Source organism: Falco punctatus, assembly GCF_963210335.1.
Source record: "Falco punctatus genome assembly, chromosome: 18".
In the NCBI taxonomy this organism is placed as follows: Eukaryota; Metazoa; Chordata; class Aves; order Falconiformes; family Falconidae; genus Falco; species Falco punctatus.
Window position 1 is genome coordinate 796465 of NC_137598.1, and position 523565 is coordinate 1320029.

The 523565-nt window shown below is 56.5% G+C and overlaps 38 protein-coding genes and 6 long non-coding RNA genes across 101 annotated transcripts in view; 25 read left to right on the plus strand and 19 right to left on the minus strand.

Annotated features, from left to right (window-relative positions):
- The window catches only part of SETDB1 (SET domain bifurcated histone lysine methyltransferase 1), a 15323-nt gene extending 11425 nt beyond the window's left edge, over positions 1–3898 (minus strand). The window contains exons 1-7 of the mRNA XM_080368205.1: positions 3834–3898; positions 2194–2519; positions 1690–1862; positions 1192–1229; positions 964–1063; positions 377–544; positions 5–105 (exon numbers count right to left, since the gene is read on the minus strand). Coding sequence (XP_080224331.1) covers positions 5–105; positions 377–544; positions 964–1063; positions 1192–1229; positions 1690–1862; positions 2194–2471 — 858 coding nt within the window. The 5' untranslated portion in view covers positions 2472–2519; positions 3834–3898. The remainder of the gene's footprint in view (positions 1–4; positions 106–376; positions 545–963; positions 1064–1191; positions 1230–1689; positions 1863–2193; positions 2520–3833) is intronic.
- Positions 3899–6951: 3053 nt separating this feature from the next.
- Positions 6952–34068, plus strand: ARNT (aryl hydrocarbon receptor nuclear translocator). 7 transcript variants are annotated; one of them, XM_080368306.1, is made up of 23 exons: positions 6952–7110; positions 14881–14992; positions 16299–16343; positions 17364–17408; positions 19995–20039; positions 22471–22684; positions 22845–23058; positions 23142–23207; positions 23318–23417; positions 23817–23882; positions 24364–24449; positions 24901–24977; positions 25151–25285; positions 25746–25820; positions 26618–26769; positions 28538–28648; positions 28854–28932; positions 29323–29446; positions 30064–30163; positions 30827–30977; positions 31195–31354; positions 31821–31972; positions 33128–34068. In XM_080368306.1, exons 1-23 carry the CDS (start codon positions 7086–7088, stop codon positions 33215–33217), a joined length of 2424 nt encoding a protein of 807 aa, XP_080224432.1. In that variant the 5' UTR covers positions 6952–7085; the 3' UTR covers positions 33218–34068. The 7 variants fall into 7 exon arrangements, with proteins under 7 accessions (XP_080224432.1, XP_080224433.1, XP_080224435.1 ...); XM_080368307.1 differs by having other exon boundaries at positions 31821–31963; XM_080368309.1 differs by having other exon boundaries at positions 30827–30926.
- Positions 34069–37265: 3197 nt separating this feature from the next.
- On the plus strand, positions 37266–40266 carry CTSK (cathepsin K). The gene is made up of 8 exons (XM_080368315.1): positions 37266–37429; positions 38183–38327; positions 38467–38589; positions 38706–38861; positions 38933–39151; positions 39244–39409; positions 39517–39622; positions 39706–40266. The coding sequence occupies exons 1-8, from the start codon at positions 37422–37424 to the stop codon at positions 39803–39805; spliced, it is 1023 nt and encodes a 340-aa protein (XP_080224441.1). The 5' UTR covers positions 37266–37421; the 3' UTR covers positions 39806–40266.
- Positions 40267–41718: 1452 nt separating this feature from the next.
- Positions 41719–43296, minus strand: LOC308054896. Its single transcript, XR_013924294.1, has 2 exons — positions 43198–43296; positions 41719–43101 (listed from the first exon to the last, which is right to left on the minus strand). It is a non-coding gene; the product is annotated as an uncharacterized lncRNA (long non-coding RNA).
- Positions 43297–43353: 57 nt separating this feature from the next.
- Positions 43354–48068, plus strand: CTSS (cathepsin S). Of its 4 annotated transcripts, none has more exons than XM_080368317.1 (9): positions 43365–43502; positions 43730–43771; positions 44135–44315; positions 44523–44645; positions 45170–45319; positions 45395–45619; positions 46678–46843; positions 47060–47162; positions 47549–48068. In XM_080368317.1, exons 3-9 carry the CDS (start codon positions 44190–44192, stop codon positions 47646–47648), a joined length of 993 nt encoding a protein of 330 aa, XP_080224443.1. In that variant the 5' UTR covers positions 43365–43502; positions 43730–43771; positions 44135–44189; the 3' UTR covers positions 47649–48068. The 4 variants fall into 4 exon arrangements, with proteins under 4 accessions (XP_080224442.1, XP_080224443.1, XP_080224444.1 ...); XM_080368318.1 differs by having other exon boundaries at positions 43371–43502; positions 44175–44315; XM_080368316.1 differs by lacking the exon at positions 43730–43771 and having other exon boundaries at positions 43354–43502.
- A 7173-nt stretch (positions 48069–55241) lies between these two features.
- Positions 55242–79550, plus strand: ARHGEF2 (Rho/Rac guanine nucleotide exchange factor 2). Of its 8 annotated transcripts, none has more exons than XM_080368298.1 (27): positions 55242–55341; positions 58730–59039; positions 59429–59603; positions 60006–60114; positions 60364–60403; positions 61381–61495; positions 70990–71140; positions 71580–71647; positions 71787–71850; positions 72109–72238; positions 72318–72427; positions 72512–72658; positions 73440–73690; positions 73776–73901; positions 74137–74254; positions 74345–74602; positions 75286–75362; positions 75435–75604; positions 75764–75831; positions 76121–76312; positions 76455–76550; positions 76666–76733; positions 76822–76863; positions 76977–77027; positions 77517–77930; positions 78631–78820; positions 78922–79550. In XM_080368298.1, exons 1-27 carry the CDS (start codon positions 55257–55259, stop codon positions 79005–79007), a joined length of 3711 nt encoding a protein of 1236 aa, XP_080224424.1. In that variant the 5' UTR covers positions 55242–55256; the 3' UTR covers positions 79008–79550. The 8 variants fall into 8 exon arrangements, with proteins under 8 accessions (XP_080224424.1, XP_080224426.1, XP_080224423.1 ...); XM_080368300.1 differs by lacking the exon at positions 55242–55341 and adding an exon at positions 55467–55744; XM_080368297.1 differs by lacking the exon at positions 55242–55341 and adding an exon at positions 57629–57755.
- Positions 79551–79643: 93 nt separating this feature from the next.
- Positions 79644–89660, plus strand: ANKRD35 (ankyrin repeat domain 35). Its single transcript, XM_080368305.1, has 12 exons — positions 79644–81715; positions 81816–81904; positions 82166–82230; positions 82670–82727; positions 82819–82889; positions 82972–83078; positions 83772–83935; positions 84022–85592; positions 86152–86241; positions 86321–87462; positions 88361–88418; positions 88523–89660. Exons 1-10 carry the CDS (start codon positions 81165–81167, stop codon positions 86609–86611), a joined length of 3057 nt encoding a protein of 1018 aa, XP_080224431.1. The 5' UTR covers positions 79644–81164; the 3' UTR covers positions 86612–87462; positions 88361–88418; positions 88523–89660.
- Positions 89661–91893: 2233 nt separating this feature from the next.
- On the plus strand, positions 91894–107037 carry PIAS3 (protein inhibitor of activated STAT 3; the record flags this gene model as incomplete). The annotated part of the gene is made up of 14 exons (XM_080368206.1): positions 91894–92423; positions 95575–95630; positions 95925–96009; positions 96755–96805; positions 99117–99207; positions 100683–100817; positions 101003–101108; positions 101703–101776; positions 102288–102448; positions 102914–103050; positions 103498–103669; positions 104112–104245; positions 105069–105106; positions 105639–107037. 14 exons carry the CDS (start codon positions 91894–91896, stop codon positions 105906–105908), a joined length of 2040 nt encoding a protein of 679 aa, XP_080224332.1. The 3' UTR covers positions 105909–107037.
- On the minus strand, positions 106607–109299 carry NUDT17 (nudix hydrolase 17). The gene is made up of 8 exons (XM_080368320.1): positions 109163–109299; positions 108799–108921; positions 108541–108724; positions 108440–108465; positions 108267–108359; positions 108014–108112; positions 107803–107939; positions 106607–107720 (listed from the first exon to the last, which is right to left on the minus strand). Exons 1-8 carry the CDS (start codon positions 109244–109246, stop codon positions 107543–107545), a joined length of 924 nt encoding a protein of 307 aa, XP_080224446.1. The 5' UTR covers positions 109247–109299; the 3' UTR covers positions 106607–107542.
- Positions 109300–109462: 163 nt separating this feature from the next.
- On the minus strand, positions 109463–116008 carry POLR3C (RNA polymerase III subunit C). 2 transcript variants are annotated; one of them, XM_080368313.1, is made up of 15 exons: positions 115887–116008; positions 114977–115153; positions 114260–114515; positions 113752–113937; positions 113520–113608; positions 113033–113137; positions 112745–112837; positions 111754–111834; positions 111369–111420; positions 111212–111272; positions 110975–111125; positions 110748–110849; positions 109995–110044; positions 109756–109905; positions 109463–109583 (listed from the first exon to the last, which is right to left on the minus strand). In XM_080368313.1, the coding sequence occupies exons 2-15, from the start codon at positions 115121–115123 to the stop codon at positions 109502–109504; spliced, it is 1605 nt and encodes a 534-aa protein (XP_080224439.1). In that variant the 5' UTR covers positions 115124–115153; positions 115887–116008; the 3' UTR covers positions 109463–109501. The 2 variants fall into 2 exon arrangements, with proteins under 2 accessions (XP_080224439.1, XP_080224440.1); XM_080368314.1 differs by lacking the exon at positions 115887–116008 and adding an exon at positions 115555–115846.
- A 169-nt stretch (positions 116009–116177) lies between these two features.
- RNF115 (ring finger protein 115) lies at positions 116178–133946 on the plus strand. The gene is made up of 9 exons (XM_080368321.1): positions 116178–116311; positions 125656–125714; positions 126773–126824; positions 129458–129669; positions 130193–130264; positions 130449–130521; positions 132121–132214; positions 133448–133563; positions 133677–133946. The coding sequence occupies exons 1-9, from the start codon at positions 116219–116221 to the stop codon at positions 133806–133808; spliced, it is 903 nt and encodes a 300-aa protein (XP_080224447.1). The 5' UTR covers positions 116178–116218; the 3' UTR covers positions 133809–133946.
- Positions 133947–136249: 2303 nt separating this feature from the next.
- ITGA10 (integrin subunit alpha 10) lies at positions 136250–152498 on the minus strand. The gene is given in 32 exon segments (XM_080368878.1): positions 136250–136455; positions 136567–136680; positions 136780–136875; positions 136982–137095; positions 137193–137288; positions 137379–137492; positions 137581–137665; positions 137762–137845; positions 137949–138025; positions 138098–138190; positions 138476–138617; positions 138706–138791; positions 138876–138983; positions 139077–139219; positions 139661–139827; positions 140081–140211; positions 140333–140536; positions 140816–140959; positions 141048–141196; positions 142173–142317; positions 142536–142609; positions 142710–142875; positions 143006–143156; positions 143864–144012; positions 144544–144671; positions 145521–145635; positions 145718–145803; positions 145925–146012; positions 146014–146023; positions 146763–146874; positions 148030–148122; positions 148836–152498. Coding segments are annotated over 32 exon segments (5922 nt in total). The 5' UTR covers positions 151228–152498; the 3' UTR covers positions 136250–136389.
- A 2901-nt stretch (positions 152499–155399) lies between these two features.
- Positions 155400–159835, minus strand: PEX11B (peroxisomal biogenesis factor 11 beta). Its single transcript, XM_080368484.1, has 4 exons — positions 159675–159835; positions 159453–159568; positions 159166–159367; positions 155400–158452 (listed from the first exon to the last, which is right to left on the minus strand). The coding sequence occupies exons 1-4, from the start codon at positions 159728–159730 to the stop codon at positions 158086–158088; spliced, it is 741 nt and encodes a 246-aa protein (XP_080224610.1). The 5' UTR covers positions 159731–159835; the 3' UTR covers positions 155400–158085.
- Positions 159836–160449: 614 nt separating this feature from the next.
- On the plus strand, positions 160450–173268 carry LIX1L (limb and CNS expressed 1 like). Of its 2 annotated transcripts, XR_013924323.1 has the most exons (7): positions 160450–160826; positions 166099–166262; positions 167355–167495; positions 168222–168317; positions 170062–170139; positions 170308–171995; positions 172665–173268. XR_013924323.1 is itself a non-coding variant. In XM_080368481.1 (6 exons), exons 1-6 carry the CDS (start codon positions 160496–160498, stop codon positions 170548–170550), a joined length of 1053 nt encoding a protein of 350 aa, XP_080224607.1. In that variant the 5' UTR covers positions 160450–160495; the 3' UTR covers positions 170551–173268. The 2 variants fall into 2 exon arrangements, 1 of the variants encoding a protein (XP_080224607.1); XM_080368481.1 differs by having other exon boundaries at positions 170308–173268.
- Positions 173269–173721: 453 nt separating this feature from the next.
- RBM8A (RNA binding motif protein 8A) lies at positions 173722–176089 on the plus strand. 2 transcript variants are annotated; one of them, XM_080368482.1, is made up of 6 exons: positions 173722–173853; positions 174227–174286; positions 174658–174735; positions 175033–175169; positions 175414–175550; positions 175648–176089. In XM_080368482.1, exons 1-6 carry the CDS (start codon positions 173787–173789, stop codon positions 175691–175693), a joined length of 525 nt encoding a protein of 174 aa, XP_080224608.1. In that variant the 5' UTR covers positions 173722–173786; the 3' UTR covers positions 175694–176089. The 2 variants fall into 2 exon arrangements, with proteins under 2 accessions (XP_080224608.1, XP_080224609.1); XM_080368483.1 differs by lacking the exons at positions 173722–173853; positions 174227–174286; positions 174658–174735 and adding an exon at positions 174758–174930.
- Positions 176090–176444: 355 nt separating this feature from the next.
- LOC308054967 (gonadotropin-releasing hormone II receptor-like) lies at positions 176445–178703 on the minus strand. Its single transcript, XM_080368478.1, has 3 exons — positions 177709–178703; positions 177390–177594; positions 176445–177189 (listed from the first exon to the last, which is right to left on the minus strand). Exons 1-3 carry the CDS (start codon positions 178273–178275, stop codon positions 176693–176695), a joined length of 1269 nt encoding a protein of 422 aa, XP_080224604.1. The 5' UTR covers positions 178276–178703; the 3' UTR covers positions 176445–176692.
- A 1564-nt stretch (positions 178704–180267) lies between these two features.
- On the minus strand, positions 180268–183098 carry ANKRD34A (ankyrin repeat domain 34A). The gene is given in 4 exon segments (XM_080368479.1): positions 180268–180489; positions 180491–180618; positions 180620–181681; positions 182550–183098. Coding segments are annotated over 3 exon segments (1248 nt in total). The 5' UTR covers positions 181649–181681; positions 182550–183098; the 3' UTR covers positions 180268–180398.
- A 210-nt stretch (positions 183099–183308) lies between these two features.
- POLR3GL (RNA polymerase III subunit GL) lies at positions 183309–185640 on the plus strand. Its single transcript, XM_080368485.1, has 8 exons — positions 183309–183384; positions 183861–184000; positions 184086–184215; positions 184759–184827; positions 184928–184984; positions 185079–185152; positions 185297–185410; positions 185501–185640. The coding sequence occupies exons 2-8, from the start codon at positions 183881–183883 to the stop codon at positions 185585–185587; spliced, it is 651 nt and encodes a 216-aa protein (XP_080224611.1). The 5' UTR covers positions 183309–183384; positions 183861–183880; the 3' UTR covers positions 185588–185640.
- Positions 185641–188918: 3278 nt separating this feature from the next.
- Positions 188919–192844, minus strand: TXNIP (thioredoxin interacting protein). Its single transcript, XM_080368147.1, has 8 exons — positions 192365–192844; positions 191349–191421; positions 191099–191246; positions 190677–190779; positions 190293–190549; positions 190027–190183; positions 189769–189917; positions 188919–189643 (listed from the first exon to the last, which is right to left on the minus strand). Exons 1-8 carry the CDS (start codon positions 192612–192614, stop codon positions 189608–189610), a joined length of 1173 nt encoding a protein of 390 aa, XP_080224273.1. The 5' UTR covers positions 192615–192844; the 3' UTR covers positions 188919–189607.
- A 153-nt stretch (positions 192845–192997) lies between these two features.
- On the plus strand, positions 192998–224017 carry LOC308054802. Of its 6 annotated transcripts, none has more exons than XR_013924230.1 (4): positions 192998–193518; positions 205707–212699; positions 217434–221554; positions 222066–224017. It is a non-coding gene; the product is annotated as an uncharacterized lncRNA (long non-coding RNA). The 6 variants fall into 6 exon arrangements; XR_013924231.1 differs by having other exon boundaries at positions 217434–218913; positions 221464–224017; XR_013924232.1 differs by having other exon boundaries at positions 217434–218034; positions 218826–224017.
- HJV (hemojuvelin BMP co-receptor) lies at positions 200094–206796 on the minus strand. 3 transcript variants are annotated; one of them, XM_080368143.1, is made up of 4 exons: positions 206792–206796; positions 204713–204874; positions 203047–203549; positions 200094–202233 (listed from the first exon to the last, which is right to left on the minus strand). In XM_080368143.1, exons 2-4 carry the CDS (start codon positions 204804–204806, stop codon positions 201613–201615), a joined length of 1218 nt encoding a protein of 405 aa, XP_080224269.1. In that variant the 5' UTR covers positions 204807–204874; positions 206792–206796; the 3' UTR covers positions 200094–201612. The 3 variants fall into 3 exon arrangements, with proteins under 3 accessions (XP_080224269.1, XP_080224268.1, XP_080224270.1); XM_080368142.1 differs by lacking the exon at positions 206792–206796 and having other exon boundaries at positions 204713–205723; XM_080368144.1 differs by lacking the exon at positions 206792–206796 and having other exon boundaries at positions 200094–202317; positions 204713–205723.
- A 3495-nt stretch (positions 224018–227512) lies between the features above and the next one.
- Positions 227513–228932, plus strand: LOC308054804. Its single transcript, XR_013924235.1, has 2 exons — positions 227513–228820; positions 228867–228932. It is a non-coding gene; the product is annotated as an uncharacterized lncRNA (long non-coding RNA).
- LOC308054801 (nuclear receptor subfamily 2 group F member 5-like) lies at positions 228902–237641 on the minus strand (the record flags this gene model as incomplete). Of its 2 annotated transcripts, XM_080368149.1 has the most annotated exons (4): positions 228905–230289; positions 230863–231390; positions 235630–235730; positions 237529–237641. In XM_080368149.1, 4 exons carry the CDS (start codon positions 237639–237641, stop codon positions 230015–230017), a joined length of 1017 nt encoding a protein of 338 aa, XP_080224275.1. In that variant the 3' UTR covers positions 228905–230014. The 2 variants fall into 2 exon arrangements, with proteins under 2 accessions (XP_080224274.1, XP_080224275.1); XM_080368148.1 differs by lacking the exon at positions 237529–237641 and having other exon boundaries at positions 228902–230289; positions 235630–235928.
- A 760-nt stretch (positions 237642–238401) lies between these two features.
- On the plus strand, positions 238402–238764 carry BOLA1 (bolA family member 1; the record flags this gene model as incomplete). The annotated part of the gene is made up of 1 exon (XM_080368207.1): positions 238402–238764. The coding sequence occupies one exon, from the start codon at positions 238402–238404 to the stop codon at positions 238762–238764; it is 363 nt and encodes a 120-aa protein (XP_080224333.1).
- Positions 238765–239219: 455 nt separating this feature from the next.
- On the minus strand, positions 239220–252215 carry SV2A (synaptic vesicle glycoprotein 2A). 2 transcript variants are annotated; one of them, XM_080368139.1, is made up of 13 exons: positions 251291–252215; positions 247485–248229; positions 245522–245702; positions 245276–245427; positions 245062–245195; positions 244525–244614; positions 244208–244318; positions 244016–244104; positions 243123–243287; positions 242901–243034; positions 242608–242811; positions 242218–242377; positions 239220–241778 (listed from the first exon to the last, which is right to left on the minus strand). In XM_080368139.1, exons 2-13 carry the CDS (start codon positions 248062–248064, stop codon positions 241595–241597), a joined length of 2184 nt encoding a protein of 727 aa, XP_080224265.1. In that variant the 5' UTR covers positions 248065–248229; positions 251291–252215; the 3' UTR covers positions 239220–241594. The 2 variants fall into 2 exon arrangements, with proteins under 2 accessions (XP_080224265.1, XP_080224266.1); XM_080368140.1 differs by lacking the exons at positions 247485–248229; positions 251291–252215 and adding an exon at positions 246294–246370.
- Positions 252216–256568: 4353 nt separating this feature from the next.
- SF3B4 (splicing factor 3b subunit 4) lies at positions 256569–261560 on the minus strand. Of its 2 annotated transcripts, none has more exons than XM_080368146.1 (6): positions 261420–261560; positions 260654–260782; positions 259870–260412; positions 259231–259425; positions 257569–257739; positions 256569–257069 (listed from the first exon to the last, which is right to left on the minus strand). In XM_080368146.1, exons 1-6 carry the CDS (start codon positions 261451–261453, stop codon positions 256885–256887), a joined length of 1257 nt encoding a protein of 418 aa, XP_080224272.1. In that variant the 5' UTR covers positions 261454–261560; the 3' UTR covers positions 256569–256884. The 2 variants fall into 2 exon arrangements, with proteins under 2 accessions (XP_080224272.1, XP_080224271.1); XM_080368145.1 differs by having other exon boundaries at positions 257545–257739.
- A 762-nt stretch (positions 261561–262322) lies between these two features.
- Positions 262323–268707, minus strand: MTMR11 (myotubularin related protein 11). 3 transcript variants are annotated; one of them, XM_080368266.1, is made up of 15 exons: positions 267911–268707; positions 267673–267794; positions 267013–267085; positions 266782–266924; positions 266352–266638; positions 266052–266139; positions 265873–265961; positions 265654–265775; positions 265477–265540; positions 265188–265258; positions 264629–264804; positions 264260–264430; positions 263802–264026; positions 263269–263541; positions 262323–262691 (listed from the first exon to the last, which is right to left on the minus strand). In XM_080368266.1, the coding sequence occupies exons 1-15, from the start codon at positions 267954–267956 to the stop codon at positions 262584–262586; spliced, it is 2058 nt and encodes a 685-aa protein (XP_080224392.1). In that variant the 5' UTR covers positions 267957–268707; the 3' UTR covers positions 262323–262583. The 3 variants fall into 3 exon arrangements, with proteins under 3 accessions (XP_080224392.1, XP_080224394.1, XP_080224393.1); XM_080368268.1 differs by lacking the exon at positions 263269–263541; XM_080368267.1 differs by lacking the exons at positions 267013–267085; positions 267673–267794.
- Positions 268708–268709: 2 nt separating this feature from the next.
- OTUD7B (OTU deubiquitinase 7B) lies at positions 268710–319198 on the minus strand. 4 transcript variants are annotated; one of them, XM_080368263.1, is made up of 15 exons: positions 313441–319198; positions 311240–311297; positions 303466–309556; positions 302651–302821; positions 290193–290340; positions 285753–285923; positions 285343–285558; positions 280476–280577; positions 279562–279689; positions 277953–278065; positions 277193–277320; positions 276398–276547; positions 275687–275801; positions 274808–274892; positions 268710–273548 (listed from the first exon to the last, which is right to left on the minus strand). In XM_080368263.1, exons 4-15 carry the CDS (start codon positions 302687–302689, stop codon positions 272250–272252), a joined length of 2694 nt encoding a protein of 897 aa, XP_080224389.1. In that variant the 5' UTR covers positions 302690–302821; positions 303466–309556; positions 311240–311297; positions 313441–319198; the 3' UTR covers positions 268710–272249. The 4 variants fall into 4 exon arrangements, with proteins under 4 accessions (XP_080224389.1, XP_080224388.1, XP_080224391.1 ...); XM_080368262.1 differs by having other exon boundaries at positions 303466–319198; XM_080368265.1 differs by lacking the exon at positions 302651–302821 and adding an exon at positions 297553–297746 and having other exon boundaries at positions 303466–319193.
- LOC308054880 lies at positions 290347–293333 on the plus strand. Its single transcript, XR_013924293.1, has 2 exons — positions 290347–290972; positions 291095–293333. It is a non-coding gene; the product is annotated as an uncharacterized lncRNA (long non-coding RNA).
- LOC308054879 lies at positions 291121–297546 on the minus strand. Its single transcript, XR_013924292.1, has 2 exons — positions 291267–297546; positions 291121–291204 (listed from the first exon to the last, which is right to left on the minus strand). It is a non-coding gene; the product is annotated as an uncharacterized lncRNA (long non-coding RNA).
- A 489-nt stretch (positions 319199–319687) lies between the features above and the next one.
- On the plus strand, positions 319688–347643 carry VPS45 (vacuolar protein sorting 45 homolog). Of its 10 annotated transcripts, XR_013924303.1 has the most exons (19): positions 319688–319866; positions 319954–320088; positions 320204–320264; positions 321942–322021; positions 322532–322600; positions 322879–323016; positions 323104–323214; positions 324530–324664; positions 325011–325124; positions 325831–325998; positions 329576–329734; positions 330485–330592; positions 330908–331029; positions 337777–337908; positions 342728–343223; positions 344193–344379; positions 344506–344608; positions 345109–345216; positions 347051–347643. XR_013924303.1 is itself a non-coding variant. In XM_080368369.1 (15 exons), exons 1-15 carry the CDS (start codon positions 319774–319776, stop codon positions 347136–347138), a joined length of 1713 nt encoding a protein of 570 aa, XP_080224495.1. In that variant the 5' UTR covers positions 319692–319773; the 3' UTR covers positions 347139–347643. The 10 variants fall into 10 exon arrangements, 2 of the variants coding, with proteins under 2 accessions (XP_080224496.1, XP_080224495.1); XR_013924300.1 differs by having other exon boundaries at positions 344193–344733; XR_013924301.1 differs by having other exon boundaries at positions 344193–344608.
- A 10422-nt stretch (positions 347644–358065) lies between these two features.
- Positions 358066–378345, plus strand: PLEKHO1 (pleckstrin homology domain containing O1). Of its 5 annotated transcripts, none has more exons than XM_080368373.1 (7): positions 358066–358365; positions 359213–359350; positions 371708–371848; positions 373310–373414; positions 375590–375691; positions 376224–376993; positions 377235–378345. In XM_080368373.1, exons 1-6 carry the CDS (start codon positions 358336–358338, stop codon positions 376989–376991), a joined length of 1284 nt encoding a protein of 427 aa, XP_080224499.1. In that variant the 5' UTR covers positions 358066–358335; the 3' UTR covers positions 376992–376993; positions 377235–378345. The 5 variants fall into 5 exon arrangements, with proteins under 5 accessions (XP_080224499.1, XP_080224498.1, XP_080224497.1 ...); XM_080368372.1 differs by having other exon boundaries at positions 358068–358365; positions 359204–359350; XM_080368371.1 differs by lacking the exon at positions 358066–358365 and adding an exon at positions 358936–359052.
- A 45045-nt stretch (positions 378346–423390) lies between these two features.
- ANP32E (acidic nuclear phosphoprotein 32 family member E) lies at positions 423391–436543 on the minus strand. 3 transcript variants are annotated; one of them, XM_080368386.1, is made up of 7 exons: positions 436245–436543; positions 434401–434550; positions 433640–433762; positions 432001–432166; positions 430346–430500; positions 428189–428243; positions 423391–426246 (listed from the first exon to the last, which is right to left on the minus strand). In XM_080368386.1, exons 1-7 carry the CDS (start codon positions 436296–436298, stop codon positions 426179–426181), a joined length of 771 nt encoding a protein of 256 aa, XP_080224512.1. In that variant the 5' UTR covers positions 436299–436543; the 3' UTR covers positions 423391–426178. The 3 variants fall into 3 exon arrangements, with proteins under 3 accessions (XP_080224512.1, XP_080224513.1, XP_080224511.1); XM_080368387.1 differs by having other exon boundaries at positions 423391–426243; positions 430346–430503; positions 436245–436542; XM_080368385.1 differs by having other exon boundaries at positions 430346–430503; positions 436245–436540.
- Positions 436544–436758: 215 nt separating this feature from the next.
- On the plus strand, positions 436759–451481 carry LOC308054923. Its single transcript, XR_013924307.1, has 3 exons — positions 436759–440048; positions 449835–450412; positions 451282–451481. It is a non-coding gene; the product is annotated as an uncharacterized lncRNA (long non-coding RNA).
- Positions 451482–453158: 1677 nt separating this feature from the next.
- APH1A (aph-1 homolog A, gamma-secretase subunit) lies at positions 453159–457359 on the plus strand. Its single transcript, XM_080368714.1, has 7 exons — positions 453159–453317; positions 455144–455314; positions 455559–455632; positions 455872–455994; positions 456131–456258; positions 456639–456762; positions 457050–457359. Exons 1-7 carry the CDS (start codon positions 453205–453207, stop codon positions 457112–457114), a joined length of 798 nt encoding a protein of 265 aa, XP_080224840.1. The 5' UTR covers positions 453159–453204; the 3' UTR covers positions 457115–457359.
- A 352-nt stretch (positions 457360–457711) lies between these two features.
- On the minus strand, positions 457712–461929 carry CA14 (carbonic anhydrase 14). 5 transcript variants are annotated; one of them, XM_080368709.1, is made up of 11 exons: positions 461806–461926; positions 461662–461682; positions 460294–460464; positions 460065–460204; positions 459154–459249; positions 459003–459069; positions 458734–458890; positions 458520–458646; positions 458374–458394; positions 458187–458271; positions 457712–458072 (listed from the first exon to the last, which is right to left on the minus strand). In XM_080368709.1, the coding sequence occupies exons 1-11, from the start codon at positions 461855–461857 to the stop codon at positions 457813–457815; spliced, it is 1197 nt and encodes a 398-aa protein (XP_080224835.1). In that variant the 5' UTR covers positions 461858–461926; the 3' UTR covers positions 457712–457812. The 5 variants fall into 5 exon arrangements, with proteins under 5 accessions (XP_080224835.1, XP_080224837.1, XP_080224836.1 ...); XM_080368711.1 differs by having other exon boundaries at positions 458761–458890; positions 461806–461924; XM_080368712.1 differs by having other exon boundaries at positions 457885–458072; positions 458761–458918; positions 461806–461919.
- A 942-nt stretch (positions 461930–462871) lies between these two features.
- On the plus strand, positions 462872–466099 carry CIART (circadian associated repressor of transcription; the record flags this gene model as incomplete). Its single annotated transcript, XM_080368208.1, has 5 exons — positions 462872–463463; positions 464449–464624; positions 464836–464911; positions 464988–465066; positions 465186–466099. 5 exons carry the CDS (start codon positions 462872–462874, stop codon positions 465454–465456), a joined length of 1194 nt encoding a protein of 397 aa, XP_080224334.1. The 3' UTR covers positions 465457–466099.
- A 118-nt stretch (positions 466100–466217) lies between these two features.
- Positions 466218–467758, plus strand: MRPS21 (mitochondrial ribosomal protein S21). Its single transcript, XM_080368701.1, has 3 exons — positions 466218–466258; positions 466503–466598; positions 467269–467758. Exons 2-3 carry the CDS (start codon positions 466516–466518, stop codon positions 467447–467449), a joined length of 264 nt encoding a protein of 87 aa, XP_080224827.1. The 5' UTR covers positions 466218–466258; positions 466503–466515; the 3' UTR covers positions 467450–467758.
- Positions 467759–467925: 167 nt separating this feature from the next.
- Positions 467926–481360, plus strand: PRPF3 (pre-mRNA processing factor 3). 2 transcript variants are annotated; one of them, XM_080368699.1, is made up of 17 exons: positions 467926–468051; positions 468423–468486; positions 470083–470266; positions 471056–471186; positions 474311–474457; positions 474896–474979; positions 475084–475304; positions 475666–475972; positions 476657–476823; positions 477465–477547; positions 478126–478269; positions 478556–478655; positions 479162–479275; positions 479831–479949; positions 480524–480607; positions 480726–480787; positions 481094–481360. In XM_080368699.1, exons 3-17 carry the CDS (start codon positions 470122–470124, stop codon positions 481238–481240), a joined length of 2055 nt encoding a protein of 684 aa, XP_080224825.1. In that variant the 5' UTR covers positions 467926–468051; positions 468423–468486; positions 470083–470121; the 3' UTR covers positions 481241–481360. The 2 variants fall into 2 exon arrangements, with proteins under 2 accessions (XP_080224825.1, XP_080224826.1); XM_080368700.1 differs by lacking the exons at positions 467926–468051; positions 468423–468486; positions 470083–470266 and adding an exon at positions 473392–473487 and having other exon boundaries at positions 471055–471186.
- A 145-nt stretch (positions 481361–481505) lies between these two features.
- Positions 481506–503018, plus strand: RPRD2 (regulation of nuclear pre-mRNA domain containing 2). 2 transcript variants are annotated; one of them, XM_080368260.1, is made up of 11 exons: positions 481507–482353; positions 488843–488972; positions 491157–491257; positions 492447–492524; positions 493861–493913; positions 495224–495350; positions 496295–496470; positions 497144–497429; positions 497787–498065; positions 498349–498552; positions 499201–503018. In XM_080368260.1, the coding sequence occupies exons 1-11, from the start codon at positions 482134–482136 to the stop codon at positions 501927–501929; spliced, it is 4383 nt and encodes a 1460-aa protein (XP_080224386.1). In that variant the 5' UTR covers positions 481507–482133; the 3' UTR covers positions 501930–503018. The 2 variants fall into 2 exon arrangements, with proteins under 2 accessions (XP_080224387.1, XP_080224386.1); XM_080368261.1 differs by lacking the exon at positions 492447–492524 and having other exon boundaries at positions 481506–482353.
- A 282-nt stretch (positions 503019–503300) lies between these two features.
- TARS2 (threonyl-tRNA synthetase 2, mitochondrial) lies at positions 503301–516254 on the plus strand. 3 transcript variants are annotated; one of them, XM_080368271.1, is made up of 19 exons: positions 503301–503537; positions 503724–503929; positions 504574–504697; positions 504794–504915; positions 504990–505107; positions 505559–505620; positions 505718–505796; positions 505879–506025; positions 506138–506236; positions 506567–506733; positions 507504–507666; positions 507751–507888; positions 507982–508059; positions 508146–508246; positions 509266–509367; positions 509829–509901; positions 510266–510380; positions 511259–511427; positions 516241–516254. In XM_080368271.1, exons 1-18 carry the CDS (start codon positions 503478–503480, stop codon positions 511405–511407), a joined length of 2103 nt encoding a protein of 700 aa, XP_080224397.1. In that variant the 5' UTR covers positions 503301–503477; the 3' UTR covers positions 511408–511427; positions 516241–516254. The 3 variants fall into 3 exon arrangements, with proteins under 3 accessions (XP_080224397.1, XP_080224396.1, XP_080224398.1); XM_080368270.1 differs by lacking the exon at positions 516241–516254 and having other exon boundaries at positions 511259–511484; XM_080368272.1 differs by lacking the exons at positions 503301–503537; positions 516241–516254 and having other exon boundaries at positions 503791–503929; positions 504971–505107; positions 511259–511484.
- Positions 512318–516948, plus strand: ECM1 (extracellular matrix protein 1). Its single transcript, XM_080368273.1, has 7 exons — positions 512318–512447; positions 513755–513832; positions 514272–514573; positions 515020–515376; positions 515728–515948; positions 516446–516533; positions 516725–516948. Exons 1-7 carry the CDS (start codon positions 512405–512407, stop codon positions 516896–516898), a joined length of 1263 nt encoding a protein of 420 aa, XP_080224399.1. The 5' UTR covers positions 512318–512404; the 3' UTR covers positions 516899–516948.
- A 2673-nt stretch (positions 516949–519621) lies between these two features.
- LOC308054877 (small ribosomal subunit protein eS27-like) lies at positions 519622–520842 on the minus strand. Its single transcript, XM_080368283.1, has 4 exons — positions 520668–520842; positions 520336–520444; positions 520111–520221; positions 519622–519848 (listed from the first exon to the last, which is right to left on the minus strand). Exons 1-4 carry the CDS (start codon positions 520815–520817, stop codon positions 519820–519822), a joined length of 399 nt encoding a protein of 132 aa, XP_080224409.1. The 5' UTR covers positions 520818–520842; the 3' UTR covers positions 519622–519819.
- A 165-nt stretch (positions 520843–521007) lies between these two features.
- On the plus strand, positions 521008–523565 carry LOC308054831 (ras-related protein Rab-13-like; the record flags this gene model as incomplete). The annotated part of the gene is made up of 6 exons (XM_080368209.1): positions 521008–521198; positions 522700–522760; positions 522844–522904; positions 523052–523129; positions 523210–523299; positions 523377–523565. Exons 1-6 carry the CDS (start codon positions 521075–521077, stop codon positions 523563–523565), a joined length of 603 nt encoding a protein of 200 aa, XP_080224335.1. The 5' UTR covers positions 521008–521074.

Genomic DNA, 523565 nt, shown 5'->3' on the forward strand with positions numbered 1-523565 from the left:
CGTAGTGTTTCTCAGGCGCGGGGTGATAGTCATAAGCAATGTGATTGCCAGAAAGCAAACTCTTCCCTTTATTATCAAATTTCACTTTGTACTTCTTCCCAGCACCTGAAAGACATTTCAACGCGGCAGGATAAATAAAAGCTGACTGCAAGAAGTCCAGTACCCTGCAGCACTCTGGTCCAAGTTCAGAACTTATTGAAAGCGTTTTCAGAAATTAATTTGGAAGGTAAAATATAGTGGAGATGTGTTGTTCTTACAACTCTTTCCCAGTGCTCTGACACAGGAGGAGACCTGCTCCAAGCCTGATCAACATCATCCACCCAAAGCTTAGCAAAAACCACAAGCACCAAGTCACAGCATCAAGCGCGGGACATACCGATCGTCTGGATGGCAATTAGAGTTCCTTTGTGCCACGTTTTGGTTCTCTTTTTGCCCAGGATCCTCATGCCAACGTTCAGATCACCATCATTGCTGAGATCGCTCCCAGCTGCTGCAAGGCCAACGGGCTGGACAGCACTGGAGGTTTCCTGAGGGGTTTGTGCATCTACCCAAGGAACAACAACAGAAGGTAAGTTAAGAAGTTGCCCAAAGATTCCCTCGCTTATGCACGCAACTGGAAGAACATCTCAGCCTGAGACAGGAGGCGTTCTTGCCTTCCATTAGTTCAGTCAGCCTAAGTGCCTCAGTTTTACTGGATGGAGTAATCAGCAAGTGAGGTTTAAACACCATTAAAAAGTTTTCATGTTATGGAAATTGCACCACATGCATTTGCTTTCGGAAAGGGCTTAAAAAAAAAAAAAAAAAAAAAAAAAGGACTTCGGAATCAACATGTCCCAATAGGTCTTTCCAGCAGGGAAAGAGAATAGTTATTTTTCAGGTACCAAACTGTCAGATGCACACAGGACCAGGGGAAGGACACACACGGGTGTCAGCCCACGTCTCAAGAGGCTCTCACACACCGACCTTTTTGTGCATCCTGGGCATTTGTTTTCTTGTTCACGGCATCCATAAATCTCTGCACATCCTGGGCAGACTTTCTCATTGCAGCCATGGCTTCCCGCAGCTGAAGGGAAGGAAAGAGAGAAAATATGAACAATCTTTTCATTTTTGTACCGAATACAATGTTGTCCTAAGCATTCCGGCAAAACCCCACTTCAGATGCACGCTATAGTCAAGTCTTTTCCAACTCACCAGAGTCTGATCCTTTGTGATTCTGGAACTACTGTTGCCTGCATTTCAAGAGAAAAGAAGTGGTTTCAAACATCTTGGGGAGGAAAAAATCCACCCTAGTTAAGCCACTGAAAGAAGAGGGAACAGAGAAAAGCATCTATTCGAAGCAGATTACCAAGCCACCCTTTCTAGAGGCACAAGACGCTGCACAGGCTGCTCCCCCTTGGGGCAGCGTTTGACAGGGACAACGGTCAGGCTGGTGGGAGATGGGAGAAGTCCTGGTTTGGGACTCCAGGAGCCACGGAACAGTTACGGGCCCTGGCAGACCACGCAGCGGTGATGTTCCTCACGAGCTAATGGGTTTTCCTACCTGATCCTCTCCCGCTTACAGGCGAGTGTGGCTTATGGCCAACTTTATGATACCCTTATTCTGATCCCTCTTGTTCCCATGCTCCTCCAGGACATACTCAGATCTCCATCCCTCCCCTCGGTCCCATGCAGCGCAATGAGATACTGAACTGTGCTTCCAGCCCGAATCGATACTCATGACATCGTCGTCGTCTTCATCTGGGATCTCAATCACTTCCGTGGGCTTGGCAGCCAAGTCCTCGTCCTCAGAGCTGCTCTCACGGTACTGGAGGCCCAGCTTGGAGTACAGATCCTTCACCAGTATCTCACATTTATCAATAGCTCTGGGGAAAGAAAGAGAAGAGCAGCGACAGGAAAAGACAAGGTGAGTGCAGCTGTACATCCCACAATACTGCAGAAATAAACAGGAACTGACTGCTGGGGAGCTGCTAATTAAATACAACCATGATGAGGTGAGGGAAGAGTATTCACATGAAGGATTTAAAGCCACAGGGGGAATAATTTTAATTATCCCTCAACAACCACATGGGCAAACGAACTGATGTAGAACCACAGCATCAGTCGACACCGAAAGGAAATGGGCAGCACTCAAGCCATCTCCCCGTCCTCTGCTCCAAGGCTCTGACGCACGGCTGCGATTCCAAGCGCACCCACCTCGAAGCGTCATCAAAGAGCCGGTCAACATGAGCCACCTCTTCTTCCTTCTGTTTCACGCACTTCTCCAGCTCCTCCAGCTGCTGCTTCCTTTGCTTCACACACTCAAACTTCTCCAGCTCTTTGTCAATGATATCCTGGAGCTCCTCCATGGAGATTCCCAGCTCGTCCATCACTTCTTGCTGCAGCTCTTTGATCTCCTGGGAATCCATTTCTGTTGTAACTGACACCACAAAGAGATGAGAAAAGGCTGGTGAAACCCTACTGCTGTAGCACATCCTCTGAGGCACAGTGCTCACGAGAGCATAAGCTCCATTTTTTGAAAGCTAAACAGGAAGAAAATGTTAAATATGTTAAGATAACATCACAAGGAGCCAAAAATAACCAAAGTGCAAAGCAGACTGTGGAGCCAGAGGATTCCAGGACAACCAGGGACTCCTGACGTTTCCTCTGATCTCTGCCCAGACTCTCCAAACCCCCTGAACGCCAGAGCCTTACGTTTCCCCACCTCAGCACCCTCTCCTCTGCGAAACCTGCGGGCAGTTCTCACCCCGCTGCCTCGCCTGGGAGGAAAGCCACACGGGTGCCTCTCCCAGCCCGTCCCACAGCTTCACCTTCACACAGCAGCCCTGCAGAGCTCCTGTCCTCCCCTGCCTGTGGCATTTAAGGAACGGGATAACATCCAGCCCCAGGGATGGGGATGGTCCCAGCACTCTCCTCTGTCCCTCGAGTCCTGTTGAGCTGGGCCTGGCGGTAACACATCCAGTCTTCACTCCTTTGAAGCCTGGCCTCCGTCAGCAGCCCCCAGACACCTCCCTCCCTCCCACAACGCTCCCTGCTCTCACCTCTCTCTTCAGGCTCCCTGCCTGTACCTAAGCCCACCCTCGTCTCCAGCCCCTCCTTACCTCTGGCTCTTCCAGCAGCCCTGGTCCCATGCCCCCACCCTGCTCCCGTCACCCCGATCCAGCTCTCCCTGCCCACATTTCTCCCCCACCTGCACCCCCGCCCCCCCCCAGCCACACCACCACACACTCTGCCCCTGCCTGACAGATGCAAAGAGACCCCCACAGCCCCCCAACACCTCCCACCCCAACAACCACACACCTCCCCCACAGCCCCCATCAGCCTCCACTTCCTAACGCCTCCCACCCACCCCCCCCCCTCACACCCAGGGCCCTGTCCAACAGCCCCCACAGCACCCCCAACCCCATTCCTCCCCACACAGCCCCATCCCAATGCCGCCACAGCCCCCCCTCACCCCCTAGCCCCCCGCCCCCCACTCCCAGTGTCCTCACGCTCTCTCTTACACCCTGCACTTTGCTTAGATTGGCAAGTTTCCATCAACCTGTCGTCCTAGAAAAGTCCCTGCCCCACAGCCCCTCCCCCCAAACACCCCCCCACCTCACCCGTGGATGTCCCCTCACATCCCCTCAGTCCCCCTGCCCCACAGCCCCCTCTCTACACCCCACATCCCTTCACAGCCCCTCACTCTCCCCAGTCCCCCGCCCCTCTTTTCCCCTCACAGCCCCTCGCTCCCCCTGCCCCACAGCCCCCTCTTTGCCCCCCACGTTTCCTCACGGCCCCTCGCTCCCCCCCTCACTCCGCCTGCCCCACAGCCCCCTCGGGCAGGCCGCACTCACCGAGGCTCCCAGGCCCGAGGCCCGCCGCGCCCCCAGCTGCTGGGGAGAAGGAGGTGTGTTGGGGGGGGAGGGGCTCCAACGGACGCTGCTTGACGTCACTTCCGGTTACAGTAGCCCCGCCCCCCGGGCACCCAGCCTCCCCCGCCGGCAGGCGCGCGCGCGCGCGCGGCACCGCGCATGCGCTGGGGGCGGGGCCAAGGCCGCTTAAAGGCGCAGCGCCCCCAACAAGGCGCGGTGCTGCCCCCTGGGGGAGGGCGTTGGGAAGGGCCCGGGGCCCTGAGGGGCCGCGTAGGTCTGGGGGGTGTCGGGGACCCACAGAGTGCTCGGAGGGGATGGGCGGGCTTTGGGGGTGCTGGGGAGCTCTGAGGGGCCTTGAGGGGGGGTGCTGGGGAGCTCTGTGGGGGCTGGGCTGCTGGGTGATGGAGCGCTCTGAGGATGTCAGGGGTCTTTGGGGGGGCACTGGGGAGCTCTGAGGGTGCTGGGGGGCCTTGGGGTGCTGGGGAGCTCTGAGGGTCCTGAGGAGCCTTGGGGTGCTGGGGGGCACTGGGCGTTCTAAGGAGCCTTGGGGTGCTGGGGGGCACTGGGGAGCCCTGAGGGTCCTGAGCTTCCACGGTGCTGGAGGGCCCTGGAGTGCCAAGTGGTCCAGGGTGTCTGGGGGTGCCGTGGTGCTCGGGGGGCTGGGGGCTGTCAGAGTGCCCTGGGGTGCCCTGGAGTGCCCTGTGGCGTGGGAGGGCTGGGGGGTGTTCTGGGGGCTGTGATCCTGGGGGTGCCGGGGGTCCCTGGGGCCGGCTCAGTTGATCTGCTCCTCTTCCCAGGTGGAGGTTGGGATGGCGCTGTAGGGATCCATGATGAGCTTGGCGCACCGCACCATCATGGCCAGGAGGAAGAGGCACATGAGCACCACGAAGGCCATGGCGAAGCCCTTGTCCACATCCACTGCCGGTGGCACGGTGACGTTCTCCATGCAAGTAGCCCTCAGGTGCATGGCCCCCGCGGCATCCCTGTGGGGCAGAGGCGGGTGGGATTCACAGGAGCCGGGTGGGTGGCAGTGCAGGGGAAGTACCAGTGGGGTGGCAAAAGTGGCCAAAAAGGGGAAAACGTGGCTTCGAGACCCCGCTGCTCCCTGTTGTGGCTGCCGGTGGCAGTTTGGGGGACACCCAGTGTCTTTCCATCCTTGTCCCCGACACCCTCGCCACAGGGATCTTCGTTATCTAATGCTATCACCCTCCCAGCTTCCCTTCCCTGCTCAACCTCCTGATTTCCCAGGAAAAAGCAGGTTAAAACGCCCCTATTAAGTTGTTGTTGTTCTTTCACAGGACGCTGTGTTAGGTGCAGCGGGTGCGCCGGGGCTTGGCTGACCCCAGCAAAACAGAGGCTGGCTGGGGTTACAGGCAGGACAGGAGGAAAAACCGCCGGTAAGCAAACAGGGGTGGGAAAGGAGAGTTTTCCCGTTACTGAAGAGAGACATTTGTGGCAGCGGAGGGATAATTAGATTTGTACAAGGTTGGAGGAGAGGTGGAGGCTTGTTGAGTGGCGCCAGGAGAGCCATGTGGACCGAGCTCTGTGTATATAGGCGTATGCCTATATATATATATATATATATGTATGTATGTTTGGGTATTAGTGTGTTTATAAAGCTAATGTGCTCCAGGAGCAGATGACCACAGCCCTAACTACGCCAAGGACAGCAGATAAATCAACAAGACCAAGTCCTGCAGCCCCCCAAGACTGCAGGAAGCCCCCAGGGTCTCAGCCCTGTCCCGGCTGGGGCAGCTCCTTACCTCCCTCCGGTCAGACGGACGGATGGACGCAGGCTGTGCCCCTCTCCCTGCCCCGCTGTCCCCAGCTCCGCACCGTGCCCGGCTCTGGGTGCCTGCTGTCACCGGGCCTTCATGAATACTGCAGGAATGTGGCGGCGTCGCCTTTCAGACGCTCCCAGTAAATGGGGAGAAACAATCCGGCAGATTAAATTCTCACCCGCTCTTTCCAGCACCCCCTTTGCCCAGCAGACAAAGGCTCTGGGGTCCCTTCGTGGGTCTTACGGGCCTGGGGTGAGCTGAGGGGGATTTGTCCCCAAAATCCAGCAGGAGCCAGGTCCTCCCCAGCCTGCCAGATAATTTAGAGCTGGTCCTTGGTTTATTTCAGACTAAATGGGGGAAAAACTCTTTGAAGCTGCGATGCTTTGTGCTTTGAACTGAGCCGCCCGTTTGGCTCTTGCGAAACGGCCTCACAACAAACCGCAAAATAGTTTAAACGCTGTAGAGACACCCCTGAGCCCACGAGTGAGTTTATTTTATTCACCCCCCCCCGCCCCCCACCCCCCGGAGGAAAAAGATCGCCTTGAGAAAGAGGGCTATTTAGTGGTGAGGCTTTGCTGTGAGTGCCCCCCAGGCTGGCACAGGGTTGGTTTTCGGGTGATTTTTCGGCAAAGGCTGAGTTCTGGGGTCTTGCCGGTGCAGGGGGAGCGGGAGGGGGGATAAGGGGACGTTACATCTGCGGTTGCTCTGTCCCAGGGTGCAGGACCCTGGGGTGCAGTGGTGGACCCGCACCCTGTCTCTGCCCCCGCTGTGATCACGGGGTGGCCAAGGCTGAGACCCACGAGCCACAATCACCCAAACTAATGCTTTACTGGTGAAGCCCCAAGTCCCAGTCCTGGCCCAAAGCCCTGTTCCAGTCCCGAGCCCAGTTCCCACCCAATCCCCATGCCCAGGCAGAATCCCTAATCCCAGTCCCAACTCTAATCCCAGTCCCAACCCTAACCCCTGCCCCAGTCTCAACCTTAATCCCAACCCTAATCCCAGTCCCAATCCCAGCAGGATTTCTGCCCTCCGCCAAAAAAAAAAAAAAATATTTATTTTTTAAAAAAAGAGCCCCAACACGTGACGTCACTCAACCCGACCTTTAACTCGCTCCACGCGCGCGTCCCTCCCCACGCGCCCCCGGCGTGGCCACGCCCCCTCACCGGGCCACGCCCCCTCACCGGGCCACGCCCCCTCACCGGGCCACGCCCCCTCCCGTGGTAGGGGCGGGGCAGGCCCGCGCTCACTCTACCCTGCTGGCCGCGCCGTCGGGGGCGTTCACCACGCCCCCCTCCCCGGTTAGACCAATAGGAGCGCCGCAGCTGGCTCCCGCCCCGCCCCTCGCGGAGGGCAGGTTAGGCTGCGCGGCAGCGCGGAGGGTTTTCCTGTGCCGCCATCTTGGCAGTGGCGGTGAGGAGGGAGGCGGGGGGGCGGCTGCCTGTGCGCGCCGGCCATGGCAGCCACCGCCGCCAACCCGGGTGAGCCGGGGCCTCTGGGCCGGGTGGGTGCGGAGGGGCGGCTGGGCTGCGGGAGTCGTGGGGAGGCTGAGGGGGTGCTGGGGGGGTCGGCTCGGGGCGCTGAGGGAGCTTTGGGCCGGGCAGGGGGCTGCTGAGGGGCCCTGAGGAGAAGCAGCGCTGGGCGGAGGGAGGCTGGGGCGGGGGGCTGGCGGTGCCGTTAGCGGGGCTGGGCTGGGCTGGTGGGGGGGGCTCGGGCCGGCCCGGAGCGGGGCTGGGCTGGGTGGAAGTTGTCACCCGGGGCTGGAGGCTTGCGGGGAGCTGGGTCGGTGGGGGTTAGGGCTTGGCCGGGGGCGCTGAGGGGGTATCCGGAGCTTGGGGGGCTGGGGGCCACGCGTGGGAGCCGGTGTGGGAAGGGGGCGCCTGGGGGGGGCCTGGGCTGCTTGTCAGGTGGCAGCAAGTTGGGAAGGAGGCACCTGGCGGAGCGGCAGGCGGTTTGGGAAGCAGGTAAGCTGGAGGGGGAGAAGGAGACCCGGTGCGAGTTGGTGATATCGAGGAGCAAGATGCTGGTGCTCGTCTCCGCACCCTGAGCTTCGGCGGCTGGCACATGCCGGCGGTGGTGTCCTGCCAGCGGGGGTCTGGCTTCCATCCTCTCCCTCCCGGGGGGGGCGGAGCAAACACTAGTGGGTTCTCTTGCCTTTGTTGTCCTTGATGGTTTATGTTGGTTTGAGGCCCTTTCTATGCTGTATGTCTCATTGAGCTTTTATTAATTAGCAACAGACAAAATCTGATGTGCTGTGTCGAAAAGGTTTTTTACAAGTCTCCTCTCTACCTGTTTAAACTGCTGAGCTGAGTAGCTGGTGCGTACGGAAGGGTGTGAGTGCCTGTCAGCAGAGAGCAGAATATTCCTTCAACTTCGGCTCCCTCAGGTCGATAACCGAAGGGTGACTCCCTGTTTGGAGGAAGCTAGAAGTTGGTGATACCTGATGCCTGCTGAAGCAAGCTGAAACTTTTAGGCTTTTTCAGATTGCTGGCTAAATTGCTCTGAAATCAGTATGTGTCTGGAATAATGCAGCCTCTGTGAAGTTGTGATGGTTTTACAACGTGGCAACTGACATCAGAGTTTGAGCTTCTGTGTTTTCTGGGCTTTGTGTTTTGGGTTGGTTTGGGGTTTTTTTTGGCTCGTGGTTTCTGACTGTTGTGGCTTGAGGCTGGTGAGGTCTTGGTTGGCATGGCCTGTACAGGTTTATTGAGGATAGTTCAATGTAACTTCTGAAGGATGATTTTTTTGTTTTCTAACGATATAGGAAGCTATTGTGGCTTTAAATATTGAAAACATTTTGGGTCATTTGTCTGTGGTGATTCTGAGGCAAGCGTGCAGAACTGGTATCTGGAAATATGTGGTTGTGGTTTCACATAATGATCTGAAATTCCTCAGCGATCAGAAGTTAGAGATGGCGTGTTAGGAAAAAACACAAGAACTCCTTATTCAGTTTGGCAAAAATACATCTGAAATGGAAACTGTCAAAGTTGTGATCCCATCCTGCAGCAAAATACGCTTTTGGCTCACAGCAATATCCCATGAAAGTGTGAGATTATTCCAAGTAGTAAAATCTCAGTCATGTGTATTGGTGGTGGTGTGGGCTTGATCAGGAAGTTCATTTCTTCTCCTGCCAGCGTAATGCTAGATCGAGGTTGCACAGTTTGGCGGACAAAGGATGCGTAGCCAAATGTAAAGCAAAAAAAAATGCTGCTGCTTGGGGTAAGGATGGAAAATGTACATTACGAGCCAGCTCTATAAGAATCCAGTGAATGAGAAAGGAAGATACTCGTGGCTTTAAACTGTTCGTGTATTGCAGAGTGTTTATATAAGTGTAGTCTTCGGAGCTGCGTGATATTTTGCCTAATAGGAAAGTTTGAAACAAATTTGCAAGGAAAAGAGAAAGAACTTTCAACATCTGCATTTAATATTTATAGCTTCAGGCAGACTGACCAATATTAGCTTGGCCATTTTAAATGGGGGTGGGGAATACAGTCTGCATAAGCGTTATATACATGGAGATTATCAGTAAAATAAACTACTTGTGAAAGTTCTTTAAAAGCTTGGTCCTCTTCTCCTTGATGTTGAAAAACAGACTGCAGGGCTCCAGTGAATACAGGCTAATGCCCCCAAATATGCTGAATGTCCTCACAGCTTGAGCAGGCCGTGGCGAAAGATGGGGAAAACTGACCACAAAAATAAGTTAAAGCTTTTGTGTGTGTTCAAACTTAGTGGAAAAATAAGTTGGAACTTATTCCAAGTGTTCAGACTGCAGCTTGTGTTCAGTGTTGTGCCATCCTGGGCCTTCTGTCCTTCCTCGGAATGCTACACCAGCAAAGGAGATCACCTTAGAAACATGTGAGAGAGATGGATAAAGCGCTTTCTGTTTTTTCAGATAAACTTACTGAAAAAAAAAGTCTGCAAAACTTTTCTGCTTCCTCATCTTTCTGAGGGTGACGTGAGCTCCTGTGCAGTTTACTGGTCTTGTTTAACTGAAAAAGACTTAAACTGTGAGTTGTGCTAGATGGAAAGCTTTCAGTTATGCCAATTTAAGCAAGTTTTATGTTAAAATCTCCTGGTTAGGAGTGAAAAGTGAATAGCTTCCACTAACCAGGAGGAAATACGAGGAGGGATTTAAAAAAAAACGTGGCTTGCCTTACTTGCATTACTTTACAGGTTTTATTATTAACTTGGACTATTAGGATATTTCTGGTGCTGGCTGGCTGAATATAGGATTCATCAGCTTCACTTTAAACATTTACTTTCCTGAATGCATGATTTCAAACCCTTGAAAATGGAAGGTGCGTTCTTGTCTGGTTTTTTTTAGTTAATTTCTGTAATGCTTCTTGGAGAAGGTTCCCATGGGCATGAAAGTGCTGAGCTGGCATTGCATGGGAAGTTCAAACAACCTAAAAAAAAAAAAACCACCACCTACTTTAAAAATAAATCTCTTTAACGTACCTGAGACACAGAAATGGAGACGCTTTGTAAATACAAAGCCAGGTGCGCCGTTTGGACCGAAGCCTCACACTTGGGAGTGAAATGCAAGTAGTTGTTAAAGTAGCATGCTGTTTATCTTAGCAGCTCTTATCTGCTCAAAACCTGCTCTAAACTTCCTTTGCTTTTTTTGAGAGCTCACTAATGGCTTAAGTTTAAATGAGATCTTGCTATGCTAAAATGCGCTAGTGGATCCTGAGCCTTGGCGAACAACTATATGCTAAAAGTCTTTGCAGCAGGAACCACCGTTTTTGCTGTGCTTTGTACAGTGCCTGGCTAAGTGGTACAATAAAAATGCGTTTAAGAGCTACGGCAGGCCCTTCTTGTAAATAACAGTTTTGAATATTTTCTTTGACTTTATTTCTGAAGCTTTTTCACTGTTGAGATGCCAGTAGTTGCAACAGAGCCCTTCCCAGGAGAGCTGGGCTGGAAGTCTGGCTCTCGAGATGACATTCCCTTAGCGATCTTCCAGCCTATTCTGTTCTGGGTCGAACTGTTGCCTGAATTGTGGTTGTGCTTGCAGATTTGTATTCAGTTACAAATGAGGATCTGTAATTTCTCCAAGCCGTCTCTGCTTATCTCTTCTGGCCTTAATTAGATTTAACACATGCTAAAGGCAAGCAGGGATTGATTCTGGAAAGAGCTGGAATAGACCTAACAAGGATGTTGCGCTGTGAAACCCACCCTGCCCTCTGAGAAAGATCAACTGGGACTTCTGGTGGCACATGTGTTTTTTGAAGAAACCACTTCCAAAATGAAAATGAACATTTGTCCTGTTGATCTTAATATTGATTGTTTCAAAGGAATATGTTCCTTGCTTGCCTCTTTATTTGGGAGGAGATGAAAAATGTTGTTCTCACCATCTTGGATAGCTAAGCATCCTGATATTTGGGAACTGGTAGTCACTGCTCTGAACAGCAGCTTTCCCGGTGATGGTAGTTTAAGTTGTGAAATTGGTGTTTCTTGGTTGTAATGTACCGGGCTTTCTTAGAATTGGTTGACTCTGTTAGCTGGATCTTTGTCTCAGGTTGCCTCCAGCTACTCCCATCTTGCCTTTTACGCTTGGAGTCGGTGGCTTTCAAGTGCCAAAGTGGAGGGATTTCTGTGGAGCGACTGCTTTTCTCACGACTGGCATCTGGGCCAATGGATTTACGGAGCACGTGTGCACTGGAGACGCCTTCACCACCCCGCTGTTGTTGAGTGCGAAGCTTTCGGAGCTTGCATTGATGGGTTGGGTGCCAGCAATTCCACGCTAACCTCAGTGTATCGTTGCTCTGTGGCTTGTGTTTGGATTGAGGTAAAATGGGAGTTTTGAAAGGAAGCTTTGCATTCGTGTGAGTGTCCTAGAAATTCTGAAGGGTGAAAAAGCTCGACAGACCTCTTCCCATCCCATCTGGCTGCCCCACGCTCTCCCTGTTTTTGGGGTAAGGATGTGGTAGAGAGGCTGGTGGGTCATGTGAAAGAGTGCATAACCATGTTGATGCTCTCCCTCACTGTGCAGAGCAAAATATTAACCAGTTGACACTGCCAAATCTCAAGATACTTTATGTTCTTCCACTTGTGAAAGGGCGCATTGTACCACGAGAGGGAAATGTTTCCGAGTAGGAAGCTGAAGCACGAGGTAAAGTGGTTTCATCGTGACATGCTAGTCCACGCAGCAGGCTCCTTGGAAATATCAAAGGCTCAGATGAGGCATTTAAAAACAAACAAAGACGCCCTCCCTCCCCCTCAACCCTATTTAAAAGTTAGTTTGCAGAGGAACAGCACAGTGTCACTTCCTTCCCTGCCCAAAAGCGGAAATTCCTCTCTCCTTAATAAAATGATTATCTGCTGTGCTCCAGAAACTTGATTTCAGAGCGTGGCGTTTAAATACGTATGTTGAAAAGCCACAGGCTCCTGGGAAAAAGGAATAAACCTTCTGACCTGGTTTACTCACACTTGAGGCCGTGTTCCGCTAAACAAAGACCTTTGATATCGGCCCTTTCTGCGCCTTGGGACTTCACTTGGAAATAAAGGAAGGGGCACAGAGGGTCCACGCAATCCGAAATCGAGCGGAGAGGAGATGGCAACGCTCCATGGTCACAGCGTGGAGGATGGAGTGCGAGGAAGGCCAACCTCCCTTTATTTTAAGTGCATCACATCAGCTGACTTGACTTTATCACATAGGGACCGGTTTCCCAGCAGAGACCTTACGTATTCACATGGTGAAAACCACTAACCTCAAATAATTTTCTGTCTTTTAAAAATTTGTTTCTATACTTGATTCTTTGTTCTCGGATATTTTATTTTTTCTTGAAACATCAGAGAACTCCTTGTGTTTTGTTGCTGTAGTTGGTGTTGAAATTGGGCGTGCTCACTCATGCTGTTGTTTGGGACTGTTATTGTTGGCCCCTTCAACTGCTGAGCGCTGGGCTGGATGCTTATTCCATATTTTAGCCACCCTTGGGAAATACTATGGACTGGCAAGGAAGAAACGTCTTCAGCAATGCCAGCTGCTCGGAGGAAAACAAATCAGGCAGTAATAGAGGCTAGCAGTATTTCTGTGGTGAAAGATTATTTATATTTTAAGTTTTTTTATTATTTTTTTTTTTAGAAATACCAGAAATTTTGGAGCATGTTTTGTGAGAGCTAGAGCTGTTGCTGCGAGCCAGCTGCTGTGATCCAGCCGCACTGCTGCAGAGGTGGTTGGGCTGTTGCACAGCTCCGCTTTTCGCTGCGACTGTCCAACGCTGGCCGTACTGCTGAGATTAAACTGCTGTCGGCTTGAAATCTGATTTCAGGAACTGTAAAAATACTTGTTAAAAGCCAGATGTACCTATGATATTGAAAATGTTTTTTTTTTTCCTTTTCTGATGCTAGACATGCAAAAGGCTGCGTTTTATGTTTGATGAGGTGAGAAATAAAAATGGGCAGCGTTGCACAGAAGCTTGCTATGGCATAACTTGCCATTACTTTTGAGGCTCGGCTTGGCTCCGCCAAGATTTGACGGCCTCTCAGCTTAACCTCTGGGTTATTGCCGTATTTATTAAACGTAACTTCGATTCTTTGCCTTGTCCCACCAGTTCTGGCAGTGTTTCCCGCGTGAGCAGCTCTCGGTGTACCTTTTTGCTGTGGGTTTGGGAACCCCGGCGGTAGGCTTGCGTGTGCGTTGGGTTGGGTTTTTTCGGTCCCCTCCGCTCCGATAAATCAGAAGCGGTTTGTCCGCTCTGTGCAGCTCCGTTTGCAGAGGCTGAGGTGGGGGATTCTCAGGCTGGAGCCAGGGTGGCTGCTTGGGTTGCAGTCTAGCAGTCGGGTAGCAGCAAACTTCACACCCCACGACCGCTAAAATGGGTACGGAGCTGACTTATTTCAAAACCACGAAAAAACGCCTTCTATGTTGAAAAGCCGCATCTGGTGCAGATCGGACTATGTTAACATAGAGGAACGTTGAACGCAGCTTCAGGCAAATCCAGGCTGAGCAAGCTTTGAAGAGCTACAGAACCTCTTCTGCGTGCTCCCAGGCAAGTGGGATTAGGGAAGAGCCAGGCGTGAGGACGGGAGAAGTAAGGCACAGTGTCTGCTATCGAACACTGGCTCTCGGCTCGCAAGGAACGAGAAATCCCTGCTGGTGCTGGAAGGAGCTGGGAGCTGCCTGTGGGGAGGTGAGGGGGGGGGGGGCGTTCTCGGCACCCAAACGCAGGGCTTGGGAGCCCACCCTGCCCACCCAGCTGGGGGGCGGCTCTGTGCCTGCGTGGAGAGCCCAGGCTCTCTGCTTTCATTGTGGAAAAAACCCACCGTAACGCATAACAGGCTCGGGCCTGCCATCTGACTTGTGAGGGCAGCGCATCAAGTTCTCCGCTTAGACACTTCTTTCTCCCATACACATAAAGGGCTGGTTTTCATGTCTCAAAGCAGAGGTTTTATTTTCTCAAATGTCGTGTCTTCCTGAGACCTCTCGGAAGCAGCGCTGCAATGTTGTGTGGCGCCGTTTCTGAAGGCTCGCCAGTTCCACACTTCTCGAGAGCTTTACCTGCCTGGTTCATCTCTTAGAAAGCACTGATTGAGTTTCCTACTCCTTGTGCAGCTTTTCTAAATGTAAAACACAAGGTTTTTAGCTCCAAGCCAGACTGCTGTCCTGCTTAATTGGGGGTAGCATTGGGTCTTCCCTGAAATCACGTTGGTTTGCTCTGGGTGCGTGGCCAGTTGTGGAGGAGCGTAGGCAGGGACTGGTAATCAAGCCTGTGGTGCCCTCAGGTCAGTACTGCTGAAGAGTAGAAATGACTGAAAAATCATGGTTTTCAAGGTGCCTTACAAGTGTCTTGGTTAATTCTTTGTCTCTTAGACTGGGAAATAAACGCTCTTCAAGAGGCAGCATTAATATTATTAGGCAAATGCCCAGCTCTCCTCTCCCCTTCTGTGTACCCGTGCAGCCAGCATATGAGAATGGGTTCAGCCCCTACCACCAGCACATCGGGCTCCTCCTCTCTCTAAAAAGAAGACCACATCTTTCAGTTTAGCGATCTAAGCTTTTGAGCTTATGAAAACAGCATGTGCTCAAAGCTTGAAATGGACCCTTAGCACAGGCTCTGGAGAGGCAGGAGATGAAAGGACTAGAAACAGACATTGCACAAAATCTATCCACATCAGATGCTGAAATGCAATTCCTTTTAATGGAAGCTATATGTGGAGAATACTCCACCCTCTGAACTAGAGGGGGATTTGACGTAATACTGGTTTCTTTTCTTTTCTTTTTTTCTTTTTTCCACTCTCCTGTTTAGAAATGGCATCAGATGTTTCCTCGCTGGGTGCAGCTGTCAGCTCTGGGAACCCTGGAGCGGGTGCGCAGGCTGGAGGGGCCATCGTTCAGAGAGCCAACAAGCGGCGCTCTGGGTGAGTGTGTGCTCGGGATGTGGGCAGTTTGTACTTCTTTGGGGGGAGGTGTGTGTGCAAAGCGTGTTTTCGAGGAAGCATTCTTCTCTTGAAAGAGTGGTTGCCCTTGTGATGAGGAAAATTGTCTACCTCTAAGCAAAGAAGCTTCCTGGTTCCTTCAGGTGCGCTGATTCCAGTCCCTTTACTTCGTAGTGGTACGCTTTATGCCAATCATACGCACTGAAGCCAGGTTCTGTATTACATTAAAAAAAAAAAAAGTATTACAAAGTTGAGTTGCACCTCATGGGAGAAAAGGGTCACTCACCAAGGATTGAGGGTAAAGAGGAGTTACTGAAGCAGCGAGACAAGCCAGTTGCTGCAAGAGAGGCAGAACAGAGAACGCAAATGTTGGGGCCTTACTGAAACCTCTGCAACTGTGCCCTCTCTGGGAGGGGGTGGGGGGGAAGCCGCAATGTGCTTGTGGTGGGCTTTTTGTTTGCTAAAAATGCCTTTGCAAATTGAAAGGATATTGAGTGGCTGCTCTGAAATTCCTGGCACAAGAAATTTCCTCTTAATTTTCAAGCTAATTAAAATCTCTCCCTGCCCCCCGCCCCCAGTCACTCAAACTCTTTCCTCCACCTCCATTTGCTGGCACTCCCGCTCCCCTGCAGCTCCTCCCATGCTGTCTGCTACTTGTTCCTCGCACTTCATTTACAAACACGCATGCTGCTGAGCTGCATCTACACGCCAGTTTTCCATCCCGAAGGGGAGTGTGGCGAAAAGCCTTTCCTCTGTCCTCCCACACTTGTTGGAAATGGGGTTTCGACCCTGTTAGAGCAAACACGGTGACATCGTCTGCTCTCGAGCTAAGGGCGCTTACTGTGCAGGTCACCAGACTGAACTTTAACTCTTGAAGTATTTTGCCCTCCTCTTTTTATTTTTAAATGCAACCGATCCAAGCCTTTAAGTTGGGAGTGCTCCATTTGTAGGCTGTTGATCGGTCCCTTGAGCAGGGAGGAGCAGTTGTGGCAGCCAGCTGGGTTTCGGATTGCTGCTCAGAGATCCAGAGCTTTTGGAACAGGAGGCTGTGATGCAGTGGGTGCTCCAAGCAGGCTTGCTCTCATTTGCACTGTTTCCTTGCTCCGATTCTGATAGACATGTGAAGGAGGCCCCCTCCTAAACTTTGTGGGTAGTTTCACATTAGCCCTGGGATTACTTATATCTTCCTTTCAAGAATCACCTGCATCCCTGTAGGGACAGACAGAAAAGCAGCTTGTAAAGGAGAAACCGCTTCGTTCATCATTATCTTCTTGCTTCTGTTTTTCAGGCTTGATTTTGATGATGATGGAGAAGGAAACAGTAAATTCCTCAGGTGAGGGAGACAGTCGCACCCTGAAGTTTCTGGTGTAGGTGTGCCTGTGCATTCCCCCCAGAGCAGGAGCATGCTGCTTTTCCTCTCCAGCACCGCAGAGAGAAGCAGGGGTGTCTGAGGGAGGCAGTGCTCCACTTGCTTACAATCTCCCCTTTCTCTTAGTCAGCAGTATTCCTCCATTTTGGCAGCTGCTGCCAAAGTAAAGCTGCTGTGCACATGGGGCTGCTGAGTCCGGAGAAGGAGCCATGGCTGGGAGGGGATCCTGTTGCTCCTTGGGTTCAGCCTCCACCTCGGGCCTCCCTGGCAGGCCTCGTAGCGAGACGAGGCTAGCTGAAGAAGTGAGCCTCACGATCCCTGGGCTGAAGCAGCATTGCAGAAGCCCGTGATGATGTTGCTGTGTTCGATACCAGTATCTCAAAAGATTAAACAGTTACCGTGAACGCTTCCAGCAACCTGCTGGTTGCTCCGGCACGCCGCTCTAGGAGCACTGGCCGTGCCCCTGTTGATGGTAGAGAAAAATCTTCCGCCAAAGAGCTTAGTGCCTCAGACACATGTTACTGAATTCTCATCTGTTGTAAGGATGCTTTAGTTGCAGAGACATCCTTACTCCTGAGGAGTTGGCGAGGCTGCAAGTGAGTCTCCTCTTACGATCCATATGGAACACAGAAGAGTTGGAAGATCTGCTGAGATCCTTTGGATGGGGGTCTTGATTTGGGCTAACTGTATCTTCAGAGTGCAATTTAACCTGTTTCTTAAATTACTGAGTTATGATGCCACTGTCCTTGATATAAATGTGATGTGGAAAACCTTGTCAAGGTGATAAAAGACGGCAGTTTAATTATTTTTAACTAGATAAATGTAGAGTGTGGTTCTGAGTGCCTACATGTGGCAGAGTTTGCCTTTTTAACACCAGTCCTTTTTTTGTGTGATGTATTAAACCTTGTTCTTTTGTCAGTCTCTTTGGGAAAGAAGTAAGTATAAACACTTTAAGAACTCTGCTTCCTCTCCCCCTTCTCCTAGATGCGATGATGACCCGATGCCAAATGATAAAGAGAGATTTGCCAGGTAAGAATCTGCTGTGATGCAGTTTTTGAAGCTTTTGGTGCCAAACCACTTTAATGTAAGCGAGATCCTGCAGCACCTTTCTAACTAGTGGGTGCACCAAAGGATCCAGACATTTTCCTTGAAGTTTTTTGGACCAGTTTGTTATGAGTGTGATGAAATTACATTCCTCTTTTTCAACGTTTCTTTCAGCTGTTGCCTTGGACTCCCATTCTTTTCTCCTGCTCAAGAAACTTGCACAGATACAAGTTTCACGTTCAAGTTTTACTTGAACGGGGTTCCCTGGCAAATGCTGTGGTTTGTGTGTTTTGTGGGAGAGTTAGGCAGAAGCTTTTTCTCTAAATGGGGGAGCTCCTAGAGATCAGAGTGTACAGTAACATTACAGACAATATTTTGACTCTGATTGTTTACTTATTGATGGCTGAAAGTAGCTCTGTATCATCTAGCGCTGGGCCTGACCTCATGGTCATTTTTACGGCTTTCTGAAGCCTGTGGAACTCCATCTAAGTATTTCATGGGTTTATTTTGTGTTGCTGTGTGATGTTTTTGCCAGTGAGGTGGTTTTGTGTGTATTCAGAGTACTGTAAATTCCAGGGTGTCCCCTTGGCGCAAAGGCACATCATGCCATGTCTTGCTAAGAGTTAAACGAGCTACGCTTAGCAGCTTGTCTTAAGGAGGGCTCTGACTTCAGAAATCCCTGAAATTGGGGTTAAAATTCCAGTGATTGAGGACACTGGGGAAAGGACCACCCAGCATGTTGTGTCAAGGAGCCTGAGGGTCAGAGGGTCAGATCACGTTGCAGAGCGAGCCAGGGTGATGCTGGGTGTAGGGGCCCTTCCCTGGGATTTCTCTGAGCTCGTGCACTGAAACTAGCAGTCTAGAAATGCTTTGCAAAGTGCTTATTCTGTAATGTTTTGAGCCAGAGCTACAAACCTGTGTCAGTCTCTACGCAGAGAAACAAAAAAAAAACCCAGTAAAACCAAAATTTCAGGTCACTCTCATGCTGTTACCTGCCAAAGGGCTAGCAGGGACTTCTGGGCTGGGGTTCTCTAGATTTTTTTGAAGTGGGTTGGCTTGTTCTGAAGTCAAGCGAACGAGAAATGTGTTTGCCAGCCCACCTCAGATAACTTTGTTCCCTAGCGCAAGTCCTAAGCTCTGGGAATGTAAGGTAGAGCAGACCCTAATAAGTACTAAGATAAGGCAAAATACCAAAAAACCCGCCTGCTGTAGGCAAGCGCTGCAGTGCAGAACAGCTTTGTGGCCCTTGAAGTTAAAAATTTTACTACCAAACCAGGTGGTGCCATAGCTGGGGTGGGATCTTGGTTCTCTGTGCCCTCTGTTGCACTGTGGCCTTTGGTCACCCTGGTTAATACAGATGTGGTAGGTGAGGGAGAAATAAACAAAGAAACAAAACAATCCTGTGTGGCTTCAGAACTGCAGAGGCAGCAGCAGTACCCGTCTGCTTTAACATCGAGGTTATTGCTCGCAGTTGCCGGCTCGGGCAGTGAGGATGGTAAGGAAAGTGGCGAAAGCCCCCTCTGCTCTGTGCCGCTCGGGCTGCCCGTAGCTCTCGCATCTGTTTCCCGGGAGTGCTCCTATCATGCTCCTCACGGCTCTGGCAGCGCTCACTTTCCAGTACATTCTTCCCTCAGATGATGTGAGGCAAAACAAAGCATGGAGGTGAACGCGACTACTTTTTTGAATTATTTTTTTAAGTACTATTCTAAAACCTGTTTGAGGTGGAAGGGTAACACAGCAGACTAGTGCTAAAAACACCTCCCGTGCTCCATAAATGCAGTTAGGTTTTAGATGCTCAGCCTCTGAGAGATTGCGTGCCTGCCTTACTGAACACAGGTGGTACCTTCTCTTCTCCTTTCCTGGAGGTAGCTTTTGGGGGATTATTTGTTTTCCAAGGCAGCCAAACCCCAAGAGGAATATGTACCATCAGCCTCTGTAAAACAAGGTTTGCAGATTCCTTTTCCCTGAAAACTGAAAGTGCATGGAGGTTGGTGGGGGTGTCTGTGTGTATTTTTGTAGATGATGTGCGTAACATCTCTGTGTGCCACTTGTCGTGTAGCCATTTCGACTGTGTTGTCCTCAACGGTGTTGATGTAGCAGCATTACAAAAAAGTGTTGTTGGCTGTGAATCTTACACTGTCTTTGGATTTTGGGGTATTTCTTAAATCTGCTTTTCTGAATTGTTAATACTATCAAAGAGGCTATTGGTTTGTGTTTTGTGTTTGTTTTTTTCTTTAAAGAAAGAGTCGTTTAATGTGACTGGAACCCTAATTCCGCGTTCTGCCATTAACCTTCTAATCATGTGCAGAATGACCTGCACCTCAGTTACACGTAGAACGGCTACCCTTGCCTCTTTCATAGGCTTGGTGAGCGCCTTAAAACTTCAAAACAATGTAGATGGTAGGCAGCTGTTTAATGTGTGGTGTTACAAACTAATGACTGCTTTGTTTTATGGAATGGCTCCTCTGCAAAACAGACGTGTCTGTAGGCTGGGTTTCCTAGTACATCTTCCCATTTTTCATTTCTTTAAACTTTTTCCATTTTAGCTTAGATCGCTGATTTTATTTTTAGGTCTGATGATGAACAGAGTTCAGCGGATAAGGAGAGACTTGCCAGGTAGGAGAATGGAGATTTCAAGCATGGACAAGCAGAGTATTTCCTTTCCTTAATGTTCTCTAGGCATCCCTTCTCTTCCCCACCCCACCCCCCCTCCCTCATCTGCTGCAGTAGAGGACTTGAAACTGAACAGACTTCTGGAAATGGCTGTGTAATTGGAATTAGGAGGGGAGAGGCATTTAGTCCCCTTGTAAGAGTCTTTGGGGAATACACAAAGGGATTTGCTTGCCAAAGACTGTAGGGTAGAGCGTGGTTGGGCCATTGCTTTCACTGAGTACTGTAGCTTTGCTAACCTGTGCTAAATACAATTTCTCTTGTGCTGGTTCAAGGTGCCAAATGGCCCATTCCCACCTTGGTGAGGTTTTGTGGCAGGAGTACAAAACAGACATGAAAAAAAGTACTAGCTCAGGTTTTTTCTACACCATAAAACCTTCTAGGAAAGGTAGTGTTGTCCTGTGCTTTACAGTGACTTAGGCTTACTGAAAACAGGATTAATTTTTTTTCCCCCCAAGATCCTATTTGCAATTAACGAGGGGCTGTGGCTGAAATGACCGAAGCAGGCCAGTCGAATGCCCTACCGTTAGTACAGCAATGTGCCCCACAAATGTGTGTGCACAGCTGCAGCTGGTTGGGGTGGTGTGTTGTCAGGACCGCTTTTCTCCAGCAGAGAAACACACCCAGCCCTTCCCTGTTTTCAGCTGCAAAATAAAAACTGCTTGAATCGAGGTTCCTGTTGCTCGCCACCCACAGCTCGTTGCTGCTGCGGAGCTGAGCGGTGGCAGTTTCTGAAGAATGGCTTGTTTTGTGGCTTGCCACCTTGCGAACTTACTCTGCAACTACTTTGGAGTGTTCCACCCTGGACTTGATTCTTGAGCAACGCACAGGACTGAAAAAAGACTGTCTTGGGTGCTGAGAATGCCACAGTTCTGGTCAGTTTATTGCCTGCTGGCTGGTTTAAAAAAAAAAAAAATACCCCCCAAGCACAGCCCTTCCAAACGGCAGTGTTGCATAGCTTAAATATTTGAGGAGATAAGGAAAGCCTAGAAGTGGGGCCTGTGCGTACAGCAAACAGCAGTGCGACCCTTTCGTCCGTCCCTGTAGTCAGTTGTTGCTGTCGTGGCACAGCCTGCGGTAAAGAACATTTGGCAGTGGGGCAAGTAAAACGCCTGGTGGTTTCCCAGTAGCTTTTGTCATGAAGGTAGCTTCATTTTCACACTTGAGAACGTGAGTTGGGAGAAACTTGAGTTCAAGGTGAGTGTGATTATTGAAGCACTTCTTTTTCTGATTATCGGTTTCTTGCAGCAAGGAGCAAGGTCACTGAATGATTGCACACACACCTGGTAGTGATAAACGCTCCATTTTGTCTTTATCCTCTTTAATTCACTTGCCTGTCTGTGTTCCTTCCAAGACTTCCATCTCGTTTCCCACCTTGTGCTTCCTTGCATCTGATCGATCCATCCTTCTGTATAGGAAACCTGGCTTTTCAGTTCTGTTTTGGAAAACCCACGGCGGTAATCCAGTTAAACAGCATAAGCTGGATGAAAAGAGCCAAGCCTAAACAAGTTGTGTTCTCATCTCTGGGGGTTGATGGGGACCGTGCCCTGCGAGCAGGCTGGCAAAAGGCATGTGAAAAACCTCTTTTAAGGGCTGTGAGTGGGCAGCGTTGGTCGTGGTGCCCCGTTAGAGGTCCATGCGCACCACTCGGGTGTGTGCTGGTGGGTGGCCAGCCCACAGCTGCCTCGATCCATACAGAAATGAGGTGTGTGTCTGCTCTGAAGCTTTCCCTCTGCCATGGTACTGTAAAAAGTTCTCGATGTAGCTGGGAAGTAGCTTCATAAAAGCACTGCAAAGCGAGACTCTGTCGTTACCGAGGTGCCCGAGTCTCAGCGGCAGCCCTGGCCTCCTCGAACGGTTATCAGAGGTGCACGGGCGTCGGATTTGATTCATCGTCGGACAGACAGTGGGTGGGATGAGGCTTCACAGTCTCCCTGCACCAGTGCTGTGTAAAAGCAGATCTCCTCAGTAGGGAGGCGAGCTTCGCTTCGAGAGCAGAGGCCACAGTAAAGGAAGAAATCCTTTGGCTTGCTGCAGTGTTGTGGAACTGATGGGGAAGCTTCTTTCTCTGCTAAAATAGCTCAGCCTAGCTCGCTACCTTCACCAGGTGCCAGGGAACCGATGTGATCCAAAGCAAGGCTCTTGTCCACAGCAAAGAAGGTCCAACTGTAGACTGTCCTCCTCGCACTTGTTCCTGCGTTCCTTCGTGCACGCCCAGCATGTGAGGCACTTGTAGTCCTTCTAACTCCTGATGACCCTGATGCATCTCTGTGTTTTGCACTCTGGCCTCGTGGAAACGTTGACATGGGGGAAATGGCTGGGGCTTCTGGCTTGTTGGTAACTTGGTCTTCTTCCTCTCCTCCCTGGCTTTTTGCAGGGAAAATCACAGCGAGATTGAACGTAGGCGAAGGAACAAGATGACCGCCTACATCACAGAGCTCTCGGACATGGTGCCCACCTGCAGCGCCCTGGCCCGCAAACCAGACAAGCTCACCATCTTGCGCATGGCTGTCTCTCACATGAAGTCGCTGCGTGGCACAGGCAATACCTCCACTGACGGCACCTACAAACCCTCCTTTCTCACTGACCAGGTCTTAGCTTGACGCTGCCGTGTGGGAAATACTGCAAGCGGGGGGGGGGGGGGGGGTTGGAATTAACCTGTGGGTGGGGGGAGATAGGCACCCAGGGTGGGTTTTGAGGGTGTCAGCTGCTTGGCCCCGGAGTGAAGAGCGTGTCTGTCTGTGAATGCAGGAGCTCAAACACCTGATCCTAGAGGCGGCCGACGGCTTTCTGTTCATAGTGTCTTGTGAGACTGGGAGGGTGGTCTACGTCTCAGATTCTGTGACTCCTGTCCTGAACCAGCCCCAGTCCGAGTGGTTTGGCAGCACCCTCTATGACCAGGTGCACCCGGATGACGTGGGCAAGCTGAGGGAGCAGCTTTCCACATCGGAGAACGCGCTGACAGGTAAAACAGCCTGGGAAGGGACTGGCGGGGGCGGGCAGCACAAAAGCCTGCAGAGGACTTGGATTAAAACCTTCCCTTTGTAGAAGGAACCAAACCCTGGTGCCTTTCTAACAAGGATCCTGCAGCCCCCCCTGAGAATGCATCTAAAGGTACCATCGGTGACGCTTGTGTCTTGCGAGTTTCCTAATATGTTGCCCGGTGCCTGCGTTGGTAAAAGGACTGACGTTGCAGTGGCATCTTCTTTTTTTTTCTTCTTTAGGTCGCATCCTCGATTTGAAGACAGGGACTGTCAAGAAGGAAGGCCAGCAGTCCATGAGGATGTGTATGGGTTCACGAAGATCTTTCATCTGCCGAATGAGGTAATAAAAGAAAGTCCCTAGGGCAGTGTGATTTGAGCCTGAAGCTGAACTCTCTCACTGTCCCCTTCATGCTTCTATTTCGGCTTTTTTTGCTCGTTCTGAGGTAGGCATAAGGTGGCTGAGCTTTCCTCACCGTGCTAACGGTCAAGGTCTTGAGCTTTTTCTTTGCCCTGTGCCAAGATAGCTCTCAAGACTGTTGTAGAAGATCCAGTTTCAAGGAACTGTTTGTCACCTTCCTTGAAGTCTGTAGAATCTTCATTCTGTTCACTTGTGTGGTGGAGATTCAAAGGTTCATCCCCATTTATAGATTGCTTCCTCTTACTCAGGATTGTCAGATCGGACTGATGTTGCCCCAGAAAGATAAAAGCCTGTCCCTTTGCGTTTCTTGTTCTGGTACAGGTGTGGCAACAGCTCGGTGGATCCAGTCTCTGTAAATCGTCTCAGCTTTATGAGGAATCGCTGCAGGTAAATAACACGAGTTACGGGCGAGCACACTGCGTTGCTAGGAGGAAAAGGAGCTACAGCTCCATCATCAGAGCGGTGGGGGCACACTGCTGAGTGTGCCTAGCGAGGACTAGTACGGCTCATTGAGGAGTTCAGATAGATCTGCTGGTAGAGGAACCAAAGTACCGCTGTGTTGAGGAAGATAATCTCGGGAGAAGATTAATCTTCTTTGACTCAAAGATTGGATTTGAAGTCAGCTTAACACCGCATGTTCTTTACGCTGTTGTCGTTGGCTCTGGAGTATGTTGTCCCTTTTTAATTTGAAATTGAGATTGATTCCAACCTCTTCTGTTCTTGAACTTCTTGCATTTATGTTAAGTCTTTGTTCTTTTTTTACCCCAAAGACGTTCCGTGGAAGCTTTTTTGAAGTAAAAGTAGAAACCTTGCCTCGCCTTACCCCGGTTTAATACATAACACAATCAGACTGTTTCTCTCTCCCAAGGAATGGCTTAGGTGCAGCAAAAGATGGTGAACCTCACTACGTTGTGGTGCACTGCACGGGTTACATAAAAGCCTGGCCCCCTGCAGGTAATGGCTTAGCTGAAGTGTTCAGTTGTGGTGGGTTTTTTTAAGAACATAGGGTCTAAAGTTGTCTATTCTATGAACTGAATGTGCCAGCAAATGCTTTGCAAGTATATCGCTCTTTCTTATTTTAAGATTGAACTCAGTTTTTTGCACGTGCTGGATCAGAGATCTGTGTCTCTGGATAGTAGAGATAATGTAGAGGATGAAGATAACACTAGACTTGTCTGATACACTGGCTTGTGCTGGAAGTGGCAGAGTTCTTGAATCCTTCTGATGAAAACAGAGAGTGGAAGGCAACTTAATTTACTGAATTCCTTCACTGGAAATAATGTTGAATTACATCAAAACAGGGTGGGGAGATGTATTGAAGTCAGAAGCGCATGTCTTTTTCCTCTGGGATTAGCAAGTTTTCCTGTATTAACCTTGCTGGAATTTTTTGGCCCTCCCCTCTCAGGTGTTTCGCTGCCTGATGATGACCCAGACGCTGGCCAGGGCAGCAAGTTTTGCCTTGTGGCTATCGGCAGGCTCCAGGTGGGTAGCATGTGTGGATGGTTCAACATCACCTCGTCCTGAAAGTCTGCAGAGTTAAACTGCTCTGTCTGAAGATGTTCCCCACTTGCCACAAATCCAACTGCAGGGCTGGCTGGTCAGGAGAAAGCAGCTCTCGTACGATTCAGTAACGCTGTTCCTGTCTTACCGTGCAGGTCACCAGCTCACCCAACTGCACAGACATGAACAATGTTTGTCAGCCAACAGAGTTCATCTCCCGACACAACACCGAAGGCATTTTCACTTTCATCGATCACCGGTGTGTGGCTACAGTTGGCTACCAGCCACAGGTGAGAAAATGGTAGGAGCTTTCTAAGAAAGTCTGAACAGCAGTTCTTACTTTTCCTTCCTCCCTCTCTTGTATATTGCGGCTCTGCTTATCTAGCAGATCTGATAAAACGATGCCCAGGGCCTAAACCAGACGTGTTTCTTTTCCACCAATTGCTTTTTCATGTGCTTTGCTAAGTACTTTGATCATCGGAAGGATGGATGGCTCTGGATTATGTCTGAAGTCAATTAAGATAATTTTTGCCTCCATTTGAGTTAGAGATCAAATGTTAGTCAGCCGCTGTTGTGCTTCTCTTTAAAATACAGCATGCCAGTTCGTGTACTTGGTTTGTGTAACAGTGATTTGGTGGGGGAGAGCGGTAACTACCTGTCCAAAGTGGAATTAATGAGGCGTACCCAAAAGAGGGAGTCTGCCTGCCAGACAAATGGACTTGATCTCTTTCCCGATTCCTTTAAAACTAGGAACTTCTGGGGAAAGACATTGTGGATTTCTGCCACCCGGAAGACCAGCAGCTTTTGCGGGACAGCTTTCAGCAGGTAAAACATTTTAGCTGCCACTTTGCATGCAGTGTGGTAGTCAGATTGGAAACTGTCTTCGTGCTTGCAAAGCAATGAAATGAATTGGAAAACCAAGAGAAAAATAAACCTTAGATGTTTCTCCTTTGCCCAATGGCAAACAGTTACAGGTACAGTCACAAAACTGTAAATGTGCAAAACAAAACAGAAGCATTTGATGTCTAACTCTTGAATTCATCCTCTGGCTGCTAGTTCAGTCTGCTTTTAGGGCCAGAGACGTGGCTACAGAGTGCCTACTTGAATGCCATGCTTCTGTGGCTGAAACACTGGTTCATCTCTAGGGCCCAGCCCAGTGCTGCAGAACTCGAAATGGATGTGGTTTGCTTGCCCTGTTGTCGTTACTCTTATTTCTGAGGGCGTTGGACTTGTGGCAGGGCAGGTAAGACTGCCCCTGTGCTTTCATGACTCCAAAAAGTAGCTGCTCATATCCATTTGTCCAAATAGTTGGAATCAGAAGCAACAGCATGTGCTTCATTTACCGGAGGCTTTTCCATACATCTCACCAGTGCAAAGAGACAAGAGAAGGGAAAGCCAGAAAGGGGATGTTAGATTCCCCTCCCGTGTCATTCGGGAGTCAAGATAGCGTAAGGGAATAGTGCCAGTACCATTTAGTTGGGGAAGACCGAGATACGGTCTTGTAGGCTTTGAGGCAAAGGGCCATCACGAGATTTTAGTGGGGGGCGGCTTGTGCTCAGAAGCAGGTTGCTCTTCAACACCTTCTTTTATCAGGTACTACTGATGGCATTACGTTTTTTTAGGTGGTGAAGTTAAAAGGCCAGGTTCTGTCAGTCATGTTCCGATTCCGATCCAAAAACCGGGAATGGCTCTGGATGAGAACCAGCTCCTTTACCTTCCAGAACCCCTACTCGGATGAAATTGAGTACATCATCTGTACCAACACCAACGTCAAGTATGTACATGGAAATGACTTGCCAACCACCAGTGATAGCACACGAACCTGATGGGATCTTGTCCCCGAATAACCAGCAACACAGAACTGCAGGAGCTTTGCCCTCTCCCCCTCACCAAGCTCCCCACCAGTTTGCGTAGGCCCTGGAGAAATTACTAAGTCCCGTGAGTGCTCTTTTCCTGGGCTGCAGCAGGCACTAGAGGACTGTAACGTGCAAGAAATGGATTCCCTTTGGCTGTCTCGGTTGTATGGCTTAGCAAGCTGCCAAAGTTCAGCTCCAGCAGTGCCTTTTTTAACTCTGGTTACTGGAGCGAGCCTCCTGGCTGCGTGTTTGCCCCCGGAGCTAATATTAGCGAAGCCTGCCTTTGAATGTAGCTCTTGGGCTGCCGTGACGGGCCGGGGGGGCGGCCGGCCCTGAGAGCGGCTTTTCATGTGAGCAGGACTGTCTGCAGCTGACGGGAGGAAGCAAACACTTATTTTTCTTCACTGCTGTAGTTTGTCCTTGGACTCAGAAACGAGCTGCAGTGGGGAGGCTGCTGTCACTGCTGCGCTCTTCTTTTCCCTCCCTTGACTGTTCTAGTGGGTTGGTGCATCTCCTTTGGGAGTGATCAGAGCTGCTCTCTCTTCCCGTGGAGTGAGCTCCAGGCCCCTTACAGAAGAGCAGCAACTGAAATAAAAAATAAAAAATATGCCTGCGCGTGATTCAGAACGGCAGGCTTGGTGGGTGCAGCAAATGGAGTCTCTCCAGCCAGGCAAACAGAAAGCTAGGCTGCTTGTGGGCAAGTGAAAAGCCGGGATTTTTTTTTTTTTTTTTTTTTTTTTTTTTCCTTTTTGCAGTGAGGCAGGGTCCTAGAGTGCGGGTGGCACTTCTTCCCTTCCTGCAGCTAGTGAGCTGATGCTTTCTGACGAGAAAGTATTAAGGGTTGAGCAGTGACAAATCCCTCTGGCTCTAAAGAGCTGTGGTCTGAGTGCAGGGCTGAAATCTGATGCAGGTCTGATACAGGCCTTAATTCCTGTCCCGCCGTTAGAGATATCTCTTTGAACTCATTCATTCCACACGCATCCATTCTCACATCCATGCTATGCCTTCTAAAAGCACTGCATAAATTCAGACCAGAGAAGCAGCAGTCTGGGTCTGATTGTGTTTGAGGTGCATTTTATCTATGTGCATCTTTGCTGGGATATCTGTATTGGTTCATCTTCGAGATCAGGTCCTACTGAAGCAGCAGTTTGCAAAAGAATTGTCGGGAAAACGCTGGATTTTAATTCCTTTCTTGTGGGAGTTAAACATTAACTGACTTGTGACAGTTAACAGAAGAGCATAAAGAATTCCACCGTCTTGGGCTTAAAACCTAAAGCTGCTGGTGGTCTCTGCAGGCTCCAGCTCTGGAGCATCTGACAGATCTGAACAGAAAACCTTGGGGGTTTGTAGGTTCCTACAACCTTTGCTTGTGCTTTAAGGATGATGCAGATCTGGCCATGCTCCTGGTGTAGGTTATTAATTGCTCCCCTGCTCAGTGACCGAGTGGGATGGGGCAGAGCCCTTTGGCTCACAGCCGTTAGCGTTCTGTTACACGACACACACCCCATTTCAGAGACCATGGAAACGAGTGGAAGGATCCTTCACTCAAACAGGCTTTGCAAAAAGCAAAGCTTCTGATCTTGCCCAAGACAAGTGTGCTTTCCTACACGCAGTAGCCAACTGTTTGCTTTCATTGGGTATTTAAAAAAAAATTTTTTTTTTTTTCTTTCTTTCTTTGCTTTAAAGGAACTCGAGCCAGGAGTCTCGACCTGCCCTGTCAAACTCAATGCAGAGGCCCCAGCTGGGGCAGAGTGTCAACCTTCCCCTGGAGATGGGCACGGCACAGCTGCCCTCAAGGTCAGGAGGTGCTCAGCTCCTTTTACCATGCCTCTCTTGCTGGTTCTGCCCTCCTGTCACATAGCCTTCCTACCCAAACTTTCCTCTCTGCAGCAATGAACTCCTCTGGGCTAATGAATCATTGGTGTAACCACAGAGTATCTGTTTCCTTGGCAATCACTTTTAGCAGCCGGTGTTCTCCTATTACAGACACTTTCTATTTTAGGCAGCAGCAGCCGCCACAACAGACAGAGCTGGAAGTGGTCCCAGGAAGAGAGAGCCTGTCTGGTTATGACCACTCACAGGTAAATCAACAGGGGGTTTGGTTGCTCCTTCCATTTGTTGTCCTGCATTATTTAAATTACCTTTTGCTGGGGCTTTAAAGGTGGCCACCCGAGCCTGACTTGAGGCTGCTGAGAGTTTGGAGAGGAGGCTGTTTTGCCCTGGGTTTTGTTGGATCTGCTTGCTTGATTCTGATCTGCCCCTGTGGCATCCTCCCCACCCTGCCCGTGGTGGTGCTGCCAGCCCTAAATGGCCTCACTGTCCCCCTAAAATACACAGGAGCCCGGAGAGCAGCGCGGCCGCTTGCGTGCAAAGTCTTCTCCTGCAAAGCCTTTGGCTGTTCTCCGTGCTGGTGCGAGACTGCTGGCTTCCTTTGTGCTGTGCTAACAGCTGACGTTTGTACCTGCTCCCAGGTTCCCGTTCAGCCTGTGACTGCTGCCGGCCCAGAGCACAGCAAGCCCTTGGAGAAGGCAGAGAGCCTTTTTAATCAGGAGCGGGACCCAAGGTTCAGCGAAATCTACAGCAGTATCAACGCAGGTGGGGAGCGCTGGGCTGTCAGGCACGGCCAGGGGCGCGTCGCGTCTTCATCCAATTTCGGTTTCGGTCGGGAGTGCACTTTGCTCTTTCCGAAGTCATTCAGCCCAGTTCTGGGCGCAGAGGCTTGGCGTGACTGTGTCGTGGCAGCCCAGGCCTTGCAGAACAGCCGATTTGGATGCCGGGTGGGTGATTCCTGGCTGCGCTGACAGGCTGTTGTGACAGAGAATTGTTGTGCAGCCGACGTTTTGCTGGAGAGGTGTGGGGAGGGAGTTGGGTGATAAAGCATCTCTTGCCCTGCTCTTACTGCCTGCCTTAGTCCCATTCTTCCTGCTTGTCCCTAGAGAGCAGTGCTCTGTGCTCCTAGTCTGAGCACTGTAGTGGATGCTCTAACCCCAGAGGACTTTAATGCAAGTTTATTAGAAAATGGAGAGGAAATCAAATTAAACAGGCTTTTATAAAACCATCTGGAGTCCATGGCTGGATAAAGAACAGTCACGTTTACTTTGGCTCAGAACAGCCTTCCTTCATGCGGGCATGTGTCTCGCAACTGGTTCTCTCTCCCCATTCCTGCTGCCGAGGCTTTCTCAGCCCTGTCGCGAATCGCCCTCTCTCCACAGACCAGAACAAAGCCCTTCCTGCCAGCACAGTGCCTGCCAACCAGCCCCTCTTCACGCAGGGAAACACCTTCACCCCACCACGACCTGCTGAGAACTTCAGGTGAGGCTTCCCCTGCTCATCTCGGAATGGCCTCACGTTAGTTTTACCTTGTCCGGCGGTCGTTCCTGTTCTGTTTGTGTGTCCTGCAACAGCTGAGTGTTCCCAGCCTCTCCCTGCCTGGCAGCGATTGTCCGTAAACGTGCTGCTACACATTCCGCACAGAAAATATGTGGTGGGGAGCCCATCCAGGCGCTGGTTTCTTTGAGGGATGCGGTTGAGAAGGGCTCCTGCTCTCCTCCCAGTGCCGCTTTGCTCCTGCTCAGAGGTGCAGGAGCTTTGGGGCTGTGTGCAGTCAGCGTGGCCCTTCCTCTGCCGTGCCAGTCCTCACCCTCACAGTCACTGTCTCAGCCACTGCCTCGATTCCCGCATAGCCGTCTGCGCAGTTCCTTGCCACAGCTTGTCTGCGGGATAGCTGTGCCTCTCAGACCGAAGCCCAGCAGCTGAGCTGGGTGAGAACTCCCACCGAGCGCTCCTGGCCTTGCCCAGAAACCCAGCACCTCCTGCCAGTTGTACCCACAGCAGGGCAGCACGATGGGCACTGGCGAAGTTACCCACGTTTCTGTGCTTGCTTCCCCGCACCAGTAACTCACACGGATGGTGTTTGTGGCTCTTTGTCCTGTACGTGATGCCCAGTGTCCTAAGGGCACCTCTCCTGTCTTGCAGGAGCAGCAGCATGGTACCTCCTGTCAACATTATTCAGCAGCAGCCCTCGTCAGCGGGCCGGATCTTAGCACAGATTTCACGCCACTCCAGCCCAGCTCAGGTCAGCGGAACCAACTGGGCTCCAGGGACACGGCCGGTGTTCACGCCCCAGGTAGCAAAGCCTGAACCCTCGGTGCAGGCCCCGAGCCCCCGCTGCGTTGCAGACCCTTCTCGCCGCCACAAATCCACCGGCTCTGACGCTGGGTGACGGAGCAGTGCTGCGCGCCCGCGCGCCTCCTCCTTCAGGGCCAGTCCAGCACCTTCTCACCCTGGCTGACATTCAGAATAAATGCAACTCTCGTCTTCTCCCGTTTCTTGCTCTGTTACAGCAAGTGGGGTCCCAGACCGTGAAGACTCGGCCCCCTTCCTTCAGCATGGGGACTTTCCAAGGCACCCCGTCCTCCTTCAGTCCCATGACAGCACCTGGCTCTACGGCTTCTCCTACCGGCGCTGCTTACCCGAACCTTGCCAGCCGTGGCACCGGCTTCAGTGAGTATGACTTGGGGTGCTGGGACGTGGCGGGGGGGGGGGGGGGGGGGGCAACTAAATCCCCTCAGAGGAAATCTGGGAGCTCCAGCCGTGTACAGCCTTGGTGTGATGCGCTCCCCGTGTGTTGGGACAATGCCCAAACAGCTCAATCCCTGTTCACGCTGCCTTTATCGCCTTTAACCATCGCCCCGGCATGAGGCTCCAGAGCAGGTGAATTTTGAACTGTTCTAAGGCTCACTGGGAGGAAACAACCGCCCCTGGGACTCCCCTGCATTTTTCTTGTGCCACCCCTGGATGGGTGCCGACACATGCCTTACTGCGTGTGGTCAGTGACTTTTCCTGGAGGGGGAGATCTTACCAGTAGGCACCACAGAACGAGTTGTGTGCTTCCCAGCGCCGTTCAAGGATCACAGAAACTGGAGCCCCACACCAGGAATCGGCTGCTGACTTGTTCTCTGTCCAACAGCCACGGAAGCGGCGCAGACGCCCAGCACATTCGAGACGCGGGCAGCCGAAGGCGTGGGGATGTGGCCGCAGTGGCAAGGACAGCACCACGGCCCAGCGTCTGGGGAGCAACACGTGCAGCAGCCGCAGCCAAGCCAGCCTGAGGTCTTCTCAGTAAGACGGTGCTTTTGTAACCTCCCGAGCGAGGACTGGTGTGGGCTGATTTGTGAGAACGAACGGGCTTTTGCTGCCTGAGTGTGGGCAGCTGCCTGAAGTGCTGAGGGCTTGTCCCTCTAGTTCATGATCTCTGGTGAGGTCTCAGACTTGTGGATAACCTGATGGAGCTGGAACTGGAGAGGGGAGGGCAGGAGGAGGGTGTCAGCGGGATGGGATTTGTGTCTTGGGCCATTGCAGGATCAGTGTGAAACTACCCGCTCTGCAGTTGTATTAACCCTTCAGCTCTAATTAATAACAAAAGAAGCCAAACACACGCCCTTACCCTGCCCCCAGTCCAATAAAATGAAGATAAGGGAGTTCAGAACTCCACTTGTGACTTGCTACCCCTGCTTTCGAAGGAGTCAGTGCAGTCACAGGACCGCAGACAGGTCGGGGCTGGAAGGGACCTCTGGAGACCATCAGACCAACCAACCCCCTGCTGGAGCAGCTTCTCCCTCAGCAGGTTGCTCAGTTGTGTCCAGGCAGGTTTGGGCTGTTTCCCCAAGAAGGAGACTCCACAACATCTCTGGGCAGCCTCTTCCAGCGCTCTGCCACCCTCAGAGTAGCTTTTCCTCCCATTCAGAAGGAACTTGTGTTGCAGTTTGTGCCCGTTGCTCTGGTCCTCACGCTGGGCACCGCTGAGAAGAGCCTGGCCCCGTTCTCTCGGTGCTCACCCTCAAGGTGTTTGTAGGCATTGACAGGATCCCTCTCAGCCTTCTCCAGGCTGACCAGCCCCAGCTCCCTCAGCCTTTCCTCGTAAGGGAGATGCTCCAGTCCTCTCATCATCTTCGTAGCCTCTGCTGGCCCTTCTCCAGTAGCTCCCAGTCTCCCTTGAACTGGGAGCCCAGCACTGGGCACAGCGCTGCAGAGGTGGCCTCACCAGGGCAGAGGATCCTCCTCACCAGGAGGATCCCCTCCTAAGTCACCGCTCGTGACTTAAGTTTGCTGCTCTCCTGCAGCCTTGGGTGCAAACCCTGGGCGTCCCGGGGCGGGGGGCGGGGGGGGAAGGGACCATCCCAGGTCACAGCACCTGCTCTGGCAAACTCCCGCGTGACTAAATCACTGACGTGGTGCTCTAGAGCGGGGAGTAACTCTCTCCTTGTATCCTCACAGGACATGCTGACGATGCTGGGAGACCAAGGACCCAACTACAACAATGAAGAGTTCCCAGAGCTGAATATATTCCCTTCTTTTTCAGAATAAAATAAGCCCTAGGGGAAGCAAATTATAACTATATATAATATCCATGTGTAAAGGAAAACACCTAAGTCTTTTTTTCAAAGACTGCTGAACTTTCTAAACACTTCCTACCTTCTGGAGGCGAAGCTCTGCCCCACAGCCTGGAGGATGGGCGGCCGTGCAGGAGGAAGGGGCGCTGGTTTTGGGCACCTCGGCGCGGCGCTGCCAGCGGGGGACTGTTGGAGGCAGCAGGACTTGAGTGCTGCGAGTGCAGCCGCACGCACTGACCGAAGGCCCCACACGTCCCGAGCGGTTCTCGTTCCGCACGCTGGGTGGGTCGGAGGAATTCCTGTCTGGGTGACGGACAGCCCCTCCAAAGTTGTAAGGTGGCTTTTACTGTTGGGTTTTTTTATTATTATTTCAATCTTCTTTACCGTGACTTTTTTTTTTCTATAAAACACAAAGTATTGTAACTTTTTAAATATTGGAAGAAACTCTTCCAAGCGTTAACCCTGTATAAGACAAATTCGGGAGGATGCTTGCGGAGGAATCCTGGTCACAAGCTTGGAGGGAGCTTGGCCGCCTTTCGGGGGGCTGCTCCTGCGCCTCCAGCCCGGGGTGCTCTAGGGATTCCCACGCTGGTGCGTGTCTGGACGCCGTCTCTTCCGTGAACTGTGCAATGATGGGCCTCGGTTGTCAGTGCGACCTATAAACTCCCGGGGGGGCCCAGTCGTTCGTGTGAATGACGGGATTGTTAACGAGCCATAAAAAATATTATCAATGTAGCTTTGTTCTCCACGCATCAGTTTCGCAGCTGATGGTTTCTGTGCTGCCGTGAACCGATGGTTCAGCAGGTTTTCTGTTGGGGCGGGGGGGGAAGAAAAACCGCTCTGCGCTTTCCGTGCGATTTCCCCACGTCTAGGTTGAGTTCCTCGCCTTCGTCGAGGAGATGGATGTCGGGTTCTGGACGTGCTGGAGTTGCGTTCTTCACTAGGAGCTGCGAACGGCAGTGTTTGCTCTTAGACTCACCGTCTCCTTAAAGAAAAAACGATGCCATATGATGACCCTGTTGCCAAATCACAAAACGGAGGAGAGCAGGGAAATACCGGGAACAGAATGGTGTTTGGTGGTTGGTTTTGGGGTTTTTTGGGTTTTTTTTCAATGTGTCATTTTTAAATTTTAAACCTTGACTTTGAATCTTCTGGCTTCTTCAGTGGAAAAAAACCTTCTGGCAAGTCTTACTCTCCTCAGGGGCTGCAGGGGCTGGAAGAACGGTTTGACTCCCCCTGCGATGGCAAGCCTTGCTTCAGTTGCAACAGGAAAATTTGTTCATTGCGGAGTCAGACTTGGAAGGCAACTTGGCACAAGTGCAGCAGGGGAAGAAGATTATGAAGCTTTCCTGGAAGGCTGCTTTTGTTTCAGATGAAATCTGTGCATTTCTCCCTCCTCCCTGTGTGTTGGTGGGGCTGCTCCAGACCCCCAGGCTGGCCGTGAGTGCCCTCTCCGCTGGCGTGGGGCAGGGAAGGGACGTGGGGTTTGGAGTTGCCGATGGGCTGATGTGGGAGACCCTCCGAAGAGCACATTTCGGCGACGTCCCCAGCAGAAAGGCTTTGAAACACTTGGGTTCCTGGCAAGCGTCCTACTTGCGGAGACCCGGAGAGGTTCCCCTGGGTAGCAGAGCAGAAAGCTTTTTTTTTTTTTTTTTTTTTTTTTTTTTTTTTTTTTTTTCTCTCTCTCTCTCCTGCTTGTGTTGGAAAATCAAGATTTGAAGGAGTTTGTTGGGTGTGGGTTTTTTGGTTTTGTTTTTTTCGGGTTTTTTTTCCTTGCTCCAAACACCACTTCCACCTTTATCTGCGGAAAGGTGGGAACCTCCTGGTAGGGAGTCTGGAAACGTCCCGTGATCGAGCTCCGTCCTTTCACCCAGGGAAACCGCGACCAGCAATAACCGCGGTGGGCGCCTCGCGCTGCCCTGTCCCGCGCCGTCCCCGTCCTTTGAGGGTTTCTCTGGTTCAGAGGAGATCTGGACCCCCCCTGGGCAGAGGGGGCACGGGAAGGCCCAGCACCCCGCCGGTGTTGGAGCCCTGCCGGGATGAAGGATGGAGCAGCACTCTGCCGGAGGAGGAGGAGGAAAATTCCCATTTCTACAGAAATGGAGCCCGACCTTCGTGGAGCTGCAGCTCTGGCGCTTTCTGGAGCCCCGTCCGTCAGCAGCGGGAGCCGGACTTGCCCGTGGTGCTTTGACATCCCGCCCCCCCCCTTGCGCCGCAGTGGGACCTGGGGGCCACACGGATGGAACAGCTGCCAGGTCTGTGTTGTGTCCCGTCCCCGTCCCCCCCCCGGCTGAGAACAGTCTCTCCCTGAGCCCTCGCGGGTGGCACTGCTGCAGCCCCCCAACTCGTGGGCTCTGCTGGGGGCGATTCGAGCTGCTGGGGGGAAAAACCAGCTGGAGCAGCCGACAGAGGACAAGGACTGGTGAGGGGCTGGCGGGGTCCCCAGGCCCCTCCGGGGGGCTGTTGGAGGGGCTGGTGTGTGGTGCCGGCGGGGGCACCCTTCATTATCCCTTTTTTTGATAATTGTACTATTTTTCAATGCAAGGGGGGGGGGTATTTCATCGTACAATTGCTTGGGGTGAGCAGGAGCCCAACCTCCTCCTCAGGGGGCTTGGGGGGGGGTGCTGGGGGGGCCTGGGCTCCCACTTGTCACAGGAGTTGCAGATGATTATATGTAGCAGAGATTTTACAACAAGATATTTTCCCTTTTTCAGAGCTCTGTCTCATTTCTGCCTCTCCCCGTGGTGTTGCCCTGAGTCCTCAGCCTCGCGGTATTGCTGGGGCCGCAGAGACGGGACCCCTGCGCGTCCTGCCCTTATCCCAGGCTCGCTCCCTTCCTCCTCCTCCTCCTCCTCATCATCATCACCTGCAGCTTGGGCTGGTGCTCGTTAGCAGTCCCTGGTGATCTCTGGCTTTGTGGGTCGTGTTCTCCCGGAAAGGGGATACAGCCGAGCATCCCTCATGGAGCCTCGCGTCCCCCCTGCCCCCGATCTCTCTCTGGCCCTGTCCCCAAGGAGCGTGGCCCCCTCAAACCCCCCGCTCCCCACGGTTCGGTCCCTGGGTGGGTGGCCTCGCCACCTGGTCATGCGCGGCCAAGTCAGGGCCCCGTGCTCGGGCGATGAGTCCGCGGCGGAGCCCTGGGGTGACTCAGCCCCCCTTGCTGGGTGGCCGGGATGGGGGTGTGGGAGCCGTGGGGTGACGTGGGTGCACTGCCAGCCTGTGGCTGTGCCTCGGTGCTTCTCCCATCCCCTGAACTCTGCCCCCTGCTCCCTCCCAGCCCGGCTCCCTGGGACAGCCCCTCTTTGGGTGATGGTGATGGTGGCGGTGTCCCCAGCGTGGCCACCGGGACCTTCCCGGCAGTGAACAAGGTTTTCTGACTTGTGATGCGGTGACGAGGTGCCAGTCACGGCAGAAAGCACCGTCTGGCCCCGCTTCCCCTGGTGGTGCTGCCCGGGGTCAGGGACAAGCCTGTGCCCCCACCCTGAGCTGGGCATGGGGTGGCCAAATCCTGTGGTGGAAGGGGAAGCACTGCTGGGTTGGGGACACTGGGGACAGAGGTGAGGTCCTGTCCTCTGCTCCACGTGTCCCACGATAACCCTGAGCTGTTGGCAGGGTCTAATCCTGAAGCAAGGGGGTGCTCAGCCCTCCCTGTGGGGGGATTGTGGGTCTCCTGGGAATGGAAGCAGCCCCGTCCGGCCTCTACCCTGGGGCAGGACTTGGGGACAAGGAGGGTGTCCCCAGGGTAGGATACCCGGGCAGGAGGACATGCCCAGCGTGGGATGCCGGGGCAGGAGGGTGTCCCTGGGGCGGGATGCCGGGGCAGGAGGGTGTCCCCGGGGCGGGATGCCGGGGCAGGAGGACGTCCCCGGGGCAGGATCGTGTCCCCAGGGTGGGATGCTGGGGCAGGAGGACGTCCCCGGGGCAGGATCCAGAGCCACCAGCCCCTGAGCCGGGGCTGACTCAGCTCTGCCCCGCAGCATCACGTGAAGCCGGGAGGGAGCCACTGCTGCATCCCCCCACCCCGTCTCCTCCTTCTCTCCAACCCTCTGCAAATCCGGGCGAGGGCCAAAATTTTCCAGCTGCCTCTGAACTTCCTCAATCCAGCGGCATAAAAGAGCCGGGGCCGCGGCACCCGCATCCCCCGGTCCCGCGCTGCGCGTTCTCCCACCAGCGGCACGATGCTGGGGTAAGTGGCGTGGGGAGGGGTCCCATGGACCCAGCGGGGTGTTGCTGGGGTGGTCGCGTGGCTTTTCCCCAGGGAAATGGACCCCAGTGGGAGGAGGGGCTGGAATAGGGTCCCGTGTGGCAGTGGCGGGACCCTTAGAGGTGCAAAAGGGGAAACTGAGGCACGGAGCGTCGAGCGGGGCCGTGGGCTGCAGGCTGAGGCTGGTGTCCCCAATCCCTGCTCTGCCTCGGGGAGCTGGTGAGAAAGTGGGTGCTGGGGGCGAGTGGGTAAAGCGAGGTGGGGGGGATGCCTGGGTGCCCCCCCGCCCACACCCCCTGCTCTATGCGCCCCCAAAATTTGTTTTCCCGGTGGCCGGGGGCTGCCGGAGAGGCGCCAGGGCGCGGTAATGGGAACCAGCTGTCCCAGCTCATGTGATGCCTGCGCCTGGCCAGCGCTGCCGCAGCAGGGTCCCAGCCCCACGGGGGGGCAGGGGGTGCTGGTGCTCCTGACCTGAAAACAGAGGGGTTACGGGGTTCTGATCCCCCCCAGCCCCATTAATGGGGGGGGGGGCGGGCAGACCCTCATGGCTCAGTACCGAGGTGCATGAGGTCCCCCGTGGCCTGGAAGTGGGGTGGACATTGGGTCCCAGCCCCAGTACCCAACACGTGGGTGGGCGTGGGGTCCCAGTCCCCTGTAGCTTGATGTGGCCATGGGCACAGTTCCCCATCCACACACACCCCCCAGCTCAGTCCCTGTCCCTGTCTCTGTCCCCAGTGTTCGGCTCCTCCCTGGGATGTGGTGGCCCACGCTGGTGGCCCTGCTGGTCCCCGCGGCGGTGGCCCAGCTGCACCCCCAGCAGGAACTGGACGCCCAGTGGGACCTGTGGAAGAAAACCCACCGCAAGCAGTACAACGGCGAGGTAGGACAGAGCCCCGGGGGGGGTCCCGGCCCCGGGGGGAACCGAGGGCCATGCTGTGATGTCCCTTGGCACTGGTGTCCCCATGGTGGTGCTGGGGGACACGGGCAGGACCCCAGCGCCGTCTCACCCTGCGGTGCAGGCAGATGAGGTGACACGGAGGCTGATCTGGGAGAAGAACCTCAAGTACATCAACACCCACAACCTGGAGCACGCGCTGGGTGTCCACACCTTCGAGCTGGCCATGAACCACCTGGGTGACATGGTGAGCATCACCGCGGTGGGGGGGCGACAGTAACAGGGTGGGAGAACGGGGGCTGAGCACCCACAGGTGCTGCTCTGCCCGGAGCTGCGCTCATCCATCCTGGGCTCCTTCCCCAGACCAGCGAGGAGGTGGTGAGGACAATGACGGGCTTGAAGGTGCCCCACGACCGCCCACGTCGCAACGAGACGCTCTATGTCCCCGATTGGACCGAGAGAGCCCCGGCTACTGTGGACTGGAGGAGGAAAGGCTACGTGACACCCGTCAAGAACCAGGTAAGCAGGGTGCTCCCAGGGGTGCCCGGAGTGGGGTGACCACCTCGGTGTCACCCATCGTGTCCCCACAGGGCCAGTGCGGCTCGTGCTGGGCGTTCAGCTCGGTGGGCGCGCTGGAGGGGCAGCTGAAGCGGAAGACGGGGAAGCTGCTCTCCCTCAGCCCCCAAAACCTGGTGGATTGCGTGGCCAACAACGACGGCTGCGGCGGCGGCTACATGACCAACGCCTTCGACTACGTCCGGCAGAACCGCGGCATCGACTCGGAGGACGCCTACCCTTACATCGGCCAGGTCTGGGGCTGGAGGGGGGGACGGTCGCTATCTGCTCCTCCCCGGCTGCCCCCCCATCCCCGTCTCACCTTGACCTTGCTGGTCCCACGCAGGACGAGAGCTGCATGTACAGCCCCACCGGGAAGGCAGCCAAGTGCCGTGGCTACCGGGAAATCCCCGAAGGGAACGAGAAAGCTTTGAAAAGGGCCGTGGCCAGGATCGGACCCGTCTCCGTAGGCATTGACGCCAGCCTGCCCTCCTTCCAGTTCTACAGCCGGGGTGAGGGGCTGCGGGGAGCCCCGTTCGGTGCCCACGGGGCAGCTCAGAGAAACTGAGACACGGCCACGTGGTTTATCCAGAGCGTAACCCTCCGTTCCGCTCCCCAGGTGTGTACTATGACGAGAGCTGCAACGCCGAAAACATCAACCATGCGGTGCTGGCGGTGGGCTACGGCACGCAGAAGGGCACCAAGCACTGGATCATCAAGAACAGGTACAGCAGGGCCTTTTCCCCGGGAAGGGGGGGGTTGCCGGCGGCTCTGGCGGCGGCTCAGGCTCTGCCTTTTCCCCCCACAGCTGGGGCGAGGAGTGGGGCAACAAGGGCTACGTCCTCCTGGCGCGCAACATGAACAACGCCTGCGGCATCGCCAACCTCGCCAGCTTCCCCAAGATGTGAGCGCTCCCGGCGCGCTCCCTTCCCGCGCTGTGCCCGGCCGCCCCCGCTTCCCTGCCTTCAGACTCTGCCTTTTCGCTCCCAATATCCAAAGCTGACGTTGCTCCGGGGGGGGATCTCTGCCTCTCCATGAGAAATGTCCCTGGGGAAGGGGACAGGCCCCCCAGCTGCAGATGAACGGTGCCATAAGTTGCCCCCAGCTCCGTTTTCCTGGGACTCTGGTGCTGTGCGTGCCGGCTTTCGCCTTCCCGCGGCCGCAGACGATCCGGAGTCTGATCCATGTGGAGACGCTTGTGCAAATAGATCCCACGCTGGCCTCTGCCTCTGAGAACGTGCGGGGAGCACCACGGGTGGAACATCCCCTACGGTGAGCACGGATCTGTGTCCCCCAGCTCTGCATCCCAGTGGGGGCTGCGGAGAACGATACGACTTTATTTTTAAAATAAACACTGTTGGGAATAAAGGCTGGGGCTGGTTTGCTGGCCTGTGGTGGGAAGGGGCTGAGGAAAAGCCCTTCCCCTTTGGAGAGGGGCTGGCTCTGGGGTAGAGCAGGGGGAGATGCGGCTGCGCCGGGGGCTTTTTGCAAAATCCCAGCTGGTTTTGCAGGACGCCTGGAACAGGTTGGAGACGTAGGTGGCGGAATTAAGGAGGAAGAAAGCAGGGCAAGAACCGAACAGCTGGTGCGGGCACTGGCGCTGTGGCTTCAGGGCAAACGTTTGTGTCAGGGCTGAGTGGCATTTTGCACCCCAAAACCCCAGATCCAAGCCCTTCTGTTAACGCGGCGCATTGAGAAACGACCGCAATGATGCAGCAAGGCAGAACCCAAACAGTCAAAACCCAAAGAGAAAGGGAAGGTGATATTTGCTTTAAAAAATCAGGCACACACACACACCCCCAGTTTAGATACTTTAAGCTTATTTTTCCCACTGACACCCCTGCACAGTGGATGGCGAAGGGCCTGGGGGTGATGGAGAGGGGCCGGGATGCTGGTTGACTCCCCGGGCTGCCAGGATGAGCCCTCGGGGTGGTTCAGGACCAGAACGCTGCCAAAAGGAAGAGCGGTGGGAGCATTTCCACGAGCGGAGGGACCCCCTGGCGCCGGAGCTGGGCTCCCTGGGCGCTGCCCCGCAGCCGGCAGGCAGGTGCCATCTCCCTGGCGTCGTTTTTGGCTGGAGAACATGGAAAACCGGTCCTTTTCACACTCACCTGGGGGACAGAGCGCATCTCCACCTCCTTGGTGCATCCCCCTCGCTGCTCCTTTTCCTCAAGAGCTGCCACAGCAATGGAAACGGAAAGTTCCAGAGGGAATATTTGGGGATGCGTAAAGTTTTCTTAGAAAAGACTTTATTTGGGGGTGTGGGTGTGAGTGTTGGAAGGGTCTGACCCGGTGTCAGGGTTACCCTGGTGCGATCGGAGCGAGCCCCCCGTCCGGGAAAAAGGCACCAAGGGGCTGGCGGTGGCTTGGAGAGTCGGTGGGGGTGTAAGACCCCCCAGCCGGGACCTGGCGCTGCCTCCCCGGTCCCGGCTGAGCGGGACAAAGCTGCTCCATGGAGCCCTGCAAACCCCAGTGGACATCGGTCACCCAAACTGCTCCCGCCTGACTCGTTACACGGGATTTCTGCGGGGGGGGACTCCAGGGTTCCCAGCGGTCCTGGGTGCTGAGTCAGCACAAAGGGCTGGTGCTTCTCGGAGGCAGAAACCGAGTGGGTTTGGTGGGGGGCAGCGGTGGCAAATCCCCTCCCGTGTCCCATCCCTCAAGGCTCGTTGCAACCCGGCTGCCCCAGCATTAAAATTTATTTGTGAACATGTTTTTCACCATTGAAAATGCAGAACAAGAAGTAACAAAGTGTTGAAATAAGTCCTGCTCGGTCAGAGACGTCTTTGGAAAATAAAAACCCCTGCCACGTCAGCAAAGCTACGTTCAGCAATGGCAAACTTTATCTTTTTAAAACCAACAACAACAAAACCCAACTGTGGGCAGTTCTGTCAACGAAGCTGCTTTATCCTCACGTCGGAGCTGGGCTAAACCCCCCTGGTTTCCTTGTCTGTCTCTCATCTCTGGCCTTGGTAGGACTGAACAAACAATAAATAAATGTATTTTTAATAGATAAAACTAATTCATTCACCTTTATCTGGTATTTTCCCGGTGGCTTTTACTTGCTCCAGCACATAAAAAACCAGCTTTTTTCCTCTGCCCCCGCCTTCGGAGCGTTAGCAGCACGGAATCCGGCAGGGAAGCGGTCAGGAGGGTCAGTCTTTTTGGCCAAAAGATGCAAATTTGGTTATTCCCGTGGCTGCTGGGGAGAGAAAAAATTAAGGGAGAGGGGTGGTATGGAAGCAGACAATTACCTCCTGTTGTCTAATTATTGCTGCTTTCTTCTTCCAGAAGTGGGGGTGGGTATTATGGTGACCGGGGCTGTACCAGGATGGCCAGGAACCGTGGGAACTATGGTGCTTCCCTCCCCCGCCCCCCCCCCCCCCCCCGCCCGATCCAGAGGGGTTCCCTGCTTTTAGGACAAGCTCTTGAGATGCCACCAGTCCCCCCGTTGGGCTGGAGTGTGCTGGCTCAGTGCCAGCCTTCCCTCCCTCGGGAACGCCGTCACCTTTCTGCAGGTCTGCAGCAGAAATGACGGAGCAACCGCAGTTGGCTTGTTCAAGCATCTCGTCAAGGATGACCGTCTCCTTCACCCTCTCCAGGAACTTACCCACTAATAAGGAATAATCTGTTGGGAATTATTTCAGAAATATTCAGAACTTCTGCAATCTCCGGCAGCTTTTTAGAAATTGACTCAACTGCATCTTCAAAGCCCTTGAGACGCTGTTTTGCTTCCTCCTCTTCTCTTCGAAGATGGTTTCTTGCAGCCGTTTTATATCCCGCGGTGTTCCATGGTGGTACCAAACGCACCCTCCCGCCTGCCTGTCCTTCGTGGGATCCCAGGGGATGCCCTGACCTGAGGCTGGAGCCCGATTTCCAGGCAGCTGAAGACATCGCCGACCCTGTTTTCAGCCTGACCGCAACGTAACGGTGGACTGGAGGGAGAAGGGATGCGTCACGGATGCATGAAACGAGTCTCCTGCTGCCCATGCAACGCCGAGGCCGGCCAGCTCGGCTCCAGCCCCGACTATATTTAAACCATGCCTCCCTGCCCACGCTGCCTCACCAAAAAGTAAATAAATGTGATTTTTATTTTTTTTCTTATGCTAACCGTTGGCTTTGGTTTGGTGGGTGCTGTGGTGAGACGGGAGCTCAGGTGAAACCAGCAGCAAGGCTCCGTGCTTGACCTCATCCTGTCTCTCAGCTCAGCACCAAGCGAAAAAAATGCAAAAATCGTTATCGGAGGAGCGTTACCCCTGCTCCTGCCCCCCAGCCCCATAAACCACCATGAGAGCCTCACCACTCATTTGTGGGGTGCTGGAAATAAGAAACTCTCATCCACAATTATTTTCTGTTGTCATCGATGGTTCTGCTTCAAATAACCCCACGACCAGCCCAGCAAGCCCAGTTCCCGGCTAAGTGAAAATGAAATCAGAGCATTTCCTCATTTCCTGACTCGTGATTTGTGCGACGAGTTGCAGTTGCCGTGTGCAGGAGGTCCTGGGGGTCCTGGTGCTGAGGGGGTGCTGGGTTTGTCCCCAGCATCCCCCCTACCCCATCCAGGCAGGCTGCCGTGGAGCTGGAGGTCAGAAGACGTCTTCTCAGGTACGTTGGGTGCTTTGGGATTTTGACAGCCCTCTGGGAGGGCTGAGCTTTGAGGAAGTAAAACTGAAGGAGCAATATTTCTTGTTGACTCTGACTCCATCTTACCTTTAATCTCCTCCAAGTCCTCTCTGGGTAGTTGCACCATGTGTAGTAGCCCGTCCTCAGGAGCTGCTGGGAGCTGCTTAGATCAAAATAGGATTTTTTTTTTTTTAATTATTATTTTTAAGGTGCTGGAAAACACGGATTTCTCCAAACAGCCGCTTGACCAGGTGATGTGTAAACCTCCTTCAGGGAGAGTTTCTCGGGCAGGGTGGCACCGTCAGACGAGGCGTGTGTCCGGATGCGTCCCTGCGTGTCCGTGTCCGCGAGGGCAGGAGTTGGGTCCTGCAGGCTTCTCCCTCCCGGGGAAGTTCCCCGGTCCTGGCTGGGATTTATTTCTCTCCCCGTCTCGCGGGGGCTGGGGGTACAAGGCCAGAGTGTGGAGTGGGCGGCGCTGGTGCTGGTCTGGGCAGGCAGGACAGGAGCTGGTGGCAGCACCAGTGTAGAAACCCCACCAAGGGCACGCCAGGCAGGCCAGGTCAAGGATGTCATCACCGTCCTGCCTCCCTGACCAAACCGGCTTTGTCACTAAGGGGTCAAGCACGGCTCCAGCGCTGAGCCTCGGCTCCCCAGTCCCAGCTAAGCAGGATGAAGCTCCTGGCTTCCATCGCCTTCCTGGCCACTCTCGCAGTGGCACTGGGACTCCCTGACCCCACGCTGGAGTGGCACTGGCAGCTCTGGAAGAAAACCTATGGGAAGGAGTACCACCACAAGGTAGGGGCATCCTGGGGGGGTGGAGGCAGCTCGGGGTGCTGAGCTGCTGGGTGCTGCTCCAGTGTGAGCATCGCGCGGCAGGGAGAAGAGCTGACAGCTCCCAGGGGTGGTTTGGCAGGGGCTCCCGACAGCTTTTGGTGGGATAAAACGGGAAGAAATGGCTGCGGGGGGTGTTGGTGCACGTCACGGGGCTGCTTTTCATGGCAGAGAGAGGAAGAGGAGCGGCGGGCGACATGGGAGAGGAACCTGCGACTGGTGACGCTGCATAATCTGGAGCACTCCCTGGGGCTGCACTCCTACGAGCTGGGCATGAACCACCTGGGGGACATGGTAGGTGCCAGTTGTGCTGCTGAGAAGGGGCTTCTCTTTGTCTCTAATTACCCACGAGGTTGATTTAAGGAATAGACGTGGGTCAGGGGTGGAAAAAACTCCCAGACACCCTTCTGGACCCATCCTCTTGTGGACTCCCGCAGCTGTGGACAAACTGCTCTGACGTTCCTGTGCTCGACCTGCCAGCGTGAGGCAATCTGGTGTGAGGAAACATCTCCTTAACGCAGCATATGGGGCACGCAGACCTGATCCTGGTCATTATATATGTTTGCAAATCATCCCTCTTCAATGTCCCGAGGTTGTAGCGTTGGTTAATGAAACACCAGCTTCCAGGGATTTCTGGTCCTTGCTGAGAAATCTTGCCCTTCCCAACAAACGGCTGGAAATTAGATGTGAAAAATAAAAAGCCCAGGATGCTGCAAACCTGCCAACTCCTGTAGCTCAGGGAAATCCACCTCCAACACCCCCCGTGCAGGACTTAAGAGACCAGGAGATCATGAGCGGGTGTTTCCTTTTCCCACCAGACCAGCGAGGAAGTGGCGGCTCTGTTAACCGGGCTGAAAGTCGCTTCCCGGCCGAAGCCGAGCTCCACGTACCAGCCGCGTCCTGGCAGCGAAGTCCCAGACACGGTGGACTGGAGGGAGAAGGGATGCGTCACGGATGTGAAGAACCAGGTGCGGAGCTCTCTCCCCGTGGCCCTTCGTGGCTGGGTGCCGTGCTCACTCTGAATGTCTCCGTGGCTTTTGCAGGGTGCGTGTGGGTCGTGCTGGGCGTTCAGTGCCGTGGGAGCCCTCGAAGGCCAGGTGAAGCTGAAGACAGGGAAGCTGGTGTCCCTGAGCGCCCAGAACCTCGTCGACTGCTCCATGATGTACGGGAACAAAGGTTGCAGCGGAGGTTTCATGACCAGAGCTTTCCAATACATCATCGACAACCAAGGGATTGACTCGGACGACTCCTACCCCTACACAGCTCAGGTAGGTGTCAGACCGTGGCAGCACGTGAGAAGCACTTGGGGATAGAAGCAACGCGGCTGGTCGCTCTGCTCTGCGGCGTAGGCACCGTTCTCCTCCTCTCCCACTGATTTCCCTCTGCCTTGGTTTCCACCAGGGCTCGTGTCACCTCCTCAGCCTTTGCCCTTGATTCTTTCAAACCCAGGGAAGGGACTTTTAGATGTTTTTTACTCATAGGTGAATGACTGGACTGGCAGCCAGAATTCCTACATGGTTATTTCAGTCCTACATAAATGATTAGGCAACGTACTATACGGAAGGGAAAAATGGGACAGGAGTCCTGGCTCCTCGCCTCAGCTCTCTGTATTATTTAATCTCCTACACTTTCCAAACAGGATATCGATATTTCTACCATGTCAGTGGGCTGAGGTTTCCAGGGAACGATGTGCAAACCATTGTTTTTAAGCATTACCTGTAACAGATGCTGTGTGACAGCTGCGAGGTTGTAAGGAAAGAGCCATGAGAAAAGAAAGATCCTAAAGTCTTGATGGCCGGAGTCAAGAGATGCCCTGAAATTACCTGGTGTCTTGAAAAGATGGCTTGTGGAGAGAGGTCAGAGGACCAGCAGCTCAGCCCAAGGAAGGACAGTGGAATAGGAGCCCTCAGACCTGCCTAAGGCAGCTACAGGGACACGAGATGCTGTTCTCTGTGTCCGCAGGGAGAGTGAGAAGCCCTGGGCTGAAATAAATTCAGGTTAAACCTGAGACTTCAGGTGGGAAGGCTGAGGAAGCAATGACAGTTTCTCTAGGGAAGTGGTAGAAGTGATGTCACCAGAGGTTTCTAGAAAAAAGGCTGAGGGTTCCATTGTGATGGTTTGGCTGCTCTTGGCGTGGGGAATTGAGATGGGTAGGATGGTCCCTTCGGGTCCTTCCAGGTGTCTTTTCCGAGAGACGGTGCTCAGGGAGAAGAACAGGGTAGCACAGAGTAACAGAGAGCTGTAGAAAACCAATACCCGAAGGTCTTGAGGTGTTCCTGGTGGATCCCTCACGGTCCTCTTCTCCCCTCCCCGTCGCTCCCCCCAGAATGGGACGTGTCAGTACAACGCGTCCGCATGCGCCGCCACCTGCTCCAAGTACGTCGAGCTCCCATACGCTGATGAAGCCGCCCTGAAAGATGCTGTCGCCAACATCGGACCCGTCTCTGTCGCCATTGACGCCACCCAGCCCACCTTCTTCTTGTACAAGTCAGGTACGTCCTTGTACCCCAGAGATCCTCTCCACAGCCCCCCGTGTCCTTCTGCACGTAAAGCCGGTGACATGTGGCGGGTTGGGGCTTAACCCCTGGGTGAAGGCATTGATACGACCCAACCACACCGAGAGCAGCGTTGGTGACGGTGCTGACGGTCGGCTTCGGCTCACAGGCGAGGTCTGCTGCCGTGCTTCCCAACTCCTTGTTTTTTTCCAGGTGTGTACGATGACCCCCGGTGCACGCAGGAGGTGAATCACGCCGTCGTGGTGATAGGCTACGGCACCCTGAACGAGAAGGATTACTGGCTGGTGAAAAACAGGTAAAGGCACAACCGTGCATCACGGAACCCTCGGGATCTATAGGCTCAGGATCTATAGGGCACCCCCCCTGCTGCCCACCCTCACGGTTCCTTAAGGGTGTTGATAGAGCTGGGTGATGGTATCAGTCCTTCCACCCAGGGATTCGTGCTTCATCGTGTCAAAGCACCTTGACGTCACCCCAGCAGCACGACAGAACTTTAAACACAACTAAAATACACTTACACCCCCCCTCAAGTTCCCCTTACGTCAATTGCCATAACCTAAGACGGGATTAGAAGCATTTAACGCCAACGCTTCAATGCTGTGATGTTGCTAAAGCTGCTGCTTCACTTGCAGAAAAAGGAATTTAATTTTTCTCCTGTCTGTCTGTCTCCTGTCCCAAAAGCTGGGGTGTGCATTTTGGTGACCAGGGCTATATCCGCATGTCGAGAAACCACGCGAACCATTGCGGTATCGCCAGTTACGCCTCTTACCCGCTCATCTAGACGGAGCCCGCGCCGCAGCGAGGACTCGTGAGCCCTCCGTTACACCACTGATGCTATGCTTGCACAGATCTACTGACTTCAAGAATCATTTTTTGGCTCTGTGGGCAATGTCCTCCTGTTAGATCAGGCTGGGAGGGAGACCTGTGCGTAGGAGGAATTCTGAGGGTGATTTACAGGCACCTCATGACTTCTTTGAGGGGAAAAAAGTGGTTTGGTTTTGGTTTTTTTTTTTTAAGAGTGAGATTGCGATACATACATTTGTAACGGAGATCACCTACCATTACAACAGGGATAGTGTTTTCCTCTCTCCAGTTGAGCACCGAGTACTGCCACGATGACACAGCTCTCACGTTAGCTCTGTGCCATGTTGATGAAATTGCAGACTTTCTTTGAAAAATAAATCGGTTTCACTGCCCAAAAGTCTGCTCTTTGGTCTCTGGAGGCAGGAATGGGTGGCAGAGGGAATTCCAGCCAATGCGTGAGGAGTCTCACAAAACCTCCCCACAGACGACCGTGTCTCTCCAAGCGGTGCTGAGGAGTTGGGAACGGAGGATACGGATCACCGCGCCCGTACCCGGCCCCAGGCTGGGGCAGGTTCCCGTGATGATGATATTGAAACACGGATGCTGCCACCGCACCCGTACAACACAAACCACCACCGCACGCAGCGCTTTTTCCTGACAGGGATGCCAGAACCCGTCCCAAAGGTTTCTGTGTCAAACCTTTTGGCTGATGCTGCAAAGTCACCTACCTTTTTTCTTTACGTGTTTGTATTGACCATAGGCTTTAAAAAACCCACCTTCTCGTTTGTTTCAGTGGGGAAACTCAACTTGAGAATCACTTTCCTGTTTCCTTGCGTTGCGATGCCACGGCCACCTTGGGGGAGGTGGGGGAACCGAACAAGTCTCCAGCGCTCACACATTGGAGGGTCCCGGGTGGCTCTGTGATGTACTAGGGGCTCTGGGAGGGTCTTGGGGGGATGCTGAGGGGCTCTGGGAGGGTCCAGGAGGATGTTGGAGGGTCACAGGTGGCTCTGTGATGTACTAGGGGCTCTGGAGGGTACTGGGGGGATACTGAGGGGCTCTGGGTGGGTACGGGGGGACTTCTGAGGGTGGTGAGGATCTGGGAAGGAACTGGGGGTACTAGAAGGGTCCTGGGGGGTTGGGTGGGTCATGGATGGTGCTGGGTGGGTCCTTCCTCAGGTGTTTTTCTCCCTCAGAGCACTCTTTTTGTCCTCTCTGCTAATTAGGGTGCCTCTGTTCAGCCCCTTGCCCCATGAGAGCTGAGGTTCCCTGCTTAGATCCCGTCTCACGCTCCCGGCTTCCTCCCCAAGCTTTCCTTTGTCTCTGGAACGGCTTTAGGAGCCTTTGGGTTCCCCCACAACTCATCCTCTGGCTTTTCTTGTGTCCCCAAGGACTCTGTATGCCTTTTGCTCCATCTGGGACCCCTCTTTTGGTCTTTCAGCCCCCCTAGAACTTTTAACGCAAGTACAAAACAGAGCCCAGGCCCAACACAGATCCCCCAGCTGTGGCTCCAGCGGTGGCCAGGACTGAAAGCATTGGCAGCAGCCCCCTTCCCTTGGCAGCCCCCAAAGAGCGGGGTGCTTCGCTTTCTCTCCCCAAAACTCCACACTCTCATCCCAAACATAAACCCAATGGCAAAGCCCAGTGAAGTTCCTGGGGCTCTCTGGGGGCAGCTGGACCCCTGCCAGCCATGGTGGGGCCAAGTGAAGGCCTCAGGGCTCTCTGGGGACAGCAGGGCCCCAGCGAGGCCGGGTGAAGGCCCCGGGCCCCCCCGGAGGCCGCAGGGCCCCAGCGAGGCCGGGTGAAGGCCCCGGGCCCCCTGCAGGCCGCACCCCCCGGGCACGGCGGGGCGCTGTTTGAACGCCAGGCGCTGGCTGCGCGCGCCCCTGCAGGCCGCGGCGGGCGGGGCCGCCCTGCGCATGCGCGGGGGGGGGGCAAACTGCAGCTCCCGGCATGCCTCGGGGCCGCCGCCGCCATCGCTTCCGGTCAGCGGGCGCTTCCGGTCAGGGGGCACTTCCGGTGGCTCCGCGTTCCGCCGGGGGTCGCAATGGGGCACGGGGGCCTGTGGGGTAGGGGAGGGCCCATGAAGGGGGGGAACTGGGGTCTGTGGGGCAGGGAGAGCCCATGGAGGGCTGGGGGAGGGAGGGGGTCTGTGGGGCGGGGAGGGCCCGTGGAGGGGGGGGAACTGGGGGGTCTGTGGGACGGGGGAGGGCTTATGGAGGGGGGGAGCTTGAGGGGGGGCTGTGGGACAGGGAAGGGCCCATGCGGGGGGGGCTGGGGGAGGTCTGTGGGGCAATGGAGGGCCTGTGGAGGGGAGGAGCTGTGGAGGATCTCTGGAGAGGGGGAACTGCGGGGCCTGTGGGGCAGGGGAGGGCCCATGGAGCGGGGGAACTGGGGGGCCTGTGGGGCAGGAGAGGGCCCGTGGAGGGGGAGAACTGGGGGGTCTGTGGGGCAGAGAAGGGCCTGTGGAGGGGGAGAGCTGGCGGTGGGGGTGGGGTGTCTGTGGGGTAGGGGAGGGCTGTGATGGGATTTGGGGGGCAGTGGGAGGGCCCTGTGTGGGTCGGAGCGGTGCCGGGGGTGTCTTAAGAATGGGCTTTGTGGGCCTGGGGGGGACAGGCAGGGTCTGCAGCTGAGGCTCAGGGGGTATCACTGGGCTGGGGCAGTGCCAGTGGCTGGGCCCTGGGTCTCCTGCCGGCAGCAGTCAGTGAAGCCGGGGGGGGGTTCTTTGGTTTGTGGGGTGCCCTGCGGGGTGCGCAGAAGCAGCCTGGGGGGAAAACGCTGGCATGAAGCCTGTGGCAGGGGAGTATTGAGGGGAAGGGGGGGGTCCCAAGCATCGAGCGTGGGGGCTCTGACACCTGTGTGTATGTAGGAGCATGTGTCGTGAGCGCAGGAACTGCTGGTGCTCTGCGAGGCAGCTCTGGAGGGGCTGGGCTGGGGGCGCCGGGGACACGTGGCCTGAGGCAGCGAGTTCTGGGGCGAGAAGGGCCGCCGGCGGGAGCCGGTGGTACCTGGACGCTGGGAATAAGAGCTGGAGAGAATGCGGCGGGGAGAAGCAGCGGCTCAGTGCTGTTGGGGGCAGCACAGGCAGCGGTGGGAAGCTGCCGGCCTTCCCTGTGCTGCTTGGGTGCCAGGAGGGCTGGGGGCTTTGGGGGGGGCAGCCGCCTGTTGTGCCGTGCCTGCCAGCCTCAGCCCGTGCTGTGCTGTTACCCCTACGCTTTCCAGTGAGAGCATCAGTATCAGGGGGCAGCTGCCGCCTGCGGGGTGCCAGGGCCGTTTCTCCCCACTTTGTGCTATCCCTGATCGCTGCCGCTGTGCACTACGCTGCCCTTTGTGTCTCGGGGCACGCAAAGGCCTGGGTTCTCTCATTTAGTTGTCCCATTCGCGTTCTCTTTGCCATAAAATCATTGATGATACTCCCATTTTCTTTTTGCTTTTAGATGAGGCTCCCAATTCCAGCTGCATTTACCCAGTTCTGCATGGCTGGTTGTGGGGAGGGGGCCAGGCTCCTGCCCCCCCAGCGCTGATAAAGGGGAATGCTGTGGAGGACCGGACTGCAGCGCTCCCAGTAAGCCGTGTCCCACGCTCACCAGGAGCAAATCTTCGCATGTGTGTCTGCAGGGTTTGAGCCTGTTTCTGGGCTCCATGGCATGCTGCTACCTTTGCTCTGCCTGTGCTGGAGCTTACCGCTGGTGCTGGAAGGTCTGACCCTGTGATTTGCCTTTTACCTCCCGATTTGCCTTTTCCTTCCTGTTGCATTGTCCCTGCTTTTGCCGTTTCCTGCCTTCTCCTCGTGGCTGCCCTAACTGTCCGCCCAGCTCGAGGAGTTCCTCATGTTTTATCTTGTGACGCTCCCCTCCCCGTGCACACAGATGCTCTTTCTTGGATTTGTGAGCTTTCCTGACACCCAGTTTCCTGGTTGTTCTGCAGCTTCTCTCAGCTTTGCCTTCCCCTTCCTGCCATTGCCTTGTAATACGCCTGCACTCGATGATCTTACGGATCTTTTCCAACCTAAATGACTCCGTGACTCTCCTCCCCGTCCCAGTGCCCTTTTTATGTTTCAGAAGTCAGTTCTTGCTGCTGTCCCTCTGTGGCACAGTCCGCCGGTGAGAATACCCGATCCGAGACTTCCCTGCTGTCCCTTTCTTCGTTGTGCTTAGTGCTGCCTTTGACACGGAGCTTTGGACGGTTCTTTCCCGCCCGGAGGATTTTGGCATTTGGCTCTGCGATGTTCAGTGTCGGTGGCTCCAGATCGCTCGCTGTCTTCTTGTGTTTTGAAATGTCTTCTCTCCCGACGCTCGTTCTTGCCCGTAAACATCCCGTAGCTCTGCTGTCCTTGCTCCTTGTCGCCAAGATTCCAGCGCGCCGGGCACTGGGCAGGTTGTCGGGGGGGTCTGGGTGCCTGTAACTGCAGAGGGCTGGGATCTGCTGACAGGACTGGCTTTGCCACCAGGTTCCATCCTCCTCTTTGCCCATCTCCTTACTTCCCTTTGGTGAAATGCAACTGTTTTCCTGAAGTTTCAGATCTCGGAGTGAGTAACGTGTCCCGCGGCCCCTTGAAGCTGCGTACTTCAACTTCACCACTGCTGCCATCATGTGCCAGGCCCAGGAGGGTGGGCAGGTGATGGTGAGTGAGTTGATTTGAATTTTTACACAATTTTTATGCCCACGTTGGACAACAGATACACCTGACTGTGCTCTTCGAGCTTGTTAGGAGCTGGTGATGCATGCCCCTGCACTCCTACAATGCGCGTGCTCTGCACGAATAAAAAGTCACAAATACGATCATCCTCCTCCTCCCTGTTTTGTAGGTTGGCCTCACGAGTGCTCCTGGGCAGGGAAGAATCCTGGCTCAGTGCGAGTTTGTCAGGAGGTTCTCGCCTCGCTTTGTAAGTACCTTTCAATGACTAATTGAAATGACACCGCAGCAGTCTCACCACCCGGCGCAGCGTCCATTTGCAGCGTGTTGGGTTTGCACTACGGTCACCCAAAAAACTCCAGCGTGGATCATAGTTAACCTGTGTCCATTGTCCGGAAGAAAATATCACAGGAATAGCAGTTTCCATCCCTCTGTGAAGGAGCTGGCACTGTGGGATTCGGGCCAGGAGCTTTGCGGGTGGAGGATCTGATGGTTGTAACTCAGCTGTGTGCGATTTGTTCCAAATTCCTTCTTAACAATTTCTCCTTCCAGCTGGACCGGGCGGGTTTTGTTGTGGTGGCTCTGCCCTCCATTGGGATGCTGCTGTGATACTTGAGCAACAGAAAATCAGACAACCCCGAGAGGAAAAAAGAGGGAGGAAACCAGCACCCCGGAGCTCAGGAGGGAGCTACCATTAACCCACCAGAACCGCCGGTGTGCTTGGACCGGCAACAGTCTGCAGAGGCACCGCCGGGGCCACGCTGCGGCCGAGTCGCTTCAATGGCAGCGGTGCGTTGCCTTCTCCCATCAAAAAAGAAGAAAAAACACCGAAAAGCCCCGACCAAACCCGCTGCCTGCGCGTTCAGGGCAGTGTCCCTCACTCTGCGGCCGAGAGGTGCCAGTGAAGCTGCGACACGAGCGTGTTAACGCCCGGCGGAGCTCATTTGTGGGGGTGCAGCTCTGCAGCGTTTCTGGCGTCTGCGCTGCCTCCCAGGCCCCGCTCAGCCAAGGGAGCCCCTGCCTGCTGCAGTCTGCTCAAACCCTGGAAATCCCGGGGCAGGGGCTCCTCTTCCAGCTGCTGTCCGCCTTGCCGAAACCCCTGCGCGCAGGAGCTCTGCCCACTGCTGTTGGAGAGCCCTGTTCTTTGCGAGCTGGGGCACGGGGAGCCCCGCTGTGTTTCGCTGAGCAGTTCGCTGCTGTGTGGCTGGTTGGGGTTTGTGGCTTTGGGGTTTGTGTTTTTTTTTCCCCCTGGTTGCTCTGTTGAGGAACCCATGGCTTTGTAGTAAAACGCACACCGTGGAAGAAACCTGCTTTGCTTTCACCGGGAGGGCCTGGAGGCACCTGGCTGCCTCCAGAAGCAGCTGAAAGGGCGTACAGGCAGGAAAATAAATCAGTATGTTACTCCATCAGGAAAATAAATGGAAAAATGGGAGCAGAGGGAATGTGGGGAGCTGGCACCTCGCGCCAGCTTTCCTGACGGCCCCCAGCGCCGCTATAAGGGGGTTTCTTCCACCGTTGTAAATAAACGGTAGCGTGGCTGCCCGTTGGGTGTGGATTTGTGCTTTTCCTCTGGAGGAGGGAGCAGCACAGCGATGGCTTGGCTGAGGGGACCCGCACGTGGTGAGAGGGGGGTGATTTGTTTGCCCTGCGATCTGGGCAGGGGCTCCGTGGTGGCTGGTGGCACCGCACAGCCCGGTCCGGGCCACACGTTGGAGCCCGCTCCCTGGCACTGGTGGCAGCCGAGAATTTCGTGTTGGTGGATAGAAATCGCGGGGCCGTGCCGGAGCGAACACTGTGCCTTTGTTACCAGAACAATGTTTCCAAGCCGGGATTCCTCACCCCCTCTCCCCAACCTTCGCTGCCACCGGTTGCACCCTTTGTTTGGCCTGGCGAGCGTCGCAGCCGGCCGGGTTAGGGACACGGTGGCTGTTTGATGCTCAAGAAACTTTCAGGGAGGTGCGGGAGCTTTGTGCCAGCGGGGCTGGCTGGCGCAGCCCGCCGGGATGTGCCCGGCCACGGATTTTCCTCGCCAGGCTGAGAGGTAAGGCTGTTCTGCCTGCTCTGGGACGGGTTTTGGAGGGCAGGCTGGGAGGGTTTGAGGGGAAGCCGACGCCGAGGAGCTGTCTGTTGTATTTCTGATCGTAGCGCTCTTCTTTGAGCCTGGAGTTGGGCTGGCGCTGGGAATGCCAGTCATGGACCAACGTGACGCTGGTGTGCCCGTGGTAGGGCTTCAGAGTGGGACGAGAGCCTGGAGGACGCCCGTGCCTGGCCCTCCTGTGCCCCGGCACCCTGGGGAAAGGGCCAGTTCCAGAAAACCCTTGGAAATACGGATAGTGTTTTGGTCCTCGCCTCAGGCGCTTGGAAACCAGGAGCCAGGAGGGCTGCCGAGCTCCCGTGCAGCCCCACAGCCAGCGTGTGAGCTGGGAAAGGGCTGGTTCCCTGAGCCCCAGCCCCGGGATAATAATCCCGACTAAATTCCTGATGGTTTCCGAAAAAAACTTTGGAGCTTGTTCCACCGCCCGGCCGCTGCGGTTTCCCTCCCCACGAGGCAGGGCAGGGCACCAGCCGTGCCAGCTCCGCTCCCGGCCGCCCCAGGCAGGTGTCACCTCCTGGCACCGCTCCGGAAAGTCGCGCAAAGGTCCCTGGTGCCACCTGTGTGAAACAAACACGGTCCGGGCGGGCTGAAGCCTTAGCCTGAGGAATATCGAGCGGAGAGACGGGGCCAAGGGACAGGCTGGCTCCGGGGTGGGGGACCAGGGCTGTGCCCGTGCGTGGCGAGAGGCCGTTTATTTATTTTCCTTCTGCTGATCGGGCGCTTCGTGTGCCAGCGGCGCTGGGACACCCAGAACAAAGGTTGCCGGAGCTTTCCAAAGCTTCCGAGCCGCTTCTGGCAGATGGGGATTAAATGCACCGGGGTGTTTATGGCTCACGGATGCCTCTGGCACGGGGATGGTTTGCTCCACCTGCGTTTGGTGGTGGCTTTTCCCAGGAAATGAAATCCCTCCTGGATCCAGCCCTGCTGGGTTTGTCCAAGGTGCGTAATCCTTCCGGCATCGCCCGATCCCGGCGGTTTGTTGTAGCCGAGGTCCGGTGTGAAGGGTTAACGCGGAGCCGGTGCGAGCAGCCTGTGCTGTGTGGGCAGCCTGAGTCACTGCTCACCCTGCCCTTGTCGCCCTCGTCGCAGCCTTGGGTGCCCTCCTCTTGGGTGCCCTCCTCTTGGGTGCCCTCCTCAGCACGGCACGCTGCTCCCCGAGCTGGCAGCGGCTTGTGCAGGCTTGGAAAAGTGCGGCTGCGCCAGTGCCAAAGCTAACTGGGATGGAGGAAACCACCACTTTGGGGAGACGGGGAAACTGAGGCACGGAGTAATGCGCCTGGCCTTATGGTGCTTTGGGGTTGCCCAGCTCCTGCTTGTCACTACAGCGGGCGGTGGATTATCCGTAAGTCCCACCGGCTGGCACGGGAAGGATGACTGGGAGTTGGGAAGGGGCACGAGGGGCACCCTAAGGGTGTTCTCGGACCCCAAAATCGGTGGAGAAGGAAATGGGAGGGTTGCTCCGTGCCGAGGGCACCCACAGCCCGGCGCAGAGCTGCGGCTGATGGGTCAGGGAGGAGGGAAAGGGGGAGCAAGGCTGGATTTGGGGTGCCCCATGAGGAGGGGAGCGTGTGTCCCTTGGTGGGGACGGTGCAGAGGATCTGTGTGGTGCAGGGCAAAGGGTTAACAGGGAAAAGGATCCGATTTGCCAAGTGGTTCCTGGTTTATTTTGTGTGTGAAAGAGGCAGGGACTGAGCGGGGGAGGAAGAGGAGGAGAGCACCCAGCAGGGCTGGCCCCATGGGGCCCACCGGCCGCATCACCCGCAGGTGGGTCCCTGGCAGCCCGGGGGGTGACCTGAGCCACCCAGGAGCCACCGTCCCCACTCCTGGGTGCTGCAGCACCCCCCTCGCCCACTGCCACCACTGCGTCCCCCCACCAGCCACTCGCCGGCACCTTCCCTGCCCTTTGCCCGGGACCGTGGGGACAGGGCACCTGCGTCCCTGCTCCCACGCCTGGCGCTGGTGGGGTGTGACCCAAAGGTCACTGTTGTGACCCTCCAGCCGGTCACCCATCCCTCCGGACCTCGGTTTCCCAGGGTGGTGGCCAGCACGAGCATCTTCCACCCACCTGGAAAGCCGGTGGCCGAGGGTTCATCCTTGCCGGTGCTGGGGATCCCAGTTGTGCCCGGAGATAAATGGGGGGCGACATGCTGGCACCCCGTGTCCCACCCGGTGCCGGGATGGGCAGCCACCTCGGTGGCGTGGGGTCAGAGTGGCTCGAAGGAGGAAGACCTGGCTTCTTGCTTCCTCTCCTGGGACTGGGTGCACAGGCTGGGTGCCCTCAGGGTGTCTGGGGACGCTTCTTGTCCCCAGGACCCGTGCTGGCCCGGAGCATGGGGGGGACCCGCTGTGGTCCTGACCCCTCTCCGCACACTCCAGTGATGAGCGTTGGCCGTTCTCAGCGCGGGGCAGGGGGCTCCTCCAGGTCCCCATCCTGCAGCTGGCGGGTGACACCGGGCCCAGCCTCCTCGCTGCTCTCCGCCTGGTGCTCCCCAACATTTTGGGGGGGCTTGGAACACAAGCACGGACCGGGAGGCCGGCTCGGTGCCCGGCTTCGCCCGCTGCGGGGAGCCGGGGGCTCCTGGCCGGTGGAGCCTGGCTCTTGCCGGAGCATCTCGGCACGGAGCTTACCGTGCCGGTGGGAAGCTGCTGCCGGTGTCCCGGTGCCAGCAGGTGATAAATGGGGCTGGTGTGACTCGCTGGGGTGCACCCCGAGGTCAGGGTTTGATTTGGGGGATGCTGCGATGCCGCTGCCGGATCCCATCCCTTGTCCTGCCAGCTCCCTGCGCGCAGGGGGTTGGGGTTACACCCCAAGATCTCCAACTGGTTTCTGGTGCTACACCAGGAAGTTCCTGGGCATCCAAATGGCTTTTGTGGCACCAGCACCTGTAGGAGCTTGGGAGCCCTTAAATCGCCAGGCGGCCGTGTGTGCTTTTGGGGAGAGCCGTGCTTATCGCCGGCGGGAGCGTGATGGATGCTATCTTCACTATTTATTTATTCTTTTGTATTTGTGGCAAAGCTGCTCACTCGTCTGGTCCGCTCCTGGGCAGATCGACGGGCAGATGATAGGCAGATGCAGAGGAAAGTGGGGTTTTTTATCAGCTGACTGAGCCGGGAATGTAAAAAACAGGAAAGTGGCTGAGCTCATCCCATTTCCCTCCCTGTCCCAAGTGGGGCTGCCCATGGGGCTCGGGCGCAGCGGGGTGAGTCGGGACTGGGCAGTGCTGGGGGAGGATGTGCCAGCACTGGGAACGCCTCGGGCACCAGCATGGCCACCGGTGTCGGGATTTGGGGGCTGTGGGCAGCATGGACCAGAGCGATGGGCTGGACCAGAGGGACCGGGGCGCTCTGCTGGGGTTTGTGGTCGTGGCTCCATCTCACCAACAGCAGCAGGAGAAGGGGATTTGCTTTGGGGTGGGGCAACGTGGTCCAGGGACGGAGCGGGCGTGATGGGGAGATGGCGTTTGGAGGGGCTACAAGCTGCACCCCGCAGTGGCTTTTCTTTAAAGGCTGTTGTAGCCACCTGGCGTGGGCAGCCCCAGTGTATCAGGATGCTGGGGGGTGTGGGGATGCTTGGGGGGCTTCCCCAGCCAGGTGTGGCCTTTCACAGGGGGTCACAACCAGGCTGAAAGCTCCCTGGGTCCCATCCTGCTGCTGGGCTGGGACCACACGTGCAGGGGCCGGATGCCACCAGACTAAATCCAGGTCCCCAAGGGACTTGCAGGGCAACCTGAGCATCCTCTCCCGAGGGACGGCTGCTCGGGGCAGGGATGTATCGCCCTGGGGAGGTGGAAATTCGGGGTTCTTGTGTTGGGGTGGGTGGGCTGCATCCTGACAGGGTCCCCCATGGTGGTGGGACCCCATCGCTGCTCAGCTCCCCCCAGACGAGCAGGCGAGGAGCCGCTCTCATCCCAGCCAAATTCCTGGGCGCTTAATGAGTAACCGGGGGCCGCTCGGCCTCGAGTGGGTGTTTCTGTGTGTTCCTGCCAGCCGCGGCCCCCAGCCCTGTTTGTGCAGGGCTGGGGGCCCGGGAGCGCTCTGCACCGCGGCGCCGGCACTGCGGGCTCGGGGGGGCCCCGTGCCATGCGTGGGGCTCGGCAAGGTCAGCGCAGGGGGGACGAGTCGGGGGGGCCAGCTCCTCTTTATGACCCTCGTAAGCTTTACGGGCTGGTTAAAGCTCCGAGAGCGGCTGTAAAAGCCATCTGGGGGGAGCTGGGGTTGGGGGGGGGGCGGGTCTGCAGAGCTCAGCTGAGACCCCCCCAACTCGTTCCATGCCCCGCGCCAAGGCCTGGCCGGCCGCCCCCGACACCTCCGCTCCTCCTTCCCGCAGCGTGCGGCACTGAGCGCGCCATGGACGGTCCCGACATCTTCCTGGGCCCCTGCGAAGGTGCCCTCTGCGGGGTCCCGGGCCAGAGACGTCGCTGCATGTCGGCCCTGGAGCCCAGCGCCGCTGCCAGCCCCCGCGCCGAGGCCGGCTGGGAGGAGGAGGAGAAGGATGAGGAGGAAGATCACTTTCGGGGGGTGCCGTTGCGGCGATCCTGCGCCCTCCGCACCTCCATCCGCTCCCGGGACCCCTTCCGCCGGCACAGCTGGGAGCCGGGCAAGGAGCTGCGTGGGGTCCCCGGCTACGGCCAGCTCAGGTAGCGGTGACCTGCCCTGTGTCCCCACCCCGGCCCCGCAGCCAGCCCCCGCTCCGTGCCCTCGCACCGCTGCTCCCGAGCCCCCTGCATCCAGGGGTTGGGGTCTTCCATGCAGCATCTCCCCACCCAAGGGGCGAGCATCCCCTCATCCCCCCACCTGAGGGCGAGCATCCCCCCATCCCAGGGGCGAGCATCCCCTCATCCCCGCACCCCAGGGGTGAGCATCCCCCCACCCCACGAGCGAGCATCCCTGGCCCTGACCACATGGGGTTGCCCTGAGCGCTGGGTGCTAGAGCAAGGCTGACCCCATGGGGATGGGGGTCCCAGTTTGGTGGCAGTGACACCCCCCACACACCCCCCAAGCTCAGGGTCCCCTCTCCCCGCTGCAGTGTGAGCCTCAAGGGGCTGAGCCCCGAGGATATGGACTCCAGCGCGGAGCAGCTGGATGGGCTGGGGCGGCACCAGCGGGACCCCCGGCGAGTCCCCCTCATCCACAGCCACGACGACCTGGAGTCCCTGCTCTCCCAGGATGAGGAGGATGAGGCCGATGTGCAGCGGGCACAGGTAGGACACCCCCCCCCCCTTCCTGGCACCCAGCACCTGCCGCAGGGAAGGGATTCAGGGCCTCAGCCTGGGTGAGGGTGGGGGACCCCGGGAGAGGGGATCATGGGGGGTCCCCAGGAAAGCCCCATCCTGGGTGGCTTTGCCTTCATCCTCGGGGCTTTGCCATCATCCTGGAGCCGGGATGCTCCTGTCCGAGCTGTGTTATCCCCTGGGAGCAGCTCCATTGTGGGGGTCAGTGGCAGGGAGGGGCGGCCCAGGGGCCTGGGGACCATCCAGCACTGGCACCACCCTGGGGACAGGCAACTGCCCTGTGCCACCCCGCCGGGCCCTGCCAAAGGGTGGGTAGGGGGTGGCAGGGATGGGAGCCGGTGACCCTGATGCCAACGCCATCGCCACTGGCAGGAGGATGCGCGGAGGCTGCCGGCGTACCGGGCCAGGCAGAGCGCCGGCGGCTGTGCCCTCTCCAAATCAGCATCGCTCAGCATCATCGACAGCTTCCCCGGCGCAGACGGTGAGTGGCAGCACCCACGACCCCCCGGGCAGCACCCACCTCGCACCCCCCGGCGCTGCATCCCCAGCCCTGCTCAAACCTCCCCAATAACGACCCAAAATCGATGGTGCTGCTGTCCGGAGTTCATTATTTCTCATCCCCCCAGCGCAGCAGCCCTGGACCGCGGTGGATGATTCGCCACCCAAAGGAGCTGCTTCTCTCGCTGCGCTTCGGCCCCACTTTTAATTCATTTTTCTTTTGCCATTGCAGAAATTTCCCCCTTTGCCTCCCAGCAGAGCCTGGTCAATGGGTGAGTGGGGGCCGGGGGGGCACGTTGTACCCCTGCGCCGGGGTGAATGAGGGACCAGGGAGCCCCCAGGGGAGGGTTAGAGAGGAAAAAAATGGCCCCAAAATGGGGAATTTTTGGCTCGTGGCTGCAGGGAGGGCACGGGGCGGCCGAGCCCTGGCGCACGTCACTCATTCCCGGCATCGGGGTCAGCAGGAGCGGAGGAGGTGGTGTCCCCCCCTGTCCCTGGGGTGCCTGGCCCCCCTCCCGGCATCACATTGTGCCGGTGGCACGGGGCCCCCGCGCCTGTCACAGCCCATTCCCGTCTTCATTAGGGCGCTTGTTCCCGGGGGATCGGCACGCTGGGGGCTGGCCGGGAGCCCCAAGCGAGGACAGGGACAGGGACAGGGACAAGCTGGCCCTGAACCACCTGGCCAAACAGGATGGTGCTGAGTGGCCCCTGCACCCTGCAGCTGCCCCCAACCGTGTCCCCAGGGATGGGCTGGGAGCAGGGCTTGTCCCCCGCTGGGGCTGGCTTGTCCCCCACCCGTGGTGGCTTGTCCCCCGCTGGGGCTGGCTTGTCCCCCACCCGTGGTGGCTTGCCCCCACTGAGGGTGGCTTGTCCCCCACCCATGGTGGCTTGTCCCCTGCCGAGGGTGTCCCCAAGGAGCCAGGGCCAGCCCTGAGAGAGACCCCCCAGCAAAGTGGGGGTCTGTGCTTGTGGCACCCCACAACCTTGGGGCTGCACCCCCTACGGAGCAGGACCACCGCCCTGCTCCCCAAATTACAGGACGGGTGACACGGTAGGGGGGTCACCGAGGAGGGGCTGTAGCCACCAGCCTGGGGGGGCCACCGGGGCACCCCGCGGGGCTCGGGGTAGACAGAAGGGCTCTGTGCCCCGGAGAAGCCGGGGCGCTGGGCTCGCTCCTCCCTGTTTGCCGGCCCCGCGGCGGCTGGGGACAGAGGGGGATTGTCCAGGCTGGATCCTCCATCTCCTGCAGCTTCGGCGCCGGGAGCTGCGGGCAGCTGGCGGGGGAGGCGGGGAGCCAGCGCTGGGAAGAGACCCCCCTGGGCCGGACCCTCAGCTTCATCAAGAGGATGACGGGGAAGACGAAGGTAGGGGGCTGGGGGGGGTGCAGCAGAGGGGGTGGCGGGGCGATTCGCCCCCCGAAAACGCCGGGGGGGCGGGCGGGGGGGTCTGACGCTCTGCCCTTTGGGAAGCCGTGCCTCAGTTTCCCCTCTCCTGCTCGGCACCGTTTTCATACGTCGGGATCTAAAGGGGGGGGACGGACGTGGGGGGAGCGACACCCCAAATGCCCTCGGAGGCGGCGGGGGGGGGGAGACGGGGGATGAAGGCGCTTGCCCAGTGGGTACCGGGTCCTGCCGAGGCCCCAGTGCTGTGGTTTCGGTGGCGCTGCCGTGGCCCCCCCGTCCCCCTCCCCACCGTCCCGCTCCACCCAGAGCCGGCAGCGCTCGGGACGGCGGCAGGGCCTGGCACCCAGCGGCGGGCTGGGGGCCACACGGGGACCCCTGCCCACCATGGACGGGGGACGGTTGCCCCCCATCCCCCGCCCCCCCGGGGCTGGCTGGGCTCGGCCCCCGCTGTGGCCGAGGAAATGAGGTTTTTCCTGGCGGCGGGCGCGCTTGTTTGTGCGCTGAGCTCCCTGCCTGCGGCCCCCCCGGCCCCCCCGCCCCATCCCGGCGGTTTCCTGCAGCTCTTCCTCCATTCGGGATATTTTCCTCCTGCTCCTTCCCAGCTCGGAGGGCAGCAGGACCCTGCCCAGACCCCCCTGTGCCTCAGTTTCCCCATTTCTCCTCGTAGGAGAAACCTGCTGGTTGGGTGCTGGAGTGTTTTGGTTGACTCTGGGGCATGGGGGGGGGGGGGGGGGGGGGGGGGGCACCACCATCCCCCTGCCACGGGGCCAGAAGCTTAAGGGGGGGAAACTGAGGCAGAGCAGCGCACGCAGTGTCCTGGGGACACAGGGGCCACCTTTGCGTCCCCATGGCATTGCCGCCCACCCCCCTGCCACCCACTTCTGGGGGGTGGAGCCCCCCTGCCCCCCCCCTCAGGGCGGCCCCCCGGGGTTGCAATTTGCCGCCATGCGAAGCCATTAATCCCCCCACTCCCCACCTCGGCCCCCGCCTGCGCCGGCCGGATTAGCCGCCAGCTGTTCCTGGCATCCTGGGGGGCCACGCACCCCCTCCATGGTTGGGGTGCCAAAACCCACCCCAGCACGGCCGGGCCCCCGGGTGGGATGGCCCCGTCCTCGTCCCACCCTGCCGGGCGCCAACCCGGGGCTGCAAATGGTTTTAAATCCAGGATTTAATATTATTTTTATGTATTGAGCGGGAGGAAAGGGCGGCTGGGGCCGCGGTCACGCCAAGTCTGGGCTTTGCCAAGTTTGTCCTATAAAATTCCAGCGGAGGGAGAAGGGTCCTCGGGGGCTGGGGGCACTGGTGGGGGGCTGGGTGGATGGGAAAGGGGGTCGATCCCGGCCGAGGCAGCGGGACACGGAGCCGCACACGTGGCGATTGCATCAGGCAGAGCGGGGACTGGGGTGGGGAGTGGGGCGCCCACCCTGGCATCGCCGCTCAGGGCAGGAGGGATGGGAGGACACGGTGAAGCCACCCAGCAGGGTCCCCACGGTGCTGGTGGCACAGGGGTGGCACCCGATATCCCGCCAGGTGTCCCCTCGGCTGTGCCGCCAGCCACATGGCGGTGGGGGCGGGGGGTCCCAAAGAGAAGCTGTGGTGGGGATGGGGATGGGTCCCCAGGGTGCTGGGGTGCCAGGGCTTGATGGGGGTCCCCAATAGAGGGGACCCCAGTAGAGAAGAACCCAATAGAGGGGACCCCAGCAGAGGGGACCCTAATAGAGAAGAACCCAATAGAGGGGACCCCAATAGAGAAGAACCCAATAGAGGGGACCCTAATAGAGAAGAACCCAATAGAGGGGACCCCAATAGAGGGGTCCCCAGTAGAGAAGAACCCAATAGAGGGGTCCCCAGCAGGGGGGACCCCAGTAGAGAAGAACCCAATAGAGGGGACCCCAATGGAGGGGACCCCGGCAGGTCCGTGGGCAGCAGGGAGCAGCCGGTGCCGTTCTGGGGGTCCAGGCTGGAGCCACGCGGGGCTGGGGAGCGCTGGGCGCTGGGGGGGAAGCGGCCGGGGCGGCAGCGGAGGGGAGGGACCGTGCTATTTCAGGAAGAAATAATAATCCCGGCCGCCGGGGCCTGGCTCGCGCTGCCTCGGGGACTCAGCACCCTCCCCACCCCGGGGACCCCCGCCATGTACCGCCGGCCTGCGCCCAGGGTGAGTCACGGCAGCGGCTCAGCCCCGGGGGTCCCACCGGGGTCCCACCGGGGTCCCACCAGGGTCCCGTGGGTTCCCGCCAGGGTCCTGGGGCGTCGCTGCCGCCAGCCTCGCCCCACCGCCGCTGGGGTGGGCTCGTGGCCCCGCGTGGTGCCGGGGGGCTGCGGGGCATGGCGGGGGGACCTCCAGCCGCAGGGACCCGTGATGCTGCGGGGCAGCTGCATCCCGCCGCGATGCCTGGCACAAGGTTTGGGGGGGGCTGGTGCTGGGGTCACTCTGTCCTTGGGCAGGGGGTGGGGGCTGTGCGGCTCCCCCCTGGGGCCGTGGGGGTCCCCTCTGGGCCGGAGCCCCCCCATCTCCTCCCTGCCTGACTTTTTATGGCTGAGCCGCCGCCGCTTCCCCCTTCGCCCTCTTGCTCCCACGTGATGCTCGGGGCTTTCCAGCACCCGCATCTGGCCCCGCCATGTGGGGGGAGGCAGCGGACCCCCTCTGCTGCCCCCCGCGCCTCCCCACTGGCTTCATCCTGCCCTGCGGGGGCCGGGTGCCCGTTGGGGGTTCCCTTCCGTCGGTTTGGGGCTGTTTTGGGGTCACGGCCGGAGGCGCTGGCGCCCGGGGAGGAAATGAGAAATCAAGGACAGGGGCTCCGGGTGGAAGGAGTGTGACCGCATCCCCCCCACGCCCCCCCCGGGTGCTCAGCGCGGCCTGGCCAGGGTTTGCTTCTGCTTTCAGGACCCCGATTTAATTAGAACCCGGCCTTGGCCACGGGGGCCCGGACCAGGCAAGAGCCTGTGCTGGGCTAACAGCCATGGCGGCCACTGGCCAAGGGCCCTGGCTGGGGCTGCTGCCTGCTGCGGGGCAGCGGGTGCCTTCTCCCAAGGGCGCTGGGAGCTGCGCGCATCCCCCACCCCGCATGGGTGCATCCCCCACCCCGCATGGGTGCATCCCCCACCCCGCATGGGTGCATCCCCCACCGTGCATGTGTACATCTCCGCTGTGCATGGGTGACCTGCATGGGTGCATCCCCGCGATGCATGGGTGCTGTGCATGGGTGCATCCCCCACCGTGCATGTGTGCATCCCCGCCATGTGTGGGTGCATCCCCACCGTGCATGGGTGCCACGTGTGGGTACGTACCCACCGTGCATGGGTGCATCCCTGCCATGCATGGGTGCCACATGTTGGTGTGTACCCACCGTGCACGGGTGCTATACGTGGGTGCATCCCCACCGTGCATGGGTGCTGTGAGTGGGTGTATTCCCGCCATGCATGGCTGCCATGCACGGGTGCATCCCCACCATGCATGGGTGCATCCCCACTGTGTGTGGATACATCCCCGCCATGCACGGGTGCCACACGTGGGTGCACCCCCACCGTGCACAGGTGCATCCCCACCGTGTGAGGCTGCACCCACCCATGTCCCGTGGGCTTTGCCAGGCCGGATTCGGCACCGCCGTGCCCTTCCCTTCGCCGCTGGCACCGGTTGCCGCCGCGAAGCCGAGGCAGCTCACGGGGCTCGGTGGCTTCGGTGACTTTTCGCCGTGGTCACGCACGCGGCTTTGTCCCCATCCTCTTGGCAAGCGTCAAGTGCCGCCAGGCACGGAAATACCGGGAAAAAGGGACATTTATTTGCTGAAGGAGCCGTTTACACCCGCACAACCCCACGGTGGGTGGGGGGCTCTGCCCTGGGGGTCACTGGGTGACGCTGGGGAGGGACGGGGTCCCCAAAAAGCCCCCCCTTGGCCACGGGGCTTGGAGCTGTCCCGGTGCCTGGGTTTTCTTGGCAACCTCGTAATGTTATCGCTGGCAGCGAGCAGGATAAATCCGATAAATCCTGGCTTCTCCCGGCCGGCGAGTTAATATTAAACCGGTTGGCGGTTAACGCGGCTCCTGGTGCCGGGGTCCTCCCCGAAGGGTGTTTTAAGGGGGGAAGAAACCCCACAATTTTTCCAAACTGCCACCTTCAGCCTGACTTCCCGGCGTGGGGGGCGCGGGGGGTGTGTGGGGAAGCAGCTTTCCCCCAAAAATAAGCTGGAGGGAAGCGCCAGGCCCCCGGGGTCAGGGTCCGGCATCGATTTGGGAGATAAAAGCCCCAAAATGGAGGAAAAAGCCGGCACCAGGCCCAGGGCACAGGGATGGGGCTCGTGTGGTACCCCGAAACTGTGCGCTGGGGGGGCTGGGGGGGGGCTGGGGAGCCCCACGGCCATTGGAACCCTATGGGAGTTTCAGCTTCTTTTTGGGGGTTCCAGCCCTGGGGGCGTGCGGGGAGGGGAAACTGAGGCAGAAGGGCAGGGGCTGGGCAGGGGGGGATCCGGGGTGGCGCCGGTGTAACCGGTTGTACAGGCGGAGGGGCCCGATCCTGGGGGGCGCTGCCGGTCCCGGGCCGAACAAAGAGCGGCGGCAGCACGAGGCCGAGGGGGGGGAGAGCGGGGGGAGGGGGGGGGTCGGTGGGACCCGCCCCCGGGCGGAGCCAGGCGGGCCCCGGCGCGGTGGCCCCGCCGAGATGTCCCGCATCGAGTCGCTGGCCCGGGCGAGGAGCGAGCGTGACAAGGTGGGTCCCGCCGGGGGTCCCCCCCTCCCCCAGCCGTGCTCCCTTTGGGAGGGAATCCCCCTCCTCCTGCTCCTGCTTTGGGAGGGGGGCATCCCTCCCCCCCCGCCCCCCGGGTCGCTGCCCCCCGGCTGGGGGGGCTCTGCCCTTCCCCACCCGTGGGGGGGCGTTTGTGGGGTGCCGGGGGCGGGGGATGCTCGGAGCGATGTCGCGGTGGTTGTGCTGGTTGCGGGGGTCCCTAGGCAAAGCGGGGGGGGCGCAGCTCCCCGTTATGTAGCGGGGTCTCTTGGGAAGCCCCTAACGCTCCTGCCCTCGCCCCCCCATCCCCCCGGAGCCCCCCGCCCCCGGACCATCCCACCAGCGACTCTTTGGGCCGAGCGGCGGCCAAACTCCCCCGCCCCCTCGGTCCCGGTTCCACCGGAGGCCTTTGGGGGGGGTGAAGCCCCCCCAGCTCCTGCCGAGGGGGTGGAAGCGAGGTGGCCCCCCCCCGTCCCCCCCCGCTTTTATTGTCCCGGTACAGACAAAGGCCAGCCGCCCCTTGGGCGATGGGGAAACTGAGGCACGGGGAGCGGGGGGGGGGGGGGGGGGGTGTCGCCGGCCCGGGAGAGCGTGTCCCCGTTACCGGTGACTTGGGGGGGGGGCCCGGAGCATGTGGCAATTGGTGGCGTGGCGAAACGGGGGGCGAGGGGGGGGGATTCAGCTGGTGCTGCCGGCGCTTGGCAGGGCTTTGTGCTCCGGCGACGGGCGTGCAAGGGGGGCGTGCAAAGCTCAGCCCCCCCCGCCTCAGTTTACCCCAACGTGGGGATTTTTTTTTTTGGGGGGGGGGGGGGGCACACGTGGTGCGTGCTGCCCTTGCATGCACCGAGTTTGCCAGGTCTGAGCCGCCCGTGGGGGGGGGTCTCGGGGGGCTCAGCCCCCAGGTTGGGGGGGGGGGGGTATGGGAGAGGGTGGCAGAGCTGGCGGGGGGGGGTGGGGAAGTGGTTGTTGGTTCCTGCGCCGGACATGGCGGGGGGGGGCGGGGGGAAATGGCGGTTTTTGTTTAAAGAAAGTTTCATCAAAGCGTGTTTCGCCCCACCCAGGGCTGTGCCCTTCGGGGGGGGGGGGGGGCTGGCGGGGGGACCCCCCCGCTGCGGTGACGGGGCAGCGCTTGGAGAGCAGCCACCGGCCCTGCGGCCAGCTGTCACCGCTGGAGAAACAGGGCCCCCCCCTCCATGGCAGCGGGGGGGGGGACACAGCCGCGGCCCCCCCCCCCCCCGGCTGTGATGTGCCAGCGGCAGATGGCATGCGCGCCCCCCCCCCAACTGTGGCTTTTCGACAGTGGGGACCCCATCACCCCCCCTCTTTCCCTTCCCTGGAGCCCCCCAAAACAGTAGGGGGGAGCCCACCACGCTGTACCCCCACAGCCTCGCTCTTTAAGCCTCGGGGGGGGCACAGTGGGTGTCTGGGGGGGGGCACCCCCTATTCTGGGCGAGGGGGAGCCCCGGGGGGGGGAGGGTGTCTGGTCCCCGCTCAGCAGCATCTTTTGTTGCCGGGATGGCGCTGGCTTTGTTCAGCACCGGGGTGGCAGGCGGGGAGGGGGGACGGGACTGACCCCAAGGCGGGGGGGACACTGTCCCCAAGCAGGAGGGGACCACCACAGCTCCGTGACACCGTGCCAGGAGTCATCACCCAGGTCAGACCTTAGTTGGTTTTTTTTCGGTTTTTTTTTTTGGGGGGGGGCTGGGGTGCTGCCCCCCAACCCCAGCTCACGGAGGCGGTGATGCCGCAGGTGGATTTTGGGGGACACACGCGCACGCGCAACCGTGGGGTGGTGGCAGCTGGGGTTGGCATCACCCCAAAAGCCTCCCCCCCCCCCAGGTCTGGCTGGAGTTTTGGGGTGTGGGGGGGTGTTCTCACGCAGGAAGAGGAACGGACTATCTTGGGCGACGGCGGCGGTGCCAGCAGAAATACACCCGCTGTAGGCGTCGCACCGCAGCGCTGGAATAAAAAAGCAGCTAACCCCAAAAAACCCCCGTTTCTGGTTAAAGCGAAGAAACTTTTTGCTCCCCACCAGCGCCGGGGGGGCGGATGTCGGGGGACCCTCCGAAACCCCCAGCCCGGGGATGCCGTGGTGCCCAGTGCCGGGGGTTTGGTGCGGGGGGGGGAGCGTGGCTGGGGTTGGGGGTTGGCTGTGCTGGGGGGGGGGGTTGGCGTCGGGGTATCCACTGATGGGGGTTTTACTGGGGGACCCCCAGGCCCCCTCTGTGTTGGGGGGCGTGGGGACGGAGGCGGTGGCATGGCTGTGTCCCGCCCCCCCCCCATGTATTTACAGCCTGGGGTGCAGCCTGACACCCACTGTCAGACCCAGGTGTCTGGGCAGGGTGGGGGTCACCCCCCCCCCCCCCAGTGACCCCCTACCATGTCCCACCGGCAGCAGGGACCCTCTGTAGCCCCCCCCCCCCGCCAGGGTGGCACAGGAGGGTCCCTTTTGTCCCACACCAGGCGTGATGTGGGGCTGCCAATGGAGGGTCCTGCTCCGAAATGCCCCCCCCCCATCACATCCCGTGTGCACCCCCCTCTATGGATGGGCGACGGGCTGCATGCCCCCCCCCCCCCAATATTTCTGGGGTGATGCTGAAGCCTTGTGGGGTTTTATGGCACCGTCACTGCTTTGCGCCTGTCCCCCCCTCCATGTGGCCTTTGTGAGTGGGGGGGCACCCAGGCAGGGTGGGGGGACCAGGGCAGGGTGGGGGTCCGGGGGGGTTGGTGTGCTGCTGGTGGTGGTGGGGGAGTCATGGCTGCAGGAAAAGGATTCGCCCCCCCCCCCCCCCCCCGCCTTTGTCTGGTGATGGTTGGGGTTCCTGTGGCTGGGGCTGTGCTGGGGGGGGGCTCTTTGTGGGGTGGGCGTGGGATGGGGGCAGGAAAATGGGGAGAAAGGGGAGAAAAGGAGAAAACGGGGGGGGAGGGGAAGGGAAGAAAGTGGAGAAAAAGGGAAGAAAAGGGGAAAAAGGAAAGAAGAGGGGAGAAAACAGTGGAGGAGAGGAAAAGGGGAGAAAAAAGCAGAGGAAAAGGGAAAAAAAGCAAGGAAAATGGGAGAAAAAAGCAGAGGAAAAGGGAAAAAAGCGAGGAAAAGGGAAGAAAAAAGCAGAGGAAAAGGGGAAAAAAGCGAGGAAAAGGGAAGAAAAAAGCAGAGGAAAAGGGGAAAAAAGCGAGGAAAAGGGGAGAAAAAAGCAGAGGAAAAGGGGAAAAGCACAAGAAATGAAAGGAAAAGAAAGAGGAAAAGGCCAAAACAAGAAAAAAGAAAAGCAGGTCAAAAAAGGAAAACATGAAAAAGAAAGAAAAAAGGAAAGCCAAGGAAAAAAGTAAGGGGAAAAGGAAAACAAAAAGAAAAAAGTGAAGCAGAAAAAAGACAAAAAAAGGCAAAAAAAAGAGGAAAGGCCAAAAAAAGTAAAAAAAACAAACCAGGGGAAAAAAAAAAAAAGGAAAAAGCAAAGCGAAAAAAGCCACCAGGCCCGGGAACAATCGCGGAGCGGGGCAGATGCTGCGGCTGGAGGCTCCGAGGCGCCGCTGCGGGGCCGGGGGCGGCGGGGCCGGGGGGGGCGGCGGGGCCGGGGGCTGCGGGGCCAGGATGTGCTGCTGCTTCTGCGCCCCGTTCCCAGTGGATGGGGAGGCGGAGAGACCCCTCTGCGGCGAGCGGGTGAGCCCCCGAGCCCCCCCACCCCCGGCTCCCCGTGACCCCTGGCGTGTGCCCCCCGCCCCGGGGGCCGTGGCAGCGTGCCCCCCACCCCGGTGTCTCCGCTGCCTGGGGATTGCATTGTCCCGTGGGCTCCTGTGGTCTTCCTCACCTTCCTCCCCACCGCCCTGGTGCCTCCCGGGGGGGCCCTCATCCTCCCCCCATCCCCCCCTGGGTGGGTGGTCGGGAGCAGGGAGGGGAACCAGGACCCCCTTCGGCATCACCGAGCTGTGGGTCGGGGGCTTGGGCACCCAAAGCGCTGCCATCTGGGGGGGCTGGCGCGGAGAGGGTCTGTTTGCGGGTGCCCCGGTGCCAGGCACGGCCGGCTGCCATGGCTGGGGGGGACACAAAGGCAGCTCTGTGCTGGGGGGGGTGCGGGGCGGGGGGGGGGGCAAGGCCACTCTTGAGATGCTCGGGATAACGCCGGGATAATGCCGGCTCGCTCCCCTTTTCCAGCAGGGGAAAACCACAACGAGCCATGAGCCACCAGCAGCACCGGCGTCCCCAAACCGGACCCCAAAACCATCCCCGGGGCTGGGGGGGGGCACCTGGCCCCCGAGCCCCTGTTTTGGGGGGAAAAGGGCCAAAATGCCCGGTTCCGATATAAAAAAGGAGGTGGGAAGGCGCAGGGCTGGCGGCTGCGACGCTCCGGCGGTACCCCCAGCCCCCGTGGGTGCCGGGGAGCATCATCACCTCCCCCCCACCGCGGCCCCCGCATCTCGTCCCCATTGGGGCTGGCGGCTGCGGTGCTGGGGGGGGGTTCTCCCGCAGCCACCCGGTTGTCATGGTTATGGGATGATGGGAAGCACGGGCGAGCGGAGCGAGCCGGGTGGCTTCTCCCCAGCCGCTCGGCTCCCCGTCCTCCCCGCCCCGGGGTGGCAGGACCCCCTGAGCATTGGGGGGGACCGGGTGGTCCCCCGTCCCCCCCGGCTTCCCGCAGCCATGAGCCGCATCCCGAAGCAAGCGGGGGCCATGCCGGGTGGTGGTGCCGGGCGCCCGCCGTGCCGCAGTCCCATCAGGCGCCCGTCACCTCTCTCCGGGCAGAGCAAGGAGAAGGAGAAGATGAAGGAGGGCAAGGAGAAGGATGCCCGCTACACCAACGGCCACCTCTTCACCACCATCACCGTCTCCGGCATGACCATGTGCTTCGCCTGCAACAAGAGCATCACGGCCAAGGAAGCGCTCATCTGCCCCAGTGAGTACCCAAACGGCCGCGGTGGCTTTGCCGGCCGGGCACGGCAGGCCCACGCCGGGAGGGTTCCTCCGAGGCGTCCCGGCAAACGCCAGCGTGCCACCCCGGCACGGCGTGGAGGGCGGCCGGCACCACCGGCTCCTTCCAGCTCCCCCAGTGTGGGTGACGCTGTGGTGCCGGATGGAGCCGCTGTGCCCGTGGCACTGGGCTGGGCACCGCGTCCTCCGGTGCTGGGGGGGCTCGGTGGTGCCGGGGGGGCTCAGCTGCTCCCGGGCAGCTGCGGCTCTGGCAGCGCCCGCTATAATCCGCATCCACCCGGATTCCCCCGGCATCTGCTCCCATCGCTCTGGCACCGGCAGCTCCCCCAGGGTGGGATCCTCCGGGTATCTCCGGGGGTGGCCGTGTTGTCACCTCTCCCTGTCCCTGTGTCGTCCCCCCCCAGCCTGCAACGTCACCATCCACAACCGCTGCAAGGACACGCTGCCCAACTGCACCAAGGTGAAGCAGAAGGTGAGCGCCCGCCCGGCCATCACAAGTGACACGAGCTGGCCGGTCTCAGCCGCTTCAGGCTTTTCGGTGTGTGGGGGGGACACGCACGATGACATGGGGACAGTGATACCCGCTGTGACGCCTCCGTTCCCTCCCCCAGCAACAGAAAGCCGCGCTGCTGAAGAACAGCTCGGCACTGCAGTCGGTCTCGCTGCGCAATAAAAGTGAGTGGGCGCTCCCCCCCCCCCAGCTGCCTGTCACCGAGGTGTCGGGGCAGGGCCATGTCCCTCTCCCGGCTGCGGGGACACCCCCCGACTGCGGGGACACCCCCAGGAGGGCTGGGGGATGCGTCCCTGCAGGGGGACGCTGTATCAGGGTGTCCCCTTTGGGTAGGGGGGACACGGTGTGCAGCCAGGGGGGTGACAGTGGGGATCACGGCGGTGACCCCCCAATGTGTGTCATTCCCCCCGCCCCCGCCATAGCTGCCGTCCGGGAGCGCCCCAACTCGGCCATCTACCCCTCGGAGAGCTTCCGCCAGACGCTGCTGGGTCCCCGCCGCGGCCGCCCGTCCCTCTCCCTCTCCAAGAGCGTCTCCACCACCAACATCGCGGGGTAAGTGGGGGGGAGAACGGGGACAGAGGGTTCCAGGGCTGTCCCCACAGTGTCCTCGTCATGTCCTACCCCCCCCCAGGACCTTCAACGATGAGTCCCCCCTGGGGATCCGGCGGATCCTGTCCCAGTCCACGGATTCCCTCAACATGCGCAACCGCACGCTCTCCGTTGAGTCGCTCATCGACGAAGGTGGGGACCCGTCGGGGTTGGGGGGACAGGGGGGGGACAGGGGGGCGCAGGGCCACCCCCACCTCCCACCACCCTCCCGCGCAGGCCCCGATGTCATCCTCAACCAGCTGATGAGCGACTTCGAGACGGACGGGAAGGACTTTGAGGCGGATTCCTGGAGCTTGGCCGTGGACAACAGCTACCTGCAGCAGCACAAGATGGACGTCATGAAGCGCCAGGATGTCATCTACGGTGAGGGGACACGGGGGACACGGGGCGGGACAAGGGGGACAGGTTGAGTTGGGGATGGAGGGATGGGTTAGGGGGCGCAGGGATGGGTCAGAGCTGCAGGGATGGGGGTGCACGGGACGTGGGGACGGTGTAGGGGGTGTGGGGTGGGTCAGAGGGGCAGGGACATGGGGAGGAGGAGGGGGGGACACAGGGACAGGGTAGGGGACACAAGGATGGGGATGAAGAGATGGGGACGCAGGGACAGGTCAGAGATGAGGAGAGGGGGATGCAGAGACGGGGGACACAGGGACATGTTAAGTGCAGAGATGGGGACACAGGGACAAGGTAGGGGACACAGGGATGGGGGTGGAGGGATGGGGGATGTGGGGACACGGTGTGGGGCACAGGGACACGTCAGGGATGCAGGGAAGGGGACACAGGGATGGGGGTGGAGGGATGGGGGATGTGGGGACACGGTGTGGGGCACAGGGACACGTCAGGGATGCAGGGAAGGGGACACAGGGATGGGGGTGGAGGGATGGGGAATGTGGGGACATGGTGTGGGGCACAGGGACACGTCAGGGATGCAGGGATGGGGACACAGGGACAAGGAAGGGGACATAGGGATGGGTGTGGGACGCAGGGATGGGGATGAAGAGATGGGGATGTGGTAGGGGACGCTGCGATGGAGAGACAGGGGACACCAGGAGGTGGGGACAGGGCACAGCACTGTCCCCGTGGCACAGAGCAGGCTGGGACCTGCCGCGGTGGCTGCGCCCTCTCATCCCCCCCCCCCCTGCAGAGCTGATCCAGACGGAGATGCACCACGTCCGCACGCTGAAGATCATGGCCACCATGTTCCGCAAGGCCATGCTGGAGGATCTGCAGGTGGACCCGGCCACGGTGCAGAAGATCTTCCCCTGCGTGGACGAGCTGAGCCAGATCCACGAGCGGTTCCTGGCGCAGCTCCTGGAGCGTCGCAGGGAGTCCCTGGCCCATGACAGCAACAAGAACTTTGTCATCAACCGCCTGGGGGACATCCTCGTCAACCAGGTGGGGACGGCGTGGGGACGGCGGGTGCTGTTGGGTGGGGGGGGGATATGGGTTGGCTGACGTCCCCTCCTCTCCCCCTGCCCAGTTTTCGGGGGCCAGCGCGGAGCAGCTGAAGAAAGCCTACTCCGAGTTCTGCAGCAAGCACACCAAGGCTGTGAAGGAGTACAAGGACCTGCTCGCCCGTGACAAGCGCTTCCAGCAGTTCATCCGGGTGAGCGCCCCTCATCCCTGCACGGCTCCGGAGGGACCCCCAGGATGGGTCTTGGGGTCTCCCTGCTGCCTCCGGGCTTCATACCCTGCTGCAAGACCCTTCTGCCAACCCCGTGCCTCAGTTTCCCCAGCTGGGCGTCTCTCCCTAATGCCTTTTAACATGGTTATGAGCCCCGCGATGCCGGTCACTGCTAACGGGGTGCCCTGTGCTTCCCCCCCTCCCGCCGGCTGGCCAGAGGATGACGCGGTCCCCGCTGCTCCGACGTCACGGGGTGCCCGAGTGCATCTTGCTGGTGACGCAGAGGATCACCAAGTACCCGGTGCTCATCGAGCGCATCCTGAAGAACTCCAAAGGTAACAGGGCTGGGGGCGGGCGGGCGACCACCCGTGCTGGGGGGGGGGGGTCCAGCCCTGACCGCGTGCCCCCCCAACCCTTCATCCCAGACAACGAGGGTGACTCCGCGGACCTGTCGCGAGCGCTGAAGCTGGTGAAGGAGCTGATCTCCTCCATCAACGAGGAGGTGCACACGTGCGAGATGAACGCGCGGCTGTGGGATGTCTACCGGCGCGTGGACGGCCGCGCCAAGGTGCAGCTGCCGTGGGAGAGCCGCGCCGGCGTTTTCGGCAAGGACGAGCTCCTGCGGCGTAAGCTGGTGCACAGCGGCTGCATGCTCTGGAAGACGGCAGCCGGGCGCTTCAAAGGTGGGGGACTGGGGTGCTGTGGGGGGAACTGGGGCACAGGTGGGAGAGATGCCAGGGGATGGGGGTGCTGGGGGACCAAGGTGCTGTGGGGTGGGGGTGCCAGGGGCTGGGGATGCCCAGGGTGCCAGGGGCTGGGGATGCTGGGGGGTGGGTGTACCAGGGGATGAGGATGCTCAGGGACCAGGGGCTGGGGAGTGTGGGACCAAGGTGCTGTGGGGTGGGGGTGCCAGGGGCTGGGGGTGCTGGGGGAGCCGAGTGCCGAAGAATGGGGTACAGGGGACTGGAGGTACCTGAGGATGGGACCGCCAGGGACCACAGTGCCAAGGGATGGAAGATGCCAGAGGATGAGGGTGCCTGCACTGGGGGACGCTGGCGGGGGGTGGGGCTGGGGTACCAGGGGATGAGGGTACCTGGGTGTGATGGGGTACAGGGGTGCCAGGAGGTGGGGGTACGCGGGGGTGGAGATGCCAACGTGCAGGGTGCTGGGGGTTGGGGGGGTACTAGGGGATGGGGGTGCCCATGGAGCGGGTTGCCAGGGCACAGGGGTGCGGGGGTGCCCTCCCCCTCCATGGAAAAATTTGGGAGCAGCCCTGGGACCAAGGGGACCCTGGGGTTCTGTGGGGTGGGACATGCCACCAGCTGGTGCCCACCCCAGCGTCTGACGTCCCTGCGCTCCCTCCCAGACGTCCTGGTGCTACTGATGACGGACGTCCTGATCTTCCTGCAGGAGAAGGACCAAAAATACACCTTCCCCATGCTGGTGAGCCCCCCCCCACATCCCAGCCCCCGCCGCGGCCGGGCTGGCATGGTGACCCTGTCCCCTGCCCCTCAGGATAAGCCGGCCGTCATCTCCCTGCAAAACCTCATCGTGCGGGACATTGCCAACCAGGAGAAGGGGATGTTCCTCATCAGCGCCGCGCCGCCGGAGATGTACGAGGTCCACGCCGCCTCCCGCGACGACCGCAACAACTGGATGAAGGTCATCCAGCAGACGGTCAGCCTGTGAGTGCCGGGGGGGTCGGTGTGCGCGATGGGGAGGGGGGAGGGGGGTGCAGCTGGGGGCTGGGGTTGCTGAGCGTGGGCAGGATGCGGCCGGTGGGAAGGGTGTGATGGAGTTGGGGGGTCCCAGCTCTGAGCAACAGCCCCCCCGTTCCCTTCCAGCTGCCCCAGCCGCCAGGATTTTCCCCTGATTGAGACAGAGATCGAAGCGTCCTTGCGCAAGCTGAAAGGTGGGTGCTGGGGCCGCGGGGGTCCCCATCCAGCGCCCCCATCCGTACTCGTCCCCCCCCATCCGTACTCGTGCCCCCCCATCCGTACTCGTCCCCCCATCTACACTCGTCCCCCCATCCGTACTCGTCCCCCCGTCCCCCCCATCCGTACTCATCCCCCCATCTACACTCGTCCCCCCATCCGTACTCGTCCCCCCCATCCCCTCCATCCGTACTCGTCCCCCCCCATCCGCACTCATCCCCCCATCTACACTCGCCCCCCCATCCGTACTTGTCCCCCCCCCCGCAGACCGTATCCTGCAGCACGATCGGAAGATCACGGCGCTGCTGGAGGAGAAGGTGGGGCTCTTCGCCGACATGCTGGCCCTGGCTAGCGGCTGCGAGGAGTCCTCGCCCACCCTGGCCCCCCGCACCCTCTTCCATTCCGACTCAGCCGAGGGTTCCCGAGGGGAGAAGCTGATGCACGACGCCATCCGGGAAGGTTCGGATCCACTGGGACACGCCGGGATGCTCTGGGATGGCGATGCTCTGGATGGGGAAACTGAGGCACGGGGCTGGGGTCCCCCCCAGTGGTGTGGGGTCCCCCCGCCGTGGCGTGGGGCTCATCCTGCACTTCCCCGCAGTGGAGTGCCTGAAGGAAATATTCACCAGCTCCGGACGGGACCGGGACCAGAACAACCTCGCCGAAGCCGAGAGCTGCCCCAGCCCCGGCGCCAGCAGTAAGGGGGGGGGGGCGGGGGGGCTGGGGGACACGTGCCAGCTGGGGCTGGGGGCTGCACCCGGCTGGGGCCCCCCCGGGGCTGCGACGGGGCTCACCCCTGCCTCTCCCTGCAGACGGCGACGCCAGCAGCTTCAATGGCTCCCTGGAGTTCTGCAGGGCGGATTCAGATGCTGGGCAGCGGGTGAGTGGGGGGAGGGTGGGGGGCGCGCCGGGGGGGCACCCCCAGCCCGTGCCAGGGCCACCGCGGTGTCACTGGTGTCTCTCCGTAGGATGGGAACGGCAACCAGCTCCTGCAGAGGGTACCCCAGGAGGTAAGGGGGGGCGGGAGGGGGGAGGGCGCCAGCTCCCTCCCCGTGGGGCCAGCGTGCCTCAGTTTCCCCGTGCTGGGTCACGGGGGCTCACCATCCCCCCCTCCCCCCCCCAGGAGATCAACCAGCGGCTGGTGAACCTCTACACGCTCCTGCACAGCCTCCAGGTTGGGGGGGGGGCACACTGTGGGGAGGGGGGGGCAACCTAGCAGCCCGCTGCCCACATCCCCCTGCCTACATCCATCCATCCCCCTGCCTGCGCTCCTGCCTGCATCCCCCTGCCCATATCCCCCTGCCCACTTACATTCTCCTACCTACATACATCCCCCTGCCCACAGTGCTGCCCCCTGCCCGTATCCCCCTGCCGGTATCCCCCTGCCCGTATACACCCACTGCCCATATACACCCCCCTGCCCACACCCCTCTGCCTGCCCCCTGCTCATACACCCCCTGCCCATACCCCCCACCCACCCCCCAGCTGGCCCCTGCCCTGCCCACCCCCATGCCCACCCCCCTGGCTGCCCCCTGCCCACACCACTGCCCTCCCCCTGCCAAAACCCCCATGTCCACCCCCCGGCTGCCCCCTGCCCGTACTCCCCCCGCCCACACCCCCCTGCCCATGCCCCCTGCCCACGCTGCCGCCCCCCTCCCCGCAGGCCGTGGTGAGCCAGCAGGACACGCTGCTGGAGCTGCAGCTGCAGGAGGGCGCGGAGAAGCCGTCGCGCCGCGGTTCCCAGCCGGCAGCGCCCGAGCCGGCGGCACGGGTGGGCGAGAAGCCGGGCACCACGGAGCTGGCGCTGCTGCAGCGGCAACACGGGCTGCTGCAGGAGGAGCTGGGGCGCTGCCGGCAGCTCTGCCAGGAGCGGGCGCAGGAGGCGGCGGCGCTGGAGACGCGGCTGCGGGACAGCGAGCAGGAGCGCGCCCGGCTGGAGCGGGAGCTGGAGGATGCCCGGCGGCAGCTGGGTGCCCTGCGGCAGGAGGGTGGCGCGCGGGGACGCCGCGGGACGGACCCACGGCGCAGGAGTCTGCCGGCTGGGGACGCGCTCTATCTCAGCTTCACCCCGCCCCAGGTAGGGGCACGGGGGGCTCAGCGTGTGACACGAGTGCGTCCGGCCTCAGCCCACCTGGGTTTGGGGTCAGGGCAGGGGGGAGCAATGGGCTCATGTGTGACATGAGTGCATCCGGCCTCAGCCCACACGGGTTTGGTGTCTGGGCAAGGGGGGACAGTGGGCTCATGTGTGACACGAGTGCATCCGGCCTCAGCCCACCTGGATTTGGGCTCTGGACAGGGGGACAGTGGGCTCATGTGTGACACAAGTTTGTCCAGCCCCAGCCCACCCAGATTTGGGGTCAGGGCAGGGGGGAGCGATGGGCACATGTGTGACACAAGCGCATCTGGCCTCAGCCCACCCGGGTCGGGCCCTGGGGAAGTGGCAGCAGGGGAAAAAAAATAGATGTGCTGACGCGTGACACAAGTGCATCTGTGACATGAACATATCCGTGACATGAATGCATCCGGCCTCAGCCCCCCGCGGTGGGGGGTGTGGGGAGGAGGTGGGGGTGGGAGGGATGCAGTCAGGCGTGGCACGAGTGCATCCAACCTCAGCCCGCCGGGGTGGGCCGTGCGGGGAGGCAGTGGCGGGGGGTGAAGGATACGTTGACATGAGTATGTCTGGCCTCAGCCCCCGCCCCCCCCCCCCCCCCCATGTTGGGGGACACGGGGGTGCAGGCCTGACCGCCCCCCCCCCCCCCCCCCGCCTTCTCTCTCAGCAGCTGAGCCACGGCCCCCACCCCGCCAGCCTCTCCTACCACCACCCTGCCTTCGCCCCCTGCCCCCGGGAGGAGCTGGATTACCGGGGGGGCGATCCCGACCGGCTGCGGGAAGGCGAGGATGCCCTGGACGCGCTGCTGGAGGACGAGGGCTTGGGGAGCCGCCACTCCCCCCCCGCCAGCCCCCGAGGTGGGTCCCGGGGGTGGGGGTGGGGGGGGGCACAGGAGCCAGCCCTGGGCACCCGCTTTTCCCAGGACGGGGGAGGGGGTTAACCTGCTGTTTTTCCATAGATTTCCTGAGGATGCAGGATATTCCCGAAGAGGTGGAGAGCAGCCAGGAGCTGAAGGAGGGTGACGGGGGCTCCTCGGACAGTTAGGGACCAGCTCCAGCTCCCCCCCAGCCCCCCACGCCCCCCCCCCCCCCCGGGAGATGCCGGGGGCTGGATCCAGCCGTGGGGCGATGGGGCCAGCGGGATGGGGAAGCTGCTATTCCCATGGGAGCCTTATGGGGCTGGGGGGGGGCCGGTCGCCCCCTCCCCTCCCCCAAGATGGTGGCGGGGGGGGGACAGGCAGCGGTTTGGGGCCGATGCGTCCCGCCTCCCTCCGCTTGGATTTATTTATTTATTTTGTTGTCCTGGGGTGGGAGGAGGTGGCCCCGGCGGGGTTGGGGGGGGGGGGTGTCCTGGTCCATCCAGTGCTGAGCAGGATGCAGCCCCCCCCCCCGCCCTGGGACAGCGGTAAGGTCCCTGGTGGGGGTGAGCCCATCTCTACCAAAGCTTGTTCCCCAGCCTGGTTTGGGGGGGGGCTGGCCGGGGGGGGGCTGGGACAGGCGTTTTTAATCAGTTGTTGGTTCCCCTCGGTTTAACTGTATAAAAAAAAAAAAAGGAAAAAAAAATTGGAAAGAAATTAAAAAGACCAGTTTGGACCTAAACTGTGCAGGTGGGGGGTGGGGGGGCAGGGAGGAGGAGGGGGGCTGAGGTGGGCTGCGGGCAGGGGCGGACACAAAGTGGGTGGCTGGAGTGGTGTGGCCGTGCTGTGCGTCGTGTGTTGGGTCTCAGCTGTGCACTGAGCGTGTCGGGTCTCAGCCATGTGTTGTGTCTCAGCCCCGCGCCGAGTGCGTCGGGTCTCAGCCCTGCACCAAGGGCATCGGGTCTCAGCCCTGCGCCGAGTGCGTCGGGTCTCAGCCCTGCGCCGAGTGCGTCAGGTCTCAGCCCTGCGCTGAGCGTGTCGGGTCTCAGCCCTGCGCCGAGTGCATCGGGTCTCAGCCCTGCACCAAGGGCATCGGGTCTCAGCCATGCATTGGGTCTCGGCTGTGCACTGAGCGCATTGGGTCTCAACCCTGCACTGAGTGTGTTGGGTCTCTGCCGTGCGCCGAGTGCGTCGGGTCTCAGCTCTGGGCCGAGCATGTCGGGTCTCAGCCATGCACTGTGCCAGGTCCCAAGCCCATGCCACCACCCACTGGTGTCCCCGGGGTGGCGGAGCGGCGGTGGGTGCCTGTCCCCCAGCCTGTCCCGCTGTCCCGTCGGGGTGAGCCGCGCGTGGCCGTGCTCAGCAGCCTGCCCGACGCCGGGTGCCCACGCCGGGGTCCCCGAGCGGGGTGCTGGGGACGGGGTTCCCGGCTCTCCCGGGGAAGGCGTCGAGCGGGAGGTCCCCGGGGAGGTGACGGGACAAGCCCGGGCTGGGTGCGAGCCAGCCCCGGGCGTGGGGAGGCGACGGGGCGGAGGACGCGCACCCAAGGTGCCCGCACCCACACGTCTCCTCGCTCACGGCACCGGCACCCGCCCGGCACGGGCAGGGGTCCTGGGGAGACCCCCCCGGCCGCCATGAAGCGGATGTTCTCCTGCTCCAGCTCGCAGGTGGCGGTGAGTCCCGGCCCCCCGCCGTGCCCCGGGGGACACCAGCCTGGCCTGGCGTGCGGGACCCCCTCCCCGCCCGGTGGCTGGGGGTAACCTCCAGCCTCGGTGCCCAGCAGGCACCCGTGGGTGCTGCTGCGGAGCCCGGGGGGGGCTGTGGCCGCGTTTGGGGTGAGGGGATGCTGCAGCCCCCCAGCTGCCAGCCAGCCCGGGAGCTCAGCACCAGTCCTGCCCTGATCCTGGCTCCGAGGCCAGCCCTGATGCCGATCCTGACGCCGGCAGCAATCCCAGCCCTGCTCCAGCCCCAGCGCCAGTCCCACGCCGGCTGCAATCCCAGCCCCAGTCCCAGCCCTGATGCCAGTGCTGATGCCGGCTGCAATCCCGATCCAAATTCAGCCCCAAGGACGGTCCCATTCCCAGCCCCGATCCCAGCGCCGTTCCCGACCCCGATCCCAGCCGCGTTCCCAGCCCTGATCCCAGCGCCGTTCCCGACCCCCATCCCAGCCCCGTTCCCGACCCCCATCCCAGCCCCGTTCCCGACCCCGATCCCAGCCCCATTCCTGACCCCGATGCCAGCTGCAGCCCCGACCCCATTCCTGCCCCAATCCCGCCACAATCCTGCCCCCAATCCCAGCCCCATTCCCGATCCCAATCCCACCCTGACCCCAGCCCCAATGCGCGATGCGGAGCCCCAGTCCCAGCACGTGCCCCCAGCCCTGGCCCAGCGGGGGGTCCCGCAGCCCACCCACCCGGCGCACGGTGGCGGAGCCCGACAAACCAGCCGGGCAGGCGCAGGCAGGGACACGCTCGCCAGCCTCGCCTCGCCTTCCCGGCTGGCGCCCAGGGCCGGGCTCCACAGCACTTTGGGGTCCCCAGCGCCCCGGCCTCGGTGGAGCCCCCCACCAGGTGGGGAAACTGAGGCACAGCTCCGTGGCACCGCAGCGGGAGGCGTTTGTGGGGCACATCCCAGGAGAGGGGTCAACCCCAAAGCGCTGCCTCTGCCGTGGCCCTTCTGCCTGGAGAACCTGTGCCTCAGTTTCCCCTCTCCACCTGGTGGGGGTCCCGTCCCCGCCGCCCCCCCAGCCGCTCACCACCCCCCAGGTTGAGAGCTGGAACAAGCAGGACCAGAAGCTGCTAGAAGCGGTGGAGAAGGGCGACGTGGGCAAGGTGTCCGCCCTTGCCTCCCGCAAAACAGCCCGGCCCACCAAGCTCAACGCCGTGGGGCAGTCCGCGTACGTCAGCCCGGGGGGTGGGGGACACGCGTGGGGGTCCCCAGGGTGGTGGGGTGGCCGATGGGGACGCGGGTCATAGCCGCCTGTCGCCCTCCGGCAGCTTCCACCTGGCTGCGTCCAAGGGTCTCACTGAGTGCCTGACGCTGCTGCTGGCCCACGGGGCCCCCGTTAACGAGAAGAACGATGACGGTAAGTGGGGGACACGGTGGGGACACTGCCTGGCACGGAGCGGGGGGGACAGGGACGGGGCTGAGCCGGTCCCCATGGCCCCCCTGGGTGATGGCAAAGGACTGAGCCCTGCACCCCAAGGCGCTGAGCCCGGGGGAGCAGCCTGGCCTGCTGTGCTGGGGGGGTCCCCAAGGTCAGGGATGTCCCCAAGGCCAGGTGTCCCCTGGCGGGGTTCTGGGGTCCCCCTGGGCTGCCGGTGCCCAGCCTGCAGGTCTCTTGCAGGCAGCACCGCTCTGCATCTGGCCACCATCGCCTGCCAGCCCCAGTGTGTCAAGGTCCTGCTGCAGGTAGGAGCCCGCACGGGACAGGGACACAGAGGGTGAGGATGGAGATAAAGATGGAGATAAGGATGGAGATAAGGATGGAGATAAGGATGGAGATAAGGATGGAGACAGGGACAGGGACAGGGATGGGGATGGGGATGCAGAGAAGTATGAGATGGAGCTGGGGATGGAGATAGGGACGGGGACAGGGACAGTGACGCAGAGGAGGATGAGATGGAGCTGGGGATGGGGACAGGGCTGGGGACAGGAATGGAGCTGGGGGTGCAGGCAGGGATAAGGATGGGGACAAGGACAGTGGTGGTGATGGGGACAAGGACAGCGATGGTGATGGGGACGGCGTGGAGGCAGGGATGAGGTTGAGGATGGGACGGGAAGGGACAGGGCAGGACGCCGGGTCCCGTCCCCAGCCCGGGGAGGGTCCCTGCCCGCTGTCCTCCCCCAGTTCGGTGCCAACGAGGGCCACGTGGACAGGCAGGACCGAACCCCCCTGCACTGGGCCGGTGAGTGCCGGGGTCCCTGGGCCAGGATGGGGGGCGGGGGGGGCAGCACTCATCCGGAGGGGCCCATCCAGCTGACGCGACCCCCCCGCAGCCTCCTCGGGCTGCGCCTCCAGCGTGCTGCTGCTCTGCGACCACGAGGCCCTCCTGGATGTCACCGATGCCGTGAGTGGGGACGGCAGCGGGTGGCGGCGGGTGGTGGACCAGGATGTGGGGGGCTGACGGGCGCCTCGTGCCCCCCCCCCAGCACGGGCAGACCCCCCTGATGCTGGCGGCGCGGGGGAACCACGCTGCCATCTGCGCCCAGCTCCTGCAGAGAGGGGCCGACCCCAACCTGGCCGACAAGGACGAGAGGTGGGTGGCCGTGGGGACAAGGGGACGCGTGTGGGACAACTGGGGGTGGGGGGTGGGGGATGTCTCCGTTCTGCCCGCCCCATGCCCAGGGTGATGGCTCGAGGTTCTGCTCCATGGGGACCCTGGAGGTGCCCCCTGCAAAGGCAGCTCCAGCGCTGTCCCCTCTCCCCAAGGGACCCAGGTGTCCTGGGAAAGTCACCCAGGGAGGGGGGGGGGGGGGGGGGCAGGGACCTGTGCCATCATGCCACCGTGTCATTGTGTCATGGTGCCACTTTGCCACCATGCCACCTTGCCACTGTACCACTGTGCCACCATGCCATCCCATCACTGTGCCACTGTGCCATCATGTGCCGCTGTGCCATTGTGTTACTGTGCCATCGTGCCACTGTGCCATCGGGCTACTGTGCCATCGTGCTACTGTGCCACCATGCCATCATGTCACTGTGCCACTGTGCTGTCGGGCTACTGTGCCATCGTGCTACTGTGCCACCATGCCATCATGTCACTGTGCCACCATGCCATTGTGCCACTATATTATTGTGCCACTATATCATTGTGCCACTGTGCCATCATGCCACCATGTCACTGTGCAACTATGCCATCATGTTACTGTGCCATCGTGCCACGGTGCCACTATATCACGGTGCCACTGTGCCATTGTGCCACCATGTCACCGTGCCACCGGTGCCGCAGGACCGCGCTGATGCTGGCCTGCGAGCAGGGCAGCCTGGAGTCGGCCGAGCTGCTGCTGAGCCACGGTGCGGCCGTGGGGGACAAGGACCGCTGGCGCTGTGCCGAGCAGCCCCCCAGCCGTGCCCTCCGCCGGCTCCTGCGCAGCGCCCGCTGCAGGGGGAGAGGTGAGCCCCCTGCCCCGCCTCACCTGGCTGCTTATTTTTAGGAAAAAACAGGGAAAAAGAAGGATTGTTTCTTTTACTCCCGGCAGAGAACGGCACCGGCTGTGCCGGGGACTCCGCGCCGCAGGTGGAGAGCCAGGCAGAGGGGACCCTGGGCAGCGAGAGCGAGGAGGAGGAAGAAGAGGAGGAAGATGAGGAGCAGCAGGATGGGTGTGATGCCCAGCGCGTGCAGCGGCTGCAGGAGCAGCTAGCGAGGAAGACGCAGGAATGCCAGCGGCTGGCGGCTGCGGCCGACGGGCTCCGGCAGCGGGTGCGGGAGCTGGTGCAGCTCCTGCCCGGGTGCGAGGCTGGAACGGGGGCGCAGGGTGAGGACGAGGATGGCACCTGCCTGGCCCTCCTGGCCCAGCACCTGGGCGAGCTGAGGAAGAAGGTGCTGGCTAAGGAGGAGGAGGGTGGAGGACAGCACACTGCGGCGCAGCCCGACGGTGCTGCTGCGGTGCCGGTGCTGGCCCAGTTCCTGAGCTGGCTGGGGGACGAGTGTGCCAAAATGCGGGCGGCGAAGGCGAGCGCCTGCGCCCGGAGCCGGGGGCTGCGCAGGGAGGTGGAGGAGGCCCTGCGGAGCAAACTGCATTACGAGGTGGTGTCGGCCGACGCCGTCCGCAGGAGCCTGGCGGCTTGGGAGAAGATGGTGCTGGGGCTGGAGCAGACGCTGAGCCGCACCGACGAGACCCACGCCGAGATGCTGGAGAGATCCCACGTCCTGCTGGAAAACCTCCGGCGGGAGCTGGCGCGGCCGCTCGCCGCGTGCCCGGTGAACGGCACGGAGCCGGCGCCGGGCGGGAAGAGCCGAGAGGAGCCACCAGAGGAGGGTGGGAGCTTGGAGCAGGAGATGCTGGAGCTGAAGGAGACCAACGGGATGCTCCTGGGGGAGCTGGCCCGGCTGGGGCGGGAGCGGGAGCGGCTGCAGGAGGAGCTGCGGGGGCTGCGGGGGCAGGACCCCGGTGCCCAGCCGGCGGCAGAAGGTTCTGGAGCGGCCGGCCTGGCCCAGGCGCTGGCGGCCGAGCGGGAGGAGGCGGCGAGGCTGCGGCAGAGGCTGGCGAGGCAGCGGCGGGAGCTGGCGGCGCTGCGGGATGGGGTGGGCAAGCAGGCGCGGGAGGCGGCCGGCGACGCCGGGGCTGGCATCCTGCGGGAGCTGCACCGCCGGCTGGACGGGCTGGTCAGGGCCCAGCACGAGGCCTTGCAGCTCGTGGCAGAGATGGAGGGCGAGGGTCCCCCCGGGGAAGGAGCCCCCTGTAGCGACGGGGACACTGGGGTCGGGCTACTGGGCGAGCTGGAGGATGCGCTGGGTGAACTGGTGGAGGAGCTGGGGCCGGGCCCGGGCCCCCGGCTGGCGCGGCTGCTGGGGCGGCTGGTCGGCACCGCTGCAGCCCTGCGCGGCCGGGACCCCCCCGGCGAGACACCGGCGGCCCAGGCCGAGCGCTGGCGGGCGGCGGTGGCGGCAGAGAAGCAGGCGGCGGAGGCGGCGGAGGCGCGGGCGGCCGAGCGGGAGCGGGAGGCGCGGGAGCTGCGGGAGCAGGCGGAGGGGCTGGAGCGCAGCGTGGGCAGCCTGCGGGCCAGGGCCGACGAGCTGGCCAGGGGCTGCCGGGACAAGGAGGGCAAGGTGAGGGCCCGGCTGGCGGGGACACGGGACCCTTCCCACTGCCGTCCCCATCCCACTGCCATCCCCATCCCATCGCTGTCCCCATCCCACCGCTGTCCCCATCCTACTGCCGTTCCCATCCCATTCTTGTCCCCATCACATTCCTGTCCCCATCCCATTCTTGTCCCCATCACCATTCCCACCCCCTTCCCATCGCCATCCCCATCCCACCCCCTGCCCATCGCCATCCCCATCCCTGTCCCCATCACCCCCTCTTCCCATTGCCATCCCCATTCTATCCCTGTCCCCATCCCTGTCCCCATCCCCTTCCCACCCCTGTCCCCCTCCCATCGCTGCCCCCTGCCCCCCACCAACCCCCAATGCCCCAGAGGAGCCGGGTTTGGGTGGGTGGGGGCTGCCCAGGACCAGGAGCTTCCCCCCCTCCTCCCCCCCCCCCCCCCCCCAGTCCATCTCCAGGCAAACCTGGGGGGCAGCAGATGGGACCCAAAGGGACCACCCCGGGGTGTGACGGGGGGCAGCCGGTCACCCCAGCCCCCAGCTTTGCCCCTCCCCCCCCCAGATGAAGAAGCTGCTGGCGGAGACGGAGAAGCTGTCGGCGGAGGTGCTGGGGCTCCGCGGCCAGAACGCCCGGCTCCAGCTCCAGCTTGAGGTGGGTGCCAGCACCCAGTGTCACCCACTGTCCCCGTGTCACCCCTGCCATCTCCCCCTTCTCCCCCCCCATCCCCCAGGTCCAGCAGAAGAACCACCAGGACATCGTGGCTGTCTATAGGACCCACCTCCTCAACGCTGCCCAGGTGGGACCCGCGCCCCCCCCCCTCCTGCTTTGGGGTGACATAGAGGGGACACACACACAATTTTTGCTGCGATGCTGGAAAATACAAATTGGGAGCCCCACCCTGGATGTGGGGCCCCCCTGGGATGCCGACCCCAGCCCCACGGCACAGCTCTGCTCCCCACAGGGCTTCATGGATGAGGGGGTCCACGCCATGCTGCTGCGGATCCTGCGGGTGGAGGAGTGACGGGCAGGATTGGTGCTGGCCCCGTTGCCCCCCCCAAGCCATTAAACTGGAGAAACCGCGTGTCCCCAGCCCATGTCCCCATCTGTGTCTGGGCGTGGGGTGGATTTGGCTGGGGGTCCTGGCTGGGGGTCCTGCCCCACCATGGGACCTGGGGGTGGATGGGGAGATGGGGGGGACACTCCAGGAGGGCTCGCAGCACCCACTGCGCCCCGCAGCCAGCCCTGCGCCCCAGCTCCGGACTGGGAGGGCTACTGGGCACGCCTCAGGCCAGGACCTGCTCCGTACTGGACCATAGAGCCCCAGCCCCACAGTGGACCAGTTCCATAGAGCCCCCGCCCCATGGAACCCCATACTGGACCAGTCCCCACACGGGGCCCGTCCCCATACTGGACCAGTTCCACACAGCCCCCGCCCCATGGAACCCCACACTGGACCAGTCCCCACACTGGACCAGTTCCCTATAGCCCCCGCCCCATAAAGCCCCATACTGGCCCAGTTCCACATAGCCCCAGCCCCGTTACTGGCCCAGTTCCCCATGGACCCCGGCCCCACAGGGCACCCAGCACACCCACCGCCCCCCGCGCAGCCCCGCCCCTCCCGTCCCGGCGGGCGGGGCGCAGGGAGCGGGCGGGGCGCAGGGGGCGGGCGGGGCGCAGGGAGCGGGCGGGGCGCAGGGGGCGGGCGGGGCGCAGGGAGCGGGCGGGGCGCAGGGGGCGGCGGGCGCGTAGTTGCGCGACGCTCCCTGGCCGGGCCGCGCCCCCAGCCGGCCCCGCGCGCGGGGCGCGCACTTTACCTCGGCCCCTGCGCGGCGGCCGCCATGTCCCAAGATGGCGGAGGCGGCGGAGCTGAAGGTGCGGCGGGGGCGGCGGGGGCTGTGGGCATCGGGGGGCTGGGGCGAGTCGGTGTGGCGCTGTGGGAGCTGAGGGGGCTGTAGGGATGGGGCCAGGTGGTGTGGAGCTGAGGGGGCTGTGGGGAAGGGGCCAGGCGGTGTGGGGCTGGGGGAGCTGAGGGGGCTGTGGGGAAGGGGCCCCAGGCAGTGTGGGGCTGAGGGGGCTGTGGGGACGGCGAGTGGCACCACTGGGCTGAGGGGGGGATTGTGTGGGGCTGGCGATCAGCAGCCTGTGGCTGAAGGGATGGGGGCGGCTGCAGGGATGTGTGGGGCTGGGGGACTCTGCAGTGGGCCCAAGGTGGGGTGTGGGGCAGGGGGCGTTTGGGAGACAGACAGGGAGACCCGCGGGGCGGCAGAGCCAGGGCTTTGGGCTCTGTGGGGCAGCGGTGGCTGAAGGGGGGCGGTGGGGACAGCCGCTGTGGGGTGCGCAGGGGGCTGAGAGGAGCCGGGGGGTCCTGGCTCGGGGGCTGAGCCGTGGGGGGAAGGCGCAGGGACCACCGGGGCGCAGGGGCCGTTGGGGGGTGCCGGGCTCCGGTCCTTGGTGCACGGAGCGGTGGATGAAGGTGTCGCCTGCGGCAGTGAGCCCGGTGGGCTCCTCCGTGAGAGGAGGGAGCCCGGAGACCCTGGGGGGCTTCGGAAGCGCAGAGCCGTGGAGAAGAGAAGTAGAAACCCGAAGGAAGGGGAGAACCAAGAGCCGGCAGGTCCGGAGCCCTGGAGGATGCCGGGGGGCAGGCAGGGGGGCAGCTTGGGGGGCAGGCGGGCGGAGGGAGCAGAGAGCGTGTAACATGGTAGTGCTGCACCAGTGCTCACAGCTGGATGGGGTTTCATCTCCCTCCACTCTCTTTTTCTCGTTTCTTCAGGAGTCAGAGTGTGTCACCACCTTTGCCCACCAGACTGTGGAATATGAAATTGCCCCTGGTAACTAATTCCAAAGCTGATTTTTTTCTTTTTTTCTTTTTTCTTTTTTTTTTTTTTTTCTCCTCCCTCTCCTTGTTGGCAATTTAATATTTTTCCCCCCACAGGCTGGAATATAGGTCTTAGCTGGCTGAAGGGGCCTCGGAGTCCTGCCTCCTTCCTTCCCCGTGCTGGGAACAGTAAGGCATTTGGGAACCAGCACCTTTTTGGCAGCCAGCCACAGCAAGGACATAATTCCCTGGAGTAATACTTGCCCATAATCTTTCCAGCAGTGTCCCCATCCAAGTTTTTGATACGGCTTCATGGCGTGATCTTTCTCCCTCCCCTAAAACTCGAACCCAACTACGACGGGAGCCCTATCAAGTAGCAAAACATTAACGATATTAGTGGAGAAATTGGATCCGGTGATTATAATTGGGTGACTTGGGACCATGCAGAAGTCGAGCTCTGGCAGTCCTGCAATTTGGGGATGTAGTTTAGCAAACGGTAAAGCTGAGCACGACCCAGGCCGAAGCGTCTAATCCTTTCTGCTCCGTTTGCTCTGCGGATGAACCCCGGCAGAGGAGTCCTGGGTTCAGACTAGGTGTAGCTTAGCGCGCAGGTCCACGTCTCTGGGGTTTGGCCCCCCCGGGTGCCAGCCCTTTCGGTGGAGCTTGGTGTGATATGGGGCTTCTCCACTTTAGTTTTGAATCTCTTGTTCCCTTTCCCTCGTCCATCTCCCCTAACCCCCTTTCTGGTTTCCTCACCAGGAGTTTGTTTAAGCTTTTTACCATCTGTGTCTCATTCTAGAAGCAAGGCGAGCTAGTTGAAAATGAAATGATTTCTCCTTATAAAGCCCGTACTTGGCTTAAGACGCTTTCCTTTATTTAAAAGACCAGACGGTGGGTCCCCTGGAAAGAGGAGAGGTTTGTGGACGTGCCTTGTTCAACAGCGGCACGATCGGACTCGAGCTTGCTGCGGATCCAGCTGCTCCCCAGGCCTCAGGTGCCCTCTGAGAGCTCTCGATTGCCTTCTCTTATGGCAACAAAGAGAGTTTTTTCCGCTGCTTTGATACTCTGAGCAGTAATCGGAGAGGCTCCGGCTGTAGATAAGAGTCCACAGCTGCTGCAGCGGTGGTGACACAGCCATCCTATGTCACGGGTGTGAGTGTTTTTTAACGATAAATGTGAATCTCGTGCTGGTGAGCCATGCTACACTAATCTCCTGCCGGTTGAAGGACTCTGGAGGATTTGTAGGCGGAATGGATGTGGGAAGAGGTCGGTTCCTTCGCAGTGATTGTGGCAGAAGGGGAGGGGAGTTGGTAAGAGGAACATTTGATAAATGTGCATCCCTAATGTATCTTTTCTGGGAGGTGTTTAAATCGGGCACTGTCAAAGTTGAGAGAACCCAGGTCGAGCTTTTTCCTCTTAAATGACAGTTTTCCTGCTTCTAAAAAATTCTCCTGGCTCCAAAAAGGGAGGGGGGAAAAAGTTATTGTTTTCTTGACTGTATCACCCAGCAAAGGTAACAGCCAAACCCACAGGACCTACAGGGCTTTTTCTACACAAAACCTTACCCTGATGCTGCGTCTGTTCTGCATCAGGGACCACATAGCACTTTTTGTAACAGCAGAGCTGGCTTTGATAGCTTTACCAAATACTTCCCTTTGGGTTTTTTTTTTTTTTTTTCCTTTTCTCCCCGGAAAGCAGAACATCTGTCACATTGTCCTTTTGGGATGCCGTGTTTTTGGTGCAGGGGTAACATAATCCCAGTGCAGCGAACTAAACCACCTTCAGACCTCTCAGTGCGTAGACCAGAATCAATTAACTACTGAGCTTGACCTGTGGATTAGGGAGGTGTGCCTCTTAATTCGGCACATTTAATTCGGGACACTCTTAATTCGGTTTATAAGTGACTCTGAAGAACTTGGGCTGTAAGGTGTAAAGGCGAGCTGTTCCTGTCAGCTGTTTTGGAAGGAAAAACAACTCCGTTGGGTTTCAGAATTGATTTGAAAGCAAAATAAGCCTCCTGTTAAACAGATGAAGTTTCAGCTTTTAGTTTGCATTTCTTTTATGGAAGGGATTGCAGGTTTTTGGCATTTCTGAACTGACAGAAGCCAACTTTTCCCTTTCCCCCTGGTGCTCCGCTGCAGCTGGATGAAGCCCCTCCGTGGAACCGAAATCATGGAATTAAACCCCACAGTGTTGTAACTAACCTGAGAGCAGTTCTACTACTGCTGAATTTTGGGAGCTTAAAGAGAAAAGCCTTTCTAGATGCAGAGTTGTGGTGAAACTCAGGTGTGCCTTTTCTTATTTAAAAGGGAGAGTGCTGGGATTTGCTCCATCCCAGATTTAACCCTTTTTTACTTGTGTGAAAGAAAAGATTGTGCTAGAATATGTACATATACATACACACGTAAGTACGTGTGCTTCCGTAGCACTCTGTCACCTCATGGGTGTTTCTGCTTGACTAATTCTGAAATCATATTGCCAGTTTGGGAGAAGGATGATTTTGTGACCGAGTGTGAGGTGGAGCCGAGTTTCTAGATCTGCTACTAACTTCCCTGGTGTGACTGCGGAGAGGTCTCCGAGACCCTTTTTATTTTTCCTCCTGTGAAATGGGAATAATTCTGTGGGTTTTTTCGTCTTGGAGCATCTTTCAGCTTAACCCTGTCGGGCTTGTTGGGCTCGTGGTGAGAATCAGCAGGTCGCTGTTGGGGAGGCAGGTTGTTCAATGATGCCAGCCTAGGTATAGACTTGGTGCCTGATGTATATTTTTCCTTAATTGCAGCCTTTCTCGTTAATGACCGATGTGTGTTTTCAGAGTTGATGTCTGCTGCGTCTGCTTAGAGAAACGGGGCATTCCCAAAGTAGATTTTTGAAAGAAAAGGATAAAAGAAACAGCTGCAGACCCCTGCAGTCACGCTGGGGCTCAGCCTCTCTAAGCCAGCCCGAAGGGGGTTTAAAGTCAGAGCTTTAAAGCTGGAGAGGTAGAAAAACTTTAGTTTAAAAGTGCTTGTTGACCCTACAAGGACTTGTCAGTGTTTATCCGAAGGGAAGGTGATGTAACAGCCGTTTGGGTATCAGGAACTGCTCGGACATCCACTGATTCAGGAAGTTGTTTTTTTGGGTGTTTTTTTTTTTTTTTTTTTTTTTTTTTTCATTTCCGGATGCAAACAAAGTATCTAAAATTAAAACCCAAGCTACATATTTACAAGTTCCTGATGACAAAGGGGACCCTCAAACTTGACAGTGTCTCTTTCAAGGCCTCCCACCATCTTCCTTAGTGAACCCGTGGCTTGGTTTTGGGTTGGGTCTGCTCACACGGCAGTTGTAATGGTGGTTGTGTTATTTTCTTGCAGCATATGGTTATGAGCTTTAGGGTATCGGAGTTACAAGTTCTCTTGGGCTTTGCTGGAAGGAACAAAAGTGGAAGGAAGCACGAACTTCTCACCAAGGCATTACAGCTGCTGAAATCTGGCTGCAGCCCGGCTGTCCAGATGAAAATTAAAGAACTGTACCGGCGGCGGTTCCCAAGGAAGATCTTAACCCCTTCGGATTTGTCAATGCTCCACATTCAGGCAGGACAGCTGCCCTCGGCCACCGCGCTGACGCAGGGCACGGTGTGTCACCTGCCCTATGACCACAGCTCTGCCGCTGCCGCCGTGCCGGCGGCTCTGCTGCCTCCTGTGCCCGCCCTGGGGCCCAAGCATGAGACGGACGTTCAGCATTTATCACCACCCATCCATCCCGTCCATCCCGATGTCAAGATGAAGAGGCTGCCCTTCTACGATGTTTATGATGAGTTGATAAAACCCACCACGTTAGGTACGTTTGAAAATGCTCATCCTCTAGTTCTTTGGAGGCTCCTTTTGTTTGCTGGGGTGGAGGAACTGGAGCTAGAGGCCGTGCAGCAGAACAGGGGTGGCGTGAGGAGCGGTAGGGCGAGCCTGCTGGGCTGCTTTCCGTCGGTGCGGGCTCAGAAGGACGGTATCCAGATGAACGTGGGATTTCATAGAGTCGTAGAATGGTTTGGGTGGGGAAGGACCCTAAAGACCCCCCAGTGCCACCCCTGCCCTGGGCTGGGACACCTCCCACTACAGCGGGTGGTCAGAGCCCCGTCCCGCTTGAACTGGAGTGTCCCCAGGGACGGGGCACCCACCGGGACGGGGCACCCACCGCCTCTCCGGGCAGCCCCTGCCGGGGTCCCACCACCCTCGGCGCAACAAATTCCTTCTTCACCCCCAGCCTGAATCTCCCCTTTTCAGTTCGAACCTCCCCTTCATCCTGTCGCTGCAGACGCTGCTGAAAAGTCCGTCCCCATCCTTCTGAGAAGCGCTGGAAGACGGGATAAGGTCCCCCCGGAGCCCCCTCCTCTCCAGGCTGAGCCCCCAGCCTGGCCGCGCAGCAGAGGGGCTCCAGCCCTTGGGTCGTTTGAATGGATAATTCCCAGCTCCCAACTGGCCAGGAATGGAAGCTTTTACTTGCTTGTCGGTCTCGTACCAAATCTGTGTGCGTGAAAAAGGCTGTTTCTTTCCCAGCTGACGCCTTTTCTGTTAAGTTTATATCGGTTTTGGATTATTTACTGCTCTCACCTGAGAGTTTTCTTTACCTTCTGAACTGTGAAGCTTCCTCTGCCCTGTTAGCATTTGGGTCCTGATCCCAAGAGAGTAAAAACTTGGTTCAGCTGGTGTGGGCTCAAATCGGTGAATGCCAGGAGAATTAATTATGAAAAGTGGTTTATTATTTTTGCAAAGAATCAGTGTTACAACCTCCAGCAAAATCCTCTGCCGCCTTTCAGTCTTCATTCTGCCTTAATTATTAACAAAACCTGTGGTCTTAAAATCTTCCAATATATAAAATTAAGGAGCTGGTTTATGCTTGAAGGCTGCAAACGTGACAAGCGGTCAGCTCTTGTGTTGATGTGACATGGGGCAGGAGGTAAACGAGGATCTTATTTAAGAACAGAAACAGGGTGTTTCTCGACGTGATGCGGAGGCCGAGCCTGCCGGTGCTTCCCCATTTGTAAAAGGGGGAAAAGAAAATGCTGGGTTTTGGCTAATTGCAGGGAATTTGTGTGTTCGTTGAAATTAACATGCTGGTGGGGAGAGGTACAGTTAGCCCGGTAATTGCTGGTGGGTTTGGAAGGGCTGCGGCACTTGGGGTGACGGGAGCCCACGAAGAAGGGAGGGTTATTCTGGTTTTTAGAAGAAGTTGTATTTTTACTTTAGCTTGAGCCTTTCTGGCCTCTTCAGGCTAGATCCACCCATCTTAGGCCTTTTAAATGGTTTTCGCTTGGATTCGGCGTTGTTTTTCTTTCATATAAACATAGTAATGTTTGCTAAGGAGGAGATAAGTTGTGTCTGTACTGCAACCAAAACCCCTGTGCTTTTTGGGGGGTTTGGTTTTGTTGCTGTTTTGCTAAAAATTGCCTTTTCTTAGGTTTGGCTTTGCCCAGTCTCTCTGACAACCTGTGGTTGAGCCTCTTCCCTGAAATGGGATACTTGCCTTGCAAAAGAAATGAATTTTGAATATTTTTTTTCCTCTCCCTTGATAAAACTCTGGTACTTGTGTGCTGGTGCTTGAACTTGGAAGAGTGGGGTTTTTTACGCAATTCCTCGGGGATTACAGGCTTTTGCTTCTATTTTTGGCTTCTGGTGGTTTGCATCTTTCTCCTCCCTTGAGCTGCGGAAATGTCCCCTTCCCATTCTTTTGTTTTAGTTGCCTGGGGCAGTTTTGTTCTGAGCATCCAGATATGAAGGTCGTGATAGCAGAAAGATGCCAGCAATAAGCAATGTGTGGGAAAGAAGAATGAAGACAGGGCTGGAGAGGGTGATGGTGGGTAAGGACAGTGACACGGGGGGTTAAAGATGACGCCTCCTGGTCCCTCCATGCTCTGCTGCAAGCGAGGAAGATCCAGGCTTTGGCTTTCCCACTCCCCATCCCGTACCAAGCTCTAGCTGTGTTATCTCAGAGACATCTGTGGGTGTTTCTGGGCTGGACGAAGGCTGCTGACAAAGCAGTAACACTGGTCATAAACTGGTTGTAAGATGGGAGTTGGTTGTAACTGGAGGCAGCAGAGGAGAAACTGCAGGTAGGAGTTAGCGCTGCTTTGGCACCCAGCAGCTTTAACCCGACTTGGTTCGCAGCAGAATCGGGATCTGATTTTGTCATCGCGGAGTGAAAGGCTCAGAAAGTCCCAAGATGGTCAAAATTCCTCTGAATTTTTCTGCTCGGGTCTGCCAGCCTGTTGCTGCTGCTGAGGAAGATCTGGCAGGTCATCTGCCAGGAAACTCAGGGCCTTGCATTCCTGGCATTCCTCAGCTGCAGGAGGCTGGAGAAGCAAAACCCCTCACCCTGCTGAGGAATCCGTGCTTGAATTTGCTTTTTGGAGGCCAGCAGAAGGGTGCCCCTCTCCAGAGGCAGGTGGTGCAGAGGGTGAAGCAAACCTCTGCGGGTCTGTGGTCGCCTCGGGTGGCCAAGCTCGTTACCAAACTCCCTGAAATAAATAAAGGGCCAAAATGTGGGATTTACACCAACTCATGCCACTGTGGTAACATCCTTGGCTTCGTTTTCTCTTGACCCAGGGATGCTCCGTGTCCCAGAGAGCACCGGTGGGAGCTGCCGCTGCTCAGGACCTCTCCTGACGGGTGTAAAAATGAGTGCAAAGAGGCCAAATCGTTTTTTTGCAGCTTAATGTTGGCTTGCAACATCGGTGGCCTTCATTCTGGGCTACCAGTGCTTTGCAATATATTAATAAAATAGCTCACGGTGGTTGTTGTGAGGGAGGCAGAGACCTGCCAGTTTTACCGAGGGGGAAGCTCAGGCGTGAAAGAAGAAGTAACTTGGTTAAGGTCAGGGTGAGAGGGGGGGAAATCCTGGCTCCTTTTTACATGTATCTGGCAGCAAATGTTTTCACCGAGCTCGCCACTAACCCTAGCGTGAAATCCTTGCTTCTCCCGTGGTGTGGGTTTTTGACGTGTGTTTATTCTTAATCCAGGGCACGGCTGGTTTTCTCTGAATTCACTGTGACTCTGTCCGTGTGCCTGAGGAGAATCTGGCAGTGCCTGATGATTGTTCATCAACTATTTATTCCATAACCACAGTAATTATTATAATTTCTAGGGCGGTGGATGACCTTTGGCGTTCCCGTAGCTCCACGTTTGTTCTCGCTCTCCCAGGCCTGCCTGCTCTTGCTGGACTCGGGAGGCTGCTGCAGACTCCGGGGAGCGAGAGGGTGGGTTTCCCGAGGGCCTCACGGTTTGCTGTCTCTGCGAGCCACCTTACATCCCAGCCCTCCGTTCTCCTTGTAAATAAAACGACGGAAACGGAACGTCCACCTTGAAAGACAGACCTGAAGCTCGGTTACGTGCTCAGGGGCTTGGAGGGCCCCTGCGTGGGAATGGCAGTTAATTTTGATGACTAATTGCTTTCTGCGGATGCTGTCCTTTTCTTTATTAGGAGCCTTGGTGCCTCCAAGGGTAAGAATGACTTGGTAATGATTTAATTTGTCTTAAATTATCTTCTTCAGCCTCAACGAACAGTCAGCGGTTTGAAGAAGCTCACTTCACCTTTGCTCTAACCCCCCAGCAAGTTCAGCAGATCCTCACCTCCCGGTAAGCGGAACGGTGGCTTTCGGGGTCCTGTGCAGGCACGTGTGGCTGCTTCCCGGCTGTGGCTGCGTGTTCTTCCCTGGCGGAGCGGGAAGGGGAGTCAGGAGGGAAAACAGGCAGGGTTTGGGTGAGTGAGCCCGGCAGGCGAGGAGCTCAGGACAGTAAGAGTAGGAGGAAGGACTGAATTTGAAACAATTTTGTGGTTCTCCGCTCCAGCGTGGTACGTTAGGATAAAATGCCAAGTTGAGTGTAAAAAGGGGAGTTCCTTGATGTCAGCGATGCTGTGCTGCTCACAGCCATTGAGGACCTGCCTAAAAGCCTGCGGAGCGGAATTCTTGTACGAAAGAAAGAAAAGAGAGCAACTGGGACAAAACCTGCTAGTTCATCCCAAAATGTAGGCCTGCCCTCCACTTGTGCCTGCAAACACCATCGTTTGTTTGCCTTGGCGAGCCTGTCGCTGGCATTCTATTCTTAGAACTCGGCAGCAGGACGAAGCTTTGAGGTTGATTTTCTCCCTTTTCCCACTGCACTCTCTTCTGTTTGATGGGCTTTTGCTTTATGTCCTTGTGGGGGAGTGTTGCCCGCGAGTCCAGACAGGTGTGACCTGTTCTTCCAATTCAGCTGCACTAGTTTTGTTCGTAACACAGCTACCATGTATCGATACCCATACCGCTTAATAAAGTGTTAGGCTGTTGTAGTTCCCTCTTAAGCGCTGCTGATGGTGTTAAGACCCTCTTTTCTGTTGCAGAGATATCTTACCGGGCGCCAAATGTGATTACACTATACAGGTGCAATTAAGGTAATGTCTTTTTGATGAATGCATTAAGTCCTGTTCCCTGAGCTAGTGTGTTGGTATTAATTTGTCCTCGATTTTGATGACTCATGCTTTGAGCACTTGATTTGCTTTGAAATTGCATGTCGATTTGCTCAGAGGAAGATTTTAAACGTTCGGTGCTGCGCTCGGAGCGCGGGTTTCTGTAGGGGAGCGCGCCTCTGATGCTGTGCAGCAGCGAGGGTCCTTCTGAACTCGGCGAGGCTGAGCTCTCTCTCCGGGTGATGCTTTGTTGGCACAGGCGATGTGGCCTCACAAATGGTTGGGTTTTTTTTTCCATTTGAAGTGTGCAAAACTGAAAAAGATTAGATTTTGCTACACCTACAGAGAGCTCGCTGCTTCCTCATCTCAGTTTTAATTATTTGCCTTTTTGCAGATGCATTGCAAAAGGCGGAGTAAGACGCAAAAACTACGTGACCTTAAAATGTGAACGTTTTTTAATGCATGTGAAAATGCAAGACATGTTGGAGAGTGTGAGTAGAAAAATATTTGAAAGTGCTTCGTGAATTCCCCTCCGCTGCTCGCGGTCAGTGCTGGGGTGGTTATTTAAGTGCCTACCCACACTGTCCTGCCATGCTGAATAGGAACCGAGGAGGCTCTTGCCCAACATTCAGCCCTGGGCAGCATTACAGAACGTTAAATTTTATTATCAGGGGTTTGAACAAGAGAGCAAAGAGACAAGAGGATCACTGCTGTACTCTCAGGAAAAAAAGGGATGAGGTGTTTAGGGCTTTGGTACCTGGAAGCCTGAAGAGAAGTGGTTGTTTGAAACGGAAGACTTTTGATTTAATTCAAAAAAGAGCCTCTCTGTTTTCAGGAGGGCATTCTGTATGAATTACGATTCCGTGACAGTGTCTGTCTGATTTGGGGCTTTACAGTGGCAGTTTTCCTGCTGTGTCCATCTGTTCCGCTGTCGCGCGCGGAGCTGGTGGGGTGAGGCGTACGGGCAGCCTGTTCCCTGGGATGCACCAGGAGGTGGATGCTGGGAACGTCTCCGCTGTAGCACAGGAGCACCGCCGGTGTGTTTGAGGGACCAGTTTCAGCGTATCTGCTCCTTGCTGTCTGTGGGGGAGGAAACGGAGGTTACCAAAGAGCCCGTTGGTGTTTTCCAGGAAGCTTTCAGGAGTCTCCTGGGGTGTCCAGGGGCCATCCCTTCTCTTGGAGAAGCGAATCCTCGTTCAGTGAACTTCAGCACAGGAGTTAAAAGATGGTGGTGACACCATCTCTTCTCTCCTGCTGATGTGCTTCAGCAGACATGGTGTACTCATGTTCCCAAGCAAGAAAAAGATTAACTCTCAATTTTATTCTTTGTTTTATTTGGCAAGCAGAGCCAGGTTAAAGAACAATAAGATCAGATCTGTTTATTTTTTGAGAACATTGGTGGTGTGGCTCTGCAGCGGCGTGACGTGCCAGGGCTTGATCTCATCGCTCCAAAAAGCCGGCCGAGGTCCCGGCTGACTCACGGCTGCGCGGCAGGGCTGCAGTTTCGGCGTGGGGAGCCGTCCCTGGCGGGGCACCCTCCTTTGAGAGCAAACAGAGCGCACGGCCGCCTGCTCAAAGGGATTGGGGTCTGATCCGGAGCCTGGTCTGGGTTGATGGTGCTGACATCTTTACGATGGGGAAGGCAACGGTGGGATATCAAGTGGTGGCAGATGAGCCTTGAGAGAGGCCCAGGCAGTAACCAGGCCTGCTGCGAGATGCGCTTTGGGTCAAATGCAACTTTTTACTTCCTCGGGTGCTTTTCTTGGGTAACTTGATGTAGTTCCTTCCATCTCGGAGGGCTGCAGAATCTGCACCCAAAGCTGGGTTAAGCCATCCGCCGCGACGCTGCTGCTGTGGGAATTGTATCGGGGTGGCCGGAGCGGGTCCTGAACGGCACCCGGGTTAGCTGCCCGCAGCGCTCGAACCCGGAGCTCGGTTTGTGGCACTCTGGGAATGAGGTTAAGGCTGGAGAAAGACACTTTGCCTTTGGAACCGCGGTTCTGGATAGCTTAGGTTGTCACCCGGGCTGAAGAAAACGAGCCTCGCCCCGTGCACTTCGCAGCATGCACGTTAGCCGTCGTTTGAAACCGCTGGCGTTTTTCTGTCTTGGTTCTTGTCTCGCTTTTGCCGCAGGTAGGGTTTGAAACGCCTGTAGGGCTCTTCATCTGCTTCTGTGTTTTCCAGCCATTGATCTGTTCTGCTTGGAAAATGTTTTTCCCTTTTTCAAGGGAAGTTTGGCTGCCGGTTCTTGCGAGTGTCACCACTCACTTGCCAGTTTCTCCCTCCTGCTTCTTAGGTTTTGCTTGTGTGAAACCAGCTGTCCCCAAGAAGATTACTTCCCTCCTAATTTATTTGTCAAGGTCAATGGAAAACTCTGTCCCCTGCCTGTGAGTAAATCTTATTTCTTCTTAATATGTTGTAGACTGAAGTCCGGCCTTTTGCACAGCTGCAGCTCCCAGTGAGTGCAGTGGGAATGTATTTTTCCGGAGATTAAAGACTGAAGAATGGTGTGGTTAGTGCAAAACTGATTTCGTGTGACAGGGCTGTGGATTGGTGATGAAAGCTGCTTTTTGCTTCAAGGAGCGTGGCCCTGAAGTAAGAATATGCAAGCTTTGGGCCCGATTTATTTATTATTTTGTAACGATCAGATTCAGTCTCATTTTTCCTGAGAAACTTATCAATAAAAATCTGAGATTAACGGAATAATGGCACTGCCTTTACTTTATGGCGTTGCAGGAGAGACCTGGATGCTCCAGTCAAAGCTGGGGTCCTTTGGGCTGGGTTATGTGTAAAAATAGAATCAGAAGTGGTGCTCGCCTCAGTTTACAGCCCAAAAAGGGATGCGTGTCGCACCTAGGAAAGGTACCCGAGGTTTGGCAGTCGGGCCGGTTCCCTGTCAGCTGTCCCACGCTGGCTTTGCTCCGCTATCGCTGGCACCGCTGGCAATCAAACCTGCAGAACAGCTAACCCTCTGCCTGAATCGCTCCCTTAATATTTTTAGCCATTATTCAGTTTGTGCCTCAGATATTCTGTCTGGTTTATGGCCCAGATGATTAGTAACCTGCTTTAATAAATAAATAAATAAAAAATTTAAAAAAGAGGCCGTTTCTGGCCCTGTGGGGTGGCAAGAGGGAAGCGCATGTGAGATGCAAGATGGCTGCAGGGTTCCCCCCAGCTTCTGCTCGCGGATAAGGTTTCTTGCCTTCAGTTGGATGAGTCATCCGCAGCTGAGAAGCTGTTTGCAGCACAGCAGCTCAACGGGAAACGCTTTTTGGGGTTTACTTCTGCTTAAACTGTGGCAGGGTGGCTGCTGAATCAGTCTCAAGCTGCCCGCTCTAACAGAGCGATGAAAAAGGGGTGGTGTAAATCTCCCTGAATTACAGGAAAAGCACTCTTGGGCTGAGTAACGGGATGGGTTTCTAATCAAGTTGGAATGTGGATATAATGAAGCAAAAAATGAGATGAACATGAGCTTTGTCACGGGAGATAATTTTTTAGCTTCCCAGGCTCGCTGAACTGGGTGGGATTTGGTTTTTAATTCAATGCCATTTGTGCGTGCAACACATCCCGGACTGACAGCTCTCTGTGCAGAGAGGTTCAGCTAAACGATGGGATGGATCCCAGAGTGTGCTCGTCAGCGTAAGGATATTAGGGGGACCCTTTAGTCTTAACTTCTTGACGCTGAGGAGCAGCAGCGTGCCGCTTTGAGATTCGTAGAGTAATTCTCATGTGAGCTCTGAGGTGTGAAGGGAAATGTCTGCAGAAGATAACCGTGAAGAAATGGGGTTTGTAGATTTTTGTACGTGGCCTTATGCCTCAGAGAGAATTTCTTTTATGCCAGGTAATCTTTCTTTCTGTGCAGGGTTATCTCCCGCCCACAAAGAACGGCGCAGAGCCGAAACGACCCAGCCGCCCCGTCAACATCACTCCGTTGGCGCGGCTTTCAGCCACCGTCCCGAACACGATCGTCGTGAACTGGTCCTCGGAGTTTGGCAGGGTGAGGGAGGTGGAAGTTGTTTCCCCGTTTGCTGCTGTTCCTTCGCCACCGGCTCGTTGGCAGCCTTGGGTCTGCAGGGCAGAACTGAGGGCGCTTTTGCTGTAGCGCCGAGCTGTGCGGAGGGGAGAGCCCTCCTTGCCGCTGGGATTTGCTGGGTCTGAGCAGTGCCAACTTCTTTTCAACAGAACTACTCCCTGTCGGTGTACCTGGTGAAGCAGCTGACGTCGGTAACACTGCTACAGAAGCTGAGAGCCAAGGGCATCCGAAATCCGGACCATTCCCGAGCCCTGAGTAAGTGTCTCGTAGCTCTGAGCTGGTCCTGTGCCGCGTCTGGGGAGATGGAGCAGGTCTGAATTAGTGCGCGAGGGCAGTGCGGCTCCTCCTGTGCGCCCCTCTCACCCTGGCCCGTTGGTGAGCACCTGACGGGACGGGAAGGACCCCGGATGACGGATTGTTTCCCAGTGATGCCGTCTGACAAGGCTCTGAATCAAACTGTTCTCCAGGTCGCTGCCCGTACCCCGTTGTGATATTACTGGAGCGTTTGTTCCATGAGCAGCAGTGGGAGCGACGCTGCTGCCGCTTCGGTTGCACACTGTTTCCCTGTGACCACCCGTTTCCCCCGTGCTGTTGTTTTACAGACAGGCTGTAAAGTCTTTAAATCGGGGTGTCTCTTGGTGCTGCACGTATGGTGTGGCCAAGGCGACTTGCTGGAGCTGTTAACCTCGTAAATAGTGCTAATGTCTGCTGCCGTAAGCGTTACCTGCCTGTAATTGGGATAGTAAGTGTCGTGGTGCGAGCTATAAATCATGTCTGTGCATATTTCTGCGTGTAAAAGGAGGAGGGTGTTGACAGGAGACCTTTTTTTTTCTCCTCCTCTTCTTTCAGTCAAAGAAAAACTAACAGCTGATCCCGACAGCGAGATAGCTACAACGAGCTTACGTGTTTCCCTGATGTGTCCAGTAGGTTCCTATATTTTCATTCATTTTTCTGGGACAGGCCTCTGCTTCCTGCTTTACCTTCCCATTGCGGTTGAGCGCTTTGGAGCGAGACAAGAGCTAATGCTGCTGCAGCCCTGCTTGTGTTGAGAAATCAGCTTTGGGTTCTAAATAAAAGCAGAGCCGCTCGCTTTGGTGCGTTACAAAAATCGCCGCGGTGGTTGGCCCGAACTGCCTAGCCAAAAAATGTCTTCTGTTGACCCGCTCCTTGTGTTTCACCATGGCTGTTAGCATGCGTTCGAGGTGGAAGCGAGCTTAAAAACACAACCAAAAGGCAAAAATGCCCTCGGGAAAGCTTGTTTTCTTTTTGCGTGGTAATTCTTTGTTGCTGTTTCCTTTTGCCTCTTGTTGAATGTGCTAGAGAGCTGGGCAGGGGAGAGAAGGGAATGCACGGGGCTAACACCGCTGGCTTTACCCGGCACCACAAGAGGCGGCTTGTACAAACCCAACTTCGTTTCTTCTCCCTTGCCCCCAGCTGGGGAAGATGAGGCTGATTGTGCCCTGCCGAGCCATCACGTGCACCCACCTCCAGTGCTTTGACGCAGCACTCTACCTTCAAATGAATGAGAAGAAACCCACGTGGACTTGTCCCGTGTGTGACAAGAAAGCCCCGTACGACAGCCTGATAATCGACGGGTGAGCTGAACAGGCTTCTTACGCGGCCTTTTAGCCTGGATAATACTTCCCTTATCCTCTGATGCTAGCAGATATAGGCAAGTTACAGCCCTGAATAACTTAAAAATCTGATTGTTCGTTCCCTGAACTGCTTTGATGCCAGTCTGGAGAGATTTCTCCCAAAGAACAAGAAGCCTCTGTCAAAATCTTGGCTTCCTTGCTGGCAGCCTCTGCAGAGGCAGTAGCGAGGGAACCTGCTCACCAGGGTTTGAACAGAGCCCCCCTGTGTACGCCAAACAGCCCGTCATCGAACTGAACTCGCAGGTGACGCTGGCACAGGTTTTAGAACAGCAATTCCTCGTACCCCTGGTACCCATCTCCTCAGGACCGTCAGTCCCGTGTCGCGTGTGCCGGCCCACGTGCGTGTATTCGTACGGGAGTCCCTGCAGGGGTTTGCTCTCCCCAGCTTCTGCTCTCTTCCGACAGGTTGTTCATGGAGATCCTGAACTCCTGCACCGACTGCGATGAGATCCAGTTCATGGAGGACGGCTCCTGGTGTCCCATGAAGCCCAAGAAGGAGAACCAGGAGGTGTGCCAGACGGCTGCGTTCAGTGGGATCGAGGGTATGGGAGCTTTGGTCACCCACTGGGGGGTTTTTTGGTGGGTTTTGGGTTTTTTTTTTCCAAAGCAACATACACACTTACAATTTTTACATTGACAACACAACACTGGGAGCGTTTCGGATCCCATCTGGGAGCTGGTATTTGGGATCACGCTGCAATACTGGGAGCGTGATGGGCACTTAGCACGGTCCTGCGGAGTTAAGTGCTAGGAAAAACAAGAAAAAAGTGCAGGTCCCTCTCGAAACTGCAGCAACAATTCCAGGTGGGCTGGGAGACCCGGCTGCGAGCGTGGGGATGATGCTTCTGCTCTGGGATGGGGTGTGGATTTGCCACGAGCTGTTTGGAAGTCCCGAGTGTCTCACGGGGTTGTAGCGCTTGTAGAGGCGGCGGTGTTTTGCTCGCCTCCGCTTCAGCAGCTCAAGCCGGTTGCTGGCTTTTTCTCTGCAGCCGCCTCCCTCTACACCGTCAGCTCCGAGGGCAGGAGCTCGTCAGAGGGCAAAAAACCGGTGGAGGTTATTGATCTCACCCTGGACAGCTCGTCGGATGAGGAGGAGCCGCCTGCCAAGAAGCCGTGCCCGCTCCCCAGCGTGGCTCTGCCGCCCGCGGCCAGGCCCAAGGGGTAAGGCAGCAGGGACTGGACCCCCTGCTCCACTGGGCTTCGGCTTGCTTCGCTTCCTTCCCGTCGGCTTGCTTCCTTCCCGTCGGCTTGCTTCCTTCCCGTCGGCTTGCTTCCTTCCCGTCGGCTTGCTTCCTTCCCGTCGGCTTGCTTCCTTCCCGTCGGCTTGCTTCCTTCCCGTCACGAACGCCGGAGCCGTCGCAGTAACTGGATCCGAGCTCTGGGATGGGAAGTGCTGCTGCTGCTTGGTTGGTCACCTCACCTCGCTGCCCTGGCACGGGGGAGGACGGGGGGGCTTGTCTTTGCTGTACGTGTGGTAGCATTGGGGGGGGTTCCTTTTTTTATTTTTCCTGACCCCCTGTTTTTTCTGATCAGTGATAGAGTTTTCCCCTCGGGCGCTGTTCTGCTTTTGTCGAATGCTCATGGCCTCTGTGTTCTGTTCCAGGGTGTTAAGTGTCGACCACCCACCATCTTCCGTCCTTCGGAGTCCTCCCACGGCAGCTCTTGGCAGCGAGTATCTCTCCAGCCTCCCCATTCCTGACTACCATCCTTCCTACCAGGTGCCCTCAGAGCTTCAAGGTAAGAGCAAAGCCCCGGGCATCAGTTACCAGTACGCCCAGCTGTACCAGTTTACCAGACTTAAGGAGCTGGCCGTAACGCCCGGCGCCCTGGTCCCTCTTCGGCCGAGCTTTGGAGGCCTTTGGGTCGCTCACGCGCTGCTCTGTCCTGCCCTGGCAGCTCCTGCAGACCAGAGCCCGTATTCCCGAGCAACAAGAGTTCGCTGGCCTGACACGAGGGAAGGAAACTTCTAGAGTCCCTCGTTCCTGGGGCAGGGCCCCTGAGAGACTGCTCGAGGGGCCTGCAGTGAGATAGTCACCGGCAGAACAGCTTGAAATCTGGTTTTTCGGAGCCCGGGGGTAGGAAGGAGCCAGGTTTTGGCTGTTGGTGGGTCCCAGGGCCACCAAGGTCTCGCGCTGTGGCTTCCCTTTGGGGGACCTGGCCGTGCCCGGCGACGCGGGTGGCGCAGAGGGAAGCAGGCTCAGGTCAAGGCTCTGGTCAAGACCCTTTTTGCAGCGTGGTTCGGTGTCGCCAGCCCCCCGGGCTGTGCTGGTGCAGCCCTCTGCGGGTCTGCTGAGCTCCGCTGGAACTGGGCTGCGGTGCCAGGCGCCGCGACAGCTCCGGAGAAGTGACGTTTCATTCGCCCTGGGCGGTTCCATCGCTGAGGCCACGCGCTGGGTCGCGGAGGGGTCGTAGGAACGGAGCTGGGGCTGACGGTGTCGTGATATCTAGTATTTGGGTCAGTGTGGCAGCACCGTTGGGCTCCCCTTCCTGCCAGAAGTTTGTTTACCATCAAGAGATTTGTTTTTCCCCTTTTTATTTTTCCTCTTTTTATTTTTTTTAGGTCTGGATTTGTTTTCCTTCCTCCAAAGTGAAAATCAGGTAAGCTTAGGGCTTGGCGTTTGTTTGTTTGTTTGTTTGTTTTTGCTTTTGTTTTTCTTTTCTCCTTGCCATATCTGCAGACCGGCAAACACATCCCTCTTCACTCCTCCAACCTTCCTCCTTCCTCCTCCATCCTCTTCCTCTGTGAGAGCGGTGTAGGAGGCAGGGAGGGTGCCAGCTCTGCGGTTCCGCGGGCAGCACCCGCCACCGCGGGGAGACACGTTGTGCCCCTCTCTTCTTCCGCAGTAGCCGCTCCCCTGAGCCTGCCTTGCTGGGCCACGGCTCCCGCTTCTTTCTCGCTGCTGGGCTTTGCCCCCCGCTGCTGCCGCCCTCCCCTCTCGAGCCCACCTTGTGTTGACGGTTCAGGGGCGATCTTGGGAATCTGGTACATGTTGTGGGGAGCAGGAGCGATCCCGGCGCGACCTGTCCTCCCCGTGGGCGCGTGCCCTGTCCGAAGGGCTGCCTGGGGCGCCGGGGCCGGAGGTTTTTGGGGATACCACGAGCCGATGCTGTTTGCTCCTTTGCTCGGCAGCACTACAGCCCTTCCGTGATCACCTCCCTGGATGAGCAGGATGCGCTCGGCCATTTCTTCCAGTACAGAGGCACGTCTGGCCACTTCATAAACATGAGCCCCCTGGCCCCCGTGATGGCAGGCTCCCACGGCGCGGTCAGCCCGGCCGGCGGCCGCATCAGCAGCATCGTCTCCACCAGCGCGCTGCGGGAGAGCCACGGGCACAACGGGACGATAAGTAGCGGCGCGGCGCTCCCGGGCTGCAGGCCAGACATCATTTCCCTGGACTGAGGCCACGCCGGTGGCTGTTCCTCCCTCTGCCAGGGCGGGAGCCCAGGGCGCTTTTCCAGCCTTCGGGAATGGTTCCCTGTCCGGGGCTGGAAGGATCCGACCAGGAACCCTTCGGGTGACCACCCCCCCACCGCTGTCACCAGTGCCCCCAGGCCTTGTGCCGGCGGTTTCCAGTCCTTCCGCGGTAGGAAGGATGCGTCCCACGGCCGTAGCTGTGCGCACAGCACGCTCCCGAGCTCGGTGGGGTGTCGGCTGGCGAGTGCCCGTCTCCGAGGGTCAGCCAAACCCCCTGACTTTTAAAGAAGTATCTTTAAACTATTTGTTAGGGTTCTGCTCCAGCGGTCCAAGAGCTGAGGAGAATTCTGCCGCAGGAGCAGCTCCCGCTTCCCCAGGGCAGCCCATCCTGCACTTGCACCCCCCCCGCCCCTCTGGGGACCCTGAGCGAGGCTGGTGCTGCCTCCCGAGCCCCGACTGGAAATTATTCCTCATTTTTAATGGGAGGCGGCGGCAGGGGGATGAGCAGGGACGAGCAACCAACCCGGGAGGGAGGCGCGGCGGGTGCCCTGACCACGCTGCTGCCTCCCTCCCACCCGTCCCTTTAGTGCTGTCACAGTTGTAATTACAGTGTATTTAAAGGAAAAAAAAACCAAACCCAAACTAATTTTTCCCCCTTTTAAATATTCCCAGCCAGACCTGTACAGAGAACAAATAGATGATCTATATTTTCAGTTGCAGCTTTTGTACATACAAAACTCCAAAGAGCTCCCCGTTCCTGTACCTACGCGAGGACTAAATGAAGGTTGCGTCCAGAGGTGACGACGCATCATCTGCTGCACAAATTATTTATGTATTTAAATGTGTATCTTAGTTTGTAACCTCTACAGCGATATACCCACTGCTTGGGCTTGCTCCCCGTGGCCGACCTCGTCTCTCAATTCTGGTGGTGCAGCACGAGGTATCACATGTAGCAAATTTTTTTTTTTTTTTTTTTTTTTATAACTGCTCCTTCCCTGGAATTCAATGCGGTGCCCGGGCCGGGGGAGCAGCGCACAGCATCCTGCTTGGACGATTTATTTCTTGTATCGTACGCGCGGTGAGTATTTCAATGCAATAAAAGTGTTAAATCCTTGAGCTGGGTTAAATTGCCGCCCGGACCCCTGGTGCGAGGAGCTGGGGGGACGAGGGGGCGCGGGGACCTCAGCCTGGTGCCCCCCCACCGGCTCCGCCACCCCTGAGGGGGATCTTGGCGTTTCGGAACATCGGCATTTCTGAAATCCCCCACGGGGAGGGGGGTTCCCAACGCCACCTGCTCAGGTCAGCCCCCTCCCCTAACTCTGCTCTGCTCTCCCTGGAGCCCAGCCCCCTCTTGGAGCAGCAGGAAGCGGCCACCGTGGGACCCCACTCCCCCGGCAAGCGCGACGGCTCCGCTCTGGGTACTGCCAGGCTGCCACCCCCTTTTACGGACCCGGCACCGCGCGAGCTTGGCTGGGGCACGTGCCCTGCTCAGCACCCATCCTGCCCCCTCCTCACCCTCCCCGGGGCTGGCAGCGGGGGCCGTGCCCACCCATCCCACTCCCCCCCCTCGCTTCCCCATCCCCCTCCCACACGGACTCCAGTCCCTGTGGGCAGTGACTTTATTCCCTGTGGTGTGGCACTGCCCTTGGGCCCGGGGGCTCCAGCCAGCGCTGAAGAGCGAACTTGGTGCCGGTGCTGACGCGCTCCACGTCCTCCCCGTGGGCTGGGGCCACGCGCAGGAGCGTGGCGGTGGGGAGCTGGGTGCTGCGGGCACTGCCGTCACGCAGCTCCGTGATGCTGAGGGAAGGAAGGCGGTAGGGACAAGGGGTCTGGGGGTCTCTGCGCCCCGTTTCTCGCAGCCCCCTGGGTGTGTCCTCACCTGACGGTGGCCGGCAGCGTGTCGGGGACGCTTCCCACGCTGTCTGCTCCGTCCTCGGTGGCTGCGATGGCCTCTAGGATGGGGGGCTCCAGCCAGGCGTAGGCGCTCACCTCACTCTCGCTGGGACGCATCCTGGCCTGGACCCCCGAGGCTCAGGCGCGGAGCCCCCCCGGCGGTCCCCCACCCCCACCCCCGGTTGGGTGCTGCTCACCTCCAGCTGCTCATGGGGCTCGGCGGAGAGCAGCAGCAGGTAGGTGACGATGTGGTGGCGGCGCGGCAGCCCCCGGCTCAGCATGGGCGGGTAGATGGACTGGGGGAACATGAGCAGCGTGCTGGGACCCTGGGGCCGGTCCCGTTGGGAGTGGGGAACGTGTCAGCCAGGTGCCGCCACCCCCACCCATGGGTGCTGGGTGCTATGGGGGCGGGGGGCCGGTGCTGAGCCCCCCAGCCCAGCAGGGTGTTACCTCCCACAGGCCGAGCATCCTCCAGGAGAAGGTCCCCGCGTCCAGGCGCAGCCCCGTCTCCTCCTCCAGCTCCCGCAGCCCCACGTCCAGCAGCTGCGGCCGAGGAGAAATGGGGGTGGGGGTGGGTCAGAGTGCACCAGCCCCCCAACACCCCCTCCTCCCTGTCCCCTCACCTCCTCATCCGGCTCCACGTGCCCACCTGCGAGGAGGGGACAGAGGGTTAGGGGCACCCCAAAGCGATTGCCCCCCCACCCCCCGCTGTGGCAGGACTCACCGGGCGGCACCCAGACGTTGGGGAAGATGCTGAGGGTGCTGGCGCGGCGCGTGAGCAGGATGCGGCCGGTGCTGGCCTGCAGCAGCACCGCCACCCCCGCGGCCACCCCCCGGCCCCGCAGCTCGGCGGGGGGAGTCAGCTCCGGCCGCTGCCCCAGGCACTTGGCGGGGCAGAAGGAGGGTCTCTGCGGGGGAGACGTGTGAGAGGAGGGGGGGGCACTGGGGGGGGCACCCAGGGGTGCGCTGGCCCCTCACCCACCTTGAGGAGGGTGGTGGTGGAGCCGGGGAAGGCCACGTCGGAGATGAGGAAGCGGCCGCCATCCAGCCCGCAGGTCACCACAGCCGCGTCCTCGTGTGCGGCGCAGAAGGTGCCGGTGACGCTCTGGGGGGGGGGCGTGGCCTGTGCCATGGCACCGCGATGGCCACCAGCATGGCACAGGAACCCCCTGCGGCAGCAGCCAGGTGTGTGCACAACCCCCACCCCCAGGTGTCTGTGCACTCTTGCACCCCCCTTGCACACTCACCCCCCGTGCTGTGCCCCTCCCGCCCGGTGCAGGCTTTGCACGCCCAGCGCGCCCCCCTCACTGCCCCCCCCCCCCCCGCCCCCCCTTTGCCCCCGGTACCTGCCCGAAGGCCGCGGGCCGCCCTGCGCCGCGCCCCGCCCCGCCCCGCCGCACGTGCACCAGCACGCGCGCCAGCCCCGCCATGGGCGCTCCGGAGGGGCGTGGCCCCACGGGGCGGGGGGTGTGGCCCCACTGGGGGCGTGGCTTCGTCGCGGGGGGGGGAGCGCGCCCCCTGCCGGCGACAGCGCGCACAGCGGCGCCTACACGCACCGACCGACCAACCCCCCCGCGACCACCACCGCACCCCCACACACACGTTCCCGGTGCCCGCGGGACGCTCAGGCGGCATCTGCGGCTCGTGCTTTATTCGGCCCCGCCCCCCCCCGCGCCCCTCCCCCCTCAGGGCCTCTTCACGGTGCTCTCGATGAACGACTCCAGCACGAAGATGGTCTCGTCCACCTGGTTCTCGCTGGCGTCGATCCTGGGGGGCAGGTGCAGCGGTGGCCGACGGGGTCCCCAGCCCATAGGTGAGGTCCCCAGCTCACCAACGGGGTCCTCAGCTCATCACGGGGTCCCCAGTCCATGGAGAGGGTCTCCAGCCCATGGAGGGGGTCCCCAGCCCACTCGCGTTCCTCCCCCCCGGCAGCGCTCACTTGTTGACGTTGCGTTTGAGGGTCTCCAGCTGCTGCCGCTCGGGGGCCGTGATCATCTCCTCGATCTCCTGCAGCTGCGCGTCCTCGGCGCCGGTGGCCTGCATGGAGGCCAAGATGGCTTCCACCCGCTGCGACTTCTCCAGCAGCCTCCTGGGGGGAGGGGGCAGAAGAAAACGGTGGCTTTGGTCCCCACCAAAGCCACCACCCCGCCCTTGCGTCACCCGTGGCCCCGCGCTCACTTGTTCTCCTTGGTCTCGTACTGGCGCCGCTCCATCAGGTTGGCCACGCTCTGGGGAGAGAAATGGGGCTGGGGGGGGTGTGGGGTGGCCACGTGCCGGCAGCTCAACCCGGTGGGGGGGTGAAACGGGGACGTCGCTGCTGCCACCCGCCGCGGCACCAGCTGAGAGCGTGGCCAGAGTGAGGTGGGGGGTGTCACACCCAGCCCCGGCGCTCGTGGGGCTGGGGGCTGTGAGGGGAGGCGGGGGGTGGCCCAGCAGCCGTCACTGCTCACGCGTGGTGGTGGAGAAACATGTGTGGTGGTGAGGAGCTGGTGGTGGTGGAGAACCGTGTGTGGTGGTGGAAGAGATGGCGGTGGAGAACCACGTGCCACGGTGGTGGTGATGACGGTGATGGAGAACCATGTGCCATGGTGGTGGTGGAGAACCACATGTGGTGGTGGAGAACGACACATGGTGGTGGTGGTGATGGTGAAGATGGAGAACCACGCGTTGTGGTGGTGGTGGAGGAGAACCATGTGCCGTGGTGGTGGAAAACCACGTGTGGTGGTGGTGGAGAACCCCTGGGCTCCACCGCCCGGAGCAGGAGCGTGCTGGGGGCCGGAATCTCCCCCCGCTGAGGAACATTCGCGTGGCTGGAGGCCACGTGGGAGCCGGCAGGGACGAGCCCGGTGCCGGTGGCTTTTGGGGACAGGCAGACCGCGCAGAGCCCCTGGCGGGTCATCGGCAGCGCCCCGGGCGGGGGCTGCGACGCACCTTGTAGCAGCGGTGCAGCAGCATCCGCGCGGAGGACAGGACGTTCACGGTGTAGAGGTAGAAGGTGCGGGATGGCGCGTGGTCGGGAGTCTTGGGAATCTCCTGCCGGGAGAAGGAGGAGGAGGAGGAGGAGGAGGAGGAGGAGGAGGAGGGCGATGTTCGAAGCCTTTGAGATCTCCCCAGTCCTCACTCTCTGTCCCCTCCCGTGACAGGGCGGCCACACTCACCTGCAGGGACACAAAATTCTCCGACAGCATCTTGTAGAGCATGTCCTTGGCTTCCTTGGCCGGGATCATGGCAAAATCCTCCACTTGCTTCTGCTCCAAGTGCCTCTTTCGCAGGAGCAAGCGGAATATCCTGGCGCAGCGTGAACCGAATCTGAGCGGGAGAGGGAAATAAAGCAGCGGCGGGAAGCGGGAAAGGGTCAGGCACGAGCCCGTGAGGTCTCCAAATCGCCGCGTCACCTTTCCTCCACGATGGACTCCAGGGTGGCCGTCGCCAGAGACGCCAGGGCCTTGTGAAGGTCTGTACAAGGTCAAGGTCAAGGGAGAACACCAGCGCTCGGGAATCGTTTCACGCGCTGGAAAACGCTGGGTCAGGGCGTTAACCCACAAAGGATACTGACAGTGTACATGCCCCCGCCGCTGTCCCCGGATTTACCCACAAATTCCAGCTACAAGAAAAAAAAAAAAACAGTTTAGCACCTCCCAAAGTAATAAACCCCCTGATTTTCTTAAAATCTTGATTGTGAGAAATAATACAAAGATCTTAGGGGGCGGGAAATATCTCTCGATCTTAACAGCCTAAGAACGTTGGCCATATTTTATTTTAACACTCTCAGTATCTTTTAAATATCAGTAGAAAAATGATTTTTCCTCGGTTTGAGGCGGCGCAGACGCGGGGCGCAGAGTTCGGCCAGGAAGCGCCATCGAGCGGCACCGGACTGCCTTACGCCACCGAGGCCTCGCCTTAATTAGGGCAGCGAAAATAATCACACGTGTCTTACCGGGTCGTCTGCTAACAGGGTGAGATACTGGTCCAAAACCTGCTTCCCGATGTTGTATCCGGCTGGGAGAGACCGGAATATCTAGGGGAGGAAAACCAGCGAGAATGTAAGTGGGGGTAACACGGAATAACGAGCTGTCCTGGGGGGGGTAACACGGAATAACGAGCTGTCCTGGGGGGGGAACACGGAATAACCAGCTGTCCTGGGGGGGGAACACGGAATAACCAGCTGTCCTGGGGGGGGAACACAGAATAACCAGCTGTCCTGGGGGGGGAACACAGAATAACCAGCTGTCCTGGGGGGGGAACACGGAATAACCAGCTGTCCTGGGGGGGGAACACGGAATAACCAGCTGTCCTGGGGGGGGAACACGGAATAACCAGCTGTCCTGGGGGGGGAACACGGAATAACCAGCTGTCCTGGGGGGGTAACACAGAATAACCAGCTGTCCTGGGGGGGGAACACGGAATAACCAGCTGTCCTGGGGGGGGAACACGGAATAACCAGCTGTCCTGGGGGGGGAACACAGAATAACCAGCTGTCCTGGGGGGGGAACACGGAATAACCAGCTGTCCTGGGGGGAACATGGAATAACCAGCTGTCCTGGGGGGGTAACACAATAACCAGCTGTCCTGGGGGAGGTAACACAGAATAACCAGCTGTCCTGGGGGGAACATGGAATAACCAGCTGTCCTGGGGGGGTAACACAATAACCAGCTGTCCTGGGGGGGGAACATGGAATAACCAGCTGTCCTGGGGGGGGAACACGGAATAACCAGCTGTCCTGGGGGGGTAACGTGGAATAACCAGCTGTCCTGGGGGGGGGAACACGGAATAACCAGCTGTCCTGGGGGGGTAACACGGAATAACCAGCTGTCCTAAATCTGCAGGTGCTCCACAGAGTTTTCCTGCGCGACCCAAAGCTGGTGCGGCAGCCGTGGCAGCGGAGAAGGGCCTCAGCTACACCCTGATCTCAGGGGCAGGAACCCACCTCGTTGGAAGAGAGTGGCTGGGTGTACGGCGCGCTGGAGGACGTGGTGACTTCGCTCATCCGCAGCATCGTCCGCACTATTTCGCTGCTGGTCTGGTTTTGGGGGGAAGGAGACAAGTTTTTAGTGTGGGAGCGTTGTGCTGAGCTCTTCCTGCAGCAGGAACCCAGCGTGGGCCACCCCTGCCGGCCCGGGGGCAGGGTTTGAACCTCCCCACCATGACAACCATCACCAAGCTCCCCCCGTGACGTGGAGAGCGACGGCAGGAGGTTCCGAGTGCCCCCACGAACCTGATCCATGCGGTTGGCCACGGCGCTGACGATCCCCTGGTCTCGAAAATGCTGGTGGAACCGGTCGATGTTGACTTGCCAGTAAATGCCATCGTCGGGTGGAGGCTGTGAGGGGGAGAGGAGCCACCAAAAACTGAGGGAGGGAGAGGAGCCACCAAACCGAGGGAGAGGAGCCACCAAATTGAGGGAGAGGAGCCCAAAAAACGAGGGAGGGAGAGGAGCCACCAAAAACCGAGGGAGGGAGAGGAGCCCCCAGACTCCTTGGTTGGTTTCCCCAGGGGAATGCCTTTGGGAAGATGCTGGATCCCCCCAGCCCATAAGCTCAGAGGACGAAGGAGCTCAGCCCTCGGTAGCGCAGGGACAGAGCTGTGTCCCCAGCGAAGGTGACACGCACGAGACAGGCACGAGCTTCCCAGGAGCCGCAGGCCCGGCTCCGCGTTACGGCCCCGGAGAGCCGAGGGCGACGCTGCATCAGCGCCCCCAGTACCTCGGGGCTTTCTCCATCTTGCTTCTGCTTTTTGGCCTTGTGTTCGCCGTTCTCTTCCTCATCGCACGATCGTCGCCGCTTCCCTTTCCCTGCCAAACACAAAGGATGGTGTTTGCTTTGAAAAACTATTGTTAGGGTTTCAGGTGAACAGCGTGTGGCTGAGCGCTCCCCCAAGATCCCCCGAAGCACCCAGTAGCACCCAAGGTCACCCCGAGGACGAGGGGCTCCTCACCTACGAGGTTCAGCCTGGGCACGACGTACATGTCCTTCTCATTGATCACCAACGTGGGCGCAGGGGGAGGTGGCGCATTGGGGGTCTCGACGGTTTCAGGGACCGCTGGGCACCTCTGTACGAAGTGCGTGTCCGCCAGGCGCACAAACGTGTTGGAGACGTCAGCGTAATCCATCGTCTTCCCGTCTAGGCCAGAGGAGAGAGACGGTGGCGTCAAGCTCTGCCAGCCCCGCGGTGCTCCTGCGGCTCCGGAGGACGCGGTGACGCTGTGGTCCTCAGAGAACCGCTACGAACACGGTGCTCAGAGGCCATTTTGGGGTGGGGGGGCAGCATTTACAACCCCTCTGGCAGCAAGGCCACTTTGGGTGGCTCCTTCTCCAAGTTCAGGGCCAGTTTTCCACTGTACCGCAGCCCACAGAGCCTCTGGTACCACGTTCACCAGGTAAAACCAGCCTCCGGCAGCCGTTGCGCCTCCTCCCGCTCCCAGGTAAGGAGAGGAGCTTCCCACCTTCCATCGTTTCAGTCAGCCTGTCCGCCACCTTCCTCACCACCGCACTCATCGTCATCTTGCCGTTGAGGAGCAGCTCCTCCACGATGAGCTCGCCCGTGTCGTTGTAGAGGGTCTTGGCAGTGTAGATGTAGCGCGGGTAGCGGAGGATCCGCAGGACCCGCTTGCACTGGGCCGCGTACTCCACAAATCCTCGGTTCTGCACCTGGTACGTCACCAGGTTGTGCTGGATGAGGACGCAAAGGGCTTTCTTCACCTGCCCAAGGCAGAGCGGGGCACGGTTACGCCACAGGGACGCCCACGCTGTGCTCAGCCCCCTTCGCAGCGGTTGCGGAGCATTCTCCCCCCACTGTGGCCCTCCCCGGTGCTGAGCTGCGGGTGTTTGTGTCACCATCACGTCTCCTGCGCATCACTCGTGTCACTCTGGACTCTATTCCCTGCCTTTGCTCCCCATGGAGAAGCCAGTTACTCTCCTCCTTCGCAGACTACTTTTTAAGTGAGTCTCTCCCACTGAAGGAAAACCACCTGATCATTTCTTTTGTAAGCAGAAAAGTGCTCGTTTGTCCTTTTCAAGGATTTTCTTACCAGTTTCTCCTTCAGGAGCAGCAGTGGCAGTGACTGACAGCTTGGACTGCCAGCAGAGTGGCCCAGGCTGCGTTATCCAACACCTCCGATCGCACCCGGGTTAAAGCCGACGCGGGTGGGTTCCAGACGTACCTGATCCAGCAGCAGCCCCGTGTCACTGACTATCATCCGCAGCGGCTGGGTGCCCGTCCTGATGAGATAAGTCCCTATCTTCTCCACGATCTCCCCAAAATGTTCTTGCAGCAGGAGGGAACACAGCTTGATTTCCGCCTGAGTCATCTCGATGGCAGATTCAAACAGCTGGCAGTGCTGGAGAAGAGTGCTGATGTGTTACAGCTGTCGGGGGGGGGGGGGGGGGGGATGGAGGGTGGGGGCCGGGTGCTGCCGCCTGATGAAACCCACCCCAAAATGGATGCAGGGTGGGAGGTGGGTCTGTGAGGAAAACCAACCCCTGTAAGCGCAGCTGGGGTGAGACGGAGAGGGGATGGAGGCTTGGCACATGGCTGGTCCCTGTGGCCACTCCCATGGGGTAGTAACCCTGTCACAGGGGTTCCTCTGGCCCCTCCCGGGGGTCGCAGCCCTGTCACAGGGTCCCTCTGGCCCCTCCCGGGGGTCACAGCCCTGTCACAGGGGTCCCTCTGGCCTCTCCCGGGGGTGGCAGCCCTGTCACAGGGGTCCCTGTGGCCCCTCCTGGAAGATGGCAGCCCTACCTTTGGGGCCTGGGGCTACAGGTCCTCATCCCGACGGGGAGCCATGTCACAGGGCTGGGGGTCCCTAGCTCCCCCTCCAGGGGACGGAAGCCCTGTTACAGGGGGCCCTGTGGCCCCTCTCGGGGGGATATGGCAGCCCTGTCTGAGGGGGGCCTGGATCCATAGGTCCTCCTCTCGAGGGGCAGCCATGTCAGAGGGGGCGGGGTCCCTTCTGTCCCCCACCCAGGTGGGGTGGCCCTCTCAGAGCGGCCGGGGTCCCTGCGCCCAACACCCTCCCCCCAGCCCCGGGGACAGCAGCCCGGTCGGAGGGGACCCGCCACACTCCCACTCACCCAGGCCCAGCCTAGGCCCTTGCGGCCACCATGGCAACTGCCACTTCCTGTTTCCCGCCCACCACTTCCGGTCGCGTGGCACGGCCTCGCCTCGCTGGCCGCCCTGGAGGACCGGGCCAGGTGCCGCCCTACCCGCGCCGTCTCGTCGGGCCAAGGTGACGCTCTACCCGCTCAGCCTCGCTGCTCAGTTGGGCGGCCCGGAGCAGACGAGAAGAACCGGAAGCTTGAGGCTAGCGGGTCGTTCCGTTGACGCTCTCCCCGGCGGGCCGCGGCCTCGCTGCCTCGGCGGAGGACTGACGGCAGGGAGCCGGCGGAGGAGGGGGAGAGAGAAGATGGCGGAGGCCTCGGCGGCGGCGGCGGCCGCCGTGTCCCAGCACCGCTTCTTCTGCCACAGCTGCAAGGGGGAGGTCAGCCCCAAGCTGCCGGTAAGCGCCGGGGGCTGCGGCGGGGGGGTGGGGGAGGCCGAGGCCTCTCAGCGCCGCTGCCCCCCCCCGCGGCGGGGGCGGGCCGGGCTTGGCAGGCCCCGGGGCTGAGGGGGTCGGCCCCGTGTCCCCCCCACCCCCGGGAGCTGTTCTTGGGGCCGGGAGACCAGGCTGGGCTGAGGGAATCATCCCCCCTCGGGCCCGGCAGCCAGGGTGACCCCCATCCCCTCCCGGACCCCCCCAAGGGCAGCCCCCCAGGCCTGGCAGCCAGGGTGACCCCCCCCCCCCATCCCCTCCTGGATCTTTGGGGAAGGGGTGTTCCCTCCAAACCCTACAGACACACTGGAGACCCCCCCACACCAAATCACCTCGTTGACCCCCGCAGGGAAAGGGTGGCCCCCCCATCCTGTGGGGAAGGGGTACCCCCTGAAACAGGGCTGCCCTGCAAAGCCTCGGAGGCTGCTGTGACACCCCCAAACCCTGCAGGGAAGGGATTGACACCACCACCACCACCCCCCCAAAATCCCATGGGGAAGGGGTGGTTCTGCAGAAACCCAGTGGTTAGGGGTGACACCCCCACCCCCACCCCCCAGCCCTGTAGAAGGCGGGGGGGAGCTGAAAATCCTGCTGAGCGCAGTGACCCCCCGAAAAAATCTGTGAGGATGGATGACCCCCAGCTGTCACCGCTAACTGAGCCCACGAGGGGTTCGTCATCGCTGCCGTCCCTCCGGGTGAGGGGGAGAGGGAAGCTCGAGCCCCAGCCCGGGGGGACTGAGTCCCCTCTATCTGGGGACCCCAACCCCAAAGGGGTGAGCAGGGAGGTGACAAATCCCCGTGGCCCCTCAGCAAGGCAGCTTGAAGTGGGTCTGGGCTGCCGTGACCTTAATATTGCCCCCCCCCCCCCCATTCGGGGGGTTTGAGGATGGAAGTGTCGGCCTGTGATTGCTGAGGCTGGGGGCCGTTTGGGGAGAGGGGGCAGGGCTGGGCTGATGCTCCTGTTCCCTGTGCTGGTGGGTGTAATCCCAGTGCCCAGCCTGGGAAAGGGTAGGGGCAGGACTGGGGGGGCTGGGGGGATGCAGGCAGGGCTGGTGCGTGGGGCAGCAGCAGGAGGGGGTGCTGAACCGGGTGGCCGCCTTCCCCCGGCTGCCTGCGTCCTTCCCCCGGCTGAGCAGCGTGGGACGAAGCGGCGACGTCTCAGCGGCCGTTATCCCGCACGGGCTGCATCCACGTCCAGGTGCGATTGCCGAGCTGTCCTTGCTGTGCTGCCCGACCGTCTCCCGTCACCCGCAGGCACCCTGGGATCTGCAGGCAGGGACTTAGCAGCTTCATTAACCCAAAAAGTCCATTTTCTGAGCTGTCTCTTGTGGGTTTTCTCTGCTCCTTCACTGTCCGAGGCTGTTGGAGCTCTCCCTGTCCTTCTCCGTCAGCAGGGCGGGAGCGAGGCCACGCGCAGACCCCCTGGGCACTGAGCCCCCTTCCCTTATTTCCGTAAAATCCGGGCAAATGAAGTGATGCGCCCCTCGGCAGCAAGAGGGATGCGTGCAGGCTCCGAAAGCGCTCGCACCCCAACGTGGCTTCAAGCGGGGGGCCCTTTGCAGGCATGAGCAGCCCCCCGAGGTTTATCCTCATCTGACAGGATGGAAATCAAATATCTGCACCCCAATCCATTCCGGCTCCTCTTCTCTGGAGCTGGTAGCTTCACCTTTGGGTGCTTCTCTTCCCTCCTGTCTCCTAAATTTTGCTTAATTCTCTTTTTATACTGCTTCTCGGTGTTGCTGACTTAAGCACTTTACCTTTCCAGTGTTTCAAAATGGGCTTTGTTAAAGGAGCACTGCCCGAAATCTGCTCAAACCCCGGCCATCCGCGAGACTCGGGCTTTCCTGGTGCCTCAAAAATCTTTCTTGTTTGTCCTGGGAGCAGCACTCCAGGACTGCTCCGCGGAACACCTTTACATCAAACCTCTGCTGGTTTTTCGCTTCCCGGGGTCCGGCACGCTGCCAGTGGTTTCCTTCGCTTCTAAATCGGGAGCCCAGACGGACCGAAGGCCCCTCTGCTTGGCGCGGGCGTTAAGGAGGTCGCCGAATCCTCTGCCTGGAGGATGGTTTGCCCAGCTCTCCTGGCGTGGCTTGCTCCAGTTTCTATTTCAAGAGCACCCAGAAACCCAGCTGAGGGTTGAGGCCTTGGTGGAGGCTGTTGTTTTGTCTCTCCCGGTGGGCTCCGCTCTCGTTCCCCTCCGGAGACGGCCGGATTCGGTAGGGATAAGCATCCTAGAGCTTGTGGTGGGTCTAGAAACGGAGCTTGGCACAGCCCGGGCTTTATAAAAACATCTCTTTGGAGCTTGTGTCTGCCACAGTAATGAATATTTTTGCTCTTTTGAGATCTCCAGTTTCTTCTGGCCTGGCCCTGGGGTGGGGACAGGTTCCCTCTGTCCCGCTGGGGACGCCGCCTGCCATCAGTCGTCCCCAAACCTGTTCCTTCACGTTGCCCCTTTGAAGGAAAACGTAGCCAGAGCTTCCTTGCGCCCTTCCCCAGCCAGTCGGCTTGACTGGGAGAGGCTTTTGCAATCTTTACTCGGCGCCCAGCCGTGCTTTGAGGAGCGTCGCCTGCCCCGCTGCGGCATCAGGTCGGTGCTGTCCCCGTGGCTCGGGGACAGATGGCACAGGGGTGTCACCTGGACCCCCCGGCTGGGGGGGGGGACATGGCCGTGGGGCTGCTCTGCAGCGGGGTGACCTTGGGAGCCACTGTTGCCACTTCCCTCCAAGGACAGACCAAAGGGTCCCTTTGTCCCTCCAGGCTGTGTGGCCGTCATCCGGCCTTGCAGAGGAGCGCTGGCTGCGTGCACCCCGATCCTGCCCAGCGCCGATGTCTGTAATTCTCTCTCCGTGCCTCAGTTTACCATCAGGAGAGCAATTACCGTTCCGCCGAGGGAGGATCTGCAAATCCAAAAGCGATAAATGGGGAGAAGCTGGACCCCCGACACGGTCCTGTGCCCCCAACCTCTTTTTTTCTCTTGCCCCAGACAAGTAACTCCTCTCCCTGTCTTTGCAAAAACAAAACAAATGCTGAGTGCACTGGTTTTGTTGTTTTTTTTTTTTTAACTGCTCTCACCACGATAATGGCAACCTAAACTAAAACCCCGGCTGCAGATTGTTTGCCCGCGAGGTTTTTCTTTCCATGGCCGGGACCTGGCGAGGGCTCCCAACACATCGGGAATAAGCTGGAGGTTTCCAGAGAGCGGACAGAGGTGGCTCAGACTTCGCTCCGCGCCGACACGTGGGTGCCCTGAGCAGGACCAGCACCCCAGCAGGTGGCCTGGAGCCCTTTCGGGGTGGTCGCCTCCGTGTTGGTGGTCGCCTGGAGCATCCACAGGAGGTTGGGGCTTTGGTGGGCTGGCGTTGGGTCTCGGTGGGCTCCGGTGGGTGGGTTGCAGCGCCGGTTTGATGCTGAGAAGCCGGCTGATGTTTAACGGTATCCCCTGCCGGCTCTTTCCATTCGCTGTGCACGGCAGACGCTTGTCCTTTGGGGGCTGCAGCCCTGCGGAGCTTTTTATTTTAAAAAGAGGAGGAAAAACCAGAGAAAGAGAACATGTGGCTCGGCGAGAGGCGAAACCGAGCGGGGATTTTGGCTCTCCCGGTGCCACAGCTCTGCTGCCGTGTGTGCTTGTTTCGGCCCCGGGCCACCCTCCGCGGTGGGGAGAGGAGGAAGCTGGAGTGATCCCGCTGCTCATCCCTGCTGTGCCTGCTTCCACCCGTGCTACGCTCCTGTCCCCACCAAAATGGCCTGACCCCCCTTCTCCTTCGCCGGTGTGGAGCCGGGTGGGCTCAGCTGGGGGCGAGCCGGGAGAGGAGCTCTTCTGGCGTCACCTTCCTCCCCCTCGGAGAGCTCTGGATCGACGCCGAGGAGGACAGAGCGGCCACCCGGTGCCACCCATGGTTAAAAGCTGCCGCCCGGCTCTCCAGCCTTCTGGCGATGGAGCCCCCCTCGGGGGCGATGGAGCCTGCTCAGAGAAACGCCCGAATGGGCTGGTTAACCGCGTGGTGATGGTGAAACGGAGTCGAGGTTGGGATGCGGTAGGCCCCGGCTGTACCAGCGGTGACAGCGCCATGAATGTTTATTTGTAGCGAAGGGTGCGAAGGACGCGCCTGCGTCTGGCCGAGGGCCCTGTCCTTGCCGCAGGGGGGTTCTGAGGTCAGGTCCTGGGGCAGAGGGGGTGGGCACGTACCGGGGTGGGGGTGGGGGGTTTGTCCCAGAGCGTTTGATGTCACCTTGCTGTCCGGCGTGACAACTGCTGTGCCTTCTCCGTGCAAAATGGTTTTTATTCAAAACAAAACGGAACAACCTTTTTTTTTTTTTTTTTTTTTTTTTTGCATAAAATGAGCTGCCTTGGGTCGGTGGAGCTCTGGCTCCGCTGTCCGAGAGGGCCTAGGGAGGGGACTGGGGACGCGGCAGTGGGAAGCGAGGGGTTACTGAGCAGTCTCCCTTCCAGACCTCCCAGCGCTGTTGGCTTCCATCATCGCAGCCCTCCAAGAATTCATCCGGTGACTTTGGAAAGACGCTCCGTGCTTTTGCCTTCCCGACAAACCCAGGCGGAGCGCGAGGAGAGTCCTCGGGTGGTAAAAATACGTGTCGCTTTGACAAGCTGCCCGGAGGAGACCTGGGGAGAAGCTCCAAAGGTGACCGACGCGGTCGTGGCTCATTGTGCCGGCAGAGATCAGGAGCAGATCTCCGCAGCGTCCTGCCATCGGAAGAGTTGCCGTGGAGGGTTTTTTTGCCGCTTTTTCTTTGCGTGAGATGCAGGAGCCGTCTTTTCCAACCTGAGGGTTAAGGAGTGCGAGGCTCAGCCTTTCTGTGAGCTGCCGCTTCAGCGTGCGGCTCTACGGTGTTGAATTAGGGTCGGTTCTCCGGGTCTTCCTGTTTCCACCCATGTCAAATATAAACCATACCGTTTATTTAAACGCGAGAAGCAGCCACCCCTTGGGTGAAACCAGTTTGGACAGCGCAGTGTGATGTTGCCCGGTACTTAAAAAAAACAGGAGTAAATATTTTTGCAGCTGTGGGGGATTACAGGAGGGAGATTTTCATTCGGCAAAACCAAATGAGTCAACCCAAGCCTGGGGTGGCGGAGCTGAGTTACCCTGCCCAGAGCTGCCTGGAGAAGAGAGGGGAGCGCGGTTAAGGCATGTCTGGGGTTAGAGGCGTCGCGGGGAGGACAAGCAGCCAGTGTAGGAGCGCGCACAGCTGCTGCGTGCGGCAAGAGTGGAGGAAAACTTCTCCACTTGCCTTATTTTCTCTGCTTTGTTGGATTCCGTGCCTTGCTGATGGGGGAAATTGCTTTGATGCCTCCCCTCCCACCCTTGCCGGTGCCTGGAATAGCCGGGAGAGAACGTGCCAAGGGGACAATTTGAGTCCTGCCTTGTGGGGACGTCAAAACTTCAACCGGTTTGTTGCCACGCTCCTTCGCTCGCTGCGTAATTGGAATTGCATTCGCATCTTGGGGTGAAGGGGGCTTGGGGACCACCTGGGGGTACAGGCCCGCAAACCAGGGGTGGAAAACCCTCCCAGTCCATCCTTTGTGGCCCGCTGTAGGACCGAGTCTAGCAGCGTCGCTCCTGCCAGGCGCGCTCAGCCTAGAGGTGTGCGTGCCACCCAGCTCTGGCCGCTTTCCTCTAGCGAGCGAGCGTGCGGCTCTGACGAGCAGGGCTCCCCTTGGGCAGAGCCGCAGGTGGCCAGAGCTCCTGGGAGGGGGATTTTGGTTTATTTTCCTTTTGGGAAACGCAGACCACCAGGCTGAAGGGGACTCAGAGCGATGGGATGCTGCCGGCCTCCTTGGGAAAAAAATTTTTTTTTCTTTTTTTCTTTGCTCTGTGGCTGGATCCGGTTTGGGGAGCGAGGTCCCTGCGCTCACCGACACGGGCACGGTGGCAGCTCTCGGGACGTGGGGCACCCACCAAACTCCCGTGCGGGTGGGGGGGCTCCGGCAGGTCCTGGGGCTGCCCCATGCATCCCTGAACCTCTTGCAGAAAGCGGGGAGGTAAGACGAAGGGCTCGCGCCGCTCCGTGCGTGCGATGGCTCCGCAGTATCCCACCCACCTCCTGTCGTCTGTTCTGCTTTCCCTTTTCCCTCCCCCCTGTTGCTATTTATCCCAAATGCCATTTTTATCTTTCGCCATGCTCTGACTATACATTTGAGCTTCTGGGCAAGATGCTGGTAATTTCCATACAGATTATAACATAAAAAGAAACATTCAAAAGCTTCCAGAAACGCATCAGACCTGCAGTGTCCCCGATGGCATGGCCTGCTGCTAAGTTTAGAATGCAAAAAAAAAAATTAAAAAAAAAAAAAAATCTTTCCAACGGGGTGGTTTTGACGGGGAAAATGCTGGAAATGAATTAAGTGCAGGATTGTTAGGCAGCACAGAACGTCCTCCTGCTTCGCTGCGGCTCTGAAACCTGGTGGCACGGTATGAAATGGGGCGGAATTGTGTCAAACGAGCTGTTGACCCCGGTGTTTTGGTGCCCGGCGTTGCCTTCGGTGGGTGTTTCTCACGGGTGAGAAATGCCAGGCATCCACCGGCCCTCGCCTCGAATTCGCAGCGCAGACCCCGCGTCTTTGAAGAGGGACACCCGAGAGGGCTCTGCCTTTCGCAGAGCTTTGCCCAAAATAAAAAAGCTTTTCTTTTTTTGGCCCCCCCTGCAAGTTCGGGGGCTGGGCCTGCTCTCCACGGTGGCATTTAGCCCCGCCGTTTGACGACGCGCATTCCTCTTCCAAACGCACGCGTCCATTCTCGTTAGCCTTGCGATTCACGGATGCAAAGCTGAAAGCCCCAGACAGATTTTTTTTCTTTTTTTTTTTTTCTTTCTAAGAGCTCATCACCCATCAGTTCCCATTATACTCAAGGTTGGAGCTCTTTTCAAAATACTCCACATGTTGGGCTGCTTAAATGGGTCTTTGTGCAAACCAGTGCTCGGTCTCTCCCGGCGTGGGCCGGGGTGTCGGGCACGTTTTGGGAGCGAAGCTTTTATGAAAAAGCAAAATTAGATTGATCGAGGTGTGTAGACGGCTTCTATAAAAAAGCAAAATTAGATTGATCAAGGTGTGTAGATGGGGAAATACCGGTTCAGTGGGGAAATGTCACGGAGCTGTAAGGTGGAAAGGGATGCGAAGGGGAAGCTTGTGTTTTGTGAAAGCAAAAGGAAAAAAAAAAAAACAAACCTGTGGGTGAATTTGGAGCTGGCTTGGTGAAGGGGCTGTGTTACAGGGCTGGGAGGCGTCTCACCTGCACCAGGAGTTGGATTGCTTCTGGGGCTCAGCTGGGTCGCTTCTGGGGCTCGGCGGCATGGTGGGAGCTCAAAGGAAGGAACTGGAGCAACTGGTGTCCACTGGCTTGGGTGTCTTGTGTTGTCTTTCCTCTCCTTTGCCAGGCTGCGGGCCTAGGGAGCAGGATTTGACACCGAGGGTGCCAGGCTGTGGCTGACGGCGTGTGGGCAGGGATTTTATCCGTGGTCTGGGAAGCGTGAGTAAAGCCAGCAAGGCTCTGTCAGCAGGGTTTGGTTTGGGGACAGGGACCCCGTAAATCATCAGTTGGAAAATCCCTGCCCAGGGCGTGCGTTGGGAGCGCCCTGTCTCCTGCTGCCGCTGCTTTTTGGGATTGGCAGCGCTGGGCCCTAAACTGAAGCTGATCCAGAGCTCTGGGACGAAATGAGAAAACTTTTTCTCCTCTAAAAAATAAAATCTTCCCCCACTGCTCCTAAAAGCTGGGGGTGCCGGCACGGTTCCCTGCCGCCCGAAGCTGGGATGGCCGTGGGATCGTGCCCTTGTCTCGGGGGAAGGATGGTGCTGGGGTGCTCCTGGGCAGCGGTCCTGCTCTTTCTCCTGGCGGATAAATACCGGGCAAAGGCGTGCTGCGGCGCCGGTGGAGCTGTGAGGACTGAATCCTTCTCTTTCCCTGCTGGCACAAGCCCTTCTTGGCATTCCCTGTGTCCGTCTTTGCCCCTGGCTGGAGCTATCCCTGCTGGGTAACGCTGCAGGGAGCGAGGAGCTGCAGGGGAGGTCGGAATTTTTCTCCTTTGGCTGGTTGTCAGGAGAGGGGGAGGCTGGAGAGTGGCTTTTCCTCACCCTTTACGCAGAACTTGCGCTTCTGCAGCAGCAGGTGAGCGTGGGCTGAGGAGCTGGGAGGACCTGCGGGAGGCTTTTCCCCTCCTTAGGGTCAGGGAGGCGATGGGGGGGGTGGTCCCTGGGGTCCGGAGCTCAGGGGGTTGCAGCAGGGGGAGACCCAGAGGCGCCTCTTTCTCTGTCCTGCCCAGCCTGGCTTCTTACCACCCCCACCTGCAGCAGATCCCGCTGTGCCGGCCCTGCAGCCACGTTCCAGAGCCTGGGAAGCCTCTGGCTTATCCAGTTCCCTCTCTCCCTTTAAAAGCTTTGCAGCTACTGAGCAAACCCACCCACCTCCATCCTGCTTTACTGGTGACCAGCACCTCGCTACTGGTCCAGGGCAGGCTCGGAGGGAAAGGTGCGTGTCTGAACCTTTTGGATTGGGATTTTGTGGCCTTGGGAGAGGAGCTGCTTTGTGTCCGGGTGATGTGTCGGGAAAAGCAGCCCTGAGGCTGTGTCCCCCTCTGCACCCCAAATCATTAACTGGGTGAAGGGGTGGCGTGCTTGGTGGGAGGCGAGAGCAACGGCAGAGCTGGTATCACTGGTCTGGCTTGAATATAGAGTCCCAGTTTATGAGGATGGTTTAGTGGGCAAAATAAGTGAAAAAATACTTATTTTTCTAACACTGATAATTGCAGAGCATCTTTGTGAGCTCCCTGCGAGAGGTGTCTTCCCTGTGGTGCCAGTGGCAGCAAATCCAGCTCCCCACCAGAGCTGTTTCCAGCAGGACACCGGTTTAATTGAATGACACCGGTTTAATTGAATGACACCGGTTTAATTGAATGACACCGGTTTAATTGAATGACTTGGTTTGCGTCGCCGGGGCTGGAAGCTGCTTTGTCCCGGTGCTTTGCAGCAGGCTTGTAAATGGCTGTTTTCTTAAAATCCGGACGGGCTGGAGTCTGTAGGCGTGTCGTGCTTTTTCCTTCGGTCACTCACTGACCTTACGTGATCTTGATAAGGGTGGCTTTCTGTTCGGCGGTCGCCAACCGAGTCATATCTGCTGTAATCACTGGGCTTTGAAATCCTCTTAATGAAACTGAAACTCTGGCCTTCCAGGGTGCCTTTATGGGGAGGTGGAGATCAGGAATCCGCGTTAGGCTCCCGCTTTCTCACTTCTTGAGCTCTCTGTCTCTTTCCTGAAATCACAAGCAAAGTGCTCGGTGGCTAAAACCAGCTTCCTCTGTCTTCCCAGGAGTACACTTGCCCGAGGTGTGAATCTGGCTTTATTGAGGAAGTCACAGATGATTCCAGGTAACGTACATTTTTTTTTTTTTTTTTTTTTTTTACTGCATGCTTCCATTTCTTCTGCTTTTATAAGATGTCTGGTCTAAAGCCTCTGAAAACTGTGGTCAACAAGGATAAAATAAGGAATGCAAAAGAAAAGCTTATATATTAGCGTGACTTTGGACTTCACACACCGGGTAAAACTGAAGTTTTGTGGTGGCCATCGCTCTCCTGCTAGAGCCACGTGGAGAGGTTTGGAGAAGACTCCCAAGAAGATGGAAGTTGGGAACTGAGGCTGTACAAGGTCCCGTGACCGAAAGCGCTTACGTGTTTTTGATGCCTGTTTTTTTGGTGGAGTGTGACAAACGTTATTTTTTATTTTAGGACTCAAGCCTGGACCTCAGTGACTCACAGTACCTTTTTTTCCCCTCTGTCCGCCCCAGCTCGGTCTCCTGGCCGCCTCTCCAGTCTCACAGCTCAGGCCAGGAGAGAAGGAAATACCTTTTCTCTCCAGCATCACACGGTGCCAGCGAATTAGGGATCCAAACCGGCGCCTCTTCAGCGCTGGCTGTATTGGGTCTTGAGTAATTGCTGAGAAAAGTGCTTAATTTGGCTCAGGGGAAGGCGAGATGAGAGGGCAGCAGGGCTGACGTGAACCTTTGCTATCTGAGACTTGCCACAGCAGGAATCTGGGGCCGGGTGTCACCAGGGAGATGACTTAATGTCACGCTACGTCCTCGTCTTAAATATAGGTATATACCCGTCGCTTAAGGCGAGGCTGGAGGGGCCCTCCACGCTTAGCACACGATCCTGTTTGCAGAGCGATGATGCTCCATCTCAAATGCCTCTTCCAGAGTCCGGGTAGTTAGAAACCAGGTTTCTTCCACAGAAACAAGCCTTTTAACTCGAGCAGTCCTTGCCTGTCCCTAGGAATTCCACACGGGCAGGCTGTTTGTTCATCCCTTTCTCTCTCAGACCGCACGGGGACTGTCTTGCTCGCACGAGCTCCCCGTCTGTACCGAACCCTGGGAGGGGAGCTCGGTTCTGGAAGGGTGACCTGCTCTCACTCAACTATTTTTCTCCAGTTTTCTAGATGGCAGTGGCATAGATGACAGCCCGTCCACACAGTTTGCAGAGGTGAGTTTTGCTGCCTTGCTTTTTTTTTTTTTTTTTTTTTTCCTTTCAAAAAAATACCAAAAAAACCAAACCCCGTAGCCGTGAAGAGGTTTTCAGTCCCGGTTCTGGCTGTGGGCATCTTCACTCCCTACCTTGCGAAAAGGACAGCTGACCTTCCGAAGGGTTTTCAGGAACTTGGCAAATTTCGAGGAGGCTGTCGACCTTGCCAGGGGTGAGACCTGCCAGAGGTTTGCTCACTGGGCAGGGCAGGAGGGAAGGGTGCTAGAAAGACAGCCTGGCAGCGTGGCAGCGCTGGGACGCGCGTCGGTGATGCTCAGCCAGCCAGGCAGGGTGTTGCCCGACTGCCCTTTCCTCCCTGTTTATTGCTGCTCTGACTTTTACCATAAATGCAACTGTCTAAAAAGCCCAAACTTGTAATTAAGTCCGTGTCCTGTAATTCAGTTGCGCGGACCTCGGAGCAGGGGCTGTTGGGCAGCGAGGGCTGGAAGTGTTTTTTCTTCCCCCGTTACCTAAAGCCTCCGACAGCAGAGTCGAGCTCCGTCAAGACGCACCCCCGGCTCGTGCGGTGGCCTCGCCTGAGTCACCCGGAGCTCGGGGCTGTGGCGGGGGCTCCTCTGCCAGCCCCCCGGGGGAGGCAGGACAGCTTCAGCCTCCACTGGCCCGCTCCCTTCCGCAGGGCTCTGCTTCCCTGAGCTGCCTGAAACAGATGGAAATAAAATTTCCCTGTGTTTCCTCTGCCAGCTTGGAGATCAGGTTATTCGTTTGCTCGGTTATCGAGGAGATTTAACTGTCCCTCGGTCTTGTCAGGAGAGCTCCCCGATGTCCTGAGCCAGGGTTATCCCTGGGTGGATTTTTTTTTTTTTTTTTTTTTTTTGGGGGGGGTGGGTCTGTGTGGCTGCTGAGCTCTCCTTCGCGTGCTCCAGCAAAGCTGCTCAGCTCAGTGCCAGGAACAGGGTCACCGAATAGCTGGAATTCCTCTACAGCTTTGTGTTTGGGATCTGGATCCTGTTTGCTTCCACACCGCCCGCCCGCCCGCGGCCGCTTTGCCTCTCCTCCCCTCCTCTTCAGCTGGATCTAGTTGTCTGCTGAACAAAACTGTTGCTGCTTTGATGTCGCGCCTCCCCAGCGCCGTATCCCAGAAAGGCCCCGTGTTCCAGTGAGATAAAGCCAAAGTGAGATAAAAGGTCTTAGAGCCCACGTGTCGGTTTACAGAGAGCTTCGGGATGCCTCTGCCTGAATGGGGCTACATAAATTGAAATGGCTTTTAGGATAAATAATAAATGAAAGTCTTCTCTCAGCAGCCTGGCTGCAGGCAGGCAGAGCTCTGTCTTGATCATAACCAGCAGGAGAACAAGCAAAACCCTTATCTGTGGGGTATTAATTCAAGGGAACAGGTCGTAAACTTGACTTCTCCTTTTTCTGCAATACCAGATTGAACCAGGCAACGCAAGAGGCTTCGAAAGCCAGCTAATTTGGTGTGAAATGGAAATTAAGCCGCTCTGATCGTGTCCTAAGACATGATGAGGATCTAGTACAACTCGGGGAAAGAGCAGCCCTCGTCTTACGCTGTGTCGCATTTAATTCCTGCGGTAAATCCGAGGGCACTGCTCCTTCGAATGTCACTTCTGTGCTATTGAGCCCGAGCAGCAGTTTGCTCCCACGTGGCGGAGGGTTTCTTGGCTGATGCTCCTTGGTTTTGTTGTCTTCCACCAATTTGTTGTTGGGTTTGTTTGGTTTTTTTTTTCCGTAAACCCACATCATCAATCTTCAGTGCCCTCCTCCGCCGTTAGTTTAATCCGCAGGTGATCTGAATTTCAGAAGGAATAAAGTCAAATGGGTTTTGCAGGAGAGGGTCACCGAGGGGTGCCCTCGGCTCCAGGCTGCGGCTCAGGGTGGGGGTGCCTTGCTCTGGGGGTGTCCTCCAGCATCCCCTGCGTTCCCTGCAGGCTGGCAGCCCGCAGCGGGGGCAGAGATCCATGGATTTACCCCCCGCCGCTCCTGATCTGTGTCCCTGTTCACCCTCGGACAGGCTCAGGAAAGGCAGTTTGGCTCGATGGAGGATCGAGGTGGGTTTTTGCACCACCAGCAGCGGGTAGATCTGCTGTGGGGCCGGGAGGTGGCTTCACCCGCGTGCAGAAGAGCACGACGTGGGCGAAACCCTTCGTTACCGGCCGTTTCGTGCTGCTCTGTTCTGCCGCGTCGCGTACGCTGGACCTGAGGATGCAACCAGAGCCCCAACCCCCCTCCTCAGGGCCCTGCTGCCGTTCTTTCGGCCACATCCCTTTGCTGCGAGGACCCAGAGCGCTCAGTGAGCCCGTGGATGCGGGCGCCTGGGTGTCTGTTCTCTCTCCTCCGTCTCCTTGCAGAGAGAGACCGACCCTTGCAGTGCCCTGCGGTGGCTTCACAAAATCTGTGTTGTTGGGAGCCGTACAGAGCTGACGTGTTGGTCCTCCTGGGGGTGGTACATCTGATTAATTTGGGCTATAATTAAGCATTTTTGCCATGGTAACCGTATGAATTTGCTCAATTGCTTCTACCAAGGTGGACTTCCCGGTCTCAATGTTGGCGGTGGAGTCACTGGGATTAGTGACGGAGCTGTGCGTGGTTTGTGTCTCCCCTCTTCTCCCCCCCAGCTTTGGGACCATTTGGACCACACGATGTTCTTTCCTGACTTCAGACCCTTTCTGAGTAGCAGCTCACTGGATCAAGACAGCAGGGACAACGAGAGGGGCCACCAAGCCCACGCCGACCTCTGGGGACCAAGCCGACCCCCGCGATTGCCCATGACGCGGAGGTACAGATCCCGGGGCAGCTCGCGCCCCGACAGGTCCCCTGCTATCGAAGGGTAAGTGCCCAGGTTACCCCTGGAAGTCTCTCCTTCCTCCATCAGTGGGAAAACGCGGGATCTTGGGGGGGAAAAGGGGACGCTGGCGCTCCCGGTAGGCACCCCCCGGACCCAGAAAGCGCAGGTTCTCACGCCTCAGACGCTCTGCCCTTTGTCCCCCTCAGCACGAACCGAAGCCGCGTGGTGGGAGAGGTGGGTTTTGCCTGTAACTGCCAGCCCTCGCCACAGGGAAACGAGTCAGTGCTTGGGGAAACTCAGTCATTTCCTCTCCCAACCCTCCCACACCGATGACTTAGCATCCCTTGTTCCTTCACGCCGTGCCTGTCTCAGGGCTTGCCCTTCTGCAGAGGGATTTACCTGGGCGTGAGTCCTGCAGCGACGTGGCTGCGACCCACGGGAGCAGCATTTCGAGTTTTGCTGCCCCGTTCTTGCTGAACTGTTGCCATTTATTTGTTCGCTCAACTTGTTTTTTGTTGTGGTTTGTTTTTTTTTTTTTCTTCTCTTTCAATTCCTCCCACTTTAGAATAATCCAGCAGATCTTTGCAGGGTTTTTTGCAAACTCAGCGATTCCTGGCTCGCAACACCCTTTTTCCTGGTGAGTAGCAAGCATGGTTTAGACCGTGGCTTCGATCACGGCTGTCCACACCAGCCAACGGTGGTGGTCTGGTGCCCAGGAGCTCTGTCTCCTCACTGGGGTTTCTCTGGGAGGATTGTGGAAACTTCAGAGCTGGTTTGGGGTGGGTGAAACCGTTTCCTTGACTCTCTGCTCCTGTCTGCAGGAGTGGGATGCTGCACTCCAATCCTGGGGACTATGCGTGGGGACAGAGCGGCCTTGATGCTATTGTCACCCAGGTAAGACCCTCTTGGGTGGAGAAGAAGGACCCGAGCTGGCTGGCCTGGGCTTTGGTCTGTGCCGGTAAGGGGGTCAGTGCCACCGCTGGGGATGAGCCGTGGGGTTCAGCTGAGGGCTACGACCGTGGTTTCTCGTGCCCTGCCTCCTCAGAGGGTCTGGGAACAGGGGCACTGGACATACAGGGTCTTGGTTGAGCGCTGTGCCCACCCGTGTGCGCTGCGAGGCGGGCAGGTGCCTGGTGCTGGGCTCAGCGGAGGCTGAGGGTGAAACTCTCCGATGTCAGTCCCGGCTTCTCTCGCCAAATTCGGCGATTCGCAGCCCTGAGCTGTTTCCCGCGCTGGTTTGTGGAGGCGTGAGCCCCCTCCCGCTCCCCGGGAGCGTTGTTGGTTCCTCTGCGGATCGGGGGTGTCCAGCCTCCCTCCACAGCCTCTTCCAGGGTATCAGCAGACGGATGCTTTGCTGAGAGCTAATTCGGCTGCTTTATCGTGCCGACACCTCCCGAAAGCGCCTGGCCAAGCCATCTGCTGCCATTCATAAGTAGCCCCCGGCTTCCCCGGCTGCATCACACGCCCGTCTCGCCCGCCTTGCTCACGGCTTCCCAAGAGGAGCCCGCAGCCCACATGGCCACTCGGCACCTTCCTCCTCCCACCCCACAGGCGGTGGGGCCAGCGAGCCCCGGGCAGCGCAGCGGGACTGGGGCAGCTCCGCTGGGGCTGGAGCGATCCCGGGGTTCCGCGTCACCCCGAGCATCTCAATGTGGCCTTCAAAGGTCCGTGAGGTTCCTACCGATGCTCCTCTGACCTGCTTGAACCCGTTCCAGCTGATTGCCGGGTGAATCTAGGTCTTCACGGGGTGGAATTCCTATGAGTCGTGAAACTGTAACACGAGGAAAAGGCGCTGTCAGCCCCGCCGGCACCTCGAGCTCAGCCCCACGCTGATGTGCGCGGTGATGGCAGGGACCCCCCGCAGGAGGTGCAGACCCACGGGCGCGGTGGGTCTTCAGTTGGCGGTACCCAACTAAAGCAGCTTCTCTTTTCAGCCCTGGGAGGTGGCCTCCTTCCTCCTAACTCCCGGGTCTAGTCTTGGGAGGGGCAGAAGGTGCTCAGTCTCCCTTGTTTCCGCAGCACAAAGTTCTTCCTCTTCTCAAAGCATCTCTGCCGACTCCCTTTCGGATCAAAATCCTCCGGGAGTAGCTTAGCACCCTCCCCCGTGGCCATGGCCACGTCTCCCTGCCCACCCAGACCCTTCAGTCTCCCCCCACCTGTTGATGCCAGAGGAGATGTCTGGAGGGCAGCGAGGTTGGAGGTGGGATTGTCAAGACTTGGAGGCACAAAAGTCAGGTTGGAGCACCAAAAACATCACCCGCGTGTCTAAACTTGGATGAAATGGCCTGAGCATGCTCCTAGGGTTGGGGCAACACCAACGTTTCTGGCAAGGGAGCGGTGGCCACCAGCGTCTGTCAGTTTTTTAGGGGCTTCAGGTTGGGGATGTTCCCCGGGGGCAGCCTGGCTGTCCGGTTGTGGGACGTCGTGTTCCCTGTGTTTGTCTGGCCGGGCCGTGTCCCCACTCCTGACCCCAGCCTGTTTTCTTCTCCACAGCTCTTGGGGCAGTTGGAGAACACGGGGCCACCTCCAGCCGACAAGGAGAAGATCTCGTCTCTCCCAACAGTGACAGTAACTCAGGAACAAGTTGGTAGGTGGAATCGGTCGCCGGTGCTTGATGTCCCTTGTTTCTTGATGCTTTGACATACGCGGCCTGAGCCCCCCCAGCTAAAGGTCACCCCCTTCGCTGTGTCCCTCTGCTTCCCCAGCACACGAGGGAGGGTGGGGGTGGGGGTTGGTGCTCCATCCCCCCCAGTTACTGCCTGGGCTTGGGCTGGAAACACTCGTCTCTTCCAGCCCAGGAGATCCTGAGCTCTGCTGCTGCTCTCACCGCTGGGGTTCAGTCCAGATCTCACCAGTTCAGGCCATTAGCACCGACCTTCGTTCTGCAGATCGTTTGCGCTGCCTTTTTGGCCTACCCACCCCCCTGATCGCTTTACCTTCTTCTCAAAATCTTCTGTTTGTGCAGCTGTTGATGGTCTCGTTAGAGCCGGGCTGGGCGTGCTGCTCTCGTCCCTTTCAAACCAGGCTCGGAACATATTCCTGCTCTGGAAATGGCATGTAAAACTCACAGGTTCTTGCAGCGCAGCTGTCAGCGGAGGCTTGTGGCTTTCTCATCATGTTTATGGTTTTGCAATTAGCTCATCCCGGGGATTTTTTCTCGCCGTGTTTGCAGAAGGCTGTCTCTGAAGGCCGCTCAAAGGATCCCTTTCCATCCAAGCTGCTCTATTACTGGAAACTAAAATGCTCCGTTAAGACAAACTGTTGAGATTAGAAAAGCTGTTTCCCCAACAGCTATTTCTGTCTGATGGTTTGTAGACACTCGTGTCTCTTCTTCTTGGCGGGGAAGCCAAGAAGCATCTGGATTTCCATGTTGTAATGCTCTGTCTCGCCTGTCGGCATTGACAGCGCTCGGGCCGTGCGGGCTGGCAGCCGGGAGCTCTCCCCGCCGCTGGGATGCCTGCGTTGGCGTTCGGGGCTGGGTACGTGGGAAGAGGGATCGGGGGGTTTTGCCGTCTGCCGTGGTCAGTGGCGCGCGCAGCAGCCTGCCAGGCTCTGGTGTGCGATGGACCATCCCCCACCAGCCTTGCAAAACCGCCCTTATTCCGAGAGAAAAAGTTTTGGCAGCTCAGATACCCTCGGGTTGTGCCGGTGGCGGTGCCGCTCCCACGCAGAGGACAGCGGGAGTTTCTCTGGTAGCTGCCCGCTGCCCTCCCCGGCGGCTCGGATGCCAGCGGATCCTGGGCAGTGAAGACCGGAGCTGGGATTTCCCGGAGAGCTAAAGCTGCTGCTTCACCTCCCTCGCTCTGCGCGTCTCTTCCAGATACGGGTTTGGAGTGTCCTGTGTGCAAAGAGGACTACACAGTAGCGGAGCAAGTCCGGCAGTTACCGTGCAATCACTTCTTCCACAGCAACTGCATCGTGCCATGGTTAGAGCTGGTAAGAGCGGGCGGCCGGGGCTTGTCGGGCTCCGAAAGCCCAACCTCCCCGCCCCGGGGTTGTGTGGCCACCCCCCTGGCGTGTCCCTGAAGCTCCCCCCGTTTCTCTTGCAGCACGACACGTGTCCGGTGTGCAGGAAGAGCTTAAAAGGTGAAGATTCCACTCGGCAAACACAAAACCCCGAGGCCTCAGCGAGTAACAGCTTTAGCAGCGAAAGCCAACTACACGACCGATGGACTTTCTGATGCTCGAGGGCTTCCTCGGGGGCTCTGGCTGGAGTATCGTTACTACAGATGTACATTGTATTGTAATTCCAACAAAACAAAAAGAGTAGCAGGAAATATAGGGCAGGGGAGGGAACCCACCCTGTGGTATTACTGCGATGAGTGCTGTCTTTTTCCTGAAACTTTAAACTAGCATCTCCGAGCGAATCGCGTCTCCATTGGAATCGCCTCTTTAGTGCTAAATTCAGAATCTTTGGAGTGATTTGACTTGATTTTATACGTGGGAAACCCCTACTTCAAACGTGGCCCAGCTGAATGGGGGTGGCGAGCCGTTGCAGGGAGGTTTGGGGTCCTGAGATTTCTCTCTGCCACCTCCTCAGTGTCCTCTGCCCCGGCAAAGAGCAGGGAAAGCGTCCCCATCGCAAAGGAGGGGAGGGGAAGAAGGATTTGGGCTTCTCTTCCCTGCCCCTCCGAGGGGGTGGCTGGAATCAAAGCCAGGAGGTTGGTTTTATGTGCCCCCCCCCCTCTTGAATTCGGTAAAAGTGGTGGAGGTTTTCCGAAGGGAGAGGCAGAGGTGAAAATGGAGGCACTGGAGGGTCTCCGGTGCTTGTACTGGGGCCACAGGGGACCCCCACCCCCAGTTCTAGGAACAGGAATGCACCAAGCAGGATTTTTCTGTCTTGTCGTGGATATTTTTTTTTTTTTTTTTTCCATTTGGTTGGGGGTTTTCTGCCCCTTCTCCACGTGCCTGTGTCCCCCAGGTCTGTCCAAACCTGTGTGTGTGTCCCCCACACACGGCGAGTCGTTTAGGATCCTTAGCTGGCTTGTACCGTATGGACCACATTAAAGGCATCCTTTAGGAGACCAGACTAACTCTGCGGAGCCATTTTACCGGCCCATTCCTCCGTCTTTAACCCACAATCTTAATTCTTCCCTGAGTCCGATAACTTTATTTTTGCCGAATTATTATTATTTTTTTTTCCGTTTGTTCGTTTGGGGTTTTGGTGGTGGTTTCCCCCCCGCCCCCCTGTAACATTTCACCCATGTTTGACTTCTTGTTTTTATCGTCCCGAAGAACGTCTGTGCTTACGGCACCCACCAAACCACCACGTGGCAATGTCACCCCCCACCCCCCCCCGGTGTCACACACCACCCCCCACCACCCCCAGCTCGGCCTGGCAGTGGGGGGGGGGGGGTCGACGGAGGTTGTGTCTAAACATGTCACCGCTTTGTTGCTGTAAACAGTGTACTACGTACACTCGATTTAAACTAGTGTTTTGTTTGCTATTAAGTCAAATAAAGGCCTTTATAAAGAAGATCAAACGCAGAGAAAAGATTTGGGGGGGGGAAGGGGGGGGGAGCTGTTGGGGGCTAATGGGGAGGGAAGGAACCCCTTGGTGTGGCTCGGAGGGGCTTTTTTGGTGAGAAAATTCGTTATTCAGGTGCTGGAGGGCAGTGGGGGAGGGGGGGGGCTATGGCATTTGGAACATCGTCCCCTCCTGCGACACCCCTGAGGCCGTGCCCCCAGCCCCATTTTGGAGGCTGGAGCCCCCCCGTGCTGGGTTTCTCTGCTGGGGACGGGGGCACCGCAAACGCTGTGCTTCCCTGAGACCCCAGACCCCACAGCGAGGGGCTGGGGGCTTGGCCAGACGCCCCTCACAGCTGCCCGGCCCTATTGAGGGGGGGGGGGAAGCTGGCTCATCCCTGGGGAAGCGGCTGCTGCACCCCCAGGAGCAGGGACCCCCCCCCCCTCCTGCCCCATCTCGTGCTTGTGGGGGGTGAGCGCCCATGAACGCCCCCGGGCCGCCGAGTTTGGGAAAACCGAAGGGAAAAGGAGCCGTGGCCGGCTCCTGCCTCGGCTTCTCCATCACCTGGGGCTCCCCTGGGGGGGCCACACACCTTCTAGTGACACTTGGGGTGGCACCAGGCTTCTGCTCCTGGTTCCTGCCCCTCGCCCATGCTGCCAGCTCAGTCCTGAAGTGCCTGAAATCAGGAATTTCTTCCCCCTGGGGAGGAATTTCAGCCCGTTGCTTCCCTGGGCGCCGAGGGGTCGCAGCTCTGCCGGCAGGATGGCGTGTGGGGCTGAAGGCACCAGGGTTTGGGGCATCCAGCGGCCCCACAAGCCTCCCCCCATCCCTTTCTATTTCCTGGAAATCTGAAGTCACTCCAGAGTGTTCCGGTGCTTTTTCTGGGAGCGGGAATTGTTTCTACTCCTGGAGCATCCCCAAGCATTGGCGGCGCCAGGGATGCAGGCAGAGCGCGGCCGCGGGTACCACACGCTCAAGCATCTCCATGGGGCTGAGCTTTATTGGTGGAGCTGCTGGTTTCAGCCCGGTTGCTTCCCCCTTTCCCCACTCCACAACCACCCCAAAGTCCTTCGGGTCAAACCTGGGGGGCTCCTTCACCCCAACGCCGGACCCCGACCTCACCTGGCTGCATCCACGTGCCAGCACAATCCAGCCCCCGCGGAGGCATCGCCCTCCGCAAGGATGGAGCTGAGGCAGGCGGGTGGCAGAGTCCCGAGCCCCTGGCTGTCCCCAAGGGTGGGGAAGGGACACGTCCCTTCCTGACGGTGCTGGGCTCGAGGGGCCACCGCCTGCCCTCACTGCTCCTCCTCCTCCTCCTCCTCCTCCTCCTTGGGGAGCTTCTTGCGGGTGAAGAAGCCCAGCTGGGGCAAGAGGGAGAGGATGGAGGGGGGCATGTGGACGGCACGCAGAGCCCCCCCCCGTCCCCCGCTGTTGTCCCCCTCCCCCAGAGCTGAGCCCAGCCCCACTCTCACCTTCCACAGGCAGAAGATGATCAGCGCCAGGAGGAGCAGCCCCCCCAGGATGCTGCCCACCAGGATCCAGAGGGAGATGGGCACCCGCTTCCCCTGGATGATTTCAAGCACCGTCTGCAGGGAAAAAAGAACCATAAAAGACGGGAGTCTCTGGGAAGCAAGCAGGGATGGGGGTGACCCCACAATGGGGGAGGGGTCGGGGGGGGCTCCTACCTCCCTCCGATGTGCCCCCTCCTCCAGCACCAGCACGCTGCTCCCTGGGACCCCCAGCCAGGCTGTGCTGACGACCTTCACGCTACTGAATTTAGCCTGGGGAGGGGGAAAGGGGGGGCTTCAAGCCCTGTTCTGCCCCTGGCTGGAGCGTGGCGGGGGGGGGGGGATGTCACCCTTCCCCAGCGCCCCCTCCCCTCCTCACCCCACGGAAGAAGTCGTTGTGGATGGTGCGGAGGACGTGGATGGAGACCTCCCCGCCGCGATCCAGCCGCCCCAGCCGGCAGCTCAGCTCCTGGCACCAGGCATTGCCGCAGTCCTACGGGGGTAAAACCATGGGGTGACACTGTGGGGACCCCCCCAGCCCCCCCCCCCCCCCCCAACCCCAGCTCGGGGGGTGTCACGGCGATGCTCACCAGCCTGTCCACGTGCAGGAGGTCCTCAGGGTGCACAGGGACCACCGTGCCCCGCTGCCGCGGCTCCTCGGGGGGGGTCTGCAGCACGCAGGTAGCCTGGGGGGGGGGGGGAAGAGGAGCTGGGTTCAGCACTGGGGGGGAGCGCAGGGACCCCCCCAGAGCCCCCAGTGAGGGCGAGGGACTCACGTTGTCGGCCAGGACACGCGTGACGGAGAGGAAGGTGGCACGGCGGTAGCCCAGGGCTGGCAGGGCCATGCGGAGGGTGACGTTTCGGACGGGGTAGCACCCAAAATTCTGCACCTGGAGGGAGAGCGGGGTGAGCCAGGACCAGCCCCCCCCCCCACCCCGCACCCCCCGCCAGGACCCCTGCCCCCCCGTATCTCCTCACCTTCACCGTGGTCTTGAATTCGGGGCCGGGGCCGTGGGGGAAGGTGCCGAGCGGGTGAACCTCATAGCGGTGCAGGTTGGCATCACTGCGGGATGGGAGGGGGGTCGGATCCTGCCCCACCTCCGCCCCCCAGCCCCCTGAAGCCCCCCCCCAATCTTTGCCCCGCTCCCCCCAGTCCTACCTGGAGAGGAAGAGGTCGGGCTCGTAGAGGATGGGGACGGAAAGCTGGACCACATTGTCCTCCGGTGTCACCTCGGTGCTGTCACTGCAGGGGGGGGAGGCGGCTGTGGGGAGCTCAGGAGGACCCCGAGACCCCCGCCACCCCTCTGCAGCCCCCCATGGCGTGCAGCCCCCTGCCTCGCCCCTACCTGCTGGCCTGGAGGGCGACCTCGGCTTGGCCGAGGAGGAGGGAGCAGCTGAACTCCAGCTCCAGGGTGAAGGAGACCTGAGGGCAAGTGGGGCTGTCAGCGGTGGGGTGGGTGACCAGGGGGGTCCCAGGGGGGTCCCACTCCCCTACCTTGGCCAGTGCACGGAAGACGGGGTAGCCAACGCTGCAGAGCCGGCGGTGACCAGCCAGCGCTGTGCACTCCAGCTTCACCGGGCTGGTGTCCTGGGGAGAGGGGGGACATCACCCACGGGAGGTGGGTGGCTCATGGGGGCCCACGGACCCCCACCTGGGATGGGTTGGGGGACTCACATGGGGCCCCGATGCCCCCCCCCCTTGTCCCACCAGGGATGGGTTAGTGATAAGGGGGGGCTGGAGGGTCTACTCAAGCCTGGAGAGACCCCACTCTTTGTCCTGGGGATGGGCTGGTGGGTCGATACAGGGCTGGAAGGACCAGTATGGTTTGGGGGGGTCCGCACAGGTCTGGGGGACCCCCCGATGGCGCCGTACCTGGAGCACGAGGCTGGAGAAGTGGAGGTTGCTGGAGAAGCGGAGGAGCAGGCTGGCGTTGTAGGCGTTCTCCTTCTTGTTCTCCAGCAGCACCTCGACCAGCACCTTCCTCCTGCCCTTGCGCAGGACGTGGGGGCTCTGCCTGCAGCACCGGGGGGGGCGGGGGTTACGGTCCTGGGGGCTCCCAGCACACAGCTCAGCTCTGGGGACACCCTGGGGACACCCCATACCTGGAGCCCGCGATGTTCATGGTGGCCCTGAGCACCAGGTCCGTGACACACTCATCGTCCTCCCCACAGTCCTTGAAGAAGGGGATCTGGAAGGAGCCGGGTGTGATCCTGGTGCTGAGAGCACTGGGGGGGGCGGGGGTTGGAGCTGCCACCCCCCCTCCAGCACCCACCAGTTTCCGGACGGTGGTGGGGGACATCTCATCCAGCACCGGCCCCGTGGCTTCAGCCATGGCCAACCTCACCGTGATGCTGAGGGGGCGCAGATAGTCTGTGGTGTCCTGGGGGGGGAGGGGTCCCCATCAGCCTCCAGCGCTGCTGGGGGGTGGGAAAAGCCCCCCCGTGTCCCAGGGAGGGGTCCCACCGTGGCTCACCAGGACGTGGAAGGGGAAGCGGAGGCAGCTCTGCCGCCCCAGAGAGAGCTCCAGGCGCCGCTGGAGCAGCCGCCGGGCGCCCGAGTCGAAGGCGGCGCGAGCACCCGCTGCCCGCTCCTCCAGGGACACGTTGTACCGGAGAGCTGGGGACGAGGACGGGGTGTCAGCACCCGGGCCACCCGCGGGGTGGGGGGCGCCCAGGGAGGCTCCGGGGGTGGCATATGGGTGCTCCAGGGACATCCAGGGGACACCCCAGGGATGCTCCAGGTGTGGCATAGGGATGCTCCAAGGACATTTAGGGGACACCCCAGGGATGCTCTAGGGATGCTCTAGGGACATCCAGGGGACACCCCAGGGAAGCTCCAGGGATGCTCCAGGGACATTTAGGGGACACCCCAGAGATGCTCTAGGGATGCTCCAGGGACATCCAGGGGACACCCCAGGGATACTCCAGGACCAGTACATGGCTTCTCCAGTGACACCCTGGAAACACTGTGGGGATGCTCTGGAGACACACCGGGATGCTGCAGGGCCACCCCAGGGTGCTCCAGGGCCAGGTGTCCCCCCGGTCCCCCAGCACTCACCGATGTCCCTGTCCCGCTGGCCCCGGGCTCGGGTCCCGGCGCGGAAGCAGACCCTGGCCCGGAGGCAGACGGCGCTGGTGCCGCTGCGCCGGCAGTTCTTCTGGATGACGTTGATGGCTGGTGGCTCCACCATCAGCGACGTGTTGACCTGGACAATCTGGCGGGAACTGGAAGCAAGGGGACAGCGTCACACCCCTGGGGGACACACACATTGTGTCCCCTGAATCCCACCAGGATGCCCATGGCGACCGTGACACCCATCCCTGCCCCACCCCCAGGGTCTCCTCCTCATTGCAAGGGGAAACTGAGGCACAAGGGGGTCCAGAATCCCGAGAGCATCCCGCCAGGCGGGGCTGAGCCAAGTGGCACGCGGTGGCCCCGAGCTGTCCCCCTCCGCCTGTCCCCATCCCCAGGACTCACCGCAGCAGCACGGCCACCCCCTGTGCCCCCACGGCCAGGTCCACCAGCCCGTCCCCATCCAGGTCCAGCTGCCCGTCCACGCTGCGCCCGAAATAACTGAGGGTCGCCCCCAGCGCCGCCCCCTCGATGCGCTGCGGAGGCGAGAGCAGGGCGAGCGGTGGCTTCGCTGCTGTCTCGTATAAGGTTGTGCTCAACCCAACGGAGCTCCCCGGGTGGCAGCCAGCCCCCCAGCCCCCCCCAGTCCCATCTCACCTGCTTGTAATGGGGCAGGAGGGTGCCTGGGGCGCCGTGGTAGATGTAGATGGCCCCACGGTGCCCGTCCTCCAGCGGAGCCCCCACCACCACGTCATTGAAGCCATCGTGGTTGAGGTCCGGCACGGCGGCCAACGCGTAGCCGAACCGGGAGTCCTGCGGCTTCTTGTCGGTGTGCAGGGTGCCGGCGGGGGCCAGGAGCCGCTGGGGGGGCGCAGGGCAGCCCTTGGTACCCCACAGTGCTGGATGCCACCCCGTGTGCTCCCTACCTGAGCCTCGGGAGGTGGGGGAGGGGAGCACAAGGGGGTCCCCTGGGCTGTGTCCCCCTCCTGGCCCCGCTGCATCTCCCAGACCCTGCTTTGTCCCCCCCACCCCAGCCACACCACCCCAATCCCACCCCATTCCCCCCCACGCTGTGGTGTCCCCTGACCCACCACATCCCACCCCAGCCCCCCGGTGCATCCCACCCCCCCAGCCCCTCACCTGCCCCACGCTGTAGAGGTACACCCGCCCCGTCTCCCTGTTCTGGGCACCCAGGTACATGGGAGCTGCCACCAGCAGCACGTCGGTGACACCGTCACCGTCCACGTCCAGGGCGCACACCTCGCTGCCGAAGTAGGAGCCGATCTGTGGGTCACAGCAGAGCTGTGTGAGGCTGGGGGCTGCCGGCAGCCCCCTCCCATGGCCTCCCAGCCCCGCCCCCAGCAGGCCCTACCTGCTCCCCCATCAGTGCCTGGGCCACAGTCAGGGCGCCTGTGGTGGCCATCTGGAAGAGGATGACCTTGCCCTTGTGCTGGAAGCGAGGGGCTCCGGCCACATACAGGTGCTGCCCACCGGGCAGCCGCAGCGAGGAGACAGCGTAACCTGGGGTGGGAGAGCCCGGGATCAACGGCAGGGAAAATCCCTGGTGCCAGCGGTGCCAGTCCTTGGTCACCCTGTGTCCCCAGGGCACTGAGTGTCCCTGTTGTGCCCTGCATCCCTGAGCAACACCCGTTTGCCCTGCATCCCCAGGACACTGAGAATCCCTGCTGTGCCCTGTATCCCCAGGGCACTGAGCATCCTCAGGACACTGAGCATCCCTGCTGTACCCTGTATCCCCAGGGCACTGAGCGTCCCCAGGACACTGAGCATCCCTGCTGTGCCCTGTATCCCCAGGGCACTGAGCATCCCCAGGGCACTGAGCATCCCTGCTGTACCCTGTATCCCTGAGCATCCTCCGTTTGCTCAGCATCCCCAGGGCACTGAGCATCCCTGCTGTACCCTGTATCCCTGAGCATCCTCAGTTTGCCCAGCATCCCCAGGGCACTGAGCATCCCCTGTTTGCCCTGCATCCCTGAGCATCCCTGGTTTGTCCAGCATCTCCAGAACACTGAGCATCCTCAGGGTACCAAGCATCCCCAGTTTGTCCAGCATCCCTGGGGCGCTGAGCAGCCCAGGGCACTGAGCATCCCTAGGTACCGAGCATCCCTCAGTTGCCAATGATATTCCATTTGCCACACATCTCCAGGACATGGAGCATCCCCAGTTTGTTCTAAATCACCAGGACACAGAGCATCCCTGTTCATCCCAAATCTCCAGGACATGGAGCACGCCCAGTTCATCCCAAATCTCCAGGACATGGGGCATCCCTGGTTCATCCCAAATCTCCAGGACACGGGGCATCCCAGTTCCTCCCAAATCTCCAGGACACGGAGCATCCCAGTTCCTCCCAAATCTCCAGGACATGGGGCATCCCAGTTCCTCCCAAATCTCCAGGACACGGAGCATCCCAGTTCCTCCCAAATCTCCAGGACACGGAGCATCCCAGTTCCTCCCAAATCTCCAGGACATCCCTCCATACCCAAATAAGCCGCGTGATTCTTCAGCTCCAGCGGGAATTCCTTCTCCAGGGCCTGCCGGGGCGGGATGATGCGGCCGCGCCAGCTCTCCTCCAGCACCGCCCCATCCCAGTCGTAGGCTCCCACCGTGCCGAAGAGGATCCCGTCCTGGCGCGGAACGGATCGGGATGGGAGCTCGGCGGGAGGCACGTGTCACCCGCCTCGAGGACACCGCGTGACTGGCGGTGCCTCATTGTCCCCAAACCCCCCCAGAATGTCACCAGCCCAGCCCGGGACACCACCCCTCCACGGGCTGAGGATTATTTTCCACTTCTGCAAAGCCCCCCCCGCCCCCGGGCCGCATCCTGCCCATCCCGCAGCCTCACCTCCAGGAGGTGGATGGAGAAGCCGATCTGGGACATCTCCAGCTGGAAGGAGCTCTCGTTGTAGCCGTGGGTGCCTGGGGAGGGGGAAGCAGATGGGATTCCTCCAGATGTGGCTCCAGCTGTTTTCCCTGCGGCCCTTCCCGGGGTCCAGCCCCGGCCCCAGCCCCACGGCACCTTCCAGGCTGAAGATGCGGTCACCCAACGCGTCCACGATGTCGTTGAGGGCGGCCTCGTCGCTGACGTTGAAGAAATACTTCTCGTCCGGGTCGCTGGCGATGTACTTGATCTCACGGATGAAATCCTCGGGGTCCTGCTGCCGACGGAGGTAGTGCCCCAGCACCTGGGGAGAGGGGGCCCAGCATCGTCTGAGGGTCAGATCCTGCCCCCAGCACAGCCGGGATGGTTCCCCAGCCCGGCACGGCACAGAGCAGGGAATGGGGAAGGTGAGGCACGGGTGGCGGGGCGCTCACCGCGATGGCGTAGCGAGTGACGTTGCGCTTCTCGCACTCCGCCAGCGCCTCGGGCAGCTCCTCACCATCGTGGGACTCGCCGTCCGTCACCACGATCATCAGCCGGGTGGCATCTGCCCGCCCGCCCCGCTCGGGGCTGAAGGCTTCCGTGCTGCCAGAGGGGCGGCGTGAGGCTGATCCCAGTCCTGATCCTGATCCCAATCCCAACCCTGACCCAGATCCTGACCCCAATCCCAACCCTGATCCTGACCCTGACCCCAATCCCAACCGTGACCCGGATCCTGACCCCAATCTCAACCCTGACCAGATCCTGATCCCAAAACTGATCCCAACCCCAATCCCGACCCTGACTCTGCTCCCAATCCCAACCCCAATCTTGATCTTGACCCTGATCCTCACCTCAATCCCGACCCTGATCCTGATCACAATCTTGACCCTGACCTCAATCCCAAACTTGACCCCGCTCCTAATCCCAACGCTGATCCTGATCCCAGTTCCAACCCTGACCCTGATCCTGATCCTAATCCCAAACCCAATCCCGACCCTGACCCTGCTCCCAATCCCAATCTTGATCTTGACCCTGATCCTCACCTCAATCCCAACCTTGACCCTGACCCCCATCCTGATCCCGCTCCCGATCCTGATCCCGCTCCCGATCCTTATACAAACCTTGACCTTGACCCTGATCCTCACCCCATCCTTGATCCCAGTCTTGACCCTGACCTTGATCCCAACCCCAATCCAGATCTCCACCATCGTCCCAGCCCCAATCCTGACCCAATCCCAATCCCAACCCCGCTCTCGGCCCCCTCCCCATCCCAGCCCCTGCCCTTGACCCGCCCTTGACCCCGCACGCACCATGCCCGGTGGATGGCGAAGGCCGTGCGCGTCTCCCTCCCCTCCTGCCGGCTGATGTTCTTGGCCGCCTCCACCACCTCCTGCGCCGTCCGGTACCGGCCCAGGTCCCACTCGTGCACAGCCCGCTCCCCGTACTGCAGCACCCCCACCTGCCGTGGGGCGGGGGTCAGCCCCCTCCCCACCACCGCCCCCGGCTGGCGTCACCTGGGGGGGCACCCCGGGCAGGAGGGCATCACCCTGGGGACAGCAGCATCACCCCAGGGATGATGGCATTGTCCTGGGGGGCACCCCAGGGGATGAGGGCATCGCCCTGGGGACAAGGGGGGTCACCCCGGGGATGGTGGCATCACCCTTGGGGACAAGTGGGAGCAGCCCAGGGATGATGGCATTGTCCCAGGGGGCACCCCGGGGAGGATGGCATCACCCTGGGGACAAGGGGGGGTACCCCAGGGATGATGGCATCACCCAGGGGGGCACCCTGGGCAGGAGGTCATCGCCTTGGGGACAAGGGGGGTCACCCCGGGGGTGGCATTGCCACGGGGACACCACCATCACCCTGGGGACAATGGCAGGGCCCTGCAGATGGCATCACCCCATGACCTTGCCCTGGGCACGGCGTCACCCTGGGGACCCCAGCACCACCCTGGGGACATCCACCCCCCCCGGCGGTCCCACGTCACCTGGATCTGCCCCGGCCCGATGAAGAACTTGCTGAGGACGTTGCTGAGGAAGTTCTGCACCTCGGACCAGGGGTAGATGCTGTTGGAGCCGTCCAGGACGATGACGATGTCCATGTAGGTGGAGCAGCCTGCAGGGGGGACACGGCTGGCACCAGCGCTGCACTGGTGTGGCACCAGCATGGAACCAGTGTGGCACCAGCATGGCACCAGTGTGGCACCAGCACGGCACCAGCATGGCACTGGTGAAGCAGCAGCACAGCACTGGTGTGGGACCAGCATGGCACCAGTGTGCTGCCAGCACAGCACTGGTGGGGCCAAGGCACAGCACCAGTGTGGCACTGGTGTGACACCAGTATGGCACCAGTGTGGCACCAGTGCAGCACTGGTGTGACACCAGCACGGCACCAGTATGGCACCAGTGTGGCACCAGTGTGGCACCAGTGCAGCACCGGTGTGACACCAGCACGGCACCAGTATGGCACCAGTGTGGCACCAGCGCGGCACCAGTGTGGCACCGGTGTGACACCAGCACAGCACTGGTATAGCACCAGTATGACACCAGCATGGCACCAGCACGGCACTAGTGTGGCACTGGTATGGCACCAGTATGACACCAGTGTGGCACCAGCACGGCACCAGCATGGCACTGGTATAGCACCGGTATGACACCAGTATGACACCAGTGTGGCACCAGCATGGCACTGGTATAGCACCGGTATGACACCAGTATGACACCAGTGTGGCACCAGCACGGCACCAGCATGGCACTGGTATAGCACCGGTATGACACCAGTATGACACCAGTGTGGCACCAGCACGGCACTGGTATAGCACCGGTATGACACCAGTATGACACCAGTGTGGCACCAGTGTGGTACCAGTGTAGCACCGGTATGGCACTAGCACGGCACCAGTGTGGCACTGGTATGGCACCAGTACGACACCGGTACGGCACCGCCGGCGGCCGCCCCACTCACGCTGTGCCGTGGGCGCGATGGTCCCCACGGGGCGCAGGTCGCCGTCCAGCCGTGCGCAGAGGCCGGTGCTGAAGACGGAGGTGCCACACGCCTGGGACCAGAGCGGGGCGCAGGCCTGGGGGGGACACACAGGGGCTGGCAGACGCCCCCTCCCCCTCCCCCCCCCGTGCCCCCGCTCCCCCGGGGGTCCCGCTCACCACGAGGCCGTCCCCGGCGTCCAGCAGGGTCATGCCGAGGTGCACGGCGCGGCCGGGCTGCGGGGCGAGCCAGGGGGCTGCGGACCCTTGGGGGGGGGGCGGGGGGGATGGGGACAGAGAGATGGGGGGGTCAGCAGGGGGTGACCCCCCCCCGGGGCGAAGCCAGGGAGGTCAAAGGTCAAGGCGGGGGGCGGGCTGTGGCGCTACCGAGGTTGGCTTTGGTGCAGGAGGCGTTGGGGGGTCCCACGCGGCACTTGTAGATGTCACCCTGGCGGTCACCGTCCCACGGGGCCCCCCACCAGCAGCCTGGGGGGGACGCGGCGGCGTGAGGGGACCCGGGGGGGGGCACTGGGGGCAGCCCCCCACCCCACTGGGGGCTCAGTGCCAGACCCTGGCCCCCCCCCTGCCAGCGTGGCACCAGCACCACGGCACCGCGCTGCCACCAGCCCCCACTGCCTGGCCAGCCCCCCCGGGACCCCCCCCGGGACCCTCACACCCCCCCCGGGACCCCCCACATACCCTCCGGGACCCTCCCCCCGGGACCCCCACACCCCCCCCCCGGGACCCTCAGCCCCCCCTCTTTGGAACCCTCAAACCCTCTCCCCCCGGGACCGTCCCCACTCCCCCCCGAGACCCCCCCCCCTGCCCCCTGGAACCCTCCCCCCTGCCCCCCGGGAACACCCCCCTCCCCCCCCAGGACCCTCACACCCCCCCCAGGACCCCTCATCCTCCCCCCGTGGGACCCTCCCCCTCCCCCCCAAGCACAACCCCATGATGAGCCTTAAACCCCCATTTCTGACCCCAGAAACCACTGGGGGGGGGCTCCACTCCCCCCCACCTCTGCCCCTCCCCCCCCCTCAGCCCCCCCCATCCCCCCCAAACCCAGTCACGTCCCCCCCCCCCAGTGTCCCCCCCCCCCTCAGCCCCCCCTCCCTGCCTCAGTTTCCCCACACACCCCCCCTCAGTGTGCCCCCCCCATTGTTTCCCCCCCACCCCCACCCCCCGGAGGTGCTGGGGGTCCCGGTGCCCCCCCCGGGTCACTCACCACCCCTCCCCGTCGCTTGCCCACTGCAGCACCCGGTAGCCAAACTGGGCTCCCACCGGCCCATGGAACAGCCGCGGGCGCCGCACGTCCACGTTGAACCCCACGCACAGCCCTGGGGGGGCAGCCTGAGGGGGGGGCACCCACGACCCCCCGGCGCCCCACACCCCTCCATGGGCACGGGGCCGCCCCCCCACCCCACCCCGAGCTGGGCTGGTGGGTGCTGCTAGGGGCACCCACCCGGGGGGGGAGGGAGGGAAGGGGTCCCCCCAGGCTGGATGTGACCCCCGGGGGGGTGTGTGACCCCATGATGCCCCACACACCCCCCAGCAGCGTTGGGGGGGGGGGGGCTGGGTGGGCACAGCACCCATGGGTGCTCAGGGTCCCACCTGGGGGGAGACTGAGAGAAATGGGGGGGGGGGGGGGGGGGGCGCGGGGATGGGATCCCCTGTCCTGGGGGGGGAGAAGGTCCTGAGTGCTGGGGTGCTGAGCACCCTGTGTGTGGTTGTAGCACCCTGCAGACGGTGCGCAGCAGCCCGAACACAGCACCCAGCACCCCAAACCCAGCACCCCACAGCACCCAGCGCCCCACAGCACCCTAAACCCGCCACCCAGCACCCCGCGCCCCCTGTACAGCACCCCAAACCCAGCACCCAGCACCCCAAGAGGCCCCGGGCAGGACAGGACCAGCCGGGGGGTCCATCCTAGGGGGGCTGCGGGTGCCTCTGAGCACCCACATGGGTGCGCAGGGCTGGGGGGGGGGGGGGGGGGGCACCAAGGCCACCCCTGCCTCAGTTTCCCCACCGGCCGGGCACGGCAGAGGCACCCCGATGGGACGGCAATGGGGGGGGGGGGGGGGGGGGGGGCGGGCAGCTCCCAGCTCCCCTCCTTGGGGCCAGTGGGAAACCCCCCCATTTTTGCCTTTTTTCCCCCAAATTATTAAGATTTTCCACCAAACTGTTGGGGTTTTGTTTTTAAGTTCCTCTTGGCAGGGTTCGGCTCCCTTCCACGCCGGCCCCAGCCCCCCCCCAGGGGAGGTTTGGGGTCCCCCCTCCATCAGAAAAAAAGCCACCACCACCCCCCCGGGAATGGGGGGTGACAACCAAAACCCCCCCATCCCCCCCCCAACCCGCTGGGGGGGGGGGCACCCACGCACAGCCGCCCCCCTCCAGCATCCCCAACTGCCCCCAAAAACCCCTCTTTTCACCCCCCCCAAAAAAAGCCCACCCCCCCTTTTGTCCCACCCCCCCGGATGTTGGGGTGACGGTACCTGGGAGCAGGAGCAGAGGGGGGAGAAGCCCCCAGCCCCCCCCCACTCGCCATCGTCCCCCCGGCCCCGCCAGCGGCTCAAAGGTTACTCTGTCTGCCTACCGGAGATTTTTTTTTTTTTTCCTTTTTTTTTTTTTTTTTTAATATTTTTTTTTCCTGCTCCTTCATCTTCAATTGGCTGCTAAAAATAAACAGCCCCGGTGGTTTTTTTGGGTTTTGGTTTTTTTTTTTTTTTTGGTTTTTTTTTTTTTTCCTTCGGCGGGACGTAGTTAGGGGGAAAAGGGAAAAATGGGAGAAAAATTAGAGAAAAACAGGGAAAAAAAATAATAAGAGGAGGGGGAAGGAGGGGGGTGGGGGGCACTTGGGGGGTGGGGGGTGGTGCTGAAGGGGGGGGGTCCCATTTTCCTGGCAAAGTGGGGAAGCGCGGCCCGTGGTGGCCTCCCGAGAAGGGCTGAACCCCACGGACGGGGCTGGGACCGGGACCCCCGGCTGAGGGTGCAGGGAGGGGGGATGGGGGGGTCCCCGCCTGCCCCCCCACCCCCCCCCCCCCCCCCCCCCCCCCCGCTGCCAGCATGGCCCACGGGTGGCCACGTCCTCCGGGTGACACTGCCACCTCCTGGGCACCGTCCCACCTCCCGTCCCTTGGAGAAGACAGGGGGGACCACGGAGAGGACCCCCCCTCCACGCCAACCCCCACCCCTTGAGCTACCCCTGCGTGGGGACCCCCAGCAGCACCCCAAAGCCACCTGCGGGACAGGTGGGCCCAGTGCCACCGCTACGTGGTGGCCCCCACGGCCACCTCCTCACCGGCAGCGGGCTCGAGCCCCCCGGGGCTGCCCAGGAGCCCGCGGAGCTGGAGCCAGAAGAAGGGTCGCCGCTGGGGCTCGCGGGGCCACTCCAGGTAGGTCCTGGTGGCCAAGAGCGCGCGGAGGCGGGCGAAGCGTCGGGGCAGCCCCCGCGCCTCCATGGGCTCCAGGACCACCAAGATGACGTCCTCGCTGCCCAGCCCCACGGCGCGCTGGTGGGCGAAGTAGAGCTCGTAGTTGCACCACTCGCTGTCGACGAAGCTACGGGAGAGGATGAAGATGACCTTGGCGCTCCTCTCGATGTTCTCCACGATGTTCTCGATGATCCAGCGACCCGGCGTGAAGTCCCGCTCGTGGATACAGAGCCGGTAGGGTGGCACGATGTTCTCCAACCGCTGCAGAAGCTCCTGGCGAACCCAACCGGCGTCAGCGCGGCTGTAGGAGATGAAGGCGTGGTAGGAGCATCGCCGCGCCGTGCCCGCCGGCCGCTTGCCGTACCTGGCGCGCACCAAGCGGTACGTGGCTCGTAGGTACCAACCGGCGTCCAGCTTCCAGCAGAGCACGGCGCACACCACCACCACCACCGCCGTGCTGGCCACCGCCACCGTCACCAGCGCCGGCACGTTGCATTCTAGGGGCCGTGGGGTGTAGGTGGCCACGGCCGTGTCCAGCAGAGGCTCGGGGTGGTAGCAGGTCCAGTTGTGGGGCCAGTCAGCCAAGGTGGGTCGCCCCCATCGCCGCGTCTCCTCCAGGAAGAGGTAGAGGTCACAGGTGCAGTGGTAGGGGTTGTTGCCGGCCGCCAGGCTAACGAGCCGTGGCATGTTGACGAAGGAGCCGCGGTTGATGATGCCGAAGGAGTTGCCGTCAATTGCCAGCACCTCCAGCCGGAGGCACCTCCACTCAGAGGGGATGAACTTGATCTTGTTGCCACTCAAGCGCAGCTCCCGCAGCCGGGGGCTTTGGCTGAAGTAGTCCATGTCCAAGCGGTCGAGTTGCGAGTAGGAGAGGTCCAGGTACTCGAGGGTGGTGGGCAGGCACCTGAAGGTGTCCACCGTCACCTGGTTGTGGTGGAGGGCCAGCCAGCGCAAGGTGGGACTCCATTGGCACGTCTCCTGCAGGCTGCCCAAGCTGTTGTGGCTGGCGTCAAGGCGGGTGAGCCGGGGCCAGGTCCGGGTCAAGGTGGCCACCACAGCCAGGCTGAGGAGCTGGTTGGAAGCCAAAATGAAGTTTTCCAGCTTGGGCATGACTCCCTGGTAGTGGCAGAGCTGGTTGTAGATGTAACTGTCTCTCAGGCGGTTGCCGGAGATGTCCAAGGTCTTCACATTACGCAACTCCCCCCACACGTCGCAGGGGACGTAGTTGAAGTTGACGTTGATGATGGAGAGGGCAGCCACACCGCTCAGCCAGGTGAAGGTCCAGTCGAAACGCAGGATATCGGGGTTGCTGATGTCCTGCAGCACAAGGCGGTTGAGCCGTGGGGCGGTCGCCCCCGCGCTGGAGCCGTTCTGCCACGGCGAGCGGGCGAAGTCGATGGCCACCAGCGCCAATTCACAGATGCGGGAGCGTTGGACGTTGAGCAGGGCCAAGCGGAGGAGGTTCTCGCTGAACTTGCCCCGGTAGAAGACCAACTTGGTGATCTGCAGCTCGGCCAAGCCGGCGAAGGGGTCGGCGTCGCCGGTGTAGTAGGTGAACTCGAAGAGGTTACGGAAGCGCAGGTAGTCGAGGGGTTTGCCCCGCAGGTCCCGCAGCATCACGGGCAGAGCCGCCGCGCTGCCGTCCAGGGCCACGTCGCACCACAGCTCCGTGGTGTTGAGCCATGAGAAGGCCCCGGCCTCGTAGCGCCGCAGGCCGGAGGCCGACTTGATGGCGAACTTGCGCAGCGCCGTGTCCTTCAAGACGGCGAAGTCCCCCCGGGAGATGTCCTGCAGCAGCGGCCCCCCCAGCGACAGCTCCCGCAGCGCCCGCAGCCCCCCGAAGGCGCCGTCCAGCGCGGCGCTGCGGTAGGGGTTGTTGGACATGTCCAGCCAGCGCAGGTTGGCCAACGGGCGCAACGCCGGCGCCGGGATGGAGCCGAGGGAGTTGTTGAAGAGCCGGAGGTGCTCCAGGAGGAGGTTGGAGAGGAAGGCGTCGGGCGCGATGCGGGAGATGTTGTTGTAGGCCAAGTCCAGGTGCCGCAGCTGGGTCAGGCCGGCGAAGGCGCCCGCCGCCACCTCCCGCAGGCGGTTGTAGGAGAGGTCGAGGTGGCGCAGGGCCGCGGGGAGGCCGGGGGGCACCAGCGCCAGGTCCTGCCCCCGGCACAGCCCCGTCCGGTTGGCGGCGTCGATGCGGCACGGCCACGGCGCTGCCACCCCCGCCAGCACCAGCAGCGCCCAGCACCAAACCGCCGCCGGCATCCGGCACGGCACACCCGGGCATCCCACCTGCGGCCGGAGAGGGGGGGTCAGCGGGGGCACCCCGATCCCTCGGGATCGACCCGATGGGTAGAGGTGATTCCTCCCTTGGGGGCTCACGACTGGATCCCAGAGAGGGGCTGGATCACCAGGGATCGGGGATTGGATTGATCCCTGGGGGGGTGTGGGGGGTGGGATTGGATTCTGGGGGTTTGGGGATTAGATCCCCAGGGGATCAGGAGCTGTATCCTGGGGGGGATTGGATTCCAAGGGGATCAGGGACTGGATTCCAAGGGGAACGGATCCAGGGGGATAGAGGACAAAATCTGAGGGGGGCTGGGGATGGGATCCACAGGGGATCAGGGACTGGATTCCAAGGGGAACGGATCCAGAGGGATAGAGGACAAAATCTGAGGGGGGCTGGGGATGGGATCCACAGGGGATCAGGGACTGGTCCTGGGAGGTTGATGATCAGATCCCAGAGGGGCTGGGAACTGGATTCTAGGGGGATCAGGGACCAAATCCCAGGGATCTGAGACTGCACCGCAGGGATCAAGAAATGGATTGAGGGCAGGGTGAGGGAATACAGGAGTGGATCCCAGGGGGAATCAGGGACCGTACCCTGTGGGGACCGGGAACTGCATCCCAGGGAATTGGACCCCGGGGCAGGTTAGGGATCAGGGATCAAGTCCCAGGGATCTCCTACACCAGCTCGGGGTGGGCAGCCCAGGGACCAACCACCTGGGGACTTACAGACCAGATCCCGTGGGATTTGGGACAGCAGATCCCACCGGCCGAGGGCCCAACCCAGCACCAGCACCCAATGCAACCCCCTCCTCCTTGAACCGGGGCGGGGGGGGGAGGGGGGCTGGGGTCCCCCAGGCTCAGCCCCCCCCCTTTGCTTTGCTGCTGATTTTTAAGGTGGGTTTTATTTTCCAACCCGGATAAAGAAAATATTTTTAAAAAGGAAAAATCCACTTTTTTTTTTTTTTTTTTTTGCAGCGAGGCAAGCTGCAGCGACACACCGACATGGGTGTGTGTGAGCGCGAGTGTTTTCATTCGGGGGGTGGGGGGGGCAGGAAGGAAAAAAAAAGCCAAAAAACAACAAAAAAACAGGAAACTGGAAAAGAAAAACAGTTGGGGATTTGTCCCGGCCAGGCGGCAAAGCTGGAGGGGGTACAGCCCCCCCTGGGCCACCCACAGCCCCCCCCGGGCCACCCACAGCCCCCCCCCCCCCCGGGCCACTTCGCCTCGTCTTAAAAATCACCCCCCACCCCCCCGCTTCCGTGAAAAAGGAAAAATACCTGGAATTGGCCCAAAAATGGGTGTCGTGGGTGTGTTGCCCCCCACGGCGCCGCTGCCAGGGCCCACGTGGGGAAACTGAGGCGTGGGCGTCCCCCGTCCCACCCCCCAGAACCCTCCCAGTACCAAAGTCTTCCTCATTCCCGCCGCCAGCCCAGCCCAGTCCGGCCGCCACCGGCACCCCAGAGCCCCCCCGAGCCCGCTCAGCACCCAGGGGGGCAGCCCTCGGTGGGGCGGGATGGGGGGGCTGGAGCTTGGGACCCCCCAGCCCAGCTCCCCTAGTCCAGCTCAGTCCCCCCAGCTCAGCCCCAGCACCTCCAGTTTGGCTCAGCGCCCCCAGTCCAGCAGTCCCAGGCCAGCCCTCCCAGCCCATCCCAGCAACCCCCTGTGCCCCCAATCCAGCCCTCCCAGTCCACCCCAACGCCCCCGATCCAGCCCACCCTAACACCCCAACCCAACCCAGCCCTCCCAGTCCATCCCAGCGCCCCCAACCCAGCCCTCCCAGTCCACCCCAGCACCTCCAATCCAGGCCATCCCAGTCCACCCCAGCAGCCCCAACCCAGCCCTCCCCGTCCACCCCAGTGCCCCCCACCCCAGCCCTCCCAGTCCACCCCAGTGCCCCCCAATCCAGCCCACCCTGTGCCCCCAACCCAGCCCTCCCAGTCCACCCCAGCACCTCCAATCCAGGCCATCCCAGTCCACCCCAGCAGCCCCAACCCAGCCCTCCCCGTCCACCCCAGTGCCCCCCAACCCAGCCCTCCCAGTCCACCCCAGTGCCCCCCAATCCAGCCCACCCTGTGCCCCCAATCCAGCCCTCCCAGTCCACCCCAGTGCCCCCAGTCCAAGCCTCCCAGCGGCCCCGAATCCAGCCCATCCCAGTTAGTACAACCAGCTCAGCCCAGTGCTCCCAGTCCGCCCCCCCCAGATCAACCCAGCACCCCCAATTCAGCTCAGTACCACCAATTCAGCCCAGTAGCCCCCATCCAGCCCAGTGTCACCAGCCCCCCACTCTAGTTCAGTATCACCAGTCCATCCTAACACCCCAACCCAGCCCTCCCAGTCCATCCCAGTGCCCCCAATCCAGCCCTCCCTGTGCCCCCAGTCCAGCCCTCCCAGTCCATCCTAACACCCCAACCCAGCCCTCCCAGTCCATCCCAGCGCCCCCAATCCAGCCCTCCCTGTGCCCCCAGTCCATCCTAACACCCCAACCCAGCCCTCCCAGTCCATCCCAGCGCCCCCAATCCAGCCCTCCCTGTGCCCCCAGTTCAGCCCTCCCAGTCCATCCTAACACCCCAAACCAGCCCTCCCAGCCCATCCCAATGCCCCCAATCCAGCCCTCCCAGTCCATCCTAACACCCCAACCCAGCCCTCCCAGTCCACCCCAGCGCCTCCAATCCAGGCCGTCTCAGTCCACCCCAGCAGCCCAAATCCAGCCCTCCCAGTCCACCCCAGTGCCCCCCAATCCAGCCCTCCCAGTGCCCCCCAACCCAGCCCTCCCAGTCCACCCCAGTGCCCCCCAATCCAGGCCCTCCCAGTCCACCCCAGTGCCCCCCAATCCAGCCCTTCCCAGTGCTCCCAGTCTCTCCCGGCACAAGCCCCCACCATGGATGTGTCCAGCCCTGACACCAAGCCAAGCACCCACGGGGGCCCAGCCCCGAGCCCCCTCCCCAATTAGCAGCTAACGAAGACGCCCACCCGCCCCACAGGCAGGTTTCCCTGTCAAAGGGCGCGTGGAAGTACAAAGATGTAGAAAAATGGGCAGAAAAATGCTCGAAATCAGCATTTTCCAGCTGTGTGTGTGTGTGTGTGTGTCCCCAGCCCCTCCTGCCTGGCAGGATGAGTCCCGGCTAATTAACGGCAATTAAACATTGATGAAGGTTTGCTGGGACTGGTGTCAGTTCGGGAGTTCCTCTCACCTGGGAAAGCACGTGGCGGCAGCAGGCTGGCGTCTGGCTCCGGCCATCAACCAGATGTAGTTGTAATTAGTTCAGTAATTAATTATGCTAATTAGTTGGAATTAGTAGCTCAAACCCAGTCCCCGCCCCCCCCAAGGTACGATTCCTATTCTCTTTATAGCCCACAGCCCAAGAAATCCTTGGAAAAACGGGATTTTGTTGTTATTAAAGATGACGCCGCACTCTCCGCGCTCTGCGTTCGGTATAAAATTACCGTAAAAAAATAAAATCGCTCCAACAAAATCCCAGAGGAGCCTTGGGGGGGGGGGGGGGGCCGGGGGGCAGACTCTTCCAAAGGAAAATGGGACATGTGGGATGGGTGTGAAATGGGATGGAACAACCCCCCCTCCCCCCCCACCCCAAGGTGCTGCGGGACACACGGCGCAGGGAAAATCCGAGCTCCGGCAAAACCAATTCCTGAAGGCGCCGGCGGACGCGGACTGGGAATCCCAGAAAAATTTCAAGATTCCCACCCAAATTGGGGGGGAATACCAGTGCGCCCCAGTCCCTTTTCAAAATCATCCCCAACCCCTCCGCTTTCCTCTTTGATGCGGAGATTAAATGAAGGATGAAAACGAAGGACGAATAAATCGGAAAATGGAACAGGCTTGGAAAATGACATCAGTAGGAAAAGGGAATAAACTCAGAAAGTTAAATGATGGCAATTAAATGATGAAAATGAAATAAAAAGGAAAAGGGAATAAACTCAAAATTAAATGATGGCAATTAAATGATGAAAATGAAATAAAAAGGAAAAGGGAATAAACTCAAAATTAAATGATGGCAATTAAATGATGAAAATGAAATAAAAAGGAAAAGGGAATAAACTAAGAAAATTAAACGACGGTAATTAAACGGTAATAGCGATGTAATCTAAATATGAAATATCGACGTACACATACGAAGCCAGACCTAACGTACGTTAATTGAATGATTTTTAATCGCTTTGCAGTAACCTGCAACGCAGAAACTCGCCGAGCCCCAGAGCTCGGTGTCCTGCTGCGGGGCAGAACCGTGAGGCCCCCCGGACCCCCAGGCCCACCCGCCAGCCCCAGCCATAGGTACCGGTTAACGAAGATCGCACCCAATTAAGCAGGATTTTCCCTTTTTTAAGGGGAATTTACGGCTCGGTAGAAGCTGGAGGAGCCCCCCAATGCCGGGGGGAAGCCCCCAGCCCCACAGAAGCAGCTGCCGGAGCCGGTGGCTGGGATGCTGTCGCCACCACCGTCCCCCACCACGGGCCAGATCCCAGCGGAGCCCACCGCCCCGGTGCTGGGCGCTGCCGAAAGGGGCACAGAGGGTGAGCTGCCCCCCACCGCGCACACCCAGCACGGTGGGCTCCGCACCCCCCCCCCAGCCGTGGAGACACCGAGTCCTGGTGGGCAACGCAGGGGGAGAAGGGCCAGCTCCGGCTGCTGCTCCCGGGACAACGCCAGAGCAAGACCCAGAGTCCTGCCGGGGGGGCAGAAAAGCCCCCACACCCCCGGTTTGTTCCAAAAAGGGCTGGGGGCAGGAGGCCGGCGCAGTGGGGTGCCCCCAGCAATGCCACAGACCCTAAATAGCAGGGAGGGGGGCCAGGACATGAGCCCCCGGGGTGTCCCCGTTACTCACTGCCTGGGATGTTGGGAAACACACGCTGGGAGCGAGTCCAGCTCCCCATCCCGAGCCAGACTGGCCGCACTGGGCTGCGTGCTCATCCCACCGCGATCAGGAAGACGGAGGAAAACGGCGGCGGCTCAGCAGCCGGGCTTTAATAACGAGCTCTGCGAAGCGCCGCGGGACCGTGCTTGGCACAGGCACCTATTTACAACGGTATTTACAGGCGAGGCAGGAGCGGGAGCCACGCGCAGCCCTCCCCTGCACCCTCCCAGCCTCAGGCATCGCTCTCCCGGGGTACAAGCGTCGTGTTAACCGCACGCCGAGGCCACCGACGCGCCAGGGCCGGCCGCCTTCCGCTCCTGTAACCGATTTACCTTCTCCCCCAAGAGTCCAAAGTCTCCGAGTCCAAGCTGAGATTCTGCTTGAGCCCTTCACCGTGAGCCGGGGGAGGGGGGGGAACTGGGGGGCTCCTTTCACCATCTGAATGCCGGGATCTGAATTCCTCGCCCTGTGCCTTCCCAGTTTGCAGCCGTGACACCCCAGTCCCGCCGCCACCTCCTGCATTATTCAGTCCAACGAAACTCCCTCTTGCCTCTCACCGCGGCTCCAGGCACCCCCGCATCCACCCTTCCACGGTGACTCAGCCTCTCTCCGCCCGTGTCACCCCCAAACCCACAAAAAAAATCAGGAAATGCAGAATGAAAAAGCACCGGGGGGGTCCTGGAGCCGGGGCTGGACTAACAAACCCGAGGCAGCGCTCCGGAGCGAGGTTTCCCAGCGCAGGGACAAGCCTCTGCTGCTGCAGACGTACCTGGAAGCGTGTGCAGCCCAAGCTTTGTGCACAGAGCTGCTGGAGCTCAAGAAAAACCCCAGCAGTGGGTTTTAAAAACACACAGGGTCACTCCTTCCCTCCGTATCGCCCTCTCAGGGCAATCCCACCTCTGGATATTAATAAACACCGGCCCCGAATGTATCCTTCAGCCTGTGGTCAAGTAAAACACGCTCCAGAGCCGGGCTAAGCCCACTGCCCGTCATCTGGTGTCACAGAACCCAAGGAAAATGGGAAAGTGCAGTGAGGTGACAGCACCAGCTCCGAGGGAAAAGCAGGTGGGAACAACTGATGCAAGGAATCACAGCATGGAGCTGTCCCCTCCCCGATTTATCCCACAAAAAGCCACTCAAAAGGACATCTGAGAAACAAACCTCCCTCCGGGCAGGGGGAGGGCGGCAGATGCACTCGCAGCAGCCGGGAGGCGCTCGGGCTGCCCAAGTCCCTTTCTGTTCTCAGGCACAGAGAAATCCACGGGGAAGGGCCGGGAGTGACCCCAGGGCTCGGCATGACTTGCTACAGGCGCTGCTTCCCACCGGGATCGCGGGGAAGGTGCCGGCGAGGGAATGCTCTCCTACGGGGAAGCACGCTGCCACCGTCCCCTCCAACCCATGGCCAGTCGGCAGAGCGGGACTCACCCGAGTTCACCTCGAAACGCTCGGCTGGAGACGCCTCATCCACGACCAAAGTCCTTTCAACTCCCCCTCTGCCTGCATTCAGAGTTCTTAAAAGGAAAATAAAGTGTCGAAACAGGTGTTGGATACACCCAGCCAGCGCTACTCACCCCACCCTGCGGCTTAACCCTGCTCCCAGCGACCCAGGCCGCCTTCCCTGGCCCCAGGTGTTTCTCTTGTGGGCGGCTCCGCGTTAGGAGACCCCCCCAAAGAAAGAGGGGAGACGTTAAACCCCTAAAACAGCTGGCCAGGCCCCACAGTCAACAGGGAGAACCAAAGCAAGGTCCACTGAGCGCCGCCGGCTCCGACGCCAAAGTCCCTCCACCCTCCTCCACAGCCTGTTTGGTTAAAGCATCCAGGCGTGCCGTGAACACGCAGCTGCACACAACGCGACCGAGACAGTCAGCATTAGTCACAGCCCAGCCTCAGGGGAAACCCCCCCCGGGGTCCCCAAATATCTGCCTACGCTGGCTTTGAGCACAGAGGCAAGCTCTGACGGCAGCTAAGGCTTCAGTTTGAGCCAGGGATGAAGGATGGTGAGGATGGAGAGGATGGAGGAGGTGAGGCCACACAACCCCACAAAACCCGGGTTGGTTTTGTACAGCCCCAGCTTGTCCAGGGGGATAAAAAGGTCGCAGGCGTTTTTCACCACGTCCAGCAGCAGAGGAGGGTTGTTCCGCAGGACGTGGATCAGAAGCCGGAGCTGGATCTGCAGCCTCAGCCCCAGCTGCTGCAGCCCGTTGTCAGCCCGGAGCTGGCGCCCGTTCTCGCTGCCTTTCGCTCGTTTCCCACCCGCCTCGCGCTCCATCAGGATCTGGATCTCGTAGACGTCCCGGCTCAGGTTCACGACGAGGGCGAAGAGATAATACCTGGAAAACAGGGGTGAGGAATGGGGGGAGAGCAGAGCGTGTGGCCAAACAGTGCCGGGGGCTGTGGTCTGTGACGCTGGGAGCCTCCAGCCACAAAAATAAAACGCCTGCGGGAAGAAAAAGTCCACTTTCCACCGACGGCCGAGGGGATGAGCAGGGCCAAGCACCCAGCAGCTCCCGCAACGCCGCGCTCTGTCATCGGCAGGGCACGAGGAGAGAAGCCCCTGCATGCAGCACTCGGCCGCTCAGTGCCCCCAGCTCAGCCCAGCACCCCCAACTCAGGCCAACCCAGCCTGGCTCAGCACCCCCCATCCAGCCCAGCCCAGCCCACCCCAATACCCCCATCCAGCCCAGCCCACCCCAATACCCCCATCCAGCCCAGCCCAGCCCACCCCAACACCCCCAATCCAGCCCAGCCCAGCCCACCCCAACACCCCCAATCCAGCCCAGCCCAGCCCACCCCAACACCCCCAATCCAGCCCAGCACCAACTAGTCCAGCCCATTGCCCCCCATCCAGCCCCGCCCAGCCCCACCCCCCAGCCCAGCCCATCCCTTTGCCACCCCATCCAGCCCACTGCCCCCCATCCAGCCCAGCCCACCCCGTTGCCCCCCACCCAGGCCAGCGCTCCCCCTCCAGCCCCCGCAGGGCAGTGGACCCGCGGAACCCCGCTCTCCTCGGTGGAGCGGCCCACCGGCAGCTGCCAGCCCTCACCTGAAGGACCTCTGGCTCCATTTCTCCTGGTCCACGCTGGGGACCAGCCCCGCCTTCCCGGCCCAGAGGACATTGTCGCAGGCGAAGTACATGGCCCTGTTCAGGTGGCTGAGGGTGACGCAGAACCGCAGCACCATGTCTGACAGGTGGATGGCCCGTTTCGCTGCCTCCAGCGCCTCGGCCGAGCTGCCCAGGCGCAGCACTGCGGGACAGACGGACACGGTCACCGGGGGGAGGGGGAGGGCACGGCGGGCCCCGCTCCCCGCTCCCCCCCGGCCCCCACTCACGCTTGCGGCCCAGGCTGAGGTGAGCCTCCAGCTGCCGGACGCTGGCCAGGACCCCGGCGCTCGCCCCGTTCCTCCGCAGCGTGTCCCCCGCCAGCGCACAGGCGTACTGCGCGGCCCTGCAAGAGACCCACGGCGTGAGGGGGGGTGGAGGGGCCCGCCGTGACCGCCGCGCCCCGCGGGGGGCGTGGAGGCCCCGGGGTGAGTCGGCACTACAGCCCGCACCTGAAGAGCCGCTCCTTGGCCTGGCTCTGGGCGCTGAAGCGCATCCAGGTCTCCATGGCGGGGCCGGGCCTGGGCCTGGGCCTGGGCCCGTTCCCGGCTACGGGGCCGCGGCGCGGCGCCACTTCCGGCAGCGCGACGGAAGCGGCCGCGAGTCAAACCGGATGCGACAGGCAGGCGCTGGCGCCACCTAGCGGCACCTGCTCCCCACCCCGGTCATACCCGCAAAGCTCGTCCCTATTGGCTGACTGTGCCAGGCTCCGCCCCTGCCATCAAAATAGAGACCGTGAATGGCCCATTGCAACACTCCCCGCCTCTATATCTGCATGAAAGCACTTGATTGGTTAATGTTACCATTTCCCGCCCCTTCTCCTGACCAATAAGAACGTGACGACAGCTCCCCACCTCCGGCTCGGCCGAGTTGCAACTTGATTGGTTATTTCCTCTGTCATTACAACATATTCTGCAGCACGACTGGACAGTCATGCTTTAAGCCCCGCCCCCAACGTGTCCCTCACTTAGGATTGGACTGAAGGGGGCGAGCGCGCCCCCCCCACTCCCTAAGATCGAGTTCTGATTGGCCGCTCCTCTTCTCGTCCCGCCCACCATCCTGGCACTCTGCCCCGCGATTGGCGCGCTGCCGCTCTCCCCGCCTCCCTCCCTCCACCCTCTTCCCCGCCCCGAGGCCTCCTCCGTGCTGCCATTGGGCGGCTCCCCCTGGTTCCCGCCCCCTCCCTGAGGTGATCTCCACGCCCATTGGGCCCTCGGGTGGTGAGTGACAGCGGCTCCGCGGCGGGGCTCTCCTTCGGAGCGGGCTGGCGGCGATGATGGAGTCGGTGCGGGCGCAGCGGCTGCAGCCCGGCGTGGGGACGCTGCGCTCCCTACGGCCCGGCGTCACCGGCGCCCCCGCCGCCGCCTCGGCGCCCCCCCCGCCGCCCGCCCCGCCGTCCGCCGCGCTGGCGGCGCCGCTGCCCGCCGCTCCGCCCCCGGCCGGGCTGGGGCTGGGGCTGGGGCTGCCGCCGCCGCCGCCCCCCCTGGGGCTGCAGGGACCCGCCGCGCCGCCGCCGCCCGGCGCCGGACCGCCCGCCGTGCTGCGGGAGGCGGTGGAGGCGGTGGTGAGGAGCTTCGCCAAGCACACGCAGGGCTACGGCCGCGGTGAGCCGGGGCGGGGGGCGGCCCGGGGACTCGGGACCCGGCGGAGACCCCGATCCGATCCCCTTCTCGCCCCGTTATCCCCCGCCCCAGGCTGCTCTCCCGGCCCCCTCCCCTCCCCCCCCCCCCCCCAGCTCGGCGGGGTCTCTCCCTCCATCCCATCCCCCGTCGCCCTCTCCCGGGGATGGGGTCGGGGTCACCCCGCTTTCCCACACGGTTTGCCCGCGGGGCTCTTTGCCCCTTTCCTTCCCCCCCCCCGTGGAGACCAGGCGCCCCATCTCCCATCCCATTGCTCTGGGGTCTTCTCGGGGGGGGTCTCCATCAGCTGCCCCTTTTTCCCTGCCAGCCTTGTGCCTGGGCCTCCCCTGTCCCAGCCCTCCTTCCCCGTTAATCCTCCCTTTTCTGGGGTCCCTGCTGTAACCCGGTTTCCTTTGCTCCATGCTACCCTTTCCCCTTCTGCCTTCTCCAGCGTAAGCTTTGAGGTACGGACCTCCCCAGGCCCCTCTTCCTTCCCTGGAATTTGCATGGCAGCCTCCTTGGGTGAGGGTCCTGCTTCCCTTTGCTTCCCACCACCGAGCTTTGAGCATCTTTTTTTCTGCAAATCTCGGATTTAGAGAAAAGAAGAGAGCCAGGAGCCTCTCCCATGGCTGCACATTCCCTATCCCAGCGGCGTGGTTTGCTCATCTGATGGGCTATAAGGGTGACTGAGGAGGCATCCTTGATGATTTGTCGTTAGGTGAAATGTTGGTAAATCAGCCTTTTGTGCTATTTGTGGAGATTTTTCTGCTGTCTGCTGCTGGCTCAGCCCTGGTGCTTGGGATCTCCCAGCCCTGCAGAGTGAGCCCGGATGGTTTGGGCAACGTTAAAGGTGAGCATGGGGAGGAAAGGAGAGTCCCTGCTCCAGCCTGGTCCGTCTGGGGCTGCTCGTGCCAAAACTGAGAAAGTGAGTAAAGTAAAACAGTGACTAAAATAAAACCACTGAGTCCATGGTTCTCTGGGTCTGCCTTTTCCCTAAGGAGCCTCGTGGTTTCAGGGGTCAAGCTTGAGAAACGTTCACGGGTCTCCTCCTGGAAAGCTCTGTGGCCTCTTAAATGCAAACTTTCAGTTTTTACGGTATTGACTGCTTCCCAATACCCAATTTGACATGGGTTTTTGCTTTTGCGAGTTAGGGAAAGAAGACAAGGCAGGGGTAGGCAAGTATATATAGAGGTGACCGTGAAAGCAGACGTGGGGACCTGAGCTGCACAGAGAATTCCCTAGCTTGTGGTTTAAAGCTGAGGCAGTTTCCTACTTGTGCTGTACCTGTAACAGGTAAACATGTGATAAAGGTAGAGAGAGTAGAGGCTGGGGGGGTTTTTTAGTGCTATTTAGATGCTTTTTATGTTTTTAAGAAGGATTTTTATGGTTTTATGTTTAAGAAGGAGGATTGTTGTATGGTAGTGGTTTAGTCCTCTGTATGTAACTCCTTCAACTTGATGTTGAGACAAAGAGGCTCATTTCTTTCAACGAAGGCAGCAGCAAAGAGGGCTCAGCTGGGCGATCCTTGCCATTCCCGGTGGCTGCAGGTTTCCTGGGATCCCCCTCGCTTCTGTGCTCCACCTTATTGATGAAAAGCCCCGCAGCTGGGAAGAGAGATCAACTCTGCAGGCTGCTGGTGCTGGGAGAGGCTGTTGCGGGGGTGTTAAGTACTCCACCACGCTCCGGCGCCGCGGGGCTCCAAGCATTGCATCAGAGGCGCCCGGTCGTGCGAGAGCCCCTGGAGGAGGCTCCAATCTGAGTTTCTTGTACACTCCTTATTTCAGTAAGGGGGGGGGGGGAAGAAAAAAAAAAAAGTAAAGCAGCAAGAAAAAAGGTTAAAGCACATATTTTACTGGCCCTGTGATGGAAAGAATCTTCCACCCCACCCGAAAGGAGACACTTTGCAACTATTTTGAGTTCCCGACTTCTTCCGGCTACGGCGGCAGGTCCAACAGAGGCGTTTGTAGGCTTCCAAATGGTGAGCGCTTGGCAGTCACCGGCGTGCGGGGGGACCGCTGCTCGTCTGGCTCCGGAGCGACTCAGCGCCATGTGGAATCACTTACTCTTCTGTATTTAATATGCAAGTCAGATGTGCTATCGTATACACAACGCTGAGACACAGGGTTACGCTCCAAAGCAATAAACAGATAGGACTGATGGTCAGAACAGGCTCTGCTTTGCATCTCCCAGCTTCTCTTCGTCTTTTTCTGGAGTGGCAAATCTAAAGAGCAAGCCGCTGACAGGAGCCACCCTGTGTGGTTGAGCCGTGCTCTGTAAATCTGCCCGTCTCCTCACCCCAGAGGGTGGCAGAGCTTATCTGGAAGATCAGCACGTCCAGTTCCTGCCCTCAGAAATGAAAACAAACAGACTAAAAGGGATCAGCTGATGCCAATAGTAAGAGTTCTGTGTTTTGAGCCAGTAGAGAGACTTGTTCTGCTTGCAGGTATCAAAAATATCTTTCTTTACACATTGGGAAAATACCTTTCTTTACACATACACAACCTTGTGCAAGGTGCAGAGACAACATCGCTTCTTCAGCATCTTTACCTGCGTTCGAACCATCCAGTCGTTTTTCCCTCTGCCCCAGCACTGCGTTGTATAGGGGATCAAAATCCTTCAGGGTGCAGGAGGCGTCCCTGCTGTCTTGAAGGACCGTCCTCTCGCAAATGTGAGATGGAACAGGATTTAGGATGCTTTCTGAAAAGCAAAAGCAAACTTCACGTCTCCTGCCTCTTTCCCTCACAGCACAACCTTGTGGTTTAATGGGAGGCGGGGGGTGAATGAGAAAGGCTGAAAACCATCGATCCAGAGCTAAATCAAACTAAGATTTTGCTTTGGATTCGGCATGCTGAAGTGCTCAGCTGGTGTTTGCCTGCTGAAGGTGACACGTGCAGCGTTGGAGCTGGAGCTGTGCTGAGGAGAGGGGCAGGTCTCTGTTGTAGTGCCGTGGTTTGCTCTCCGGCTCTGTAAAAGCATGTTGTTCTGAAGCGTTTGGAGAGTTTCAATTAAGTATTTTACTCTTTTTGTCTCCTAAAATCGCCCTGCCTGCAGCAGCTGGAAGAATTTAATCCGGTCTGGGAAGAAAACCTCTTTTGGGTGCTTCTCAGCTGTCTGACCTGTTGCTCCAGTCGCTAACAAAGTGCCCAGCCAGCGTCTGGCATAGAGGAGCCCTTGTCTTGGGCTGAAAACACAATTCCCTGCCTGTGCCCGTGTCGCATGGCGTTTCCTCATTAACCTGCTCTTAACGCCAGCTTTTCAGGCTTCGCTAAATTAAACCAAACTACAATTTCTCTGAATTTTAGGAGTAATTCCATGTGTTGTGAGAATTTGTGCTGTCTGATGTAAGCTCGGCTTGCTCTGCAGTTTCTTGTGTGGTCGCCGCTGCAAAGTCTCGGTTGCCCCATGCCAAACAGTCCCTGAAGCTGTTATTGAATCGGGCATTGTTTCCCCAAATCCGTTGGGGATTATGTGCATGATTTACACCGTCCCTGGGAAGGGAATCTGCCTGGATGGGTGGGAATTCTGTCTGGGTATTGGTGCACTGGAGAACTGGCAGGGAACCGTGTATTGTTTGTGCAGCTTTTTGCTAGTCTTCAGTGGAAAATTGCCCCTGTCTTGCATTTTTCATCAAAAAAAAAACCAACAACCCACCCCAAACTAAACTTGAAAATAATCCAAAGCGACTGTTTTATGAACAAAATGCCCTGAAAAGCCTGTGGTTGAAAGAGGAGGGAAATGCTTAGTGAGGAGCTACTGTGCTAGTGACTCCTTGCCCGGCTTCGTCTTACAGAAGGCAATAAAACAAAATAAAAGGCTCGAGCTCGCTGTCTTCCTGAAAGCTGCCTGGCTGAAGGCCTACAAACTTACCGCGCTGTGTGGGCAACCAAAAAGCTGAGCCGGGGTGGCTTGTGATGGGCTTGGCACCTCACGTTCACGCGTGGCCTTAAATTAACCTCCCTTTTATAACCTGCCCCGGGAGACTTTGGGAACAGCAGCCTCGTCTTGCTCGGTGCTCTGCCCCGGTGCTGGCTGCACGGCGTGCAGCTCCTCGCAGGAGAGCTTGCGTGGGGATTTGGGGGTATTTTTCTCATGTTGCCTGTCAGACTGCAGCACGGAAAGAAGCCCAGAGCAAATTCGATGGGACTTAGAGCGCTAGGTGCTATGAAGTTGATTTTTCTCGCCCAAACCTTGACAAAATAAAGGGTGGGTAAAACACCTCGAAGGGAGTCCTCGTGGCACTGGGGATTCAGGAATGAGGAGAGCGATGGGGCAGCCGGCTCGCTATAACAAACGCCTCTCGTTCTTTTGTGCGTATTAAGAAGACTTTAACCTCGTGGATTCGGGCTACAAGCTGCGTGCCACGAGGGTAGGTGCTCAAACCCCGCATAGCAAATGTGGGGCTCCAGAAGAGGTGCCTGCTTAAAAACAGCTTCTGAAAAGGCTGTAATTAGCAAAGTCAACCAGGGCTAATGTTTCAGGCTCTGGTTTCCTAACTGGGATGGAAAAACTGTAACAAAGCTAGGGCTGCTTTTATTCTGTGATTCACCGTTTGGGTATACGTCCTCCCATGCCGAATGGCACAACCGAGATTCCCCAGTTAGATGTCCCCATTCTCCTCTGTGCTGTTAGATGCTATGTGGTGGTTAAATACTCCCACCCAAATTACAGGGAGTTCTGCCAGAAAGCCTCAGCTGGGTAGCTTTTTGCCTCAGGTCACTTCTTGTATCCCCAGCCGTGTTTTTTTGAGTGAGGTACATGATGTTCAGCATCCAGGCAGGTGGTTTCTGTGGGTCTGACAGGTCACCTGCTTTATTTTTATCTTACGTGTAAGAAAGTCAGTATTGAGGATCGGCTGAGGCAGGTGACAAACCTGCTGAGCCTGTTGACAGCCGTCTGGCGGAGGAAGAATACCTCGCTGTCCGGCTCTGCAGCCTTTTTCAAGTCCTGTTCCGAAAGCTTTTCCCAAGGTTTGTTGGAACGAGAAGAGTTTTTCTGTAGGGAGCTTTGGTTTATAACTCAGTGGTTCTCCTTACGGTCGTCTTGCAGGGAGAGGCCTGTTTGTGTTGACATCATGCACTTATAGCGTCCCTTAAAGCTGATGGGGTTTAATACGAGAGATAACGGCGCTGCTCGCGTAGGTGGGCATATGCTAACATTTATGCCGTGCTGTTTCTGGATGCAGGGAATACCTGAGGAAACCGGCTGCCCACGCTCTTTTTTTCTGTGTCTGAACTTGATTCTGCTTCTGTCTCCTCAGTGAACGTCGTGGAGGCCCTTCAGGAGTTCTGGCAAATGAAGCAGTCCCGTGGAGCTGATCTGAAAAACGGAGCCCTCGTGGTGTACGAGATGGTCCCTTCCAACAGTCCCCCTTACGTCTGCTATGTCACCTTACCGGGAGGGAGCTGCTTTGGCAGTTTCCAGGTACGACTGCTCGGCTGGAGGCTGTCCCGGCTGCGTGGCTCGCTCTCCAAAGCAGCCTGTCACCTGGGTGCCCTGAGAATCTTTCCCCACCAGAATTAGTGCTCAAATACTTTCCTGCGCTGGCCACAGCATCAACGTTTTCCTGCTGATTCAAAGGACAAGAGCGACATGGGTCTGACTGTAAACCCTCTTTCATTTCAAGCTGGCTGATAAGTGCTCCTGGTTGCCTATAAAACCCCACCCGAGTTCAGTCTGGGAAGGTTTGGCTGTAAATTTTACTTTGCTGTACGTACTGTATCCCCTACATATGACTCAGACCTTAGCAGCGCTGAGGTGGGATGTGGTATCAGAGAAAACTGTTAGATGGGCTGGTTTTGGTGCTTTGTCCTCCTTCCCAGGACTGAGCAGTGAGGTGTATGTGCAAGATGCATCTGGGACAAACTGGTAGAGTAAAATATCCTTGCTGGGGCTCTGGGTTTGACCCAGTACCTCTTCTCGAGGTGCCAGAAGACTCTAGAAGTCCAATCATAACATTGGATCAATAGTTTCTCCCCCCCCTTTCTGTTGAAAAGGAAAATGTCCAACCCAAATACCTCACCCGAGAGATTAAGGTCCAAAAATCACAAGGGGTCCTGACTGCAGTTCGGATTCCTTCGCTGTAGTGGCTTTAGGCAGTTGCTCTCTGGTCTTGGTTTGAAGAACCTGTCCAAAAGAAACAATTCTAGCAGCTACACGGTCTACCCATCCTGAAGAGCAGTCCTTGTGCTTAAGAGTAATTTGGTTACGTTTTGGTTTTCAGCTAATTAATTTTGTTGACGATCTGATCGGTGGCGTTTCCTGATGCAGATACTATGTGCTGAGTTCAGCTGCCTGCTTAATTTTTGTGTTTAGCGTGGTTGGGATAGCTGTGGTTTAAAACTAGCTCCTAATGATTTCAGGATGTCTGAGAGAGCACGGACTTTCCAAAACTACACAACACTGCCACCTGATTCCCATTCCCTGTGTCGGTGGGAAGTTCAGAGCGCAGGGCTGAGGCGATCTCGGTCACATCGCTGTCTTTCTGTCCTTGATGGTGTTTGTGTCTCTCCTTAGTTCTGTCCGACCAAGGCTGAGGCCCGAAGGAGTGCTGCGAAGATTGCGCTAATGAACTCGGTCTTTAATGAGCATCCCTCCCGAAGGATCACAGATGAGTTCATCGAGAAGAGTGTTTCGGAAGCCCTGGCGTCTTTCAACGTAAGGCTTTTGGGTACCCAGGTGGCTGCAATTGATGGGGAAAAAAACTCAAATCATGGGAAGAGCAGTTTTCTTTTACATCTGGAACTCTTTCTGACAGTTTTTTTTTCAGGGATTTCTGAGTATTAAAACTTTTAACTGTAGCTCTCATTCTTGTGCTCCGGCTTCCCCTCCCACACAGTCTCACGCTCACGTTTGATTGTGCTGCCCTCGGATCGGGCAGGAGTAATTAGGATAATAAGACTGAGATGTTGATCTGTGTGGCCCTTCTCTGACCGGGTTGCCACATTGGCTAGCTTTCTCTAAACCAAATTTTTCCCAGAAAATGTAGTTTCTCGAGGCGGGAGCTTTGCATTCTTCTTTTACTGCTCTAATTATACCTTGTCCTGGGGGGAGTTCTTGCTGTGCAGTCACGTGGCGCTTGCCGGTACCCAGAGTATTGTTAAGAATTTTGAAATAGCCGTAATGGGCTGCAGAAAAAAACCCTGTTTCAAGTGGCATTGCCAGAAGCAGAGCGAGCATCGTTACTCCCCGAGAGCTGCAGGAAACGATGCGAGTATCTGAGATCGAATGAGATGGGTAGGCGCATGGCCGAGGTGCGTAAGGCTGCCCTCAAAAACCTGTCCTGGGGTGGGTGAAGTGGAGATGGTGTAGCAGAAGCGGCAGGTAGCAGGGGAGCCATGCTTGGTCAGGAATGACAGCTCTCGTATGAAATGTCTCCTGCAGGGCAATCGAGAGGAAGCTGATAATCCCAACACTGGGATCGGTGCTTTCCGCTTCATGCTGGAATCCAACAAGGGGAAATCGATGCTGGAGTTCCAGGTACTGTTCGTAATTCAGTTACACGGTTCAAGGGGTGGTTGGTTTGATCTTTCAGCTTCACCCATAGCGCTTTATATTCAAAATAAAAAGGGAGGTTTTCCTCTTAGACCACAACTCGGGATTTGCGGCGCTTCCAGGTGCAGGTGTAGCAGCAAAACACTTGGAATTGGGATTCTCTCTGTAAACGCTCTTTGATATTTGCAAGGCTCGGCATCGTGAAAGGGGCGAGCGTTGCTCTGAGCCAGTGTTTTCAGTGACATGCTCTTGAGCTAGCTGGTGCCCAACACCCAGACGATACCTCTGGATACCACAACTCAGGGCGTTCCACGAGCTGTTCAGTTTGTGGGTTTTATCTTCTCCCTGCAAAATGGGAGAGAGCTCGCTTCCCTTAGGAAAGCTGGCAAAGATCTTTCATCCAAAGACGTTTTGATTGTGGAATTAGGAGTCTTGATTGCTGTCATTACATGCCCTCAAACCGCAGCAGTATCAGAGCAGTCCTCGTATCCTGCTGAAATATGTTCAGTCTGTCTCTCGTTACGACAAAACATCTGTGAAATGAAAACTACAGACTGCTGAGGGAAAGTGCTGTAACACTTATCAGTTCTGGTTAATGGAGCAGAAGGAGTCCGTGCAGAACAGATGACTGGAAGCTGAGATTCTGCTGGGTTTTATTCCAGCCTTTCTGAGGAAACTGCTCCTAAGAGCAGAGCAGAGCAGCCAGGTAAATAAAATAAGACGTGCCTAGAGCGCTCTGAATTCTTCATGCGACTCGATAGCCTCGTTGTCACTCAAGACGTGTATCCCTGCACGTACAGAGCTGTCGTTAGGACGGTGCGTTGAGCTTCACGAATCCTTTGAGTTTAAACTTGGGCTTCAGAAGCAACTCAAAGTGGTTCTTGTGCAGAGGAGTTGATTGTAAGTGCACCAACTGGAACTGGATTTTTAGGAGAGGAGAAATTGGGCCGTAACTCTGCTCCAGACAGTTGAAGCAGGGTTTGGATGTGTCTCCAAGTAGGTGCCTTAAGCCTGTAGCGTTGCTGTATTTGGGGTTCTTTGCTGTAGGCAAACTTTTCCCAAAGCTGACTTCTTGCCTGGCTCGTTTCCCTTGCATGGAAATCCTCAGTGGGTGGAAGACAGCAGTGTTTATATTAAAGGTCCTGTTTACACAGGGTGACTCTGTTAGGAATATTCCTCAGGCTTTGTTTGTCTTTGGGAAGCCTAACTAGTCGCTGCAAGTTTATGAAGCCGAATGTACATGGTGTTGAGAGAGAAACGTTCGCTTGGAAAACACTGGGCTGTCACCCACTCTGGCTGGTGGCTTAGCCTGGAGGCTGCGGGATGCCGGAGTCTGGCTGGCAGAATCCTGAAATCCCTGGGGCAGAGGGAAGCATCAGCATCTTTGTCTCGCCCGTAATCCGCTCATCTGGTCGGGGGATTTCTGTCTAGCAGGGTGAGCCAGGCTCTGCCCTTGCATCCTGGCTCCTAGGCCTTCCACCTCCCCCGCTTCTCTGGTTTCCGCGTCTTTTTGGTAAATCTTAACTCTAACGCTGGAAATTTTTTTCTTTATGGACTCCGGAGTCGCGAACATACTCTGTGATCCTTGCAGTTGCAAAGGACTGGGCATGATGTTGCAAAATCCTTCCCGGTTTCTCGTTCCCGTAGCGAGACACCGGCTTGACTGCTTGTAACGCTGAGCCCTCGTCCCCGCGCTGGCTGGCGGCCTGACTGCCTTTTGCTGTTGCAGGAGCTGATGACCGTCTTCCAGCTGTTGCATTGGAACGGCAGCCTCAAAGCCATGCGAGAGAGGCAGTGCTCACGGCAGGTGAGTCCGGGCGTCTCGAGCAGTCGCACGCTGGGCGCGTTCGGGTCGCGACAACCTTCTCCTTAAGCTCCTTTAGCTGGCGCGGAAGCCAGATGCTCCCAAGCGACGTGTGTCCCCTGTAGCGACTTGTCTTTCCTAAGCTCCCCTGCATATGTCCGTTACCACCAGGAGGTCCTGGCTCACTACTCCCACCGCGCGCTGGACGATGACATAAGGAACCAGATGGCCATGGACTGGGTGAACAGGGAGCAGAACAGTCCAGGGGCCCTTTCCAGAGAGCTGGCTTCAACGGAGAGAGAGCTGGACGAAGCCCGCCTGGCCGGGAAGGAGCTGCGTTTCCATAAGGAGAAGAAAGACATCTTGATGCTGGCGGCTGGCCAGCTGGGGAGCATGCACTCCTCCAACTGCTAGGCGCTGGCGTGCAAGTCGTTCCACTCCCCCAGGCCTACTAACACCTCCACGCCGACGGGATCCGTCCCGTGTCACGTAAAGCATGTAATGCCTCTTCCAGAATCGTGGCCCGTTTGCACATTTTAAAGATTTTTTTTTTTTTAACAAAAAAAAAAAAAAAAAAAGCTCCTGTACAGATTTTTAAACCTTTTAATACTTGCTTTTAGACCTCCTCCTCAGCCTCCTATCCACTAGAGAATTCCTTCTGTCTCTTTTTTTTAAAGATGGCATTAAAACCACGGCCTTTCGGTGTTAGCACCGAGGACCGCCGCTGTACGTGGGTACTCTGTGGCCGGCAGCGTTCCACAAAACGTAGCACTTCTTCCAGGAAGCTTCTGTTCTTTGGAGCTGCTGCATGTCACGCAGATCTGCTTTTTTTTCTTTTTTTCTTTCCTTCCCTTCTGCTTCTGTCGTAGAGGTGGGGTCTATCAAAACTCCTTGAGAAGCACACTAACTAAAAACCCAACGAAACAAAACTACCGACGCATTCTCTTGTAACACTACAATGCAAGCTGCCTGGGGGAACGCTCCCAAGCACGTAAAAGGGATTTTAAAACTGGGATTTTGCTTTGGCCAGACTTAAGACTACAGCGTTCGGGTTCCAAGCTGAGGCAGGATCCGCGGTTCCCCCTCCAGCTGTCAGGTGCCTGTATCTGTTCCTGCTCTGGCTGTTCGCTTGTGGCGTAGGACGTAGTTCCTTCTCTAAATAATGCACCTAACAACAAACGACAAGGCCCCACGGTACGGAAGGGATTGGACTCGGGTGTTTAATTAATCTGCACCAGCCAGAGCCTCCTGCTCTGCTCCCTTTTGGTCCTCTCTGGGTTCTCACCAGGTTTAACGTGGTCTGGCAGGGTGGCGATGCCCGAGCTCTGCCCCAGCGACTGGGGGGGGGTGAAGCAGCCGGTTTGTTTTGCTGGAAATGGAGTTCGGGAGGTTTTTTTGGCTTCCCCAGCCAAGCCGGGGAGATGCAAATTTTTTAAAAAATCTTACAAGAAACAAGAGATGGACATGCTGTTCTCTCTGGAGCAGCTTCCAAACCAAATGTCAGACTTGGCCTTTTCGAGGAAGGTTTAAAAAAAAACCTTGCCAGAGTTTCAGAACTCGCTAGCAATAAGAGGGGAAACTGCTCAGCTTCTCTCCCTGAAGGACCTTGTGGATACGAGCCTTTGTTAGGTAGGGTTGTGGTGAAGCCTCTGTTAACGCGGACTGTGGTGAAGCCTTTGAAGCAGAGCACAGATCCAGCCCTGAGCAGCAAAAGCTCAGACTAAGGTTTGGCCTCGACTCTTGCTTCGCTTCAAAGGTGAACCTCCGAAACCTGGCGGTTACTGGGGACGACTCTTAGGATTTCTGAGGGCTGAGGAGTTCTTCAGGGCAGCGGATTGCGCGCAACTCCCCGCTCCTAGGTGAGAGCTCGGCACGGGAGGAAGGGAGTCGCGTTGAAGGCATGGGGCTGTGCGGTTTGACCCCCTGGCCCGGAGCGCTTGTGCGGCACAGCCTCGCACGAGGAGAGGGGGCTGTGGCGAGAGCTCGTGGAGCTGGGAGTGAGCTCGTTCCCTGGTCATAGCGGCAACAAAACAAAGTGTTGCTGAAACAAAAATCTCTATATGCACTATTTTTTTAAACAAATAATTCCCTATTCTTTCTATACGTATCAGTACTAAATCTCTATGATGTTTAGATTTGTAAAAAAACGCCCTTTACTGACGTTAAAAGTGTTCCTTCCGCTCAAGTTCAGCCAAGAAAACTACTTGTGCAGGGCAGATTCTGTATCACTCCCTGCGGTTCCGACAGGCGGCCGGGAAGAGCCAGCAGCACCTCAGCAGGAATAAATAAATTGCAGGCGGCCTTCTCCCATCGCTGTTCGAGCAATAGTTTCTGTTTTGAGATGGAGATTTAAAAAAACGCATTATCTGTAGGTTATTCTAGTTTTGTATTCTCATCCTAACAAGCCTAGTTTGGTTTTTTTTTTATATATTTTTTATACGCAGCCTCTTTACACGACAGTATTAATGTTTCATGCATTTATAAATGTGATTGTAAATGGTGTGGAGTTGGATTATTTTTTTTTACAGGCTGGCAATATCTAGACCTTGTATTTGAATTTAATCACTTGCTTTAGAAATAGCGCGGAGTCTTAATGCCTCTCCACCAGCACTTCCACACCGGCGTGTAGCGTTCCGTCGCGTGAAATGGTGATTTATCCGAGGGCCTGATCCTGCAAGGCAGGGAACTCCTGAGAAACCTCTGCCCTGACCACTGTGCGCGGCGCAGGGGGCTGCTCGGCGTTCCCGGCTTTTTGCGCGTCGGGATTTTAATGCTTTTTGCCAAATTCTCCCCGATGTCCTGCAGGGCCGGGAGGGACACGAGGTGTTCCGGGCGCCGGCAGCCGCTCTCGGGTGGATCAGGGAGGGTTCCCGTGTTCCCAGGGATCCTGGCGGGAGGGAAACAAAAATTTGACACTGTGATTTGTGGTTTTAGCAGTCCGGGCGCCGGCTTTGAGTCTCCGGATCTGCCTGGAAGGTGATAAAATGCACAAATCCAGGTTTTCTCAGCATCCGAAATGGGTGGTTGTTCTTGCTCGGGCTATGTAAACGCAAAGCTGAAAGGATAAATCACCGTGCGGCGCTGCGGGTTGTACGTCTGATTTTATACAATAAAACTGTAGATTTTGGGGTAGCACGGTGGCTTCTCTCTTCTTCTGCGGCAGGTTGCGTCCCCAGCCCCTCCTGCGAATGGTCCCTCTGCAGCGGGGGCACCCCCGCCACGCCAGGGGGTGGCTGGGCGCCCAGTATGGACCCAGTTCGGCCCCAGTTTGGGGGAAGGCCTCCCCGTCCTTCCCAAGATGGCGCTGGCCGCGGGACGCGGTGCATTGGCCTTCCCAAGATGGCGGCGCAGCCGCTTCCGCCGTGCGCCCTCCCCAAGATGGCGGCGCGGCTACTTCCGCCGTGCGCCCTCCCCAAGATGGCGGCGCAGCTGCTTCCGCCGTGCGCCCTCCCCAAGATGGCGGCGCGGCTACTTCCGCCGTGCGCCCTCCCCAAGATGGCGGCGCGGCTGCTTCCGCCGTGCGCCCTCCCCAAGATGGCGGCGCGGCTGCTTCCGCCGTGCGCCCTCCCCAAGATGGCGCGCGGCGCGACATTGCTTCCGGCGCGCTTCCCGGCGTGCACCGCGGTGGCGGCGGCAGCGGGAGCGGCAAGATGGCGGACGTGCTGGATCTGCATGAGGCGGGGGGCGAGGATTTCGCCATGGATGAGGATGGCGACGGTGAGGGCGGTGCCGGGGCTGCCCGCGGTAGCGCGGCCCCACCGAGCGGCCCGGCCCGCTGCCTCCTCGCCTGGGGCCGGCGCGGGGTCCCGCCTGCTCCCGCTCGGGCCCGGTTCTGGCCGGCGCTGGGCCCAGCGGCCACTACCCTGCTGCCCCCCGGCCCTGCGCCGCTCCCCGCCGCCCTCCGGCTCGGGTCCGGTCCGGCTCGGACCCTGTTCCCGTACCGCTTACCCCGCCTCGGGCCCGGCCCCCCTCGCTCAGGGGGTGTCCCCGGGCCTCTCAAGCTCAGTGCCGTGCCCCGGGGGTCCTACCCGGCCGGGTGCCGCGGCCTGGCTCCCCTCCCCGTTCCAACCCGCTCCCCTCTCGCCCGCAGAGAGCATCCACAAGCTGAAGGAGAAAGCCAAGAAGCGGAAGGGCCGAGGCTTCGGCTCAGGTGAGGATCAGCCGACGTGCTCTGCACTCCTGCACTGGCCGGGCTGTCCTGGAGCCTCCGTCTCCCAGTTTGGGTTGCCCAGACCATCCCTGAGCCTCCATGTCCCAGTTTGGGCTGGCCAGGCCGTTCCCCAGCCCTCCAAACCTCCATCTCCCGGGATGGGTCGGCCAGACTGTCCCTGAGCCTCCGTCTCCCGGGTTGGGTGAACGGCCTGCCCTGGGGTCGCTCAGAGAGCAGTCGGGTGTGAAGCCCCCACCGGTTTTGTGCTTTTGGGGAGTTTTAAAGTGGATTGTGGTCATCTGGGCCCTGTTGTCTTCCTGAGTGATGGTGCCAGGTGCCCGTTTCTCTTTCCCCCTCTTTGCTGTGCCCAGAGGAGGGCTCGCGGGCCCGCGTGCGTGAGGACTACGACAGCGTGGAGCAGGACGGGGACGAGCCAGGCCCACAGAGGTGTGAGTATCACCGGAGGCACCTTCCCAGCCCCACCGCGGGCGCTTTGCCAGAGTGAGGGGCGATGGTGGGGGAGCGCAGAGTCTTCGGCTCTGTATCGGGGTTCAGACCGTGCTGGGACAGAGCCTTTCCCCACCTCGCTGGGATTCACCTCAGGCTCAGCCAAGGACGTTGGACTCCAGCGCTCCTAACCCCAGGTTCTTGGGGGTAGGGGGGGTGTCCCCTTCCCTGAGCCCCCTCAGCTGACGTGGGGGCACACCCTGCGCTCGGCGTAACCCTTACCCCTCTCTGCACCGCAGCGGTGGAGGGCTGGATTCTCTTCGTCACGGGGGTTCACGAGGAGGCGACGGAAGAAGATATCCACGACAAATTCGCAGAGTACGGCGAGATAAAAAACATCCACCTGAACCTCGACAGACGGACGGGCTACCTGAAGGTAGGAGGGGGTGCTCAGCACGGGCTGCGCTTGGCCCCCCGAGCCTCTCGGCTGCCTCGCCGCCTCCGTTTTGGCTTACGGGATGTTTGAACTCATCCGTCTGGTGGCAGCTGGATGCAACTCACGCTCGTGTTTCCCCTTCCCTGGCTCCGCTGCGGAGGCTGGGATTGAACGGGGCTGGGGGGGGGATTATTCCTACATCCAGGGTCACCGCAGCTCACGCTCCCTCCCTCCCGCTCCTTAGGGATATACTCTGGTCGAGTACGAGACCTATAAAGAGGCGCAGGCGGCCATGGAGGGGCTGAACGGCCAGGAGCTGATGGGGCAGCCCATCAGCGTGGACTGGTGCTTCGTGAGAGGGCCCCCGAAGGGGAAGAGGAGGTAAGGGCCGTGTCACGTGCGGGACTGCGATTAAAATCACCCCGTGGGCTCGTGAGACCGATAAACCGCCCCTGACACGCTCCGCGCTCTCTTCCAGGGGCGGGCGCCGCCGCAGCAGGAGTCCAGACAGGAGACGCCGATGATGGATACCTGTTTTTACTCGTGCGTTCCAAACTGGGGGAACTGGGAGGGAAAAGTGGGGGGTTTGTATGTGGGGGACGGGGCGTTTGAGGAACAGCTGGAGGAGTAAAACAGTTCATCGCTTCGGCAGATTTGCTTCTTTACCAGATTTTATTGTTTTCAAACAAGGGAACTTGAGTGAAGAAGCAACACCTGAGGTTCCTGGGGGTGGTTTTCACTTGTGTTTGTGGTGAACGCAGCCCCTGAGCCCGGTTATGTCTCAAACCGCGATGTTTTTAAGCATTTTGTTACGTCTGCGAGTGACCTGGCATTTTGGCCGCTCTTCTTTAAAGAACTGATTTTGTGTAAAAATGTCCTCTCGTTATTTGTCCTTAATTAAACATTCTGAGAAGCTGTAACCGAGCCCCGGTTCCTTCCGTGCCTCTTCGCTAATTTTAGATTTACCTACAGTCAGTCGATGTCTCTGCCACGGCGGTTGATCCAAGGGCTGGCAGTGGAACAACTTATTAGTTGAAAAAGCCATTTTCTTTTAAAATAGCATCTGAAAGCGACAGTTTTACGGAGCTGTGCGCTGCTCTCCGACAGGTCAGCGGGTTTTCTGCGTAGCTCAGCGCCGGGAGCGTTGAATTCTCCCCATGCCCCCGGCACAGGTGAAGGGGCACATTTTAAATACGTTACATTTTCTTTTTTGGCATCTTTTGAAGGAGTTTCTGCCCCAGATGTTGCTCTCTGCCTGACGCGGGGTGCGTTGCTTCTGGCTTACGGCTCCTCACGTGCTGCCCGGTGCCGTTAGGTGCCACCCAGCATGGAAATGTGCCGGTGATGCCGCAGCGCTGGCTCCGGATAAACCATCCCCGGGCCTAAAACCAGGTTCCTGCTGAGAAAATAATCCGAGTTTATTGCTGAGCAGCTTCGTGGTGGCACAGAGCCCTTGTTGTCTCCCCCCAGCCCCCTTTTGGGGGTGCCCCTCGCCCCGCCACGGGTCCAGCCTGGCCTCCCCGTCACATGAAGCTCTCCACCGTCCTCCTCCGGCACAGCTCACAGCTCCGTCCCGGTGGGGCTGCGCCCGCCATCACCTCCAGCTCGTGCTTTCCGGATCCCCCCTGGCCGTTGCCAGCTCCCCTGGCCAGCACGGCCGTGGTGGAGACACGGAAAGAGCCGGTGAGGGCAGAGCCAGCGTCTTGCTCGTGCCGGTGGCGGCTGCAGCGGCAAGCATGCCACATCTCCCTGCGGAAATGCACCGTGAAGAGCCCGTAGATGAGCGGATCCAAGCACGTGTTGAAGAGGCCGAAGAGGAAGAGGATGTGGCTGAGGGACGGCGGCACCTTCTCCCGCGTCAGCATCTCGGGGGAGAACCAGTACCAGAGGCCCAGGAGGTAGTAGGGCGTCCAGCAGACGATGAAGGTCAGGACGATGACGATGGACATCTTCAGCGTGCGCATCCTGGCCCGGGGGATGTTGTTGTAGGAGCGGCGGAGCTGGATCTCCTGGGAGGAGACTGTGGGGTGGAAACGCAGCGGCGGGTAGGAAGGAGAGAGGAGGAACGCATCGCCCGGCAGTTAATTAAGAGCGCTGGGTTAATGAGGTGGGGAGAGGGGACCCGAGCGGGGTGCTGGGCCCCAGCAGGAGCAGCGGGAGGTGGAAGAGGAAGAGAAGCGAGCGGTGGAGGCGCGGCGCGGCCCCGGCCCGTGCTCTCACCGCGGGCGTCCTTCATCCGGCCCGAGATGGTGGCGAGGATGCGGCCGTAGCAGAGCACCATGACGAGCAGCGGCAGGAGGAAGAGGCAGGCGAAGGTGAACATGTTGTAGAGCGTCTCCTGCCAGTGCGCCCCGAAGCTGCCCACCGTCGCGCACTGCACGAAGCGGCGCGGCCGCAACCGGCTCACCGTGCGGAAGATGAACGCCTGCGAGGGGCCGTGGGGCGGTCAGCGCCCTTCCTCCCCTCCCCCCCATCATCATCGTCACCATCCCGCCCCACCCACGGTGTCCCCCCATCCCCGGGGCTGGGGTTCGCCCACCTGGGGCAGAGCCAGCACGGCGCTGAGCACCCACGCCGCGCACAGCATCGCCTTGTTCCTCCTCTCGGCGCAGCCCACCGCCAAGGGGTTGACGATGGCGGCGTGCCGGTCCAACGCGATGACGACGGTGACGAAGGCCGAGGCGTACATGGCGGCCAGCTTGAGGAACATGAGCGCCCGGCACGCCGCGTCTCCCCCGTACCACTGCACGGTGACGTTCCAGGTGGCGTCCAACGGCATCACCACCACCGTCACCAGCAGGTCGGCCGCCGCCAGGTTGGCCATCAGGACGCGGACGCGGGGTGGGCGACGCCGCGGTGCCCGGGCGGCCGACCAGAGCACGGCACCGTTGCAACAAGCCGAGGAGAGGAAGAGGAGGCACGTGATGGCCACCCGCACCTTGGCCGCGGTGGAGAAGGTGGGCAGCAGGATGGGCTCCTCGCCGGCACAGCTCTGGTTCCCCGCCGGCCCGGTGGCGTTCATGCCGACGGTGGCCGCGGCAGGGCTGGGAGCCCGGGAACCTGCTCGGGCTCGTCCCCCCCGGCAGGACACGGTGACGTTGAGCATCTTTGGGGTTCGCCCCGCTCGTCCGGCACGGCCCTGCTGCTGTGCCCGGGGTTTGGTCGGGGCTCAGCCAGGGGGGCACCCAGAGCGATGGCGCCCGCGCCCCCTCTCGCTCCTGCGGCCGGGGCGCGGTGCGTAACGGAGCCCGGCCCCGGGCTGGGGACAGTGGCCTCGTCCCCCCATTCCTGAGGGCCCCCCGGGGTGCGGCTCAGCCCGCGGACCCCTCAGCACCCAGCAGGACGAGGCTGGTCACCCCCATCCCCCGGCCCCGCGCCCTCCCCGTGTCCCCTGGCCAGCCCTGGGTGTCCTCCTCCGCCTCCCTCCCTTGTGCCCGGTCCCCTGAGACCCCCCAGCCGGGCTGAGCCCCCGGCAGCAGCGCGGGGGGGACAGGAGGGACCCGGGTGTCCCACGGGTGCTGCCCCCCCCCCCAGCCACGCCCGGTCACGGTGCCCCCCTACACCGGCAGCGTCCCCAGCCCTGGCAGTGTGCCAACCTGCCGCTGTCCCCAGCCCCACCGGTGCCCCCCGGCAGCGTCCCTCAGCTCTGGCAGTGTCCCCAAGCAACGGCAGTGTCCCCCGGCCCCGGCAGTGTCCCCCGGCGGCGTCCCCCGGCCCCGGCAGTGTCCCCCGGCGGTGCCCCCCGCCCCAGCTGTGCCCCCCAGCCATGTCCCCCGGCAGTGTCCCCAAGCAGCAGCAGCAGCCCCCTGCAGCGCCCCCCGGCCCGGCCGTACCCCTGTCCCCGCAGCCCGCCCCCGGCCCGCAGCCCCCCCGCACCGCTCCGCAGCGCTGCCCGGGAGCCGTTGCCGCAGCCGGTACCGCCCGCCCGGCCCAGCCCGGCCCCCCCCGCTGCGGCACCGGCCCGGGCTCCCCGCACCCCCGGCCCCTCCCCGCGGCGGGGGCCACCCGGCCGCTGCGCCAGGGCAGAGCCACCATCCCCCGGGACCCCCCGCTGCCTCCCCTGGGGGGGGACACACGACCCAGCAGTGCCCTGCGGGATGAGCTGCCCCCTCCCCCCCCCGGGCACGGCGCGGCTCGGGTCCCCCCCCCCGCAGCTGCAGCTTCCCCCCCCCCGCACCCCACCGGCAAGAGCCATCAGGAACCCCTTCCCCAGATGTGCCAGCGCCAGATGTGCCAGGCCGTGTGCACCCAAAGGCACCAGGCACACGGCGCCCAGATGTGCCAGTGCTCATGGTCCCTGCTGCCCAGATGTGCTGGCACCCAGATGTGCTCAGTCATCGTGCTGGCACCCAGATGTGCTGGCGCCCAGATGTGCCAGTCCTCAGGCACATGGCACCCAGATGTGCTCAGTCATCGTGCTCCCTACTGCCCAGATGTGCTGGTGCCCAGATGTGCTAGTCCCCAGGCACACAGTGCCCAGATGTGCTCAGTTATCATGCTCCCTGCTGCCCAGACGCGCCAGTCCTTGTGCACCCAGATGTGCTCCTCCTCAGGCTCACGGTGCCCAGATGTGCCAGCATCCAGGTACGCTACTCCTCCAGCACCCTGGCACCCAGATGTGCTGCCATCCAGCTGTGCCAGTCCTCCTGCACCCAGATGTGCTGACCCCCCCCAGCCCATGCCAGGGCGAGCGCCCCCCCCCCAACACTGGCCGATGGGCTGAGCTGTGCTGGGGCCTTTATTCACCAGGACACCAACAGTGCGAGCCCCGCCGCCCGCTCCCACCCTGGCACCCCCTCGCTGGGACCCTGTGCCCCAAAATGGGGGGGGGGACGCCCGGGTGCCTGGCAGCTGTTATTGCTCGCAGTGCCCAGCCCCGAGCGGCGCCTGGCCGGGCCCTGGGGCAGGTCGGGCCATCGGCTGCCGCGGTCCGCAGGGAAAAGCGCTGCTGTGAGGATGAGGAAGGAGCGGGAGGAAGATGCGGTGGAGCCTGGAGGGAGGGGGGTGGCACCGGCTCCCGGAGGAATCTGGAGTCGTGCAAAGTTCCCGCCGGTGGCAGCAATGGAAGAGTCGTGGCGTGCCTGGCGTCATCAGTAGGGTTCAGAGTGAACGCGGCCACCGGCCGCCCCAGGAGGCCCTGCGCTGGCACGAGAGCGGCCGTTCGGGGGGGTCCCGTCACGAGGGGGTCCCCGGGGGCGACAGGGGGGACGCGGGCCCCCGGGGGGGTCCTTAACTGCCCGGCTCGGGGCCCGCGCTGCTCCGGAAGGTGGCCAGCTGCCGCATCTCCTCCGGCTGCATGGAGTGCCGGCGCAGCAGCCGGCCGGGGGGGGCCGGGGGGCCGCGGGGGGGGCGGCCCGGGGTGCAGAGGGGGCAAGAAGCCGGCCCGCCCCGGGGCCAGGGGCTCCAGCAGGAGGGTGCCGGAGCCGCGGCGCTCCAGCAGCCCGGGGGGGGGGGCGGCGGCGGGCGGCGGGGGGGGGTGACTCGGCGGGCGGCAGCGGGGGGCCCTCGGGGGGGTCCCGGCGGGGGGCGCACGGCCGCGCCGCCTCGGGAGCCGTGTTGCGGCGGGGCAGCGGCTGCGGGCCGGGGGCGGGGGGGGCGCCCCGCTCGGGCCAGGCGCCCCCCGGCAGCCCCGCCGCCTCCCGGCCCTCCACGCTGTGCCGCCGCGGGCGCCCCCCCAGGCTCAGCCCCTCCAGCCCGGCCACCAGGCGCTCGGGGGGGCCCCGCGCCCCCTCGGGGGCCACCAACCCCCAGGGTTCCGAGTTGAGCCGCTTCAGCGGGCGGCCCCGGGCGCGGGGCGGCTCGGGGGGGGGCGGGGGGGCGGGGGGCGGCGGAGGGGGGAAGCAGAAGACGTCCCGCTCCTCCTCCCGCTCGCCGCAGCCCGGCGAGGCCGCCGCCCGCACGTCGATGTCGGAGGGCGACATGCAGAGGCCGGGGGAGGGGGGCGAGTTGAGGTACTGCCGGGTGGTCTTGGCCCCCGAGGGGTCGGTGGCGGTGGCGATGATGATCACCTCCTTCCCCCGCGCCGCGCAGGCGTCCAGCAGCACCTGCAGCGTCTCCCGGTCCCCCCGGTTGATGGCGTAAACCAGCGCCGAGGCGCCGCTGTAGTCGCGGGCGCTGGGATCGGCCCCGTGGGCCACCAGGACGGCGGCCACGGCGGCCCCGGCGCGCTCGGCACACGCGTGCATCAGCGCCGTGCGCCCCGTCCGGTCCGCGATGTGGGGGTCGGCGCCGCGCTCCAGCAGGTACCGCACCATCCGCGGCTGCTCGCCCGGCGCCGCGTACCCCCCCCGGCAGGCGGCCATCAGCGGCGTCTGCCCGGCCGCGTTGCCCTCGTTGATGTAGGCGCCCCCCTCCAGCAGCAGCCGCGTCAGGCGGAACTTGCCCTGCGCCACCGCCCGCAGCAGCGCCGAGCCGTCGGTGGGCACCGTGCTCCCCCCGGGGGGCGGCCCCGCGACGCCCGGCCGGCCGGGGCTGGGCATGGCGGGGCTCAGCGCAGCGCGGGGGGGCGCTCACTGCAACGGCATCGGCGCGGGGTCAGACGCCCACCCCCCACCCCCCAACGCGCGGCAGCCCCCCGCCTCGCTGGCCCCAGCTGGGGGGGGGGGGACGGCGGACCCCGCCGGGCCCCCCACCCCCCTCCCCGCGTCCCACTGGCCCGCTCCTGCACCCCCACCCCGCTGCCTGTTACCCCCTGCCCGTGCCCCCTTCCCTGCCCGTGCCCCCATCCCTGCCAGTACCCCTACCCCTGCCCCCAGCCCTGCCCATGCCCCCAGCCCTGCCCGTACCCACCCCTGCCCGTGCCCCCAGTGTCTCCCCCACCCCTGCCCATACCCCCAGCCCTGCCCGTACCCAGCCCTACCCGTGCCCCCCAGCCCTGCCCGTGCCCCCAGTGCCTCCCCCATCCCTGCCCATATCCCCCATCCCTGCCCGTATCCCACCCCTGCCCATACCCCTACCCCTGCCTGTGCCTCCCGCGCTGCCCGTACTCCCGTACCCCATCTGCCCCCACCTCTATCCCCTCCTTTAAACCCAAATCCCCTTCCTGCATCCCCTGCCCGTACCCCCCCGTACCCCTTGTGCATCCCCTGCCCGTACCCCCAGCCCTGCCCGCATCCCTGCCTACACGGTTCCCATGGTGACGGCAGCTCATCCTGCTCCTCAGCTCTGACCAGCCGGGAAAATGGGGGGAAACCACCGACCCTCCCGTTCCCCCCAGTTCACCAGCCTGGTGGGTAGCGCCCCCCCCCCCCCATCCCCCAGCAAGGCACCGACTGCCACTAAGCCCGGGCCTGCCTCTCGGGGCGACCCCGGGGAGGGGGAACAGCCCAGAAAGGGGGACACCCCCCCAGCCCCTCTCCCCCCAATCCCTTCCCCTGTTACCATGGTGACGGGAGCGCGGTACCCCCCCGCGCCGGGTCCCAGCTGTCCCCGGGATGGATGCGGCGGGGCCATCGCCCGGTGGCCGCCATCCCGGCCCGCCGCCGGCGTAGCGTGCGGGGGGGCGGCAGGGGAGGTTATTTGGAGGGGGGGGGTCGTCCTCCCCCCCGCCCCGCCTCGCTATTTCTGGCGGCTGCCGGCGAGGGGCGGGGGGGGCTGGGGCGGGATGAATCACCCGGCGGCGCAGCCGGCAACGCACCCGCTGCGGGGGTGTGAGGGGGGGAGCCCCGTGGGGCTGGCACGGTGGGGGCCATGGGGCACAGGGCGGGGGGCACAGCGCAGTGGGGCTGGGGGCCACGGGGCACAGGGTAGGGGAGCACGGTGTGGTGGGGCTGGGGGCGATGGGGGCTGGCACAGCGGGGGACCATGGGGCACAAGGCTGGGGAGGCACAGAACAGTGAGGCGGGGGGCCATGGGGCAGCAGGGCTGGGGGGCACAGTGTGGTGGGGCTGAGCGGCCTGTCCTGGCGGGGGCAGGGGTCACAGCGCAGAGGGGCTGGGGGGCCCAGAGTGGCGGGGCTGGGAGCCATGGGGCAGCAGGCCTGGGGGTCCCAGTCCGGTTGGGCTGGGGGCTGACGTGCCGTAGGGCAGCGGGGCGGGAACCGTGGGACCGTGCCCCCAACCCCCGCCCGCCCCATTCAAGTGTCCGTTCCCACCCCTCGCCCCGCCCCTCCCCTCTGACTGGCTCCGCCGCCCACAAATCAGCGCGGCGCTGGCACCTGGGCTCCGCCCCCTGCGAGCGTTGCGCCGCCGCGGAAGCACGTGAGCGCGTGCGCGGTGTGAGTACGGGCCCTGGTGGGGAGGGGGCTGCGCCGTGGGTCGTGTGTTCCCCTGCGGCCCGGGGGGCTGCCCCACAGCTCCCTGTGCCCCGCCCCCCCCTCCCCCCTTCATGTCCCGGGGGGCTGCGCCGTGTTGTCCCCCTCGTGTCCCCAGGTCCGGGGGGCTGCCCCACAGCTCCCTGTGCCCGCCCGAGCGCTGACCCTCCCTGCACCCACCCCCCGGCCCCCCAGAGTCCCCTCACCCCGGGCCTCTAGCCCCCCCAGGCCCCCCTGCGCCCCCCCATGCCTCCCTCACGCTGGACCCCACGTGACCCCCCAGCCCCCCCCATGCCCCCCTTACCCTATGTCCCCAATTCCTCCCCTGCGCCCCCCATGTCCCCCTCACCTCATGTCCCCCAGCCCCCCTCACCCCGCGCTCCCCGTGCCCCCCCGCGCCCCCCTGCACACCCAGGTCCCCCCTCACCCCGCACCCCCAGCCCCCCCGTGCCCCCCAGGCATGGCGGGCCGGGGTCGCGGCCGCGGCCGGGGGCAGATGACCTTCAACGTGGAGGCGGTGGGGATCGGCAAGGGGGACGCGCTGCCCCCCCCCACGCTGCAGCCCGCACCCCTCTTCCCGGTAAGTCCTTGTTGGGGGGGGGGGGAGGTGCCCCTGGTTGGGGTCCCCCTGACCCGACCCCCCCAGCTGAGCGCTGGTGCCGCAGGCGCTGGAGCAGCGGGCAGCCCCACTGCCGGGGGGCGAGGAGGGGGAGTACATGCTGGCGCTGAAGCAGGAGCTGCGCGGGGCCATGAAGGGGCTCCCCTACTTCGTCAAGCCCGGGGCACCCCGCAGAGGTAGGGGGGGGGGGGCTGGGGGGTGCCCCACAGCCACCTGCACCCCCCCTCCAGGCTGGGACCCACGGCATCCGTACCGCTGCGCCGGGGCAGCTTGGCACCCATGGACCCCGCCGTGTCATGACCCCCCCATGGCCCCCCCTTCCCCTGTGTCATGACACGCCATGGCCCCCCCCCCCGCTGCGCCGTGACACCCCAGCTGCACTGCACAGTGACCCCCCCCAGCCCCATGGTCCCCCCACTGTGTCATGACACACACACCCCCCGCCCCCAGCCCCATGTCCCCCCCACTGCACTGTGATGCCCCCCTCCCCCTCCGCACTGTAATCCCCCCCACCTTGCCCCCAGCCCCACTGTACTGTCACCCCCCTCACTGTCAGGATGCCCCCCCTCCCCCCCCCCCCCCCGTGCTGGGCCCTGTTGGGGATGTTTTCCAGCTGGGCCACCCAGTGCCATCGGCTGTCCCTGCATATCTGTCCCATCGTGTCCCCCCCGAGCCACACGCCCCCCCCTGACTCCCACCCCCCCACCCCCACCCCCCAGATATTGAGCGCTACTCGGACAAGTACCAGCTCTCCAGCCCCGTCGACAGCGCCATCGACTGGAACCCAGGTCAGGGGGTGACATGGGGGGCAGGGGGGGGGGGGGGCACAGTGTGGGGCAGGGGGGCCTGACCCAGCCCTTCTCTCTGCCCCCCCCCCCCCCCCCCCAGACTGGAGGCGGCTTCCACGGGAGCTGAAGATCCGGGTGCGGCGGCTGCGGAGGGGCAGTGAGTGACCCCCCCACCCCATCCCCGCCATGGGGCCAGGCTGCCCCCCCGGGGGGGTGACACCACCTTCTGCCCTCCCTCCCCACCCCCCCAGGGACCACCATCCTCATCCCCAAGTGCAAGCAGCGCGTCGCGCTCGACAAGGAGGAGGCCATCAAGAAGCTGGAGGTAACGAGGCCGAAGGCTCAGCCACCGGCCGCCCCGGTGGTAATGGTGGGGGTCCCTGCTGGGGTGGCCTGGCTGGATTTTGCACCCCTCCCCCCCCACATTAACGCTGTAGGGGCTCCCCTGACACACACCACACCCCCCCAGAGCCTGGAGAAGAAGGAAGAGGAGGTGACATCGGAGGAGGAAGAGGAGAAGGAGGAGGAAGAAGAAGGGAAGGAGGAGGAGGAAGAGGAGTATGACGAGGAGGAGCACGAGGAGGTGAGGTGGGGGGGCCCAGGGGGACCCCGGGTGGGGTGATGGGTGCAGGGGGGGCTAGGTCTCACCTGCCCCCCCCCCCCTTGTCCTCAGGAGACTGACTACATCATGTCCTACTTCGACAATGGCGAGGACTTCGGGGCCGACAGCGACGACAACATGGACGAGGCGGTTTACTGACACCCCCCCCCCCCTCCATGGACACTGGGGTCCCCTGTCACACAGACACCCCCCCCATGGACACTGGGATCCACTGTCAACCCCCCCACCGTGGACACTGGGGTCCCCTGTCGCCCCCCCCCCCAGCCGGCAGGTGGCACTCGTGTCACAGGGACACTGGGCTGGGACACTGCTGGGGGCTGGGGGGGGGACACGACCCCCCAGCCTTGTCCCCCACCCAGCGGTGGGTGGCACTGTCCCTTTTGGAGGTGGGTTTTGGGGTGATGGGGGGGGGGGGGGGGGGAGGGATACCCACCTCTTTCCCCCCCGCCCCCCCCCCCCCAATTTTGCAGCAGCTTTTTAATAGTTGGGTTTTTTTAAAACAAATTTTCGGTGGAATAAAGCTGATTTTGGTATTTCCAGCTTGTCCTGGCCTCAAATCCCGCTGGGATTCGGGGGGTGGGGGGGAGAAGGGGAGCCCCAGCAGCCCCCTCCTCCCCCCCCTGGGGTCTCTTGTGGCCCCCCAGGACCCCCGTGGTGGGACAGAGTTGGGGTGTGGGGCTGCTCCTGGCATGTGCCGGCAACTGGGGGGGGAGGGGAGAAGGTGCCTTGCGGGGGGGCAATGTATTTTTTGGGAGGGAAAGGGATTGGGGGGGGGGGGGAATATATTTTTGGAGGTTTGAAAAGGTGGTTTTGGGGTGGGAAGAGGATTTTGGGGGGTGAAAGTGGTTTTTTTTTGTGGGAAAGGGCCTTTTCTTTGAGGGGGGAAGTGTTGTTTTTTTGGGGGGGGGCAAGGGCAGGTCAAGGCCGGGGCAGGGGTACCCACATGCCCCTCATGTGACAGAGGCGCCAGCCCCAAGTTCCTGGTTCGGGCACATTCCACTGCCTGGGGGGGGGGGGGGGGGGGGCAAAGCAGCCGAGCCCCCAGCAGGGCTGGGCCGGGCCACCGCCCCGCCCCCCCCCCCCCCCCCAAATCAGAGCTGCCTGGGGTATCACAGGACTCCAGGAGGTGGCGATTCTGGGGGGGCGGACGGGACCCCCCCGGGGCTGGAAAACCTCTTGGTGGTGGAACCGGCTCCCACGTGTGAGTGGCCCCCCCCCGGCTCCGCCGAGCTGTGGGCAGGGACAGCAGTGCGGGCAGGAGCGTGGGCAGCAGTGCGGGCAGGAGCACAGGCAGGGGTACGGGCAGCGGTGCAGGCAGCAGTGCAGGCAGGGTGGGGGCAGGAGCACAGGTGGGGTACGGGTGGCGGTGCAGGCAGGGGCATAGGCAGGGCGTGGGCAGCAGCCCAGGGGCACGGGCAGGGTACGGGCAGGGGTGCGGGCAGCAGGGCGTGGGCAGCAGCGCAGGCAGGGGTGCAGGCAGCGGCGCAGGCAGCAGCGCAGTGCCCCCGCTGCGTGCTCCGTGCGGGACCTTTGGCCCAGTTGGGACCCTCGGCAGCGGCCGCAGCCAGCGCAGGCCCGGCGCCAGAGCCGGCCCGAGGCAGCTGGTGGCGGGGGTGGGGTGGGGGAGGGCAGCCACCATGCTGGGCTGGGGGGCGCCGGGGGGTCCCCACTCCAGGGGGTCAGCCATGATCCTGACCTCCCCGCTGGGACTGTCCCTCCCGCTTCCCCCTGTGGCTGGGGGGTCCCAGCGCTGCAGCTGGCAGCAGCCCCCCCCCCCCCCCCCCCAGCACACCCCCCCCCCGGCCCTGGCCGCATCCAGCCCTGGCTGCAGGGTCCCCAGGCCCCCCCTGGGGGGGACGGGACACAGACCCACGGGGGGTGGCTTCGTGCCAGGACAGACACACGGGTGACCCCAGGTATGGGATGGGGCAGAGAGCACCCCCTGCCCCCCAATCCAGGGATGCTGGGGGGGGCAGCAGCTTCAATCCTTTTTTCTTTTTCTTCTTTTTTTCCAGAAAAGACCATTTTTGCAGCTGCCGCCTCCTCAGCTCTATGGGATTAGCCCCCCGCCCCCCCCGGCCTGGGACGGAGGAGGAAAACTGGGCAGGGGGCTGAAAATACGGGGGGGGGGGGGGGGGCCAGCAGGGGTCAGGATGAGGCCCCCGTGGTGCTGGGTATAGGCGGACACTCCCGAGCAAAGTCCGAGTCGGGGCGGGGGGGTTTATTGCCCTAATTTATTTAATTGAGGCTGTAAAGTGGGGGGGTGGGGGGGGTACTGTCTCCTCCCAGCCCTTCTACTGGGGAAAACACATACGGGGGGGGGGGGGGGGTGTCTCCAGGGAGCTGCCCCCTCCCCCCTCGACTGGTGGAGCTCATTTCGGGGGGGGGGGCTATAAAATTGGAGCTGGGGACCCCTTGCCCCTGTGGCTGTGGGGCAGGTAGAACCTGTGCTGGGGGGGCTATAAAATTGGGGCTGGGGGCTTCTTCCTCCTGCTGTGGTGGCTGTAGGGCAGGTGAAGCCTGTTCCGGAGCGGGGGGGGGGGGGGGGGGCTTCTCCTGCTGCAGCCGAGGGCTGAGTGTTTACAGCTCCCAGCCCTGGCCCCCCGCCAGCCCCCCCAGGCACAGCCCCCCCCGCCCCGGCCCACTGTGCCCATACTTGGCCTGGAGCGGGGCTGACCCCTCACCCACTTGGCGGGGGGGCCCGGGGTGCTGGGACGGGGCTGGCGCGGGGCCTGGCCGGGGAAACTGAGGCACGAGGCACCGGGGGACCCCCGGGCTGGGGCTCGTGTGGGGCCGCCACTGGGCCCGTTTGGGGCTCGTGTGGGGCCGCCACTGGGCCCGTTTGGGGCTCGTGTGGGGCCGCCACTGGGCCCGTTTGGGGCTCATGTGGGGCCACCACTGTTCCCCCCCGGGCTCGCTGTGGCACACAGCCAGAGCCCCCGGTGTCCCGGCGATAAGGCCGTGACGTGCGGGGCAGGTGCCATGCCATGCCGGCAGCGGCGGTGAGATAAGGGCCGGCCGTGGCACCCAGCCCCCGCGGCAGGACAGGGAAACTGAGGCACGGTGCGGGGGGCAGGGTGCCGAGCCCTCCGCCAAGGTCACGGTTGTTTTCCTAGAGGCAGCCGCAGCCCCCGGCCCTCCGCCATCAACTTTCACCCCCATTCCCAAAAAAACCCAGGCCTGGGGAGGAGGATGGTGCCGCAGCAGCCAGCAGGGAATTCCCTTTGCCCCGCTGCCACATGCCGTGCCTCAGTTTCCCCTGCTGGCCACCAGCACCCCTTTTGCCAGGAAAACTGGGAAAATCCACACACACAGAGCCCCCCCAGGGAGAGGATCTATAGCCAGAGCAAGATGCTCACCACAGCAGCAGGTAATTAGCAGGTGGCTGGTTAACGAGCACCAGAGGCCCCGTTCAGCGGTTGTGCCAGCATCTCGCACGTCTCTTTATTGAAGCAGAGGCAGAGAGCAGTGGCAGTACAAAATACATTTATTTATTCTCCCCTCATCCCACCCCAAAAAATAGAAAACAGTAGAAAAGGAGCCGCTCCCCCCTCTCCATCCCGCTCTGGTGCCACCAGCGTTTCCCACCATGAGCCACCTTTCCCCCATGGGGTCGGCCGGCCCAGCATCGCCTGGATGTGACCATAGGATGGTGGCCGCAGGACACTGTGGCCACGGGGAGGTGAAAGCTGCGGCACAGCCACCCCAGAACAGGTTTAGTCACCATCTCTGCACGCCTGGGTGGCGCATTCACCAAACCAGTGGCGGACGGGACGGGAGGGCGCGGTGGCCAGTTCCGACCCAGCATTTCAGTGTTTGGTTTTGGTTTTCAGTCGCTCTCCCGCCCATTTCCATGTGAGCACCGTGCTAAGTTCAAGGTTTGGTGGTGGTTTTTTCTCTTGGAAGACTTTGGCTGTCAGCAAGGTCCGAAGGCACGGCGGGCACTGCAGCGGGGCGTCTCGGCACAGCCAGCACACGAGGGCACACAGACTCATACACTCATCACCTCCTCACGCTCGCCAGGAGCTGCGGGCCCTTCCAGCGGCCACTCTGTGGGCAGCGGGGCACCGAGTGATGTCCGTGCCACCACCAGGCATTCGCCTCAGCACATGGAGTCCACAAAAAAAGCCGGAAAGTTACTTTTTCTTGACTCTGCGCTCACTGCACGTTGTTGTTGGCGATGCAGGGGTCCACCTGGGTGAGGAAGCAAAAAACCCGTTTGAGATGCTGCGAGATTGAATCCCACGCTACCCTCCAGCAGGCCTGGCGCAGGCAAGACCCCTCCGGCTCCCCCCCTGCTGCCCCCCACCGCTGCTCACCTCCGTGTAGGTGGGCGGTGGCATGAACTTGAACTCCGGGGCGTACATGAATATGGGGCTGTCGAAGCTGTCGGGGTCATCCAGGAGAGGCGTGGTGGGGCTCTCCAGGCGATGGTCTTCAGGAACGATGTCCAGGTAGCACGGGGGCGCTGCAAGGGATGGAGGGATCGGTGAGCTCTGGGTTCTGCCCCCCAACAGCGCCCCAAACTTCGGTGGGGTCACCAAGGACCCCTTCACAGTTACCACAGCTCCACTCACCTTCTGGAGCATCGGGAAGGTTCAAATCCACCCAGCTCATCTCGGAGCTGGTCTGACTGGCCATGCTGGAGCTGCGGCTGCTGATGCCCGAGCGGCTGCCGATGACGAGGGGCAGCTCCAAGATTATTTTCTTGGACCCAGGGACACTGACGTAGATCTGCGAAGGCAAGAACCAAGAGTTTTGAGGAACGTTGGGACCCCGGGCTGGACAAAGTTAACCCGCCTGACCGAGCGAGGAGGGGGAAATAGCAAGTCCAGCCGCTCACCTGCAGGAAATACTCCACACGCAGAATGTTGCAGCCCAAGATGGACGGTTTGAGCTTCTTGACACGGATGGTTTTGCCCCGCCAGGACTCGGACATGCCTGAGACTATGTGGTTGCCTCGGACGCAGGAGAGCTTCTGGGTGAAGACCTTGGTCTGCCCGTTGGCCAGGTAGGTGTGCTTGGCAACGATGGCTGCTTTGGGCACCACGATGCGTGAGCAAGTGTTTTCAAAGTCAGCATTGATGCAGATCTCATCACCTGGGGAGGGAACGGCGTTTGGCATTGAGCAAGGCCAGAGCACTTCCCCCGTTTTTGCCATTTTACACCCCCGATGCTCGGGTACCGCTCACCTCCCCTTCTCTGAGAGGGGAGGACAGGCTCTTACCTTCACAAAACCCTTTCCTGTCGATTTGAGCGCTGACCGACACGCGTCCGTCAGGAATGAACATGCAGGACACCTTCTTCTCCTTCTTGGCAGCAACTGGGGACTGTTGACAAACAGGATTGTCACCCAGGTGATACCAGCCTGCTGTTCCCAGCCCGCTCCTCCTTCCTTCCTCTTGTTTTGCAACGAACTATAACTTCCCCATCAGGTTCCAGGGCCTTGCAGCCAAGCGAAAGCAGAACAAGCGGCTCTCTTTCTCTCAGTGTAGTACTTCTTAAGAACTAAGTATTTAATCCATGCTCAGCAATAAAGCCCATTAGAGGCGTCTTAATGCCAGAGGTCAGACTGACCCTACCCAAGGGCTTTTTCTCCCTCCTAACACCTGTCTACAGCCAAACTTCTCTGAGCGAAGCAGCACGTACCAACAGTTCTGGAGTGTTCACATCAACGGGATCCATAACCTCAAAGCGCTTCTTTATCTCCTGAGCAGGGATAGATGGGCGCTCCAAGAAGGCTTTCACCCAATAATCCACGCAGCCGTACTTTCCCTTGAAGGTGGTACCCAGAGGCCTGTGGGGAAGAAACACTCATTAAGACATCTGAAGCAGCAAGAGTTTTTCCACAACAATCCCAATGTGTCTTTTTATGAAGCAGCATTCATCTCATACTTACCCTTGGGGAAGCTCGAATCCGAATTTGTACTCATACTTGTTACCGGGTCTCAGGATTACAGAGCCGTCCTCATCTGGGAAAAGAGAAGTGGAAGGAAAGCGTCAGCTGAAGCTCTGGGGGTTTGTTCTTAAGCATTATCCCCCATTTGCTTACACAGGCGCGATGAAGTCAAGCGCTGCGCAGGCTTGAGCTGCATGAGCTGTTGGGTAAGAGCCACCCATGTCTACCCCCCTAAAACAGCCCGAGAGCCCGCTGTCCTCTCGAAGCAGGGAAGTAAGGCTCACTGAATCTCACTTCTTTCAACATCCGACTGAAGCCAGAACACAGTGTCCTGATGTGCTTCACTCCCTGCTACCTCTCCCTGCCACACCCCACTTCCACTCCGTGGGAGCAACAAGTCCCCACTTCTTCTGACCGGCAATCTCTCCATCTCCAAAGACTTCACATCGCCTTGGTTATCTACCAGGACACTCTGCCAAGTCCTCATCTCTCGCCTTCCCTGGAGCCAGCCTAACAGAGAGGCTGCTGAAGGCAATTCTCCATGCCCAGGAGAAGAAACTCCTTGTCCTGGGCCACCACCCGCCCCGTGTGGGCTACCGGCACCTCCGGCTGCCTCGACACTCAGCTGAGGCCAAGTCCTCTTCTCGCTCCCTGCAGGCATCGCTGCCGTTCCGCCAGCCACACCAACACCCAACGGCAGGCAGCTCACCCAGCTTTGCTTTTAGCCCTCACCTTGCAAACTCTGAACTTGACTTCACCGAGCCCTGCCACCCTCCGCAGGTTTCAATGCGTTTGGTTACTTCTCCCCAGACTCATCATCCCCCACGGAACACCGCGACTCCTCGCTGCACAACTTGCCCAGCCAACATGTATCCCGAAGGGATGCAACCAGGAGACTCACTCCGGCCTCCCAAGAGCAAAGGAAAAGCTGCTCCTCAGCAGGCACCTTTCCAAGCCCTTTTATGCACCCCACACCCCCACCTTTTGCTCCCCTTGTCCCAGCCCCAGAGCCTCACCAGTGGGCTGCTCCTCCAGGCTGAGGACATCCTCGAAGCGCAGGTACTCCACCTCCTGCTTGCACTGCTGGGGGCCCTTGGCCCAGTTGACTTTGGCCACCCCACAGGCCAGCACCTTGACAGCACTGACTCGAGTGACCTCAGCCACCTCCACCAACACATGCCCGGCCACTTTCTCCCCACTGCAGTAGACCTTCTCAGGCTCGCTGAAAGCCAGGTGGAAACTCTTCACCTTCTTGAACATCACCATGGCTGAGACGAGTGGGGAGAAATGCTCTTGAGAAACAAGCAGAAGAGCAGCACAGGGCAACAACCGCGGGTTTTTGGTTCTTTTTTTCCCCCAGAAAGTAAAAAAAACTCTTCTAAACCAGGCGAATTTCACTCAAAATTGGCAGTTTAAGCCTTTGTTGGCTAAAGCTGAAGGAGCTACAGGGGTGGGAGCGAACGCCACAGCCGCACCGTAACAACCGCTGCCCTCAGCTCTGTGAGCGCGGCCCCTTCCGCCCGCCGCCTTTTATAGCCGCGCCCGCGCGCTCCCCCCCCGCCCTGCGCCTGTTGATGCCAGCAGCTCCACGCCGAGGGCGCGTGGCCAGGCGTGCTGCTCGCGTGATCAGCGCCACTATTGGCCACCGCCACCTTGTTTACAGCCCCGCCGACCAATCAGCGCTCCCGGTGGGGAGCGTGGACAGCGTGTGAAGGAGAGGCGAGCGTGTTCTAGGAAAAAGAGGGGGCGGGGGGGCGGTGAGTGGGTCGGAGTGACAGCGCAGCAGACCAATGGGAAGTGAGGACGGCGGCGCCGGTGGCCAATGGCGAGCAGGGAACGGCTTGGGACGTTCTTGGCCATGAGGGAGGGGGAGAGTGCCCCCAGGGTGGGTGACTGGGACCTACTGGGCTGGGACTTGGTGTACTGGGTGAACTGGGAGCGGCTCGACAGGGCCTTTGGTGCCCCCGTCGCCCCGTTGGGGCCTGTCTGCCCCCTTACTCACCGCCCCCCCCCCCCCCCCCCCCCCCAGCCTCCGGCCCAGGGCAGCCTGGGGGCATTTCCTCAGCGCCCCTGGCCTCCCCTCTGCCGTGCCTGAGGTGCTGCCTCAGCCCCTTTCTGGGCTGCCCCCCTTCCCCCCACGTTATCTGAGGTAAATAAGGACGAATTTGAGGTAAGGGACCGAGGACTGACCCTGGTGGGTCTCCCCCCTTCCTTCTGGGTTGTGTATTGGGGGGTATTTCCCCCACTTCTGCCCCTTCCCATGACACCCTGATGAGGGGCCTGCACCCGCTTCCCACCCACGACCGTGTTCTGGGCCTTTCCCATGCGTCTGTCCCAGAAATATCCCTCCCAACGCACCATCATAGGCCTAAAAGGGAAGCGTGACACCCCCTCCCGCTCCCCCATGCTTCGGGATCCTTCCAGAGGATGTCTTGAGGGGGGAGGGGACAGAAAGTGGCTGTCGAAAAATATCTGAGGCCAAGTGTTTGTTTTTAAGATTACAGTGTCTGGATGTTTCTTGCTATCGGCTGTAGAAAATGGTTGGTATTTTTTCATCAACAAGTCTCACCTTGATCTGACCGGTGGCAAACAACCACAACCTCTAACCTGTGGCTGGGGCAGGCCCCTCATCCCTCTTTTATTAGCTGGGATTTGGGGAGTGGAGACAGTTGTGTCGTTGCCCGTAGGAGACTTTTGACTCAAAGAAACCCTCGAATTTTCCTTCCTAGATAATTTTTGCTGAGCAGACATTCCTCCCTGACAGGCGGGGGCTGTTCTGCCCATGGTTTTAAAACCTGTTAATGCTTTTACAGCTCAGGAAAACACGGGGAGTGGAGGAAACAGGAGAACAATATTTTTGGAGCCACCCAACAAAGCAGGAATGGAAAACGAGGGCTTCTGTGACCTCCCCACCCCAAAGGAGGAAAGGGGATGCAGTTCAGTTAGCAGTTGTCTCCATTGTCCTTCAGAGCTTGTTTGTCCGTGTGTTCGTGGTGTGCACCGTGTTTTTTTTTCTCTGCCATCCTCTCCTTCCCCTGGAGTTAATTCACACCTGTTAGTATAAACTGATAAGCCAGTTGGTTAAACTGTTTTCCTGCCAAACTGCAGGACAGATTTCCTTGCTGCGAGAGAATTATTTCACACTCGGGTACATAATGGAGGAACTGCGCCTTTTTCCGGCCGCCTCTGGTCCCAGCAAGCTCGCCCCATTGTTTCCAGCTGCGTGCTAAGAAAAAGGTACTGAAATAATGAAGAATTGTGGGTTTGTTCTAATTTGGCAAAACGAGGAGAGGTCTCATTCCGGCCTTGCCAGCTTTGGGATATTTGATCCCAAAGACGCCAGCCCAGCTTGGATCTGCTCCCATCATTCCCTTAGGAGCCATGTTTACGTTCTCCCTCTCCGGTTGCCTTTGGTGCCGGTCTTTCCAAGGAAGACGTATCCAGCTCATGGCTGCTCCTTCTCGCACAGTAAAACACATTCCAGCAATGTCAAAGGATGATCAAGTTCTAAGGGAAAGAGCTCACCAAAGATATGGGCCAAGGCACGTTCCACAGCCCGAATCCTCTCCAAATTTCTCTTTATCTGTCAATCAGCTTTTGCCCTTTGCTCTCCTGACCCCTATCTGGCTGGCAATGCCTCCCCAGTCCTTCTGCAGAAGAAGGAACAGCTGTAACGTCCTTAGAGCTGAGACTTGGTTCACAAGGTTTCCCACGCAAGCAGTACGCTGGATTAAGCAAGGGTTTCAGAAATGCTTAGGAATTTCAGCTTGTAGAAACGAAAGCTTCAAAATGTCACGTCTCCTTCAAGAAACAAGGGCATCAGAAGAGAAGCCACTCGGATTTCTGGCCAGAGACCATCTCTTGGGGGCTTCCTTGCTCCCACTACATTGTTTTAAGGCGTCCACCCCCCTCTCAGCTTATTTCCCATGGGAATTGTGGTGTGTGGAGGATCTCCCCAACCCTTAATTGAGAGTAAGGCCAGTGGTGAGGGTGGATGGGGAGAGTGGCCAGAGCCTTGTCTTCTCCTGGCATGCCTGGCGGGGGGCGAGGTGCAGCAAGGAGAGCAGCGTGACTAACGCTCTATGCTGGAGATGACCTGGGTCAAGGGCTGCAGGGTTGGGCTGAGCAAGAAACCAGGCCCTGAGGTGACTCACTGAGAGCTGGGGCTGCTGTGGATCATAGACAAGGAACTGGGTAAGGCAGAAACTGGGCAGTACAGCAGCTTTTGGCACTGCACACCGTGCCGGCCATAGAAACTGCCCTTGTTCACACTAGCCATTTTAATCCTGCTTATAATAAAAGCCTGATGCTGATAGAAGCAGCTTTTTTTTTTTTTTTCTCCTGGTCTAGGTTATCGGGAGTCGCTACCCAGCGTTGCCTGGAGAAGCCACACTCCTTTCGTAGCAAGCTGTCCTTTGCCCCGTCTGTCAGACAAGCGGCTGGCACCCCTGAATTGCTGGGAGAGCTGGTGGGTGCCTGCCGGAGACTTCTGGAGCATCTCTGTGCTGTTTTCTCTTTTTTTTTTTTTTACCATATATGGTTGTTTCTAGCAAATTCGAGACGGGGAGGGGGGGGAAGAGAGGGACGTGAAGGGATCCACAGTGGCCCGAGTGAAGGGACAGACTGTGCCTGGAGTGCGGTCGAGAGCAGGAGCCGGGGCGGAAAAGGCATTTCCTTTGGCAAGGTTGTTTGTGTACAGGGAACATAACAAATAATTCCCCTGATGATTAGATTGGGCGAGTGTCACTGCAGCTGGAAAACGAGGGACCGCGGGATTTGGGTGGCTCCTGGAAAGCCACCACTTCTCCCACGCTTGGCTTCTCGCTGTTGATGTTTGGCTGTGGCCACGGCAGTGACTGAAGAGCAAAAGGGCTGCCTGAGATTTCTAGCTGGGTTTGAAAGCAGGCAGTGAGGCAAGGGAAGTGTCCCCGCTTCAGTTTCTGAATAGAAGCAGGAGTTTTGGTGAGGATGTCAAGGTTTTTTGTGGTGCCTGGCTTGAGGCAGGGGTGACAGCACCACTGGGTGGCCAGAATGCAGAGGTGAACGGGGCTGTTTGGCAGCTCTTCAGGGATCTGCCCAAAATGGGTTGGAGAGCTCTCAGGGCAGATCCCCATTAGGGGTTTCCAAAACCAGCTTTTTTGGTCCACAGCACTGGCTTGTGGCACCGCTGCCAGTGCTTTGTAGCGCTGTGCAGGCTGCGTACTGTTTTGAAATGCTTTGTGGCACACGTATCATGGATCGGGAACCCCTTTTCCCCTTCCCCATCCCTGCTGAACAGGGACAGATCATCTCAGGGCTCAGGTGTGAGGACTTTTCCTCCAGAGCCCCCAAGTTCCCAGCTCCTGCCAAGGAGTGCAATGTAGAAGCTCTCCCGACAGATGGTTCTTTGCCGCGGTGGGATTTCTTCACCACTGTTTTTCTGGCCAGATTGTGTGTTTGCAACAGAGAAAGGGGGAAGCCAGAGCTGAGTGTCAACAGCCTGTGACAAGAGACCAAACTTGGTCATCCATAAACAAAGAGGAATTTGAATTCATTGTTTGGGAAGTCCCGTGTCTTATCATCTGGTCTGGGCAGGAAGACTCTGTTGCATAAGCCTGTTTCTCCTCAGCTTTCACCCCTGCTTCATCCATTTGTCCCTTGAAGGGCCCCAGCAGGTTCTGCAGATGCTGGAGAGGGCAAAGAAATAAGGAACTTTTCTTACTTTTCAGCAGCCAAAGCTACTTTGAGGCTGGTGGCCTGTGTGTGTGCGCTGGGGAGCAAGGGGTATCCTCACCGGAGATGGTCACCCCGAACATCAAGATCCCTAATTTAGAAAACCAAGTTGGGTGGCTAAAATCATGGGGGGACGATCCCTTCCTAGACCTCCTTCACCCTCACTGGTCTCAAAGGCAGCAAGGCCAGGTGGTGAAACCCCTAGGGGAGCATTTCATGGTGGCTGGGGTGAGGCTGGCCATCCCCTGGGCTGTGGAACTGCTGCCTCCTCCACAACCCTTCTCATATTTTGGGCTGTGTGGACATCTAGAGGCCTTGCCAGGAATGGCTCAGGAGTGATTTCCTCCATCCCCCCCTGCGGGCCCGCCGCTTGGATTACTCAGGCGACGGACTAATGATACGGGTGTATTCGGCCTGCCCAGTCTAGGTACAGTTTAAGAGGAGGCAGGTGAAGCTGCCTTTAGATTGGACTACTGGGAGTCAATTTCCTGTACTTTGAGCGTGCTGCTTGTCTGTTTGTGACAGTGAGAATGAGCAGTCGTTTTATTTTGTGTATTTATAAGAAGGAACAGCTGGAAGAGGCTGAAATCCGCATCTTTGCGAGGGCAAGGGGAGGCTGGGCCTCCAGAAGATGTGGTTTCTGTGCATCCACTGCCCCAATGCCACTGGCACCTTTTTTGGTTTGTTTGGGGTTTTTTTACTTTTTTTGTGTGAGTTGAGGTTATTTTTCATGCAAATGAGGGGGAACATGAGGAAGCTTGCAGTGCTAGCTTTACAACTGGACTCGGATGATTTTAAGGGTCTTTTCCAACTTCAATGATTCTATAATTCTGTGAAGCATTCCACAGTGAGACGTGCCCATTTCAGCCACGTCCTGTCCGTGTTCCTGTTCCCTGCTGCTGATGTTGCTCGAGGCGTCGGCCGTTAGGGACACAAGGAAGCCAAATCTAACCCTGAACTTTGTGGAGGAAGTTCTTGCCTTGGCCTTAATGTCTTGCTAATGAAGCGGGCCAGAATTTGGCAGGAAACATGCAGAGGAAAGCTGCGCGCTCAGGTGGCTTTTAAACCAGTGCTGCCATTTCGAAGCTGTGCTTTTGATTTGGACAGCTCTGGTTTACAGGTTAGGGGCTTGGCAGCTCCAACTTATGCAACTGTATGCCCTCGCTGCCACGCCAGGAGCTGGCAAACATGGCCACTTGAGATGATTAAGCTGGTTTATGACACATAGAAACAGCTGCTAATGGAGATTCAGGTTTGGCTATTACACCTCATGCCCCAAGGCCTTGGCATTTCTCTTCACTATGAGAAATCAGAGTGAGGCGGGATGTAAGAGGAGCAGATTGTCCCAGACTTCTCACACCTTCCTGCGAGACCCGGTGCTGGCTGCTGTTGACAGCCACCTACCAGGGCTGGCACACCCCATGTCTGATCCAGACTGGGAATTCCCTTGTTCTAACCACCCAGGTTGGGCATCTGGATGCAGAACAGCCCAAACTGGGCTCTCTTTGGAAAATGCTGGCCAGCGTCGCTGGTGTCTTTTTTAGCAGGTGACATATGCTAGGAAATTCGAGGGCTCGATCCAGAGTCTGCTGACGTCAATGGAAATACTCTTGTTGACATCAGTGGGGCTTGGATCTACGCCTACGTTCCACTTCTTTACTTCAGACTGCAATCTGTCAGGGGTGGAAAGGTCTCTTTTCTACTTACAGACTTTATCACATCTTTGAAAGGTCTTCCTTCCTCTGCAGTCATTAAGTTGAGGATGCAGAGTACAGAACAATTGGGAGAACAGGCATAAACCCATTCAACGCTGCGCACGTTCCTTCAGCGGTGCTGGACCCTAGCCAGGCTGCAGCTCGGGTTTAAGCATCTGCATCGTGCGTGAGGGAGGTAGTGGCCTTGTGAGGTGCTGCGACTCCCCAAATACCTGCTCCGACCACTGTCAGAGCGTCAGACCTCCGTGAGCTGCTCAAGGTGGTCCAGCTCACCTTTTCCAGAGGGAGCTGGCCAAAGTTCTCTCTCCAAGGAGCATCTGGACAATGCCCTTAGTTATATGTTTTTTTATTAGGCAGTCCTGCGAGGAGCCAGGACTTGGACTTGATGGTCCTTACAGGTCGCTTCCAACTTGAGATATTCTGTGATTCTCTTGGGCTTTGGGGTTTGTCAGGTGGGTGATGTGTGAGGGGTCTTGAATCCACCTTTCCCAGGCAGGCCCAGGAAACTGCTTTTCTTTTCAGTGGGAGCAAAGACCTTGAAGCCCAATTCATTGCCCCCTTCCTGGGTGGGAAGTTCATGAACAGGTTGGGAAGAGTGAGTAAATAAGAGCTCTCTTGCAAAGCTCTGGGTCAGCGATCACCATGCTCCTCAGTCGGGAAGGAGCTATGAGACATGTGGTGGGCCAGGCCCTGCCATGCCCATGTGCCCAGGGCTTGTGCAGGATCACTTCCACCGCTGGTGGATCCTGGGGACTCTTCTGTCCCCTTTTTATGACATGGAGGTACAAAGAGGCTGGGTCTGAGTGTGGCCTTGCTCACCTGCAAGGGTCATCAGCCAGTGAGATCCTTATCTCTCCATTAAGAGAGCCCTCCTTTCCCCATGGCATTCTTGTTGATTGGCTCCGTTGGCCAAAATCTAAAGGATAATTAGATTGTGCATCATAAAATCCAGCCCTGTGGCATGACCATGACGCTGTGTCTGGCAGCTGCGAAGCATCGCTGTGTGCTGTCCAAGAGCTGCTGTTTTGCACCCTGGCTACCTTTTATTATGGGATGAAGTCCGTCCCCTTTCTATGAGAAGCTCTGGCACTATCAACCCTGCAGCCTCAGGGATCCTGAGGATTTTATCCCTATGGGAAGTGGTGCTCCCATGGGAAGCGTAGCAGCAAGGCAGGCTGGCTTCCTCTCCCCATTCCGTGTATGTATATATAGACCGCAAAATGCTCCGGAGTAAAAGGAGCAGTGGGTGGAAGGCGAGATATTATTATCTTCACCTGCTGCTGCCGACCAAAGAAATAAAGAGACAGATGACAGGAAATGAGGACTTCAAAAATAGACACCTTTAATGTCAAAACCTTCAGGGATTAGTGAGAACACCATACAAGAAACAGAGAAACCCTCACTAGTCACCGTGTGCTTTGAGTGTATGTTGAAGGAGGAAATATGCTGAGATACCTAAGAAACATTTCTGTATTTACTCTTTGTGCCCTCGGCAGAAGAACCAGAGGAGAAAAAAATGCAAAATCGACTGACCAAAGAAACTGCAGATGTACTGAAACGTGAACGGTGAAACCCCCCTTTACAGCTTGACAGATCTTCTGTACCTGAATGATCTGCAATTCTCCTTCCCCCTGTGTCTGCCAGCTTAATTATCCGCCTCCACAAGGCTCTTCTTACGGCTCTGCAGGACAGGAATGGCAAAGTTTTTAATGTGAGCCCTCTTTATTAAAAAAAAAAAAAAAAGTCCTTGCATATGGAAAATAATTCTTATCATATAGAACTCTAGCTGCTTTACTTAAAACCTCTTAAATATATTAAACATCTCATTTGGCCTCACCTCTGTATTTATATACATCTGCTAGTAGCTCCCTAGCTAGTAGCTACAGTCATATGGCTTTTTGCCAGCTCCACGTCTTCATTACTAATTCGCTTTTGCAAGTGAAACCCTCAGGCTGGGTTGGATTTGAGCAGGGTTGTGACACTGACAGAGAAAGTTGGGCCCAAGGGAGAAGAATACCAAGGGGTAGCTTTCCTTACTGAAACTCAACGCTGGTCCAAAGTCCAGAACTGGCTATACTGAGTCCTAGACAGGTGCCAAGACAACAAGGAAAAATAGCAACGGTAGCCTGAAATGTCAGAGACCAACGCTCTGCAGCTCCCAGCGCTGGAAATTAGCACATTACTAATCCAGAGAGAGAAGAATACAGGATGAAATGGTTGATTTCTAGCTCAAAAATCTCCACTTGGTCACGACGCTCTGATAACCAACTTATTGGCTTGTTCCCCTCTTGCATTGCTTTGGTAGCAGCTGGATCAAGGGGCCCCAAATCCACCAAACATTTTTTGACTGTTAAAAATTGGGATCTGGGCTTTGAGCCCATTATTTCTGAATCTGTAGGGCTCCTGAGTAAAAGTCAACTGTAGAAACACTGGAAGAAGGGTGTAAAGCAAGTTTATGGAAAGGCTTTGAGGGGCAGAGAGGTTTCCTAAATGTGTAGTATCTGTTTGTCTTTGATACAGCTGCAATGTGCTCATCTTTAGAAAACAGAAACACATCAGAATCCAACAGAAGAAAATGTGATCTGCCTTCAGGAGAGGAACCAGGTTCAACTGGTGTCATATGTGCAAGAACAGGTGGATGCAAACCAGTGTCTCACTATCTTTTGTCTCCAGCGCTCCCCTCTCCAAAGGTCTGGGTCTCTGGTTCCTCCTTGCCACAGAGACACTTGATCCAAGGTGTAAGGCTTCTCTCTTGATCTGCAAGGCATGGGTCTGAGTCAGCAGCTCTCTCGGGTTACCCCTGTGGACTGTACTGTATATTGCAATGCCAGCGAGAGTTAAAAGTGCAACAAAACAGCCCAAAGGCCAGAGGTGAGGAGGAGGAGGAGGAAGGAAGAAGAGACGCACAGGCAGCCTGCCCCAACCTGGAAGATGTGCAATTTCTCAGCATTGGGAAGGAAGACCCTGGCGTCTTCTAGAGCTCCATGAGCCGCCATGGTGAAGTTGGCATCTCCTGAGGTTACCACATCGAAGACGCATGACTGGAAGTAGACGTCCTCCACAGGCAGCATCTCCTTGCAGAGTGCCCGGGCCGTCTCAGCTGCAACGCGGCCACGGCAGCACTCGCTGCGGGAGATGCGCTGGCTGCGGGGGCAACCGCCCACACAGAGCTGCAGGTCTTGCTCCTCCGTGAAGGCACGTGCCACCTCCTCAGCTGCCCGGATGGAGAAGGAGAGCTGGCGGCCGGCCTGACGGACAGCGATGGTGGTGCCGATGTACTCCGCACGGATCTCCACGTGCCGCCCGGGGCTGCGCTCCTGGATGGCCAGGCTGCTGCCGCCCGGCCTCTCGCCCCCGTTCACCGAGCCATCCTCGAAAGCTGCCGGGAGGTTGTCTATCTCGGCCTGGTAAACCTTCTGGTCGATGCATTCCTTCATGTTCTTGAATATGATGGTGAGCTGCAGAGAGCAGATCAGAGGTGATTTGAATAGAGAGCGATTCAGATTTCTGCGCACACGATTTTGGGGGACAGAAAACATTGGCTACCCCGAGTTTTTTTCTTCACAAGTTTTTCCCTTATTATTTTTTAAAGACCATTTCACATGATTCCACAGGTGTTCAGGAAAGAGTTGAGTCTCAATCCCTGGAAGCACTTAAAAGATGTGTAGATGTGGCGCTTAGGGACACGGTTTAGTGGTGGACTTGGCAGTGCTGGACTCGATCTTAAAGGTCTTTCCCAACTTAAATGATTCTATGACACTATGATCTTGCTTGCTGGACATGAGCGTCGCGGCCATGTCCCCATCCCAGGTAACAGCTACCTACAGGAGGGCAAAGCTGATTGCACACGGCCGCCTCACCGATGCATCCCCCTCTGCCCCAGACTGTCTCTCCCACATTGCTGCAGCCCTTTGGGGAAAGCAGCAATGTTTCCTTTTTTCCTTCCTTCATTTCCTTCTTTCTTTAATGCCATTTAAGCAACTGAAGCCTGAGACGGAGCTAAGCCTGGGTCGATTGCATGTGGGTAACCCATGGACCACACTGTAACCCATCCCCAGCCTGCAAGGGGAGCATTGCAGGTCTCTCTGGTCCCCTCATGGACCTCCATCCCACTTGTTCCTGCAGACATTTGTTCCTGATCCTGTGTGGGTTTAGCCGAAGCTATTGCTGCCCTCCCCAGCCTTTTCAGGGAGCGCAAGGGGGTGCCCTAAGCTGTTGGTGCATCCCAGGGGTGTATGGGTTTGCCTCCAAGCCCTATGCACGAGCGTTACCTTGCTGGTGACCGTAGCGTTGGACCCCTTGGCCACCGGAGAGCTGGTTGCTTGCACAAACAAGTAGTCATTGTCCAAGAGGGGCCAGGAGCCCTCCACTCGGCAAGTGTGGAAGTCATCATGGAAAGTGCGGATGTGGGGGTCCCCGAAAGCCGCGCAGTGCTGGTAGCTGGGGGGCTGGCCGTGCTTGTAGAGAAAACTCTTCTCGTAGTTGCAGATATCGAGAGACTCAAAGCCCTGATGGTTGGGGGCTGGGGGCCGGGGCCGGGGGGGCGATGTGGGACCCTCCTTGGAGCAGTTGTTCTGGATCATGAGGTCCTCAATGCCGTGGACGGCGGAGTGGTAGGCCAGGTCACCCCGGCACGTGCGAGCTGTCTTGCGGGTGCAGTGGGAGTAGGAGCGGAGGGCGTTGCAGTACGCCGCGTTCCGGTTGGAGCCGCGCAGGTTGAGGGTGGCAGCCACGTACTCCGAGTTGCAACGCAGGATCTTGCACTGGGAAGAAACTGGGAGAGACGGAATGGCTCGGTACATCCCGGCAGAGCTGTAGGGGTGGGGAAGGGCAGCCCCTTCTCCTCGCACCGCCTCCACCACCTGACCCACTCGTGATCTCACGATGGAGACACGTTCTGGAAGCACTAATCTCTCTGTTTTAACAAACTCAGTGGCCAGTTGAAATGACCTGCTGCTTCTTACGTGTCTGGGGGAACAAATCCAGGGTTGCCTGCTGCAGAAACGGGCTGGAGCCTGGCACAGAGGACAGCCTGGGGAAAGCCACAGGGCCAAAGGGGTGTCCTGAAGCAACTGGGATGTAAGATTGTACCTGGGGCATGAGCACGGCTGAGAGCCAGGGTAACAGTTGTGATTGTGGCCCTGGGCCGTGGCTCAGGTCGAGATTCTTCGCCCCAGGGCTTGCCAGGGGACAAACAGGAATTTCTGAGCTGGGAAACCCCTTCTTCCCATTCCAACCTTGCCAGGCCGTGCCATCACTCTGTCACAAGAGGCTTGACTGCACCAGTGACACCCAGCCCTGCAAACATGATTTCTCCGTGCTGTGGAAAGCAGTGCCATGTGCCACAGCTCCAGGAGAGCTAATGAGCTCGCCCCAGCAGGGATGATTTAGCTCATTAAGCAGAGGGGTTATAAGGGATAGCTGCCCTAGTAAGCTGGGCAAAGGGCTGGGGGATGAGTTTAGGTTTTGCAGGATGCAGGTCTTGGTCCTGCTGGCGGAGCATCTCCGGGGCAGGAAGGGATAGCGAGGGGCTGAGTGGTGGATACAGCTGGTGCCTCTCACTGAAGACCTTGGAACTTTGACTCATCCCTGTGCTTATCTTGGGAGGGAACAGAGCTTGTAAGGGCTGTCCTAGGGAACGCGCCTGCTGCAGGAGAGCAGTGGGATGCTCTCATTGTGGAGGCTGCCCTGAGAGGGGCAGGTGATGCTGGTGGGACGGCTGCCTGCCCTTCCCTTTGGCTGCAGTGGGCCGAGGGCTCCCTGCTACTGCCTGAGCCTTGTGGCTGTGGTGAGAGGAGGGGATCTTCTGCGTGCTCCATCACCTCCCAGGAGCCCTGCCATGGTTGTACCCTCCCTGTGCCCTGGGGCTGCGGCTCCCCATGGGTATCGTTTCCAGGGATGTGGCTCTGGCATGGCTCTGCCCATGCAGTTCCTTACCATGCCTGCAGAAGAGGAGGAAGAAGAGAGCTCGGAGGTAGAAGCCGGGGTTTTCCAGCTGCCCTGGGCTCTTACTGCGGGCAGGTTTCCCCATTCCAATCCATGCAGGGCCTGGGGGGTTGCTCACCCGCTGGCTTGTCTCGGCTTCATTCAGCAGGTCCCCTAGAAGCAAAGTGAAGGTGGGATCTGAGAGGTGCCAGCAGATGTGAGCTGCTGCCAGCATCCAGGCAGCTGCCAAACGTGGCCCTGCAGGGCTTGGCTGCACTGCTGCCTCTCGGGGGGCGGGAGGTGAGCTTTTGAGCAAAATCCCAGGCGTTTCGGGTTTGTTTTTTTTTTTTCACTGTGCTCAACCACTGCAGCTCTCATCTTCCACCCCGAGGCAGCTGTGCTGTGTAGTTCAGTGTGTCAAAAAGTTAAAGCTTCCAGCTGCCCTTGGAGAGGATCAGTGAGCTCCAGGGGCTCGGAGACACTTCGGAGCAGCCGATGAGTGCAGGGAGGACCAAAACCATCCGATGTGTCAGGCGCAGCCTGAGCTGCCTCTGGCCTGCTGCCACCCCTACCAAAACAAAGGTTTGGAGCGCAGCATCCAAGGGGACGGGAGCTGAAAAGCCAAATTAGAAGTGTGGGTGCCATGATAGCAATGCCTTTGGCTCCACCAAAACCCTGTGTCCAGGTTCCCTCAGTGCTGGGAATGGTGCTCTCAGTCCACCTTTTTGCTCTGGCTGTTCCCTGGGCATGGAGGGGCTCGAGGTGGCTGGAGAGGGAGTGCAAGAAGCTGCACCCATCCCCACAGTGGGCTGCAGTGGGAAGAGGTGCGGCCGCAAGAAAAATTAACTTCCCTTGTGCTTCATCTTGGCTGGGGATTTGAGTCCTTGGTGGCTTATTTTAACAGCCGGTTGTTACTCACTTGTTAGTCAAATACCCTTTTGCTATTTGGTCCTTTTGAAACTGCTGTATGTGAAATTGTTAAATTATTTTTTCTCCTACCCCTTAGATCGTGTGGGATGCCGGTTGCCAGAAGCTAATGTTCATGGTGATGTGCCTGGTACCCTGGGCAGCCTGAGGAGCTGATATTACTGACACCGCGATTGCTAGTAAGTGTAAGCCCCAACTGAGGTGGGGAGGGGGGAGAAGAGATGCAATTCTCATTTTGTTTTCAAAAAGGAAGAAATCACAGTCCAACCCGCTCTGTCTAGCACCTTTCAGCTTCCTTTGCCGTGGCTGCAGCCGTCAAACAACCACCGTTAGTTGTGTTGGCTGGCACGGTGACGTCGCTGAGTGCTGGCGGCCCCTCGTGTTCCTCTGCCAGCTGGATTAATGGCTAACTGGGCAGATGTCTGGAGCGAAAACATGCTTCAACCCTGCTGGCGATGCTCTGGCTGCCAGCTGCTCTTGGCGGTGAGGACAAGCTGAGCCGACCACATGGAAAGGGGGAAAGGGGTCTCTGTAGCCCTGGGGCACAGGGACATGAGACCCCGTACTGGGAATTGGGAATTAGGCTCGTGTTGGATGTGTGCTGGTGAGAGAGGTACAAGCAGACTGACTCTGTGCTCTGATCCTCCCCCAGTGCCCAGCACTTGCTCTGTCACATCCCACCCTACCTGGTTTGACCCTGTCTGACCAGACTGAGCATCCTTCTTGGAGCTCACAGGAGCTAGTGACCTCTCGGCGCTACCCCCAGATCCCCTGGAGGTGGTGACGCGCAGGGGACCTGTCCCGGGCACAACGCTTAGCACATAAACAGCCAGTTACTGTGTTGCAGAGAAGCGTGGCTCCAGCTAGGGGCAAGGAGAGGCCCTGCCGTGAGTCCTGCAGACAGCAGGGTTTCCTTTGGGATGTCCTGACCCCGGTGGTGTTAGGAGAAAGGCAGTAGCAGCAGTTAAGAGATGCTCTGCAAGCCCAAGGTGATGCCACCTGTGAGGGGAGATGGATGGTGGCAGGGTGGCAAGGGGTGCTTGGGCACCCCAGCCCTCCCTCTGTTTGGGTCCACCAGACCCTGGAACACCCCTGGGTGCCAGTGCCGATGTCCTGCTCCTTGAAGGCTTGTCCTTGCCCTTGGTTTGCCACAGCCCCACTCACCTGCATCGGCCTCTCCGGAGATGAGCTGGCTCCCAGTGTGGGGAGCGCCTTCCCTGGTGGACACGGGTTGGCTTGTCCTTGTCACCCAGCTCTACCCCAAGTGACAGCCAGAGTGATCCATGGGACAACAGCCAGGAAAATGCTGGTCTCAGTCTTGGGCGCTTCCATGGCCTCACAGCCGGATAAAATCCAGGGTGCTGGTGTGGAAAGCCTGGCCGGGGACGCAGGGAGCAGACCCCGCTGCAGGGCACTGCAGTCCCTGCTCTTCCTCCCCAGCTACCTTTGCTCCGTCCTCTTCCCCCCGCAGGTCAGAGGATGGGTGTTGAAATAGATCCACCTAAATTTAGACAGGGTAAAACCCAGCCAAGAACAGTAAGCGGAGCAGGCAGAGGGAGACAGTGTGTGACAGCCGGGTGGGGGTGGGGGTGGGCAGAGGAGCCTGAGGAGGAGGTGGGAGCCCCCAGACCTGCCTGGGTAATGGTACTTTGTGGTGTGGGGTCATGTCACTCATGGGGTGCAGCACAGGCTGTGGGAGCTGGCTTCCTTGGAGCTAACTGGTGGTACTGGGTGTTAGTCCTTCCTTGGGTGGTACTGCAGTCTCCCCACCTGCACCCCTGTGGAGTGAGTCCCTCTGGAAAGGCACTGTGCTTTTCCCTGTGGGATGTATCCCTCCAGGGAGCACCCTCTCAGCCGTGTCTTGTGTAGGTTCCCTTCCTGGGGCAGAGCCGAGTCCTGAACACAAACATGGCACGGGCCAAAGGTGGCCGGTGTCCCCAGGGGTCGATGAACGCTGGGTTGAGCCAGCTGGGTTCCCAAAAGTCCACCTGCAAGGACTTGGGTGCAGAGAGCAGCTGCACAACCCCCTTGTCGTGGTTTAACCCCATCCAGCAGCTAAGTGGAAGAGGAGAAATGGTGGGGAAATGCCCGTGCTGGGCTTTTCCAGGGGTGGCCTGTCCATTTAGGATCCGTGGCCATTACGGCTGGAGGGCAGGGATTGAAAGTAGGTCCCTCAGTGCCCCAGCACCCACAAGCCCCTTTGGGAACCCATTCAGAAACGCATCCTGCCTCCTAAACCAAATTCCTAGTGTTTTCCAGGTCTTGCTCCTCACGGCAGGGAGCAAAGCCTCACAGACCTGCAGCACCCTCAATGCATTTGTGCCGGGAGCCTCGTGCCAACCTGAGTCTGGGAGAGCAGACAGAGCTTAACCGACCCCCCCACAGGTACCACCGCGCCCCTCTGGGGGGAATCTCTTTGTCCCCTACTCCTCACACAGGGAATTGGGGAGAAAAGGAGGGATCGTGGCTGCTTATTGCAGAACAAGCTTAAATCTACAGCCAGGCTCCTGTTTTAAGTGTAACGGTACATCTTCCTGGGGGCAATGGGTAGAGGAAAGGAAAACAAAGAATAAATACCAGCTTGGGTTCAAATCCCAGCTGGGATTTACATCGACAGCCACCAGAGGAGGAAGGTTTTAGATGCCCATTTCTTTTTTTTTTTTTTTTTTTTTTTCCTTGCTCCTGGGGTGCATGGAGGCTTTACAGCTCTTTTGCCTGCCCAATATTTATGCTCTGGGTCTCCGTTACCTGGTAACAAGGGATAACCAGGGAGTGGAAAAAATCTTGTTTAAAAAATAAGACCATATCCTAGTGTAGCCTCCCATGTCCTGGCCATGCCTCGGGTGCCTGGTATCCTTCCCATCGGCTGCCATAGGCTTCCCCGCAGTGAGCCCCCGGTGCGAGGAGGCTCAGACACCCACCGAGGGAATCGGTTACACACGGGGCGGGAGCAGGGGCAGGCAGGTGGGAATTCTTCTGGAACAGCAGACGGTACCATCTGGGCTCGGCGAGAGCGGAGGCCTCCTGGCATCCCACCCACCCGCTTCATTTGGACAAACAAGGGGAAACTTTGAACGGAGAAACCCAACCAGGATATCCAGGTTGCTGCAGCCCAGAGGCCGCGTTGTAGGGCCCTCCTCACAGCCCTGGGACTCAGCGTTGTGGGTGCACCTCCCTGGCAACATGCTGGATCCTGGCCATGCCGTGAAATGGAGCCATTGATACAGCTTTAACACTGTCAGTGCGCAGCAGCTCTCCGAGCTGGGGGCTGCAGGCATATGTTGGACTGAGGAGGCTGGGAATTTCTCCCGAGCTGGCAGAGTCACGGTAACAAGACAAAAGCATCTGTGATCAAACTGCTTCCGAAAGCCAACTCCCCCCCTCCTTCCCACCAGCAAAATCAGCTGGAGGTTTAGGAGGCACAAAGCACCAGATCCCACCAGCTGGGTCACCAAATCCTGGCACCGAGGGGGCTGTGGAGCAGCTGGCCTCACCCAGAACCTCCTGCCCAAAAAGATGAGGTTTTCCCAAGCCCTGCCATGCCCCAGCAGCAAGGAGAGACCCGAATCGCGGCAGCTGTGTAGTCTTTGGTGCAAAGCAGGTAACGTGCAGCTCTGCCTGTGAGTGTTGCCCCTGTGGATTGTCATCTGGAGCAATGTCATCCTTCCAAAGGCCGAGGCGGTGCGGTCCCGGCTTGGCTCTAGCACCATCACTAATGCAATGAGTCTGGTGGGGGTTTTGGTTTAACCCTGGTGCTTTAGAGATTTAATTTGCTCAGAGAGACCAGCCCCAGCTTGGCGCTGAGCTGGCACCAGCTGTGTCTGCAAACCCACTGCTACCAGGAGCCCTGGTCTGAGCGCAGGTGCGTTTGCACCCAAAGTGGCTTGTGTGGATGGGGAGACTCGGCAAAACTGATCTAAAGAGGCATCAGGTCTCCAAGGAGCTCGTCTGCTTTCGTCAGAGCTGGGGACACAAGCAAACCCTTCTGCCACCCACCAGCATTGCTCTGAGCTCAGCTCAGTTAAGCCTTCATCAGGGAGAGCTCTGCACACCTTTCCCGAGCATCCCTGGGCAAGTGGGATCAGCCAGCCTCTTGAGGTTGGAGCCACGCTGTGAACGTTGTCCCACACTCCCTGGACCACCGCATGGCAGCCAGCATCCCCCAGGAGCTGCAGGGAGAGCTGAGCTGCAGGGCTGGGATCCGAGTTGGAAGAGGGGCCTGGGGAAGGCAGGATTTGCTGGAGAACTGAAAGAGAGGATCTCGCTTCTCCCCAGGTACAGACACAGCAGCGGACGGGCCATTTGCACAGCGCCTGCTCAAATCCAAAGCATCCACCCTTCTTGCCACACCATGGTTGGCATAAATCCCCCATCTATCCCACCCCAGACCTCTGCCAAGGTTCCCAGTGCTCCACTTACCCCAGCAATTGCCGCTTGGATGGGCCACCAATTGCCCCGAGACCCTCCGGACTTGAATCCTGGCCCCTGGCACGGGTTTGGCTCCGGGCAGGAGTGATGAGGGAATCACGGCTGTTAACGCCGCAGGCTCAGTGCGGAGGGAGCAGAAAACAGCTGAACTTTACGACAGCCCGATCCGTCACTGTGAGCTGGAGGAGAGGGGGCTAAGTCGATGCTTTAAAAATAGCCAGTAGTATTTTTGATCCCGAAAGCTGGATTCCAATGGGGAGGGGAAGGGAAAAGGGAAGGAGAGGCGAAGGCTTCCCAACTGCATGCTTCAAAATCTGTGGGCAGAGGAAACTGTGTGCAAGATGGACATGAGGTCCCGGTTGGACCACTCGGAGCTGCTGATCTGGGGGGTTTCTCCAGGCTCTGGGAAAGACAAGCAGGTTGGGAATATGAAGCATTGCTGGAGATTTAAGGCAGGCTGCTCTTTCAGCGGCACCTGCCGCCTCAAGCACGGGAGCACCCGGCTGGGCACCTTCCCCTGCCACAGCAGGGCTGGGAGCAAAGGGCCCGTGCCTGCAGGCAGCTGTTCTCCTGGCTCTGCAAGGAGGGAGAGGGAAAACCCAATGAAGATGCAAGTCTGGAGTTAAGTTAAACTCTTCCTCCATGTTTCTTCAGCCCGGAGCTTTCCCTGTCCCTTGCTTGGGGAGCTCAGGAGGTCCCAGAGAAGGACAGATGCTGGGAGGACCGGAATTCTCAGCGCTCTGTCTGGGGAGTGATCTTGAGAAGGTCAGGGAAGAACCAGGGAGCTGCATCCTTCAGCCACCTTGCTGGAAGGTGCAACCCAGGTCCCTTGGCCATCTCCAGCCACAGGATGGCACATCCAGGAGGGGCTGGCATCCCTTGGCTGCCTCTGGAGGAAGACCACCCCTCCTGCTCCCCTGCCCTTGCTTGGACACTGCTCAGAGACACTCCCAAGATGCTGATGTGTGGATAAATCACCAGCCCCAAGCACCTGCTCCGGGGCTGGGCAGCTGCAGGGCAGGGAAGCGCCGGCCGCAGTGGGGCTAAAAAAAGATGGGAGCAGATGGGGCTGGATGCAGCCACTGCTTTGGAAGGGGACCAGGATGTGTCCCCAGCCCCATTCGGTCTCCCCTGAATGCCGGACCCTGGGCGTGATGGTGGCAGTGCCCCGTGCATGCAGCTGGGATGCTGAGGGCCACCAGCCAGCTCGGGCAGCCTCCTCTGTGCCTCAGTTTCCCCGTCATTTAAGATGCAGAGTCCTGGTGTCCACGTAGCGTGGCGGGAGAGGAAGGTCTGGGCCCTGCATGGTTCGGGCGTCACTGGGTGCGTGCGGACCTTCGGGACACGGGTGCGAGTGCACCCTCAGCTCCACCGGGTGCAGGATGCGGCCAGGTGCCTGGAGCTGGCCGGGGGACTTTGGGGACACGGTACCACGAGGTGGCAGCAGCACTTCGCGAGTGGCAGTGGGGCTGCCAGCCGGCCCGCCAGCGGCCATCCCTGCCTGCCCCTGTCCCCTTCCGCTGTCCCCTTCCCCTGCCTGCTCCGCAGCCCACCTGCCAGAAAGGAGGGGAGGAAAGGGAGCGCGGGGGCTGCAGGAGGGAGGGGTCCCACCTCGGCATCGCAGCAGTCTGGGAACCGGTGGGTTTGATGTCCAAAAGGGCACTGAAGGACCCTCGGTTTCCTCTCTGTGCCTCAGTTTCCCCACTCCTGCTTCCACATCGCACGTGGGGTCCCCAAGACCGAGCTTGCTCCATCACACTGCAGCTCATCTAACGGGAAGAACAAGAGCAAGGGACTTGGAAAAACCAGCCCCAGGCATCCCCGGGAGAGTGTCCCACACTCCCCAAACCCTGGGGCACCCATGCTGCTCCAGCGTCTCCCAAATTCTGTCCCCAGCTCTGAGCTGGTGCCCAGTTTGGCCTCCCCTCAGAGCCGTGCGGCGGCGGCTGATGGAGAGGCTTTGGCTGGCCACAAATGGATTAGCAAGGAGCTGGGGAATTGCTTCTGTGTTTGCTGCCATATGGAATGACACCCTTTCCCAGGAGCCCCCCAGCCCGTCTCCAGACCTCCCAAATGCTCTGGCGAGGGATTTTAAATCACCTTCCTTTAGCAGATGTCTGGGGGAGAAGAGATGGGCTGGAGCAAGGGGGACCTTCAGGGAATGTTTTTTCCTTGCTCCCGAGCAGGAGAAGGAAATGAACTCCCAGCTGAGCTCCTGCCAGTGCCAGCTCAGCCCAAGAATACCTGGAAATGGTTGGGTTTGAAAGGGGAAAACAAAACGGTCTGCAATTTATGGGCTTGTTTAGGCAGGGAAATAGAGAAATATCCCCCCCCAGCACGTGGGGGATCGGCAACCACAGTAAATCAGCCAGAGACTTGTCAAATTTGGTGTAATTGGGTAGCAGTGACATGGGATTCAGGGAGGCTTCCTCTCCAAGAAGGGGTTGGGGGGTTTGGCTGGGAAAGGAGGAAGAAATTGGGGAGTTCACGGTGACCCCACTGACCTGTTGAACTTCACTTTGCAAACCAGGTTCCTGCCAAGGCGACCGAAACCCTCAGCCAGGCTCCGGGCAGCAGCAATCCGGCAGGGCTGCCTCGCCAGGGGATGCTCCCACAGCCATCGCCACCTCTTCTCCCCTCCCAGGTAATGTGGGGACCACAGCAAAGCCCACGGGGGGAGAAAACATGTCCCCACATGCATGTGTGGTTCGTGTGGTCCTTGTGTGGCGTGACCTTTCCTCGCCGTGCTGCTGCCTCCATGATTACACAGAAATAACTGTAGGAAAGCATCCGTGTTTCAGAAACGCCCAGCGTGAGCCGTGTGCGAAACGCCTGGCTCGCTGGCGTGTGTAAGCATGGGCATGGCGTGTGTAAGTGTGGGCATGGCGTGTTTGGTGGGCTTGTGTGGAGACAGGCGTGCACAGAGAGGTGCCACGTTGCGGTGCCTGCTGTGTGCGGCAGCAGAGGAGCAGGAGGGCACGCGTGGGCTTGCAGACGCTGGCGGTGCGGGCCTTGCTCCTGCCAGACCCTTGGCATGTGGGTTTAACCTCACGGCTGGCGCTGCTGTCCATCACCCACCCTGTGGCACCCATCACCCAGCCATTCCAGAGGGGGAGTTATCCAAACCAAGGTCCTCGACTTAAACCCCCACATCTAAACGGAAAATCTCTCAGGGTTCAACCTACTTCACCCTGCAGGGCTTTGCAATTTGCCCCAAAATCGGGCAGAGTGTCTCGGGTGGCTTCCTTGGGGCTCGCCAGCAGCAAGCAGGGCTCCGAATCCAGCCCGTAGCACTGAAAGGCATGAATCCCCAGAGATTAGAGGGTTGGGTTTTGGTTTGGGGTTGGTTTAGTGGTTTTTTTTTGCCTTTCCACAATGCCATTCAGGGCCTGGAAAGGCTGTCCCTGTCCCCTCGACCCAGTGCACGGCTATGCAAATCCGTCAGTGCTTTTAGAGGCAGCGCTAGGACTCGGATGAGCAGGAGCTCCCGGGGGTAAGGCAGCGCTGGGGACTTGCAGGGCTGTTTTAAGTGAGGCAAAATGAGGGAGGGATGGTTAATTGATTCCTGTGATTAAGCAAGAGTTTGTCAGTGCGAAGGTCTTGGTTTTACTCTCCTCGGTTTTTGCAGTCTGGAGTTATTTATTTTTAAACAGTGATTGAGGAGGGGAAAGTTTCTGTCTGAATATTTCCAGTGAGAAAGTTGTAATCTTCAGCTGATGCTTAGCCTGGGGAGGGAAACAAGCATGTCCAGCCATGTGGAAATGAAAAGCTTCAGATGCTGTTGCGTTAGCTGGCAGGCGAAACCGTGCCGCTCCAGAGGGAGAGGCAGAGCACGGCTGCTTTGCTTTCCTGGGAGAAATCCTAACAGGATCCCACCAGGAGCCATCCCACCTCAAGCAACAAATTTGGTGCTGGTGGCAAATTGCTGTCCCGGCTGGCAGTGGGAAGTGGCCGTAGCATCTTTGTGCTTGCCACGACTTCCCAGCTGCCTGGCAAACTTTTCATCCATTCCCCCAGTGGAAATTCTCACCCTCAGTTTTCTGTGTTCTTTTATTTTTCCATTTGAAAATGAAGAGGAGGGAAATTGTGGTGATTTATTGTTTTGGTGAAAGCATCCTTGCTGGTTTTCTGGGCACAGGGGTGGGGGGGAGCATTCCCAAGTGAGGATGTGTTTCCTTTGTACTTCCATAAGGCAGGACAGCGAGGGGTTAATATGGAAATATTGGATAGAGGTGGTGGGTCCCTCAGGATCCACTCTGATGGACCTTGGGCTGGTTGGTTTATTTTTAATTTAATAGACTTGTCAATCAGCGCCCACTTGCTGGCCTGCCAACCCACCGCGGCTCACTTTGGCCAAGGCTGGAGTGTCAGCTGGCAGGCAGCAAAATCCACCTCAGTCCAGAAATAATAACAAATTATTAATAATAATAATAATAATAATGGAGATGTAATAATAAGTGCAAGTGGGGAAGAGGTGAGGAGAGCATGACAACCCCTCGATTTGTATCTGTTGGTTGTCTTCTCCATGCCTAGTGTTTTGTGTGGCTTTTCCCAACCAGAGGAAAAAAAGGAATAGTGGTTTAAGGGATGTTTGAGTCAGCTCTTGAGAGGCTGGAGGAGGCTGTGTTGATCCCCCCACAAAGGAAAACAAGTGAGAGAGAGAAAAAAAAAAGCCATGTGGCTCTTTGTGAAAGGAATTAAAATGGGTCCCGAAGGCTGTGAGCACTGGGATAGAAACAGGCGTTGGTGGGAACGGGAGCCCTAGGAAAGAGGACTCAAAAAGAGAGCTGTGGACACAAAAGCGTCAGGCTGGGGAAGGGAGATGCGCTGGGGTGCTGCAGCCAGAGCTGGGTGCAGGCAGGGACTGGGTGGCAGCAGCCTGAGTCACCCCCACCGCCGCTGGTGCTCCCCGAGATGCCCTGACGTGCTCCCCGGGATGTCAGGGCACGGGGCTGGGATGCAGCTCCCAGGCAGAGGATGCTGGGCGGTGCGGGATGCTGTAGGACAAACCCTATCAGACCTCCTCCGTGCCTGGTGCCGGCTGGCCCTTCCTGCACGTCTTTTCACCTGGATCTTTGCTAGTTTGGAGGAGGAATTAAAAATATTCAAGAAAAACCTGGCAAAGCTGTTACGATGGGAAAAAGGCCTGGGAGCTGTCTTTAGGGTGCTTTAGTTTTTGCCTCTGAGACACTCTAGGCAAATCCCAAAGGCGACCCTGCGGCGGTGCAGGGAAGCAGGACCCTCTCGAGTCCCAGGGGGTTCATCCGCTGGGATGCAGCTCAGTGCATCCTGGGGGGTCCCCGGATCCATGGCGGCACCAAACCTGGGGCAAACCCGCCGCTGTCGAAGGTGCCACCCCAGTTTTACACTGCTCAGCTAAGGTCTTTGCCTAGCGTTATCCCTCTGCCTTTTGCAAGTGAGAATAAAATGGTAAAAAAGCAAAAAGGGGGGGGACAACCCTGCGCCCACGAGTGCTTCGCCACCGTGCCCGACGTTTGCTGCCGCAGGTTGGGAAACCGGTGGAAAGCATCTTCCTGTTGCATCGCTGCTTTATTTTCCTATTCTCCTGTTGCCAGTCTTGAGGTTAGACCCTGCTGGCTTTTCATTTTTACTGTGGGGGGGAATAAATTAATTAAATAAATTAAATTTTATAGAGCTCTATAGTGTCCTTAGCCGTACTGAAGGCTTTCCGACTGCGTTTCAACCAGATTTGCTGTGCAACGGCTGCTCTGAGCCAAGTTATCTCGTGAAAGAAACACTCCCAAATAGGTTGCGTTGGATTTGAATTAATCATCTCCTTGGTTTTGTCTTTGTGAGAGATTTTTAATGCAATCAGGTCTTCCAGAAAATGGACGATAAGAAAGCGTGGTAAATATATTGTCCGATGACCACAAAACAAATGCTGTCAGGGAAATGGATTGAAGGCTTGAAAAATGGGATTTCAGAAGGAAATATCGAACTGGCATCAAAACCAGCGCTCTTTTCACTGAGCGAGGGAAGCAAGTCTTGCTTAGGACTGCCCGGGGGCAGAGACGTGCCCCAACCCCCTGAAAAGTTTGGGTTTGGGCTCACTTTGCTGGCTGGAGTTTTTGCCACTGAAAATACTTGGGAAAACCCCTTCAAAACTGATACAAATAATTGAGTCCCAATGCACCGTGAAAAGACACAAAAGGGTGGGTTTTTTGGGGTGGACGTGAATGTATCTTCATTCCCCCCCAAAATGTATTGCAAAATATGTTCAGTGTCCTCTGACACTACCACGTGCATTTTTAATTCTTCTGATTTTGGTCTTTTGGCTGTTTTTCCCGGGAAAGGACACATCTCCCCTGGGGAATCTTGTTCCTTTGCTTTCCTCTGTCTCCCCCTCGGCAGGTCCTTGCTCCCTCAGCTTCAAATATTTTATTTTATTTTATTTTATTTGCAAAAAGCCCTTTTTTTGTGTCGCCTTCTCGGGGACATGAATTAAATCCGGTGTTTGGCAAATGGGGCAGTGGGATTGAATGTTCAATGGCTACAGCACTGCTCGTAGGGGTGAGGCAAAACCTGTGGGCATAGAAGACCCTTATTCCACAGATATCATAGCAAAAAATACTGACTTCAGATGTTCTTTATACTGATTATATCTGGAAGCTTTCTGGTTTTTTTTAAACTATATTTATTTGTAGCAATACTGATCCATTGCTTGTGTAGGGTCTGGGGGAGTTTAAGCAGCAATTGTAAAAGCCTCTAAAATCTTAAGAAATTATTAAAGCCTCAGCTGTTTACTGGAGGGGAAAATAAATACATTTTTAAAGATACCTGAAAATTTGGTAAGCACGTTCCTGTAAGGAAAAACACCTTGTCTGCTTGGTGAGTGTGTTGGATCCACTAAATCTGCCTCCATCCCCTTTCTATCCCTGCTCCCGTGGGTGGAGGAGACCTGGCAGCAGGTTGTGGCGGGTGAATTTGTGCCGGATTTGAGCCAGGTAAGAGACCCAAGCACCACGGAGGGGCTTGCCCCAGACCTGTGCCCATTCTGGGCTGGCCGAAGTCTCTTTTTTTTTTAAGGGTTTTATCCTTGCGCTGCACTGATTTGCACCCTGTATGGCCATTCACGTCGCCTGTGAAGCCAATTGCCGTGGGTTTTACGCGGCTGCTTGTTCCTCAGGTGGCAATGAGTGCACACAGCGTGGATAGTCCTAAAGTGCAATTTCAATACAAAGCTTTCAGCTTCGTTAAAGACATGCTAAATACCCCTGGGCACACAAGGACCTGCCAGGCACTGGAGAATAGAGCTGGTTTGTTATGGAGGGCATTATCCAACCTCAATTGCCTTTATTTTTTTTAAATCCTACTTAATAGTATTAATCTGCAAGTGTCTTTTCTGTTCTTTTCCGAGAGAGCCGCGCAGGCGTGCCGGGCTGGAGAACTCGTTGCTTTTTTCCTTCAAAGGACAGGCACGATTGCCTCAATATTTGCAGAAAATGCTGCTGACTATTGCAAAGGGAAAAGTTAAAGGCTGCGAGCGGTGCAGGGAGCTGACAGCGAGCGGGGAACACGCAGCCTGCGCAACTTCGGCTGCTGCTAGACACGGTGAGCTATAAAGCCATAAACCCATAAACTTTATGAGGGCTACGGCATCCCTGTGTTTGGGGGGAAAAAACTAACAGAAAAAGTCCAAGTCAACCCTCCCTTTATTTTTTTTTAGAAATAAGTTTGGAAGCTAAAAGCGATGAGGGGTAATTTAATTTCTTTTTTTTTATCATTATTATTTTTATTTAAAAGGCATCCCTGTGCCTACTTAATCAACATTTGCTTTTGGCTTGTGCTGGACCAGCAACACTGAGGAAAAATGAATTCCTTGGGATAAAAGCAGCTCTCCACCGTGGTGTTAGAAGCACAAAGGTGTCAGCAGCATGGCATAGATGAGATTTGTTTAACACTCCTCTGAGCCTTTTAAACCACAAATTAATGAACTTGAGACCGACGCAATATTGACGGTAATCTTTCCTTTTTAATTTGCTTACTTGTTCATTCATTTTCCTGCTCAGTGCTTGCTGGGTCTGACAAGGGCTCCCACTCTGTGTCGGCTCAAAGGGGAAAGGTTACAGTCCAGCAAGGTGGGCTTGAAATAATTTCTTACCAACACATCGTTTTGCTGGGGAAAATGTGTCAGCATCGGCAGGCTCTCATGGGGAGAGCAGGGAAGGGAGCTGCTGGTTTTGGGGGCTTTTCCCAGGGGGAAAAAAAAAAAAAAAGGACTCATTTCCATTGCTGGGGAGGATTATTTGATTTAATTCCTTTTTCCCCTTCTTCCTGCTTTTGTGCTTAGAAAAGTAAGGGTAAAGCAGTGGTCCTACAGCTCGGTGGCTATTCAGGGTGATGTGCGACCTCCAGATAAATACCTATATATTCTTTTTGTCTGTTGTTACCTCGAAATAACTGGTAAGAGCCATGACTTAAAGCTGGTGGCATCCTCTAACAGCCTGCTCTAAGCCACTGCTCCTCTTTATAAATTCATAGTCTGTCCCTCCAAGCCCGAAGAAGTGATGTATTCCTCTCCTTATTTTATAGAAATTTTATAGATTTCCTATAATCAACTTCTCTGGCTTTTGCTAAAGGTTACTTTTTGATTTTTAAACAGAAGGAGGAGATGGATTTAGCCCTCCTGGATTTAAATAAAAGGTGTCAGGGCTTTTGGGGCACAAAACAGGAGAATGAAAAGGCGTGTTTGCAGCTGCAATTAGCTAAATTACCAGAATTATCTGAATTATCCTTACATCTCCCACAGGACAAGATACCTGGCTAGAAAGACTGAGCTGGGACCACCAAAATAGCTTGGAGAGGGAAGAGAAAACCCAGCCGATGGGAGAAACAGGGTAAGGATTCAGCAATGGAAAACAGGGATGTTCTCAATAGCTGTTTTAATGACACTTCGGGGATTGGTACCCAACAGGCATTCACGGATGGAGTTATTTCTCCTTCTCCTGGATCCTGGCCGTGCATCTGTGCAGAGGAAGGTCTCAGCCTCTCCCAGCTGAAATGTCTGTGCTGGGGATGCATCTGGGAGCCGCCGCGGGACAATATTCCCAAAACACATCTTAAAATCCCTACTTCTCCCCCTCCATATTGAGTTTTACCACCCCCAGCCTCCTCCTTCAGATATTACTGCTATTAATTATCCCATGTGTGAAAACTTTTTAGGACCTTCCTCATCCTCATGGCAAGATTTGCAGTTTGCTTTGCACAGGCAGGGCTGGAGCCTTCACTGGCAAAGCAAAATAGGAAATTTCTTGCTTTGTAATCAAATCCCCACTTTTTAATATAAATAAGTAACTGCCCTGGAGAGCTGAGCAAATTTGCAGCATGAGATTTTTATGGAGGAAACGTGTCTTAGAGGGAGTAGAAGTTGTATTTTATGGTGCAGAGAAGGCAGGCTGGGTTTGCAGAAGAGGCTGCAGAGATGCCGATCAGACCTGCAGTGGGTTTTGGTGGAAAACAGCCACTGCTGTAACTTTTCCTAATGCATCAGCCACGCTCTCACCCTGATGTCGGCAGCAGCAGTACACTCCCATCCCACATCTGCCTGGGGCTGAAGCTTCCCCTTTTATTTTTTTGGGGTACGAGCTGCTGGGAGCAGTGGGATTTCTCCCCAAAGGGGAGAGCAAGTTAAGAGCTGGAAAACAGGCAGGAAGGTTTCTGGCTGGAGAGAGGAATGCTTAAAGAAATCAGCCCCTGTATCCATCCTGCTCTAACAGGACCCCAGAAAAATTTGGGGGTTAAAACCCTCCCTCTGAATCACGGGGAGGCTGCAGCTCCAGCCAGAATCCTGGCTCCTGGGGCTGCGCTGGATTTTCTGCATGATTTTTAGAGAATTACAGGGATTTAGCTCACGGATGGAGCAGGGGAAACTGAGGCATGGTGTGAAGCGGCAGCACCCTCAGCACCTAGTACAAAGCCCATCTACCAGAGCAGACCACCTCCAGGTGGGGACACCCAAGGACACGGGGGTACACAAGGTCATGGCCTTGATGCCTTCAGAGCGCCCCAAACCAGCCCCATCACCCCAGGGTGGTCTCCATTGACCCCTGAGCCCCCTAGCCCTGCTCGGCCCCACCAAAGCGGCCCCATGGTGGGGACAAGCCGGTCATGGCACCCCGGGAGGTGGAGGGGAGCCCCCACACAGCCGCCGCGAGGCCACGCCGTGTGAATTAACCAACTTTGTTTTCCACCAAGGCTTTTCCCTTAATAGCCATCCCCCTCCCCCTCGCTTTTGCCGGCGTTTGAGGAGAAGTGAGGCGTGAGAGATCCTTTGGAATAATGAGGTGTAATTAGCCCTGGCAGCTCTTATCTTCCACACCCCCCCTCTTCAATTAGACTGAAATAAAAAAAAAAAAAAAGGCCAGAAAGGAGGAGGGGGGGAGTGGATAAAAAGGGAAGAAAAAGAAGGTAGGGAGGCGAGAAAAAGTTGGATGTGTTGTCCAGCTCTACCCTTCTGGGCCGGGTCCTGGTCCCTGTGGATGGGGGACGCTGGCTCTGTCCTGCTTTGTGTGGCTGCTGCCGGGATGGGGAGGTTTTCTCCATGCCTCAGTTTCCCCTGGCTCTGCCGGAGACGGCCAGCTGCCATTGCTGACTTGGCAGGGTACCAAACCCAACCCCAGCAGTGGGGCAAGAGGCATCGTTAGGGGTGTTGTGGATGAAACCAGACCCTTAAGCCCGAGCATCCTGCTGGCGCAGTCCAGGCAGCCCTGGGGTGGGATGGGACCCTCTTTTCCCCACGGGACACCAGTTTCTAACCCCAACTTCGATTCTTATCTGCCGCATCAGGTTGCCAGTCCACAAGGGAGGTGGGAAAAGCCACTGTGAAAAGGACCTGGGTGTAGCTGGGCCAGTTTTGGGCCGCTTCATCCCTCCTGCCTCATCTCCACATCCCTCCCATCCCCAACACCTCCTGGCCTCTGCCGCTGCCCGTCCATCCTGCTCCTGCCCCGCTGCCATTCCTGCTCGGCCCTTGATCTTTCGTACCCGTGACCCTGATCTTCAGGCTGACAGGCTGATGGATGGGCAGCGCCCCGGTGATTTACGACATCCTTTAATATTTGGCAAAGCGGCCGAAAGCCCTGGGCAGGCGACGGAGCTGGGTGGGGGGGGAGACGTCCAGGAGGTTTGTCAACCTTTGAGGCGGGGAGGGAGGAAAGTGCCCTGTCTGTCCGCAGTGATTTATACACAATCGTCGTGATTAAATTGGCCTTAGCTAATGATAACTAACTAGTCAGGGGCTGACCTTTCTCTGACAATGGAAGGGGGCCGGGAGCCACGCTGCTGCGGGGTGTCTAATGGGGATGTTTCTTCAGCCAAGACACCACTTTTTTTTTCTTTTTTTTTTAAATATCATTCTCTTTTTCCCTTCGAAATGGTTTCCTGGCCAGCTCTGTGTACAGAAGGTGCAGGATGCTGCATCTCCCCCCAGGCCCCGCCGCACATCGCCTCTCCAGGCTCGAACCACTGGAGCACGGCCAGGTACCACAGCAGGACCCGGTGCCAGGACCGGGAGGGCTGGAGCAAGTGGGTCTGATGGTTTTTATCTGGGGACGACTTGAAACATGCTCCCAGGGGGAAATCTCGCCCATAGCCAAGCTGAATGGGGTCCTGGGGAGCTGCACAGATGCCCTCAAGCCAGAAATGTCCTGGTTTTCCAGGGATGTCATGTTGTCTATCCATCCCTCCTTCCCCAGATCCCTCCCTCTCTCACTTCTCCTCCATCTCTTTCACTGTCATTCCAATCTCTGCCCCATGCTGTGGAGGGGAACAGCCCGGGGTCTCCCTGCCAAGTCACGATGTGGGTATTTGAAATGAGAAAAGATGGGGTTTTCTGTCTGAAAACACTTTTTGCCTCCTCTGCTTGCCCTAAATAAACTCCACAACTGTTGACACGAAGCCCCTGACCACCTCCAGGCTGAGGTTTCACCGCTCAGCCCAGATTTTTCCCGTCAGGGCTCTACACAGGTTTAATTCTTAGGTTCTGTTTCAGACTTGTGTTGGTGTCACCGCATCCAAAGCTTTCCCCAGCTGGGAAGGACGCTGCTGGCTCACCGCAAACCAGAGAGGCACCAGAGAGAAGCGCCGACGGCCAGAATTAAGGGTAAAAGGGAGTAAAATCCCCCAGGGACAGGGATGGACATCTCAGTGTGTGCCGCTTCGGCCGTGCCCCCAGCCGCTTTTGCCCTCCCTGCCCCAGCGTCTTGACATGCAGAGAAAAGCCGGGCTGAAGGGACGATTTCACGGAGATTAACCTCGCGCGCTGCGCTGGGGCTGCTGCTGCCCTCAACACCGGGTCCCCTGTGTATCAAAGGCGGATTACAGATATATTAGCCCCGCCACCGGTTTTATTAGCAGTGGTTTATCATGTGGAGGCGGGATGGCCAAGGGCAGGGGACGAGGGAGCCTGGTCACCCTCTGAGAACCCGCAGCGTCACCAGAGAAGTTTTAATTGAATATTTGGGAGGCGACCCAGGCTGGGGTCCGCGCTTGCTGCTTGGCCCCGGTACAGCCCACGTCCCCAAGATTTGTGGTGCTGATGGGCAATGCCAGCAGTGCCCACGGTGAGGGAGAGGGGAAGCCTTCGGCCTCACCGCAGGGAAGGCTGCCCCTCTGCGCCACCCCAAGCTGGGTTAGAGAGATTTGATTCAAAACAAACTCTCTTTTGGGAGGCGCTCGGATGGCTCCTGCAGGGGGTGAAGATGCTGGTTGTGTCCTGACGGGGCGCGTCCCTCCCCATCCTGCACAAAATCTCCCCAAGGCTGGAGGAATTGGCCTCCTCAGCCCCAAATCCCAAGCATCCTGGTGCAGCACTGGGGTACCCAGCCTCAGGCAGATGCTGGGATGCCTGGCATCGATGCGTCGAGGCACGTCGGTGCCGGCGGGGTGGGGGAGATTGAGCCTGAAAGAGGTTAAAATGGGGCGAAGTTGGGGGGGGGAAGAGAAACCTCCCGAACGAACAAACGGGGCGTTTTAATGACGTTCCATTAAAGCTCCCTTTGGGGCTGGCGCGGCCGCCATGTGCTCCACATTCTCATGGTAATTATGAGACATCTGTATAGAGGCTCTTTTCTCATCAAAGATGGCTCTCTTCAAAGACACTCCTGGGAAACCCTTCACCTCTGACCTGGGGGGTCACTGCCGGAACAGTGGCTCTATAGTGCGCGTTACTGTAAAGCCCAGTATCCTTTTTCCTCCCCGAACCTGCCCAGGTCCTGGCTTTTCAGGCGAGATTCGTTGAGCTGAGAGGGTTGTGAGGGGGCCACCAATTTGAGACCGGTGCCGGTCGTGGGTGCCGTTTTTGCCGCCGCCTGTGCTGACCCCGGCTGTGGGTGCGGGAGGGAGATCAAAGCGGGAGGAAAAGGGATTTAATGAGAGGGGATGGGGCTGAGGGTTTCCCGTCGCTATGCTGGGGAAGGGGGACCCCTCCGCCACCCACGTCCCGTGTCACCCATTGCTGGGGCAAAACCCACCTTGCTCGCTGCCCGGTGCGTCCCACCCTGCTAGCCCCAGGTCCCAGGGAGTGATTTTTGGTGATTGCCACTAAAACCCACTACCCTCGGTGCTGCGGAGGGGACAGGGGGTACCTGAGTCCCCACCTCAGCCATGAAACTTGGGCACTTCATGGTGCTGAGGACACTTGATGTCCCCACGTCCCCTGGGGACAGAAACCGCCTACTCCCATGGGGATGATTCAGGCACAGCCAATGTCACCGTCCCATCCACGGCACCGATGTCCCCCGCAGTGTCCCACCTCCCCGGCTGGGGGACAGTGGCCTCAGGCTGGAGGGGACAGATGCCTGGCGGGTCCCTCCGTGCCGGCGTGGGTGGCTCTGGCACGCCGGCACGGCACCGGCGAATGCTCCCCATGGCCCTTTCCAATAAGCGGCAAATGATTCTTCGTCCTGTCACTCCCCGGCAGCAATAAACCTTAATCACAATGAAGTCATTTGATTTCCACGTCCTGTAATCGCGCGGTGATTTGGCATTAATTAACGAGCGCTTACGGGAAGGGCCGGCTGCCGGCGTTAGCGCTGTGCTTTTCCAGAAGATGGATTACCACCGGCGTCGTACCAGTGCCGGGGGACATGCCGTCCTGCGCCGGGAGCGGGGTCCTGAGGGGCCACCGAGCCTAACGAAGTGCCTGGCTGATGAGGGGGGGGACATGGGTGCTGTGGGACCTCTTGTTTTCACTCCCACCCCACTTTCTGCCCCCCTCCCGCCATACTGGTCTTCTTGGCAGTGCTGGTGGGGAAACTGAGGCGGGGGGGCCAGGGCGCTTTGGGGCCGGGGGTGCTGGACCGTGGTGTTGACTCAACAGGGAATTAAGCTCGTTAGAAATGGCCCCAGAGCCCGGCGGGGTCTGTGGGGGGAGAGACCCCGCAGCAGGAGGTGCCGGGGGGGTTATTCACCCCAGCTGGGGGGGGCATCTCCGCCTCGCTTGGCAGTGGGGTTGTGTCCAGGTGGATTCTCGACTGTTTAATACCAGGGTTGGGTCATTGCTCTGGCCTGTCCCAGGCCTCGCTGGCACACGGGCTGTTCTCCTGGTGCCGGCATCTCCCTCAGCCGAGACTTCCCGGAGGCTGCTGCCCCCTCGCCGCACTTTGCCATCCAACCAGTAGCATTCTCTTGGCCACTGGATTTGTTTCCCAAAAGTTTTTGTATATTATGGAGATCGGTCTCCTCCCGCCGGCAATCACACCCGCCAGATCCCCCGCTGGTGTCGGAGCTCATTGCGGAGCCCCGCGTGGTTGGTTTGGAGCCGTCGCCTTCCCTCGCTGGGCCAGGGTGGTGGGCTGGGGTCCCCACCTGTGGCCCGAGGGGCTGGGGGTGACCTGGCCCTGCTGTGCTGGAGCCGTACAGCCCCGCTTGCCGCAGCTGGGGTCTGGGGACAGGTTGGCTCCCAGTGCCCCCCCCCAATAACGTGGTGAGGATGGGAATGGGGATGGGGATGGGATTGGGATAGGGACAGGAAAAGGGATTGGAGTGGGTCTGGGATGAGGATGAGGACCAAAAAGGGATGGGAATGGGTTTGGGATGAGGACAGGAAAATGGATGGGGATGGGATGGGAATGGGGAAGTGCTAAGGATAAAGATGAGGATTAGGGATGGGGAGGGGGAGGAGGAGGATGGGGTGAGGATGAGTTTGGGAAAGGGATGGGGATAGGAATGGGAAGAGGTTTGGGAGTGGGGATGGGATTGGGATGAGGACGGAGATGGGGACAGTGGCAGGGACAGTGACGGGATGGAGTTGAAAATGGGGATGTGGACAGGGGTGAAGGCGGAGGTGGGATGGGGATGGGATCGGGGTGAGAACAGGGATGAAGGTAGAGATGAGATGGAGGTAGGGGTAAGGATGGGGATCGGAATGGGGAGGCGTTGCGGATGAGGATAGGGCCGGGGCCGGGGGCAGCCCCGTGTTGTGGCCACGGAGCAGCCGACGGAGCCCTGCGGGACCCGGTCTCTGGCAAGGTGGTTCCCGCAGAGCCCGGAGGGGACAGACCCTTCCCCAGGGCTTGGATCTGGCCCCCGACCCCCTGCCGAGGCTGGAGCGGGACAGGGGACAGGCAGAGGGAGAGGGGCAGGCGGTGCGGGTACCCCAGGCGATGCTCGGACCGCCCGCGCTGCCCGATAAATCCTCCCGCCGTATATAAGCCACCCCAGCGCCGGGTTGCCAGATTTTGTCTGGTGCCTTAATGTCAGGGTTGTAAATCAGCTGCCGGCACCAAGGCGACCTTGACGAGCTCTCCGCAGGGTTTAGCACCAGGGGAGCAGAGCTGGGGGGGGGGCGGACACATATGGGTGCCCCCTCCCCAGCTGTGCCTCGGTTTCCTCCAGTGCCAGGGGGGATACTGCTGTGCTGGCAGAGGTTACGGCACTCTGAACCTGAACTGGGGGGATGCTGCGGCCCCGGGCCCTGCCTGAGCCCCCATCACTGATGCAGCCCCCAAAGTCCCTGGGGGGCTCCCCCCCCCCCCCCCCCCCCCCCGCCATCAGTGTTAGCAGCGACAGCTCTGGGAGCTGCTGTGGCTGTCACCAACCTCAGGTCCCCAAAAAAGCCCTGACTCCGCAGCTCCTGAGCATCATTTGGGATCTCGAGGAGATGGAGACCAGGGGATGCCCGTAGCCCCCCAGAGCAGCTTTGCCCGGGGCCCACGGCTGGCCCCCCCAGGCCAGGAAGGGGTCACGGTCACAGCCAGACCCTCTTGGGGGGTGGTCTCTGCTCTGAGCCGCCGCCAGCTTGCAAGGAGTTAAGGAGTCTGGGCAGCGTCTTCCCATAGCATCTACCTACTGCCCTCGATTCACACCCCGCGCACATGTGTGCATGCACACACATGTGCTCGCGTGCACACGCATGTACACACGTGCATACACCCACCCATATGCATGCACATACATGCCCATTCATGAGCACACATGCATGCACACAGAGCTGTGGCCATGAACGTATGTGCGCACACGCGTGCACATCCAGGCACACACACGTGGTGCAAATCAGGGCCAGCACCCCAGTGGGTGCTGAGCTGCTGTCGTGGGGCCACATCCTGCACACTCCCTCCCCTTCCCCATCTTTTTGGGCTCTCCTCACCCTTCCGTGGGAGGAGCGAGCGTTGAGGTGGGGGGGAAACGGTCCCCCCCACATCATCCCAGCACATCCCAGTTTGGCCCTTGTGTGCCCAACTGCCGGGCGCTGAGCTCATGGCAGCCAAACAGCTACTTAATCGATCGATCGAGACATTTATCTGCCTCCGCCCGCCCCGTCGCTGCTGGATCGTCTCCAGGTTGCTAAAATTAGAAGCGGCTCTGGCCGTGCTGGGAGGGGGGCATGCAGTGGGGGGTGGGGGTGTGCTGGTGTTTGTGTGAGGGCCGTCAGGGTGGTGGGAACGGGGCTGGAGGGCGCACATCGATGTCAGGTGCAGGGATGCGGGAGGGATGGGGACAGCAACAGCTGCACTAGGGATGGGGCTGGAGGCACCAAGGATAGGGCTGGATCACCAGGGATCGGGCTGGAGGCACCAGGGATGGTGTTGGACTCACCAGGGATGGGGCTGGATCACCAAGGATCAGGCTGGAGGCACCAGGGATGGGTTGGATGGACCAAGGATGGGGCTGGAGGCACCAGAGATGGGGTTGGATCACCAGGGATGGTGTTGGACTCACCAGGGATGGGGCTGGAGGCACCAGAAGCAGCATCAGATGCACCAGGGATTGGACAGGATGGATGCACAGGGACAGCCACAGCAGGGCCAGTCCTCGTCGCCCCCCCAGCGCCGTCTTGGCCAGACCCAGCCATAAGCAACGCCCAAACTGGGGGAAAAAGAAGGATAAAACGATAAAACCCATCCCCGCTGCAGGTCATAACCTGTCCTGGGGACAGCTTGTGGACAACCTGCTGTGGGGTGGTGGCACCACGGGGACAACCCGGGAGCTTCTGGGGGGGGCGGCGGGGGGGCGGTGCTGCTTTCCCCCCTCATTTATTTGCCCCTTGAAACCAAATCAAGGATTTTTAAGTGCTTCACATTTTAATTTTATCATTTTAATTTTATACCGCCGTGTCACCCCCAAAGGTGACACTCGGGGGCTGAAGGGACACAGAAGTTTCCCTGGACTGACACAGGGGGGTGGGGGGGTGGGGGTGTGTGTGTCAGAGCTTTTAGCTACAGCTCGATGGGGAAAAGGGAGTGAAGATGGGAATACGAGGCAGGATTTCTGTATTTTCCCTGGATTCCCCATTATTATAGAAAAAAAAGGAATAAAATAAAACAGCCAGGCTGCACCAGCCCCCCCCTCCCACCCCCCAGCTGCTCCAACAGCGCTCGGAGATGTAAAAATGCCTTTTTTTTAAAAAAAAAAAAAATTGTTATTATTTTTAATCCTCCCCCTCTGCCCAGTTTAGCTCCTGGGCTCTGATTGACGGTGATTGACAGCTCTGCCCATCGCTTGCACCGGGAATCGCTGCTGGATTATCGTGTTCTCGATATCACCGGGATCTTTATAAGACTTGCGCAGCCATCTGGGGGGGTTCGACCCCCCGCGGGGTCCCAGCGCTCCCTGCACCCCCCCAGGACAATAACTTTTCCCCGTGGCCTTTTCCATTCCAGCTCGTCCTTGAATTAAGAGCCCGTGTCCCGCTCGGTGTTTATTTAAAATATTCCCGGCGGAGGTTATTTATAGGGGGGTGAAATGGAGCCGGGCCGGGGCCGCTGCGCTGAAAAGGCCATTTCTGACTTTTCTCTAATGGGCTGTTAAAAATCTGCAATAAAACACTCCCCCCCACCCCCGGCTGGGAGCTGCAGGGGGCCATACTGGGATCAGACTGGGGGGGAATCCTAGGATGCCACTAGGACCATATGGAGATCGGACTGGGGACACATACTGGAATGAGAGTGAGACCATACTGGGATAACACTGGGGAGCATACTGGGATCAGACTGGGAGGGCACACAGGGATGAGACTGGGGCTGCACACTGGGATTAACCTGGGGGCCATACTGGGATCCGACTGGGGCTGCACTGGGACCTCACTGGGGGCTTGTACTGGTGGGACCATACTGGGAGCGGGAAAGGCCCATACTGGGGGCACACAGGGATGACACTGGGACCATCTCATGGACCACACTGGGGGTGGATGGGACTTAACTGGGATGAGCCTGGGACCACCCTGTGGCCGTACTGGGTGGGGACAGCACGGACAGGGCTTTTCCTTCCAACCCCAATTCCAGCCAAAAAGGATTAACAAAATAAAAGGTGTGGATTTGGTGCAATTCTATTTTTTAGATTAACAAAATAAAAGGTGTGGATTTGGTGCAATTCTATTTTTTAACCAGATAAATAAAATAAAAAAGAAATAAAAAAGAAACCCGGCCGCAGGGAAGGAGCACACAGCTAATGAGAAAAAAAAATAGTAATAATATAAATTTTCCTTGCCCACGGGAGGAAGTGAGGTTATAATATAGCTTTTATTTTATTTTCTTTATATAAATAGCCCCCCCCAGTCCCTGTGCCCTGCGGGGGGAGGCACCAGCTGCCCCCCCCAAAAAAAATCTGCTTTTCTTCCTTAAAATGGGGAAAACCAAGTCTGCCCCCTGCCCCCCGCAGCACCCCTGTCCCCAGGTCCCCATCCTTGGGGTCCCCAACCATGGGGGTCTCCAGCCATGGGGTCCCTTCATTGGGATCCTGTCCTTGGGGTCCCCATCTTTGGGATCCCTCACCCCTGGGGTCTCCAACCTTGGGGTCCTCTCCTTCGGGGGGGTCCCATCGTTGGTGTCCCCATCTTTGGGGGTCTCATTGTTGGGGTCCAAGCTCTGGGATCCCCATCCTTCATGTCCCTGTCTTTGGGGTCCCATTGTCGGGATCCCATCCTTAAGGTCCCAACCTTGGTGTCCCCATTGTTGGGGTCCGGTCCTTGGGGGTGCCCATCTTTGGGATCCTCATCCTTTATGTCCCTATTTTTCGGGTCCCATCATTGGGATCCCAACCTTGGTGTCCCGACACCAATGTCCCCACCTTTGGTGTCCCAACTTTGGTGTCCCCCATCTTTGATGTCCCCACCTTTGCGGTCCCAACCTTGATGTCTCCATCTTTGGGGTCTCAACCTTGATGTCCCCATCTTTAGGGTCCCAACTTTGCTGTCCCCATCTTTGGGGTCCCAACCCTGATGCCCCCATCTTTGGAGTCCCAACCTTGATGTCCCCATCTTTGGAGTCCCAACCTTGATGTCCCCATCTTTGGGGTCCCAACTTTGATGTCCCCATCTTTAGGGTCCCAACTTTGCTGTCCCCACCTTTGGGGTCCCAACCTTGATGTCCCCATCTTTAGGGTCCCAACCTTGATGTCCCCATCTTTGGGGTCCCAACCTTGATGTGTCCATCTTTGCAGTCCCAACCTTTATGTCCCCATTTTTGGGGTCCCATCGCCGGGCCCCCACCCCAGGAGGGGGCCTCACTGCATGGGGCCGTAGGGCCAGTTGAGGGTGGCACCGGCGAGCAGCATGTCGCGGATGAGGGTCTCGATGGGGGTCTTGCCCACCAGGCGGCTGAAGAAGAGCTGCTGGATGCCGGGGGCGGAGACGCTGCGCAGGGCGGGCAGGCGCAGCAGCAGGCGCCCGAAGCGGCTGGGCTGGCTGGGGTGCTGCCGCCGCACGTGCTCCTCCAGCGCGCACTGCGACTTCTCCTGCAGGCCGGCCACCTGCCCCGGGTCCGACAGCCCCACCGCGTCTGCGGGCGGAGGGGAAACTGAGGCACAGCACCGCACGCCCGTCCCATTGCAACCCCACCCCATGAAGCCCCACCTCATTCAGCCACACCCAGCCATGCCCCACCCATTCACTCCCTGCACGCCCATTGACACCCACCCCCCTTAGGACCTCATCCCATTAACCCCCACCCCTTGGAGCCCCACCCTTAAACCCACCTCATCTGGCCACGCCCCATTTAGCCACACCCACCCCCAGCCTATTCACTCCCTCTACACCCACTGACACCCACTCCCCTTAGGACCCCACCCCCCTAAGACCCACCCCCTTGAGACCCACCTCATTTAGCCACACCCACCCACCCCCAGCCCATTCACTCCCTGCACACCCATTGACACCTGCTCCCCTTGGAGCCCCACCCCCTTAAGCCCCACCTCATCTGGCCACACCCCATTTAGCCACACCCACCCCCAGCCCATTCACTCTCTGCACACCCATTGACACCTGCTCCATCAGACCCCCACCACGTGGGACCCCACCCCCTGAAGCGCCACCCACACAAGCTCCTCCCCCTCCCGAAGCCCCGCCCCCTCACCGGGGGAGAAGAGGGCCACGGCCTTGAGGCAGGCGTACTCGGCGGCGTCGACGTGCAGCGCCTTCAGCTTCTCCACCTGCTCCTGGAAGAGGCGGATGTGGTCCATGAAGGCCACCACGTGCTCCGCGGCCATGGGGGCGGCGTGCAGCCCGGCGGCGGCCAGCAACGGGGCGGCGTGCAACGGCAACGCCGACTGCGCCGCGTTCAGCACGAACAGCTCGCTCCAGCCCAGCCGCAGCAAGGCCACTTGATCCGAGAGCTGCAAGTCCGGGAAGAAGGGGATGCCCTTGGCCCACTCGATGGCACTGAAGAGGAGCCGTGCGGCCAGTTCGCAGATGCTCTCGATGCCCACCACGCCGCTGGGCTGCAAGCACTGGGTGCCGTAGCGAGCCGGGGGGTACGGTTCGGCACGGAGCAGCAATGAGATGAAGCCGCTTAAGTAGCCGTGGCCACCGTAGGGGTCGCCGGGGACCATGGGGTACTGGCCGGGGCTGCTCGGGGTGTGAGCCATGCGGCCTCGCTGCACGGCTGCGGAGGGGAGCAGGAGGTCAGCACCCTGAGCGCCCCCCCCCCCCCCCCCCAAGCACTGGCACCCCTCTGTGTGTGTGTGTCCCCTCCCCAATTCCCCACGGATCAAACACACCGGGCTGGGGTGCCCCCAGCAGTGCAGGGTGGGCACTAGAGGGTCCCCAGGGGATGGAGGGCAAAAGCCCTGGGGGTACCCCCACCCACCCGTGTTAGACGGGGGTGCACAACCTGGATGGGGACAAATCCCCCCCCCCCCCAGTGGCCCCCAGCACGAGGCACTGGGGCTCGCCTGCCCACCAGCTCCCACCGGCACGCTGGATTTGGGGACCCCCCCGCTGGCGTTTGGGGTCACCCCCTTTCTGGCGCAGGGATGGTGCTGAGGAGGGTCCCTAGGGTGATGCTGGGGGTGGGGCAAGAGCTCCCACCCCTGGAGTTTTTTTGCACTTTGGGCTTAAAAAAAACCAAATTTGGTTTGTTTTGGTTTGGTTTGGTTTTTTCCTGGTGATGCCATGCGGCCGGTGGGGGTCCAGCCTCCTCCTCCTCCTCCTCCTCGCCAGTGCCCCCCGCTCACCCCCCCTGGCATCGCCACCCCCCGTGGCGGGGGCAGGCTCTGAGCCAGGCTTAGCCTAATGCGGCGTGACAGTCCCAAGTGTCAGCCAGCGGTCGGGATCGGGGGCCGTGGGAACAGGGGGTCCCCCAGGATGGGGGTGCCGGGGGCCTCCCCCTGCTCTCGCCCAGCCCTCGGGGTGCAGCCTATGGCCCCGGCGCCCCCCAAATGCTCCCTCAGCTCAGCATTGCCCCACCGGCCTCTGATGGATGTGGCCCCCTCCTCGCTGCCCATGCACCCCCCTTTGCACCAAGAACCCCCAAATCCCCTTTGCAGCACCCTGAACCTCCTTTGCATCACCTCAAGCCCCTTTGCATCCCCAATCCCCTCTTTGCATCCCCCTGACCCTGCTTTTGCATCCCCCCAAATCCCCTTTGCATCCCCCTGCCCCCCCTTTGCATCCCCCTAAACCCCTCTGCATCTCTGACCCCCCCTTTTGCATCCCCCCCGAACCCCCCTTTTGCATCCGCTTGCCCCCCCCTTTGCATCCCCTGCCTCCCCCTTTTGCATCCCCCTGCCCCCCCCCTTGTATCTCCTGAACTCCTTTGGCATCACCCCAAACCCCCAACTCTATTTCCCCCCCTTTTTTTTGGCAAAACAACTGCCTCGAGCCATTGGGCGTGTCCTGGCCAGAAATAAGCGTTTTTAGCCCCAAAACCCAGGGAAGCAGCTGCAGAGGGAGGGCTTCCTCCCCTCCCCCCACACCCCCCACACCCCCCACCCGCTGGTGGGGCTGAATCCAGCAGCTGGACAAGCCGATACCCCCAAACCTCAGCGTGGGGTCAGGTCTCACATTCCCTGTGTTTCATCCCGGAGGATTTTCCCAAAGCGAAGGTTTAACGCAGCCCCCCCAGCCTCGGGGGCCGGATCGGGCCCAAAGCAGCTCAGCCGAAGGCTTCGGTGCTGGTTTTGGTGCCGGTTTTGGTGCTGGTTCCCAGCTGGGAGCTCTGGGATAAGGGGCATCACAGGGAGCACGAGCCGGCAGGTTTGGGGGACCCCAACCCAAGCCAGAGCATCCCTGCCCCAGCACGGCCAGTGATGCCCTGACCGCCCGGGGAAACTGAGGCACGGAGCAGCCGGACCCGGAAAATTAAATCCCCGGGAAGGTTTAACCATTTCCATGGGCATCCGCAGTGTTTCCCCGCGCCTGGAGGTGCTGCATCCCACGGTGGTTTCATGGACACCCCAGGAGAGCTGGGAGCCCCCCAAAAATCAGAGCCAAGAGGGGGTGCAGAGGGGGGGGGAATTGGGGACCCTGCCTGGGGGATAACGCCGTGCCGGGGGATCCACCGTGGCCATGCCCATCATGCCAGATCCCGGCGTTACCCAAGCAGCAGCAGCTTGTGGCAATTCTCAATTCAAACAAAGCTAAAAAAGAAAAAAAATCCCAAACGCCAAAACCCCCCAAAGCCCAACCATGACCCCAGGTGACCCCCGCCAGCCACACTTTCTCCAGGGCAGGGAATTTGCCTGAATTTTTTTTTTTTTTTCCCCAGGGATTTAATCCCCGGCTCCGGCTGCACGAGCCGGCAGAGCTTTGCTACGAGGGGGTCTGGCTGTGCCCAGCACCCCTGCAAAAATCCGCACCCCCTCCCCCATCCCACCAGCCTTTTTGGGGGAAGAAAAGGGGAAATTGAGGGTCAGGCTGGAGCTAATTTTGCCCCCAACCCTGGTCCCACCTAATTAATAAATTCACATTTATCTGTGCAAGCCCGGCTGCGATGCCGCGACCGTGCCGGGATGCTGGGGGATCCCTTCGCCGCCTCCCACCGCGATTTTCCACTTTATCCAAATTTTTGTCATTTTTTTTTAATGCTAGAAAAGGCAACTTTGGATTTTTTGCAAATTTTTTTCATGCTAAAACAGGTGACCTTCCGACGGCTGGGAGCATCGCTGCCACCGAAGGACCCATCCATCGGCACCGACTGGAGCGGCTGTGAGATAAATCCCATTTGAGCCACTGAGCCCAGCCTGGGCCCTTGCTATAATTATTTATAAATACTAAATTAATAATTAAGGGCCTTGAATATAAATAAGGACCCCCCAGGTCCTTATTCAAGCCGGGAGGATGCTGCACAGCAGAGATTCAGCTCCGAGGTTTCGGCACGGCAGTGAAGCCGATGCTCCAATGCACAATTTCGGGGTTTAAAACCAAAAAAATCTAGTTTAAAGCTGCTTTTTTTTTGGCAAAAAAAAAAAAAATCAACCAAAAACGTGAGGACGGCTGGAGGCAGAGGGACTGGCACACGGCGCATCGCTGGCCGCCGGAGATGTGGTTATAATCGCGGTCGCGCCGAGTGTTCGGAGTCATTAACTTCAGATTTACCGGACACTCCTCACCAAACGCCAAATTGTTCATTTTTTGAGGAATACGGGTGTTACTGCCCTGGGATCCCCCGGGATCCCTCCCTGGGCTCCCTGTAACGGGGAGGGAAAGGGAATCGGCCCCGGTGCTGAAACCGAGCCCGAAGGACAAGTTCAATTGCAAAGAGGAGTTTATACCATGACAGAATTCCGCTTTCACTTTCTTCCTTTTACTTTCTCTTCCTTCAGGTGCCCCTTTCCCTTTCGCTCCCTTCCCTTTCCCTTTTCCTCTTTGCTTTCTCTTTTTTGCTCTCTCACCTTTCTCTTTCCCTTTTGTCTCCCCGCCCGGGCTCGCTCCCTTCCTCCCTCCCCTCTCCCCCTTGCTCTGTTTCGCTCCTGCACTTTTTCCTCCTCTTTCCCCCCTTTCCTTCTCTTATTTGTTGCTTTTTTTCTGCATTTCCCCCCCCCGCCCCCCTTTGCTTTTTGCCTTCGCTCTCGCCCTTCTCTTTTTAGTGCCCGCTCCCTCTTCTGCACCCCCCCTGCCTTATCCAGCCTCTCTCCCTTCTCCGTGTCCCCTCTCCCTCTTCCACCCTCGCTCCCTCTGGCAGCCCCTCTCCCTCTTTTCCCGTCTCTCTCCTTTTCCACCCTATCGCCTTTTTTACATCCCTTCTCCCTCTTTTGCAGCCTCTCTCCCTCTATTCCATCTTCTCTCCTTTTCCACCCTCTTGCTTGTCTTCCCCTCTCTGTCCTTTCCCCCCTCTCTCCTCCTCCATCCCCTCTCTCTTTTCCACTTTCTCTTCTTTGCACCCTCTCTCCTTTTCCATCTTCCCTTCCTCTTTTCACCTTCTCTCCTGCTTTTCCATCCCCTCCTTCTTTTGCCCCCTCTCTTCTTTTCCACCTTCTCTCCTTTTCTACCCTCTCCTCCATCCCTCTCCCTCTTTTCCATCCTCTCTTTCTTTTGCCCCCTTGCTCCATCCCCTCTTCCCCTTTCTGACCCTCTCTTCCATCCCCTCTCCTTCACCTTCTCTCCTTCTCCACCTTTTCTTCCCCCATCCCCTCTCCGTCCCCTCTCCTTCCTCCATCTCCGTCCCCTCTCTGTCTCCGTCCCCTCTCCTTCTCCCATCCCCTCTCCTTCCTCCGTCTCCATCCCCTCTCCGTCTCCCGTCCCCTCTCCTCCATCCCCTCTCCCTTTTCCCATCTCTCTTTCCCCCCTCTCCCTCTTGCACCATCTCTCTTTTTCTATCATCCCTTCCTTCTTTTGCCCCCCCTCTCATTTTTGACCCCACTCCTCTTGCCCTCCCCTTGCCCCCAATGCCCCCCCCCCCCACCTTCCCGGCGCATGCCGACACGCAGGCACTTGCGGAGCCGGCAGTACTGGCACTGGTTGCGGTGGTGCTGGTCCACGGGGCAGTCGCGGCCCCCCCGGCAGCTGTAGGAGAGGTTGCGTCGCACCGAGCGCTTGAAGAAGCTCTTGCAGCCCTCGCAGGTGACCTGCCCGTAGTGCTTCCCGCTGGCCTTGTCCCCACACACCAGGCACCCCCCCGCCGCCCCCGCTGCTCCCGCCACCGGAGGAGGAGGAGGAGGAAGAGGCTCCGGCCACGGCCCCGCTGCCAGGGCCATGCTGGGGGGTAGGGGGGGAAGCCCACCCCGGGGGTGTTGGGGGGGTGGGGTGGATGGGGATGGAGCTGGGAGAACGGGGGAGTTCGGGATGGAGACCTGGGATGGAGGCGGGGGGGGGGGGGGGTCGGGGATGGATGGGGGTATGTGGTGAAGGGGGGGGGAAGGAGATCCGGGATGGAAAGGGGGGGTCTGAGATGGAGGGAGGGGAAAGGAGACCCGGGATGGAGAGGGGGGGGTCCGGGATGGAAATGGGGGTCCGGGATTGAGGGAGGGGAAAGGAGACCCGGGATGGAAATAAGGGTCCGGTATGGAAATGGGGGTCCGGGAGTCCGGGGTGGAGGGAGGGGAAAGGAGACCCGGGATGGAGAGGGGGGGTCCGGGATGGAGGGGGGGCAGCGATGTCCGGGATGGAGGGAGGGGGTGTCCGGGAATAGAGATGGGACGTGGAATGCAGGGGTGGGTCCGGGATGGGTGGGGGTCCAGGGGTGAAGGGGGGAGCCCCGGGCTGGGGAGAAGCCCCCGTGCGGAGGCAGGGCCCCCTCGGACGGCCCCCCCCGGCGGGACGCGGCGGCCCGGCAGCGTGCGGAGGGGCTGCGGGCCGGGAAGGACTGCGGCCGCCAGGGGGAGGGGCGCCGCGGGAGGGGGAGGGGGAAGAGAAAAGTTCATTCTCCTCCCCGCGGGGGGGGCGGCTCCCCGGGGCGGGGATGGGGGGGCCGGGGCGGAGATGGGGGGGGGGGGGGGGGGACGGCGGGTGTGGGGATGGAGGGGGCCGGGACGGAGATGGGGGGGCCGGGGCGGAGATTGGGGGGGTCTGGGGCGGAGATGGGGGGGCCGGGACGGGGCTGGGGGGGGCTGGGACGGACTTGTGGGGGCGGGGCTGGGGGGGGGCCGGGGGGCGGGAGCCGGGCCGGGGATAGGGGGGTCCTGGGCCGGGGATGGGGGGGGCCGGGGGGGGAAGGCGGGGTGGAGATGGGGGCGGGGCCAGGCATGGGAGGGTCCCGGGCCGGGGGGTGTGGTCGCCGCGTGCCCCCCGTGCATGGGGGGTGGCTGCTGGTGCCGCCCACGGATCTTCGTGTAACCGGGACTGGGGGTGCACGTGGCTCCAGGTGTGCAACGCGTGTGTGCACGGACCCGCGCGTGCAACGCGTGTGCGCCGGTGGGGGAGCGACAGCCCCCCGCGCCGCTATATAAGGGCATGTGGGCGGGGGGCTGCGGCCAATCAGAGAGGAGCGGGGCGGGGCTAAATGGGGGCGGAGTCCCTGGGAGAAGGGGCGGGGCTTGGAGTCCGGGGGTTTAGGGCCAGGCGGGTCCCCCGAGGACGGGGAACGGGGGCAGGAACGGGGGGCGCGGGGGGGGGTCGGGTCCAAGGGAGAGGGGAGGGGGGGGTCCGGGGTTGTGTCACCAGGGAGAGGGGACAGGGATGGGGCCGGGTCCTGCACCCCCATCCCGCACCCAGCACCCCGATCCCGCACTCAGCACCCCGCACCCATCACCCCCACCCCGCATCCCCATCCCGCACCCAGCACCCCGCACCCAGCACCCCCATCCCGCACTCAGCACCCCGCACTCAGCACCCCGCACCCCCAAGCCGCACCCGCTCCCCGGACCTTGCACCCCGCACGCGGCCGAAGCCCCGGGAGGCGGGAAGGGGGCCGCGGGGCATCCTGGGAGCTGCAGTTCTGCCGGCGTCACGTGACCGGCCCGGGGGCGGGGCCTCCATCTCCCAGCGTGCTCAGCGGCGGAGCAGGGCCTGGGCGGTGCGCGGGTGAGGGCCGGGGGCGCCCCAGTGGCGCGGGGAGGGGGCACCGGGATTTGGGGGGGAGGGGAGGGGGGGCGCACCGGCGTGGGGGGTGGGGAGGGGAGCATCGGGCATGGGGGGGGTGCTGCAGGATCCCCCATACTGGCCCCATCCATAACCCCCCATGTGAACCTCCACCCCCGCCCCCCCCAAATAGTGCCTGACCTGCTGAGCCCCCCTCAGCCCCCCCAGGACACCCCGCATCCCCCCCTTCCTTCCTGCAACCCCCCCACGGGGGCTGATCCGGCCGCCCCCCCCCCCCCCCCGCCCAAACGGGGCCTGATCCTGCCCCCCCATACCCCTCCCAAATGGGGCCTGATCCGCCCCCCCCTACAACCGCCCCCCCGAAACAGGGCCTCATCCTGCCCCCCATCCCCAAATGGAGCCTCATCCGCCCCCCATCCGCCCCCCCAAATGGGGACTGATCAGCCCCCCCAATACACCCCCCCTCCCCCCCTGAAACGGGGCCTGATCCTGCCACCCCATACCCCCCCCAAATGGGGCCTGATCAGCCCTCCCATACAACCCCCCTCCCCCCCAGATGGGGCCTGATCCTGCCCCCATACTCTCCCCCCCCCAACCGGGCCTGATCCTGCCCCCCCCGACGCCGCTCTCTCCCCCGCAGCCCCCTCTCTGGATGCGGGGTCCCCTGGTGGCGGCGGGGGCGCGGGGGGCTCAGGCCATGGCTGAGGGCCCCCTGGCCCGCGCCATCCGCGCCAAGCTGGATGCGGCCCTGCAGCCCACCCACCTGCAGGTGCTGGACGAGAGCCCCCGCCACGGCGGCCCCCCCGGTGCCGAGAGCCACTTCGCGGTGGTGGTGGTCAGCGAGCGCTTCGCCGGGCTCCCCCCGCTGCAGCGGCATCGCCTGGTCCACGCGGCGCTGGACACCGAGCTGGCCGGCCCCCTGCACGCCCTCGCCATCGTCGCCAGGACCCCCCAGCAATGGCAGCAGGACCCCCACGTCCCCCCCCGCCCCCCTTGCCTGGGGGGGTCTAAGCAGGAGCATCCCGGCGGCGGGGAGCGGGGGGCACCCCGCGATCAGTGATGGTGGCGCTGGGGGAGCCCCCCACCCCGTGATGCTGCGGGGGGGGGGGTAGAGCCCTGCGGGGGTGGGGGGCAGTTGGGGTGACCCCCCCCTCCCCCCTTGGTATGGCACCCAGCCACCCCGTGGGTCCCAGCCTGACCCCATCCTCTGCACAGCCCCCCCTGCCCGCTCCCACCTTGGGGGGCTTTGGGGGTGCCCCTCTGCCCACTCCCACCTTGGGGGGGGTTAGGGGTGCCCCCCCACCTGCTCCCCATCCTCTGCACAACCTCTCCCCTGCTGCCCACCCCCACCTTGGGGGGGCTTGGGGGTGCCCCCCTCCCTGCTCCCTACCTTGGGGGATTTGGGGGCGCCCCCCCCGCCCACTCCCACCTTGGGGGTGCCCCCCCCACCACCTGCACCCTGTCCTCTGCACAACCCCCTCCCCACCCACTCCCACCTTGGTGGGTTTTGGGGTGCCCCCCCCCTCCCCGCTCCTTACCTTGGGGAGGGTTGGGGTGCCCCCCCCTCCCACTTTGAGGGGGTTAGGGGGTGCCCCCCTCCCTATTCCCACCTTAGGGGTAGGTTTAGGGGTGCCCCCCTCCCTCTGCAAAACCTCTTCCCCCTGCTGTCTACTCCCACCTTGGGGGTGCCCCCTCCCCTCCCACCTTGGGGGGGGCTTTTGTTGGTGCCCCCCCCCATTTAATTTCGAAGGCGCATCCTCCCTCCTGCACCCCAAAAAATAAACGCTCACTCGGGGGCAGCTTGGAAACGGCGGCCGGGTGATGCTTCCGCGGGGGTGGGGGGTTGAATGATTTTGGGTCCATTTGGGGTTTTTTGGCTTTTTCCACTTTTTTTTTTTTTTTTGGTTTCGTTTCTTTTAGGTGGGTTTTTTTGTTTGTTTAATTAATTTACAAACATCTAAAAACTACAGCACGGCACGACTGCGCACGGACAGAACTACGGGGGGGGGGGGGCGGGGCTCCCCAAAGGACCAGCTACACCGAAGGGGGTGGGGGGGGAGGAGGAGGAGGAGGAGGAGATGAAGCACACACCGCTCAATCGCATGGGGGGGCTGCTCGCAATGCTGGGGGGGCTGCCCTAGATATTGGGGGGCTCCCATGATGTTGGGGGGGCTGCTGGGGGCCTCCAAAGCGCTTTTGCATAGACCAACACTTCCCATCCCTTGCTGGGGACTGACTTGGGGGGGGGGGGGGCACAGCCCCACGACCCCGTACCCCACTTTTTTTTGGGGGGGGGCGGGGGGATGCTGCATCTGGGCGCTGCTTTGTGCTTTGCAAACCGCTGGTGGTTTTGTGCTCTGGGCTGGGGGTGGGGGTGGGAAAAGGGGGGATGGGGGAAGGGAGTTGGGGGCGGAGGGGGTGCAAGGAGCACCCCCCGCCTGCACCAGCACCCCTAAGAAAAAAAAAAACACCTTTAAAAACGAGCTTAAAAATAAAAATAAATGGCAGTTTTGGGAGACCCCATCCCACTGCACCCCAAAACGCAGCAGTGCCCCCCACCACCCATCCAAGGCGGGGGGGGGGGGTGTTCTGGGTCAGCCCCCACCAGGCACCCAAGTGGACGCACGAAGGCCGGCAGCACCCATGGGTGATGCCTTGGGGCACCCAGCTGTGGGGGGGGCAGTGCCTGGTACAGGGGGGGCCCGGCTGCACCCCGAAATTAAACAAAGGGTGGGGGCTGTTGCACCCTGGGGGGCAAGGGGCCGGCAGCACCCCGGGGTGCTGTGCTCGCCGACGGGCTCAGCACCCCGGGGTGCCGCGCATGATGAAGCACCGTGCACCCCAAAAGGCCCTGCACCCCCCTGGTGCCATGCGCCCCGAGGCATCGTGCACCCCAAAACGCCCCACAAACCGAGGCGCTGTGCACCCCAAGGTGCTGTGCACCCCACGGGGTGCTGTGCTTTAAGGTGCTGGGCACCCCAAAAGGCCGTGCAACCCCGAGGGGTTCTGCTGCGGGAGGTTGGTGCACTCCGAAGGGTTGTGCACCCCAAATTGCTGTGCACCCCAAACAATGGCTGTGCACCCTGCCATGCAGCGCGCCTCGGTGTGCTGTGCACCCCAAATGATTGCTCTGCACCCCAAATTGCTGCACACCCCAAATTGCTGCGCACCCCGAATTGCTGTGCACCTCGCCATGCAGCATGTGCACCCCAAATTGCTGCGCACCCCGAATTGCTGCGCACCCCGCCATGCTGCACCCCCCGAGCCACGCACCCCAATGCGCACCCCAGGGTGCTGTGCCTGCCCAGGTGCTGTACACCCCAAGGGGGGTCTTGCACCCCAAAAGGCCATGCACCCCAAGGTGCACACCCCCCCCCGATTCTCCTTGGGGGGGGTGCAGATAAGAGACCCCCTCCCCTTTCACCTGCCGACCTTGCCCTGTCCTTCCGGATGGGGAAACTGAGGCACGGAGCCGCCACCCGCCCCATCCCTGCTGGGGGGCTGAGGACGGAGCCTTCATCCTCCTCCTCCTCCCTGGCCCCAGGGATGCTGGGGTGGGGGGCGCAGGGCCTGTCCCCCCCTCTGCAAGGCTGAGGCACCCTGACCCCCCACCTGCAGCCCCCCGCAGCCCCCCAGGAGCGAGCAGCTATTCACAGAGGGGGTGACACCGAGAAAAGAAATGGGCGGGGGGGAGGGGGGGGCTTGGAGGGGGGTGGGGGGGGTCTGGGTGGCCAAGTGCAAATGAAAAAGACCCCAAATGCTCCAAGAAGACGTTTCACAGTGTCTAACGAGACTAATCCCCGGGGGGGGCGGGGCAGGGAGGGGAGCTGGGCTGGGGGCGGGGGGGGGCAGGGCTGGGGGGGGGTCCCTCACCCCCCAGGCCCCCCCCATCACTGCAGGACTTGCCCCCGAGTCTCCGGCAGTTTCAAGGCGAGGGAGCTGCCGAGCGCCAGCGCGGCCGAGGCCAGCAGGATGGGCACCGCCTTGGTGATGCCCACGAAGGACGTGAAGATGCTGATGCCCAGCACCGCCGCCAGCTTGCACAGCGCGTTCAGGAAGCCGAAGGCCGTCGTCCTGCGGGGACAGCGGGTGGCATCACCGGGACAGCGGGGCGGCATGGTGGGGACAGCAGGGTGGCATCGTGGGGACAACGGGGTGGCATTGTGGGGACAGTGGGGTGGCACCGTGGGGACAGTGGGGTGGCATGGCGGGAGCTGGACCCCAAGTGACCTCGTCTGTCCCTGCATCCCTGGTCTGCAGCCCCAGCATCCCCCATCCCAGGGGTGGTACCCAGCCCCCAGCACCCCACATCTGGCCCTCAGCATCCCCCATCCCGGGGTGGTACCCAGCCCCCAGCCCCCCACATCTGGCCCTCAGCATCCCCCATCCCAGGGGTGGTACCCAGCCCCCAGCCCCCCACATCTGGCCCTCAGCATCCCCCATCCCAGGGGTGGTACCCAGCCCCCAGCACCCCCATCGGTCCCCCAGCACCCAACCTCCCCCCGGGGCGCACCTCTTGTCGGAGGGGTACAGCTCCACGGTGAGCACGTCGAGGGCGTTCCAGGAGGCGATGCTGACGCCGCCGAAGAGGCAGAGCAGGGCGATCATGGCCGACTCGCTGTTGCCGAAGGAGAGGAAGAAGCAGCTGACGCAGGACATGACGCTGGAGCCGGCTGCGAGGGGACACGGGGACACGTCAGGGCCGGGAGGCGACACGGCCTGGGGGAGGGAAACTGAGGCGGGGGGGGGGCACGGGCTGCCCTGGGTTGGGACCTTTAGGCCACCCAGCCCCCCTTGGCCATGGGCCACCTGCCACTAGAGCCTGGTCCAACTTGAAGGCGAGCGTTCGCTGGGGCACCCCCCACCCCCACCCGGCGTGTCCCCCACCCCCCGTGATGCCCACCCAGCATGCGGAGGCGGCCGATTTTATCCATGAGGAGCGCCGAGACGATGTTCCCGGGCAGGACGGCCAGGGTGCCCAGGAAGCTGACGAAGTAGATCATGTAGGCGTTGTTGTCGTCGCTGAAGTCCAGCTGGCAGCCCTCCTTGTTGTGCAGGAAGGTGCTGTTCACCACCCTGCTGTTGATGAACTTGTACTCGAAGAGATCTGTTGGGAGGCAGAAGGGTTGGTGGGGGGGGGGGTGTCACCCCCTGCCCCATCCCCCCCCCCTCCATAGGACCACCCCCCGCGCCCACCTGTGTTGTAGAAGACGGTGGAGATGAAGGTGCAGTTCTTGAAGAAGGTGTTGCTGGAGGTGATGTCCTCGAAGTAGCACTCCTCGAAGAGCGAGTCCTCGAACGTCACCGACTTCATCTTCAGGCCGATGAACCTGGGGGTGTCGGGAAGAACCCGGCTCAGCACCCCCACCCGTGCCACGAGCTGGGCCCGACCTCAGCACCCCACCCCCCGGGACACACTTGTCGTTGAAGTACTCGCCGCCGCGGTGGATCTGGTTCTCCAGGGTGAAGTTGAAGGTGAAGTGCCGGACGGTCTCGTGGGTGAAGAGCTTGGTGCGCGAGGCGTACTCGATGTTCTGCAGGTGCTTTATCATGTCCGGGAACCAGACCGTCAGCCCGTAGTAGCTGTGGGGAGCGGGGGGCTCAGCCCGGGTACCGCGACACCCGTCCCAGCCCAGTGCTGCCAGTCCCAGCACAATGCCATCCCAGTGACTCCCACCCCAGTGCCATCCCAGTCACCCCATCCCAGTGTCATTCCAGTGCTGCCCATCCCATCCCAGTGCCATCCCAGTGCTGCCCACCCATCCCAGTGCTGCCCACCCATCCCAGTGCTGCCCACCCCATCCCAGTGTCATCCCAGTGCTGCCCACCCCATCCCAGTGCCACCCCATCCCATCCCATCCCATCCCATCCCAGTGATGTCCATGCCATCCCAGTGCCATCCCAGTGCTGCCCATCCCATCCCAGTGCCACCCCACCCCAGTGCTGCCCACCCATCCCAGTGCTGCCCATCCCATCCCAGTGCTGTCCATCCCATCCCAGTGCTGCCCATCCCACCCCAGTGCTGCCCACACCATCCCAGTCCCACCCCAGTGCTGCCCACCCCATCCCAGTCCCACCCCAGTGCTGCCCACCCTATCCCAGTGCCATCCCAGTGCCATCCACCCCATCACAGTGCTGCCCACCCCCCCAGTGCTGCACACCCATCCCAGTGCTGCCCACCCATCCCAGTGCCATCCATTCCATCCCAGTGCTGCCCACCCATCCCAGTGCTGCCCACCCATCCCAGTGCTGCGCCCCCGCCCCCCCAGCGCTGCCCCCCGTCCCCGTGCCCTCCTGGGTGCCCCCCCCACCTGAAGGACATGGTGAACCACACGGCCATCATCATCAGCGTGACGCGGCGGTACTCGGGCGCAAAGCACTGCTGGAAGTTGCTCCAGACCTACGGTGGGAGGGGGGGGGACGTGGGCACGAGAGGTGACACGGGGTGGGGGTGGGGGACACGGGGGGGCCGGACCCCCCCCCGGGGCAGGGTCCCACCTCACCTGCTGCGAGAGGTTGAGGAACCGGACCAGCCAGCGCCGGTACCACGTGCCGGTGTCCGACTGGATCTCGATGAGTTCGTCCTCCCGCTTGATGGTCTTGATGTGGGTGACCTGCGGGGCGGCACGGGGGTGGGGGAGGGGGGACAATTGGGGGGCGCTGGGCCAGGTGAGACCCATCCCCACCTCGTGCCTCAGTTTCCCCACCCGCCCCAGCAGCGCTGCCCCGCACCGGGGGCTGTTCCCGGGGGTGGGATGTGTTGTCCCCCACTGCTGGGGGGGCCCGGTGGTGGCTCAGCCCCGGGGAGTGGGGACCTTACCGAGAAGACCCTCTCGGGGTGGCCCTTGGCCCGCATGTTGGTGTCGTGGACCTGCTTCAGCACCATCCAGGCCTCATCGTGCTTGCCGTTCTGCAAGGCACAGCCCACGCTCAGCCCGGCACCAATCCTGCCCCCGGCCCACCGCCCGCCTGGGGGTCCCTGCCCGGGTCCCCCCATCTCCGTCACCCACCTGGGGATCCCTGTGTGGGTCCCTCCATCGCCACCACCCAACTCGGGAACCCTGTCCAGGTCCCACCACCCACCTGGGGGTCTTTGCCTGTGTCCCACCACCCACGTGGGGTCCCTGCTTGGGTCTCCCATCTCCATCACCCACTCAGGGTCCCACCACCCACCTGGGGGCCCTTGCCTGGGTCCCACCACCCACGTGGGGTCCCTGCTTGGGTCTCCCATCTCCATCACCCACTCAGGGTCCCACCACCCACCTGGGGGCCCTTGTCTGGGTTCCACCACCCATGTGGGGTCCCTGCCCGCACCCCCAGCTCCCCCCCCCGCCGCATGCCCCACAGCTCCTCTCACCTCCAGGAAGAAGCGGGGGCTCTCGGGCATGGTGGTGAGCGCCGCGATGGCGAAGACGGAGGGGAAGGCGCAGACCAGGACGAAGACCCTCCAGCTGTGGAACTGGTACGCCGAGCCCATCTGGAAGCTCCAGCCTGGGGAGCCAGGAGAGGACACGGGGATGGTGCTGAGCCCTCCCAAGCTCCCCGCACCCCCCACCAACAGGGGGTCTTACCGTAGTGGGGGATGATGGCCCACGCCATGGCGGAGGCGTAGATGCCCCCGATCATCCAGAACATGCAGAGCCAGCTCAGGTGCTCCCCGCGCTTCTCCTGCGCCAGGAACTCGGAGAAGTAGGAGAAGACGATGGGGATGGAGCCGCCGATGCTGGGGGGGGACAGACGGAGGGCACAGCGGTGTCACTGCCCACCCCGCCAGCCCCACCGCCCCCCAAGTCGGGGGTCTGGGGTGCCCCCCTTACCCCACGCCCGAGAGGAGGCGGCAGAAGAGGAAGGTGCCGTAGCCTTGGACGAAGGAGGAGAAGAAGGCGAAGACGCTGTTGACGGAGAGGGAGATGAGCAGGCACTGCCGTCGGCCCAGGCGGTCGGCCAGCCCGCCCCACAGGAAGGCGCCCACCATCATGCCCAGGTACACGATGAGCCCTGGGGGGGACACGGCGACATCAGTCCTGGGGGACCCAGGGACCTGCACCCCCCGGCACCCGCTGGAGGGGGGGGGGGGAGGGGGCCCCGCCAGCTGAGCACAGCGTGCAGGGAGGGGGGACAGCCCTCCACCCCCCCCCCACAGCTGGGGGTGTCCCCCCTGCTCTGCGCGGGGGCGATGGGCCGGGGGGCAGAGACGCCCCCAGCCCCAGCCAGCTCCCGCACCCCACACCCACACCCTGCACCCCACACCCAGACCCTGCACCCCACATCCAGACCCCCACACCCAGACCCTGCACCCCACACCCAGACCCTGCACCCCACATCCAGACCCTGCACCCCACATCTAGACCCTGCACCCCACACCCAGACCCTGCACCCCACATCCAGACCCTGCACCCCACATCCAGACCCTGTACCCCACATCCAGACCCTGCACCCCACATCCAGACCCTGTACCCCACACCCAGACCCTGCACCCCCACATCCAGACCCTGCACCCCACATCCAGACCCCATAACCCCAAAACTAGACCCTACTCCTGCCCTGAGTTTGCAGGTCTCGGGGGGTGTGTGGGGATGTGGGACACACCTGGGCTGGGGGGTGGGGGGGCTGCAGCGGGCCCCACGGAGAAGGGGGGTGCACGCCGCAGTGCGGCCAACGCAGCCGCCCGCAGCCCCCCCAAACCCGCCTCTCGTCAGCCCCTTATCAGCCCCAGGCAGGAGCTGGGGGGGCTCTGCCGCAGCCCCCCACCCCCCTGCGCGGCTGCAGCGGGGAGATAAGCCGGGGAGGGGGGGGCGGGTTGTGAGTCACCGCGCGGCTGCGCAGCCCCCCCCCCCACTGCCCCTTCCCCCCCCCCCCCCCCCGACTGCTCAGGTGGGGACCAGTGTGGGGGAGGAGGACGCTGGGAGCCCTCTGCCTGGGGGGGTCTTCTCCCCACATCTCACTCTGCATCTCCATGCTCCCCCCCCCTATCCTGGGTGCCACCCCCCACGTCCCTGCGTGCCCCCTGCATTGTGCCCCACACGTGCTCCCACATCCCCTGTGCCCCCCTGTAATCCTGTACCCCCCCCGCCCCCCATATCCCCCATCCCCCACATCTGCCTCTGTCCTGCCACCTCCCCATGTGCCAGGGTCCCCCGCAGCCCCCCAGCTCCCTGAGCCCCCCTTGTCCCCCACATCCTTCCTCATCTCCCTGTGTCCCCCCCATACCCCACGTGCCCCCCCAGCCCCTCACCTGCTCGTGTCCCCCCATATCCCCCACCTGCTCGTGTCCCCTGTGCCCTCCATGTCCCCTCACCTCCCCCTGGGCCCCCACATCCCAGTGCCCCCCATGTCCCCCGTCTGCTTGTGTCCCCCCATGTCCCCCACATCCCAGTGACCCCCATGTCCCCCCATATGCCCTTATCCACTCATGCCCCTCCATGCCCCCCATGTCCCCCACACCCCAGTGCCCCTCCGTGTTGCCCCCGTCCCCCATCTGCTCATGGCCCCCACATCCCAGTGCCCCCCATGTCCCCCCATATCCCCTTATCTGCTCATGCCCCTCCACGTCCCCTTATCTACTGGTGTCCCCCACATCCCAGTGCCCCTCCACGTCCCCCCATATCCCATGTCTCCCCCCCCCCGCAGCCCCTCCTGTCAGGTCCCCCATCTCCCCACATGCTCACGCACCCCATATCCCCCGTTTCCACCCATCCCCTCACCCTCCCCACATCCCCCCGGGGCTCCCCCCTACCTCCACATCCCCCCCCATCCCGCCCTACCCCCGCCCCTCCTCACCCAGCATTCCCTTGTTGGAGTCAGAGAGGCACATGTCCTTCTCGGCGCTGGGCAGGACGAAGCCCACCACGAAGACCTCCACGCCGTCGGCCATGAGGGCCAGTCCCAGGACGAAGTAGAGGGTCCACTGGAAGCGGCCGTGGCCGCACTCCTGCAGGATGAGCTCGTACTGCTGCGCCAGCTCCTCCTTGTCCTTGCGCCGCTGCCCCTCGCTGTCGTCGAAGGCGCCGCCGGCCGCCTGGACCCCCAGGCGCTCCCCCGTTTTCATCGAGTCTTGCCGGGGGATGCCCTGGTACTCGCCCTCGTAGATCTCATCCTCCTCGTCGTGCCCCTCAGTGGCGTCGCTGGAAGCCCCTTCCTCTTCGTTGGCCCCCTCGCCCCCCCGGTAGTAGCCGTCCTGGGGTGCGTAATCTTCATCGTCCTCCTCTTCCTCGAAGCGGGAGTAGGAGCGCTTGGTGTACTCGTCCTGCACGCGGTCCATGCCCTTGCTCACCTTCTTGGCCGCGTGTTTCTTCACCTCCTTGGCGATGTCCTTGGCGCCCCGGATGAACGCCGTCCGGTCTCGGAAGCTCTCGTCCATGGTGCCGCCGGGATGGGCTGGGGGGGGTCTCTGCGTCGGGGGGGGGGGCTGTGCCCTCACGCCCAGTCACCGCGGTGGGATGCGGGGAGACGGGCGATGGCGCTACCCATCCGCGTGGCACTGGAGGGGAGGGGACGCGGGAGGACCCCCGGCGCCGGCCTGCACCTGAGGAACCCAGACACAAGCAGGAGCTGGTTGAGGGGGGGGAGGACCCCGTGTCTCACCTCTGCTCCGAGCCCCCCCCCCCACCGCCCCCCAGCACCTGTGGCACTTTCCCCCCACCCTGGATGGGAGCAGGAGGGTTCGGGGTGCCCCCACCCCCTGGCGGGGTGGCCGGGGCTCAGCCCAGGGCAGGGACCACCGTGGGGCTGGGCCGGGGGGCCACCAGCTCTGTGCCCCCCCCCCGCCCCCCTCAGGTTCCCTCTGCCCTCGCTTGGAGGATCAGAGCTCCCACGGCTGCCCGCATCTCATCAGGATTCAGGCACCCGTTGACCTTAGGGTGGATTCTCTGATGTCTAATAACGTGGCTGAGCACGAGCTCTGGTGCTCCCTTGCCTCCCTCTGCCTCCCTTCCCCAGCTGCCTGCTGGAACCCAAACCCCACCGGGCGCTTCCTAAATAAATCCCTAAATAAATTAATCTGCAGGGGAAGGGAGTGCAGCACCCCCAGGTTCCATACGGCGAGCGGGAGGATGGATCCGCACAGACAAACACGATGAGCTGAAAGACGAGGGGGTCACCCCACATCTCCCCTGCCACCGCAAGGCCACCAGCCCCCCCTGCCCACCCAGGGTCCCCTGTGTCCCCTGGGGGTGGGGGGTCCGCAGTGCCCCCCAGCTGGGACCCATGGTGGGGATCCCAGCAGTGACAGACCCCAACAGGGAGCAGGGGGGTCCCCCAGCCCCTCCCTGCCCCCCCGGCGGGCTCAGCTGACCCCAGCAGGGTACAGGGTGACCCCAAGGGTGGCAGGTCCCCAGTGCCACCCCTGCTCATCGCTGGTGGGAGGGGGACCCCCACAGTACCCCCAGGCTGGGCTGCCACCCGCACTTGGCCTTTCTGTGTCTGTACCCCGAAGGGACAGGGGAGAAGGGAGCCGGGGGGACATGGGGGATGTGACAGCCCCCCAGGCATCCCCAGCCCACCCCCCCAGGATTGCAAGCCACCACCAAAACCAAGGCCAGCAGCAAGCCTGGCCCGAAGACCCCCCATTTCCCCGGGAATGGGGGATGGAGCAGCACGGGCACCGGCAGGATGGCGAGGGGACCAGCCCCCCAAGGGCACCGGGGTCCCCAAAGCCTCCCAGGCAGAGCCAGAGCTCGGGGGGCTCAAGGAGGTGGGTTTGGGACAGGGGTCCCTTGGAGGGGTCCCAGGGCTGGCTGCGGTGGCAGGGTGGGCGCCAGGGACCACGTGTGGCAGGATGCGCTCCCCCGGAGGCTTCCAGAAGGGATTTGGCTGCGGTGGCGTCTGCCAAGAGCCGCTGGCGGCAGGAGGAGCCGCCCCGGGCAGGGCTGGGGGGTGCTGGGGGCACCCCAGCACCCCTGGGGTCTGGCACCCAGAGATGGGCATCTGGATACACCCCAGACGCTCCAACCGGCGGGTGGCACCCCCCTGTCCCCACCCCCCCGGCCGTTCCGTACCCCCCTGCCCCAGCCCAGCGTCCCCCCTTCCACGGGCCGCCCCCCAGGGTGGGCTGCGCCCCCCCCCCCCAGCCTTGCAGAGCCCAGCAGCGCTTGTGACAGGGACGGACCCGCGGACCCCCGGCCGGGCAGCGGGCACAGGCGCTGCTGACCCTGCTGTGGGGGTCGCCGTGACCCCCCCCCTCAAAAATACCCTATTTTTATCCCAGCAAGGCGGGAGCTGAGCCGCAGGAGAGGGACGCAGCCGGCACCGTGTCCCCCCCCACCGAGCGAGGGGACAGGGCATGATGGGGGGGGGGAGCTAAAATTAGCCCTTCGGAAATAGCGGGGATGCCGGCAGCGCGCCCCCCGGGGCAGCACCCCACAGGCAGCAGGGCCGGGGGGGCGATGCTGCGGCACGGCGGGGACCCCCTCCATGGCTCAATGAAACCAGCAGGTGCTTTTAACCTAAAATCATTTGTTTACCTGCTGCCAGCCAGGGAGGACCCCAGCCCTGTGCCCACCCCGGGGAGCCCCCAGTCCCCTCCTTGGGTGAGACCCCCCCCCAGCATCCCTGGAAGGAGCCAACTCATGGCCAAGGTCATCTCACTCCGGGGCTCCTGCGGTGCCTCCCGCTGCGGCCGTGCCGATACCATTAGACGGACCGTGACGTACGGGGAACCGGCCGAGGGGAGCGGGGGGAGGCCCGATACTTGCTGAGGAAGATGATGGGCTGGGGAGCAAGGTCACAGCTTGGGGGGGGACACACAGAGAGAGGCTGCTCCCACCCCCCGGGGAGCCTGGAGCCCCGGCCCCGCGTCAGCCGGGGACGCTTTGAGATCAGGGGGTTGATTTCATCAGGAAGCCAGAAATGGCAGAGCGCGGAGCCACCCTAAATGCAAAACCTGGGGAGGGGGCCGGTGTGGGGGGTGTGTGTGTCCTAAAAATGCTCTTCTGGTCCTAAGAACAGCCCGCCGGCCCTGTCCTGGTGATGGCCGGAGCCGTCACCACCAGCCCTAGACAAGGTTATTGGACTCTGGCCCCGTTCCGTCCTGCCACGCACCCGCACGGCGCCAGTGATGGACGCAGCCCTGCCTCGCTGCACACCCCGACCCCCCCCGGGAGGTCCCACCTTGGGGCTCACCCGGCTCCGCGTACCCCCCTCCCCGCAGCCCCTGGCCTTTTTTGCAGAGCAGCAAGAACATGGCGACAAGGGAGCAGAGTTTTAAATCGCTGGTGGCCAAGGTCATCTTCCCACCCCCCCACCCCCCTTTGCCACCCCCGGAGAGCTGCGGTGCTCCCCCCCTCCCCAAAACCCGCTGGGTACCACCACCATAAACATCCATCCCCGCGACGAAATCCCAATCCCCATCGGCAGAGACTCCCCGGCCGTACGACGAGGCGCGGGAGGGATGACAGGAGGCTGCTCAACACGCACACGAAAAGCCGGAGCAAGGCTGGAGGCAAGGTTTTCCAGGACAAAATGGCCACACCAAGTGGCAAGGAGAAGCCGAACCCCTAATCCATCAGACGGGCGGCTGCGAGGATGCTAATTAAAAGCAGCGGGGAGAGGAGGGGGTTCAGCCATGGAAAAGCCATTTCTTTCCTTACCTGGTTCAGCCCTCGCTCCGTTCCAGCCTTCCTCTCGGCGTCTGCGAGGAAGGATGCTCCGGCAGGGATACGGCAAGAAAATAGCTCACGGGTACCAGACCCAGCGTTAGCGCCGCAGCATCCGCCACACACGCTGAGCATTGGGAGAGTCCATTGCAACAGCCCAGGGAAGGGAGGCGGCGGGGAGGGCTGAGCTACAGCAAACACCCAGCCGAGGGGGGGCTGCCAGGATGATGGGGGGCTCGCCCCTCGCCTTGGCTTATTAGCCAAGCCAAAGGGAGGGTGAGCCCCCCGCCCCGGGTTGCCCACGCCTGCGGGGAGCTCCCTTGGGAATGGGGTTCCCGTGCCGGAGCTGCTGGGTTGAACCTGCGAGGGCGGCTGCGGAGGCGACGGTGGCTAACGGGGGGGACACGGTGGCTAACGGGGGGACACGAGCAGCCGCCCCCCCCGGTTTTCCCTCGCCGTGGCAGCGTCAAGGCGAAGCGGTGAAGATTTGGCACCCTCCGCTCCTGCCGCCCACCGCAGCCGCAGGCAGCGCGGCGGATGGGAACGCAGCCTGGCAAATCTGAGTCACGGCCTCCTCGGGGGGGAATTGGGGTTGGTTTTTTTTGGGGGGGGGGATTTTTTTGGGGGGGTCAAATCGTCACCGCCTGGGCTGGCCAGACCCAGCCCCGCTGTTGTGACAGGGCACAAACACCTCCGACATATTTTTTTTTTTTTTTTTTTTGGGGGGGGGGAGTGCAAGGAGGACTGCGGTTACGGTAGGGAGGCGAACCGAGGCGTGGGGTCCCCAGACCGACCCCGATTCACCCCGTGTCACCCACCCACGGTGGGGACTCAGCACCCCGGGTGCTCCAGCCCAGCCCCATGCTGGGGGGCACAGGGCATTCCCGGCACCCCAGCAGAGTTCGGAGCTGGGGGGGGGGTGTCCCCACACCGAGCACCCCCACGGGCAGGACCCTCCCTGAGCCCCCTTTTCTTGCATCCCACATGCAATGAGTTGAGCCGGTCTCAACTGCCGGCCCCAAAGCCGCATGATCCATCCAGCGAGGGCAGGAACGAGTGCCCGGAGTGACACGGCAGCAGGACTTCAGCTCCTGGACCAGTCCACACCAGTGGTACCAGCACAGCGAGGAATTCAGGCAACTGGACGCTGCGGAATAATTGAGATTCTGCTCGAAATAACCCCAAAAGTGGGAACGGAGCTGAGCTGCCGGGGTCCGGAGGAGGGTCTGGGCTGAGCGGCTGCAAAGCCCACCCTGCACTCACCCTGCGTGGGGGGCTGGGTGCCCCCCGCCGCGGGGCTCCCCGGGGGATGCTCTGATCACGCGCCCAAGGAGCCCCGGCGCGGAGCATCGCCGGGTGCTGAGCGCCGCTTCCTCGGGGGTGCTGAGCCCCGTCAAGCTGTGACTCATGTGCCACACTGTCACCGGCGGAGCTCCACGTCCCCTTCCCTTCTGCCTCCGCGGCCCAGCACCCCGGGGCTCAAGGCTTTAACGCGCATCAGCAGGGACTGGGGGGGGGGGGGGGGGGGACACACACACGGCTCTTTCCTGTCCCCAGGGCCCCCACTTATGTCACATTTGCCAGGGCCTAAAAACCAGAGGTGACGGGATAAAACCAGGGGTGAGGGGGTGGGGGGTGGGGGGGGTTGCAGCCACGGCAGGGAGCCCAGCTGCCCCCTGGGGCAGAAAGCACAGAAATGCCACCGGGGGGGCTCGCTGGTGACATACTGGGGGGGACACGACGGACACCGGCTTCCTTGGACACTCGAGATTTCAAAGCATCTCGGATCTCAGGGCCAGGGATAACCCCCCCTCCCACGCCTCCATCTGCCCCCCCAGCAATCCAAGCTGGATTCACCCCCAATTTCTGGCAGTGAACGATCGGGGGAGGGGGTCACCGCTCCTGCCGCTCCCCCCGCAGCCCGTCCCTGCCTGCGTTCCCCACCCTGCCAGCCCACTGCAGGGAGAAAAGGCATCTTTTTTTTTTTTTTGCTATTAAAATAGAAGTTGCCTCCTTCCTGCACACCCCCCCGCCCCGCAGAGGCTTTCCGAAGCCTTAACCGGAGCGCCAGGCTGAGGCTGCTGTGAAATGAAATCCAAAGCCGAACACCGAACGGCACCGATGGTCCTGGGGCCGGAGCCCCCGCGGAGAAAAGCATCCAGGGACCAGCGGGATGCAGGCAGGACGGGGGAGGCGGGTGATGCTCAGCCCCGCTGCGGATCCAGACGCTGGGATGAAGGAGGAGGCAGCGCAGCCCAACTTCGACGCCTCACCGCGGGCTCCGGGCTCGCTCGGAGGGTCCGACACCATCCGGGGCAGGAGAAGGGGTTTGTGTAGCTCAGCCTCCCAGCGCCGACACCTTCAGCAGGGGCTCGATCCACCTCAACGTGGCGAACAGTCCCCCCCCGTCGCAGCTTGGGGGGCAGCACGTGTCCCCCCAGCTCCAGCCCAGCTCCTAACAAGGTCACCCAGCCCCGTGGAGACCGAGACACCTCGCTCCTCGCACGCCTCCCCCCCCGCCGGATCGATGGATGGCAATTTGCCTCTCCCTTGGCGCCATTATTTCCACTCCAGGAATGCTTTTAATTGCTGTGGCGATGGCGGATTTTGCACGGGACTGTCTGACTTTGCTCACATCTTGGCACCCAAAGCTTCCGCCGCCTGCTCCCCGCGCACAGCTGCAGCACCCGAACGCCGATGCTGATGCTCCCCAAGAATCCAGCCCGGCTCCCCAGTCACCACAAATTCAAACCCTGCAGCACTCGTGCTGCTTTACGGTTTGTTCGGCTTCAGGAACACTTTTCTCTGCCACGTTGAGTCCTCCCCTACACCCATCACCTGCAACAGGGGGTCTGACACCCCCCCCCCCCCCCAAAGGGAAGGCGAGTGTGCCGAGCATCCAGGTGTAAATGCGGCAAAGCGCCGGCACCGGAGGAAGGCAAACCCCAGCCCCAGCGCTCGGGAAGATCAGCACGAACATCAGGGATGTTTTACAAGGCGCTCACCAGGCAGCTCTTAAGAAAAGCCACCTCCAGCCCAGCTGCTGTCTGCTGGGGAGCCGGCAGCCGAGCCCCTCGCAGCTTCTGGCCTCTTAACCAGCACCAATTTACTGCTCGTTTACCTGAGCCCCGTTTTCTCCTCCCGCTCCAGCTCTGCTCCTTCAAGCACCAGCTGGGAAGCCGCTTCTCGTTTTTCCTCCTAGCCCAAGTGGAAAAACGGGAGCCAAACGGTGCCACGGCTTCGCCCCGGCACTCCATCCCTCAGCCGGCACGGGGGGAGCGGGGAGCCCTGCTTCCCCACCACCCCCCTACCCCACAGCGGGACGGCTCCAGGCTGGGCACAATCCGGCACGGTCCTGGGGCGGGGGGGGGGCGGGACACGGAAACTGAAGCCGTGCGGTTGTGCCGGGCTCTGGAATGGCTCAGCCAGAGAGAGCCGAGGCCTGTGGGCGAGTTAATGAAATCAGAGAGGTTCACTGAGCACCCCGCGCCTCCAGGGCTGCCGGAAGACCCTGTGCAAGTTATATTTCCTCCTCTGGACTCCGGCGTCCCCTAAATAAACCTGCACCGCAGCTCTGCATCTGGGGTTAAGGTCAGGCTGAGTGCAGGGATACCCCCCGTTTCAGTGGGAGCAGGGGGTGCTCAGTCCGGTCAGGATCAGCCCCCCACAACCACGTTATTTTTTTAGCTATTAAAATAGAAGTTGTCTCCTTCCTGCACACCCCCCAGCCCCGCAGAGGCTCTCCAGGAGCAGTCCTGGAAACTGCTGACAGCACAGCAAGCCCCACGCCTCCTCCAGCGGTCCCCGGGACAGCAGGACGTGAGCAGGGATCTGTGTCCAAGCACGAGGATCTACATCTGCGGTAAAAGCTAAGGGCAGCCCAGGCGTTACTTTTATTACAGCCTCTGATAAAATCTAATTATAGAGCAGGTGAAGCAAGAGCTCTCCCAGTTCAACTCAGAGGCTTCAGCAGCCACTCACGTGCCAAAGGCAACAGGGGCAGAGGAGAAATGAAGCTCAGAGACCAGCTGTGCTCTTTTCCCCCCCCAACCAGGCTCCGAATTTCTCCAGCTCTCACTTACCAAACCACCCCGCCACGATGAAAGGGGAAGCACGGCACCACTCTTCCTCTCTGGCCCGCAAGGGTGAACAAGAGATGGGAGCTAAAGGTCAGGTTTAGCCCTAGGATGGTAAAACAAAACAGAAATAAACCAGCAAAGGGTAAAATCAAAGCTGAAAGCAAGGCGGCTTCTCCTCTGCCGCGCACTGAAGAGCCACAGCAGCCTTAAAGCACTGCGGTCCCCATTCCTATCCCACATAAAGCCACGCGCACACACACAAAAAAACCCCAAACAAAAAAACCCTAAAAATCCCCCCATAACAGGTGGCCAAATATCTGGAAGCACTTTGATTTTTTTCCCCCCTCCCTTTAAATCACCTGGATTTAAAGCCTCACACGCAGAAAGCCAAACCCCCCCCCCTCCCCATCTCCAGGCAGCGTTCCCATAAGCTCCGCAGAGCGCCGAGCCCCCTCCCCTCCTCACACCTTCCCAAACTGCTGGGGATGGTGTGAAACTTGCCCTCCACAGCCTCTGCTTCTGCACTTCCCCAATTGGCGGTCTTGCTGAATTCGTTAGGAGAGGCAGGACAGCGCTGGCGACTCAGCCCCAGCACGCACGGAGACCGGATCTGCTCTACTTTCCTCTCCCAGCCACCTACACCTCGATTTTACCGCCCCCCCAAAGTGGACAACATCCCCACAAGTACCGCTGTCACGCTTCCCGCAGCTGCGTGCAACACCAGAGGTCATTCTTGAAGGAGAGATGTCACTCCCGAAGGAGAAACGTCACTCCCAAAGGAGAGATGTCACTCCCAAAGGAGAGATGTCACTCCCAAAGGAGACCCTTCCCCCGCATGGCGAGGGACCCGGGAGAGCAGGCTGCACCGCCACATCGCTCCTCCAAACACCCTGCCCGTTCACGCGCGCTCGCCGGGACAGCGGCACCCCGGGACGCGATGGGTTTTACGGCTCAATCCTACCTTTTCCTCCCCCAGCTCACGCGGAGCCTGCCAGCCACCAACAAACAGCCCAGATAAAGCGAGGGACCAGCGGCATCAACCCCAATTCAGCCCCTCACCAAGGCAAAGAGCTTTCACGTGCCGAAAAGCTCCCTCGCAGGCGTCCCCACGCGAGGCGGGAGCACTCGGCAGCCCACCAGCGCCCGGGTGACAAACAGGCAGAGCCCCGTCCCCGTGGCAGAGGGACAACCCCTGCTTCTTAAAATGGTTTATTTCTAAATGGGCGAGCGCCGCTTTACATAGAAAAAAAATCCTGTTAAAAGTACCTTGGAAAAAACCTTCAAGGGAAGAGATACATGAAGGGAGGAGGGGGAAAGGAAGCGAAACGAACGCTACAGAAAGAACTGGGGGAAAAGACGGAGCGAGGGAAAGACAGGGAGGGCAGCTGCGACAGCGATGGACCCAACTGCCCCGCTGGGGCGCAGGGATGTTAGTCCAAGGGGAAAGGAAAGTTTGAGGACAGAGAGAGGAGGATCCCCAGCAGGGCGGGGGATCTGCCACTACCGTGCTCAGGGCAGGGGGCCCCTCAAGGGGCCACGCGGCGGCACCCCGGGGGGCCTCTGTGCAGGCCGGGGGGGCAGCGGGACTCTCTGGTAGCCGTACGGCGGGGGGCGAGGGGGACCGTTGTAGCCGTGAGGAGGCATCAGCGGAGGAGGGCCGCGCATCCCGTGGTGCGGCATGGGGCCTGGGTGACCTGCGGGGACAGAGCACAGCGTTAACAACCGCCGCAGGGAGAAGCGGAAACGGCCGATCCCCATCCCCCAACCCCACCCCCTTCGGTGCCAGCTTGACCGGGTGCCCACGGACTGGGCCAAGACCCTCCCTCCAGCAGCAGGTCCTGGAGAAAAGCCTCTCCTAGGACCTCACCACGGCCGGCGGACACGACAGGTCTCCTTGTTGGCAAAGCCCAGATACCCCGACGTTGAGACGGGAGGAAATCACCGGAGAGCGCGGAGCTCCACATCACGACGAACGTGAGGGAGACCCCGGGAGACCCTGGTTGAGCAGCTCGCAGCTGCCAGGGCTCGCCCCGAGCCCCCTCCCCATGGGGGAGCCTGCGCCATCGCCTCCTTCCCGGCCCCGTTCAGCCAGGCACGAGGGAGGGCGCGCGGCCGAAGCGAGCGCTGAACTCAACGGGGTGCGTACGATCGATAGAAGAGAACACATACCGCCTCCTGCAGGCACCCACTTACCCATGGGCGACCCGAAATGAGGTCCTCGGGGTGGCATACCCATGGGTGGGGGTCCAGGGTGTGGCATGCCAGGTGGGGGCCGTGGGGGAGGCTGGCCTCCGGAGCCTGGTGGTCCTGGGTGATGCTGGCCCATCCCGGGCGGCCCGTGGTGTACTTGCATGGGAGGCATTCCTGGGGGAATAACGAGTTAAGCGGTGCCCGCAGCGAGGGCAGCGCTCGGCACGGCAGCTCCGGGCACCCGCCGCCCAGGGGGGCTCCAGCTGTAAGGTTCTGTCAGGTAGAGGGGCTGCAAAGGGCTTTCTGCTACCGAACAGCGGGGGTTGAAGAGGAGAAAGCGCAAAACTCTCCGACAAGAGGCAACGGGAGCAGGCTGCAACATAGGAAATGCTGCTCAGATCTAAGCATGGGGGGGAGGGGGAGGGGGAAGATGCAGCAGCAAGTGTGGTGCAGCCCCAGGACAGGCACTCAGAGAGAAACCACCCCCCCTTGGAGAGAAACCATCACCCTTTGGAGAGAAACCATCACCCTTTGGAGAGAAACCACCCCCCCTGGAGAAGGTCCGAGCAACCCAAGTGTGAAACTTGCCCTGCTCTGAGCAGGAGCAGCCCGGATCCCTCCAAACCTGCTCTTCCCTACAATTGTCTTCTTTTATCCTTTCAAAAAAAAAAAAAAAAAAAAGCCCAAACACACCGAGATTCTTTTCTCCTGATCAGAAACTCAAGAGCCCGGCGTGGCTCCATAGGACGCGCGGCGCAGAAGCGCTCGCTCAGCCTTTCCGTCGCTCTGCGTAATTAGCTGCTCTAAAGCCCCGAAAAGCCCGACGTGTCACCGGGGCCAAGCAGCAGCCATCTGGTCACTGACACGAGCACGCAGAGCGCCCTAATCAGCCAGCGTGGCACAGCGCCTCAGCGCAGGGGGCATTTTCAAGCAGGATTAAACAAAACAAAACTAATTCCATTGCAAATTTCGCTTCGAGTTTTTGCATTTGAAACCAGAGGGTAGATGTATGCATCGCTCGCTCCCCAGTACTACAGGGCTAAAAATGGAAGGAAATCAAAGAAACATTTTGTTCTCGTGTCTCGAATTAGCTCCTGCCTGGCAGAGCTGCAGACTGCGCTAAGACGGTTCACACTTCACGTATTAATTTGCACCAGAGAAAAACGACGAAGGCTTGGGGGTCTCGTTAACGTCCTCCCCGCCAGAACAGCACCCGAGACCTCAAAAGGCCGCGCCACGACGGCCCCTGCATCCCGCACCCTCGCAGCTGGAGGGAACCGATGGCTCGACCCAGCTGGACAGCCCTTCCTAAATTACCAAAGCGCTTCACAAATCCCGCTGGGCCCTGCTCCAGGTTATTTTTTTAACACATTTTAGAACATCCAGGAGAGCAACCCAGAAACCAGGCGCAGCGCCGTGACGTACTTGCTCCTACGCACACCCTCCTTTTCCCTCACCAGGTTGCCCTGTGCTGCAGAGAGCAACATCTCGGGGAAAGATGTTGCGTTTGGTCCCCTGCAGCGGACGGCAACGATTTTCTCCCCATTTTACAGAAGGAGAACCTCCAGGAACTAAAAAGAGGGGGCCATTTACCCAAGCCCACCCCCCAGAAGAGGAAGGAAGACAAGCTACATTTCCTGAGCCCGATACCTGTCCGACGCTTACCTGGATGGTGCATCCCGCCCGGAGGGAAGGGGTGCGGGTGAGGTGGGTGTCCCCCACTGGGTGCAGCCCCGGAGGGGGGGCCAGGGGCACCCGCACCGGGTGGCATGGGTGGGGGTGGCATGGCTGGAGGCATGCCGGGAGGCATCGCTCCTGGGGGTGGCACCGGCGGGGGGAACGATCCTGGGGGCGGGAGGCCTGGAAAGACAGACAGTGAGTATCTTGTTAAGTATAAAAAAACCAACCAAAAGCAAAACAAACAAAAAAAAAAAAAAAACACCCCACCAGGCAATTGGGAAGGTGGTGGCAGCACAAACAGCCACAGGAACCATAACAAACCAGTAGATAAAACCAGGACCCCATGGTCCTTCCACTCAGCCCTGGGACAGCACAGGCCGAGCTGCTGTGGGAGGGGAGAGGACCAAATCCTGCCAGCTTGTGATCCCACAGCTCCACCGAGGGTTTTGCACTGACTGGCACCAAAGAGCACCCGCACGGCACAGCACCGCGGTCCTGAGCCTCCCCAGGCGACAAGGAGTCACCCTACACAAGGCACGGCAGAATGCAGCCGGCGCTGGACAGGCACAGCCACCTCCTGTCAACCAACGCGGCACAGAGGCGGGTGCGCCACGATTCACCCACCTGGAGGGGTGACACCGGGTCCCAGGGAGGTGACAACTGGCGTGGGGACAGACGGAGGAGGAGGAGCGTCGGCAAAGAGCTGATGGGGCCGATCTGCCTGCGAAAGCGGGTTCTGGGCTGCCAGGAGACGCTCGGCGGCCGAGCCGTGCCGCTCGCCTTTGGAATCTTTTTTGAAGGCGTAGGAAACGGTGATGGGCCTGTTGCAGAGGTACTGTCCGTTCATGGCCTCGATGGCAGCGTCCGAGGCGTCGAAGCTGGCGAAGTTGATGAAGGCGTAACCCTTCGAGTTGCCCGTGTCGGGGTCTCGCATGATCTTGGGCGTCTGCAGGATAACCCCGAAGGCGCTGAAGGTGTCGTACAACAGCTTCTCATCGATTTCAGGGTCCAGGTTGCCGATGAAGATGTTGGCCCCCACATCCAGGTTTTTGTTGTGGGCCGAGGCTTTGTTCACTCGGATCGGCTTCCCGTACAACTTGATCATGTTCATGATCTTAATGGCATAATCCGCGTCCTCCTCGCTGAGGAACTCCACAAACCCATAACCTGCAACAAGTCCCCAGGCAGAGCTTTGGGAGAGGGCAGACCCACGGCCTCCCGCGGCTCATCCAGCCCCGCTCGATTTAAAACCAGAGAGCGCAAGGTTCCCCGGCGGGGAAGGAAGATGATCCAGCCTGGGGATCCTCCACCCTCGCCCCCCCTCCCGCAGCAATCCCTCCCTGACCGTCCCCAGCTGAAATATTTCATTCAGCGCGTGGCTCTGGAGAAAGAACAGCCGATATCTCACCTTGGTGCTGGCCCGTGACGCGATCCTTGGGCATGTGGGTGTTGACCACCGGTCCCGCCTGGAGAAAGAGCTCCCACAGCAGCGGCTCGCTGACCTTCTCGTCCAGCCCCCCAACATACACCGTGGCATCTGGAGCGGGGGAAAGAGAAGCCCGCTCAGACCCACGAGCCCGGGCAGCTGGAAGGCTCGGCCGCGTGAGAACTTGAGGGCTCAGTGCTGAAATCCCTCAGCCAAAGGCAGAGACCCCCCTTCAACTTTTAACCAGATCCCCCATAATTAAGCCCTCGACCAGGGAGGCCCCCATGCCCCCCCCCCCCCATTCCAGCTCCTGGGTGCCCAGGGCACCACAGCATCCCAACTGATCCCACTCACACACATCTCTGGGGGGGCAGGTGTTTTCTGTAGCCCCCTTAGCCTCCGGGTGACCCCCACAGAGCACCCCATACCTCCAGAGAGCCCCCCCCCCCCTCAGTCCCTAAACAACTCCAGGAAGCCTGGGCACCCCCATCCCCAGAGCTCTGCTGTGTCCCTGGGGAGCCCAGCCCCCCCAAGTTGTGCCCCACATCCCCAGACATCCCAGCCCCCCCATCCCCAGTGCCCCCCGAGCCCCAGGGAGCCCTGAGCCCCCCAGAGAGCCCCGAGCCCCCCAGTTCCCCCCCTCCGTCCCTAGGGAGCCCTGAGTCACCCCAAGGAGCCCCGAGCCCCCCAGTGCCCTCCCCGCCCAGGGAGCCCCGGGCCCCCCCGGTTCCTCCCCAGGGCCGCTCACCCTGGTTCCGCTCGGAGATGGGCCCCGCCGCCATCTTGCCCCGCCGCCCGCTCCCGCCCGCGCGGCGCCGCCGTCACGCAACGTCGTGCGTCGTGACGTCACCGCCGCGTGACCCGGGGGGCGGAAGGGGCGGGGGCGGCTGGGCGCGGGGGCGGCGCGGCGGCCATCTTGAGTGCGGGCGGTGCCGCCCTTCTGTCGCGATATCCCCTGCCGTGACAGGCGGCGGTATCCCCCTCAAGGCCAGGAGCGCTGCCCCAGTGCCGAGGGGTCCCCGAGCTGGGAGATCCCAGTGCCGGGCGGGATCCCAGTGCCGGGCGGGATCCCAGTGCCGAGGGATCCCGGCGTGGGGGTATCGATGTGCTGGGAGATCCCGGTGCCGGGGGAATCCCGGTGCCAAAGGATCCCTGTACTGGGAAATCCCAGTGCCGAGGGATCTCAGTGCCAGGAGATCTCAGTGCTGGGGGGGGATCCCACAGCTGAGGGGATCCCGGTGCTGGGGGAGTCCCAGCGCCAGGGGATCCCAGTGCCAGAATACAGTGTTGGGAGGATCCCAGAGCTGAGGGGATCCCGGTGCCAGGAGATCTCGGTGCTGGGGGATCCCAATGCCAGGAGGTCCCAGTGCCAGGGGATCTCATCACCAGGGCACCTCTGTGCCTGCAGCCCCCCCCTCACCCCATGTGCCAGGATCCCCCCCCATGGCCCCCCCACTGCCCCCCCGGCCCCCCATGGACCCCCCATGGACCCCCCACTGCCTCCCAGGGCCCCCCCAGGGCCCCCAGCCCCGCCACGGACCCCTCCCCACAGCCCCCCGCACGGGACGGGAGCCCCCCGCAGCGCCCCGGGGGCCGCATCCTGCTCGCCCGGGCTGGACGGGGCCGCAGCCCCAGCGCCCCGCAGCCTGTCCAGAGGTAGCAAAAGGATTTAATGGAAAAAAACCAAGAAACCGCCGTGTCCGGTGAGAGTGGGGGGCGCCTGGGGGGGGACGACCCCCCGCCCTCCGGGACCCCCCCGCTTCCTCCAGCACCCTCGAACCCCCCAGAGCAGGGGGGCGGTGGGGGGGACGACCCCTCCAGGGCACTGGTGTGGGGCGCTTTGGGGGTCCCTGAAAGAGCCCTGCCGAGCAGCCGTGTCCCCCCGGGGTGCGGAGGTCCTGCCGCAGGGTCCTCACAGCGGGGGGGTGCGGGGTCCCTGCGCCTGCCAGGTGCGCAGCCGGTCCTGCAGCAGCCTCAGCTCCTCGGCCAGCGCCGCTGGAGACGGGGCGAAGCGCCCGCGCTGTGGGGACATTTGGGTGGGGGGACAGGGGTCAGGATGGAGAGACACGGGGTGGGATCAAGGGACATGGGGGACAGGATGGAGGAACAGAGGGGTTGGGTGGAGGGACACGGGTCAGGATGCAGGGACACGGGGTGGGATGGAGGGACACGGGGTGGGATGGAGGGACACGGGGTGGGATGGTGGGACGTGGACCAGGATGGAGGGACACGGGGTGGGATGGAGGGACACGGGGTGGGATGGTGGGACGTGGACCAGGATGGAGGGACACGGGGTGGGATGGAGGGACACGGGGTGGGATGGTGGGACGTGGACCAGGATGCAGGGACACGGGTCGGGATGCAGGGACACGGGGTGGGATGGTGGGACGTGGACCAGGATGGCGCGATACAGGGTGGGACGGAGGGACACGGGTAGGACAGACACAGAGGTCAGGACTCCACGCAGGGACCACCCTCAACCCCCCCCGAAGCGCAGGCCGGGCAGGACCCCCCCTCCCCAGCCCCGCCGTGCCTGAGCTTCCCCTCGCGCCACCGGGCAGAGCCCAGCAGGGACCCCCGCGCCCCCCCGGCGTTACCTGCGCCTCGGGCAGCCCCCGCAGGTAGCAGCGACGCCAGAGCCGCACCGAGGGTCCCGCGGCGCAGGGCAGCAGCAGCCCCGGGGGGGGCGCGGGGGGCCAGGTGCCCCCCAGGCTGCCCCCCCGGTCGCCCAGGCTCTCCAGGGAGGTGGCCCAGCGCGACAGGCGAGGGGGGGGGCGGCCGCTCCGCCAGGGAAGGGCTTGGGGTGACAGGGTCCCCTTGGCCAGCGCCCACACGGTGCCGGCCCCCAGACCCGGCCAGGAGTCGGTGGGCTGGGAAATGGGGTGAGGGGTGGGGGGGAAACGGGGATTAGGGGAAAAAACGGGTGGAAAGCAGCGGGGAGGGAAAACGGGGGGGGGGGAACCCCGCAGTTAGGGATGGGGCAACTTTGGGGGGGGGCATGGGGCAGGAAAGGATGTATCACAGAGAGCCCCCCAGATTGAACAGGAGGGGGGTCTCGTGCGACACCCCTCAGAGGCTGGGGTCCCTCCCCGGCAGCGCAGCCCCCCCACCCAGCCAAGCCCCGACTCACCCCGCCTGGGCTCCGGGGGTCTCCAGCGTCGGGGGGTCCCACGGCGCTGGTAGCACCCGCCGGGTTCCAGAATCGGGCCCGCTGCTGCCGGCTGTAGCGCAGCCCCCAGTCCCAGACGGTGGGCAGCCCCCCGGCACCGCTGCCCCCCCGGCCCCCCCGCCTCGCCCCCACCGGGGGGTCCCGCCAGCCGTTCACCGGCGTGTAGGTCTGGCTGCAGGGCCGGTGCTGCGGGGGGGGGCGAGGAAGGGGTGAAACGTGGGGAGGGGGTGAAACGGGGGGGGGAGAAGGGTGAAAGGGGGGGAAAGGGGGGAACTCTCAGCCCCCCGCCGGGGATGCGGACGGACGCCGGGGCACGGCAGGCTGTTCATCGCTTTCCCCAAGGTCTCGCCCCCCTGGGACCCTGCGGCGTGGCCCCCCCCGGTGTCCCGTCCCCCCCCCGGTGTCCCCCCCCAGCTCACCGGGCTGCCGCGGCCGCGCTGCCGCTGGCAGGTGAAGAGGAAGGTGCTGAAGTAGGGGGCGAAGCTGCTGTCGTGCAGGGCCAGCAGGAAGGTCTCGGTGAAGCCGAACGCGGCCGGGAACTGCCGCACCAGCTGCCACGTGCAGTCCAGGAACAGCAGGAAAACGGGGGCCTGGGGGGGGGACACCCACGTGCCTGTCACCCACCGCGATGGGGAGGGGGTGATGGGGGCCTGGGGGGGGGACACACCCATGTATCTGTCACCCACCGCGATGGGGAGGGGGTGGCGGGGCCGGGGGGGGGACACCCACCCACGTGCCTGTCGCCCACCACGATGGGGAGGGGGTGGGGGGGCGCGGGGGGCTCTGACCTCCTGCCGGGGGGTGTCGCGGCGCAGCAGCCCCAGGCGGTGGGGGAAGGGGTGCCCGGCGGCCACCCACTCCCGCTGCACCAGGCTCTGGAAGCCGGGAAGGGTGCGGGAGTGGGGGTCCCCCAGCAGCTGCACCAGCGAGGACAGCAGGCAGTTCAGGTCCCGGTCCGACGGCTCTGGGGGGGGGGCAAAGCGGTGGGGGGGGGTCCCCCGTGTGCCACAGCCCCCCGACCCCATCCCGGTGCCCCCCAAGCCCATCCCGGTGCCCCCCTCCGGTGCTACCTAACCCAGTGCCCCCATTCCCATCCCAGTGATACCTGATCCCATCCCGGTGCTCCCGACCCCATCCCAGTGCCCCCTGATCCCATCCCGGTGCCCCTGATCCCATCCCGGTGACCCCCTAACCCATCCCGGTGACCCCCAGTCCCATCCCAGTGCCCCCTGATCCCATCCCGGTGCCCCCCAAGCCCATCCCGGTGCCCCCCGACCCCATCCCAGTGCCCCCCAGTCCCATCCCGGTGCCCCCCAGTCCCATCCCGGTGCCCCCCTCCGGTGCTACCTTGCAGGAGGACCGAGCAGCGTCTCCCCGCCAGCAGCGACGCCACCTCCACGGCTTTTCTCAAGCAAGTGCTGGGGGGGGGCAAAAGGGGGGTCAGGGCACCCCGAGACACCACGGCCGCCTGCCCGGGGGTCTGCAGCCCACCCTGGGGTGTCACACACCCACGGCAATGCCCCCGTCACCCTGCACCCACCGCTGGGAGGACCCTCTGCCACGGGGAGGGCTGTTTTTAGGGTGAGGTTCGCCCCCCCCCCCAAAAAAAAAGCTGCCCCCCCTCCCACCCGCTCACCGCACGTGGTCCAGCCAGCGCGTCCCCTCCAGCGCCGACAGCCACTTCTCCTCCGCCGCAGCACCTGCCTCGCCCCGGCAAAGGAGGGGGGGGTCAGCAGAGGAGAAGGAGCCCCGTGGTGGGGTGGGGGGGTCCCCACCGGATCCACCCTCCCCCCCAGCCCCCAGCCCCACTCACCGGGCAGGCAGAGCGCCCGCAGCTTGAGGTGGGCGAGCTGGATGTCGGCCAGGGTGGGCAGCTCGGCGGTGTCGGCCAGCACGCAGGGCCCCCGGCCCCCCAGCAGCAGAGCCTCCAGGCACCTGCCGCGGGGACAGGGACCCCCGGTGGGTCAGGGTGGGGGGTGGCACCCCTAGACCCGCCCCCCCCCCCCCCCCCAGGACCCCTGGCAGGACTCACCTCATGTCCTCGCCGCTCGGCTCCGAGGCCGCGTGGAAGCCGGCGGCTCTCAGCAGGTCACTGCCGCCCGGGTGGTGCCAGCACAGGCGCTGCGGGTGAGGGGGGGGGGGGACACCCCCCGTGTCACCCCCCAGCCCCTTGCTGCTCCCTCCCCCCCAGCACCCCCCCAAGGCACTCACAGGCACCCGGTGCTCCTCGAAGTGGGCGAAGGTCCGCTTGAGGTCGTGGTCCAGGAGCCCACTGGGCACCCACAGGTACCGGGGGAGGCTGCGGGGGGGGGCGGGGGGGGGAATGGGGCAGCGCCCCCCACGCCCCCCAAATCCTGGGGTGCCATTTCACAGGGTGTTCTCCCCCCAGCCATGGGGCAGACGGGATGATTCTCCCCACACTCCTTCACTGCCGCCCCTGGAGGGGGAGGGTCTCACCATGCCCCCCCCCAGCAGCAGGGGGGGGCCTGGGGGGGTCCCCGTACCCCGTACCTGGGGGCCATGTCAAAGCGCTCGTTGACGGCGCTGACCCTCCAGCCCGCGGCACCCAGGCGCTTCAGCTCCTTCTCCCAGTCGCGCAGGCTCTCGAAGAGCAGCGTGGCAGCCGAGCCTTCCTCCTCCTCCTCATCCTCCTCCTCATCCTCCTCCTCCTCATTCTCATCCTCCTCCTCCTCCAGCCGGCCTTCATCTTCGGTGGGGCAGGAGCAGCCACCACGTCCCTCATCGTCACCCCCCAGCCACGCCGCCGCCTCCCGCGCCTGGGCGATGGCGTTGGCCACCTGCAAGGAGAATCCAGGTGCCAGGATGGGGAACGAGCCCCCCGACCCCCGCACCAAGGCCGTGGGGCACCCCAGATGGAGGGTCCACAACCTCTCCAGCCCCCCCTAGACTGCCAGCACCCCCCCCCCAGGCCCCAGCTCACCCGAAATGCCTGCGGAGCCAACCCGTTTTCCTGGAAGTAGAAGCGGAGCAGGCGGAAATCCCGGCAGAAGATGGCCAGTTCCTCAGGGATGAACTTGAGGGTGGAGGTGGCCGTCAGCACCTTGGGCTTGGCAAAGCTGCTGGCTGCGGTGGGTGAGGGGGGGGGGCGGCTGTCAGTGCCCCCCAAGCCCGGCCCAACTCGTCCTACAGGGCTGGGGGCTGCCGCTGTCACCTGCCACCAGCTCGCGGATGCAGGGCAGCGCCACGTCGTACTCGCTGGGGAGGAAGGCTCGGGCACCGGGGGGCTGTGGGGGGCAGGGGGTCACCCCGGGAAGGGCAGGGGGCTGGATCCGGGACCCCGCTGCCTCTGCCCCGGTGCTGGGCCCCACGGCTGCCCCTTGTCCCCTGGTGTCCTACGGCGAGGGGGTGGCGAGGGGGTCCCCAGGGAGCGCGGCGGGTCTGCGGCCGAAGGCTGAGGGTGGGGCTGGGATGGTGCTGGGATGGGGCCAGGATGAGGTCAGGGATGCAGTGGGATGGGGTCAGGGATGGGGTCAGGGATGGGGCTGGAATGGCGCTGGGATAGGGCCCGGGATGGGGCCAGGATGGTGCTGGGATGGGCCCGGGATGGGGTCAGGGATGGGGTCAGGGATGGGGCTGGAACTGGGATGGGGCTGGGATGGTGCTGGAATGGGGCCGGGATGGGGCCAGGATGAGGTCAGGGATGCAGTGGGATGGGGTCAGGGATGGGGTTGGAATGGCACTGGGATGGTGCTGGGATGGGGCCGGGATGGGGTCAGGGATGCAGCGGGATGGGGCTGGGGCCGGGGCCGGTACTCAGGGGCCGGTGCCGGGATGGGGCCGGTGCTCGGGCCGGTGCCGGCGGCGGGCGCACCCGGGCGGGCAGGAAGGCCAGGCGGCGGTTGGTGCACAGCAGCGTCCCGGGGCCGGGGCCGGGGCCGTCGGTGTCCGCGCTGCGGGGCCGGGCCCCCGCCGCCTCCTCCAGCACCAGCTCCCCTGCGGGAGCGCCGCGGGTCGGGGCCGAGCGCACCGGGACCGGCCCGGCCCAGCCCCCGGCCCCAGCCCGGCCCCAGCCCCATCCCAGCCCCAGCCCGGGCCCGGCCCGGCCCTACCTGGGAGGCCGGGGAAGGCCGGGCGGCGGCGGCGGCGGCGGCTCATGGCGGAGGGACCTTGGCCGGGCGGGACCGGCCGGAGCAGCCGGGGAGCCCCGAGCGCCACCGCCCGGCACCGGCACCGGCACCGGCTCCTGCTCCTGCTCCCGGTCCTGCTCCCGGTCCTGCTCCCGGTCCCGCTCCTGCTCCCGGTCCTGCTCCCGGTCCTGCTCCCGCTCCTGCTCCCGGTCCTGCTCCCGGTCCTGCTCCCGGTCCCGCTCCTGCTCCCGGTCCCGGTCCTGCTCCCGGTCCCGCTCCTGCTCCCGGTCCCGCTCCTGCTCCCGCTCCTGCTCCCGGTCCCGCTCCTGCTCCCGGTCCCGCTCCTGCTCCCAGCTCGGGCTCCCAGCGGGGCGGAGCAGCGGCAGCGGGAGGGACGCACTGCCCGCACCCCTCCCGCACCTGCCCGCACCTGCCGGGACCCCCGGACCCTGCCCGCACCCCACCCCCACCCCCTCCCGCCCCGGACCCTGCCCGCAGCCCCCCGCACCTGCCCGCACCCCCGGGACCATGGGGAGCCCCAGGGCACGGCCCGGAGCCCGCTGCGGGATGGGTGCGCAGCTCCCAGCACCCCGAGGGGGCGCACGGTGCGGGATGGGTGCGCAGCTCCCAGCACCCCACAGCGGAGAAAAACCCCCAATAATTGGGTGCAGGAGGGGACGGAGAGCGGGATCCCCGCAGGGACTTGGGACAGGAGGGGCTGGGACCCCCCGAGCCCGCTGGGGCCGAAGCGGAGGAACGAGGCACAGCCGCTGCCCAGGACTTAATTAATTGAACGTTATTTATTGTTAATGAATCTATGGTAGCATTAACGAAGGATGCGGTGTACAGCCCCATTGCCCCGCACCATCAGTGCTCGCTCCAGCGGTGCTGGCAAGGCGTCAAAAAAAAAAAATATAGCAGCATCACCCCCCACCTAATCATTAATTAAAAAAAAAATGTTGCAAATAAACGAGTGCGGAATTAATTCAGGTCACTTCTTGTTGGGTTAGCGCTAACCAAAGCATCCCACCAGCCTTCCCCGCAGTGGCGCTGGTAACGGCAGCGACGGGCGACGCTTGTTCGGTAAAAGAAATGGCTGACGGACGGGTTTTTGGGGACCCTTCCCGAAAATCTTTCATCAACCCCCCAGCAGCAACGCTTCTGCCCACGACACCATTAAGTGCACTTAGTTTAAGCCCTCGGGATGAAGTCGCAGCATCCCCATGGGAGAAAACCCCTCCTGGGGGCAGGATTGGTGCTTTGCCTCCCTGAAAGGTGCTTTGGAGTGAGAGTCCCTCTTGTTCCCCTTCTCCCCCCCCCCCAAAATATAAAAATATTGGTGCTGGAAAAATATCCAGTCCCGCATCCTGAAAACTTCCGTGCGCTGATGAATAGGAGCCGGTGGATGGTCAGTATCTTTCAATAAATATAATTTGTATTTAATAGTCCCTTAAAAAAAGGAAAAAAAATTAAAATTATTATAACAATTAGTTTCACCATAAAGGAAACAAAAATGACCTGAAAAAATCCTTCATGGGTCTGGAATCGTGGGGCCTCCCGGCTCTGGGAAAACACCCCTCGAAGGTTCCTCCTCATTGCCTGGAGGTCGGGGGTCTCCCCCCACCCCTCCAGTTTGGATTTTTCAAAAAGCTACAGATTCTACCAACGGCAAGAAAACCTGGCAGAGGAATTGGGGTGACGGCATCCCTGCCAAGAAGGGATCCGAGAGGAGTTTCCTCTAGGATGCACCGAAGGGATACCTGCTGCTGGGCATTCCCTGTTTTTTCTTTCCCCCCCCTCAAAACAACATCCCACAGGATTCCGTCGCCTTCACAAGATCAAAGCGAAGCTCCCCTACGGCTCGGCTGCTCCAGTGGCCGGGATTCCCGGCAGCCCCTCGCTTCCCGCCCGGAGCGCCAGGATGGACCCCCCCCCCCCCCCAGCCAGCAGGTCACCCCCCAACCTCCAGCATCCCCCAGCCCCGCGCCGCGGCAGGATGGGGGCCACCAAAACGGGGAGAAATTCCTCCCCCAGATGCCAGGAGCCGCTGGTGGAGCGGTGCCCTTCGCCTCCCGCCGCCGGTGCTGGGGGGCACAGAGCACCCCAACCCCCTGCTGCCGCCGTGGGAGGATGCTCCCCAAACCGCAGTAACGCCGCCGCTCCCGTTACGGAAAAATGAAACGGTTGGAACGGGTCTGTGAGCCAAGCGCCCCGCTGCAGCCGGGTTTTGTTGGCTTTTTCAAGATTTTAGGTTAATAGCGGGGGGAGCCCGGCGATGGTGTGGGGTAACCGTGGTGACCCCCTGGTGCCGCATGTCCCAGCTCTGGGTTCAAGCACGCCAGAAAGGCTGCGGGTCGGGGGATGACTTCCTCGCTGTTTGCTCTGAGATGAGGACGAGCCGCCCTGCGTGTCACCTCCGGGCGCTGGTGCCCACCCCGGGGTGCAAAAGCCCTTGGGAGCTTCAACTGGTGACACCATCACCGGGACCTGTCACCGACAAGCATCTTCCCTGGCTCGACCCGAGCCCTCAGCATCACACCGGCCCCACCTCTGGAAAACGACCTGGATTTGTGGGGGGGTTTAGATATACCTTAAATTATATATGTTGTGGTATGCTAGAACCAAGCCTTAGGTAGCGGTGTAGTAAGGCTTCAGGTGATGCTCCGGGGTTAAGTACACTTCCACCGCCTCCGCCCGGATCGCATCCCTTCTCCCCGGGAAGGGCAGCGGGCAGGATCGGACAGGAAGGGATTGCATAGTTGTATGCCTTCTGAAAAACCAAAAATAAAACAAAATAAAATAAAATAATGAGGGAATGGTGTAAAGCTTTGAATTCTCGGTAATAACTCATGTTTTATTTTCATGTGGTAAAACGCTGAACCTTGCTCTATACAGGATCGAGTCCGGTTTGGGAGCTGTAGTTACGAAAAAAAAAAAAAAATTAGAATAAAAATAATAAATCTGTGCAAACATTGCAGTGCTAAAGTTAAACCCACCCTGCAAGACGTGAAGGGGAGCGTACGGTGCATCTGACGCCGCAGGGGCCGGGATGCGGGGGGAGAAGGGAACGTCATGGACCACATCGCATCAAGTTAGTTACGGGTTCGTGTTTTTTTTTTTAATTAACGTCTCGCTCTTTAGCCCTATTATCCAAAAATATCGTTGAATATTCCTCAGCCTAAGGTCGGTTACGTGGCTCAGCAAAATGGAGCCGAGTTAATTCGATTCAGCAGAACGGAGGTAGTACGGCAGTAGCTTTGCTCAAGTAGAAAAAAAAAAAAAAGAATTATGGCTGGGGGCGCGCGGCTCCGGAGGGATGCGGGCGGCTGGATTGGCCTCCCGGTGCCGCGGGATGCTCCGTGTCCGCGCTACCTGCCCGCGCCGACGGTTATTGCTGGCTGGAGACACTGACCTCGCTTCTCTCCCTTCGTACTAAGTCGGGTCGACCGCCCCGCGACCAGAAGGGTTTTTGCACATACTTCTGCAGGAAAAAAACCAAAAAACCCCTCCAAACCACTCGAGCACTGTGACCGCCCCCCCCGGTCTCCCTCCCATCCCCAAGAAAGTTTCAAAATAATATTTTAAAAACCCCAACCGGGTTAGAGCCCTGAGCCCGCTGCTGACAACGGCTCAGCAACATCCGACGGAGCCAGGCTCCGATGATTCAACCGAAAAAAAAATAACCAAAATCCCGATAATGTCCCCATTCCAAGTCCAATTCCAACGAAGTTTCGCTCAGTACCAGCAAAAAAAAGAAAAAAAAAAAGAAAAAAAAAAAGAAATATAAAATAAAACCGGGGTTCAAACCAAAAATAATGTCGCGATTCAAAGGATTGGGACGTTCAAACTGAACTCGCTCGATTCGGAGCGGTTAGTGACGGCGGAATCTGGCTGGAAGGACCCGGCGGGGGGGGGCTGCTCCCCCTGCCCCCCCTCTCCGAAAGCTTTGGTCTGGTTTATTGGATCATTTTGAAGGATTCCCCCCCCCCAACTTTTCCACCCCGTACTCCAACCCAAGCACAGTCTCTGCTAATCCTGCTCGCCCCTCGCCTGAAGAAGCCTCTTAAAAGCATCCTCCTCCCTCCGGCAGCGGCTCTGGGGGCGGGGGGCTGCTTTGCCTCCCCCCGCCCCCCCTTTCCCCGCATCGCCTCCATCACCCCAGCCAAACCCCATTTCTCAGCCCTCCGGCCCGCTCCCCTCCTTCCACAGGCAGGGAAAGGAGGGTGGAGGGGGGATGTTTAACAACAAAAAACAACAAAACCCCAATATTATTGCATTCCCCATCTCTCAGGGGTCCCAAGGTGGGCGCCGGGGGCAGCGCTCAGAACCTGTGCCCCACAGCCTCCCGCTCCTTGCGCTTCAGCTCCTCCTTGTAACAGCAGGAGCAGAAATTCCCAGTTTCTGGATGTCCATAAAAACTGCAGTTCGGCTGCTTGCATTTGGTCTGCTGCACGTTATAAAGCAGCCGGCTTTTATTTTTATCCGCCGACGTCCCTTTCTGCGCGCTGTCCTGCTCCGGGGGGTCCCTGTAGCCGTTGCTGTGCGGGGGGAGGCAGGCTGAGCCCACCGGGAGGCTGGGATGGATGTCCATGTCCGTGGGGGAGAACCTCCCCAGCTGGGGGGGGCTGCTTTGGTGGGGGTTCGCCCGCGCCTGGGGGCAGTGCCGGGGTAAGGTGGCGTAGGGAGGAAGGCTGCCGCAGGACCCCCCGGCTACCTGCCGCCGGCCATCTGGGTAGCCGGGGGGGTGCGAGCCCTCCCCCCCGCTGACCAGGGAGGGTCTGGGAAAGGTGAAAACGCCCGAATAGCCGGAGGGAAAAGCCGTTATTTTAGCGCCGACGGCCAGATCCGGGGTCTGGAGGGGGTAGGCGGGGGGAGGCGGGGGGTAAGCGGGGCCGAGCATCGCTTCCTCGCCCTTGTGGGCGCTCGCCTCCGGCTCCGGCTTCTTGGCAGGGGCAGCGCTCCCCAGCGCCTTCTTTTCCGCCTCCTTTTGTTTCTGCTCGGCCAGGAAGCGTTCCTCGGCATCCAGGAGGTACCTCTGGATCATCTCCTCCTGGTACTGGTGCCGGTTGCTGGTCTTGAGGTGGCCGGCGAAGATGAACTTGCGCTCCCCCTGCATGGCAGCGCGCAGGATGCTCAGGCTCAGCCGGACGTCGTTGCTGTACTTGTAGGGGTCCGACGGCTTTTCGGGGGGTGCTTTACCCGGGCAGCTCTTCTCCACAGGAGCTGACAAGTCTCCTTGGGAAGATTCCTCTTTGCTGCCTTTCCTGGACTTCAAGGATCCTTTCTTCTTCTTCTCCAGGGTGTCTCCCTGCCCGTTGCTCACGCCTCCCTTCATCGTCTTGGGGTGCATCAAGCCGCCCATGTTCTTTTTTAGCTTGCTTCCCAAAGTCTTGCCAAAGCTGCCCAGCTTGTTGGCAACCGAGTCTGCCCGTTTTTTATCTTTTTCCTTCTCTTTTTCTCGGTCTTTCTTTGGTTTCTCTTTGTCCTTGCAAGCCCTGCCGCCGCCGTTGCTTGCCGAACTGCTGCAGACCGACTCCTTGTCCGACTCGCCCGACTCCACAGCTGAACGAGCATCGTCGCCCGCGGAGGCTGTAGGGGATTCCGGCTGGGCCAGAGGCGCCTAGAGAGAAAGAAAAAATAAACACAAAGTCCAGGAAATTCCTTGGATCAGAGTTTTCAGGCTGAAACAGAGGCGGCGGCGCTTGCTCAGGGAACGGAGGGGACAGTGTTTGAACGACCCTCAGCGTCACATGCAGGTCTGCAACGGTCTGACCTCGCTGGAGGTTTCATGGGAAAAGCTCGAAAACGAGGAGGGGGCACCAAAAAATCCCCACTCTGGTCACCCAAGAGTGCAGCGGGCACCCGTCTCCCTGGGGTCACGGCATCCTTCAACCCCCTGGGGTCACAGCACCCCCCATCCCCCTGGGGTCACAGCATCCTCCATCCCCCTGGGGTCACGGCATCCTTCAACCCCCTGGGGTCACGGCATCCTCCATCCCCCTGGGGTCACAGCATCCTCCATCCCCCTGGGGTCACGGCATCCTTCAACCCCCTGGGGTCATGGCATCCTTCAACCCCCTGGGGTCACGGCATCCCCCATCCCCCTGGGGTCACAGCATCCCCCATCCCCCTGGGGTCATGGCATCCCCCATCCCCCTGGGGTCACGGCATCCTCTGTCCCCCTGCGGCCACGGCATCCCCCGTCCCCCTGGGGTCACGGCATCCCCCATCCCCCTGGGGTCACGGCATCCTCTGCCCCCCTGGGGTCAAGGCATCCCCCTGTCCCCCCTGGGGTCACTGCATCCCCCATCTCCCGCATCCCCAGTCGGGCTGGGCTGGGGACAGATGCCGGGATTTTTCAGCAAAGCAGCTGCGAGCATCAGAGAATCTCAGACAGACCAAACCAACTCCCCTCAGAAGAGGGACCCCCCCCCCCCCCCCCCCCGCCGTGTTGTCCAGCAGCCCCCACCATCCCCCAAAGCACCACCCATGGAGATTTGGGAAGCGGATGGGAATTTTCCTGCTGAGGAAAGGTCCTGGGAAAACTGTACATCTCAAGGCAGCTCCCGGTGGCTGTAAACCCGGGGTCCAGGTTTGCGGGGGAGGCAGCAGCATCACCTGGCTGCCAGCCCCCACGGGGGACACGGGGGCTGCGCTTCGCGTGGGCAAGGGGAGTGAAAATGGGGATAAAAAACTCCAGGAAAAAAGCGGCACCCACAAAACCCGAGTGGGTTATCTGCCCAGAGCAGCGTGAGCCGCGATTCCTGCGGCACAGCCGGTCCCACGGGAAGGGCAGGACAGCGGGGGGACGCCAGCTGCCCTCCAGAAAGGGGGTTTAAATAATTCAAGAGTTAATAAGATACCTCCCCGTCTCTTTACCTGCGTGTCACAAGGCAACGTGATCCATTTCACATTCATGTAGCTGTGCAGCAAGTGCAGCTTCGCTTCCAGCGATAACGTCACACTAGAATTTAAAACCAGGATAACAACAACAACAACAAAAGTGAGTTCAAGTTTCATTTTAATAACAGGTTCTCCACTCTGTATTTACAGCTATTTGCCCGTTGTCTTTCTGTTAAAAATGATGTTTGAACACAGCAGGTTGTAACAGTGAGACCCAAGGGGACGTTTTTGCAATCTCCAAAGCTTTCGGTTAAAAGCTCAATGGATAAATAAGATTCCTGAAGGTCGAAAATCAAGCTTGCTACAGATTAAACCCAACTCAAAGAATGACCTTACCGATAACACGAGATAAATAACAAAAAAGCAGATGTCACAGATCTAAATCGAGCCAGTTTCAAAATGATTCTCCTCCCCACAAAAACAACTTCAGAGAAAAGTAAAGAAAGATGTTTTCTCAAAAATTTCCATGGGTAAAAATCATTTGTTCCACTAAAAACAAAGGGACAGAGTCTTTTTGACCGGCTCCAAACCCCTCAAAAATGAGACACCGCAGGGGTAAAAGCCGTGCTGAATTTTAATGCTTTGGTCTCGGAACTTTCTAGATTTCCTGGCCCAAAGTCAGATGCACAAGTCACTGCGTTTGGCTGGGTGATGGGAAACTCGCGGCTCCCGCGCCGTGGCATGGCTTGCCCGTAATCCCCGGCAGAGTTAGGAAGGGTGGTGGAGCGCCAGCTGCCCTCCCAGTCCTCCCAGTTGCAGGGAGGTCCGTCAGCTTTGAGTGGGGCCAGAGGGATGGAAAACCCCACCTGTCCGTGGTGTAAACGCGACAGCCGCGCCGGTCCGTGGACAACCAACCTGGCCAGCTTGACGTTGTCGCTGTCGTCCTTCCCCCACTGCCAGTCCTTCCCCGGATCCACGGCGAAGTGCACGGGGAGCAGCTTGTGCTCCGAGTCCGTCAGGGGGATCACGGCTGCAGGAGGGACAGAAAGCCCACCCGTGACGGGGCAGACAGCCCACCCGTGACAGGGCACAAAGCCCACCTGTGATGCCTGGAAGGACAAACCTGCCCACCAAGCATGTCACACGCGGCAGCTGCCAAGGGTTGGGGTCATGGAATCAGCACAGCGTCGCCGGGTGGTTTGGGTGGGGAAGGACCCTAAAGACCCCCCAGTGCCACCCCTGCCCTGGGCTGGGACACCTCCCGCTACAGCGGGTGCTCAGAGCCCCGTCCCGCTTGAACTGGAGTGTCCCCAGGGACGGGGCACCCACCGGGACGGGGCACCCACCGCCTCTCCGGGCAGCCCCTGCCGGGGTCCCACCACCCTCGGCGCAACAAATTCCTTCTTCACCCCCAGCCTGAATCTCCCCTTTTCAGTTCAAACCGTCCCCCTTGTCCCCCGCACCGGGATAAGGTCCCCCCGGAGCCCCCTCCCCCCCGTGCTGAGCCCCCCACCCCAGCCTGGCCGCACAGCAGAGGGGCTCCAGCCCTCGCCTGGGTCCCTGCCCATCCCCAGGACCCCCCAGCTGCATCGCGCTGACACGACACCGACCTCCCTTATCACCCACCTTGATCTTTCGTGGTTTCCTTCTGCTCCATGGACACCAGAGCAGAGAAATGGGCTTGGTCATACGCCAGGACCAGCGGAGAACGGTGGCATTTGTTGGCTGGTACCTCCAGGGGAAGGTAGATCCCTCCAAAGGGAATAGGGGCAAAGGCTGGAAGGGAAGCGGGGCGGTTAGTTTTCATAACAGCTTAAAAAATGACAAATTGTTGATACTGAAACTGCTCCAGAACGAGCCATTTGCTTCATTCAAGGTTTTCCCCTGCAATTACCTGCCGGCTCAAGGGAGGCTAAAAAAAGAAACCACAACCCAAAAGAGACATCTATTTTCCACCAGGAAGAAGGCAGCTGCAAAATGAAACTATTTTCTATAGTTTCTACAAAAATAAAAACTATTTTCTATCAAAAAAAACAAACCACCCTTCTTTGCTCTTCCGCAAGGCAACTTCAAATTTCGCGCACGCAGAACAACGGTAACGGAATCAAATATTTTGATGGGAAATTAAGTTGGTTCATGGAACAGATGACAGGCAGGGATGGAATTTCCCCTCTCTACACGCACGTGTGGGGGCAAAAAAGGTCGGGAAAAGCCCCGAGCGTTGGGCAGATGCTCTTCGGAAGAACACGAGGTCAGGCTGGGGTGCTGAGCCCTCCATGGGGGTCACCCGCAGCCCTCCCCCACCCCACGCTCTGCCCCTCATTCAAAATCTGGCTCCACCGAGCAAAAAGACCCCGTGAAATGTGGGGTGGGAGCCTGCACCACCCCCCGGGACCGGGAAACCGCGCGGGCGGCTCTTGCCTTCTCCCCCCGAGTCCCGCAGCATCGTGTCCGCCACCACCACGATGGGTCGCTTCAGCACGTGGGCGAGGACAAAGACGTGGAACTCCTCCAGGCTCTCGTACACCGGCTCCTCCGAGCTTTCAACGCTGTTGGGAAACAAGAAATTAATTTTTTCAACCCTTGGGAACATTGAACCGTTGCTTTTAAAAAAAGCACAAAATGAGGTTTTTGTAGGCAGCCGCGCAGAGGCGGATTATAGGAACAGCGTTACGTTTGATTACCAATCAAACTACATCTAATTTGGAGATTTTAGATAGAAACCTGAAAAAATGTCCTATGCCACAGCACGGACCTGTACCTAGGGAATACTGCGCGGCACTCCTGGAGGCTCCTACCTAAAGAGCCCCGGATGTGTAAATCCAAGTATTTTCCAATATTTTCGCACGTGGTATTTGTCCGGGGCGGCTGCGGCGATCAAACCCCTGAAATACGGCGCGAGCAGGGCAGACACCCTCAGCTTTTCTCCCTCCCACGTCGGAGCTACCAGGGTGCCGCGCCGGGCGCCAGGATTAGGTTTCTATCCCCTCTATCGCTGCCGCTTCCCGCGATGCTCCACGGGCATCTCGCTCTCAGCATCCTTCACCCTTCCCCTGCAACCCCCCCTGGACAGGAGCAAAGCAGCAACCCCCAGCCCCCTCACTGGGAATGGTCCCAGCAATGTCTTGGCTGTGTTTTGTATCCCCACGTGTTACTTTTCAGCGCGGTCCCCTCCACGTACCCCCCGCAGCCGCCGCCGTTGGTGCCGTAGTGCACGCGAGGCTCGCTGGATGCCAGCTTGATCAGCTCGTTCCACTCCTTCTGCCACTCCTCTTCCGTGTAGACGAGACCAGACTGGGAAAAAAAAATGGAAAAAAAAAGCCCAAACCAACCCTAAATCATCCAAGTAAATATTTTCCAATCTCCACCGCGCGGTTTTATACAGGCAGCCACAATTTTTCTCTAAGGATTTATGCAAAAATCATCAATTTGTTATGCAAAAAAGCGCACGTTTCCAAATCCGTGTTCCCCAGCCAGCCGGGAAGATAATTTGCCTAAATGGAAATTTGCCTTTCTGCGGGGTGGAAGGCAACACTGCAACCCACGGAATGCGAGGAAATCTTTCCTCTTCCACTAAATCCTTCCCGTATTAATGAGGACACGACCTATTGGCAACAAGCAGCGGGATGGATAATTGGATTAGCTAAAATACAGAATTTATTTCCCTTCAAAAAGCGACAGACGACACCAGAGCGTCCATAAATACTCAATTTGAGGGTTGATTCGGTATCTCAAAACACGGCGAAGCCACGGTTTACTCGTGCGCCCTCACGTTACGGTTGCAAAACGTCCCTTCCTCCTCCTTTCCCGGTGGAATTTCCCCCAAATAAATTCTCCCCGATCAAAAGGATCTTTTTCCCCCCAACGGCAGCTCCAGCATCTGGATGCAACACCCCGAGTCCTCATGGCTGCCCAGACGGCCGCTCCAGCCGCACAGTAGAAGCGCCCGACGCTCGGCTCTCCGCTTTGTTCTAGGTATTAATTCGATTGCTCCGCTCCCGCTGACGCCGTCAGCTGAATCCTGTCATCACTGCTCTAAAGCTCACGCAGCGAAGCGGCGAGAATACTGCGCAGCCCGCACCTACCGCCCGCGCTGAGGACCACAACCACGACCCCACCACATCCCACCCCTCCGGGATTTTCCAGTCCTTTAAAAATCTGCGGGTCACGGTGCTCCTAATTCTGGAGCCGGCAGTTGAAAGAGCTGCATAAAAGCTGCTTTTAACAGCACTAAAATCGCTGAGTATTTATTAACGACTCTGCTTCAACCCGGGAAATGCTGATATTTTTTTTTGTGCCCTTCCAAAAATAAAAAGGAAGCTGGAGAGTAAACACCATCCTTCAGCTTCAGGTGGAAACAAAAGTTCACCCCATTTCCAAAAGCACCTCGATGTGATAAGTTCCTGAATTTCCTCCTTTTTTTTTTTGTTTTGTTTTTGTTTTTGGTTTTTTTTGTTTTTTTGGTGGAGGATTTTGCTCCGCTGCGATGCACCTTTCCTGCCGGAGCGACCGATGCTGCAGCATCGCTCAACACCCAGCACGGCCATCGCATCCCGTCGATATTTTCCATCAATCCCGGACATCACGTGGTTCTAATAATTTTCCTACATTGTCAAAAAGGGAATTTTGCCACAGCTGAGATTGGAGCACATGTCTCACTGTGGCGCGGCCAAGCATCGCAAGCCAAGGAGGGTGCCCAAAATTCCAATTTATCGTGATAGGAAGCACCTCCCAGCCCCACGGGATATTTTATCACAACCTCCCCGCTCTGTGTCTGGTCCAGCTCCTACCTCCTTGTTCTGCTGTGTCTGCTGCCAGCGCCACCTCCGCTTCAGGGCTTCCCTCTCCACGCCTTTATCCATCAGGGTGTAAAGGGATTTGCGAAGCATGAGATCTCGGTCGTGGAAACCCCACATACCTGCGCGGGGGAGAGAGGGACAGCAGTGGAGGATGAGCTGCAGCCGGCACCGGCATCGCCCCATCCATCCGCCGAGGTCCGGTGACCCGCCACGAACCGGGGGAAGCGGGAAAACGGGGAAACTGAGGCAGAGAAATACAAATTTCTCCATCTCCTGGTTCAAAGCCTGCATTTTCCAGCGCGCTCAGGCAGCCAAGCAGAGATGCCGCCCCCCACCCTGCTTTCGACTCTACGGCATCTCACGGATGCAATAAAATATTTGTTCCCGACATCCCGGGCTCCCTTACACCACCGTCTGAGGGGAAAGCAAGGCTGGGCGAAACGAGACCGTGGTCTGGAATAACAAACACGAAGGAAACACCCGACCCTGCTGATTTAGAAGCCTGGAAACCTCCAAAAATTTACTACGGTCACACTTGACAGGATGAAGTAGCCGGAGAGAAACCCGGGCTCTGGGGGCTCCAATGTGCGAGAGGAGGGAAGGGGCGGCTCCGTTAGTTCACGTTTCCGTCAGAAATACAGGGAAACTTGCCAAATGGATGGGGAGAGGGATTTTAGAAGGACACAAGCTACTGGCAGCCTGTTCCCTTCCACCCGTTCCTCTCCCACAGAGCCTGACCGCTTGCACCTACTGCTGCCGTGGCCAGGATGAGCGGCAGCATCCCGGTTTCCCATGGGAATGGATGCATCCTGCTCCCCCCAGGGTGGTCCTGGGCTCCCCTCTCCGCAGAGCCACCTCCACCCCACAGCGCCCTCGTTTCGCCCTGACCCCAGCCCGGCTCTTACCCAGGGAGGCGGCGTGGAGCAGGCAGTTCCCGTCGCCGGTGGTGGCCAGTGGAAGCAGCCGCTGGCAACTGGGATCCACGTTCGCCCACCAGTTCAGTCGACCTGCGGGAAATGTTGGAGAGCGTGAGAATGGGGCCCGGGACACCACGTGGGACCGGGGCGTTCGCCCCCTCCGAAAACGCCGCTGAGGATGGAAATCCGCTTCCCACCTCCCGGGGAGCGCCCGGCGAGAGGAGCCGCTCGGTACCCACCGCCTGGCTGGAGGGAGGATGGAGCCACGACGGCGATAAAGCACCAAAAAGGGGAGAGCGGAGCTGCAAAACCTTGTGGGGAGGTGAGGAAACCGCTGGGCTGAACTCAAGGTCACGTAAATTAGAATCAATTAGAAACAGGAGCCAGCCCAGCCAGGACTTGAACCCAAGCCCCGCGTCCTGCTCCCTACTTATTTCAAAATAAATTGTTATTATTTCAAAAAAACCCCAAACCCCATCACCAGGCAGAAAACACTTTTCAAGTGCTCAGCACCAACAGTGCCCAAGTTCATAACGGCTTTTTGTTTCTTCTTGTAACCGAATCGCTCCTATTTAAACCACCCCACCACGGCCCCTTCTCCCGAGGTACAATTCTCGGGGATTTTGGCCGATCCTGGCAGCTTTAGCAACGCAAACACAAACTGACGGTGCTTTACGCCCTGTAAAACCGGCAGCTTTTTGGTAATATAAGGCCCTCGCCGTCATTCGAGCGAAGAGCTTCTAAAAATAGAAGCTGGGAAAAAAATTAACACGCAGGCTGCGGTCCAGCACAGCATGACCGGAGGTTAAACATTTATCAAGGAGACAAAGTCGGGCTGAATTTGGACTTTGAACTCACAGCCCAGCCCGTGCCCTCAAAAAACCCAGTGTTGATGAGTTTTGGCTCATGATTTTCTTTTTTTCCAGTAGCTTTTCTGCTGCAGATCCTGTGCAACAGGCAGCTGCGTTGGCTGGTTGGTGCCGTCCAGGCTTCCGACGCGTTGCATTTCAGTTGCTCTTGCAGAAACCCGGCCCTTTTCCCCAGCGTTTCCAACAAATCCCAGCATGGTCCCTGCTCAACCACAGGATTTCTTGAAATTGTTTGCACAACCTCAGCAACAGCAGCTGTGGAAGAGCTAAATACGGAAACCTGAGGTTTAAACACCGATAAACACAGGAAAAAATAAAAAAAAGCAGAGCTGACTGCAACGCCAGGCACCGGGGTAATGGCTTTTCTCGGCATCGGGAAAGGAACCCGTTGGAGTTGAAAAGCGTTGAGGACGCAGCCCCGGGACAATAGCTGCGCTCGGAAAAGCCGGCTATTTTCCCTCGATACAGCTCCTGGCACGGCGAAGCCGCGAGCCTGCGCCACGTGGCGCGGGGCCAGAGGAGCAAACGGGGCAGCAAACCAGCGTCCCACCAACGGCGGCGCCGTGCCGCCGCCACTTCACCCCTTTCACGTCACTCCCAGAGAATTCCCTGCCCTTTTCCACGCGGGGGGTGGGTCGGGGGTGTCTGCATCCCTGGTTGTGCCACCTTCTGCTGAGCTGAGCCGGGTCCGAGCCACAGGGGACGCACCTGGGGAGGCATTTCAGTCAGCGGCGCGCGGTCCATGCTGCACCGTGTGCGCTGCCCCCCGCGATTTGTACAGCTTTCCAGTTACGCAAGAGAAATCCTCTCGAAAGAAACCGCATTCCCCAAAGCCTTCTCCAAATGTTTGGCTCCTCTCAAGGCAGTGGAAAGGCCAAGAGGCCCCATGGAAGTATTTAAAACAACACATTTCTCTGCATGAGGTTGTCAGGGGTCAGCCCTGAATGCACTACGAGAAGGATAACGGGATGGAAGAGCGCGAGGGACCCTCCTGCCATCGTCTCTCCTGTGTGTCTGAAGGAGTCCGCTGCCAGCAAGAGGCTTCCCCTGCACCCAGCACCACGCCCTTACGGGGTCCCGTTCTGTTCCACGGCTGGTTTTGCTACCAAACATCCATTCGAGCTCAGGAACCTGCACACAAAAGGTGCACGTTTGGGAAAATACCGTCGTTTCTTCTACGAGAAACCACCTAAATAGGTCACGGCGCTGGGAAGGCACAAAGCCAGCGCTCCTGCCGGCCTGGAGATGAGGACTGACTCATGGAAAGCCCCCATGGCTCTCCTAAGGCTAGCAGGGAACCCAGCGCCGTAACCCTGCCGTCATCCTCCTCGTGTGACGAAGGCAGCGTTCCCAGGGATGACCTGGCCTCCCGCTCCCGAGGATGATGTGACAGATCCACCACCGCCACCCCTGTGCCGTGCCTGTGGACCGAGGGGGTCCTTCCCCTCCGGAATCACCGCTGGGGGAGGGGGAGCAGGCCTGCCACCTGCAAGCGGGCTACAAAAAGAGACCCCCAAAAAAGGAGCGCGGCTAGAAAAAGCGGCACCTGTGCTGGAGCAGGCTCATTGCATCTGTCTAAAACGAAATAATTCATCTGTAGCCTCCTTACTTCATCCAGAGCCCATCTCTTTGTCGGAAACACGTGCAGAAAATATTTCTGTTTTGGGATCTGGCAGCAACAAGAGCTTCTTTAGTGTCTTTACACACGGGCAGCTGCTTGGCCCCGTGTTTTGGGAAGGATGGGAATCGCAGGCTTCCAAGCAACCCCGTCGTGGCTGCGACCACCGGCAGCGCGCGTCTCGCCGCCGAGGATGACAGCGGAGAGGCCGCCGGCAGCGCAGCGGCAGCCCTGCGCACGGGCAGCGGCCCTTTGGAGAAGGCTTCGCCCACCTCTGGCAGCGAGCGGAGCCAGATGTGAGCTCGTCTCTCCCGCGGAGGGAACCGGCGCGGCCGATGACTTAGGGCTGAAAATATGTGCAGGTTGGGAAGGCAGAGCGGGGTACGTGTACACACGCGCCTCTGCTCACGCACGGGCTCAACCCAGGTCAAAAAGCTTCTCCAGACGGGGCTGATGCATTCCCGAGGCACCCAGTGCTTTGATCGCCCGCTCCGAGACGCGGGACATTTACACCCCAAGAACGAGGAACCCGCGGTGCCGTCCCCGCAGCGAAGCCGGCACGCCGCTCCCCTGACTCAGCAGATTTGAGCCGTCCACCTAGAGACCGTCATTAAATATGAGTCTGAAGCAGGAGGTTTCTGCCCAGGACGCTGGGGGGGTGCTGGAGCCGTGCCTGGCACCGCGTCCCTGACCCTGAGGAGCAGCCTGACCTCCAGCCAAGGTGAAGCCATCGAACCCAGGGGTTTCCTTCGGCTCTTCCTGATTTTTTTATTTTTCCAATAGCCTCAGGCAAGGCACCGCTGCCTGCTCCTCCACGCGCTAAACCACTCCGCACCTTCAAAAGAGAGGGCAAGGCTCAGGCCCTTTAGGTTGGTGACAAACAACGCTACCGTGGCGTAAAAGGCCAAATTTCCAGCTCAATGAAGACCTTTTGCTACAACTCTGAGCATGTTAAAAGACGTCATGACCATCTACAGCCACTTTAAAGCGTGCTTACTCCACCGCAGGGGCGTAAAGGGATCTCTGGATAGAAGGAGAAGACTACCTGTACATTTATTAGTCTATAAAATATTTGCTTAATCCCCTAAGGACAGCACGTAGTAAATTATTAATCCCCTAAAGACAGCACGTAGTAAATTAATAACGGGAGTCACCGTAGAGCACGGCACCATGCTCAAAGCCCTACCTGGATTAAGCTCGAAAGCGCTTTATACAGGCGGTCCGGCCCCTTCCTAAAGATAAACACCCACCTACAACCCACATACATAATGCAGATAAACACTCCAGTCTTCAAAAGGCATTTTCTAAAAAAAAAATAAAAAATCAATTACTTCATGTCGTCTCAGCACGCCAGGAAGCAGCCCCGGCACACGGATGGCAAAGCACAGCCAGCCCCAGCTCCCTCACCCCGAGTTTGTGCCGAAACACGGGACCTGCCCAGCCCCCCCCCCCGCCGGGGCATAGATCGGGGTGTTTTATTTGCACGAGACACGGCAGCTTCACCCTCGGCAAACAGCAACGCTGCTGTAACCAGATCGCTTGGCTCGAGTGGCCATTTCCAAACCACGAGAATATTTATGACAGGAACGCTTGAGCAGGAGCGGGCTAAAATTTGACGCTAAGAGTATGTGTTATCCCTGAAGGAGGAGTTTTCTAGGGATGTGCCCTGGCGACAGAAACAAAGGAGGGGTGTCAAGATGCCGGAGATTTTACCGGGTGTCCTCCTGCTCCCCATCCAATGTACTCTTGGTAAGGTGCGTGTTGGGTTTTCTCCGCCAGCGCGGAGTTCCCATTCATCCACCGGCAAAATCGTGATGTCAGCTCACCCAGCAACTACTCAGGGGGGGAAAAAGCAGGTTAGAACGCAGCCCCTCTGCGCTCCTGAGGCCGCTCCTCTCCAGGCAGACGAGTCCCGTGCTGAAGCAGCGTACAAAACGCATCATCAACCTGCGGTGTTGGTAATCGCTCCTAGTATTTGTCAGCGGTGATGAGCTACTCCTCGTGTCACGCAGGAATTTCTCGCACCCTCCTTCTCTCCAGAAGGCTGACAAGTTCCAGGAGGGCAATATAATGCAATTTTTATTTTTTTTTTTAGAGCTGCATTCAGCTGCACGAGCAATAAACCATCCATGATTTATGTACGGTCAGCGTCCGCAGGCGCAGCGCAGCAGACTTACTCAACTCTTGCACCACGGCGTATAAAAATGGGATGCGCTAATACCGTATGAAAAGGGATGCAATAATACCATATAAAAAGGGATGCGATAATACCTATCTGATAACGCAGCCCGCGCCGTATTAGCATTTAAATAAATAAATAAATAAATAAATAAATAAATAAATAAATAAATAAATAAATAGGGCTCACCAGCCTGCTCCAGTGCCACCAGCATGGACTGCTCGATGAGGTCTCGCTCGATGAAGCTGCGGAAATCCTCGGTGTAGACGGTGAGGTCGGGCAGCTGGAAGGTGCAAATGGGCATCTCCAGCAGATGTTCGCTGCTGCCGTTGCTGGAGACGTGGGAGCGGGCCAGGGAGACGATGGTTGAGCTGGCGTGGGAGATGCCTCGAGACAGGCGCTTTTCTGGGAGGAAAAGATAAAAAAAAAAACCCCACCTGAACAGCGCAGGAGCAGCAAACCTCAGCGGAGCCATTCCCAAACCGCTGCCTTCCGCTAGTGTTTGTCTGGTTGCCGGTGGCTGGGTTGCCCCAGCATATAAATATTTCAGGCACCAGAAGGAAGATTTAATTGATCCGTATCATTTTGGTGACACTGACCTTGCACAATATCATCCTGCCGCTGGAGCGGCGGGCGCCCGGGACGAGCCGCTTCTTTTTCGGGGGGTCTGTAGCCGCGTCCCTCGTTGAAGGAATGGGGGAGGTTGCCGGCGTGCACCTGCCTCAGCTGCTCGAAGTCACTCAGGGCTGCGCTCAGATCCCAGTTCTTGCCTGGACGGGAAGGTAGCGACAGTGGTCACTGACAGCGGAAAGAAATAGAGAGGGTTCCTCCGTGCTAGAAACTCATCACAGGGGGGGTTATCACGGAGCGGGAAGGCTGCCCGGCAGGAACACGGGGGGACGCAGGGAGCAGCACCGCTCCTTCAGCCGGGCACTCTATTTCTGTCCAGGATTTGCATTTCTGGAAGAGTCCAGGAACCCCAAGTGCCCAGAGAGCGTTGGCTCTGCTGCAGGGGCAGCTCACACGTCACATCTGCAAAGGCAGGGGCAGAGCCCAGAGCGAGCGGCTGCCCTTGGACGTCACAAGACCCAAAGACCTCACCGTCAAAAAAAACCCCAAACCCCAGCAAAAACCGCCTCACTGGGTGGTTTGGGTGGGAGGGGGCCGTAAAGACCCCCCAGTGCCACCCCTGCCCTGGGCTGGGACACCTCCCGCTACAGCGGGTGCTCAGAGCCCCATCCCGCTTGAACTGGAGTGTCCCCAGGGACGGGGCACCCACCGGGACGGGGCACCCACTGCCAGGGACCCACCACACCAAACCTCGCCCTTCTCTCCGGTGTGAGATGGCACTGTGCCAGAACAAGGTTCCCAGCTGTAAAACGAAGGGCAGGGTCCCCGTGCCGGGATGGGGACACACCGCCCTGAGCAAGGGGAAATGGAATGAGGCTGTGTCACATCCACCAGCATCGAGCTAAACTCCCGGCCCTTTTTTGTTTTGTTTTTTTTTTTTATAACCCTCCAACCACCAGGACGCTGATCCCCCTGCCGGCACCACGCGCGGCCCCCGGCTCCCCTTTACCCCATCAGCACAGCGGGATGCTGCAGTGAAAACACGCGCCGCAACGCCCGATTTCAAAAGCTGCTGGTTTGTAAAACCCCTTTTTTTTACATCTCCCCGCACAGTTTCAGAGGCGGCCACCCAATTCTTTTTCAGCTGACACCTAAAATCTAGAAGCCAGCAAGGTGCCAGCCGGGCAGGTGGCATCTAGGAGAGTTTTCATCTGGCTCGGGTCACTGCTGGCCAGATAAATTATTCAGCAAAACAGCTTGAACTTCGTGGAGTTAAGCGAATCCTTAAAGCAGTTCCATCCCCTCTTAATATTACGCAGCAAGTGGCAAAACCATAATATATATTAATAAACTGAAAGCTTTCTGCACAATAAATTGACCTTTTTGAAGCCGCTGTCTCGCAAAGACAAGTGTACGTAGCAAAAAAAAAAAACCCCAAACAAACAACTCTACCATATGGCTTACATCTAGGATAATTGTGATATATTTTTTTTTTTTAATGAACGTTGTTAATCTAGACTCTTAAATTAGCAAACGCTGTAGAAAGCAAGCCAACTTTATATACAGCAACGCCACGACAGAAAAGATATATAAACCACCAATGGGTTTACGTGATAGCTCACGGACAATAAAATAAGTCATTATGTTTAATTCCCTAAAGGAAATACGCTTCTCAAGTATTTAAATTCTTTTGAGAGATGTAATTTGCAGCATTTAACAACTGACTCCAAACGGAAAGTTATTTTAAGCTGTACCTTCTGAGTCAAAGGGATTTATTCCCCCCCCCCCTTTTTTTTTTTAAATAAAGTAATGAATCAGTATCAAGGAATGAGAATGACCCATCAGATTAAAATTAAATTTGCTGCTGCATCACTATTTGCTTGACCACATTGGCGATGGGAGGATGCTACAGCGGCACCGACCCATCACAGCTGCATTTCCCAAGGACCTTCCCCAGCAGCTGATTCAAAAATTGAAAAAAATAAAAATAAAAAATAATCCTGAAGTTCGGAAACTCTACATGAAACTCTGGCAGCTGCCGGGCTCGTAAATCCCAACGACCACGGTGTCGGGAAGGGCGCGCTGGGTGGACTCAGCACCATGGTGGTTCCCTGCGGAGGGAGAGGTGGGGAGATCCTTTGGGAAGATCCTTCGGGAAGAGCCCTGGCACCGAGCAGGTTTGGCGGGTGCTGGGATGGTAACAGGGAGGTTCCCTCCTCCGGCAGAAACCCAGCGTCCCCTGGGGACACAGCGCGGAGAGACCCGGAGCCCGTCTCCCACGCAGCACTACAGCCCTCGCTGCCCCATCGCCGCGTGATGGCAATCAGCAGAACCTACATAATTTCGCTGATGACCACGTGCTCCTCTCCCCCAGCTCCTCACTCTCTGTGCCTCTCCATGCTGCCACGGCGATGGGTCTCCATCAGTGCTGGAGCACTGGGAAGCCCATCAGGAGGACCATCGGAAGCCCACCAGGAGGACCATCGGGAAGCCCATCAGGAGGACCATCGGGAAGCCCATTGGGAAGCCCTTCAGGAAGTCCATCGGGGGGACCATTGGGAAGCCCATCAGGAGGACCATCAGGAAGCCCATCAGGAGGACCATTGGGAAGCTCATCAGGAAGCCCATCGGGAAGTCCATCAGGAAAGTCCATTGGGAAGTCCATCAGGAAGTCCATCGGGAAGCCCATCGGGAAGCCCGTCACTCTGAGCTCCTGTCACCACCAGACCCCAACTTCACTCAACGCGTGCACAAAACTCAACGCACAGGCAGAAAACACGATGTAAGTTGCTCCTGTTGCCCTCAGACCTCACATCTGAACAACTCACTTAATACACCTACTTCATCCGACTGCTTTCACTAATACCCACCTCCCAAAAAAAAGGCAAATCTCTCTGTTTTCCCTCGTTTCCACCCCTGGAGCTGCCAGCTCCACCAAAGGCTGCAGGAGAAATAGCAGCACGTCATAAAAATGAGCTCAACCCGCTGCTGTCCAAATAAATCGACCCAGGTGCCGAGCGGGAGCCGGAGAGCTCGAAGGAGCATCCACTTTCACCTTTCCTACGGCAAGGCTAAATATTTCTTCCAAAAGAAAATATTTGAAATCCTGCCACGGAACAAACCAACCTGAAGCCAGACCCTAAACACCCCACAACCCCCACGGCGTGCCAGCCCGCTGAGATGATGCTCAGCTGGGAAAATTCACGGGTGAAGCCCCGAAACTGCCAAAGCCAATGGGAGTTTTGAAGAGGAAAAAGCCACGAATCGCTGCGGTGAGCGCCGAGCCAGGGGAGGAGAGCTAGAGCCGAGCAGGTGGAGCAAACTGCCCAAAGACACAAATTCTAGCAACAATTTCAGGGCGTTGAATTTGTTAGTGCTAGAGCAGCAGGCAGGGAGCCGGCACGGATGCTGTAGGAGCATCAGCTGGTCCCAGGTCCAAGCGACAACAGAAACGAGCCGTATTGTCCAAGAAAAAGGAGAAACAGGCAAGTGTGGTCTTGCATTCTAATTGCCCGTTGGTTAATGGTGTACAAACAGCCCTGCTTCTCACGCAAGGCTTTTGTCCTCCAGCGTTACGACACACGCCGCTATTTACTCACTGTCCTTTTGTCAACACGCACCCGAAGGCAACGCTCCCGAGCGAGTTTACAGCCTCAAAATTAAGCCCTGGTTATCTTTTCTCCTCTACCCTTCCCGTGGTTGTAAGTAGAGTGAAAAATATTATTAATAAAAAATCACCTGCAGCCCTGCAGCTAAAGGAACGACTTCCCCACCTGATGGGGTTTTGGAGGAAGCTGCCAGGGCAGCGTGCCCAGGCTCTCCGGGGCTGGCTTCCCTGTTTAAAAAACAAAACTTTTTAAAGTTTAAAGCAGATGACGGTTGTGTTCAACTCCCCGAGCGTCTCCACGCTCTCCATCACCACCTCAAACCGACCGGTCCTGCTGGGTAGGCAGCTCGAGCGCTGGGTGTAAAGGGGATGCTCCGCCGGGAGAGGTCACCGGCATCGGCAAAATAGCAATTTATATCGGCATAATCAAACCGCCGTCGCAAGCAGAACAAGATGTACCAGTAAAAGCACGTTTTTGCCTCGGTAATTACCCCTCCACTGCTTTTGAAACGCGGGCAGCCCTCACCTAGCGCTATTCTGTCAACCCTTCCGAAGGCATCGCTGCTATAAAGGAAAAAAAAATAAAATAAAATAAAACAAAAGCCTGAAGTTTTGCTGCTTGTGGTGAACAGCGTGCGAAGGATGGGGACCACGCTCCTGGTCGATGGGTTCCTCCAGCTGAACATTTGAAATTCATTCCCCAACAGAGGTGTAACGAGAAACCCGGGCAGAATTTCACCAGCCGCGCCGCCGAGGGCACGATTTTCATATCACCGGCACCAGGGGTCCTTAACTTTCCCCCCTCCCCCCCAGCTTCCCCATCAGGCACTTTCCCTTTTTTTTTATTCCCCATTTGATTTACCTTCCAGGAGGTCTCTGGCCAGTCCTGGCTCTGCCCCCGTTGAGCGAACAAAATCCGACAGGACGATGTCCATAGCCGAGGTGGTGCGCTCATGGATCCCGCCGGGCAGCTGGGGTCGGCGGCGCCGGATCAGCACCGCGGCATCGACCTGCGGACCGAGAACGCGCAGGGCTCGCGTTACAGTGTATAAAATAATTAACCCGGCCGAGCTGGCTGGGAACCATCCCATGGCAGGTGCCAAGAGGGGAGAATAAACCGCCCCCTCCCCCCAATTAACGGTGCTTTGGGACTGCTGTTGAGTGCATTAATAATTGGGAGAAAAATAAAATAAAATAGGGATTTTGCGGCTTTCTCCCCACATGCAAAGGGGGGTAACGGCTCTGCTAACGGTGGCAAATCCAGGGAAAAAAAACCCAAAACAATTCTCATCCCAAAGGTGGTGGAGCTTTTCTTTCCAAAATCACGAATACACCACTAGGAATTAAATTTATTTGGGAGCAAAACATCAGCATTAGAACAACATAAAAAGCCCCTTTCAGGCAAAAAATAAAATAAAAATAAAATCCAAACAATTCCTCCTTGCAGAAAACCACAAGTGACCGGTGCGGATCACCTTCCCAGAAGGGAGCAAAGAGCCTGCCCGAAGGCGAATTACATAAATCTGAATTTTTAGCAGGTCCGGAGATTTGGAAAGGTGTGTGCTCAAATCTTGATTTTCTGCATTCCTCCCCCCGAAACGGCGAGCAGCGGGAGCCCGGACTGGGCTTAAAGCTCTGCTGGGTTGGGTTGTCTTTTTTTAAAAAAAATTTTTATTTTATTTATCAGTTAAGGCTCTGCCAGGTGGGGTTGTCTTTTTTATTATTATGATTTTTTATTTTATTTTTCAGTTAAAGCTCTGCCAGGTTGGGTTGTCTTTTTTTTTAAAAAAAATTTATTTTATTTTTCAGTTAAAGCTCTGCCGGGTAGGGTTGTCTTTTTTCTTTTTAATTTTTATTTTATTTTTCAGTTAAAGCTCTGCTGGGTGGGGTTGTCTTTTTTTTAAAAAAATTTTTTTATTTTATTTTTCAGTTAAACGGTCATGATAAAAATTCTACTGTCGAGGAACAGAAACCGCTGGGGAAAAAAAAAATTAAAATAATCCCAAACTGAAAATTCATACATGAAGAAGAGGGGAAAAAAAATGTGCCAGGCTGATCGAAGGAGGCATTGCTGTACCGAGTGTAGGAGAGGCAATTTGAGTGTTACATGGAAGACGCCGAAACCTGTTTTCCTTGGAAAAAAAGACTTCTTTTCAGGATTACTCTCAAAAATGGGCAAAACCTGGCTTTGATGGCTAAATACTGCCCCGCTGGCGGGTCGTTCGCTTATTAATTGGATGTGTGCAGAAAAATTATTTCATTTTTTTTATCGCCGCGGCGATCTTGGGGCTGTTGTTAGCTGAAGACAACCCCGAAACGACGTGTGTTCGGACAGTAAAATAAATAAAATAAAATAAAATTCACTGTCCAGCAACGGCTGCAGGCGACACGTGCACCCCAGCATCTACGGTGCCATCCCGACCGCGGGGTACAATCCCTACACCAGCTTTTCCCCTTCTATTGCAAACAGAAAAGTGCTGATGACAACGTGTTTGGGACTAAATCCCAGGTTAGTTTATTTATATATTTATATTTATATTATTATTGATATACTGAATTATTTGCAGGATGCTCCGGTGGGAATTAAGGCAAATTAAATGCTGAATAACCATGATTTCATCCTCGGAACAATCCAGCTGAAGCCCACGCGGCCACCAGCATCCCCATCCCGAGCCGATGGGATCTCATCCCCCGCCCCCCCCCCCCCCCAAAAAAAAAAAAAAGCCCCAAGGTGCCAGTTTTCCTCCAGTATTTCATCAGAATGAGATCAAAAGGGCAACAGGACAAATAAAAAAAATTGCCTGAAAATACCAGAGGGACATCGCCAGCGCGTCAGCCGCAGATGCAAAGCTCCGGCTGCAAAACGCGCCAACGGGATTTGGGGGATGAATTCGCCACTCTAGCAAAATGGTCCCTCTGAGGTTTTTTTTCCACAGCTTTGGTACAAATCCGGGATACTGAAGAAAGGCATCCTATCCCACGGTCCCGTTATCCATCACATCCCAAATATCCATTATTTCTTTATCCATTATGTTCTTGAAGGCCTCTGAAAAATCATCCCCCCCAGTCATCAGTGCTTCAAGGAAATGCTACTTCCTAAATATTTATGTTTTAAGCTATTCCAGGGGAAAAACAAACAAACAAACAAACCCCCAACAAGCAAAGCCCAAAGGTGCTGTCCCATACTCCCAAAGTTTTTCTCTTCCAGGCTGCGCGCAAAGGGAGAGCCGGATTTTGAGTCCTGGCTCCCACCACCACCCGTCCAGCATCTTCCCAGCAGCGAAAAGCTGAAACAAAATTGCCTTAATTTGCAAAGACGTTAATGAGAACTGCTTGGTGACGGGAGGGAAGACCCGGAAACACCGACAAAGCGCGCTTCCCAACATTCCCGTAATTTTCTTCCCCCTTTTCTTCCTCCTCCAAGATATTCCCACCTCTCGCGCATCCCTCGAGGTGCTTCTCCTTTAACTCCCCAAAGCTTCTGGCAAACCAGCGCGTTTGTCTTCACTGCGTTTTCAGGAGTGGGGAATTCCCATCTCTGAGCTCTTCGGATAATAAAAATCCGGATTTGAGAGGGGGGGAAAACTGCCGGCGCGGAGCCAGCTTGGCGTGGCTTCGTTATCAACTCTCAATTAAAACAGCCTTCAGAGCTCCCAAAAGCGGGCAGGAATTCTTGGCAGTGATCCTCCCATTGCGATAAGGCTCCGTCATCACCTTCCCATAATTTTTTTTTTTTTTTTTTTTTGGGGGGGGGGGGGGGGGGGGGGGACGACGACTGGAAATAAAACTTTTTTCCTGCTTTTAGCACAAACGCCACAGCTCAAATCACAACAGCAGCACCGCGGGGTCCACACCGCTTCCTGGGGGCAAAGCCATCACCTACGGGAGTGACACCAAAGGTGACACCCCCACCGAAATTAATTCGCTGGGGAGCTGTCATGCGTCCCTGGCTGAAGTTTTCAAAATGTGGAGGGGGGAGGAAAAAAAAAAAATATTGCCAAAACAAACCCACATCCAGAAAACATCAAAATGCTTTTATTTGCAAAAAGGCGACAGTGCTGTCCCCCCTGGAGGTGCCAACAGCAGCTCCGCTCCGTAAATCTGGAGGATTTACACCTCGGTTTGGCCTCACATGGATGAGGTTTCCCAAAAAATTTGCATAGAGGAGCAGAAGCGATGTCGGGGAAGGTAAACGCCTCCTTCCCAGCGAAATCTGGGGAAAGATTTTTATTTATTTGAATAACCGCAGCGCCGGGACGCACACAATTGCGCATTGTTATCTGCGCCCTGTCAGTAAAAGTATTTGGCAGGTAGGGCATCGGGCGGCAGCGCAGCAGTGGGTGTTTATGTGGCTTCTGGCATATTTTGGGAGGGGGGGGATGCTGCAAAATACGTACCCAGCCCCGTCTCCAACAGACAGAATTGATCCCATTTCAGCCACCTGCCCGCCAACACCCCAGGGAAGCCAGGCTGAGGGATGCAGCATGTTTACTCCTGTTCAGCTCTATCTTAAAAATACGGGGGAAAAAAATTAATAATAATTAAAAAATAAAAAAAAAAATCACTTCCAAAGGAATAAACCACGTGCTGGTTTGGCCGCTGCAGGATGCGGGGGTTGGGGCTCCAGGCCCTTCGTTGTAATCCTAATTTTCTGGATTTGTAATCCAGTTCCCTCCCTCCAGCAGCTCCCCGTGGTTGTCCTGTGGCTCTGTTCTCTCCCGAGATCCATCGCATTTTCTCTCCCACGGTTCCACGTCCGCTCCAGTCTCACCGGTAGGAGGTTGACCGCGGCGCCGCAACACTCCCGATGGGGATTATCCATCCCATTGCCGCCTCCCGCGAGGAGCTGCCTTCCACTGGTAACTGCAGAGCATTAAATCCGCCGAAGGTTTCCAGCCCAGCTACTTTTGGTCCAGATTTTTGAAACTGTAGGAGATGCTCAGCCCCTTTTCAGCCGACGGATTTCACCAGAGCGTGCTGCGCATCGGTGAAAAACCGGCGAAGCCGAGGGGCAACGAGCTCCAAACCAAACCGGCAGCAGGGGTTAAAACCCAAACCGAACAAGCCGAAGCAGCGAGAGGAGTCCCAAGAGGAAAAGCTCCAGGGAAAAACCAACCTTCTCCCAGCGTCGGCGGCAGCACCGGCGGCTCGCCCGGAGCCTTCCACCGAGGATGTGCCGCGCAAGCTCCGGAGCTGACAGCGGTGTCAATATTGGCTTCGAACCGCGTGTGACGCCGCGTTTGGGGAAAACCACGATGTCCTTGGCTGGCAGGAATCCTCCGAGCCCAGCACCTGCTCTGCTGTGCCGCCGGCGCCCAGCTACGCAGGCAAAACGCGAGGGAGCAGAGCCGGAGCCGCTCGCTCCTGGTTAAAAAATAACCCAACCCCGCGTTGGAGGCGAGCGCTGGCACCCTCCAGCTCTCGGCGTTCTGCTTTTCCCCATCCGGCTAACGTTAGTGTTTTAAATTTTAACATGAGTAAAATGAGAGGATTGCCTTTCCTCCCCCCTCATCCCAGGCACTGGCACCCTGCCCCCTTCCCATGCCCCCCGGCTCTCGCCCAAGCACCATAAAGATAAGAAATGGGGTAAAAGCTCAGCGCAGCTCTGGCGGAACCCACGTTCACCCCATTTTCCATCCTCCTCCTCCTTCAGGAACACACAAATTTTAATTACAAGCTGCAGACGCCGCCAGCTGAGGCCACCAGCTGCATTTCCAGCCGTCCTAAAAACCGCTTGTTTTTATGGATGTTCAGATCTCCGGGAGCCTCCGGTCTGACATTTCCATCGGCTGCACTGCGCGGGCACGGGACAATGTTGGCGTTTTCAAACCTCGGGGAAATCCACGTCTTTTTAGAGCATCTCGGCGTAACGGCGGGCACGGGTTCCAAAGCATCTCCCTCCCGACACAAACGGCTTGGTTAGGGTAAGCGGAAAAACACCTACCCCATAGGGACGCCACGACATTTCGTTAGCTAATGCTTGTAAAATGTGATAAAAAGCTTAATTAAGCCTCGCCCTTATGAGACACTGGAAGGATTTGCAAGCAGGAGACCCGCGAGTGCTAGGCAGCGAAAACACGAGCCTGGAAAGAGTTTTCACGTCCCGGTCAGGCACCACTGGATGCTTCACATATAACCTTGGGGAAAATCCCAGAAAAACAGCAACGGGATTCGCCTGGAAGTCAGAGGTGAAGATCCCGGCCGGTGTTTTAACCGTTCACCTGCAGAAGAGCACAACTCTCAAGGCTAATGAATAACAAATTCGTTATGCTCCGGACTGGGTTCCAGCACGAGGGACAGCCAGCTGCGGGGCTGAGCCTCACCAAGACCAGCCTTTTTTTTTTTTTTAAAAAAAAAAAAAAATTTTTTTCTTTATAAGGGCTTATAAAAGCAATTTACAGGCTGATCAGGTCCGAGGAAAGGCGTGGATTTGCCGCTGCCTGCAGCGATTTCTCCATGACAAGGCAGGAACCGCCTGGCGCCAACCCAACGGGAAGGGATGTCGGGGCAATGGCAGCTCTCTCCCCCCACCCCCCCCCCCCCCAAAAAAAAAATCAGTCACCGTCACCGCTCCTGCTGCCCATCCACAAGAAGCCACTCAAGGTACAACAGCTTTCTGACCGCCCCGGGCTTCGATACCGCGGGCCCAAAGCAAAGCTAAAAGGTTATTAGCAAATCACACTCTGTCTGGAGAAGTTTCTAGAAGCGCACGAGCCACAGGGTGTTGCTGGAATCCACAAGAGCAAGGAGGGGACCGGCTCCAACTCCCAGCCCCTCTCCGGCCACGCGTCGGGATTTCGGGAGGTGTTTTGCAGCAAATGGTTTCAGGCTGATTCACTGGGGTTTAGTTTTTTTTTTTTTCTTTCTTTTTTTTTTTTTTTTCATTGTCCTGTCCAGAAAGGGTGACCGAGTTCATTGCTACTGGAAATACTTCACCCCGTTCTGCTGTCGTGCCCGAACACGCTGTCATACCTGCGGAGCGCGGTCCCCTGCGAGCCGCGGAAGGAACAACATCAGCGAACGAAGGAGGCGACTCCCCTATGAGAAAACCTTTTTTCTTTTTTTTTTTCTCTTTCCTTTTTTTTTTTTTTTTTTTTCCTGCAAACAACACGAGGTTTCATACAAGACCTAACCCCAGGCTCACCCTCCCGGTCACCATCCAGCAACGTACCGAGCTCTTCTTCCAAACCCCCTTCCCCCTGGCACCCTGGCGCAGCAGCTGCTTTATCAGTTGTGTGCAAATAGCAGAAGAAAGCGCAGAAAATGCAAATTTACAACCATGTGCTCAACACCCCTGATAAGAGCCTTCAGCATGGCAAATATTTAGAAGCCTTCATCATCCTGCCCGCTTTTACAGGAAGACCACCCTGGTTTCTGCAAGCCCATCTCAGCCGAACCAGCAGCGCGGCGTGAAATCTTCAAAAGCAGGTTGAATAAAGAAATAAAAACTTGGTACTTATTTATTTTTTTTAGCCAGTCTCCCAGCTGCCTGGTGCTGCCCCGGCGAACCCCCCGGCGTCCCGGCTTGCACAGAGAACCGGGAGCTGAGCTCAGGACCGAGCTCTCGGCGGTGCCTTGAGGGTGTCTTGGTCTGGGGAGGGGGATCAGTGGGAGGCAGGTGTCCTCCCCCAGCCCCTGGGCATCCGTTTCCTGCTCGCTCCAGGCAGCAGGACGCAGCAGCTCAAACTATATTCGGAAACTCAACAGTTTCAGCCCAAGGAAAATGTTTCCTTTTGCGTCAAAAGTCGCCACAACCTCCCTCCTTTTTAAACTCCAGCTTTTAAGTCAACGTTGTCAAAGGCACCAGCAACCCAGGAGGACTTTTGTCCTCAAGCGCGTTGAAATACCCCCTTTGCACGCAAATATTCTGATTTTAAACAGAGTTTGAGCTGGGTAGGTGCATTTCCCAGCCTAGTTGCTATAAAATTTCTTTTCTTACGATTTGGGCACGCCCAGGGCACGGCCCCGGGGGGGTGGCAGCAGCCTTTGAGCCAGCACAGGTTTGCTAACGAGGAGCACAATGAAGAAAGGACCAAGTGGCCGCAGGCCAGAGCATCCTGGGGGTCTTCAGGAGGTAGAAGCCAACCAATCCATGGGGTAAATTTACGCCACCTGTGGTTTTAAGGCTCAAAACCCCACCAGCAGCAAAGCCTCACGCCGCGCCACGCTAAACGTCGCTGGCTCCCCCGGCACGGGTGACACGCAGGGGGTTATTACATTACCTGCAGGCTCCTCTGCTGCTCCTGCCGGGATTCTGAGCCATCAGTCGGGGTCTCTTCCCCCCAGCCCACACCAGCACCGCAGCACGGCGTCGTTTCAAGTGGAGCGATGCAGCGAGCCGTGAGTCACCCCGAGCTCTGAACTCTGCTAAGCTCGATCCTTACACAAACAGTCTTTCTCGCTCGGTCACCACACCCTGGAACACAGAGTGAAAGCTGCGCATCCCAACGCGCCGGACGGATGCCTCCGCCTATCACTACCACAAAACTGCATCCTTCCAGGCGGCGAGAACCTGCCCGGGTTCCCTCTGCCTTCAGCGAGGAAAGAGCCGTGTTTCGGTCACCCCGACACAAACCTTCCTCCTTCCTAACGCCGATTAAAACACCAAATACCAAACGCTGGTCTAAACCAAGGGTAAAGTCAGAGAAAACACGCAGAAGCCGAGCGCCCCGCAGCTCCCTCGCTCCCTGCAGGGTAAGGCATCGCCAAAATTAATTCGCCAGGTTTCAGTAGGGACCTGCCGGAGAGATGCGGAGCATCCTGGTCCCTGCCCTAACTCCACCAGGCACATTAAAAGGGACCAAGGGAAGAAATCAGAAGGAAGGTAAAAATAATTCAGCGTAGCTCAGCTTCATCACTTGTGTCATCTAGGGCATAACGAGGGGCAAAAACCAAAATAAAATCATCAAGCACACCTAACTAAATAAACATTTCACCCAATCCGCAGAAAAGATGGACTGTTCAGGCTTCTAATTTTGTTTAGATTTCAATCACGTGGAGACCACGTACTTCAGAAAAAGAGAGATTTGTTTTTAAGGGCTGATGTCAAAACTAAGTATTAAACACGACCTGGAGCTCCTGTATCATAGGCGGCCTCTGTTACGTTTCCAAAGGTATTTCTAGGAATATTTAAGGAGCGTGGAAGGGCGACGCCTCTTCCCCCGGATCACCACGTGGGTTTTGGAGGAGGGCAGGAATGCCAGCCAGGTCACCAGGGCTCTGGTCCCAGCGGCACAAAGTCGTGGCACGACCTCAGCCGGGCACCTCTGTCGCGTCCCAGCCTGCAGAGAGCATCTCCCAGCTGGACCAAGGCAGGGGGTGCCAAAAATCCCCGCAAGACCTTGCTCTGCCGGCCCCAGCCAGACGCTCTGCACTTCCCACGTCGCTCACCTGCTTGGCTTTCCCAAGCTCCAGCAGGAGGAAGCTCCGAGAAGCCATGCAGCCAACGCGCCCGACTCCCAAACCAAAATCCCACCCAAAACCGGTGCAAGGAGAGCACTTGGTGCTGACACGGAGGGAAAGGCGGCCGGCTCGCTCTCCCCGTGGAGCTGCACCCAAGCCTCACCCCGACGGCGGGGTCATGGTGCAAACTGAGGCGAGACATCGGCGCCGTGAGTGGCCCCGCGCCCGAGCTGGCCGAGCCCTGCTCTTTACTTAACGAGCCTTATCGGAATAGCTATGAGCAAAATAAGCTACTCATGCGGCTCAGCTCCAAACGAGCGAGATCTGAAGCTCCTCCAGGGAGGTTCCTCACTTTCTCCGCTTTCCCACAGCCGCGGGATGCTGCCTCTGCCCCAGCCCGCATCCCTGACCCGACACCCGCAGGTTACCTAACGCACGCGACAGCAGCCAAAACCAAGCCGGGATTAGCAGTGTTGCGCTGAGCCTGACCTGACCTAATACCTTTATCGTGGTCGCTAAGCTCCGACTAGGTGCTGTGCAAGACAGGATAGGGCCCGCGCAGCTCTCGCTTCACCCAGGGCAAAAATCAAACTGGCTTGATGGATCCTCACCGAACCTCCGTCGCCAAAGCTCAGCCAAACAGTTATTCCTGACAAAAAGCTACGAGCTCGCCCACTCCTCCAGCCCAAGGAAAGGGCGCTGCGGATGCAAAAAGCCAGTCCACAAGGCAGAAAGCGGAATATGATTTGTAAACAGAGGCAGAAAGCAGAATATTTGTAAACAGAGGCGTCAGGCAGCTCCCGGCCAGGTCAGACATAGCACTGAGGTCGCTGGGCTGCAGCATCCCGCGTTCGGTATGAGCTGCTCTTCCTGGAGTCCCCGTCCCGCCGTACCCCAGCCTCAGAAGCCGAGCTCAGAAGCCTCCTGCAGATTTTTGGCACGACCCAGGCTCCTTCAGGACAGCATGCTGTCCCCGCAAGTGGAGGTTTTTCCAGCAGGGAAAAGGCGTTCTTAAAAAAACACACTGTTGCTCAAAAGTCAGAGCACGAGAAGAGCAGCAGTGAAGCAAGAGTCGCAGTGAGAGTTTATAAAAACATGACAATTTTCATATGCTTAACCGCTTTTAAATAGAAACTTCACCCTGTTTTCCAGAGCTACAGCCACCTGCTTCCCATTGCTCTAAATAAAACCGCACTAATTTCAACACCCAGATTATTCTAAAACTTGGGGTGAAGAGCACGTCGGCACCGCACGGGCATGAAGCCTCCAAACCGTGTAAAAGCTGGAAAAGTCTCCAACACAAACACAGAAGCTTCATTAATTCTGAGGCTCTACCCACATGATCATCACTCTTATTTATCAACTCCTCTTTCGAAAGGGTTTGGGCTTTTCGGGATAAATTTCTGTTTGGTGCTGAAGGGAAAACAAGGGCTCAAACCTGAACATGGATCGTGTACTACGTTAAAAAAGGATTGTTGTTACAGTCCGATAATTAACGAGGATGAGCACACGTAATCTGGTTTTCACAGCATCCTTGCTTCCACTTAAGCATCGACTTTTCATCCCTGAAAGCTGCCCAGGGGAGAGGGCACGGGGCTGCTGCGCATTCCAGCGCGGGAGGCAGCACCCAGGACACGGGGGCAACGAAGGGCTGTAAAGTTCAGTCAATAAACACCCCCTGCTTCGTGGGGCTGCACGAACTGCCTCGTCAGGATGAGGGATGGCGGCGGCAGGAACAGAAGGAGAAGAAATGATGAGATTCCTAAAACTGTCCTTCCTTACGCTGTGGCTTGATAAAGCCATTAAATCATTTGATGAGCGCGGCAGCACCCGCTCTCATGACGTTCTTGGGAGCAGGGTTATACTCCCAAGAATTACAGTAATTATTTAATGACCCGTCTTAGGCTCCCTTCCCGTTTTAGCCCACGCCGCGGCACGCGTTTAAAACAAACGCCTCTTTCTCCAAGGCCACATGCAGGCAAATTCAAACGGAGACAAATTCACCTGCTTAAATCAGGTCACGACTATTTCCAGCGCAAACCCCGGTTTCGCCGCAGCGCCCGGCACTCGCTGTCCTTGCCAGCCTCCCGGCGGGATGCTCATAACCAGCTCCTCCGCAAACCAGGCCACGGTGGATTCTGCCACCAGTTCCACACCGTTTTCTCCCCCTAGTATTTTGATCCAGCCCCCTTCCCGCTGCGTATATCGATCTTTCTGTCATTTGCATGAGTTTACAGTTTAACTCAAGCACTCACAGGGCCAAGGCACCTGTTGGATACGGGGCGAGAGCAGCATCACATCCCGCTGCAGCTGCACAGCACCAACTCGTCAGAAACACAGTAAACCCAGCAGAAAACGAGGAACAAGCACAAAACCTACAGCGCCAGAAAGGCCACGTTCCTGATCTTGGGAAGTATCTGGGCACACAACTCCTCCTTGCATCCCCTGCCTCCCTCTATTCCAGCAGAGATTTGATCGCTTAATATCCACCGCTTGCACGCCGAGAGCTGGCAAATGTTTCACACCTCCAGCCGCGCTCGGAGAAAGCCTGGCTCTTCCGAGCTGCACGCTCCGCACGAGCATCCCGACACATTTCCCTTCCAGCTGTATCAACTCTTAAGAGCTGCAAGCTGCCGCCCCGCCGCCCCTCTATAAACTTCCTCAGCAAGCAAAAAAAAAGCACCTTCAAGGCGATTAAACATCGCTTTCCCCAAAAAACACCACAGTGCAGACAGGCGCTGCTCAAGCTGCCGCACAGCGGCTTTGCCAGTACATTTTCCATCGAGAACATCCCCTGTATTTCCTGGGAAAAAGCGGTTTTTCTCACCCCCTGTATTTCCCGGGAAAAGGCGGCTTTCCTTTCCACACCAGGGCAACGACTCCCAAGCAGCAGGAAGGAGTTTAGTGCCTGCGGTCCCCGCTCCGCGCAGGTTAAAGCTGTGATGCCACAACTTGTTGCGCCAACTGTTTATTTTCCTTTTACACCTACTTGAAACAGCAGCTTTTGTCCTACAGAAACTATTAACCCTCACAACCAGCCTCGCGAGGCCTTTTATTTTAATCACTATGAAGAAGGGAAGCGCCAAAGAAAAAAAAATGGCCACAGCGCTTTAAAGTCCAAGTGACCAGCCCACCCTCCTCCTGCGATACAAGAGGTTTGCACATGCTTTACACCACCGCACCCAGAAAAGCGCTGCTCCTCCAACATCGGGAGCGGCTGCAGCAGAAAGCAAACCCAAACACGAGACTCCCACTGCACCGTACGAACGGCAGCGACGGCGCTCAGCCTTCGCCAAGGCCTGGAAACACATGGCAGAGTCAGGAAGAACAGAAAAAATGTGACGTTTTCGGTGATCTGGAGAAATCCAGCCGTTGAGCTGGGCTTTTCCAGCTACTCGACTTACACCAACAATATCATCTTTACTCCCCCTGCAATTCAAAGTGGAAATTCATCCCCCCACACACGCTGCAAGCGCATCGTCGCCAGCGTTGTGCCCCTAAGCACCACGCACACAGCACCGCGCCGGCGTTAGCCCATTTTACAGACAGGCAAGCGGTGGGACACGGCGTCGAGCCCAGCCGCGCTCTCCCCGGTGTAACAGGGAGCTGTCGCCGCCTCCCGGGAGGATCCGTCCCGTTACCGAGCTCCTTGCGTAAGCGACTCCCACGCCACAGCGTCGGTGCAAAGACGTTTCCCTTAAGCATGGGATTGTCAGAGATGTTGGAGCCGGTGACTCACCGCCAGCCTCCTCGCCCACAAGGAAAGCATACGGAGTCCACGGCTCAGCAGCGAGACAACCTGTAATTAGCCGGACGAGAAACTCCCTTTCCTCCCCAGATTAAGATGAGTAAACTCTGGAGCTGTTTTTAAGCTCGTGTCTGGCCGAGCGAACCGAGCCCAGCCCGACGGTTACTCACAGCTCTCCACGCTCCCGCCTGGTGCTGGTGAACCGGCATCGGGGGGGAAAAAAAAGCAACGGGGCTTTTCACCGGGACGAGCCCTCGGTAGGATGGAGGCTGCTCCGGTTCCGACGCAAAACACGGGATGGCAAAGCCGCACGGATTTCCAGGTTGCCAACAGCAATCCCGCTTGATCCGCAGCGGAGGAAAAGTAACCGGATTACGATTATTTCGTGCAAAAAAAGTCACCACAAGCGGGAACACTGCGGGCGAGCCAGCGCCCGGCTCGGGATGGGGCCGCGCAGGGACCCCAGCCCGGTGGCTCCCGTGGCCCGGCCGGGCCCCCCTGCCCGCCGCTCCACTCCAGCCCGAACCGCGGGGACCGGCCCCGGGGGGCTGGAGGCCACCGACCCCCCGCTGCGGGGCCCGCCGTGGGCCGGGAACGGGCGGTGCTGCCGGAGCGGAGGAGCCCCGGCCCGGGGGGTCCTCACCGGGCAGGAGCGGGGGGGGGGGCAGCTGGGAGCCCCCGGGACCCCCCCCCCCCGGGACACGGCCCCCGGACCCCCCCACCGCGGGGCACAACCGGGCTCGGCCCCGGGACCCCCCACTCCCGGGGCCCGGCCTATAACCGGGGCTCGGCGCCGGGACCCCCAGCGCCCAACGGGCCCGGGCCCGGGCCCGGACCCGCCCCCGGGGCCCCCCAGCCACGACCCGGGCCCAGTCCCGGACCCCGTCACCCCCGGCCGATTCCCAGCCCAGGCGGGCCCCCCCCGCCGCCCCCCGAGGCAGCCCCATGCCCCCGCCCGGCCCCCGCGACCCAGGCCCAGCCCTACCTGCGCCTTGTGCGCGACCGCCCGGCGCCGGGGCCCGGAGCCGCCGCCGGAGCCGCCGCCGCCCGCAGCCGCCGTTCCCGCCCGGAGCGCTTTGGCGGGCGCACGCGGCCGCCCCGCCCCCGGCCCAGCCCAGCCAATGGCGGCACCGCCCCCGCTCCCGCCGCGCCCCGACGGCGCCTGCGCGGAGCAGGGCGCCCCCTAGGGGCGGGGCGGGGTGGGGGCGCGCGCCGGGGGCGGCCCCCGCGTGGGGCCTGAGAGCCCGAGTCGGGCCGGGACAACCCGAGTTGGGCCTGAGAGCCCCTGTGGGGCCAGAACATCCAGTGTGGGTCCTGAGCCCGATTGGGGCCTGAGATCCTGGGTGGGGCCTGAGCCCCCCATGTGGGGCCTGAGATTCTGAGTGGGGCCAGAACATCCCACATGGGGCCTGAGATCCTGAGTGGGGCCTGAGCCCCCATGTGGGGCCTTTGAGCCCCAGTGGGGCCTCAACGCCCCATGTGGGGCCTTCAACCCCCCACGTGGGGCCTGAGACCATCAGTGGGGGCTGAACATCCCGTGGGATGTTCCTACATGGAGCCTGAGATCTCCAGTGGGGCCTGAGCCCCCATGTGGGCCTGAGAGCCCAAGTGGGACCTGAACGTCCTAAATGGGGCCAGAGCCCTTGGGTGGGGCCTGAACCCCCCACGTGGGGCTTCACCCTTTGCACGGGCCCTGAGCCCCCACTGTGGGGCCTGAACGTCCCTCATGGGGCCCCTGGGGCCTCAACCCCCCATGTGGGGCCTGAGGTCCTGAGTGGGGCCTGAGCCCCCATGTGGGGCCTCAACCGCTGTGTGGGGCTTCACCCTCTGCACAGGCTGTGAGCCCCCAGTGTGGGGCCTGAATGTCCCTCATGGGGCTCCTGGGGCCTGACCCCCCATGTGGGACCTGAGAGCATCTGTGGGGCCTGAACATCCTGTGGGATGTTCCCACATGCGGCCTGACCCCCCAGTGTGGGGCCTGACCCCCCATGTGGGGCCTGACCCCCTATGTGGGGCCTGTGCCTTGGGAACCCGGGAGCCCAAGGGGAAGGTGCCCGGGCCCCTGAGACCAATTCCCACCGGGAATTGCTTTCCCAGCCAGGGCAAGGACATGCGGCCCCCCACTCTGCCCCACGGCCTGGGGGGACAATGCCGAGTGGGCTGGCTGGCACCGGGGCCTGTGGGAGCAGGAAAGCCCGGCTGAGTGCTTGGCATTCCTGCTGCCGTGGGTGCCACCGTGGCTTATTTCTCAGAGCCAGGAGGACGCAAAGCCAAGTGGAGGGACAAGGAGAGTCGTGATGCCGCTGGTGCTGCCGTTGGGATACAGCGGGGAAACCCAGCAGAGCTCCCACAGGGAGCCACCAGCCGGGCATCCGTGCTGCTCTGGTCCATGTCCCCACTCAGCCCTGTCCCTCAAAATTGGGGCAGGGTCCCGGGCCGGAGTCTGGGGGCTGCTGGGGTCAGTGGTGACCGATGGCAAAGCCCTGGACGGGAGAGGCGGCGCAGGGCCCATCATGCGCGGCGTTCAGCTGATCCCAGCCCTGAATCGCTGCCTTTGTTCTCCGTCAGCAACCTAGCGTTGTTTATATCTCGCACAAAAGGATTGTTTATCGTGTCAGGGGCAGAGAAAAGTCCAGCAAAGAAAGAACAGTCTGTGCCATGGAGCCCCGGCCTCCCCGGAGGCTTTTCCCCCCCGCTGCCGTGTTTGTTCAGAAGGCGAGATCCGCTCGTGGAGAGATCCGAGCACCCCTGGTTCCCAAGGATCGATAGTGATGGTTTGGCGAGCGGTGCCGGCCTGCCCTGCTGCTCACTCCAGCCATTTCTTTCCAGCCGCCCGGAGCGACTGCGAGGGGTCGGCAGGGCAGCTAAATACACGGCAAATCCTGCCTCTCCGCTGCTTCAAGTTTAAAGCATTTCCATGGCTGGGAGAAACAGTTTTGTCAATGAATTTCCCTCTGAGGAGACGTATGAGGCCTCTGCCCCGGCCCTTCCCTCCGAAACCATGTGGTGGGCGCAGTGATGGTGACGGCACTGGCTGGCCCCTGCGACGCAGCCGCTGCCGCGCTGACCCACGGCCACCCCGCAGCTCCCCGGCGCTCTCCCGGGCCTGGCTCTCGGTGGCATCAGCGGTTCCATGAGTTCAGGACATCTGGGGTTTTTCTGCCCTCAGCATCCCTTCTGCTGAGTGCTCACAAGATGGTAAGCTCACCGGCGCGGCACACCCGCTCCCCCTTTCGCAAGGCGAGTTTCCACGAGCAGGGAGAAGGCGTTTGTGTCGCGTCGGTGGGGCACCGGTTGCCACGGGAGGATCGATGCACCCACAGTGGCAGCTTCTCTGGGCTGGTGCAAGGGGCTGTGCCAAGCCCCGGCCAGGCTCACGTCTCGGCAGAAGCTGGGCCTGAAGGAGAAGCTGCACATGGATCATGGAGACTCAGAGCGCTGGTGGCAAGGGTGCAGAATGTGCGCACAGCCCCCCGTTCCTCCGTGCCCGTCTTCCTCGCGTGGATGGGCAAGGCTGCTCGTCGGGGGGAGCCAGCTCCAGCGTGGGCTGCCCATGGGGCACAGCCTCATCGTGCCCCAGCGTGGGGTCCTCCCCGTGCTGTGGGTGGGGAGCTGCTCCCCCGTGGGCTCCATGGCTGAGGGGGACAGTCTTCCACACCGTGGGCTTCCCCACAGGCTGCCAGGGAATCTCTGCTCCGGCGCCTGGGGCCCCTCCTGTCTCCTCCTGCCCTGCCTGGGTGTCCGCAGCTGCTCTCACACTCTCATTCTTTGCTCCAGATGAAGTTGCCATTGCACAGGGTTTTCTCGCTTCTTAAAAATGTTCCCCCAGCGGCGCTGCCACCATCGCTGACAGGCTCAGGTCTAACGAGACGCCTCACGATGCAGCCGAGGGGCAACTGGCTGCTACAATCGTATTTCCAACCCTTCAGGGACTGACCTACGGCGACATTAGCGCAGTGCTGTTACAGCGGTGCCGTTTGCAGGGGCATGGCCCTGGGCTTGTGTTTAAGAAATTATTTCAGCGCCGCTCTCCATCCTCAACAAGGTGGGCGCGCGGCAGAGGAGCTGGCCCTCGGTCCCAGCCTCTTTGGTGGACTCCAAACCAAGGTGGCAGGAGAAGAGCAGCTGAACCCTCACGTACCACAGCACCTAGGAGGGCGCTGGCGCCGGAGAGCGGGGAGGGCACAATGCCACCTTGGATGGCCGGCACTGTGGTCCTTTAAATGCCTGAATTGTTGGATTCTTGCTGCTCGCTGCGGTGCCATCAGTCATTCAGGGTCACATTCTGGTGTGACGCAGGCCAGATTGGCTCCACTGAGCTACGCGGAGTTTCACCCACCTACATCGGCTCCAGAGTCTGTTTATGGATTTGATTTGATTAATATTTTTTTTTCCATTCAGATGAACGCTTTCTCAGAACTTCCTAGTTGGAAATCTGGCAGCAGCGGCTCCTGGACAAGTTGCTCCTCAGATAATAGTGCTTTGCACTTCTAAGAACCTTTCATCTGCGTATTTCAGAGCAGTTCACATATGGAAATGCATTAACCCTTCCAGCAGCCCCCAGTTTATTCCAGTCACTTAACAACCACGGGAGGCAGCCCTCACTTCTGGGAGGTTAATGGGCTCATCTGCCTTCCCAGTGGGTCAGGTAAAGGAGAGCGAGATTCCTGATATCCAGCCCTAATTGCCAATAGCAGAAGGTGAAAAATCCTGATTTTTCCGAGCCTGGATGATCTACTGCCAACTGCTCCTGTTGATCCGCAAAGTCTGAGCACCGGCAGGTGCTGATCCCGCTGGGGGCAGGAGCGGTGAATGGGACATGGGAGCTGCTGGGTGCTGGGTTTGCAGTAAGGCGGTGAAACGTGGGCGCTTGGACGTGGGGTGCCGTGGGGCGGCTGCTCTCCAGAGGGCACAGGGGGAACACAGAGAAGCATCCTGAAGGAGAGCGTCCCAGCTCCAGGAGGGAAAGCAAGGAGGAAGGCATCAACCAGCTCGGCCGAAACCCCCCCTTGTCACTCATTTTCCTTGTGTTGCCAGCAGAGCCTTCGCCTGGTTATTTCAGCTGGATCCTTCTAGGGAACGGCGTGAGAGGGAGGATGAGACAGGAAAAATGTGAGGGTGAGGCAGGGCTGGCGAGAGGCAGTTGGAGCCACTGGCTGCGGTTTGGCTGCAGGTGAATCTGGCGTGGCTGGAGCAGGCACACCCCGGGGTATCACCTTTTCCCTGGACAACCCCGAAGGAGAAGCAAATCTGAGACGCTTGTGGGTCTGTTGGGATACGTTTGGCTCAGCCATGAACTGTTGAGCTTAATTCTGTGACAGCTGGGGTGGACTGTCTGCCTTTTAATGCCTTGGAAATTAAAAAAAACCACATTGTAAAACAATTTAATAACTCATAAACCCAAAGGTGAGCTAAAGCCCCAGGTCACACTTATCTCACTGTATCAGATGTTACTGTCCCCTCTGCGGAGGGCGAGATAAAATGTGTTTCCATGAGGTTATGGACACGGTGGCACAGAAGCCAGAGCTCGTTCCACCTGCTGTAAAGCCCTGGGTGCCCCAGGACAGAAACCCGAGGTTCAGGCAGGGTTTGCTGCCACAGGGACCAGCACAGCAAAGCCCCTGTGCAGCCCCACGGTGTCTGGCCGAGGAGCGGATTTTCAGGCTGGCTGCTGAGCTGGAGTTACTCAGCTGGGCCAGCTCCACCACAGCAACCCTCCTCTCCTCCTCCTCCTCCGGTGAGGAGGAGGCAGCCCAGAACTTCACGCAATAGGCAAAATGTCGAGGTTTTCCTTCTCTTCGGAAGCTTTGAGCACCGGCCAGCAGCAGCATTAATGACCACCGTCGTGCAGGGCTGATATTCAGGCTGCTGAAGCAACCGTTAAGTGCCCGTTGTCCTTACAGTGTCCGCAGCGTGACACACCGGCACCGTTATGGCGCTTTACATCACGGGTACGAAGGAAGATTAAAGCGCGGTCTCAACCGAGTGCAATGACTCGCCTGGATTTGTTAGGGGACGTTAGGATAAATAAGGAGAGTGCACAAAGAGGATCAGGGATTGGAGCAGAGGGGGATAAAGGCAGAGGAGCAGATGGCGAGCATCACCAAGACACCAAAGAAGTGAAGCAAGGCAGTCGTGAGCCCAGCACCGCCGTTGTCGGGGCTTTGTGTAGAAATCATTTCACTAGTGAAGAGAAACTTTTGACGAGGGAGCACAGGGATGGGAGACACAAGGTCTTTTCAGCTGAACTCAGGCTCGACCGGTTTGCGCTGGGCTGATTTGCAAAGACGACTTTTAAAGGCCTCAGCTAGCAGGGCTGTGAAAGAGCTTTTCTTGCCTTAAAACTCACTCGACTTTTCCCCAAAACCTTATGGAGTGGCCAATTAACTCAACATAATTGACATTACATGCAGTTTCCCAAAGACAGGGGGTAAGGTTCTGGACCCCAAAGGACCTTTGCTTGTTTATTTGGTTTTTTGTTGTTGTTGTTGTTTGTTTTCCTTTGTCACTGTTAAAAGGGGAAGCACAATAAGATTATGAAAAAATAATGAGGTGAAGCAAACTGTGCCACATAATGAAGTGTGCTCATTTTCCAAGGCCAGCAGGAAACCACAAGACTTACTGTAGGCCAGCTCAATAGATGCCGAAATTGTTCCCAAGGCAGTTAAATGGAGTTACTTGTATTTACTAATGAGACATAATTGAGTAGGAAAAAAAGACATGCCTACTCATGGTGCGGTGACTTGGTTTTTTTACTCTGTTACAAAAGCAGAGGGTTAAATGGCAGCTGACGAGCAAAGCTCAGAGGAAAATAAACTGATTTTTGGCTTTGCAGCCCTGAAACTCTTCAAAGATGGAAACTCATCCAAACCTTATTTTACTTGCCAAGAGCCTCTTTTTTATGGAGCACTTTTCCTCAGGAGACCTGAACGCTGTGGCAGAAGATGTCTCAGATGAGAGCATCGTTTTGGAGCGTAAGAACCGAGGCACAGGGAAAGGGTCGGGATTTTCCCAAGTCACCAGAAGCCAGATGCAGAGCCAGGAGCAGGGCTGGGGATGCTGTAGACTTTCTTGCACTCAGGAGAGAGATAGGTAAAGAAAATTAGTTCATGTTAATGAAAACCAGAGGAGGAAAAACATCACGAGACTTCCAGGGACAGTTGTTTCTAAGCAACTACTCTATTTTTCAAAGTTTGCATGAATTTTAGCTCCCTTCTGCTGGCAGCGATTTGTTTTTCCTCTCTAACTAAAGTTCTTACCCTTTTACTGACAGGGCAGGAAGATGATTTTGTTGCTGAACCAAAGGTAAATTTGTTTTACAATTTGTTTTACAATTTTAGGAACAATTTAATAGAGGGTTCAATTTATAGGAGCAAGCGCTTAGTCCGTGGCCCATTTCTAGGTCTGGACTCACTCGTGCCATGGGTGGATTTGGCCCTTGTGTGCCACAACACGCACCCGGGGCGAGTGTAACAGGGCTCAAGGGAAATGCTCACGTTATGCCTTTGGTTCAAAAGCTGCTGCCTTTAAGAAGGACGCAGGAAGAGGACCGTTGAACCAATGTGCCATTTTCACAGCGCACACAGACATTTCCATCTCCCCAATACGAAGGAGGTGACAAAAAGGCATGAGCTGCCCATGGCTGGATGCCCAGAGCCAGCACGGTCCCCCCGCGGTATCCCCGCTGGCTTCCACTGTGGCTTTGCACATGAACCAGTAATAGGATGCGCACAAGGATAATCTCCTCCTCTGCCCTGATGCCTGGTGATGGGGCGCTCTGCTGTGCGGCTCTCTCCCACCAGCAGGCAGAAAGCTTTAGGGCTGGGACCTCGCACATCAGTGAACGGGTTCATCAGGCACAAATGACATTAGTGGGAAGCAGCCATTGGCATCAGACCAGCCAAGACATCTATTTCTAACTCGGCCTGTCTGGTTTGTAACTGGTACCAGAACACATAACCCAGGGAGTCATTCCACGGCGTTGTTTGCATCAAGGGGGTTTCCAGCCTACGATTTCAACCTGAATCCCTGGGACTGGATTTAGGATCTTGTGTTCAATTGTGCACAAGCACCACAACCAAAGTCACGGCCGAAACCACACCTCTGGTTTAGAGTAGGAAGAAATAAAGGAAACACAGTCTGACCCATTAATGTTACTGGTTTGATACATGGGTCAAATATAAAATAGCCACTTGGAATATGTTCCACACGAAGCTCAGGTTTCCCTGAACAGGATGAGCTCTTCTCACACCCATCCCCAGTTTCTGCCGTTCCGTGGGACAGCTCCTCCTCCAGTCTGGGAAAAGCAGCAGCATTATCTGCTAGAGCAGGGGTGGCGAAACGTGATTTTCCTACCTTCAGAACCAAGTAGAACCATTTTAAAGAGCTGAGACAGGATGGGATGTGAATCAAATGTTGCAGAGAGGAGGAATTTTCAATTGTGGGAATGGTGTGTGACGTCCTGGGAAATGCAGACTGCTGTGGCCAACTTTCTTGTTGAAATGAGAAGAGGAAAATTGACTCCTTTTTAAGGAATCAAGATAAAAATTGATGTCTTAAAACAGACAGCACTGTAATCCTGGGACAATCCTATTGACTAAACTTAGGTACTAAAATCTGCCCCTGAAGCTGTTATCATGCTGTTTTAATAGCAATTGGACTAGAGTAATAGCAAGATTAAACAGATTTTTATTTATAAAAATATCTATTTGAATTAATTTTTAGGGAATATGTAAATTAGAAACAATGTCATATGTTACCTTGTCCAGCAACAAGTCCCATTGACATTAAGCTGCTCTCCCACCATCCGAAGCCATCCTGTGGGAAAGGAAAATTGTAAAGATTTCCTCAAAATAAGAATACAGTTGCTTTAAATGTCTTATTTGCATATAATGGATAAATACCTGATGAACAAGACGGATATTTTCACTCTCAGTAATTAACAAAATGATCATTGGAACTGTTTTTACCCTGGAATGTTTATTTGCTGTTAGTTTTTGTCACCACCTTTTGCAGGTCGATAAAAGCCACGGTGGAAGAATAATTTATGGGAATCAAGTAGTTTGAACTAAAAAACCTTGGGGGCTGGCCCATCTGGTGGGCTCGCCAGGCAAGCTGGGGACTGTCCACTAGTCTGAGAACCTTCGAGTTCTGGAAACTGCCGATTTTATGGTGATTTTATTGTGCTTCCCTTTTGTCCACCGTTCCCAGAGTGCTGCTCCCTTTGGTACAAATACAATCGGTCAGCAGAGTTTTAGGGCTGATCCCGAGGCCAACGCTGTGGTATGCTGGCAGAGCTTAGACAGGGGAAGGTGTAAACGAAAACAGATTAAAAATAAGAAGCATCTGACCACAGTATTCTGGACCCAGATGAAGCCAAGGTATTTGAATTACTCGGGCCAGTGATACGCCAGATACCCAGTTAAGTTTAGAAGGCAAATAAATCGATCATACTAAAGACAAAATCTACACAAGGAGGTGGACTTTTATCTTTTGAAATAAATGAACTAGATAAATCTTCCAAAGCTTTATGTTGTTGGGCTAGTGTACCTCTAAGTTGGGCTCAGTCTTGCTCTTGGCTCGTATTTTTCAAGGTGCTCGGATCTGTCCATTATCATTATTATTTTATGCGTTTGTAGTACAGGAGCTGGCGGCAGTTTGGTGCCAGCCCAGTTGCTAGGCTCTGTGCTAAGGCAGAACAAAAAGCCCCTGACTCAAAGGTATTTTGAAAAGACATTAAAAATGCAATCCCTTATCTGGCAATTTAAAACCAGGCTCCAGCAGCAGAGGACAATTTACAACTGATTGCGTATTTTTCTACGGTTGAACATCTTGCAAAAATTAGACTTTATTTTCAGACGTGCCTACTGCTACCTAAATTTGACTGAAAATCAGGCCCTGATGTCTCAAAAAATGGACATTCAAAATGTGGCAGGAGAGGCAGTGTTACAGCTTTTGCTGTAATAATAAGTTTCAATGACAAAAAATGGAATTTGAGATATTTCTGTATCTATTTTGCACATGTAATGTGACCATAATTTACAGTCTGCATAGCAAGTTGTTTTGTTTCTTTTTTAAATAAACTTACTGCTTTGTTTGTGCTTTTAGCATGCATTTGCTCTATTGTACATCACCTCAAGCTTTCTTCACCTGAGTTGGAACAGTCCTGTAATGAAAGAATATCTCCCCCCTCTGCTCAATAATTACAGGAATTTTGAATCCTTTCTGACAGTAGAATATTAATGTTAAAATAACAAAATAATTATTGCATTATACTTTTGATTTGTAATTCATTTAGTCAAACCTCTCATTACAGAAAAACCACAAAGGCACAGAAAGGCATTTGTATTCCTTCAAGGACAATTACAAAGATGGATTTAAGAAGGAGACAACACTCGGGGCTTATTTAGCTGAAAAAAAATCATCACTGACATCATTACAAAAGCATTTCCAAGGAAACTGGACAAATAATTAAAAGATCAGTATTTCCAGACACTAGACCATTTAAAATCTAAACAAGGCCAGAAAACAATAGGATATAATGAAATACCGATTTTTTTATTTTGTTAGTGATTATGATGTATATAAAGCAGCACCTTTTGCTGTCAGTACTCCCACGGACTCCTTAAGGAAGGTGTCAGTCAGTTTGAATATGAGAAGTAAAATCGGGTGCCTGGAAGGATATTTTTCCTAGACCTGGGATAATAATTTTCCTTGAGAACTCCCAAACCATCCAAACCTCACCACTCTGGTTTTGTATAAAGATCCGTACATACGCAACCTCCCCCCGGCCTCTAACTGCTCTGTGGGAAGAAGACCCCAAGTATATTGACACCAGGGAAATGAATTTTAAAACGTGATCCCAACCGGTCATCTAAAGTGCTTAAAAGACAACAAACGTGTGGGTTACTGGGTGCAGAGCAGGGGAGTTGCTTAATTGGAAGTGAAAGGCAGGACTTACTGGTTTATCCATCCTTCTATAAATAGTGATCTGACAGCGAGGGAGCACTGGCTCGGTTCTGCGTGGCCCCTTTTTAGCTCTCTCCCTCTGGGAATAGCACCTAATCCCAACTGCTCTTCTTACCACGATTAGCAGGACCAAAGGCTCTTCTGGGTGCTTGAACATCCTCGAGCAGAGCCGGTGCTCCCGAAGAGGAACATTACCTCATTTTCAGTAAAATGAAGTAATGTTCTTGTACTCTGAACCTGCAAGGACAGTCTTCTGATGTACCAAGCACTCCTTGGTACAAGCACAAATGTAAAACCTGGGTGATCGCAGGAGTAAGGAGCAGAAGGACTCGTGATGGAAGAGCTGGGAACTGTGCGAAGAAAGGAGGGGGGTGGGAAAGCGCTCTCAGAAGATGGGATTTGCAAAGGTGTCCAAATGGGTGGTAGAGACACACAAAAAAGCTCTAACACCATCTATAAGCTTCCTAAACGGGACCATAATCCATGTCAATTTTTTTTCCCTGTGGTTGAAATGGATGAGAAAGAGTGGGTTGTCCGAGAAATGAGAAGTTCCTGTATGCTAGTGGTAACGACGTGGGGGGAAAGAGGTATACATTGCTCCCTCGTCTCCGCTGCAGGCTGGTTTGAGCCCTTCCACGCCAGCACAACCTGGACCAAAGCTACAGAGGTTCTCCTGAAGCCGTGCTGCCCGCCAGGCGTCCCCAGCAGCCTCCTGCCGCTTCCACTGGCCGGGGCTCAGATCTTATGGCCCCAGTCCATGAGGCAAGATCATTTTCCCACAGGAAGAGCAACAACGTCCCCTGACCTTCAAGATCAGGTTGTTTTTTTCCCAGACCTCTCTTTCTGGCGAGACATCCCAAGATTTAGCTGTGGGACTTCCACGAATTCAGCAACCCATGTACCACAGCTATGCACAGAGTCGTCCCAGACATACTCATACTGTACATTTTCCATCAGCCTGCCAGGTTGATCTCTTCATGACAGCTACATCTTGCGACTGACCCCATCTGTCATTCTCTTTTACTGATTTGTCACTACAACTGGTGAAAAGCAGCTTGAGCCATCCGCCTTGCACGGCGCGGGAAATGGAGCGACGAGGCATGACCGTACATCACTTGCTCATGCTGGTTTTAAATTCCCCGGCAGCTTCTGTGCCACGGGATGCTGGGGGTGAGCCCTGAGTCACCGACCACACCGTGTACCCAGCCAGCTTCACGTCTTTTGGGGCACCGCTGCACCTTGGCAACATTTCTCCAATAAAGCCTATTCCATTCTATAAGGTCGGTGTTTTCCTGGTGCCATCAGAGCCTTGAGCCCTGAAAAGGATGGAGCTTCCTCTGCTCCACAGGCGCCCTCTGCCCGAGTGCTGCAGGAATTAAAACGCAATTAAAATCGGTTTTAAAACGCCACCGATCTTTTGTCGTGTTCCCCTGAAGTTGCATGTTGGGGGATGTTTATGTTTAATTGGTTATTTAATCTAAGCTGCTACAGGCTTCTTCCGTCCGAGTGTTTTAATTAAAACTGATAATTAAATGATACCAACATGGGGTGTCGACGCTTCTCAAATTTTTTTTCCTAAAACAGAACAAATGAAAACAAATGTTTTACAGCTCAAAACCTAAGTACTTGAAATAAATAAAAAAACCAAACCACAGATGCATATATAGCCACTAGTTTTGTGAAAACACCTCGGAACGCACCTAACATTTCTGTTAACTGGCAGGCAAATGCATCGCTTTCGCATCTCCAAAAAACGTGGGGTTTCTCTTCATTTCTCTAAGCCCTTCTGCTAAATAATGAAGCTTCAAAAGCGATGATGTAATAGATTGCAGATCTCATGTTGTTATTCTGAGGGGTGCTGGCAAAGCAAACATTCCCCATTGCTCACCTCCTATGTTTGCCCTGTTCCCTGGGTGTTCCCTTATCTGCTCATTCAAAAATAGAAGCACAATCGCGTTAACATTTAGTGTTACCTGCTGACCGTGTGCTTCATGCCCGAGTTATAACTCTGAATGCAAAACATTTCTGTTATCATTTCTTTTAAACTAAATAACACTAGTCAGACTCCTAATGCTTACACAAAAGTTCTCATTTTAAATCACTTGCAGTGGCTACAAAGCAGATAGGAAGCGTATCGCTGTAGTATGTAAGAGAACAAATATAGAACAGTTTTACATATGAAGAGGAACACTCTTTATGACTCTTTCCAGCTGTCCTTTCAGCGGTTAAAAATAACACACCTGGGCCGCTGAGATGCTTTAACTCTTGCTACTGAACAAGAGATACAGCTCATTTTATAAGCAGCTGTAAAAAGCAAGGTATTTTTTACAGGGCTTAAGAAGTTCCCTTCTTGCACGTCTCGTCCGCGTCCCTCGCAAGCGTTGCTCTAATGCAGATGGAGGGGGTAATGCGCCAATTTATAATGAGTTTCCTTTTCGGATACAGGGTATTTTTTAACCATTTCTGACACTTGCCTACTCCCTACTAACTCCAGTCCCATTTACAATTAATGTCTCTGGGGCTCCCTTCTTCTGCCTATTTTTCATGTCACAGCAACATGTAGCAAAACTGTCTGCTTTAGAGGACATCTAGTCTCATTAAAACGCTCTCAGAGATTTTGTTTTAAATACTGACATAATTGCCCAGAAATTGGTGCTGCTTAAGTAGTCGGACATCTCACCAGAAAATTTCTCATTTTCACTTGGAAAACAAAGCAAAATGGAAATAGATGTGTTTCTTGTCCGAACGACTCTCAAGTTCAAAGCTGATAAAGACATCCATTTGTCACAGAACTTTAGCCACCAAAAACTGGGAAGATTTATTAATCCAGGCTGAAATTGGCTCTGCCCTTCTAGACCACAAAGCCACATTCGTTTAGTGCAGCTGTATATCACTATAACCCAATGTAAGACAGTTCTCATCCTCCCTTTCCATGCTCTTCTTCTCTTAGTGACTAATCCAGGAAGAAAAAGGAACGATACATTATTTTTGCTACCCAAACACAAAGATGAACTCTGGTTACCAAAGTCACTATTATTTTCCAACCAGATGGGTTAGAAAGATGGGTACAAATTATTCCGCTGATACCTTAGCAAGCTTTTCCGTCATTTCAGCGTGTTGGGCTGTGACTGATTTCTGTGCCTGACTGAGCAAAATGTCACGTACAGCGGCAGTGACTGTGAGCCAAGGGCCTAGGACAGCCAGCCTTCCCACACGGGTCGCTGCGCAAATGCCAATCGGCTGGAAGGGAACTTCCATACTTCTCCAAATAAGAATGTTTACTACGTAATCATTTCACTAATCTAAACTCCATTTTGATTACACCTAGCTTGTTTTACTAGAGGTCAGCTTTATAAATTTATACAATTATTTTTCTTTTAATTTTCCTTCCATGTTTTCGTATTTAAAGATGATTTTATAACAAATGTTTGCTCTTTGATTCATTTTCTAATTTATGAAATGTTACTAACAAAGACTTGCCTGTTGGGAAATGCTTAGGTGCGCTGCAGATAAAATACCTTTTGTTTTATATCACAGTCTTGAGTTCTGAGGAAGAGAAAACAGAATGAAAATAGCAACGGGTACAAACATAGAAATGCTAACAGCAAAGTCTCTGCATACTAGAGAAACCAAAGGTGTTAAACCGATGTGCATGACGATTCCCTGAGCCACTGCAAAAAGATGTCGTACAACAAACTGCCTACACATTCAAATGAAAATGTAAAATGTACCGCATTTTTTTTAGCTTCCTATTTTCTGTCCTCAAAGCATCAATTTCCTGGACCTCGGGTAGGAAAAAACCGTTGTGTTTTGAACATTAAGATCAGCACCAACTTTGTACAACCTTAACGTCAGCTTTCTTTAGGGCTGATGAAGCGTCTTGCATTTTAAAATAACTATAACTTTGCCTTTTAGTCTTTACGTTGCATGCTGGTGTTTTTTTTTTTTTTTCCCCATCCGATTACTAAATCGATGCCAAAGCAATATAATCTCATAAAGTTAATAAACATTCTGCTTGCACTGACGGTATTTCTGCTACTGCAATGTTTACGGCTTTCCAGACACAAGTGAGAGTAGAAAAATATCTGATCATTTCATGGTTAAGGATGTTTTTTTTTCTTTAAATGACAATACACGCTGAACTGCGTGAGCTACCTGAGGGCACGTGTGCCAGCAGCTAAGGGATGTTTGCTTATACGTGATGTATATATTGTGGAGGGCTGGTATTACACTCACTAAATCACACTGGCAAATGAAATACCACCAAATCCAAGTGCCTTGAGCTGGGTTGCATGCTCGGGCTAAAGGGAAGGATCCAGAGACTGTTGCCTCCTGCATGATTCTGGAGACAAAGCTGCATTTTTCCTCCATCCAGGCCAAGTTTATAGGAACAGTGAAATGACACCCAGGCGCCTGCTTTTCTCGATACCAAGCGAAAGGATCACTTTCCCTTTTGTCTTGAATTTTTGTGTGTTATTTACAGACATGAGACAACTTTGGCAAAACAAAGCCTTGTCTTAACGTGGTTTGGCATCCATCTTTATCACACTTGTATGTATTTAAAAGCCAAACTTTCCCAACTCGCCTCATTGGGATGTTTCTGAGCCCTCGACTACAGCTCAGTTTTGTGTTCAGTAGCTGGGATTTCTAAATCTTATCCCAGTTACTCACTAGAAAGGTAAAAGGCTGCGGCTTGTCAGGAGAGAAAATATATTCAGCTTAGTAGTCAGGGAAAATACAACACTCCTGAGCAACTCGTTACACTGGGGTAGGGACAAACTTCCCATCTCATCTCTGTACACAAACTTCAATATAGGCTGCGTGTCACTAATGTTTTGTATTTCATAAATATTACTAACAGACTGGCTGCTGTCGAAAAAGGGGAAGATTTCATGGACAAGCTTCTTTCTCTGATCGCTATTTTTCCTATAAAATACAAAAAATTTAAGCTATATCCCGATTTCCGTAATGTATTTTGATGTATATTAAATGTAAATCAAGCAGAACAAAAGATGAACTAGGAGCATGGAAGAGTTCCTTTGTGTCAGCTTTTACGAAAAGGTACTTACAAGATTTGCAAATAGCTTTCATTTTACATCAACACCTGCTCACCATTTTCTGTATAAAACATGCTCATTAGGTGATTATATTTTTACGAATCCTTTTCCAAAATTGTCACACTCTGGGATAAGAAGAGCAGAAGAGTAAATAGCACAGAGACCCGCTCTTTTAAAGGTTAGCAAAATAGAGATCTGCTCCGGTCACGCCGGTTATCCCATGAAGGTCACTGCTGCGCCCCCCATCCCAGAGATGAGACGACGAGGGGGAGCATGTCCCCCACCCCCCACCTGCCCCCCAGAACCCTGCTACCAGTCTGTTTAAGACGTAAATTCTTCCAGGTTTTGCTGGTTTTGCAGTGGCGCGGGCTGGCTGACGTAGGGCACAGTTAGGTGGGGAGGGGGTGACCGGTGTCCCGCAGTCAGCCGGGACCGGGGGTCTGGGGTCTGCCCCGTGCCTGTCCCAGCTCCCCCTTACCCTGGCCTAGCCCTCCCAGGACAGGTCCCCTGCTGGCTGGGTGGGCTGTGCTGGTGGTGACGGGCTGGGCTGAGGGAAGCACCCTGACTGCCGATGGTGTGCGCTGTAGGGGGAACGAGGTGGTTGGGTATCAGGCCACCTTCACCCTGCCAGGACATTCGGGGCTGGAGGGACCTGGGGGCAGCCGAGGTGTCTGGGGGGTGGCTGGAGGGGCCTGGGGGTGGCTGGAGGGGTCTGGTGGGGTCTGAGGGGTGGTGGTGGAGGGGTCTGGGGGAGGCTGGAGGGGTCTGGGGGAGGCTGGAGGGGCCTGGGGGTGGCTGAGGGGCCTGGGGGGGGGCTGAGGGGCCTGGGGCGGGGCTGAGGGGTCTGAGAGGGGGTTGGAGAGGTCTGGGGGGTGGCTGGAGGGGCCTGGGGGAGGCTGGAGGGGCCTGGGGGGTGGTGGTGGAGGGGCCTGGGGGAGGCTGGAGGGGTCTGGGGGGGTGGTGGAGGGATCTGGGGGAGGCTGGAGGGGCCTGAGGGTTCGCTGGAGGGGCCTGGGGGAGGCTGGAGGGGTCTGAGAGGGGGTTGGAGGGGCCTGTGGGCCGCTGAGGGGCCTGTGGCTGCTGCTGGGGCCGGGGGGCTTCGGCGGGGCGGGGGGCGGCAGTGTGCCCGCCGGGCCGGACGGGGGCGCTGCCGGGCGGTGCCGCGGTGCAGGCTGGGGGATGTGGCCCGCACCCCGCCCCGGCCGCGCCCCCCGCCGCGGACTACAGCTCCCAGCCGGGCTGGGCCGGGCCGGGCCGCGCCGGGCGCCATGAACGCCGTGCTGGCCGTCAAGCAGTACGTGTCCAGGATGATCGAGGACAGCGGGCCCGGCATGAAGGTGCTGCTCATGGACCGGGAGACGGTGAGCGGCGGGGCCGGGCGGGGGCGCGGGGGGTGCAGGCCCGGTCCCGGTCCCGGGATGACGGGCGCTGCCGCCTCCCGCCCGCAGACCGGCGTGGTCAGCATGGTGTACACGCAGTCCGAGATCCTGCAGAAGGAGGTGTACCTCTTCGAGCGCATCGACTCCGCGCACCGGGAGCCCATGAAGCACCTCAAGGCCATCTGCTTCCTGCGGCCCACCAAGGTGGGGCGGCGGGGGGGTCAGCCGTGGGGCGGGGAGGGGGTCCCGGCTCGCTCCGGCCCCTTCTTCTCACCCCATGTTTCTTAAATCTGCTCTTCCCGGTGCTGTCTCCATCCAGGAGAACGTGGAGTTCCTCATCCAGGAGCTGCGGAGGCCCAAGTACAGCATCTACTTTGTCTGTAAGTGCATCCTGCCTGGCCGGGGGTCCCGTGTTCCCTGGAGATGGGGGATAAGCCGGTGCTAAAACCCCTAGAATGTGTGAATTCTAGTTTTTATGCTCTTTAGGTCACCACATTCTTGTAGCAAAGGGGACATAACTAGCAGATAAAATAATTTAACCAAAGCAACCTGTAACAGGTCTTTAGAAAGCCACACCATATCTGGCCGTTCCTCCGGTGCGGCTTCTCCCTGACAATTTCTGGGATTTTAGAGCTTCTTGTTGCTTTGTAAACACAAAGGAAGGCTGACGCTGGGGGTAAAGTGCCCTTATTCCAAGGAAAACCGAGATGCTTGGGAGACTAGCCCAGATCCTGAAGGTAAATAATTCAGGATAGACTTCACATCCCAGCGTTGCCCTAAGCCTGCTGCACAGCTTCTAACGCCTGGCGTAGGGGGCGGCTGTTTCTCCCATCTCCCGCTCACACCCCAGAATATTCTGTGGTTTTGGAAATGGAGCAGAATGAGCGCAGCTGGTTTGGTGTGGAGGTCTCCTAGCACCAGTACTGTGGAGAGGCGCTGGGACTGAGCTCGAGTGGCCTCTAGATGTCATTGCCGCTCTGCAGGAGCGCCCAGGAGCCGGGCTGCGGGCTTGGGGGGGGAGGGATTCCGGCTTGGAAAAGGTGGTGGTGAGCCAAGCGAGTTGTCCATGAGCCAGCACTGTGTCCTGGGGGCCGGGAAGGCCAGTGGTGTCCATCTCTGAGCTCCCCAGTTCAAGGGAGACTGGGAGCTACTGGAGAGGGGCCAGCAGAGGCTACGAAAGATGATGAGAGGACTGGAGCATCTCCCTTACGAGGAAAGGCTGAGGGAGCTGGGGCAGGTCAGCCTGGAGAAGGCTGAGAGGGATCCTGTCAATGTCTACAAACACCTTAAGGGTGAGCACCGAGAGGATGAGACCAGGTGCTCCTCAGTGGTGTCCAGAGACAGGACAAGAGCGATGGGCATGAACTGCAACACAGGAACTTCCTTCTGAGTATGAGGAAAAACTTCTCTGAGGGTGGCAGAGCACTGGAACAGGCTGCCCAGAGATGTTGTGGCGTCTCCTTCTCTGGAGACATGCTGTTACTTCTGGTTTTGAATAAAACCCGCCTGGATGCGATTCTGTGCAGCCTGCGCTAGGAGGACCTGCTTTAGCAGGGGGTTAGGCTAGGTGATCTCCAGAGGTCCCTTCCAACCCTGACTGGTCTGTGATCCTGTGACCCAAGGAGCCCCGGTGAGATGTGGGTGTCACTGCTTTCAGCCATTTAATATCACTTTTACACAAAAAACTGTACTGAGTATGAAATTGGGTAGATGTTAGGCTGGGGAGAGTATGCGAGCGAGCCACTGCCGCCTTTCCAGCACTGCTGCATCCTGTGGGGTGTTTAATGATGTTTAATCCATCGTTGATTGTGACGTGCTGATCCAGTGCTGCTGGTATTGGCACCAGAGACAGAAAGTTGGACAGAGAATTAGCTCAGAGTATCCGTGTGAGGTGATTATGATGTCTGCATAATAATTGCAGGTGTAAGGTCAAAGGATCTCTGTTGCAATCTGTTCCTGCTCCAGAGGAAAATCTGCTCATCCTGATCTGTGGTGGTCCTGTGTGTTACGCGTCACTCACAGAGCCCGACTGTTCTTCCACTGTTGTTTTCTTTCAGATTTCAGTAACGTGATCAGTAAGAGTGATGTCAAGTCATTAGCTGAAGCTGATGAACAGGAAGTTGTGGCTGAAGTTCAGGTGAGTTTTTGAATATTTTAAATAGATCTCCTAATCCAAAAGTGCCAGCAAAGCGAACGTACAAGCTGACAGACTCAGGTGTGGCAGTGGGGGGAGCCTGTAGTTCTTGAACAGTGTGCAGCAGCACTGTGCAACAGTCTGGGATGGAAGAAGATGAACACACATGTGGGATTAAAAAGTAAAAGAAAGAAACACTCCTGCGTCCCCTGTTTCTCCCTGCCTTTCAGTTTTCAGAGCTGCCACCGTTTCTGCTGTCATCGGTGGTGTGTGTTTGTGGTAGTGGCGAAGAGCTCCACCCTCGAGAAATACCCATGACAAATTGGTGGTGGGGTTGTCAGCAGAAGTGTAGGGATTTGAGAGGTCGGGCACGGAGGAAGGAGGAATGATCAGAGTCAATGTGTCTGTGCATTGCTCGGGATTTTAGTGTTAAAATCCCAAGAACACATACCACTGTAGGCTGAACAAGGGCTGGCAAGGCACGTAACTGTATTTGTTTTCACTTGTTGGCAGGAGTTCTATGGCGATTACATTGCAGTGAACCCGCACGTTTTTTCTCTCAACCTCTTGGGCTGCTGCCAGGTAGGAGAAAAAGCTAATGCTCCTCCAGGGTCTTGTGTTATGGTTACCAGAGACGAGTAGGTGCAACAAGCTGGGTGTGGCGGTGGGTTGCCCAGAAGGCAGACTGCTCTTTGGGGTCCGTAAGAGGGGACACACACCAGGGAATCGGGGCTGTGGCCGCTGGTGTACCTGCTCCTTCAGCCCACCTGTAGTTTACTATAAGGCTTCAAGACTTGGATTTTGTGTGAGAAGGAGTTTGGGGATGGTGCATCCGTACCAGGCGCAGCCTTTCCTTCCAGGGTCGCAACTGGGATCCGGCTCAGCTGTCCAGGACAACTCAAGGGCTGACTGCTCTGCTTTTGTCTCTGAAGAAATGCCCCATGATCCGGTACCAGCTCTCTTCCGAGCCAGCAAAAAGGCTTGCTGAATGCGTGAAGGTAGGGGCAGAACCTCCGGCAATGTTGAATGGCAGCATACTTCAACGGCACCTCAGATCAAGTGGCTTTTTTTCCTTTTCTCAACAGCAAGTGATCACTAAAGAGTACGAGCTGTTTGACTTTCGGCGCACTGAGGTTCCTCCTTTACTTCTCCTTCTGGACCGGTCTGATGACGCCATCACCCCGCTTCTGAACCAGGTGACTCACCTTGCAGTTGTGCAAGGGCTGAGGTAGGAACGCGAGTTCTGGAAGCGCACGGAGCCCTGTGGCGGTGGCAGCGAGTCAGAGTTCACACCCTGGCAGGGCATGGTTTGTATTTGAAAAAATACCGCTTCTCGCCCCCATTCTTTTTGAAATCCCTCTTTTATCTCATGGCCTGATTTTTCAGGCGGTTGAGCACAGATTGTATGTGCTGGCTTCAGTGGCAGATGTAGCCAGCACCCTGGAAAACCTTCTGCAAGGCACACTTGATGTTTAGAGTCCTCACACCTCGGCAGCGTCCTTTCCAAGGGTTTATTTGTACGGGCTGTTTGGCAGCACACGTAGGCAGTAATTGAGTGACCTTGCCCTGGCATACGTCTCCCTCTGTGTTACTGATGGCTGGTAGTATTTAAACCGTAGCTATTGTGATTTATTATTATTCTTTTTTCTTTGTGGTGCTGTAGATCCAGCAGAATCTTTGTCTCCTTTTGTTTTTGTGGGGCACGTGTAGACACAGGTCAGTCTGGTGATGAGTCGAGCTGCAGCCAGGCTGCCCCAACAGCAGCCAGCACTTCTGTAACGCTGGTGTAGGAGCTACTGGTGATACTGGTATTATCGGAATGATCTGATGGGAAACCCAGCTCACATGTGGTTTGGAGAGTTAAGGACTGTGCTCAGCACCAAAAGCATTATTTTCTACGCAGAGGTTTTCTGTCCAGCAGAGAGATTCAGATGAATGCAACTGGAGTGTCGGGCATGTCGGTGCTCTGAGCAGCTTTCAGTTTTCTCTGTAGATTAATATTTGTCTTCCCAGGATAAATATAGTAACTCAATGATGTGCAGAAACACTCCTACTGCTGCGTAAGAAGCGAAAGAGCACGTAGGACATTGTACAGTTTGTAACTGTGGAACCTCTGCAGCCAAAAATACGTGTCCCCTCGGCGGCAGGGGAGGGGGAGATGATGGTGGCCAGCAGAACTGTTTAAACAGGAGCGTGAATCCCCGTTGCTCCTCTTTTAGAGCCGTGTCTTTGGAACGTACTTACTGCAAGCACCCTGGAACAGGGTGGGTTTCCTTTGTGTTTGCACCAGCGCCTCTCACCACGGGATGAGATATTTATATCACCATGAGTAATACTTATTGTAACATTCCGGCAAAAGTTTGAGGGAGGCAGGCTTTGAATCTGCTGTGTGTTACTAGGGGGATATAAACTGGCTTTGTTTGAGTCCAGCCTGAAATCGTTAATTTTCCCGTGCCATTTGTTACCTTACTGAGGTTATCATTTGCCTTTCTCTTTCACCATCCTCGTTAGTGGACGTACCAGGCTATGGTTCACGAATTGCTGGGGATTAACAACAACCGCATCGACCTTTCCCGGGTACCGGGGATAAGCAAGGATCTCCGAGAGGTGGTCCTGTCCGCCGAGAACGACGAGTTCTATGCCAACGTAGGTGTCTTAGTGGGGATCTTCCTAAGTGGCTTAATTTGGGGATCAGGTCCTGTTACTGCTTTTGCCATGTGAAAGGAACTTCCCAGTGACTTTGAGCGTCGGGGTGGTAATGGATACCTTATCCAAGTGGTGAAAATCAATGTGCAGTGCAAGTAGCATCTGCTGTGAAGTAATGTGTCCGTTTTACAGTTTTATTTCGAACCCAGACCAACGGCAGAGCTGCTGGCTCAAGCCTGGGTCTCAGGGTGGGAATGTGCAGTGACGCCTCAGAGTTTGGGCTTTGTTGCGTCAAGACTAGTGTTAAGCACTGCTTTCTCTCACATCCCTGTCTTGTTGCCTGCAGAACATGTACCTGAACTTTGCAGAGATTGGCAGTAACATCAAGAATCTTATGGAGGATTTCCAGAAGAGGAAACCTAAGGAGCAGCAAAAGCTGGAATCTATAGCGGACATGAAGGTACGGACAACCTACACGGAACTGACTGGACTTTATTTAAAGCCCACGCCTTGCAGGACAGTGCAGATCACTACTGTCTGTACCCTGACAGTCTGTACTGCCACTGCCATTAGTTCAGATCTCCATGATGTGCTAGTGTTGAGGGGCAGGAACCCCCTTCTTGCACTGTGTCCCTTCCAATGGTTCTTCACCGAAGGCTAGCCGCTTCGATAGGCCGTTGTACGCTACTGCAGTGTGGTCGATAATCTTGCTGCTTCTGACTGCTCCCCAGGCTGCTGCCTAGGCTTGCTGGAATCCCAGCGCCTGACAATTGAATCAGTAAGCTCTGGTTTAAGTCCTTAGCTTACTCCAGGATGGCCGCGTGGACTTTATGTCTGAGCTGGGTCACTTGGCAACAGCTCAGAGCACAGTTATTAATTCAGTCACCGCTCGAGATTTAAAGGATCCTGGCGATATCTTTGGAGATACTTTCTATATCCTTTTATTTTAAGAGTAAATAAAAAGCACATCCCTTCCAGAAATCTCCTGGTGATTGAAGAAGTCTGGTGGACTCCCAGGAATGAGATGCCCAATCATCCATACACCTGCGCTGGTCTTGCTTATCCTGATGCAAATTGGTTTGTGCAGTTTTATCACTGGGTTGCACGCATCCGCTGGCTCTTGCTTTTCTTTTGAAGAACCGGTTGCTTTGGTTTCCCCATTGCAGGCATTTGTGGAGAATTACCCGCAGTTCAAGAAGATGTCGGGCACGGTATCGAAGCATGTGACGGTAGTAGGAGAGCTCTCTCGACTGGTTGGGGAGCGGAACCTGCTGGAGGTGTCTGAGGTGGAGCAGGAACTGGCCTGCCAGAACGACCATTCCAGTGCTCTGCAGGTACCTTGGGCGCAAAACGAACCTTGGTCCTTTGCGTCTCGGTGGTTTGATCCTGAACTTCCCCTGCTGATGGAAGTTTGATACCGACAGTCAGCAGGAGTTCCTCATGCAGATATCCTGCAGGGTTAGGGCATTAAATGTTAGAATGACTCTCCTCCTCCCAGCTCAGTTCAGATGAGGATGAATCATAGTTAACAACTGGCTTGAGAAGCATCTTTGCAAATTCTGTCTTTACATTTCACAGTGCAACATGCCTTCATTATATACAGTCAGTTGGCTCCTGGCAGGCTGCCTGCGCAGGCACCAGTAGAAAGAACTGTGGACCCCCATGCAGAAGCTTGTTGTATTTGTTGGGGAGGAGAAGAAATGGAATCCATGAAATTGTCTAAACCAAGACTATTCATTGAGGTGCTGGCTTTTACCTTTTTTTTTTTTTAAAAAAAAAAAAAAAACCAAAAAAAAAACCCAAAACCAGTGGTAAGCCTCTTAGAGAAAAGATTTCTTTGGCAAAGGGGACTGAAAAAGCCTAACAGAGACTTCTGTTATAGCCGAGTATAGACTGGTTTTGACCCCTTGCTGGCTTGTTGGATTCCATGACCTGACCCAGTATCTGACAGCCTGTCAATAGTGATGAATTGTGGCTGCTGACTATGCAGAGAAAAGAGCAGTATTGTTGAGTGTGACTGTATTATAGCTGAGCTCAACCAGCAACTCGGCATTAGAAAACGATCCCTTAATTTTTGATAGCTAAGGTAGAAGTTACACCCTATAACGGAGGAGCAGTTTGACTAGAAAACAGAGATAAGCATCTTCAAGAGATTTGAAATACGTGTTGCCTTTGCCTCTGTTATTCTGTGCTCCAAGTGGGTGGCTAGGGGATAATATTAGACTCTTCAAGTACTGTAATCTATTACCAGATCCCGAGCTGATGCGAATCAGTATAGGCCTGTTGAAGTCATGCAGCTCTATAGGTTGGCGAGCATATAGATATGATTTGATAGCTTATATTTGGTAGAATTTAGATGACTTAAGTATTGAAGTGGGAATGCAGCCATAAAATGCATTTGTGGGAAACAGCCCCTGCGGTTCTCTTGCTGTATCATTGTTTCTAGATCAAGTTTTTGCAGTTTAAAAGTCAGATTTTTGAGTTCTAATCCATCAGCCCCTTGTGTCTGTGCTGTGATGTTATTTCTGATATTATCAACGTGGCACGGAGCATGAGCGTTGAAACTTGGCTGCTTGGCACTGGAGACCATTTGGGAAAATGTTGGTCTACTCTTCTGTCGTTTATTAAGTTATTTCACTGCAGAAAGGGATGATGCAAACTTCTGTGGATGATGCCGTTGCGTTACCGGCTCTGCGGTTAAGAGAGTACGTGGCGGTGCGGGAAAGCGGGGGGGGGAGGCAGGCAGGGCAGCCCCCAGCGGGTGCCACGCCGTCACGGCAGGGTGGCTGCTGGAGTTCACCTCGGTGCTATTTCAGCTTTAAGTCTGCACGAACTATTTCTGCAGTTTTTAAAGCAGAAAAGCTGCCTGCAGTTTGCTTATAGCCCCGTGCCTAAAGGGCTCTATTGTGTTTCTAAGGACTGAGACCGACTGGAAAACATGTTGCAGCTAGGAAATAAATGCAAAACCACAGAACTGATATCTTTCTGCACAAGAGATCAGTATCTCTTTAGCTGCGCTGCCCGGGGCTGTTCCCTGTTGCAGTCTCCTAATGGCAGGGAAAGGGGCAAGGCCACAGAAACAATGGAGAATAAGCCAGTGCGCGAAATAAAGGCAGAATTGTTCTCCCACTGATGTAACTTCAGCAATTGTTAATTTCTCTGGTGGCCTAGGGCCCCTGAGTACAGTACATGTTGGTTATTCTTCCCCTGGTCTCTTATTAATCCTGACATAGTACATGAGCCTTCGGAGATGAATGGGAGGTTTTGAATCCCATCTCCTTAGATGGACAATAGCTTTTCTGTTTTACACGCTTCCTGCTTATATAGGCATTGCCACTGCGCTGCCAGCACAGGATCAAAAAATTTGGCAAGCAGACATCTCCACGGGACTCTGTTCCTACGCTGGCAGGTGAATTCCTGACCTGACCAAGGTTAAAACTCTGGTGGCTCCTCCGCAAAGCCAGGATTTTATCCCGTATTTTTGTAACTAGCCAGCATCAGGCAAACAAATGTCAGCAAATACAGCTGAATCAGTGCAGTAAATAACAACAGTTTTACAACACTTGTTTCACAGCTGTTCATTTGGTGTTGCCTACCAGTGTTGGGAGGGTAGGAGAATCTTGCAAAGATAGGCTATGGATTTTTCGAGTGTTTGAAGGTCACGTATGCTTACGAGTGGAAAAATCCTAACTGGTTCTCTCCCTCTCTTGGTACTGCTGTTTCTGTGACTGTAAAACCAGCAGCTCCCATGCATTTGAGCTCATACAAGCTGATTGGTTTTCTTTAATGTTCAGCACAGGGAGCATTTCAGACTTCGCTGTGTCCTAAAACATCTGTCCAGGCCAAACCAGATGTCTGCAGACACATCTGGTAGTTGATGCCTGTTCTCTGAGATCCATCTCAAAGCTCAGAGTTAAGCAGCTTATTACTCCCACTGCTCACCTCAGCTACCAACTTGGCTCTGGTGTTTGTTCTGTTAACTCCATTATCTCAACTCTGCGCCTCGACACAAGGACTGAGAGGCTGCAGAGAGGAAATAAGTGCTTTTTGTTGTAAGGAGAAGGAGTAGCACTTAGATGGCCAATTGTCAACTCTACACAAGCAATTATATCCTGCCTGCCATCCCTGGAGGGTAAACAGCATGTATCGGAGGTTCTGAAACTTCTCTGGAAAGGGTCTGTATTTTAACAGGCAGCCTCCTTGGGGCATACAGCCGTTATATTTAGGATGGTTAGCATGTTCTTTTCAGCAGAAAAAGTAATGATCTGCATGTTAGAAGTCATAACTGTATTTCTGTGAAGTTCTGTGTTTACCTCTGGTACTTTTGGTGCTTTTTCATGCTTTCATTTCTTTCTTCCTTTGCATTTCCAAATGCCTGGGACTTGCTCCTCCACTTCTCACCTCCAGAGGTCTGGGAGGACTTGGATGCTTCTGCCCCAAAGCAAACAGAATTTGTGTAATTGTCCCAGCCCCTTTTTCTTGATGGTCAATGTTAGGATGGAACCCGTGGGCCAGTTGTGGCTCTGCCCAAGCTGGAAAAGGAGGGCAGAGGTTCTGGGGTTCTGCACGTGCCTGCTGACCCCCCTTCAGGAGGGGCGCATGGTGACCTCACCGTTACTCTCAACGTGCTCACCCTGCAGCACGTTACCAAGAGTTAGGAACGGGCAGCAGAATTGGGTTATGAATTCCCAGCTTCACGAAAAGCCCTAGAAGCAACTCGCACTCCGCTGTACTCCAATAAATCCGACTGCAGAGCACACAAGGAGCTGGGCTCGGTTGCTTATGACACAATTTGATTCTCTTGCATTCCTCCTGCATGAAATTCCGTTGCTAGGCAGTGGGCTTGATATTAGTCTGATTTCATGTCCTTTGAAGGCCCTTCCACTGACCCTGCTCTCTATCTGGCTGCAGAACGTGCGGCGCCTGCTGCAGAACCCCAAGGTGACGGAGTTTGATGCTGCCCGGCTGGTGATGCTTTATGCCCTGCACTACGAGCGGCACAGCAGCAACAGCCTGCCAGGGCTGATAACCGATCTCAAGAACAGGGGTGTGTCGGAGAAATACCGAAAGGTAATTGCAGCATTTCTCCTTCAGCTGGATGAACGAGTGGGACAGGAGGGCACAGAGGTGGAAAAGCATTATTAATTGGTGTAAAGCTCGCCTGCTTTCGTTTAGCACAGTGCTAATTGCGCCACGCCTTGCGAAAAGAACCCTGAGCTTGGCTGGGGCCTGCAGGTGTTACTTTAAAAGGCGTAACTAATCACTTAATTTCCATTTCCAAAATCAGTGATATTATGAAGGATTGAATAAAGCAGGGATGGCAGGCATGGGACGGATGTGTGGCATGTTAAACGGGGCCTGGAACATGCTTCCTTTCTCCTTCCCCTCTTCCTCCCCACCCCTTTCCCCCAGCTCCTGCTGAATAGGCAATAGCTGCAGCACAGGACTTCTGGAGGCTGTAAAGGAGCTGGGCTGGGAGGGAGAGGGTGGCAGCGCTTGGCAAGTGTAGTGAGCAGCTGGAGAGGAGGTGGAGAAGCAGGATGATGTCACATTGTGTGGAAGATCTGCTCTCACTGCAGCAGGCTCTGGAAATGAAAGCCTCTCTTTCTGCAGGCAGTGTCACAGCAGACTCGGTGGGCATGGGGAATACTTTCTTCTCTTCCCCCTTGCCTCCCTCTGTGCTGCATTATCTGCTTGGGATTGATCTCCTTGACCCCTTGGTCATCTTTCCAGTACTTCCATTGAGCCTAACTGGACAAAAACTGTCTGGAAGCCGGTTTCCCAGGTTAATAGGATTCTGGTTTTGCCTCTCTTGTACAGCTAGTGTCTGCCGTTGTGGAGTATGGAGGGAAGAGGGTCCGGGGCAGTGACCTGTTCGGTCCCAAGGATGCTGTAGCCATCACCAAACAGTTCCTCAAAGGACTGAAGGTATGGATCTGCCACAGATGAAATAGTGACAGTTTTAGTCCTAAAATTACAGTCAGAGCAGGACTGGTATGCAGTGCAAGGCCATGTGTCATGGATTTCAGAGATTTAATAGTAAGTGCACTGGGCTTTTAGGGCATAATTCTCATTGAAGGCAATGGGAGTGAGTTGCTGAAAAGTCTCTAAATCTGGATGTCAGTGGTTAACCCCTGATGTACCTGTCAGATGGTGATGCTCCTTTTATGTGCCTTTGCTGATATCTCTCAGCCTGCTGCCTTGCTGTATTAATTCATAACAAGAGCTTCTCTTGCACTGCAGGGTGTTGAGAACGTGTATACACAACACCAGCCTCTCCTTCAAGAAACACTAGATCAGCTCATCAAGGGAAAACTCAAGGACAGCCAGTACCCCTACCTGGGTGCCAACACTCTCCGTGACAGGTATGTGGGGCCTCTGAGGGCAGAGCTTGGAACCGAAATACATCTGCTCCTCCCAGGGCTGCCGCTTGCTTTGCTGTTTACCTGTAGATGAAGAAAACTTTGCTTGGCAGAGAAATGTCCTGATTGTGTAGGTCTTTCTTCTGTTCTCAAGTAGGTGCTTTGGAGCGGGTGAGTAAGACTGAAATATGGTGGTCTTGTCGTGCTGGCCAAGATGTGACATTTCCATTGTAAGGGCTCAGGTAGAGAATACAGCCATTGCACCAAAATGCCAGGGTGTTCACATGGTGGATTTCAACATGCCCTCTAACTTCATTCCATGCCATCTGGCGCTTATTTGTAGAGTACCAAAAATAGTGCGACTGCAAGCTCTCCCTTCTGAGCCAGTTACTATTCCTGATGAGAATGGGATCTTGCTGAAGATGGCTAATAACTGTAATTGAAAAGAACTCTGGCTGTCTGGTTCTAGCTGACTTTGCTGGAGCTAAGCTCATCTGTCGTCAGCAAAGTCATTAAAGGTAAGTGTGGGCCTCAGAGTGAGGGCTCTGAATCATTAGAGAGAAGACGACGAGTCCTCCTCCGATGGCATTCTCTACAAATCCCTCCTTTCCTTGGTACCACTGTTGCCTTTCTGTAAATGTGGTTCAGCTTCTGCAGCGTGCCGGTTGGGTATTCCTCATTCCTTCCAGTGGCAGTTTTCTTCGAGGAGAAGAGCCTGCTGTTGCTTTGCTTCCTTTGGGTGATCCGTCATGAGGTCATCACAGCGATTCCCTGAATCTTCTCCAATGTCTGTTAAATGCCCCAAGGTTCCAGGGAAGACGTTTTACTTGCAGGGTTAGAACCGTTCACACGCTGCATGTGACTAGCTTTTTATCAGTAACTGCCACATTTTTAGTGAAGCAGAAAATAAATTCAAGGTAGTAATTCTCAATGAACGAGGCAGCTGTGGCAGGGCAGTTTGGGTTAAAGGAAAACCACGGACTCGTTTGGAGCAGGAGAGAAGTAGACTTGGGGACCAAGGTTCAGCAGTGTCAAGCGGGTGGGAGGGGCAGAAGCATGTGAAAGAGCGAGCATTCATGTCTGGCTCTTTGAGACGCGCACGCATGCTGCTCTTCCTCCTTCGCCCTGCCTTGGGGCATTTTGATCCATCTGATGAAAGCAAAAATGTATTTTGGAGCAGGGAGGCATCCAAATTCCATGGCAGGCTGACAGCAGGGGCTGTTAAATCATTTTATTTATGGATAAGAATTATAGTCATACAAGAGGCAGTTCATTTGTGTATATCCCTGGTAGACCAAAAAACCCAAATCTGCTTTGCTTTAGGTTTTCCCTTTAAAATAAAATGGTAAATTTTGGATAGGGTGGACGTGTGGTTTTAATAGGTGTGAAATATCAAGGACCCTCACAACAGAAATGCTATCCTCTCTGTCCTTGAAACCAGCTCTCGACTGAGATGGATTTTCAGCCCAACAAAAAGAGGTTGATGGGTGCGGTTTGTGGCAGATCTGAAATGAGACCTGCAGAACAGCAGCAACTGCGTCCAGGCATCCCTGACCTGGGTTTGTCCTGAGCTAACTAGAAGCAAATGGTCTTCTGACCTTTATCTTGTTGGGGGTTTTTTTGTTTTGTTTTTTTTTTTTCAGTTCCCATTTAATATTTTCTTGAGCTGTGTTTCACTTAGATTTCTCTTCAAATGTTTCTGGAAAAGGGTACAGGAACCTGCTCCTGAGAATCTTGGTGCAGATAACGTGCAAAGAATCTGTTTGGGGGAGCATGAGAAGGGTTTAATTCCTGCCTCAAACTGAAGAAAAACAGAAGTTGGATGAAGGGAAATGGAGTTTGCCTCTCCCTCCCTTCCCTGCAGCAGCTACAGCCTTGTCTCTTAGCTCCAAGACGTGAATCCTGTAGTTTTGTTAAAGCAGAACTTCCAAACTGTTTTTCCCTTTAAATTTCTCATGGTTTTCCTTTGGTCTGGGATTGTCCTTGGGACAGCAGCTGGGTACAACAGTGCTGCTGCGGGGTCAGCTCTCTGCAAAGTGATCGTAAGCGTAAGGGCACGTGGTTGTTAGCGTTGTTTCCCGATGGGAATGGTGGATCTTGTTGAGTTTAAGACATAGTAGCTGTAGGAATGAGGGTCTGTAACTGCGAAAAAATAGGCACCTAAATACTTCTGGTCTTGCTGCGTAAAATGAGGGCCACCGCGCTGTGTCACCTCTAACGTATGGATATTCAGTATCATGGAAGCAGGGACTGCCTAGAAACAGGTTGTAGTGATCAGGTTTGGAGGAAAAAGGCCTGCTTGATGGTTTTGCCTTGGTGCCAAACCAATGGAGCTAGGAATTTAAATTTCATAATTTCACAAAACTTAGTGTAATAAATCACAGCCCAAGGCAAACTGGGCTCCACTGTTGTCTTGCTCGCTGCTTTCAGAGGATGGTGTTACTGTGATTGGCAGGAGTTCAGCAGAAGGTCAGGGCGAAAGGCTTTGTATTTTTTGATCAAAGGGATGTAGTTGCTTGAACAGCAAAGAATTTGAAAGGATTCTTTTTAACTGTTTCTTTCTGTATTAAACACCACACTGTTGCAAGGGAGGAAAAGCTCCTGGTCCAAATTCAGCTGTGGAAATTGGCGGCAGTGAAGGGAAGGGAATCTTTGCAAAGCAGTGAGCAGGGTTCCTAGGAGAGAGCAATTAGCAATTCCTCTTTCTTTTGCTTCTCCTCTATTTCCAGCTGTGTTAAATATCATCCTTCTCTTGTATGCTGTAAGCCCGCAGTCCCTTCCACCTCCACCTTGCTGCTGGAAAGTACTAGCTAGAAGAGTTCCCAAAGCCTCTCTCCATCACAGCAGCCTGCGGGAGCGCGTTACGTGAAGGTTTGTGACCCCCTCGGTGTGCTCTGCACGCCGGGCTTGGCTGAAGCCTCCCCTTCGGATGGAGCTTTTGCTGTGTTTATGCTTTGACCCAGGATTTTCTTGAAGAGGGCATCTGCCCCAAGCAACGGGGCTGGCGGTGCCTCCCCAAGGTGGCTCGTGGCCGCTTCTTACAACGTCGGGTTTGTAGGCGGACCATGAGGCAGCGCTGTCACTGCTGCGCTTCTGAAAACCAAACCCAGGTTCCTCAGCATTTTGCATGAAGAGGCAGCAGCCTGTGAGATAGCAGTAGGGAAAGGCACGCCGCTCCCTGGGCATCCAGATGGGATGCGGCTCGTTCCATGTTCTTCTCCGATTACCACTATTACTTCCCTGCTTATTGAAAAATCTTGGAAAATTACCTGGTCTGAAAGCCCATCAGGGTTCAGAGTTAAACGTGGAACAGGAGAATTCACCGATACCATCTAGTTTATCCTGCCACGGGACACGGTCTTTCTCCAGTAACTTTGTTGAGGGGAAAGTCCCTCCTGACCACTTGAGGAAAGGAGGAATTTGGAGCCATTTGGAAGCATCTGTAGCTGATGCACATCTGATGGGACGGGTGAGGTATCTCCTTAGACAGCAAAGGTAAAATCTCCTTGTTTGGAAGCAGCAGCCTGCAGCGTGTGGTGGGGAACCACTGTGCTGTGTGCTTTCTCGTCTGAGCTCACAAACGCTGCCCTAAAGAGTGGGGAAAGTACTGCCACTCCTACATCCCATATTAGCTTGTGTTTGGTGTGGGTTGGGTTCTGTGAATGGTTTTTAAGGCAAAACTCTGTCTGTGTCCTTGTCTGCTCAAGGAAGTTGCTTTTTCCTCTTGTCCGAAGTGTTTGAGCGCTCAGCTGTTAAATTGGCAGCTCCCCTGGGGAGATACGTAGCCACATCTGCAAACTGGGTCTGAGGAGCTCAACAGCTGGAGCGAGTCTTGCTGCGGATTGCCTTCCCGCTAATCCTGTAACAGTCTTGGAGTTTCTTCCTGTTCCAAAATTGCTTATTATTTGCCCTTGATAGAAGCAGTAATTCCCTGGGCACTTCGTGAGAACGCCAAGATCCCTTTGTTCTTTCTGTGGCCTGCGTGACGTAGCTCGCTTCTGCTCTGTGAGGAGTCTGATGGTAAATGCCAGATGCTTTGGTAAATGCCAGATGCTTCGAGCCAGGCACCTGAAGCGGGGGAGAGGTGACAGTTCTGCCCTCACTATCCCATGCCAGGCTTAATGCTTAACCCGGGGTGTAGGGTTAGGCTGGTGTCATGGGGACGGTGAAAGTGAATGGCAAACGTAAAGGCTGGTCCATGTTAAGATACCCCAGAGGAGCGTGCAAGAGTGTGGCATGACTTTGGCATCAAAATTCCTTGGGTTTTTCATAGTCCAACCAAAAATACGTAACTGATGGTACCAGGAGACTGATCCTGTGGGTTTCGGTCTGCACAAAAGTTCTTGGTAAGAAATTGCCTTAAGCCTGAAGGTGCTAACTGACCTAGGGACCTTGGGGAGGTGCAGCTTTCTCAGCCTGAAGGATGTTCTCCCTAAGAAGCGAAGCATGGCACGGCCTGCTTGGCACGTTTTTACTTGCATCGTGATAGAAGTGGCTTTATATAATATAAATATGTAATATATAGGTATACTTTTTCTGACAGCTGACTGGCTCATCGGATTTCTTCCTTTCCCTTTGATTTCCCTCCGCAAAGGACTTGGGCACATTTGCATCCAGTTCCCAAAGCCGTGTGCCCAACTGTAGCTAAAAGGACAAGGTAGAGTGCTCTGCTGTCCTTCGGGGCTGGCCCGGCAACTTGTGTTGTCACTCGGGTGCGAAAACCTCCATCTGCCTCCACGAGATGTTTGAACCTGCCCAGCCTGACCGTGCGGTTGCTGTATATAACCTGCTTATCTGTAGGCTGCAGCGCCAAAGGTTTCACAGGTTGTTCCCGTGCAGGGAACGGTGCAGCTCTGCGGGGAGAGATGAGACACCGAACCCTGGGGCGTGGGGAGGGAAGCGAAGGTAGCACAGGCTGCGTGGCTGAGATCCCGAGGGCAGCGCTGCCTGCGCCGCTGCTCCTGGCTGCCTGGGGTCAACCATGTGCGGGGTAAAACTCACCACTCTGACCCGAGAGGGCAGGCGTAGGGCATCTAATACAGCATGTCCCACTGTTGCTGACTTCTTAGAAAGGATTCCGCTCTGAGCCTTTTTCTTTCCAAGGAAGCTGTGCAATAAACGGCAGCTGGAAGGCTTGGCCATTATTAGAGTTACTACAGTCCCCGAGGATAACAAATCATGTAGTACCTGTGGTAGAACTGTATAGAGTGCAACAGCTTTTTTTATTGCTGAATTAGCGATGCTGCATGTCACCAGAGGGTGTGCCTGAAACGACGGGATCCCCACGTTCCAGCCATTGGGGCTGCAGTATTCCCTCTCCACGCCACGGAGGAGAAATGCCCTGACTACCAGCACATTCTAAAGCATTTCTGAAATCTTTTGCCTGCCAAAATCACCTCATGCAAGCCCAATTCAGACTTTCTGAGGCAGCTTATGATTTGGAATGTTATTGGTAACGAGGATCACTTTGAGCAGGGGTGCACACTGATCTTCTCTGTTAATTTTTCTTACCTTTCTGCATGCTCTCCAGGGGCAGGGAGGCAGCTGTGTGGTTCTGAGCGTTAACATCCTTGCGCTGAGCCAGTGTCCTGTCCTGACGGCAGAAGTGGTTTTGCTCTTGGTGGTCCCTTCTCTTCAGTGATGCCAGGAAAGAAATCCCTGATGTTGGCCCTCCCGGTGCGCGTGTTGCTCCTCAGGACAGTAACAGGTGTCGAGGGCTTTGCAGGTTGGCTTCTCAGCAGGGAGTAACCAGAGACAGGGAGGCTAGGTGCATTCCGGGGTCATCCCTGTCTCATGCTCCGTTTGCTTTGTCACTGATCCAGAGCTCGCACAGACTGAACACCTGCTGCTTCCAGCACCGCAGCGAGCAGCTGTAGGCTACCAGAAGTACCCGCTGGGAAAGAAGAGATGAGTTTTGAAACGGCAACACAAAGTTCACGGTGTTGAGACTTGATGGCTCAGACTCAAGCGGATGACTGACAGGATGTGATCCACGCCTTTTTGCTGTCAAACCCACAGAAATCGTTCTCTCCGCTTGTAGATGGTAGCGGGGCTGATTTAGGGCTTGCACGGCCATTCTGCCGTCTGTGAGAGTGGAAAAATGAAGCGGTCGGGAAGGGTGGTGCAAGGAAGGTGCAGCCTTTGAAAGCAGAACATGCTTTCGTGTGTGTGGCTGGGTTTGTATTTTGTGGGATGAAGGCATTTCGCTCTCCCCCCCCTTTTCCCCTCATGCTGCTTCTCCGTAACATCCTGTATTTCTAGGCTGGTTAGGGAATGTAACCTCGGAGGTGAATTTATGCACAAATCCCAGCAGTTTTGTAATCAGCCAGCAAAACTGCAGCTGATCCGTGCCCTTCAAACCGAGCCCGAGAGGTCTGAAGCACCGCTGTTGTCCTCGTTTGACTCCTGAATTGATCTTAATTTAACAGCCGCAGCGGTGTCTCGATCATGCATTAAACATCGGCGTGTGTGTCATGGTGGAGCTCTGCAGGGACGTGGCATGTGGGTGTTGCTGAGGAGGCTTTTAAGGACCGTTAGCACATTGTGTAAATGTTTGGGAGAGAGAAGGTTTGAAAAGCCATCTAACAGGCTCCACGGTGTTGTCAGTCTGGAGCCCCGTGCATCACAAAAATGAGACGTGGTTTGGGGAGGGAGCTCAGCAGGATCACAGCCTCAGCACCTGGTGAGGGGGACAGGATTTGTCCTCGTGTTTAGTCTGATGCCGTCTCAACATTTGCCTCTTTATTGCAGGCCCCAAGACATTATCGTGTTCATCATCGGAGGGGCCACCTACGAAGAGGCGCTGACTGTCTATAACCTTAACCGCACCAACCCGGGGGTCCGGATCGTCCTCGGTGGGACCACAATCCACAACACAAAAAGGTAATAGCCTGTTCCTTACTGTGGACTCTGAGTATGCAAAACTGCTGATGTGAGCATGAATTTGTGATGCCTGAGGGATCTTTATCGCGCAGTAAAACACAGAAATGTGTGTAAATGGTCCGAGCCCAGCTCTACTCATTATGGCTGAGGGACATATTACCAGGCTGAAGGTTTAATGTGCATTTTACTGAATTCAAGGGCAGGGAAGTAAATGTGTATAGTTTTTCCTGCTTGTAATTCACCACACACTCTTAATATGAATGAGAAGCCAGTGCAGCACACAGGAATTCAAAACTGACTGTGGTCTCGCTGCTCTTGATGGAGCAACTGCATTTGAGAGCAGTGAAGTTAATGTACCTATGATTAGAACTGAGTTCTGTGATTACCCTGCTAGCACGTTCTCTGCCTCCCACAAGCCTGCAGAGTATTGGCTGTGCCTTTTGCATTTCTCCCTGGAGAGCTGAGCTTTCCTTATTGGTTTGCCGTACGTTCCGAGTTGCCTTTCCTGGGAGGCCAGACATTTGTAAGGGTTTAATCCCTCCAGGGACTGAGCAGTGCCGCGGAGCACCGACCACGCGGAGCTTCATTGATTTCCTCGGTCGCTGTCTCTGGGGTGTTCCAGCAGCTGACAGTCGGAGCCGAAGGGCTCGTGTCAGGCAGCGCTGATGATATTTCACGTCCCCTGCACTGAGCTGAGTGAGCCATTCCTGAGGGTCACATGAGTCAGATTGTTTGTACAGAAACCTGCAACTGCTTTGCTGTAGCTGGCCCAAAATTCCTGTCAATGCGGAATGCTGGGTTTATTTCCTGTGAAACATCTGGCTGATAAACACAAATAACGTTTCCTGGACCCAGATTATTCATCAGAGTATTTGAGCACAGGTGAAAATTTAGACCACACTGGGGATTGTCTCCTATCAGCAGGGCTTGTTGCTAGCCAAGCGAAGGAGCACAAATTGTTTCATTTACGTCCCTTCCTCCTTCCCACCACCCCTGTCTGTCCCTGTGGGTCATGGCGCTGCCGTGGCCGGGAGCCAGTGGGTTATCGGAAGGACGGTAACGGCAGGAATGTGACAGGTGACCCACATCTCTCCCATGTGTTGCAGCAGGAAGCGTGGCGAAATCTAAGTCCAGGGAGAGAACCTGGCGTTGTCCAGCAGCTGCTCTAAGCTTAAAGGGAACGCGTGGCTCTGAGCTGGGGTGGGAGGAGAGCTTCAGCATTACCATGTATAACACAAACAGAATGCAGTCCTGCAACAGGAAGCAAAAGTTAATGCATCTCAGTATTTGGGGTGAAATTTGCAGAGCTGACATAACAGCTTTGGGTGCCTCAGCACTCTCCTGGAGTTCAGGAAACACACACAGTTTTAACACCGCAGGCGTCGCGTGTCAGAAATACAGCTGTCAAGTACTTCATTGATCTCAGTTACTGACAGGTGGACTCAAGTGTAGCAAGTAGGCTAAAAAATGGCTTGGTTTTCAGACCATATACGTACACTGCTGCTGCATTAGAGTCCAGTGTGATATTTATAAAATCCCTGCACTTTTGGCCTTCTTTTTCATGCCTGTAAGGGATCTTCAGGCTCCAAAGCTGCCTGCACAGAAGCAGGAACAATTCTCTCACAAGGAAATCCACTGATTGCTATCATCGCTCGCTCAGTAAAATGCCCAAACCCTCCAAATTTGCAGTGCCTGCTTGGAAATTTGGCCCTTACTTTAGCTTAATGTTGGTTGATTGGAAAGCTCCTGAATTGATGCTAGCCCAGAAGTAAATTGCTTTGATGAACTGGGTTACAAAGGCAAGTCTGTATTAGCCCACATATCAACCAATTCCTGCCCAAATTACCCAGCTTGCTCAACCTGCTGCTTTACTGAGTAGCCTTTGAACTAAATCCTGTTCCAGCCAAGCCTAGAAATAGTAAGAAAAAGAGATCAGTGGACATACTAGCTGCTCTTTGACTGATAAAAAGAAAGAAGTTAAGTAAATTGTCAGCTTGCAAGGACGCAAAAAAAACCTGGTTCATATTCAGCCTGGCATCCACTCCAACCTCTTAGTGTACCAGTGCGTTTTGAGACTGATTTTGACACCTACCAACACTCCTGCATCAAACTTTTACCGGCACCTGTCCCGTGAACCTGGTACTGTCGTCGGACCACACTAAACACAAAAACCAGAGTAAGCGATACAGAGATCTCTGGGATGGTGTAGTTTGTCACACCATACTGGAGGTGGAGACCTGCCCTGAAAGTGTATCAGTGCAGCAGATTCAGCAAAAACTGTCACTTGGGGAGGGGGAACAGAGAAAACTCACCAGCAGTGTTTTGAGTGGGAGTAGGAAAGCAGTAGTGCGGCGAGCAGGGTGGGAAAAGATGGTTCGAGCTTTAGGCTGCCGTCCCAGCTCTGCTGACGACCTGTTAGGTGACAGTGGTCACCTTTCTTTGTCTGTGCGAAGGAGAAGGTCTCCGAGGTGGGACTGTCTCTCACTTCTGCTTGATGACGTTCAACATTTGCAGCTACACTGTTGGGCTCCGCTTCTTAGATTTGTACTGTAATGAGTAACATTAGCGAGTTAGGGCTTCTACCGCGACTACGTTTTGGCGCAGTCTCTGAATTATTTACAGAAAAACTAGGATACTGTATCAAAATTTGCATTTCAAAGAATGAAGTGAAGAAAAAAAAAAAAGAGAGAAAAAAGAAAAAGAAAGCTGTTGCTTTTTAAGGGCTGACTACTACAAGGTCCTGTCTGGGAACTCTGGGATAAGGACTGCCGAGGGTCCCATTCTAAAAGTAGCCTCGCCCCAAATGATTTGCTGTTCCCTAGTGCCTTGAATAAGATTTCCTTAATGATGAGAGGCCAAATTAATAATAATAATAATAACAACTTAGAACTTTTGAGTCAATAATCTCGAGCCCTTTCCAAGGGAGGGCTGGCCTGCTTAGCTCCTGCACACGGAGGAGGAGCAGCCTGTGCAGCCGAGCGAGCCGACTTGCTCCAGACACCTGAGAAATGAAGAATTTTCCTGTCCACTGAGTGTTAACCGCAATTCTAGAAAAGTATGCGAGGATCATGGGTATTTTGGCAAATACAGCAAGGTGTCTCGTGTGAGGAAACCTAGATTTTATTGTGTTCTAACTCGTCCAGTAATCCGCTGGCCTTCCTTTAATGAACTGTTGCTTATGTCTGCTGGATTAGGGTTGATATGTCACAATAAACAAGGAGATTTTAATATTAATGCGCTGAGCAGCTGATGTAAGCACACTAATCCTGTGCTTTCATTGTTCTTACCAGTCCAACTTAAATTGCGATCAACATCTGTGTTTATAGGGTGGGGGATGGCTTAAGGGATATCCATTCTGCTTTTTTTACAAAGCAGAAGACAAACAAGCCTTTGGAGCTGGTTATGTTGTTAGAGCTGTATATTTGTGGGAAGCTTATCTGTTTAAGAGGCCATCTGTATTGTCCAGTGAATATACTGTACGTAGAGCCTTTAAAATGTGGGAGGGAAAAGTACTCTGCATAGGAATGAAACCCACAACATTCCGTGTTTGCAAAGAGGGTCCTGAAGTGGGCATAGTATGTAGCTGCTTGGAGTTTCCTGATGCGGCGCGGTCGTGTCAAGGAGAATGTGTCCCTGTTGCTCTTCACGGATTTATATCCATATAGATGCAAAACAGAGGCAGGTGTCTAACAATAATGCTCATACTCTGATATGAGGCGTGTAGTCGAAGGGATTCTTTATAAATCAGTCAGGCTGCAGAAGCTAACAGGCTCCACTGTTGGAATTTATTTATTTATTCCTGTTCAAAAAGAATACCAGTGGCTTTACAAGAGCGGAGAAAATTTTTGTTTCCTGTCTTCCCTCCTCTACCTCCAGCAGCTAAATCCATGCAGCACACATATTCCTCGGCCTCTTTCCTGATACTACCTGTGGGCAGGTCAGTTGGTGATAGGGTTGGGAATGTGGCTTGGGTCTTCTGTTCCTGCCTGCAACAGAGAGCTGGGAGGAAAAAAAAATGCATTAAAGCAGCGGGGGTGCTGAAAAGTCAGGTGAGGAAAGCCAGAGAAATCTAGAAATCCAAAGATCAGAAGATCTCTCTGATTGTGCACGCTCAGCTTTGCTGCAGATGAGGCCTTAAATCTGCTTCATCCCCGTTTCCTTAAGTCTTTTTTTCCCTCTGTTCCCGTTAACAGGCAACCCTAGCGCTGTTAAGTCTAGGAGGGTATACAGATACGCGTTTGGTAAGGCTCTGAGATCCTTTGAGAAACATCAGCAGGGTAGAAAAAAATCTGTTGTTGTCAAGGAATTTTCAGTGTTTTTCTACTCAAACCAGATTGGCTGCCTCTGTTACTTTTGAAATTTTGGCAGCTCTACTAAAAATATTTCTATTATGACTTGATTGTCAAAAAGGTAAAAAAACCTTCCTGGCTGTGTTTTCCTGCCTGCTGAGCCTAGGCAACAGCTCGTGGCATTGCTGTGCCCAGCTGATGGGAATCGAAATGCCACACCTGCCGCTGGACGCAGCCCTTCTCCAGCAGCTTGTGCCGGGGACGCAGCCTGCAGCTACGCCGTTCTGGCCAGCCGGGGGTCGAACCGCTTGAGAAATGAAGAATTAAGAGTGTAGGGCTCCTGTCTGGTTTTTTTTTTTTCCCTGTAATATAATGAGCTGTAATGGAAGGGTTGGAAGGCTGGGGATAATTAATCATAGGTTCTTTAAAAAATACATATGTAATATGTATTTAAATTATGGTGAGAGTTCTTTCTTGACTTGGTGCCATTCCTGAACACTGACCATAGCAACATCTGTAATTACTTGCAGGAGCCAGATGAACTGGGGCAAAACTGTGGTGGAGTCAAAGTTTTCAGTTGCTTTCCGTTCCTTAAGTTCATGTTTGTGGAAGGTCGTGAACTCACACCAAAATGCAGAACCCAGAGAGATCTTAGGCATCAGGGCAGGGAGAGAAAAGCCAAGAACAGAAGTACTGGACTTCGAGTTGAAGGAGTCCGAGAGCCTAACGTGGCTGGCAGTGCCTCCTGACTGCTCCCCTTCTCTGGGCTGAAGGTTGGGAAGAAGTGGCTCCAGCTTCCCCGCTTCCTAAAGAAAATCCAGAGTGAGGGAACAGACTCCTTGCTGTTGGCCAGCAGTTTTACCACCAGGTCCACGGGCAAGCAGCTCTGTTTTTTTCCTGCAGAAGCAAATGGATTTTAAAGAAATTGGAGGAGAAAGGGTTAAAAAGATCAATAATCGGCTAAAAATGGAAGAGCAAGACCAGGAGGAACATCTGGTGCGTGGGGCTGACTCATCCAGAGCACAGGTTAAGCACAAACCTGCTGTGACTAATCCAAGGGGATAGCTAGCCTGACCCACTTACCCAGTTCCAGCGATAGCCCGGCGGTGCCAGGCGCGGCTGTGGTGTGCTTAGCTGGCGCAGACTGGTGGTGGCCACCGGTCACCGGCTACCTGTGCCTCTGCCAGGGGTGTGCGGAGCGGCCGCGGTTCCTCCCTACCACAGAGGGAGGGTTGGGAGTAGAGCGGAGAGGTTGTTTCGGATTCTCCTCGTGATTTGAGAGCTGCATCCCAAGCAGAGGCTTGCCCAGGTGGAGCTGGAGTAGCTGTGACCACTGTGCTAGGTGCTCACTCGGCTCCTGGCAGGACCCTCAGGGTCCTGGCAGGTAACAATAGCCACAGCACGGTGCGTTTTTACTGTGCTCCAGCTCACCCCTCCGGAGTTTGGTTCTTGGGGGAGATCTTCTCTGCAGGAGATGCTCAGAGGTGGTCGTGCTGCCCACTTTTAAGACCTTCCTGAGATATAAAGTGACAACATCTCCCTGCGTCTCCCTCTCCACATGCAGAAACTTTCTCTCCAGATTGGAAATAAACAGGAGTCCCCTTTAAAAATAAAAGCAAGTCATTCTCTGTTGAGAACTCAGTCTGCCTGACTCTAATGCCTAAAAATAAAACTGGAGGAGGGACAGCTCTCGAGCTGTAATCACAGCGCTGAATGACCAGAGTGCAAGCGGTGTTCCTGGACACCTCTTGTAAATCGGGCACCTGCCCTCCCAGACCGCCCATTTCAAGTGGTGCGGTGTTGAGATCTGGAAATTGCTGCAGGCATTTGCATGAGGTTGTGGTTTTTTAATTTATTTTTTTTTTTTAAACCCCTCAAGATTCACAACCTGGGCAGGTAGACCTATTTTAGACCTGTTTGAGGGGAATCATGTTTTTGTAGGATTTATGGTGTATCCTGATTTTTCTTTCTTTTACCTTTTTTTTTTTTTTAAAGCATTAACGTTCAGATAACTTGATCAGCATATTGAAGGAATGAGTCAACCTAGAAACTGGTAGCACTGTATCGCATTGCCAGAGTAACCATCCTCCTGGTAACATATCCTCATTAGATCTTACGTGGGAGCGTTGCTGTGGTTTTGCGAAGCGTTCCGCTGCCTCCCAAACTGCACAGACCTGCAGGTGTAAGTAACTGCGATGAAGTAATGCCAGCAGCGTTCCGTGGGCCATCAGACACATCCCGTCAGGCGTAGAGGGATGTCACTTGAAGGTTTGCTCACCTGTGTCTTGCCCGGGTGTTTGTGTTACAGTGGCGTGCGGAGACCCGGCTGCGCGGGAGCTGTATCAGCACGCAGAAGACGGTCTGGTCAGTGTATTATACTCCAGACAAGGCCAATCACATGAAAGACGGAGGTGGGGAGCAGCAGCGAGGGGCAGGAGGGAGCTGTTGCTTGCTGGTGAAACTGGGACTAGGTCCAAGCTTTGGTCCTAGTCTAGCGCTCACCTCTGCAGGCTGTGCTCCTGTTCACCTTTTGCAGGTGGAGTGCCGTACCAAAGCATATCAAAGCCTCTACTCAAACAAAAACAATGCAAAGAGCTTTAAAGCATTCTTTCAAAGATGGGTCGGTGGGGTTTTTTTTTCCCCGTCTTGAAAGGATTGAATTAGTTTCAAACCTTAACCCACTTTTAGACCTATTTAAACAATGGTGTTCCCAAGGTTTAGCCTCCCTTGCTCTGGCGTGCTTTGCTGGATTCAGCTCTGCTGTGCTTTGTGAGGCAGGGCTGGGGCTGCCGGGGTGCAGGCGTGACGCAGCTGACCTTGGTGCAGCTCCAGCTCTGTGTGTGTACCTGCTTCGCAGCCTGCTGCGCCTACCAGGCCGCCCAGATAAGAAATGAATCTGTGCTCATGACAGGTGTCGGCCTGGAAACTGAAACGCTGTGGCACGCTTCAGGGCTAAAACTGTCCTTAGAAGACTGCTCGGTGACAGAATGGGTGAAATTCATTTTGCAGACTCATCAAGGTAGAAATCCTCTCTCTTTCCACCTAACCCAGCACCCAGCAACCCCAGTTCTGCCTGCAGCAGAAATTCTTTGCTGACAGAGTTGCCTCCACAGTGATCGTGACTTCAGCCGTGGCCATACAAGGCTTTTAAGATGCATCGCAAGCATTCCAGAACGGGACTTTCCAAACTAGCAAATGCTTAGCCTAACTGTGCTCCTAAAGACGTAATGGGGCTTAAGTGGAAACAGATTTGGGCTAGGACTGAATGGTCTTGCATATTCCAATCTCAGGATCTGAACCAGAGCAAGACACGGAGCCCAGCCCTCCTGCCTCCCAGACATTTTCAGTAACTGCTGCCTGCTCGCTGCCTGCTTCGACCTATTTTTCTTCTTTTCCTTCTGCAGCTGGCCAGCACCAGCCTCTGGAAGCAATTCTCCACCTGACAAGCCTTTTCTTGAGAAGTAATTTACCTGTTCAAATGTGTCTCTTGAGTGTGGTGACTTTTGGGGTTTTTTGTGTGGAACCCTTGCTCTGGTGTGTGGTTGAACTATTCACTTGGCTTTACAAGGCAAACTTGTGCCTGAGTCTCAAACTGACAAGTTTCTTGGGGTCCAGCCCCCAAACTCCGTTAAGTTTCCGGGGAAGATCACACAGAGGAGAGACTGGGATGAAGCTTAGTGTGTGCTTAAGCATTTTACTGGGTTGAAACTTTCTTGAGATCCAGCTGAATGAAGGGTTAGTGCCCAGAGGTTTCCATGTGGCTCATTATTTAGATCTGAGTGTGGTGTAAAGAGGCTGGAAGCTGGAGAGAGGGTCTTGCCGTGGATGTGAGCCCTGGGACGAGGCTGCAGAGCTGGGGTGTGAGGCACAAGCCCTGCCCCAGGCTGCTCGAGGGGCTGCTTTCCAGAAAGCCCTGGCTGTGAAAGTCAAGGATGCCTCAGCAGGAGGTTTCCACCCTGCCTCTTCCTGCCTTATCATCCGCACAGGAAGGCTGAGAGTGAGCAGAACAAGCAGCCTGAACGTTGGCCTTCCTGGCTTTGTTACTGCAAGGCGAGTGGGGCTGCCAGTACCGTCCAGATGCCGAGCTGAGCCCGCAGGGAGCTGCTGCCCTCCTTTTGGAAGCCTCGCAGTTCACAGCAGGGGGAGAGACGAGGCCTCGCGGGCGGGCGGAGTGTTTGAGGATGAATGGCCATGTTCAGTGAAGGCGTTGACCTGGTGATCCATGCTGGGAGCCCCAGATTTTGGTGCTCCAGATTTTGGTCCCCAGGGGGAGGGAGCTGCTGGGTTTGAGATGAGCCTGATGAGAGAAAGGAGCAAAACCGTTGGGACCCGGATCCCTGTTTGGGGGTGGGTGAGTGGTTTCTTGGATCACATGCTGTTGTGGGCAGGTCTTCTCCTCTTTGCCACCATCACCACATATGAAGGAGTGACAGGACAAGAGGAAACAGCCTGCAGTTGCACCAGGGGAGGTTTCAATTGGATATTAAGAAATAATTCTTCACTGAAAGGGTTGTCAAGCACTGGAACAGGCTGCCCAGGGAAGAGGCTGGAAGTATTTAAGGTGTGTAGATGTGGCACTTCGGGACATGGTTTAGCGGTGGACTTGGCAGTGTTAACAGTTGGACTCAATGATCTTAAAGGTCTTTTCCAACCTAAATGATTCGATGATTCTGTGACTCTGTCCCCCCATCCCAGTGACACCAGGGGAGGAAACAGATGTTTTCATAGCGCTGAGGTTGTAGAGCACTTGCTGGTTTTGTTCAGAGGCTTGAGGCCATGCCATGTGGTTACTTTCTGTCTGCATGAGTGAAAAGTTGGCCCCTGTCTCTGCTAACTTTAACTTTGCTTGGCAGCTTCCTCGAGGAAGTTACAGCTTCGGGGTTCCGCGGCCGAAGCACTGAGAGCTCTCAAGTTACGCCAAGGTCAAGCAGCAGATGGTGAATCTTGGAGAAATCGCTGTCTCGCCCATCCGGAGCTTCCACAAACTGCCCGTATGGCTTTGGAGCAGAACTGGACGTTCCTGTGCTGCTGCCGTAGCTTCCCCCACCCATGCCAGGAACCCTAATGGGCATGAGAAGCATCAGGGCAGTGAATGCTGGAGATGGCACCTGCCCTGATGAACCAGGACATGCCCCAAACTGCAGCACCCTCATTGTCTCCTCATAAACACATCTCTGACTGGGACGTGGCTGTGCAGTTGGAGCCGTGACCTGCAGGAGAGCCTGGGAAAAATGCTGCTACAGAAGCATCGAATTCGTGGGAAAGCTGCGCTCTTAGTCAATTTGTCAAAACACATGGTATGAGTCCCCTAATGAATGTCTAATGATCCTGGCCCAGGGTTTTGTGTGCATCTCTGGAAGGTGAAAGTGATGGGCACCAGAAGCCCTTTGCTCTGCTGAGTTGTCTGTATATTTTGTGTCCTATTAAATAACTCATTTTGACTGAACCTCTTGTCTATTAAATGGTTCCTGAGATCCCTTTTGTAACGCCGCTGAGGTATAATTGCATTCTCAGTCTTCTTTAGGAGCTTCTGTTTACCTTAAGAAACAAACACAACTCCACAGCCCTGTTTTTGCTCCCATGTTATGAACTGGAAATGTGTTGTGATTTCTTTTTAACAATAAAAATAACTCTAGCAGTAAGAAAACAGTGTTGTATTCGAAAAGAAACAAGAGAATTGTAATTGTGGAGCAGACCTGGGAACAGGGGAGGCCGGTTGGCATTCATCTGGGCACGGGAGCTAGAGCAGAAAGTACTCACTCTGCTTCCCTGGCTCTGGGGAAGGTGGAGAACAAGCAGGGTGGGAGCTGTAAATCCCAGCCCCTGCCTCCTTCTAGGGTGCAGGCACCCAGAGAGAAATGCAGGCTCTGCCCCTTCAGGAGAAATTCCACACACACCCCCCATCCCTGCCCCGAGTTTCCATTTATTTTAGGTACAGGAACTGTGAAAAGCATCACAGGTGAAGAGTCAAAACAGACATTAGCAGACTGGATGCCTGGCTTCTGTGCACGTCCGCTACCGATGAGCAAGTCTTTCCCTTATCTCTTCCCATAATTAAGTAAGACTGAACCTCTAGCTCCCCGAGAGCTCTGCAGAGCTGCTGTGGATGGAAAGTACTTGAATTCACACTCATTTCTCTGGCTTAATTCCCTAAAGCAAGGTCACTCCGAGCCTGGGCGCCTGTCCATCCAAAAATCTCCCCGCAGTGCTGAGGGATTGATGGTACATGCGCGGTGGAGCTGCTCCAGGGCGCTCGCATGAAAACAGCGGGGTCAGGCCAGTGGGGCAGTTTCCACGCCGAATCATTAGGGAGCGTTTCCTTCCTCACTCGGGAGCGGCAGGCAGTGTTTTGGAAGGGATGGGGACTGGCATGGTTTCCAGTTCATCGCCTTCATCCTCGCAGCTAGGAAACCAACACATTTTGCTCCTCTCCTGCCTGTAGTGCCCTTCCAAGGTGGGGTTGCCACTGTTGCTGGAGGCAGGAGGCAGAGGGACCCCACAAAACATTTGGTTTATTTAGCCAGCCGGCTCTAACCTTATCGGGCAGCTCAGTTTCCTAACAGCGTATCGTAAAAGGTTGTGCTCCTGGTAGTGGATTAAGTGGTGGATTAAGAGACTCCTACAACGTGTGATGTTGCATCAACCTTGCTGAAGTGAAACCTGCCTCCTGTGGGTTTCTTTTCACAGCCTCCTTGGTACACATTTTCGCTTACTGGCAAATGCAGGTGCTGGAGGTTTGGACCAAGCCTGACACAAAGTCCTCGGGAACCATCCCTGCCCTCTGCCTAGTCCTGCTCCCCGTGCTTCCTCGCCCTTCCCTTTGCTTCACATGGTGGCTTGGAGGATCACAGTGCCACCCTTTGCAAAGGCTCATGCAGAGCTGACATCACCTAAGGCTGGCTGCCTCCCTTGTGATCAGCATTGCGGTAAACAAAAGAGATTTTTAAACCAAAGCAGATAAAGAATTGGAGAGAAGCGGCGCAATGCTGGGCTTTGGGTTATTTTTTTTTTTTTCCAGTCGCATTTGGACCTTGTATCTCATGCTGTCTCAGCTCAGCCCCCTCTTCCTGCTTGGAATCCCACTGCTTTCCTGCAGGCACCGCAAATCATTCCCCAGAAATGAAGCAAAAGTAGGCTCTCTGGTCGAAATCCCTGGCTTGGGATTTCTGCTGGGCCAGCAGCAAAGAGGCCTCCAGGGCACCTGCTCTCAGTGCAGCGGGGAGTGAAATCACTCGACAGAGCAGGAACCCTTGCTAGAGCACCGCAGCGCTGAGCCAAGCTCTGCCAGTGCTTGTCAGAGCCCTCAGCTCTCCCCAGCGAGCTCAGTTCCTACCGTGGGTCCCGTGGAGGCATGGAGCGGGTCCGGAGCATCCTTTCTCAGCAGAGTAGGCGCTGTTGAGGGGGCTGCCTCCCGATGGGCATCCCTGCTGTTCTCTAGAGATCGTCAAGAACAATTCCCGGGACGCGAATCCATCTTGGAGGCTGAGTCCTGCTGGGGAGACGGGCGTCCCACACACCCCAGGCTCAGGCACCCTACGTATCTCCTGTCCTGCACAGAGCTTCGGGTCCTGGGTGTAACACAGGCTCGCCTCTGCTGCCCTGTTTCCAGGCAGTGGTGAGGATTTTGCTCACAAAGTTTTGTGCTGGTGTAAAATGAGCGCACTTGAGCAATGACCAGGGAACTGGTTCACACAGAGCTCTAAACCCATCCTGAGCCACATGAGCTGCGAGAACTCTACTTAGTAGTTCCTACATCTCATTTATAACTGCTTAAGCTAAAGTGCACGTTAAAAATGTACCCGGTCTTTGTTTAAAAACACATATCCCCAGACTGCCTATTCTCCCTGGATTTCTTTTTTTTCTTTTTATATACACACTGTAGCTAAAATTGGACTGGCTTCAATTTTTAGCCATTGGATTTTGCTGTGTCTTCTCTTTCAGAGCTTTCTGCCATGCCAGTGAGTGCACAGATCACACCCAAGATAATTTTAGCCCATAGGAGATGTGGGGGTATTAATTTACCTTCTGGAGGCCATGTAACTTGCTGGATGGGGGGTGGGGGTGGGAGAGAGAAGCAGCTCCCAGGGGCCTTCCTCTGACGTCTTCGGAAGATTCTGTTTTCCCATCTGGAAGGAAAAGCGTACCATGACTCTGGTTTAGGGCATCATGAACAAAAGTCCCCACACACTGAAAAACCAGTTTCCCAGGGCATTTTCTCATGGAAAAATCACTGAGCCGAAAAGGAAACAGCAGGGCCCTTGGTAGGAGGTGGGAAGACTCTCTGCGAGGCTGGTTCCTTTATCACTTGGCTTTTTGTGGCTCAGCTTGTATTGTTCCTGCGCTCACAGAGGCAAAATGGGAGAGTCTCAGTCATTCAAACCCTTGCTTCTTTCCTTGGCACGGGTGACTAATACTTCTGCAGATGGAGATTTATTGGGCAATTGCTAGGCTCCTGGCAAAATGGGAAGAGCCTTGTAATTTCTTCTTTTGGCCACAGCTTCAGTCTGTTCAAGGAGCAGGAATAACAAGAGAATATGGATGGAATAATGTCCCTTGCTGTTTTCCGTACCCAAAGTGCAAGTTGCTGTTATGTGGAGGACGTGATGATAATAGTTTACGGAGAAAGAGAGGTGATACCTCTGCATGATGCTGAAAATAGATGAGGCTGGAGCTAAGTAAAGTTTTTGCAACAAAGCTGCTTTTTCAGAGAAAAATGCAAGTGCTGTAGCATCGAAACACTTTGCAAACAAGTTTTGTTGAATGGGGGGTGTGTGTGTTCTTGGTTTTTTCGGTATCAAAACTCTGGAGAAACTTTTCATTTAGAAAGTACCAAAATATTTTGAGCGTTGTGAAATAAAAACTCCTTTTTGTTTCCAGCTTTTCCTTCCTTAGAAGGAGTTTAAGACAGATCAGAAAGAAAGGATTTTGCTCTTGTTTCATCTGTAACATGCTGACCAAAGTGGGGCTATCACAAGTGGTGCTGGTCCTAATGAGGGGTGAGAGTCCCCTTAGTTCCACCCAGTAAATTTGTCCCCCTCGTGAGCATGGCGGGACCTGGGCCCCCCAGCTGCCCCTGCTACTTCCCTCCTTGCTCGCTCTGTCCTACGTGGCTGCCGGCAGCCTGCCACCCTCGGCATAACCACGTAGAGTGGCAGCAGCCATGGATGCCAGGACCCTGCAATCCCCCCGGATACACAAAGGGCCCAGCTGAGAAACCTGCAAGTGAGTTTCCAGATCTCTTGACACGTGGCCTCTAATCAGCGATTGACTTGGGAATTAACAAGCCAGATCAAATGAAATGAGCTCCTAAATCCCTGGGAATTATCTTAGCATCACAAGTAAGTCCTGTTGATGTGGAGCAATGTGGGATGGAGCAAAGCCCTGTAGTGGCAAGGGGGCCAGCCAAGCCTGGCTAGTGGTCTCCCTCGGGCACCCCGCCACAGGTGTCCTTGATGGCTCTTCTTCATGTTGCTAAAAGCACGCAGCCATCGTGGGGCAAGGAGCAGATCCCTCCGGCCAGATGGTGCGAGCCGTATCTGAGGGACGCAGTGAGGATCCCCACATGTGGACCTGTGTCCCGCTGGGAGCGGGGGTGAGGACACAGCACCAAGGAGCGAACCTGGCTCATGTTCCAACTCTGTGTAGCCCGGGGGCTTCTTCACGCTGCTGAAACTCTCTGCAGAGACAGGGTTGCTGGAGCAATCCCAGAGGGGTAAGTCGGGGCATAAAAACCCTGTCAAGATGCATGTTTTTCAGGCTGTGTGCTGGCTGACAAGACCCAGGCAGATGTTGTGTTGGTTTCTCTCCTCCCCTCTCTGCTAATGTTCTGGCTGCAGCGAATGCTGCTACCTCGTTTGCCCCTGCACTGCAGGAAGAGCTAGCGCTGCACAAGGTGTGAAGCTGTGGGTGAACTCCAACCTTACCAGCTCTGTTTTACCATCTCACCTCCCCCCACAGACCTTCTCCGCCCTGGGATCGTTAGCCTGCAATCTCCCAAGCCAGGGCTCACCTTATATCCCACTCTGGTTCCTGACCTCCCCCTCCCGTGTTGTCTTTTCAGTCTTGGGCTAGGTTTGCAGAGCTGTCCAGTTCGTTAGCTCTCTGCAAATTTCATTAGCAGGCTGCTTTCCTCCCCCTTCCACATCATTAAATTAGAGATGTTAAATAAAACTGGACCTCTGGGAGGGAAGTCATGGCAGAAAGGGAAATCATATTGCAGTAGGAACACGCAGATAAGGCATTTCATTTAAGAAAAAAAAAACCTAAAACCCAAACTTCTAAACCTGTCTATAACCAAAGTAAACTGCAGGGGAAATATAAGCTTGTTTCTGTTACACAGAGGCTGCTTTCTATCAGATCTGCAGTACTGCAGGAGATGCTAAATTTGCAAAGGCTTTAAAGCACCAGCTTTAAAGAGTCTTTAAAGAGTCACTGAGAATGGCCACCAGGTAGGCATGCAGTAGGTGCACTGGTTTCGCAGTAGGTTTATACTGGTTAGACCTAGACTGGGACAGTGTCGAATGCACTGTGAAGTCAAGTCAGGTTGGTATAAAAGTGCCTCGGCTCAGGAGAATTTACCTTCATGTGGGAAATACTACAGCAGGCACAGACAGAGCTCCGGGCTGTGTCTCGGGAGATCCTGAGGTTACTCCCGGCACTGCCTGGGTTAACTCTCACCACTGTTGTCTTTGCTCAGCTTCAAACTTGCCCTTGACCCCAAGTTCCCAGTGGCCCAAATGTGTTTGCCTACCCGCCAGGTCATGTCTAGTCTAAGCCAACCTGCTCTCCAGCTGAGCTTGGTTCAGACTCTGCGAAGGTCCAGGGTCTCCTCCTGCAGGCCGTGGGCCAGAGACGGGTTCCAGCTCCGGCTCCGGCTCCAGCTCCAGCTCCGATCCTGGTTCTGCCCTACTGGAAGCTCCTGCAGGATTTAAGATACTTCATCAGGACACAGCTGCAGCCTGACCTGCTTCAGAACTACATCCCTGTTGAGTGAGCAGCCTTTCTCTCTCCTGTCTTTCCCACCCTCTCCCTGCCCCATACAGAACATTTTAAGTTGTTGGGAACGGGGCAGAGCCTTGAGTGAGTCATTCTGCAGGAGATGATGCTCAGCTCCTGCTGCCAACCTGAGCCACCAGTCCCTGAAAGTCTTGGAGAGAAGATAGGAGAGCTGAGTCACAGCCCTTAAAGGAAACTTAGGCAGTCCCCTGGACTGGTCCTTTCCAGAGGGGTGAATCCTCCCACCAGGCAGACCCCCTTCCCAGACCAGAGTGCTGTAATTATCGTCAGAGTCAAGAAAAACCACATGTCCTAATTAAACTCAATTCATCTTCTAAGCAGCAGTTTCACACTTGATATCCAGAGGCAAAATTATGAGGGGGGTGTGTGTGTGTTAAATACGTAAATAAACTGAGAGTGTTTGTTGTCCTGCTTTTGCAGCAAGAAGGTATTTTGGTAACTGTTTATTCTGAATGAACACATCATAGGGCAGCCGAACTGCATCATCAGGGCTGCAGAGAGCAAATAGGATGTTCGAGCTCAGTCAGCAGGAGGAGGACATCGACGTAACTTTAGAAAGAGGTTCTCTTTTCATTTTGCCCACGTTTTCAAGGTCCTTTCCCTCCCTCTTTTTAAAACAATGATATTTCTGTGCTCCGAGTAACAAAACTCAAAGCTGTGATATTAGCAATTCCCTTCAAGTCCATTGTTCCCTGCTCCCTTAGAGAAAAGATAAGTCAGTTGCGAGCAAAACATGTGGCACAGGAACTCAGCCTCTGGCTTGCATCCCCCTGGCGAGGGATGGTGCACCGACCCAAGGCTCCACTTCTCCCCTGCCTCCCCTGCTTGCGGCCCTTTATGCCAGCAGGTGCATGGAGGAGCATTCCTGCACCTGCAGCCACCACCCACGCTTCTGTGGAGACCCTCCCGCATCCCCTTGCCACTGCAAGAGTCTCCTTGTGCCCAGACTGGAAGCCCTTTGCATCGGCAGAGTAGCACAGAGAGCCTTTGTGGAAGCAGCTTTTCAGACTACAGCTTTACAAAGCCAAAGGTGGAGCCTTTGGGGCAGTTTGGTGGAGCACGGCGGAGTCCTGGAGCACGGCAGGGGCTGTTGGAAATACTCTGCTGCAACCTCCCGGCGTACAGCACCAAGCACCAGGACCAAAGTCATTGGGCAACGCTGCAGCAACCGAATAACACCCAGCACCTCACGGCAGGAAACCCAGATCCTGACACAAACTCTTCAGAGGTACCGCCAGAAGGTACTGAAGCAGCTGTCGCCGAAGTTTTGTATCATTATCATCTAAACGTTTCTGGTTCTGTCTTTCCTGCTCACAGCCAGGTGGTTGCTCCCAGCTCCGGGCCACAAGATGCTTTTTCCTGTGGTGTTATTTATTAGGTACTTTTGATATATCCTGCAACCACAATAAAAGAATGTACCGCTATTGAAAATACAAACTGGGAAAACAAATCATCCCAGAATACAGTCTACACAAAGGTTGTTAAACTATGGACTGAGTTAATTAGCAGCTAATAAAAGACTAAATTCTCCCATTAGCTATTCCGGTATGTGAGATGCGCTGATTTCATTGGGGGCCATTTGCATCTGTGGGCACGAGGCCATATTTACTGTGGTAACCATGAATGCAAATCACACAACCGGGGCTCGCCGCAGCTGGGATGGGGACAGGGATGGGGACAGGGTGGCGGAACCACACAGCCGTACAGCTTCACATGCCACGCTGGTGCAACTGTGGCTCAGGAAGGCCACAACCACCCCCATCCCTCCCAGCCACCTTCCCCAGCCCAGGAAATCCAGCCCATGTCCGGGGGTCAGTCCCACCGCCAGGAGCGTGACTGCCTGTTTCAAGTACGGAAATTGGAGCTGGACTCCCTCCTATCTCCCTTCCTTCCATAGAAATTGTTGATGTTTCCAGATCTGAATCACTGGTCACATCCTTTATAAATGTGAGTCACTGTCGTACTACTGCCTGTGGGCTTGTTCAACCAGCTACACCCCTTGTATTCTCCAAAACAGCCCAAATATTTCAGCAGGAGTTAAATTCCTCTTCCCTGGAATGTGTGTGCAGGTGCTTTATCTGGTGCGGCTACCGGCTACCGGGTGGCTTCCCCGGCACCAAGAGGTGACCAGGGGTGCTTATTTGCACGGCACGAGCCCAGCTCCGCTGGATGAGCGGTGCAAAGGGCCAGCAGTGCCCGTGGAAATCCAGGCCATCACCCAGAGGGCTCCCAAGTGGCCCAAGACCCTCCTGGGCCACCCCCAGTGTTGCTTGGCCGCTGCATTTCCTTGTCTTTGTGGTTTGTGTGAGAAAGGGGTGGCCCCTTCCAGCAAGGAGCTCTGTACGCTCCCCCCGGACCAGAACAGGCTTCGAAGTGCCACACAGATTTATGATGTCGAATGCTTTTTGTATTTTTTTTTTTCAAAGCTGCTTTTACACTGCCCAGATAAACTGATTACCTGCTGATGGGGAAGTGGGAAGAGCTGTTTATTGGGAACCACCAAAAAAATGTTTTTCAGGATCAGAAGAAACCAGCCTCCCGCCCGATGGCCACTCAGGCAGCTGTTCCTCTGACGGCGGCGTCTCCTCTGCGTGCTGCCAGCACCCAGACCATGCTCCGCCACCCAGACGCCGCTGGATGAAAACAAAGTTTTACATCGTCAGATGATGCTGCGGCTACACACTGTGTCGTGACGATGGCAGTCAGCTGCTTTAGTAAAGGCAGCTTATGTGGCAGGTGAAACCTGTCCACGGCAAACTTTCGGATGCAGTATATTGGTTTAAAAATTTGTATGTGACAACGGGGAATATTACACAAGTGACTTGGCATACGGCTGCGGGAAGCATATAGACGCTTAAATGGGATTTCAGCGAGGCATCTTCTCCATCCACTTTTAAAACCCCCACGAGGCACCTAACGGTAAGTCTTTTGGCACAGAAATCCCTTGATAAAACCCCAAACACCAGCCCAAGACAAACTATACTCGGAGTATCAGAGTTCGACTGGTGAAAACGGTGTGTAACCGTAACAGGGCCATCCTGACAGTGCCGCAAGGAGACCATTTGGGAAGAGAGTGGGCCCTGAGCAGCGCGAGTCTTGATTCAAAGGGCATGACAAAGCTCTCCCGCTGCTACCAGCATCGTGCCATCTGGCATTGGCCTGCAGCCACCTCTGGGGTGCTCCATAGGACCTGGCCACTGAAAACAGGACGTGAAGAATAACAACTCCGGTTGGGAGGCAAAATGTTATTAAATCAATTGGCACAGTCCAGCATGCAGTAAGGAGACCCTGCAAACTGCACCGGGGGTTTTAGACTGGCAACTTTTGCTGGGGGGAGCATGACTCATCTTTGTCCCTCCACCATCCCACCTCACCTGCTTCTCCGACTCTGCCCACGTGCCGCAACCCAGCCACGTGGGGCAGGTGTTGCTGCTGGGCCTCTGCAGCCCTCGTGGACACATGCCATCGCTGTGGCTCTTCCCCACTCTGCCGGGGTGCCCCCCCCCCAAACCCAGAGCCTCTCAAGCAGAACAGACTAGCACCTGACACTGCTGAATTTAACAAAGAGAATAAAGGAAGCAATACTAAAGCATTTAGCCACTTCTTAACTTCACCCGATAATTGTAAAAAAAAAAATCCCAAACCACCTGATTATACTCATGGTCTAAAAGGGGAAACTGAGGCACAATAATGGCAACTCCCATTTCTGAGCCCCACAGGGCTGCACAGGCACCAAAGGAAAAAGCAACCCCTGTAGAGGGGGGATTTGGCTTGGACTGTAACTTGTTGCAGTGTCCAGGCTTTCGGTACAGCCCACAGCTCAAACACGGATGGGAAAGCACTACAGAAGTGCCAGCACTCAGAAAAAGGATGCAAACCCGCCAGCCCCTTCCTCACAAAAGCTCTGAAAATAAGTCTCTAAGCCAAGCACTCAACCACTGCTTCTCCTTCCAGCATGTAATGCTTTAAAAGATGTTAGTACAAGTACACCATCAGTATTCTCTATGCATTAATTCCGAAGTGCTTGGATTAAAATACAGTCTACAATCGGTAGGGTGGGTGGGTGCCAGACTAAGGATTGGATGGAAGATTTTCACTGTAAAGCAAGCAACTGATCAATTGATCAATGACTGATCAATCCCTTTTAACTATCTATCTGGTTCTGAACAGAATGATTTCCTCCTTTCTCTGTTTTTTTTCTCTTTTTTCCACGTCTCTTTAATCTATAAACGCAGTTGATGGCCTCGTCCTGTGCTCAGATAGTTCTGGACTCACAGGGGACACAGGACGGAGACCAAATAAGCAGAAAACAGGTTATTTTATAAGAAGCCAAGCCCCTCCTTACTTTTGGGAAGCCATGCTCTGAATCTGACAGTCTTTTTGCAGTGTTAAGTCCCTGCCATCAGCCCCCCCTGTGCTGGGAAGCGGTCCCTTCTCCCCTGGCCCCCTCCCCAGGGAATCCCTCCGTTCCTCTCTGCAGGGCGCTTTTGTTTACACTTCTAAACACTCGGCCACTTTCTTGGCAGAAACCCTTCCCGGTGCCACCTGGCCGCTTTTCCATCTCCCAGGAAGTTTTGCGGTGACCTGTGACATGGCCAAGAATGTGGCTTGGACACAGGGGGGGACACGGGGACATCTGACAACATGCTGTCTGCTCCCGTCCCCCCCGCTGACCCCAGCCTCCCCACACTCCCATCCAGCCGCACACACATCCAGCCACTCACATCAGCAGTGAGTCAGAAACAAAGAAGAAAAACCCTCGTGGGCTGCGATTCGCCCTTTATTGTGAACTCCAGACGTCATACGCGCACGGCTATAGATGGAGCTCGGGAGCCCAGGCCAGCCCAGTGCAAGCCCACAAGAGCTCAGTGATGGTGGTGGTGGTGCCGGTTGGTGGGGGGGGATGCTGTGTCTGTGTGGCTAAGGATGTATTACAGAGGCGGGCTGGTCTTAATGTAACTAGAGAGCTTCTGTAATCTACAAAGGGTGAAGACTGAGAGGGAGTAAGAGGAGGTACCCTGTGTATTTCCCAGCCACATTCTCCCCAGGAGGAGGCCGCCGGCAGCCCCTCTCTGATTCCCCCCCCCCCTCCCCATCTCCCTCCGGCACAGCACACCAAGGAATGATGAAAAAAAATAATTCGGCAAAAAGGGTGAGTCAAATCGGTTCTTCTCTGGGGCACGGTGGGGTGAGGGAGGCTCCCGGATGTTTTGGGGAGGGGGGTTTGTCTCTTGATTTCCAGTTGTTTGCTTTGCCTCTGCTACCCCCACCCTTGCCTTGCAAAAAAAACCCACCCAACCCCAACCAGATCAAAACAAAACCAAACCCAGCACCCTTCTCTCCAACTGCCCAGCACCTCTCCTTCCTCTTGAATTCACCAGGAGATACTATGTGTCGTTTAGTGCAGAGCAATGTAGGCAGGCAGTTTTCATTTTTGAGCACAAGGAAACGATAAAATACAGAGACACCATCTATCTGGCGCTGTGTCTGCTCTGTGCCGTATGTGTGTGTCTGCTGTGCTGAGATCTTATCACTGTCTGTGAAGAAATCTCAAATGCAAACCCATACATAGATTTCACCTCTAGGATTAATTGTTCATAAAAGGCTCAGAAATGCAATTTTCACTGAAAAAAAAAAATCAGCTAGTTTAAATTCTCTCCAGCACCCTCCTCTTCCTCTTTGCATGGGCAAATGCACATCACATGAGGCGAATATAACATAAAGCCTTTCTTATATAATGCATGGAGTGAATCCCTGCCTGCGATTTTTGCATCGTCCTCTCGGCATTATTGTTGTTGCTTCATGTCTGCAGCAGAAAAATCTATGTAGAGTGAATCAGGCAAAGTACCTCGGTCCCGGCTTCGGTGGAGAGAGGGGCCGGAGAGAGGGGGAGGCGAAAGTTGGGCAAAGAGGGAGGGGGGGAGAAGAGGAGCGTAAAACCAAGAATAATACCGTTTTCCCCCATTTTCTTCCCTCTCTCTTTGTGTTAGGGGCAACAGGATGGAAACCAGCAATCTGTGCAGCCAGAGAAGGTCGGCTGGGTGCGGAAATTTTGCGGGAAAGGCATTTTTAGGGAAATCTGGAAAAACCGTTATGTGGTTTTGAAGGGAGATCAGCTTTACATCTCGGAGAAGGAGGTAGGATCAGTTTCATTTTCCTTTCCCATCCCCCCTTCCTCCCCTTTGCATATGAAAAGCGCACTCGGAGCAGCCCCAGCCTTTCCCCAGCGCCCCTCCATCGCCAGCCTGGGTTCAGGAGGTTTCTCGGGGGCTTCTCTTCTCCTGGAGAAACCTGCCCTGGGCTGGTGTGTCAGCTCCGACAGCGACTCTCCCAGACAGCTCGGGCTGGGAGACATTTTCCCTGCACTGGACACATGAAAGGATTCACTTAGCGAGAGTTAAAACCCTCATCCTTCTTTCCGCCGCGGTGAAACGGCAATGCCAGCTTCCTTCTGTGCCTGTCCTCTGTCATTAAGTTCGACAGTGGTCTTGTTCCCAGCTGCTGCACCGCTCTATTTGGAAATAACTCTGGTCTCCCAACTGGAATCGAGCCATTTATGCGTCCCCTATCTCTTCTATTTTTCTTCCCCCTGAACCTGCAAGAGCACAACGGGGAAATTTAACCAGGGATTCAACACCTTGTTGAGAAAGGTATCCCCTCTCCTCCTCCCTCATCTCCGCTCAGTGTCGGCTGAGGTTTGGGGTTTAATGTAGTATTTACATTCGACTTAATTGGATGTGACTATCGGGCTGAGTGTTGCAGGCTCTGGCAGGCTGCGATCCGGCTGTCCTCGCACAGCCTCCCCCTTTAATTTTTCTCTTGATAAATTCATCAGGAAGAACTCCCCAGGCAACAGCACTCCTCCCTCCGATTACCCTTTAAAAACTCATCGTTAGCGCTAGCGAGAGTTGTGCCCACAACAAGAGGCACAGAGGCTTGTTTGAGTCAGGCTGGTGTTAGGAGAGGGCATTTGGGGTAAAAATCACAGATCTGGGGCTGGGTCTCGGTGGGTTTCCTCCCATAAGTGGAAGTTAGTCCCCGATGGGCATGGCAGGGCGGTCTGTAGCTCAGACGCGTGGCTACCTGGCCCTGCTGTATCAGTCTAGGATCTGGAGAGGTAATATCATCCAGAGTACCAAGCATAATTTGATTTAGAAGCTAACTGAATCACGGGGCATGGCGAAGTGCATATGGATCAAGGGTTATTAGAGCATGGAAATAGCCTAAAAGTGGACCGAAAGGCCAGGTCGTGCTTAGCTGTGTGTTGGCATTTCCCAGCTCACTCCCATTGATCCCTCGGCTGCTCCAGAACTGGAGAGAGACACAGGCAGGGAGTAAATGTTGCCTGCAGGCTGGGGCTCCGTGCCTTAGAAAGGCTCAGGTGAAAAGCCATAGTAAGAGGAAGATTAGAGACCGTAGACAACACCAGCGGTAATTAGACACCAAACCTAGGATGAATTTATAGATGCATTTATGGATGGGAAAAGTTACATGGAAAGCTGGATGTGAGAGGGACACAGCAAGGGGTACAAATCTCCTTTCATTTATGGTTCTTCCAAATTTTCCAGTAGTAAGGCAGACTGTATGGTGCGTATTTCTCAGCAGTGGGCCTGCTTGTCTTGCATGACTCTTACAAGCAGCTCACATACCTCTGGGGCCACAGATCAGAGTTTAGAAACTGCCAGACAGACAGATTACATGGCTGGAAGGATTTTACCTGCTGCCTCATGTTCTACCGGACTGGGTCAATAGCTCTCCTGTGCTGGGGCCCCAGTTCGAGGCAGCACTGAAACATGTGCTTGAGCAGAAACATATGCTTAAACCCAGTTCACAGGGGTCAAACTGGAGCTTGTACTTCTTGAGCCAGGATCTGGAAGAAGGAGGAACCATGACCAAGTTCAAATGACAGGGGAGCTGCCTGCTCGGATCAGACTGTATCAACTGTGCCAACAGAGTTGGAACTGCTGGGAAGGGATTGGGAATGGTCCCTGCTGGGAAAGGATTGGGAATAGGCTGGACTAGGCAGCTCTGGAATGGCAAATTCACTGCAGGCTGGGCAGATGTGTCAGCAGGATGCTCTATGGTCCTTTGAGCAGGTGTGAAGGCGCAGTATCACCGATGGGCCTGAGTAACACTGAAATTCAGAGCTGAGTTAGCAGGGAGGCTTTGGGGGCACTCAGAGACAGGAACTTTTTGGGGTCCCTCTCACCAAGCCACCTTTCAGTGGGTAGAGGGAGAAACCTGGCCCTGCCGAAGCAAAGGCAGAGTCAGGCGGCCGGGACTGTCCCCCCATGTCTCCGCAGGACGGGAGGTCTGGCTGCCACCCAGGCTGCACTGACCACCCGAGCCCACCAGATGCTTTCTGCCGGAGCGAGGACCTCCTCAGAGCAGATCCGCTAGGGAGAGGGCACTTCCAGAGAGCTGCTATTCAGTGCCCGTAAACCCTGAGCAACCTCTGGGAGTACCGGCTGCAGGTACACTGGGGTGCCCGCATCCCCCACGGCTGGGCTCCACGCTGGCAAACTCCTCCAGGGCTGGAGGAGCTGCCCCACTTGGGGGATCCTCCCAGACCCTCCGTCTGCAGCCCAGACCTGCGCAGCAGCTCTCTGGGACAGCAAAGCCACGCTGTGTGGCACAATACACTCCCTTCAGCAGGGTGTGAACCCTCCCTTTGATGGGTTCTCTGGATCTTGCCTGGGAAAACAAGAGTGTTTTCCAAAATCCTGGCCACCCTGAAGCCACCAGCTGGACTGCCACTGGCTGCAGTGCCACTGGGATGTCCCGGACCCCCAGCGCTGCCGGATGGGTGGTTATGTCTCTCTCTGCTATCCCAACTGTTTGAAACCTGGAGAATAAACCAAGAGCAAAGGCTCTACTTGGCTAAGGAGCAGGAAATTAATAATTTGTAATACAGGAATCAACACCAGTGAAGATGTGCAGGAAAAAGATGTCTGTCTGTCCCTCTCTCCCAATACGTCTGGGTAGCTACTGCTTAGATATCTGTGTCCAAGGGGGACGAGGCTGGCTGGGGGCCACGCGGGCGCTAGTTCTGAACAAGGAGCACTTGTGTTTGTTTCAGGGAGCATGCGTGTATTTCTTGACAGGGGAAAAAAACCGCTAATGCGTGTGCAACTGAAGCAGCGCTGTGGCTCTACGTGTATGAATACTCGGCGTGTGAAAGACCATAAATAACACACAGCAGTGACTGCCTGTCTTTATATGGAAGAATCTGTGGTTGTGTAGAAATGTGGTTACAGAGGTAACATCTGGCTGGCTGCGTGTGCACTGAAGTGACTCTGTGTGCCTGCAGGACTGAAGAATACGCCTGTGTCACTGGGTCCGGTATCTCCGGGTATCTCAGTACACGAGGTGGCTCCAGCCCCCCTGGTGCGTGGCACACTGCGCTGCCTGTCTGGGGGAGCACACTTGTGTGCACCTGTGCGGACGCAGGGCACGCGCGTGGGGGGACTGCCTGTCGCTGCGCGTTCCCAAGACTTTCTGTCCAAAGACGGACGGGTCTTCCAACACACAGTGCAGGGTGGTGGTACTGACTGGACCTCTACTCCTTAGCAAAGCCTTCCCATACCAGCCAGGTCTAAGATCTGCCGCGGGGAGCCCCGTAGCCAGCACTCCCTCCCGTCCACAGGACACTTAATGCATTTCCGAGCTCTGCTCCTGGAGCACAAGGCTCCCTCTCCATCTCGCTTTCCTGGCAGCAGGTGCCCACAGCTCCCGCAAATAGCTTAATAAATTGGGATTTGTCAAGCACAACAGGATGGAGCCCTCTTTTGTTTTTTCACACACTAGATTATGCCCAGTGGAGAAAATGGAGCCACTGCTGGGTTGTGCCGATGAGTTGTGTGAGAGGCTCTTCACAAGTGGAGAGGAGAAAAACCTCTCCACTTCTGCACCCCCGCCACTGCCGGTGCGGCTGCTGGGGCAGGCGCTGGATGCAGCCAGAGAGAGAATTAACTAGTGGAGACCCTGAGGAGATGTGAGCAGAAAACTCTAGTGGAAACGGCCACTAGACAGATTCAATCTCAGCCTGATTCCTGCAGTGACGGGAGAGGAAACTCAACTGTCTGTTTCTCTAAAAGATCAGCGTCCTCCTCTGCTATAAATTAGTTTTGCTCTATCAAAGCTATTGGAGCAACGTGGATCTGGTGGATGGAGCTTACGATTTAACTCTCAGATTAACCTTGGTGTTTCTTGTCAGCTTCTCTTAAGCTCAGCAGCTGCTCTAGGACAGAAGGCAGGTTGGTTAGCAGGTAAAGCCGGGCTCCTGGCCTCTACCCGTCAGCTCACAGCACCGCAGCAAAAGGGGTTAATCACCAGGACTATCCTCAGCTCTGCCACGCACTCACTAAATGAATTCAAACCAGACATTTATTTACTTTTGCCTGAATTTCTCCATCTGGAAAGCAGGGCTAATAATACTCATCTCCCTAAGGCACAAGGTGCCTAGGAAGGGGGAATTGTCTGTCACTGTGAAATCCCTTGGGAAAGATGTCAGCTCAGGGCAGGTAATGATGTTGCACAAAGACAACGTGGAGCAGTGAAACTGCTCGGAGCTGAGCGGCAGTCTGACATCTGGAAAGGCTGAATAGATAGCTTTCCAAAAGGCTAACTCCCCCAGGCAGAGTCAGACTACCAAAATCCCATCAATATCCACACTGATTCCTGCTGGGAGTCTGTGCACTTGTTCAGTTGCCTACCTAGAGCTGGGCTTGCAGGTTACAGACTAGCCCTGATGTGTTTATTTTTGTTAGGAGGAGATGTGGATGTCTGATGGAAGCCAGGGCTTCCTCCCTGGCAGAAACCAAGTCTGTAAGGAGAGGAAATGTATTTTATCAGATCAGTTGATACACCTGGAAAACGCAAACAGGGCTTCTGAGTTATGTGCTTTTATCAGGGCATCAACCTTTGGAAGCTTTGGTCTTCCAAAAGACCAGGTTAGAACTTGGTCTAACACCTAGAAGCTTTTGCTCTTCGAACCATGCACCAAAATGGTAGCTGAGGCTTACAGACCTCCTTCAGCCCGGGGCCCTGAGCCTGCAGAGATCTGTACCCCTGCTGCAAGCCGAACTCGGTGAACTTATGCAAAAAAACCTTCATTATTTAGCATTTGGTCATCAGCCAAAAAAAGCGTCCAAGGCAGAAACACAGAAGACGATGTGCTGAAGTGAGCTAAGCTCCTGCTAAGCGAAAGAACACCTTCTCAGTATCATTTCTGCATTCTTTCCCCTTGCTCTCCTCCACACTGGTTCCCTCCCCCCCGCCTCCTGCAAATTTCTGGTAATTGTTCTCTTGTTTCTAGCCCAGCTTTGTCATTGCTTTGCACTTGGGAATAGCAGTCAGACTAACGCAGACACAGCTGGGCTCCTACCACTTCCTATCAGGAAGCCCAGGGCTGTCCAGACAGCATGAACGGACTCTGCGATGACGAGATGTTAATGAGGAAACGCTTCTTGGGGCTTTCTTAAGCCTTTTCTTGTTTGCTACCGAAAGCATCGCCACAATTAGCACAAGAGCACTTGAAAAGTAGTCTGTTCTCGCTCCTCATTTGTTACAGCACCATCACATGCCGCACAGCTCGCTCTCTGCCTGGGAGGGGTGCATGTGCGCGCGTCTGTGGTCACATTCGAGGTAGTGTCTGGAGTTCACATACATGGTTCACGCGTGGGACGGAACCTGCAAAGCACTCGCGGTGTTTCCACACACGTGCTGCTCACGCGCTTGGTACTGACGATGCTTCGTGGCACACATTTAGCACGTGGTGAACAACTCTGTGTACAGGGTGGTTGTGTTTTCCAGCTCCGTGTTACATCTGCGGTTGGTAGGTGAGGAAAATACATTGGTGTCCGGCACGTTCGGCGTGCACAAGGTGTTGATCAGAGCTGTGCGATTACAGATGTGGTTATGGGCGGTGGTTGCGCTAGATGTTCAAACCCTTGGCTTTCAGCTACACAGGAACAGTCTGTGACTGCCTGGCTGGCACCTGCAGTCCCTTGCATACCTCTCCTGCTCTTGCTCTTTTAAGCCATCCTTTTCCCTTCCACCTTCCTTCTCCTGTTTGGCCAAGCTCTGTTCTACACTTTGGAGAGGAAGGTGAAAAGTTTCAGGGGTTGTTTATGTCCCAGTGGCACCGTCTTGCACAGTCAGAGAAAGGGCTGAAGAACACCAAGGTAGAAAAAACACAGCCTGACGCCCTCTCACTGCAACAGAGGCAGCTTGTGAGCTGAGGCAGCACAACCTTGGGATTCCAGGGCCGCGCTGGGATGTGACATTGCTGGTTCTCTTCAGGAGCCTGCCGATTCCGAGGGATGTGTGTTTCTGGTAGCCCTGGCTGATGACTCTTCCCAGCAAGGGACTGGAGTAGACAGCAGCTCTCTGCCACCAGCCCCTCACTAGCTCAGGGCAGTGATCGGGATGTGAAAAGGCCTGGAAGGTGACACTCGTGCCCTTGAGCTACCGAGTTCATGGTGCAGCTCCCACTTGGGATGCTGGTGTGCAGATGGAAGGCAGTCTCTTGAACCGCTGCCACTCCTATCCTACCCAGGTCCAGAGGCTCTGGCTGAAACCAGAGTCCTGCCATGCCAGTGACTGCACAAACACACTATCTCTATCCCTGTCTCCGCTCCGCACGTGCACTTTGTACTAAAGAAGGAGAAAGTGCACTGTCTGCAGTGTCCCCCTGGACGTGGGCCATTTCACCCTCCTTTCACAGCGTTTTGCAGGCCTCTCTTACTGTAACACCTGAAACCCTCCCAACGCTCCCTGTATTTCTTCTAGTTCCCTTACAGAGCCAGAACCGTTCAGCTACTTCCCTTGTGCAGCCAGGGCACTGAGAACAAGGAGCCAGTGACAGGCCAGGCCCTTACGCTCAGGTCTCCCCCATCACCTGCCACTCCCCCGACCAGTGCTGCTCCCTGGCACTGCCAGAGCCGGTGCTGCACACATGCGTGGGCTCCTCTCTCAGCCACAGCCTGGTCTGAGCTAAGCTCTGCAGAAACTTCTGTTCCTTGCTGGATGGTAGGACTTGAGGAAGTGAAACTTTGAGCTCAGCTTGAGAGGGGAACACGCTGGCTGATGCTGTCCCCAAGACTGCCAGTGTTTGGATATTCAGCTTTGCTGAGAATCTGTAAGTTTTTTGTTGCATACGCCCTGAGCCACGTTACGACCTCTTGAACATCTCGTGGATACTTTACACTTGGTGTCTTGTGATTTCCTGTACCTTCTGCATTTGCTTTGAGCATGTCACATCTCAGCAGGGGAACTGCTCAAGCAAATCGCCACCAAGCAAACCTAAGGAAAACCACAGAACTCTGCCTGGGGACCGAGGGACTGCCCTTCCCCTTCGCTCCTGCCTTGGCCCCAAAACACAGCCCCGATCTGAATCAAGCAGGTTCGGAGCTGTTGCAGGTGACAGCTTGATGAGGGAGGAAGTTTTAACTCTCCGTCAGCAAGACACCCAAGGGGCAGAGAATTTAAATCACGTTAGGGATCCTTCTGCTGCCAGAACGCTGTGAAGGAGTATTCATGCAGGAGAAAACAGACCTTTGGGAGTGTGATTAGCTGCAAGGCTGGACAGAAGCCCTACAAACCTTTGTGAGATGGTACCTTGGGTAGCACGGCTGATGTTCTGACCCCCTACGTGTCCACAGGACTGCCCCGTCCCACAAGCACAGGGAGTGCCGTGGTGGCTGGCATCCCTCCGGGCTGACCCTGCTGGGGCAGCAGCTGTGGGGGTGAGGCGTGTGAGGAATGCAGCTCCCCTCCTTGAACTTTAGCAATGCGCCAGCAATGTCAGCCTCAGCACATCTCGCCACTGACTGCAGGCCCAGATTAGCTGGTGGCTGCGTGGCTGGCTGCTGCGTAGCTACACCTTGAGCAGCGGCAGCTGCTGCTGGGGGTGCAGGGACTGTGTGGTCTAATGGCCCCAGGGTCTAATGTGCCCCGCTTTAGGAACCCACCTTTGTTTTAGGTGATGGGGGACACTTCAGGTTCCTTCTCCGTGCCTCAGTTTCCCTTCCCTCGCCTGGCCTACTGGCCAAGTGCGGAAGGCATGCACGGAGCATGGGGAGGAGCCAGGTTGAACCCCAGGACAAGAAATTGTTTAGTCTGCCTAGAGCAGGTACAATATGGATAGCAAAGCCAGCAGACAGCCATGGCAGCAATTGCTGGGATTTATTTACCTTAATCCTTTCAATCCAGAGCTTCCCCGCAGGGCAAGGAGTGCAGGACCTACATGCCCATGAGGCTCTGAGATCTATCGGCTCGCTGCATGCCAGGCAATCAGCAGCTGTGAGGAAGGAAAGACCTGCTGGCCACCTCCCAGCTAGGAATGATTTCGCCAAAATCAACCATCCAGGCCTCTCTTCCTAGCACTTTAAGCCAAGCGGTCCCTGATTCCTCTCAGCTTCAAACTACGGTGTGGGAGACCTTAAGAAAAGCTGGTGAAAGCAGCAGGATCCAAAAAATACCCACATCTGCAGAGCCCCAGCTGCTTCACAGGCAGGTGTGCAAACCTGTGCAGTGGATGGGAGAGAAAATGCTGCTCCAGACAGGGAAGCTTTTTCTTGGCTCCCTAAAAGAAGCTGTGGAAAAGAGGAACCGTCAGGCCCTGGAGAGCCTGTTGAAGCCGCCTTCCCTGCAAGTTAGAGAGCAAGGGACCAACTGTCTGGGCATGGGGAACCAGACTGAAGACTACTGAGAGGAGATGCTCAGCCTTTCCCACAATTCAAACCTGTCTTAAAGAGTTTCAGGTTTGGCACCTGAGACTAAAAATCACCGCTCACTTTCAAAAATCTGTGTTCAATCTATATCCAGCAAAGAAGAAGAAAACAAACGAGCAAACATAATGGTCATAGTAAATCTCCATCACGAGGATCAGCGCCTCAGCCACAGAGCACCCTGGGTGCATGACAAGCTGCGGTAGGTCACCCTGGCATAAATGAAGATCAATGCTGCTGTGCTGCCTGTGCCATTCCCCTTACAAATCACACCAGGTGACTGAGAAATCACACTTTATTCCCTCCTACTAAGAACTGACACTGAGGCTACTTCCTCCCAAAGGTCTCCAAAACGTTATCCAAAGACCTGTGCGTTGCCAAATTCTTTGCTGGTGAAACCTGAAAGGTTTTATTTGCGTGGCTCCAATCTCACTGAAAACGTGAGATGAGTAGAGACACCCTGCAGGTTTGTCACCCACCCCCTACCGATATAGGTGACCAGGATTTAGGCTTCACTGACGATGCAGTTCCAGCAGTTTTGTGGGTCTGTAGGGGTTGCCTTTTTATTTTTTACAGAGGATGGGCTCATGACTGTCCTTATCCTCTGCACTCATCCCCTCCTGCCTCTGAGGTTGCTCTGTTCTGTAATTCATGCCCATCACCTCCCTCTTTCCGGCCTCAGTGGCCTCCCACAAAGGACAAAAGAGCTGGCTGGTACTTTTGAAGTTTGCCTTTCACCTTCCTTCTCTCTAGTTTCACTGTTTGCACACTGAATGCTCTGTTATTTTGCTCTGCTGCTTACTTCTCAGCCTGTATGTCTCAGCGCGGGAGAGAGGGGGGAAATCAGTTGGCACTGCCCCTTGCGAGACAAGACTGCCGTCCTTCCCATGCCCCATGGAATCTGCCGCTGCATCACCGCAGCGGAGCCCGTTTCAGGCTGATGCTGAGACCTCTTCCCACCACGAAGGCAGAACAAAGCCACGTTCAAATGACTAAATTACAGCCCCCTTCACTTTATGGCCTCATTATACTACCAAGGCTATGTACAAGAGGGAATCAATTCAAAGTGAGCACAAACCTGCCTCGCCTCCCTGTGCTGCGGCTCTGGCTGAAGGGCAGACATACCCTTAGGCACCTGGCTCACTCTAGCCCACATCCTTCACAGCGTGCACCCACCCCCCCAAAATACCTGTGGGGGGCTGAACCTGCCCACTTTGTCCGAAACTTAGAAATGGGACCCCAGCATCACCCTTTTAAAGTAAAAAAATGTAGCTTTTTCTCAGCCTTTAAGCATTTTATAACTGGTCTACACATGGGTACAGCACTTTGGTGAAAGTGATGTACCACCTGCACAGCAGGGTCTCTTCTGAGTGTCTTTTGTAGACAAGCGCTGTGTTAGAGCCCTGGCACTTGGCAGCCCGAGCCTTCCAAAGGACTATGTACACCTTGCAGGGTGTTCATCTGAACCAACTCCACCCGTCCCGCCTGCAGCCTCCTGTAGAGATTCCTAGAGGCAAGATATTTGAGTCCCAGCTCCTGGGAGTTCACAGCGCAGGCTCTGCTGTCTGAGAAAGGAGGGAAGGGCTGGGGAAGTCCCAGTGACCTACATGAGCAAACATCTGGAGTAAGGAGTCCTGCCTCAGCCACTGGGCCACAGCTGGGGGATCGGAGGGGATTGGCTTTTCCTGCTGCAAGTGAACAGGGCTGAATTCAGCCAAGATTCTTGGAAAGAGGTGGATTGTAGGATGGTGCTGGGAAGAGATAAAAGCTGATTAGAAATGCATGGGGAGGATATATAGATAGACATTATCTGTGAGAGACATTTCCGTATCTGTTCGTAACAGCCCATACACAGTAGCTGTTGTTACAAGCAGAAATCAGCAATAGCTTCTGGGGCTTCCAGAGGAGCTGTGCATGGTGACCGCCTCCTAGTTCTTGAAGACAAACTCAGGGCATAGAAGGAAAAAGGACAGAGGAGGAACTGCAGTCATTATGCAAGGCCAGATGGTCAGTTTATCTGTGTCTCTGGTTAGAAAGCCGGTTACAGCGTTTCAATCAGCCTCTTTGTTGAAATTCTATTGAAAACATCAGGGGGAATTCCTTCAGTGCTTCCCAAAACTAGGGAGGAAACCTACTAAACGGGGTGGAGTCCTTTCAAGAAATCCAAGAGCTAAGACCTCATCACCGTCTGCCTTTCTGGCACCTGAGTTACTCAACACTGCAGTTCCCAGCCCCTAATGACCCTGGCTGGAGCAGGATCAAGCAGATTGACACGGATTTGTGCCTGCCACTGTTCTGCCCTCAGTGGACACGCAAACCCAAGTTGTCTCCCACCCCAGTTACCAGCATTCCTCCTGTTTACCATGGGAAGAGCAGAGCTGCCCTGCCGCAGGAGCAGGGGGTGAGGACAGTGCATTAACGAGAGCAGAGAAAAGGAAGACCATGAAAACTAAAGGGGGCCAGGCAGAAGACAGGCTGTGCGTTCTCTTCTTCGCTCCAAGAGTCCCCAGAGTGACGGTACCTTCAGGTCAGGGCTCTGTCTGTCATGGGACAGCACCAAGAACCTTGGCTTCCTCCCCAGCTCAGCCACAGCCCTCGCGACCCTGTACAGGTCCCACCTTTAATTTAAGCCTCTGCACTATTTATCTGTAGCTGCGTGCCTGTCACACCGCGGCTAATACAGAAAGCGTTGGGGAATAGACCTAGAGAAAGTGAGATCTTGTAAAAGCTGCAAAGAGGCCACTCGATGACTCTCTAAAGGACAACCACGAAGTGTTTCTGTCAGCGAACGCTAAGCCCTGGTGCTCTCTTCCTTCTTGAAACCTTCCATGAATCCCCTGGCTGCTGGTGGTCTCCGGAGGCCTGGCCAGCCACCCAGCAGTGGAAGCCTGGCAAGCAGGTGCCAGAACAGGACCCATGAGCTGGGCAGCCCCCCGTGCCTGGGTGAATTCTGCCCACAGCCCCTTCCCAAGGGATGAGGCTCAGCAGCGGGGGAGAGCAGCACACGCATCGTGTCAGTAATCTGGGACTGGATGTGCTGCAGCCACCCCCCAAATCAGCTGTCAGCACAGGCTTCAGTAATACCACTAGGTTAAAAATAGGAAGTGCTAATCTTTATCCCTCAAACTTTTGTTATGCTGTCTCCAGAAAAGCAACAAGCACTAATATGCTTGCCCCCTTTAATCAGCAGATGAAAGTCCACCTCCTCCCAGCATCTCCACCTCCGCGTGAACCTCCTCCTAGCAGGCAAGGTCCTCTCCTTGCTGCTGGAGTAAATCCTGTTCATTTTGAGGGTCCACAAGCATAAACACTGTGTCTGATCACACTTGCATGTACTAGCCCCAGTAACTTTGGGGGTAGGAGAGGCAGTTAAGTCCCAAAGGAACCCATAGCAAAGCAGGAATTAACCTAGGAGACCGTGATTTTCAAGTTATCCTTCTAAACACATCCCCCTCATTCCAGAAGAGATTCGAGTCAGAACTATCGTGTTGAAAATCTCTGCTTCTCCTACCCAAAAGCAAGTGTAGCACTCCCCAGCTACCAGTGCCATTACTGCATTTGTGTGTCTGATGCTGGAATATTCTCGCACAATGTTTCAGCGACCACGTAACACACCAGAGGCTCCAGCACACATCCTGCACACTCAACCCCCCCCGTGCAGACGGCAGCTCCAGCCAGGCACCCTGCTGGCTTGGAGCAGCAGCAGCCCCATTACTACCTCGCTGACATCTGCAAGGCTGTAATTTTGTTTTTGTTTTGCAGGTAAAAGATGAAAAAAACATACAGGAAATGTTTGACCTGAGTGACTATGAGAAATGTGAAGAGCTCAGGAAGTCCAAAAGCAGAAGCAAAAAGAACCACAGCAAATTTACCCTCGCCCACTCCAGACAGCCTGGAAACACGGTATGCTCTGCTCGCAAGCGCGCAGTCAGCCCGTGACAGCCATCAGCTCTTGGTGGAGACCAGGCTGCCTCCGCTACCGACCGCAGGCCCGAGGGCTTGAGGCAGCAACGGGGGGTGAAACCGGGTAGACTGAGTTGTGCAGGCTCCAGGTTGAGCCTCGTGGTTTCAAATATACAAACACCCATTTACCGTGTCAGGACTGATAGTGACAGTGAGAGATGGAGCCAGGAGGGGTGTTTCTGTTGGGGGAGGACTCAGGTCTCTGGCGTACTAAGGACATGCGACCAAGCACTTAGCTCTGGATCCGTTTACCTGAGAGTATTATGACTCTGGGAAAGGAAGGCATCAGAACATTTGCCAGGAGCAAGGACAAAGCATTTTTACTGCCACCACTCCTGGCAGCTGTGCTTTAGCTGACTGCACTCATTTATTCACAGGGGGAGGCAGGGAAGGGAGGGATGCTGATGGTCCTTGGGTCTGCTGTCCAGATTTGCACAGCATCAAAAGAGCTGCACAGGAATTTGTCCCAGGAGTACTTTCTGACCAGACGAAAGCTAAGAAGTGCCAGAATGGGGTCATTGCTACCTAGGGGCAGGACTGCCCAGGAGGTCTCAGTTGCCGCTGCAAAAAGAGAGCCAGTCTCTAAAGACAAGCTGTCTCTGGCATGCACCCACCCCCAGCCACACACGTGAGCTGGATTTACACTATTCATTCTGACTTGTTTCAGTAGACCAGGCCTGCCCACCCCACACTTTGATAAGGATTGCATAACATATGAAACAAAAAAAGGGAAGAGAAAGGGAAAATGGAAAGCGGCTGCACTGTCCCCAAGCGCCCTGAGCAAGCGAACAAAATGTTGTGGAGGCTAAAACTCATTTTGACTGAGTATCTAACTTAAAAAAACCCTAAGGATCCTGGATCCCCTGTAACTGCCGTATTTTCAGGACTGCTCTGCCCTCGCTGTGCATCTGACATATCAAAGCACAGAAAATCCGGCTCCTTCTGCAGGTACCTACTTAGCTGCTTGTCTAACAGACTCTTTCAAAAGTCTGAGGTGGCAACAGATAAATCGCATGTGAGCAGCAGATGCACAGAAAGGCTGCGTCATCGTTTGATGAGGGCAAAATCTAGGATAGTGTGTGGGAAGGCAAAGAGGGGGAAGGAGGAACTGCAGCCACCAGGGAAGTAAATATGGTACACAGCTTTTGGTTTGGAAAGCTGGGTACTGTGAGGAATCACGGTCTGCTTTGCAAAGGGCTGCCAAGAAGCAGACAGGCCAGGTGCAGTGTGTGGCAGACCAGCACCGTTTTGCAGGACTGGAGGATCAGGTCTGCTTTGCATTTTCCCACTAAGGCGAGCCAGCTGTAACAGCCGTGTAGCTTCTCTGTGGGCAGGGACAGTGTGAAAGCATCTCTGTATGAGTTTAGTCACTGGCACTGACCTGAATTCCCTCTTTTGTAGGCACCAAATCTGATCTTCCTGGCTGTAAGTCCAGAAGAGAAGGAGTCCTGGATTAATGCCCTCAACTCTGCAATTACACGTGCTAAAAACCGCATCTTAGATGAGGTGAGCAGGACTCTGAGGGCTGGACCCAGGCTCTGTGGTCTCAACTTTAATCTTGGGTGAAGATTTTAGACTGCCGGCGACAGCAGCAGCCCCTCCTACCCTCTCCATTTCCTACCTAAAAGGAGCGCAGAGCCATTGCGTTTTCGCGGGCTGCACTCAATCACAGCTGCCGGCACCTAGAGAGTGGGCTGGGCTGGGCTGGGCTGGGGTAGTTTGATCCTCCCAGCCTCGGGCTAAACACACAGCACTGATTGCAAAGCAAGAGCAAGGGTCCAAGGCTCTGCTCCCTGCCTGGCGCAGCCCAGCCCCAGTCAGATGCCTTCACCTCAGAGCCCAGCCTTGCCTCGCACAGGGATGGTGGGACTAAGGAATGGTTTCCCAGGGCTTTGGAGAGACTTTCCTCCTGTCCGCTGCTCCTGAGTGTGCTCATGTTTGCAAAGGAGCTTTAAGTAGTGCAACTGAATTAAGGTATTAACTGTAAACCAATATAGTCCCAGGCTATCTTCAGAGCACTCTAATAGCATGGCACCATCTGTCAGCCCCCCTCAGTCCATCTTCATCCCACCCACCCCTCCCCTCTCAGTCACCACCTCCAAGAGACGGGCCCATTTCCACCGCTGCGGTTGAAGGAAGGGCACGAACTGGGCATTTAAACTTTGCAGATCCTTTCCTACTGTCCAAGGGTCAAGCCAGGAACGTTTAATTTTGCCTTCTCAGCACTGTGTGGCACATATATTTCTGTCAAGACAAGTCAGGTCCTCCATTTAGTGAAAAAAGAAGGGACAACCAGAGAGATGAGGCTTTGGTGTGCGCTGTGGGACAGCAATAGGACCCTGCAACAGTACAGCCCTGCCTACTTGAGAATGCGTCCATACCAAGCGTAACTAGCATAGCTCCTACCGCTTCCAAAGCGGCAGCGTTATTGCTGCATGAAACTCCCAAAGTAACTACCACAATTATGCAAAGCAGCTTCTAGTAGAAAAAAAGAACAAAGCAACATCAATTCAGCCTCCTCCCAGAGACAAAGTGTACACTCACAAGCGCAGCTGAGCCGACAGAGGCCAGGTTTAGATCAGAACAAGCGTTCCCACATAGTTCATTCCAGTGTGAATGATAATCACCTTGAGCAGGCTGTGCCCTTCGCTACCAGGGCTGCGATTTGAACGAGCGTTTCAACGCTGCCTCACATTAATGCTTCATGACAACTATTCTTCGGCTTAGATCTGTCTCAGATCTATCTCATCCACATTCAACTTACTGCAATACAGGCGGCCCACTGCTGTGATGCTGTTTGTTCTCTTGGATGGCAGCACAAAAACCCTGTAGTGAAAGAAAACGAAGGTCAGACCATAGGAAAAGCTTTAGAGCAGAAAGCAGCATAGCAAACAATAGTATGGATTGCTTCAAGGAGAGTCTGCCACTGCAATCTTGACAAACAGATTCAACAGATAATTGTCAGGAATGACCTAAGTAGATTGGATCCCATCAAGGCACAGAGGGGAGAGACCAGGGAAACGCTCTCGGACTCCTCGAACACTGGATTCCCACAGCCCGCTCCCCGCAGATCTCCTGTAAGCATGTAGATCAGTGACTCCCACCAGCACGCCCAGGACCAGTGATGGCCCTCGGGACCAGCATGTTGTCGACATGGTGCAGGCAGGTTTAAAAAAGCTATCGGTCTGTGTGTGTCTGGGCACACTCCCTAGGGAGGGCGTTACAGGCTGTAGCCATCCAGGCACCCCAGGTAGCCAGACTGTGCTCCTGGACAGCAACCCTGGCCCCGCTCGCAGCCGCAGCAGTCCAGCAAGGTAGCACGTGGGGAATGCATCACCTTCCTCGTTCCAGCTCAGCGCTAGGTCTGGTTCAGGTGGTGAGCACAGCTCACCTCCTGTTCAGCAAACATTTGCACTACAGAACTGCAAACTCTGTGTTTGAGTTCAGGGTTCACCGTTCGCAGCCCAAGCTGCTGCCTGACAGCCTTTAGCGAAGGATCCCAGCCCAGGGGTATGTGGGAGAAGTTCACCCTCAGCATACGGCCGGGTCACAAGATAAAGGGAATCCTGGAGGGACAAATGATCTGCCACAGTGCATCTGGCTGACCACAGCTACGGAAACTAGGAATGGCTCATACGTCCTATGCTCCCAGGTGTTCACTGGCCCTTGTCACCACTGTAGGTTACTGTCGAAGAGGACAGCTACCTTGCCCACCCAACGCGTGACAGAGCAAAAATACAGCATTCCCGACGCCCTCCAACACGGGGACATTTGATGGCTGTGGTACGTATAGCAAATTCCAGGCACCTGTTTAGGTAAAATTCCCTTGTAACTATTTCTTTTATAAGTAAATGCAAGAAGACTTGATGTTTGAGCTCTGACCTGAACAGAAAATTGTCATTAAGACCCAGGGCTGTCCTGAGTCATCAGATCTAGTCCTCTGTTCTTGTAGACCATTGCGTTGTGCAAATCCTTTTGCAAAGTGGTTGCTTGCCATCACTCACACCCATTTTCCTGATGCTGAAAACGAAATGCTCCTTCAGGCTCCTGATGGAGAATAGCTATCCAGCTGGGGAGCTTCATCATGGATTAGCACAGACAGCTGGTCCACAGCTGCTCAGCTCATCCACATCTCAGCTAGAGCCACAGACCCAGCATAGCTAGGGCTCTGTCACTAGGTCACACTTGCTAGTATTCCTGGTCCACTTCTGCATCCCGGCACAGGTGATGCGTATCTTTGGTGTAAGAGCCACTCAGAAGTAGCATGCAGCCATGCCTTTCTCTGTGGCAACACAGCTCTTCTTTGTTTCTTCAGGCATCTACCTCAACCTCTGATGGCATGCTGACACTCGACCTGATCCAGGAGGAAGACGCCTCTCCAGAAGATCACAGCACCTGTGAAGAGAGTTTCCGGGTGGATCTGGATAAGTCAGTGGCACATCTTACTGCTGGACGGCGCCGGTCAGATTCAGAGAACGTCAAGTCATCAGAGAAAGGCCGGACAGGGAGCCTCCCAAGACGGGAGGTGACCTCATGGGACAGAGCCGGGCAGCGCAATGACTCCTTTGACAAAGGGACCATGTACACACCACAGGTCCCCAAAAAGCTCTCGCACTCAGAAAAGAATAAATGTGCCTCCATGGAAGAAATTCTGTCTCGACGGGACTCTTCCACGCACCGGGCGGTGCTGAGGAGGGGGCTGGAGGCTCATTTTGCCTCAGCAGAACCAGAGCAGCTGTCCCGGATACAAGAACTGGTTGCACTGAAACTGGAAAAAACTCAGGAACTGCTGACAGAGGTGAAGGGCTACGGAGAAGGCAAGAGAAAGACTAAGGATTCCACCACCAGCACCACCACCACCACCACCTCTTCCTCCTCCTCATCTTCCAAGTCGGACTCTGAAAGGATCCTGCAGGAATCTGAGAGGTTGCTGGGGGAGGCTTCCTCCACCTGGAGCCAAGCCAAGAGGGTGCTGCAGGAGATCAAAGAGTTGAGGGACCTGTACAAACAGTTTGAACTGCAGCAATCAGACTCAAAACCCAAACAGAGCTCACAGTCTCAGTACAGGAAGAGCATGATGTGAAGGCAAGCCTTGGGATCGGGAGGGAGGGACAGGGAGGGCGGCCATTTGGTCTTTTTTTTTTTAATTATTATTATTTACAGTGTTCAAAAGAGTGAAAAGGTGCCTGTTCTTACCCAAATTTGCTTCTCAAAGCTTGAACCCTTCCTTTCCTCCATCACATCCCCTGATGAAAAAACCCTGTGTTCCAATAAATTCAGTTACAGTTTATACCTCCTTTTTTAAAGAGCACCCTTTGCACCGCAGGCCCCCAACTTCTGTCATGCTTGGAGGATGGAAGAAAGCACCAGTTCCTAGAAAATGGCCCTGCATGCCTGGAGCAGCACGTGCATTAACAATGGGGACAGATGCTCTTGCGCTGTAATAAGCCCTGGCTTTGCTGCTCTAACGTCTGAGCTGTATCCTGAGTTACAGCTCCTTGACCAAGAGTCTCGTCTTGTTCCCTCACCATCCTCTTGGAAATAAATGCTAAACAAAGTTGTCCGTCCCAGCCAATCCTTGGAAGTCCCCATTATCCAGGAACTGTCTCAAAGACGCTTGGATGTTCAGGCTGACCTCAAGTTTTAGGCGAGTCGTCAGAGGCACTCGCTGGACTGCAGCTAGCGGGGTTCTGTCCTGGCACAGGTCCCTTTTGTGAACTCCTGGGGTCGGCAGCTGTTATTCTTGTGGTACATATACAGCCCTCCAGAGAGAGGGCAACAGGTATGCAATCTGTGTTCAAACTAATCCTGTCTGTCCGTTGATGCTTTACAGAACCCCCTTGGCCCTGTGCAATGGGAGTTAGCAGCTATATGTCTTCCTTTCTGTGCAAATAGAGGATCAAAGCCTTGAATCTAACAGACAGCCCACGTGGGTTGTTTGGAGGGGTTGTTTTCTGGCTTTTCCATTTTCATTTCCTTTTTTTGTGTTTTCCTTTTCTTTGAGCTGAAGGGAAAATGGAAAAATCAGGGTTGTGTACAGGCGGCAGCCGGAAACCAAGAGCCATTTTGGTAGGTTTGATTCTGTTCTCTCATGCATGCAGTCTCGGTTTCTGCCAGTTGCACTGCAACAGATAGTCCTCGCTGCCCCCTATGATCAGAATCAGGCCTACTGAAACGAAAGCTGAGCCTGTAAGAGAGCTCAAATACCCTCCTCCTGGTGCTGCCAAGCACTTTGCTAAATAGGTGGCTCAGTTTTCACGCCTTTAAGCAGAAAGACAAGAAAGGAGGGTGTTAAGATGTCTCACAGGGCTTAAAGTACACCGATGTGGTAACATCCAACTGTTACTTTTTTTTAAAAAAGGAAACCTAATTCCCTTTCCTACATTGCAAATGATCCATGAAAATATTAAAACCAACAGAGTTATTTGCTGGTCGCAGTTGGTGTTGTCTATTTTCTTTTAATGATTGACCTCCCTTGGAAAGGAGAATGGTTACTTCCACTTCTGTCTGGTCAGCTTTACTATTCAGGCTCATGTTGCTGATGTATAGTTGCCAGCACTGCAAAGAAAGCATTTATGTTTTTTTTTAATTAGTCCTACTCCCACTTTCCTGTTAGAATTACTGGAAGAATTATTACTGTTGGCATTAGGTTCCTGAAGATTTTATTTGCAAACTTCAGATCTGGCCCTTGCAACGATCTTTTCCTTGTTCCTGACTCCAGCACGGCTTTTTGCCCACTCTTCAAAGAGTTTTGAAAAGGCATCGCTCGCACGCCTAAGCTCCTGTCACAGAGCTGCATGTTACAACCATCCAGGGGTATGCATGTCACCCTTCCAGCATCTTTGTTCTTTTCAGGTTTTTCCTTACCTTTTCTATCACTTGGAGGATCTGTTTGGATGCATCAGAGGAAAAAACATAATCCCTAAAAGAAATTTTAAAAGAATGCATGTGAGTCACTGTGATAAAACCCTTCCCATTCAGCTTTTTGATTGAGAGAACAAGAAAAATATGCAAATATTTTCCAGATGTGACATTCAGCATTAAAATTAGCCCTGTTTTCAAAATAAGAAAGCTAGTCTAAAAACCTGGAGGTTTGAATTGCACTCGGTTGGGATGGATGTGTGTTGTGACAGGCTTACTGGACTTATGTCAAAACGTAAGCACGAAAACACACCTGATCCTGACTGCACAGGGGTCGTTAAACACTCTCCGGTCTTTCTGAAGCAACAAGGCAATATAAAAATTGGCTGATTAACAGGGTCAAAACAGTGCTAGAGGCAGGGATGAAACCCTGAGCAGCCACCCAAAACAGGTGACTTTTTGTTGGACAGGTAGCCAAGGGCATCTTTGTTTCACTGCCGCCTCCCCAAGACTACAGAGCTGAATCACATCCGATGAGACCCGGATGTCTGGACACAGCGTTGCCACCTTTAGGTCTCTGCTGCCCTGAGAAAAGGGATGCGCTGCGCACTTGCCAGAGCTGGGCAGAAATACGGGACCGTTTCTGCTCTCCAGACTGACCTGTGGAAGCCTTTTTATTTGTAACTAGAGCAAGATCCAGAGGAAATGATGGAGCTGACTTAGGAAGTCAGGAAGAAACTACTTCCAACCTAAGATGAACTGCGGTTCTCATCCTGCCAAACCCCAGGAGCTTTTTCCTAGTTCTACTCTGAAAACTTAAGGGGCCAAGTTTGATGCAGCTCTGGGTGCCGCATTTCCATGCAGACAGCAGAATGCTGCCTGGGGACTGAGCCACAGCGCAACCCCGTCTTAGCCCAGGCTCTTCTCCTCCACTCTGCGGGGGAGCAGAGCACATCGGGCTAGCACATGTACGACACGTGATTTAGGGCAGTTTTTCAAACTGTACAACATGAGTTCCCAGATCTGAGCCACACATCGGCTTCTCCCTTTCTCTCCACCTCAGCTCATCCCGGCTGAGTAGAACCCTGTGAAGGTTTACTATTTCCAAAACTGATTGGAAACTTTCTTTCAGAACATGTTCCCTGTTATAAAGCATAATTTCTGATGGGGCCCAGGGAAAAGGAATAACTTAGGAAGGAAAAACCCCATGAGTTTTCAGAGTAGAAAACGTGTATTTTTCACTTGGGAATATTTTTGTATTATACAAAACGTGAATTTTTCCTTAAAAATCTCACCAAGTCAAAATAAAACATTTTGTTTTACCAACCACTCCCCTTCAAGAAGCCTGACAATTTTTTCCACAGGCAATTTTTACACTGTTTTCATTCAAAACAAAATTAAACTCGAGCTGTGGAATCCTTCACAAGGCAGAAATGCTAGGCTCCAAGCGGCTCTGCTTCCCAAGCTGTGAAAACTTCAGCCCTGGGCTCCGGCTCCACACTGCCGAGCACTGTGTGTTCCTGGGTTGTGGCTAAGAGACCCAGTCATACACCACAGCCAGAGCAGAGGGTTCTGTGTATTATTAGCTGCTTCACAAGAATATCTATAAACTCATTCCTAAATTAGGAACGTCTAATTCTAGACACTGCACAAATTGAAAGGATCGCAATCTCTCTCTCCCCCTTCTCCCACATGGGCTGTAATTCTGCCCCCTTTTTAGCCTTTTGTTATTTATTTGAAATTTTGCAAAGTTCTCCCCTCTGTCAATCCCGCTTCTGGGATTAGAGACAAAAAGCCAATTATGAGCAAGAATGGCATGTGTATGGAAAACATGCCAGTCACGTTAGTGTTGCTGTTTCTTCCCTTCCTGAGCACAGCTTCCCGAGCGGAGAACCGATGGGGAAGCTGTGGCTGGGACTGCCAGAGGGGACCCTTCCCAAGGGCAGGGAGAATGGGTTGAGCCTGTTTCCTCCTGCAGTTCATTGACAGATCACAGTTAGAGACAGTTTGCTCTCTATTTAATCACCCAAACGGCTAAGGAAGACACGGAACACACAGCAGTTCGCACCATTATTTTCTCTAACAGAACCACACTCAAAAGGACTAAGTAGAAATTTTGCTTTTTTCCCCCGAAAACCCTACAAACCGCAATAATAAAAATGATTCAGCCGCAATTGTAATGATTCTCTGTAGTCTCTTCTCAGCACCCCTATGCCCAGGAAGCCGTTCACACCAAGGAGGGTGGGCTGCAGGGGGAAGCTCCTTCCAGCCCAGCTCACTACTGCCCACAGGGGTCCTTGCATTAGGGGATGGGGAGGAATTGGTGACGCTGCAATAAAAAGGGATCTTCTTTGTGAATGGATTTGCAGTTTGTTTCCTGTAACACCCCTAAGTCATCGAAGGAAGGGAATTGTCCTTGAATTGCCACTGGAACCTTTGATTCCAGCAGGTTTTTTGGAGCATAGTGAGGGTTCAGGAGCCTGTGGGAGTTTTAACGTGCAAGGCACTTGAACAGAAAACATACCTGAACACCGAGGTGCTTCACAACAGCCAAGAACGAGGGTTTGCTGTTCTCTGAGGCCTGGCCCGTGGCCTCCTCCCCAGTGCCTCAGACAACTCAGATGGACCAGCACAGCTTAGAAAATCAAGGACAGAAAATTCAAGCTCTAAGGAAGTCAGGAAGACTGCACTTTGCAACCTGTGATAAGCTCCCAGTCACCTCCAAGACATTAAGCTCAAGTGCTGTAGGGGTAATCTCATCTTCCGAACTCTCTGGGAGCATGGCTGTGCTTGTCAAAAAGCCCCTCAGAATTGCCCTGGGTGCTGGGCAGCAATTTTTCAGGAAGAGCAGATGTTAACATCTGAATAAAACAAAGTTGAAAATGAAGTTTCTTTATGCCTGGTCTCTACACAACAGGATGAAGGGCAGAGTCCACCTGGACGCTGAGAGGTTTTGTATTTTGCTTTCATGCCTACGTGGTGCTTAAATCTTTCCCTCTGGTCTCCTTTCCTCTTGCTGCACCTGCCCTGGCCTCTCCATAGAGGAAGCGTCCCCACAGATGGTCTGCCTGTGCCCACGGGCACCCTTCACCTGGCTGTACCACGGCACTCGGCTGGTGGCTACGCCGAGAATAAATCGCCAGGCATGGTGGCTCAGCGGGGACACCCCATGCGAGCGTGCGCCCGGGATGCTTCACAGCAGAGCAAGGAAAAATTTGCAAGGGGAACAAGCAGTGTCAAACACAAGCAAATCATTTTTATAAAAGCAGTTCAAGAATTTGAAGAGCAAGATCTCTTTCTGCTTCGTGCACCGCATGCCTGAGCCTGGAGGGGATCTCCAAGCGGAAGAAAGCCTGTCCTCCAAGGGCTGCGCTCGACATGACCCCACGAAGGGCAGGCAGATGGCCCTCGCCATGCTGAGCACAGCACTGCGGCAGCCACGGGAGCTGTCAGGCTGGCTCTCGAGGGAACGAGCATCTGCCATAGGGAGGGGGGGCAGCGCTTTACCGACCGAGTCTATTTGCAGCACCCATGTTTGGTATCATTGAAAGGATGAGGATGAAAAAGTCTCAGTTCTCTGGATATTGAAGAGCTGACACATAAATCAGAGTGAGCTGAATGCCTGAAGTAGTTGGTGCAGGAACAGCTATAAATGTAAAATAGGAATTGGTATCGTAGAAGTGCTGACTGAGGTTTGACTTCTGTGTGTGCCTGGGGGAGGCGGGGGCTGCGCTGGCTGCCTAAAACAGAACTCAGGGATTAAGGTGTTGAGCTGTATAGAGGATTGAAACTCTCTTTGACAAAGGAAATTTCCAGACTGCTTTTATTCCAGAAAATCATTCCCAACTTCTCCTTCAGGGGCATTTCCAAAAGTCTTTCATTTTGATTTCTGACTTGCTTCCCTTTCAGCTGTCATCTGCAGTATTATGCAAATGTTTACAATGAAAAACATTAACAATGAAATGGCAAATCCACTTGGAGCCCCGAGCACTTCAGCAGTCTCAGACCTGCTCCCTTCCTCCTCCTCCTTCCTCTTCCGCTGTGAAATCCACCAGCTGAGCAGCACATCTGGGTCTTGGAGGAAGCCTGGATTCTCATGGAACTGGTCCCCTGAACCACCTCTCAGGGGCTTCAATGAGAAGGAAGATGACTGCCTGTTTGCTCCCCTCCTTCACACTCTCCGTCATTTCTATCTCAGTTTACATTTGCAATTCAGCAGCTCCTGGCTTCCAAAGCTCCTCCGGTCTCCTTCCTTCCTCGGAAGGGTGATGGGAGAACAGGAACTGGGTGATTAACCAGGGGCTCTCACTTCACCTAACTGCAAGATGCTTGTCAAGGTCAGGTTTGGCTGAACACCCCTGATGGCCCCTACACACACACACGTACCTGGTCTCATCGCTGAGGTAGCTGTCTGGCATCACACGAGCAGACAGAGCAAGGTGATGCCATGCGGAGAGACCGCCTGGTCCCACAGGCTCCGCAGCCCAACACTGCAGCATTGGGTGGCTCCCAGGCCCATGCGGTTTCGAGAAACAGGAGGCTGGTTTAGGGAAACAACTGGAACACCAGACATGCCAGCTGGGATGGAGCCACAGGGCCTTCACTATCTGCCAGGTCAGAGCACACCTAGGTGACAAAGCTGGCCATCCCTTGCATCAACGCTGTCATGGTGCCCAGTGTTCATATGTTCAGGGTCCAGAGAAAAAGCAGGGGATTCCTTAGCTGAGCAATAACTTCGTTATGGTTCTGCACCTGAGGGGTTCACTTAGCGCAGAGCACAGCACAGAGCAGAGGCTGTTTCCTGAAGTGCCGCAACCACGTGCTTGGTTCTCAGGTGTTAAAACTTTGAGCATTATTTAAGACTTTGGCTAAGTCCCCCTCCCCAAATTCTTCTTTCTGCATAGCTGTAATGCATGAAGGAAGCTGCCCTTGATCTGGCCGTGGAATGTTTTTAAATTTAAAATTTAAATGCTTGTACTTGCTTGCCTGTCTTTTCAAAAGGAAACAACTTTCCATTGTAGGGAAACAGTTCACAGCTCCCCTGACTCTCCAAAAAAATGTCAGAAAGCCCCTTTAAAGAAAACTTCCTCCCAATTTGTAAGTGGCAGAGATTCACTGGAGGACAGGGGACCACAGCCCCTAAGTAGAGACCCTCAGCAGAGCTCTGCTCACAGGGGTCTGCATCACAAGCTCCCCCTGCCCGCTTACACACCGTCCAGCCCTGCGGGGAGGAGTGTGCCAGGCCAGGCAGGCAGTCAACAAGGCATAGCCTTGCTCCCCCTCTCCTCAGGGCCAGGGGATTCTTTCAGCCACATACTCCTAGAAGGTCTGGAAGCTACGTATCTTTGGGAATTTCACCTCACCTCCACATCTGGGCCCCAAGAGCAGAAGACATCAACCACCTGCTTCTCCCCACCCACCAAACGGGCATGGAGTTTCAATTGGCAAAGCTGGGAAGAATCCTAGGGCCCCCGTGCTCCACCCAGATGAAATAAGGAATGGTTGCCAGAGGACCCCAGCTGTTTGTATCTGAGCTGCAAGAACCCATAGTGAACAAAAGGCACTGGGAAGAGCTGAGCAGTGACTGATGGAAATGGAGCAAAGCTGGGGGCGATGGAGTGGGAAAAGAGAGGATTTAGAGACAATTACACACGTCTTAAAAAAAACAGCAGGCAACGCCCTGGGGGAAGTGTGCTCTAGGAGACTGTGCTGAGCTTGTTCAAGGAGTGCATGTACTGGTGGAAGGAAGGATGGGACAGGGAAGGAAGGAATGCTCTTCCCACCACCACGGCATCTCTTTTCTGTTAAAGAAAGTGAGTGGAGTGCAAGAGGAGCAGAAAAAACAGCTGTGGGCTGAAAGGCCGCTCCAAGCATCCCAGGGCCCATGCATGGACCAGTTAAGTTCAGGGTGCTCCTGCTCCATGTAGCTTCCAGGCTCTTACCTCCTTCACTGATACGATAGCTCCGAGCGTGTGCTGAAGCATCTGGCTGAACCTGGCTCCTGTAGCAGAGCCCGCAGATAGGTTCTCCATGCTGCAACAGGGTGGGTGTGATCTGCGGCGGCGCAGCCCAGCCCATCCAATAACCCAGGCCAATTCCTGACCTTCTGGCAAAAGCAAAGGATCTCAGGGACTCAAGATTTTTAGTTATTTGCTGGAAGGTTTGCTTAGTCTTGAAGTACAGCAGTGCAGGCAGAGTAGGGACGTGCTGATCTGCCAACCCAGTCCTCCTCAAATCACCAAAAGCTCCAGCCCTGTAAGAAACAGCTAGTCCAGGCCAGATAATTAAAAGCCACGAACGACCCTCAGTTGTGCCAACTTCCACGGAGCCGCACTAACTTATATCAACCGCAAAACTTGTAGGAATACATGCACGAGGACCTGATCCACACAACTGACAAAGACTGATGCTGGGACCAGGCAGTTGTATTCAGGAGTCATCTGAAGGATGCTACGACGCTTGCAATCCATGCTGAGTGGCTTGCTAGGCTGCAGCAGCCCTGCCCGCCTGCTTGGAAATCCCTGCTCATTGACCCCAGTGTCCTGTCTCCCATTTTACTTGGAAATCCAAAGATCATCTACACTTAAGCTTTGATTCATCACCCAGCAAAAACCAGCTCCAGGAGTGACCGATGAGAACTTCAAAGCACAGGGAAGCATAGGTACGAGACTGGTTCAAAACCCATTTAATCAGAAATCCCCAAGATTAACCTTTATGTCTACTTTGCTGTTTGAGAAAGGAACATTCTCCTCTTTCACTTTTCCGTATCCAGTAATCGAAGAAACTAAATCATTTGCAAACCAAGGCAGTGAATGGAGATCTGACCCTGAACTTCATGAATACTCATGTCTAACGAGCCACATGGCATTTATCCCCTAAAAAGCCACAGGTCAGAGCAAAACAAGAGTTTTTAAAAAAGCTGGAAGGGAACGTAAGGGCTTGAGTCCCTCCCTCCTCTGAGAATGCCTAAATGGTTTAGAAGTGCAAAAGCCACGGACAGTCAGGTGAGTTAGGAAGATGAATTTCGCCTACCTGTAGTCACTTCCACAGAAATGGCATCTCCAGCAGATCTAAACTACTTTCAGTGCTTATCTTGGAATGAATAAATCACCTTCAACAGGTATCAATTCCTTTCCATTAACTATATGCAAACCCAAATGGCTAAAAGTTGGAGGAGATGATTCTTGTCCATAAGCAAAACATTATGTCACATCCCTAACTCATTTAAACCCCTTGGAAAACCTTGGTTTCTGCATATATTGTACAAAGGGGCTCTGAAGGTGCTATTTTTTGCTGCAACTGCTCAAAAGAACATTTCATTTACAAACATGATACTGATTTTATTGTTGCTTGATCTATCAATACTTTTTGTCTTTGACTTGTATTTCAGGTTCTCCTTTCCTCTTCTTAAAAAGGGGATTTGGGAAGGGGGGAATGCAATGGGTTGTTGCTTTTGGAAACAAATACCGCACTGATTTTTATGTAAATTAAACCTTCCATATGTACAGACTCCGGGACATTATTCCAGTCTGCTGCAGCTTTGTTTATTTTGATTGATTTTAAGGCTGTGATGAAAAGAATTTTTTAAATAAAGGAATTTTTTAAAAAAAAATTTCTTTCTTAATGGGCTTTGCATAACTAGAACAAGCAGTTTTTCATGCTGATGAACTAGACTGCTCCACAAAATGTCTTGCAATGGAAGAGCTATGTTCATGCCCCAGCGAGAGGGATGGCAGTAGTACAAACCAGCGTGTGTCACTGTTTACACAAGGTAAGGGCAGCAATCGACATTCCCTGTTCATGCTGCTTTTGCATTGCCAGCAAACCCAAGCAAGTCACCTCCTCATGGTTTTATGAAAGCAGCAGTTAAGGTGGGAAAGGAATTCAGTTGCAATTTCAAAAGTACTGAACCACTGGAGAATCACGCATGACCTCCTGCAACCCAGGTAGTGCCAACAAGACGCTGGCCTCCCCCGTGACTCTCCTCATGTTTCAGGAAGCCTGCTGCAGTGCTGCTCTGGGCTGAAGCTTTTAAAAAAGTCAGCACAAGCTCTGTTTCATGCCGCAAACCAGCAGAACAGCTGAAAGGTCATGCACTGGCAATGCTGCGGTACCTGGTACGCCCGAGCTATGCTGCCCAGCTTTTCAGCCAGGATTCAGTAAGACCCTGCAGTTTCTAAGAAGGGCAGTGTTTGGGGGCTGGGGAGAAGAGAGGCAGATGACAGGGGAGGTTGCCAGAGGGCAGATGGCAGCTAACAGCTCAGGACTTGTGAGTATTTCCTCCCTTTGTCATTAACTGAAAGCTGGGTTAGGCTGGAAGAAGGGAGCGAGCTCCTGTCACTTCCAGGTTACTGTCAAAGCCGCCTCTAATGAGGAGTGAGGAGGGTGAGGACTTAACCTGGGTAAATTTAGGACTCGCTGCAGTTGAGGGGAGGACAGCCACAGAACCACAGCCCTCTGCCGTGGCACAGTCCAGCCTGCAGCACATGGGCTGCCTTCCCCCAGGCCCTTGCTGTCTCTTCAGCAGAGAAGATGTCGCTGCTGGTTTATCCAGCACCTGCTGCAGCGGCTCAGCCCCACGGGGACAGGGCACTAGGCACGTCAGTTCACTCACGCGTGAACTCTCTGCAGCCTGTTTACCTCACACAGGCTGCCAGAGAGTCATCAGATGCTACAGTACCCTTGCCTGCATCTTTTACAACACAAGCTCAAGCCTTGGACATTTTACAGATCTTAAAATTACAGTTCCCTCCTACAGGTTTCCTTAAAATATGCAATAACATGCCACACTCAGCAGGATGAGAATCAAGGCAATTTTTTGTTTCTTTTACTACTATGACCTGCCTCAGTGTCTACTCTCACCAGATTAGTGTCACAGAGGTACCTAATGCTGTCAGAAAAATCCTTCTGCAGCCTCCCCGAGGGTTTAAACACCACTCAGACATTGCCTGACCAGGCTAGCTGGAAGCAGGGAGGGCAGCAACGCAGGAGCAGGCAGGAGGGGAGGCAGGCAGCAGTGCAAACGCATCCAGAGCACGGCTCAGACCCAGGTGTCATGCACTGTACAGCTCCGAGCTGAAGGCTCTGCCTGTATTTGCCAGGTATTTTCACTCATCAACTCTGGTATCGGATTTAATAACCTGGGCTTGAAGCTGAACTTTGCACCTTAGCGTAATTCTATGGAAGGGTATTTCTCTTTACTCATGTCAGTAAAATCACTCCATCTGTTGGTAACACGGGACAAGGTTTGTTCTCTGTGACCTCTTCAACTGGTAGTTTGCAGAAAGCAAGCATACAGGCTGTTGTTACAACAGTGAGCCAAGCAGAGATAGGCAAAACAGGTTGGAAAAAATAGATTTAAAATACACCAAAATGCATTAAACTCTTTCATGGTTTCCAGAATTTCTAGACTTGCTCTTCAAGCCTAAGAACTGTCCTATTCCTTGGTTCATATTTCAATAACCTCACCTGCCTATGCCCAGTCAAAAAATGACACTCTTAAAAATCAGATAGAGAATAAAAACATTCAACAGCTGTAGGAGTTGGCCTATAGGATTTCCACCCCCATTGATGGATTTGCAAAACCTTACTCTCAATTTATAAATCTGAGCCTGGTTTTATTAACCCTGCTGCAGATTGACAAATCCTATTAGAGATTTACAAATCACACCAATCTACCCTAAAGGAAAAATCCTGGTTTATAAACCCACAGGCAGCAAGGCCATGTCACCATAGATAGCCAGCTGTATAAAATTGGGGGTTTTTTCCCCTCAGTCTGAACTGCCTGTTGTGATGATGCAGTCTGATGAAGAGGGAGGTCTCCACAGGGAATTTTTCTCACCAGAGTAGTCCAGATACTGCAAAAATATTTGGTAGATAGACAGATACATGCATCCATGCATACGTAGATCTATTCACTACTCTCAATGTCACACTACAGCCTCTCTCTACTCCAGGACTTCATGTACCTGATACACCTGCTCAGCCTGAGCAGTGAGTTTGTTACAGGGGTTGGCAGCTGGAACCATGGTCCACGACACAAACTGCCAGGCCCTTTTTCAACACACATAATCTGTGGGCCAAAACTAACCACAGAACAAACACGTCTGCAATGAGACCATTGCCATTCAGTTGCCAGCTGCAACAAAAAAGCTGCCTGATGCTTTGTGACAGGAAAAAACTTCAAAGGTGCTGTGTTCAGGACTCGTTTGGATAAGCCCTCAGAAATTCAAATGTTGTTCCAAGATATTTCAGAAGTCTGAAAAACAGGCTGGACAGATGTCCCAGTGCTTCCTGCATCGAGATAGCTGGAAAGACCTGAAGAAACAGCTCTCTCGATTTCCAAGGCTCTGTGTTGAGTTTCATGCAGAACCTAGAAAAGCAGAAGCAGTAACTTGAAAAATAACTGACAGCTGTCTCTGCTGGCCTAGTGAAGCAATAGAAGTTACATACCCTCTGAGAACAGCTTTCAAGAGTCAGTGTGGAATTCTTTTTGCCTGCTGCTGTCTCTAGGTTTTCAGGAATCTCACCTCTGGCTTCCTTCTTCTTGCTATACAAATTGTTTAGCTTCCCAAGGTGCCTGTTTCTGGACATTTACTGTGGTCTTCACCTCCAAGATAACCTCACCATTCCAGTGTCAGTCTCAGCTTCCCTTCCTGTCCTCACTCTCGCACCGATCACCTCTTCTTACCCCTGGCTAGTTTTTTCCACCTCTGTTTCCCTGTTTCCTCCCTGCCAGCCCCTTAGACAGTCCCCTGCCTTCGATGGCATTTCCAAAGGCACTGGCATGTTGCAACGAACCCTAATGGAGCTTCAAAGCCAAGAGAGCACAGACATTGCTTTGTGTATCACACACCGGTTTTGTGGGTGTATCCATGCGGGAATAACGCTGCACAAAGAGGGCATGCTTGGCCAACAGAGGAGCAACAAGTCTGCCATTCCCGGAAAGGGCTGGCTGTATTGTCCAGTGTGTCAATTATTTCAGCTCTGGAGACAAAAAAATTGTATCATTAGAAGAATAAAGAGCACCCTGGCAGAGCAGCACAGAAAAGAACAATTTTGAAGCCTGCTAATGGCCAAGAAATCTTGCTTATGCACAACTCTGCACAACTGCGCCTTGAAAACACATGCAAGGCGGGGAGAAGGGGAGTTCAGAAGTGGTATTTCTCATTACACTTCAGGGAGATCAGATTGGGTCCTGGCTTCTTAGTTAAGATGTAGGCAAAGTGTCTCCTATAAAAATAGCTGCAATTTGCTTGACAAATGCCAATGAGCGTGAGTGTTGTTTTGCTTTGCTTGTCAGCTGCCACTCCGCAGGCAGCGAGCTCTCTTCCCTTCACCCTCTCTGCCTGCTTCTCCTTCTCCATCTCCGCTGTCTGCTCCCTCTCCCTCTCCGTAGCCAATCCTTGGCACGCTCCAGCTCCCAGCTAAATAAGGAGAAGCAGCGGGAGGAACCCCGGGATGCTGCAGGCACCCATGCACCCACCCAGCCCAGCGGCTGAGCCAAAGCAGCTTTTTGTGGTTATTTCCCCCTCCCCGGCTCAAAGACCAGCCCCCCTCCTCCCTCTTCTATTTTGGAGAAATAACGGAGAGACACCTGGGAAAGGCCGGGGGTATTATCAGTGCACAACAGCCTGGGAAAAGTGGTTTGAAAAACAAATAAAAAGCACCAACAGAGAGCCATGCATCAGCCTGTAGCTGAACCGATTTGCAAAACAGGCACCAAGGGAAGTTGTCCCAGTGCACAGTGAACCTGCCCGCACAAGCATGGTTCAGGGTGCAAAGGGTGCCCTGCTCGGCAGATCAGCGCAGGGGCTGCTGCATCAGCAGGCAAGGGGGGCTTGGACAGCGTCCTGAAGTGTTTTGAGGGAAATGAAATTTTAATCTCAAAACCAGTAGCTCTTGTCTATGAATCCTTTAAGACATTTCACTAACCAGCCCTCCATCACACAGAGTCAGTCTGCCGCCCCTCCCAGCCTTGCCCTACTTGCAGAAATCTGTTGCATTTAAAGCTGCAAAGCAATTTAATTTTAGCAGCAACCATCTACTCTGGTCCCACAGCAGGTCTGGAGCAAGCAGGGCCTGTCTGCTGGCGAGGAGTGCTGTGCAGGGATGTGCTGCTCAGCATCAGATGACGGCCTTCTAGCTTTTAAAAATTCATTTTAAAGCAGAGACCCAAGCAGAATGGGGGAGAACAGCAAGGTAGGAAGTTGGATTTTCAGCCTCACGGTGCTTAGATCAGCAGCAAATGGAAACTGTCTTCATCTCATGACTTGCTCAGCTGTCAAGAAAGCCGGGGAGCGTGGGGGATATGAATTGAAGATTTTCCACAGACACTTTTGATGATAACAATGACAAAATGTATATTTTCAGTTTATTTTTCCACAGAAGAAGTTGGGCCTTTTGTCAAACAAGGCAAACCCAGAATATTTCAAGGTTTTTAAATTCTGCTGCAGTGCCTCAAGGGAGCTGTAGTTAATTTGCTTCGCACTCCTCTCTTGGGCTGGGATTCCCATGGGTCTCCATCTCCCACCCTGCACTGTGGTGGGCCTTTTCTGGAGCTGGGAGGACAGCCTCGTAGCTGTGGCCCGTAGATCATTTTCACACTGTCCTAATTTTTATTGAGAAAACAAAACAAAACAAAATGGCATATCTGAAAGTCTTGTGGCGGCTTTTCTATCAGGATTCTCTTCCAGCACGTGCATGACCTTCTCTTTCCACCTAGCAAGACTGGAGGGACAGAAGATGTGGCCTGCCAAGGTAAGAGCTCATGAGGGTTATGGCAGGAGCTGTTGACAACCTGTTGGTCTCAGAGCATCGAAGGAATTGCCCCTGCAGCCTTACATCTCGGCTCTTTCACCTGAGGATGAATCAACCACGAGGAATCCTGGTTACGTACACATTGCCAACTGTGTGGCACATGCCACCTGGACTTCCAGCACCAGGAGCAGAAGCTGCTGTGGCTGTCACTGCATCAGGCAGATGAGGCTCCTACTAGCCTTGCCCCAAGAATTTTAAGTGGGAGGGAAAAATTAGGAATGTGACAACCCTGCTTGTGCTACGGATGTTGGGAATGTGTGGCCACTATTTTGGTGACATCTCTCTGGTGGCTGTCAACTTGTTTGACACCGATGATCAAACACATAATCTCCACATAAAACAGTTACTGCTGAAGCCGGTACTGCATCACCAGTGCTGTAACAGACCCGTACCCACGGTGGAATTAATACTGTCCCATGTCATACCTCCATAGGTTGCTAACGTCCTTCAGAATCAATAACTCAGAGCAAGCATAACAGGCCAGATAAAGAGAGCAGCTGCAGAATTTCTGAATTACTGCAAAGCCTCTTCAAAGCAGAAGACGACTATTAAGAGGCTTTTGGAAGCTATAAATAGAATTTACACACACTTGGAGACAACTTTTACACTGCTGGAGTGAGGCAAAGGGCTTTGGTATAAAGAAGAAATAGGCCTGTGGTGTTTAAATAGCAGTGGTCCACATCCTGGAATGGTATCTTACAAAAGCAGCTCACAGTAATAAAATTATGGTGGATCAAGTCATATTTCTCTAGCAGTTTCCAGTCTTGCAGCCTTCCACTGTGTTAAGGGGAGAAAAAAAAAAAAAAGAAAAGCCCCCCAAACCCCAGAACAGAGCCTAAACAGTCGTGACTCATGCCAGAGGGTTCTCAGCCTGGTGAGGTGGGTGGATAAATACAGTTTTCTGATACAGCTGATAGCTCCTGCTGCACAGAAGTATTTCTTGGAGTTACTGATGAAGGAAACTGCAGAAACTGTTGTTGCTTTTCTTTTTTTCTTTAATAAGGCAAATGTCTTAAAAAGATAAGGTGAGATCTATTTCTGGAGGTCTGCAGAAGGCAGAAAGCTATAGGCCCTCTGAGAGCCTGACTGCGACGGTAAAATAGGGTTGAATAATATGTTCAGCATACACTTAGAATAAAATGAATGAGATTCAAATGCACTCCGTTATGTTGTCAGAGCTGGGTGAACTTTTTTCTGGACACTTGTATCAGCAGTTGTAGATGAATACCCAGTCATTTAGGCTGGGGAGCAGACGATGGCCTGGAGCTACAGTGGAGTTTGCTTGCACTGCTCTGTGCCTCACCAATTTTACTCCCATGAGGCAATTAGTTTGCTGTTGACCACTGAACTCTGGAAATAAAACATTCCTCTGGAGATGCCCATCTGTCCATTGATCATAAAGGGTGCGTTTACAACCAGGTTACTAATGTCAAGATCCTGTAAATGGCTTGCTCAGGGAAGTGCCGGGGATTTACTGCCTGTTAGGTGCATGCAAACAGGCAACTATCTGCAGCAGAGAAAAGCTCTCACCAGAACAGAATGCACTTACACTGCACTCACAACACTCAGTTTTTCAGTAAATTTTGGGGAAATTTTAGACTGTTTTGAAAATCGTGGTGTATTGAGAAGACAGTTTTGATTCCTGCAGATTTCCTCCTTTGAGGGAAGTTGCCCTGTAGGAAAACCTACTTAAGCATACAGGAGTACATTCATCTTGAATCCCTCAAGTCTTTCTGCTTTGTTATCAAGAGTTGTCTCTTACTAATGGAAAGCACGGTGCTTCTACCCTTGGAGTACTGGAGTACTGAAATCCTCTTCCAAGTCCCAAGAGAGAGAGAGGAAAAAATAGAAAATAGTTTGACCTACATTCACAGGAATAATTATTGACTTAACAAGTTCCAACCAGCTTTTCAAATTAAAGCTCAGCAAGAACAGACCCACTTCCCTAAAAAAAAAGGAAAAAAAAGGAAAAAACTCAGTCTTATTGTATGTCAGATGTACATGTGGGCAGTGACCATATGTAAATGTATCCCTGGAATATGCATGTATGAATATTTGTCTGTGCTTGTATCTCTTTAGGAAGGATTTCTTTTTTGTGATGGGTTGTACGGTGCCTTGCGGCGTGGGTCTCTGATCATTGACTGGCGATTTCTGCACGCCAGGAATATGAATATGTACAGCAGGATCCATACTGGCTGTAGTCCTTCCTTGGAACCTATGTGAGCTGTGCTGGGAACACATCTGTGAAGCACTAACAACAACTGCCCGAGAAGGGCTCGTTTAGCTCTTCCCTCTTGTGACAGTATGGACTAATGGAAACCAGAAATCCAGCAGCTGTGGCTTCAAGTGTTTCAGGGCTACACCTACAATCCGCATCAGAGACACTTTTTGTCCCTGGGATTAATGTTTGAGAAAGAAAGCCTTCAAATATCAATACTTGAGGCTGGAGTTAAAATGAAAGTCGCAAGGAAAAGCTAAAAAAAGTAATGATTAGCATTTGTGCTCTGGGAACTCTTTCCAGTATCCTACTTGAAAGTCCCAATGACATCAACATCTCCATTTGTGTCCCGAGTCCACAGAAATTTACTGTTTTGAAGGTACTTTCTCTTTAAGACTTCTTTCTGACTTCCATGATTCTACTTGATTCCAAACTAAGACATGGAGCTACGATATAAAATCTTATTAATCATAGATCTGACCCTGCCTTAGGCTAGGCAGATGGATTGGATTATATATTATGGCCAATTCCTAGTTTTGATTCAGTATTGAATTAATTGTAACTGATTTTTAATAATAATCCCAAGTAATCAATATATAGAGGGCCTTTGTTTCTAAACAAAAAAAACAAAAACAAACCAACCCACCTTGGACAGGTGTTTGTATCCCTAATCTTTCACCTCAAGAAAAAGATACCATACTGATTCAGGGAAACTTCCCTGTTCAACACAATATGTTAACGGATGCTTAATTCACCATGGGCTTAAGTGCTTTCCTGAATTAGGGCTACCAAGAAGGAAACAGTTTCATACACAAAGCAGAACTAATTAATCTCTTGATTATTTTGCCATTACTGGGCTCAGTTTTTAGTAGTGAGCTTGGGTGTTCCACTATGTCTCAGGTGATTGAAAGTGGCAGTGATTGGGTTAGGATCCACGTTTTTACTAATATTTTAATATGCAAACGCAGGCAAGTTCATTTCTCCATGTAGGAAAAATGCTGCACAGCCCTACTTATTTTTATACAGTGTCTGCCATGCAAAAGAAAGAGAGCAGAGACAGACCTCAATACAGCAGCTCACAGCCAAGATAATGCATGTCCATATGGAACAACTATTATACACAGCTATTACTGAGTGTCTGGGAAAGCAATGACACAAAAGCTAAGAGAACCGCTGATCATTTTAAATCCAGTCTCTAAAAAAATAGTCCAGCCCTCAGAAAAGGCTTTGGAATGATAATGAGAATTTACTCCAAGATTTTACTGTAACACTTCTGGGGTATGAAGTGAGGATGACTTACGTAATGTCACTAAAATTAACGGCAAAGAAAGGGCTCAAACCTTAGCTTTGGGTGAGTGACCACACCATGGAATCACTCTGAAGACATGAAAGACAACCTCCTGTATAAGTAATGGCAAACCAAACCTCGTTCACAACCCATTTTTATTAATTTTTGATCTCAACACTGCCGTGGGAGCTAAAACCAGACCTGATTGAGTTGCTATCCTTAAGTTCTTGGGTGTATTGCACATAGTTGGGGTGGGGTGGGCTGTGGGCTGAAGGTTCTGGACACTGTAATGTGATGGTGTTACTGACATACCTCCCCTTCCTGCAGCCTCTCTACATCTTCCGAATGAGCCACCGCTCGGCCTGACCATCCACAAGACGTTTAATCCCTTTTTGCGCTATAACGGCCCTGGGCTGAATTAATTCTGCAGGCAGAAGTCATTATGCAGCCTCAGCTCTCCTCAGAAAGAGCACCCCTCACTTGAGACAGCAAGTTATAGAGCTAATTAGTAGGAATGAAGGAATTGCTAGGCTGGATGAGACCCAAAGCCCATTAGTTTAGTGTCTTATATCCAAAACAGACCAGAACTAGATGTTTTAGAGCAAAGCGTGAGACTCTGGCCCCAAATTTAGCCACCTTGAGTGACCAGCTTTGAACCCTGAGCAGGAAGATTCCTATCACTTGTGGAATTGCTGTTAGGGATCATCAAATCTTACCACAGCCTTGGTCTCCATGTTTAGGAGTTTCTGCTGCCTCAAGACTTTGTCACTACTGCAGGGACTCTCCACTCATTAAGGTTGGCAGGGTCCTCCCAGAGATGGGGAGCCAGCCGTGGGGGTGACCAAATAACCACACCAGGTATTTTTCATTCTAAAAATTTCCATAAATCCACATATTTCACTGTTTATATTAGCTGGACAAAGGTCTCCTCAGTTAGCTCTTTGAGGACACTTTGTGTAAGCTTTGTAGACTGAAGGTTTTAAGCAAATTTTCCCAGTTGCTCTTATCTATTACTAATGAACTGGAAAATAGTGCATCATCACTGTATGAGTCTGGCACATAATTCTTGATTCTTTCTGAACTCCAGTGAGAAGTATTTATTAAAAATTTCTGGCTTTTTCTGCATAATTGTGAACAGCGTTAGTGTCTCCATCTATTAAAAGCCCCAGACTGTTACTAGGATTTCTTTTCTCTAAATACAAGTTTATTTTGCCCTTAAAACTGACACCCAGTTTTCTTCTGTCTGACTTCTGTCTTAAGTTGCCTTTTTTCCTTCTGTATTTCATGCACTTTATAAAACTAATTCATATTAATTGCTCTCAATCCCTCCATCTCCTCATATCTATTTGTTAGATACTGCTTTTTTGTTCTAATTGCTGTCTTTGCACTGAGTCTGTGCCAGATGGACTCTCTTGAAGGAGGAATTATGGCTCTTTGGCAACTTAATGCAGTCTTTTTACAGACTCCTCCACGTTAATTTATGTCTTTCCATGTGAAATCTTTAGCTGTCAGTTTTGACTCACAGTTCACTTCATCTTTGGGAAATTGGGGCTGTAGCGGTCCATCGCACCGTGTGGGGTTACTGGCTGGGACAGTCCTCTGTTTGCCTGTATTGAATACCACCAGGTCACAACTGCTGAGCATCCCAGGCCAAACTGCCTGCTCAGGCTGGCTGTGCCACCGGCAGTGGCCTTGCCACCATCCTGTCACCTCCAGGCCCTTCAGGTAGCAGCTCTCAGGTTGGCCATGTTCCCCGATCCGCATAAGCAGCATGCAGCACTCCTGCCATCACCATGCAACATGTAAATCCCTCTGTTCACATTGCCTCATGGCTGTTGTCCACCAAATGAGGGCTGAACAAGCATGTAACCATATTTCTCCCCAAATCCTCCAAGCAGATGTTAATCTTTCCTCTCTCCTCAGTGAGCAGAGACTTCCAGCCCATGTCCCCGTCTCTGTTCTCGTTCCCATTCCCTCTGGCTGCCTGGGTCCTGCCTAGAGGTTTTGTTGGTTTTGAACTTCGCTTCTGTGTTGCAGGAGTGTGGGGTGAGTGGAGGGGAACCCCCAGGCAAAGGCAAAGAGGCATCAAAACTGCAGGGGCAAGACCACTCAGCACCGAGTCCCTCACACTGCTGACATTGCCAAAGCGTGGGAGATACCTGTCCTGTCTGAGTCTCGATGGAAGCGGAGGATCACGGGAAGCTGAAGCCAGCTGTGGGCAGCTCCGAGACTTTGCTTTTGACTTCTGGATGCTTGATATCCAGGTCACATGCCAGAAAGACTCCCCTGTTTCCTCCCTTGGTTTCCTTCTCTTCCTTTATTCCCTGGAGGGCATCTGGGAGAATCCTGGGGGTTTTGCACCTCCTTTCCAAATTTGTTTTGGAGTACAGGCCAAAGTAGTTCTCCTCTGACTGCCAGGAAATGGCAGCTGGGATAAAAGATGATATTGAGGAAAGCAAACTGATGGAAAAGCAGATATATACACACATACATGTATATATATATTGTATGCGTACCCTTTTAGATCTATATATCCCCAAGAGATTCAGGAACAGCAGGCACTAAAAGGGCTAGTGGAAATTGCAGTAAGAGATGTATTGACAAGCCTGAAAGCCTGGCTCCTGCCATCAAGTGTTTGTTTTCAGGAACTAGAACGCATGGTGTGAATTGTGCCGCGAGCATTCAGCATGAAGCAGTCAGCATTTCAAAAATGCTTCCGGTTCACTGCGGTGCAACCAAGCTCCAGGAACACAGCTCAGAGCCGGCAGCTCCTCAGTTATTAATTCCTTGGCAACTTTGCCCAAGAAACTTGATCTCTGTGTCCCAGTTTCCCCTGCCTGCATGAAGAGAATAATCCCTTGTCCACCTATAAAAGGATGCATTGGGATTGATTAAGAAGCCATCAATGCATGACATGTTCACTTTCAGGGCACAACCTGCTACCTAGAAGAGCTGTTCACGGGAGTTACTAATAAGTCTCAGAGCATTCCTTCTCACTAGCACGAGTAATCCTTCCCTTCGTGTGAGGTCAGAGGTGGTATTGACACTGCTGCTGTTTAACATGACATCTGGTATACAAAAAGGTTGAAAAACGGAGCTGTGAGTTATACTTTTTGGAAATGTTTCTATCAGCCCAGCATGGCACAAGAACAGCAAATCAGCTGCTGTATTTTCAGACATATCTATTTTGTTTGACTTTATAAAATGTCCCAGAGGGACTGAAAACTATAGTAAGCCTTCCACTTCATTAATTTTTAATGTTTCAAACGACTCTTTTGCTCTGGTTTGCTCCGTTTTAAAACAACTCTTCCCTGCTCAGAGGGAAGACAGCTTTTTTAAAAAAATCTTTATAACATTTCTGCATGTTTGGGAGAGGTCAGACAAGCCAGAGTTCAAAGTGCTGGAGATCAGACCCTCCTGACACTAGCAGCTTGGGAATTATGCATATAAATGATGATCGCTTCTTCCAAAACCCTTCCCTTCAGGCTGACAGAAAGGAGATGTTTCATAGCTCTGTGGTTAGAATAAAGAGTTCATACATGCACAATAGGCAGACAGAGGGCATTATTCAGAGCTGTAAGAATTAGTGGCTTATAGTCTGATATTGAACAGGATGCAAAGGACTGGCATTAATTGGTCAGACACAGCAGAGATGCGGACATAATTATTTAAAGGAGTAACTCTCAACAGATGGACTTAGTCACGGCCAACACATAGTGTAGCTATCTAAAGAGGAAAAACACAAATGCCCTAGAAGGGAATTATTATTTCGAAGGATGCAGGCAGCCTTTGTCTATTAGATGGCAGAATGATTCTTTCCATCCTCAGAGAGCCTAAAGAGTACCATCATTTTTCTTCGAAAATCTGCTCACCTCGTGCTCTGTGCCTGCCAACCTCACAAGCCTGAGAGAACCAGCAAGGGGTCTTCACTAACTGAAGGAAAATCAGCATGATGGTGACGATGGGTGCTGTGAGTACAAGCCATAGGACGGTGACTTCCAAGGGAAGGTGAGGCAGCTTGTGGAGCACTGCGACAGAGTGGCATGAGGGACACAATAAGCACACCTCTGAGATCGGTGGTGAGGCGGACACAACTGAGAACTTGGGAATTTGCATCATGGTCCTCCTGTTCTTGACAGCCACATGATCATATGGCGTCACCCTAAAGATACTCCCCTTGGCCATCAGATCAGACATGTTAGATCAGTGGGATGGGGAACTTGCCAGGGAGGGAGAGGAACAGCAGAGACAGCTAGACAATCTCTCAGCTGAGAGGCGCTTCAAGGAAAGATGGCACTTCACCTTTTCCCAGCCAGGAGTTCCAGTTCATAAGCTGATGGCTCTGCTAGATCCCTCTGTGCTCTCAGTATTCATAAATGGGCTGAGGAAATCACAGTTTCAACTCAAAAGCTTTTCATCACCAGCTGAAGTCCCGTGGCTAACAATAAAAAAGAAGGACAGCTTTTATAACCAAGAGGATCTTCCTTTCCTCATTAAGCTGCTGATGCTTAAGCACATACATCATTTTGGTTGCATCTAGTTGCCTAGTTTCATAACTTTTAGTGTGGATCATTGGTTCCCCTCTTTAAAATCAGATACTCGTGGACACAGAGTAGCCCTGCAGCTGCCCCTGCTCCAGGTTGGCCTCAGCCCTCTGGAACACGTGGGACCCTGCGTGCCTTGGTGTGTTTGGTGAGTTAGCTTGCTCCCCAAGTGCAGCAAACCTCCCCCTGGCAGGCCAGTAGTTGTCCTTCATCTCTGTCAAGCTCTCACCAGTATCTTCTTAGTGCTTGCTGCTGTAATACCCAAACAAGCCCCAGCAGGGAGAAAGATACTGACGATGCCCAGTGTGGAGTGAGCCTGAATGTGTGAGATGGAGAAGCAGCATTGCCTAAAGGTTAGCGCCTGCAGCTGAGAGGCAGGCCTGCTTTCGTTACTGTTGATGCTGCAACATAAGCAAGTCACTTGATTTCTTCAGAACTGCCTCCCACTTCCTGCAAGCCAAGTGTTCTTCCTTCCAACCCACTTGCTGCTATATATAACCTCAGCGCTGTCTACCTTTTTTGCAGTCCAATCTGGGAGTCATGCTTCCCAGAAATTATGAGATGGCAGTCAAAATCATGCAGGTTCTTGGAAAAGCATGGCTTGAATGCCTACTCTTGGCTGCTTGCTTTCTGATCCTTTACAGGTCACTGGGTCACTTTTTTTAAACGCCTGTTGACAGGAAAGCAAAATGGTAGTTCTATAAACAAGAACCCTGGCTCATAAAAGTCACATTTGGCCTCTGTATGTCAAATACATCATTAGCAAAATCAGTTTATCTGTCTCCTTGTTCAAGTAAACTAAGTAAATTTGCCTTCTGCCATCTGCTTCCTCCCTACTTTCAGTAAAGAGTTAACCTACGAGCTAGTCAACAAGAGGCAAAATCACAGACAAATCTAACTGCATGCTATCAGGAAAATAATGGTTTGTAGCAGCAGCTTCCTCATCTATTATGTAATAGTAAAGTTAATTCCTCTAGAAATTTAGTCTTGAACAGAGATCTGTCATCAGCTATAAACTCTGCTTATTGATCACTGCAGGGATTGCAGCCACTTCTGGAATGAAACGGGACAGCTTTGCAATACCACACAGCACACCACACCCCAGTGAAGGGCAGCTGCTGTCTCTCTTTAGCAAGCTGATGTGCGACTGGGATTCGGGGAACCTGATCAGCTAGTTGATTTGTCCTATTTCCTAGGCCAAACCAGGAACACCGATATATGCTTCCCAGGACAGGGACAAGAAAGAAAGACATAATCATCTGGAACAGGAACAGGACAGCTTGCTGCATGACACAATGCTTCTGTGGGCATCCTGGCATTACACTGAATTTTGTGGACACCCAGATTAATTACAAACAGCTTCTAGTGTGCTCTCAGCTGTTATGGGTGTATGATTCCTGCTTTCTTATTTCTTCATGGGCATACCTCTAGAGTTACCCTCACCTGCATCTATTGACCTGTCCATCAAGTTTTCTTGGCCTGCACTACACTGTATCTGACCCTTTGCATTTTCATATGGAAGCCTTATTTTCTTATAATCCATATTTTTAACCGAGGACAGGATTCTCCTCTGATGAGTATGGGTAATTTTACAATGTTTGCCAACTAGAATCTGCTTCACAGAACTGAAGAACCCATCACAGAAGATCCACATAGCTGTCACCTGAGCACTACTAGTACCACTACTAGAGAGCGCTACTACTGAAAAAAATGGCAGAGAATGGGAAAATGTAGAAAACCCAGTACAATTCATAGTACAATTACAGCGCAAGATGTTGTATCTATCAAGGATTTATGTTTATATTTATATTTAATATGAATTATGAGTAAAAAAGTAGAAAATACTGCCTTTTATTAGGGGGAAAACTGAGTTGTAGAGCTGGGGAGTGTCTTTCTTGGAACGCTTAGCAAAGCTAGGGCAGAAGGAGTACCCGTTTATAAGTGTGGTCACAAGTTCCTACCGAAAGGATTAGACCTGAACTCTTCAAAACAACCAAAGGAACTCCAGCACACTAGAGGTGGGACCAAACAGATTGGAAAGCAAGGGTCAGAGTCTCCCACACTTCAGCAAACCGGAGCATCTGCTGCATGGAGCCAAGCTGATAATGCCTTGTTATAAAAAATGTGGGTGATAGCTCAAGTGGATGCATTTAAAAATCTAACAAAGCTATGTATCATCTCAACGATTTTCCTCTGATAATCCAGTCATCCTTCTAACGACCCAAAATTTTTTGCTGTTGTAGCTTTCCTCAGCCTCTCAGACAGCTTGTGACCTTGTTTATTCTTTGGTTTTAGAAATGTCACTGTCTGTATTTTAAGACGCCTTAAAAACAACTTCCTCTTTTACAGGGCTTTCAATACAGTTTTCCATCCTTTTCTTACTGCTTAGCAGTTTAGAAATGTTTCCATTACAAAGAAAAAAATGCCTACCTTAAATCACAATGTAATTGTTTAAGAGACAAAAAAAGAAGATATTTGGTCATATGAAACTGTGGTCATACAGAAATTTTTGTCATTTCAGCTGAACCTTCATGAAGATCTGCCTGGTGAAGTTCCTGTTCAATGAAGCGTGTGAAATAGCACATGAACGGGTTTAGGCTTTCGCAACAGGCCTGCAGCATCAAGGCTAGCTCTAGGAAATGCAGCACCTTGTGCAGGCAGCAGGCCCCCATGCTTCATGGCTACCAGTTCTCCTTCCTCAGAAGCCCACCCAGAACTGGTTTCCAGATGTAAGCTAGGCTCTGGCCTCCCAAGCTGTAGGGCAGGCAGCTGCGCAGCACCGGCCTCTCCTCTGCCTGGTGCTGGCTCCGTTCCACTGGTCCAAACCTCCTCTGCTTTGGTTGATCGAGGTGGCTCTTGTGACCAAAGCCCATGGGTGGGCTTGCTCCTGATCCAGCTCCCACACGGCTGCCCAGAGCCCTGGGGCCCCTTCAACGGCAGAGCAGCAGGCACTGGAAGTTGGTTCTAGGCAGTCTGTGAAACATCCTGCGACGCGATGGGATGACAAGCGCAGAAAGGGACACTAGGACAGCTGACCTGTCAGAATGGTGAGTCTGGCTCCTTGCAATAACACAGGGATAATGCAGGCCTCTCAGACACTTTCCATCCCTAGGGAAGAGACCCCAGTATCCACTGGCCTGCTGTTACAAAGTGACAGAACGGAACAGAAGCACCAGTGCAGGGCTGGTGTGAACGATCCCGGCCAGACTGTGTGGGAAGAATCAGTGGGAAGTCGTATCATGGGCTTAGACCCCAAGACTTGGGCAGTCCTGAGCTACGGAATGCCAGGATCAGAGTTACCGTCCGATACAAAAGTGCAATTTGGTGACCATGAAGAGCAGAGGCAGGGAAGAGAGGGACCCGTGCGTTTAAGCCAGAACTGTTGTTCAAATGCTGACTTTGGCAGTTCCTCGGTGCCTGACTTGGAATGAATCACCTCGTCCTGTGTGCCATTTACCCCTGTGCAAAGGGCGAGCATGAGATCTCTGCTCTCAAAATAGGAAAAAGCTGCTATACCCTTGTGATTCCCTGCAGGTGATCTGGATCTTCATATGCTCAATGACAGTAATTCCTGCGCAAAGGAAGTTGATGCTTATATACAGGAATGGCTACGGGACAGGAGGGAGCCCATTATTAATTAACTGGTGGTGAAAGTGATTGTAGGGAAGTATTATCTGGCACAAAACAATCCCAAAGAACTTCCTGTTTCATTTAACGGGAAAATAAAAACTAGAGGTGCCAATTTAGATCAAGAGGGTAGAAGGGAGACTCTTCAAATTGGAACAGACCAGGTGCTTGCTACAGGGTAGAGCAATGAGGGTGCCAGATAGAAGGGAACTGGATAAGAAGGATTGTGAACATATTTACAGCCATCTGGCACCCTCTAATTATCCAAATGACGAGGCTGCCTGAGTGCTCACCAAAATGTGGAGAGTGAGGGAAGGAAGGAGTTTGTTTGGGCAGAGGATCTTGAGTGCTTCATGCTTTCAACGTATGTTTTTTGGAAATGTTTTATATCACTTACAAGATTATTTATATTACTGGAGATGTAGGAAAATGATACCAGAAGGAAATGGAAGGGCTACTCCTTCTGGAGTTTTCCTTCCAGGTTTCTAAAAATCAAGTCATAGGAAAGAAAAGATACAGTTTCTTGGAGGCAGCATCAGGGACTGGGAACAAGCCAGGAAAGCTGGATTTCCTCCTCATCTACGGCACTGATACGTTGTTAGTATTACCTCAAGTCCTGCAGTTTTTAGTCAGAACTCTGCAACAGCTGGAATGATGTTATTTAGGGAAAAAATCCCAGGTTCTAGAACTACAGTGTAAACATTTTAAAACAAGTTCATGGTGCTTACTCAAAAACTAAGAAGGAAAGTTAAAAGTTTATGGTTCTAAGCACCAGTGTTATGCTTTCATTGGCCTTAGTAATGATTTTGTAATGTCTGGGTTCACCAACATTAAAGATGTGTTATCTTAAAATCACTTTGCTTTGTTGTGCTTTAGTTCTGTGAATCAGGAGTTTTGACTTGGTTTCTTGGTTTTATTACTGTCCAGCTGCGAGGACATAATAAGAGCTTTCCGTTCAAGTCCTCCTTTAGAATGGTACTAACCTTTCTGTCCTACCTGTTCAGAGTTATAATGTTAGCACTCCACAGAAATGCAAGCAGCAGTGTAACTCTTGCATTGCAATTACAGTATGTGTACATCCCTCCACTGACAGGACTGAACAACAAAAAGCAAACCGTTTAATGTGAAATCTTGGGTATGTTTTTCTCTTCTTTCTGATCTGGGAGATATCATAGCATCATATACGGTGGTGTGGTATTTTTAAAGGTTGGATAATTTTATGACCACTAATAACATCTGCTGTTAGGCCTTTTAAGAGAAGGGTAATCAAATTTCATGCTTCAGGGTATTAACCGATCACAGCAAGTGTCAAAATTGTATTTTATTCTTCTATCAGGAGCTAAACAGTACTACGCTGACTGGACTCAGCCTCATTCAAGCGGAAACTAGACTTCAGTGACAAATTATTTGCCTTAGCATGGTAAAAAACGAGGTGCTGGACTTAAAATTTGACATTCGCTGTTGCTCACATATCACAGCAGATAGCAAAGTAGAAGCCATGCCCTCTAAACAATCTGGAGCTTGCTTTCTTGATAGTGCAACAAGTGTGCCTTACCTAGAGCACAGTGGAAGTGACATTAACCCAGCACAGTGGTTTCCCTGTCAACAGTGGTTTATTGTCCTGGAACCTGATCACAAAAGGCTTCAGCTTCTGCTCCCTGAAATAAGACTCACTGAAATGAACAAGACTGTGATGTTAGCCATATGTAAACAAGCGCTGCAGAAACAAGAATTTCTTCAGAGTTCAATATCCAGCACAGAAATAAAAGGTGATCATTAGCTAAATAGTGCTCAGCAACTCTAATAGGGAAGAACAGGTCTGAGGACGGCACGTTACAGTTAGGGAAGAAAGCCATTTACTTTGGCAAGAAAACAAGAGATCATTGTGGTCAAATGTTTTGAATGAGACGTCAAACCAAGGCTTCACTGCACTCACGATCACGAAACTTTGCATGGTACCTAGGGTAAGAATAGACATAAAAACACCGTGTTCCGTCAGAGTCAGACCACTGATTTCTTGCATTTTCTGTCTTTGATTTCTTCCTATACTTAACAAAATTGCTTTTCACTTTCCTACCTACGTGCTCTTAATATTCCTAGTGAGCCATAACTTCTATAGAGCATTTTTATGTCTCACAGCATACTCGTCATTATTTCCTTTTGTGCTGTATTTCTAGTTTTTAAATACATTTTCATAGTTTGAATAAGTTCTTCAGTGTTGCAATGTAGGTATGCTGTTTTGTTTCCTCCCTTTTCTGTTACAGTTCCTTTCTTGCTTTCTGGCAAGTTTGCCTTCTCTTTTTTTGGCCATTTTTATGGGATGCTGCCAGAAATGCTGAGCCAAAGCATTTCCATTTCCTCAATTTTGACTTGATCTTTTTTACTACTTTTTAAAAAATAAAAATAATTTTCATTTTTCATTCACTTGATTAATCCTTCGTTCATTCAGTCTTCGTGTCCAGTTGGTAGGGTTTGGTATCATCTTTCAAACAAAAATCAGATGGATTGTATCACAGTTATATTTTCGGCTATGTTGCCTCCAAAGAAAATCGTTATCGTTAAACTGATAATGTACCAATATTTCTGGTTAATAAGCTAATCTCAGTATTTCTTTTTGGTTCCCTGACAATGATATGTCTGCCTCTGTGTTGCCTCTTCTGTTACGCTTACATCAAGACTTTTCATTCTGCACAATGCTGCCCGAAGAGGATCTGGTTTACAGCCATCGTTCCCAAGCACTGCAGTAACAGAGCAAATAAGAATTTGTCGTAGCGACTGATTATGGCTCAGTCAGAAGGGTCAGTCTCCCTCCACTGGCATTAGAGCCTCGAGTTAAAGGTATCTCACATAGGAGGGATAATCTGGTGTGTCCTGCGCTCAGTCCTGCGTGCACTCTGTTACAGAGGAAGAGAATTTGTGGAAACTGAAATCTGTCCACACAGAGGTTCACACCTAAATCACTAAACTATCCCCTTCAGTCCATTAAAAGCTGAATGTGCCTCCAGAACAAATGGATCAGATATGAACAAAAGCTGGGAGATGTCTAAGAAAAGTCGGAAGAGCCCTTCTAAAAGCAGCACAGATGCAGGAACAAGACACTTGAAGAATGTTTGGTGAGATAAAGGAGGCTGAAAATGAACCAGGCTCGCTGTCATTTCTATCCTGTATCATTACTAAGTATGGAGTGCTCCCAGCCCTGCAGCGCCTGGAATGCATGCCATGCCTTCTAGCCTGCAGCTGCTCAGAGGCAAGGCTGGCAGCCACAGCTCAGCCAGGTCAGGTCCAGTGCATCGTAAACTTTCCCATGTCACTGCTAAGGGTATGAGACAGAGCCGGCTCTCCAGTGTCACTACTCGCCCCCCTGGCCCCAGCAGAAGCAGGTGTCACGCAGCACCAAGCCCAAGTGGCCCTGATGACACGCTTCCCTCTTGTGACGCTTGCAGGGCTCTGGATGAAGTGACCAAGTGCAGAGCAATGTTGCTGCGGTCCAACTGCTTGTTCGAGTACAGGCAAACTTATTTTGAGCTAAAACTTTGCTCAGTCTGAAGGCCATCCTTTGCCTTCTGGAGCAGTGAGGTGCGTGTATTTTAGGGTGGAAAACTTCACCACCAATCTGACTTCAACTCTTTGCCCTTCCTGCATGAAGTTTATTGGAAGGTGAATGAAAAGTTGTCTTGCTCTGCCCTCTTATGATGGTATAATATTTCCAGCTGTTATTTTATTAAGTATGTCCTGTCTGCAGCTCTGAGACAGGCTTTTAAGTTAAAATATATGATAGCTATACAGATTCTAAGGTCTAATAGACTAGATTTAACAGTACTGACTTTTAAGTATTGAGATACATATTTTTTTTTATTGCTCAGTTTTTTATTCTCCTTTTCCAGATTTTCTATTTAATGATGTATTTGAATGTCTTACAACGGTGTGTCTACACTGTAAAGATGGAAGTATTGCAAATGACACCTGCACAAGCTAAGTCCACACAGTAGAGTACAGCAGCAGTCACGTCCAGCTGGCACTAAATGCTTCGCTCCGAGGGTTTCTATCCTGTTCTGTCCTGGTCAGCGCTGATCTTAGCACGGCCCAAGCCAGCCCTGTCCACCTGCAGGGCATGCACCAAGTCTGTATTTGCAAACAATCTGGGCTCAGATAAAATAAATTGTATGTATCGGTCTTACAAACAAAATAGAATAATGTTTGCCTTTGAAGAACAAGCAGAGGCTAAAAATACTAGAAAATACTAAAATAATAAAGAGAAACTTTGCAGCTTCTGGTATCCCCTTATTCATCATTTTTAAAGAGCACGTGCAGAACTAAATGTCATGTCCACTACATCCATTCCTCAGTTCCAAAAGCTGGTATAAAAAAGGGTAGCCTGTGATGTTAGTCAGAGTTCATACACTCATCGGAGAGATTACAAAGGACAGCGATGATATTGCAGCGCTGTGCTAACATTCCAAGGTGGTCCATTTTTCATTGTCCTTTCCCACAAAAACAGGAATACTTGCAGGCAATCGGTTGTGTAAAAACACGGGAGACAAAGGAAATGGTGGCAGCATGACTTCAGGACTGGAATCTTATTATGAAAATGCCTAACTATATTAACTGAAATGGAAAGCCTATTCAGAGAAGACACCAAAGGGTGTATGTGAACCCATGTGGCAACACTTGTGTTGCAACTGTCGCTTCCACTCACTGTTTTTAACCTGCAATTTTCCTATTTAACTCCACTTAGCAGACTGTAAATATCTGAACCCCACTCCAGCATTTCCACATGTTTTCTAAGGCTCCCTGGTCAGATGCGTTGAAAAACTTTGGGAATGCTGCGGTGCCCATTTAAAATGCCTGCAGTTTACTCGTTGGGCTGCACTGAACCATTTATCCATTATTCCCAAAATGAAGTAACTCACAGGGAACCAAAAAATCATGCTTAGCGACCTTCCTCTCTCCTTTCTATTTTGCATTTTGTCTTTTGCATTTCCTAGGTCCAGCTAGGGCTGTCACACTTGGACAGAAGGAAGATATGCAGCAGAGCAAAATAACAGCGTTTAGGGTCAGTGGAAAGCAGAGGCGTTGTTAATAATATGGCAGTTCTCAGTTACTGCCAGAGTTACCATCTTTGACATTTGTCCAGTGCTATGATGAGCTTGAAAGGCCTTGCACAATTAAAAACGCATCTAACTTTAATTATCAAAACTATTCCACAGAAAGTAAACCCAAACATACAAAGACTTTAGGATTCCAAATTTCTAGCAGTATAGCCAGCCTTAAAAGTTCAAAAATTATAAGTCAGGTTCCAACAAAAATATGGCACTTAAAAAGAAGTCTTTAGGATTTTGTCAGAATGCTTTTTGCCTCTTGTGCATTTAAGAATGCCCTAGAATACGCTTTCCTTTAAAGCTTAAAGGGGTTTGATGGATGTGTTTCTTAAATGATAGTGATAATCATTCTATATTCACACGACTCCAGGTGCTGCGATTTTAAGATCTATTAGTACGATATTCATAACACAGTTGTGAAAGCTGGCAACACTCATTTTGATACGCCACTTTCCCAAAAGCCCAGAGAAAACAGATGGACTTTGCGACATGCCTGGAAAATTAATTAAACCTGGACGCTAGTGGACAAAGGAGAAAGGAAGAGCCAGATTCAAGGACACCTCCTGGAAAATGTTTCTTCCTGTTCGCAGTGGACGCAGGGCTGGGGATGCACAGGCCGCACCAAGTGACTGAACAGCTCCAGAGTACATGTGCTGCTCTTAAAGATATAGCAAATGAAAATGTGTTTGTTTACAGTCACAGGCTGCTGAGAGAACCATTGGCACTGCTGGGTTTGTGCTAAATACAGCCCTGAACTTGAAGGAATTGGTGTATTTGTGAACCTCAGCTTTCCACTACCAGAAGTTTTGCTGCTGTTGGCTACAACTGCAACCACTTCTGGTTGTTTACGCACCCCTGTTTGTGCGTCACCAGTAAACACAAAAGCTGTGAAGGAAGAGGGGAGGAGGAGGAGAGGGGGTGACAGATGGTTTGAGAAATGGAGCACTTGTAGAGGATTCTACAAGAAGTTCATCACATCCACGGAACCAAACCCTTTTTGACCCAGTTGTTTGGATTCTGTTTGCCTGCTCCTTTGTTACACAAACACTTTGGTATTCTTGTACAATTGCCACTGTCCCAGGGTCAGGACTACGTGAGAAAGCAAGTAAATTCAAAGACAATACAAGAGAAAAGAGAACAAACTAGTTATGGCCTGCAGCCATACAACTCCAAACTGGGATTTCAGTAGAGCATCGTATGTCCTGACTGGGAGGGAATGCCAAGAAACTCAAAACCCCAGCTACCTAGAAAGACAGATAGATAACTCAGCATGTGGCACTTGTCAACATAGGCCAGTAATTATTAACTTTATTACTTCAGTTGTGTTAGAGATCAGTACGTGCTATCCCTTTTGATAAAGAGAAAAATCCTCATTATTGTGTTCACTTATTGTTCAGCATCTAGTCTAGCATCCTGCTTCCAGAGTCAGTTACTGCTTAATGCTCTAAAGTAACGCACAGCTCACTAGATGCATTATTTTTTGTAATGCTGTTCACAGATGTGGGAGAGGAGAAATACCTCCCAGAAACCAGCAGTCCCTAAGTGTAAGATTTGATTATCTTATGTTAGCATGCGCGTTACAGCCCAGATTTTGAGCTGCAGCTGTGTTGTGCCGTGGGGACTTGCTCCTGTCTAATTTAGAGCACTGGCAGATTAGGAATTGCTACAATTACCATGGTACAATGTTACTCCAGCCACAGTTCCCTTTTCCCAATAATTAGCCCCTGCACCAGAAAGCTGAGAAAGAAGATGATAGGGAAGTGGCTATACATCTCCTGCGGAGACTCCATGGCAGGTAGAAATACACCAGTGACTGAATCGATTGAGGGTACAGCTCCTTTATGTAATTAGGGAAGCATAAAGCAGTTAGCTATAGGACCAGATCTTCCATTGCAACCTACAGAGGTTACTCTGGCCCAAAGGATGTAATTAATTACTATTATGACTTGTATAGTTAGGAAATAATCCTCTATATTTAGTAAATGTAATAGGATAACAAGAGTGTTGGCCAGAAAACACGGTGAGGACAACTGTCCTTCATGGGCGATGCTAAGATATATCACGATAAACAAACTTTAAACAAACTGTGATAAGGCCAGAATATTTTGGCTTGGAAAAGAAAAATTAAAATAAACCCCCAAACCCACGAATCTCAGGTACTAGAGCAATGCCCACACCACCAGGTCTATTTTTCTATGGGTACGTAAGACCAAGCAACAAAATGGGGTGGGGGGCAAAGGAAATGAAAACAAGTGAAGGCCTTGGAAATAAAAGTGCTGCTGTGAAGGTTTTGGACTAGTAAAAGAAAATTCTGTTTGCAGAGGGTTTACTAAGAACTTGAAAGATATCTGTGGAAAACGTGTCAGATTTTGCTGCATTTACTGTCACATCAGTGAGCATCAGCAGGCAGGTTACCTAAGCATTTACGGACAGGACAACCACCCAGGGTCAGCCTTGTGCTAATCCAAGAGGGGATTTTTATCAGCAAGTGTACCTGGGAATTTTATGGGGGCCCCTTTAATACTGTGCTACAAAGAAAGCATCCCCAAACCACCAGCAGATGAGTAATGACCCGCACGATGCCAAGAAGAGCTTCCGTCCTTTCAAGGGCAAGTTAAATTAAAAAGCAGTGCAATAATTACAGTATTTTGTCGGGTGAGGGGTTTTCTTCTTAGGCTATGAAGTACAGAGGTTGAATGATATCTAATATGGTCACCGTAAATGTTTTATGAGAGAACAGAAAAAGCAATATTGTTTACAGTAGATTCTTCCTTCTCCCTTTCAGGCAGGCTGAATTTTCATTACCTAAGAGCAAATTCTGATGTAACATTAAGTTTTTACTAAATTATCAGGAATATATTTCCCAAAATACTGTGTCAGTGGCCTCACTGGTGTGCAGGTCCTAAACATGACAGACCAGCAACTAAATCTTTGGACAGGTCATTTAGAAGAGTGAATGTAGAAAAGAAGGCAAACTTACTTTTTTTTTTTTTTTTTTTTTTTGGTAAGAAATTTGGAGTACTAATTTCACAAAGCTAATGCATACCAGACAATGTAGTACAAGCTCCTCCAGGCTGTTAGATGAATAAGGTCTTTCAGGCACTGCACACTGCGCCACTTGTTCCCTAAAGTAGCGCTTTCTGGTAGCTAACCTCTCAGCTGGCAAGAACAGAGGACACTGCACCAAGTGCCATTTGTCTGCCAGCTTTCAAAAAGCAAAGCCACCCTTACAGCTGTTCCGTTCTGCACTTCCCATACACACTTCCATCGTGTCTGACACCCTAGATGGACACACAATATTCTTTGGAATTAAACCCCTGTGAGTCTGATGAGCTCAGCTGTCTGAATCCTGCTGAAAGTCAACCCTAACCGGCTCAGAGTTTTCAGAATCTATCACACCTAGCTTGCGCACTCTGAAAATCGTCTGTAACTTTTCATCCTAAACCAATACTCCTGAAGTGAATCAGGAAGCAATTCATATTTTTAGAACGCAGCCTTCTGTCATAGTTCCTGAATGAAGAGGAAAATGATTACCTGTTATTTGTAACTCCTGAATGATGCAAAGACAGAGGTTATAGATGAAGCATTCTGGAAACTATATATATTTTACCATGTGAAACCAAATAATTTCTTAGATCACCATGAGTTCTTGAAGCATTGTTACAGACAAAAAAAAGCACATGCTACTTATTTTGCTGCATTTGCATCCTTATAATACCAAGTTTAATGACATCAATGCAGCTGATGAGTCCAGAACCTTCCAAATTATGCCATTTTGAAGAGTTACTTTGACTCCTTCACAGTCAGAAGGTAGCTCAGAGGTAACTAGTCTGCGATTGCCTCCCCTACCAAACCCCAAGCTGGTTACCGGTCGCACTGTCGTGTAGATGGTGCCCTCTAGTGCTCCTTCCTCCTAAACCAGGAGCCAGACCCTGCCCCCGCTGCCCGGAGCCCATGACGTCCCCAAGCAGAATCACAGTATCATGGAATGGGTTGGGTTGGGAGGGACTTAAAGCCCACCCAGTTCCACCCCCCGCCACGGACAGGGACACCTTCTGCCAGCCCAGGGTGCCCCCAGCCCCGTCCAAACTGACCTTGAGCACTGCCAGGGCTGGGGCACCCACAGCTGCTCTGGGCAGCCTGTGCTAGCGCCTCGCCGCCCTCACAGGGAAGGGTTTCTTCCCGATATCTAATACAAATCTGCTCTCTTTCAGTTTAAAGCCATTCCCCTTTTCCTATCCTTACAAGCCTTGTAAAAAGTCCCTCTCCACCTTTCTGGTAGTCCCCTAAAGGGGTACTGGAAGAATCAGCAATACATGGTTAAAGAATAACCGTCAGGAGCTTTTCATGGAACTGCAATTCTTTTATTTTTTAAACAACTTTCCCTTCTCTTTCCTCTGACTCAGTGAGTGGCACTGAGTGGCAAATGAGAAAATAATAACAGTATTGCAATCACATCTAGGTGCCTCTATGAGTGGCCCCAGAGCCCCATTCCGCCGTGGCCTGCAGCGTGCTGCGCGTGCACATATTAACAGGAAAATATATACATGTAAGAACAGCAAAACCACAAAAAGAAGGATGTGGGTCAGCAGCCCGGGTGCTGCTGCCTGCTTCCCAGTCCAGGCCGCAGGGGCCAGTCAGGCCCCAGCAGCCCACCACCATTCCAGACACCTGCCAGACGAGGTCACTCCACAACAAGAGAAAAGAGATTCTCCCATCTCCCATCGTGCCTTCCCTTGCAACGAGACATCTCCTGATACCTTTTCAAATGTCTCAGGACAAAAATAAAGCTTCGGGTCTGCCCTTCCAGAGCACGGTGCTGCTACGTGGGGGTTTTACAGCCATTATTTTTCCCCAGAGCATGATGCAATGCATTCATAAGTGGCACCTACTGAACTCACGAGCCATCAGTACAGGGTGTAACTGCATCTGATATGGAAATTTACACCACACAATTCTTAGGGTTGTTTTTAGTGATTCTAACTTTGTCAGTTTTATTGCTGCTTTCTATCACCGGAACCATGTAAGACAACTGGACCTCGGATTTGTCTTTGCACATCCTTGAAAGCTTTTCACTTACTTACTCCAGCTGGAAGAAAACTGACTGGCTCCGGGCACTGCCGCCATTACACTTAACAATTTGCCACTGGCATTTGTGCAGCTGCTAATAGTCACCACGATGAGTTGGGGAAATGAAGCACAAATTCTGTAGCTGAGTGACTGTACCTTGTGTGTTCTTTTAAGTTCCTTCTTTTTTAATTCGCCATATTAATAATGTCTGAGAGACAACAGGTTTTGCACACATTCTAAACAGTCTTCTAAATAATAAATCCAGATAAAAATAATCACTTGTAAAAGGAAATAGATTTTAAATACATTTATTTGCTTTCACTTTCTTAATTATGTCACTTTCTTTAATCATGTTTAGCTGTTTCTGAATTACTGCGACTAATTCAGAATAGCTGTAATTCTATTGCCTCAACTTTAAGGGTGCGGCCAACGCTTATACAGATTAAAGATAAGTAACCGTGAGTATCTAAATACCATCAACCACTGAGTAGTTTCTAACATTCAGGGGCAGATTCACTGAACAACTTCAGCAGGTTCCTAGTACTTCAGAAGAGAGCACCGAGTCCATTCCTATTAGACGAGTATTAGCTATACATTTAAGCACATGCCTATGTCACAGAGATTTCCCAGTTCCACTCCCTCTCCGCACCTGGCCCCCGCAGAGGCCAGCGCAGCTTCTTCCTGGCAGCGGGTAAAGAACTCGTCTCACTTTCCCATTCTCCCTCATCTACTCTTCCTTCTTTCTAAACTACATCTTTCCCTTCTACGCAGCAAACGATATTTGTACTAACCTTGCACATAGAACTGATATATGATTCCTAGTGAAAGTACATATTCTATACCCCTAGAAATCCAGGTGTGCTAGAGCAAGGAAAAGACCTATTGGGGGAATTTGCAAAAGCTGCAACTCAAGCACTTCAAAAGATCTGCAGTAAAAGACATGCAGCAAGTATTTCCAAATTTAAATGGTTGTCTCAGTGGGTGTTTCATATTACTATCTGCTTCACGATTCCTCACTTTGTTCTGGGAAATATTTTTTGCTTTTCAATAGTATGATGTTCCTGGAATCTTCTTTGTAGTGAAAATGCTTAACCTTAATGTAGAAATTATGCAGAAATTTAAGCCTGCAGCTATTCAGAAATTCAGAGCAGAGATATATTAATACTCTTCCTCTTTCCATCCCTCCTCATTCTTACAAAGGTACAACTCGTCTGTTCAGACTTGTGATTTGAATGAGGAGTAACTCTAGATGTCTGTGTAAAAGGGAAAAGAAAAAAAAAAAGAAAAAAAAAAAAGAGAGGCTCTCTCAGGGAAAGCCTCTCACTAATTTGTGTAACATGTTAATGTAAGAGATTTTACTAACAACCAACCTTACTACCCCTGGCAGTATACATCAATTGAGATGGAAATACCCGTCATTATATCATAAGATAAAACATTTTAATCTCCAGAAGACTGTGCTTCAAAGAAAGCAAGTGCCAAACACATGCATTTATCTTTAACGCCAAAAGCTTTAAGTATTTCAAGAGGCACAATCTAAGCTTTCAGAGCTATATTAACTTCAGCAGGAGCACTGGAAGGATGTACACAGGAGGTGTGATAACACCCAATATTTAGCATTAAAAAGTCATAGCTTGATTACATATGGAAAAGAATTAAGACACGGAACATCCTGGGTGGGCCAGCCCACAAAACAGCCCCCTTTCCTACAGCGGCGAGACCCTGCTTCTGTGCAAGACCTCGACCCACAGCACAAGGGGATGGAGGCTGGGCTGGTCAGCGCAGCAAGGCCTCCTTCCCAACAGCCCCTCTCGGAACTGCTGCTGGAGCTGGGCCTCGCCTGCCATCCCGTGCTGTGGCCTGATCGGGTTTGCAGAGCGTTCTCTATGGCTGGGTCCATATATGCCACAAGTTCTTTCAAGATTTTACAGCACAGGACCGCAGCTGTGTAACAAGATGGAGATAGCTAGGCTGTCACGGCTTGCCTGCATCTCTCCACCATTTTTCAGCCTTCTGTTTATGAGGAGGCTCCCCACCTGCTCCCAGAACCACTTCTCCTTTTCCACATCTCCCCAAATGATTTGTTGCTGGTTTCACCACACCTGTCTTCAGTTTCTTTGAGGACGTTTTCTTAATCATTTTAAATTGGCTCTGGTTGTGGCTGTTCTGTGACTGATCTCACCTTGGAGCCCCTGAAGGCTGTGCAGAGTTTATAGAATCCATCAGAGGAGAATCTGGAGCCTGTTTTCTGACAATTTAGAGAAAGTCATGTGCCTGTTTGCTTGCAAGTACTTATGAAAGCCTTTTATTCTATATGCATGCATATTTTAAATCAAAATCTCTGTATCTCTGTGTATATATATGTATTTTAAAGGAACTACGCTTATTCACTACTCCGATAATTAACCAGGACTCTCCTAAGCTATTGCCGACTTTTAAATGGAAGGAGAAAGGTAGGAGACATTATGCAAAATAATTTCTTGTAATCAGAGAAAATTAGTTCACAATATGCAATTAAAAGTACTAAACTGTAAATCATTATCTTGAAACAAGAGCACTGATAATAAAGTTGATTTCGTATTATTTGAACTCTTATTTAGAGGAATGGATACATCTTGTTGATGTTTGATTCTTGCTTAATAGAGCGTACGGTGATAAAGCAAGCTATTTTGGGATGAGGAAAATTTCAATTTAGCTTTTTGTAAGATTTTTCCTCAAGTGAAAAAAATATGATTTGGCCTTTAATAATAATAGCATGGTAGTTGATAATGCAGCGTAGCTTAACAACTTCCTGATTACTAACTCCTTCCTGACAATTATTTCTTCTGTGGTCTTACATCATCCATTTAGGCAAGTCCACTTGATATTCCTCATCTAGAAAATATGCTTTAAAATATTTATTAACCTACACACTACACAGATTAAGAATTCAAAATTGTAGGTATCAGAAGTCCTTCTTATTCAGATACTATGCTGCAGAGCAATGTACCTGTTTGCAGGACTGCTGCTGAGGTTAGTGGTGGGCTTTGCATAAAAGAGCCACTAGCTGCTTCTTGGCTGCAAGGTCTCACTTAGGTACACAACACTTGGGTTTGTAACTAAAATGTTGATACAGTGACTGATAAAAATCAAATTCCAGGCAAGAAAATCTGATAGAATAGGTAACACTTCATCGGTCATTTTTTTTTATTGGTCAGTCCACTGAGGAACAATTCATTCTTGATTTGAAAAATTACTACATACGTGTGTGATTTCATATCCTGACTTAATGAAGCTTTCATTACTTTACTCATATTACTAATGTTTCCGTTTTTTCCTTTGAATTTTAGCATCGAGGTAACCCTGTGTTCTGGCTGATAGTAACCACTGCTCCTTGACATTAAATACTGCTCTTTAATACCATCCACTTTACTAACAGCGTGAATATGCTGCATAGAGACTGTTCCACAGGCAAACGAGGGCAGTACGTGTACACCTACACCACACTCTGGCTAACAGATCACCACGAACGCGGCTTCTGACACGGAAAGGCTGTATGACGATTACTTGATAACTGTAAAGGAAATTTCATCCTTTTGTTCTCATCACTGCTGTATGTTTATTTTCCAGTGACAAAACTGGAGTCAGAAAGCCATATAAAAGTTACAGAGCTATAAAGGAGATCAAAGGTACATCCACTACAGAATGAAACTGAGCCATAAGACCTATGACCCTTTTAAGAATGTGTTGTTACAACATTTTTAAACGGGTTGTTGTTCAGTTTAAGCAAGTAACTTCAACTATTGTAAAACTGATATTTTTTAATGAATTATTATTCATATTAGTAAGTCTATAAGGATGAATGCAGAGAAGGATGAAAGAATATATATACATGAGAAAATGAATGGTAAAAGTCAGTAAACAAAACTATTTCAGTAATATTTACCAGTACATTGAACAGTAAGAAAGTTCAAATATTTGACTTTAAGAGCAGTAATTTGGTGACACCTGGATGAACCTGGCTGAATTCTTAATAAACAAACTGATTTGTAATAAACACACTAATGGTTTAGTTTCCTGGAAATTAAACAGTAAGTTTCCTTTTCTTCTCTGCTAGAGGCTGAAATGAAGGTGAAGGTATCTTTGTAAAGCTTAACTTTTTTCCCTGCAAGTTTGAAGAATGAGAATTTCTTTCAACTTAATGTTTTTAGGTTATGGTATCTTCTGTCCAATAAAAAACTTAAATTCTTACATTCTAAAATACATCCAGCGTACTTCTTAATTTGCTCAGTCCTCATGTTCTTACCTTTATAGATATTTTGTAATGAGTTGATACATAATGAGTGTGCTACCTATGAGTGTGTGTGTGTATATACATGGCTTTTTTTAAACAGAAGGTTGGGTTTTTTTGGTTTTAGAAGCAAAAAGTTTAGCTGGTTTTGTGGCATTTTTAAATATAACATCTTGCACAAAGTAGGGCATGAACTACTTGAATTTTCAAGTCTGCTCCTGCTACTTTTTGTACTTTTTGTGTAGATCCTCTAACAGTGATACCGATGAAATAATATATTGAAGAAAGTATTCCTGTTAGTTTTCAGAAACACAAATTCTCAAATTCATTCATTTCAGCACTAATAATAGTTTTTGCTGTAATACAGGAGCTCATTAGTAACAAACAGCACCTTAGAGGAAATACCGCAGCATACTTTTAAGCAGAAGAATAATGAGTCATCACTGTGACAAAGCCGAGAGAAAAGAAATGTGATTCTAGAATGTATTAGGAAAGGCACTTGCTGCAAAGTCATGTTAGTATCAATACGATTTTAGCCAGCAGCTCCCTTCCAATCTTAGGTTCCTAATTAAGCGTTATTTCTGCATGTCCCCAATATTAAGACAGATTCCCAAGGGAGAAGGATGTGACAAAATTTCCCATTTTCTTTGTATCCCCCATGTCTTTAACTATTCTTTCCTTCAAGCTTTGCTCCTTACATGAGCGTATCAGAGGAAACACACAATCACAGAAGTTTATCATAAAGTTACCACACAGCTTTAAACAAATATACAAATGTAATTAGTCAACTGATACTGATTAACAGACACTTTCATCCCTGGGGAAAAAAAACTAACCAAACAAACCAACAGAAATTTTCAGTTTACCTTAACTTCCCAAAAGACATGAGCTCAAACCCATTTCTGACACTCCTCTACCAGAAGATCTACCAAAGGTCTGACACTTTTGGGTGGGAAGGTTTCCAGTGGAAAAGTACCTTCCAGAAGCCTTCTGCCTGCCACAGAGGCTTCTCTCTCTTTCCCAGGTTTACCCCCAACCTTAGATCCGACCCCATCCTATTTTACCCAGCTCACATTTGCATTGGAACGCAAATGGAACATCCCTTGGGCTTGTTCTGCGCTGCAGAACAACTGCCCTTCATTTTGTGTTTGGTAACCACATCGAACTGTGCATGATCTTCCCTTCAGGGTAGCTGTCTTCTGCATGTTACACTGCTGGCTGGAGCTCTGTAAGGATCTTGGACATCATCACACCAATTTCTTTATTGGTCTGGTGCTTACACGATGCCAACAATTCCTCTGCCAAAGTAAGTTACTATTAAAACAGTACTCTTGTGAGGCTATACTTCAAATGTAAAAAAAAAAAAAAAAACAAAAAAAAAACCCAATCCAAACCTCTGTACTTTGAGATAAATTCTTTTTTTTGGCAATTATCTGATAAAACTGTTTTGTAAAAAGGATATGAATATTTTGTTTTCCTGTAGCCTGTGCTCCTTATCATGCTTTAACTAATACAAACCACAGTATCAAGCAAATACAGAACAGCAAAACAGAACTTTACTCTTAAATACCACAGTGAAAAATTAACAATAAAAATATCTTAATATAGAAAGCAGCCACTTAGGGGGACTACTTAGTGAGGATAGCTCTAGTCTGCGGCAGGTAGTCTCTCCAGACTCCCTTCAGAGCTGATGGAAAGAGAAGCTCTTCCAGGAAGCAATTGGCAGCAGCTACCCAAAGCGCTGCTGTCTGAAGGAGCTGCTCACACTCCGCTGACTATGCAGAGGTGTCATTTATGTTTAGATCCAGACTGTTATCTTTTTGCTTTCATTTTCCCTTATCTCGCAAGATCCAAGATGTATGAGGTCTGTTAAATGCCTGTTGGAGCATCTGTGTGTGTGTGTCCTTCTGCAGGTCTCATGGGGACAGCCATGACATGGCACTGCAGTTTCTAGGCACGAAGAGGGCACATAGGGACTGCCCAGTGAGGCAGAACTGGAACCAGCTAATTACACCGTGCTGAGCAAGTCAGGACAAAACCACCCCCTGGACCTTTCACAGCTCTTGAGGAACCTACACAGGCACCTCAAAAAAGGCTATTTGCACAGCTCTGTCTTAATGGACAGAAAGTAATTAATAAATCCCCACCTAGGTGGAGCTGAAGAACTCTAATTTGCTACTCGTCTGTCATCAATAGGATTATTTTATTTGAATTTTTACTGTAGAAGGAAATAGACATCAAACATACGATTTTAACATATTACATTACTATAGAAAAAATACCTTTTTTTTTTTTTTTTTCCCCAACACACAACCAAATACGAAGTCTGCGGTCATTTTTTTCCTCAAATAGAATCCTTTTCCACAGTGCCAAGAGTTCCCAGCTTTTATGTATATTGTGGTTTTCTTTTGGTTTGTTGTTGTGGCCATACACTTATTTTTGGATTCTCCCCTCATTTTTGTCAGTTAAATTAGAAGCATGAGGAAAGGGTTTCCTCAGTTATTTTGGGGGCTGGTTTTTGCTTTTTTTAAAATGAGATGCACTCAAAGCAAACTGAAACATACCATGAGCTCCAATTTTAAAGTTTAAAAAGCAGAAGTGTTCCCCAGAAGAAAAGGCTGTAACTCAAGTGAAAAATCTCCCAACAGCAATAGCACCAGGAATTTCACTGCTCCAGGCTGTGCTCTGCAGAAATAAATTTTCTGCCATTCTGCTCAAAGCAGCTGCCGTCACCGACTTTCTCTGTTCCCATCCTATGCATTTTGCTACCCTTGGGCAGCTGCTTGCCCTGACTCCGTTTGTGCCAGTCCTGCTGATCAATGAACAACTGGAGAGCACAAGTGTGTACTTACAATATGGTACAACCTTACTCAGGCTGCAACCCAAACCACGAGACTCAGAAATCAAAAATAAAAATAATTTAAGAATTATTTAATTCTTAAATTATTTTTCTCTCGTAATGTCTGATCTCGTTCTCTGGTTCAGACATTTGTGATGTTTACGATCAGTGAAACTGGTATTTTTTCAGTGTATAGCAACAACTCTTGCTGCCAAAATCAACATGCAGTACTGTTTACTGTTGAATGTGGCAGTTTTCATTTTGATAATTCTCATTACTTCATCATACAGCTGAAGTATTCTACACTTTTCTGCTAACCCACATTCCTGAATTCATGTGATTAGCCGGGAATGTCAGCTTCCCCTGTTATCACATAAAAATACAGATGAAGAAATGTGAAAGCATGCTCCCTGAAGGCCAGACACCGACAGACCCTCATGGCTTTATGTCCTCAACAGTATGAGTTTTTAAAACTAGTTTAATCTGGGGGACAGTGGGGGAATAAAGGGAGAAAAAGGCTAACCCCTCATCTTGGAATGTGTGGGAATGACAAGGAATGGTTTTGTTAGTTCTTAGGTAGATTGCAGATCAAAGAAAACTTTTGTCCAAGTCTTACCTGCAGCAGGGCAAGCATATTGCCACCCCTACCATCGCTCCCCTTGACCCAGGCACCTGCTTTTATGGAAGGGTACCCCAAATTCTTTTGAGACTGCAACTAGATCAGATTTACCTGAAATTAGGCAATGGCTACTGTAGGGATGAGTGAGAAAAGGGGAAATTTGTCCAGTAATCCTGCATGTGCCATGTTTCCTTGGGGAAACGGGCCAAACTTGGGGAACAGATGGATGAACTACACTGCAGCACGGGTTGCCTCAAAACACATGAAGAGCATTTTAACTAGGGAGTAACTTCTTCCGAGTTTCACCATGAGCATTTGTACCAAAGTCCAGCTAAACTTACCCTTTCTCACGCGTGACGCTGAAAAAACCCTTTGGGATTAGGGTTTATACTGTGGGTTTTTTCTTCAGTTTGGGCTTTGAACCACCCACCACCAGCATAACGCTGACACGAACTGACAGGAAAAGCCTCTCCTGAGGGGCGGAGAGGAGGCACAGGCTGGTTTGGGGTGGAAAATGAAGCACTTGGCGGGAGATTTGCTCCCCTCCGCCAGCACTACAAGCCGCCCGCCTTGCAGAGGCAAATGGCGGCGGCGCCGCTCTGAGGAACGACCGTTGAGGAACGACCGTGGCGGGAGGGGGAGCGCGATAGGCGGGCCCCGGCGGAGGGGCGGAACTGCGGCAAATCTCAGCCAATCAGCGGCGGGGTCGCGGCTCGGCCCCTGCGGCCCGCAGCCGGGCAGCCCCGTCGCTGGCGTTTTCCCGCCCTCGGGGGCCCCGCGCGCCCCCCGCCCCGGCGCTCTCTGGGTTCCTGAGGCGTCCCGGCCGCCGAGGAAGGAAGGGGAGAGGAAGCGGCACAACTGGAAGGGGGAGATAAGGGCCGAGAGGGGCGGGAAAGAGAAAGAAGGGGCCACAAAAGACAAAAGCTCGGAGGAGGAGGAGGAAGGAGCAGGAGGGAAGAAGCCGCGCGGCCGCCAGCCAGCAGGGCTTCCCCTCACTGCGACAAAATGGAGGACAGCAGAGCCCCTGGGATTCCGCTGGAGACAGCGGGCTGGGGCACTTTTCGGAGAGCGGCAGGCTCCCCTCCGGCCCTGCCCGGCAGCCACCCAGGCGGGGAAGCGAGGAGCTGGGCAGGGGAACCTGTGCAGCGGCAGGTGTGTTTTTCCACCAGAGAGCCCCAGTCTGTGTCAGGGAGAAAGGTGGTTTATGACAGGTCACGGACAAGCTGCTCGCCTCCAAGAGAATCAGCTCAGGAGCCCATCAGCCCACGCCTCGAAGTTCTTCCTGATTTTGAAAGACATGCCTACGCAGCACTGAATTTCATCTCCCTTGCCATGCATGTATGTACCAGAATGGAACCGCATGGGTTTATTTCATGTAAACCCACCGGTATCCCCAAAAGGTAGACTCAACTTCCGTTAAAAACAATCCTAAAGCTCAGGTTCTGCATTTGGTTTTGCTTCAGCAGGCAAATAGGCACACAGGGAGGGAAGCAGGCAATATGGGGCTTGAGTTGAAAAAGCAATTCCTCCCCGCACCTTAAAAAAAAAAAATAAAATAAATATATAAATCCCAGAAAACCACCACCCATTTCTTGGCTGATCTAGCAGAAGAAAAGCCTGTTTAGTTACTAGCTTTCTCAAGTGCATCCAGGGGATTTTTGCCAAGAATCCTGGACTAATCCCAACATAAAAACAATGTGATGTCTAGCTGCATAGAAGCAGGGTTTTTTTAAAACACTGTTCTTAAACAAGGAGCAACGCACATGGACTGAGGCAGCTACTTTGAAGGGACAGCATCAGACTTGCAGGTCAGGCACACAAAATCAGTATTTAGGGAAAGCAAAATATAACCAGGCTCTTGCTTTTTCATTTTTGTTTCTTAAGACTCAGCCAGACTTGCATAGCTCAGCTACACTCAAATGGTATTGATTTATCCAGTATGTGAAAGCCCTGTCAGCTCCAAGGCTCATTCCTACATTCAACTCCTCTGGAAACTTAAGGGAACTATCCAGACACCACTTTGGGTTTTCCATGGCCTCCTTCCTTGGCTGTGACAATGTTACCAAGCTCTGAAGTATCATAAAGTCCAAGTTCTAGCTCCAGAAAGATACACAATGCTGCAGGTTTCCCCCCCACAACAAAAAGGCAACAGCAAAGAACAATTACTTCTCACTCCATTCCTTAAGAAATACCACATTCTCCACAGCTGTACATACTAAAAGAAGTAATCCAATACAATAGTCTCAATTTATTTGAAATAATTCGGTTTGAAAACTTTTTAATTTAAAATTTACAGCACACGTTGGGAGGAAACATGTTTTGTTACAACTAAAAATTATCAGAAGAGTGCTGCAGGGTTGTTTTCTTTAATTTAACACTGTCATGGCTTTATTCAAAACACAGTTGCACAAAATCAGTTACTCCAAAGTTTAAGGAAAGAGTTTGATAAGGAACCAAAACACACTATATACATACTGCCATACAAAGAGCATTAAAATAGGACAAAACCTCTACAAAATATAAAACCCACCCTTACATATTTGCATGAAAAGACCACCCACCAAGCAAAAAAGTTTCAAAAGTTATCTGGAGGCTCTGTATTACTTATTTTAAAAAATGCTATGCTGTTTAATTGCATGCCAAGCTGACAAATATGAAACTATACTTAGATGGTAACACTGAGGAAAAGACAAAGTTACTTAGGAAGTTGAAGTTGTGTGTGAGGCTCAGATTTTTAGATGTAGCGGCTGATGCACGACACTGCAAGTTGGTTTTAGGAAGCATTAACTCTGCCTATCTTGGGGAAGGTCTGCTAACCCCTTCCGAGTTTATTGTGTTTTGTCCGATTTGCTCATCCAACATCAAAACTGGACTCGCTTACTGAAACAAGACCAGTACTCAAGTAATTTTAATTCAAACTAGAAAGTTTTGTTCCATTGAAAACTAATTTTATATGCATCAGTAAATAACAGTTAAGGAAAACCCTGACAATGAGGTACTTTAGAAGTACACACTTATAAATAATAGGTTTCAATCATTCACCAAGACTAAAAAAAAAATAAGCAAACAGATGGGAAAACACACTTTTCTATCTCAAAGCTGAGCACAAAGCAACTGCCTTGAACACAGAGCCTCCACGACAAGATAGGATGTGCACTTACCTAAGGTTTCTATTCATTCAGTATTCATACACAAACACAGGAACTTAGATTGTGGTTGCAAATGTAGTTTTACCACTACTTTTTCTAGTGTCTTACAGATATTCGTTAAAAAATGCAAAACCCATTCAGTCAGTTCATTTCCAAGTATATTGCCATCTGCCTGACTCGTTTCATTCAGATGCCTTTAATGGCTGGCTATGCTTTACAGCTACATGAGAAACTATGATTTAAGGCTCTATTCGGGGGAAAAAAACCACACACACAAGAAATTGGGCTTTGCAGAACTTCAACCCTGCAGTATCTAAACTTGATTTAAGAGTTGGAAGTCACATTTAAAGTCTGCTAGTGTGTGAAATACCTATTAAACATTCACAGGTAACCGATCTACGGGCGACTGACTCTGACTTAGGTCCAGGAAATCTCCCTCTTCCCCACCCTTGGTGTCTCCCCCAGTTTAATGGCAGCTATTGTCAGCCAAGACAGATATAAAAATAAGTCTCTTGAATAAAGCTGTGTGTGATATTTGGTTCAGTACCTACGTGACAATGTAAATTACTTTTATATCAAGACTACCATTTTAAATCCAAATCATGACTGAAAAAGGAATGCTGTATGTCTGAACTTGTTTCGCAGTGGCTCAAATAGAAAACATGAATCCATCGGGGCAGAATTATTACAACCTGTTGGTCATAATCAGGCTGCTAGAAAAAAAAGCTTGTCTGCGTGTCTCCTGTACTTGCCACCAACTGTATGCAATGGAACAAGTCTCTGCAGCCATTCAATATAAAAACCCCTAAACTATTAACTAGTATTATACATAAACTTGAACATTTTGCCTACAACCAGATTTAAAAACTTTAAAAGGTGACCTGTGAAGAAAGACTAACTTCTGTTCATCTTTCCCCCTTCGGTGATTCTATAAAAGTGTGGGGGGTTGTTTGAAAAAAAAATGTGCTTGAAGGAGTTACCCGTTAACGTCTGCATTAGAAATGCATATATTTCATAGCCAAACACCATGATTGTTGCAGAATTCCCAAAACGACAATGCAAGAGCAAAGTGAGTGAAGGTTTAACACTGACTTTCTAGCAAAACTACACATTGCTTTTGTTAATACCTGCAATGACCATGTATTCTGGAGAAAATTAATGGATTAGAATTAAATTTCAGTTTGCCAAGATACGTTCTTGAATAGTGATCTAGAGAATACTCCAGCAAACACTGAACATCTGAACAAGCAGGAAAAAAAAATCTTCTGAAACCCACTTAGGCTTTACTATGTAACACACAAAATGGATAGAAGACTTTAAAAAAATATTACAGGAGTCACCTTTTAAGAAGCTGAAATAAAGGTGTAATCTAGTTGTTGACTTCAAACAGAATCCCTGGTAAACTCAAGACTATAGTCAACTTCTCGTTTAAGAGACTGGAATTTGCCATATAGCATTTCTGAGTTCAGCTTTTTAAGTATAAAAACCTTAAAATCTTGAAGGAAATTCATAATATTAAACCCACGTGAAATGAGTGGTTTACCTCTGGGCTAATGATGACCAACACAGCAAGCTTGTATAAAATTAAAGAGCTCCAAATGAAAATCTAGGGGGCAAAACTTGACAATGGCTTCAGTGATTATAGGGCTGAAAATTGTTTTCTACATAGAGGTTCACTAACAGGCTATTATATCTTATTTGGAATGATAAAAAGGGCAAGAATAGTAAAACCACACTTCTCCTATAAAAAGTTAACATATTATCTTCTGTAGGGACATCTATGGTACATGGAGACATACAGATCTGCATAATCACTATTGCGTATTCTGTAACTTAAGAGTCTGGTCCTACTTGTGTCTATACCAAATTAATCATCCTCTTCCTCGCCTTCATCTTCAGGGTCTCGTTTCCTCTTCTCCCCTCGAATGCCCTCTGCTAAGGAAAAGAAGCACACATTGCATTACGTTCTGCTCAGACATCACAAAGGTAACGTTATGCTTTTAGAAAAGGTAACTGAAATGGATTACTGTTTGTTCATCGTTAACATGCTCACCACTACCACACTGCTGAATGGCTTATGGCTCTCAAAAAAAGATGAGTTTCAATTGCCCTCCATAATTAAGTTCAAGCTAAGCATGTGATGTTCCACACAGGGATCACTGATATGAAGCAGATTTATAAAAAAGTGTTTCTGTTAAGACTTATTTGAGAACTACAACGGGAAGGACGTTTTTCCATCTCCCCAGCTTCGGGTTTTAGAAGCTGCATGCATCCTGCCCAAAATGCAGCCGTTTCTGCAGATACCAAGCTCCGTTCTCTCTCCAGTGACAAAGTGATATAAGCATCTTGCATAAACATCTTTGAGCTTATTCTTAGAAATATGTTTAATTCAGTCAGTGGACTATGCGCTCTTGTGGTGAAATCATGAAATGCAATTTTGTCAAATCTAATACATTTATTTTACAGCAGTCATTTCCTGGCTAATTAGCCATCCTGACTGCCTGCTTTGTTGTCTTAATAGATTCCAGGGCTGCATTTATAAAAACTCAAGAATTAGCATTACTACTTCAGAATTTCAGGTTTTTCAAGTGCAAGGTACATCTCCAAAAACTGCTCCATAAGCCAAGCATACGGATGAGACAGGCTCTAGACTGTGGAGAAATTCTAGAATTTGTCTCATTTACGCAGAGGTGGAACCAGACTCCAGCATTAATACAAAAATTTGCTGCTAGGGCTAGCTTAAAGGTTAGGACAGAGCTCCTAACCATTGGAAAATGGAAGTTCTAGGAGAGCCTCGCAGCAAGAGAAGTAAAGAGGAAAAGCCAGGTCATTTTAAGATGAAGCTTGGTCATTTTTTTGAAGGGACTTTAGCAGCCACTGACTGGTAGGAACAGGGGACTCCTGCCAAGAGTTTAACTTCTGTTCCAGTGATCCTGTAGGAGCATTGACCCTAAGGCCAGGTCCTACCCTGAAAGCTTGGAAACCTCAAATAAGGTGCAAAAAAAGAACGAGTGATACGTTTGCCCTGTTTAACTCCTTGGAGATCCTTCTTAAAATATCAAAAGGTAAAAATTAATTTATGAAAAAATACTTGAGTAACCCATTTCTTGCAAAGGAAACTTTTTTCTTCAAAATACCAAAGAGACCACACTGGCCTGCACAAACGCCCCTGTCTTTCACATCACTTACACACACTCAATGCACCGTACCCTCCTAAAGCAGGACGAACTGCACAGGCTGGCATTTTTTCTTCGCAAGCTTTTGACTATTATGCATGTGTCTGACATCAGAAGAGTAATTTATGAAATTAAGAAGTAGCAACCATCGATAAAAGGACTAGGTAGAAAAAAAAAAAAGATACAATTAGGCTCACTAGCTAAGGTTGCCCCTGAAAGCAGCTTTACTGCAGGCCACTTTCAGCTTGATAGAGGGAGAAGATACAGCTGCTACCACTGCTTCTAGGGCTGCACCAGCAGAGCCTCTGGTGCACTGAACAAGGCATTGTACATAAATAAAACTTGCAAGGTGTACAGAAGTCCCTCTTCTGTCCACTCTTGAAGATTAAAGTTTCTAACCATGTAGGAGATGCAGTATCCTTCAATTTGGAAAACTGCTCCAACAAGACTTTGAAAACTGTCGTTTCGTCCTTGTTTCTTACAAGCGGGCAGATAGAAGAAAATACCAAATACTCCACTGCTGCTTTACTACCTGCTCAAGCTCCTGCTTAAACTGATCCTAAAATACTTCACATACCTTCCGAAACAGACCAGCCAAACAGTGATTTATGCTATTAAACTGCACATCCCAGATTTGCATAGTTTCAGAATTACGAAGATTAGACTGTTTTAGTCACAACGTTAATAACTTGAGAACTTACCTTCTTCCTCCTCGTCACCTCCTTCTTCAACATAGTCATCATCATCATCTTCATCCTTTACAAAAATTGTGAAATATTTTTACAGTTGCTGTTTATTGAAGCTTGGCATACACACTGCTCCTGAGCAGAAATTCAGAAAATCCCACCTACTCTGAGCAGAGGCCACATTCCACATTTACTTTTTTGTTACTGGACATCTGTATAAGGCCAGGCAGCCAAACCAACCGCAGTACATTTAATCAGCGGTATCATCTGACCTGGCATTCTCATTCCGTCGTTTTTCCACACTTATCACTACTTTACGCCAGCTCAAGGGTAAGTTATTGCAAGATTAACTGAAGAGGCCACGACGGCAAATAGCGACGACAAACCGCTTTAGTTCCCCTCGTAACCCAATGACATTAAAAGACAAGAAAGAGAAAGCAGAACAGCTAATATTTTCACAAAATTGTTTCTATGTCAAATTAATTTAGTTGTTGGGTTTTTTTTAAAAAAAAGCTGATAGCTGAAAAATGTAAACAGTTAACCATCAGCAGCCCCAGAAAGTCAAAACAACGGTGCAAGACCTCTGCCCTACCAGCACCATGTCAAGCCTTGATGAGAAACTAAAGTCTTATTTTTATATCCACCCGCTATATCAAATTTTATACATTGGGTAATGCAACAAGTGAAAACAGCAAGCCCATCTAACATTTGCCCTTAGCACATGGGAATGAAAAATCACTCTGGGTAAATCCACTGCAATTAGAATGGCACATGACTTCATTTTTGAAAATACAGGAAAGAGCTACCAGAATAGAACTCTTCCAAGACTTTACATACCTCACCCTGACCACCATCTGTTGCTAACCTAAACGAATGCAAAATACAAACTTAGGATCTGGTTTGGTTGCCCCATCAACAGAAGGGCCATGGTCCTGAACACCCTAACATTTTCATGGCTCTGTGTGGCAATTCCTGGTCACCAAACGTGCAGAGCATCCATGTACATGAACGACCGCACACGATTCACTCCTGACACTCTTCCTAGTCACACACTGTTAATCTTCCAAGGAACTACCTCTAACCTCTTGGCTTCAAAACAGGTTTAGTTATTTAGTTTAGCTTCATGAATTGTGTTACAGCTGTTACCTCTTCAGAGTACTAAGGCAGAAAAAGTTACAGACATAAGCCCATCATACCAGCCGTGGTTACCAGAACAAAATGAAAAACACCAAAGAGCTTAGTTCAAGATTTTCTGCACATCCATGTGAAACACAGCTGACAGGAAGTCACCACTTATCAAAAGCAAGACTACCGGAAGTGATGACCACAGGTTTGGGGGTGTTTTTTTGATCTAAAACATGCGAGCTGCTCGCACAAACTTGCACACAAAATCTGTGCCAGACACACACTCCCTCTGATCCTCCGTAGCTGTAGAGAGAGCACTACATCAGGACTCCCGGGTTTTACTTCTACCCAATCATCATTTAGGCACGACCAGTTTCTATCTACAAGAATCTGTTTATAACCTTGTAAAACCATGTATCTTTTCTTACCCTAGGTTCTTAATACTACTTCATTTGCTTTTTAGCACAGTAGTACTTGAAAGATCCTGTGGGCTATTTTCCACAGCTCTTCACACCACCACTGGGAACATTTTCAAGTGAGCCCATGGTGAAAAGCCCCCCATTTATCGCAGCGAAAAACTAAGACTTTTCTTTTGTTTTTTTTTTTTACTTGAAGTACTGGTAACTTGTTGCTGCTTCACTCTCTTCTTCCTCAAGACCAGCATATTTTCTTTGGTTTTCCAAAAGAAATGAATTTATTCTACTTAATATATGTTTCTATTCTGACCATTTAACTGGTAGTAGCACATAGTTTCAAAATGTTGGGAAGAACAGCTTTGGTCACTCACAGAGAATAAAGTGGCTCCACCATCCTGCAACGTTACGGGATGGGGTAAGAGTGACCCAAGTCTCGGAAGTCAGCCAGGACCATCTCCAGAGCTGACAGCCACCGTCCTGCTCAGGGCTCTGCTGTGACAGCAGTGTTCTCTCGAAAACCCCTCACTGCACCTACCCTGCGCTGACACACTCGGTGTCTCCCAGTTTAACACAGAAGCCTGCAGGCAGTTTCTCTGCATTGCTTCCATTTGGAAGAGTTTACCAACTTTACCTGAATCTCTTCTTTCATCAGGTAGGAAAGACCAACTTCCTCCTCCTCTTCGCCTTCCCCCAAATCTGAACCTCCATCATCTTCATCATCTTCCTCTTCGTATTCTCCTGGAGGACCGGCTTCATCCTCATCTTCATCATCGTCATCTTCATCTCCTTCTGAAACAAAGAATACACTTGTATACATCTAAGCTAAAAGTCAAGTTCCATTAACTCCTTCTTATGCGAGTTTGTACACACCGGTGGTATGTAATTGTGTACATATACATACATATACACACAACAGCTGCATATATAGTTGTAACGTTTTCTGCAACACATGGGAAACAAGCACGATTTCAAGGACGTTAATCTTTGTAATTTTTTTTTCCCCTAAAGAAAAGCCTACCACCATTTTTACATCACAAGCTTCAGGCAAAATTCTCAGTGCCCGAAGCAGCTGCGTATGCAAACTCCTGGAAGGAAGCTGAAATTTTAAGTCGGTGGAAGGGGGAGGGAGGCTTCTCTATAGAATCAAACCCTAAAATATTCAAAGGCAAAACCAGCTTAACATATTACATATATCTTATTTAATCACTTACTAGTAGCTATGAAACACCTACAGTTCCAGAGACATGATCTCCCATTTCATTTCTACGTCTGGAGCACATAATCACTTTCACAGTTTCAGTTAAGCGAATTACAAGAAATGACAAGGTGATTTAACACTTAAATTCATTTTCAAGTTAATAACCTATTAATCTATTTTCAAATACTGGGTTTATTTTCACATTCCAAGTATCAACTATTTGGCTTTTTATCGAGCTCTTTTCAACACAGGCTTCCAAAATCTGATGGGTCTGAGTACTCTTGGGCAGCCCCCTGACAGCCATGGCCCCACACTCAGCAGTGTCAGCTCCCAGCTCATGATTTAAGACACCAAGAAAACACTGAGAAACCTCCATCACAAACAGATACAGCCCAAATCTCGCTAGTTGTTTGTGTGGACGTTTACAACGCACACGTAAGATGCTGTATCACAACAACAGCCCATCATATTTGCTAACAGTGCTCAAACACATTTGGGATGGTTTTCCATCCTCACAGCTCTGTTCCAGTCATTATGTTAAGCCAAGAACACTGAGGGAAGAGCACTCTTACTCCTAATTCCTGCAATCGCATCAACACAGAATTTGTAGCTGCAGAATTTGTGACTACAACTGAGGTCAGATCAAAAGGAAGTGTATATGTATTTTTGAACAAAAAAAAAAAATTGTACTATACTCGAGCACGGGACTGAAGCCATTACAAAACCCAGTAAAATTAGGGTTTTGCATACAGAATAATACCTGCATCCCCTCACTTTCTATCATTCAGCAACACCAAAGAGCTTTCCTCCCAGCAACAACCCCTTCTGAGAACGCTTCTATCTTTGTACCATCTTTATAGGCAAATTGCCTTAAACTCAGGCGGCTTCTTCAAGAACACTCAAAACCTTCAACAGTTTTCACTCCGTATCACAGCGTGTTAATACCAAATGAGTTCTAGGAGTCTGTGCTTCAAGAATAAGGGCACCAAATCTCACCAGTGCATTCCAGAAGTCACTATACCCCACACCACATTTACACCTTTATTACAGCATACTACGCCTATCCACAGTTTATTTCAGGAAGTTACCCTCATCATCATCATCTTCTGAGTCCGGTGCCTCATTATCTTCCTGATCAAACCCATCTAGGTATGTGATTTGCTGAAGCAGCTCAAAAATGCTGTCTCTGTAATCCTCGAGGTTTGTAATCTCACAGTTGAACAGGTCAAGGCTCTTCAAGTTTTTCAGATTTTGCTGAAAATAGATGAAAAGGGTTGGGTTTTTTCCCCCCTTCTTGACACAACTCCGTGGTACTTCAAGTTACAGTGCAGTCATAGCCCACACACAGTTAACCATGCAGCCAGCTACAGCGTTTACTTGGTCCCCATCCCTCCTTTTCAGTATTTTGCTCCCCATTAAATACAAAGTTCAGTTCAAAAAGTTGTTTGCAGCAGCGAAAGTGCCCAACAAAAGAAAGCAGTTTGGTAGATCAACTCCACAGCACGTTTGCAGCACGCCCAACACATCCTCGAAGCACTAGACCACGCTGCACAGACTGTGCAACGCGTATTTGGGTTTGTCTTTTGTTTGCATCACCTATTTTTGTTCAGGTGATCACAGGCAAAAACTGAACAACTGAAGCCTTTCAGTAAACAGTTTGACTAATTGAATTACAGGCATCTTGTGAGGAGCAAGCAAGAGGCACTTGGTAGGATTTCTAACTACGCTACAGGATTTGCTTTCCGAACAAGGAAGACCAGACAAGTGATGGTGATTCTCCTCACCTTTCAGACTTTACACACATACAGATAACGAGCCGCCTGCACGGCCTGGCGAGCACCTGAGAGCTAAATAAAGTGTGTTTCTTCTACAGAGCACAAACTGCTTTACTTGGTCCATTAGTCAGACCATTGAAGTAGACAAAGAATCTTTATAAGCAGTTTTAAAAACATGCAGCCTGTATCAAAGTCTTAAAAAAACCAACCCAAATCACCTAGAAAAATGGGTGAACAGATCAGGCAGTAACAGGCACTGGCAGCTTCCACGTTTAATGCCCTACTGCTGCTGCTTCCCAGGTTTGCTGCTAACTGACCGTCTCATACACACATCCTAATCACTTCATAGTTTAATGAAAGCTTAAGGCAGTTGCTTATTAGACAAACTATACCTTAACAAATGAACACAAGAGGATTAGCAAGACAGAACTTGGCTACTTTTCTTTCAAAGACTAAACAGAAGCTCAAAAATCTCTTATTCAGTACATCCCATTACTAACACAGAAGGAATTTTACAGCGGCACGTTTACAAGCGCTGTCTCTAATAACCATGACATTGAATTAATCAAGTCAGAACCAACTGGAATACCGACAAACCTAAAACACCTCAGTATCCGTTTCACCTGAGCTGGCAAGGAAAAAAAAAACAGGGAACATATGACAGGTAAGAAATGAAATTTCATTTCGCATGCCTTTCAGCTGAAAGGGAACAGAAGCAGCTAGAACATATCACGCTGCACCTTTGTCCTTGCTGATTTCGTAGGCTCCACTCGTTAAAAGCCCCTCTCTGCTGTCCCTACAGCTTGCTTCTGTGCCACGTGCTCACGCACAGCCCTTGCAGCTACGCTTGGAAGCTACCATTCCATTGCAAAAAGAATCAGTTCTTGATTAAAAAAACCCCAGTATTTCTGAGAACTAAACTTTCCATCGGCCCCTCTCACTTCATACTTACAAGAGCTTCCACAGTGCCAAGATCTTTGATTTTGTTGCCGCTTAGGTTTAGATATGTGAGATTTGGACATCTTTCTGCAAGGACCTCCAGGCCTCCCGAAATGATGTTGTCGCTCAACTCCAACTATTATACAGAGGGAAAAAATTAACTAATTAAACGCTTGGCTTCTTACCATTAGATTCAGACCACATCATTTTTAACTGTTCTCCATTTAGCTTGACAGCTTAATGACAAATCTGAACACTTCTCAAGAGCCGCACAAGTTAACAAGCCTTGGCTGAGAAAAAGTTCCTTTAAGTTTGTTTTGAGAATTATAGAATTAAAATCTCAACGGTTTGGATATCTAAAGTTTAAAATTAGTAGAATATATAGTACCGGAATTCAGCACAAGCTTTTATTTTGCCACAAACGTGCAACAAAAGGCATTTCGCTGGCCGGGCAATCCAACAGCCTCTTATCACCCACCAGCACGCGGCAAGACACCGCCAACCCTCACAGCGTTTCACAGACAAACATTTACCATCCTGAGACTCGCTGACCGAGCCCAATTTGGCCCTAATTAACTGGAGATACCCAACCCAATTTCCGATCTTAAAAAGAAGAAAACCTCAAACGACGCAGATCGGACATGGCATCATCTCAGAGGCCTGCGATCTCATAAAGCCCCGCGCCGTGCCACCGCGGGCACCGAAAGGCACAACCACGCATCGCCACCCGTGACTTTTGACTTCTCCGCACGCTGGCGGAGGAGAGGCACGTACCTTTCGGAGCTTGCTCAACGTGGGGAGTTTGGCCAGCGATGTCAGCTCTACATTGGCCATGCTAAGGAACTCGAGTTCTTTAAATGAATCATTCAGACCTTCGATTTCACCGTTGCTGGATCGGCAGTTATCAAGCACCAACTCCGTCACCTTCAACGGGACAGCAAGTCACTTGTCAGGTTAACAAGCGTCAAAAAACTGCACGCTTCATCCAAACCACAACCTGGAGGCTGTTAACGATCTGTTGGTTTGGTGTTTGTCTTAAATTTAGGCTAGAGGTCCCAAATCACTGACACCCGCCTAGTTAAAAGAAATTAAGAAAAACATGCAACAGTTTCCCTTTCTCTGAGCATGCTTCAAATTCTGCAAAAATCTGCCGACCAACCCCAAACTTTTATTGGGAGATAAACTGCAGCCTCCCCTAGTGCCACTGCAGCCCGGGCTGGAAGCCGCCCTCACATACAAGCGAACTAACTTGTTTCTAAAGTCTAATCATTTAATTGTGCATATTTAAATGCATAAAAGCGTGCCATTTCTCTCCGAACTCTAAAACCTTCTGGCTCCAGATTATTTTACCAGTGAGTTCTGCAGGTTAATTGAGCCCAATTAAAGAATTTCCTCGTGCCAAAGCTGCTACCACGACTCGATAATCGATACAGGTCGGAGCGACCAACAAGGAACAGCCAATTAATTTTAAATTATTTTATCTACAGTGGAACGTATCACTCATTCAAAAGGACGTGAACAAGGTGACTCTTCCTTTCCCCTGGACGCTTTTTAAATAACATTTTCGGACTGCGGCAGAACCCCCCCGAGCGGCACACTTTGCCAGCTTCAAGTCTTTTTTTATTTTTTTCCATCCAAAAAAATATAAGAATAACAAAACAACCAGCCCCCTCCCATAAGCACAAAGTTTCACAGCAAGGGGGACGTGGGGAGGGGGCTTCCCGGCTCGGCCCACGGAGCCCCTTCCCCTCACCTGCTGCTGACACCCCCCACCCCCACCCCGCGAACACCAGTTTTTGGGTTAAACCAGCAGTTTTGGACACTTTCCCTCCGTCCCGCCGCTGTCACCGTCCCCCCCCATTCCCCCGGAGGTCTGTCCCCGTGTCCTCCCCCCGCCACCGAGCCACGCGTGGGGCCGCCCCACGCGACGTGGCCCCTCGCCTTTGGCCTGGGGGGGGGGGGGGGGGGGGAGCGTCTTACAGGGGGCAGCACGCGTGAGCTCCCGAATTTTTGGAGGTGTTATTATTAAATTTTACATCTTTCCGAGGAAAAGGGAAGTTGGCGGCGGAAGGTGCCCGGGGGGGTGGGGGGGCTCCCCCCGCAGCCCTCCCCGTGGTGCGCCCGGCGGGGCGGCGGCAGGAAGGAGCGGGACCGCGCCACGCAGCGCACGGGGGGGTGGGGTGGGGGGGGCGGAAAACCAAATTAATTTAAAATAATTGAATATATATAAAATAAAAAAAAAAAAAGAAGGGTTGAGGGCGGGCTCGGCGCGACCGTGACCTGTTTACTACAACCGCGCTCGCAAGTTGGAGGCGGCCGGCGGCGAGGCGGGAGCGGATTAACGGCGGGCGCAAGTTGGGGGCCCGCCCGCGGCCCCCCCCAGCCCTGAGCAACTTCGGGGGGCGGGGGGCGGCCCCGCGGCGCGCAGCCGGCAGCCAGAGCCCGCCGGGGGCGCGGGTCCCCCCCGCCCCGGGGCCCGGAAGCGCCGCCCGCGCCCCGCGGGGCTCCTGCGCCACGGCTGACCCAGATTCGGCGGCGGCGCCGGGCCCGCGCGGCCCGAGGCGGCGGTGGGCGCCCGAGCGGGGGCGGGAGCGCGGCCCCCGCCCCGCCGCCCTCACCTTCTCGGGGGCCCGGTTCCTCAACTCCAGGTTGATGCGCTTCTTCATCTCCATCGCCCCCCCCTCCCGCGGCTCCGCAGTGGCGAGGGAGGGTGGCCGGGCGCGGCGGGGGACCGGCCGCGGGGTCGCTGCTGCGGCGGCCGCCGCCGGGAGGGAGCCGGGAGTGGGGAGGGGAACGCCGCGGGCAGCCGCCGCCGCCGCCCCGCTCCGCCCGCAGCTCCGACCCCGTCAATGGCCGCTCGCACACTGAGCCTCCATGACATGGCGCATGGCGCCCCCTCCCGCCGCCACGCCCCCGCCCCGGGGCGGGGCTTCCTCCGACACGCCGCCCCTCTCATTGGCCCCGCCGCGCCGCGGGGGGCGCAGCGCCATTGGGTAACGGCGCTGCCCGTCAGGCGCGCCGCCTTTTAAAGGCGGGGGAGGGGAAGGAAGGGGCGGGGTTTGGCCTGCCGCGCGCGGGCTGGCGGGAGCTACGCGCCGGGCGCCCTGTGCACGTGGTGGGCAGGAGCGGGGGGTCACGGTCATGCGTGGGGGTTTGCACGGCCGGGCTGCCGGTGGGGGCGGCTGGCCGGGCCCTGCGGGGGGTGGGGGGCGCTGCTGCCCCTGTGAGCGGGGCTTCGCACCCCCGCACGCGTGGGGGGGCGGGTTGCGTGTGGGAGGTTGCGTGTCCGGTCACACGGAGGGGAGACTGGATGGGGGGTGTTGGACCGCCTCCTGTGCCCCCTTGTCTGGCCTCGGCGGGTGCAGATGGGGGTTTGCACATCCCCTTGCGCTGGGGTGGGCTGCGCGCGGGGGGTTGCGCCCTCTGCTTGCCCCCACGGGGGGCGCAGACCCCTAGTTGTGCGGTGGTGGTCGGGCGCTGGCATGGCCCGGTGCACTGGGGGGAGCTGCTCGCTCGGGAGCGGGGGGGGGGTGTTGCACGACTGCTTGGGGAGGGGGGGTGAGGCTCCAGGCACCGTTTGGCGAGCGGCGGGTGCCACGCGTGGTTGCAGAAGGGGGCTGCAGGCGGCGGGTTGCGTGGAGGACTGCGAGCAGGATTGCACGGTGGGCTGAGCACCCGGTTGCATGGTGGGAGTCTGCACCCAGGTTTTGTAGGTCTCGTTGCACCGGTACCGCCGCCAAGTTTTTGCATGCAGCATCTTGCACGTGGAGGGATGCGCTGTGGGTGCGGGGTTTGCATCTGGGGCAATGTGTGGGTCATGATGCTGGGGGGGTCGCACACCTCGGGGTTGTACCCTCTCCTGCAGGCTCCGAAGGCGATTTCCAGCGTCACTTTTCCTGGCAGACCTGTTCTGCTGCATCCCGGTTGCTGTGGGAGCACTCACCCCACGGCAGGCTGGGGGCTTCCTGGACACCCCAATTAAAATTTGGACCCCATCAGCTTGTCACCCTGCCAATGGCTGTGCACGCCTTGCAGTTAAACTTGAAAAAAAAAAAAAGCTACAAATAAAGGATGTAAAAACTCCTCAAATAGGGAAATGGGCAGGGGGTGACGTGATGCCAAAGCAAAACCACAGGTGAATACCACTGGGTCCTGTCAGGTCTGGCCAGATCTCAATCTGGGTTTCCCACCGCCCCCCACCACTGAGAAGAAGCCATGGTCGTTACTGTTAATTTGCATTATTTTTTCTTAATATGCATGAAGGGAGCTTTGCAGACATACAGGATATATTGGTCAAGGTATATGCATGAGCAAACAGCCATGTGATAGCATGATCCTTTAATTTTGAGGCACCTCTGGGTGGATACGTATGGTTTCTATACATCTGGAAGCATGGGATACTTTTTTGCTATTTAAAATAAAAGTATTTCTATATTTAAAGCTTCGGTCCTGGAGGATGCTGATCTCCAGCTACACTGCGGAATCTGCCCATAAGCCACTAACATACTTAACACAAAGCACGAGCCAGGCTGGAAGTGTTAGTCCCTCCCCAACAAGCAATTCCAAATATTTATATGTTGATTCTTTTTAACTTTGGGACTCAAATAGCCGGAGACATTTTGGCAACTCGGTGGCAGAACAAAAAAACCAACATGGGAATCTGCCGGTCTATTCCGCTTTGTGTAAACTGAGCGGAGAAAATATTTCCTGTTCAGGATCAAATAGTGAGAGTTCAGCCAGCCAGTTTCTCTGGTTATTTGAGAAGGGGTTAAAAATGGGATCAAAAAGACTCAATCTTGCCAATTTGGTGCCATATTTGGGCAGGAAGGTATTTTATTTTAGGGGGGGGTCTCAAATACAAAGTCACCCGCTGGTGTAGGAAAAAAATTAAGGGGTGAAGGGGAGAATTGGTTGCAATGCTGCCTGCGGTGCTGAGGGCAGAGCATCCCTCTGAGACTGAAATTTATTTGTGACAGCTGATATTGAAGTACTTCAAAAATAGATGTTTGGAAAAAAAATAAGTTTGTTGGGGGAGTTGAGGCTGGATTCAATACCAGCAATATTCTGTCATTGCAGAATTGTACTTGCTGCTTGCCTACGTTCTGGGGTTTCAGTTGACTCTGAGATCTTCCAGTATTGGTGTTAGGCACGTCAAAATCAATTTAATTTTGAATTTGGTGTCTGCTTTGGGGCAGCAGCAGCAAAAAAGTATTTCAGGGGAAAAGCTGAGCCTACAAAGTGTCTCTTAACTTTGCTGATGAGCCAGAAAAAAGGAGTGTGTTCGGCCATATGCGGGGTTTGCATCTCGTCCTGTGCCTTTTTGCTACCGGAGTCCTGGTCCGAGAGGCGTGCCGTGAAGTAAATGGAAGAAAAATGGGAGAGTTAAGGAATAAAAGGAGAATTACCATTTCTTTTGGTTTGTTTCAGATCCTGTTGCTCCATGTGGTGCTGATGGAAATAGTCCATGTTAGTGCTGCCGCTCCTGTTAGGGCTTCGAGATCCGAGCAAGGTTGGTATTAATGGATGTACCAGGATGCTGAGCAAAGTAATAACTTAAAAATAATAAATGCAGGAGACCAGTCCCAGCCCTCTTCAATAACTACATAAATCGGCAGAAATTCATCTTAACAGATATCTAAAATAGAGGGTTGCAAACCCCAAAGCCAGTTACCTCCTCGCTGGCCCCAGGGAGGGCGGCTTTGAGCCGCAATTCTGCCGTTTTGTGTGTTTATGCACATCACTGGCGGTTTTGGGGGTGAAACCAGGCTCCTCTTAAACCTCCCGTGGTTGCTCCTGTATAAGTGCTATGCAAAAATTAGGGTCACCAACACCTGGCGTGAGAAATGAGCCCTAAAACCACCCCAACCCCCTTTTTGTTGGGTGGGGTTTTGTTTGGTTTTTTGCATTCTTGCAGTCACGGAGGCTGGATGCCCCATGTGAGGCTGGAGCACATTAAATGCATCCAAAAACTGGGGTTACCCTGCACTGCGGGATGGCAGAGGGCACGCAGCGTTCCTCCAGCGCCGCTTCAGGATGTGCCCAGGCTCTCGCAAAGCCACCGTGGGCTGCAGCTCCCCAGGGACGCTGTGCAAAGACGGGGTGCAGCAGGATTTGCTCCTCAAAGAGTTTGATAAATTGCTGCTAGAAAACAGCCAGGACCTTGGGAGACCTTCTGCTTGCTTCTTGACTGACCGGAGCTAGGAAAGGTTTTCAGAACCGGAGGGAAAATCCTCTTTGTGTTAAAGCAGCTTATCCCGTGGAGGTTTGCTGGGTGAACCTTGCGCGAGCGGTGAAAAAAGGGGCGAATCTGGGAAAGCAACTTGGGAAAGCATCCGGACGTGGAGCAGGAGAATGGATTCGCCTCTGGCTTCGGGTGCAGACTGAGGGAAAGCTCCCGGCTTTGCCGTCAGAAAGGACTCCGGGTGAGATCTTTTGCTATTAGAAGCACAGACGTGCCTTTCCAAAGAAAAAGAATTAAAACATCTTAAAACTCCTAATATTTTCATGAGCAGGACTGTGTCCTGTAGTGGAAAACTTGGGATTTTCCCTGGTCAGAGCTCCCTGGGTTAGAGCATTTATAAACTAAGGAGATTCTTGTGAATAATACCTGCTTTGGGAAAGCAGTAGGGTCATTTGCAGCTGTACATCGTTAGCTGTAATTAAGTCAAGGACATACCCTGAATGCTGCTCTGAGTTGAATATAGTTTTTGGCCCTTTCTTCTGATCTTGAAGTGAGCTGGGTTTTTGCAGTAAACCGTGTTTGTGGTGTGCGTTTTCACGTAATTAATTCCCCTGTGATTGGGTTGACCTGGCGCTTTTGGAAAGGGCTTCTGGTTTTCTGCCCCTTGGTGTCAGGAGCGCCACCGTGGAGTAGCGATGCCACTAAATATTTACTAATAACTTAATGATGAGTAAACCTAGTGTATTAGAAGCTTCATGGCATATGTATTGTTTCCCCTTGATTTTTCTTCGTTGCAGGGTTGAAAATCTCAAAGCTGCGTGTTCAGAAATTATTTTCCGAAGCTCTCCTAAGCAAAGTTCAGCATTTTTTAGCAACTCTTATAGCAATGAGGAGCCAGGAGGTGGCACTGGCTGGCAGCGCATTCGCCTCTCCCTCACTTCAGCAGCTCCTGGCCATGTTTTGGACCCTCTTGGCTCCCCTAGGAAATAAAATATTTTTGCTTTTCCAGGTTGGGAGCCTGGGCAGCCCCGCAGACCGGGGTGAGGGGTGGTGGGACTGGCTGCTCTGTGGGTGTGGAGGAGGTGGGTGGGTTGGGGTTGTACGTGCTCCGGCAGGTTGGGGAATTTCTGCCGGGGGGTTTGAAGGTGCTCGAGGGAGCTTGGGGCTCTGGCAGACCTGGGGGCCGTGCAGATGTGACCACCGTGAGCTCTGCCTCTTGGGTTGACTCAACCTCCATTGACTTGCAGGAGCCCCAAGACCACGTTGGGTGCACCTGAACCAGGTTTGCTGCTCATCCTTCCCCATAACTCTCCCCAAGAAAAGCACGGTAAACACATGGTGTGTGGAATGGCACATTCAGGGTTTTGGTTTTTTTTCCCCAGCTGGACTAAGAGGAGCCTTAAAAACTCAGATTTCTTCCCCAAAAAAGACATAATCTGCCACAGTTTGTTCTCCTTGCAGAGCTGATAGGGGCTGTGTTGGCTGGAGGAGCTTTTGTTTTGGTCCGACTTCTTACTGTGCCACAGATATTGCTGGTGTTTCTAGAAAATAAATAGTATAAAGAGGAATTCTCGGAAAACCTAGGTGGAAAACATCTGCCTGCTTTTTCTAGTTAGCCAGTAGCTGGTAGCTTATGGGTTTAAATGCTTGAAAAGATCCTTTTGATGAGATCAATGCTGATACAAGTTTCTTGTATTTGTTATTCCTGTTCTACTGGTGTTTACTGATTATCAAGCAGCTGAAACTGCACCACCAGTCACTACAAACCCCATGACGGACAGTTGCCGGCATGGAGGGTTTGTCCCAAAACGGCCCCATTTCAGGTGGTGACCTGGGAAGGCAGGACATGGCAAAATCTGCGTCTGGGAATGCTGTGGTTTTCCTGAAGAAATGGGGTGGGAATTGGGGCAGGAGGAGCAGGTTTAGCACACCGCATGGTGTGGATGGTGCCGGTGTCCCTTGTGTTTTCCTAGAGGGTGTTGGTGGCGTCACACTAGAGACCAAACAGATTGTTAGTACTTTTGTTGGCAGGAGTTCATATTTACAACTGAATAATAGGAAATCGGAAAGGACCTAGTCATTACAAAGCTTTTGAGTGTTTGTACAACTCTTATGGCTCGGGTTGGCATCACCCATTTATTGAAAACTTTGTACATAAAGTCACAGCTGGACTAAAGGTGGAGGTGACCGCTTCGTGGAGAGGATGTAATTTCCCACGCGGTGACAATGTTCTTTCCTTCATCGAGACCGTCGTGTCTGAAACGAGGGGAAAAGATGAGGAAGTGGTTGCTATGTCCTTCTATTGTGTTTCAGGCCACACTTCCAGCGGGATGGGGATTTTGCATGCACCTGGGATGTCGGTGAGCTTCAGCCCCTGGAAAAAAGGGGATTTGGGTGGTTGAGCAGTGGCAGTGCCTGGGGCTGTGACCCCGTTTGGGCCAGGGGTGCCGACAGTGTGGTCATGCCACTGAAGCTCCCGGTGAAGGCTGTATGCAAAGAGGTCACTTTGGAAAAATACCCTAAAATGCCTCTTCAGGTCACTAGTAGCAACTAAAGCTTCTTTGGTTGTCCCTAGCGTGGCAGCTGGATGCCTGAAAGGCTTAAATAGTTTTTGAATTATTTTGGAAAGTTGCTGCAAAGCGCTGCTTGCTGCTCCTTTAGGAAGAATTGAATTTTGCCAGCTTAAAGATGTGCTTTAAGTGAGCGCTTAAATCCTACGGGGCTTTAGTACCTTCTGAGGAGGAGCACGGGGGTCATAGCAGGAAACCCAGGAGGCTGAGGAGGAGGCTGAGGGGGAGGTGACACTGGAGGGGCGATCCCACCGACTCCTGAGGCTCCTGGCAAGTCAAGGAAAATAAATCAGTGGGAAAAAAATCACTTGTTTTAATGTGCTAAAAGCTAGTGGCAGAGCTCGTGCCCCAATGAGCCTCTGACTTCTGAACTGTTCCTGGTGATTGCTGCCAGGGGGAGAGATTGCATGGCTGCCCAGGAACATCCTTATCTGTCACTGGGCAAAGCCATCACTGAAATCCAGGGGGTGGCATCTGCTTTTGGAAATCCCTTCCCCAAAGCCCTGACGGTGCTTGGATGGATGTATAGGAAAAGGAATAACCTATGGTGTCAAAGCATAGGCTTCACTACAAATCATTTAGGTTGGAAAAGACCTTTGAGATCATCAAGTCCAACTTGGATCCAGGGGGATCCCTCGCTGAGACAGGTCTGATATTATTTAATTAGGAAAATTAGGGATTTTCCCTTCTCTTACCTTCTCTGCAAACTGGCAGAATAAATCCGCGGCAAACCAACCCCAGCTATTGCATGGGTGCCCTTTGGCCAAAGGCACGTGAGTTGTTCAGTAATTTAAAATCAGCATTTTTAATCCATTTATTCCTTCCTGTGACAGTGGGTTTGGCAAGGAAGGCCTCTTTCTTTTTTTTTTTTTTTTTTTCCAAAAATACGAAGAGAAAGCCCAACTCACCTCATATATGTACATGGTGGGTATTAACGTGGTGTTATCAGAATAATATTCTACAGTTGCATATAAGTAATCACCTGGAATGAAAGCATTGTCCTGATGAGGCTGTGCTAATAGGCAGCACAGCCAGTCAGGCATCTTACCCACTCAAACCGTTACAACAATGACACCAAGCATCAATTCCACAGGTTGGAAATTGAATTTTAGGGGCTGCCTGGGTTGAGTTTACTTGGGAGCTGTGATGGCAGCGTGCTGGGGGTGCGGGAGCCTGTTACTGCCGCAGGAATCGAAGCGATTCTCTGCCCAGGAGCAGCTGCTGGGGGTGTCCCTGCTCTTGGTCCATCTAAGTCACCTTTTTAACTTGGCAAGACGTGATTTCAGATGGTAACAAGAGCTACCGGGGGCAGAGCCGCTCCAGAAAAATGTTCTTTACTTTTCATCTTGGTTGATGTTTTACGCCACCTGTGCCCAAGAGTGGCTTAATTTATAGCAGTCAGCGTTGGGGCATGTGTTTCCTACAGGTTATTCACATCTGGGTCAGAGGTTCCTAGTGTAGTTCAGACACCAATGTTTTTATGGGAGAGGGTCTCCAGAGGCTCCTTTTAAAGCCAGTGAAGATACTGGGCACCAATTTCTCTCCGTTGACACAAAATGGGTAGGGGGGAACCTGTGCTGTGAGCACGTCGTCCAGCGTTGGACCAGATGTGTCCCACCCTTGTGTCGTGACAATATCATTGCGTGTCTTTTCCCCTCGGAATAGACCACATAATTTAAATTAATCTGAATACTTTGGGTAAATAAACTGCAGCTCTGCATGTCCTGCCCCGAGCACCCACAGGGACTGACCCGCCACTCAAATTCTCGCGCAGCCGCAATTTGGCAAACCTCTTCCTTCGTCAGAGTAGCATCTCCCCAGACCTCAGGTCCGTTTCCCTACGGGTATTTCTGCAAGGCTCCGACGCTGCAATATCACTATAAATAGATTTCTGAATCGTATGATGCTGCAAGGACCTGGGGCTGTGGCAGCCCCTGAATTTCCTTCTGCCGTGCACGGCAGCATTGAGCTTTTGGCTTAAATTAAAGATTGAGGGCGCCGAGGTGGGTGCTGGTGGCAGCACAGGGGGTGGGGTGGGTGCAGTGTTATTTGTAATTGCCAAGGACTAGATTCAGCGGCTTCTCAGAGCCTTTGCGGTGGTTTGTGTGGGCAAAGCTTCACCCTGCCTGCCGGAGGCGGGATGGAGACCTCCCGGCATCCCTTCCAACCCGGGTTATCCCAAGTTGCTCATGCAGCTTGCATGAAATAATTAAAAAAACAAACAAACAAACAAAAAGCAGTTTCTCACTGAAACGAGATGCGTAGTCATATAAAAACTCTGATATCTCCTCCTCTTCTACCTCAGCGTTCCCTAAAAACAAACAAGAAGTGAACGGTTCATCATGCGGCACCGCAGGCAGAGACCCGCATCGAGCTGGCTGGATACAGTCTCACATGAATAGTTTCAATGATTTATTGGCGCTTTGTGCAAACCCTGTTCCCTGGTGGGAGTAATGGATTCGCAATCTGGTCCGTAATTAAATCAGAGACTTCACAACAAAAGATATCGTGTTGCAGACCGGACCAGGGCTCATCCCAAGAGGGGGTTTTATTTCCTCTATTTTGGGCGCAGATGTGCCGGGAGAGGGAGATGCAGCAGCCTTTCCAGCGTGTTCCTGCACCCCCTACCCCACATTTATTTTGGGATGGATCTCAAAGCTCTGCTTCTTGTGTTTTGAGCCGCTCCTCGGCCACCGACCTGCCTGGTTTATTCCTGGTGTGCCTTTTGCTGCGAAATTGCTGAAGGCTCAGAAAGGAGCCTCACGTTTCCGTAGGGTCGAGTCACTATAAATAGATTTCTGAATCGTATGGTGTTGTCAAAACTGTATCACGTTGCTCATTTCCCTTTTCTAAATACAAGGTTCCATGCGGTTTCTTTTTCTCAGGGTCTTGTAAAGCAGACTAATTGAGAATATTAATATTGTAATACTCACATACTCGTATAATAATAGAAGGTGCTCATACAATAAGATAGTAAGATACTCATACCATAATATAAGATCTAATATTAATATTGTGATACTTATATATAGCAGATCCGCTCATCTAACAAGATAATTATAATATTATGAGTTACAGTGTTAAGAATGTTGATGATGCTGTCAGTGGTACCCGGGTCCAGCCATAGCTCTGGGTGCCCCTCTCCAGAATTTCCCCCCATTTCCTAACGTAGCCCCGGGTTTCTCAGCGCCGGCAGCGGGCTGAGCAAGAAGCCCAGATCCAAAACCTCTCAATTATTAGGAAATTATCTGAAAAGAGTGACCCAGCCCAAGACTTTCTGCCAGGGGAGCCAAAGGGGAAGGAGTCAAGTCTGCGGATTGTGGTACCGCGCAGCCTTCTCCATCGCTCAGCCCTGCCACGGGAAACGCCTAGACCCACCCTGTCCCCATCCCGAGCTTTCAGGGACACCGGGACCGCAGTCGGGAGCTGCGTGGTATAGCGTATGCTCGTCCACCCCGCGTGCCTTCCCACGCTCGCCCTCCATCCTTTCTGGCTCCGGCTCCCGGAGCGCATCCCCCCGCGCACGCAGCGTTCTGGGAAAGTTATTCCAAGTTGGCCGTTGTATTTACACTGGAGCCACACTAAGAATAATAAGAGTTGTATTTCCCAAAGAGCTTCCATCTGGAAATCCCCCCCCTCCGTGGCCGCTTTTAACCCCTGGCATGACATTTCGCATCGAGCGGGGAGGAGGAGGAAGGTTATTTGCAGCAGGCATGGCAGTGCTGCCCACAGCTTCACTTTCCCAGAAATGTTACTTCATTGCGTGTGTGTGTTCCCCCTTGTCCTACTCAGGTTCCTGCCACTCATCCCGCCTGGGGGCTGCCGGTGCCATGCCTCCCCTCCCTCGATTGCCCCCGCTTTGGTCCTCCCCATGGCCCCCAAGTGCCCACCTAATGCTTCAGGAAATCCTGTTTGGTGCGGGGCTTTTCTTTTCCCTTGCCTGTATCTGTCTCTCTTAATAGCTCCCAGCTGTATATCGCAAATTATTTTGAGTGCAATATGGAAAACATTAATTATCACGCTCTATTCTCCAAGCAGGGGCTGTAATTCTGCAAGCACACGCTGCGATCTCCAAGCACACAGACTATTCTGCAAGCACACACTTTGACTCATTACATCATGTGGTCCCCCATTATTTTTTTGGCTGCAGACCCCCCATCTCCAAGCAAACATCCCAAGACCCCACCCCAAGCGACCCGCAGCATCTCAGAATTGCAGAAATAATTCCAAACCCGGCGCTTAGCAGCAAGGTAAAATTCAATTGCAAGCCAGAAACCCAGCAAAACATATTTACCCAGTAAGAAATGAAGAACCAAGAGTGCCACAATTAAAAAGTTCGTCATCCTACACGTCGATGCCGTCCACTGGTGCAGCTCAGCACTGCTGCTCGGGAATTTCTTGAGGCGTCCCAGCGGAGGCAGGAAATGACTCTTGTGAGGGCTGGACCGAGCAGCCTCCGCGCGCTGAGAAAAGACGTTTTTCGGCCGTTTGCCGAGTGGTGTGATGGCGTGCTGGGCTCCTGTTATCTCTACGGGCCAGGAGATGCACGGTGGCCATGGCACCACTCCGGCGAGGGAAGGTTTTTCCCCCTTTGGCAAAGACTTTTCCCGATGGCTGAGTTGCAAATCTTGGGAAGTTACTCCCCAGGGAGGGTTAGTGCCACAGGATGAGCTTGCAGATAAGGGGAGGATGGTTTTGATTATGTTATTTATAGCAAATCCTTCTTGTCGAGAAGGCGGCGATTAAGAGGCGAAGGCAGGAACGACGACTGGGAGCCAGATTCAGTTCCAAACTTCCCTGAAAATCTTGGGGAACATTTTCTTGGCTTCATTTCCCCTTCCCATGCCTCAGTTTCTCCATCAGACAAAATGCAAACGGTCGCAGGCTTATTTTATTCCATAGTGACTAGAAATCCCTGGCTTGGGGCGCTTCAGGAGCCGCGTTCCGTGTTTACTGCAGGCTCCTGCAGGGCGAGGTGCCTTGGGACGGGTTGGCATCAGTTGCTGGTTTTCCTCTCTTCTCTAAAAATAAAATAGGAAAACATTTTTGGGGAAGAAAACAAAATCTAGTTCTTCTGCACCGTGGGGAAAAGCTGATATGGGTGCAGAAGGCCTCCGAGAAGGTGACGTGGTGCTGGTGGGAACTGGTGTTAACTGGGGTGTGAAGCAGCAGGGGACTGAGAGGAGCAGGACGTAAATCGGGTGTGAGCAAACCGGTGTGAAATCAGTTCCCACCGGGTGCTGCTCCCCACTGCGGGTCTGCTGCGGGGGGCGCCGAGGTCGCTGTGACTTTCTTGCTTACGCAGCAATAAAAATGAGTTTTCCTGGGGGAAACCCCATGCATTCCGCCACGACGGCTCCCTCCTTCCTCTCAAGCATGATGGGTGATGATGTGTTTGGGTGCTGGGGCAGGCAGCGGGCGTTAGCGAAGCGGGGAGGAGTAAGGTGCGTCTTGGGAAGGCCAAGAGGAGCTGTGCTTTGAGGTACGGTGAGAAGGAACCCCTAACTGGGGAGATCCCCCAGGAAGCGGGACGGGCTGCACGGCGTGCTCTCGCCTTGCCATTATCCACCATCCCTGAGGCATCCTCTCCCCCTCTTCAGAATCTGGTCCCAGCTCTGGATTCCACATTTTCCGCGGTTCAGTGGCTCAGGATGATGCTCCCAGCTGCATCACATCTCCCTCCCCCCCCTCAGAGGGTGCCTCCCACCCCGGGATGCAGATGAGAGGAGGGAAGTGGGCTCCGCGGCACGGCGGGGGCGTTTAATGGCAACCAGCTGTGCGGGGGAGTGCGGGCTGCCACGAGCATGGCCAGCGCTGTCCTCGTCCCCGGCCGTCGATTTCAGCCAGGGATCCTGGCGATCGTAAGCCAGGGAAGGATTTCTGTTGATCATAGCCAAGGATTCCTGTCAATCATAGCTAAGGATTCCTATCGATCATAGCCAAGGATTCCTGTCAATCATAGCTAAGGATTCCTATCGATCATAGCCAAGGATTCCTGTCAATCATAGCTAAGGATTCCTATCGATCATAGCCAAGGATTCCTGTCAATCATAGCCAAGGATTCCTACTGATCTTAAACCAAGGAGTCCTATCAATCTTAAGCCAAGGGAGGATTCCTATTGATTTTATGCCAAGGATTCCTATCAATCAAAAGCCAAGGAAGGATTCCTATTGATCTTAACCCAAGGATTCCTATCGATCTTAAACCAAGGAAGGATTCCTATCAATCTTAAGCCAAGGATTCCTATCAGTCCTAAACCAGGAATTTTTATCGATCATAAGCCAAAGAAGGATTCCTATTGATTTTAAGCCAAGGATTCTTATCATTCTTAAGCCAAGGATTCCTATCAATCTTAAACCAAAGACTTCTGTTAGTCCTGAGCCAAGGATTCCTATGAATTTTAAGCCAAGGATTGCCCAAGGCAGATTTTATTTTTCGACTAATACAGGACCCGGCTGAAGAACTTTCCAAGCACATCCCAAACACATTTGCCAGGCTCCTGGGGATGTACGTGCTTTGCTGAAAGGGCTTTTCTCATCCGTAGGGAGACGCATGGCAAAGGGTTAAGCACAGAGGAAAGCTGGGCGGCTGAGCAGACAGGAAGCGAATATCTCCAAACCCTCCCCTTGACCCTCAAAAATAACATCAAAACTCAAAATCTCAACCCAAGCAGAAGTCTGACCTCGTTGGGATGAATCCCACCGGAGCTGGAGCTGCCGGCTCAGCTAGGAGGTGCTTGGGTGGTGTGGGGAGAGGGAGAGCCATGGGAGAGTTACAATATTTTGGGTTTAAAGTGATGGAAGGGGCAAGGATGTTTTGTGAGGATGGTGGTGGCTTTTATTGGGTGAGTGGGTGGGGTGGGATGGACAAACTTCTTGGCATGGAAGCTTGGGGTTGGAACTGAATGGGATTTGCTGGTCTGGGGCTGAGAACGGCTCCTCAGGGTGGGACGTGATGATGTGAAACTTGGAAAACCTTGGGGAAAAATAAAAAATGTGGTACCTGCAGCATGGAACTGCCACTCAGGGAGCTGGATAAAAGGCACCGTAAGGTGGACACGGGGACAAACGAACCCTTGGCACCAAACTGGGCTGTGCTTTCACAGCAGCGAGCATGGGGGCATCCAGCTGGAGCATCCCCAGCAGCATCCTGCATCCTCGCGGCCTGAGGGATGGTCCTCGGCTGCTGGGGACCCTGGGGAAATCTGGGCCTTGATTTGGAATTGTGTTTCTGGCTGCAAAAAGAAAACACTCTATTTTTGTTCAGTTTTTTCCTTTTACGTTTGTTCTTGCTCACTTTTCATGTCTTGCAACACAAAGCAAAAACACCACCCGGAGAGCAGCCAAAAAAAGCAGCCAAACCAACATCTTTTCCATCTCCAATCCCATGCTCCTTTCCCAAAACCTAATGCCTGTTCTGCGCAATCTCTGTATTTTGTCTTTTTTTTTTTTTCCAGTGATTAAAGTTCACGTGCTGAGATCAAACCGTAAAAGGTCCTGCAGCGAGGGAGCAGCGTGGGAGTGATGCTTTCCACACGGGAAAACTCAATGTGGGAGCCAAAAAATAGATGTTTTTTCCAGAAAGAGATGGCAGAGCCGGCTCATGCTCCTCACGACGCTGAGGATGCTGCATCCCAGGGATGCTCGGAGCATCCCAGCGTGGTGAAGCCTGGCCGGCTGCGCTCAGGGGCTTGCACCACAACTTTCAGTTTGGTGCCGAGGATGAAGGATAAAATGAGCTCACCAGTGGCACCGGTGCTCGGATGCATCGCGTCATTTCCCTACTTTAATAGGCGGAAGCAAAACTTGAAGGGGAAATTTAACAAATGCAGCTGGTAAATAAGACTCTTCCCTTAACAATGACTTGTGCCCAAGCAGATGACATTAGCAGGATTCCTGTGGAAGTCGCCGGAGGGAACATTGTTCGGTGGTTTTGCTGCAGGAGATGGGAAAATGGATGAAGGAAACCCAAAAACTCCGTTCCCCCATGGCACCAGCTGCGGTGGTGATCCCAGCGCCGCGTGCCGGCTGGGAGGTAGGTGGGATGCGCTGCCCTGTCCCGCGGGAAGCCTTTGGGGAACGGAGGGGATTTTCTACTGCCCAGGCTGTTCTGGCTGCCCAATGGGGTTTCTGAGGCTGGATAAAGTTTTTCCTGCCCATCCCTGCCCTGTTGTGAACAGCGGCTGCTTGGGCTGGCCGTTGTTTTGAAATAAAGAAAACCCCTCATTTTAAAGCAGCGATTCTCCAAAAAATAAAATGAAACAAAAGTACAATAAAATATAATAAAAACGTGTTCCTGGTTTTGACGGCTGTGCAGCAGCTCGCTCTTCCCCTGGGCATCGTCCCCATGCGTGGGGGAGCCCCGGGGGTCTGTAGCCCCACACTGACCCACCGCCGGCGTTGGGCTGGGACAGGCACTGTGAGCGCTCGGTGTGTTGCCAGCTGCGGGAGGTGGTGCTGGGTGGCCCGTCGCAGAGTCACGCTGCTTTTCCAAGCATTGTCTTATTTTTTCCTTCCTTAATTAGAGCCAGATGGGCCACGTGAACCCCTGGGGCACATCCCAGGGCTCGAGATATGGGATGCTTTCCATCCCATCCCATCCCATCCCATCCCTTCCCTTCGGAATACCCCCGTGGCCGCAGCGCTGGCAGGACGGGAGTATGAATTGCACCCACAGGTACCCCAGGCTCCGTGCGTTATCGGGGGGTCGCCAAGTGGCTGGAAAAACTGGGAGCATCCTTGGAGCATCCTTGGAACAAGGAGTGGAGCTGTTCATGGTGCATCCTGTGGTGGCTCTTCAGTGTGTTTCAGTGCCCCAGGAGCAAAATAAGGGGAGAAGGGACAGTGACACAGCTTTGCCCAATTCTTTTATTTTTAAAAGCCTTTTTTTTCCCTGTTTCACAGCAATTCCTGATGGCTGCTCTACAGGGCACCATGAGGCACAACCTGGTATAAATCCAAGACCTCTGCTGCTTGCCCAGGAATCGGGAATTTTATTATTTTTACGCCACCTCTCATGGCTATCGAGCATCTCCTCCCTCCCCCCAATGCTTACAGCCTTCCTCCTCCTCCTCCTCCAAGCCGAGAAACCCAGCAGGAGAAAAGCAACATTGCAAACTGTTCCTGGGGCAAATGTGCAAGTTACTGGTGGAGGGGTACCTGGGGGGTTATTTGGGGTTTGCCAGTGGTGGGACCAGCGCATCCTCCAGCCTGGGGGGTTATTTGGGGTTTGGGCATCCGGGAAAGGGGGTATTTGGGGAAGGAACAGGGAAGGGAATTTGGGGAGGGACACAAGCACCCTGGTTTCACTTGGAAAATTGGATTTTCGTGCCAGGTCCGTGTGGCAGCGGGGGTTTTCATCCTCCTGCCCAGCTCACCGGGAAGCCCTGGGCTTCGTCGGCTCCCGGTTTTTCTGCTCTCCCAGGCAAATGTTGGGTCACTCGTGGTCTTTGGGCTGGATTTTCCCACGCTCCCACCCGGGAGCCGCCGGGAATTACCCCCTGAGCACAGAAGCCACCTACAGAAGGACCCTATATAACGATACTCAATATATATTCTATATTCTTCTGCCTTTCTGCAGCAGCTGGAGCTGGCGGTGGCTGCGGTTGGCCTCGCCGCTGTGTTTTGTCACCTCTGGGGGACTCACTGACATCACCCCCTTCCCCCCCCCGAAGCGATGGGGTTTTGGGGGGTGGTTTAGCCCAGGAATCGCCCCAAAAGCAGCGGTGGGGATGGGGTCTCTGTTATGGACCGAAAGCCACGTGTTTGTGTCCCAGCCGGGGTCGGGGACCCAGCTCGAGGCTGTGCTGGGGTGGTCTCTGCCCCCCTGCATCCCCAAAATGTTTGACCCCCCGCAGTTCCCCCCCAGCCTGGTCCCAGGCAGCTCCGGACCTGCAGCGTCTGGCCCAGGGAGGGGGTCCAGCACCCAAAGCCGATGCCAGGGGTCTGCGGGGGGATGCTGGGGGGACGCTGGGACGAGCCAGCCCCTCGCCCCCAGGCAGCTGTCTGACCCCCAGCACCCATTGCCCCAGTGACCCCACCATGGCCCCCCCTGTTCTGTCTGGCCCCCTGCCCCTCACCCCCAGCTCCCCCCAGCGCAGACCCCCTGTGTCCCACTCACCCTGCTCTGTCCTGCCGGCCCCCTCGGGCCCCCATCGCCGCTGTGTCCCCCCATCCCCCCACTCTGACCCCCCACCTGCTCTGTGTCCCTCTGTCCTCGCTGTCCATCCCAGCTCTGTCCCCCCCATCCCTGCTCTGCCCCCCCATCCCCACTGCCCCCCCATCCCCATTGTGTCCCCCCCATCTCCGCGGTCCCCCCCAATCCCAGCTCTGTCCCCCCATCCCTGCAGTCCCCCTCATCCCCGCTGTCCCCCCCACCCCCGCTGCCCCCCAGCCCCGCTGCCCCCCAGCCCTGCTGCTCCCTCCATCCCATGCCCACTGCCCCCCATCCCCGCTCTGTCCCCCCATCCCCGCTCTGTCCCCCCCAGCTCCGCTGCCCTCCATCACTGCTGCCCCCCCATCCCACCCCCGCTCTGTCCCCCCAGCCCCGCTGCCTCCCAGCCCCGCTGCCCCCCCCCCATCCCCGCTCTGTCCGCGGGGTCCGGTGCGCTTGGGGAGGGGGGGGAGGGTTGCGGTGTCACCGGTGCCCCCATGGCCCGCAGGGGGGGCTGGGGGTCCCCACCCCGGCAGCGCCCCCCGAGGCCGGTCCTCCCCGCCGCCAGGGGGCGCCGCGGCCGCTCCTGGACTACAGCTCCCGGCGTACCCCGCGCGGCCCCGCCCCGCCCCGCGCGGCCCGGCCCCGCCCCGCCCCGCCCCGCGCGCGCCGCCATGGGGGCCGCCGTCTGCTTCGGCTGCGCCGGGATCGCCTTCGGGCCGGCGCTCGCCCTCGTCCTGCTCACGGTGGCGGCGGAGCCGCTGCGGGTCATCGTGCTGGTGGCGGGGTGAGCCCGGGGGGGGCCGCCCGGGGGTCCTGGGTGGGGCTGGGAGGCCCTGGAGGGGCGTGTGGGGCCTCTGGGGGGGGCTGAGGGGGCCTTGGAGAAGCGTGAGGGGCCTTTGGGAGGTGGTGAGAGGCCCTGCAGGGTCGTGAGGGGCCTTTGAGGGGGTGAGAGACCTTGGAGATGCCTGAGGGGACCTTTGGGGGGCATGAGGGGCCTTTTGTGGGGGTTGAGAGGCTCTGGAGGGGTATGAGGGGGGGTTGAGATCTTGGAGAGGTGTGAGGGGCCTTTGGGGGGACATGAGAGGCCTCTGGGGGTCGTGAAGGGCCTTTGGGGGGATTAAGAGGCCTTGGAGAAGAGTGAGGGGCCTTTGGGTGGGCTGAGGGGCCTTTGGGGGTCGTGAGAGGCCTCTGGGGGGGCTGAGCAACCTTTGGGGGGGCTGAGGGGTTGGTGGTGCCGGGAGGGCAGCTGTGGGGGCTGTTCTGGGGCCTCTCAGTGTCAGGGAGCGCTGGGGGGGCAGAGAGCACTGAGGGATGATATTGGGGGATCAGGGCGCGCTGGGGAGGCAGTTGGGGGGGTAGAGGGTGTTGAGGGGGGTCAAGGGGGAAGTAGAGGGGGTGCAGAGTGCATTGAGGGGGCAGTTTGAGGGCATTTGGGGGGTCAGAGGGGGCTGAGGGGCTGTTCTGGGGCAGTTGGAGTGTTCTGGGGGACAGTGGGGGGGGCTGTGGGAGCGCTTCGGGGGCTTGTGGGGGGGCGTCTAGGGCAGGGCAGGCAGCAGCGGGGGGGTGACGGGGCAGACAGGATCAAGGTGGTCAAGGGGGCAGCTGGAGAAGTGTGGGGGCAGTTCTGGGCTAGCTGATGGGGCTGTGGGGGAGTTGGCAGTTGGGGGGAGGCTGGGGTACAAGCAGCACTGGGGGGGCTTAGGGGGCAGCTTTGGGCTGGCTGAGGCAGCGGGTGGAGGGGCTGAGGGGGAGATCTTGGGGCAGTCGGGGGGTCTGGGATGGGAGGCAGCACCCTGGGGGCAGTTCTGGGGGGGGGGACGGACGGACGGACAGTTGGGAAATGCCCTGTGTGGGTGGGATGAGCCTGTGAATTTGTAGAGGGTGGGGGGGTTGTCCCCTTCCCAGGGTCCCCTCGCTTTGGGGTCTCCCACCACTTGGCTCCGGTTAAAACCAGTGACCCGGCTGAGGCGAAATACCGGGGGGCTGGGGGCTGCAGCCTCGTCACGGCGCCCAGGATGGCGGGAGCCACCCCCAGCTCTGACCACGCAGCCTCTGCCGGGCCGGGGGCCACCGGGCCTCGCCGCGCAGCCCCTCGTGCGAATCACCGGCGGGAGCACGGTGGGCTTGGTGCTGGCCAGGCAGCGAACGGCCACGACCCTTCCTCGTGCCGGCAGAGCCGCGGCTGGGGGCAGCCCCATGCCATCCCCTGGGGGGTCGGCTCAGCCCCCAGGGTGGCGATTCCTGCCCCGTGCCTCAGCGTGGGGGTTTGCTGTCAGAAGAGCTTGAGCAGTGGCTCGGGGGGGTTGCGTCCCCCCACGCTTGGCTTCCCGACGGTGCATCCCTGTCTGACCCCCGAGGGGCGAAGCACTGAGCGTCCTTCCCCGCTTCCAGGGGCAGCAGCGTTCCTCCGGGCAGGTCGCTGCGGCTCCGAGAAGGGGAAGGAGGATTTGGGCTTCTGGATGCCTTTGGCTTTCGCTCGCACGCTTCCTTCGCCTGCCCTCCTCATGCGACAGTGACCAGGAGCCCGGGCGAACCGAGCGAGCGGCGTGGCAAATATTTGCCCGACTCTGAGCTCTGGGGTGTGAACCCAGGGGTTCTCTCTCCCCCCAGGGCGTTTTTCTGGCTGGTGTCGCTGCTCCTGGCGTCTCTGATCTGGTTCATTTCGGTTCACCTCAGCGACCGGGAGGACGCCAAGCTGCAGTATGGCCTCCTCATCTTCGGGGCTGCCGTCTCCGTCCTGCTGCAGGAGGCTTTTCGATTCGCCTACTTCAAGCTGCTGAAGTAAGAGCCCACCCGAGGGCGGCCCGCGTGGCCCCCGTGGGGCTGGGTGACCCTTCTGGTGGCTGTGGCTGCCGCTCGGCTCTTCATCGGGGGAACCCCCCAAAGCATCTTCCTCCTTAGATCCCTGCAGAGCTTTCTCCTTGCCCCGGTCTCGTTTATAACCGTCCCTTCCCCTCCCCTGTGCGCCGCGGCCCCTCTTCCCAACCAGCTGCTCACGCTTTCCCTCCCCCCCGCCCCGCCGCAGGAAAGCGGACGAGGGCCTGGCGATGATCAGCGAGGACGGCCGGTCCCCCATCTCCCTGCGGCAGATGGCTTACGGTGAGCATGAGCTGGCACCGGCACCGGCCTCCCCGCGTCTCCCGGGGCTGCCTGGCCGTGGGGTGCTGGGCTACCCGAGGCCGGTGGTGCTGCTGCTGAGCCCGCCGGGCTAGTGCAGCCTTCCCGGCTCTTTGTCCTGCTCTCCCACCTTTCCCCGGCCCCGCTCGCCGAGTGTGGGGCTGGCGGTGGTGGCAGTGGCGCCGCGGTGGCTCCCGCCTGACTCCCTCCTCCCTCCACAGTCTCCGGCCTGTCCTTCGGCATCATCAGCGGCATGTTTTCAGTCATTAACATCCTGGCAGACTCCGTCGGGCCGGGCATCGTCGGGATCCACGGGGATTCACCGTACTACTTCATCACGTCCGGTGAGGCTGGGGGCTGGCGCCCGGCGTGCTGCGGCAGCGCTGGTTCGGGCCGGAGCCTGCCTTTGCCAAGGCGAGGGGGGGGAGGAGGAAGGTGGTGACGAGGTCTGAGGGGGGCTGTGTCGCTCTCTTCCCCCAGCGTTCCTCACCATGGCCCTCGTCTTGCTCCACACCTTCTGGGGCGTGATCTTCTTCGACGCCTGTGAGAAACGCCACTACTGGTGCCTGGGGCTGGTGGTCGCCAGCCACCTCCTCACCTCGGGGCTGGTGAGTTGGGGGAGCCGGAGTCCCCCCGGGCAGCACCAACGGCTCTCCCCGGAGCGGAGCGGCTGTGGCCATTGTGGGATGCCCACCTGGGGGGCGTGGGGACCCCCTGAACCCCACCTCTGGGCTGTGGGGCGAGTCGGGGCGCGCTGGGGCCCGAGGGAGCCTGTCGGGGGGGTCCCGGGGGGGGCGGAGGGTTGGGAAGGCCGGGACTCGGAGCAGGATTAGTGCTGAGCTCCTGGGGGAAAACCGCTGGGCAGGTTAAGCCAGGCTCACCGGAGCGGGCTCTGCTGGGAGTGCCTAGCTCCCCTCCCCCACCGCGGTGGTCTGGGGGGGCTGTGGGGGCGGCGGTGACATTCCCAACATGTCTCTCTGTCCCCCAGACGTTCCTGAACCCCTGGTACGAGGCCAGCCTGGCCCCCATCTTCGTCATCACCCTCTGCACCGGCCTCTGGGCCTTCGTCACTGCCGGGGGCTCCCTCCGCAACATCCTCAAGTGCCTTTCCTGTAAGGGGGGGCCATGCGCGCCACGGGGGGGTCCCCGCGGTGATGTGGGGGCTGTGCGGGGGGGGTCCCTGGCCCCTCGTAGCTGTTGGGTGGGTTGGACACGGGGGTCCCAGAGCCACCAGGGTAGGGGAGGACGGGTTGTACCTGCCCCCGTCTCCATTGTGTTGACTGGGGGCTGCATTTCCTGCGTAACGGGGGTCCCTGCGAGGCCGCAAATGCCGCCCTGGCCCCCCCCCAACCAGCCCCGTCCCCCCACGCTCACCCTCTGCCTCCTTTCCGCCCCCCAGGTAAGCAGGAGGACGACAGCAGAGTGATGATGTACTCGGCGCTGCAGGTGCCTTTGGAGGACTGAGCAGCAGCCGCGGCCCTGCCCGCGCTGCCCGTACCCAAGTGCCCTCTTCTCGGCAGCTGGAAGGTGTCACCGCCGCCCGGCTGAGCCCCGGCCCCTCACGGTGGTGCAGAGGTGGCCCCGCGCCCCGTCCCTTGCCGGGGGGATTGCCGGGGTCGCGCCCCGCACCGGAGTGGATTGCTGGGGTCCCACCGGTGCTCGTGGATGCCCCGTTAGCTTCGCTAGACTGTTTCCTCACAGGGTACGGCTGGGGGGGGGGGGGCGGGAAGGGGCAGGGGGGCTGTGGTGCGGCTGGGCTTGTGGGGCTCAGGGCAGGACCCCCCTTCCTCGCCCCTCCCCCCCCGAGGGGCCCCGCTTTGGCCCCAGCCTGATGTAACCCACTGCTGTTCCCTGGAGGGGGGGTGATGCTCTCGGGGGGGGGGGGGGGGGGGGGGGGGGCTCTGCCTCGCTCACCCCCTCTCTGCTCCCGGCCGGGGGGCGGCTGGGGGGCGGGGGGCACGTGTTACCCTGCTGTGTGACTGGGGGGGTAAATTATTTTTTGGATTCAGAGTAAAACCCTTTTAATAGAGTAATGGGTACCAGCGGGCACGGAGGCGCCTTCTGTGATAGGGACAGGTGGGGGGTCTTGTGCGGGGGGGAGGGGTCGGTGCCCCCCATCTCTGCCCCCAGTTTTGTGGGGAGCACACAGGGGTCCTGGTTTCTCAGGGTTGGCAGGATAAAGCCCCTGGGCAAACGGCCCCATTTCCCACCCCCCCCCCCAGCCAAGAGCTACCAGTGCCATGGGGTGGGGAAGGGGCTTTATTTCCAGTGGGGCAGGGGCCGTTGCTGTGGTGGGGCCGACCCCTAAGTGGCCCCTCGGAGGGCTGGGGGGCAGCGGGGGGTTCAAGGGTGGGGGTCATCGTCGGGCGTGCGGCGGGAGGAGGCTTTGAACACGACGTCCTGCTCCTGCGTCCCCCTCGCTCTGCCCCGCGGGGGGAGAAGGGCTGAGGTGAGAGCGACCCTCCCCCGGGGATGTCCAGACCCCCCGATTTGGGGGCTGGGGGGGGTCCCTCTGCATGGGGTGGGGGTCTCTCACCGAATCCTCTTGGCCACAAAGTGGAGGGCGAGGAAAACGCCGAGGCAGCTGCAGACGGCACCAAAGACAATGGCGATGACTTCACCTGCGTGATGCCGCGGGGGGGCTCAGGGGGGGCAGGGGGGGGGGGGGGGGGGGCGTAAGCCCCCCATCCTGCCCCCCATCCCACCCCCCAACCAGGCCTTACCTGTCGAATACCCCTCGGGCTCTGCAAGAGAAGAGCCGGGGCTCAGCACCGCAGGCTCCCACCCTGCCGGGGCTCTGGCAGCTATTTGAGGGGTGCTGGGGGGGTCCCCTCCCCACCGCCCCCCCACCCCCCCGGCCAGCTCTCACCCCTGGGGAAGGACGACAGCACCAGCCGCTCGTTGAGCTCCTGTGGGATCCGAAAATTATCCACCAGGCGCTGGGGCTCGGGCTCGGCCGCCCCCGTGGCGTAAAGGGTTCCCTGGAGCTGCTCCAGCTGAAATGGGACGGGGGGGGGGGGGAGCGGGGAGCGCTGGGGCTGCTCCCCTCACCCCAAATAAAAGAAAAACCAAACCCAACCCACCCAAAAAGCAGGGTTTCACCCCAAAACCTGCGCCAGGCTGATGCGGACAGGCTGCTGGAAGAGGGTCCAGAGGACCCCCTGGAAGCACGGGGGGGTGGTGAGGGACCCGTTGTAGCGGTAGTAGAGGTCCAGGCGGGGGGGCAGCAGGTCCTGCACGCTGAAGGAGGGGACGGTGGTCGTCTGCCCTGTGGGGGGGGGGGCAGGAGAAGTTTGGGGGTCCCCCACCGCCTCCCCCAGCTCCCCCCCTCGCTCGCGTGCCGCTCGCTCACCTGCGTAGCGGATGCTCCCGAGGTGGCTCAGGATGTTGTCGTAGGCGGGGTGGGGGTCAGCACCCACCTGGGGGGTGCAAGGGGGGGGGGATGTCAGGGCTGGGAAGGGGGGGGTTTGGGGGGGGGGAGCGTGTTTTGGGGTCCCACGTACCTCCAGGAGGACGCCGAGCACGGCCAGCCCGCCGGCGTGGTGCTGCGCCTCGCTGGCGTTGGCGTAACGCTCCGCGTCGTAGTGCACCACGTGCATCTGCGGGTACCGCGGCTGGGGGGAGGGGGCGGCACAGGGACCCCCCAACCCCCCCGCACCCCCAGGCTGGCTCCTCCCCTGCCTCCTTTTCCAGGCCTGGTTCCCAGACCCGATGCCGCAGCTCTGCCTGCACCCAGACCCCTTCCCCCTCCCATTTCCCCTTCCCCCTCCCATTTCCTGCCCCTGTTTCCTCTTCCCGCTCCCATTTCCTGGTCATTTCCCCTTCCAACCCCCTTCCCCCGCCCCTGTTTCCCCTTCCCGCCCCCGTTTCCCCTTCCCGCCCGTTTTGCCTTCCTGCTCCCATTTCCCGCCCCTGTTTCCCCTTCCCGCTCCCATTTCCCGCCCCTGTTTCCCCTTCCCATTTCCCACACTCAGACGCCTTTCTCCTGCCCCTTCCCACACCTCCTCCTGTGCCACCCCATCCCTGCACCCAGGCCTGTGTCCCACACCCACTTCCCCGTGTGTTTCCTGCACACGGACCCATTTCCTGCCTCCAGCCCCACTTCCCTGCCTGTTTCCTGTGCCTGGACACGTTCCCCATTCCTTGCACCCAATTCCTGCTCCCACATCCTTTTCCCAGCCCCCTTCCTGCACCCATTTCCCACCCAATTCCAATGCCATTTCCCACCCCCAGACCCATTTCCTGCTCCATTCCCATGCCGTTTCCCAGCCCCATTTCCCACTCCATTCCCACGCCGTTATACCCCCTTTCCCACCCCCAGCCCCATTTCCCACCCATTCCCACCCCATTTCCCACTGCATTCCCACACTATTTCCCAGCCCCATTTCCCCCGGTGCCCCCCGGTGCCCCCCACCTCGGCGGGGGCGCGGTGCCCATCCAGGAGGTGCTCAGCGCCAGCGCGGCCGGGCCGGCCCCAGTGGAAGTGGAGCTGAGCAGCGGCGAAGGGCCGGGGCAGCCCCCGCAGCCGCAGGGTGGGCGGCAGCACCAGCACCGCTGGGGGGTCGGGGGGCAGGGGGGGGGGCATAGGGGTCAGCGGGGGTTCCCCCGGCAGGATCCCCCTCCCCCCCCCAGCCCCCGCTCACCGGTGTGGCCGTTGTTGGCCAGGGCGAAGGCCGGCACCGTGGGGTGCTGGTAGCCCAGGGGGGGCAGCGAGGGGTCCGGCTGAGCCCCCCGCCGCTGGATGTCGATGGGCGACTGGGCTCGGCCCCCGCAGGCCGGGTGGCCCTGGGGCCAGTGCTGCTGCCCATGGGGGCCTGGGGGGGCCACCCGTCACCCACCCCCCCGACCTCAGCTGACCCCGTCACTCACCCACCCAACCTTGGCTGATCCTGTTACCCAACCCCCCCGACCCCGTCACCCCCTGACCATGACCCCAGCCCACCCATCATCCCCCCTCCCCACCCATAAGCCCCCCACCCCGACCCTGGCTGACCCCATCAGCCCCTCATCTTGACCCCAGCCCACCCATCACACACCCCCCCGCCCCAGCCCACCCATCATCCCCCCCAACCTCGACCCCAGCCACCCATCAACCCCCCCCCGACCCCAGCCCACCCGTCACCCCCTCCCCACCCTGACCCCAGCCCACCCGTCACCCCCCCACCCTGACCCCGGCTGACCCCATCGCCCCGTTCCCAACGCTCCCAATACAGCTCATTAAGCTTACGGGGACATTTTTGTTCCGGCCGGGGGAGCGGGGACAAAGGCGACCCCGGGGCGGGGGGGGGAAATGGGGGGGGGGGCCCGGGGGACCCCGCGGGCCTGGCGGGCCGGGGCTCAGCCGGGATTTGGCTGGATCCTAATTGGATTTGGCAGCGGGAGCGGGGCCTTACATAAAGGAGCACAATGGAGCCATTGGAGCGAGGGGGACCCAGGCATTTGGGGGGGGGGGGGGGGGGGCGGGGGGCTGCACCCACCCACCTGCCATCTGAGGGGACCCAGGCATCGAGAGGGGGGGCTGCATCCACCCACCTGCCATCTGGGGGGACTCAGGCATGGGGGGGGGGGGGGGGGCTGCACCCACCCACCCACCCACTTGCCTCCCATCTGGGGGGACCCAGGCATTGGGGGGGGGGGGGGGGGCGCACGGGGGGCTGCACTCACTCCCCCCCTTCCCATCTGAAGGGATCCCGGCACCCAAGCACTGGGGGGGGGGTGATGCACCCACCCACCTTCCTCCCATTTAGGGGCACCCAAGCATCGGGGGGGGTGGTGTCATTGGGGGGGCTGCACCCACCCACCCACCTCCCATCTGGGGGGACCCGGGCATCAGGGTGGGGGGCACAGGGGGCTGTCACCCACCCACCTCCCTCCCATTTGGGGGGACGCAAGTGTCGGGGGGGGGGGGGGCTGGACCCATCCAACCCCCTCCCATCTGGGGGGACCCGTGTGTTGCCCCCCAGCCCTGGGGCGTGTGGGGCAGCAGATTCGGGGTGCGGGGCCCCACTCACCCTCATATGCCCAGTGGGGACCTGTGGGGGGGAGCAGAGGGGTTTGGGGTCAGCCGGGCCCCCCCCGGGGGGGGGGCTGCACCTCAAAGTGGGCCCCGCGGCCGGGCACTGGGAGTTGGGGTGCAGCCGGGGGGGGGCACTCACCAGCGGGCAGGGTGGGGGCCAGGCCCCCCAGCAGCAGCAGGGCACGGAGCATGGTGGGGGCTGGGGGGGGGGGCGGCCACCAGCCCGGCCTTAAATACCCCCCGGACCGGCCCCCCCCGGGGCACGGGGAGGAGGCGCCATGGAGGGGGGGTGTGGGGGACCTGTGGGGCTTGGCAGGGGCTGGGGGCTGCAGAGGAATGAGGTGGGGGGCTTAGGGGTGCCTGTGGGCTGGGAGGGGTTGGGGGGGGCGCTGGCTGCCTGTGGAGCTGTGCGGGAGCTGCGAGACTTGGGGGGGCTGTGAGCTGGGGGGACTGTGGGCTGTGGGGCAGGGGGGCCATAGGGCTGGGGGGGCCTTTGGGGGGGCCATGGGGCGGAGGGCTATGGGGAGGGCTACGGGGCACCCGGGGGGGCTTTGGGGGGGTCTGCGAGGGGGGCTTTGGGAGGGCCCGGGGGGAAGCTTTGGGGGGGGGCTATGGGGCGGGGGGCCATAGGGCAGGAGGGCTGGGGGGCTCCGAGGAGAGGGCTATAGGGGGGGCTATGAGGGGGGGCGGGGGGCTATGGGGCGGGGGGCCATAGGGCTGGGGGACTGGAAGGGACCCGCGGGGGGGGCCGTGGGGGGCTATGGGGCTGGGGGGGGCTATGGGAGGGGCTGGGGCGGCCCCCGCAGGAGCTCCCTCGCCCCGCCCCCCCGCCGATTCCACGCCCCCTCACCCCGCCCATTCCACGCCCCCTCACCCCGCCCCGCGGGAGGCGGGGCCTGGGGCAGGAGCGCGCCCCAGAGGCCCCGCCCCGCGAGCGCGCCGTCACAGAGGCGCGTGGCCCGCCCCCGCGCGCCCCGCCCCCACGTGGGGGCCCACGCGCTGACTGCCCCCATTATGTAACGGCGCCGAGGCGAGGCCGCTCCTCTCTCATTGGCCGCACTGGCCGTGACGCGCGCCTGAGGCCGGCGCCCATTGGCGGATCGCGGCGGGGCGTGGCCCACCCCCTATATCGCGCAGCCCCCCGGCCCCGCCGCCCCCCGCCAGGGGGCGCTGCCTCGCTCCGAGCCCCCCCTCCGGGGCGCCACATGGAGGGACGTGACGGCGGCCCCACCCTCCTGGCCAATCAGCGCAGAGCGGCTTCCGCATTGGGCAGCGCCGCCGGCTGCGCGGGCCAACGGGGGCGAGAGGGCGGGCCGGGGCGCCGAGTCTCCGCCCCCTGCCGGGGCTCGACGTCCAATGGGAGCGCGGGGGGGCGGGGCCCAGCGGGAGGCACGTGCGGCCGCGCACGTGTCCGCGTGGGGCCGCCGCAGCCGGGGCGGGACCGGGACGGGAGCGGGGCCACCGTCACGGGGACAGGGACCGGGACGGCAGTGGGGATACCGGCCCCGGGACACCGATACCGGGACAGGGACACCGGCCCCGGGACACCGATACTGGAAGAGGGGCACCGGCCCCGGGACACCGGCCCCGGGACACCGGCCCCGGGACAGGGACACCAGCCCCAGGACACCGGCACTGGAATAAGGACACCGATACCGGCACGGGAACAGGGGCAGCGGCCCCGGGACACGGATACCGGCCCCGGGATATCGTCACAGCATCGGTACCGGGACAGGGACACCGATACCGGCCCCGGGGCGGGGACATCGGCACCGCCGCAGCTGCAGCCGGGAGCAGGTAGGATCCGGGGGAGCCAGGGTCGGGGGGTGGGGGGGTCCTGAGGCCGCCTGGCGGGTTGTCTCGGTCCTGGGGGGGTGTCCTGGTGCCGGGGCGGGTCCTGAAGCCACCTGGGGGGGGTCCCGGTGCCTCGGGGGGGAACCTGAGGCCAGCTGGGGGGGAGGGGTCTTGGGCCTGGGGGGGGTTCTGAGGCCGCCTGGGTGGGCGTCCCAGTGCCGGGGGGGTGTCCTGAGGCCACCTGGGGGAGGGGTCTCGGTCCTGGGTGGGGGTCACCATTCCTAGGGGGGTCCTGAGGCCGCCTGGGGGGGTGTCTCTGTTCTGGGGAGGGTCCTGAGGCCACCTGGGGAGGGGTCTCAGTCCTGGGTGGGGGTCCCGGTGCCTCTGGGGGGGTCCTGAGGCCAGCTGGGGGGGGGGGTCTTGGGCCTGGGTGGCGTTCTGAGGCCACCTGGGGGGGGTCCTGAGGCCATCTGGGGGGGTGTCTCCGTTCTGGGGAGGGGTCCCAGTGCCTGGGGAGGGGCCTGAGGCCACCTGGGGAGGGGTCTCAGTGCCACGATGCTGGCAAGCCCTGGGACCAGGCAGGAGGGGCCCGATTCTAGGGGTGAGGGGGGGTCCCCATCCTGGGTGGGGGGTCCTGGGTGAAGGCTCCCAGTGCTGGGGAGGGTCCCTGACCCTCCCCCTTCACTGTGCTGGGAGATGCCGGACCCACCACCCAGGAGTGGGAGCTGCCAGAGGAGGGGGTGGGGGGGGGAAGACCCCCAGTGGGGGGAGGCATCACTTTATTTTCCATTTTTGCCCAATTTCCTGCTTTTTCCCCTCTTTTTTTTTTCCTCCCCCCCTGCCCCCCTCGCAGGAGCCAAGACCAGGGAGCGGCTCCCCGGGGGGGGCCCCTGCCGCCCCCCACCCTGCCATGGAGCCCCCCGCCCGCACCTGCTCCTGTGCCACCCCCAGCTCCAGCCCGGGGGGTCCCTCTGACAGTGAAGCCGAGGCGGGCGCCCCCCCCCCCCCAGCCCCCCCAAACCTGAGCGCAGCCGCAAGCGCCTGGGGGGGCCAGCCCGAACGCCCTCCGAGTTACCTCCATCCCCCCGTGGGGGGAAGCGACCCCGGAGGGGCGAGGGGGGGGACTCCCCCCCCAGCGATGCCGATCGCCTCTTTGCCCAAAAAGTGAGTTTTTTGGGGGGGGGGGGTTGGGGGCAGCGCTTTGGGCCCCTCAGAATGTGTCTCTGCCTGGTGCTGCCTCAGTTTCCCAACCTGAAATAACTGGGAGGGGGTGGGGGGTAAGCAGGGGGGGAGGGGGGGGATAAATAGAGCTGGGGGGGCATGAGACCCCCTCCCCGCTGGGGATCGGGCCCAGCCACCATCCTCTTCCTCCCAGTGCCAGGAGCTGCGGGGTTTCATCCAGCCGCTGGCGGAGCTGCTAGAGGGGCTGAAGCGGGGGCGATACGACAGAGGTGGGTGCCTCCCCCTCCCCCCCCCCAGCCCCCCAGTCCCCCCCGGGAGCACTCACACAGTTTTGGGGTCCCCCAGGGCTGAGCAGCTTCCAGCAGAGCGTGGCCATGGACCGCCTCCAGCGTATCATCGGGGTCCTGCAGAAGCCAGAAATGGGGTGAGTGCCCCCCAGATGACCCTGGGGAGTGTGGTGGGGGGCATAGGGCCCCCCCCCATGGGGGTCCTGCCCTCCCCCACACCCAGCAGCAGGGTGACAGGTGCTCTCTGTCCCCACAGCGCCCGGTACCTGGGGACGCTGCTGCAGGTCGAGGGGATGCTGCGGCTCTGGTTCCCCCACGTCGCCCCCAAACCCCCGCTGGCCCCAGCTCCCGTCCCCGCTGCCCCCCGCCGCCGCCCCCCCGCTGGCCCCCACGGGGCTCCCCGCTGCCGCCGCCTTCCCGGGGACACCCCCGTCTCCAGCCCCACCAGAACAGCGCAGCGGGGGGAACATCCCCGCTGCCACCGTCCCACCGCCCAGACAGGGACACCCCCCGCGCCGGAGGCGTGACAACCACCCCCCCACAGTGGGGGATGGGGGAGGGGGGTGTCTCTCCCCTGGATTTCTTGCCTTTTTTGGATGGTGGTTTGTTTTTTTTTTTTTTTAATTGTGGACACTGAGACCTGCGGGCGGGTGGGGCCGTCCCATGGGGGGACCCCCGGGACCTACACCCCCCCAGGGGGCCCCAAAAATCTGGGGGGGGGGGGGGGGGGGGGAGGGGGGCATGTGCCTTCGGCAGAGCAAAGCCCCCACCCCAAGGCTGGGGGGGGGACGTGCCTTGGTGTACTGCGGGGGGAGGGGGTGGGGGGCTGGCCCCCCCCGCTGGCCTTGTGCCTTCCCCCTGCGTGGCGTTACGGGGGGGTTTGGGGGTGGGGGGTCTGTGCCACCCCCCCCCTCCTCCCCAAAGTGGGGCTGCCCCATGGCTGGGCCCTGCTGGAAGCAATAAATGCCGCGGGAGCGGCAGGGGCTGCCCGGTACCGGTGTCCTCTGTCCGGGGGAATGCGGGGGGGGGGGGGGGGCGGGGCTGGGCCCTGCCCCTCCGCAGAGGGACCCCCGGTGCGTCCCCCCCTCCCAGGCCCTGACCCTGTGACCTGCCCCTGTACCCCACAGAGCGCCGCGCCCCATGGGTCAAGTCCCGCCCTCTACCCCGTAATTAGCCATGACCTTTGACCCCGTGACCTGCACCCTGACCCCCGCCCCTTACGCCCATCCCGACCTATGGCCGCGTGACCCCAGCTAAGTCCCGCCCCCGCTGGTGACGGCCGCGACTTCCGGTACGGAGTTTGACTTCCGTTTCCGGGGCGCTGGGGCGGTGAGTGGAGCGGCCGCGGCTGCTCCGGACGGGGCCTGTCAGGCCCGGGCCCGGCACCGAGAGGGAGGAGGGGGGGGTGGGGGGCGTCGGCGGCTCGGTGGGGGCCTCCGCGGGCGAGGAGGGGGCGGGGGGCCGGGTCCTTCCGTGAGGGCGGGGGCGGCCCAGCCGGGGCCCGGTGGGGGGGTTGGGGGGAGTCCCGGGGCCGCCCCGTCCCAGCCGCCCGCGTCCCCCCCCCGTCCCCCAGCAGAGCAGCGGCCATGGCGAACCACCTCCGCTTCTTGGGCCGCACCGTCATGGTGCAGAACGGCAACGTGGACGCGGCCTACAGCTCGCTCAACAGGTGAGGGGGGGCCCGGGGAGGGGGGCAGCGGCTCCGGGGGCCTGGTCACGCTAATTAAACCAGGTGTAATTACTTCTTGGCTGGGGTCCTGCGCGTGAAGCCCCCCGCTTTACACATCCAGTATGTCCAGGTTCTTAAAAACAAGGAAAAAACCCCACCCCAGCCCCCAGGAATTTGGCTTAGAACGTGTATTTTTGGGTTTTTTTCAAACTTGGACGCCTCTATAGAATGAGGGGGTGGGGTTGGGGATGGTCGTGCGGGGGGGTCTTCCATCAGCTCTGCATCCTAATGTGTCCGTACATGCAGACATAATTAAATTAAAATGAATTAATGAAATGAGTTAGTATAAAAGCAGGCAGGAGCATGGGCAGCAGTGTCACCGGTGGGTTGGTGACATCTGGGGGGGGGTGGGCGGGGAGGAGGGGGGTGTCCCAGCACCAGGTTGTGACCTGCCGCACCTGCCTTCATGTCATGGCTTAATGAAGGTCCGCGGGCACCAATTCCCGCCCTCATTCCGGGTGCGCGGCTGGAATCAATGCAGGAACATTACGATGGCAGAAGCCAGGCCCGATTTTAATCAAATCCATCATGCGAGTTTCCATCATGCAGAAAAGGGGGGAGCAGCGAGGGGGAACATGGCCCCTCTCACCCCATCTCTTCCCCCCGCCAGGATCCTCACGCTTGATGGCGTGGTGGAGGCAGTGCGGCGGCGGCGCTACTACGAGAAGCCATGCCGGCAGCGGCAGCGCCGGGCCTATGAGGAGTGCCGGCGGGTCTACAACACCGAGATGGCCCGGAAGATCACCTTCTTGGCGCGGACCAACCGGCCGGACCCCTGGCTGGGCTGCTAGTGTGGAGCCCCCCATTTCATAACAGCTCCAAGGGGCAGCATCATGGCCCCCTAATTAATGAAGGGCAGAGGAGAGAGCACAGACACCCCCAATTAATAAAGGCCCCGGGGGGAACCACCCACCCCTTTATAATGGCCCTGGGAGGGGAGCCACGCCCCCATATTAATAAAGGCCAGGGGAGGGGAGGGGGGGGCACCACCCCTCCCCCCCCAACAGTAAAGGGCCAAGGAGGGAGCTACCCCACCCCCCCAATTAATAAAGGCTCCAGGGCCTTCCCCCAAAAAATTAATAAAAGTTACCTTCCCTTAATTGCGTTTAATTTGGCTTTAATTAACCGTGGCGGGAGGAGCCCCGGCGTCCGCGGACACGCGGCGGCGCTTCCCGCGCTGGCTGAGAGCGCGGGAAACGCGGGGTGGGTGGGGCTTCGTGGGCCACGTGACGCCGGCGGGCACGGGCAGCTGGCCCCGCCTTCTTCCCTCCCGGCACCCCCCGCGCGGGCGGGCGCGCAGGCGCCGCGCGGCCGTTTCCGCTTCCGCCCCGACGTGCCGTCACCGTCAGGGCCGCCGGGGCCTGCCGGGGCCGCGCCCCGCCGCGCCGCTCCGGTGAGGGGAGGGGGGGAGCTAGGGGTGCCGAGGGGGCGCGGGGGTGTCCCGGGAACCGGCCCCGAGCTCTTGGCCGCGGGCCCGCGGCGCCCTGAGGGGTCCCGCTGCCGGGCCGGGGCCCTGCGCGCAGCTCCGCGCCTGGCGGGGACCGGGCCTGGCGGGCCCGGGCCCGGTGTGGGGCGTTGGAGCCGGAGGGGGATCGTCACCAGGACCACCGGGGATCCCCAGCGCCGTTGGGGCACTTCGGTGGCCACCGGGCATGCGGCAGCGGGCTCTGGGCGGGCCGGGCCTCGCCTCAGCGGTCGCTCTAGCCTCCGGCGGGCGATTCAACCGCGGCGGAGCTGAATTATTATTTTTTTTTACCCCCTAAGGAAGCAGCTGGTGAGGCCGCAGCGCCGCGGGAGCATCGGCTCCAGCTTCGCACCGTCCCGGCAGGTAACGCGGCACCAGTGGCAATGCCCGTACCGGTATCTAAAGTCTTGTAGGTGGTGTTTACCCACCGTCCTCCTTCCTGATGCCCTGTGGCCCGGGAGTGCTCAGGACTCCGGTCCTCGTGGGCACCTGTTTGCACCTTCCCTACAGACCCCCAGCGGCGCGTTTGCTCTCCCCACATTCCAACTAAAACACCATCAAACCTGTTGCGCTCCACTCTCAGTCCTTATTCGATTACAGAAGTGAAAGGTTAATGCAGAGCTTAAGCCACGCGCTAATTAAGTTTTCCATTTAATACCATGCGCGTGTGAAGCTGTTGATGTGTCAGTGTTGTAATTATTTTCCGCTTGCCTTGAACCTCTAGCTTTGTCCCGAAGCATTACGTACAGCAGAGTCGGAACTTAAGGATGAAATGCCATAATTGTGCTTTTTTGGGGTGGGTTTTGCTACATTTGAGTCCATCTCTGGGAAACCTGCTGGAAAAAAGCCAGTGGCTGCGGGGATTTTCAGGCTTTTGGCTGCAGAGAGGGAGAGCGAAGCCCCTGGTTGCTGCTTTAAACCTGTGGATTCCTTCTCTTGGCTGCTGTTCGCAGACCTGGAATCGAAGCGTTTTGTTACAGCTAACACCCAAGCTCTTCATTCTTGGTTTTGGGACTGATAACCGTATTTGATTGGATTTCTGTTAAAATAAACCCACGTCAAAGCTCTGCAGGCCTCTTATGCGGGGCAGAAATGCCGAGGTCAAACAATTTCCTTAAGAAGATTTTCTCCTGTTTCCAGATAAAGGAGACTTGGTTTCCAAATCAGATTAGGTCCCGGGCGCGTAATCAAACATTACTGCATCTGCAGGCTGTGACTGACGGTGCGAGAGCCGCTAACAGTTGACGGGAAGAAATTTTTTGCCTTGAAAAATGTGTCATTTTGGGTTTGCCTCCGCTGGCTGCTGATTTAAACAGCAAACCCAGAGGCAGCCAGCCACATGCTGAACTTTTAAGTATCAGTCAAGCGGAACATGTTCAGAAGGTGTTTGTGAACCTCACGGGGAAGGGGCTAATTAAGGGTGAGCAGGTGCGTGACTTGCATGGACCTGTGTGGCTCGAGGTGCGTCAGTAACTGGAATAGCAGCCAGGGAAACAACTGAGCGAAGTTCAAGGAGAAGCTGGGGCATGAAGGGATGCCCTGAGACCAAACGTTTTACTCCCGTTTGTGGCGGATCCGTGTGTGAAAGAGGAGCCTGAGCTGGGAGGATCAGGTGGGGCTTGCCATGTGTCCGTCATCCATGAGGGAAGGCTGGTGGGATGTAGGAGGTTCAGGGCTTTCCCCGCAGATGAAGTTACGAGCACGATTTCCCTTCGCGGGGTCTGATGCTGCGTTTTGTCTGGTCAGGTCGTGGCTCCTGGCTGCCAAGGCCCTTCCTCCCTGTGTGCCTCGTCTAGTTTCAGTTTGTGTTTTTAAAAATAAGGGAGCAAAAGTCATCTCCGAGAGCTTTCATTGCTTGTGAGCTTTCTCGTGAAGGAGAAAAGCGCAGCGCGGAAGCAACGATAATCCAATACTTTTATTTTACTAGCCTGTGGTTTTCTGATTTTGGTTTCTTTACAGGTACGAGTAAGATAATTCAGTTCAGCTTCTCTGGCAAAGATGTCGCTCTCCAAAAGAGAATTGGATGAGCTGAAACCATGGATCGAGAAGACGGTGAAGCGAGTCCTGGGGTTCTCGGAGCCCACCGTGGTCACCGCAGCGCTGAACTGCGTCGGGAAAGGCATGGACAAAAAGAAAGCAGCTGGTACGTCCTGTGGGCTCCAGCCCTGACCCTGCAGCTCTTTGTAGAGGTGGTCAGACCCCTTGATGGAGGAAATAAGTGCACACAAATCCTCAAATAGCCTTGAAATAGCCTCAAATCAGACTTAAAATCATTCCTCCTATTCCCGGAAGACCGACCTCCTGCTGGTGGTGCCGGGCTGCGTGGCGGGTCAGGGTTTCCTTGCCAGTGGTGGCTGGCAGAACGTGGAGGGCGAATGCCATCCTCGGTGGCGTGAAATCTGCTGTGTGTTGGGCTAGTTTTCTAAAGCAGACAAAAAAACCCCAAACCTGGAATCTCCTGAGTGTACGTCCAGGTGTAGGTCCAAGGTGGTTCTGACTCCGCCTTGTTGAGGCAGAGGTGAGTACTTGCAAATCCATGCGGACACGTGACATGCAACCAAAAGCCTTGGAATACATTACAAAAAAAGGGGAAGTAAAAATTAATTAAAGGGCTCTTTTTCTAAAGGAACTTAAAATGATAATTTAATTTGTGGTTTGGTTTTCGGTTGTTTTGGGTTTTTTTGACCGTTAGAGCCCTAATTTTTTTCTAGTTGAGGTCCAGATTTACTTAATCCTTAAAGCTCCTGCCGACAGGATCTGCAGGTCCCAGAGGCCTCCGGACCTCGGGTCGCAGGCCCCGCTGCATTAGTACAGTTGAATCCACTTGTAAATAAGTGCTTTACAGATTCACAGAGCTCTCGGCAGATTCTCCGTTCGCCTGCTCATCCCAAGCAGTGAATTCTGAATTTACACAACTCCTCTTCTTTTCCAGACCACCTCAAACCCTTTCTTGACGATTCCACCCTGCGATTTGTGGACAAGCTTTTTGAAGCGGTGGAGGAAGGCCGAAGCTCCAGGCACTCCAAGTCCAACAGTGACCGGAACCGAAAACGAGAACTGAAGGTGATTATTGATTATTGATTGCTTTTTTTCTGTGATTTGGTGGCCGTGGAGGCAGCACTGGTGCTCTGCCACACTTTCCTCTTCCAGAGAGGTACATCTCGTAATGCTTAAAGTTCAAGAGAAAAGACTCTTTTCCATGATGAAGTGTGTGAGCCTTTACCTTGCGGGTTCTCTTCGGATGAGGAAGCGCCATGCTCTCCTTGGTGGCAGCCAAGGTGGAGGCTGGGGCTTTTGATTTCCTTACCAATCTCTGCTAGGCCCGTGCAGTGGAGTAACTTCACCGGGGCTCCGTCACTCTGTTTTCTTTTGCCCTCTTTACCATTATGTTTTCAGTGAGAGCCTGGGCTCACTCAGCACTCCCGGCAACTTCCCGTCACTCTTCCTTGCCCAGGCGCCGCGTTTCACCCTGCCAGCCAGCTCTCCCTGTCAGCCGCTGAGTGGGGCTCTGTGGTGGGGTTTCATTCTCTTTTTTTTTTTTTTTTTCTTTTTCTTTTCTCCCCCCATCCGGAATCAACAGAGGATGATTTTTGACAACCCCTGTCATAGCACAAGGTTAATTACGGCAGGGATTTAATAGCTCTCTGGTGTTTCTCCCATCTAATGCTTGTCTGGGATGGTGGAAGTCTCATGCATCCAAACCTGTTTTCACCTCCTTTCTTCTCTTGAAGACTTTACTCGCCATCTTCTGGAATTGCATTTTTTCCATCACTCGCATGCCGAGTTTAAAAGGGGCTACCCTCCATGCTGCTCCCCGCTTACAAAGTAAGTTTCCTTTCGCTTTTTCTGAGGTTCCTGTTGTATGGCAATCTGTGTTTCTCTGTGACAGTTTCAGTCAGCCCTTAACCTCAGGGAGCTGCAATAATCGTGTTCGGGATTTCGATCTCTTCAGGTGTGTTGGGAGAGAGCTGCTTCCACTCCCTGTTTTCCGTTAGAAACTTGCTTTTTCTCCAGCTGTCTGGCTGAGGCTTTAACCGGTGCCAGATGGGGTCTCCTCCAGGTCTGCGTACGTTCACCGGCTAACGAATGGTGCGTTAAAGCAGCTTCCATCCTGCCGAGCTGGTACAGCCCGAGGAGCAGCAGCACAACTCCATTTACTGACCTGGGGAGGTTTGGGTTCATGTGTCCATCCCCCTCCCAAAGAGCAGCAGTGGCTTAAAAAGATCTCAGTCTCATGCAGCTTTTTTTGGTCACCACAGAACTGCCACTAAGCATCTTTCAAGTATTTTTGTGCTGCGGTTCTGCTTTAATTTGGTTAACGCTGTGCCGAGCTGCTGCAGGGCCGTTAAAAAGGCGAGGTTCCAGCTAGGCTGGGAGATCCTGGCTTTTCCCCACAACCCTCTTGCTTTTGACCTCTTGGGAAGATGACAGAGAGATGGGGACATTGTCTGTCCCATCGCTGCTTGGTGCTTCGTGATGTCACGGTGTCAGGCGGGGCAACACTCGCAGCCCTGTGGCACTAGTAACACCTGCAGGTCCTCCCTTTCTTCACAAGTTGAATTCAGATTCCCCTGTTGCTGTGCCCGCCTTCGGGCTGTCTTGTCCTCTCATCATCTTCCTCGTGGCCGTGGCCAGCGCGCTGCCGGATGGGGAGGGAGGGAGGGAGCAGCATCCTGATGCAGAGGGGATCTCGTGCTGGCAGAGCAGGGATGGGGTTGGGTACGGAGCAGACGATTCTTCTCCAGCGAAGCAGCCACTGGGGTGTCTTGCGTGACTGCTGATGGCATCCTCGGCTTGCCAGCTACCCCGAAAGCAGGGCTGGGAAGCAGCAGAGCGGACCTATCCTCTTCTCTTGGCTCCTGGCATAGGGACAGGCGTCCCGCCTGCCAAATAGTCAACCCTTCTGTCCGGAATTACCTTCCTTGGAGGTCCTCCATCAAGATCTAGATCTGTCCTGACCCTTGCTGTAACACGAGGCCGTCTAGTGAGTTTGTCAGATCGCGGCCATACTTGCCGACTGACTTTCCCCTTCACCCCAGCGCAGGTTTTAGAGTGGAATTTGTACTTGCACACTTAGATCTTGTAGCAATGGGCAGTGAATTAATTCAGAGTGCTACGTTAGCTGTCTTCAACGCGCTGCCTGGCCTGCCTTCTCTCTCCTTGGTTAACTCTTGTGGGGTAGGTCATTGCTTGGGAAGTTTCAGGAACTAAAACGTAATGGTTTACACACTTTATACTATGGGCAAGTCCTTTCTCTTGAACTTGTAGGTTTTCCAAGAAGTACCTGTGTCTGGATGAGGAAGTGTCCTTGTAGAATATGAACCGTTATAGTGAAGAAGGGATTGCAACTAACGCTTACAACCGGTGTGTATATTTTATTTTCAAATAACACCTTGACACACACACTACAGTAACACAGTCACATGGACAAATCCAGTTTGCCCTACACAAACCAGGCACTGACTAGATGAAATCCATGGCTGCAGTCTCACGAGCTGGGGCGTGCTTGAGCAGCGCTCCATGTAAAGCGCACCTTGCCTTTTGTTTTGTGACCCTCGCGCTGCATGCGAGTCCAGCAGCGTGATCTTGCTCTCTGAGCTGCGCTTCTCCGGAGCGGCTCGCTTGGAGCGCAGCGTCTTTGGATCTGAGCTGGAGTCGGCTGGGTCGGAGTGTGAGGAAACGCCGACCCACCCTGGGTCTGCGGCTGCATCCTCCTTTGGGGGAGGACGTGGTGGGACAGCGCAGCTTCTTTCACCAAACCCTCTGAAGTTGGTGGAAGACATGGAAATTATTTTAGCCCAGTCAGGTCAGCTTGTGGGCAGGCTTTTTCCATCTCGCTGGGCAGCTGAGCGAGACCTTCAGTCTCCTCGGTGCCAAAAAACCTTTGACCGCCTGAGGGAATGATGTGGTGGCTATTACACAGGCACATCCCTGTGATGTGTCCTGTCCTTCACGCTCTTGCATGGATCATCATGGAGGCTTCTCTGGTGGGGGACCAGGGCACAGGTTTCATGTGGGATTACCGGTAGATCAGCCTGCGAGCGCTGCCCTGGAAACTGAACCGCAACGCAGTGCTGACCGTACGGTGCCAGATCTGATCCGCGTGCTGGTTTCTCATCTTAAAACGCTGGCCATGAGGAGAACCCTTTGTTTTTAACCACAGTTTTCTCCTTTCCTTTTACATTAGGATGTCTTTGGTGATGACTCTGAGGTATCCAAGGAATCTTCTGGTGTCAAGAAGCGGCGCATACCACGATTCGAGGAGGTTGAGGATGAGCCTGAGGTCATTCCAGGCCCACCGTCGGAGAGCCCTGGGATGCTGACCAAGCTACAGGTTAGGCTGTGTTACATGAGCTCTGCCCCGGAACAGAGCTGCCCGTGGCTGAGATCTTGAATCCCAACATGGTTTAGTGTTTACTGTATCCTAATTCACCTCACAAGCTGAGCGAGCAAACAGCAAGTTGCTTTTGACTGTCCTTTGCTTGCTGTGTTCATTTCACAAGGCTCACGGCTGCTTGTGCGTTAGGCTAACGATGATGTGAAACCTTCGAGTGAGGGAAGTTTGGATGTTTCTGAAAGGTCTTGGTAGAGAGTGTCTGCATGGTAAAATTCCTTCTCTACAGCTGGAGGTTGTCGATCCATGCCGTTTGATACAATATCATTCTCACTACGCTGGCTTGCCTGCATCTGCAGCTGTAACGGGGTGCTGAGGACCCCTTCCCTCCTTCTGATAAAGGGAAGAAAAATTCACTGTCCAATTCTCTTTCCACAGATCAAACAGATGATGGAGGCAGCCACCCGGCAGATTGAAGAGAGGAAAAAGCAGCTGAGTTTCATCAGTCCACCGACACCACAGGTACCTACTGGCAGCCACAGGCAAATCCCGCAGATTCAGCTATGACTTGTTGACTTTGGTGTGCTAGAACACGCACCTCACAAAACTTCCTTTTCTGTCAACAGCCCAAAATTTCTTCTTCATCCCAATCGGAACGCCTTCCCATCGGCAACACGATCCAGCCCTCGCAGGCAGCGACGTTCATGAACGATGCCATTGAGAAGGCCAGGAAAGCAGCGGAGCTGCAGGCCCGAATCCAGGCTCAGCTGGCTTTGAAACCAGGGCTCATTGGCAACGCCAACATGGTGGGGCTGGCCAACCTGCACGCGATGGGGATCGCGCCACCGTGAGTACCTGCTGTTCCTTGCACACTCTGTGTGATCCTGGTGAGCCTAACTCCAAAACACTGGTGGAGGGTCTGACCGAGGGTTTCTCCAGTACTGTTGGTTCCCTAGCGCTGGCCTTAACGCCTGCTGAAGGAATAAATCTGATATTAAAGAGGTGAAATGGAGGTTACACCTTCCTTGGGTAAGACTCCCAGCTTCTGCGCACGAGCTTTAAGTCCGTGCTGGCAGCATAGATGAGATTTAACGTAACAAGGAGGCCTTCCACAAGCTGTGGGCCCCTTTGGTGCTTCCCGTGGAAACAGGGCTCACGTTTCCTTTGTGCTCACGTTTTAATGCAACGTTATTGTCTCTTGCTGCCAGGAAAGTGGAGCTGAAGGATCAGACAAAGCCTACGCCACTGATCTTGGATGAGCAAGGCCGAACTGTTGATGCGACTGGTAAAGAGATTGAGTTGACTCACCGCATGCCAACCCTAAAAGCAAACATCAGAGCTGTGAAGAGAGAGCAGTTCAAACAGCAGCTTAAAGAAAAGCCCTCGGAAGATATGGAGTCGAACACTTACTTTGACCCCCGGGTCTCCATAACCCCAGCCCAGCGTCAGAAACGCACCTTTAAGTTCCATGAAAAAGGCAAATTTGAGAAAATTGCCCAGAGGTTGCGAACGAAGGTATTTGGGGTCTTGCCATGCTAACTGACAGCACAGGAGTGAGGGTTCGGTTCGGGATGGGAGCTGATTCTCTTCTCCTGGGATGTGAAGGGAGCTGTGTTGGCTTTGCCTAGGAAGCTTTTCACTAAAGTCACCTGAACCTTTTCTGTCAACACCATTCTTGTCGGAAAGGGAGGCATCCCAATTAGAACTTGTGTGTGGAATGAGTTTTCTTACAGCTATCCTTACCTGATGAGAGACAGAAATTTTTATTTTTATTATTTTGGCAAAAGGTTGAAAATTACCAAAGAGAATAGATAATTATTGGTCCTAAGCGTTCTTTCTGCAGAACTGATCACTCTAGAAGTGGAGGTTTAAAGGAATCTTGGTAAAATGCCCGAGGTCTTGGGGAGAGGGGGAGAGAAGAGCTTCATTAAGACAGAAAAGTCCAGGGATACGATGCCTCTAGGGAGATATTCCTTTGGGATTGTTCCATGCTCCTAGAAGGCTCAGTAATAAGACCAGATTTCTGGGAGGTTTGTCACTCTGCCGTCCTGTGCTGTGTGGTTTTTTTCTGTGGTCTGCTTCAGATTGTTTTAAGAAAAAAAGAAATCAATCAGCAGGTGCATATGTATTGTGCTTTTCCCGAAGGTTGTGCTGTTCTGGAATGACCTTTATGTGCCGTTTTCCGCTCCTTGTTCTCAGGCTCAACTAGAAAAACTGCAGGCAGAGATCTCTCAGGCTGCCAGGAAGACAGGGATACACACTTCCACCAAGTTGGCTCTTATTACCCCTAAGAAGGAGCTGAAAGAGGGGGAGATCCCAGAGATAGAGTGGTGGGACTCCTACATCATCCCTAACGGCCTCGACTTGTAAGTGGTTTACTTGCTGGGTTTTGATCCTGCTGCCGCGGGAGGAAAACTGGGAGCATCTTGAGGGTCACGTGGTGGTGTGTTGGGTTGGACCAGGTGTATCGGCTTAAGCTGTGGAATTCCACCTCCCTCATCCCTGAGATCCCAGCAGCACCAGGTTTGCTCCCAAGGTCTTTCTTGGGGTCATTTCTCCCAAGGTCTTGGTGGTCGGTGGCTGCCCTTCTCCCCGTTGGAGGCTGTGTTCCCCCCAAAGACTCCAAGGTCTTGGAGGCAGCGGCTGCCCTGGAGTTAGAGTGCTGTTTCTGGCCCAGAGTTGGTGGTGTGGTTTGGGGTTTTTTTCAAGCGTGAGTGTTCTCTACGAGTCTTGTTCCCAGTAGAGTTGTGGGAAGCCTGTCTCCTAACCGTGAAATGTGGGTGGCTGTTCCACTGGAGGAGACACCTACGCATTAATACTACGTTGCTGCGTGTCTCCTTCAGCACATCGAGCTCTGATCAGTGATTTGGGTAGGGATTTGGTATCCAGCACAGCTGGCCCAAGGGAAGCGTTATTTTTTTTATTTTTTTTCCATGGCTTGTGTTGAAGGGAACACAGGAATTCAGACTGGGAGTTTTGCAATGATGCCCAACTCTTTCCCTTCTAGAAAAGGTGGAACGTCTTCAAAGCAAGATGAATACTTTGGGATCACGAACCTCGTGGAGCACCCGGCGCAGCTCAACCCACCAGGTACTGCCCCAGTTTTGGTCAACTTTGCTGTTGAACTTAAACACAAAATACTCTGAGGGGTTAGTACTTTGTGGGGTGTGCAAGCCCCCAGCTGCAGCACTGCAGCCCAGCGTCTCATGTCTCTGTGAGGAGAAGAAATTGTGCAAAGACAAGTTGGAAAGCAATGTGAAGATAACTACAATCGGGAGGGAGGGTCTCTGCCCTGATTTTGGAAACTTGTAAAACCTGTAGTAGTTACGGGTAGCTCGCTTACCTACTGATGGCCTGCTCTGTGCTCGCTGGGTGGTCGTGCAGACATGGGCTCCTCGCTGGCAGCCTAGTTTTGACCCAAGGAAGGATCATAAAATAACCACAGAGCATTTAACTTTTCAGTAAAATAAATAATAATAAAAAAACCCAGTCAAACCCCATTTGCCTGGTTCCGCGTTTGGTGTGGGGGTCAGGTTTGTCGATAGTGTGGGGGTCACAGAGCGTGGTGGGGGTGTTCCCCCCCACCTCCGGTAAGGGTCACAGGCAGTATTTTCTCTTGCTTCTTCAACAGCAGATTTACGTTTCTCTTGCCTCATTTCTTTTCCCAGTGGACAGTGACACACCAGTGACCCTGGGTGTTTATTTAACCAAGAAAGAGCAGAAGAAATTACGACGACAGACTCGGAGAGAAGCGCAGAAGGAGCTGCAAGAGAAAGTCAGGCTGGGCCTGATGCCGCCGCCAGAGCCCAAAGGTAAATGCCGGTTACAGGGGGCCCGCTGCCAGCGGCGCTCCGGGCTAGTGTGGGCCCTCAAACCAGTGGCCCGGGCCAAGCGTGGACATGGCTGGGAAAGCCGCAGGCCGCCCAGCCTCGGCAGGACGGTGTGGATCTGTGTGTCGGTGTGTTGTTGTGATCCGACACCTGCCCGTACAGGTGGTTTATGAGCCTGCACGTGTGCCTGGTGTTTCTGTGCTTTACCGTCCTGGCAAACCGGCATCCGACAGGAGCCTCTCACAGCTCCTCTCCTGTTTCCCTGCAGTAAGAATTTCAAACTTGATGCGAGTACTGGGGACGGAAGCTGTTCAGGACCCAACAAAAGTCGAAGCTCATGTCAGAGCGCAGATGGCGAAGAGACAGAAGTAGGTGGCACGTTGTACCGTACTTTGGGGGGTCGTTTTTTTGATGGGTTGATTGCTGGTGCTGCATTTGTAGAGAACGAAATCCTTGAACTGATGCAGCGAAGCAGCAGCAGTGTGATTTTCTGCGCGTTGCTCTCGTAGCCTGTTTCAGCTGCCTTGAATGACCCCCCTGAGGCCGGCAGGGCGCTGGGTCTTGGTGAGCAGCTCTTCCCACTGGAGAGAGGCCTCATGCCCTATATTAAATGGGTTTCCTACCATAATGAGGATGATGGTCACGGTCACAGTTGTTACTAACGAATGTTTTCATGGAGAGACTGAGGATGAATTTGGACAGGTGACTGGATTAAAAAAGCCCACGTGCTTGTAATCCAGGCAGGTGCAAGTGGAGATCTGGGCAGGATTTGCAGCTGCTTTGGGGTCTGGATTCTGTGCTGGGAAGGAGAGGGATCCATTGTGATGCTGTAACGCTGCGTCTTGCTTATAGCTGCATCTTTCTTTGCATCCAGAGCTCACGAAGAAGCGAACGCTGCGAGAAAGCTCACAGCAGAACAGCGAAAAGCAAAGAAGGTTAAAAAGCTGAAAGAAGACGTTTCGCAGGGAGTTCACATAGCTGTGTACAGGTGAGGGCTGGGCAGAGCGCTCACCGTACATCTCTTTCTAGATACACCAGAGAAAGGCTCTAGAGAAACCTGCTGGTAGGGAGGAGCAGGCTTGAGTAGCAGGACTGTGCCCCCACTCATCAGGTTTCCATCCAGCGTTAAAGCATCCCGGCTTGTAGCAATTAACGCTCTCCCAAAAGACATGTTCGTTAACAGGATAAGTTAAGGACAGAGTTACAGTCCAGCACTAAAAACACATGTCGGGTTTGGAGCGTTTCAGCTGGGACTGCAGTTTCCAATGGGGAGAGCTGTTTCCTAGCTGTCAGAGCTGACCTGGTGCATCCCTGTTTGGAAATTGGGAAACTTTAAAGCTCTAAATGAAATAATGGGAAGGGACAGACACAGCCGCTTCAGCAGTCTGATAACAGATGTCATTTTGAGGTGTGGGTAAAGCCCCCGCGGAGCTGGGGGAGGAAACACTGGACCCAGTTGAGGCAGAGTAGGGAGCTTTTATGGCTTTATTATAATTCTGGTTTTCCACAAACATTTGTGTTTGGTTTTTATCCTATCCTTTAGGGTCCGAAACTTGAGCAATCCAGCAAAAAAATTCAAAATCGAAGCCAACGCTGGCCAGCTGTACTTAACAGGCGTGGTGGTTTTACACAAAGATGTCAACGTGGTCGTGGTAGAAGGAGGTGAGAACTTTTGAGGCAGGCTTTCGGTCACAGCGTAGCATTCAAAAGCTTGCTTCTAGCAAAAATTACTGTGAAAATTGTTGATTGAGGGTTACGGAAGGACAAGGAAGGAAGGAGGCTATTTGAAACTCCCTTAATTACGGCCCTAATGGGGTTAGCGCTGACTGCAGAGTGCACTGTAATCCAGTTAGAAAACCCAGCGCATTCAGCATTGAAGGGAAAAGCACTTGATTTGAATCCGTGATGCTCTGAGCGGATGCATAGAGTGAGGAGACTTCTCAGTCTGCCGCAGCTTCTCATGGTTTGTGCTGTTCTAAGTAATTTTTGCGAGGTGTTGAAGAGCCTGTTTGGCAGCAGGAAATCCCAAGGTGCCAAAGGCTGCCAGAAAGTCTCAGCCACCCCACGGGTGTTGGCACTGGGTCAGTCTGGCTGTGCCTTACTTGCCATGCCTGGTCAGCTGGGTGCGCTGGGAAGGGTTTGTGGGCATCGTTTGGATTCTGCTGCTTTTTCGAACTTCCTGAAAACTGAAGGTTAAAGGACTATTTGTGAACGATGAGTCTCAATTCTTCTCCAGGCCCAAAAGCACAGAAGAAATTCAAACGTCTTATGCTTCATCGAATAAAATGGGACGAGCAAACATCGAACACAAAGGGAGAGGGTAAGTGTAAAACTGTGTGCATAAGAGGGGTGGTGAAGCGGCGGTGGGGCTTCCGCTCCTCATCTGCCTTCGGGACTAAAATTGGCCTTACCGGTTGTTTTTTTTTTTTTTTTTTCAGATGATGATGAGTCCGACGAGGAGTCTGTTAAGAAAACAAACAAATGCTCTCTGGTTTGGGAGGTGAGTCGTGGGTTAGGTCTGTACCGGCGGGGCTTAGGCTGGAGGGAAGTGAGCCCCAGCAGCAGCTGGGGCAGGAACGATGCTGGGAGGCTTTGGATCAGAGGCAAACCTGCCGCTCCGACTCTTTTCCGTAGCGTTTCTGGAGCTGTAGCGGAGCTGGCAGTGTCTCCCTCGTGCAGTGCTCCCCCTAGTCACACATAAGCCTGAAAAAATATTTTTTCCCGGGTTCCCCAAGCCGCTGGGAGCTGCGTTTCCCGCGAGTTTCCCCCAGAGACGGGTGGGAAAGCGCCCCTTTTCCCCTCCCAGGGCACAGCGAAGGACCGCAGCTTCGGCGAGATGAAATTTAAGCAGTGCCCCACGGAGAACATGGCACGGGAGCACTTTAAGAAGCACGGTGCGGAGCACTACTGGGACCTGGCCCTCAGCGAGTCGGTGCTGGAGTCCACAGACTGAGGTGAGGGGGCCGCCGCCGCCCCCTCCTCACACCACAGCCCCCCCGCCGGACCTCGGACAGCCCCTTCCACCCCTTGCTCTCCTCAGCACACCCATTAAAGACATATTTTTTAAAACAAATCACCGTTACGCCTCTTGTGGGGGTGGGGCGGTGGAGGCGGCCTGCCCCCGCGTTGTTTCTTGGCTGTGGAAACGGGGTGGGTGTGTGTGTGTGTGTGTGTGTGTGTGTGTGTGTGAGGGGGGGCTGTGAGGGAACGGGGGGGGGGCGCAGGCCGCCCGCGGGGGGCTGGCGGTGGCAGGAGCCGCCTTCCCTTCCCTTATGTACCACCAGTTGGATTTATTTGAGGCCGGGCGCTGTTTTCCAGCGCGGTTGCCGTTGCCAAGCCCTCAGGCCGCGCTCCCAGCCGGGGGCGGCCGCCATCTTGCGCGGCGGGGGCGCGCGCAGAGGGGCGGGGCGCGGCGCAGGCGCGGCGGGGCGGGCGGGCGCGTGCGCGCTGAGGCGGCGGCGCAGGCGCGGAGGGGCGGGGGGGGGGCAGCGCCGCGGCGGCCCGTGTGAGGGAGCCCGGCACAAAATGGCGGCGGGGGGGCGGGCGCTGCGTGCGGGGGGGGCCGGCCGGTGACCGCGCCGCCGCCGCCGCTCCCAGCCGTCACCCGGGGCTAAGCGGGACGGGGCCTTACGGGCCGCGGCTGCACGATCGCCCTCGGGGCGGCGCCGTCGCCCGCCGCCTCTCCTCAGGCCCGGCGCAGCGGGCCGCCGCGCTCCCCAGCCGGCCGCCGCGGGCCCCGCCGCCTCCTGAGGCGCCGCCGCCCGGGCCCCGCCGGGCCCAGAGCGGAGCGGGGAGCGCTGCGCCGCCGCCGTCCGTGCGGCCCGGTTGGGCGAGCAGGGCGGGAAGATGGCGGCGGGCGGCGGAGGCGGCGGCCGGGCCTCCTCCTCCTCCTCCTCGGCCGCCGCCTCCTCCTCGTCGGCCGGCGCGCTGGAGGCCTCGCTCGACAGGAAGCTGCAGGCGGTGACCAACACGATGGAGTCCATCCAGGGCCTCTCCTCCTGGTGCCTGGAGAACAAGCGGCACCACAGCACCATCGTCTACCACTGGATGAAGTGGCTGCGCCGCTGTGAGTGCGGGGCGCCGGCGGCGGGGGATGGGGTGGCCGGGCCCGGGGGTTGTGCGGCGGGGGGTCGCCCACCTCCCCGGAGGGGGGCCCGTGGGCTGTGCGGCTGGAGGGGCCGCCCCTTGCGCTGGGGGGGTGGTCGCCCACCCCCCTGGAGCCTCGGCCCGCTGCTCCCGCTGCCCGTCGGGGTGAGGGCCGTGCGGGGGGCTGCAGGCTGGGGGGTCCGCAGTGGGGAGGGTGGTGGGGGGCAGCTTACACGGCCGTACCAGAAGCTTCGGACCCGGCGTCAGGCAGCGCAGTGAAATCTGGGCGTCTGGGATAGCTCCTGTCGGTGCTGCGGGGCCCCTGGGCAGGGTTTCTGCTTGGCATCACCTTGTCGCGCTTAGAAAAACACAAATCGCGTGTCTGCACCTGAATGGTGGCACCTTCAGCTTCCTGAATTCTGGGTCTGCTTGCCCGGGATCTTCCAAAATGTTATTTTGAGAGCTGGGGTGGGAAGGATGCCTTCAGCATTGTGGGGGTAAGGGACCATCACTGCCCGCTTCCACGGGCCTGTTGTGGGCGCGGATAAGCGTTGGGTGCCAACACTTGGATTTGGCGAGTGCCCGCAGGTGATGCGGCGGTGATCTGTGAGTGGGAAAGTTAATGTTTTCATGAGTCCAAATAAAGCGGCTTTATCTCTGCCGTCTCGCTGCTATGTGAAGGTTTTGCTTGTTGTCGCAGGAGCTGGAGTAAGCTTTGCGTTAACGCAAAGATAACGTTCCTATCCCAAGGCATCGCTCCATTGTGAAGTTTGGGGATAGTTGGTTTTCTGTGTTGAGGCCCTTCTGCAAAATGCGCAGGGCCCTCTTCCCCCAAATTTTGATTTGCATTTTTGTTGGTCCGTATGCTGCGTGATTAAAGAAAGCAAGGTAAGAGCCCGAGGTCTGTTGTTTTCTGGTCCATACCGACCTGCTGGTGAGGGGAAGCTGGCCCTGGTCCATCCTGCCTCGCTGTCGTTGCCCACCTCTCCTGGAAATCCTCATCCCTCTGACAGCCCTTGTCACCACGGGGGTCCTGTGGGACCATCCTCGGTCCTCTTCTCTCTCTCTCACTCCCAGCACACCCCCTCCGAACAAAATCCATCTCCTGTCTCTCCTTGGGACATACAGACTCCTCGGGACTTGGCGTCTCTTGTCACAGCTGCTGTTTGGGCTCCTCTCTAGGATTTTCATGAATGTTTTTGCTGTAGGTCAGGCTCAACACGACGCAGCTCCTCGTTCCCTGCCTGTACCTCGGGGCAGGTCCTCGCTGTGCCTGGCTGCTTGAGCCTTTGTGCCAGCGTGACTCCCCCATGTTTGTCGTCCTGCAGCTCCCCTCCCGCTGGCCTGTGGAGCTGAGACTCTTCCCTGGACTCCTGCCGCTTTTCCGTGGCTGACATTCATCTTTCAGCTCCTGGCCAAGGCAGCTGAGCTTCCAGAGATGCTGCTTTGGCACTGCCCCTTCCTTCTTCCTTGCAGTCTTCCATGACTCCTTCCCTCCTTCCCAAGCTCATCAAAAGTAACGTGTTCGCTCCCGCTTGCGGGGCCCCTGATGCTCCGTTCCTGCCCTGCAGGAACTGCTCCCTGCGGGGCACCCTGCTCCTGCTCCTCAGCCCCTGGTACCAGCCTGGACTTTTTGTTTTATTTTGGCACAAGAGCTTTCAGGGCTTTCCTTGCCCAGCCCTCGTGAGGATCTCCCCTGAACACCCCTCGTGTTTGTCCCAGTTCCTTCTTAAGCATCTTCTCTGAGGTACCAGCCAAAGCAGCCCTGGGCAGCAGTTGTGATACTGCTGTGCCCTGACCTCTGATTATTTGGTTACTTCCCACTTCGTGGGTTTTTGGGGTTTTTTTCTCCTGCTTTTCCCTTCATGGTACGCTTCATTCTCTGCCCCAAGGACCTTGCAGCCTCTCACACAGCGGCAACTCGTACTCCTAACCAAAAGACTTCAGTGTTACTTCAGTGTAACAGCAGCGAGTACAGCTTGCTTTTGGGTTCCTTTCCCAACTTTTGAATATTTTAACTCTAAAGCTGCTAAGAATGCATAAAAGCTGCTTTTTCCAGGGAGCTCCTTGTGAAGGATTGGTGTGGTGGGATCAAGGGCTGTATCTCAGCGCTGTGTCCGAGTGAAGATGAAGGCACCTGCGTTCAAGCTGGGGGAGAAGTGCTTTTGTCTCTCTTAGATGCCCATCTCTGTCCAGTGTGAAACCCCTGAGTGGGGCAGTTCCAGCCCAGCGTCTCTCCAGCGATGTCAGTGTTGGGTTGAGGGCGGTTTCTTGCAGGAGGTTTATAGAAAATGTCAAGCGCGGGGAAAAAAATTAGCCTTTTGATTCTTTGTCCTCTATAAATCAGGGGGAGTAGGCGTTGGGCTGGCCTGTGGGGCGGTCAGTGCTCCTGCCTCGGGCTGTGGAGGGATTTTGCCTGAGCACTGGTGGTCTCGTGGGTGCTCCCACCCCAGAGGGTGGTCAGTCACTCTCCCCATGTGCACTTCTGGGGGGAAACGGCTGCATTTTGCTGCGGGTATTTCCTAGCATCTGCATTTTCCCATATCTTGATGGATTTTTCTACACTTCAGTGTTAGATATTTGTTTCAGCTGATGTGAAATGTCCAATTTAACCGAAGGGGTATGTGGCTACTTGGACAAAGAATTGGGTCCTTTCAGAGAAAAAAAACCAAACCCAAACCTGAGTGCTGTTATCTAAGTAAGTTGTGGATGGCATGAGCATCTCCCTTCCCGGGTCAAAGCTTGTCCTGAGCATCAGCCAGTCACAGCTGCGGTTATTGGCCCAGAGTTTCACGATGTGAATGTTTCTGCGAGGTAATGCTGCCATAACTTTACCTCTGAGAAGTTTGTTGTGAACCAAGAGCTCTTCATCTCTGTGTCCACACGAGCAGCTCTTTAAGTGTGAGTTACATCGGACACACGGTGCGCCAGCTGCCCCGGGATGCCGGTCGGTGGAGCAGGCGGCTGTCCTGGAGCCGAGCAAAAAGCTGGGATGGGCTGTTATAAAATTTCCTGTTTCTTGCCTGTATTTCCTCTCCGGTTTAAGCCAAGACAGTCCAAGAGTAATTAAGAAGCCGTTCACCCATCGGATACGGCCAGTTGCATAATGTGTTTGGAACCCCTTGTACAAAGTGCATCTTGGACCCAAGGGTGCTCGGCTTTTTTCATGCAGCTTGTCCTTAGCCTAGGTATTGGTCTAGCAGGGAGTTTTCCTACTGTGCAAGTTGGGTGAATCTTGTTTTATAAATATTAGCTCTAAATTGAGGAGCTAAATTAAAATTAATTCTGCCTTGGCTGAGGTCTGCATTCACCCTTGCGGAAACCGTGGCAGAGGTGATGGTGTGAGCTGTGCTCCACGTGTTGGGCATTTGTATTGAACTTGGCTCTGGATTTCTGAATGCTGTGTATACAGTGAATCGTTTAAATCAAAGGTTTATATATCTTCAAGATCTATTTTGCATTGTGTCGTAAGATCTGGAATCAGCGCTCTCTCTGCTGGTGAATAACAGCGTCGGGATAGAAAGAGCATCCAGTGACAAGCGGGTGAATTAGCAGTGGAGTGCTGGGCTTTAATTAAATTGCAGAAAACCCATTTTGATGGGATGATGACCTGATAGGTTATTGAGGCTGGTGTTTTGGGGAAAGCTGACTCCAAATTGTTTTGGGAAGCCAGGGGAGTGCAGCTCTGCTCCGGCTGGATTTCCAGCCCTCCGGGCAGAGCAGAGTGCTCCTCACCCTGCTTCTCACTCAGACAAACAAACCCCTATCTGCTGTGTAAGCACGTTTAGCGTGAAGATTGTAAATAACAGTTTCTGCTAATGAATCTTTGTGCTTGTTTTGTTTGTTGCTATAAAAGCTTAGTCTGGGACATGGGAGTTGAGGCTCCTTGACACGGCAGCTGCCAGAGCAGTGTTGGAGTAGCCTGGTGGGAAAGATGAAACATACCCTCAGCCAAAAAAATAGCTGGAAAATACACGAGTAGCAAAGTCAGGGGTGAGAAGCGTTCTGCGGTGCTGGTGGAGGCAGCAGCTGTGTGACGCCTGGTTTGGGGCTCACACCGGTGGCCACTGCGGGCTGGGGCCATGAGGATGAGGGAAGTCCGGGGGGCTGTCTGTCTGTCTCCTTGACCTGCCGTGCTGTGCCTGCCCTGGGTTTAGGGCCTGACAATGCTTCTTGCTCACGCACGGGTTTGTAGTGACACTCAGCGGGTACCAGCAGTGAGCAAGAAGAATCAGTGCTGCTGGGGGGGGTGGGGGGGGGTGGCTCAGGGAGGCTTCAACCTGTTGAAGATTTGACAATCAAACCGGACCAAGCCTCAGTTTTGTTTCTCCAAAGAGGCTGCCTTCTGTGAAAGATCTTCATTTCCAACAAACGACTCGCAAAATCAGCCCTTGGTATCAGCAGGTCAGTGTAGAGCTCGTGCAGTCAAAATGTTCTGGCATCAGCTTTTCAAGCAGGCTCGCTGCCTGCTGGGACTCCTCTGCCAGGTGGGTGCTGGACCCAGGGCTGCTTGCTTGGTGCCGATCCCTTGGCCAGGACGGAGGCCTTCTGCAGGACAGGTGTGTGAGAGCAGGGACGAGAGTTTCTTATCGAGAGGAGTCCTGGAAAACACCGGTGTCTCATGGTCGGCTTCCCAGACGTGAGCATGCAGCGTCGTTCGTGAGCCGGGATCCTCTGTTTTATAACAAGTAATAATTGCATTCAGTAGGCAAAAGAAGAACTAACCCTGTATTTCTGTGGCTACCATCCTGCTTTCGTGGGCTCCTTGCCAGGAGTCAGTCGGTGGCCACTGACCCCTCTTCTCTGCATCGGAGAGGGATGTTAGAAAAGAGGGAGGCAATATTTAACAATTAGTGTCCAATAAAAGCATGTGAGCTTATTGTTGGCTGGAAAATACTCGTGTAGTGGCTTTTCCTTAGGCGCAGGCTGAGGCGCCAATGAGTTCTGTGAAAATCCTGGCTTTATTTCTGGCTGGCTTTGAGCAGGAGGGGAGCACGCAGCTGCCAGAGATGGAGTTGCTGCGGTGGGTGGTTTGGAGTTTTTCTGCGACAGGTTGCCAGCGCAGGAGCGGTGTTGGTAAGGGGTAAGCTCCCACCAAGGGCACTGGACCAGGGATGATGCTCAGAGCTTCCCACCAGGAGACTCAGAGACCAGGAGAGCTGCAAGGTGCAGCAGTGGGAAGAGGCTCTGCCAAGGTAGGGACAATTGGAAAATGAAGCGGGATAGAGAATTAAGGGATTTGTAGCTAAAAAATCTGATTGCTAATGCAGCCTGGGTACAGCCAGAAGGGGGGCTGTAACATGGGGAAGGTGGGAGCCTGCTAGAGCCCACGGGCATGTGAAAGAAATCCATCTATTGTCACCATTCCTATATTTAAATCCTCGTGTTGTATCGTTAAATTAAGTGAAGAAGCTAATTAGCATGTGGCTGCGCTTACTGCACTACAAGTGCTGTTCCTGGCCAACTGAAGGAGAGGTTTGATGAAATAATTAAATTTGGAGCCGAATATAGGAAGCTCAGAGGCACGTTTGGTGTGGATGCGTTCAGAGTAGAGCCGCGGGGGGGAGGGCTGGGTGCGAAGGTCAGTGCCGGCTCGGCAGGGACGAGGGAGGTGGTTTTTGGAGAAATCGATCCCTGGAGGAGAAGGGACGCAGATCCGGGGTCCTTTGTGTGCCACACAAAAGCTGGTGCCTGGCTAGCATTAAATCGCATGTCGGGAAAGGGCCATCCAGGCAGCCGCGTCCAAGGAATCAGCAGCGCTTATTAAATATATTAATAAGCATTGGTTTATTAATAGGAGTCACTTAAAGGGATGTGGAGAAGGTGTCTCCCTGTCTGTAGTAAGTGTCCTCTGGACAGCTATGGACACTGGTAAAACCTCCCCAATAAAGCTGCAAATCTTCGAGACCGTTCTAAGCTGTTAGAGCTTAAAAAAAAGGGAGATTTATACATGATTGTTCTTAAAAAATATGAATAAATGTCCACTACATTATTAAACAGGAAGCTGCACTGAAGCAGTAGCCAAGCGGGGTGATGCTGGAGCTTCAGAGAGAGGACCATATGCACACTCTGGAGCGGTTGGGTTTTTGCTCCGTGCAGAAGTTTGTGCCATTTTGCGTTTGACCTTTTAACCACAGGCTATGCTGATCTTTCTAGCTAATACGGTTCCTTTCGCTGCGTGGGGATGATAGATCCAGTGCAGGGTCAATGGATTTTTGCATCCTTTCTAAGCTCAAGACAGAGTCGATGCTTGAGGTTGCCCAACACGCAGGTTTTGGGAAGATCTGGAAATTATTTGTAAATGGGATTTCATCTCCAGCCCCCAGTTCTGACCATTGGACTGGCCCTTGTACATGCTGGAAATGCTGAAAAAAATTCTAAAACCAGGCACTTAAATGTTGTTGTCAAAACACAGCTGACGTGACTACTTCTGCTTGATGACGAATCTGAATTTTCTTTTTGTCTTTAGCTGCCTTTCCTCATCGTCTGAACCTTTTTTACTTGGCCAATGACGTCATACAGAACTGCAAGAGAAAAAATGCAATTGTCTTTCGTGATACGTTTGCAGAAGTGCTTCCTGAAGCTGCTTCGTTGGTGAAGTAAGTAACCGTGGTTTGGAAGGTTGAATGTCTCAGAAATGTGATTTTTTTTTTTTTTCTGACATCTCAAAGTCTAGAAACATCAGAAAAAAAATCGAGGATTTTGTTCAAGCGACTGCGTGGGTTTGAGCTTCTCTACGAGGAGGGTGCTAGAACGGGCACAGAGCTGGCTTTTAATTTGCGTGGGGGTCTCATTGGAGTATAAATTATCACGTGAAGTGGTGTGAGGGGCAAGTCTTGCACCATTGTGTGCGTGCCCCGTAGCTCTGCCCTCCCCTTGCGTGTGGGCACCGGTGGCTTGTGCTGCTGCTGGGGGCGAATGGTGCAGACCTGGGGGAGCGCTTGCATCACGGAGCGGTGCGACAAGACAGGGAGGAAGAGGAGGAGGAGGAGGTTTTTGTGGCCTCCAGGGATCTGTCTGTGGTCGACCACCAAGAAAACAAGCATCGCAGATGCCAGTCTAAACCCTGCCTGGCTTCTGCGAGCTTCTCTCTGTCTCCTGTGCTGCTGTACCCATCGCTGAAGCGTTACTTCAAGGTAATGCGCTCTCAAAGGTGGCTTAGCGCTCCGCTAGAAGTCGGAGACTTTAATTTACGAGAGTAGCGTGGGAGAAAAAGATCTTGCGCTGGCAGGTGGCCAGGTGGGGTGAGCCCCGTCCTGTTGTTACCGCCGGGTGCCTCGCTGCCCTCTGGTTTGGTTTCTGAATCTTCCTCAAACCAGATGATCTGTCAGGGGCAGGACACAGTAAAAAGACAAAGCTGACATGATGTGGCTGGTTTGTGTTGTGTGTCTTTGGAACGGTTTGAAGCAGCAAATTGTTGAACGTGGCGTGAGGCAGGGAAAAGGTTTAAGTTGGACTGCTTGTTAGCTTATAGTTAAATGTAATTTGCCAAAAGAGAAAGTTGAAAATACCATTAATAGATGCCAACAATGAGGAGGAGGGAGAAAAAATGCTGGGAGTATCAGCTAGCAAAGCAAAAAAGAGAAGGAAAAGCTACAGCCAGAAGTGCGTGTTCCCATTCCATTGGTGGCCTCAGCAGGCTTTACCAAGCCTGCTCTTGATTCCAGATGTTGGAGTCATGGATTCAGGAATGATTAAATGGATAAAAGTTCTCCCAGCTTGCTGCTTCCGAGTTCGGCTGTTTGTGTACTGTGGCAGTGTGACTTGACTAGCCTTTACCCTTTACGGACCCCGATGGAAGGTTATTTTTTTGCAAATTCCACGCGCACCTCGCTGCGCTGGCAGGCGCTGTCCTTCTGTCCATCCCTCTGCAAAGCTTTGCCTGGCCAGGGACGGCACTGTTGCTCCATAGCAGAGTCTCAGCCACCGGCCGCCTTCCAGATGGTTTAAAAAGCAGGAAAACTGGCCAGAAAACGCATCGCTCGCTCTTCAGGTGCTGAGCTGGAAGGCAAACGCAGCAGGGCTTGACGTCGAAGGTGTGAAGCTGTTCCTTCCACAGCTCTGTCTGGCAGAGCACCCACCACCTGAGGGTGCGGAGCAGCCCCTTCACCTCTGGGCTTGGAGCCGTGCTGTGGTGCCAGCTGCCGCCCAGGTCCTGCTGGCAGCGGTGGTGGCAGCTCTGCTTTCCAATAAGAGTTTATGAATCTGAGCTCGAGTCCTCTGGGCCAGTCGCTTCTGGTTGTTGGCAGGGTTCAGGCTCGCGTGGTCGCCCAGAGCTGGAGAGGTGTGTGTGGCGTGGAGTTACTGGGCACCAAAGCCAGCTCGGGTCGGGTCACTGCTGTACTCGCTCTGCTTCTTGTAACGCTCGTCCTCCACTGGTTCCTGCGACGGAAATCCCTGCAACGTGCCACTCAAATCCCAGGTTACAACAATTTTAAAGCATCAGCCGTTACAATTATTAGAAGGCTGCTTTGGAAGAGTAACAAATTCTTTTCCCCCCTGAAGAAAGGCTTCAGGGAAAATCCTATTGGCGTTTGTACCGCTCTGAAACCTCCTGGTTTTACCCCAAAAAGGGTCCTGATCTGTTATGATACAGAAGTGTGTGTTTGCCTAACTCCAAGTGTGGACTTGCTGCCTTGGTCTCCCTGGGACCTTTTGCAAGTCTGAAGGGTCTTTTAAAGTTTTGATTTAAACACATCATTATTTACATTATTATCTATCCTAGAATCGCAAGAAATTACAATGTGGGGGCAAAACAAACCCGCTACGCTCTTCTTTTTCAGGGATCCATCTGTTTCCAAATCTATCGAAAGAATCTTCAAAATCTGGGAGGACAGGAATGTGTACCCCGAGGAAACCATTTTGGCCCTAAAAGAAGCTCTGAGTAAGTTAGTTGCCCTTTGCACTTCTTACCTTACAAACTAACGCGTGAAGTTAAAGAAAACGTCTGGAATCGCTGAGTGAGAGGAGTTTATTGTGTGTATCCGTTCTCTTGGCGTTTGTACCTAGCGCAGGCTTTACAGCAGTGAGGTGTCGTATGTGAGCAGCACTGAATCCACCTGCTTCACGGGGTGGGGGTGGGGGGGGTTGTACCTTTCTAAAAACAGCTCTGAATCCTTTCACGTAAGCTGGAATTGTTCCAGCTTGAGAGTAAAGAGAACGTGAAGGTAAAAGTGATCCTACAAGTCGGGAACACGGTGCCCTGGTAGAGTGCCTGTGTCCCTGGCTCTGCCTTTGAGGCTGTATTAGCAATAAGCTGGTTTTCCTAATAATATTTGTGGTGGAGGAAAGAGGCTGGAAGCAAAGCCGGAGGGTGAAGTGTTCTCAAGTACTTAGGAAAGAACTCTCCTTAAAAGCTGAAACGGCGAACGTTAACTGGGAACATGCGTAGTCGTAAAAAACCAGAAATTAGCCGATACTCAAATACTCAAAGGAAATTGGTCCACGTTTCGGCTTTCCTTGGGTCCGTCGCTGAGAGCTAAAGGTGCTTCAGGAAATCCTCACGTGTGGTTTTGAGAGCCAGTCGTCATGGCAGGAGAAACACGGTGTGCGGGCTTTGGCATGCGAAAAGGCTTTAGCTGGGCATTGCATGTTGAGAAGTGAAGTTGATGCGTACGTTCTGAAATCTCTTTATTTTTATTGTAACTTGAAAACAATATTTCGGATTCCTTGTAAATTAGATATTGTGGCTATTTTCCCAACTTGCATTACTTGCCTGTTGAATGCTGATTTCATGAAAGCCTCCCTTAAAGAGCCGAGCGGTACAGTTTTATTTCTAGATGCCTCGTGTTTTTCCTTTTTACCCTGGCCGTGACTGTGATTTTTGAACTTGTCTCAGCGTAAGGGCAAACAGAAACTTGATTTAAAAATGGAAGACCATCCCACAGGTTGCTGTATTCCTGAGTAAACTTAGGTTCTCTTGGGCATCCAGCAGCTCATCTAAGGAAGTTGGTCTAGGTATTTTAAAACAAATTTCTGTTCACTCTTTTACCGTGCAACCGTATGGCACCAAAAACCAGATTCTTAAAAGGAATCCCATAATGCCAGACTGCAAAAAATGAAATGTTTTCCAGGTACCACTTTCAAAACTCAGAAGCAGCTGAAAGAAACCCTGAACAAACAACCGAATAAGCCGTGGAAGAAATCACAAAGTAAGGAAACAATGTGAACTCTCTGAACTAATATAGAAATTGCCGCCTTGAGGAACAGAAGAAAGGCTAGCCCAAACCGGGCAAAGTACCTGGACTAAAACATGAGCCAGCATGCATCTTCCAGGCTTGTAAAGCTCCTTACAGACTTAACCTGTAAAGCACCAAGGAGTTGTTGCTAGAGAACCACTTTTAAAAGGAATGAAGTAAGAAAAAAAAAAAAATCTTTATGAGAGCGGAGGTTATGAAAGTAGAGGAAAGAGCTGGTGGAACCTCTTTGAAACTGGCGTTAGACTATTGAGAGATGGAGAGAAGACAGACAGAACCGTGTGCTTTGGCAGCAGGAGGTGGACACTACCTTCGTGCTCGGGAACATGCCTTCAGCAGCAAACTAGGTGCTAGGATAAAGGAAAACTGGAAGCTGGCAGTGCAGATAATGAACTTTGGCATCTGACAGTACCGGCAGCGCAGTCTAGCAGGAAATGCGTTTATAATATGCCAATCTTCCTAATCTCATTATCCACTAAAGCCTTGAATGGTCTGTAAAGCGAGATGGTGGAACGTTAGGTGTAAGCCGTGGCGTGCACCCACCCGTACGAGTGCTGAGATCAGAAGGTTAACAAAAGAGTTTGGAAGCGTTTATAACTGCCCTTAACATCACAAGCTGCCTTCCCAAACAAAAATGTGCTATATTCAGCACGGATGAAGGGTTTAGCGTTTCGCCTCTTATCAGATGTTTCTCCTGTTCTGTCCAGAAACCAATGGATTAATCTCTTGACAGAGGGATTCGTTCCCCCTGCCAGAATAGAGGTGTAAGAGGTTTTTAAGGTTGAGAGCATGGTTAGGCCTAGTGGGTGCCAAAGGGAGACCTTGTCCGAAGGAAACGCTGGGCTCTGCGTGTCAGCTCTGAAGTCTGGCACTTAAGAAAAAATATTACCTTCCTTACGGAGAGGTATAAACTCATCAAATGAGGCTGTTGGATCAGCCCTTGCAGGGACTTGTCTTCCCAAAGGTAGAGCTGGAAAAGGCATGCACAGTAAATTTTTATAGTGTGTTAAAAAAAATTAATTGAAAGGCGATAGTATAATTTATTGAACCTCAGTCTCGATCTAGCTGCACGTGGCAGTGGCCCAATTAGCTAACGGAAAGCCAGAGCACTGAGGGACCTCTGTGTGGAGGGGAAAATGTGATGAGTGACAACAGCCTGCAAGTCTTTTCGTTGAATTGTCTTAAAATACCTCGGTATTCGAAGTGCCTTTTGTGACTTACTTTTAGTTGGGCTGCAGTTCCTTGGGTTCTTTATAATTTTTTTTATTTTTTATTTTTTTTATTCCAACAGCATCCACAAACCCGAAAGCTGCTTTGAAGTCCAAGATTGTTGCTGAATTCAGAGTAAGTCTGCAAGTGGAAATACTCTGTTGCACTAACCTCCATCCTTGGGCTGTAGCTTTTGTGTCGCTTGTGTCCACCAGCAGCGTAAGCTTGATGGGAAGCTCTAGTGTTCGCTGTCTTTATGTTCCTTGGCATATAACGCCTGCTGGGCGTTTCAGCTGTGAGTTTTGGTAGGGCTGCCACCCCTTCTGTGTGCTGTTAGGGACAGGAAGGTGGCTGGAAAACATTCGGAGCAGTGCGGAGGCCCCCTGTACCAGTTTTCATTTGGGGTAACCTCATACGGGAGGGCAGTGTGGTGGGTTGACCTTGGCTGGGGGCTGGGTGCCCACCAAGCCGCTCCATCACTCATCTCCTCAGCAAAACGGGGGGGGGGGGGTGTGTGTATGGAAATAAGAAGGAAAAACCTCACAGCCTTGTGGGTCAAGGTAAAGGCAGTTTATGTTCAGCCACGTCCCGGGAAGCAGGGCTTCAGGCATAGCGGTTGTTCTGGAAGGCAAACTGAGTAAATAACGAATGTCCCCCCTTCCTCCTCCATTCTCTTCGCTTTTCTATCCGAGCAGATGCCGTATGGTGTGGAATATCCCACTGGCCACCTTGGGTCCCCTGTCCTGGCCGTGTCCCCTCCCAGGGTCTTGCCCACTCCCAGCCTGGTGGTGGGGAGAGGTTGGAGAGACAGCCTTGATGCTGTGTGAGCCCTGCTCAGCCGTAGATCAACACGCTGGTGTGTTCCCAGCACCTTTCTAGCTCCCCATGGCAGCACAGCCCGAGGAGGTTGCTGTGGGGCTCAGCCGGAGCCAGCACAAGCAGTTTGCTGTCTCGGGAGCTGCTTAAAATCCCCAGGCGCTTAGGCTGGCTGTCACCGACGGTGCTGACCGAGCTTGTCAGCTTGTCCCAGTGAAGGGGTAGTTTCAAGGTGGCTGAGGAGTTGGTGGCAAGAAATTTATCTAAATTCAATCCCCTGAAGGAGCGTGGTGTGTTAATGTAATCCACGGGCACTGGTGGGGTTTCCAAAAGAAAATAAAAAAGGCCTGTTCCTACTCCAAACCATCACAGCCAGGAGTCTCGTAGAATTACAGCCCCTGTCTGAGCCCGGATCCGCCGATCTGTTTGACTTGAGGTTAAAAATCCAGAGACTGGCACGGTTTGTTTCTGTGTTAGCTCTCGTTTGGAAACGGTCTTGAACCGGCGAGTTGTTTGTCACTGAAGCAGGACTGTGCTGTTGGCTCTGTGCAGCGGGGTTTCTCTTCCGTGGAATGTGATGAGGATGCTTTTCTTGTCTGATTTTTTTTTTTTTTTTTCCCCCCCCCCAGCCACAGTCTCTTATTGAAGAATTGTTATTATACAAGCGCTCGGAAGACCAGATAGAACTGAAAGAGAAACAGCTTTCCACTATGAGAGTGGATGTCTGCAGCACTGAGACACTTAAATGTTTAAAAGGTAAAGACGGTGTATAACATACAAAACCCAACATAATTAAGGGGGGCAAATACAGTTGTAGGAGCCCCTTGGTTCTGTTGAGCCTCAGACTAGAAATGTAAACTAGAAAAGTAAACTGGGTCTGTAAAATACTGGTCAGACTGGGTCTGTAAAATACCAAAATTTCAGTGCAGTTAATAACCACCGAGCAGGAGCCTAAAACCTTTGTTAATTTGAACCTGTTCATAGAAACCTGCAGATACAGAGCTCAAACAAAGCCAAAGTGACCTCTTTCGAAATATTTAAACACGCCCTCCTGTGTCACTAAAATTTACATTGTTCTTAACGTCTTCAGAGCCCCTTAAATAATTTCAGATTTAGTATTTCAAGTTAAGGCAGCTGCCGGTGGCTGCAGTTTGATAATGCCAATTACGAGTCCAATAGCAAGTACTGGGGGCAAACGAATGGGGTTATGTTGAGCTGTATTAACAGGAAATTTAATTGTAAAACTGCAGGTAGATTTAGCTGTGCTTGGTAATCCGTGATTTGGAAATGATCATTCGCAGTCGTGGTAATTTGTGGGTGTCATGAACCCCAATGATAGGATGTTAGGAGCCCTGGGAATATGGTAACGAAGGAAAAATAAAACTCAGGATTTTTGTCCCTTCCAAAATGAAAGTACTCTCCCTGTAAAGAGGAAAAATTTACACTTTACTTTAAAAGAGTAAAATTTTACACTGCCTTGTTTTGAACTTACTTATCAGTAATAACTAGTTGGTAAACAATATGGACTGCTGGTGACTTGGCCTCTTTTTTTTTTTTTTTTTTTTTTTATGGATAATGATGGATGGACGGGGTGATCTGGGGAGCGTGCGGCACGGTGCGGTCTCTATTGTCTGAACTTCCCAGTTGCTGCTGTCAAGGGCGTGCTTCCAAGAGCTGATTTTCCATTAATCTCCTTGCAGATAAAACAGGAGGAAAGAAGTTCTCCAAGGAGTTTGAAGAAGCAAGTTCAAAGCTGGAAGAATTTGTAAATGGCTTAGACAAGCAAGTGAAAAATGGCCCCTCTCTCACCGAAGCCCTGGAGAACGCTGGTATATTTTATGAAGCGCAGTATAAGGAAGTCAAGGTGGTAGCAAATGTAAGTACGCGCTTCCTCAATCCTCCTCACGCAGACCGATGTCTGCCTGTGTTCGCTAAGCATCTCGGAGGCTGGAAAATGCATCTCTGTACTCCCAAATTAAGAAGTTTGTTCTGAGTGTGGTACAAGTGTTGTCAAAAGAGAGCGGAGTTCAGGTGTTGGGCAAGAAAAAAAAGACGCTACAAAAAATCTGTGGGTTCAGAAGCTCAATTCTTGTGTGTTGCTGTAATTTTGTAGCCCCTCTGGGTTTTTAAACGGGGGCAAAATGACGGTTAGTCTAATAAATCCGAAATTCTGGAAACTGCGCCAACAATGATCAATAAGCGAACTAGACGAACAAAGAAAGAATTCGGTAAAGCATTGTAAACACAACCAACCCCTCCCCCCAGCCCTTCCAGAAAACCACTGAACAGGCAGCATATTTGTTAGAAAACGTGGTGGGAAAATGGGGTTTATGAAAATTGATTTAAGTTGGTGGAAGGTTTTACCTTCCCCCTTTTTTGTGGTTGTTGCTCTGCAAGTCACACTGAAAAGCTGAGTTCCTACTGCAGAGTTCTCACTGCAGGTAATCAGAAATGGTCTTCTAAGGCTGTGTGCTGCTTCGTTAGGGAAGTGATTAATGCATGCACTCTTCCGATAAAAGACACTCACTCCGATATCCGTCCTTTCTTAGGCTTATAAAACATTCGCTAATCGAGTGAGCAATCTAAAGAAAAAGCTAGACCAGCTGAAAGCAACGCTTCCTGATCCAGAGGAGTCTCCTGTTCCTTCTCCGAGTATGGACGCCCCGTCTCCGACAGGCTCCGAGTCCCCTTTTCAGGGCATGGGGGAGGAGGATAACTCCCGGTCTCCGGTGGTTGGAAGCCGCAAGACGGTATCTCCAGAGCCTGTGACGGATAATCGGGATGTGGAAGACATGGAGCTGTCTGATGTGGAGGACGATACGTCTAAAATTATTGGTACGTCCTGCGGGAGCAGCAAGAGAAAGTGTCTGGTAGAAATTTTGTGGGGATGAAACAGCCCTTTGGGGTCTTGTTTGGGAGGCAGAGGGTGCACAGAGCCCTCGGTGGGTCATGGATTGGTGCCGCAGGGTTTTGGTCTCCCGCTCCAGGCCCCTGACTCAAACAGGGAAATGCCAACCTAGCTGCGGGTTTTCCCGTCTCCCAAACTGCTCATCCGATACGTTCTTACATACCCTGTGGGAATCGGACCTAACACACCTAATGATGAGGATCCTGTTGAAAATCCTGTACCCTGTGTAGTTCTCAGGGGGGCAGAGTGACAGGTCTGGTCTTCTTCTCCCCCTCTCGGTGCAGTGGAAGAGAGGAAGGAGAAGCAGGCTCCTCCAGCTTCAGCACCCGTCAAGACTGAAAGCGTCCCCAAAGCGGTGCCGTCTACCGCTGCGGTGGGCACAACCTCGGTGACGGTGACGACGCCTGCCCAGACTCCTCCGACCCCTCCGGCTCCAAAGGCGGTGAGCGCGGCGGCGCCCATCCCTCCGTCGCCAGCGCTTGCATTGCCCAACCTGGCCAACGTGGACCTGGCAAAGATCAGCTCCATCCTTAGCAGTTTAACTTCTGTCATGAAAAACACAGGTGAGTGCTGAAGGGGTGCCAGCCCCGGGGGTTTGGTTAACAGAGCTAACAACGGAGTCTTGTTTTGTAATCTCTGAAAGCCCTAATTGTCTCAAAATAAACACAAATGAGTTACTGCTTAAAAGATCTGGCTCGGTCTTTCCGACACACGACTGTTGGCTTCCTGAGCCTCTCCTTTCTCATGCTTGGAGCTCTGCTGCAGTTGTATCTGGGGAAAACTTGAGCCAAAAAAAGCTTCCCTTAACGAAGCAGCCTACGTGAGTGGTGTGTGCTTCTGTCCTAGGTGTCAGTCCCGCCTCGAGACCTTCTCCAGGAACCCCGACCAGCCCAACAGCTCTTACTAGCGGCCTGAAGACTCCTGTCATGGGAACTCAGTCTGCTCCTTCCAACCCGTTAGCAAATATTCTCTCCAAAGTTGAAATAACTCCTGAAAGTATTTTGTCTGCTCTCTCCAAAACCCAGACTCAGACCGCACCAGCATTGCAAGGTACCAGAGTGGGTCGCGAGGGAATGGCTAACTGTGTGTTCGGTGGCAGTAGCCACGCTGAAACGTGCTGCAGTGCTTATCCTAAAGCGAAAATGAAAAACTTTTATGTGGAATGTATTACGTCTGTGGCAGGGTGACTTTTTCTCAGGTAGCCCACGTGTTACGGATCAGCAAGTTCACTTACTTTGCTGTACGTCTTCGCATTTTTGCCGTGACTGAAGGGCGCTCATCCAGAACGCTTGGTTGAAGGGCGCAGAACAGGACGGGAGACCTGAGAGGGCTTTGTGGTTTCCCCGCGCTTCCGAGAGCGCTTTTTTAGAGCAGAGCAACTGCCCAGAGGTGCTACTTCTGCTTCTGCACCTTGCATGTGTAACCCTGGTTGGTAGCGTGATGTTTTTTACGCCCGGCTATGAAGCCAGGCTGAGTTATTACCCGACTCACTCAGACGCGTGTTGAAATTTATATTTGTAGATCAATCTGAGCCTCTGGCAAAAGTTTGCACCTCAGCGGGTGCAAAATCCAGTCGCTTTCCAGGCTGAATCGGGAAGTAGTTTCAAGGAACGACATCTGCGGTACAAATACCTTGACAGCGGCTCAGGTTGAGTTGCCTCTTACCTGAATATCTGAACGCAGCGTTCTTTTTTCCAGGCTTATCGTCCTTACTTCAGAGTGTGGCTGGAAATACCGTTCAGTCAAGCGAAACTGCGTCGCAGAGCACTTCAGCATCGCCCGCCAACACGACTGTTCCATGCGTGAAGGGGAGGAATATTCCTTCCAATACTCAGTCCTTTATATCCAAAAGTTTTGGTTATTCTCCAAACTCATCTACCGCTGAGGTTTCCTCAACTTCGGTTAATAAGGCTCCCGTTGGACACACCCCAGGGCTGTCAAGCTCCAGTTTTAAGCCGCCAACCAATTCCCTGGGATTTTCCAGTTCCCACCCTCCCAGTCCTTCTTCCCTTTTGCCAACAGAAACCTCACTGGGTCAATCCTCTGAAATTTCAAAAGCAAAGCTGGAATCGGAACCCCCTTCTCCGAGCCTGGAGATGAAGATACACAATTTCTTGAAGGGAAATCCTGGCTTCAGTGGTCTGAACTTGAATATTCCAATCCTCAGCAGCTTAGGGTCCAGCATCGCAACGGAAAGCCACGCGTCTGACTTCCAGCGTGGTCCTACCAGCACTTCTATGGACAATGTGGATGGAACGCCGGTGCGCGACGAGCGAAGCGGGACACCCACCCAGGATGAGATGATGGATAAGCCGACGTCGAGCAACGTTGACACCATCTCCCTGCTGTCAAAAATCATGAGCCCCGGTTCTTCTACTCCCAGCAGCACGAGGTCGCCTCTGCAGAGCCGGGATGACAGCTATTCCCAGGAACTCTCCAGTTCCGTGCACGCCTACCGGCCCTTCGGCCTCGGCAGAGACTCTCCGGCTGGCCTCTACAAGCAGTCTGCAGACAGCATGGAGATGCCCTCCTCTTTAATGGACTCCTCCCAGGAGAAGTTTTACCCGGACACATCTTTTCAAGAGGACGAAGATTATCGCGATTTCGATTACTCTGGGCCGCCGCCGTCGGCCATGCTAAACCTGGAGAAGAAGCCAGCCAAGTCTATCTTGAAATCGAGTAAACTCTCTGAAGCTGCGGAGTACCAGCCGGTCCTGTCCAGCTACGGCCAAAGGTCGCAGGAGTTTGGCGTGAAGTCGTCCTTCCCTCCGTCAATGAGGTCTATTCTTGACCAGAGCGAGAGCTGTGACCCACTGGCGGCGTCTCCGGGGATGTACGGGAGCTACGGCCTGAGGGGAAATGACTCCACCTCGGACGGTTCCCCTTCGCCCAGCAAGAACGATGTGTTTTTCACACCGGACTCCAATCACAACAACTTACCGAAATCGGTGGTGCACTCTGGCCTCTCGCAGAAGCAATACCCGGACTCGCCCCACTCGATTCCCCACCGCTCGCTTTTCTCTTCTCAAAACGCCCTCTCCAGCCCCACCGGCAGAGCGCCCGCGGCCAGCGTGGAGAAATCCTTGGGTTCTTCCATTTCCGCCACGTCGACCATCGAGTTCAAGAACATGCTCAAAAACGCCTCCCGCAAGCCCTCCGAGGAGAAGCATTTTGGCCAGATCTCCAAAAGCAGCTCTGGTGAGGGGGTGAGCCTGTCCGGCCACGGTGCGGCCGGCGCGCCCAAGGGGGAACCGCAGCCACAGGAGGAGCATTACCGCATCGAGACCCGGGTCTCCTCCTCCTGCTTGGACTTACCCGACAGCACCGAGGAGAAAGGGGCCCCCATCGAAACGCTGGGTTACCACAACGCCTCGAGCAGGGGGATGTCGGGAGAGCCCATCCAGACCGTGGAGTCCATCCGCGTCCTGGGCAAGGGCAACAGAGGACACGGGCGAGAGGCGAGCCGGGCGGCGGGGTGGTTCGAGATGAGCAGCAGCGGGAGCGCCTTCGATAACGGGCCCTCGGGCACGTCGGAGTTGCCTGGCATGGGCGGCTTCCCGGCACCCTACAAGGAGCACGTGCCGCCCTTCCAGGAGAGCGTCAACAACTTCCGAACAAATAACTTCAGCCCCGCTTTCGAGCACCACATGCCACCACCGCCGCCCCTCGCACCGCCTCCCATCGAGCACGGGACTCCCTTCCAGCGCGACCCGGTGGGTCCACCCGCCGGCCCCCCAGCTGCCCCCCCCAAGGACCACGGCAGCCTGTTCCCCAGGGATCACTCGGTCCCTCCCCGCATGCCGTCGGTGGATCACACCAACCCCTTCTCGAAGGAATCCTCCGCTCCGCTCTCGCTGCCCCACGGCGTCCCCCCGCCTCCCTCCGTGGAGCACGCCGGGGTCCCCTTCCCCACGCCCCCGCCGCCCCCCGTCCCAGGGGAGCATGCCGGCGTCCCCTTCCCCGCTCAGCCACCGCCGGCCGGGGAGCACGGCGGCGTCCCCTTCCCCGCGCCGCCTCCCATGGCAGTGGAGCACGGCACCGGCGCCTTCCCCAAGGAGCACGGTACGATCCACCAAGGGACGATGAAAGAGCATTTCGCCGTGCACGCCGGACCCCGGGAGCCAGTGGCCCAGCCCCAGCAGCGGGACCACGCCGCAGCCCCCCTGTCCCGTGCCCGTGAGGCCGTGGGGCTGACCCCCCTCTCCCGGGAGCAGCTGGGGGCACCCCGTGGCCTGGGGCCCCCTGCTCACAGGGACGGTGGGAGCCGTGGCGGGGTGCTGGTCAGGACCCCCCGCGCTGACTTCAGGCCGCGAGAGCCCTTCGTCAGCAGGGACCCCTTCCATAGCCTGAAACGGCCCCGGCCGCCCTTCGGGAGGGGGTCCCCCTTCTTCACCCCCAAACGCCCCTTCTTCCCCCCCAGGTACTGAAGGAGACGCCCCCAGCGAAGGCATCGGACGCTGTGGAGAGCAGCGAGTAGCGCTTTCACTTGTTTTTTTCCATATTTTTTTTTCTTTCCCTTTGAGAGCCCCATAACCTTCTCCTAAATTAAATAGTCTGGATTTCTTTTTTTTTTTCTTTTCTTTTTTTTTTTTTTTTTCCCTCCTCCTGGTTTATTTCTACCCAGTTGGTGCAAGACTAGGGGGAAAAAAAAAAAAAAAGTTTTAATGGAAAGAAGAAGCGTTGCTGTTGAAATAAAAACTTCCAGTAGTTTCGAAAGGTAAAAGGAAAAAAAAAATCTGAAGAAAAAAAAAAAAAGGAAAAAAAAAAAAGAAACCAACCCTAACAATCGGAAGGGAAGGATGAAGCGAAGGATGAAGCGTGCTGTTGGGATGTTGTTTTTTAGCCGATTACCAAACCGCTGCCGCAGGGAGGAGTGAAGGGTCCAAGCGGTGGCAGAGACCCCCCCCACCTCTCCTGTGCCTTCCTCTGCAGCGAGGTCGCCGCTCCCCCTGGCAAAACCCACCAAAAAAAACCCAAAAAAAGGTTTAAAAAAAAAAAAAAAAAAAAAAGGCAAAAAAAAAATCAAAAGAACAAACTCACCCTACGATGATGCTCTGCGGCCGCCGGCCGGACTCTGTGGTTCCGGCGGTGAGGGGGGGTCCCCAGCCTGTCCCCCCTCCATCACCTGTCATCTGTTGGTTGGATTTTGGTTTATTTTGGGGTTTGTTGTTTGGCTTTTTTTTGTTGTTGTTGGGTTTTTTTTGTTTGTTTGTTTGTTTTTTCCGTTTCGTTTCTCCCCTGGGAACACTGTTGACTTTCTACGTGTGTGTATATATAATAATCACTTTTTAATTCCATCTCTCGGATCGCAGACGGAGCCCACGGGGGGCTCGGGGCGCTGCCCCCCGCCCAGGGCCGCCCCGCAGCCGCCCCGACGGCTTTTATATGAAGTTGGAATTTTACTTGATTTATTTTAAATTTGTTTTGTTTTGTTTTTTTTTTTAGTTGCTAGAATCCATCATATATGTTTGATAAAGGTGTAGGGTTAAATATCTACATAAAAATTACAAAAACGAGGTGGCGGATCCTGTCTTTGTTCTGCGCTTTGGCGGAGGGGGGGCTCGGTCACCTCAGCCCTGAGGGGATCCCCACCGTGGGCCCCCCGGGGAGGCTCGGCCAGACCCCCGCCCCCCTCCTGCGGGGCCGTCAGGGGGTCCCGATTTCCCCCCCGCCCCCCTTCCGTCTTATCCGTGGTTCGCTCCGGCCCGCGCCGGGAGCGGGGGTTGCCCGGGGACGGGCGCGTCCAACGCGGCCCCGGGGCAGGGGGGCGGGGGGGGGCCGGGCGAGGGTAGCACCCGGGCTTGGTCCAGCCTCTGGGTGGGGCCAAGCGCGCCGAGCTCCGCCCCCTGGGTGTGGTCCCGCCGCTGTGGCGACTCTTGTCTGGTCCCGCCCCTGGGCGGAGCCTCGCGTTTGGCCCCACCCCGGCACAGCACTCCAGCTTCCGGCCGGCGCCGGAAAGGGCGGAGCGTTGCGCCATGCCGTGCGCCCACACCGGGGGGCGGCTGCTCTTCGCGGGAGCCCCGCGCCGGCACCGGGTGCGCTCGGGCCGCTCCCCTCCCCCGCGGGCCGCCCCCCACCTCCCCAGGCCCTCCACCCCACCCCCGGGCCCCCCGCCCCTCCCCCAGCACCCCCCCTCCCGGGCCTGACCCCCGGGCCGCCCCGCGCCGCCAGGGGGACGCAGGCGTGCTGACCCCACGCTGACCCCTGACCCCCGTCGGCAGGTCTCCGGGCCGGACCCCCACCTCGCCGAGCGCCTCCGGCTCTTCCAGCAGCTGCGGGCAGCGCAGGAGCCGCGGGCCGGGACCGGGGATGGAGTCGGGGACCAACCCCCCCCCGGGACCCCCATCCGCATCGCCCTGCCCGGGGGGAGCCGCCTGCCCGGCCGGGCCCTGCAGACCACCCCCTTCCAGGTGGCCACGCAGCTGGGGTACGTGCAGGCCCCGGTGTCGCACCCCCCACCCCGCCAGGTTCCCCAGGGTGGCCCTGTGCCCCTCCACCGTGTCCGTGGGGTCCCCGCAGGGTCTCAGCAAGGTCCCCAGAAACCCCATGGCGGCCCCACAGTGGCCCCACAAGGTCCTCAGGGTCCCCATAGCGTCCCTGTGGTCCCCACAGTGCCCCTGTGGTCTCCCTGGAGTCTCCAGGGCCTCCACGGCGTCCCCACAAGGTCCTCAGGGTCCCTATAGTTTTCCTGTGGTCCCCACAGTGTCCGTATGGTCTCTGTGGGGTCCCCACAGTGTCCCCACAAGGTCCTCATGGACACCACAGTGTCCCTGTTGTCTCCATGGAGTCTCCAGGGCCTCCACAGTGTCTCCACAAGGTACTCAGGGTCCCCACAGTGTCACTATGGTCTCTGTGGCATCCCCGCAAGGTCCCCAAGGCCCCCATGGGGTCCTCAGTGTCCCTATGGTCCCCACAGTGTCCCCACAAGGTCCTCAGGGTCCCCACAGTGTCCCTATGGTCTCCATGGGGTTCTCGGGGTCCCCACAGCATCCCTGTGGTCCCTCCCCAGAGTCCCCACAAGGTCCCCACGGGGTGCTTGCTGTCCCCACGGGATCCCTCCTGTCCCCACAGGGGTGGCCTGGCGGAGGTGGCACTGGTGGCCCGGGTGAATGGGACCCTCCAGGACCTCGACTGGCCCCTGGAGAGCGACACCGACCTGGAGCTCCTCGGCTTCTCGACACCGGAGGGGCGAGAGGTGAGTCGGGGGGGGCATGAGGGCCAGCCCCGCGCCCCTCACAGCCTGTCCCCTCCATGTCCCCGCTCCGTGTCCCCTGCCTCGATGTCCCCCCAGGCTTTCTGGCGCTCCAGCGCCTGCGTCCTGGGGGCGGTGGCGGAGCAGTTTTACGGGGCCACGTTCTGCAGCGCCAAGGCCACCGTGGACGGCTTCTTCTGTGACGTCCACATGGGGGACAGGTAAGGAGGGGGGAAGGCGACACGTGGGGGTCCCTGTGGGGCACGGTGTCCCCAGCCTGTCCCCATGTCCGCAGGACGGTGCAGCGCGGTGACCTGCCAGCACTGGAGGATGCTTGCGCAGCTTTCGCCCGCGCCGGGCACCGCTTCGAGCGCCTCGAGGCCACCCGGGAGCAGCTGGCCCAGCTCTTCAAGGTGAAACCCTCCACATGTCCCCTCCCCGGGGTGTCCCCTCCCCGGGGTGTCCCCTCCCCATCCCGGAGTGGGGCAAGGGAACCCTCTTTGGGGACGTTAGGACCGTCCTGGTTGGGGTTATGGATCAGGGTGACGCTGACCAGTGTCAGGGACCAGTGTCACCTCCTTGGTGTCACCTGTGCCACTGTCACCTGCCTGGGTCCTCCCTGCTGCAGCGGTGTCACCCCTGCTCCGCATCCTCTCAGCGTCACCCACCTTGGTCCTTCCCCGTCTAGCACGGTGTCACCCCCTCTCAGTGTCCCCCGTGCCACTGTCACCCACCTGGGTCCTTCCTTGTCCAGCTTTGGTGTCACCTGGGCCTGTGTCACCCACCTTGGTCCTTCCCTGTCCAGCAGGGTGTCACCCCTGCCTCTGTCACCCCCCTCACTGTGTCGTCCTCCCCCCCCGACAGCACAACACCTTCCAGCTGCAGCAGATCGAGGAGGTGACGTCCCCTACGGCCACCGTCTATAGGTGAGCGCGGGGTTGGGGGGCACCGGGGGGGCAGAGATGGGCCTGTGGGGTCCCCACGTCTGTCCCCACGCCTGTCCCCCCCCCCCCTCCCCCACAGGTGCGGCCCCCTGCTCCAGCTCTGCCGCGGCCCCCTGCTGCGGCACACGGGGCTGATCGCAGCCCTCCGCGTCCTGACGGTAGGTTCCGCCGTGGGGCAGGGAGGGGACCCCGGGCCCCGCTTCAGCCCCCCACCCCAACGTACCCCCTGCCCCACGGCAGAGCTCGGCCGCGTTCTGGCGAGGGGTCAGGGGCCACCAGTCGCTGCAGCGCGTCACCGCCGTCGCCTTCCCCAGCGCCCAGCAGCTGGCCGCCTGGCAGCAGGCGCGGGATGAGGCCGCCCTGCGGGACCACCGCCGCATCGGCCAGGTAACCCACCCCTCCCCCACCACCAGGAAGGGGTGGGTGTTACTGGGGGGGTCGCTGGCAGCCGCTGGGACCCCCCCGATAATGCCCAACCCCCACCCACCCCCCGCCACAGGAGCAGGAGCTTTTCTTCTTCCATGAGCTCAGCCCCGGCAGCTGCTTCTTCCTGCCCCGCGGCGCCCACATCTACAACACCCTCATCGAGTTTATCCGGGTGCGGCCCCCCCACCCCCCCCCCCGCCCCCCGGGGCATCACCGGCACCTCTGCCGGGGGTCGGGGGGGGAACCCGGGGTCTGCCTTCACCCTCCAGGCTGTGCACCCCATCCCTGCCCTGCAGCGTGGGCCCACAGATGTGCACCCTGCTGCACCCCATGGCACCCCCACCCCGCTGTGCCCCCCAGCACCCTGACCCCATCGCACCCCCACCCCCCTGCACCCCACATCCCTGCTGTTCCCCACGGCTGCAGCTCCCCATCCCTCCCTAGAGCCCCCCCGGCAGGCCGGGTGCCATGGGGCTGGGCTGACCCCCCCCATCCCCCCCAGAGCGAGTACCAGGCGAGGGGCTTCTGCGAGGTGGTGACCCCCAACGTGTTCAGCCCGCGGCTGTGGCAGCGCTCGGGGCACTGGCAGCACTACGCCCCCCACATCTTCTCCGTCGCCGCCGGCGCTGAGACCCTCTCCCTCAAACCCATGAACTGCCCGGCCCACTGGTGAGTCTGGGGACCGACCCCTCTGTGCCCCCCCACACCCTGACCCCCTCCGCATCGCACCCCCACCCCTGCTGTCCCCCTCAGCACCCCGACCCCGTCCCCATCGCACCCCTACCCCTCTGTGCCCCCCCACACCCTGACCCTGTCCCCATTGCACCCCCACCTCGCTGTGCCCCCCCACACCCTGACCCCCTCCCCATTGCACCCCCACCCCTGCTGTCGCCCCCCCACACCCTGACCCCCTCCCCATTGCACCCCCACCCCCGCTGTCGCCCCCCCCACACCCTGACCCCCTCCCCATTGCACCCCCACCCCCGCTGTCGCCCCCCACACCCTGACCCCCTCCCCATTGCACCCCCACCCCCGCTGTTGCCCCCCCACACCCTGACCCCCTCCCCATTGCACCCCCACCCCCGCTGTTGCCCCCCCACACCCTGACCCCCTCCCCATTGCACCCCCACCCCCGCTGTCGCCCCCCCACACCCTGACCCCCTCCCCATTGCACCCCCACCCCCGCTGTTGCCCCCCCACACCCTGACCCCCTCCCCGTTGCACCCCCACCCCAATGTGCCCCCCCCAACCCTGACCCCCTCCCCGTTGCACCCCCACCCCAATGTGCCCTCCCCATCGCATCCCCCACCCCAACATCCCCCACACACACCCTGACCCCATCCCCATGCCCCCCCACACCCTGGCCATGGGGCACAGGGCACAGTGGGGGACACGCACTGGTGGGGGCCTGACGCTGCCCCTCCCCGTCCCCCCCCCAGCCTGATGTTCGCCCACCGGCCGCGCTCCTGGCGGGAGCTGCCGCTGCGCTGGGCTGATTTCGGGGTGCTGCACCGCAACGAGCCCCCCGGCACCCTGACGGGGCTGACGCGCCTGCGCCGCTTCCAGCAGGACGACGCTCACATCTTCTGCACGCTGGAGCAGGTGGGTGCCCCCCCACCTCCTCTGGCCCTCTGCCCCCCTACCCCCCCCATCCTGTGTCACCTCTCGCTGTCACCTTGTCCCCAGCTGGAGGGGGAGATGGACGCCTGCCTGGATTTCATCCGGACCGTCTACGCCGCGCTGGGTTTTTCCTTCCGCCTGGCGCTGGCCACCCGTCCCGCCGGATTCCTGGGGGACCCCGAGACCTGGGACCGTGCCGAGCAGGTGGGACAGAGCGTGGCCGCGGCCGCTGTCCCCAGCGTTGTCCCCCCCCACCCTGACCCACCCACCCCCCTCCCCACTGTTTCGTCCCCGCAGCAGTTGGAGCGGAGCCTCCACACCTTTGGGCAGCCCTGGGAGCTGAGTCCGGGTGACGGCGCCTTTTATGGCCCCAAGGTGAGAGATCTGGGGGGTGAGGGGTCCCCCGGGGGCAAACTGGGACCCTTCAGGACCGCCCCCCCCCGTCCCATTATTCCCAATAGATTGATATCCAGATCCGGGATGCGCTGGGGCGGCAGCATCAGTGCGGCACCATCCAGCTGGATTTCCAAATGCCGGAGAGATTCCAGTTGGAGTATGCCAGGTACGGGGGGGGGGGGGGATGGGGGGGGAGGCAGGATTGGGCCCGGGGCGGGGACAGAAATGGGGGGGGGGGGACGAGAGGATTGGGCCAGCCGGGGGGGATTGGGCCAAGGGGTGAAGATTTGGGCTGGAGAGGGGGGCAGGATTGGGCCAACAGGGAGGATTGGGGCTGGGGGGGCAGGATTGGGGCGGGGGGGGACAGGATTGGGGCTGGGGGGGCAGGATTGGGGCGGGGGGGACAGGATTGGGGCAGGGGAGGGGCAGGATTGGGGCTGGGGGGGACAGGATTGGGGCAGGGGAGGGGCAGGATTGGGGCGGGGGGGGCAGGATTGGGGCTGGGGGGGACAGGATTGGGGCAGGGGAGGGGCAGGATTGGGGCGGGGGGGCAGGATTGGGGCGGGGGGGGCAGGATTGGGGCTGGGGGGGACAGGATTGGGGCAGGGGAGGGGCAGGATTGGGGCTGGGGGCGACAGGATTGGGGCTGGGGGGGCAGGATTGGGGCGGGGGGGGCAGGATTGGGGCAGGGGAGGGGCAGGATTGGGGCAGGGGAGGGGCAGGATTGGGGCTGGGGGGGCAGGATTGGGGCGGGGGGGGGCAGGATTGGGGCGGGGGGGACAGGATTGGGGCAGGGGAGGGGCAGGATTGGGGCGGGGGGGGACAGGATTGGGGCAGGGGAGGGGCAGGATTGGGGCGGGGGGGGCAGGATTGGGGCTGGGGGGGACAGGATTGGGGCAGGGGAGGGGCAGGATTGGGGCTGGGGGGGACAGGATTGGGGCTGGGGGGGCAGGATTGGGGCGGGGGGGGCAGGATTGGGGCTGGGGGGGACAGGATTGGGGCAGGGGAGGGGCAGGATTGGGGCTGGGGGGGACAGGATTGGGCCAAAGGAGAACAGAAATGGTGCTGGGGGGTGGTCAGAGCTGGGCTGGGCTTGGCAGAATTGGGTCTGGGGGGGGTCAGGATTGAGCTAGGGGTGTTGGGGGACCCCCTGCATCCCCCCTGACCCCTGCCCCCCCCCCCCAGTGCGACAGGGGGGGCGGCACGGCCGGTGCTGATCCACAGGGCGGTGCTGGGCTCCGTCGAGCGGATGGTGGCTGTGCTGGCCGAGAGCTGCGGCGGCCGGTGGTGAGGGGGGGGGGACACGACACACACACAGGTTTTGGGGGGACACCCCCACCCCCCAAAAAAATCTCACCTTGGGGCTGTGAAAGGGGCACCCCCAATCCCTGGGACACCCCCTAAGTGCCCCCCCCATTCCCGGGGTGCCACCATCTTGGGGACCCCCCCCTCATCCCTGGGGACCCCCCCTCATTCTTGGGGCACCCCACAATCCCCAGGGACACCCTCCTGCTCCCTGGGGACACCCCCCCTGCTCCTGGGGACACCCCCCTGCTCCCTGGGGACACCCCCATGCCTGGGGACACCCTCCTGCTCCCTGGGGACACCCCCATCCTGGGGACACCCCCCTGCTCCCTGGGGACACCCCCACGTCTGGGGACACCCTCCTGCTCCCTGGGGACACCCCCATCCTGGGACACCCCTGCCTTGACCCGCCCCCCCCGTGTGACCCCCCGCTGTCCCCCCAGGCCGCTCTGGCTGTCCCCGCTGCAGGTGATGGTCATCCCGCAGGCGCCTGAACTCGAGGACTATGCCCGCGAGGTGAGTGTGTCCCCCGTGACATGTGTCCCCCCCTGTGACGTGTGTGTGCCCCCCCCGAGGCGTGTGTGTCCACCCTGTGACGTGTCCCCCGTGACATGTGCCCACCGACGCGTGTGTCCCCCCCGATGCATGTGTGTGTCCCCGACGCGCGTCCCCCCCGTGATGCACATCTCCCCCCCCCCGATGCGCGTCCCCCCCCCCCCAATGTGTCCCCCTGCTCCATGATGTGCCCCCCCCTCCACGTGTTATCCCCCCACCATGTCCTCCCCGGGTCCCCTCTTGCATCCCCTCCCCCCGCCCCGAGTCCCTCCCCATCCCTGGGTGCCCCCCCCCCTCGGTGCCCCCCTGACGCCGGGGGGGGCAGGTGCAGGCGGTGCTGCGGGGGGGCGGCGTGGTGGCCGACCTGGACAGGGACACGGGGGCCACCCTGGCCAGGAAGATCCGCCGGGCCCAGCTCGCCCACTACAACTTCCAGCTGGGTAAGGGGGGGGCTGGGGGGGGCTGGGGGGAGGGCGGCCCAACCCATGGACCCCCCGGGACCCCCCTGGGAGCAGCTGTGCAGAGTCAGCAGCACCCACCCACCCTCCCTCCCCCCTCCCTCCCACTGGAGCTGGGGTGGGAGCACTGGGACTCCCCTGGGCTCCTTCTGGGGACCCCCCCGACATCCCCCTTGGGACCCCCCCGACATCCCCCTTGGGACCCCCCCCCGACATCCCCCCTTGGGACCCCCCTGACATCCCCCCTTGGGACCCCCCGACATCCCCCTTGGGACCCCCCAGTATCCCCTTCGCCCCCCTGGGACTCTTCCAGGACACCCCCCCCTTGGGAATCTCATGGGCCCCCTCCCCAGCATCCCCCTTGAGACCCCCCCCCGACCCTCTTGGGACCCCCCAACATCCCCTTTGACCCCCTGAGACTCTTCTGGGACCCCCCTCCTTGGGACACCCCCCCCAGCACCTTCTTGGGACCCCCCCCCCCGTATCCCCTCCATCCCTCAGGACTGTTCTGGGACTCCCCCCCCACCTTGGGACCCCCCTGGGACACTCCCGTCCCCGCCCCCCCCCCCCCCAGCACCCCTCGCCATCACCCTTAGCCCCCCCAGCACCTTCTTGGGACCCCCCAGCGCCCCCTTTGACCTCCTGCCACCCCCCTGAGATCCCCTCCTTGGCCCCCCCCCCCTTCAAGCCCCCCCTCCCCAGGGTGCCCCACCCCCACCCCCGGGTGCTGCTCAGTGACACGCGTGGGTCTTTGCTTGTCCCCAGCTGGGTACCCCGGGGGGGTGGGTGGTCACGGAGGGGGGGGGGCGCTGTGGGGGACACGGGGGGGGGTGTCACAGCCCCCCCCGCCCCCCCCGCAGTGGTGGGTCGGCGGGAGCGGGATCGCGGCACCGTCAACGTCCGGACACGGGACAACCGGCGCCTGGGGGAGCGCGACCTGCGGCGGGTGCTGCAGCGGCTGCGGGAGCTGCGTGACAGCCGCGTCCCCGACGCCGAGGCGCGATTCTGACCCCCGTGTCCCCCCCCCGTGTCCCCCCCCCGTCTCTGTGTCCCCCCCCCCAACACCCATTAAACTGCAGGAGCTGAGCCCGGTGCAGCCCCCAGCACCCCTGGGTGTCCCAAGGGGGGGGGGGGGGGGCAGTGTGACCTGGGGGAGGGGGGCAGGACCCATGGGACCCCCCCCGCCCCCCCCCGACGCTTGGGGTCCCCTTGCCCCCCCCCAGCCGTGTGGCTGGCCCTTTCCGCTGGGGTTTTCCCCCTGCCCTGGGCGAGGGGGGGTTGCGCAAGCCCCCATCGCCCGCTGCCGGGTGTTGGGCAATCGGGGGGGGGGGGGGGGGGGAGGCTAGGGGCCGTTCCCCCGCCCAGCACCTGCCCAAAAGTTTGGGCTCAGCACCAAGCAGGATGTGGCTGTGCTGGGGGGGGACGGGGGGGACGGGGACACCCCCCTTCCCCCCCCCCCCCGTCCTGGGGTGAAGGGAGGTGACCAAAGCTGTGACACCCCCTCCCGCGGGGGGCGTGAGCTGAGCCCCCCCATCTCTCCTCGGGGGGTGGGGGTGGGTGGTCCATCATGGGTCCCCCCCCCCCCCCCGTGTCGTGGCCCCCCCCGCCCCCGCCAGAGCGTGGGGTGACTCACTGGGCAGGGCTGGCCCCAAAACGGGGCAAAAACCGCAAAACTCCGGCTTCCCCCTGCAGTGACGCAGGGGTCCCGGGGGGGGAGGGGGGGCACTGGGGGGGGCAGGGGGCGCTGGGGCGGGACGTGACCACGGTGGTGTCCCTGAGCCCCCCCCGGCCAGGCTGGGGGGGGAGGGGGTGGGGGAGGGGCACGGCGCTGTTTGGGGGTGCGGGAGGTGAAGCAGCCCCCCGGGGTGTCCCCCCCCCTTCCCCCGGGGTGTCCCCGCCCCCCCCCGCGACGTCAGGCCGTGACTCACCCGTGGGACGCGGCGCTTCATAAGGCGGCGGCGGCGGCGGCGGCCCGGCACCCGGCACCGGCACCGGCACCCAGCGCCATGGCGGCCTTCGGCCTCCTCCTCCTCCTCCTCGCGGCTGCCGGTGAGTCCCGGGACACCCGGGACCCCTCCTGTGGCACCCGGGTCACACCCCACCCCCCCCAGACACCGGGGTCCCCTCCCCGGGCACCTGGGTTCCTCCTGGGTCACCTCTGTCCCCCCCAGACACCCGGGTCCCCTCCTTGGGAACCTGGGTGTGTCCGTCCCCCCCCCCCCCCCAGACACCCGGGTCCCCTCCCTGAGTCACCTCTGTCCCCCCCCCGGGTCACTTCTTTCCCCCCCAGACACCCGGGTCCCCTCCTGGGCCACCCAGGTCCCCATTGGGACACTTGGGTCCCTCCTGGGTCACCTCTGTCCCCTCCCAGGACACCTGTGTCCCCTCCCTGGGCGCCTGGGTGTCCATCCCCCCCCAGACACCTGGGTCCCCTCCTGGGACACCCGTGTCCCCTCCCTGGGCACCTGGGTCCCTCCTGGGTCACCTTTGTCCCCTCCCGGGACACCCGTGTCCCCTCCTTGGGAACCTGGGTGTCCCGTCCCCCCCCAGACACCCGGGTCCCCTCCCTGGGTCACTTCTGTCCCCCCCAGACACCTGGGTCCCCTCCTGGGACACCCAGGTCCCCATTGGGACACCCCCTCCTTGGGCACCTGGGTCCTCCCCAGACACCTGGGTCCCCTCCTGGGTCACCCGTGTCCCCTCCCTGGGCACCTGGGTGTCCCCCCCGAGACACTTGGGTCCCCTCCTGGGACACCCCAGTCCCCATTGGGACACCCGTGTCCCCTCTTGGGTCACCTGGGTACCCCAAGACACCTGGGTCCCCTCCTGGGACACCCACGTCCCCACTGGGGCACCTGGGTCCTCTCTTGTGTCACCTCTGTCCCCTCCTGGGGTACTTGGGTGCCCTCCCGGGTCACCTGGGTCCCCACTGGGACACCCGGGTCCCCACTTGCGTGTCCAGGTCCCCTCCCCGGATATCTGGGTCCCCACCCAGGACACCTGGGTCCCCACCCACATGCCTGGGTCCCCTCCCCGGATGTCTGGGTCCCCAGGGGGACACCCGGGTCCCCTCCCCGGATGTCTGGGTCCCCAGGGGGACACCCGGGTCCCCTCCCCAAACATCTGGGTCCCCTCCCCAAACATCTGGGTCCCCAGGGGGACACCTGCGTCCCTTCCCCAAACATCTGGGTCCCCTCCTGGGACACCTGGGTCCCCTACCCAAACACCTGGGTCCCCTCCCCATTATGGGGCTCCACCCCCACAGGACAGGGATCCCCCCACTTGCCCCTCCCTCCCCCCTCCGGGCAGGGGGATGGGTGAGGGTCCCCCCACTGACCCCCTGTGCCCCCCACCAGTGCCAGTGGTGGCCGCGGAGCCACCCCAGCAGGTGGAACAGGAGAGCCTGGTCCCGCGGTACCTCGACATGGAGCAGGGTGAGGGGGGGGGCACCTCGGGGTGGGGGGACATGGGGGGGGGCACCTCGGGGTGGGGGGACATGGGGGACACACCTCGGGGTGGGGGGACATGGGGGGCGCACCTCGGTGTGGGGGGGTGCATGAATGGGGGGGACATGGGGACAAGGACTGCTGGGGATGACGGGTGGGGGGAAATGGGGTGGGGGTCACACCCAGGCTTGGGGACAGCTAAGGGTGGGGACAGGGGGCGTGGGGACATTGGGGGGAGGGGGTACAGGGTGGGGGTGAGATGGGGGACAGTGAGAAATGGAGGGGGGGGGGGGACACTGCATGGGGGGGCAGAGAGGCCAGACGGGGATGGGGGGGCCAGTACAGGGACAAGTGTCCCCTGGTGACAGGGGGGTGGGGACACCCCCCCGTGTTCCCCCCGCGTCCCCACACCCCCCCCCTCTCTCAGTGCTGCAGGAGCAGGGCCCCCTGCTGCTCCCTGACCTCCCGGCGGGGGGGGTGGGCGCCACAGCCCCCCCCCACCTCCCCCCACCCTGGGCCAGCGTCCTGACCGGCTTCCCCCCCGCCTGGCCCGTGGCCGCCGCTGTCACCCGCCACTGCCGCCACCCCCCGCCGCCCGCCCCCCCCCCCCAGCTGCCCCCCACCGCCTTCGCCCACCTGCACCGCCAGGCTGCTGCGCTCGACGCCCTCCGGCCCCGCCTGGCCACCTGCTGCCACCGCAGCGACCCGCTGCCCTGCGCCCGCCGCGCCGTGAGTCCGCGACACCGGGGCCACTGGCCCGGACCCCTAGGGCCCACCTGGGCCACCTCCCCGCACCCCTGGGTCCCCCTGGAACCTCTTGGCCACCTCCCCAGACCACTGAGTCCCCCCTGGGCCACCACCCTGGACACCTGAGCCACCTTCCTGAACCCCTGGGTCCTCTCTGGGTCCCCCCTGGGCCACCTCCCCACACCCCTGGGTGCCCCCTGGGCCACCTCCCTGGACCCCTGGGTGCCCCCTGAGCCACCTCCCCAGACCCCTGGGTCCCCCTGGAACCTCTGGGCCACCTCCCCAGACCACTGAGTCCCCCCTGGGCCACCTCCCCATACCTCTGGGCCACCTCCCTGGACCCTTGGGCCACCTCACTCACCTGAGTGCCCTGTGAGGGACAGGGGTGACCCGCAGGTGGGGGAGGGTCTGACCCCGCTGTCCCGCAGTGGACGGAGGTGCTGGACGCGTTCTGCACCGAGGAGTTCGGGGTGAAGACGCGGCAGTTCCACTGCTGCCGCCGGCACGGTGCCGCACGCCGCCGCTGCTTCGCCCAACGCTCCGACAACGCCACCGAGGCCACCGCCATCGCCGAGGCCACCGCTGCCACGTGGGACGCCATCACCGAGCCGCCCTTCCCACCCGGCGAGCCCACGGCCACCAACATGGGCAACCTCTGCGGGTTGCGGGGGCTGCGCCCCGGCCCCTCCGGCCGCTCCGGCCCCCGCGTCCGCATGCGCCTGCGGCTGGAGCGCGACTACGGCCGGTGCTGCCGCAACGGGAGCCTGGCCTGCGCCCACAGCGCCGTGAGTGCCGGGGGCTGGGGGGTGGGAGCACCCACGGGGTGAGGGGGGCCGGGGAGGTGGCCCAGGGGGCACCCAGGGGTCCAGGGAGGTGGCCCAGGGGGGGACCCTGGGGTCCAGGGGGATGGCCTGGGGGGACCAGGGGTCCAGAGAGGTGGTCATGGGGGGACCCAGGGGTCTGGGGAGGTGGCCCAGGAGTCCAGGGCGGTGGCTCGGGTGTCTGGGATGGTGGCCCAGGAGTCCGGGGTGGTGGCCCGGGTGTGTGGGATGGTGGCTCAGGTGTCTGGGGAGGTGGCCCAGGTGTCAGAGGGGGGTGCCCCGACTGATGCCCCCCCCGCCCACACACACACACAGTGGCAGAAGGGGCTGGAGCGGTTCTGCCGGGAGGAGGCGGCGGTGAAGACGGGGCAGCACCGGTGCTGCCAGCGCGGGGGGGGGCGCGCCCGGACCCGCTGCTTCGCCGCCGCCGCCCCCCACCCCGCCTACGACCGGGAGCTGCACAACGTCAGCCTGGCCCGGCCCGGCCCCGCGCTGCTCCGCTCCCTCTGCGCGCCCACCCGCCTGCTCAGCAAGAGGTGGGACCCCCCCCGGGACCCCCCCCGGGACCCCCCCCGGGACCCCCCAGCGCCCCCCACCGGAACGGCCCCGCGGGGCGGGGGCGCCCCCCAGCGGCCGCGGGCGGTACCGGGGGGTGGGAGGGACCCTGGAGTCTGGATGTGCCCCTCCCCCCCGCCCCCTGCGTGCCCCTTCCCCCATCTCAGCACGGTGACCCCTGCCCCTGGGACCCCCCTGCCCCTGGGACCCCCCTGCCCTGGGACCCCTCCCCTTCCCCTGGGACTCCCCCATTACAGAGGGGACATGCACAAGCATCTGTGTCCCCCCACCACTGTGACCCCCCCCATTTCCCCAACATCTGGGTCCCTCCACCCCTATGACACCCCCCCCCTCCCATTTCCTCAGCATCTGGCTGTCCCCTGCCCCTGTGACCCCCCCCGCCCCCGTGATTATGACCCCCCCTTGGAGGGGACCCGGACGCCCGTGCCCCCCCCGTGGTGACCCCCATGTCCTGCAGGCGGCCGGTCCCGGAGCTGCTGGGGGCCCTGACGGCCGCGTGCTGCCCCCTGCCCCCCCAGGAGCAACGTGCCTGCGCAGAGCAGCAGGTGAGTGATGGGGGGGGGGGGCATGGGGGGGGCAGGGGCTCAGGGGCTTTGGGGGACACCCCCAGCCACCCTAACCCCCCGCTTGGGGCTGCACCGGGCAGCAGCTGAGTGCTGGGGGGGGCCATGGGGGGGACCAGGAGCTTTGGGCCCCCCCCCAGCCACCCTGACCCCCCTCTCGGGGTTGTCCCCAGCTGTCCCAGGGCATCGAGACCCTCTGTGCCACCCCACGGGACGTCTGGCGCGACCCCCAGCGCTGCTGCTCGCGGGGGGGCCCCGAGCGGCGTCGCTGCTTCGATGCCACCTACCTGGCCCAGGTGACCCTGGGGGCGGCCGTGGCCCCTCCACCCCCCGGCCACGACGAGTAACCCCCCCCCCGGCGCGAGGGGGGGCAATAAAGGAGCTGTGCTGTCACCTCCCGGTGCCTCGGGGTCCCTGGTGTGTGTGTGGGGGACACAGACCCCCCCCGCCTTGGTGTCCTCGTAAGTGGGTGCCCCCCCGCCACGTGTCAGCGTCCCCCCAGTGAGTGGGGTTGTCCCCCCCTGTGTCTCGGGGTCGCCCCCCCCGATGCCTCGGTGTCCCCCCATGAGTGGGTGACACCCCCCCTTGTTCCCAGCCACAGCCCCGGGTGTGTCCCCAGTGTCGGGGTGCGCCGGTGCCGGCAGTGACACCCGCGTTTGTGCTTTGGGGTGTGCCCCGCTCTCCGCAGGGACCTGCTGTCCGGGGGGGGGGGACATCCCCCCCGTGTCCCCCGGGGTGTCCCTGTGTGTCCCCCCCCGGACTCCTACATTCTCATGTCCCCACAGTGTCACTGTCACCTGTGGCCCCCACACTGCCATGATCCCAGGGTGTCCCCTTGCCCCCCCCCGTGGTGTCCCCATGTCCCCCCCCGTGGTGTCCCCATGTCCCCACATACCCCACGGTGTCCCCATGTCCCCACATACCCCACGGTGTCCCCATGTCCCCCCCCCGTGGTGTCCCCATGTCCCCCCCCCGTGGTGTCCCCATGTCCCCACATACCCCACGGTGTCCCCATGTCTCCCCCCCATGGTGTCCCCATGTCCCCACATACCCCACGGTGTCCCCTTGCCCCCCCCCGTGGTGTCCCCATGTCCCCCCCCATGGTGTCCCCATGTCCCCCCCCATGGTGTCCCTATGTCCCCACATACCCCACGGTGTCCCCATGTCCCCCCCCGTGGTGTCCCCATGTCCCTACATACCCTATGGTGTCCCCATGTCCCACTCAGGGTGTCCCCATGCCCCCCCCCAGTGGTGTCCCTCTGTCCCCACATACCCGACAGTGTCCCCACATACCCCATGGTGTCCCCCTGCCCCCCCAGAGGGTGTCTGGGTGTCCTCCAGTGTGCCCTGGGGTGTCCTCCTGTCCCCTGTGTCCCACAAGATTGCAAGTGGGGAAACTCGGGGGGGGGGGCTGCACCCCTTTTCACACACACACCGGTTTTACCCCCCCTTTTCACCCCCCTTTCTAACCCCCATTTTTGCAGCCTCTCTGCTTCTTCCCCCCCCCCCTTTTTTGCACTCTTTCTGCTACTCCACCATGGGTGGCAGGTGTTTGGGGGTCCCAGGGGGCTGTTGGGGTCCCTGGATGGTGTTTGGGGGTCCCAGGGTGCCATTGAGGTCCCTGGGGAGGTGTTTGGGGGTCTCAGGGAGACATGGGCATCCCTGGGGGGGTGTTTGCGGGTCCCAAGGAGCTGTTGGGGTCCCAGGGGGGACATGTTTGAGGGTCCGAGGGGGCTTTTTAATTCTCTGGGGTGTGTTTGGGGGTCCCAGGGGAGCTGTTGGGGTCCCTGGGGGGGTGTGTGTTTGGGGGTCTCAGGGAGATGCCGAGTTCTCTGGGGGATGTTTGGGGGGTCCCAGGGAGATGTAGGGATCCCTGAGGGATGTTTGGGGGTGCCAGGGACATGTAGGGGTCCCCAGGGGGTTTTTGGGGGTCCCAGCAGACCACCCACCTGTCCCTCCTCCTCCTCACCATCCACCTGCCACCAGCTGCCCCAGCCACCCAGTGCTGTCCCTCTGTCCCAGTGTCCAGCTGGGGGGTCCTGGGGATGGGCAGGGACCCAGGCGAGGGCTGGAGCCCCTCTGCTGTGCGGCCAGGCTGGGGTGGGGGGCTCAGCACGGGGGGGAGGGGGCTCCGGGGGGACCTTATCCCGGCGAGGGGGACGAGGGGGACGGTTTGAACTGAAAAGGGGAGATTCAGGCTGGGGGTGAAGAAGGAATTTGTTGCGCCGAGGGTGGTGGGACCCCGGCAGGGGCTGCCCAGAGAGGCGGTGGGTGCCCCGTCCCGGTGGGTGCCCCATCCCTGGGGACACTCCAGTTCAAGCGGGACGGGGCTCTGAGCACCCGCTGTAGCGGGAGGTGTCCCAGCCCAGGGCAGGGGTGGCACTGGGGGGGTCTTTACGGCCCCTCTCCCCCCAGAACTGGGTGTTAAGGGCAGATTCGTGGCTGTTTCAGCCGTTACGTTCCCCAGTAAGCGAAAGAGGATTATGGCTCCGTAATTAACATGTATGGACAGCAGAAACATATTTTTTTTCCCTTTGTGAGTTTTAAGGCCATGTAATACATCTGCTTTTCGCATTCCTGAGCTCTGGAAAATTTTAAACAAGTGAATCTGACAGCGATCGCTTCTCTCGAGCGGTCACCCCTTGGGCTGAGGGGACAAAGAAGGAAACCTGGATGTGACTCTAGTAGCGCTACTTGAAGGCAGCTCTCTGGGAATACTCGGCCATTCAGAGCAGCCTCCCTGGATTTCCTTCCTTGTGGGATATTTCCACCCTCCTGCAGGTTTCCACTGTGAAACCAGACTGGGATGGCGCTCTGGATCGTAGAGGATTCGGTCCCTATGCGTGGAGAACACGCCATGACAGCGGCGAGATCCTACGCTGCACACTCAGAGGTGGTTTTGTTGTTTCTGACCTGAATAAAAGCAAGCATTTTGTCTCCAGTGTCATCTCCCAGCACTTAACTGCCAGAGGGAGATAAAAAAAAAAAAAAAAAAAAAAAAAAAGCTTCAGAACTACTGTCAATCCACCCTTCTCTTGCAGGGAAGAACCAGAGCACTGAAAGCAATGGATTTGTATGTATTTTATCCAAAATTTATTGGCGGCGAGATGGGTAGGGCTACGGGGACAGTATGAAAATCACATTTGCAGCTGGCCTTTCCGTGGAGACCCGCTCGGGCCGGGCCTGGAGACGCAGCTCTGCGGCGGCAGCCCCTGCCCTCACGCGCCATGCGCTCTGTGCAAGTCACCTCCATCCGCGCTCCCCGTGCTTAATGCTGCTTTCGCCTGAAAGAGCAGCCTGAGGGAAGAAAAGCCAGGGAGAGGGGTCAGAAAGGCTGCAGACCCCTCAACCCCCACCCACCCACCTACCCCAGCCCCCACCCCGGGGGTCTCGTCTCGCCAGCCCCAGTTCAGCACGTTTCTCCTTGTTTTAAGATAAAAGCACCACCCCCATTCTGGAAGCGCCTGTCAGTAGCTTTTAAAAATCTTCCAGCCCAGAAGAACGGCAGCTCCCCCAGCCCCCCCCCCTCGCCCCGGGCGATAAGCCGCCCCCTCCCGACCTTCTGTCAGCCTCGCCTTGCCCCCGGTGGGCTGGCACAGCACGGTGGAGCAGCCCACGCACAAAACGACGGTCTGAGCGTGGCTGAAGACGGTAGTGATCTTGTAGCAACCTGCAAGCGAGGAGGGAGCTCGGAGGGGGGGCCGAGGGGCCCCGGGGCCCGCTGCCCCCCCAGCCGCCGGGCCCTCCCCGCCGCCCCCCGTCCCGTCCCGTCCCACCGCCCTACCCGGGCACTTGACGTCCATGAAGTAGGAGTTGGGGCTCTGCACCAGCCGCTTCTTCTTGTGCTTCCTCTTCTCCTCCTCAGGGGAAGGGTGCAGCAAGTCCTTGGCCAGCTGCGGGGACAAGCCCGGTTAGCGCCCGGCCCCCGCCCGCCGCCATCTTGGGGCCCCCGCCGGGGAGATGGCGGCGGGCACGGCCCACCCCCGCGGCCCCGCCGGGCCCCCAACCGGGCCTGGCCCCCGCCCTCAGCCTCCCCCTCCCGTGCCGCTGTGCGTGGCCCCGGCCCGGCCCGGCGTGGGGGCGGCGGGCGGGGGCCAGGCCTGGGGCCGCGCTCACAGGCATGTTGGCGTGGAGGCAGCCGCGACCGAAAAGGGGGGCAGGCCGGAAGCAGGCGCCGCTATATCCGCTGAGGGGTTTCCCCGCACGGGCGGAAGTGAGGCGCGGCCGCTGGGGGCGGCCATGTTGGAAGAGCTCTGGGGCGGCCATATTGGAAGAGCGCTGGGGGCGGCCATGTTGGAAAGGTCGGCTCTCCCGCCGCCAGCTCGGGAGAGGCGCCTGTGGGAGGGAGGAGGCCGCGGGAGCCGTGAGGGCGGTTGCTCCCCCGGTGGCGTCACGGTAACGTCATGGCGGCGGGGCCGGGCTCGGGGCGAGTCCCCGCCTCGGCGGGGTGGGCGGGGGGCCGGGGCCGGGCCGGGTCCCGGGGGCGGCGGCGGGGGCGAGCGGCCCGGCGGCGGGCGGGGGCCATGGCCAAGGCCTACGACCACCTCTTCAAGCTGCTGCTGATCGGGGACAGCGGCGTGGGCAAGACCTGCCTCATCATCCGCTTCGCCGAGGACAACTTCACCAGCACCTACATCTCCACCATCGGTGAGTGAGCGGTACCCCCGGGACCCCCCCCGAGACCCCCCTCGGGCTCGCTCACCGAGATCCCCCCCGGGACCCACCGGGCATCCTGTCCGAGAGCCCCGTCAGGGACTCGGCGGGACCCCCAGCCCCCAGGACAGCACCGAGGACCCCACCCGGGACCCCCCCCCCGACTTACCGGGGTGCCCCCCCCCGACTCATTTCACCGGGACCCCCAGTCTGGGACCCAGTGGGGATCCTGTATGGGAGCCCCCGTCAGGGACTCACCGGGACCCCCAGCCCCTGGGACCCCCGGGACCCCGATCCAGGACTCACTGGGAACCTCTGGCCGCAGGACTCACTGGGACCCCCTCAGGAGCCAGCAAGACCCCCCACCCCGGGACTCAGTCACCGGGACACCCCCAAGACTCACTGGGGTTCCCTATCTGGGATCCACCGGGGATCCCCACGGGGACCACCTGGGACCCCCACCCAAGACTCACCGGGGAGCCCCCTCAGCACCCACCAGGGAGCCCCTCCCCGGGAGCCCACTGGGACCCTGGCCTCGGGACTCACTGGGATCCCCCCGGGACTCACCAGGGACCTTCACCCAGGACTCACCAGGGATCCACCGGGATCCCCCCCTGGACCCCGCAGGACCTCCAGCTCTGGGAGCCGTGCCTCCCCCCTTCCCCCCAGCTCCCCTCCACACACCCCGGGTGGCCGGACAAGGGTGGGGGGCAGCCGCTGTCCCGCTCATCCTTCCCCGGACCCCAGCACCGGAATGGCACTGGGAATGGCACTGGGAATGGCACTGGGAATGCCACCGGCAGCTCCGTGCCTCACGCCAACCAGCGAACGGCAGGCCGAAGCCATTTCCAGGGGCTGCATCTGCAGGGAAGCCGGCGTGGCACGCTGCTGCCGGCCGCGGCTCGACGCTGATCCTGCCCTGCACCGCCAGCGAGCCGTGACCCCGGTGCGCACCGCCCCGGCCGCCTCCGCGCTCCCACCGCGCTGGTAAAGCCGTTTCCTGAGCCTGGAGCAGCCGCCCCACCACGGCCCATGCCACAAACTCCAGCGCCTGCTCTGGCCCTTCCTCCTCCTCTTCCTCCTCGCCTGCTTCAGCCTCTGAAACAGGGCTGAGCCTGGGGGGGTTGTAGAGATACGGGATTTGGTCGGGGGGGGGACACATCTGCCAGCCTTTGGCACTGGTCTAATTGATGGGGGGGGTCCGGTGGTCTCTTCCGCCACGACATGGGCAGCAGCGTGGGCAGCTGTGTGGGGTGATGCCGTCCTGCAGGGATGCCACGGACGGTGGGATTGGGGATGCAGCTCACCCTCTCCCACCCACTGCAGCCGGTGCCAGGCCTGGACTTTGCCCCCCACACACACACCCCCCACCCCCATTCCAGATGCCAGATGGTTACTAGGAAACTGGAGACTGGGACTGGGAGTGGAGGTGTTTATGGCATCCCCTCCCGGCGCTGGTGCATCACCGGTCCCTGTCTCTCTCTTTCCTTCCCAGGGATTGACTTCAAAATCCGGACGGTGGACATCGACGGGAAGAAGATCAAGCTGCAGGTCTGGTAAGTGGATGGGGGGGGGGAATTGGGGTCCCTCCCCAAGCCCCCCCAGGCCACCTCACCCCCCTCCCCTGCCTCTCTCACAGGGACACAGCGGGACAAGAGCGTTTCAAAACCATCACAACAGCCTATTACCGTGGAGCTGTGGTACGGTGCAGGGGGTGCCAGCAGCCCCCCAAAGGGCTGGGGCAGCTCTGGGGGGGACCGTGCCTGCCTAGGGATGAGGAACCCCCCCCCCCCCGCCAGAAACCCAGGCAGAGGGTCCCTGCCCCACTCACTGTGCCATCTTGGCAGGGCATCATCCTGGTGTATGATATCACTGATGAGAAATCCTTTGAGAATATTCAAAACTGGATGAAAAGCATCAAGGAGGTGGGTGTGCATGGGGGCTGGGGGCACAGGGCAGGGGGATTTGGGGGGCTGGGGTCCTGCCCGTCCTCTCCTGCCTGCAGAACGCCTCTGCCGGGGTTGAGCGTCTCCTCATTGGCAACAAGTGTGACATGGAGGGCAAGCGCAAAGTGCAGCGGGATGAGGCTGAGAAGGTAGGGGGGGCACTGTGGGGCTGAGGGGGGGGGTCCCCCCGGCACCCTGGTCAAACAGGGGTCCCCTTGTCCGACAGCTGGCGAAGGAGCACGGGATCCGCTTCTTCGAGACCAGTGCCAAGTCCAGTGTGAACGTGGAGGAGGTGAGAAGGGGCTCCAGATGCAAAGGGGGGGCTGCATGCCCCCCAAAGGAGGGGCAGAGGAGGTCCCCCAGCCCCAGGGGGGGTCTCCGAGCACTGACACCTCTGAGCATCCCCTCTCCCTAG

Bases quoted from the DNA above. Each gene is read 5' to 3' on its own strand.
- PRPF3 (XM_080368699.1), top strand. From the start codon at position 470,122: ATGTCGCTCTCCAAAAGAGAATTGGATGAGCTGAAACCATGGATCGAG. The intron at 470,267-471,055 runs GTACGTCCTGTG...CTTCTTTTCCAG, and splicing joins GGACAAAAAGAAAGCAGCTG to ACCACCTCAAACCCTTTCTT. The intron at 478,656-479,161 runs GTAGGTGGCACG...CTTTGCATCCAG, and splicing joins CAGATGGCGAAGAGACAGAA to AGCTCACGAAGAAGCGAACG.
- RNF115 (XM_080368321.1), top strand. From the start codon at position 116,219: ATGGCGGAGGCCTCGGCGGCGGCGGCGGCCGCCGTGTCCCAGCACCGC. The intron at 130,265-130,448 runs GTGAGTAGCAAG...TCCTGTCTGCAG, and splicing joins TCGCAACACCCTTTTTCCTG to GAGTGGGATGCTGCACTCCA. The intron at 132,215-133,447 runs GTAGGTGGAATC...CGTCTCTTCCAG, and splicing joins AGTAACTCAGGAACAAGTTG to ATACGGGTTTGGAGTGTCCT.
- APH1A (XM_080368714.1), top strand. From the start codon at position 453,205: ATGGGGGCCGCCGTCTGCTTCGGCTGCGCCGGGATCGCCTTCGGGCCG. The intron at 456,259-456,638 runs GTGAGTTGGGGG...TCTGTCCCCCAG, and splicing joins ACCTCCTCACCTCGGGGCTG to ACGTTCCTGAACCCCTGGTA. The intron at 456,763-457,049 runs GTAAGGGGGGGC...TCCGCCCCCCAG, and splicing joins CATCCTCAAGTGCCTTTCCT to GTAAGCAGGAGGACGACAGC.
- LOC308054967 (XM_080368478.1), bottom strand. From the start codon at position 178,275: ATGCTCAACGTCACCGTGTCCTGCCGGGGGGGACGAGCCCGAGCAGGT. The intron at 177,595-177,708 runs GTGGGCGAACCC...GGCCCCTCGCAG, and splicing joins CCGTGCTGGCTCTGCCCCAG to GCGTTCATCTTCCGCACGGT. The intron at 177,190-177,389 runs GTGAGAGCACGG...TCCACCCCACAG, and splicing joins CCGGATGAAGGACGCCCGCG to TCTCCTCCCAGGAGATCCAG.
- ARNT (XM_080368306.1), top strand. From the start codon at position 7,086: ATGGCAGCCACCGCCGCCAACCCGG. The intron at 16,344-17,363 runs GTGAGGGAGACA...CCCTTCTCCTAG, and splicing joins GGAAACAGTAAATTCCTCAG to ATGCGATGATGACCCGATGC. The intron at 26,770-28,537 runs GTATGTACATGG...TTTGCTTTAAAG, and splicing joins TGTACCAACACCAACGTCAA to GAACTCGAGCCAGGAGTCTC.
- CTSK (XM_080368315.1), top strand. The intron at 38,862-38,932 runs GTAAGCAGGGTG...GTGTCCCCACAG, and splicing joins TGACACCCGTCAAGAACCAG to GGCCAGTGCGGCTCGTGCTG. The intron at 39,410-39,516 runs GTGAGGGGCTGC...TCCGCTCCCCAG, and splicing joins CTTCCAGTTCTACAGCCGGG to GTGTGTACTATGACGAGAGC.
- SV2A (XM_080368139.1), bottom strand. From the start codon at position 248,064: ATGGACGAGAGCTTCCGAGACCGGACGGCGTTCATCCGGGGCGCCAAG. The intron at 244,615-245,061 runs GTGAGAGGAGCT...TGTGCCTTGCAG, and splicing joins GCCCCCGCTTCTTCCTGGAG to AACGGCAAGCACGATGAGGC. The intron at 244,319-244,524 runs GTAAGGTCCCCA...GCCGCCCCGCAG, and splicing joins ACCCCGAGAGGGTCTTCTCG to GTCACCCACATCAAGACCAT.
- ECM1 (XM_080368273.1), top strand. From the start codon at position 512,405: ATGGCGGCCTTCGGCCTCCTCCTCCTCCTCCTCGCGGCTGCCG. The intron at 514,574-515,019 runs GTGAGTCCGCGA...GCTGTCCCGCAG, and splicing joins TGCCCTGCGCCCGCCGCGCC to TGGACGGAGGTGCTGGACGC. The intron at 516,534-516,724 runs GTGAGTGATGGG...GGTTGTCCCCAG, and splicing joins GTGCCTGCGCAGAGCAGCAG to CTGTCCCAGGGCATCGAGAC.
- ARHGEF2 (XM_080368297.1), top strand. From the start codon at position 57,668: ATGGCCACCGGTGTCGGGATTTGGGGGCTGTGGGCAGCATGGACCAGA. The intron at 73,691-73,775 runs GTGGGGACGGCG...CCCCCTGCCCAG, and splicing joins GGGACATCCTCGTCAACCAG to TTTTCGGGGGCCAGCGCGGA. The intron at 75,363-75,434 runs GTGAGCCCCCCC...CCTGCCCCTCAG, and splicing joins AATACACCTTCCCCATGCTG to GATAAGCCGGCCGTCATCTC.
- CTSS (XM_080368316.1), top strand. From the start codon at position 44,190: ATGAAGCTCCTGGCTTCCATCGCCTTCCTGGCCACTCTCGCAGTGGCA. The intron at 46,844-47,059 runs GTACGTCCTTGT...GTTTTTTTCCAG, and splicing joins CTTCTTCTTGTACAAGTCAG to GTGTGTACGATGACCCCCGG. The intron at 47,163-47,548 runs GTAAAGGCACAA...CTGTCCCAAAAG, and splicing joins TACTGGCTGGTGAAAAACAG to CTGGGGTGTGCATTTTGGTG.
- HJV (XM_080368144.1), bottom strand. From the start codon at position 204,935: ATGCTGGCAGCAGCTCACATCTGCTGGCACCTCTCAGATCCCACCTTC. The intron at 203,550-204,712 runs GTAAGGAACTGC...CGTCTCTCCCAG, and splicing joins CCTCCTCTTCTGCAGGCATG to TTTCTTCCCAGTGCAAGATC. The intron at 202,318-203,046 runs GTAACGCTCGTG...AACTCGGGGTAG, and splicing joins ACGCTACGGTCACCAGCAAG to CCAATGTTTTCTGTCCCCCA.
- TXNIP (XM_080368147.1), bottom strand. From the start codon at position 192,614: ATGGTGATGTTCAAGAAGGTGAAGAGTTTCCACCTGGCTTTCAGCGAG. The intron at 190,780-191,098 runs GTACGTGCTGCT...GTTTGTCAACAG, and splicing joins TGAACACTCCAGAACTGTTG to TCCCCAGTTGCTGCCAAGAA. The intron at 190,184-190,292 runs GTGAGCGGCTGG...TTGCCTTCGCAG, and splicing joins GTGTGGAGTATTTCCTGCAG to ATCTACGTCAGTGTCCCTGG.
- MTMR11 (XM_080368266.1), bottom strand. From the start codon at position 267,956: ATGAGCCGCCGCCGCCGCCGCCGCCCGGCCTTCCCCGGCCTCCCAG. The intron at 265,962-266,051 runs GTGAGTGCCTTG...CCTCACCCGCAG, and splicing joins TCGAGGAGCACCGGGTGCCT to CGCCTGTGCTGGCACCACCC. The intron at 264,027-264,259 runs GTGAGCTGGGGG...CCCCCCCCGCAG, and splicing joins AGCGCGGCCGCGGCAGCCCG to CACCGGCCCTGCAGCCAGAC.
- CA14 (XM_080368710.1), bottom strand. From the start codon at position 461,857: ATGCTCCGTGCCCTGCTGCTGCTGGGGGGCCTGGCCCCCACCCTGCCC. The intron at 458,891-459,002 runs GTGAGCGAGCGG...CCCCTCCTTCAG, and splicing joins CGGGAGCATCCGCTACGCAG to CGTGCAGGACCTGCTGCCCC. The intron at 458,647-458,733 runs GTGGGTTGGGTT...GTCCCATTTCAG, and splicing joins GGTGAAACCCTGCTTTTTGG to CTGGAGCAGCTCCAGGGAAC.
- MRPS21 (XM_080368701.1), top strand. From the start codon at position 466,516: ATGGCGAACCACCTCCGCTTCTTGGGCCGCACCGTCATGGTGCAGAAC. The intron at 466,599-467,268 runs GTGAGGGGGGGC...TCCCCCCGCCAG, and splicing joins GCCTACAGCTCGCTCAACAG to GATCCTCACGCTTGATGGCG.
- POLR3GL (XM_080368485.1), top strand. From the start codon at position 183,881: ATGGCGGGCCGGGGTCGCGGCCGCGGCCGGGGGCAGATGACCTTCAAC. The intron at 184,216-184,758 runs GTAGGGGGGGGG...CCCACCCCCCAG, and splicing joins GCCCGGGGCACCCCGCAGAG to ATATTGAGCGCTACTCGGAC. The intron at 185,153-185,296 runs GTAACGAGGCCG...ACACCCCCCCAG, and splicing joins AGGCCATCAAGAAGCTGGAG to AGCCTGGAGAAGAAGGAAGA.
- ANP32E (XM_080368385.1), bottom strand. From the start codon at position 436,298: ATGGAGATGAAGAAGCGCATCAACCTGGAGTTGAGGAACCGGGCCCCC. The intron at 430,504-432,000 runs GTAACTTCCTGA...TCTTTGTTTCAG, and splicing joins AGAAGATGATGATGATGAGG to AAGGAGATGAAGATGACGAT. The intron at 428,244-430,345 runs GTAAAGTTGGTA...ATTTTTGTAAAG, and splicing joins TGATGAAAGAAGAGATTCAG to GATGAAGATGATGATGATGA.
- VPS45 (XM_080368369.1), top strand. From the start codon at position 319,774: ATGAACGCCGTGCTGGCCGTCAAGCAGTACGTGTCCAGGATGATCGAG. The intron at 329,735-330,484 runs GTAATTGCAGCA...TCTCTTGTACAG, and splicing joins TGTCGGAGAAATACCGAAAG to CTAGTGTCTGCCGTTGTGGA. The intron at 331,030-337,776 runs GTATGTGGGGCC...TCTTTATTGCAG, and splicing joins GCCAACACTCTCCGTGACAG to GCCCCAAGACATTATCGTGT.
- RBM8A (XM_080368482.1), top strand. From the start codon at position 173,787: ATGGCGGACGTGCTGGATCTGCATGAGGCGGGGGGCGAGGATTTCGCC. The intron at 174,736-175,032 runs GTGAGTATCACC...TCTGCACCGCAG, and splicing joins CGAGCCAGGCCCACAGAGGT to CGGTGGAGGGCTGGATTCTC. The intron at 175,551-175,647 runs GTAAGGGCCGTG...GCTCTCTTCCAG, and splicing joins CCCCCGAAGGGGAAGAGGAG to GGGCGGGCGCCGCCGCAGCA.
- PEX11B (XM_080368484.1), bottom strand. From the start codon at position 159,730: ATGGAGACCTGGATGCGCTTCAGCGCCCAGAGCCAGGCCAAGGAGCGG. The intron at 159,569-159,674 runs GTGCGGGCTGTA...GGTCTCTTGCAG, and splicing joins GCCAAGGAGCGGCTCTTCAG to GGCCGCGCAGTACGCCTGTG. The intron at 159,368-159,452 runs GTGAGTGGGGGC...TCTGTCCCGCAG, and splicing joins CCTCAGCCTGGGCCGCAAGC to TGCTGCGCCTGGGCAGCTCG.
- OTUD7B (XM_080368263.1), bottom strand. From the start codon at position 302,689: ATGCCGGTTCACCAGCACCAGGCGGGAGCGTGGAGAGCT. The intron at 279,690-280,475 runs GTAAGAGCCGGG...TCCCCCGCGCAG, and splicing joins GCTCCACGCCGCCTCCCTGG to GTATGTGGGGTTTCCACGAC. The intron at 276,548-277,192 runs GCAAGAGCCGCC...CTTCCCTTCCAG, and splicing joins GCGGGACTCGGGGGGAGAAG to CCTTTGCCCCTATTCCCTTT.
- POLR3C (XM_080368313.1), bottom strand. From the start codon at position 115,123: ATGACTCAGGCGGAAATCAAGCTGTGTTCCCTCCTGCTGCAAGAACAT. The intron at 112,838-113,032 runs GTTCGTGGGGGC...CCCCAAAACCAG, and splicing joins TGGCCAACCGCATGGATCAG to ACCAGCAGCGAAATAGTGCG. The intron at 110,045-110,747 runs GTGCGTCGCAGC...TTCTCTCCCCAG, and splicing joins TGCTGCACCGCTGCTACAAG to AGCGTGGCCAACCTGATGGA.
- LIX1L (XM_080368481.1), top strand. From the start codon at position 160,496: ATGATGGAGTCGGTGCGGGCGCAGCGGCTGCAGCCCGGCGTGGGGACG. The intron at 166,263-167,354 runs GTACGACTGCTC...GTCTCTCCTTAG, and splicing joins GCTGCTTTGGCAGTTTCCAG to TTCTGTCCGACCAAGGCTGA. The intron at 167,496-168,221 runs GTAAGGCTTTTG...TGTCTCCTGCAG, and splicing joins AAGCCCTGGCGTCTTTCAAC to GGCAATCGAGAGGAAGCTGA.
- NUDT17 (XM_080368320.1), bottom strand. From the start codon at position 109,246: ATGGCGGGGCTGGCGCGCGTGCTGGTGCACGTGCGGCGGGGCGGGGCG. The intron at 108,113-108,266 runs GTAACACCCTGC...ATGTTCCCCCAG, and splicing joins GGATGCTCGGCCTGTGGGAG to TCCATCTACCCGCCCATGCT. The intron at 107,721-107,802 runs GTGAGGACACAC...TCCTTCCCTCAG, and splicing joins ACGCTGCCGGCCACCGTCAG to CATCACGGAGCTGCGTGACG.
- PLEKHO1 (XM_080368371.1), top strand. From the start codon at position 358,951: ATGCATGGAGTGAATCCCTGCCTGCGATTTTTGCATCGTCCTCTCGGC. The intron at 359,053-359,212 runs GCAAAGTACCTC...TAGGGGCAACAG, and splicing joins ATCTATGTAGAGTGAATCAG to GATGGAAACCAGCAATCTGT. The intron at 375,692-376,223 runs GTACGTATAGCA...TTGTTTCTTCAG, and splicing joins GGGGACATTTGATGGCTGTG to GCATCTACCTCAACCTCTGA.
- RPRD2 (XM_080368260.1), top strand. From the start codon at position 482,134: ATGGCGGCGGGCGGCGGAGGCGGCGGCCGGGCCTCCTCCTCCTCCTCC. The intron at 488,973-491,156 runs GTAAGTAACCGT...CTTCTTTTTCAG, and splicing joins GAAGCTGCTTCGTTGGTGAA to GGATCCATCTGTTTCCAAAT. The intron at 498,066-498,348 runs GTGAGTGCTGAA...CTTCTGTCCTAG, and splicing joins TTCTGTCATGAAAAACACAG to GTGTCAGTCCCGCCTCGAGA.
- LOC308054877 (XM_080368283.1), bottom strand. From the start codon at position 520,817: ATGGCCGCCCCAGAGCTCTTCCAACATGGCCGCCCCCAGCGGCCGCGC. The intron at 520,445-520,667 runs GTGAGCGCGGCC...TTGTCCCCGCAG, and splicing joins GCCTCCACGCCAACATGCCT to CTGGCCAAGGACTTGCTGCA. The intron at 519,849-520,110 runs GTCGGGAGGGGG...TTCTTCCCTCAG, and splicing joins CAAGGCGAGGCTGACAGAAG to GCTGCTCTTTCAGGCGAAAG.
- ANKRD35 (XM_080368305.1), top strand. From the start codon at position 81,165: ATGCGGAGCCCCAGTCCCAGCACGTGCCCCCAGCCCTGGCCCAGCGGG. The intron at 83,936-84,021 runs GTGAGCCCCCTG...TACTCCCGGCAG, and splicing joins CGCCCGCTGCAGGGGGAGAG to AGAACGGCACCGGCTGTGCC. The intron at 85,593-86,151 runs GTGAGGGCCCGG...TCCCCCCCCCAG, and splicing joins GCCGGGACAAGGAGGGCAAG to ATGAAGAAGCTGCTGGCGGA.
- TARS2 (XM_080368271.1), top strand. From the start codon at position 503,478: ATGCCGTGCGCCCACACCGGGGGGCGGCTGCTCTTCGCGGGAGCCCCG. The intron at 506,026-506,137 runs GTAACCCACCCC...CCCCCGCCACAG, and splicing joins ACCACCGCCGCATCGGCCAG to GAGCAGGAGCTTTTCTTCTT. The intron at 506,734-507,503 runs GTGAGTCTGGGG...TCCCCCCCCCAG, and splicing joins ATGAACTGCCCGGCCCACTG to CCTGATGTTCGCCCACCGGC.
- SF3B4 (XM_080368145.1), bottom strand. From the start codon at position 261,453: ATGGCGGCGGGGCCCATCTCCGAGCGGAACCAGG. The intron at 260,413-260,653 runs GTGAGATATCGG...GACTTGTTGCAG, and splicing joins CGTCACGGGCCAGCACCAAG to GTTATGGGTTTGTGGAGTTC. The intron at 259,426-259,869 runs GTGGGTGAATCG...CTGTCTTTCCAG, and splicing joins ACCCGGTGTCACCCCTCCAG to GCCTCCCGCCCCCAGGATCG.